Raw genomic sequence first — 536496 nt, forward strand, 5'->3', positions numbered from 1 at the left:
AGTGATCAGCATGGAAAGGACTGGTAGTTCCCCCTCCACTAATTCAATCCAGGTTTTGGTTTCCTGACTGGTCCAGCTGATATAATCAGGAGGAGCTGGAATCTCTCAGTCTATCCTCTGCTGAGCTGGGAGCTGACACAGTAAGATAACATGGACTTGTTTGCTGTTATATAGGTTTATTTTGTAGTTAGCCTGCTATTGTTAGTTAGTGGCCAGACGGCCTTAGACGTTTTATTTCATGTTTGCATGTGTAACATTGGATAACAAGTGTGCACAATAAATATGCCGTGTCCATATTGCTAGTCTGCTGAAGTGACTTCATAGCCACACGCTTGTGCCAAAGCAAAGATCCTAGCTGAGCTATCTATTCCCCACAAATGGTGTTTCGAATGCGGGCACTTGTGGCTGCTGGACTGTGACTGCAGAGAAAACGCTGTGTATGTCCTGGCTGAAAGCTTCTGCGCCTTTGAAGAGCCAAGAGTCCAGTAATATGGAGGAACTAGTGAAGCAGTTATTGCAAGCAAATGTGCAACAACAGCAGACTAATGCTTGCTTCCAGAAGGCTCTGGAGCAGCAACACCAGATGCAGCAAGAGCAGTTGGAGGCAATAAAACAGGCCTTGGTTCGGCAACCCCGAGATGAGGGAGACCGTGCACAAAGCGCTGCTAGTGCGCAGAAAGCCGTACAGAAGACTTTGCTTAAAATGACCGCAGACGATGATGTGGAAACATACCTCACCGTGTTTGAACGTATTGCAGAACGTGAGCACTTACCACTGGACAGATGGGCTGAGGTAGTGGCTCCATTTCTGAGCGGAGATCCACAAAAAGCCTATTACGATCTGAGTGGAGCGGATGCTATGGACTATATCAAACTCAAAGGCGAAATCCTGGCAAGGCTGGGAGTAAACACGTATGTACGTGCACAGAGGGTGCATTTATGGAATTTTGTGGAGCATCAGCCAGCCCGCTCACAAATGCATGATCTCATCCATCTAGTAAAAAAATGGCTGCAACCGGAGGCTTTGACGTCCGCACAGATGGTGGAGCGTGTCGTTCTAGACAAGTACCTGCGGTCCTTACCCGCTAAGATCCAGAGGTGGGTTGGACAGCGTGACCCAACTACCGCTGACCAGTTGGTGAATATGGTCGAACGCTACAATGCTTCTGAAAGCCTACTCCAAGGGACGTTAGCACCCCACTGGCCCCCCAAGAAATCGCTGGAGAGTCCTGCGAAACCTACTCCATCTTCAAAAGAAGAGAACGTCACAATGAAGGGTAGCAGACCTCGTCTGGGATCTCCATCGAGGAGACAAGGGCCTATACAATGTTGGCGATGTCGCGGGCTTGTCCATGTAGCAGCTAACTGCCCAATGACTACAGAGCCAATGGACTGTAATGCTATGAGGCGTCTTTCATTATATGTGCAGTCAGTCTGTGTGGCGGAGACCCTCACGGGAAATGAACAACACTTGTGCCATGTCGAGGTTGACGGTTATAGTGTGAATGCCGTCTTGGATTCCGGCAGTCAAGTATCTTTGGTACATGCCAGTTTGGTGGACTCTAGCGCCCTAACGAACTTAACCGTGGGCATTAGTTGCATCCATGGGGATACTAAGAACTACCCCACTGCCTGGGTTACTCTTGCCACGCCAGTAGGGACCAAAAGACATCAGGCGGCAGTCATAAAGTCTATGGGACACTGTGTAATCTTGGGGAGAGACTTTCCCTTATTTTGGGACTTGTGGAACTTCAAAAGTGGCATGAACCCTCTAGTTGAAGACGGTGCTCCGGAGCTAGCCCCTGAACCATTGCAGCAAGACGACGGAGAACTCATCTCAGAGGAAGTATTAGAATCTGTGGACTCTCCTCTGGCTGTGTATGCAGGCGAGGCAGACCAGCTAGAGGATCTTTTAGAAATGCCTGACCTTGAGGTGGCCCGTGGTAAGTTCGGGACCGCTCAGCACCAGGATCCTACTCTAGCAAGGGCGTGGGAAAACATAAAGGTCTCCGAGGGAAGACCATTGTACCCAGGTGCTCAAAACGAGTTCCCACACGTGGCGGTGCAGCAGGATATGTTGTATCACAGACAAGGTGCGAGGGGTGGTGGTAGAACAACTAGTGGTACCTAAGTCCTTTCGCCAGGTAGTTTTGGAGTTGGCACATAAACATCCCTTGGGAGGACACCTGGCGGTAGAAAAGACAAAACACCGTATTCTGCAACGTTTCTTTTGGCCGGGTCTAGTGGGAGACGTGACCCAGTACTGTCGGTCATGTCCTACGTGTCAATTGACCGCACCTATGTCACATTTTAGAAGCCCCTTAGTGCCCTTACCAATAATAGAGGTGCCCTTCGAGAGGATAGCAATGGATATAGTCGGTCCATTAGTTAAATCTGCCTGGGGTCATCAGTACATTTTGGTAGTATTGGATTACGCCACGCGTTATCCCGAAGCAGTGCCCTTGCGGAATGCCAATGCGAAATCAATTTCAAAGGAGCTGGTTAATATGTTTTCCCGCACCGGCATTCCGAAAGAGATACTTACGGATCAAGGGACCCCCTTTATGTCTCGTATACTTAAGGATTTATGTAAACTGCTAAAAATCTCCCATTTGCGTACCTCAGTATATCACCCTCAGACTGATGGTTTGGTGGAGTGCTTTAACAAAACCCTAAAGGGAATGTTGAAAAGGGTGGTGGATAAGGACGGGAGAGATTGGGATGCCCTACTACCATACCTCCTGTTCGCTATACGTGAGGTACCCCAATCCTCCACAGGCTTTTCACCTTTTGAGTTGGTTTATGGGCGGTGTCCTAGAGGCCTGTTAGATATTGCCAAGGAGACTTGGGAACAAGAGGTGACTCCTTATCGCAGTGTAATTGAACACATAACACTTATGCAGGACCGAATTGCAGCAGTTATGCCAATAGTTAAAGAGTGTTTAGAGCGCGCACAACATGCCCAAAGCACGGTATACAACCGAGCGGCAAAAACACGAGTCTTTCAACCCGGAGACAGGGTGTTGGTATTGGTGCCTACCATAGAGAATAAATTTCTTGCGAAATGGCAGGGACCATAAGAAGTGCTGGAACGAGTAGGTGAAGTAAATTATAAGATACACCAACCAGACAAGAGAAAGCCCGAACAAATATACCACATAAACTTGCTTAAGGCCTGGCGGGACAGGGAGAGTCTGGTGGCAGGAGCTGCCCTTGAGGATGGGCCTCGAGGGGCACCACCTTCTAAGGTAAAGGACCCCCAGGTAGCTCCGCCAGAAGTGGGTATTGCAGACACGCTATCCGAAAGCCAAAAACGAGAGACCAGGGAGTTCATACAGAGGAACGCAGATATTTTCTCGGAGCTTCCTGGCCGGACTCACCTAATTAAACATGACATTATTACTGATCCACAGGCGCGGGTACGGCTTAAACCATATCGAATTCCGGAAGCTTGGAGACAAGCCATTGCCCAGGAAGTGAAGAAGATGTTAGAGTTCGGGGTCATTGAGGAGTCCCGGAGTGATTGGGCTAGCCCTATCGTACTGGTGCCCAAACCCGATGGGACTATCCGATTTTGTAACGATTTTCGGAAAGTAAACGAAGTATCGAAATTCGATGCCTACCCAATGCCAAGAGTCGATGAACTGTTGAGACTGGGTTCGGCTAGGTACATATCCACTATTGACTTAACAAAAGGTTATTGGCAGATTCCCCTCACGGAATCAGCCAAAGAGAAAACTGCCTTTGTTACGCCCCAAGGATTATTCCAGTACCGAGATATGCCATTTGGGTTGCATGGTGCCGCAGCCACCTTCCAACGTCTAATGGATATTGTCCTAAAACCCCATGGCCAGTATGCATCTGCGTACTTGGACGACATTATTATCTTTAGCAATGACTGGGACACGCATTTGTCAAAAGTACAAGCCGTCTTAGACTCCTTAAAAACAGCTGGGTTGACTGCCAATCCCAAGAAATGTACGTTGGGATTGGAAGAGGCTCGCTATCTGGGATATAGCATAGGGAGAGGCGTCGTGAAGCCTCAAGCCAATAAAGTGGATGCTATTCAAAATTGGCCACGACCGGTAACCAAAAAACAGGTTGGAGCTTTTTTAGGGATCGTTGGTTATTATAGGCGGTTCATCAAACATTTTGCGACCATCGCAGCTCCTCTCACAGATCTTACTAAGGGGTCGAAATCTGTCACAATAAAGTGGAACGCAGAAGCAGAGGAGGCCTTTCAGCGATTGAAAACAGTCCTCTGTGACCAACCAGTGTTGGTTGCACAAGACTTTAGACGGGAGTTTATTGTCCAAACAGACGCCTCTGGGGTGGGCCTCGGCGCGGTTTTGTCTCAAGAAGTAAATGGCGAGGAACACCCAGTGGCCTATCTAAGCAGAAAGCTTACGAGAGCAGAAAAGAACTATAGTGTAGTTGAGCGGGAAGCCCTGGCTGTGAAATGGGCCCTGTGCACCTTGCGCTATTATTTACTAGGTCGCCAGTTTAGGCTAGTGACGGACCATTCGCCCCTAACATGGATGTCCCGGGCAAAAGAAGGCAATGCACGGGTGACACGCTGGTTCTTAGCATTACAAGGGTTTAAATTTTCCGTTGAGCACAGGGCGGGCACAGCGCACAGAAATGCAGATGCGTTGTCTAGAACGCACTGCTTGGTGACTCGTCGTGTCCGACCCCACGGGCTCGAACAGAGGAGGGGGGTGTGTGAGGTGCCAAGGGGAGAGGTACTAGAAAACAGGTATGTTTCTCCCCGTTTCATTTCATATGTCTCCCTGTACTGATGATGAAGCCAGTTTATTTCACTGTAATCCAGTCCTGGTTTCCTTAGTGATCAGCATGGAAAGGACTGGTAGTTCCCCCTCCACTAATTCAATCCAGGTTTTGGTTTCCTGACTGGTCCAGCTGATATAATCAGGAGGAGCTAGAATCTCTCAGTCTATCGTCTGCTGAGCTGGGAGCTGACACAGTAAGATAACATGGACTTGTTTGCTGTTATATAGGTTTATTTTGTAGTTAGCCTGCTATTGTTAGTTAGTGGCCAGACGGCCTTAGACGTTTTATTTCATGTTTGGCATGTGTAACATTGGATAACAAGTGTGCACAATAAATATGCCGTGTCCATATTGCTAGTCTGCTGAAGTGACTTCATAGCCACACGCTTGTGCCAAAGCAAAGATCCTAGCTGAGCTATCTATTCCCCACAAGATATATATATATTGTAAGGTAGCGCTGTCATTCAAGGTTGGGGACACTCGCTTGGCAGCCAATAAATCACATCCGGCACAGGTTTATTAACATAACTCCAACAGTCCATGCGGTTTATTAGGCATTATAAACCCACAGCAGCAACGGAAAGTTCATATAAACAGCATAGCGTCCATGACAGAGCTTCACTCTGCTTATCCTGTGGTCACACAGGTTGTGCAATGTCCAGTACACAGGCTCTCTAGTCTCAGAGTTATATCCCCTTTCCGGGTTTACCTCATGGCTGCTTTTCAGTGCAGACATTCATTCCCTCCAGGGAACTCTCACACACACGTGTCACGTGTACAGGAAGGCAGACCCATCTTCCTTCAGTCGGTCTGGCGAGACCTTCCACACGAACCAACCGGGTCCCAGCATTCACTCATGTGACCTACCCTGGCCACCTTATATGGTCTGTAGCCACGCCTACCACATGGCTATGACCTCATCACAGGTCCTACAAGCATTCATACATTCTTTAGTATGGCGTTCTAGACACACCCATGGGTGGATTTGTAGATAGCTGGTTCTGCCCGTCTCTCCAGCTACCTGAAGACTTCTCCCTGACACATTGGAATGAAAGATCAGCTCTGCTGATCAGCACATAAGCAAGCCTTCATCTCAAGGCCACCCACCTTGAGATACATTACGATCATTCAGCATCCTACTCCTATCAGGATACTGGAAATGCTTATACGCCTGTCCAGGGACACCCACACAGTGCCCCCTAGTGGACACAGTGGTCGCTACACCACATACCTCCCCCCTCAGTTCAAACTTGTGGGGTTGAACAGACAACATTACCCCGGGATCTCGAGACCGGGCACTCATTACACCTTGCCCCACAGGTCGAGAGAACCGTCTCCGTCTGTCATCCGGCCTCATCTCTACGTTAGGCCTCCCCCACCCCCAGCGGTCAGAATATTGGCCCTGATCTTTGGCCCTCCAGTCACAGTCTGCCTGCGTCATCATACACTGTTTAGTCTCACAGGGCCTAAGGTCTCCCAGCCTTGTACTGCCCGTCGCACTGCCACTTGCTGACATTCTTCGGCCACCTGCCATGTCACTACTTGGAGGAACCCTTCGGGTCCTTACATCTTGGGTTGAAGGCGGCTGCCACCTGATGTTCCGTACCTCTATATTGATCTGCTGATGGTCCAGCCTCAACTGCTCAATCTCTTGCAGGTACCCCACTCGATACTCCAAGAGTATCCGAAAGTTTCTCAGGCTTTCCATGGAGCCAACCACCATGATAGGAATCCTACCCTCTTCACTGGATGCAAAACCAAAGGAAAAAAACAATGTATGCATATACCCTAATAAAAATAAATAAGTAAAAAAGCAAGTGCATTAAATAACATAGGGTACTTAGTAAACACTATTTTGATCAAAAAAGTATAAAGCTGTCCCACCACGACAAGGTGTACCCATTTGAGACAGTAACTACACTAACGGTTAAAACCTACCTAGTGTGAATAGTAGCAGAGTCTCTGGGTCCCAAACGGACACCCAGCTTCAGAGGGACTAAATAAACTACACAGCTCAGTAGAATGGAGGCCACACCCTATTTGTACTGAATACAAAAATGCTGAAGAAAAAACAAAAAAACTGAACTGAAGTAGAATTGAATGACATGCATGATGTAAAATCATGTTCACATTGGCCATAAAAGCAAGCAAAACCAAAGGAAAAAAACAATGTATGCATATACCCTAATAAAAATAAATAAGTAAAAAAGCAAGTGCATTAAATAACATAGGGTACTTAGTAAACACTATTTTGATCAAAAAAGTATAAAGCTGTCCCACCACGACAAGGTGTACCCATTTGAGACAGTAACTACACTAACGGTTAAAACCTACCTAGTGTGAATAGTAGCAGAGTCTCTGGGTCCCAAACGGACACCCAGCTTCAGAGGGACTAAATAAACTACACAGCTCAGTAGAATGGAGGCCACACCCTATTTGTACTGAATACAAAAATGCTGAAGAAAAAACAAAAAAACTGAACTGAAGTAGAATTGAATGACATGCATGATGTAAAAGCATGTTCACATTGGCCATAAAAGCAAGCAAAACCAAAGGAAAAAAACAATGTATGCATATACCCTAATAAAAATAAATAAGTAAAAAAGCAAGTGCATTAAACAACATAGGGTACTTAGTAAACACTATTTTGATCAAAAAAGTATAAAGCTGTCCCACCACGACAAGGTGTACCCATTTGAGACAGTAACTACACTAACGGTTAAAACCTACCTAGTGTGAATAGTAGCAGAGTCTCTGGGTCCCAAACGGACACCCAGCTTCAGAGGGACTAAATAAACTACACAGCTCAGTAGAATGGAGGCCACACCCTATTTGTACTGAATACAAAAATGCTGAAGAAAAAACGAAAAAACAAAAAAACTGAACTGAAGTAGAATTGAATGGAGGGTGTGGCCTCCATTCTACTGAGCTGTGTAGTTTATTTAGTCCCTCTGAAGCTGGGTGTCCGTTTGGGACCCAGAGACTCTGCTACTATTCACACTAGGAAGGTTTTAACTGTTAGTGTAGTTACTGTCTCAAATGGGTACACCTTGTCGTGGTGGGACAGCTTTATACTTTTTTGATCAAAATAGTGTTTACTAAGTACCCTATGTTATTTAATGCACTTGCTTTTTTACTTATTTATTTTTATTAGGGTATATGCATACATTGTTTTTTTCCTTTGGTTTTGCTTGCTTTTATGGCCAATGTGAACATGCTTTTACATCATGCATGTCATTCAATTCTACTTCAGTTCAGTTTTTTTGTTTTTTCTTCAGCATTTTTGTATTCAGTACAAATAGGGTGTGGCCTCCATTCTACTGAGCTGTGTAGTTTATTTAGTCCCTCTGAAGCTGGGTGTCCGTTTGGGACCCAGAGACTCTGCTACTATTCACACTAGGTAGGTTTTAACCGTTAGTGTAGTTACTGTCTCAAATGGGTACACCTTGTCGTGGTGGGACAGCTTTATACTTTTTTGATCAAAATAGTGTTTACTAAGTACCCTATGTTATTTAATGCACTTGCTTTTTTACTTATTTATTTTTATTAGGGTATATGCACACATTGTTTTTTTCCTTTGGTTTTGCTTGCTTTTATGGCCAATGTGAACATGCTTTTACATCATGCATGTCATTCAATTCTACTTCAGTTCAGTTTTTTTGTTTTTGTTTTGTGTTTCCTCTTCACTGGATACCTGGTCTTCATCATCAGGAGGGATCCTCACCCTCATCACACAGGATATATTTACAAGGTCTTGCATTACCTTCCCAAGTCTTCCAATGATTCTCCCTATCAGACCTTTGGGTACCAAAATCACATCTTTGCGCAAACCCAGCTGATCCATAGCCTCCCTTGCTAACTCTAGGCATCGAGCAGCTTTCATATTACTCTGCCTGACCAACTGTTTGGCGTGGAGACATTGCAAATGCATTTGTTTCAGGACAGCTACTCGGTTTGCTGTATCTTCTCTGGCTGATATTATCACCAACTGCCGAGTCTCAGGTGCCCAGTGCACCTTACACGCCTTGACCGCCTCTTTAAAAGCCTCATGCACACCTTCCTCAGCATAGGCTTCTTGCATGTCTTCGGGTACCTTGATCACAGATTTGAAGGTCGTTGTCTGGCTCTCTTCCTGGACAGAAGGCTCTGGCTTTACCACGGACACTTCCCTTACTACAGTTGACCAACCGGGCGACTGTCTTCTTCAGCTCTTTGCTCATCAACTTCATGAGATTTTATCTCTTCATGACCCTTTGATGGGTACTGGCAGTTCCGTCTTGTTATCACTCGTGCTCGGCGGCTGTAAGTCTTCATCCAAGCTCTTCTCCCGCAGAAGACCTTTTACTACTCCTCTGCGCTCATCCATCTCTTCCCTAAGGGTCTTGTTCACACTTTGACAGGTGACCTCTTAGCTCTAAGACTTCTTTCTCGAGCCTCTCCACCCTGTGCTCAGCCATTTGTCTCAGGGCTCTTTCTCGTTCGAGATGTTCTTCCACTGTTTCTTTTATTAACTGTATCTCATGATCTTGTTCTCTTTTGGCCAGCACGTGTCGCACCACTACCTCTTTAATTATATTGTCAAAGGGTACCACTGGGTCAGTCCCATCAGTCGAGTGAACACTCCAGTTACTGTCCACCCGTGTGTCTAGTCCAGTCATCTCATCTCCCAGCCCACCATCCGTCATGTCACATGTCATGTCACGAGACGTCAGGTCCGTAAGTTGTGCAGATGTACCCCTTCCTCCGGTCACTTCTACATCTGACCTGTCCACTTTAGGAGGTGTCACCGTCTAAATATCTGTTAGCCCAACAGTAGAAAGATTTCCATCCCCCTGCCATATATCATCAAACAAGACAAAGTCCCGGCCCCTCTGAAAGAGATGCACTATTTTTGGTGGCATACTACCACCTTGGCACTCAACCCCCTTTGTCATCTCAATCATGACTCTGTTCACCGTATAGTTCACAATGACCCCATGGTCGCAGCGAACCCTGACGTTTTTCTCGGTCAGAGATAAAACGAGAGGAGTTCCTGTCAGAGTCACCTGACTCTTTGAGTCCAGTGCCGCAGAGACTCCTTCCCAGTGCAGCATCATGGTACACACCTGTGGCCCGTCGTTATCTGGAAAATACATGCCGCACTCCTCAAAAGACATACACACACTGTGGTTCCCCAGACATGTCCACTGAGGTACCCAGTGCTGCCCTTTTTGATAACTCGGCCCCTTCTGGACCACCATCCCAATTTGGGCCACCGCCTCCCTCTGGGACTCCATCCCTTTTTGGGTTACCACCCTTTTTGGGTTACCACCCCCATTTGGGTCACCGCCTCCCTCTGGGACTCCACATCTTTTTGGGTTACCACCCCGATTTGGGTCACCACCCCCTTCTGGGACTCCACCCCCTTTTGTGCTACCACCCCGATTTGGGCCACCGCCCCCTTTCGGAATTTCCCCATGTATGTTCTACAGGTCTCCTTAGACCACAGTTCATACAACAGTTTATGTCTCTTTAACGATACCACACAAGTTCTTATTGGCACCACCGCAGCTCCTGCTGTCACCGATCTCTGACACCACCGGCTGCAGCTCACACACAGCTGCTGGTGTCACCTTCGTAACCCCACCGAGTTACAGGAAGCCGCTTGTCCCCTTCCTAACCCCGCCGAGTTACAGCAAGCCACTTGTCACCTTCGTAATCCCGCCAAGTTACAGCAAGCCGCTTGTCACCTTCTTGACCCCCACTGAGCCACCGCAGGCTGACTTGAAAGGGAAAAGAAAAAAAACACACATGCAACACAAATCTCACGTGTCCTGTCTGTGAGCTCTTCAGGACGTCCATCTTCTCTCCTGAGACCGTCCAACACACAGGGCGCACCGGGTGCTATTCAGGGAGCCGAGCCTCCTCCCAGGGTTTCCCAACACACCGGCCTCACCAGGTCCAGGGGCTCGGCAGGAGCTATTCAGGACATCCGTCTCTGCCTGAGACTGTCCAACACTTACGCCTCACCAGGTCCAAGGTCATAACACATGCTCCAGGGATCCGACTCTTCTCCTAGAATCTCCCAACACTGACCCACCAGGACCTTTGCACACTGAACCCTCTAGGTACACAGTCTCTCTCACTGACCCAGGTCAGTACAACACGAACACCTGTCCGTTACCTGTGTTGGCCACACAGGTCCTCGGGTACCTCATATCCACAGAGGCATCCTATCACAATCCACAGTCTCTTTCTCTGACTCCGGTCAGCATACCACACAGCTTTCACAACCGTCAGCCCTCCTGGCTCAGCGTTGCCAGCACTGCAACATGCGGTTTTGGAAACCGTTGTCCTTAGCAACCGAATTTTGCAGTCCTCTTCCAGTTGCTCCTAGCAACAAGGCTACAACACTGCCCATAGCATTCTCCACCAATTGTAACGTAGCGCTGTCATTCAAGGTTGGGGACACTCTCTTGGCAGCCAATAAATCACATCCGCACAGGTTTCTTAACATAACTCCAACAGTCCATGCGGTTTATTAGGCATCATAAACCCACAGCAGCAACGGAAAGTTCATATAAACAGCAAAGCGTCCATGACAGAGCTTCCCTCTGCTTATCCTGTGGTCACACAAGTTGTGCAATGTCCAGTACACAGGCTCTCTAGTCTCAGAGTTATATCCCCTGTCCGGGTTTACCTCATGTCTGCTTCTCAGTGCAGACATTCATTCCCTCCAGGGAACTTTCACACACACGTCTCACGTGTACAGGAAGGCAGACCCATCTTCCTTCAGTCGGTCTGGCGAGACCTTCCATACGGACCAACCAGGTCCCAGCATTCACTCATGTGACCTACCCTGGCCACCTTATATGGTCTGTAGCCACGCCCACCGGGTCACGTGGCTATGACCTCATCACAGGTCCTACAAGCATTCATACATTCTTTAGTATGGCGTTCTAGACACACCCCTGGGTGGATTTGTAGGTAGCTGGTCCTGCCCATCTCTCCAGCTACCTGAAGACTTCTCCCTGACACATTGGAACGAAAGATCAGCTCTGCTGATCAGCACATAAGAAAGCCTTCATCTCAAGGCCACCCACCTTGAGATATATTACGATCATTCAGCATCCTACTCCTATCAGGACACTGGAAATGCTTATACGCCTGTCCTGGGACACCCACACAGCACCCCCTAGTGGACACAGTGGTCACTATGCCACAATATATACACATACACACATATTATATATATACAATATATATATATACATGATATACAGTATATATACTATATATCTTAGAAATAATATAGGCATAAAATAAGAGCAGGAGGCCTCATTTATGGAGGCCGTAAAGGACCTCTGGGGGCTCTGCTATAGAGGTAATGCCTGGCGGGTGCTGGTGTTGGAGCCCCTGTGATTTTGATACAATTGGAAGCAACCAGACACACGTGTGAACTTTCCAATGTAAAACCTCTTTACCGAAGGAGATAAAAGTTTACAGTCGCTCTCTGTTAAAGGGGTTTTCTCAAGCTATCTCTTAACAGTTCCTTACAGTCTCTTCACAGTCTCCTTACTTCCAGCTTTCTGGCAGGGTGGGCTCTCCTCCATGAGTGACTGTTCTGGTGAGTAGTTGGGCTGTAGTGTCAGCAGAACTATAAAACTGAGCAAAAGTTTTGCAGTAACCCATTCAGCTAGTTGTGGTTTGTTCTTAAGTTTACACAGTTATCACTATATGTACATGTAGAGATTACAGGGCATTTGCAACATTTGCATATGGCTCAGGACATTAAGAGCCATGAATAGGAGATCTGCTCTGAAAGCTGTTTGGCTGGTGATTTTGCAAGATTTATATCAGCAATGTCATGATTCAGATGTTGAGTGACCTGGGACCAGGGCTCCTTCCCTGTCCCTAACACAAGGGGGCTCCCTAGCTTGCCCGATTTCCTGGGATACTTCTGAAGGTGAAGATGCCGGGGCCACCAACCTTGCCTTATCTCCTGAGTCAGCTCTCTGTCTGTTCTTTTCCCCCACTTAGGAAAGAGGGGCGCTATTGTGGTGCACTTGAGGTTCAGTCGCCACAGAGGTACTGCACCTCCTCCTGAGGTGTGGTGCCCCACCATTCAGGTAAGGTGGAGATACCTAACCACACTCCAACCTGCATCCCACACAACATAGTAGTGTAGCAAAGCACCCTTTGGTGGCTCCCTGCTTGGAACACGAAGAGTGCTGGGAGGTGGGTGGAGCTTAGTCTGCACCAAAAGAGTGGGAAGATATTAGGATTTAGTCAGTCTGTCACAGGAGTCTGTGAGAGGAGATCCCCGGAGAGGTATGGATGAAGGGAGTGCTGCAGCAGACCTCAGTGACCTGGGTCTGCTGGCACAGGAAGGAGAGAATCAGAAAACCTAATTCTCCATAAGAAAGAAGCATTTGTACGGAACGTAAGGAGGAAATCAGGACTAAGGATTAGGGTTAGAGCAGAACCATTCCCAAGTTCACAGCGCAAGGCCGGGGTCCGGTCCCCGAGGTTGTATGGATACTAATGGTCCTGCAGCAGACACCGGAGGAATAGAAGTTGTCATCACTTTATTCCCACACAAGACTTGGGGGCACAAAAGCAATGTGAGTGAGCCGGGACTAGGTAGCAAGGAGTCCCTGAAGCAGGCTACAGCTGTCTGCCGTACAAGTAGAGTTCATAGGAACATCAAAAAGGAGGAACTCCAGTGTAACTCAGTACTGTGAGTACTTTACCATAGGCACAAGAAGAGAGACATTCAGAAAAGGCACATGTTGGCGGACTGTTGGACCGGAGTGCTTTATCTAGCTTGGAGGTTGACTGAGCCCCTGACCCGGAGGACACGGCACGGATGCGGGCACCTGTATGCACAACAGACTGTGAGTAAAGCTTTGGAACTACATGCCCTGGTGTCCTCCGCTTATTCCTGCGCCAACACTCTGAGCACTGCTACATCTCTGTACCTGACACTGCACCATCTACGTCTCTCCCCTGTCTCTTCATCTACACTGCCCTGGGATTACTGCCCTACCTGTGGAGGGCCACAACATCATTGCTGCACCACACCATCTGTCCCAGAGGATCTGTCTGCAGCGTCGGCTTAACATCTTCATTGCCGAACACCACAGGTGGTGTCACGAATCATTCACTTATAAACTTTAATCATCATCCACACGTTCAACTATTCCCCTTTTATAATGGATGCCCAGGGCCACGGACCGGGTTGCAGCTACCGTGACATCTCCCAGTAAAGCCAACGGGCCCAGCATCAAGTATCCCACGGCCCTGGGAGAGGGCGTCGCACTATTGTGCACTGCAGTACACAGCTCGACAAACAAGGTGTCATGGGGTTACCGCAACAGAGCAGAGTCAGAAGACCGCAGCATCTGTTGGCTCGTGCTCCACTGCTGAGAAGAAACACTTCTCCAGTGTATTAAACATGTTTGATTCTTTTAGCAGAACAGGGGTTAATCGGCCATGTGAGAAATTCCTGCATTCAGCTGTGCTCGGATAGCCACTCCTCTTCCCTATTAAAGTTAGGCTTGTTTACCAGGACCTTGTCTGAGTTAGCATTTGCTACATAGATCTGGAGTAGGAGAAGCTGGTGTTTGGAGAGCTGAAGGAGTTTATTTGCAGCTGTTGCTTGGTTTGTACGCTTGGAAATTCCTCATCCTTTCCCGTCTTACTTTCTTCCCCCTCCCTACACACCATGGTGAATGCCTCTGTTATACGTGAGTGAATATTTTGTGTTTGTGGAGATTTCTTTGTACCTTTGTCTTTGTCCCCCTGTCTGTCGGGTTGATGTACTGCGGTACACAGTAGCGCCTTTTTTCCCTGGGTGGGGGAAGGGGACAGACGTAGGGCTGTTGTAGGAGTTAGGGCAAGGGCGTATTCCCAGGCATCTTTGCCATCTGAAATATCCCGGGGAACAGGCTGAGCTAGGGCGCCCCCTAATGTTAGGGCCAGGAAAGGTGCCCCCTGGTCCCAGGTCACTCGCCAGTCGAATCGTGACACAAGGCAACACGAACAAGGGGTAACTGAAAATACTAGGCATTCAACTATTCACTCACATGTACCAGAGGAATGCATCGGGGAGTGAAGGATGGGGAAAAAGCTAAGTAAGAAGAGGGAAGGTAATTATCACATTTACAAACCCATGCAACAATCACAGATAACGCTTCCAAACTCCTCATATAAACACCTCTCCTCCAAGTCATGAAGCACAAGCTAGCTCTGACATGGGTTTCAATCAGGAGTCAGACTATAAAGGGGATGGGAGTAGCTAATCAAGCTCAGCTGACAACTCAGACTCCCAGAGCTACCAACATGGCCGATTAACCCCTGTTCTGCCAAAATAAATTAACACCATTTAAAAAGAAGGTGAAGTGCTTCTTTTCAGCACAGGAGTAGAAAAAATCAGACAATGCGGTCTTCTGACTCCTCTCTCTTGCAGTGACCCCGTGACAAGCTGCTTGTCAGGAGCCGAGAGGGAAGTGAGCAGCTAACTGCTGTATAGAAATCAATGGGCTGAAGAGATGTGATTGGGATGTTAGGAGTTAACTCAACTACTAGATTGTAACTACTAAACACATTGGCGCAGGCTATGGTGGCCAAGCTCCAAGGAGACGAGCTGTACATTACAGTTGTGCTCAAAAGTTTACATACCCCGGAAGAATTTTTGCTTTCTTGGCCTTTTTCCAGAGAATATGAATGATATCACCAAAACTTTTTCTCCACTCATGGTTAGTGTTTGGGTGAAGCCATTTACTGTCAAACTACTGTGTTTTCTCTTTTCTGACAGGGTATGTAAACTTTTCAGCACAACTGTATGTAAGATAAAAGCTCTCGTTGAAGGAGAATGAAAGCAACTAGAAAAAGTAAATTGATTGCAAACTTTCTTATTTTCATACTGTCTAACTATTTGAAGCTGTTTTATGACTCCAGGATGCCCCTTTAAAGGCACAGTAGATGTTCTTCTCAGAGTAGGAAACATTTCTACAATTGAATATGAGAGGAGTGGTTGTCTCTTTTTGAACTGGCAGCAGGTTTGGGGTCTGTCATGCTGGAGAGATCTCGTTCAGCCTTATCTCATCTGACTATGGAAAGCGTCACTCCTTTGTGCAGGTGACTCTGTGGAGAATGGCTCTGGGAGTTGTAGTACTTCATTCCTCTCCCTGGACCAAACTGTACTGCTTTTTTCCAGCTTACAGGAAGCATGAAAGCACTGAGCGGGCAGGTCCCACCATTTCTATGGTTAGGAGACTGAATACTTATCTTTCATATGGCAGTAAAGTACAAAGCACATTGCACATTAATCAGTCCTCGAGGTAAGCACAGTACATTGCATTATACATTTTCTTACAGTGCTCAAAGTAATTCTGGCACACTGGAACAGTTCTACTGCCACACACTGGGTACCGGGATATTACATGGGGATAAACAAAAGTTTTGTGGCATGTTGTCTACTGCATACTCCAGAATATACATGGAGCCGCTGCTGAGACACTGACTGATCCCATGGGTGATTGTCTCAAAGTCTGCTGTGTGATTGGAGCAGAAGTGAGCATTGGCATGTCTGGAGGGCCAGAGCCTAGGGAGGCAAGCTGTTAGGTGCGGCGCAGAAACTTAGCCTCTATAAAAAAAAAACATACCTCTGCTATCTTTAAAGGCTTAAAGAGGGGAAGGGAACCTCAGGCCCGCAAAATGGCCCTCTTATAACCTTTTATCCAGCCCCCAGGCAGATTCCCAGGGACCGCAGTGCCAGGGCTGGCAGCTATATTTTGCCGGCCCACTAATTTCTTCTTGGCCTCTGAGCACGCGCACGCCGTGATCTCTACTGAACGCTGAGGCGCGTGCAATGAAAGATTACACCCTGACACCTGTGTCAGCGTCAGGACGTACTTTGTGGGTATAGTTAGCGCACAATTTACACGGCCCTCCAAAAGATGGTATAAATATCCAATTTGCCCTTGGTAGAAAAAGACCCCCCCCCATCCCTGGCTTAAAGCCTTTTATTTTGACATGCAAATTAGGGTGCACAGTGACCATGAAATTTGGTGCACCGTTCCGTCCCATTAACTAGCATGAACAGCCGCTTCCCCCTGTACTGATTAGCGCTATCTTGGTCAGACCGACTGCTGCATGAAAAGAATCCTCCAGCATGTGACGTTCTTTACTTACACTTCCCAGGTCCAGCGCTGAGTCTCAGCAGCTGCTTCTGGTGTCTGTTGAGGCCCGCAGCCTACATCAACAGCGCTGCAGTCAATCAGTGAGCTCAGCAGCTTATTGCCCACAGCGCTGCAGTCAATCAGTGAGCTCAGCAGCTTATTGCCCACAGCGCTGCAGTCAATCAGTGAGCTTGTAGCTTATTACCTACAGCGCTGCAGTCAATCAGTGAGCTTGTAGCTTATTGCCCACAGCGCTGCAGTCAATCAGTGAGCTTGTAGCTTATTGCCCACAGCGCTGCAGTCAATCAGTGAGCTTGTAGCTTATTTCCCACAGCGCTGCAGTCAATCAGTGAGCTTGTAGCTTATTGCCCACAGCGCTGCAGTCAATCAGTGAGCTCAGCAGCTTATTGCCCACAGCGCTGCAGTCAATCAGTGAGCTCAGCAGCTTATTGCCTACAGCGCTGCAGTCAATCAGTGAGCTTGTAGCTTATTGCCCACAGCGCTGCAGTCAATCAGTGAGCTTGTAGCTTATTGCCCACAGCGCTGCAGTCAATCAGTGAGCTCAGCAGCTTATTGCCCACAGCGCTGCAGTCAATCAGTGAGCTCAGCAGCTTATTGTCCACAGCGCTGCAGTCAATCAGTGAGCTTGTAGCTTATTGCCCACAGCGCTGCAGTCAATCAGTGAGCTCAGCAGCTTATTGCCCACAGCGCTGCAGTCAATCAGTGAGCTCAGCAGCTTATTGCCTACAGTGCTGTCAATGACACATTGGCCAATGCCAAATATTGGGAGCAGCATCAGAGACTCAGTGTTGGTCCAGGGGAGGGTAAGTAAAGAACAGTTTTTTGTTTTTTTTTACAAATTGCATTTCTAAAATGGAAAAAAGATTAACTGTCATTAGTAGGGGCTGCACATGCTCAATACCGCTTCTATCATTCAGGTGACTTTGGTAACTTTCTTGGGATCATGGCGGCCTCGGCAGTTGTATGATTATCATGGTCTAGATTGGGGCCAGTGATATATATATATATATATATATATATATATATATATTATACAGGCATGAGATTTGTAGCAATATACTATCAATATACCGGTAGATTGCAGAGAAAGCAGATAATGAGGGTAATCAAGTTTGCTTTACTGTCCTTTATCCCCACAACCTTGCCATTAAGAGCGAGCGTGTCCTTGTGGGAGCGTTTCTGTAATTAAAAGACAATCAGTTGAGCAGCAATTAACACATTTATATTGAATACGGAAACACAAGAAGCTGCTTTCATAATTCTGTAAAGATGTGATGTGCCACGAGCTGCTGCACAGGGCGTGAGTGCCACCTGCTGGTTGCTGGCAGTATGTACCGAGCTCTAGCTGCTCCATGTGAGGTCACATTTATGTGCAGCTGCTCTGTGACCCTCTGGGCTGAACTAAGGGGTCAATGATAAATGCCTCTGTCAGTCAGAGGCCCCGGAGGGTTTTCCAGCACAGACTCTGTTCCTACCATAGAGATGAAAGTTGTAACATTCCCATGCACATATTTTCCATGTATCTACAACATAGTATGCTTTAAGATTTATTTGACAAGAACATCATGATCTTAAAGGTAATGTGTCACCGGAAAATTACATATTGTTTAAGTCAGGTTTTTATGTATGTTTTTATATATACAGCTACGAATCATTGTACAGGAGGAGGAGGTGAGCTGTGACATCTATTGTGAATGGTGGATCCTGTGTTATCTACTGTATATTGAGGTGTTATCAGTCATTGTACAGGAGGAGGAGGTGAGGTGTGACCTCACCTATTGTGGATGGTGGATCCTGTGTTATCTACTGTATATAAAGGTGTTATCAGTCATTGTACAGGAGGAGGAGGTGAGCTGTGACATCTATTGTGAATGGTGTAGCCTGTGTAATCTACTGTATATAGAGAGGTGTTATCATTCATTGTACAGGAGGAGGAGGTGAGCTGTGACATCACCTATTGTGGATGGTGGATCCTGTATTATCTACTGTATATAAAGGTGTTATCAGTCATTGGTACAGTAGGGGGAGGAGGTGAGCTGTGACATCTATTGTGAATGGTGAATCCTGTGTTATCTACTGTATATAGTGATGTTATCAGTCATTTTACAGGAGGAGGTGAGCAGTGATGACAACTATTGTGAATGGTGGATCCCTTGTCATCTAATGTTTGTAGCGGTGTTATCAGTCATTGTACAGGAGGAGGTGAGCTGTGATGACAACTATTGTGAATGGTGGATCCCTTGTCATCTAATGTTTGTAGCGGTGTTATCAGTCATTGTACAGGAGGAGGTGAGCTGTGATGACAACTATTGTGAATGGTGGATCCCTTGTCATCTAATGTTTGTAGCGGTGTTATCAGTCATTGTACAGGAGGAGGTGAGCTGTGATGACAACTATTGTGAATGGTGGATCCCTTGTCATCTACTGTTTGTAGCGGTGTTATCAGTCATTGTACAGGAGGAGCAAAAATAAGGAGAAAAAGACTAGGCTAATGATGGTATGCACATCCCAATAGACAATAAAAAACCTTTATTTCATATTGGATACAATAATCTAAAAGCATTTAAAATGCAAAGAACCAATAACCCAGACACCCCCAAAAAAAGGTAATATGAACCTAAGATGTGGCCCATATTGGACTATTCATAGCCACCCATAAGCAGGCACATATCATGCAATTCTGTATAACAAGACAGCCACGTACATTGCAGGCAAAGATAAGGCAGAAAAACAGACTTGATATCAAGCATATAATATAACAATGTAAGAAAAAATGTAAATCCTAACTGCCGTAAAGCATGTGGAACTAACCACAGAATGAAATTGCCTTGTGCAAAAGACACCCAAGAATGGTTATACCATGGCTGAAATTGCAAAATTGCAGAGGATGCATAATGAGCAAATTGGAACCACCAGACACAGGTCAGAGCAGCAAGAGTCCCAAAGGGGTTAAAGAAAGGGGGTGGCCATTACAACAGCGCATGCGCAGTGTCACACAGTGCGTATGCGCTGTTGTTAGGACGTCTGATCATTACTTCCGGCGACACAGCTGTAACGCTGGTGCGTCCTCGAGTTCCAGGTGCATCGCTCCGCCTCTCTGATCATTGGTACAGGTATTTAAACCTACTTTTTTCAATATTGGACTCACTTCCCCTGACGAAGCCGCGAGTTGCAGTGGCGATACGCGTGGGGCCTGCCTACCACCCCCTTTCTTTAACCCCTTTGGGACTCTTGCTGCTCTGACCTGTATCTGGTGGTTCCAATTTGCTCATTATGCATCCTCTGCAATTTTGCAATCTGAGCCATGGTATAACCATTCTTGGGTGTCTTTTGCACAAGGCAATTTCATTCTGTGGTTAGTTCCACATGCTTTACGGCAGTTAGGATTTACATTTTTTCTTACATTGTTTTATTATATACTTGCTATCAAGTCTGTTTTTCTGCCTTATCTTTGCCTGCAATGTACGTGGCTGTCTTGTTATATAGAATTGCATGATATGTGCCTGCTTATGGGTGGCTATGAATAGTCCAATATGGGCCACATCTTAGGTTCATATTACCTGTTTTTTGGGGGTGTCTGGGTTATTGGTTCTTTGTTTGCATTTTAGATGTTTTTAGCTTATTGTATCCAATATGAAATAAAGGTTTTTTATTGTCTAGTGGGATGTGCATACCATCATTAGCCTAGTCTTTTTCTCCTTATTTTTGCTTCTCTGTCTACAGGCTAGGTATTGCACTCGACTGGAGATTGAGATATGACAGTAGTGCACATCTCCTTTTGCAATTCATTGTACAGGAGGAGGAGGTGAGCTGTGTCATCATCTATTGTGAATGGTGGATCCTTTGTCATCTACTGAATATAGAGGTTATTAGTCATTGTACAGGAGGAGGAGGTAAACTGTGATATCACCTATTGTGAAAGGTGGCTACTGTGTTATCTACTGTATATAGAGGTGTTATTACTCATTGTACAGGAGGAGGAGTGGGTGAGCTGTGGTATCACCTATTGTGAATGGTAATTTCTGTGTTATCTACCGTATATAGATAAATTACCAGTCATTGTACAGGAGGAGGTGAGCTGTGATATCACTTATTGTGAATGATAGTATCTGTGTTATCTAATGTATATAGAGGTGCTATCAGTCATTGTACAGGAGGAGATGAGCTGTGACATCACCTATTGTGGATGGTGAATCCTAACCCGTCATATTGACTCATAACCTACTGACCTACTAAGGGTCTCCAGAAACCTCTGATCTGGCTGGTTCTCCCCCATTGTTGAAATCCCAACCAACTAAACTGAGAAGAAGCAGTGACTCCGATTTGGTTCTATGCCTGCAGATCATCAGTGGTTTGCAACTACTCTGGAAAAAACTGTGCCACTGCAAAGGGGTCCTGCTAAAAAGGGGGCACACTAGTAAGTAGTGAAATAGTGTTGTTTATCTTAGATCCAATGTAGGAACTACTCTTATTCCCCATCCATGATGATCCAATGTAGGAACTCCTCTTATTACCTATCTTTGTAGATTCCATGTAGGATCTACTCTTATTCCCCATCCATGTTGTTCTGCCCATTCTGTGAAGCTAGCTATTTTTAAGTGCTGTTACAGTTATGGCCATTAGGTGTCATAAGTTGCCCTTCTCCTTTATTCATGTGTTTGGAATTTTCTGTTCCCCAAATGGTTAATTGTTCAGAACCACCCCTTCTTTCTGCCCTTGTCAGCAACATGTAACCATTTTTCCAGCCGTCTCCGGAGTAGCTCACACCTGCTCAACGCAGCTCTTTGCAAACCATTGTTTATAACAAGCGGATTCACTAAGGATAATGCAATTATTAGTTATGCATCTCTGTTAGCAGCCATAATGCAGCCCCCTATGATGTTTGCATTGCATGCTTAGCTCCTATGATGCTATTTCACTGCATGTTTGTTATTGGCATCCTCTAGTTATGCATCCTCCGTTCAGTGAGTGTAAGGCTGGCAGCCATTAGTGTGTTAGTTATCTTTCTCCTTTGCTGCTGTGTATGTTATATTGCCCAGCTCTTATATTAATGCATTATAACAGCATCCTGTATCATTGCTACTGTTGTGATAATACCCTGCATTGCTATTACCTACCAGAATTTGTGCTTGTATACTGTCTACCAGTACTGACATGCTGTATTATCTGCCTCTTGTAGTTTTTACCTGAATCATCCACATTTTATGCAACAATCTACTGAATCATCCATAACTGTGTTCAACAACCCCTGATCTCATCTACTCTACTATACCATCTGTTATCATCTCCCATTGTTGTCCATATCATCCCAATAAATGATAGACTAAAGCATCCAGTCTTGTTTCTGGGAGTGGATGAGAGGTTAAGCCGTATGCTGGAATCCACACAGCGTCATACGTGGAAGAAGGCAGAACACATGTAGATCCCATGTAGGAACTATTCTTATTTCCCATCTATGTAGATCTTATATAGGGACTACTCTTATTACCCATCCATGTAGAACGCATGTAGGAACTACCCTTATTTCCCATCCATGTAGATCCCATGTAGGAACTACTCTTATTCCCCATACATGTAGATTCCATATAGGGACTATCCTTATTCTCTATCCATGATGATCCCATGTAGGAACTACCCTTATTCCCCATCCATGTATATCCCATGTAGGAACTACTCTTATTCCCTATCCATGTAGATGCCATGTAGGGACTATCCTTATTCTCCATCCACGATGATCCCGTGTAGCGACTATCCTTGTTCCGCATACATGTAGATCCCACGTAAGAACTATCCTTATTTAGCATCCATGTAGATCCCATATAGGGACTATTCTTATTCCCCATCCATATAGAGCCTAAGTAGGCACTACCCTTATTCCCCATCCATGTAGATCCCATGTAAGGACTATCCTTATTCTGCATCCATGTAGATCCCAAGTAGACTATAATTATTCTGCATCCATGTAGATCCCATGTAGGGACTATGCTTATTCTCCATCCATGTAGATCCCATGTAGGGACTACCCTTATTGCCCATCCATGTAGATTTCATATAGGGACTATCCATATTCCCCATTCATGTTGATCCGATGTAGGCACTATCCTCATTCCCCATTCATGTAGATCCTATGTAGTGATTACCCTTATTCTCCATCCATGTTGCATTATTACTTGTCAAGTCATACACCAATTTGAGATCCCTTGGATTCCGGTGAATGTAGCGCTCTATTGCTAGCACCCCACTGTCAGGGAAATGTTAGGGACTCCAAAATGCTAGTATCAACCCCCAGCTGAGATAGCCATAACATCACCAGTGGGTTTCAGTGACATCATGTCACGATCTCCACCCTGTTCCTGTCTGATATGTTACTTTGCGTAGGTGCTGTCAGTATGTTTTGATTGTGCTGGGTCTGTGCTGCAATCATCTGTGTTCACTTTCCTTGATTAGTTTTCTACTTAAGCATGCTAGATCCTTCACCTGGTGTCAATAGTACACTTGCTGCTGCCTGTGTAAGACCAGGGCTGCCATCAGGGCATTACTGCCATGACTGGCGTATGGGCCCGATCAGCAGAGGGGGCCTGCATCGGGCCCCACTGCCCCGCCCCCAGCGGCAGGATTCTGCCAATCAAGCAACTGAACCTGCGTCCGGGATGCAGGTTCAGTTATTCTATTGCCATGCGGGCCCGCACGGCAATAGTTAAAGCTGCCAGCCAATCGGAGACTGGCAGCTGACGTCAGCATGCACATCGCCGGCGTCTAATGTCATTGTCAGTCAGTGAGTGTGCACTTTCAGGTTGGGCAGGATAGGAGAACATATGGCTGAAGCCAGAAATGAGACACTTCACCTAGATACGTCACTAGTGAGTCAGCGTGTTACCTATACACTGACACTATACACAGAGGTCCTGTGTATAATGTCACCAGTGATCACTGTATTACCTATACATTATATACAGAGCTCCTGTGTATAATGTCATTGATCGTTGTAATACCTGTACACAGACACTGCATATTAAGTACAGATCTCCTGTGTATAAAGGCACTTATGGTGATAGTATTGTGTTTTTTATTACTGATCAGTATTGTTGTTTTCAGTCACTATGTGGTGGTAATATGTGGTCTGGACATGGTGTTGCGGTATTTGTCCCTTGTATATGCTATTATTTGATCACTTTGTGGTGGTAATATGTGGTCTGGTCATGGCGTGGCGGTATTTGTTCCTTATATGTGATATTATTTGGTCACTGTGGTGGTACAGTTATGGCCAAAAGTATTGACACCCCTGCAATTCTGTCAGATAATACTCAGTTTCTTTCTTAAAATGATTGCAAACACAAATTCTTTGGTATTATTATCTTCATTTAATTTGTCTTAAATGAAAAAACACAAAAAGAATTGTCCTAAAGCCAAATTGGATATAATTCCACACCAAACATAAAAAGAGGGTGGACAAAAGTATTGGCACTGTTCGAAAAATCATGTGATGCTTCTCTAATTTGTGTAATTAACAGCACCTGTAACTTACCTGTGGCACCTAACAGGTGTTGGCAATAACTAAATCACACTTGCAGCCAGTTGACATGGATTAAAGTTGACTCAACCTCTGTCCTGTGTCCTTGTGTGTACCACATTGAGCATGGAGAAAAGAAAGAAGACCAAAGAACTGTCTGAGGACTTGAGAAACCAAATTGTGAGGAAGCATGAGCAATCTCAAGGCTACAAGTCCATCTCCAAAGACCTGAATGTTCCTGTGCCTACCGTGCGCAGTGTCATCAAGAAGTTTAAAGCCCATGGCACTGTGGCTAACCTCCCTAGATGTGGAAGGAAAAGAAAAATTGACAAGAGATTTCAACGCAAGATTGTGCGGATGTTGGATAAAGAACCTCGACTAACATCCAAACAAGTTCAAGCTGCCCTGCAGTCCGAGGGTACAACAGTGTTAACCCGTACTATCTATCTGAATGAAAAGGGACTGTATGGTAGAAGACCCCACTTCTTACCCCGAAACATAAAAAAGCCAGGCTGGAGTTTGCCAAAACTTTCCTGAAAAAGCCTAAAACGTTTTGGAAGAATGTTCTCTTGTCAGATGAGACAAAAGTAGAGCTTTTTGGGCAAAGGCATCAACATAGAGTTTACAGGAGAAAAGAGGCATTCAAAGAAAAGAACATGGTCCCTACAGTCAAACATGGCGGAGGTTCCCTGATGTTTTGGGGTTGCTTTGCTGCCTCTGGCACTGGACTGCTTGACCGTGTGCATGGCATTATGAAGTCAGAAGACTACCAACAAATTTTGCAGCATAATGTAGGGCCCAGTGTGAGAAAGCTGGGTCTCCCTCAGAGGTCATGGGTCTTCCAGCAGGACAATGACCCAAAACACACTTCAAAAAGCACTAGAAAATGGTTTGAGAGAAAGCACTGGAGACTTCTAAGGTGGCCAGCAATGAGTCCAGCGGTTGGTCGCAGTTATTTTGGCTAAAGGTTGTGCAGCCAAGTATTAGGCTGAGGGTGCCAATACTTTTGTCTGGCCCATTTTTGGAGTTTTGTGTGAAATGATCAATGTTTTGCTTTTTACTTCATTCTCTTTTGTGTTTTTTCATTTAAGACAAATTAAATGTAGATAATAATACCAAAGAATTTGTGTTTGCAATCATTTTCAGGAAGAAACGGAGTATTATCTGACAGAATTGCAGGGGTGTCATTACTTTTGGCCACAACTGTAATATGTGGTCTGGACATGGTGTTGCGGTATTTGTCCCTTGTATATGCTATTATTTGATCACTTTGTAGTGGTAATATGTGGTCTGGTCGTGGGGTGGCGCTATTTGTTCCTTATATGTGATATTATTTGGTCACTGTGGTGGTAATATGTGGTCTGGTCGTGGGGTGGCGCTATTTGTTCCTTATATGTGATATTATTTGGTCACTGTGGTGGTAATATGTGGTCTGGACATGGTGTGGCGGTATTTAATCCTTGTATGTGGTATTATAGGTCACTATGTAGTGGTAATATTGTTTCTGGTCATGGTGCGGTGGTCTTTGTCCCTTGTATATGATATTATTGGTCATTTTAAAAATTGAAAAATAAAAATGTACTTAAATTGTATTGCATATTTTAACGAGTAGAGCTCGGCCAAGTGTCTACCGTGTTGTTGTGGGGGCTTAAAAAATCTTTTGTCCAAGGCTGTATGTGTGACCTGGTGATGGGAACTGTTAAAGTGTGATTGGTGAGAAGTGGAGTTTTTCCAAGAGAGAGCGGTGGGGCTATGGACAGTTTGAGGGGTGGAGGCGAGGCTGGGGTGAAGCCTTGGCGGAATCTCAAGGGGGCCCCGAAAATGTTGCCAGTATGGGGCCCCGAAATTCCTAGTGACAGCCCTGTGTAAGACTGATCCCTGTGTGCTCTGTGCCTGACCCAGCTTGACTTGATTCCTTTCCCGGACTTAGACCCTTTGCTTGTGACCTGACTTGTCTTGTGCCTGCTCCCTGTAAACTGTCTTGTCTTTCTGGTTTCCTGACCTCAGCTTGTGTATTGGATTTCTTCTCTGTCTTCCCCTTGTTGTACTGCGCCATTTCCTGAACCTGACCTTGGATTGTCTGACCTCCTGTTACTTATTCTGTAAATAGTATATATTTTTACTATTTGTTATTGCAGTTTTTCTTGCCACTTCTGGGACTAATATTTACTACAGTGACTCGGGTCACATTACGATTGACCGTTTCGTAAACTTTCATTAATATAAACTTTCATGGCTGACCGCTCAGGGCCAGACAAGTTATACTAATAAGCCTTGGGTAAATTGGCATTAGGAATGAGATTAATAGAACAGTCATAGGGGTGGTGAGGAGGTAATATCTCAGACTCTTTTTCCCCCAAAAAAACCTCTCTGAAGTCTTTCAGATATTCCAAGAGACCCTCCAGACTAATGGATCAAACCTGCACAAGTTTCAGATTCTTTCAATACAATGGGTAGGTAGCTGGCTTAGTGATAGAAAACAAAGAGTGGTTATTAATGGTGCATACTCAGATTGGGCCAGGGTTACTAGTGGGGTACTACAGGGTTCTGTATTGGGCCCCCTACTTTTTAATATATTTATTAATGATCTAGTGGATGGCTTACACAGTAAAATATCAGTATTTGCAGATGATACATAACTATGTAAGGTAGTTAACACAAAGGAGGACAGTTTGCAACTACAGATAGATTTGAGTAAACTGGAGAATTGGGCTGAAAAATGGCAAATGAGGTTTAACACAGATAAGTGTAAGGTTATGCACATGGGAAGGAGAAACAGATACTATAATTACTTACTAAATGGGAAACTGCTGGGGAAATCAGACATGGAAAAAGACTTAGGCATCTTAGTCAATAAGAAGCAAAATTGGAGTCCCCAGTGTCAGGCAGCTGCCACCAAAGCAAATAGGGTCATGGGATGCATTAGAAGAGGTCTGGGGACACGAGATGAAAACATAATTCTCCCTCTGTACAAATCACTCGTCAGACCACCCTTGGAGTATTGTGTGCAATTTTGGATGCCGGTGCTCAAGAAAGACATTACTGAACTTGAAAGGGTTCAAAGGCGGGCTACTAAAATGATAAATGGAGTTGGATCACTACAATACCCAGAAAGGTTATCAAAATTAGGTCTATTTCCTCTAGAAAAGAGAAGACTTAGGGGAGACTTAATATATATGTACAAGTATATCAGAGGGCAATACAGAGATCTCTCCAATGAACTGTTTGTACCAAGAACTGTGACAAGAACAAGGGGGCATTGTCTTCGTTTGGAGGAAAGACAATTTCTGCACCAGCATAGAAGAGGGTTCTTCACGGTAAGAGCAGTGAGGCACTGGAATTCTCTTCCTGAGGAAGTGGTGATGGCCAACTCACTGAATGAATTTAAGACAGGAATGGATGCTTTTCTTGTGAGTAACAGTATAGAAGGTTATGAATAACAGAATATTATAGGTAGATGGTTGACCCAGCTTAGGGGAAGGAATTTTTTTCCCTATGGAGAAAATTGGCTTCTACTCTATGGGTTTTTTGCCTTCCCCAGGATCAACAATGCAGAACAGCTGCACTAAAAATAGGCTGAACTAGATGGACATAAGGTCTTCCTTCAGCCTTCAAAACTATGTTACTATGTAATAAGGACCCCCTTTGACAATATCTTTCCGATTCCAGTCAATAATCAGATTATGCATACGCAACCAAGGAATACCCAAAACAATTCCAGAGGTAAATTGTCCAAAACATAACAGATTAATTCCGTATGAAGAGACCCCACCTTGAGTGTGAACTCCACAATAACTAACCAAACCAGATTTTTGAGCAATGGTGTTCTATCAATGGCCATGATTTGAATAGTGGTTTCTAGCTTAACTGTCCCTAATCCTAACTTCAGAACCAGTCCTGCATCAATGAAATTAGCAGCAGATCCCCAGTCAATAAAGAAAAATGTGAACAGACATTGATCTTGAAAAAGTTCGGCATTCAACAACACTTTTTTGGAGGAATAAAACGGTACCTGTAAGTTTTGAGTGACCTCCTCGACAATCACCCAGACTTAAGAGTTTCCTGACAGCTTGTTTGCTGTAGGTTGTGCCAAGCAATCTTTTAAGAAATGTTCAGCTTTGCCACAATAGAGACGATGTCTAAGTTCCTGATGGCATCTCCTCTCCTTAATCCTTGAGCTGGTAGCACCAACTTCCATAGGTTCCACCTCAGGTGAAAGAACCGGGCCAGTAGGACAAAATGGAACCTCTTGTTGCACCTCGCGTCGTTCCCGCATCCTCTTATCCATGCGGATAGCCTGAGTCATGGCCTCCACCAAACAACCAGGTGGATCATGTAGAGCCAGAGTGTCCTTTAGAGACTCTGAAAGACCCCTGAGGAATTGGCATCTGAGAGCTGCATCATTCCACAGGATCTCAGAAGACCACTGACGAAACTCAGTACAATAGTCTTCTTCTGTGCTGTTATTCCAAAGAAAGGAGAACAGTTATATTCACCCTAAAGGTACTAAATCATAATTTATTTAAGTAGACACACTAGAATCCTATACCAAAAATAGACTACTTAAAAACCAAAATTTACCAAAGTGTCGTTCAATTAGACAATTTTTATTGTTTAGAGACCCCACCAACAAGAGATTTATTTAAAAACAGTTTTTTTAAAAAAAAGCACATTAGAGGAAACAGGTCAACATACACTATTTTTTAATATAAAATAAATGTAGATCATGATGATAATATAAAGTAAATCTGAGTCATGATCTAGATTTATTTTATATTAAAAAATGACTATGCACTTTATGGATTTACTTATAATTAGAATATGGTGACACTTGGTATATTATTAGCATAGTATATTAGCAATAGCTTGCACATGACCACTAGAACTTTATTATATATGGTTATATCAACTGTTTCTAAATTTTTGGAGGTATTATATGGCCTGGTCATGGTTACTATACTTTGATAGTGTATGTTGACCTGTTTCCTCTAATATGCTTTTTTTAAAAAAAACCTGTTTTTAAATAAATCTCTTGTTGGTGTCTCTAATCAATAAAAATTGTCTAATTGAACAACACTTTGGTAAATTTTGGTTTTTAAGTAGTCTATTTTTGGTATATTCTTCTGCGCGGTTACCCTGTGTCAGGTTCATGATCCTTGTCTCTGCCATCTTGACCCTGTCAGGTTCGTCATAGATATGTCCTAAAGCGTCAAAAAAGGTGTCCACCGAAATAACTTCAGGAGCAAGAGTGCATAGGAAAAATGCCCAGGTCTGAGGACCCACCCGCAAAAGTGACATTATAATTCCCACCCACCGTGACTCATTCCCTGATGACTGGGGGCACAAGGTAAACAATAATTTACAACTCTCTTTAAAATTCTAAACTGATCTTTTTCTCCCAAAAAGTTGTCAGGGAGTGCCATAACAGGTTCAGGGGGGTTCAAAGATACGTCAGATGGTTCAGAAGCCGTAACAGCGGCTTGAGGGGAGAGGTTCTGAGGGTAAGAGTACCAGAAATCTGACCGTTTCTGAGCCTGTGAGGATGCCAGTTTGTGTTTTTCCAAGGCCAAATCTTGGATTAACTGAGTCAGATTCGCCACCTGATCACACAAAGTACGTAACGGACCCATAGGTGGGGAAAAGAAAAAAATGTAATGGTCAATCATAATGTGTTCCACATGTCATTGTTGAAGGGGATTATTCCCCCTGTCCTGTCTTCCTCGCCCCTGCCTCCTCCGGTGTCTATTGAGGGACTCTTGGAACATAAGGTACAAAGGATCATTGATTCCCGAATGGTCCGGAATTCCCTTCAATATCTGGTACATTGGAAGGGGTATGGTCCTGAGAAACAGTTCATTCTGTAAGGGCTGATTGGTTGGTCCATGACTTTCATCAGAGGTTTCCTGGGAAACCTGGAGATCCAGTGTCCCCCCCCCCCCCTTGAAGAGGGGTTACTGTCACGATCTCCACTCTGTTCCTGTCTGATATGTTACCTTGTGTAGGGGTTGTTGGTATGTTTTGGTTGTGCTGGGTCTGTGCTGCAATTATCTGTGTTCACTTTCCTTGTTAGTCTTCTACTTAGGCATGCTAGCGCCTTCACCCAGTGTCAGTTGTACACTTGCTGCTGCCTGTGTAAGACCGATCCCTCTGTGGTCTGTACCTGACCCAGCTTGACTTGATTCCCTTTCCGGACTCAGACCCTTTTGCTTCTGACCTGACTTCTCTTGTGCCTGCGCCCTGTAAACTGTCTTGTCTTTTTGGTTTTCATGACCTCGGCTCGTGAATTGGATTTCGCCTCTGTCTTCCCCTTGCTGTACTGTACATTTCCTGGACCTGACCTTGGATTGTCTGACCTCTCGTTACTTATTCTGTAAGTAGTATATATTTTTACTATCTGTTATTGTAGTCTTTCTCTCCACTTCTGGGACTAATATTTACTACAGTGACTCGCATCACACATCACAAGAATATCCCTTGGGCACTGTGCAGATTTCTGTTGCAGGAAACAAGACAAAATATTTTATGCTAACAGCCTTGATTTTTTTAAAACAGCTGCAAGTTCTGAAGTTAGATTGTTGACCAGATATGATGACTTATTCTTTATTTTTAGCGGTAATTTTAGCTTTCTTCGCCACGTAAAGTGGCACTGAGACTGAGGTTTTCTGACAGTTTAGATTACAGGATTTACTGCGCTGCAGCTGCAAGACTCCCCTAATTAAAGTGTATTATCGCTTACTGTCAACAGGCCATCCACACTAAGCGTTGGTGAAGTTCGTAGGTGGACCCATCCCTGGGTTTTTCTGATGCCGATATCAAGCTCTGCATTATGTGATTATGATTTGCTCTTTGTTAGGAGTTTGGCTACGACATCTTGATTTGTATCTGCTCAAGGCGCTCGGGATCCAATTAACCGTAAAGGGAATATCAGTCATCAGCAACATTTAAGGGCCGACAAGGGGAAAAAAAAATCAGGAAATGTTCCTTGGCATAATGGAAAAAAACAGCAGCAAAGCAGCAAACAAATCTCACAAAGTAAAAAAGTAGATGAGCGAGTCAGAGAAAACCCCAAATGGATTCCTAATTATTGATTGACATGTCACACAGATGAGGATTTAAAGAGTAACATTTGAAAACACATCTGACACGTTGTCGTGTTTTAAGTTTTGATCTTAAATGAGACCTGTCACTTGATAGAAATTTGTAATCTTTATATCTGGTGTAAATGCCTCTGTTCTCCTGAATCCGGCATTGTTTTTATTTTTTTTGCGTGTCTCCGTTCCTGAGATATGGCCCCCTCTTTCCTATATATGCCTCCACCGATGCCTCTACCTTGTGCCAGTCATTACACTGGCTACCCATCCACTCCAGAATTCAGTATAAACTTATTACCCTCACCCACAAAGCCCTCCATGGCTCAGCACCACCCTACATCTCCTCCCTTGTTTCAGTATACCACCCTACCCGCGCCCTCCGTTCTGCTGATGACCTGAGGTTAGCATCCTCAATAATCAGAACCTCCCACTCCTATCTCCAAGACTTTACACGTGCTGCGCCAATTCTTTGGAATGCACTTCCCAGGTCAATACGATTAGTCCCAAATCCCCACAATTTTAAGCGTGCCCTGAAAACGCATTTATTCAGACTGGCCTATTGCCTCAACACATTAACCTAATCTATCCCTGTGTGGCACAGCCAAAAGTTTTACCATAACCAGGTTCCCCGCATCATGTTTCCACATGCTTTATGCATCCATTAGTCCTCTGTGTCTGTACTGATACACACTTAACATTATGGCTGGTCCATACAATCAGGGCAACTGTTACCACCCACCTTTCGTGTTTCCCTTTTTTTTTCCTCATAGATTGTAAGCTTGCGAGCAGGGCCCTCATTCCTTTTGGTATCTGTTATGATCTATATGATTATTGTTATGCTGTAATGTCTATTGTCTGTACAAATCCCCTCCGAAATGTAAAGTGCTGCGGAATATGTCGGCGCTATAGAAATAAAATTTATTATTTATTATTATATATAAATCTAATCTTTTAAGGCAAATGGGTGTGGTCATCAAGAAGACACCCACAGAGTAGAGCCGATGGCCATGCCCATTTAGTAAGGAGACCAGCTTTATATACAGAGAAGAGAGGGCCATCTCTCAAACAGAGAGGGGTAGAAAGAAAAGAAAAACAACGCTTCAGATTCAGGAGAACAGCAGGATTTACACCAAGTAAAGAAATTACATATTTATTATTTATTTATATAGCACCATTGATTCCATGGTGCTGTACATGAGAAGGAGTTACATAAAAATTACAGATATCACTTACAGGAAACAAACCAACAATCACAGACTGATACAGAGGGGAAGAAGACTCTGCTCTTGTGGGCTTACATTCTACAGGATGGTGGGAAAGGAGACAGTAGGTTGGGGGGTTGCAGTAGCTCCGGTGTTGTTGAGGAGGCAGCAGGGTCATTGCAGGATGTAAACTTTATTGAAGAGGGTGGGTTTTCAGGTTCACAGTCTGAAGGATCCGAATGTGGTTGATAGTCGGGCATGTTGGGGCACAGAATTCGAGAGGATGGGGGATATTCGGGAGAAGTCTTGGAGGTGATTAGGTGAGGAGTGAATAAGTGCAGAAGAGAGAGGGAGGTCTTGAGAGTACCGGAGATTACGTGAGGAGAGATATCGGGAGATTAGTTCAGAGATATATGGAGGAGACAGGTTATAGATGGCTTTGTAGGTCACTATTAGTAATTTGAACTGGATACACTGTGGGAATGGGAGCCAGTGAAGAGATTTGCAGAGGGGAGAAGCAAAGGAGTAGCGAGAAGAGAGATAAAATAGTTGAGCAGCAAAGTTAAGGATGGACTGGAGAGGTGCGAGAGTGTTAGAAGGGAGGCCACAGAGGAGGATGTTGCAGTAGTCAAGGTGGGAGATGATGAAGGCATGCACAAGCATTTTATTAGATTGAGGGTTGAGGAAAGGAGGGATTCTGGAAATATTTTTGAGTTGGAGGCAACAAGAGGTGGAAAGAGCTTGGATGTGGGTTTGAAGGACAGGGCAGAGTCAAGGGTTACTCCGAAGCAGCGGACTTCTGGTACGGGGGAAGGCGTGAAGTCATTTATTGTGATAGATAGATCAGGTAAGGAAGATCTGTGAGATGGAGGAAAGATAATGAGTTGAGATTTTTCCACATTGAGTTTGAGGAAGCGAGAGGAGAAGAAGAAGGATATGGTTGATAGACACTCCGGGATTCTGGACAGCAGAGAGGTAAATCTGAGTGTCATCAGCATAAAGGTGGTACTGGAATCCATGAGTTGTCCATGGCCAAGAGTATAGATTGAGAAGATTAGGGGTTCTAGAACAGAGCCTTGGGTGACTCCAACAGAGAGAGGATGGGATGAGGAGGTAGTGTGGAAGTGGGAGACACTGAATGTGCGGTTGGAAACGTATGAGGAGATCCAGGATAAGGAAAGGTCCTTGATGCCAAAGGAAGATAGGATCTGTAATAGGAGACAGTGGTCAACTGTGTTGAATGCAGAGCACAGGTCTAGAAGGAGGAGTAGAGAGTATTGTCTATTAGCTTTGGCAGTAAGTAGGTCATTAGTAATTTTGGTCAGGGCAGTCTCAGTGGAATGATGGGGAGGGAAGCCAGATTGTAGATTGTCAAAGAGCTAGTTAGATGAGAGGTGAGAGGAAAGTTCAGCTCCAGGAGTTTGGAAACAATAGGAGCAGCGATATTGGGCGATAGCTGGACATAGCGATTGGGTCGAGGGTTGGCTTTTTAAGAATAGGTGTAATTGTGGCATGTTTGAAGGCAGAAGGGAAGGTACCAGAAGTTAGTGATAGGTTGAAGAGATGGGTTAGGGTTGGGATAAGTGTGGTGGTGAGGTTGGGGAGGAGGTGGTATGGGGTCTAGTGCGCAAGTGGTGAGGTGTGATTTGGAGAGGAGACAATTAAGCTCCCCTTCAGTGATGTTGGAGAGGGAAGTTATGGGGAGGGGCAATGGTGTGGTATAGAAAGGGGTTGTGGTGGTTGATCAATAAAGACTTGCCTTGTTTGGTCGAACTTATTTTTGAAGTCTGTGGCAAAGTCCTCAGCAGGGAAGAGGTAGCTTGGACGGGGCAGTGGTGGGCGGAGGAGGGAGTTAAAAGTTTTGAATAACTGTTTGGGGTTGTAGTATAGGGAAGATACAAGGGTTGTGAAGTAGGCCTGTTTAGCAGAGGTGAGGGCAGATTTGAAAGTGAGTGTTGCTTGTTTGAGTGCAGTGAAGTCATCTTGCGAATTTGTTTTCTTCCAACGTCGCTCTGCAACCCTGGACACTTATCGGAGCTTTTTAGTGGTTATTGTGCCAGGGTTGTCTATTGATACATTGCACTCTGCCATGAACGAGAGTGACTGTGTCAATAGCTGATGCAAGAGTGGCATTATAGAAAGCAATGGCACTGTCTGTGTCGTGGAGTGAGGATATGGATGCCAGTGGTAGAATAGAGTCAGAGAGGGGTGTGGATGTCTAGGTATGCGAGGTTTCTGTGGGGGTGTGCATGTTGCTGGACATGGGTGACAGGTGAGGAGGACAGGGATGAGAAAGCGAGTAGATGTTGGCCAGATAGAGGGAGAGGGGAGGTTGTGAAGTTAGATAGAGAACAGAGACGGGTGAAGATCAGGTCTATTGTATGTCCGTCTGTGTGGGTGGATGAGGAGGACCACTGAGTAAGCCCAAAAGATGAAGTGAGGGACAGAAGATTGGAGGCTGTTAAGTGAAGAGTATCAGTAGGGATGTTGAAGTCACCCAAGATGACAGTGGAAATGTCAGTGGAAAGAAAGTGAAGAAGCCAAGTAGAGAGTTGGTCAATAAAGGCAGTTTCCAGGTCCAGAGGTCGGTATGACAGCCACTTGGAGGTTGCAGGGAGAGTAGATGCGGACAGAGTGGACTTCAAAAGAGGGGAGGATAAGGGAGGGTAGAAGTGGGATTGGGTTAAAGGTGCAGTTGGTAGAAAGGAAGACCCAATCCTCCACCATGCCTGTTGCCAGGGCGAGGAGTGTGGGTGAAGTGGAGGCCGCCGTAACAGCTCAGCAGGGGAGGCGGTGTCAGAGGGTGTCAGCCATGTTTCTGAGAGGACAAGGAAGGCAAGAATACAAGAAAGAGGTCTTGAATCACAAGAAACTTATTGCAGATGGAGAGGGCATTCCACAGTGCTCCAGAGAGAGGGAGCAGTGGGGTGGGCCTCAGGGGTACGGGTTTTCCGTTGGAGAAATTCATGTAGTTCATATTAGATAGGGAGTGATAGGAGGGGGAATTAATGGGAGGTTTGAGCTGTGGGAGTCTAGGATTAGGAGATATGTCGCCAGCAGTGAGGAGAGGCTGAGAGAGCGAGAGCAGGTGGGAGAAGGAGCGTGGCCGGCTTGTATTGTTTTATTAGGAGAGATCTAAGATTGAGGAGCAGGTTAGCAGAGGAGATCAGGTGGGGAGGAAAGAGGGAAAGAAAGATGATCATTTGGTTAGAGGGTGCTGGGATTTGGGGATAGCAAAGGAGAGTGAGGATTAGTGGAGCAAACACTGCAAGGGCATATGTAAACATGGTGAAGGAGTAAGATGTGTTAATAGAAAAGCTAGGTGCAAGTAATAAGAAGTGCTTACTTGGCAGACATACCCAAAAGAGACAAATACATAGTGTGGGGTCCTGACTCCTGCCGTGACTAGGCCTAGGTTCACATTAGCTTTTGTGTGCGCAGCGTTTCATCTGCATGTGCAAACGCATGTCAAAACGCATACAGACGCATGTTTACGTCGCCTATTTGACAAATTTTTGCCGCTTCCAAAAATCCAACATGATGCGTTCGCCGGACTCCGCCTCACACCGAAAAACAACGCATGCGTACGCTGATGCATGCGAACTGATGCAAACGCATGCCCCTGCGTCCACTATGTTAAAGATAGGGAAACATGACGCATACGGATTGCTGTGGATGAAACGCTGCGCAGATGCAAATGTGAAACCAGCCTGTCGTTGAATTAACTGCAGCATCTGGATACTTAGCTGCAGCTTTACTTTGCTGCAGGATGCGTGCTTTCCCCCACACGCATGCACCCCTTAGTAGCATTCTAAATTTATAGGACAAAAGGTACTGTCACACTTTGCGATGTACCAGCGATCCCGACCAGCGATATGACGCGGTCAGGATCGCTGGTACATCGCTAAATGGTCGCTAGTGAGCTGCCACACAGGCAGATCTCACGAGCGACATCGCAGGGGTCAGGGGTCGCTACTTACATGTCAGACGAGGCGATCCTGACGTCCTCCCGCCCGCGTCCACGCGCCGCTCGTCGTCACAGCAGGAAGCTGACGACGAGAAGCGGCCCAGGACGTTCTCGCGCGATCAGCGATAACCAGCGGGGGAGCGGTCGGAGGTAAGTATCAGACATAGCGATATCGCTAGCAATATCGCTATAACGTCACAAAAACCAGTGACGTTATAGCAATATTACTAGCGATATCGCTTAGTGTGACAGGCCCTTAAGTAGAGGATCAGGTGAGAGGGATTGTGGGAACTCGTTTGGGAAAAATTAGCAGCTGACAAGCACACCAGGGGTGGATAGATGATCAAAGATGCTGGGCTTGGCTACATCTATATGCTAAAACACCTTTCGCCAGATAACATCTATAGTGACCCCAACCATGGATACACAGCAGTGAGTATTGAGTACAATGCAAAAAATTAGTTATAGCAAAGATTCAGCAGGCACGGTTATATAATATTTAAAATATGTTCCAGGATTACAATGCAGCAGATGATAGACAGCAAGCAGTTTATTTATGGCAAATGGTGAAGAAGGAAGGATATCATGAATGAGAATGCTGCTCTGCTGGGTGTAAAAGTGAATCCAGATGTGATGTTCCACTCTTCCCATTTGCATAACTCAATCACAAAAAAATTTCCTTGGTCACAAACTTTTCACTTTTTTCACATTTTTTTCTGAATTAAATGTTTTTTTATTTTTCTAAATACCATGCAAACAGTGTTCCTGACAAAAGGCACACCCAGGAGGCATGTTTGCAACCCTTAGAGCCTTTTATAAAAAAAAAAAATATTTTTAAACCCCTTCTTGTTCTTTTCGTTCCACTGTGGTTTTGTTTTGAAAAAGAAACCGGTTTGGTTTTGAAAAGCATTGACAAACTACAGTATTCTTGTTCACCAACATCATGTCTGGTGTCACATCTACACTCAGCAGGGCAGCATTCTCATTTGTGATATCTTACCTTTTACACCAATTTTTTTTACTGTGAATTAATCCCCAGCACACGATGCAACACTAGCTCTACGAACATTCAGGAGATGTGAGAGAAATGTGGAGGTATAGTCTAAAAAGGGGGAATGGTTAGAAAAACGGAGAAATGTGGAGGTATAGTCTAAAAAGGGGGAATGGTTAGAAAAACGGAAAGGATAGCAGTCTGGTATGTTCCTATACCCCTTCGTCTCAGCGATCGGTGTGGGTTTCAGGACATTATTCAAACATTATTTAGCCTTTAATGATTTGCAATAGTTCTGACAGGTCACATAGGACTTGCTGGTATATTTATGGTGGATATGTACATTCCTGAAACTCTCCTATATATCTAAATGGGATTTGCAGAAATTTATGCACCTGCTGCAGAGACAACTCCATTCATTTACAGGGGTTACCCCAAATACAAGCAGGCCATTACATGAAGGTCACCAGTATTTTAACCATGAAGAAAATTATAGAGCGGTACTGAGCAGAGTAGATGTGAATCCAGCTCTAGGGGGAGGTATAATACCTGTTAGGCCAAATTCACATTTACATGCATTGGATGGAGAGGGTAAGAATATATGCTATAGTATGCTATGCGTCGACCTATATCGGCCTATATTTAGAAGTATACATTTAGCAGGATGTGATAAGTCCATCTACATCCATGTACAGTTTTTAATTAAAAAAAAAAACATTTTCCAAGTAGTATTTACTGGTATAGATAGGCCCACCCTTGTTTATTTCTGTCATTCCTGTGGCGTGGTTCAGAGTGGATGTCTAGAGGGGTACACCTTTTTTCCTCGCTAAACCAATTAAAACGTATAGAGTATGAATGTACCGTATTTCTATATATTTCATTATATCTTCCATTGATAATAATGGAGAAAAGAAATGTATCTGTTATACGTTGTTTTGGAACAAAATAGTCATTACTTACGGTTTTCTTTACGTCAAAAAAGGAATATGATATAACCCAGGCAAAACGTAGTCAAAAGAACATTTTTTTTTTTTAAACTATGTCTTGCCCTTTTAATCTGTGTGCATACGTCTCTATGCATTTTTTTTTTTTTTTGCACCTGTGTGTCTCTCTGTCACAGATTACATCAGTGCCATTCAGGTCACGGAACGGGCACTGCAAAACCTAAAGCCCTATTCATATTGCATTCATATCTCACTGGGATGTCTCCAATGTATGCTGTTCAGTTATTTGCATCACCTACAGTACACGTGATCATTTTGCTTTGTGGGGAAAACACAGGGAACTGAAGCATACTAACCTGACCATCACTAAAGGGCACACTGTAAGCAACCATCGGAGCCATATGGGTTAATGTAAATATACTGTATATGGAGTGTGATCTAATCACTCTTTACCTGCCCTCCATAGTGGGGGGGTATGCCACTTGCCAAATATTTCTGCACCTAACTAAGCTGTAATTGTAATTACACTACTGATCCTGAGTTACATTCTGTATTATACTCCAGAGCAGCACTCGCTATTCTGCCGGAGAATCATTGTGTACATACATTACATTAATCACCAGGGTGGAGATATCTTTGGCTATCCCTAGCCTCTCAATAAGCTCATATACTCGGGGCATCGGATATGCGTTGAACTTGGACTTGTCACTGAGCTTCCTGTAATCGTTACAGAAGTGCCACTCTCCATTTGGTTTTGCCACAAGGACAACAGGGCTGGACCAGCTCTTTCACTCCTCGATGATGCTCAGGCTTAAAATTCTCTTCACCTCCCTGGAGATCACCTCGCAGCAGGCTTTGGGAATCCGATACGGCTTTTCGTTCACCCTCACAGGTGGTTCAGTCAGGATTTTGTGCTCCACAATCTGCACACATCCTGATAACTCTGTAAAACAGGTCCCGGCTCCGATGAAGCAGCTCACGACACTGTTGTTTCAGGGGCTGTGACAGTGTCTCTGCCACTGTGAAATCCTCAACCCTGGCTTCAGGATGGGCCCTTAGGCACGTTGCTTCTACCGGATCCCTGTATTGCCACAGTTTACGCAGGTTAACGTGGTACACCTGGTATGCTTTCTTCTCCCTGGTTGGTGGACCTTGTAGTTGATGTCACTTAACTTCTCGACCACCTCATATGGCCCTTGACACTTGAATAGGAACTTGCTTTCAACTGTGGGGATCAACACTAAACACCCAATCTCCAGGGCTAAACTATCTCAGTCTTGCCGACCGATTGTAGACCCTTGCCTGGGCCTCTTGTGCTTGGAGGAGGCTCTCTCTCACAATTGGCATCATACTCACGATCCGGGCCTGCATCTGGGCCACATGTTCGATAACACTTCAGTGGGGTGTTACCCAGGTCTCCTTTGCAATGTCCAGAAATCCTCAAGGGTGCCATCTCTATAACAGCTCGAACGGTGAGAACCTTCTAGAGGCATGTGGCACTTCTCTAATGGAGAACAGTAGGTATGGTAATGGCAATCCCAGTCCTGGCCATCCTTCTCCACGACCTTCTTTAGCATAGACTTCAAGGTCTTGTTGAACCTTCCCACAAGGCTGTCCGTCTGTGGATGGTATGCAGATGTTCCGAGTTTGGTAATCTGGAGGGCTTTGCATAACTCTCATTACCCTGGACCTGAACGGTGTTCCTTGGTCCATCAGAAACTCCCTAGGCAGGCCGGTCCGGTAGAAAATATGAACTAGCTCTCGGGCTATATTCCTGGCTGAGGAGTTAGTCAGTGGTACCACCTCTGAGTACTTTGTAGCATAGTCCATGATCACCAAGATGTATTGGTGGCCTCTGGCAGACTTAAGTAGGGGTCCTACCAGGTCCATGGCAATTTGATCAAAGGTGACCTCTATAATGGGTAACGAAACAAGGGGAGTGCAGAAGTGAGATACGGGAGTAGTTAACTGACAGGTAGGGCAGGATTGGCAGAAATGAACAATGTGACCTGTGACATTCAGGTTAGTAGAACCTCTGAAGAACTCGCTCTTTTTTTTTTTTCTATGCTTAAATGCTCCCCAAGACATGAGAACGGGGCAATCTAGTGCCCTACATCTATAGGGTCCAAGGACTAACAGCTGCTCTAATACTTTCTCTTGCTGTTTAGTGACCTGATAAAGCAACTCCTCATTAACTGCAAATTACGTGAACTTGGTGTTGGCCCTCTGCTTTTGGGCAACCCTATTTATCAGACATTTTAGGGTAAGATCCAGCATTTGAGAAACCCCCAGTTCAGGAATCTCAGCCTCATCCTCGTCACCAGCCAGGACACACAAGGGGAATTCATCCACTTCCAACTGCGATGGAGTTCCCTCAGGTTTGGACTGGCTTGTCTGGGACACTTGGTATCCCCAACTTCCCAGAACAGGCTGAAGTCCCACCCGATTATCACAGGTGTAAAGGACAACGGGTGGCTATATGTTCCGGACTCCAACATCTCCAGCAGAGCAAGTCTTTACCAATGGCCCTTGACAGCCCCTCAGCAAATCCTTGGGATCTAGGACTCCCCCCCCCCCAAAGGTAACTCTACTACCCCTCTTTTGGGGCTCAGGCTCCTACTGGGTAGTAAGGGAGTGATCATATCTGTCCATGACCACCCGTTCAACCACCTGGGCTGGAGTGGAAGAATCCGGCTGCAGCCATTTCTGTACAAGATGCAGTAAATCAAACATTTGGGATCGAAGTGGTTTGTCCCCATAATACGCCCAATAGTGAACCCTTCAATTTTTAATTTGGCATACTCTTGCATATCCTGTAACGCCAAATCATAATAAAGCTTTTGGAGTTTGCCAGTTAAAAAGGGGGCCAGCACCTCCACCAACTGCTCTGGTCGTAGCTTCTCACATTCTGCTACCCGTTCAAACACAGTCAAAAATGCTTCCACATCATCACCTGGGATCATTTTTTGCATCGCTCATCTTACCGCCTTCTGTACACATGTATCGTTACCTAGACTTGGGGAGGGGCTGTCAGCCTTCCTCGAACTGCCTCGGCGAGCATATCAGTTTGTTGCTGCTGTTGTATAAGCAGTACACATCTCCTGAGGCGTGCTCTGTTGCTGCTGCCGTAGTACCAGATGTTCAAGCAGGTCCTCCATTTTGCCTGATGTCGTAAGCCATCTTGTGTCCTCCTTCACCCAGGACCTACAGTATCTCTTGTAGCTGTCACAAGTGTTGCTGGGAACCCTGCCCACGTTCTCCACAATCTGTGGTAGATCGACTCACTCAGCAGTACACGGAGGTAGACACGGGAACACTGTCGCTTTAAGAATTCCTTTGTTTTTTTATAGGCAGCATAAACAAAGATAAAGTAAAACAAACACGGATACAAAATAGTAGCATAAAGCCCAGTCCTTCTGATAGCAGGGTTCCTCCTGCGCAAAGTTAGCAGAACACACACGGTTCAGGTTGTTTCCAGCACAACCACTTCTCTGGAGTGTTCCTCTGCAGACACCGAACACTTAGGCCAGGTTCACATAGCATTAATGCAGTCCGTTCAATGCATAGCGTTGACAGACCGTATTAACGCTACTCACATAACGCGATCACGTTATGTGAGCCCGCTAACGCAGATGCTTCATCTGCGCTAGCAGTGACGGACCCCCGGACGCTGCAGCCCGCGTCCGAGGGTCCGTCACAGAAGGACGACACATCGCTAGCGCATGCCGATTTTTGGCATGCGCTAGCGATGCGCTCCTAATGGGAGTGAATGGCAGCGTTAACGGATTGCATTACATCGTTATGCCGCGGTGTAACGCAATCCGTTAAAACGGACTGCATTAACGCAGTGTGACCCCAGCCTTATTGCCTCTGGAGTCCAGCTACTTAAGCCTCAGACCACACCCTTGGATGGAGAGGAGGTGGACAACCTCCCACCCCCTCTATGATTGCCCACAAAAACCCAGCCCATTTTGCAAATTAGCTGTTACCCCTCACAGAACTTAATTTGCTGGAGGAAAATTTCTGGGTTTTACATCACTGACGTCATTAAGCACAGTGAAACATATCACCTCTCCAGCACTTTACCAGTGACTTTGTCACAGTACATACATTACTTATCCTGTACTGATCCTGAAATAAATCTGGCATTGTACTCCAGAGCCGAATGCATTATTCTACTTAGTCATTCCCTTTTGCTTTGATGTCTGCAGAAAATACAAAGAAAGCTTTGTAGAGACCAAGCCTCAGCCTTTAGCAAAAAGTAAGAGTCAAAAATTTTTCCTGACCATTTACATTTTTTGTGTTGTACTTTCCTATAAATACAGCTCTGGAATATAAAATATAATGTATCCAGAAATCAGTAAAATAAACCTAACAGCAGAGCTGGCTAGTTTCTCTGAACACTATATAAAAACTGTAAAATAAGGAGCAAAGTTTTTTTTTCTGATAAATTTTTTAAAAGAAAACGCTTTATTTAGATAAAGTACAACGTTCATCCCCAGTGTTCAATCATGAGTGATAGGCCGGGGTCACACTTGCAAGTGTGATGTGAGAAACTCACATCAATACCCGGCACTGCCGCCGGTACTCAGACTGCAGTGTGCGGCTGCATGCATTTCTATGCAGCCGCACACCCCGGTCCCTAGTGCCAGCGGCAGTGCCGGGTATTGATGCGCGAGTTTCTCGCATCACACTCGCAAGTGTTATCCCGGCCATACAGGTAGAAATGGCTACTGCTGTGATACAGAGAAACAAATGATATTATAATATATATCTAAGTATAGATAAGATCAGGCACTTCAAAAGTCAGAACCAACCATTCAAAAGGCATTAAAAAAAAATTGATTAAAATAAAAACCAATATCAAAAGCAAATACAAAAATACTGAGCCAACTAAAATGATTGGTTACAGGATAATCTAATAACTTTAATTTAATTTGAGGATTTAATCAAAGTCTCCGTATTCCTCGCCCTCTTCCTACAAATATTCAACAGGCGTAGAAAATAAATTAAGAAAAAAAAAAATCTATATCAGCAACTTTATAAATAAAACTGTTCCCAGACGTCTTGTGTTTCTGGCAGCGATTGTGAAGTGGTGTGGGACATTATAGGAAGCCGTGGGGGTCTCCCGATTAACCTTCAGAGTTCATTTCAACAGCAGCAGTACTTTACGCTTTCAATGGGTCTCTCAAGGATTAAGCCGATTCGGTTGGAGGTCATTTTTCTGAAGGAGAGGATGGCTTCGGGGGTCAGATGAAGATTGTTGGAAATATCCAGGATGCGTAGAGAGTACAAGTTGCTTAAAACTACAAGTGCTTCTTCGGTCAACCTGGTATTACTAGAAAATGAAAAAAAAAAAAAAATTTTTATATATATATATATATATATATATATATATATATATTTATTTTTTAATACATATTTTTAATTTTTTTTTTTTTTTTTTTTTTTTAGAGGGGTTGCCCACATCTGAGTTATTATTTGCTATTCATTTTTATCCCCCATAACTCACCCAGAAGAGAGGACTATAAAGTATAAAAAAAATAAATAAAAGCATACATTTCTTACCAAATTCTGTAGCTCTTCTTCTGATGGTGCAAAGGTTCCCCGCCAGTCTCTGCGTTTCCTCTGTGACCAGGACAGACATGTGACCTCTGCATCCAATGATCAGTGCTGCAGTAGTCACATGTCAGTGTAGCCAGGACACACACACAACGTGGTGGTAGAGGAAAAAATAAAGAGTGGTAGGTACTCTCAGCAGAAAAAAATAAATAAGTGCAATTTTTTTTTTTTTTTTACTCAAAGATGTGGTGGACAACCCATTTAAGAAAAACAAGACAAAAAAATAATCATCCACATCATGTATTCTTAGAATACCAGCTCCTTTCATAACCGGAGATATTATAGGTCTAGGACAGCTGGACCGGACCGCAGAGCGATTCCTGCTGTACTGACATTCAGATTACCTGAGGTAGAGGTTCTGCAGATGTGGAAATAGTCGCGGAAAGCTCTTCACCATCTCGTCATCGTATCCATGAGAAAAGCTCAAGTTCAGGCACTTTAGCTGGGCAGCGCTCCGAGAGATCGAGCTGAGAGTGGCACTGGAGATTTTAGTCCCTACCACGCTCAACTTTTCTAATTTAGAACATATTGGACTCATAATTGGCACAAATGGCGCAGCCCCTGGTAAATGAGAGAAGACCATTTAAGTTTAGAAATAGAAAAAAAGTCACAGTATAAAAAAAAAAATATTATTCAAGTCCACATATACATTGTAGACCTACAATATGTGGATTGGGGACTTAAAAGAAAAAAATATATATAATAAATGAATAAATAAAAAATTCCATCATTCACCCCCAATATTATCTGTGGTATGCGGACATGCACCCAAATTAAAAAGGAGAAAAAAAAAAAAACAAGTGTCCCGCACCTGATAGCAAAAGAGGGAGAGCTCTGCCACTGGGACTACTTCCCCCTTGTCAAGGCTTAACAGTCATTGTGGTTCCAGGTAAAATCTAGTTCTCACCCCATGGAGGAGGTAACAGAAGGATCCAACCCTGGAGGCACAGGGAGGACATGAGAAGACAAAGTGTGGGTGAAAGGAAGAGAAGTGACAGGGAAACGAGGAATTAACGCTTACAGGGTTGGTTTTTTTTTTCAAACAAAAGTCGAGACTTACTAAACTTTTAGAAAGTGTAAGAACGGACTTACATTCGATCCGGAGCTCCACGAGTTGAGGCAGTTTCAGCAACAGGGTTTCAATGAATTCTTCGTGCTGGAGGTACTTATAGTGCCGCAGACACACGCTCCTCAGAGTAGACAGCTGATCCAGGGCGTTGTTGGACAGACTGGCGCAGCTCGAATTCATGAGTTCCAGTTTGTGGAGATGCAGCCGAGAGATACATGGTTGCTCTGGGTTGGAAAAAATAAAATTACAAATAAAAAAAAAAAAAAATAAGAAGTGTATTTGTGTGTGTATATTTCCATCTGTTTTTATATATATTTTATATGGGAAAACAGATGTAAATACCAGGGTCTGGTGAAGGGAGAACATCTAATTTTTATTCAAACATTATAATTCCATGAGGATAAGCAGGGAACAGGAAAGCGCATGGCAATGCGTTTCAAACGCAATCCAACGTTCTTCCTCGAGGCCTGATGGCAATCTTTTCCCAGCTATCCTATAAAAAAAAGTGTGGTCAAATCCTAAAAGGATAAAACCTATGTGATAATTTAAAATGCAGAAAACGTGAAATATGAATGAAAAAAATCCAATTTTTTTATTCCGACATTAACATGCCATGACCATAAGCAGGGAACAGAAAAAACGCATGGCGATCTGTTTCGAACGTAATCCAACATTCTTCCTCAAGACCTGACTGAAACAATTTCATATCAATTCGATAAATAATTGTGGGCAAATCCTATAGGATAAAAACCATGGGATAACTTAAAATGCAGGAAATGCTCACCCCCCAAAAAATGAAAAATGATGATAAATCACGAAAATACGCATTAATGAACACTTAAATGATCTCTCCAATACAAAGTTACCAAAAGGCATTCCATCTGCTACTAAATATTTTACTACTTGTAATCAAAGACAATTATAATCTATCCAGGTTTTTGGCATTGAAAGGGTGAGGTAACCGCTGCATGGCGGAGATATTAAGGCTGTGTCCACACGATGAAGATTTGCTGCGGATCCGCAGCGGATTTTACCGCGCAGAAACGTTGCATATCCGCATTGTGATGTACAGTAGCCTTAAAATCAATGTAAAAAAAAAAACCGCTGTGCAGACGCTGCAGATTTTTCTGCGCGGTTTTCCTGTGGTACAAAATCCGCAGCATGTTACTACTTTTGTGCGGTTTTCCATCTCCCCTGTCACCAAATCCGCAGGGGGAAAACCGCGATGGAAAACTGCACAAAAAGCGCAAGAAAACCGCATGAAAAATGGAAGAAATCCGCAGGAAAAATGCAGGTCATTTGACCTGCGGATTTCTTCCATTCTGAGCGGAAAAATCCGCAGGGCCAAAAAGTACGTCTGCACTCAGCCTCTGAGTTGGTTATAGACTCTAGAATCCTTTTGGATATTTATCCTGGAGGCTATATACAGAAAAACCTGACCAGCACCTCTTAAAGGGAATCTGTCACCCCTTTTTTGAGATATCATATATTGATATCATTCAACTGTGTCACATAAGGATTCTCTTAGTACTTTTGCTTCCCCCTGACCCCGCACCTTTCATGCATAAATACCTTTTTATATCGGTTCAGATGTATGTAAACTGCCGCTGTCCTGTCCGCTGGGCGGGGCTTATTCAACTGCTCCCCCCCCTCCCTGTCTTGCTCTATACAAGAAGAAATGCGTAGAGCAAGACAGGGAGGGGGGGGGGGGAGTAGGTGAATAAGCCCCGCCCAGCGGACCGGACAGCGGCAGTTTACATACATCTGAACCGATATAAAAAAGGTATTTATGCATGAAAGGTGCGGGGTCAGGGGAAGCAAAAGTACTAAGAGAATCCTTATGTGACACACAATTGAATGATATCATTATATGATGATATCTCAAAAAAGGGGTGACAGATTCCCTTTAAGTGTGAACAAGTGCAAGCTGCAAGACTGCATTATATAGAAAAAAGAAAGCACAGCAGCACTATGCATAAGTTTAGGCCATGTGAAAACACTGAAACCTGGAGACTAGTTTTCCCTAGGGTTTGTATTTGAATCGTGATGTCACATGTCACTATTAAGGTTTCAGAATGTTTTGTTTTTTCTTCTATTCTTTTTCTTTTTTAATCACTTTTTCCTTTTGATATATGTTTCATTGTGAAATTTGTCATTTTTACTTCACCAGAATCTGGAATTTTGATCTGTTTTCCAAGATCTTCATGCTTGTCAGAGCGTTATTCCTTGTGGAAAAGTGCAAAAGTGCTTATTATGCATAGTGCCAGGCAGTCTTCACCACACAGACATACATGATCCTCAGAACGACATACCAAAGGTAAAATGCTGAAGGACCACGTGTAGGAATCCCCTTAACGCGCGTTTCGCGTTATTCCTTCTTCCCTTCGGAAGTGCACTATGTATGCACTTTTCCACAAACTATTTTTGCATTATGCACTTTATTGATTTTTTATTTTTATGCAATTTAGTGCCCGGCGCTCTTTACAACCCATATATGAGGAATATAAATAAATGAAGTTGGATATTCATGAATTTTTAGAAGGATAATGTATTTTTTGCATCAATAGGTGGCAGTATAATAATAAAGAATATATATATAAGACTGTGATGCATTTTCTCAAATAATTTATAATAAAACTATGTAAATAACTAGAGATATTTATAAAATGCACATGGTTTTTACTTCTGTAAATTAATGAAGATAATTTCTAGAGGTTAATATATTGGAATTAAGGACGACCTTATGAGAGGATAATTGTATCCTTAAAAAATCTGTACAATTGATACCACATTTTAAAAGGACGTACCACGTGTTGTCTAATCATGTACCATTTTTAATGTGTATGTTATATGTCATTAAATAAAGAATTGTTTATTTTTAATAGTTTCCTAAGTTTTTTGTAGGATAGTATAACTATTGGTTGGGAAACCTAATATTTTCGCCCAAAATTATCGGATATTTTTTCTCACTTTTATAGGGCGTAGCGCTGCTCTATTCATGCTGTCAAAAATCCTGGGGCTCAAGTGGACCTGATTAAAGTCAAATGATGAGTCCTTGAGTGAGACAGATGCATCACAGTGTCTTTTCCAGAAGCCTAAAAGAAATATGATGATTTTGTGTACCTACCGTAAAATCTCTTTCTCGGAGCCTTCATTGGGGGACACAGGAAACGATGGGTGTATGCTGCTGCCGCTAGGAGGTTGACACTATGCAAAAAAGTTAGCTTCTCCCCAGCAGAATATACTCACCAACTGGCAGGAAGCTCATCAGTTAGTGAGAAAGCAGTAGGAGAAGCAACAGGTATACAACTATCAAAACCACAACAAACAATAAACAAGGGTGGGTGCTGTGTCCCTCAATGAAGGCTCTGAGAAAGATTTTACAGTTGGTACCCAAAATCTTCGTTTCTCTATCGCTTCATTGGGTGACACAGGAAACCATGGGATGTCCAAAAGCAGTCCCAAGGGAGGGTAAAGGTAGTACAGTCAAATCAGAGCTCGGGTCACTGCTGCTTGCAGGACCTTTCTACAGAGATTTGCATATGGCCAAGCCTACATGTGTGTTAAATATTATGGATTTATATTCTTAGTATTTTCAGTTCTGTACCGAGCATATTGCTTTTAGCTGACAGGTTATTTCTGCATTTAGCTCATGGTAAATGTCAACCCCATATAGAGAGAACACATGCTCTGTGGGACGTATATAATTCATGGCCTGCAGGAAGGAGGGGCTGTCTCTCCTTCACTCTCTTCAGCCACTACGCTGAATGGACAGCTGATATGTAAGTTAACCACATGTTGCTTCTACGATGCTTTTGACAGAGACAGACACCTTTTACCATTCAGAATCACAGGAAAGAAGAATACAAACTTTGATATAGCCAATGTAACTTTTATCTATTTCACCTATTTTGTTTTTCTGTAATGATCATTTTTGGTGGACAATCCAATAAACCATTAGATTTTTTTTTATAAGAAACATTGTGATATTTTCTTTAAGTATCACATCTGGTAACAAGTCCTGAATAAAAAAATATACGAGATTAAGCATTTTTAACAATGTGAGCCTTGTAGAACTGGGCAAAGGTATGATAGGAAGCCCATACAGCAGTCTAACACATCTACGAGACCAACGCCTGGCGGTGGGTGACAGAGGAGGCCCTCCACTGAGCGAGAGGAGTGTGCGGTGACCTTAAATGGAACAGTGAATCTGCACATCTGATGGGTGCTGTCCTGGGAAGGTAGATACAGAGAACTCTACCAGGTCCAGTTTGTTTAGTGACCACTCTTGATGAAGAAAGGGAACAAAAATAGACGAAATGAAGAGAAAAAAAAAAAATAGATAAAAGGAGGAACGACAAGAGATCTGCGAATCTGGAAACTCATCTGATAGAAGAAAAAGTGACCGGGAAGGCAACCTTCCAGGAAAGGAGTGAAAGAGGTCTCATAGAGCCTTGAATGTTGATTCTTGAAGAACATTGAGTACTAAAATTGAGATCCCAAGGTGTTAGGTGGTAGGGGGTAACAGAGTGCCCAACTCCCTGCAGAAAGGTCTTGATCTGAAGGCGAGACATTACAATCTTTCGAAAAGGGATGGAAGAAGCAGATACCTGTCTCTTGAGAAAGCTGAAGGCTAGGCCAGAACTCAGAACCAGGTGTAAGAGGGACAAAATGGAAAACAGATGAAAGACCCTTGGGGAGGTCTGATTAGTTGCACACAAGCGGAGAAAGATTTTCCACTAATGATGGGAAATGCAAGAAAAGGAAGGCTTCATAGTTCTGAACATGGTCTGTATAACCTGATTGGAGAAGTCGGCTTATTTAAGAAACATGGTATTAGTCATGCTGTTAAATAGAGTGACGGAGAATTCTGATGGAATAGAGAACCCTGCAAGAGTAGATCTGGAAGATCTTGGAGTTTCTACAGAGTGCCCGTGAGGAAGTTGATTATTTCTGCATACCCAAATCTTCTGGAGCGATGAGAATTATGGGCACTCCCTCAGTCTTGATCCTCTGGACCACCCTAGAGATCAGTGTTAAGGGAGACAACAGGTACGGGAGGGAGAACTGAGACCAAGGAATTACCAAAGCGTCAGTGCCGATTGCTAGCCTGACGTGTGATCTGGAGACCACATGAAGAATCTTGTGACAGAGTCTAGTCTATCAGGTTGATGTCGGGAAACCCTCAAAGGAGCCACGTATCTTGGGAGACTGAAAGGTTTAGGGACCACTTGATGGGACCCTCTCGGCTGAGAAAATCAGTGGTCCACATCTCCACTCTTGGGATGTGCCATGCCAAGATTATAACCAAATTTGCAGCACTTCTGACAAGATTGCTTGACTTCAAGTTCTTCCTTGAAGATTCATCTCTATCACTGCTGTGGAATTGTCAGTTTGGACCTGAAACTAATGGTAGAGAATAGGGTCTTGCAAGAAAAGTAGAGCAAGAGGGAGGGACCCAAAGTCCAGAATGTTGATGGGAAGAGACGATTCTTGGGTGGTCCATCGGTCCTGGAGTGTTAAGTTCTGAAAATTTGCTCCCCAATTGCGAAGATTGGCTTCTGTAGTAGCGATCTTCCTACATGGCGTAGGAATGAGCTACAGGAATTGACTGGAGGAGATTAAGTCCATCAGTCTAGAGACTTATTTATCTGGAAAGGGGCATGATTAGTTGATACAGGGAGTGAAATCGACCAGTCCCATCTTGATGGAAGAAAAAGAAAATTGACAAGGATGCCTATGAAAGTAGGCAATTGGAACTTCTTCCATTGACGCAACCACCCTACCTAGAACGCTCATGCAGAAGCGGGGTGAACCTGCCCCACATGATAGGATCAAGGGTTTTTCCTTGGGTAGAAAAAAAAAACCTCTTGATTGTGCTGTGTCAAACAGCATTCCCAGAAAATATGTTGGACCAGGACCAGAGACTATTTTGGGATGTTGATAGCCCAGCCAAGATGGGAGAGGTGACCATAGTGCAATCATGAGACAAGAGCTCCAAACTCCTTGGAGAGGAGTCCGCGGCAACGTCTGAACTCAGAATCCAGGTGCCAAGGAACGACAGTGGGAAGCAGAGAGCCGGAAAAAAAAAAAACACGTGAAAAAGGACGATGCTGATGTGGACTCCAAATTGCTTGGAGGGCGACTGGCCCAGTTTAAGGAAATTAGTACTGATAACTCGAGGTATCTTGGTAGTTCTTGATAGATTCAGACCATCTTGGTAAGGAAGTGGGTAAGAATCCTTACATGCGTAACCGCTTAACTTGATGTAAGAAAATTCCAAAAAAGGCAGTATAATCAGCGAAGGAGGAGCTCCAGCGAATGCCTGGCACAGGAAACAGAAAAGGTGGAGACAGAGTCACTGATGCGACCAGTTGGGCATGAGTGCCGACCCTGGGACTCGCAGGGTCAGACATAGCCAGGTATTCCCTAAGTTGAATGGGCTGTCCGGGTGAGACAGCGCTGACCCCGAGAATTGTAATTTAATCACTAAGAGGAAAAAAGCACAAGATTACAACTCTAAATACTGAGAAAAGATGCAATCTTTGCCAGAGAAGACATGATGTTCGGACATCGGATCCAAGGCTGAAGAGGCTCTTGTGCTCTTGGCTGCAGCTTGATAAGCACAAATTGCTATCCAATCTATGTAATGGCCCTTTTACATTTAGCGATGCACCAGCAATCCTGACCACGATACGACCCGGTCAGGATCGCTGGTGCATCGCTAAATGATCACTAGTGAGCTGCCACACAGGCAGATCTCACAGCGATGCAGCAGCGATACAGCGGACGATAGTTACCTTTGAGACGCGGCGATCCTGACGTCCTCCCTCCCGCCTCCACACGTCGCTAGTCGGCGCCACAGGAAGCGCCCGACGAGAAATGGAGCCGGCCAATCTCGCGCGATCAGCGACGGACAGCGGGGGAGCCGGTCGGAGGTAAGTATCACACATAGTGATATCGCTATAATGTCACAAAATCGGTGACGTTATAGTGATATTGCTAGCAATATCGCTAAGTATAAAAGCCCCTTTAGAAAGAAGTACGTATGATAAAGAACTGAGACCTCGCTAGATCCCTTGGGCTGCACAATGATTAGCCATAAGGATCATTGTAAAAGTAGGACCTGATTCACTGGATAGTGAACAGAGCACTAGAAATGCTGCTATTAGTCATGCTGGGTCTAACCCCTGGCTAGTGGGTAGCACAGCTGAACTGCATTGTGGATAGCATTGTGGCTAACTGTAGATGGAGGTTCTGACCTGTTGGATAATCCTTGGCAAATTGTATTCATAGGATGGAGGACAAGGCCCCTGTGTCATACCCGTAATCAAGGTTGGGTTACGTGGTAGATAGTGAGTCTGACTTGTTGGATAGCAGGCAGAGCATTCGGAACACTGCTACAAGGGATCATATGGTACATGATAGATGGTGTGACTGACTTACCGGATAGAGCACTTACATTAGCTGCTGCGATCGGCCATGTGGTACATGGTAAATGTTGCATCTGACTCATTGGATAGTGGGCAGGAAACATGGACCACTGCTGCAAATGACCATGAGGAACTTGATAGGTGGTGCACCTGAGTCACAGGATGGTGGGCAGAAAACGTGAACTGCTGCTGTCATTGACCATGAGATACATGTTAAATGGTACCTGACTCACTGGATAGTGGACAGGAAATGAGGACATGTCACGGAGTGACTGACAGTGTGACAAGACCCAACCGTAACGGCACAACAACACAACGCTGATGGAATAGGGGAGAGGAAGGCCCTGATAATAGGGAGTCAGGGACGGACACCCTGAGCCTGTCCCAGTTCTCACCTAACACCCTATGCAGGTCCTTCTCCCTGCCGATGTCAGGATACCTTGTCCCCATTTGTTACATAGATCTGCCCTGGCTACTGAACTGGCCGGCAAGGAGCTTTAGCCTCACCTCTGCAGATATACAGGGGGAACTGACAGACACCAAAGCAACAAGGTAACTAAAATACAACACTTAGATTGTGCACACCACTGCTTAACGCCACACCACAGATAGCACAGCAACAGGACTCCAAACACCAGACTTGACTAACACAAGAGAGCTGCTTCTGCAAAGGTTGGTCTCCAAAGAGGAACTGTATCACCAACAGTCAGCTGATGCATCAAGTGACCTTTTAAAGGATGTGGGAGTGGTCACCAGCAACATCAGCTGACCCAGTAGCACTGTATTAACACCAGCTGGCCAGCAGGGAAAAACTGCATTTAACTCCCGCTGGCCTGAAAGGAAAAAAGTTTTAATCTGAGAAGCCAGATCTGCCACAGATCCAAAAATGGCACCAAACGGCAAACGACCATGGGGAACGTGACAGGTGGTGCATCAGAGTCACTAGATGGAGTGTGGTAAATGGTACGTCTGACTTACTGGATAGTGGGCATGAGACATGGACCACTGCTGCATTCTACCATTAGGTACGTGATAGATGGTGCATCTGACTCACCGAATGGTGGACAGAACACTAGTACAGCCGCTGCAGTCGACCAGGAGGTACATGGTAAATGGTGCATCTGATATGACCATTGTCTAGTGTAAGATTACACTGTAGCTGTGATCATCCATTAGGTACGTGTTAAAAGGTACATCAGACTCACTGGGTAGGAGACCAAACACTAGTGCTGCAATCCCTAAAGCACATAAAGTCTAATTCCCCATGGATGGAAAAGCAGATGGGCATAGGAAAAAAACACTCCATTGCTGCGGTCAAGGTCTGGATGCCTAACCGAAATAGAGAATAAAAAGGGGACCACTGGAGGGAGAAATGTACAGACTCTGCAGGAGCTACAAGATATTGTATACATAGACAAACGGCAACCATGTCTGTCTAAAATAAAAGTGTGTCCTGGAGTCAAACTTTTTTATAATATATATATATATTTTACACACACATACACAGGTGCTTTAAGCTGCTGAGTCATGAGCTCTGGACCATTAGGGTATGTGCACACGCTGCGGATTTTTCCGGGCGGATTTGGCTAAATCCGCAGGTCAAATGACCTGCATTTTACCTGCAGATTTAGCGCATTTTTTGTGCGGTTTTCCCCTGCGTTTTTCTATAGTGGAGCAGGTGTAAAAACGTTGCGGATCCACAAAAAGAATTGACATGCTGCGGATTTGAACACGCAGCTAATCTGCGCAGAAAAATCCGCAGCATGTGCACAGCGTTTTTGAAAATAGGTAGACTAGAATGGTACTGTAAACGCAGGAGATTCTGCTGCGGACCCGCAGGGCAGGATCCGCAATGTGTGCACATACCCTTAGGAGGGAGAGGAGGGGGAGCTCTCCTGGAGGGAATGAATTTGAAACATCTAGGCAGAGCGTCTAGATGGAGTGTCTGGTCCAAACACTGCAGTACAGCAGGTGGATGTCTGCTCATGATACTCAGTGGAAAAAAAGATGGCTCTGAGGAGTCAGCGTTAAAGGGAACCTGTCACCAGTTTTGGCTGCTATAAGATGCGGCCACTGCCTTTCAGGGCTTATCGTCAGCATTCTATAATGCTGTAGATAAGCTCCCGATCCGACCTGCAAGATAGGAAAAATAAGTTTTATTATACTCACCCAGAGAGCCATCCAGTCTGATGGTTTGTCGCAGGCTCAGCGCCTCCCATCTTCTTGCGACGCTGCCCTCCTGCTTCCTTCATCGCGCTCCTGCGCAGGCATACTTATCTGCCTTGTTGAGGGCAGAGCAGATTCCTGCAGTGCGCAGGCGCTGTGTCTCTCTGACCTTTCCCAGTGTGCGGATGCCCCAAACAATCTTGATGTGTTAGGACGCATGGGGTCCTACCTAGTAGACACGAGAGGGTACAGTATTGACGCAATGCCACACTGTGCTCCCAGTCTCTAGGGGGAGAGCGGAGTGAGCTATTACACTCCGTCGCCCAAATCACAAGTTGAAACTGAAAGAGATCATTAATAAAAAACAACAAAACCTAAAGGTAGATACGGGGCTGAGAGCAGCCCGTGTACACCTCCTACTGACACCAAGCTAAAAACTGGTGAGCTTCCTGTCAGTTGGTGGCTGTATACTGCTGGGGAGGAGCTAACTTTTTGCATAGTGTCAACCTCCTAGTGGAAGCAGCATACATGGTAACCTGTGTCCCCCAATGAAGCAATAAAGTACGGTTTTACTCCACCAAAGTGCTGGACTATGAGATAAGTACCAAGAGAAAATATTGATAATCTAGCATGCACAAAAAAAAAAAAAATCCCATGTCGGATCATCAGGTCAGTATTCTATCAGTGATAATCTATCATAGCCTCTATGCTGACCCTTTTGATTGAAAGTTCCTACACTGGCCACGTGATCATCAGAAATGGACCATGGCGTAATAGAGGAAGGTGGCCTGATCTACAGTCATGGCCAAAAGTTTAGAGAATGACACAAATATTAATTTTTACAAAGTCCACTGCTTCATTTTTTCTAATGGCAATTTGCATACACTCCAGAATGTTACAAAGAGTGATCAGCTTAACAGCAATTACTTGCAAAGTCAATATTTGCCTAGAAAATGAACTTTATCCCCCAAAACACATTTCAACATCATTGCAGCCCTGCCTTAAAAGGACCAGTTAACATCGTTTCAGTGATTGCTCCATTAACACAGGTGTGGGTGTTGATGACGACAGGGCTGGAGATCAATCTGTCATGATTAAGTAAGAATGACACCACTGGACACTTTAAAAGGAGGCTGGTGCTTGGCATCATTGTTTCTCTTCTGTTAACTATGGTTATCTCTAAAGAAACACATGCAGTCATCATTGCACTGCACAAAAATGGCCTAACAGGGAAGAGTATCGCAGCTAGAAAGATTGCACCTCAGTCAACAATCTATCGCATCATCAAGAACTTCAAGGAGAGAGGTTCCCTTGTTGCCAAAAAGGCTCCAGGGCGCCCAAGAAAGACCAGCAAGCGCCAGGACCGTCTCTTAAAAGTGTTTCAGCTGCGGGATCGGGCTACCAGCAGTGCAGAGCTTGCTCAGGAATGGCAGCAGGGAAGTGTGAGTGCATCTGCACGCACTGTGAGGCGGAGACTCTTGGAGCAAGGCCTGGTCTCAAGGAGGGCAGCAAAGAAGCCACTTCTCTCCAGAAAAAACATCATGGACAGACTGATATTCTGCAAGAGGTACAGGGAGTGGACTGCTGAGGACTGGGGTAAAGTCATTTTCTCTGATGAATCCCCTTTTCGATTGTTTGGGACATCTGGAAAATGGCTTATTCGGAGAAGACCAGGTGAGCGCTACCACCAGTCTTGTCTCATGCCAACTGTCAAGCATCCTGAAACCATTCATGTGTGGGGTTGCTTCTCAGCCAAGGGAATGGGCTCTCTCTCAGTCTTGCCTAAAAACACAGCCATGAACAAAGAATGGTACCAGAATGTCCTCCAAGAGCAACTTCTCCCAACCGTCCAAGAGCAGTTTGGCGATCAACAATGCCTTTTTCAACATGATGGAGCACCTTGCCACAAAGCAAAGGTGATAACTAAATGGCTCAGGGAACAAAACAGAGATTATGGGACCATGGCCTGGAAACTCCCCAGATCTTAATCCCATTGAGAACTTGTGGTCAATCATCAAGAGACGGGTGGACAAACAAAAACCTTCAAATTCAGACAAAATCAAATCATTGATTTTGCAAGAATGGACTGCTATCAGTCAGGATTTGATCCAGAAGTTGATTGAGAGCATGCCAGGGAGAATTGCTGAGGTCCTGAAGAAGAAGGGTCAACACTGCAAATATTGACTTGCAGCATTAACTCATTCTAACTGTCAATATAACCTTTTGTTACTCATAATATGATTGCAATTATATTTCTGTATGTCATAAAAAAAATCTGACAAACACATAAAAACCAGAGGGCAGCAGATCATGTGAAAATATAATATTTGTGTCATTCTCCTAACTTTTGGCCATGACTGTAAACCATCATGGGGATGGCAGGGTGAATGTGCATCACTTACCTCGGAAAGAAATGGCTCCATGTTGCACAAGCTTGGCGGAGGCATTGCGATAAGGCAATGTTATGTTGAAAACCTTGGTTCCTGGCATTATGGATATGTGATATGTGTGACAAAGTGGGACTCACTCACCTTCAGCCGTGGCCACAAAGTTATCAGGGACATTGAAGCACAGGGACAGTTTCCACTTATTCATGTTCCCAATGGCGAGGGAGAGTTCACGTAGTTTTGGCAGTCTAAATAAAATATACTGGAGCGCCCGCTCAGGCACAGTTCCCTCCTTTGAATGCAACGACAGAGAATGCAAGTTCTGCAGCAAGACGATGCTGGTTAAGGGCAGGACCCCCGAGAAGGACACTCTGCACAGAGATAGATGCGTCAGCTGCTGGAAAAAGGCAATCTCGGAGAATATGTCCTGATCCATCACGTTGGAGCAGTCCGTTAAATGCAACTGCTGGAGATTAACGAGCGGCCGCAGTCCTTGGAGGATTTCCCCTTTCAAACAGGAGTCCATGGTGACACTGGTCAGATCTGGCAAGGAGCTGGTCATCTTCTTGAACTGTTTCAGAGTCACCCTGGTCACCTCCACCGACGAGATTTTCCTACATTGAAGAGTGTCCCAAAACCGCGCATTAAAGATCCCTATGCTTTTGAAGATGATGGTGCTGCGTTTCCATAAGGAAGGATGGTCCACGAGGGTCCGGAGATAGGAGCATGTTGCCCGTACGTTGGCCTTCTCCACTGGAGACAGGTACATGAATATGTGCAGGAGGACTTCCTGTGGCAGCTGCAACCACTGGATTGCTGGCATCTTTGCCACAAAATGTTTAAGAATCAAATCTGCATTTTAGAGAAAAAAAAAAAATTACAGATTAGAATTTGGACACCCTACCTGATGAATGAAGGTGCTTCTCCGAATTGTGGCTGTGCATGGTACTGCAGCCCAGTCTCATGAACTTCACTAGTCTGAGCCGTGGCACCCCATACAACCACATCCCGAAAAAATAAAAATAAAAATAATTTGTTCACATCCATCCCCGCATTTTTAAAAAGTGATCAGCACTTCACTGTAGTAACAGCCAATTTACTATGCTTTATGCCAGAAAGTGCAAATCTAAGCCGGTGCATGGACACGCAGGAGATGCAAAAAGCGCATATAAAATCCAGATCTAAGTAAAATCCCCCCTAATGCGAGAGCAAAATTATTAGAATCAATAGCTGAACTCACTCCATCATCGGCTGGTGCTGGCTGTGTTATACAGTTGTCGCCTGTCTCCAACACCATTTATAAAATTGTTAAATAATAACCATGGCGGGATTGCTTCCCCCCCACAGTTTGAATCTTTTTTCCATTTTTCAGTACACACCAAAGAGAATGGCATCATTCAAAACTACAAATCGGAAGGGAGCAATGTTGTTGGAAAATTGAATAATAAAATAAAAAAAAAAAAAAAAAAAACCTCATCTCCCGAGTTCTTGGTGCCGAGATCTCCATCTGCGCATGCGCCGCCCCCGGCAGCCATTTTCCCCAGAGTCCACCGCATAGGAAACCATGGAATTACAGGGCCTCTGGCCTTTCACAAAATGTCAGCAGAGCCCCCCGCCGCACCAGAGACACCCGCCACGGTGCTCTCCAAAAATTGAAGTGAAAAACCATTGCTGCTAATGGATCAGTAAAGCCACGGCTTTTCACTTTAATTTTTAGAGTGCTGCCTATTTTTTTTCTGATTTTCTATTTTGGAGGTTTGGACATCACCTTTACAGGTTTTATTGCACCCGGCTTCTTTTGGTAGTGTTGCCAAGTTTTCTTAAGGCCCCTTCACACACAGCGAGATTGCTGATTTTGTGATGCATCAGCGATCTCGCCAGCAATCTCGCTGTGTGTCACACACATCAGCGACCGGCCCCCCCGTCGGGTATCGCTGATCGTGCACGAATGTCCTGGGCCGTTTTTAGATCTTTAGTCTCCCGCTGGCCAGCGCGCATCGTTGAGTGTGGCAGCTGGAGACCAGCGATCTCCCAGCGCTGTAAGCAGACGCTGGGAGCTGGTATCTAAGGTAAATATCAGGTAACTAAGCGCACGCCTTCACTTTGTTACCCGCTGTGTACCTTAGATACCTGCGTGCTTGTGCAGGGAGCTGGTAACTAAGTGACGCGCGGGCTTAGTTACCTGCTGTGTACCTTAGATACCAGCTCCCAGCGCCAGCACCCAGGTATCTAAGGTACACAGCGGGTAACTAAGTGACGCGCTCGCTTACTTACCTGATATTTACCTTGGATACCAGCGTCCTCGCTGGTCCTGATCGCTGGTGAGTCTGCCTGTTTGACAGGTCACCAGCGATCCTGACAAGGTCGTATCGTTGTCGGGATCGCTGTTGCATCGTTTAGTGTGACGGGGCCTTTATATATCACTTTGAAGAATAGGAAAAAAGAACAAAACAAAAAGGCACAATAATGAAAACTGGCTGCGCAGTTAAAGTGGTTTTCAGTGCAAGAGAGAGGCTGCCAATACGGCATCTCCGGAAATGGCTGCTACGGGAGACTAGATGACTTTCATGTCTGATAGCGATACATATCGTACCTGAGAACAGCGCTGGTTTGTTTGTATCGATGGCGTAAATTACACATCCTGCATTCAGGAGGGATGTAGCCAAAATCATAACAATAAAGTGAGCAACATGCAGAAGAAACGTAGGACATACTGTAACAAGAGATTTTATATATATATCCACACACTATATTTAGGATAGAAAAAGTCTACATCTGACCGCCGTTAAAATGAGAGGTTTTAGTCATCAAGAATAAATTGAAAAACACACACCAAGGAGAAATATTTCATACCTTTTTCCCATAATCCGTATGGATCCATTGCAAAACAGACTGAAATCATTACAGGTGGAAAAATTAAAATATATATATATATATACCGTATATAGTGATTGCATAAATCTGCACATCTGTACACTAATATTTTGTCGAAGTCCCCTTTGGATTTATGACAGCGTTCTGTCTATCTTGAATAGGCGATCTCTTTCGAGTCACCCACAAATTTTCTATTGAACTCATATCTGGGCCATTGCAAGACTTTGACCTTCTGGGGAAGCCATTCCTCTGCTGATTTGGAGGTCGCTTAGGGTTGTTGTTGTGGTGAAAGGTAAAATTCCTCTTTATCTTCGACTTTTTAGCACAGGCCTGTAGGTTTTATTGCAAAATTGCCTGAAATTTGGAACTGTTCATAATTCCCGTCACCTTGAGCAATGCCCGAATTCCAGCTGCCAAAAAACAGCCCCAGAGCACAATGCTGCCTGCACCATGCTTCACTGTGAGCGTGGTATTCTTTTGAGGATGCACTGTATGTGCACCTTTAGGAATAATGGCAAAAAAGTTCCACCTTGGTCTCAGACATAACACCTTTTTCCACCTGATTTTGGCAAAACGTAGCCGGTATTGGAGGTTTTGCTTTGTAAGAGACTGTTTCCATCTTGTCACCCTAACCCACAGGCCGGACACATCAAGAATATATGAGATTGTTGTCACATGCAGTACACGACCAAGAGCAGGCCGAAATTCTAGCAGCTCCTTTAATCTTCCTGTAGGCCTCAAGGCAGCCTCCCGGACCACTGTTTTTCTTGTCTTTTTGAGGGACACCCAGTACTAGGTAATGTCACTGTTGTGCCAAATTTAAGCCACTTGTTGCCGACAGAGTCCATGGTAGAAAATCCTCCGAGATCAGCAAAACTTTATACGGGATTAATCAGAATCAGTGGAAATGGGGTTGGCCCGTGTCCCGACTACTATGTAACATGTGATTGGCTGATTCTGAACACATCACCAACTATAAGAGGGTGTTGACACTTATGCAACCACATTATTATATCCTTGGGGGGTTTTCTTAAACCTCAAAATGAATTCAGTTTGGATCTGTACAGATTATGGGCAACATTAAAGAGGTGGAAAATGTGCTCAAGTTTCTGTTCTTGGTGCCAGGTTATTTACATGACAACAACCTGCAATTTTAACGGAGGCATGTAGACTCATGCATGTGTGTGTGGTGCATGTATACAGACATATACACACCCCTATGTCCTGCACTGCTCCCACCCCATGTACATAGGTCACATATAATGGCTGCATATACCAGACTTGAAGGGACACTCCGTTTCCGAAAAAGCCGGACGCCATCCCTCTCTTCCGGGTGTCAGCAGCCCGGTACTGCTGCTCTCTCTGCGTTTTGAAGCTGAGAAGACATTTCCCCTATTTTCTGCTTCCTCACACAGAGAGGCGCACGGCGGCGGACATTTTTGATAAGGGTAAAGAAGACCCTAGATAGAGCCCATGTCTGAAGTATTCGTCCTTAGGGAAGCAAATAAGAAATGCCGTGGCGTAGGGAGTGAGGACACGTTACGGTTTAGCCTAGTTTGAATTGCTGGTGGAAAGAAAAGCGGATATCCTGGGTGTTTTGCCCGCTTCCAATATGGCTGCCGGACGTGCTCGGGCGCCAAGGGTCGCGATGACGAGTTCGGAAGGGGCGGTTTCTTTCCGGCTGTTTCGTGGTGCTGTGCTCGGCCAATACACGGCAGTTTATTAGGCGTTGGGACTGGGTGATAACGGCTGTTTGAAAGGAGCTGGCGGGAACGGTGAGTTGTGCAGAGTCCGGGGGAGGCGGTGCGGCGCCCGTGCCATGATTGACAGGTGCAGGCGCAGCTGCTGCAGAATGAGTTGTCCTTAAAGGGCACCTACATAGGAAGTAAATGAAAGTGGGTTATTAGTAAGCAGCAGGTGATAGACTACCGCTATAGCTGCCCCCCCATCTTTCCTGTCCCCAGCCTGAGCCTCTGTGCTGTTCCTCCTGGAACATTCTATTACCTGCAGTGTCAGCGCCAGAGATATGGGGCCCTTGTGATGACAGTTCCTGGGGCCCCCCTTTTGCTTTTTGAATTTTTGTCTTCCAAGACCCCAAACATATTCATGTTTTGCTCTGTATGGTTGTACGGGGGCTTGTTTTATTGAGACAGGCTGTATTTTCTATTACCGCCGCTCTGGGGTCCGCACGTCTTCCTGATTTTGTGTTTTTGGCAGATGTCCAGTCCAGAAAACAGCGATCCTGCCAGTTACTTATTTTTTCACATTTACCCTGTTGAATAAATTACAGTTAGGTCCATATATATTTGGACAGAGACAACATTTTCCTAATTTTGGTTCTAGACATTACCACAATGAATTTTAAACAAAACAATTCAGATGCAGTTGAAGTTCAGACTTTCAGCTTTCATTTGAAGGTATCCACATTAACATTGGATGAAGGGTTTAGGAGTTTCAGCTCCTTAACATGTGCCACCCTGTTTTTAAAGGGACCAAAAGTAATTGGACAATTGACTCCAAGGCTATTTCATGGACAGGTGTGGGCAATCCCTTCGTTATGTCATTCTCAATTAAGCAGATAAAAGGCCTGGAGTTGACTTGAGGTGTGGTGCTTGTATTTGGAAGGTTTTGCGGTGAAGGAAACGTAGAAACAACCAAAGAAAAAAACGATCATTGAGTCCAGAATAATCCAAATATAAGAATATTTTATTGATTACAAAAATACAGCAGGTACAGGGTGATATACACCAGAGTGCTAAGTGCAGTTAAAAAAACAAAACAGACTGGACACAGGTGTGCTGTCATGAGGAGCAGAAATAGTTAATTTCTATATAAAAAGTGGCAGGAAACAACTTAAATAAATATATACCCAAAGTATAATGTCCACCAAGCAGCATTTAGCTAACATCGGGTAGCCATATAATATGCAGGGATATAAAAATATAACACCCAGTACATACCAAGTTGAAACTGCTATGATGCCAGGGAAGGAATATAGACAGTAGCACACCGGTGTCACCCCGACGCGCGTTTCCTATTAATGCTTTGCGCGAAGGACCTGAGATGACATCGCGACATCATCACGGTCATTCGCGCAAAGCATTACTGGGACTGGAAGATGCCAGGAGTGTGGTGAGAAGCGGAAGGCTCCAGGGGCTGCTGGAAGGTGAGAATATCACTATTGTTTTATTTTAATTCTATTTTTTACAGGAATATGGTACCCAGAGCCTGGAGGAGAATCTCCTCTCCTCCGGACCCTGGGTACCATCCGCACATGATCCGCTTACTTTGCGCATGCTGGGCCTAGCCACATGCGGAAAGTAAGCGGAACAATGCAATCCTATGTGTGCGGAATTCCCGCGATTCCGCACAAAGATTGAGCATGCTGCGTATTTTTCCACGATATGATTCCGCCGCGGAAAAATATGCATCATTAGCACAGCATGTGCGTAATGCCATAGGATTACATGGGATGTTTTTTTTTTTTTTGCGTTTTCGCTGCCAAATCGCGGCTTAAAAAACACCGCGAAAACGAAAAAAACCCGCTACGTGTGAACCCAGCCTAAATGTTTTATTTTTGTCTTTAACCATTTTATTTTTTTTTGTGCCCAAAGTTAAAAATTTATCTGAAAACTACATCCAGTGATCTCCCTCCAGGCGAGCAGTAGAAATGTGCCACCCAACCCCAAAAAAAAATGTCTACTCTTGGTAAAATTCGCTGTTCATGAAACCTCTTAAAACATCGGGAGATGCAAAGTTGTCGACGACAAAAACAACTAAAATTAAAAAAACTTTAAAAAGTGGCGCACAACCCCACCCCAACCCCTTGTCAGTAGATTGTGCCTTTCAAGCTCAGGTTTTTTCTGGTCATGAGTCGGAGCTGTTTCTTGCAGGAGTTTCCCTTTAAAGGGAATCTGTCACCTCATTTTTGGCCTATGAGGTGCAGCCACCGCTATCAGGGGCTTATCTACAGCATTCTGTAATGTTGTAGATAAGCCCCCGATGTAACCTGAAAGATAAGAAATACAAGTTTTATTATAATCACCCAGGGGTGGTCCGGTCCGATGGGTGTCGCGGTCCAGTGTGGCTCCTCCCATCTTCTAGCGATGACGTCCTCCTTCTTAGGCTAGTTTCACACTAGCGTATCTTCACGCAGCACACGGTGCCGCTAAGCCCCGCCCCTCCGGTCATCTCCTCCCTACTATTGCACAGCGCTGCATGCGATCTACACACCCTATCTTTAGCATAGGGTGCGCAGGCCGTGCGCTAGTAGGATTTTGCGTGCGCTGCTCCCTTTTGACGGTGCGCCGAGTGCACCAAAATGCAACATGGTGCGTTCAGCGCACGGTCTGCACATGCTATGCTAAAGATAGGGTGCGCAGATTGCATGCAGCGCTGTGCGATAGTAGGGAGGAGATGACCGGAGGGGCGGGGCTTAGCGGCGCCGTGCGCTGCGTGAAGATACGCTAGTGTGAAACTAGCCTAAGAAGGAGGACGTCATCTGCCCTGAGGGCAGAGCAGAGTACTGCAGTGCGCAGGCACCGGACCTCTCTGACCTTTCCCGGCGCCTGCGCACTGCAGTACTCTGCTCTGCCTTCAACAGGGCAAATCAGTACGCCTGCGCAGGAGCCGAGGGATGGGAGGCACCGGACCGCGACACCCATTGGACCGGACCCCTGGTGAGAATAATCTAACTAGTTTTTCTTATCTTTCAGGTTACATTGGGGGCTTATCTTCAGCATTACAGAATGTGGATACCCTCAAATTAAAGCTGAAAGTCTGAACTTCAACTGCATCTGAATTGTATTGTTAAAGATTCATTGTGGTAATGTCTAGAACCAAAATTAGAAAAATGTTGTCTCTGTCCAAATATATATATGGACCTAACTGTATATTAGACCCATAAGGCTGTCATGTGATGTAACGTTCGTTACCATAGAAACAAAAAAAAAATTACAAAGCCAAAGCCTTATCCGCAGCCCCTCCTACAGGCATCTTGGGTTTAGGCTGCCTGTACGAACACTTAAACAACGGAATATAACTCAAGTAAATCAAACTTCTGTGAAATTAAACTGCCCACTTAGGAAGCAACACTGATTGACAATCAATTTCACTTGCTGTTCTGCAAATGGACTAGACAACAGATGGAAATTATTGGCAACTATCAAGACACCCTCAATTTACGGAGTGGTTCTGCAGTTGGGGACCACAGACCACATCTCAGTACCAATGCTTTCTGGCAGACGTTTTGGTCACTTTTGAATGTTGGTTGTGCTTTCACACTCGTGGTAGCATGAGACGGACTCTACAACCCACACAAGTGGCTCAGGTAGTGCAGCTCATCCAGGAGGGCACATCGATGCGAGCTGTGGCAAGAAGGTTTGCTGTGTCTGTCAGCGTAGTGTTCAGAGGCTGGAGGCACGAACAGGAGACAGGCCAGTACACCAGGAGATGTGGAGGGGTCCGTAGGAGGGCAAGAACCCAGCAGCTGGACCGCTGCCTCAGCCTTTGTGCAAGGAGGAACAGAAGGAGCACTGCCAGAGCCCTGCAAAATGACCTCCAGCAGGCCACAAATGTGCATGTGTCTGTACAAACGGTTAGAAACCGACTCCATGAGATGGTCTGAGTGCCCGACGTCCACAGATGGGGGTTGTTCTCACAGCCCAACACCTTTCAGGATGCTTGGCATTTGCCACGGAACACCAGGATTGGCAAATTCGCCACTGGCGCCCTGTGCTCTTCACAGATGAAAGCAGGTTGACACTGAGCACATGTGACAGAGGCTGGAGACGCTGTGGAGAGCAATCTGCTGCCTGCAACATCCTTCAGCATGACCGGTTTGGCAGTGGGTCAGTAATAGTATAACATAACATAGTTTTGAAGGCTGAAGGAAGACCTTATGTCCATCTAGTTCAGCCTATTTTTAGTGCAGCTGTTCTGTATTGTTGATCCTGGGGAAGGCAAAAATCCCACAGAGTAGAAGCCAATTTTCTCCATGGGGAAAAAAAATTCCTTCCCCTAAGCTGGATCAACCATCTACCTATAATATTCTGCTATTCGTAACCTTCTATACTGTTACTCACAAGAAAAGCATCCATTCCTTTCTTAAATTCATTCAGTGAGTTGGCCATCACCACTTCCTCAGGAAGAGAATTCCAGAGCCTCACTGCTCTTACCGTGAAGAACCCTCTTCTATGCTGGTGCAGAAATGGTCTTTCCTCCAAACGAAGAGAATGCCCCCTTGTTCTTGTCACAGTCCTTGGTACAAACAGTTCATTGGAGAGATCTCTGTATTGTCCTCTGATATACTTGTACATATATATTAAGTCTCCCCTAAGTCTTCTCTTTTCTAGAGTAAATAGACCTAATTTTGATAACCTTTCTGGGTATTGTAGTGAACCATCTCAATTTATCATTTTAGTAGCCCGCCTTTGAACCCTTTCAAGTTCAGTAATGTCTTTCTTGAGCACCGGCGTCCAAAATTGCACACGATACTCCAAGTGTGGTCTGACGAGTGATTTGTACAGAGGGAGAATTATATTTTCATCTCGTGTCCCCAGACCTCTTCTAATGCATCCCATGACCCTATTTGCTTTGGTGGCAGCTGCCTGACACTGGGCACTCCAATTTAGCTTCTTATTGACTAAGATGCTTAAGTCTTTTTCCGTGTCTGATTTCCCCAGCAGTTTCCCATTTAGTAAGCAATTGTAGCATCTGTTTCTCCTTCCCATGTGCATAGCCTTACACTTATCTGTGTTAAACCTCATTTGCCATTTTTCAGCCCAATTCTCCAGTTTACTCAAATCTGTCTGTAGTTGCAAACTGTCCTCCTTTGTGTTAACTACCTTACATAGTTTTGTATCATCTGCAAATACTGATATTTTACTGTGTAAGCCATCCACTAGATCATTAATAAATATATTAGATAGTAGGGGGCCCAATACAGAACCCTGTGGTACCCCACTAGTAACCCTGGCCCAATCTGAGTATGCCCCATTAATAACCACTCTTTGTTTTCTATCACAAAGCCAGCTACCTACCCATCTACACACATTTTCCCCTAGCCCAAGCTTTCTCATCTTACTTACCAATCTTTTATGTGGGACAGTGTCAAATACTTTAGAGAAGTCGAGATAAATGACATCCAATGATTCTCCTTGGTCCATTTGAGAGCTTACATCCTCATAGAAGCTGATCAGGTTAGTTTGACAGGAGCGATCCTTCATAAATCCATGTTGTTGTGGAGTTAAACATTTATTAACATTGAGATATTCCATAATGGTATCCCTTAGAAACCCTTCAAAAATTTTACCCACAACAGTGGTTAAGCTTACCGGCCTATAGTTTCCAGATTCCCTTTTACACCCCTTTTTGAATATTGGTACCATATTTGCTTGCCGCCAATCAAAAGGAACAGACCCTGATTCTATAGAGTCTTTAAATATAAGGAATAGAGGCCTGTCTATCACACTACTTAACTCCCTTAATACCCGAGGGTGAATGCCATCAGGGCCTGGTGATTTGTCAATTTTAATCTTACTAAGGCGGTTCTGCACTTCTTTCTGGGTTAGGCAGGTAATACTTAATGGGGAGTTTACATTATCACTCTGCATTTCCTCTGGCAAATCTTTTTCCTGTGTGAACACTGTTGAGAAAAAAGTATTTAAAACATTTGCTTTTCCCACATCGCTCTCTACCGTGTTTCCCCGAAAGTAAGACCCTGTCTTACAATAATTTTACCCCAAAAAGTCCCACCCTGTCTTACTTTCGGGGGAGGTCTTACATTAGCCGAAAAAAAATGACAATTTCTTTTTAACCAATAAATTAACATTTATTAACATGCTGTTATACCCCATAACAGTGCCGTATCCCACTGCACACAGCCCCACACCCCATAACAGTGCCGTATCCCACTGCACACAGCCCCACACCCCATAACAGTGCCGTATCCCACTGCACACAGCCCCATACCCTATACAGTACATGTTTCCCTACTTGGTTTTTAAATGCTGGACGTTTTCCTCTGCGGTGCGGCTGTGGGTGCGGAAGGCCTGTGCTGCAGGGAACGCTGTGCCAATCAGCAGGGAAACAGCGGTGACGTGGGGCTGGGGCGGCCAATTACAGCCCGAGCTGCTGGACCAATCAGTGCTCGAGCCGGGGGCCGGCGGTGATGTGGGGAACAGGGGCGGCCAATGAGCTGTTGAGCTGGGCGGATTGCGGGGTTAACACGGCGAGTTAACCCCATGAGCGCTGGACCCGCCCAGCTGCACCTGAGGACACCTCTGGAGCCTGGGGACCCAATGGGGGACAGCGGCGGCCCAAAGGTAAGGGCCTTACATTTCACAGCGGCCCCCAACCCTGCCTTACATTCGGGGGAGGCCTTACATTGAAGGACCCCCCCCGTAACCCCCACCCTGTCTTACTTTCGGGGGGGTCCTACTTTCGGGGAAACACGGTATGATTTCACCCTCGTTGTTCTTTAAAGGGCCGACACCATCAATTTTAATCTTTTTACTGTTTATATAATTAAAGAATAGTTTGGGGTTTGTTTTACTTTCCTTAGCAAGGAGTCTCTCAGTTTCCACTTTTGTTAAATGTATTTGTTTTTTACACATTTTATTTTTTTCTCTATAACTTTTTAATGCTTCTTCATTGCCTTCTTGTTTTAGCTTCCTAAATGCCTTGTTCTTTTAAATATTTCCCATTTATTTTCTGTGCTCCTATTTTTGAGGACATTGTCCCAATCAATTCGGCGAAGGTCCTCTCTAAGCTGATCAAACTTTGCTTTCCTGAAATTCAGCGTTTTTGTAAACCCCTTCCAGGGCACCTTACTGAAGGACAAGTGGAATTGTATTATATTGTGGTCACTGTTCCCTAGGTGCCCATCGACTCGTACTTCTGTTATTCTATCTGGCCTGTTGCTTAACCCCTTCACCCCCAAGGGTGGTTTGCACGTTCATGACCGGGCCAATTTTTACAATTCTGACCACTGTACCTTTATGAGGTCATAACTCTGGAACGCTTCCATGGATCCCGGTGATTCTGACATTGTTTTCTCGTGACATATTGTACTTCATGTTAGTGGTCAAATTTCATTCAAATAACTTGCGTTTATTTGTGAGAAAAACGGAAATTTGGCGAAAATTTTGAAAATTTCGTAATTTTCCAACTTTGAATTTTTATGCCCTTAAATCACAGAGAGATGGCACCCAAAAAAAACTTGATAACTAACATTTCCCACATGTTTACTTAACATCAGCACAATTTTGGAACCAAAATTTTTTTTTGTTAGGAAGTTATAAGGGTTAAAAGTTGACCAGCGATTTCTCATTTTTACAACACCATTTTATTTTTACGGACAACACATCACATTTGAAGCCACTTTGAGGGGTCTATATGATAGAAAATACCCAAAAGTGACACCATTCTAAAAACTGCACCCCTTAAGGTGCTCAAAACCACATTCAAGAAGTTTATTAACCCTTTAGGTGCGTCACAGGAATTTTTTTGAATATTTAAAAAAAAAATGAACATCTAACATTTTTTCACAAAAAAAATACTTCAGGTTCAATTTTTTTTATTTTACCAAGGGTAACAGGAAAAATTGGACTGCAAAAGTTATTGTGCAATTGTCCTGAGTACGATATGTGGGGGGGAACGACTGTTTCGGCGCATGGCAGAGCTCAGAATGGAAGGAGCGCCGTTTGACTTTTTCAATGCAAAATTGGCTGGAATTCAGATCAGACACCATGTCACGTTTGGAGAGTCCCTGATGTACCTAAACAGTGGAAACCCCCTACAAGTGACCCCATTTTGGAAACTAGACCCCCCGAGGAACTTATCTAGATATGTGGTGAGAACTTTGAACCCACAAGGGCTTTACAGAAGTTTATAACATAAAGCCGTACAATTAAAAAATCATATTTTTTCCACAAAAATGATCTTTTCACCCTCAATTCTTATTTTTCCAAGGGTAACAGGACCCTAAAAGTTATTGTGCAATTTGTCCTGAGTACGCTGATACCCCACATGTGGGGGTAAACCACTATTTGGGCGCATGGCAGAGCTCGGAAGGGAAGCAGCGCCATTTGACGTTTTTGGCTGGAATTGAGATCGGACACCATGTCGCGATTGGAAAACCCCTGATGTACCAAAACAGTGGAAACCCCCCACAAATGACACCATTTTGGAAACTAGACCCCCTAAGGAACTTATCTAGATGTGTGGTGAGAACTTTGAACCCCCAAGGGCTTCACAGAAGTTTATAACATAAAGCCGTACAATTAAAAAATCATATTTTTTCCACAAAAATGATCTTTTCACCCTCAATTCTTATTTTTCCAAGGGTAACAGGACCCTAAAAGTTATTGTGCAATTTGTCCTGAGTACGCTGATACCCCACATGTGGGGGTAAACCACTATTTGGGTGCATGGCAGAGCTCGGAAGGGAAGCAGCGCCATTTGACGTTTTTGGCTGGAATTGAGATCGGACACCATGTCGCGATTGGAAAACCCCTGATGTACCTAAACAGTGGAAACCCCCCACAAATGACACCATTTTGTAAACTAGACCCCCTAAGGAACTTATCTAGATGTGTGGTGAGCACTTTGAACCCCCCAGGGATTCACAGAAGTTTATAACGCCCGGGCGTGAAAATAAAAAATTCGTATTTTTTCCACAAACATGATCTTTTAGTCACCATTTTTTTTTATTTTCCCAAGGGTACCAGGAGAAATTGGACCCCAAAAGTTGTTGTCCAATTTGTCCTGAGTATGCTGATACCCCATATGTGGGAGAAAACTACTGTATGGGAACACGTCGGGGCTCGGAAGGGAAGTAGTGACGTTTTGGAATGCAGACTTTGATGGAATGGTCTGCGGGTGTTATGTTGCCTTTGGAGAGCCCCTAATGTACCTAAACAGTGGAAACCCCCCACAAATGACCCCATTTTGAAAACTAGACCCCTAAGGAACTTATCTAGATGTGAGGTGAGCACTTTGAACCCCCAAGGGCTTCACAGAAGTTTATAATGCCCGGGCATGAAAATAAATAAATCGTATTTTTTCCACAAACATGATCAATTAGTCCCCAATTTTTTCATTTTCCCAAGGGTAACAGGAGAAATTGGACCCCAAAAGTTGTTGTCCAATTTGTCATGAGTACGCTGATACCCCATATGTGGGAGAAAACTACTGTATGGACACACGTCGGTCGGAAGGGAAGCAGTGACGTTTTGGAATGCAGACTTTGATGGAATGGTCTGCGGGTGTCATATGCGTTTGGAGAGCCCCTGATGTACCTAAACTATTGAAACTTCCCACAAGTGACCCCATTTTGGACACTAGACCCCCCACGGAACTTATCTAGATGTGTGGTGAGCACTTTGAACCCCCAAGTGCTTCACAGAAGTTTATAACGCTCGGACGTGAAAATAAAAACATCATTTTTTTCCACAAAAATATTTTTGCCCCCAATTTTTTTATTTTCCTAAGGGTAACGGGAGAAATTGGACCCCAAAAATTGTTGTCCAATTTGTCCTGAGTAGGCTGATACCCTACATGTGGGAGTAAAACACTGTTTGGGCGCATGGCAGAGCTTGGAAGGGAAGGAGCACTTGACTTTTTCAACTCAGAATTGGCTGGAATTGAAATCAGACGCCATGTTGCATTTGGAGAGCCCCTGATGTGCCCAAACAGTGGAAACCCCCAATTCTAACTCCAACCCGAACCCCAACACACCCCTAGCCCTAACCCTAGCCCTAACCCTAACCGTAATGGAAAAATGGAAATAAATACATTTTTTTTTATTTTATTATTTTTCCCTAACTAAGGGGGTGATAACGGGGGGTTTGATTTACTATTTATGGCGGTTTTTATGTTTGGCGGCTGTCGTACGCTAAAAGACGCTTTTTATTGTAAAAATAGTTCTTGCATCACCACATATTGAGAGCTATAATTTTTCCGTATTTTGACCCACCGAGTCATGTGAGGTCTTATTTTTTGCGGGACGAGTTGACGTTTTTATTGGTACCATTTTCGGGCACGTGACATTTTTTGATCGCTTTTTATTCCGATTTTTGGGACGCAGAATGAACAAAAACCAGCGTTTCATGAATTTCTTTTGGGTGGGGGGTGCGTTTACACCGTTCCGCGTGCGGTAAAATTGATAGAGGTTTTATTCTTCAGGTCAGTACGGTTACAGCGATACCTCATTTAGGTCGTTTTTTTATGTTTTGTCGGTTTTATGCAATGAAAACTATTTTATATAAAAAATAATAAATTTTGCATCGCTTTATTCTGCGAGCTATAACTTTTTTATTTTTTCGCTGATGATGCTGTGTGGCAGCTCATTTTTTGCGGGACAAGATGACGTTTTCAGCGGTACCATGGATATTTATATGCGTCTTTTTGATCGCGCGTTATTACACTTTTTGTTTGGCGGTATGATAATAAATCATTATTTTTTGCTTCGTTTTTTATTTTTTAAGGGGTTCGCTAAAGGGGTTAACTAATGGGACAGTTTTATAGGGCGGGCCGTTACGTAATTTATTTGCCGTTTTTTTTTTTTTTTTTTTCCCCCCCTTTATTAAATAGTCCCAGGTGGGACATCACTGTTCTGTGGCAGATCACTGTTCTGTGACAGATCGCTGATCTGTCACATCACAGATCACTGTGACAGATCAGCGATCTGTCACAGGCAGTGCACAAGGCTTCCTCATGCCTGCGCTTTGCAGGCACTGAGGAAGCCAGCTTCCTGCAGGCCCCCGTCGCCATCTTGGATTCGGGGGCCTGCAGGAAAGGAGCCCCCGGCAGCAGCGCTGCACATTGCGCTGCCGTGGGGGGCTCAGGGAAGCACGGAGGGAGCCCCCTCCCTGCCGATGCTTCCCTTTAACTCCCGGTACACCGCGATCATGTTTGATCGCGGTGTGCAAGGGGTTAACGTGTCGGGGGCGGTCCGTGACCGCCCCTGACACATTGTGCCGGGTGTCAGCTGTGATAATCAGCTGACACCCGGCCGCGATCAGCGGCGCTCACCACGTGGGCGCCGCTGATCGCGGTAGACGTACTATCCCGTCCATGGGCATAGGGGCCCGGGTCCCATGGACGGGATAGTACGTCTGATGTCAGGAAGGGGTTAAAATTAAGTCAAGAAGGGCTGTCCCTCTAGTTGGGCCCTGCACAAGTTGTGACAGATAATTATCTTTGGTCACTGACAGAAATTGGTTTCCTTTCTGAGATACGCAGGTTTCAGTTTCCCAGTCTATGTCGGGGTAGTTGAAGTCCCCCATAATAATCACCTCATTGTGATTTGTTGCTTTCTCTATTTGTTTCAATAATTTTCAGTGGTTTCTGTTATATTTGGTGGCTTATAGCAAACCCCTATAAGGATTTTATTACTTTTCCCTCCTTTTATCTCCACCCATAGAGACTCCACCTCTTCATTTCCCTCTTGTATATCTTCTCTTAGTGTGGGCTTTAAAGTGGACTTTATATATAAACAGACTCCACCCCCTTTCCTTTTTTTACGATCCCTCCTGAACAAATCATATCCTTGCAAGTTAGCCGCCCAGTCATAGCTGTCGTCTAACCATGTCTCAGTTATTCCTACTATGTCGTATTTTTCCTCATACATTACCAACTCCAGATCTTCAATATTATTGGTCAGGCTTCTTGCGTTGGTCAGCTGCAGGAAAGAAGTTTTGCTTCCTTTTTCTTAGCTTCCTTCTGAGTACCCTGTCTTGGGTCCTCTTTACCACATCTAGTATCCTTGATTAGTTTGTCCTTCTGCTGCATGTTCTTGTCTGCTGTTTTCCTCCCATCCCCTCTTCTAGTTTAGAGCCCTCCTGATGAGTGTGGCAAGTCTTCTGGCGAATGTGTGTTTCCCAGGTTTTGTGAGGTGTATTCCATCTCTTGCGAGAAGTCCATCGTAGAGGTAATTCACGCCATGGTCCAAGAATCCAAATCCTTGCTGCCTGCACCACCGTCATAGCCAGTTGTTCACCTCTAGTATCCTATTCCATCTTCTGATGCCATGGCCATTGACTGGGAGGATTGATGAGAAAAGAACCTGTACGTTCCGTTCCTTTATTTTCTTCCCCAGAATTTCAAAGTCTTCACAGATAATTGGTTGGTCATTTCTTGCCGTGTCGTTTGTGCCTACATGTATCAGTAGGAAAGGGTAGTCCTTGGATTTGAGGATAGTTGGTATCCTGTTGGCCACATCCTTGATTTTTGCTCCTAGGAGGCAGCATACTTCTTGTGCGGTTATGTCCGGCCTGCAGATAGTTGCCTCCGTGCCTCTTAGTAGTGAGTCGCCCACAACTACCACTCTTCTTTTCTTTCCGGACACACTGCTTGTTGCTCGTGAGTGTTTTTGAGTGTCATTTGTTTCCGCCTTTGTTGACACAGTAACTTCTTTTGTTGATAGTGTGTCTTCTCTTGTAGATACGGTATCATCCTGAGCTGTGCCATTTTCGTTCTCCAGCATGAGGGCTTCATATTTGTAACTAAGCTGTGTGGGTGGTGATGACCACTTGATATGTTTGCTTCTTTTCGTCACATGGCTCCACTTTTCAGCAGGGCTGTGGAGTAGGAGTCTGAGTCGGTTCTCATTTTGGTGGAGTTGGAGTCGACATAAAATGGACCGACTCCGACTCCTAAAATATATAATAAATTGGGTACAGTAATTCAATGTAGGATGTGCTGAATATTTTTTCATAGGAATTTGGGAAAGTTATGAAATGTCCTATAAATGGCTGTTATATTCCTGATCTAAGGCTACATTCACGTGAATACAGCGTTTTTCCTGTGTTTTTTTTGTTTTTTTTTGTTTTTTTTTAAGCACCAGTCAGGTACACCTCATAGCTGCCCAAAAGGACGCCCAGGACAGGCATTGCTCTTCAGTAACACATCAACATCAATTGATAGTTGGAATAAATAGACTGCATTCATCACCACCACATCTTCTTAAGGTGCAGGCTTTATTTTCAAGTGTAGGGGTGTGCAGTATGAGCTTCTGCAGCAGCTAAGGTGTGCAGTATGAGGTTCTGCCCCTCCCCCCCAGGTTTGATCCTGGCTACGCCCATGGTGTGAATGTAGCCTGAGGATCTAGGCTTTGTCTTAGCTGAGATAAGTCATAGTGTTATATTGTATGTATGTGTGTGTGTGTGTGTGTGTATATATATATATATATATATATATATATATATATATATATATATAATGTACAGACCAAAAGATTGGACACACCTCATTCAAAGAGTTTTCTTTATTTTCATTACTATGAAAATTGTAGATTCACTCTGAAGTCATCAAAACTATGAATTAACACATGTGGAATTATATAATTAACAAAAAAGTGTGAAACAACTGAAAATACTGTATGTCTTATATTCTAGTTTCTTCAAACTAGCCACCTTTTTCTTTGATTACTGCTTTGCACACTCTTGGCATTCTCTTGATGAGCTTCAAGAGGTAGTCACCGGAAATGGTTTTCACTTCACAGGTGTGCCCTGTCAGGTTTAATAAGTGGGATTTCTTGCCTTATAAATGGGGTTGGGACTATCAGTTGTGTTGTGCAGAAGTCTGGTGGATTTGCCATAATACAAATTCTAAGTAAAGAAAAACGAGTGGCCACCAGTAGTTTAAGAAATGAAGGTCAGTCAGTCCGAAAAATTGGGAAAACTTTGAAAGTGTCCCGAAGTGCAGTGGCAAAAACCATCAAGCGCTACAAAGAAACTGGCTCACATGAGGACCACCCCAGGAAAGGAACAAGAGTCACCTCTGCTGCGGAGGATAAGTTCATCCGAGTCACCAGCCTCAGAAATCACAGGTTAACAGCAGCTCAGATTAGAGACCAGGTCAATGCCACACAGTTCTAGCAGCAGACACATCTTTACAACAACTGTTAAGAGGAGACTTTGTGCAGCAGGCCTTCATGGTATAATAGCTGCTAGGAAACCACTGCTAAGGACAGGCAACAAGCAGAAGAGACTTGTTTGGGCTAAAGAACACAAGGAATTGACATTAGACCAGTGGAAGTCTGTGCTTTGGTCTGATGAGTCCAAATTTGAGATCTTTGGTTCCAACCACTGTGTCTTTGTGCGACGCAGAAAAGGTGAACGGATGGACTCTACATGCCTGGTTCCCACCGTGAAGCATGGAGGAGGAGGTGTGATGGTGTGGGGGTGCTTTGCTGGTGACACTATTGGGGATTTATTCAAAATTGAAGGCATACTGAACCAGCATGGCTACCACAGCATCTTGCAGCGGCATGCTATTCCATCCGGTTTGCGGTTAGTTGGACCATCATTTATTTTTCAACAGGAGAGTGACCCCAAACACACCTCCAGGCTGTGTAAGGGCTATTTGACCAAGAAGGAGAGTGATGGGGTGCTATGCCAGATGACCTGGCCTCCAGGGTCACCAGACCTGAACCCAATTGAGATGGTTTGGGGTGAGCTGGACCGCAGAGTGAAGGCAAAAGGGCCAACAAGTGCAAAGCATCTCTGGGAACTCCTTCAAGACTGTTGGAAGACCATTTCCGGCGACTACCTCTTGAACCTCATCAAGAGAATGCCAAGAGTGTGCAGTAATCAAAGCAAAAGGTGGCTTCTTTGAAGAACCTAGAATATAAGACATATTTTCAGTTGTTTCACACTTTTGTTAATTATATAATTCCACATGTGCTAATTCATAGATTTGATGCCTTCAGAATGAATCTACAATTTTCATAGTCATGAAATAAAAGAAAACTCTTTAAGAAGGTGTGTCCAAATTTTTGGTCTGTACTGTATATATGTAATCGATATTACATAGTGTATTACATATTTACAATTTATTACAGTTTTTTGTGTTCTAAAGTTATATTCCAATAAATAGATATTCTGTTCTATCTACCGTATATACTCGAGTATAAGCCGACCCGAGTATAAGCCGACCCCCCTAATTTTGCCACAAAAAACTGGGAAAACTTATTGACTCGAGTATAAGCCTAGGGTGGGAAATGCTCCATAGATTATTCCCCCATATACTGCCCCCATAAGAAGCTCCATAGATTGTTCCCCCATATACTGCCCCCATTAGAAGCTCCATATTGTTCCCCCATATGCTGCCCCCATTAGAAGCTCCATATTGTACCCCCATATGCTGCCCCCATTAGGAGCTCCATATTGTTCCCCCATATACTGCCCCCATTAGAAGCTCCATAGATTGTTCCCCCATATACTGCCCCCATTAGAAGCTCCATATTGTTCCCCCATATACTGCCCCCATTAGAAGCTCCTTAAGATTATTCCCCCATATGCTGCCGCTGCTGCAGCATGTAAAAATAAAAAAAATGACATACTCACCTCTCCGTCGCTGGGTGTCAGATTCTCACCTGTCCTGCGTCCATGGCTGCTCACCGCTATCTGCCACGTCATCAGTCAGTGACGTCCAGACTGCAGGGGGCGCGGCGCGCACTAACCACGTCACCGCGCCCTCTGCTGTCTGAAGTCACTGACCGATGACAGACAGCAGCAAGCAGCCATGGACGCAGGACAGGTGAGTATCGCTATACTTACCCGTCCTGACGCTGTGTCTTGAGCCCCCAGCTTCTCCACGCTCTCTCTTCCTGCCTTCAGCGGTCACGTGGTGCCGCTCATTAAAACTCATGATATGCGCATATTCATGAGTTTTAATGAGCGGCACCACGTGACCGCTGAAGGCAGGAAGAGAGAGCACGGGGAGAAGCTGGGGGCTCAAGACACAGCGTCAGGACGGGTAAGTATGACCTGACACCCCCCGCCCCCCTCCCCCTCTGACCCCCCGGTGTATATGACTCGAATATAAGCCGAGAGGGTGACTTTCAGCCGAAAAAAACGGGCTGAAAATCTCGGCTTATATTCGAGTATATACGGTAAATGATTACATGTCTGATGATCACATTGTACTACAATACATTTTTCACTTAAATGTAAGCAATATGTGTGGGAGTCGTGGATTTGGAGTCGGTGTAAGGGAAATTGAGGAGTCTGAGTCGCAGGTTTGGCTTACCGACTCCACAGCCCTGCTTTTCAGCCTGTTTGTGCTCTGAAGCTTTTCTCACTTTCCAAATCCTGAATGGTTGCTTCTGCTTCATCCAAGAAGTCCTCATGTTCTTTAATTACCTTCAATGTTGCTATTCTTTCTTCCAGTCCCTTCACTTTTTCCTCTAAGAGGGCAACAAGTTTGCACTTCTGACAGGTAAAGTTGAGTTTTTCGGTTGGAAGATCCGTAAATATGTAGCATGTGTTGCAGGTGACCATGTGGCTTTTCTTCTCTTCCATATTGCTATTGCTGATGCAGTCTATGATAGGTGGAAACTCGTTTTGCAATGTCCTCAAACAGCGAGACCCGGCAAGTCCCAGCGATCGATCAGCTTAAGGTGACTCTTCTCCTCTTCCCAGAATGCACCGGAAATATGCAGATGAGCTTCCTGCTTCTCCAATCCCGTGGGGTGGCACTTCTTTGGAGTACTGCATAGCCCTCCATGTGCTTGCCAGAGGTAGCCTGACTGCCATTAGGTACCGAAATGAGATCCTCAGACCCTTTGTGAGACCGTATGCTGGTGTGGTTGGCCCTGGGTTCCGCCTAATGCAGGGCAATGCCAGACCTCATGTGGTTGGAGTGTGTCAGCAGTTCCTGCAAGATGAAGGAATTGAAACTATGGACTGGAACGCCCGTTCGCCAGACCTGAATCCGATTGAGCACATCTAGGACATCATGTCTCGCTCCATCCATCAACGTCACGTTGCACCACAGACTGTCCAGGAGTTGGCGGATGCTTTAGTCCAGGTCTGGGAGGAGATCCCTCAGGAGACCATCCACCGCCTCATCAGGAGAATGCCCAGGCGTTGTACAATAGGGAGGTCATACAGGCACGTGGAGGGCCCCACACAATACTGAGCATCTATTCCTCGTCATGAGGCATTTCCACTGAAGTTGGATCAGCCTGTTATTTAATTTTCCACTTTGATTTTGAGCATCATTCCAAATCCAGACCTCCATGGAATAGTCATTTTGATTTACATTGATAATTATGTTTTATTGTTCTGAAAACAGAACAAAAATTTGCAACTGGAATATTTTTTTTTTTTTTGAGCAGTGTGTGTGTGTATGTATATATGTATGTGTGTGTGTGTGTGTGTGTATATATATATATATATATATATATATATATATATATATATATATATATATATATATATATATATATATATTCTCCAGACCTGAACTCCATTGAGAACCTCTGGAATGTAATTCAAGAGGATGATAGATGGTCACAGGCCATCAAACAAAGAAGAACTGCTTAAATTTTTTTTTTTTACATGTAGATGGCAGGTTGCATGATGAAGACCATACAACCTGTCATCCAGCTGAGACACTGAGTGACTTCAAATGTGATGTGGTCCCAAAAAGAAAAAAGTTTTGTAAATTTTGTTGGAGAAATGAAAAATCGCTGGTCAAATTTTAACCCTTCAAAATGTTCTATTTATTAACTATTTTGTGTGACACATCTACAGTGGGGCAAAAAAGTATTTAGTCAGTCAGCAATAGTGCAAGTTCCACCACTTAAAAAGATGAGAGGCGTCTGTAATTTACATCATAGGTAGACCTCAACTATGGGAGACAAACTGAGAAAAAAAAATCCAGAAAATCATTGTCTGTTTTTTTTTCATTTTATTTGCATATTATGGTGGAAAATAAGTATTTGGTCAGAAACAAGCAACCAAGATTTCTGGCTCTCACAGACCTGTAACTTCTTCTTTAAGAGTCTCCTCTTTCCTCCACTCATTACCTGTAGTAATGGCACCTGTTTAAACTTGTTATCAGTATAAAAAGACACCTGTGCACACCCTCAAACAGTTTGACTCCAAACTCCACTATGGTGAAGACCAAAGAGCTGTCAAAGGACACCAGAAACAAAATTGTAGCCCTGCACGAGGCTGGGAAGACTGAATCTGCAATAGCCAACCAGCTTGGAGTGAAGAAATCAACTGTGGGAGCAATAATTAGAAAATGGAAGACATACAAGACCACTGATAATCTCCCTCGATCTGGTGCTCCACGCAAAATCCCACCTCGTGGGGTCAGAATGATCACAAGAACGGTGAGCAAAAATCCCAGAACCACGCGGGGGGACCTAGTGAATGAACTGCAGAGAGCTGGGACCAATGTAACAAGGCCTACCATAAGTAACACACTACGCCACCATGGACTCAGATCCTGCAGTGCCAGACGTGTCCCACTGCTTAAGCCTGTACATGTCCGGGCCCATCTGAAGTTTGCTAGAGAGCATTTGGATGATCCAGAGGAGTTTTGGGAGAATGTCCTATGGTCTGATGAAACCAAACTGGGAACTGTTTGGTAGAAACACAACTTGTCGTGTTTGGAGGAAAAAGAATACTGAGTTGCATCCATCAAACACCATACCTACTGTAAAGCATGGTGGTGGAAACATCATGCTTTGGGGCTGTTTCTCTGCAAAGGGGCCAGGACGACTGATCCGGGTACATGAAAGAATGAATGGGGCCATGTATCGTGAGATTTTGAGTGCAAACCTCCTTCCATCAGCAAGGGCATTGAAGATGAAACGTGGCTGGGTCTTTCAACATGACAATGATCCAAAGCACACCGCCAGGGCAACGAAGGAGTGGCTTCGTAAGAAGCATTTCAAGGTCCTGGAGTGGCCTAGCCAGTCTCCAGATCTCAACCCTATAGAAAACCTTTGGAGGGAGTTGAAAGTCCGTGTTGCCAAGCGAAAAGCCAAAAACATCACTGCTCTAGAGGAGATCTGCATGGAGGAATGGGCCAACATACCAACAACCGTGTGTGGCAACCTTGTGAAGACTTACAGAAAACGTTTGACCTCTGTCATTGCCAACAAAGGATATATCACAAAGTATTGAGATGAAATTTTGTTTCTGACCAAATACTTCTTTTCCACCATAAAATGAAAAAAAAAACAATGTGATTTTCTGGATTTTTTTTTTCTCAGTTTGTCTCCCATAGTTGAAGTCTACCTATGATGTAAATTACAGACGCCTCTCATCTTTTTAAGTGGTGGAACTTGCACTATTGCTGACTGACTAAATACTTTTTTGCCCCACTGTATGTGCTTAAAGGGCATGAAATTTCAGAGTTGGAAATTTTCCAAATTTCTGCCACATTTCCGTGTTTTTTTTTTTTTGTTTGTTTTTTTTTCACAAATAAACGCAAGTCATACCGAAGAAATTTATTATAAGATGTCCAAGTCTAAAGCACGGAAAGACCGCAGTGCAGCAGGAATAGCAATCGATCAAGGACAAGGTATATCCAGCAGGGCTGTGGAGTCGGAGTCGTGGAGTCGGAGTTAGTTTTGGTTGGAGTCGGTAGAAATGTTCCGACTCCAGCTTTAAAAAAAAATGTATTAATATTTCATAATTGAACTTTCATATGAATTTTATAAATGTTACTCAAATATATATGTTCTATCAAACTATGAACAACAGTGATAAGCAGTTCTGCTGGAGATAGATATTTCTTACTTCTTGTGTGTCACTGTTCTCCACTGCCCTTATCTAATCTTATACTTGGTTAACCTCATGCTTCCCCAACCCCCCTACTTACAATGTATGAAACTGAAAGTGAAAATGTGTTGCAAATTCTTAGTAGTAAAGCTCCTCCTCTAGACTAGATCATACTAGGTGTGCGTCTTCCAAGCATCTCACAGCTGCCTGCTACTCGGAAGAGGAAGACTGTAAGAAGTATTATCCTTTCAACAAACTTTGCATCAGTTAACTGTGAGTACATGAGGAATAATAACAGTATTACTGACCACTATATCAGTTGTACGACCTGGCAATAATTTTGTACAATTGTTTTTAGGAAAAACAATTGTCATTTGGATTGTGAATGCAGAATTAAAAACCTGAGAATGTCAAAGAAGCATCACATTAAATCAGCTGTATTTGAACATTTCACCATCACTCAAGATAGAAAACATTATGTCTGTCAGTGTATGACAAATGATCCAGACAAAAACAAATGCTGTGAAGCCAAGATGAGTGCATATTCAGGCAAAGATAAAAATGCTCCTACCAGAGCTTCTAATCTAAAGAGACTTTTACAGTGCTTTCATCCAGAAGTACTGAAAGCAGTGGATGAGAGAGACTGCATCCAAACCAGTGCCCAGCTCTTCCAGCCAAACAAAGACGCAGAGAACTTTGCAGCCATCAGTTGCAAGATATTTTGTCAGTGACAAAGTTACTGTGACAATGACAGAAGATACATTTAAAAAACAGATCATAGAGCTTGTTGTAAAGGATAGTGTGCCTATTTCATTATTTTCACGACCAGCTTTTATGTGTCTGAATGGGGAAATGGCCCGCAAGCTTGGAGTTTCTCTGGAGAGAGAGAGTATTAGAAAATTAGTAATCGAAGAAGCTTTTAAACAAAAGGAAGAACTTAAAAAAACTCTCAAGGGACGCTTTCTGTTTCTTAAAATGGATGCCTGCACACGTCACAGAGTGAACTATTTTGCCATCAATGTCCGATTTGTTTGTGACAAAAATGAAATGGTTACCAAGACATTGGCAGTAAAAGACACCAAAGCTCATCACACCAGTGAGTTTCTCCAGGTCTTGGTGGAAAAGGTTCTGCAAGACTATGAACTTAAAAAAGAGCAAGTTCTTTCTGTCGTAACTGACAATGCTTCAAATATGATAAGTACTATTAAGCTAATGAATGAGAGTAATGATGGTGACCAGCAGCTAGAAGAACATTCTGTGTCCACAGACACAGAAATGTTTGAAATAGAGGAACACAGTATTGTAACTGAGGAGCAAACTGAAGTTGCTTCAGATGAACAGCAACATGATAGTTTAGATGATCTTGTTGAAACTGTGTCAATATGTTCTTTCATTCATCACATGCGCTGTGTTGTGCATACGCTACAGCTGGCTATAAGAGACAGTCTGCAAGAAGGACATGCTGCTGCACTGATTGGCAAGGTGAGAAAATTGGCTACTGTTGCCAGAACCCCTAAAGTTGACTCAATTTTGAAGAGACGTGCTGGAAAAGGGGCAATTATTGATCAAGCCACACGATGGGGCAGTACTTAATGATTCAGCGCTTGGTTAAACTGAAAACCTTTCTTGTAGACATGGCTAACCCTCAACTGACGCTAAATGAAAGTCAGTGGAATCAGGTGACTGAGCTGGAAAAATTGCTAGAGCACCCATTTACAGTGACTAAAAAATTACAAGCAGAGGACTTAACTCCAGGTATTTTCTTAAAGGAGTGGAAGAACCTGATCTTTCGCCTGTCCCAAAGAGGAGGGTTAATTGAAAGTGGCATTGCTACATCAATGAAACGGAGAGAGGAGCTACTATTACAAAATAACATTCTTTTGGCAGCTGTTTATGTAGACCCAATGCATCAGATTCTTCTAGATGATCAACAGCTAAGTAAAGGAAAAGAAGCTCTGTTTGAAATAGCAGTAAGGATGAAAGGGTTGCAGAACAGTCAGGAGGAACAAGAAGAATTTGGTCGTCCTGCCACATCTTCACCCTCATCATCAACTGATGAAGAATTTAATTTCGAAAAATATTTGGATCACAAGGACCGTGCAAAGCGTTCCCGCATAGAAGAGGAGTCATCCCCATCAAGGAACACAGCCAGTACATTTCAGCAGAATTTTTCATGTGCACTAAAAGAAATTGAGAAATTTGACCGTTCATCAAAAATAACAGTGCAACAAGCGATTCCGCTGTATCCTGACATTGTCAGAGATGTTGCCCGAGTGGTTACTGCTTTGCCACCATCACAAGTTAGTGTAGAGAGGTTGTTCTCTGCTCTCAAAATAATTAGATCAGATTTGAGGGCATCCATGAAGGAGGATCTGACAGAGGCAATACTTTTTCTGAGGACAAATTTATAGATTTCTTCTTATTAACTGCATAAGTGTTTATTGCATATTTACTTACAGTTTAGAAAAGTTTATAAAAGTTATTTGCTATATTCTAATTGTATTCTAATGTAGTTTTTGCTCTAAGTGGTCTGATTACTTACAGTGGGGCAAAAAAGTATTTAGTCAGTCAGCAATAGTGCAAGTTCCACCACTTAAAAAGATGAGAGGCGTCTGTAATTTACATCATAGGTAGACCTCAACTATGGGAGACAAACTGAGAAAAAAAAATCCAGAAAATCACATTGTCTGTTTTTTTTCATTTTATTTGCATATTATGGTGGAAAATAAGTATTTGGTCAGAAACAAAATTTCATCTCAATACTTTGTGATATATCCTTTGTTGGCAATGACAGATGTGAAACGTTTTCTGTAAGTCTTCACAAGGTTGCCACACACTGCTGTTGGTATGTTGGCCCATTCCTCCATGCAGATCTCCTCTAGAGCAGTGATGTTTCTGTCCTATCTCTTCTTGAGAGGGGTTGTTTTTACTTGCCTTGCACTAGCATCTTTGCTGGCTTTCTTCCATCTTTCCTTCTGTGTGTCTGAATGAACACATTCTTAGGCCTGTGCCTTTTCCTCAGATTTTTGTATTTTTCACTTTATAGTTATTATTGTTCACCTCTTGCAGATTGTTCATAGAGAGGGTACAGTTATGGGCATTCGGGTTAAATCTACAGTGAGTGGGAGCGACATTGCATAGATTTAGAGTGCCAACCTCTGCGGTCAGGCAGGGGTAAATCTGGGCCACATTAGGGACTTTTGTAGTCTGGACAGGGACCTGTTTGGTTCAAGTGTTTTTATCCCTTGTGAGTGTTCTTGTATTGTCTGATCAGCAGCTCTGTAAGGCTAGGTTCACATTGAACGGGCTGTTTAAACGGTATAGCATAACGCGATCGCGTTATGCTATACCCGCTTGCACAGATGATTCAGCTGCGCTAGCGGTGACGGAGCCTCAGACGCTGCAGCCCGCGTCCGAGGCTCCGTCACTGAATGACGGCACGTCGCGAACGCATGCTGCTTTACAGCATGCATCGCGATGCGCCCAACAATGGATGGCATTGGCAGCGTTAACGGACTGCGTTACACCGCGTTATGCCGAAGTTTAACGCAGTCCGTCTAACGGACTGCTAAAACGTAATGTGATCCCGGCCTAACGCTGGATGCACTGACCTCTTGGGCCGCCATTTTTTTTTTATTTTGCCATCTACTCTTGGTCTTGCTGCTGCTCTGTAGACACAAGTTGTTTGAACTCTTTGACACCTCTACATTTTGTGGGATCTTGTCATTTAAGAGCTTTTTTTTTTTTTTCTTTCTTGTAGGTAGCATGGAGTACTGACACTGGTCTTTCAATGAAGTTTTTAATAATGAATATTCCCGCATTGAACAAGACCCCTAAAAAGTATAAAATAACAGAAAAGGGATGTTTTTAAGGAAAAACCCGCCAGGGCCACTTCATTCTTCCTTTCATTCTCCGCTGTTTATTCCTGTGCGCCTGATTCCACGAAATGGAATAACTCCAGTTACAGAACTGAAGGAGCTGGCAGTGAGACAGAGGGCCCTTGTAAGCCGACAGGTACGTGCAAGAGACGTTCAGTTCACCCTGATCCCAGATGGCGAGGAATCCTCCAACTTTCTAAATGGTGATGTCAAGGCTTATCATGAGCATCATCGAACAAGGACTGAGTTGCCCCGAATAAACGGCGATGAACCTGCCAACTTCCACACATCCAGGTCTGTCCGAAGTTCAAGAAGTGTTCCACAAGCTTTCAATCCAATTTATTTAGTTGAGGAGTTGGCAGAAAGTACTGCCATTAAAGAGGGACGTGATGCCAATATTACAGGTGCAAAATCCAATGGGTTGATCAAAGGTAAAACTACTGTTAACTACTATGCAAAAAAAAAAAAAACTATCTTGGCCTATTCAGGTCTGCTGTGTAAGGGACTGATGGTTGGGGAAATAAAGCTTCACCTCGTGTTTCAAGAGTATTTGTTTTAGAAGATTACCGTATTTTTCGGACTATGTAATAATGAAACCAAGGAGGGCACAACCAAATAAGAATTTGGGATACTCCTGCAGTCAGTAAAAAGCATGCACTATACAAAAGTAGAAAAGCTACTGACCAAAGAAAAGCAGGGATCACCAAAGAATACAATAAATTTTATTGGACAACCATGAACAACACCATATAAAAACAGTTAAAAGTCATAGAACATGACCAGGCATACACAAGGCTCATGATAAAGCCAACAAGACATCCCCCACAACTGGAAAAAATGGCTGAGTAGTTAAACGTAATGTCTGAGTAATATAAGTGACAAGAAAAGAACAATTATTGTAAATGCATATGGTATACTAAATAGATCAAATTAATGTTAGTATCACCATCCCCTATCTGTAACAGCAGTGCTAGTGGTTGTTTGCCCATAAGGATGAACACAACACAGTGCTATAATGGTAAGAAAAAGGCATCAGATATACACATAAAACAGATAGTGGGCAATGGAATCAAACACTCACAATTTTTATAAATACCTCAAAATGCCCTAAGGAATGACCAAAGAATTATTTGAAATATTTACAATCTAGGAAAGTACAATAGCATATAGTCTAGTCCATACCAATAAGTGAACCACGTTCCTGGTGGACTTAAGCCATATCCAGCAATGCAGCAGCAGTGCAGATAGAAATTTACGGACAGGCTGAAATAAAACCAAGGTAAATGGAGACCATACCACAATCATCTAAAAATGGAGATGCAAAATACTCAAATAGAGGTAAGAAAAAGGTACTGCCTGCACTATCCTGGTAGCATTCCTTTACATGGGGAAGCTTGTGGAGCGCCCGACGCGTGTCACCACCGCACTTTTTCTTACCTCTATTTGAGTATTTTGCATCTCCATTTTTATATGATGCATGGTATGGTCTACATTTACCTTGGTTTTATTTCAGCCTGTCCGTAAATTTCTATCTGCACTGCTGCTGCATTGCTGGAACCACCAGGACCATGGTTCACTTATTGGTATGGACTAGACTATATGCTATTGTACTTCCCTATATTGTAAATATTTCAAATAATTCTTTGGTCATTCCTTAGGGCATTTTGAGGTATTTATATAAACTGTGAATTTTTGATTCCATTGCCCACTATCTGTTTTATGTGTATATCTGATGCCTTTTTCTTACCATTATAGCACTGGGATGGGAAATCTTGAAAAATGAAATTCTCAAAGCACAGTTGTTAACAATTCCGAAAAGAGGGAAGAATAGGAAGCATTTAAGGAAACCAGGATGGATGAACACAGAACTTAAGCACATGCTAAAAAGGAAGAAAAAAATGTTTATAAAATGGAAAGAGGGAGGCATATCTAAAGAAGAATATAATGCTGTCTGCAGAACCTGCAGGGCACAAATCAGATTATCTGAAGCTGAAAATGAATTGAGGCTTGCAAGAGATGTCAAAAGCAATAATAAAGGATTTTGGGGATATGTCAAAAGTAAAAGAAAAGTCAAAGATGCTATAGGATTTTTACAGGATGAAAAGTATGAAATGGTAAGACAGGATGTTGAGAAGGCTGAACTTTTAAATTCCTATTTTGCATCTGTTTTCTTTCAGAAAGGAAATGCAACATCAACTGTTATTCACTGTCCTATTAAGGGAATAGAAGAATCCAGGATATCTATAAACAGAAAAATAGTGAGGAAACACTTAGCTAATCTAAATGAATTCAAGTCTCCAGGTCCAGATGAATTACACCCCAGAGTACTGAAGGAGATAGCAGAAGAAATTTTTGAACCCCTCTCCATAATCTTTGAAAATTCTTGGAGAACAGGAGAAGTGCCAGAAGACTGGAGAAGAGCAAATGTTGTTCCTATCTTCAAAAAGGGGAAGAAGGTGGACTGACTTCTATACCAGGAAAGATCTTTGAACAAATTATTAAACAACATGTATGTCAATACCTGGATAAGAATGAAGTGATTAAACAGAGTCAGCATGGGTTTGTAACTAATAAGTCATGTCAGACTAACTTAATTTCCTTCTATGACGGTATCACTGATTGGGTGGATCAAGGAAATGCTGTAGATATAGTATATCTTGGCTTCAGCAAAGCATTTGACAAAGTCTCTCATACAATCCTTATTGAAAAAATGACTAAGTATGGAATGGACAAGGCAACTGTTAGGTGGATTCATAACTGGCTTAGTGATCGGACCCAAAGAGTGGTCGTAAATGGCTGCACATCCAGTTGGAAGAATGTCTCAAGTGGGGTACCACAGGGCTCTGTCCTGGGCCCTGTATTGTTCAACATCTTTATCAACGATTTAGATGAAGGAATTGAGGGTAAACTGATTAAATTTGCTGATGACACAAAGCTAGGAGGGATAGCTAATACTAGAGAAGAGAGAGAGAGGATTCAAAAAGATTTAAATAAACTGGAGAAGTGGGCAGCAACTAACAGAATGGTTTTTAACAGGGAGAAATGCAAAGTACTACATCTGGGCAATAAAAATGAAAAAAGCATATATAGAATGGGAGGAATAGGGCTAAGTGACAGCACATGTGAAAAAGACTTGGGTATACTAATAGATCACAGACTGAATATGAGTCAACAGTGTGATGCAGCAGCAAAAAAGGCAAATTCAATTCTAGGATGTATTAACAGAAGCATACAGTCTAGATCACGTGAAGTCATTATTTCCCTCTACTCCTCTTTGGTCAGACCTCATCTGGAATATTGTGTCCAGTTTTGGGCACCACATTTTAAAAAAGACATCAACAAACTGGAGCAAGTTCAGAAAAGAGCGACCAGAATGGTGACTGGTCTGCAAACCCTGTCTTATGAGGAAAGGTTGCAGGATTTGGGAATGTTTAGTTTGCAAAAGAGAAGACTGAGAGGAGACTTAATAGCTGTCTACAAATATCTCAAGGGCTGTCACATTTTAGAAGGATCAACTTTATTCTCATTTGCACAAGGAAAGACTAGAAGCAATGGGCTGAAACTGAATGGGAGGAGACACAGATTAGATATTAGAAAAAACTTTTTGACAGAGTGATCAATGAGTGGAACAGGCTGCCACGAGAAGTGGTGAGTTCTCCTTCAATGGAAGTCTTCAAACAGAGGCTGGACAGACATCTGACTGGGATGATTTAGCGAATCCTGCTTTGAGCAGGGGGTTGGACCAGATGGCCCAGGAGGTCCCTTCCAACTCTACGATTCTATGATTCACTGTGATGTGTTTATCCTTATGGGCAAACAACCACTAGCACTGCTGTTACAGATAGGGGATGGTGATACTAACATTAATTTGATCTATTTAGTATACCATATGCATTTACAATAATTGTTCTTTTCTTGTCACTTATATTACTCACACATTACGTTTAAATGCTAAGCCATTTTCTTTATCGCCTTATTGGGGGACACAGATAACCATGGGTGTATGCTGCTGCTGCTAGGAGGCTGACACTGTGCAAAACAAGAAACTTAGCTCCTCCCTGGCAGTATACAGCCACCGACAGGCACCAAGCACCCCAGTTTGTGCTTAGTGTCTGTAGGAGGCGGACCGGGATCTCCCCAGATCCGCATTTAATCCTTTTCTTTTCAGGTTTTAGTTGTGTTTTTTAATGTTTTCCCCTTTCTTTTCCAGATACAGCATCAGGAAACGGGATGTGAGTTCATCCTGCTTTTCCTATTAATGCGGCTGAGCGAGCAATGTCGTATTGCCCACATCGCAACTCTCAGGCCCGCAGGCAGGACCTTCCCCTATCACCTTCGGGTGCTAGGGGCCATGGATAGGTGCCCGGTCCTAGCCGATTCCCCTCCTCATCCCTCTCCCAGGACAGGGCTGAGAGGAAGACGGCGGTCGCCAGCGGTGACGTTTCCCCTGACATGGGGATTGGAGCCGTCTTCTGCACCATACGGATGGCGCGGGTACCGAGGATCGCCTCTCCCAGCGGCCTGCGCTCTATCATGGGCCCCTGCGGTTAGCCTCTTCAGGGACATCAGGTAAGCTTATCTGAATGTTCCCTTCAGCCCGCTCTCATAGACCTATCAAGGACCCATTCAACCCTTCTGCAATCACGTACAGCAGAGTACCTCTCTCCTCCTGTTTGAATTCCCCGCTCTTTTGACCCAGCGCTCTGACAGGCGTGCGTCCCTCCTGTCGCGGGGGGGGGGGCTTCCTCTGTCAGCGTTCCCTGTTCTCAGTATTCAGGCCAGAGGGAGTTCATCTTTTTACTGCGGTATTAGGCATATTTTTCCTGCCCGGGTGTGCGGTCGCTAGTGAAAGCAGAGGGAGCGCTTTCACTTTCATTTTCAAAAGCGGTCCTCCCTCTCCCTGCGTGCGCTTTCTTCGCGCGCTTCTACAGCCTATCTCAGGGCTGCTTTCATTTCAGCCCTGTCAGTGTCTTTAACCGCGCCCCCCCATTCGGGTCTCGGCCAATCGCGCGGTGCGGTGGCTAAGCACCGCCAGCGTTCTTTCCTGATTTGCCGAGCTTCTTCCTCCTTCTCTCCGGATCCTTGCCTGGGGGACACAACGCTAGTTTCTGAAACTCGGTAGGCTCGACGCTGACTCTCCCTGACGCCTAACTTAGCTTCCTCCCCGCAGTTTTTCTTCAGGTAGTGTTTCTACCACTGAGACTTATGCCCAACCCTGCAAGGGCCTTCTGCTCCAGACCCACCGCTACTCACTACGCCTGCGCGCGCTGTAAAAAGAAGTGGGCTTCGGGTCAGTCGTCTCCCCTCTGCCCGTCTTGCAGCCCTTCCGCCATGTCTGCCCCTCAGGAGCACTCCGAACCCCGGGCGGAGACCACCCCATCCCCTGAGTGGGCCGTGGTGATGTCTCAGTCAGTTTCTGACCTGACAAAGGTGTCTCAATCGCTGGTCCAGGTCTTAGAGCGGTTACCTCAGTTATCTGCAGTCACCTGTGCACCGACCGCCTCTCATAGTGAGTCGACAGCACCGGACCATGACCCTCAGACGGACAGACCAGGTAGGGGCTCTAGGAAGCGGGTCCTGTCTGGCTCTTCTTCCAGTTCGCAGGGTCCCTCCGCTTCTCTCAGGCTACGCTCCTCGTCTCCCTCATCGGCAGACGATCCTGGGTCAAAGCGAGGCCTCCATCTTGAACCTTTCCGAATAAAGATTTCGGCACTTCCTTAGCCAATCACTGGCAACATCCTGAGAAACGTTTTTCAGACCGCAAGTACTTAGATGTACTTTATCCCTTCGATGCGGATCTAGTCATGAAATGGACCAAAGCTCCCGAGGTAGATCCACCAGTTTCTCGTATTTCCTCTAAGACGGTTCTTTCCCTTCCGGACGGAGCTTCTCTTAAGGACCCATCAGACAGGCAAATAGAGTCGTTGGCTAAGTCTATCTTTGAGGCATCCGGCGCATCCCTCTGTCCTATCTTCTCATCCACTTGGGTGGCAAAAGTCATTTCGGCTTGGGCAAAAATTCTGCGCAGGGGCATTTCAGCGGCAGCTCCTCAGGACGAGCTGGCAGATTTAGCAGACCAAATTAATCATGCAGGCAAGTACCTTCTGGCCGCCTCCTTGGACGCGGCAGGGTGCGTAGCTAGAGCTAACAGCAACATTGTGGCCGTACGCCGCATTCTTTGGTTGAAGTCTTGGAATGCGGATACCACCTCATAGAAGTCGTTCACCAACCTGGCATTTCACGGCACAAGGCTCTTTGGCGCCAAGCTGGATCAGATAATCTCGGATACCACTGGTGGAAAGAGCACTTCCCTTCCCCAGTCCCGCCCTAAGAGGTTCTTTAACAAGAAGGTTTCTCGGCCTTTTAGGTCCTTTCGCCCCTTCTCTCCCGCAGAAGGTTCATCCCAGCAGGACCGGAACACTGCTTTCAGTGACTGGAGAAAGCCATCGTATAAGCCGGCCCCTCGCTGGAGATCCAGGGGTCAGCCTTCCAGGTCCTCAGGCTCTCGATCCGGAAGATTTTCATCTAAGTGACGGGTCACCCCATCTGGAAAGCTTTCCAGGGTGGGAGGCAGACTTTCCTTTTTCAGGGGCACGTGGCTATCCGTTGTCGACGCTTGGGTCAGGGAAATCACATCCTGATACAAAATCGAGTTTTTTTCCCTCCCAAACAGTCGTTTCTGTCTGTCTCGAAACCCAAGACAGCGATCACAGGTTCCAAGGTTCCTTCAGGCCGTCTCCTCTCTCCTTTCCGCCGGGGTCATCGTTCCCGTTCCTACAAACGGTTTTTAGGGTTCTACTCGAATCTCTTCGTAGTCCCGAAAAAGGACGGCTCTCTTCGTCCAATTTTGGACCTCAAGCTGCTCAATCGCCACGTGAAGATCCGCCACTTCAAGATGGAGTCTCTGCGTTCGGTAATAGCCTCGGTGGAGCCTGGAGAGTTTCTCTGCTCGGTGGACATACAGGATGCCTACCTCCACATCCCCATTTCTCTGCGGCATCAGAGATACCTCCGCTTTGCGATTCAGAACAATCACTATCAGTTCGCGGCCCTTCCCTTCGGCCTAGCCTCCGCCCCTCGTGTCTTTACGAAGATGATGGCAACAGCCATGGCCATCCTTCGATCCAGAGGGATTCTTATCATCCCTTACCTGGACGATCTCCTGATCAAGGGCTCGTCCCGCCAAGACTGTCTTCACAGTCTTCACATAACCTTGGATGCCCTCAGACGCTTCGGATGGATAGTCAACAAGGACAAGTCCACTTTGCGCCCTACCCAGCGTCTGACCTTTTTGGGCATGGAGTTCGATACGAATCTAGCCCGAGTGTTTCTACCGAGGGACAAGTTTTCAACCCTTCGCAAGGGGATCCAGTCCCTTCGACGCTCGAGGATCATGTCCCTTCGGTCCTGCATGAGAGTCCTGGGGAAGATGATAGCCTCAATGGAAGCAGTGCCATTTGCACAATTCCACTCTCGCCCTCCAACTGTTCCTCCTGTCAGTCTGGGACAAGACCTCGTTTTCTCTGGATCGCCCCATTCTTCTTCCGCTCAGAGTCAGACAATCGCTGACTTGGTGGACGTTGCCGGCGTCAGTTCTCCGCGGAAGATCCTTTCTCCCGCCTCGGTGGCAGGTCATCACCACCGATGCCAGTCTCCTAGGATGGGGGGCGGCCTACTATCAGAGAACGGCCCAAGGGCGTTGGAACGCCCAGGAGACTCTTCTGCCCATCAACCCTCTGGAGATCAAGGCAATCTTCCTCGCTCTCATTCGTTGGCAGCATCTTCTCGTAGGCAAACCGGTCTGCATTCAGTCAGACAACGCCACGGCCGTGGCGTACATAAACCACCAGGGCGGTACTCGCAGCAGGCAGGTGATGTCAGAAGTGGCAAGGATACTCCGTTGGGCAGAGCGTCACGTGCCGGTGATTTCCGCCGTTCACATTCCAGGGGTGGAAAACTGGGCAGCTGACTTGAGTCGCCAAGGTCTAGCGTCAGGCGAATGGTCCCTTCATCCCACAGTCTTCAGTCAGACATGCCAGCGTTGGGGCACCCCGGACGTCGATCTCATGGCATCTCGGATGAACAACAAGGTTCCTCACTTTGTAGCCAGGTCCAGGGATCCTTTAGCCGTCGGTTACGACGCCCTAGTAATTCCGTGGTCCCAGTTCCAACTACCTTACCTGTTTCCTCCGCTTGCCCTGATCCCAAGAGTGGTCAAAAAGATAAAGTCAGAGGGCATCCCAGTCATCTTAGTGGCTCCAGACTGGCCGAGACGCCCTTGGTACGCGGAGTTGGTGAACATGCTCGCGGACGTGCCCTGGAGGCTTCCAGACCGTGTAGATCTTCTCTCGCAAGTCCCCCTTTACCACCAGAGTTCTCAGTCTCTTAGTTTAACGGCGTGGCTGTTGAGGCCGCGATTCTGAGGGAATCAGGGTTTTCCAACCGGGTCATTCAGACCTTGATTAAGGCTCGGAAGCCGGCTTCCTCCCGCATTTACCATAGGTACTGGAAGGCCTTTTTTCGTTGGTGTGACGAAAACAATGTTTTTCCACTATCATTCTCCATTCCTCCCATTCTTGGTTTCCTCCAATCTGGTTTGGATGCGGGGCTATCCCTCAGTACTCTCAAAGGCCAGGTGTCTGCCCTGGCAATCCTCTTCCAGAAGGATCTAGCTTCCTTACCGCAAGTGAAGACTTTTCTCCAAGGAGTCGCCCATGTGGCTCCTCCTCATCGTTCTCCGATAGATCCATGGGATCTCAATCTTGTTCTTGGCGCTCTCCAGAAGGCGCCGTTCGAACCAATCCAGGACATCCCTCTGTCTTTTCTTTCATGGAAGGTGGCTTTTCTAATCGCCATTACATCCATCAGGAGAGTTTCTGAGCTGGCGGCCTTATCCTGTCGTTCTCCTTACCTTATCCTCCACCAAGATAAGGTTGTTCTCAGGCCAGTTCCTTCTTTCCTTCCGAAAGTGGTATCCCCCTTTCACATTAACGAAGATATCGTCCTTCCATCGTTTTGTCCTGCGCCTGCTCATCCTCTGGAAAAGTCGCTCCACAAACTGGATGTAGTGAGAGCCTTGCGTGTTTACCTTGCCAGGATCGCTTCCTTTCGCCAATCTGATTCCTTGCTTGTCATTTCTGAGGGTCGCCGGAAAGTTCTTCCGGCTTCTAAATCCACAATTGCTCGTTGGATTCGGTCTATCATCCTGGAAGCCTACCGTCTTCAGGAGAAACGGCCCCCTCCGGGTGTGAAAGCCCACTCCACCCGGGCTGTAGGGGCATCTTGGGCTGTGCGGCACCAGGCTTCGGCCTTACAACTCTGCAGGGCTGCGACCTGGTCGTCTTTGCACACCTTTGCGAGGTTCTACAGGGTTCATACCCAGGCCTCGTCTGATGCAGCTCTTGGTAGGAAGGTTCTGCAGGCGGCGGTGGCGCATCGACCGACCTAAGCCCTTCCTTACTTCGTTCCTTTATTGCTGTTCCCACCCTCGGGACTGCTTTGGAACGTCCCATGGTTATGTGTCCCCCAATAAGGCGATAAAGAAAGAGGGATTTTGGGTTCTTACCGTAAAATCTCTTTCTTGGAGCCTTCATTGGGGGACACAGCACCCTCCCTGTTTAAGTAGTACCGTGTTGGGTCTGAGAGTCCCTTGTTGAGTTGGTACATATGTTTATGGTTTTTGGTTGCTTCTCCTACTGCTTTTTTCACCAACTGAGGTGCTTGGTGCCTGTCGGTGGGTGTATACTGCCGGGGAGGAGCTAAGTTTCTTGTTTTGCATAGTGTCAGCCTCCTAGCAGCAGCAGCATACACCCATGGTTATCTGTGTCCCCCATTGAAGGCTCCAAGAAAGAGATTTTACGGTAAGAACCCAAAATCCCTCTTTTTCAATTGTGGGGGATGTCTTGTTGGCTTTATCATGAGCCTTGTGTATGCCTGGTCATGTTCTATGACTTTTAACTGTTTTTATATGGTGTTGTTCATGGTTGTCCAATAAAATTTATTATATTCTTTGGTGATCCCTGCTCTTCTTTGGTCAGTAGCTTTTCTACTTTTGTATAGCGTATTTTTCGGACTATAACGCGCACTTTTTTCCCAAAAAATTTTTGGGGAAGATGGGGGTGCGTTTTATAGTCGTAATGTACTTAGCGTGGTGGCAGCAGGAGTCAGGCTATTTTTTCGGTGGTCCGACACTGCAGGGCGATGATCTTGCTCCCATTCCAGCCTGGTGCGGCTGTTTCAGCGGTGCTCGGTGCTGCAGGGGGCTCTGAGGACCTGTTGTGGCAGTTTCAGCGGTGCTCGGTGCTGAGGGGGGCTCCGGAGACATGGTGCGGCAGTTTAGGCGGTGGTTGGTGCTGCGGGGGGCTCCAGCAACATCATGTGAAAGCCCGAAGGGGCCCCCCACAGTTCTATTGCCTCGGTGCTGTGGCCTCCAGTAAAATGTTTTAAGGGTTAAAAGTTGAACAGCAATTTCTCATTTTTCCAAGATAATTTACCAAACCATTTTTTTTTAGGGTCCACCTCACAATTGAAGTGACTTTGGGGGGGGCCTATATGTCAAAAAATACCCAAAAATGACACCATTGTAGAATTTGCACCCCTCAAGGTGCTCCAAACCACATTCACGAAGTTTATTAACCCTTCAGGTGCTTCACAAGAACTAAAGCAATGTGGAAGGAAAAAAAATAACTTAACTTTTTTTCACAAAAAAATACTTTTACCCAAACCTTTTTATTTTCACAAAGGTAACAAGAGAAAATAGACCCCAAAAGTGTGCAATTTCTCCTGAGTACACCGATACCCCGTATGTGGTGGAAATCCACTGTTTGGCGCATGGCACAGCTCGGAAGGGGAGGAGCACCGTTTGACTTTCCGAATGCAAAATTGTCTGGAATCGATGGTGGGCACCATGTCACGTTTGGAGAGCCCCTGATGTGTCTAAACAGTGGAAAATCCCCCCACTCAAGTGACCCCATTTTGAAAGCCACACCCCTCAAGGATTTCATCCAGGGGTATAGTGGGCATTTTGAACCCACAGGTACGACACAGAATTTGATAACATTAGGTTGTGATATTGAATATGTCATTGTTAATGTTGAGCGCAAGCGCTCACTACTGCATTGGGTAAAACCCCAGCCCCAAACCTAATTGAAAAGAATGGAAAAAATTACAATTTTTTTTAATTTTAGTATTTTTAAGTAAGGGGATGACAAAAGGGTGTTTGATTTACTATTTTTTATTTATATTTTGATCACTGTGATATCACACTATCACAGTGATCAAAATGAATAGGAAAAATTTCCTATTGTTGTCGGGTACCGGCCAACAGATCTCGGCGAGCGCATGGGCCATTTCCTACCAGGAAGATGGTGTGGATGGCCGGGGAGCGGAGCAGGTTGCTCTGGGGATGGCAGACTTATCGAGGAGGTTCAGGGGACCCCATTTCTCCATCCTCTGATTTGCTAGAACATATCAGAGGAGAGCGAAATTAATTGAAAATCAGTTTTTGGTTTTTTTTGTGTTTTTTTTTTTTTTTTTTTTTGTCATCACCGTTATTCGGTGAATAACAGCGAGCACATGACAGAGGATTGTAAAAAGCGGCACTGATCATGTTCTCCAGGGTCTCCGCTACCACCGGTAACCAAGACCCTGGAGATTTTCCACCCCTGGGGGCGCTATACCCTTATTTCTAAGCGCCATTAAAAAGTAGTGCTGAGTAATAAGTACCCTTAACCGCCGCTGTTAAAAGGCGTATCGGGCCGGCGGTCGTTAAAAGTCCGCTTTTGTTATAAAGGTCTAATGATACATGGCTGCTGATTTTGCTTTAACAGAGCGATCAGTTCTGACCAGTGAGCAAAACCAGAAACAAATTATCAGTTGCCCTGCTGCGCCACCATAGGACAAATGAAGTATTACACAGTTCTTATTGTCTGTAATGCCGAGATGTTCCCGAGTCATTTAGAACGAGGGGCAATTTTCGCTGTGTTTTGCCATGTGTTTCTGTGCCTGTCTGAAAAGTCACACTGCCCGAAAAGTGCACGTGTTTCTTACTTCGGTATCCTGTTGCTCCGTCAAAGGCACGTCTGAATCCTGCTTTCCTTAATAGCTGATCCACAGTATATATGAGGTTTCACCGTTGATGTTTGTTACATTCTGGTTATTTAGGATGGAAACAGAAGATGAGGCATACCGTTCTGCCAGAAGAAGATGATGAAACAAGTTCTTCAGACTCTGGTAAGATTTCAACTCACTCTTTCCACTCCATGGCAGAGATGACATAAAGGAGGATGCTAGATATGGGGACTTTACGTTGCAAATTTAATGTTGGGAGGTGGAAGGTGGTTACTTTAGGAAAAATATTGTTTTGTTGTATTTTACGGCATAACAAATGACCAGGAGCGCTGCTTTGGATAGTATGAAGCAGCTCACAGCTTATCTACAGCCGCACAGCTTATCTACAGCCATGACCCTTTCATGCTGAGGCCCAAGCCTTTGAATCCTCAGTGATCAGCATGATATGTCCTGTCTTAGTCTGCCAAAGCTGTCCTGTCGCAATATGATGTTTTTGCCTGGCCTAATGACACATCTCCTTTTAGAGGGGATGTTAAATTTGCTGTAAATATGTCCATTTTTTACCTGGTATAAATGCCACTGTTCTCCCGAGTCCAGCATTGTATTTTCTATTCTTCCTGTTCCTCTCCATTCCTGAGATGGAGCCTCTTCCTCCCTGTATGTAAATCTAGTTGTCTTGGTGAAGTGGATGTAATCATAAAGTATTCAAGACCGTGCCCAATTGATATAAAAGAAAAAAAATTATATGGAGGAAAGATGGGTTCATATCTCAGGAACGGAGAGGCTCAGGAACAAAAGAAAAACAATGACTGATTCGAGAAAACAGCGGCATTTACACCAGGTAAAGTGATGGGTCATCTTTAGGAATACTAAACGCAGAAAGTGCACAAACAAATGTAATATATCTCTGCACGCCCTCCCTTTATCTCTTACTTGACTTTGATAGAAATTTGGTTTCATATTACAAGAAAAACTGAGGAAGAAATCTTCTGTGTCTCAGGACCATAGCTATGTCCCCCTTCTCACTGTACAGGTATGTTCCCACGGTCAGTAAACGCTGCAGGTTGGACGCTGCGTACATTCGCAGTGTCAAACCTGCAGCGGCCAGATGTTACAGCATTTTGGATGGGATTTCAAGAAATCCCATCTCCACTATGCATTCACTGGCACCTGCGGAGACGAACATGTGGCGCGTCTTCCCAGACCGCAGCATGTCAATTTATCTTGCAGAGACGCTCGGTCTCCGCAAGTTTAAATATCACCAGTGCAATGTATAGGACGCTGTGAATAACCTGCGTTCAAAAGCCGGCAGCGCTCTGGACACAGCGGACATGTAATGAGTCCAAAGCGCTGCCTAGTACTGAACGTCTGCACATACACTAAGGCTATGTGCGCACATTGAGCATTTGGTTGCAGAAATTTCTGCAAGGTTTCTGAATCACTTGACACGAAAAATGCTGTGGCAAAAACGTGCGTTTTTGGTGTGTTTTTTGCATGTGTTTTTTCGCAGCAATGAAGGCTTTTTTGAGGTAAATAAAGATATTTTAAAACGTATTTCGTAATGTAATTTCTCAGTTCAACACCTTTTTCATGCTGATGCAATGTGGCATCAAGGTAATGAAGTCAGCAGCTGTCATTGACACCTAGCCCTAGGCTTAGTAGTGAAAAGATTGTCAGCCAGGCACCCTCATTACTAAACCGGTAGGTAAATACAAACACACACACACACACACACACTGTCACCAGCCTATGTAGGAGCGTTAACAGAACAAATTTACATAGGCTGTAACCAAACAGCAACTGTTTTTAAATGAAAAAAATGAAGAAAAAAATTGCGTGAGCTCCCGCATAATATTCCTAATCAGCTGAGGAAAAGCCGACGGCGGAGGGCTGATGTTAATATTCTGGGAAGGAGCCAATATCCATAAAGGTTCCCAGGCTATTAATATCAGCTCACAACTGTTTGCTTAGCCTTTACTGGATAGTTTGCAGGGGGACTCCAGAAAAAAATTGACATGGGGTCCCCTATAAAATCTGACTAGCAAAGGCTGCGGGCCACGGATATTGCCCCCCCCCCCCCAGCTAAAAACATTAGCTTTCAGCCGCCCCAGAAAAGGCGCAACAATAAGATGTGCCAAATCTGACGCTTAGCCCTCGCTCTTCCCACCTGCCCAGTAGCAGTGGCAAGTGGGGTTCATATTTGTGGGGCTGATGTCACTTGTATTGACAGGTGACATCAAGCCCACAGGTTAGTAATAGGCATCTATAAGACACATCCATTAGTAACCCCATAGGGATATTGTATAAAAATACGGACACCCAGAATTAAGTCCTTTATTTGAATTAATGACAGACTCCTTTTAATGAATCTTAATTACCGTATATACGCCAACCCCCCCCCCCCCTAATTTTGCCACAAAAAACTGGGAAAACCTATCGACTCACGTATAGGCCTAGGGTGGAAAATGCAGTAGCTACTGGAAAATTTCAAAAATAAAAATACTGTAGATACCGGTAAAAGTAAAATTAATTGAGACATCATTAGGTTAAATGTTTTTGAATATCTATATTGAATCAGGAGCCCCATATAATGCTCCATGCAGTTCAGGATAGCCCCATAAGATGCTCCATACAAAATACACCCCATATAATGCTGCAAAAAGGTTAATAATGGCCCCATAAGATGCTCCATAGAATAATATGCCCCATATGCTGCTCCATAAAGGTTATGGCCCCATAAGATGCTCCATAGAATAATCCCCATATGCCGCTGCTGCTGCTGCAAATAAAAAAAAAAAAAAAAATTACATACTCACCTCTCCGTCGCTGCTGGCTCAGGACCCGGCACCTGAATTATTCACCTGTCCCCGTTCCCACGCTGCTTGCCGCTGTCTGCCACATCATCTGTCAGTGACGTTCAGACAGCAGAGGGTGAGGCGTGCACTAATAACCTCACCGCGTCCTCTGACCTGAACATCACTGACAGAGAACGCGGCAGGCAGTGGCGAGCAGCGTCGGAACAGAGACAGGTGAATATCGCTTATATTCACCCCTTCCTGGCGCAGTCTCGGCAGCCACGGTCTCCGAAGCCTGTCTTCAGCGGTCATATGATGCCGCTTATTAAAGACATGAATATGCGCATATTCATGTATTTAATGAGCGGTAATAATAATAATCTTATATAGCGCCAACATATTCCACAGCGCTTTACAGTTTAACAGTTTCAAAACACAAGTCATAAGTAACAACGTTAACAATACAATAATTAAAGCAAAATAAGACGACCCTGCTCGTGAGAGCTTACAATCTACAATGAGGTGAGGGAGATACAAAGTACAGGTGTGTATTTACAATGGTGTATTTACAATGAAGGTCCAGCCATCTTGAGGGAGTGAGGGATGGATGGAGATGGTGAATGGGCTACACACGCACACTTACACATAGAATGACTTTGATTAGTGAACGTGATGGGCCGCTCTGAACAAATGTGTTTTGAGGGAGCGCCTGAAACTATGCAAATTGTGGATAGTCCTGATGTCTTGGGGTAGAGCATTCCAGAGGATAGGAGCAGCACGGGAGAAGTTATGGAATCGGGAGTGGGAGGTACGGATTAGTGCAGAGGTTAGTCGAAAGTCGTTTGCAGAGCGCAGAGGTCGATTAGGCCGATGGACTTCTAATGAGGGAGGAGATGTAGGGGGGTGCTGCACTGCGTAGAGCTTTGTGGGTGAGAACAAGTACTTTGAATTGGATCCTATAATGAATGGGCAGCCAATGTAAGGACTGGCGAAGAGCGGACGCGTCCGAGTAACGATTAGTCAGATAGATAACCCTGGCTGCTGCATTAAGTATGGACTGGAGAGGGGATAGTCGAGTGCCGGGGAGGCCAATTAATAGAGCGTTGCAGTAATCCAGGCGGGAGTGGATCAATGCTACAGTGAGGGTTTTTGTTTCCATGGTGAGAAAAGGGCGGATTCTAGAGATGTTCTTTAGGTGTAAGCGGAAAGAGCGGGCAAGAGATTGTATATGGGATGTGAAGGAGAGATTGGTGTCAAACATAACACCCAGACAGCGCGCCTGCTGCTGGGGTGTTGTGATGTCACCCACGGAGAGGGAAATGTCAGATTTAGGGAGGTTAGTAGACGGTGGGAGCAGAAGAAGTTCAGTTTGAGAGGTTGAGTTTCAGATACACGTGACCACTGAAGGCAGGCCCCTGGGACCGTGGGACAAGCAGGGGCGCTGCAGAGATGCGTTGGGGGGGGGGTGAGTGTGATCTGACACCCCCGCTCCCCAAAAAATGGGCTGAAAATCTCGGCTTATGTGCAAGTATATACGGTAAACCATTCTCACCAAACGCCGCTTGCATAAAGTTTCCATAGCGGTTTTGGCGCATTTCCACGCTGTAAAAACGCACCGTGTGCACACAACCAAAGACAACTGGCTACAGCAGAAGCCTCTCCCCACCCCTTCTGAGCACAATAGGACAAAAGATCTGTAATACACTCCCACCATTTTCCCACCTTTTGGTCAGTCTAAACTTGGTAGTGGGGTTTCTTTTAACCGGTTACTATTTCTTGGTTCTCAGAGCAGGAATGCGAGGACTTGCCTGCAATGATCAATGATGAACACATAGCTAACGGCTCCTTGTCAAGCACCGATGTCATCAAGCGGGTCACGGGGGACGAAGGAGACAGCGAAATGTCGAAAGAAAACAGTAAAGGAATTACCCCCAAAGACCAGAGAACCGCAACTCCCAAGAAAACTCCAGAGAGTTCCCCAAGCCTGTCGAACCCCAATGAAGAGTTTGTTGATCACCTTAAAGAGCTTTGGGAGCTGATGAGTCAGTCACAGATGGTGCAGATTCCCTGCAAAAAGTCACGAGTCACAGCCGCTGCCATCCCACCCGTGGTCAAGCCAAAGAAAGAGGAGGTAGGAGTAGCTTCTCACAAAAATACGAAGAAGAAAATCCACTTTTTTCTTAAGTTTGATCTTATCTATATTTTATATTTTAGCATTGAGAGATGGCTGCAAATCTCGCAATACTTCTTAACCTACGATGTACATAGGTCGCTAAACCAGCTTTCATTAGCGGCATCTGCCCGTAAACGCAGCGGCCGGCGTTCGCTGCCGTGTAACCATTTAAATGCCACTTTCAATGTCTGGCATTTAAATGACTTCATTGCTCTTGCGTTTTGGATCAGACTAGCTACTGAAGGTCTGCTGAAGGGGTTAGTCCCCCCGTGCTGCTCAGCTGAGGTCCATAGGAGAAGCTCAATGTTTGCTGTATGCTACAATATCGTTGTGTCACAGTATATAGTAAAAGTCATCAAATAGTGGCAGGTTCAAGTCTCCTAAGGAAAGTAAAAAAAAATACTTTTTTCAAAAGATATAATACTCTCGTTTTTCCGCCTTCAAAAATGAAGAAATTACAATTATTTTTTTAAATATTCACTATCTTTATGTCTGAAAAAAGTCTGATCTGCAAAAAATATACAATTTGATCTGTGTATTAAACGGCGAACGCCAGACCTGCCTTCTTTTTGGTCACTACACCTCCCTCTAAAAATACATCAAAACAATCGAAATGTCGTGTGTGCCCAAAAATTGTATCAACTAAAAAACCTGAGTTCTGGACTCAAAAAAAAAAAAAAAAAATCCTCACAAGGCTTAAACGACTGAAAAATAAAATTAAATTAGTAGGTCTTAGAAAATGGCGCCACCATTTTTTTCTTTTTTCTTCAGAATTGTTTTTCTAGCTGTAAAATAAAAAGACAACACATTCGATGTCACCATCTTCGGACTTGCCTGGAAAATAATTCTACCAGGTCATCCTGTACTGTACAATGAACACTATAAAAAGAATGGTAGAATTGCAATTTTATTTTTTTTTAATTTTGCTTCATTTTGGAATTTTTTTCAGTAAAATGATTTCTGCCTTTCAAAACTACTAATTGTCCCACAAAAACGAGCCTCATACAGCTGTATCGACGGGGGGGGGGGGGGGGGAACACCTGTGGCCTTACGTACCACCTGCCACACTAGTACTGCCCTGTCTTATCGCTGCAACTGTGACGTCATTACTACAGCATGTGACCGCTGCAGCCGATCATTAAGAGGAGCTTCCAGCTAAGTCAGCCAGATTGCTGATTGAATTGTACAGTAGAATTCTATTGGGGCAGAAACTGAGGGGGAAACACTCCAAATTCTTCTGAAAAACTAGTCAAAAAAGTCGAGCTTCTGCTCCAAAAACTCAGCCAAAAAACTCCGTGTGCACAGAACCTCATGTCTTTTTTGGTAACTGGCTTCAAACCAACCAATTCTATTACCTATTTATGTTTGATCATAGAATAAGATTTCGCTGTCAGACTGGATCGTGAAAGCCGTGGAGACCAATGAAATATGTGTAGAGGGAAGGCGACAGTAAGTTCTTGCTTTCAGCTTCGTTATGCACAAATCTGTCAAATCGTCAGGGGAAAAAAAACAACTTTCATGACTTCCGTTATATCAATGATGTATTTTAGACACTTTTACAACTTCTATGACCTATAGGCGTGGCATCTTTGAAGGGGTGTGGCTTGCTGGACAAGGAGGCGTTATGTAATCATGTGACACAATGCACCAAAAAATGTAGTGTATTTTTGTTGAAGAGTAAGAAAAAAAAAAAAAAACTTATGATGTAAACGGAGACCAGAAAGCCTTAAGGGTAGGACTCCAACTGCTCTGAAATTGCAGCAAAAAATTGCAATTCTGACTATTGTTTTACAATGTGATTGTAGTGAAGAAAACAAATTCTGAACCTAAAAATATATAATATGTACAGTACAGACCAAAAGTTTGGACACACCTTCTCATTCAAAGAGTTTTCTTTATTTTCATGACTATGAAAATTGTAGATTCACTCTGAAGGCATCAAAACTATGAATTAACACATGTGGAATTATATAATTAACAAAAAAGTGTGAAACAACTGAAAATATGTCTCTTATATTCTAGGTTCTTCGAAGTAGCCACCTTTTGCTTTGATTACTGCTTTGCACACTCTTGGCATTCTCATGATGAGCTTCAAGAGGTAGTCACCGGAAATGGTTTTCACTTCACAGGTGTGCCCTGTCAGGTTTATTAAGTGGGATTTCTTGCCTTATAAATGGGGTTGGGACCATCAGTTGTGTTGTGCAGAAGTCTGGTGGATACACAGCTGATAGTCCTACTGAATAGACTGTTAGCTGCTTTTTTCTTGCCATAATACAAATTCTAAGTAAAGAAATACGAGTGGCCATCATTACTTTAAGAAATGAAGGTCAGTCAGTCCAAAAAATTGGGAAAACTTTGAGAAAGTGTCCCGAAGTGCAGTGACAAAAACCATCAAGCGCTACAAAGAAACTGTCTCACATGAGGACCGCCCCAGGAAAGGAAGGCCAAGAGTCACCTCTGCTGCGGAGGATAAGTTCATCCGAGTCACCAGCCTCAGAAATCGCAGGTTAACAGCAGCTCAGATTAGAGACCAGGTCAATGCCACACAGAGTTCTAGCAGCAGACACATCTCTACAACAACTGTTAAGAGGAGACTTTGTGCAGCAGGCCTTCATGGTAAAATAGCTGCTAGGAAACCACTGCTAAGGACAGGCAACAAGCAGAAGAGACTTGTTTGGGCTAAAGAACACAAGGAATTAACATTAGACCAGTGGAAATCTGTGCTTTGGTCTGATGAGTCCAAATTGAGATCTTTGGTTCCAACGACCGTGTCTTTGTGCGACGCAGAAAAGGTGAATGGATAGCCTCTACATGCCTGGTTCCCACCGTGAAGCATGGAGGAGGAGGTGTGATGGTGTGGGGGTGCTTTGCTGGTGACACTGCTGGGGATTTATTCAAAATTGAAGGCATACTGAACCAGCATGGCTACCACAGCATCTTGCAGCGGCACGCTATTCCATCCGGTTTGCGGTTAGTTGGACCATCATTTATTTTTCAACAGGACAATGACCCCAAACCGACCTCCTGGCTGTGTAAGGGCTATTTGACCAAGAAGGAGAGTGATGGGGTCCTACGCCAGATGACCTGGCCTCCACAGTCACCAGACCTGAACCCAATCGAGATGGTTTGGGGTGAGCTGGAAAGCAGAGTGAAGGCAAAGGGGCCAACAAGTGCTAAACATCTCTGGGAACTCCTTCAAGACTGATGGAAGACCATTTCCAGTGACTACCTCTTGAAGCTCATCAAGAGAATGCCAAGAGTGTGCAAAGCAGTAATCAAAGCAAAAGGTGGTACTTTGAAGAACCTAGAATATAAGACATATTTTCAGTTGTTTCACACTTTTTTGTTAACAAATTAACACATGTGGAATTATATTATTAATTCATAGTTTTGATGCCTTGAGAGTGAATCTACAATTTTCATAGTCATGAAAATAAAGAGAACTCTTTGAATGAGAAGGTGTGTGTATGTATGTATGTGTGTGTATGTGTATGTGTATGTATATATATATATATATATATATATATATATATATATATATATTTCTCATTAATTCATTAATGTAAACTCTGTACCCCATCTTGACTGAAAAAAAACCATGAAATTTTTTTGCAAATTTATTAAAAAGGAAAGACTGAAATATCACATGGTCATAAGTATTCAGACCCTTTGCTCAGCATTGAGTAGAAGCACCCTTTTGAGCTAGTATAGCCATGAGTCGTCTTGGGAATGATGCAACTAGTTTATCACACCTGGATTTGGGGATCCTTGGCCATTCTTCCTTACAGATCCTCTCCAGTTCCCTCAGGTTGGATGGTGAACGTTGGTGGACAGCCATTTTCAGGTCTCTCCATAGATGCTCAATTGGGTTTAGGTCAGGGCTCTGGCTGGGCCAGTCAAGAATGGTCAGAGAGCTGTTCTGAAGCCACTCCTTTGTTCTTTTAGCTGTATGTTTTAGGGTCATTGTCTTGTTGGAAAGTGAACCTCCGGCCAAGCCTGAGGACCAGAGCACTCTGGATGAGGTTTTCATCTAGGATATCTCAGTACGTAGCCACATTCATGTTTCCTTCAATTGCAACGAGTCGTCCTGTCCCTGCAGCTGAAAAACACCCCCCTAGCATGATGCAGCCACCACCATGTTTCACTGTTGGGATTGTATTGGGCAGGTGATAAGCAGTGCCTGGTTTTCTCCACACATACCACTTAGAATTATCACCGAAAAGTTCTATCTTTGTCTCATCAGACCAGAGAATCTTATTTCTCAGTCTGGGAGTCCTTCATGTGTTTTTAGCAAACTTTGAGTGCTTTCATATTTCTGGCACTGAGGAGAGGCTTCTGTCGGGCCACTCTGCCATAAAGGCCTGACTGGTGGAGGGCTGCAGTGATAGTTGACTTTGTGGAGCTTTCTCCCATCTCCCTACTGCTATCTGTGGAGCTTAGCCACAGTGATCTTGGGTTTCTTCTTGATCTCTTTCACCAATGCTGTTCTCCCACGACTGCTCAGTTTGGCTGGACGGCCAGGTCTAGGAAGACTTCCGGTGGTCCAAAACTTCTTCCATTTAAGGATTATGGAAGCCACTGTGCTCTTAGGAACCTTGATTACTGCAGAAATTCTTTTGTAACCTTGGCCAGATGTGTGCCTTGCCACAATTCTGCCTCTGAGCTCCTTGGCCAGTTCCTTTGACTTCATGATTCTCATTTGGTCTGACATGCACTGTGAGCTGTGAGGTCTTCTATAGACAGGTGTGTGCCTTTACAAATCAAGTCCTATCAATTTAATTAAACACAGCTGGAATCAAAGGAAGGAGTAGAACCATCTCAAGGAGGATCACAAGGAAATGGTCAGCATGTGACTTAACCCCTTCATGACCAAGCCTATTTTTACCTTAACCCCTTACCTACAGTTGACGTAATATTCCGTCCATGTTACCATGGACCTAATTACCATGGACGGAATATTACGTCATCGCGATCAGCGGCGCCCACGTGGTGAGCGCCGCTGATCGCGGCCGAGTGTCAGCTAATTATCATAGCTGACACCCGGCACAATGTGTCAGGGGCGGTCACGGACCGCCCCCGACACGTTAACCCCTTGCACACCGCGATCAAACACGATTGCGGTGTACCGGGGGTTAAAGGGAAGCATCGGCAGGGAGGGGGCTCCCTCCGTGCTTCCCTGAGCCCCCCACGGCAGCGCAATGTGCAGCGCTGCTGCGGGGGACTCCTTTCCTGCAGGTCCCCGGATCCAATATGGCGACGGGGACCTCCGGGGGCCTGCAGGAAGCTGGCTTCCTCAGTGCCTGCAAAGCGCAGGCATGAGGAAGCCTGTGCAGTGCCTGTGACAGATCGCTGATCTGTCACAGTGATCTGTGATGTGACAGATCAGCGATCTGTCACAGGACAGTGATGTCCCCCATGGGACATTGTAATAAAGTTAAAAAAAAAAAAAAAAAAAGTGTAAAAATAATTAAAAAAAAATCGCCAAATAAATTCATTTTTTGGAAATAAAAAAAAAAACAATAAAAGTACACATATTTGGTATCGCCGCGTCCGTAACGACCCGCCCTATAAAACTGTCCCAATAGTTAACCCCTTAAGCGAACCCCTTAAAAAATAAAAATAAAAAACGAAGCAAAAAATAATGATTTATTATCATACCGCCGAACAAAAAGTGCAATAACGCGCGATCAAAAAGACGCATATAAATATCCATGGTACCGCTGAAAACGTCATCTTGTCCCGCAAAAAATGAGCCACCATACAGCATCATCAGCGAAAAAATAAAAAAAGTTATAGCTCGCAGAATAAAGTGATGCAAAAATAATTATTTTTTTATATAAAATTGTTTTCATTGCATAAAAGCGCCAAAACTTAAAAAAAGACCTAAATGAGGTATCGCTGTAACCGTACTGACCCGAAGAATAAAACCGCCTCATAAATTTTACCGCACCCGGAACGGCGTAAACGCACCACCCAAAAGAAATTCATAAAACGCTGGTTTTTGTAAATTCTGCGTCCCAAAAAACGAAATAAAAAGTGATCAAAAAATGTCACATGCCCGAACATGATACCAATAAAAGCGTCAACTCGTCCCGCAAAAAATAAGACCTCACATGACTCGGTGGGTCAAAATATGGAAAAATTATAGCTCTCAATATGTGGTGATGCAAAAACTATTTTTACAATAAAAAGCGTCTTTTAGCATGTGAAAGCTGCCAAACATAAAAACCGCCATAAATAGTAAATCAAACCCCCCGTTATCACCCCCTTAGTTAGGGAAAAATAATAAAATTAAAAAAATGTATTTATTTCCATTTTCCCGTTAGGGCTAGGGTTAGGGCTAGGGCTAGAATTGGGGGTTTCCACTATTTGCGCACATCAGGTGCTCTACAAACGCAACATGGCATCTGATCTCAATTCCAGCCAATTCTGCGTTGAAAAAGTCAAATGGTGCTCCTTCGCTTCCAAGCCCTGCCATGCACCCAAACAGTGTTTTACCCCCTCATATGGGGTATCAGCCTAATCAGGACAATTTGCAAAACAACTTTTGGGGTCCTATTTCTCCTGTTGCCCTTAGGAAAATAAAAATTTTGGGGCAAAAATATCATTTTTGTGGAAAAAAAATTTTTTGTTATTTTCACGCCTGGGCGTTATTAACTTCTGTGAAGCACTTGGGGGTTCAAAGTTCTCACCACACATCTAGATAAGTTCCTTGGGGGGTCTAGTTTCCAAAATGGGGTCATTTGTGGGGGGTTTCCACTGTTTTGGTACATCAGGGGCTTTCCAAACGCGACATGGTGTCTGATCTCAATTCCAGCCAAAAAAGTCAAATGGCGCTGCTTGCCTTCCGAGCTCTGCCATGTGCCCAAATAGTCATTTACACCCACATATGGGGTATCAGTGTACTCAGGACAAATTGCACAATAACTTTTAGGGTCCTGTTACCCTTGGGAAAATAAAAATTGGGGGTGAAAAGATCATTTTGTGGAAAAAATATGATTTTTTAATTGTACCGCTGTGCATTATAAACTTCTGTGAAGCCCTTGTGGGTTCAAAGTTCTCACCACATATCTAGATAAGTTCCTTAGGGGGTCTAGTTTCAAAAATGGGGTCACTTGTGGGGGGTTTCCACTGTTTAGGTACATCAGGGGCTCTCCAAACGCGACATGGCGTCCGAACAGAATTCCAGCCAATTTTGCATTGAAAAAGTCAAACGGCGCTCCTTCCCTTCTGAGCTCTGCCATGCGCCGAAACAGTGGTTCCCCCCCACATATCAGGTATCAGCGTGCTCAGGACAAATTGCACAATAATTTTTGCAGTCCAATTTCTCCTGATACACTTGGTAAAATAAAAAAAATTGAACCTGAAGTAATTTTTTTTGTGGAAAAAAAGTTAAATGTTAATTTTTTTTAAATATTCAAAAAATTCCTGTGACGCACCTGAAGGGTTAATAAACTCCTTGATTGTGGTTTTAAGCACCTTAAGGGGTGCATTTTTTAGAATGGTGTCACTTTTGGGTATTTTCTATCATATAGACCCCTCAAAGTGGCTTCAAATGTGATGTGGTCCGTAAAAATAAAATGGTGTTGCAAAAATGAGAGATCGCTGGTCAACTTTTAACCCTTATATCTTGCTAACAAATAAAAATTTTGGTTCCAAAATTGTGCTGATGTAAAGTAAACATGTGGCAAATGTTACTTATTAACTTTTTTGTGTGCCATATCTCTGTGATTTAAGGGCATAAAAATTCAAAGTTGGAAAATTGCGGAATTTTCAAAATTTTCGCCAAATTTCCGTTTTTCTCATAAATAAACGCAAGTTATATGAATGAAATTTTACCACTAACATGAAGTACAATATGTCACGAGAAAACATTGTCAGAATCCACGGAAGCGTTTCAGAGTTATGACCTCATAAAGGGACAGTGGTCAGAATTGTAAAAATTGGCCCGGTAGTTAACGTGCAAACCACCCTTGGTAGTGAAGGGGTTAATGACCTGGCCATTTTTTTGCAATTCTGACCAGTGTCCCTTTATGAGGTAATAACTCAGGAGCGCTTCAAAGGATCCTAGCGATTCTGAGTGTGTTTTTTCGTGACATATTGAGCTTCATGTTAGTGGTAAATTTAGGTCTATAATTTTTGCGTTTATTTGGGAAAAAAACAGAAATTTGGTGAAAATTTCACAATTTTCAAATTTTGAGTTTTTATTCTGTTAAAGGGGTTGTCCGGGCTTTTCACATAATCTCAGTGCATATCTGGGCTGCAGAATGCTGACAATAAGTAATTTACCTTCTGTGGCCAGTTTCCAGGGTTTGCTAGATATCATCTCTTGCTTGTAAGAAAAACGTCCAGGGGGGTGTGTTCTGGCATTGAAATGAGAACTGGTCGTTTCCTCCTACTCTACTAAAAACATGCCCTCTATAGCAACAACCCCACCCTCCATAGCAACAGGCCCTCCCCGACCACATGAACAAGCCTATCCCTCCTCACACAGTAACAAATCCTCCCCCTCTAGCAGCCTCAGTGCAGAGAGCAGGACCAGCCAGCTGCTCCTCCCCCAGACACACACTGAACAGTGATCTATGGAAAGTGAAACTAGTGAGGAGGGAACGACCAGTTCTCATTTCAATGCCAGAACACACCCCCCCCTGGACGTTTTTCATAGAAGCAAGAGATCATATTTTGGAAACTATGCAAACTGGCCACAGAAGGTAAATTACTTATTGTCAACATTCTGCAGCCCAGATATGCACTGAGATTATGTGAAAAGCCTGGACAACCCCTTTAAACCAGAGAGTTATGTGACACACAGTGGTTACTAAATAACATTTCCCACATGTCTACTTTACATCAGCACAATTTTGGAAACAAAATATTTTTTTGTTAGGAAGTTATAAGGGTTAAAAGTTGACCAGCGATTTCTCATTTTTACAACAAAAGTTACAAAACCATTTTTTTTAGGGACCACCTCACATTTGAAGTCACTTTGAGGGGTTTATATGGCAGAAAATACCCAAAAGTGACACCATTCTAAAAACTGCACCCCTCAAGCTACTCAAAACTACATTCAAGAAGATTATTAACCCTTCAGGTGTTTCACAGGAACTAAAGCAACGTGGAAAGAAAAAATGGACATTTTAATTTTTCCAACAAAAATTTTCTTTTAGCCTCAGTTACTTCATTTTCACATGGGCAACAGGATAAAATGGATCCTAAACTTTGTTGAGCAATTTCTCCTGAGTACACCGATACCTCATGTGGTCGTAAACCGCTGTTTGGGCGCATGGCAGGGTGCGGAAGGGAAGGAGCACCATTTGACTTTTTGAATGGAAAATTAGCTCCAATCGTTATCGGACACCATGTCATGTTTGGAGAGCCCTTGTGCACCTAAACATTGGAGCTCCCCCACAAGTGACCCCATTTTGGAAACGACCCCTTATGGAACTTATCTAGATGTGTAGTGAGCACTTTGAGCCCCCAAGTGCTTCACAAAGGTTTATAACACAGAGCAGTGAAAATAAAAAATATTTTTTTTTTCCTCAAAAATGATTTTTTAGCACGCTATTTTTAATTTTCACATGGCAAACAGGAGAAATTGGACCACAATAGTTGTTGTCCAGTTTGTCCTGAGTACGCTGGTACCCCATATGTGGGGGGAACCACTGTTTGGGCGCACGGCAGGGCTCAGAAGGGAAGGAGCGCCATTTGACTTTTTGAAATGCAAATTACTTCTAATCGTTAGCGGACACCATGTCGTGTTTGAAGAGCCCCTGTGTGCCTAAACATTGGAGCTCCCCCACAAATGACCCCATTTTGGAAACTAGACCCCCTATAAGGAACTTATCGAGATGCATAGTGAGCACTTTGAACCCCCAATTGCTTCACAAAAGTTTATAACGCAGAGCCGTGAAAATAAAAAATATTTTTTTTTTTCCTCATAAAATTATTTTAGTGCGCAATTTTTTATTTTCACAAGGGTTCCTGGATAAATTGGACCCCAAAAGTTATTGTCCAGTTTGTCCTAAGTACACTGGTACCCCATATGTGGGGGGGACCACTGTTTGGGCACACGTCGGGGCTCGGAAGGGAAGTAGTGACATTTTGAAATGCTGACTTTGATGGAATGGTCTGCGGGCATCATGTTACATTTGCAGAGCCCCTGATGTACCTAAACTGTGGAACCCCCCCACAAGTGACCCCATTTTGGAAACTAGACCCCCCAAGGAACTTATCTGGATGTGTGGTGAGCACCTTGAACCCCCAAGCGCTTCACAGAAGTTTATAAAGCAGAGCCGTGAAAATAAAAAATTTTTTTTTCCTCAAAAAAATGATTTTTAGCCAGCAATTTTTTATTTTCACAAGGGTAGCAGGATAAATTGGACCCCAAAAGTTGTTGTCCAGTTTGTCCTGAGTACGCTGGTATCCCATATATGGGGGAACCATTGTTTGGGCACACGTAAGGGCTCGGAATGGAAGTAGTGACGTTTTGAAATGCAGATTTTGAAGGAATGGTCTGCGGTCGTCATTACGTTTGCAGAGCCCCTGATGTGTCTAAACAATAGAAACCCACCATAAGTGACCCCATTTTGGAAACTAGACCCCGCAAGGAACTTATCTAGATGCCTAGTGAGCACTTTGAACCCCCAAGTGATTCACAGAAGTTTATAACGCAAAGACGTGAAAATTAAAAAAAAAAAAAATTCCACAAAGATAATTTTTTAGCTTTCAATTTTTTATTTTCCCAAGGGTAACAGGAGAAAATAGACCCCCAAAGATGTTGTGCAATTTTTCCTGAGTACGCTGATACCCCATATGTTGGGGTAAACCACTGTTTGGGTACACGTCGGGGCTTGGAAGGGAGGGAGCACCGTTTAACTTTTTGAACGCAAAATTGGCTGGAATCAATGGTTGCACCATGTCGCGTTTGGAGACCCCCTGATGTGCCTAAACAGTGGAAACCCCTCAATTCTAACTTCAACCCTAACCCCAACACACCCCTAACCACAGCCCTAACCCCAACACATCCCTACACTACTCCTAAGCCCAACAAACCCTAATTCCAACCCAAACCCTAATTCCAACCTTAACCCTCTTTCCAACCCTAACCCTAATGGAAAAAAAATAAAAATAATTTCTTTATTTTATTGTTTGTTCCTGCCTATGGGGGTGATAAAGGGGGGTTTATTTACTTTTCATTCTATTTTGATCACTGTGAGAGTTTATCACAGTGATCAAAATGAATGGAAATTGCAGCGTTTCCGATATGGTGGCGCCCATGGTCCGGGACTGCGGGACACCGGGAGCTATAGCGGCACTCGGTGAGTACCGGGGGGGGGGGCGAACGGAAGGCGGGGGGGGCAGATGATGACAGCAGCGGCACATCACCGCTGTCATTCAGTGGCGGGGGGCAGATCGCCCCCTTTAACTGGTGGGGGGGGTCGGACCGGTGTCACCAGCCATGTCCATGTCTGCTACAGCAGCGTCGGACATGGCTGGATTGAAATATTTCATCAATTTTCATTGATGAAATATTACTTTCTCGGTCGCCTTATTGGGGGACACAGAGACCATGGGGGTGTATGCTGCTGCCACTAGGAGGCTGACACTATGCACAAAAAAAGTTAGCTCCTCCTCCGCAGTGTACACCCCACCGACCGGCAGGGAATTCCTCAGTTTAGCTTAGTGTCAGTAGGAGGTGGACACGGGTCTTTCATTAGACCCTTATCTACCTCAGTGTGCGTCGTTCCTTTTCAGGTTTCCGGAGGGATAACAGTGTGAAGAGTCACAACTGTACTCCCACAAAGAGACTATGAGTACGGCGTGTACTGCCACCCCGTATCCTCATAGCTCTCCGTGCGGACCAGAAGCTCGGCGCAGATGCGGGCCAGCGACGGATGGTCCTTGCCAAACGCCTCCCACCTACTCGCCCACCAGAGCCTGTCGGTCGGAAGAGGCGCAGACACGGGAAAGATTAACAGACAGCGTTGGATAAAGAAGGTACCTTTATTGGAGCAGAGGCGCGGCGCACGGAGCAAACCACCGCAAGGATACATTGGAGCGGCACCAAGGCAGCGCTGCAGGATGTGGCCCGCGCCTTCGACGGTTGCCGCATTTCACCTAGGCCCCGACTGCGGTGCGGGCTTTGTCTCCCCCCCGCCTGTATTCATCGGGGGATTCATCTTCCGGCGCGGTTCTGGTGGCATCTTCGTTGTGTGTGGCCGCTGTAGCGTTGCGGCACTTCCGCGCCGCCCATTGCTGACAGGCGGCCGCCGTCTCTAATTTAGTCCCCGGCTTCATTTTAGGCCGTCGCGGCCACGCCCCCCGCCCACTCATAGGCCGGCTGCGCTCCCGCCCGTTCCTAGGCCCTCCCACCGCCTCTCTTAGCCTGTGGCTGGCTAAGGGGGGCGGTTTCCTTTAGTTCAGTTGGCTAACTCCGCCCTTCTTCCTGGCCCTCCTGAACCGCGTTTTTTCATCCACCTCAGGCTGCCGCCATCTTTGCAGCCTGTCAGCCGGAGACGATAGATGTCAGCTATCCCCTGCTGGGGTCCTGCAATTCTCACAAGCCTGGTACAGCGCTTTGGGGGACACCGGACCGTGAGTAGTTCTGCAACTGCAGACTGACACCCTCCTCTGCCTTTCTGTTCCCCAACCTTCCGGCTTTTCTTCAGGGTCCTTCTGTTCCATCTTTATGTCTAACTCTAAGTCTGAACGTAGCCGGCCGCCGGCCCCCACGGGCACTCTAGTCCAGTTCGCCGCATGCCCCTCTTGCAATCGCAGACTTCCCTGACCCCGTTCAGGAGCCATCTATTGTGCCACGTGAAAGCGAATTCCCCATCCCTGGCTGGGCCTCGTCTCTTTCACAATCTGTGGCAGACCTCACCAGAGTGTCTCAGTCCCTAGTGGCCGTTCTTGATAGGTTGCCCCTGGACACTTCTGCAGGGTCCAGCAGGTCGCAAGACATTCCATCTGAGCCAGCCAGCAGAAGCCGCAAAAGACCCAGGCAGGATCTCCGGCCGGAATCCTCTCCTGGCCTCACATCCCCACATAGTCCTTCCCAGCAGTCGCCCTCCCGTGCCTCCTCACCCGAGTCAGGTGAAGCGTTTTTAGAGCTGGATTCGGACCAGGACGCGGACGTGAAGGTTACAGTACAGAACCTCATTGCTGCGATTCACCACTCCTTCGAAATCTCAGACTCCCCTGCGAAATCCTCAGATCAGGAGGTTTCGTTCAGACGGGCAGAAACACCTTCCAGGGTCTTCGCCTCCCACTCTTGAGTTTGGCAAGACTCTTACCAGGGAAAGAGAAAATCCGACCAGGCGCTTTCAAAGAGGGAAGCGCCTCGGCGTGCTGTATCCGTTTGCCAAAGAGCTCACCGATAACTGGTCTGCTTCCCCCTCGGTAGACGCACCCGTGTCCAGACTTTCTAACAACACGGTCCTCCCGATTTCAGGTGTGACGTCGTTACAAGATTCTAATGATAGAATTATAGAATCTTTAGCAAAGTCAGCATTTGAAGTGGCTGCAGCGGTGCTAAGCCCAGCCTTCACTTCACTTGGGTAGCAAAGGCCATAGCCACTTGGGCAGAGGATCTCCGCAAGGGCATCCTAGATAAGGCTCAACCAGGGCATTTGGCTGATCAGGCCAACCAGATCTCCCATGCAGGGTATTATCTACTCTCTGCCTCCTTGGATGCCGCGTCCTGCGCAGTTCAGGCGTCAAGCAACATGGTGGCAGTCCGACGTACAATTTGGCTCAAAGCTTGGCAGGCGGATTTCTCTTCAAGAAAGTCCCTTTCCAATCTGCCTTTTCAGGGAGCGCGGCTCTTCGGATCCCAGCTGGACCAGATTATTAAGGACGCCACTGGGGGCACGAGTTCCCTCCTCCCTCAGTCCAAGCCTCGCAGACCTCCGCTAAGACGTCAGTCTCGGCCCTTTCGGTCTTTCCGCCGCTTCAATACGGCAGAGAACTTCTCTAACCAACAGAGACCGCAGGCATGCCAGGATAGGAAGAAGGTGCCTTTCAGACCCACTCCTTCCTGGCGATCTCACTCCTCCCAGGTCAGATCCTCCAGGTCCAGATCTGGTCGGTCCACATCAGCATGTCTATCAACGGACCCCCGGGGGTCCTTCCCAATTAGGAGGTCGACTCCTTTTCTTCAGAGACGTCTGGCTTGCCTCAGTAGAGGACACTTGGGTCAGGGAAGTTGTATCATCAGGATACAAGATAGACTTAGTTTCTTGTCCCCGGGATCGTTTTTTCGAGTCCCGACCTCCAAAGGATCCTGCCTTAGTTCTGGGGTTCTTTGCGTCCATCGCTTTTCTCCTCAATTCCGGAGTGATTGTGCCCATTCCCGAATCAGAACGTTTCACAGGATTTTATTCAAACCTGTTTGTGGTACCGAAAGAAGGCGGGACAGTTCGCCCATCTTGGGCCTCAAGTTACTCAACTAGAGTGTCAGACTGCGTCACTTCCGAATGGAGTCTCTTCGGTCGGTAATCGCTTCCATGGAGATGCAGGAGTTCATGTGTTCAATAGACATTCAAGATGCCTATCTACATCTTCCCATATTCTCCGGGCATCAGAAGTTCCTGCGTTGTGCGATTCGCCAGGAACATTACCAGTTCGTTGCACTGCCGTTCGGTCTCGCCACCGCACCCAGAGTATTTACAAAGATCATGGCGGCGTTGATGGCCTTGTTGAGAATCAGAGGTCTCCTTCTCTTTCCGTACCTCGACGACATTCTGATCAAAGCTCCATCCTTTCATCAAGCTCGCCAAAGTCTTGCCATTGTCCTCGACACATACGACTTCCATCTCTCCGGACAACCATGAAAGTCCTGGGAAAGATGGTGGCGGCAATAAAGGCGGTTCCCTTTGCCCAATTTCACTCCAGACCTCTCCAACACGCCATCCTGTCTCGGGGGAACAGGTCTGTCCTTTCCCTGGATCACCCATTTTGACTTTCATACCGGGTCAAGCGGTCAATCAACTGGTGGTCGACGTCGCCTCTCATCCTCTTGGGTCGGTCTTTTCTTCCCATTCACTGGCAGATTGTAACAACGGATGCCAGCCTCCTCGGCTGGGGTGCAGTGTTCCGCAATCACACTGTTCAGGGTCGATGGTCGACTCAGGAATCAGCTCTGTAGATCAACGTCCTAGAGATACGAGCGATCCATCTGGCTCCCGTCCACTGGGAGAGGCTCCTCAGGGGCCTGCCTGTCCGGATTCAGACAGACAATGCCACAGCGGTGTTATATGTCAACCACCAAGGAGGGACACGAAGTGTCTCAGCCCTGGCAGAAGTGTCCAAGATTATTCATTGGGCAGAGATTTCCGTTCCGACAATTTCCGCGGTACACATTCCCGGTGTAGACAACTGGGCCGCCGATTTTCTCAGCCGCGAGGGTCTCACGGCGGGAGATTGGTCCCTACATCCGGAGGTGTTTCATCTGCTTTGCCGTCAATGGGGAACCCCGGATGTAGACCTGCTGGCGTCTCGCCTCAACAGGAAAGTCCCACAGTTTGGTTCCAGGTCTCGACACCCTCTGGCAGTGGGCGCCGATGCTCTGGCCGTTCCTTGGTCACAGTTTGAACTCCCTATCTGTTCCCTCCCCTGCCTCTTCTTCCCAAGCTGTTGAAGATCAAAGCAGAAGGAATTCCAGCCATTTTCATCGCAGAATTGGCCCAGAAGGTCTTGGTTCGCGGACTTTGTCAACCTTCTCGCGGATGCCCCCTGGAAGCTTCCAGACAGGGCAGATCTGCTGTCTCAAGGCACGATTTGCCACCCCAATCCTCGGCCGCTCACTTTAATGGCGTGGCTGTTGAGACCAAGGTTTTGAAACGGGCAGGATTCTCCGATCAAGTAATTCATACCATGCTCCGAGCCAGAAAGCCATCATCTTCCAAAGTTTATTACTATACTTGGAAGACCTATTTCACTTGGTGTAAGGCCAATGTCATCGCGCCCATGTGTTTTTCGCTCCCTTCTGTTCTGGCGTTTCTTCAGGCAGGGCTGGATGCTGGGCTTGCCCTCAGTTCTTTGAAGGGTCAAGTTTCGGCGCTGTTCATTTTATTTCAGAAGACGGCCTCCCGCCCTCAGGTCAAAATCTTTCTTCAGGGCATGGCTCACACGGCTCCTCCGTACCGAGCGCCCGTGGATCCATGGGATCTTAATCTGGTTCTTGAGGTTCTGCAAGGTCCTCCTTTTGAACCTCTCAGGGATGTTTCCCCTTCTCTCCTTTCTTGGAAGGTAGCTTTTCTGGTGGCCATTACTTCCATCCGGCGCCTGTCGGAATTGGCGGCTTTCTTGCCGCTCTCCTTATTTGGTACTTCACTAGGATGAGGTACTTCTGCGGCTTCCGCCCTCTTTCCTTCCGAAGGTGGTGTCCTCTTTTCACCTCAATGAGGATATTGTTCTGCCGTCCTTCTGTCCGAGTCCAACTCATCCTCGGGAGCGGTCCTTGAACAAGCTGGATCTGGTCAGGGCGATGAGAGTCTATCTGGCTAGGATGACTTCCTTGCGAAAGACAGTCTTTTCATCATTCCAGATGGGTCGCGGAAAGGTCGCCCAGCTTCAAAGGCCACTATTGCTTGCTGGATCAGATCGGCAATTTTGGAGGCCTACCGGGTTAAGCATTGAGTGGCTCCTCCAGGGATCACAGCGCTCTCTACCCGGGCAGTGGGTGCCTCCTAGGCGGTACGCCACAGAGCTTCCGCGCTGCAGCTTTGCAAAGCTGCAACCTTGTCTTCGGTTCACATGTTTGTGAAATTCTACTAAGCCCACACCTACGCTTCGGCGGATGCCAGCCTAGGTAGAAGGATTCTGCAGGCTGCGGTGGTGAGTCCGCTGGCCTGATGGAAGTTTGTTTTCCCACCCCAGGGACTGCTTTGGGACGTCCCATGGTCTCTGTGTCCCCCAATAAGGCGACCGAGAAAACAGGATTTTTGGGTTGCTTACCGTAAAATCTGTTTCTCGTAGCCTTCATTGGGGGACACAGCACCCTCCCATGTTCTACAACTCCTGTTCTTGCTTTGGTTGATTGGTTACAGTTGAGTTTTGTTCTGTTTTCAATCTATTCTGTTACTTCTCCTACTGCTTTCTCACTAACTGAGGAATTCCCTGCCGGTCGGTGGGGTGTACACTGCGGAGGAGGAGCTAACTTTTTTTTGTGCATAGTGTCAGCCTCCTAGTGGCAGCAGCATACACCCCCATGGTCTCTGTGTCCCCCAATGAAGGCTACGAGAAACAGATTTTACGGTAAGCAACCCAAAAATCCTGTTATCGCTCTGATTGGCTGTTTCACTTTTAACAGCCAATCAGAGCGATCGTAGCCACGTGGGGGCGAAGACACGCCCCCCCGTGGTGAAGTACAAAGCCCCCTGTATCTGCGGGTCGGGTGACCTAGGTCACCCGGACCCGCAGGGGGGGGCTTTAAAGTCATGACGCCACATAGGCGTCACTGGTCAGATTGGCACCAGTTTTCATGACGCCTATGTGGCGTCATTGGTCGTGAAGGGGTTAAATATGAGTGTCTGAGCAAAGGGCCTGAATACTTATGACCATGTGATATTTTTCTATTTTTTTTTTTATACATTTGCGTAAATTTCTACGTTTCTGGGTTTTTCAGTTAAGATGGGGTGCAGAGCGTACATTAATAAAAAAAGAAAATGAACTTTTTTGAACTTACCAAATGGCTGCAATGAAACAGAGTGAAAATTTTAAAGGGGTCTGAATACCTTTCGTACCCACTGTCTATTTATTATTATTATTATTATTATTATACTATACCCCGTGTATACTCGCGTATAAGCACGTTTTTTTGTGCTGAAAAAGCCCCACTAGGCTTATACTGGAGTGAGGGTCCCAGAACATGGAGGGGGAGTGGCAGCGGGCCATATAGGGATGAGGAGCCATGGATACCAGGATATAGTGATGAGGGGGGCCATGCATACCAGGATAGGGATGAGGAGCCATGCATGCCAGGATAGGGATGGGGAGCCATGCATGCCAGGATAGGGATGGGGAGCCATGCATGCCAGGATAGGGATGGGGAGCCATGCATGCCAGGATAGGGATGGGGAGCCATGCATGCCAGGATAGGGATGGGGAGCCATGCATGCCAGGATAGGGATGGGGAGCCATGCATGCCAGGATAGGGATGGGGAGCCATGCATGCCAGGATAGGGATGGGGAGCCATGCATGCCAGGATGGGGAGCCATGCATGCCAGGATAGGGATGAGGAGCCATGCATGCCAGGATAGGTATGGGGAGCCATGCATGCCAGGATAGGGATGGGGAGCCATGCATGCCAGGATATAGGGATGGGGAGCCATGCATGCCAGGATAGGGATGGGGAGCCATGCATGCCAGGATATAGGGATGGGGAGCCATGCATGCCAGGATATAGGGATGGGGAGCCATGCATGCCAGGATATAGGGATGAGGAGCCATGCATGCCAGGATATAGGGATGAGGAGCCATGCATGCCAGGATATAGGGATGAGGAGCCATGCATGCCAGGATATAGGGATGAGGAGCCATGCATGCCAGGATATAGGGATGAGGAGCCATGCATGCCAGGATATAGGGATGAGGAGCCATGCATGCCAGGATATAGGGATGAGGAGCCATGCATGCCAGGATATAGGGATGAGGAGCCATGCATGCCAGGATATAGGGATGAGGAGCCATGCATGCCAGGATATAGGGATGAGGAGCCATGCATGCCAGGATATAGGGATGAGGAGCCATGCATGCCAGGATATAGGGATGAGGAGCCATGCATGCCAGGATATAGGGATGAGGAGCCATGCATGCCAGGATATAGGGATGAGGAGCCATGCATGCCAGGTTATAGGGATGAGGAGCCATGCATGCCAGGTTATAGGGATGAGGAGCCATGCAGACCAGGTTATAGGGATGAGGAGCCATGCAGACCAGGATAGGGATGAGGGGACAAATGCATACCAGGCTTATACTCGAAACATATATTATAAACTTTGTCATCACTTTTTTCATTTTTCATCCTTGGAACTGTATGCACACTTGCTTCTTTTTGCACGTGGAGTTATGTTTTTATTGATATCAATTTGGAGTACATATGATATTTGATATTTTGATCGCAATTGTTTTTCTTTTATTTTTTATAGGAGCGCTTTTACCAGAAAGTGTCAGCTTTGGCATTTCGTTTTTTTTTTTCGGCCGATATGAGATACAGCCACCACCTTTCAGGCCTGATATACAGTATTCTATAATGCTGTACTATATATCTACCCTCAACCCCTGAAAGAGAAGAAAAATAGCTTTTACTATTCTCCCCTGTGGGGAAGTCTCCTCCGGAAGGTACGAAGGGTGTCAATGTTCGCCCTCCGATGACCCATGTCACATGATCACGGGTCACCGGTTCGTTGGCATGACAGCCAGAGGTCTCCTGGAGACCTATGTGGTTGTCAGTGTGGCTTGCTGTGAGCGCCACTCGATGGTTGGCGCTCATAGAAAGTTAGTAATTATGCTATATAGAGGCGATCGGGTTGTGGCAGCCTATTGAAGCATGCCAAAGTTAAAAAAATAAATTAAAAAATAATTAAAAAAAAAAAAGTAAAAACCACCAAAATTATATATATATATTTTGGGGCGCCACGACATTGCATTAAAATGCAATAACGGGCGATCAAAAGATCGTATCTTCACGAAATGGTATCATTAAAAAGGTCAGCTCAGCACGCAGAAAATAAGCCCTCAACCAACCCAAGATCATGAAAAATGGAGACGTTACGGGTATCGGAAAATGGTGCAATTTTTTTTTTTTTTTAACAAAGTTTGGAATTTTTTTCACCACTTAGACTAAAAAAAAAAAAAAAAAAAGACCCTAGACATGTTTTGATGTCTATGAACTCGTAACGACCTGGAGAATCATAGCGGCAGGTCAGTTTTACCATTCAGTGAACCTAGTAAAAAAGCCAAACAAAAAACAAGTGTGGGATGGCACTTTTATTGCAATTTCACATTGCTTGGAATTTTTTTCCTGTTTTTTCTAGTACACGACATGGTAAAACCAATGGTGCTGTTCAAAAGTACAACCCGTTCCGCAAAAAATAAGCCCTCACATGGCCATATTGACAGAAAAATAAAAAAGTTATGGCTCTGGGAAGAAGGGGAGCGAAAAACGAAAACGCAAAACCGTTCCGGTCATGAAGGGGTTGACCAGTTGACACCCACAGGTGTCTAGGAATACTGTACTCTTCCCCTTTTCTCTATCGCCTTATTGGGGGACACAGAAACCATGGGTGTATGCTGCTGCCACTAGGAGGCTGACACTATGCAAATAAAAAAGTCAGCTCCTCCTCCGCAGTGTACACCCCACCGACAGGAAGTAGGATGCCCAGTTTAGCTTAGTGTCAGTAGGAGGTGGACACGGGTCTTTTACTAGACCCTTATCTACCTCAATGTGCGTCGTTTTCTTTCAGGTTCCCGGAGGGATACAGTGTGAACAGTCACTACTGTACTCCCACACAGAGACTATGAGTACGGCGTGTACTGCCACCCCGTATCCTCATATGTCTGGACGGCAGGACCCCAAAATCCCTAACACAGGCGCGTGTTTAGGTGATCCCACAAGAGAAAGAATACCTGGTCCTGCCTACGTCTCCCACCCACTCGCCCACCAGAGCCTGTCGGTCGAGGAGACACGGACGTCCCGCAACATGGATTCTGGACGTCCGATTTTCGTGATTGAGGAGGTACTTTCCCTCTTTTCTCCCCAGTCTCTGAAGAGGTGAAGAAAACGGGATAAGAAGGAGAAAGAAGGAAAGAAAAAAAAAAAAAAAACCAACCCTTTATTCAAAGAGATAGTAGTTTGGGCGGCTGGCGCAGTTCATACCCTTCCGACTGGTTTCAGGGGCCTCAGCACTGCCTTGCAGATCCTTTGGGGAAGAAAGGGGGTTTAGGCACACAGAGGCTTCCTGTTCTTTGGGCCCCGTACAGCCTGTCTAAGCGGCGTCATGGCACTTTGTTTGCGCCACTTTTAGCACCCTGGTGCCACTGTGGGGACCCGTTTGGCACTATTGTATGTCCTCCGCGGTCTCCCGCTCCGGCGGCCGCCGGCTGTAATCTAGGTCCCGGCTTCATTTTGGGCCTAGTGGAAGCGCTGACTCCGCCCCCCTTCCTCTCGGCTTCGGGCGGGCTTTTTCCCGCCCGTTTCTCCTCTCGCCTCTTCCTGTGTGGCGTCAGGCTCCGCCCGCTATCCTCAGACTGTGGACGGGAGCCGCCGCCATATTGCTCCTCCGGGCCCCGCGTTTAGCTGTGAGTGGGCTTCCCGGTCTCTGGCCGCCCTCACAGCGCGCACGTTCTGCCCTGCGTATTCTGGCAGACGCCATTTTCCGGCTGTGGTACAGTGGAGCCGCATCCAGCTATGGGACCTGCCTGTCTCTCTCTACAGCCATGAAGTCTCATACAGGACATCTGCTGTAAGTAGCTGCACTGCAGACTGATCCCCCCCCCCCTCGTCTGCTCTCCTGTCCCCTAACCTTCTTGCAGAGCTTAGTGGGATTGTTCTCATGTCTAACTCTAGGCCACTTCGTTCTCCTCCTATTCCTCCACTGTGGTCCTCTCCCACCGTCCAGGAGCCCCCAGTTGACCCGGTCGTACAGTCTCTGGAGCCGTACAGTCACTAACTTGAAGGTTTTTCTGGAGCCGTACGGTCTCTGAAGTAACTGTACTCTAGAGCTGTACAGTCACTGACGTAATAGTACTCAAATTACTGGCATAATTGTAATCTTCTGCCGCGCAGTTTCTAGTGCATCAGTATGTCGGAGATCTGATTTTGTCACACGGTTGTTGTGTTTTTCGGCCATTACGGATTGGTGCCCTGATTTTCAGCAGAGCAAGTCTCAGCCATTGCTTCACATAAAGACGTTGGGGTCCTGTCATAGCAACTCCATATCTACGGCTCACAGGCACTCTCCCTTCAATTTTCTGCAGCCCCCTTCGGACGCTGGATTCATACTGCTATAAGCAGAACAGGGTGCTGCTTCTTTCTCTTCTCGTCTCCAGTATTTGGGCCGGACTTCTAGCTGAATAGAAGTCCGTGTTATCCAGCAATTGTCTGCTGTGGCTCAGTGGATAGAGAAGCTGACCACAACTCGCTGTTCCAGAAGTTGGAACCGTGGCGCACAACAGAGAGTAGTGTTTAGTCTCTTTCTGATCCCAGGCCTACTGTTCTACAGTCATAAGAATTGACTGGTCAGAATCTACTTTACTACAGACTTCGTGGCACGGCTTACTACGCGTGAAGCCATTATTCTGCCTAATGTCGTCAGGTATCCAGACCTAGACCGCAACACAGAAGCCGTTATTCTGCCTAATGCCGTCAGGTACCCAGACCTAGACTGAATCACAGAAGCCGTTATTCTGCCTAATGCCGTCAGGTACCCAGACCTAGACCGCATCACAAAAGCCGTTATTCTGCCTAATGCCGTCAGGTACCCAGACCTAGACCGCATCACAGAAGCCGTTATTCTGCCTAATGCCGCCAGGTTTTCAGACCTAGACCGCAGCCAGAAGCAGTTATTCGGCCTAATGCCATCAGGTATTCCGGCCTAGACCGCAACACATAAGCCGTTATTCTGCCTAATGTCGTCAGGTATCTAGGCCTAGACTGCCCCGGCAGCTAGGCTATATCCGCTATCCAGGCTTCAGACGCGGCGGGCGTGAGTAAGCAGGAGCCGAGATCCCGCGGCGGCATCACCTACCAGGTACAGTAGTTCAAACGGTTGTATTACTGTGGAGACGCGTCTGGGGTTGACTGCTTCAGTGGTACTGGTGTTCTGTACCGTATTCAGGTGAGTCAGACACTCTCGCCTTCAGGTTCTTCGTGTTCTATTGCAGCAGTACTCTATCCCTTATTGAGCACTTGAATAGTCCTCTATCAGACATGTTTAGTCAATACACGCCGTCTCTCTGGTAACTCAAACGTACCCGAGGCCATCAACTATACCGATCCGGCTATACTGTCCCGTTTTCTGGTGAGTCAGAAGCGTCCTCTCTCACGTTCCTCACGGTCGTTTGCAGCCTTTACCTAAGCTCCCGTCTAAAAGCCACTTGAGGTGAGGTGTCGGCATTTATTGCTCATAGCAGGCTACAGCCGCGGTTACAAGTCGTTTTCAGGTGAGTCAAAGACACCTCTTGGCTACATAGTTCATTGTCAATAACATCTGTGGTTTAACAGTTGAACGTAACCACTACCATGTCCAAACAGAACGGATCTCTGTCCCACAGTGCGGATCTTGGTAGCAACATATCTGGATACTCCACCTTCAGGTGGGTCAGACTCTCTCGGGTCAGGTACTGATGGTCACGGTTTTACTGCGGCATGTTCTGTACCCTAAGTGTGAGTTGCACCACAGGAGTTTTTGCCAGAAGCTATCTTTACTGCCGGTGTAATCCGCCTATCTTTAATGTTTGGCAAATAGTAGTTTATAAGTTCTAGCCTGCTTTAGGGGACTTCGAGCAACAAAACTACCATACGCTCCTTATCTGTCGAAACTTACCTATTCTTTCTTACAGACGCCGAGTAAAGCCTTCAGCAGCTCAGACATGGGTCTTCTGACCGTGACCGGGAAAAAGTATCCCACCTCACAGGAGTGGGATCTAACTCTACGCAAGCATCGACCGGGGTAAAAAGCTGTTCCAGTCCTGGATCCAAGAATGAGTCTGGTGATAACGCGTTTCTTCCTTCGGCTAGTATTGTATCTTTTCACTGTTATCCTCAGGCGCGTTTTGTCTTAGACTTAGGCTAGCAGGTCTACACACCGTAATCCCCTCCCTGCTCCAGAGGGTCCAGGATGGTTTCGGTCGTTTACATCGTCATACAAAATTGACCTGCCTTTCGTCAGCCTAGTTGTCTTCTGGTGTCTATTTGATCTACCTAGAGCCAACTTTTCTTACAGTTATCATACTCCATGTTTTGCTTGAACTTTCCTTACTCGACTAATCACTTTTCTAAGTCCAACTACACTATTTTTGTCCATATCCACACTCATCCCGGGGTGCTGGATTTATCTCCCTTTGCATCTCAGTCATCCAGTAGTCTCCGTTCTACCTCCTTAGTGGAGCAATCAGTTGTCTCTTTATAGCCATCCTGAGCCTACATCGCGGCGATGAGATCCAGATTATCCCCTGGTTCTATTCAGTACGTTTTCAGTGTTTGGTTCTTTCGCAGGTTCTCAGTGGCCTGTTCTCAGGCCTCGTCATTTTCTCACAGAACGGCCTTCAGCCGTTTCCAAGCAAGAGGGCGCCTTAGTATATCTCTACTTCTGCGACTACGAACCCTACAGTTCCAAGTCTCCCACTACTACGGTCCTTCCTGTCCCAGAAGTGCATCCCTCAGAGATTCCACGGCAAATTCACACAGTAGTTGGCAAGGTCAACCTTGAAACCATCCGCCGCTTTATAGTGTCCTGTCTTAGTCTCCACTCGTGTTGCAAAGTTCTATAGACACGTGGCCTAGCTTGCTCATCAGAGCATTCTTGCTGGGGACCAGTCAGAAGATTTGATTGTCCTCACTGTCCTAAAAATTCCACTTGCATGGAAACATGGGTTTTCGCCTCATCGTTCCCTTCTAGGGGTTCATTTGGCTTTCGATCTCACGAGCGAAATTATTTCCAAACAAGTCCCTCACCAGCTTCCCGTTTCTTCCGGGTAGCTCCAATCGCTTAATTATTGGGGAGGTCACCGGAAGGACAAGCGCTTTCCTTCCTCAGGCTGAACCTCGTCGTACTTCAGCGCTTTTTCCTCAGCGTGCCTTTCCGGGATCTAGGATGGAGACCATCCTTTTTCTCAGGTGGAAATTTTTCTTCGTTCAGCATTTGCCTCCTGCGAATCGCATGATTTTTCCATGAAGCTCTTATCCAGGTCCTGATTTCTTCAGGGCTTTGGAGATATCTGCTTTTGCAACGTACGGGTTCATTTTCCTTTTCAGTTGGTAGCCTTCCCTTTCAGGCTCTCCACCACTCCTAGGGCGCCTCAGACTCTATAGCAGCTGTGGTACACTTCCTGTAGGTCAAGGGTCCACTCTACATCTCTCTAAATTCTCTCTCTTTCATCCGCCTCGAATTTTCCCTTCGTGGCGTGCTCTCATCAGGCTACCTGGCCACAGCAACGGTACTTATCAAGCTCGGGCTTGAGGTATAGAGGTCCTCTGGCCTTCAGGTCAGCGTCTGCTCGCGGATTCTGGTCGACATTAGTAGGGTTGCCGGCCCAGGAGGGACTGCGTTCTTTTCAGTACGACGCACACTGCCCGGGCAGTGCGTGTCCTCCTGGCGGTACTTTTTGGGCCTTCGTCTGGCTCCTCTGCAGTACGGTCATTGGTCCTCCACAGGTCCATAAGGTTTCTCACAACCCATGCCTAGCTTCGGCAAGTGCCGGTCGGGGTAAAGAAGACCTCGCAGGTGACCTTGCAGGTGACGAGGGTGACTCCCTCGTCCTGATGGGGTTATTTGCTGTTCCCTCCCCTTGAGGACTGCTTTGGGACGTCCCATGGTTTCTGTGTCCCCCAATAAGGCGATAGAGAAAACAGGATTTTTTGTTGCTTACCGTAAAATCTGTTTCTCTGAGCCTTCATTGGGGGACACAGCACCCTCCCAAGTTGAACAGCACCGTTTACTGTATAATATTGTTACAGTATGGATTTGTGTTTTCTGTTTTTATCTCGTTACAGATTGCTTCTCCTACTGCTTTCTCACTAACTGAGCATCCTACTTCCTGTCGGTGGGGTATACACTGCGGAGGAGGAGCTAACTTTTTTATTTGCATAGTGTCAGCCTCCTAGTGGCCAGCAGCATACACCCATGGTTTATGTGTCCCCCAATGAAGGCTCAGAGAAACAGATTTTACGGTAAGCAACAAAAAATCCTGTTTTATACATTTTATGGGATGTGGTGCAATTGCTGATTAATTTTTCTTTCCTTTCCCTCTTACAGTGAGTTAGACTGTCAGAACTGGCACAGTAATATCATAGTACAGCGAATCCAAAGCAACATATTAAAAACCATAACTGGTAGTGTGTACCAGCTGATAGGGGATGCGGATACAGTCTACATGAGTGATTTTGGTATGTGAACGGGCAGCAAGCAAAGGGGGGGAGGGGAGTGGAAGAAGAGAAATTTCTGATAATGTCTGTCTTCTCCCGTAAGGCTATCCAAATTGGCTGATAACCAAGTTCTCAAATGGGTTTCCTGAGGATTGGAAGAGCTATGTCAGATACTTCTGTGAGGTGGCAGAGAGGTTAGTGGATTGGTGGTCTTCTAATACTTTATTTTTATGTATATTTGGACATTTAAACCCTTTCCCACACTCTGATGTAACTCTACCCCAAGTCAGAGTGCATGTGGACAAAGAAGGCTCCTTGGCATATGCTGACTGTTCCAGTGCTGACTGGCCACTGCTGGTGCGCTAGCATCTACCTGATCGCACTCTGTACTAGGCATGGCTGTTGAATGTCCCAATAACTTTTGTTACTCCTCATGTATTACTCAATAGGAGAACAGTAATTTTGCTATATGCTACAGTACTGTGGTATCACACTATATATAGTGGCTTGACTTATTCCCTATTTTGTTACATTAGCACCTGTTTAACCCCTTACCTACAATTGACGTAATATTCCGTCCATGTGACCATGGACCTAATTACCATGGCCGGAATATTACGTCACCATGATCAGCGGCGCCCACGTGGTGAGCGCCGCTGATCGCGGCCGGGTGTCAGCTAATTATCATAGCAGACACCCGGCACAATGTGTCAGGGGCGGTCACGGACCGCCCCGACACGTTAACCCCTTGCACACCGCGATCAAACGCGATCGCGGTGTACCGGGGGTTAAAGGGAAGCATCGGCAGGGAGGGGGCTCCCTCCGTGCTTCCCTGAGCCCCCCACAGCAGCGCAATGTGCAGCGCTGCTGCGGGGGGCTCCTTTCCTCCAGGCCCCCGAATCCAAGATGGCGACGGGGGCCTGAGGAAGCTGGCTTCCTCAGTGCCTGCAAAGCGCAGGCATGAGGAAGTCTGCAGCAGTGCCTGTGACAGATCGCTGATCTGTCACAGTGATGTGACAGATCAGCGATCTGTCACAGGACAGTGATGTCCCACCTGGGACAAGGTAATAAAGTAAAAAAAAAAAAAAAAAAAAGTGTTAAAAATAATTTTAAAAAAAATCGCTAAATAAATTAGTAAAAAAAAAAAAAATATTCCCCAATAAATCCATTTTTTCAAAATAAAAAAAACCAAAAACAATAAAAGTACACATATTTGGTATCGCCGCGTCCGTAATGACCTGCCCTATAAAAATGTCCCATTAGTTAACCCCTTTAGCGAACCCCTTAAAAAATAAAAATAAAAAACGAAGCAAAAAATAATGATTTATTATCATACCACCGAACAAAAAGTGCAATAACGCGCGATCAAAAAGACACATATAAATATCCATGGTACCGCTGAAAACGTCATCTTGTCCCGCAAAAAACGAGCCGCCATACAGCGTCATCCGCAAAAAAATAAAGTTACAGCTCGCAGAATAAAGCGATACAAAAATAATTATTTTTTATATAAAATAGTTTTCATTGCATAAAACCAACAAAACATAAAAAAACGACCTAAATGAGGTATCACTGTAACTGTACTGACCCGAAGAATAAAACCGCTTTATCAATTTTACCGCACGCGGAACGGTGTAAACGCACCCCCCCAAAAGAAATTCATGAAATGCTGGTTTTTGTTCATTCTGCGTCCCAAAAATCGGAATAAAAAGCGATCAAAAAATGTCACGTGCCCGAAAATGGTACCAATAAAAACGTCAACTCGTCCCGCAAAAAATAAGACCTGACATGACTCGGTGGGTCAAAATACGGAAAAATTATAGCTCTCAATATGTGGTGATGCAAAAACTACTTTTACAATAAAAAGCGTCTTTTAGCGTGTGACAGCCGCCAAACATAAAAACCGCCATAAATAGTAAATCAAACCCCCCGTTATCACCCCCTTAGTTAGGGAAAAGTAATAAAACTAAAAGAAAATGTATTTATTTCCATTTTCCCGCTAGGGTTAGGGCTAGGGTTAGGGCTAGGGCTCAGATTAGGGTTAGGGGTGTGTTGAGGTTAGGGTTGGAGTTATAATTGGGGGGTTTCCACTGTTTGGGCACATCAGGTGCTCTCCAAAGGCAACATGGCGTCTGATCTCAATTCCAGCCAATTCTGCGTTGAAAAAGTCAAATGGTGCTCCTTCCCTTCCAAGCTCTGCCATGCGCCCAAACAGTGTTTTACTCCCACATGTAGGGTATCAGCCTACTCAGGACAAATTACAAAACAACTTTTGGGGTCCAATTTCTCCTGTTACCCTTAGGAAAATAAAAAATTGGGGGCAAAAATATAATTTTGCGGAAAAAAATGTTTTTTTTATTTTCACGCCCAGGCGTTATAAACTTCTGTGAAGCACTTGGGGGTTCAAAGTGCTCTCCACAAATCTAGATAAGCTCCGTGGGGGGTCTAGTTTCCAAAATGGGGTCACTTGTGGGGAGTTTCAATAGTTTAGGTACATCAGGGGCTCTCCAAACGCACTTGACACCCGCAGACCAATCCATCAAAGTCTGCATTCCAAAACGTCACTACTTCCCTTCCGAGCCCCGACGTGTGTCCATACAGTAGTTTTCTCCCACATATGAGGTATCAGCGTACTCAGGACAAATTGGACAACAACTTTTGGGGTCCAATTTCTCCTGTTACCCTTGGGAAAATAAAAAAATTAGGGACTAAAAGATGATGTTTGTTGAAAAAATACGATATTTTTATTTTCACGCCCGGTCGTTATAAACTTCTGTGAAGCACTGGGGGGTTCAAAGTGCTCACCACACATCTAGATAAGTTCATTAGGGGGTCTAGTTTCCAAAATGGGGTCACTTGTGGGGAGTTTCCACTGTTTAGGTACATCAGGGGCTCTCCAAAAGCAACATGACACCCGCAGACCATGCCATCAAAGTCTGCATTCCAAAACGTCACTACTTCCCTTCCGAGCCCTGATGTGTGCCCATACAGTAGTTTTCTCCCACATATGAGGTATCAGCGTACTCAGGACAAATTGGACAACAACTTTTGGGGTCCAATTTCTCCTGTTACCCTTGGGAAAATAAAAAAATGGGGACTAAAAGATGATGTTTGTGGAAAAAATACGATTTTATTTTCACGCCCGGACGTTATAAACTTCAGTGAAGCACTGGGGGGTTCAAAGTGCTCACCACACATCTAGATAAGTTCCTTGGGGGGTCTAGTTTCCAAAATGGTGTCATTTGTGGGGGGTTTCTACTGTTTTGGTACATCAGGGGCTTTCCTAACGCGACATGGTGTCCGATCTCAATTCCAGCCAAAAACATCAAATGGCGCTGCTTCCCTTCCGAGCTCTGCCATGCGCCCAAATAGTGGTTTACCCCCACATGTGGGGTATCAGCGTACTCAGGATAAATTGCACAATATCTTTTAGGGTCCTGTTACTTTTGGAAAAATAAGAATTGAGGGTGAAAAGATCATTTTTGTGGAAAAAATATGATTTTTTAATTGTACTGCTGTACGTTATAAACTTCAGTGAAGCACTGGGGGGTTCAAAGTGCTCACCACACATGTAGATAAGTTCCTTGGGGGGTCTAGTTTCCAAAATGGTGTCATTTGTGGGGGGTTTCTAGTGTTTTGGTACATCAGGGGTTTTCCAATCGCGACATGGTGTCCGATCTCAATTCTAGCCAAAAACGTCAAATGGCGCTGCTTCCCTTCCGAGCTCTGCTATGCGCCCAAATAGTCATTTACACCCACATATGGGGTATCAGCGTACTCAGGACAAATTGCACAATAACTTTTAGGGTCCTGTTACCCTTGGAAAAATAAAAATTGGGGGTGAAAAGATCATTTTTGTGGAAAAAATATGATTTTTTAATTGTACCGCTGTACGTTATAAACTTCTGTGAAGCCCTTGTGGGTTCAAAGTTCTCACCACATATCTAGATAAGTTCCTTGGGGGGTCTAGTTTCCAAAATGGGGTCACTTGGGGGGTTTCCACTGTTTAGGTACATCAGGGGCTCTCCAAACGCGGCATGGCTTCCGATCTGAATTCCAGCCAATTTTGCATTGAAAAAGTCAAACGGCGCTCCTTCCCTACTGAGGTCTGCCATGCGCCAAAACAGTGGTTCCCCCCCACATATCAGGTATCAGCGTACTCAGGACAAATTGCACAATAACTTTTGCAGTCCAATTTCTCCTGTTACCCTTGGTAAAATAAAGAAAATTGAACCTGAAGTATTTTTTGTGTGAAAAAAAGTTAAATGTTCATTTTTTTTTTTTAATATTCAAAAAATTCCTGTGACGCACCTAAAGGGTTAATAAACTTCTTGAATGTGGTTTTAAGCACCTTAAGGGGTGCATTTTTTAGAATGGTGTCACTTTTGGGTATTTTCTATCATATAGACCCCTCAAAGTGGCTTCAAATGTGAAGTGGTCCCTAAAAATAAAATGGTGTTGCAAAAATGAGAATTCGCTGGTCAATTTTTAACCCTTATAACTTCCTAACAAAAAAAAATTTTGGTTCCAAAATTGTGCTCATGTAAAGTAAACATGTGTGAAATGTTATGTATTAAGTTTTTTGTGTGCCGTATCGCTGTGATTTAAGGGCATAAAGATTCAAAGTTGGAAAATTGCGAAATTTTCAAAATTTTCGCAAAATTTCCGTTTTTTTCACAAATAAACGCAAGTTATTTGAATGCAATTTTACCACTAACATGAAGTACAATATGTCACGAGAAAACAATGTCAGAATCACCGGGATCCATGGAAGCGTTCCAGAGTTATGACCTCATAAAGGGACAGTGGTCAGAATTGTAAAAATTGGCCCGGTAGTTAACGTGCAAACCACCCTTGGTAGTGAAGGGGTTAAATATTTTTGTAATCTGATTTGTGTGTGATGCATCAGCACTAAATAGTCTAAATTGGCGAAGTGAGAAATATATAGGCATAAATTAAATTTATGGGGTGATAACTAAAAATTGTTTTGTGAATATGTATTAACCTCTTTTGCGATGAAGCCCCTAAAATCTTCTGGTGCAAGCAATTCCCTTCATCAGTCCCATACTTAGTGACCCTGTGTGCGAGCTAAGGCCTCTTTCACATTTCAGTCGTTTGACGTCAGTTGAAATCCGCCTTTTTTTTTTTTTTTTTTGGCGGAATACGTTTTTTTCCCATAGACTTACAATAGTGATGGATTGCGACAGATGGTCATCCGTTGCATCGTTTTTTTGACGGATCCCTCATAATTTTGGCGTCCACTGTCTGGAATGGACGGACATTGAAACGTTTTTTGTCTGCTTTGAAACGGCGGATCGCGATGGATCCGTCGCTGTCCGCCATGTGCTATAATGGACGCCTATGGGCGACGGATCCGTTGCAAACCATCAAATGACGGAATCCACCAACGGATTCCACTTTTTTATACTGAGCATGCCCGGAAGAGCTTCCATTCATGTCATTTAACCCCAAAAGCCGTTCTGGCACCGAAAAAAATCTTTTTTTTTTCTTTTCTCTTTCTCTTTCTTTCTTTCTTTCTTTCTTTCTGTCTGTCTGTCTGTCTGTCTGTCTGTCTGTCTGTCTTTCTTTCTGTCTTTCTCTTTCTCTCGTTTTCTCTCTTTCTCTCGTTTTCTCTCTTTCTCTCGTTTTCTCTCTTTCTCTCGTTTTCTCTCTTTCTCTCGTTTTCTCTCTTTCTCTCGTTTTTTCTCTTTCTCTCGTTTTCTCTCTTTCTCTCGTTTTCTCTCTTTCTCTCGTTTTCTCTCTTTCTCTCGTTTTCTCTCTTTCTCTCGTTTTCTCTCTTTCTCTCGTTTTCTCTCTTTCTCTCGTTTTCTCTCTTTCTCTCGTTTTCTCTTTCTCTCGTTTTCTCTTTCTCTCGTTTTCTCTTTCTCTCGTTTTCTCTTTCTCTCGTTTTCTCTTTCTCTCGTTTTCTCTTTCTCTCGTTTTCTCTTTCTCTCGTTTTCTCTTTCTCTCGTTTTCTCTCTCTCTCGTTTTCTCTCTCTCTCGTTTTCTCTCTCGTTTTCTCTCGTTTTCTCTTTCTCTCGTTTTCTCTTTCTCTCGTTTTCTCTTTCTCTCGTTTTCTCTTTCTCTCGTTTTCTCTTTCTCTCGTTTTCTCTTTCTCTCGTTTTCTCTTTCTCTCGTTTTCTCTCTCTCTCGTTTTCTCTCTCTCTCGTTTTCTCTCTCTCTCGTTTTCTCTCTCGTTTTCTCTTTCTCTCGTTTTCTCTCTCGTTTTCTCTTTCTCTCGTTTTCTCTTTCTCTCGTTTTCTCTTTCTCTCGTTTTCTCTTTCTCTCGTTTTCTCTTTCTCTCTCGTTTTCTCTTTCTCTCTCGTTTTCTCTCTCTCTCTCGTTTTCTTTCTCGTTTTCTTTCTCGTTTTCTTTCTCGTTTTCTCTTTCTCTCTCGTTTTCTCTTTCTCTCTCGTTTTCTCTTTCTCTCTCGTTTTCTCTTTCTCTCTCGTTTTCTCTTTCTCTCTCGTTTTCTCTTTCTCTCTCGTTTTCTCTTTCTCTCTCGTTTTCTCTCTCTCTCGTTTTCTTTCTCGTTTTCTCTCTCGTTTTCTTTCTCGTTTTCTCTTTCTCTCTCGTCTTCTTTCTCTCTCGTCTTCTTTCTCTCTCGTCTTCTTTCTCTCTCGTCTTCTTTCTCTCTCGTCTTCTTTCTCTCTCGTCTTCTTTCTCTCTCGTCTTCTTTCTCTCTCGTCTTCTTTCTCTCTCGTTTTCTCTCTCTCTCGTTTTCTCTCTCTCTCGTTTTCTCTTTCTCGTTTTCTCTTTCTCGTTTTCTCTTTCTCGTTTTCTCTTTCTCGTTTTCTCTTTCTCGTTTTCTCTTTCTCTTTCTCTCTCGTTTTCTCTTTCTCTTTCTCTCTCGTTTTTTTCTCTTTCTCTCTCGTTTTTTTCTCTTTCTCTCTCGTTTTTTTCTCTTTCTCTCTCGTTTTTTTCTCTTTCTCTCTCGTTTTTTTCTCTTTCTCTCTCGTTTTTTTCTCTTTCTCTCTCGTTTTTTTCTCTTTCTCTCTCGTTTTTTTCTCTTTCTCTCTCGTTTTTTTCTCTTTCTCTCTCGTTTTTTTCTCTTTCTCTCTCGTTTTTTTCTCTTTCTCTCTCGTTTTTTTCTCTTTCTCTCTCGTTTTTTTCTCTTTCTCTCTCGTTTTTTTCTCTTTCTCTCTCGTTTTTTTCTCTTTCTCTCTCGTTTTTTTCTCTTTCTCTCTCGTTTTTTTCTCTTTCTCTCTCGTTTTTTTCTCTTTCTCTCTCGTTTTTTTCTCTTTCTCTCTCGTTTTTTTCTCTCTTGTTCTGTTCCTTTACATTCCATACACTGGCGGCTGCGGCGCATCCGTCCAAAAATGCAAATCTGCAATGGATCCGTTTTTTCACGCTTTTACAGTTTTGAACTGACTTCAAAAGACTGAAGTGTGAAAGAGGCCTAAGTGTCACATGGTCTGTCAGTATATACACTTTATCTTTTCTGAAAGGCCGCAGAGGCTGCAACACCATTAACAAGAGGCACCACTTACCAAACACCACAGTGAAAACCAAAGAGATCTCCAAACAACACCAGGAAGACCAAGGAGATATCCAGGCAATGCCAGGAAGACCAAGGAGATATCCAGGCAATGCCAGGAAGACCAAGGAGATATCCAGGCAATGCCAGGAAGACCAAGGAGATATCCAGGCAATGCCAGGAAGACCAAGGAGATATCCTGGCAACGCCAGGAAGACCAAGGAGATATCCTAGCAAGTCAGGGACAGTGTTGTTAAGTACAAGTCAGGGTTGTGTTATACAAAAAGTAATCCAATCCCTGATGATCCCCGAAGCACCATCAAAATCCATTATCATCAAATGGAAAGAACATGATACCACAACAAACCAGCCATGTGAATGCTGCTCACCAAAACTCTCAGCCTGGGCAAGGAGGGTGACTTATCAGAGTGACTTATCGCTAGATTTGGCCTGATCTACCCCACTGGGTGGAGGGAAAGGAAAAGAAAATAGAAAAAAAAAGGGCATATGACCTAATTGTAAGCTATATGTCTTTTTAATTGCGGCATTACTGTGGCAGGCATCCTAATTATGCTTGATCTGCCCTACAGGGCGGTCACAACGGAGATGCCTAATTTACCCGGAGATGAGATATCGCGGTATTTTGCAATCACCGTCCAGCTGGAGATCTCATTGTGTGAACTTGCCGCGATTGTAGCGGCGTTCACGTCCGAAGAGTGACACTTCGCGGTATCAGCGATTGTCCTCCATTTGGAGTCCTCACCATGTGAGCTTGGTGTGACCACTGCTGAGTGACCTTACTAAGCGGGTTTACCGCGACTGTAGCGGCGCTTACTTCATAGAGATGATATATCGCAGCGTCCGCGATCACCTTCACCCTGGAAATCTTAGAGTGAGTGCACACGCTGCGGATTCTGCTGCAGGTTTTTTCCCGCGGAAACGCAGGTAAAGTGACCTGCGGTTTTGCCCTGCGGTTTCACACCTCTACTAAGTTAAAGGTGTGAAACCGCAGCAGAATCCACAGAAACAATTGACATGCTCCGCAGGTAAAAAACCGCAGCGTGAGCACTGCGGTTTTGAAAACCCATAGGCTAACATGGTAAAGTACCATGTCTGCGGAACTGCTGCAGTTCTGCAGGGCCAAAACCGCAGCGTGTGCACATACCCTTACTGTGTGAATTTACTGCGATGTAAGCAGCGTCTATGCCCCAGGGGATTAATCAGACACAAATACCCCACTGTGAGAAACATCATATCTGTATGTCAGGATAATTTATAACTTTGGCCTTATACAATGGTGCCCTATTCTGAGAAATATATCGAGGCATGATAATTTATGTTTTGAATTGAAAAGTGATTGCTGTGTTGGTCAATTTTTAAGCTTGGGCAGATTCTTAGTAAATATAAGAGAACATAGGGGCGGGTTCACTGACCTCTCATTATTATACCAATGAAAGGGTTTCTTGCATATACTTTCCCTACTGGCCATTGATCTGACTACCTCAGGTGAGGCTAATCGCTGGGGGTGGAACTTGTGTGTAGGATGGTCTATTTAAGGAAACCACACCATCTATCCATGGGACTTACTTTTTGGCAGTGATATGGACAGTCACTCTGCTAGTTGAGGCACCCAGCCATTGCGGGGCCTTCTCTTTTTCTTTATGGACAAATATATTTAAACCCCCTTATATCTATTTGTATAACTCCCCTGATGAATCCCTGTTATTGGGGAGGAAACGCGTAGGGAGCAGATACCCCTTCTGACGACTGGGGGTGACACTAGAGTCCATTTGGGGCCTGTCCTTGTAAGGGCAGGAGTAATACCTGGGCACGACAGGGAGGATAGGGAAAACTGCACACCTGTAACCCTTTAACCTCTTTTTCCACACGCTGTCTTGTGCTGCTATATGGACCCGAATACCCGGCAGTGGACATCTGAAAAATACGCCGGGGCGTCTATGTCCATGAGTAATGGTGAGACCGAACCATTTTTTAAATGAGCACTGATACGCACAAGCACTATTATGTCTGTTTATGTGTTGTTTATGTGATGTCTCAGGTTTTAATGAATTATTAAAGATTCTGTTTTATTTTGAATGGGAATCCTCCAAGCTACTGACATTAATCAGAGTGGCAGCACAGAGACCAAAGGTAACCTTGAAGGAGCTGCAGAGTTCCCAAGCAGAGGCTGGGGTATCTGTCCACATGAACACAATATGCCAGCCGTATACTCCATAGAGGTGGCCTTTATGGAATAGTGGGCAGAAAAAAGCCTTTATTTACACACAGAAATTGTAAGGCTCATTTTGAGTTTGCCAAAAGACATGGGAGACTCCCCAAATGTGTGGAGGAAGGTGCTGTGATCAGATTAAACCAAAATTTAACTTTTTTTTGCCCACCATGGTAAATGGTATGGCTGTCGCCAAACTAACACAGCTCATCACCCCAAGAACATCATCTCCACAGTGAAACATGGTGGCAGCATGATGCTGTGGGGATGTTTTTTAGCAGAAGGGAGGGGGAAGATGGTTGGTGCAAAAAACAGGGATATTCTTGAGCAAAACCTGTTTGTCAGTGATTTGAGACCGGGATGGAGGTTCACCTTCCAACAAGACAATGACCCAAAGCATACTCCTAAACCAACACTTGAGTGGTTTAAGACGAAATGTTTAAATGTTTTGGAGTGGCCTAGTCAAAGCCCAGACCTTGATCCAATTGAGAATAGGTGGTCAGACTTGAAGATTGCGCTCTCCAGAAGAAACCATCTAACTTGAAGTATCTGGAGCAGTTTTGCAATGACCCAGTGGCCAGGTGTGGAAAGCTCATAGAGACTTATCCAAAGCAACTTGCAGCTGTAATTGCCCAAAAGGAGGCTCTACAAAGTACTGACACTTTAGGGGGGTGATTAGTAATTCACACTGAAGTTTTCAGTTATTTTTCCCTGTATGTTTGCTTCACAGTTAAAATGAAAATCAAATGTTCACAATTGTAGGTGTGTTCTTTACATGAACTGATGCAAACCCTCAAAAAAAGCACTGTGAAATTCCATGTTGCAAGGTAGCAAAGCAACATGAAACATGCCAAGGGAGGGAGTAGTGAATACTTTCACAACTTACTGTGGTATAAACCATTAAACGGTCCCAAGTTCAAGTCTCCTAAGGCAGGGGTGGGCAATTCAATTTCCCATGGCACAACGTGAGAGACTGTGACTGTCGTGGAGGCCGAACCAATAGGCTGAAATTATTTCTGCTCAATATTATAACCATATTAATTATTTATATTAGTATTAATTGTATTACTTAATATTAAGTATGCTGACATCCCCCTATTTACCGTATGAGCCTGCACACAGCCCCCATATACATGGTATGAGTATACAATATGAGCCCCCACATAGCCTCTATAAATACACTGAGCTCTGTCATAGCCTCTTAAAATATAATGTGAGCCCCCACATAGCTACCATATATACGGTGTGAGCCCATATATATATTACATTACACAGTGAGCCCCCTCATAGCCTCTCTAAATACAATATGAGCCCCCACATGGCCTCCCTATGTACAGCGAGCCCCACATATCCTCCCTATGTAGTGTGAACCCCCACATAGCCTCCGTATATATACACAGTGTGAGACCCCACAGCCTCCTTTTCATACATACAGTGTGAATCCCCTCATAACCTCCCTAAATACAACATGAGCCCTACATATATACAATTTGAGCCCACCAGATATCCTCTCTATATACATACAAATGAAAAAAAAGCACCACCACATACTCTCCTCGCTCCCACTCTCCCGACGTTCTGCTTCTGTCTCCTGTGCACGGAGTCTCAGCAACACCGCAGTGAAATGACGTCATCACGTCTGCTGTCTCACACACTGGTGGAAGATGGACCCGTCCTCTACCAATGTATTCACCGCTGTCTGCATGCTGAGGGCCAGATGTGACCCGTGGGCCGCAGTTTACCCAGTTCTGCCCTTACAGGACTACAAATTGTGTATGTCCTGACAGCTCCATAGACAGACAGAAAAATAAAGTTACAGGTCTCAGGAAATGTTAACCAAATCGTTTCTCGTACTTTGCACTGACGAGGGGCAATATCCCGAAACACTGTCTGCAGTTTGAGATTCTGATTTGGCTTTTATCCTGAGTCATATTGCAAGACTCGTTATATGGTCGATAGTGATTTGTAGGATCGCTACTTCCAACAGGTGGCGCTATAGAGTTCAAGTCCTTCTCCTCTCTGTAGAGGCAATTTGCAAAACAGATTTTTGAAAAAATTTTTCCCTTCCCCATGACAGCACCATACATGAGATGGCGTCCGCCCCCAGGAACAGGAAACCTGCAGCAGAGATAAAAGAAGGGGGCGGCACCTCTCTCCTCAGTTTTGGTTTCCTGTTCCTGCAGGTGGATGCTGCGTACCTCCAGAGGGATCCCCCTCTGATGATTTCTGGTCCGGAGACCAAGGTCCGCAGCGTGGGGGCAGCTGGGAGCGGTGGCGTATGCCCATCATGTCGGCGTCCAGGGAGCTGCTGTGGGTCGCACCTCATCCCGCCGCTGGACTGCCCGGCGGCCGCTCCTGTCCGGAGGCTAGGCCGGGGATGGGCGTGTCCATCACGACGCTGGCGCTGAGTGAATGGGTTGGCTTCCAATCTCACAAGAAGTGACATCACATGCTGGGGGATACTGTGCTGGACACTTCCGGGAGGGAGTTGCTTCAGGGGCGCGCACACCGCTCCTAACAAAGAAGTGTTATACAGTGGATGCAGCGGCTTCTCAAACGAGCATGACGGAACTGCTCATACCGGTGGAAGAAGGGAACCCACAGGCTACCGTGGTACCCTGGGCTCTGGTGGGTGAGTGCCTTTGTAAGGCAAAACACGTTTGTAATAATGGCTTCTGTGTCATGTTTTGTTTAGGGGAAGAAGGCCACATCAAAACAGAAAAACAGGGCATGTGCACTGTGTAGTAAAACCCTCCCTAGAACATATGACAAAAGAATCTGTCGCTCATGTATTGACAAAACAATGGCTGAGGAGTCGCCGTCCTTACTCCAGAGCATAAAATCTATTAGGGATGAAGTAAAGACCATGGTAAAGAAACAGATGAAGCAGCATGCTGCGCTCAGTTCTGGAAACCCCCTCCTCCTTCTCCTACACATATCCAAAGCCCTGATGTAGATTCAGAGGAAGAACTGGGAGTATTGGCCTCTGATGACTGGGACCTGGACTCCTCGGATCAAGACTGTTGCCACCCTTGTTTTTTATCTGAGGATATCGGAAAGTTACTTAAGCTTGTCAGGTCTACTCTGGGGGTTGAAACACCTAGTAGGGAGCAGCGATCAATTCAAGATTCCATATTTAGTAACCTGGAGGGGAAAAAAACGTAGGGTTTTTCCCTTTCATGATAACCTGTTGAACTTTATTATAAGGGAGTGGAAAAAGCCAAATAAAATGATGTCCATTCCGCAGACACTCAAACGCAAATTCCCATTTGATGAGGAAATCTATGAGAAATGGGAAAAGGCTCCTAGACTGGATGCCGCTATTGCCAGTACCTCTAGAGGAATAGCTCTTCCATTTGAGGACATGGTGCCTTAAAAGATCCCCTCGACAAGAAAGCTGATGCCTTCCTAAAATCAGCATGGGAGGCATCAGCATGGTCACTTTAAACTGAGGTAGCCGCCACTTGTACAGCTCGTGCTATGGTCAAGTGGTTAGAGGAGTTGTGAGCAAATAATAAACAAATGTCCAAGAGAGAGGCTACTGGAGGCTTGCAAAAAGCGGCAAGTTTCCTAGCTGATGCCGCGGTTGACTCCGTCCGATGTGCTGCCCGGGCATGCGCCCTATCCAATTCAGGTCACAGAGCACTGTGGTTAAAAAACTGGGCCGCAGACTTTCAATCAAAAGTTAAGCTCTGTGTGGTCCCTTGTGAAGGACAGTATCTATTCGGGAAAGCATTGAATGAAGTCTTCGAGAAGGCGGCGGACAAGAAAAAAACATTTTCCACCATCCCCCTTCTCTAGACATCGTTGGGGTGACTCTCAGTTGTCCTTTCGAGGGTCAGGAAATAGGGGAGGCCGCTCAGACGACAGGTCCATGCGAAGCAAACCCTGGAGAGAGAGGAAAGATAGAGGATTCCTCTTCAGTAAGCCTCCCCCTAAATCAGATTCTAAACACCAATGATGCCAAAATGCCGGTTGGGGGGGAAGACTTAGATTTTTTTTTTTTTTGTCCATCAGTGGTCAGCATTACCAGCCTCACAGTGGATAACCAACCTGTTATCCGTAGGCTTGCGGCGAAAATTCATCAGCCTCCCCCCCCCCCCCCCCCCCCCGCCGCAACGGATGATAGCAACTCGTGGCCAAGAAAAATCAAGCCACACTAGAAAAAGTTCATCTCCTCATACAGAAAGAAGTGTTGATAAAAGTACCAGAGCAAGAAATAGGGAAGGGATTCTACAGCACCTTGTTCCTCCCGCAAAAACCAGACGGCTTGCTGAGGACAATCTTCAGTTTAAAGGCAATGAATCGTTATATCCGAGCAGAGAAATTCTAGATGGAAACTCTAAAATCGGCAGTAAGGCTACTCTATCCAGACTGTTACATAGCAGTAATAGATCTGACAAATGCTTGCTACCAGATACTAATTGTGGGGAACATCAGCAGTACCTAAGATTGGTGGTGGACATTGCACAAGTTCCCACTCATTTGCGATACCAATCTCTTCTCTTCGGGGTGTCAGTAACCCTTCGGATTTTCACGAAGATAATTTCCGAAATGGCATCCTTCGTGAGGAAAGAAGACATACTACTGGTACCCTATTTGGACGACTTTCTCGTTGTGGCAGACAGCATGAAAGACTGTAAGAGCAGTGACGAGAGTACTGGAGGTGCTAACCAGGCTGGGCTGGATGATAAATTTAAAACAATCGAGGATAGTTCCAGCCCAGATACAGGAATTTCTCGGGATTCAGTTGAATTCATTCAGACAAGATTGTGTCCTTCCGGAAAGGAAAATTCAGACCATCCAACAAAAGATAAAGCTAGTACAACCCGGGCAGTCCATTTCAGTAAGAGGGGTGATGTCACTCTTGGGTATCCTAATAGCGACATTCCCATCGGTTCAGTGGGCGCAAGTTCATACGAGAGAATTACAGTGGCAGATCCTGTCCGAGCAGGCGAATGATCCCTACAATTTAAATTGGAACATTCTCTTATCACCACAAGTGCGGGACTCTTTTTAAAGTGGTGGCTGAGCACCGAAAACCTGAACAACAGTGTACCTTGGTCAGTTCGGAACCCAGTGGTATTAAAAACGGATGCAAGGGTACTTCCTGTTCTGGCGCCGTCATGTGCAGACGCATGTGAGGGAGCTCCCACTGACCGCCGTAAATACTCTGCATTTACACAGAGCCCTGACTCACAAAAGGTACTGGGATAATCGTGAGACCATCCGGGACCGTCCGCAACATGGATCGGTTTGTAACGAGAGGCGCAGGGGGAGGAGGAGGTCGGAGGAGGCCTGCAGAGTGGGAGCACAGTAATGGCGACGGAGACACCGGCACAAACAGGGCAAGCACATGAGGAGATAGAACGGGAGGAGGAAGCCCCAGAGAAAGGAGGAAATATCAGCCAGGGGGAGACATTGGAGGCAAGAGGCACATTGGAAACGCAGCTACATGCTCCTGGCTCATTAAACTTTAAACAGCTAGCAAAAGAAATGGCATCATACCTTGCTGAAGACTTTAAGCAGGCAGTGGTTGACATGATCCAATCTACCACTAAAGAGCTGCAAAGCGAGATGACTCCTCAGGAGCAGAAACTGCAGGAAGCCGAGCAGAGAATCTCTGAGGCGGAGGACAAAGTTATTCAGCTAGAAAAACAAGTCAGTGATTTAAAGAAACAAGCCTCCTACACTGTGGAGAAACTAGAGGATCTGGAGAATAGGTCCCGCAGAAGCAATCTGAAAATGATAGGCCTCCCAGAGACAAACACACAGCAGCTAAATGATATCTATGAGGTGGAATTGCCAAAAGCACCTCGTGGGCACACTGCCTTAGAATGAAGAAATTATGGGTGGGAGAAGTTTATACATCTAGCTCGGTAGACAGAAAAGCAGGAGTCCTAATACTTATACATAAAGCATTGGCACACAGAGTTTCATCCGTAGAAATGGACCAGGAGGGTAGGGTCATCCATTTGAAGTTAGAGATAAATAATGAAAGTATTACCCTATACAATATATATGCCCCGAACATAAATCAAAAGAAATTTTTTATGTTTTTACAGAACAAAATACTGGCTGATAGTGGTAACAACATAATCATAGGAGGAGATTGTAATGAGGTGCTTAAGGAGGAAGAGGACAGGAAAGGGAGCTTAATGAGATTAAATCCAGGAGAAGGGAAGAGATATAGGGGGGAAAAAAGGTTATTTGGAAGATATGATATCAAATTGGCAGCTGAAAGATGTGTGGAGAACGTCACACCCTATGGATCGGGAATTTTTCACATTACTCTCATGCACACAAGACATGGTTAGGAATAGACATGTTCTTTGTGTCAGATAAGATACTACACAAAATGTGTGATGCCAATATTGAGGACATGGTGATATCTGATCATAGTCCTATATCTCTAGACTTAGGCCTCTTTCACACTTCAGTTTTTTGCATCAGTTCAAATCCGCCAAAAAGTCAGAGAAGCGTCATCCGTTCTCAACTGATGTGAACGGATGGCACAGGATCTGTTTTGAGACGGATCCTGAAAATGAGGAAATAAAGGAACTGCTGGCCGGGAAACGTTGCAAGCTCCGTTTTGAAATCTTTGAGGATGGTGATGGACAGCAACTTTTGGCGGATCCTCAAAAAAAACGGATGCAACGGACAGCAATCCGTCACAATCCGCCATTAATGCAAGTCAATGGGGGAAAAAAAACCGGATCCTCAAAAGAAAATTGAGGATCCGTTTTTTTCAAAACCTGGCGGATTGTGACTGATTGTAAAAAACTGAAGTGTGAAAGAGGCCTTAGCTTACGCACATCAGAAAGGGACAGACTATCTATGGCGATTCAAAGGAAACATGACAAAAGAGCAAGATTTTGTGAAACAGATGGGGGAATGGTGGACAGAGTTTGCAATGTATATTGAGGAGCACAAATCTAACCCTAGACTATATTGGGAAACGGCGAAGGTGGTGATAAGGGGAAACATCATGGCTTACACGCACAGAATAAAAAAACAAATAAAAGAGCAGTACTTAGCAGCGAAGTTAGGAGCACCTGTACAAAATATAAGAACTCACTACTGGATGAGGATAAAGATAATTGGATGCGGGCCAAAAAAATGTTGAAGAATGGGCAGAAAAAAGAGAGCAATTATATAGAAATCACTGGGAGGTAGAATTAAATAGGTATGGTGACAAAGCAGGGAGAATACTGGCTAATTTGGCTAGGGGAAGATATGTGGGTACATCTATACTGGCAATTAGAGATAAAAAAGGACAACGACTGACTAATCCCAAAGATATAAACAGAGTGCTGGGCAAATTCTATGCTAGCTTATAGAAGGATGAGGATCATCAAGATGTAGCGGGGAGACATGGCTGGGTAGAGTTGATATCCCTAAACTGACGGAGGAGGAATTACAAGATTTAAATGGTTGCATCACGGAGGAAGAAATTAGTATGGCAATAAAAGGACTGGGGGCCAATAAGGCTCCAGGGCCTGATGGCTTTAATGGTTCATTTTATAAGGCGCTGAGTGAGAAAATAGTTCCCACGCTTAAAGATCTATATAATCACATTTTACAAGGGGAAGCTATGTCAGAAGGGATAAATACGGCCTACATAAAGCTTCTCCCGAAGGGAGGGAAGGAGTTGGAAGACCTTTCGGGATATAGACCGATATCATTAATAAATCAAGATGTTAAACTTCTCTCAAAAATAATGGCAGACAGGCTGGCTAGGATACTGCCTAGATTGATATCAAAGCAACAAACAGGTTTTGTGAAGGGAAGATCAGCCGTTACTAATATAAGGAAAGCCATGTTATTCCTAGACAAGATTAGATGGAAGCATCTGGATAAGGGAGAGGATCCAGCTATGGTCACTCTGGACGCAGAAAAAGCGTTCGATAATGTGAGGTGGTCATGGATGGGTCAAGTGTTGGATAAAATAAATCTGGTAGGTCCATTTAGACAATTTTTGCCAAGGGTATACACGCCGGGGTTTCTCTCAGATGCCTTCGAGCTGAAAAAGGGAATGAGGCAAGGGTGCCCACTGTCCCCCTTACTGTTTAATTTGGCGATAGAACCTATGTCGAGATATTTAAGTGATTGCATTTCCTACAAAGGGATAAAGGTGGTAAATGAGACAGTCAAAAATGCCCTATTTGAAGATGACCTAATTCTGTTCATGAACAACCCAGAGGAAGATCTCCCTATGTTGCTGCTTGAAATTGAAAAGTTTGGAAAATTCTCGGGCTTTCGTTTAAATCAGTCTAAATGTGAGATTCTGTTCATGAGGAGTGAGGTAAAACATGGCCAGGAGAATAATATAATGGGTATCCCGAAAGCGACAACATCTATAAAGTACTCGGAAATTTATTTGGGGAGAACGCCGAAACAGATTTATGATCTCAATTATAAGCCTATCATAGGCAAAATAGAGGAGTTGGAGAGGTGGGGAAATCTACCCCTCTCGCTGCTGGGTCGCTGCCACCTAATCAAGATGAGAATCTTTGCGAGATTACTGTACCCAATGCAAACTATCCCAATGTTAATTCGTCACGCAGATGTTCTCAGATTAAACAGGGCCTTTTCGAAATTCATCTGGAGGGGTAAAAGAGCGAGATTGTGTACATTAGAGTTCTTATAGCCAAAGGAGGGAGGGGGAGTGGGATTGCCAAGTATTAGGGGATATAATTTATGGTGTTTAATGAGGAATGTAATCGACTGGATTTAAAAAAACGGGGCGATATACTGACTACAAATTGGAAATGGAATTTTGTGGTTTGTGGAACCTGACGGCGCTGCTACATACGCCGCTGTCACACATACCGCCAAACATTAAATATTCGGTAATATATAAAGATACCATTGCCACATGGAAGGCAGTAAGAAAAAAGCTAAAAATGTGGAGAGTGTCGAAACACCTGAATCCTTGGGAATTTCCTGCCTTTAGATTAGGAAGAGAAAATAAATTATACACAGAGTGTTTGGGGAAAGGTATACAGACATTAGGGGACTTACTACATCTACAAGAAGGCCGCTGGTTGACGGGATTGGAAGTGATAGACAAATTTGAGCTGCCGAGATTTCATTTGATGTTATATAGCCAATTAAAGCATTATGTATTAGACCTCCTTCAGGATGTGAGGAAGGAAATCGATTCAGAAATATGGGAGGACTTGGTTACCAAAGACATTGGAGAAATATCTATCACCTCAATATATGGGATGCTGAGGGACATATTACGCCCTTCAGGGAAGGGCAAAATATTTCACAAATATATACATGATGAAGAACTTGAGCACAAGATTCTGCGGGGCTGGGAATTGGTAAGAAAGCATATCATCAGTGAACAATGGAGAGAGAGTCAGTTCAGAATAATGCATAAAACAATATGTGGCTTCAATATACCTTCGACTCCGCAGAATCCTGATAGGCAGACAAGTTGCCCAAAATGTACAATGCCCAAAACAGACACAGAACATGGACTTTGGTCATGTCCCAGGACACAAGAACTCTGGTTAAAAGTCCAGGATATGTATCTGAAGATATGTGGGATATGTGTAGAAGTAGATCCATTGTGTTGGTTGTTTCACTTTACAACGGGTAAAACAAGAGGGGGACGGCTACATGACTTGTTTCACACCATTGCAATGGCGACAAAACACCTAATTCTGCAACACTGGCTAGCTAAAACACTCCCAGGGATAAGAGAGATCAGGGAAGGTTTAACATTGGTTTTATTTTTGGAAAAAAGAGAAACAGAAATAAAGATAAAATGATGAAAAAAAATTTAAAAAAAATGGAGAGTTTATAGAAACGTCACTGACCACCAGAGAAATTCAAGACTTAATGAGCGCCTTTGTGCATTCGGATTGGTATCTATTAAAGGATTTGAGTGGTAGTCTGGGTAAACTGAAATGTGTTATATGGAGGATAAGGTGGAGCTGGAGATAAGGTGTCTGATTTCAGTCAATGTAATCTATGAAAATGTGGATGTAAGAATGTTTGATAATTTTATATTTAAGTTTTTTTTTCCATCTATTCAGGCTTAGGTGATAAGCATGTTTAAATATGTTCTTTGTAACAATTCAATGCAACGTTTATAACTTGTAATATGCAATTTCATTACAAAATCAATAAAAAAGATGTTTAAAAAAAAAAGGATGCAAGTCCGTTAGGTTGAGGAGCACATCTAGCAGGCCAAATTCTACAGGGTCAATGGGAACCCTCAATGAGGGTAGCATCCTCCAACCTAAGAGTTGACAGAACAGCACAACCGTATCATACATAAATCGACAAGGAGGAACAAGGTCAACATCTCTGATGGCAGAAGCCAAAAAACTTCGTATGGGCACAAAGCAATCTTTTGTCCCTGTCAAGCACACACTTGAAAGGGGCGAACAATCTTGTGGCAGATTTCTTAAGCCGTCATGTGTTACATCAGGGAGAGTGGTCTCTGAATCAGGAAATCTTTGGGAAAATTTGTGCCTTCAGGGCCATACCAGAAGTGGATCTGTTTGCCACAAAAGAATATCGGAAGGTAACCATAACCAGATTCTACTCCCTAAATACAAGGGAACACCTGGAGGGACTTCAGCTCGATGTATCTGCGAGCTGCAAGCTATCTCAGTAAATCCCCCATATACTACCTTTCTGGATGACATAGTAATTATAAAGACTGACCCGGCCTTCCTTCCAAAGGTCAATTCAAAATTTCACAGGGACCAGGAAATAATTTTGCCCTCGTTTTGTGCCAACCCAAAATCCCAGGGAGAGCAAACCTTCCATTGTCTAGATGTCCAACGTTGCCTACTCCAATATATAGAAGTCTCAAAATCTTGGCGACAGTCATCAGCCCTCTTTGTCTCCTTCCAGGGGACAAACGGGGAAAAAAGGCCTCAAAATCAACTATTGCACGGTGGCTTCGTATGGCTATTTCACTTTCGTATTCTTCTTCTTCTGGACAAGTTCCCCAACTGGGTGTAACGGCTCACTCTGTGGGTGCAGCCCCCCATAAAATAAAACTGCTCCTATGTGGACCAATTGTATAATATCTAATCTATTATGGATATATTGCAATTATGTATCTAAGAAACTGTTTTTGTTAATTATATTCATTGATATATTAAAATTAATCTTATACGGATGACAATGCGGATGAAAAATCTTTTTTTTTTTTTTTTTTTTTTTCCTGTTTTGAAAATCTGACTTTACATGTGTTTGAACTTTGTGAAGGAAAAGAAAGGATTTGATAACGTCCAATAGTAAAAAATGATTTTTTTTATAAAGTGTTTAACCCCTTGACCCGGAAGCCTGTTGTGACTTCCTGACCAGGCCAATTTTTACAATTCTGACCACTGTCCCTTTATGAGGTAATAACTCTGGAACGCTTTGATGGATCCCTGTGATTCTGACATTTTCTCGTGACATATTGTATTTCATGATAGTGGTAAAATTTCTTTGATATAACTTTCATTTATTTGTGGAAATTTGGTGAAAAAAAAAATTGAAAATTTTGCAATTTTCAAACTTTTAATTCTTATGACTTTAAATCAGAGAGCTATGTCACACAAAATAGTTAAAGGGGTTGTCCGGGCTTTTCACATAATCTCAGTGCATATCTGAGCTGCAGAATGCTGACAAGTAATTTACCTTCTGTGGCCAGTCTGCACGGTTTCCAAGATATCATCTCTTGTAAGAAAAACGTCCAGGGGGAGTGTGTTCTGGCATTGAAATGAGAACTGGTCGTTTCCTCCTACTTTACTCCAAGAATGCCCTCTATAGCAACAACCCCACACTCCATAGCAACAGGCCGTCCCCGACCACATGAAGAAGCCCTCCTCACACAGTAACAAATCCTCCCCCTCTAGCAGCCTCACTGCAGAGAGCAGGACCTCCCAGCTGCGCCTCCCCCAGACACATGCTGAACAGTGATCTATGGAAAGTGAAACTAGTGAGGAGGAAACGACCAGTTCTCATTTCAATGCCAGAACACACCTCCCCCTGGACATTTTTCTTACAAGCAAGAGATGATATCTAGCAAACCCTGGAAACTGGCCACAGAAGGTAAATTACTTATTGTCAGCATTCTGCAGCCCAGATATGCACTGAGATTATGTGAAAAGCCCGGACAACCCCTTTAATAACATTTCCCACATGTTTACTTTACATCAGCACAATTTTGGAAACATATTTTTTTTTTTTTTTTTTGTTAGGAAGTTAGAAGGGTCTACATGACAGAAAATTCCCAAAAGTGACACCATTCTAAAAACTGCACCCCTCAAGGTGCTCAATACCATATTCAAAAAGTTTAACCATTCAGATGTTTCACAGGAATTAATGGAATGTGGAAGGCAAAATAAAGATTAACTTTTCACAAAAATTTTACTTTAGACCCAATTTTTTTTTTTGTTTTCACAAGAATAACAAGAGAAAATTACTCCTGATTACGCTGAAGCCCCATATGTGGGGGTTAACCACTGTTTGGCTGCATGGCAGGGCTCCGAAGAGAAGGAGCGCCATTTGACTTTTTTGAACGCAAAATTGACTGGAATTGAGATCAAGCGCCATGTCCCAGTTGAAGAGCCCCTGATGTGCCTAATCAGTGGAAACCCCCCACAAGTGACCCCATTTTGGACACTACACCCCCTCAAGGAATTTATCTAGAAGCGTAGTTTTATAGTAATTATTATAATGCTTTTGGTTGTACTGGTATATGAATTTAAAATGTGATGTGCGAATCCTTGATGCAAAGGCCAGGTTTCTAAAGGTTGCACAATGGCTGCAAATTGTGTCTTTTCGGATTCCCCTCTTGAAGCCTACACTGTACGGTTTTTGTGATCTTCCCCTCTGCGCTGTTTGGGGAACCTCTGCTGGAAAACGTTAATCTGTTACGATGTGGGCACCATCAGTTTCAGAAGTACTGGGACCCTCACCTTCCTGAATGCCTGACTTCAGAGCCTTGATGACTACCTCATGAAACTGAGGGAAGGTCCCCATATTGCCTGCAGATTGGAATAGCACATAAGCATTGTACAATGCCATCTGTATAATGTGCAGGGCCCATTTTTTGTACCATACTTTGGCTTTTCGCATGGCTCTGTATGGTTTGAGGACCTAATCTGAAAGATTTACACTCCCCATGCATCTATTATAATCCAAGATATAATCTTGTTTTTGGACTTGTGTTGTGGTATGTCGGACAGGGACAAGCATCAATGACAGCTTGAAGTCTTTTGTGGTAGTTGTGGATGAGGTTCTTTATTTTCTCAGATGGTAAAGCTGCCCACTAGGGTGACCGCAAAAAATCGATGTCGGAATTTTGTCCGTCTGGACCCCACAAAACGATTCCCCTTTCCAGATATTGAGATAGCCAAAATTTGAGCTCGATCAAATGACATTAACCCGTGCCGCTCGTCGCTCAAAGTTTGAAAAAATCCAAATTGAGGTATTTTAAGATTTAGGTATTTTGCATAGTCTGTTAGACTATAAAGAATGTGACAACAACATTGCAGAAATAGCCCTGACCAAATTTTCGAACCATTTGTGGTATTTGAAGGCAGAGTTGGTGGGATTATCGTTTTTTGATCCCACCATTACAGACAATGAAAAGTTGTTAATGGCTAATAAATTGCTCAGTAGCACAGATGAACCATCAGAGCACGCTAGGGTTGTAAATCCAAAAGTTAGGAAAGAAAAATTAAGAGGTAGGAAGTAACCGACTTTAACGACCTTCTGACAAAAGATGAAGAACAAAAGCAATATGTCCTGCAAGTTGTAAGCAAATGCCGAGCATTATATTCTGACGTTTCAAAAACTACTTTAACAAAAGCTCTAGAATAGATTAGATAACTATGTAAAATTATCAACTCATGTAGGTTAGCGTGCTCTGATGGTTCATCGGTGCTACTGAGCAATTTATTAGCCATTAACAACTTTTCATTGTCTGTAATGGTGGCATCAAGAAACGATAATCCCACCAACTCTGCATTCAAATACCACAAATGGTTCGAAAATTTGGTCAGGGCTATTTCTGAAATGTTGTTGTCACATTCTTTATAGTCTAACAGACTATGCAAAATACCTAAATCTTAAAATACCTCAATTTGGATTTTTTCAAACTTTGAGCAACGAGCGGCACGGGTTAACGTCGTCTGATCGAGCTCAAATTTTGGCTATCTGGAAAGGGGAATCGTTTTGTGGGGTCCAGACGAACAAGATTCTGACATTTTTTCCCCCCCATATGAGATCCGGTCACCCTACTGCCCACTCTTCTTGGCAAAAAGCCTCCAGTTCCTGTAAATTCCTGGGCTGTCTAGTATGAACTGCGTGCTTGCGATCTCCCCAGATGGCTCAATGATATTGAGGTCAGGAGACTGAGATGGCCACTCCAGAACCTTCACTTTCTTCTGCCGTAGCCAATGACAGGTTGACTTGGCCTTGTGTTTTGGATCGTTATGTAGGAACGTCTAGGTACGTCCTATGCACAGCTTCCGGGCTGATTGCAAATTTTTCTCCAGTGTTTGCTGATAGCGTGCTGCATTCATCTTTCCTTCAACCTTGACCAGGTTTCCTGTGCCTTTTGTAGCTCACACATGTTCAAAACATCAGCGATCCTCCTCCGTGCTTTACAGTATGAATGGTGTTCCTTTCATCATAGGCCTTGTTGACCTCTCTCCAAATGTAACGTTTATGGTTGTAGCCAAAAAGTTCAATTTTGGTCTCATCACTCCAAATTACCTTGTTCCAGAAGTTTTGAGGCTTGTTTCTGTGATGTTTTGCGTATTGTAGGCGAGATTCTTTGTGGCTTTTGCGCAGTAATGGCTTTCTTCTGGCGACTTGACTATGCAGCCCATTTTTCTTCATGTTCCTCCTTATTATGCATCTTGAAACGGCCACACCGCTAGTTTTCAGAGAGTCCAGAATTTCAGCTGATGATGTTTGTGGGTTTTTCTTTGTATCCCAAACATTTTTCCTGGCATTTATCACAGGTCACAGGTGAGAATGTTACCTCAGGGTCATTTGGATGTTTTGGGTTGTCATTATGACTTAAAAAGAGAAAACACAATGGTTTGACAATAAATGGCTTCACCCAAGCACTAACCATAAGTGGAGAAAAAGGTTTTGGTGTTACCTTTCATGTTCTCTGGAAAAAAGGCGAAGAAAGCAAAAATTCTGCCAGGGTATGTAAACTTTTGAGCACAACTATACATGCTTAGTACTGATCAGTGCTGTGGAGATGTAGATGAGATGAATCTGTGCTGTACTTTATGTACATGCTCAGTAGTGACCAGTGCTGCAGAGTCGTGGAGTCAGTGGTTTGACTTGGAGTCCTCAGCCCTAATTTGGGGTGAAAAATTGATGGGCATACAAATTTGTCTGGGCCACCATAAGATGCATTATTTCCTTTCTGAGAAAAAATTCCTGTAACATCTAATTGGATTCCTTAGTTGCCGATGAAATCTGAAATAACCTGCTGATTAATTTTTGGGGCGTGGAATTCATATAGGCTTGATTGCTGTAGGGGTTGCCTGGGTCTTAGGGCGCCTTGCTGGGACACCGTCCTCACTAGATGAGGAGGAGGAATAGAGGAATATGGGATCTTCTTCACTGGCAGAATCCATGTCGGAGGCAAGGAAAGCGTGTGCCTCCTCTGGTAAATAGTGTTGTCTTCACCAATGGGTCCTTTTTATTTTATTTTTCAAAACACTGGGGATGTGTGTGTAAGTGGTGCTTTATATGTGTATAGTGTGGGGCTTGTGTAAAGAGTACTATTTATTATAACAAGTAGAGAGAGCAAAAAAGTAAAAATGAAAAATTTAGAAAAGGCACTTCGAAGAAAAAAAGAAAAATCAGATGAAAAAATTTGCATAAATAAAATTAGTGGAGTTCACTACACTAATGCCCTACCTATAAATTTACTTAGTTATTCTATTGTTTGTATTTTTTTCGTTTTTTTTTACAAAAGAAAAATGCATGTCACTAACAATGTGATGTACGGTCACCTTATGTACTGCCTAAAAATTGACTCAAGGCAAGCAAGTCCTCTAAAAATTCATTTGGGAGTAGGGGAGGACTAGGACAGGGATTGCGGAAACGGTGCTGCTGTGATCACAGATCAGCCACACAGCACAGGAGATGGCAAAAGGCAGATTCCAGGGGGATCCCACTGGCCGCCAATGATTCTTCCTCAAGTAACATGGGAAGTTGCACGATCACTCTGCACGCCCACTCTAAGGAACCTATAATGGCCAGAACAGAAAAGTGTTGGATAACCACACTAAACTGACACCAATTAGAGTGGAAATGCCAACTCTAAGGGTATGTGCACACGTTGCGGATTAGCCTGCGGAATTTCCTGCAGAGAATCCACATCTCTTGGCAGAAAACGCAGGGCAAAACGCTTGCGGTTTTCATGCGGAATTGATGTGGATTTCTTGTGCGATTGATTTTCTTGCGGAATTGGTCTGTGAATTTTCTCCCTTTTGCTTCTGGAGGAGAGAGAGAGTTTTTCATGTACCCGACTAGAAAACGCTGCTGCGGATCCGCAAAAAGAAATGACATGCTGTGGGAAAAACCGCTGCAAATCTGCGCAGATTTTTCTGCAGCATGTGCACAGCAATTCTTAATTTACCATTCACTAACATTGGTTGTGCACTGTCCAAAACCACTGCGGATCCGCATCAAAATCCGCAACGTGTGCACATACCCTTAGGAAAAGATGGTGTGCAGAGTGGTGATCACTATTTCAGGTTAACCCATTTGGCGCTGATTGGTCAAACTGTTAATAGTTTACGAGGTCAGTCAGGCAAGGTGACATAACGATTATCCCACCCATTGTGACTGATGTCATTGGTGCTGTGTCAGACAGCACTGATCAGACCAGTCACGTGTTTTTTGTTTTGTTTTTTTTTCAAAACTTTGTCACATTACTATTATTGGCTGGTCAGAATTGACCAGCCAACCACAGCAATCGCCCACGCATGGGTAGGGAGCGGTGTACACCCCCGGGACGACGTGTGGTGATGCTCTGCTGTCAGACGGCAGCCCTTTTAACCCGAGCACCGTGCGATGACCGGAAATAGCAGAGGTGTATATATGTTCTTTGCAGGAACGCAGCTCCCGCGGCGCCGTGTATATACGGCGCATGTTAGGAACAAGTTAATCATTTATGTTTTAACGGTTTGTCCAGGGCGTAAATATTGATGACCTAACCTTAGGATTGGTCTTCAATATTAGATGGGTGTCGGACTCCCACTGATCAGCTGCATTGTTCTTACAGTGAGGGCCACACAGGAACTGAAATTCAGTCCTGGCATTTGAAAGCACATGTTACATATGCCAAACCAGGGCTGTGGAGTTGAAGTCTGTGTTCATTTTGGTGGCGTTGAAGTCTGTATAAAATGGTCCGACTCCTAAAGTATAGGAGAAGCGTGTGTCGAGGTGTCGCATCCAAGGGACTCACTGCACATACTTAAGGTATTCATGGAGTACTTATCTTTTGACCTTGGCATTCCCAACAAGGTGTTATGACCTGAATACTTGTGATTGATCAAGCCCATTTACTCTCTGCACAAGCACTTTATGTATATTTTTGGATCTCTCACCTTATTTTCATATGCCTGGATATACGAGGGGCGCCTGAAAACTTAGAGGCCCACCCATGAAATCTTTTTTGCATGGTCTTGTTTTGCAATGCAATATGTTATTTAGTTAGCTGAATGGTCTCATGAGCAATCTGGATTTATTTTGATTTTTTTTGTTTCTGTTACAGCATTTTAAAGTTGGGTCGCAAGGCTGAAATCTGGAAATGGAGAAGTTGGCAAAGTTCACACATCGGCTGTTGCAATGGCTGCAATTCCACCTTCCACCAAGGTGCTTTTTCATCTGTGGGAATAGGTGATAGTCTGAGGGAGCCAAATCAGGGGAATAGGGTGGGTGCTGAAGCAGCTGGAAACCACAGGAGTGAATTGCAGCAGCCGATGTGTGAACTTTGCCAACTTCTCCATTTCCATATTTCAGCCTATATACAGCTCCATCCTGCATTATATCTCTCCTTTCAGACTCCAATATACAACTTCATCCTGCACCATACCTCTTTCAGCCTCCTATAGACAACCCAACCTGCATTATATCTCCTTTCAGAATCCTATACACAGCCCCATCCTGCATCATATCTCTTTCAGGGCTCCTCCTATACACAGCCCCATCCTGCATTATAGCTCCTTTCAGTCTCCTATACACAACCCCATCCAGCAAAGCATCAATCCTCTCAGCCCCTTATGCACAGCCTGCATACTGCAGTATATGGGTTTGTTTCCACTTTCAGAATTTGCTGCAGATTGGACGCTGCGTCCAGTCCGCTGCATACAGATGTTACAGCATAGTGGGGGGGATTTTATGAAATCCCATCTCCACTATGCGTTCAAAGACACAGGTGGCAGACCTGCGTATCGCACATGCGGTGCCTCTTTATAGACCAAAGCATGCCTATTTATATCAGTCTATGTATAGGATGCGGTGATTTCACATGTGTTCAATTAACACATGCGGAATCACCGTGCGTACAAAAGCCGGCAGCGCTTAAGGCGGAGCTATGTCCAAAGCTTCCAGTACTGACATACCCTATCACTTCTCTCATGTATACACAGCCCACATACTGCAGTATATGGCTTCACTTAGCACCTTCTTTATCGGCTTTATTTAACAATGCATCATTCCTTTTATCCCCTCTGTATACAGCCTCATCCTGCAGTTCATCACTCTTAGTTACCTGTGTAGCCATGCACTGCTTTTGATTCCTTCCTTTTAGAAGAAACTCCATTCTAGACACGACCCAGCTGTCTTTTGTTGAGCTCAGATGGCTCAATGAAGTGTCATCTTGCCGCCTGACGTCTCCTTTATTGTTCAGCCTCTGGCAGCCTGTTGCTTCGCAGAGTAAGTGGTGGAGCGTGGAGCCATATGGACCAAACCAGTGTGGCCTCTGCCAGACCGGCCTATATAGCAGTTGCTAGCCCTGCATACAGTGCGTCCATGGACTGTGCACATCGGGACTATGATGTGTCCCAATAAATGCGAAAATGTAATGGGATGTAGCACTCGAGATCTATATAAAGAGCAAATTGTGAAGGAAGTGTGAATATGAGAGACTCGTGTAAGCTTAAATTTAACAAAAAATGTTTTTATAAAATTGTACACCAGGAACCGGGCACAAAAGAAGAAACTTAAATCTGCCAACAGTAATGCAAAGAATCAAAACACAATGAGAAGCCTGGCGGTCACCATCTCTGACTCTGACCATGACTGGGGAGCTCCGAAGAGGAAGGTGGCCAGCAGAAAGCCCATAAAGTTAGTAGAAAAGGAAGAGAGCGCTCCCTCCAACCTGGAGGCCCAAACCTCCATAGCAGAAACGTGGCGTAACCCCGCAGACATCACAAGGCTCAGCGGTATGTACTATGGTAAAGGGGATGGTCATTACCAGCGAAGGCGTGCTACCAAATGAAATCATGCCTCTTTTTTTTTTTTTTTTTTTTCTAAATCTCTGGATGATGACACACGAGACCCAAGGAAATGCCATTTTCAGAATGCTTCACGGAAAAAAAACTTAAAAAAAATGCTTTTCTGAACTGCTTAAAGCTGTTGCGCAGCATATTGCAAATTACACCAAAGTTATGTTGGTTAGCACAACTTTGTTAATAGTGGCCAACCCCTTTAACTCCCCTTAAATGTGATGTTTTGTATTTAAATATTTGTCATTTTTAAAGGGATTGTCTCATTTTGATCAATTAGTAATATTGCAAAATGCTTATGAAAACAAGCAACTTTGCATTTTACCACTTATTAATAATCTTCTCCATTGTCTAGAGCAGGGGTCCTCAAACTTTTTAAACAGGGGGCCAGATCACGGTCCCTTGGACCATTGGAGGGCCGGAATATAGTTTAAAAAAATTAGGACCAAATTCATATGCACACTGCACATATCTTATTTAGAAATAATAAAACAAAATAGGAACAAATACAATATTAAAAATGAAGAAGTAGTTAAATCATCAAACTTACCGATTTTTTGGGCTCTTCGAATATTCTACACTTCGAGTCAATTTTTTCTCTTTCTTGATATCATTGTTTCCTAGGGATTCAAAATTGCTAATAGTAAAATACCAACATATATACAGCGCTACAAATACAATATACCAGCAATAAAATTTCCCACACAGAGACATACAGACTGCACTGCCCATCATTGCAGCCTGATCAGTGCCCATCAATGCAGCCTGATCAGTGCCCATCAATGCAGCCTGATCAGTGCCCATCAATGCAGCCTGATCAGTGCCCATCAATGCAGCCTGATCAGTGCCCATCAATGCGGCCTGATCAGTGCCCATCAATGCGGCCTGATCAGTGCCCATCAATGCGGCCTGATCAGTGCCCATCAATGCGGCCTGATCAGTGCCCATCAATGCGGCCTGATCAGTGCCCATCAATGCGGCCTGATCAGTGCCCATCAATGCGGCCTGATCAGTGCCCATCAATGCGGCCTGATCAGTGCCCATCAATGCGGCCTGATCAGTGCCCATCAATGCGGCCTGATCAGTGCCCATCAATGCGGCCTGATCAGTGCCCATCAATGCGGCCTGATCAGTGCCCATCAATGCGGCCTGATCAGTGCCCATCAATGCGGCCTGATCAGTGCCCATCAATGCGGCCTGATCAGTGCCCATCAATGCGGCCTGATCAGTGCCCATCAATGCGGCCTGATCAGTGCCCATCAATGCGGCCTGATCAGTGCCCATCAATGCGGCCTGATCGGTCCCCAATAGGTAGCACAGTCCCCAATAGGTAGCACACGGTCCCCAATAGGCAGCACTCGGTCCCCAATAGGCAGCACTCGGTCCCCAATAGGTAGGTACAGGTCCCCAATAGGCAGCACAGGTCCCCAATAGGTAGCACAGGTCCTCAATAGGCAGGTACAGGTCCCCAATAGGTAGCACAGGTCCCCAAAAGGTAGCACAGGTCACCAATAAGGCAGGTAAATGTCCCCAGTAGGTAGCACAGGTCCCCAATAGGCAGCACAGGTCCCTAATAGGCAGGTAAATGTCCCCAATAGGTAGCACACGGTCCCCAATAGGCAGCACAGTTCCCCAATAGGCAGGTACAGGTCCCCAATAGGCAGGTACAGGTCCCCAATAGGCAGCACAGGTCCCTAATAGGCAGGTAAATGTCCCCAATAGGTAGCACACGGTCCCCAATAGGCAGCACAGGTCCCCAATAGGCAGGTACAGGTCCCCAATAGGCAGCACAGGTCCCCAACAGGTAGCACAGGTCCCCAAAAGGCAGATAAATGTCCCCAATACTTAGCACAGGTCCCCATTATGCAGCACAGGTCCCCAATAGGACCCGGAGTTAAAAAGAAAAAAACAGTACTCACCAATGTCCCCTGCTGCTCTGAAGAGGCGCCCGCTCATCTCCATCTTCTTCCAGCACAGGCGGCGTGACGTGATGATAATCACGTCGGCTGTGTGGTCTCTGCTGCATACTGAGGGCTGCTCAACGCCTTTCCTCGGCGCCTCGTCCCGCCCGCGATAACAGGGCCCGTCAACCCTGTAATCAGTGCAGTTTAATGTCGGCCGGGGCCGGATAAAAGTCCTTCGCGGGCCGCATGTGGCCCGCGGGCCGTAGTTTGAGGACCCATGGTCTAGAGTGAAGGGAACTTTAATTCTATAGTTCATGATTTGTTTCTGAAGTTCCCGACCACCGCTGCAGTGTATAGAAAGTGGCCTGTCTCCTAGGGAAAGAGCACAATGCTTGGAAGCACATGGCTTTAAAGTTTGAAAGCACTGATCAGATATTGGCCAGATTCTGGCAACACTGCATGGGGAAACACACAATTCAGGTCATGATAGTGACAGTCTGGACCAACGGCATGGTCAGCATTCAGCAAGTAGAAAGCTGGGAGATTGTGGATGAGAATAACGCTTTAAAGCACTATTCCCGTGAAATGGCTGTGTCTCTTTGGCATTATTTAAAATGAGGTTTTAAACAGCCGGATCAGTGGTAACACCTATCCCGGCTGTTGGAGCACTGCTGTACATTGCAGGAGGCCATCCACCAGACAAACCATTATGGTAATTTGTGGTAAGAACGACACAATTTCCACCTAGTGATTGATGGTGAAATCGCCATCTCCTGAGCTAGATGGACTCTTCAAGCACTTAAACGCACAGTTCACACCAAGCAGAATTGGTACCACTGACCGAAAACCGTTTTATTGTTTCCGTACAACAGCAAAAGAAATCCTAAGCCAACTAACCACTAACTAAACAGGTAGTCCTGACTCGCCAAAGCTGGACCTAGTGCGCACAGCTCCTGACAAACAATTGATTTATTCTTGGCAGTTCTCCGCTTGTGGATGCGCTGCTCTTTTATACCATATTTGAGCATTGGAGATACTTAAGTAGTTATTGTAACACCTGGAGTGACTCGATAGAGCAGGTACATACACAGATCCCTGCCTGGTTTATTTATTCAGTATAAGACAGGAACCTGTGGGGAAATGTACACATCACACACTTTCCCCCGTGGTTCTGTAACATATCTTTCTTCCTGTTTGAGCCTCGGGGGCAGAACACTCTTGGCTCCTAAACCATAGACCCTGGTCAAAACATCTATATTGCCCAACAAGCAAACAAACTGGGCGTAAGCTACTATATTTTATCCTGTTTGTACGATCTAGAGCTCATAAAGCACATCCCTAGTGTTCTGTACTCCTGAGCTCCTGTCTGAGCATTTTTACCTCCAAGACACTAGAAATACAATCAACTTTACAAATATTATAGATGGCTCCCATCAGCTCCCACTTCTTCCAGGGTCTTATTGGAACCTCATGACGACTTTGCTAGAGCTTGCGATTCACTGGCTGATCTACCCTGTAATTTACCTCTGCTACAATTTAATATGTTCCTTGCCATTTAGCCAGAACACTCCCACTGTGTGTGGGAACACAGACAAAAGACCCTGTCACCGGGGCTGAAGTCCCTTATTTTAGCAGCTATATTGCAAACTCAGCCCTGACTTTCCTGGACTTGCTTTAATTGTTCCTTTACCAGGAACATCACTTTTTTGTTACTTTTTACCATTTCTTGTGCATGGGTTTACATTGGGTTCTGTAGATGGGCTGTCACAAAGTTACCCTTGCAGATTTACAAGTCAGGTAGACCAATTTGAGACTGGACTTCATCAACATCTGCTAAAACCTCTAAGGGAAAGCTCTTGTGTTTACTCATGGTTACCCGTACTGCTTGTACGTTTTCAAAAAGACATCAACAAACTGGAGCAAGTTCAGAAAAGAGCGACTAGAATGGTGACCGGTCTGCAAACCCTGTCTTATGAGGAAAGGTTGCAGGATTTGGGAATGTTTAGCTTGCAAAAGAGGAGACTGAGAGGAAACTTAATAGCTGTCTACAAATATCTCAAGGGCTGTCACATTGTAGAAGGATCAACTTTATTCTCATTTGCACAAGGAAAGACTAGAAGCAATGGGATGAAACTGAATGGGAGGAGACACAGATTAGATATCAGAAAAAACTTTTTGACAGTTAGTGATCAATGAGTGGAACAGGCTGCCACGAGAAGTGGTGAGTTCTCCTTCACTGGAAGTCTTCAAACAGAGGCTGCACAGACATCTGACTGGGATGATTTAGCGAATCCTGCTTTGGGCAGGGGGTTGGACCACATGGCCCAGGAGGTCCCTTCCAATTCTATGATTCTATGCTCACTCAAGGGTATAGGGTCAACAACTGAAATGTTTGCATTTGTTCAACACATTTGTAGCATTTCCCAGAGTTGGCAAAACAAAAGGTCAAAACCCACAATCATGTCATTCATTAAAGCTTTTACCACTCTGACTTCATGAGATGTCAAGCTTGAGTAGCCAGGACCAGCGAGCAATGACTTTTTTCACCCACTACCACACTCCATAGGCTCATCCATCAGTGGACAATTGGTAGCCACATGAACCCATCCCAGACAGTGCCAGCTAACAATGGCCATGCCATACAAAGGCCTTCTAGGGCCAACTGACTTTAATGGCCTGGCTGCCATGTCCATGTTTTGGTGGGTATTGTCTGGCATCATGCTTGCTTAAGGCAAAGTATACTGCCAGGGTATCCCCCCAGCAGTCCTCTCTTTCTGCAGCTCTTTCAAAAATCTTGAACACTTTCATATCATGCTCTGGTGTAGTTGTTTCCAGTGATGCTCGCACTCTATTCTGAGCATACACAGGTTTTGCTTACACTAGAGGTTTTTCTGCCATCATCTTTATCAGCTCCAGCAGGCATTTTGAGCAAATGATTAGTCTGTTGCTGGTTGTCAACTGTTCTCTGCATCCACACATCAGTCGGTATCAGCTGTTTAACAATGCCCTCCATGTCTGCAGTGTTTGACTTTGCAAGTGCAGTGAACTTGATGACATACAAGTTGATAGATTTTTGTGCCCGCATTCTCCACCACATGTGACAGGATTAGAGAATTCCCTCATAGGACCGCAGTTTCCTGGGCTAGACGGGAGCTTCAGGCACTCTTCTACAAGGCACAGTTCACACCAGGCAGGTTTGGTACAACTAGCTGCAACAAGTTTATTGGTTCCTTAGAACGAGAAAGTGCAAAGGAAGCTAAATAAATTCTCGGCCGGCTGGCCACTAACTAAACAAAGAACTGGGCCTAGTGCACAATTCTTAACCAAATAGTTGATTTACTCACAGCTGCTTTGCTGGGAGCAGATGGTCAACATCTTGTGTACTCTCTGACCTTTTTTTTACCTTCCTGAGCATTGCAGTAGATTAGCCACAGTCATCACCAATACCCAAAGCAGATCAGTGGAACCTAGAAATACACAGATCCAGCCACCAAACAGCCTGGCTGGTGAACACGTCACCAATTTTCTGAGTAAATATATTTCTACTGACATGAAATTCTCACCAAATGTCAACCCATCCAATCAATACAGGCAAAGAAATCACCATAGATCTTCATAAATTGTTATGTGTAATAATGAGAAATGACAAAGGTAAAAAGTATTGAACACGCTTACAAATATTTATTTAATACTTGGTACACAAGTTCTTTGTTGGTGATGACAGCTTCAAGAAGCTTCCTGTATGGAGAAACTAGACACAGGCATTATTCAGGTGTGATTTTTGGCTTTTGTACTAACTCTCTTCACATCCTGAAGGTCCCTTGGGCTCCTTCTATGAACTGAGCTTTAGTTCCTTTCATACATTTTCTATTGGATTCAGGTCCTGTGGTTGGCTGGGCCATTCTAGCAGCTTTATTTTCTTTCTCAGAAACCAATTGAGAGTTTTCTTGGTTGTGTTTGGGATCATTGTCTTGCTGAAATGTCCACCCTTGTTTCATCTTCATCATCCTGGTAGATGGCAGCAGATTTTCATTAAGAATGTCTCAATACATTTGTCCATTCATCCTACATTCAATCATGTGAAGTTTGCCAGTGCTGTATGCTGAATAACAGTCCCACCGCCAAACTTCACTGTTGGTATGCTATTTTTGGGGTGATATGCAGTGCCTTTTAGCCTCCAAACATGGTGTGTATTATGGCATCCAACAAGTTAAATTTTGGTCTTTGTTCAGCAATAGCCTTGCGTGATGAGCGTGCATATAGTCCATGGAGGTTGAGGACATTACTTATCGTTTTCTTTGAAACATTTGTACCTGCAGATTCCGGGTATTTATGTAGCTCTCCAATGATGGTCCTTGGCTCTTGGACAACTCTTCTGATAATTCTTTTCACTCCTCTGTCTGAAATCTTGCGGGGAGCACCGGCAGGTTTATGGTAAAATTATGTTCTTTCCACTTGCACATTATGGCCCCAACAGTTCTCACTGGAGCCTTCAGTAGTTTAGAAATTCTTCTCTAACAAATGTCATCAACTTGGTTTCCAACAATAAGGTTGAAAAGGTTTAGACACAGCTCACTGGTTTTACCCATCAAGAGAGGTTTCTTGCGTGGCTCCTTGGTAATGGGACACCTTTTTACATGCCATCAGTTGAACTAGCGCATATTATGTGTCACAAAGTGGCAGGATGGCTTTCTAATTACTGATAGACTTCAGTGGGTGTCATGCATTTTGATGGCTTTTTGCACTTCTTTTTTCATGTGTTCAATACTTTTTCTATTTTTCATTTCTCATTATTACACACACCTTGATTTATGGATATCTGTGGTTTGGTTTCTTTGTGTGGATTAGATATGTTCTTTCTTTCCGACATCTGGTGAGAATTTCATGTCAGTAACATCTTTCAAAGTAGAATTGTTTAAGTATTGAACACGTCATCAATTTTCTATTTTACCCGCTGTGTGTGTGTGTGTGTGTGTGTGTGTGTGTGTGTGTGTGTGTGTGTGTGTGTGTGTGTGTGTGTATATATATACACACACACACACACACACACACACACACACACACACACACACACACACTTAGGTCCATATATATATTTGTACAGAGACAACATTTTGCTAATTTGGGTTCTAGACAATACCACAATGAATTTTAAACAAAACAATTCAGATGCAGTTGAAGATCAGACTTTCAGATTTCATTTGAGGGTATCCACATTAAAATTGGATGAAGGGTTTAGGAGTTTCAGCTCCTTAACATGTATATATGGACCTAACTGTATATATATACAGTTAGGTCCATATATATTTGGACAGAGACAACATTTTAATATATATATGTATATGTGTGTGTATATATTATGAAATATCCATAAAAGGTTTTACTTGTTTTAAAGAAATGTCATGTGCGTCTACAACAAGCCGCTGCGGTCGTCAGATAAAGCCTGTCCTGAAGTTTTGGTGTGGGGAACGGTTATCGGTCGATTGTCATCTGAGTACAAGTATCATCAGAGAGGGAAAAGATATGTTGACACATTCACTTGTGAGTACTGCATGCAATTAACTGGATTTTAAGATTTTTTTTTTTCTTTTTTGGACTGGTAATGCTCTGCCCCCACTATTGTCCAGTAAAATACACCATGTCTCCATCCAGACAGGGTTGGGCGCCCTTCCCCGATACTGAGCTGTGGAGTGAAGCAGGGTAATTCCTTCTATCACAGAAACTCCTTATAAAAGTTTTAACTAATTTGTACACATTTCCAAAGCATCAAAAATTTGCAAAACACTTATCAAGGTGGAGGATTGAGGGTAGAATTTCTCAATGACTGACTAGTAGACAAGCTCCTATATACGTTGATCAGGCTGGTCGTGTCAAGAACTGCAACTCTGGTCCTATTCGTTTCAATAGCAGCTGTGCTGCAGTTCTCGAGAGGATTGTTACTCCTCGTCTTTGGAGAATTGGGGTGGTACCTTCTGAGAATAAAGGGTCTTATGTCCAAAGTAACATGATTACTAATGACACGTCATACAGTCATATGTTAAAGTTTGGGCACCCCTATTAATGTTAACCTTTTTTCTTTATAACAATTTTGGTTTTTGCAACAGCTATTTCAGTTTCTTATATCTGATGGACTCAGTTATATTTCTGGATTCAAATGAGGTTTATTGTACTAACAGAAAATGTGCAATCTGCATTTAAACAAAATTTGACCGGTGCAAAAGTATGGGCACCTCAACATAAAAGTGACAATAATATTTTGTAGATTCTTCTTTAGCAAAAATAACAGCCTCTAGTCGCTTCCTGTAGCTATTAATGAGTTCCTGGATGAAGGTATTTGTGACCATTCCTGTTTACAAAACAATTCCAGTTCAGTTAAGTTTGATGGTCGCCGAGCATGGACAGCCCGCTTCAAATCATCCCACAGATGTTCAATGATATTCAGGTCTGGGGACTGGGATGGCCATTCCAGAACATTGTAATTGTTCCTCTGCATGAATGCCTGAGTAGATTTGGAGCGGTGTTTTGGATCATTGGCTTGCTGAAATATCCATCCCCTGCGTAACTTCAACTTCGTCACTGATTCTTGCACATTATTGTCAAGAATCTGCTGATACTGAGTTGAATCCATGCAACCCTCAACTTTAACAAGATTCCCGATGCCGGCATTGGCCACACAGCCCCAAAGCAAGATGGAACCTCCACCAAATTTAACTGTGGGTAGCAAGTGTTTTTCTTGGAATGCTGTGTTTTTTAGCCTCCATGCATAACGCCTTTTTGTATAACCAAACAACTCAATCTTTGTTTCATCAGTCCACAGGACCTTCTTCCAAAATGTAACTGGCTTGTCCAAATGTGCTTTTGCATACCTCAGGCGCCTCTGTTTGTGGCGTGCTTGCAGAAACGGCTTCTTTCGCATCACTCTCCCATACAGCTTCTCCTTGTGCAAAGTGCGCTGTATTGTTGACCGATGCACAGTGACACCATCTGCAGCAAGATGATGCTGCAGGTCTTTGGAGGTGGTCTGTGGATTGTCCTTGACTGTTCTCACCATTCTTCTTCTCTGCCTTTCTGATATTTTTCTTGGCCTGCCACTTCTGGGCTTCACAAGAACTGTACCTGTGTTCTTCCATTTCCTTACTATGTTCCTCACAATGGAAACTGACAGGTTAAATCTCTGAGACAACTTTTTGTATCCTTCCCCTGAAAAGCTATGTTGAATAATCTTTGTTTTCAGATCATTTGAGAGTTGTTTTGAGGAGCCCATGATGCCACACTTCATAGGAGAATCAAATAGGAGAACTACTTGCAAGTGGCCACCTTAAATACCTTTTCTCATGATTTGATACACCTGGCTATGAAGTTCAAAGCTCAATGAGGTTACAAAACCAATTTAGTGCTTCAGGAAGTCAGTAAAAAGTAGTTAGGAGTGTTCAAATCAAGAAAATGATAAGGGTGCCCATACTTTTGCACCGGTCAAATTTTGTGCAAATGCAGATTGCACATTTTCTGTTAGTACAATAAACCTCATTTGAATCCAGAAATATAACTGAGTCCATCAGTTATTAGATATAAGAAACTGAAATAGCTGTTGCAAAAACCAAAATTGTTATAAAGAAAAAAGGTTAACATTAATAGGGGTGTCCAAACTTTAACATATGACTGTATATCATTGGATATAATGGTAACTGTCAAGCAAAGCGGTTTAGATATTGGGCAGCGAGTGATTAGTCCTAGTTATTGAAGTGTTGGAACCAGATCTTGTAGGGTGCTCTCTGTAGTTTGACACCCTTGTTAATGCACTTGTCTTTCCTTTTTCTTATTGGAATGTGCACATTGTAGATTCATACTGAAGTCAGCAAATGTGTGAAGGAAAACAAGGAGTAAAGAAACACGTGTGAAATAAACCATAATATGTGTTGGGGGCAATTGGAGAGTCCTCAACAAAATTAGGCGGGTAGTTTTAGTGTCATGGCTGATCTGCGTAGACTCGGTAGGATGTGTTGTACTTAATTGCAGGCTCCCCCTCCACTCGAAGGAGATTGAGGTCACTCTGATTCTCATTATTACTGGGTGGACTCGTATTACTCTGGTGCAGATCATGTGCTGCCATCATCCACAGAACAATGGCCACAATCTCCCCGACTTCTACACTTGGTTCAGTATTATGTGGCCGTCTTACTGCACTCCTGCGATTACATTAATGTAATATTCTTTTCTCAAAGGAAAGAGTCCGCAGCAAAATTTCAGTTAAGAAATTGACTACAAAAACGCTATCAAAGAAGACCACCCTCAACAAAACAACATCACAAGGAGGTGAGCGAAGACTATTCCGCGCAGTCACCGCGCATGTTTTCTGATGAGAATAAAAAGAGGGCGCAGCTGGGAGAGATTGGCAAGAAAGACGAGAACTATGCATCTTAGATTATTATCCAAGAGTTTGTCCAGCGCCACTCACTTCCAGAGGTGAATGCCAAAATGATTAGGACGCATGCACAATACCTGCGAATAGTGCACACGTGTAGGCAGGATGTCACTGATGCCACTCGCTCCCCTATTCAGAATTGAGCAGCTTTGGGCGAATCCTTTAACCCTTTCATAATAAGGCCTCCACACATCATGTGGGATTGCAAAAGCAATTGAGACAATTGCATCTTCTAGTCTCCTAAGGGGACTATTTAAATTCATTAAAAGAACAAATAAAGAAATTAAAAAATAAACACAATCAAATCGCCCCTATTAAAAATCAAAAATACACATATTTGGTATTGTTGCGTACACAAGTCCGATCTATAAAAAAAAAAATATATGAAGTACTGTAAATTAATCCAGTTGCTAAACAGTGGAACAAAAAAAAAAAAATCAAAACACCAGAATTACATTATTTATTTAATTTTTTAGCACGGCAAAATTGCAGTAAGAGGCGATCAGGGCTGTGGAGTCGGAGTCGTGGAGTCGGAGTCAGTGCTCATTTTGGTGGAGTCGGAGTTGGAGTCGGTATAAAATGGACCGACTCCGACTCCTAAAATATATAATAAATTGGGTACAGTAATTCAATGCAGGATGTGCTGAATATTTTTTCATAGGAGTTTGGGAAAGTTTTGAAATGTCCTATAAATGGCTGTTATATTCCTGATCTAAGGCTACATTCACACACCGCGTTTTTCCTGTGTTTTTTGAGGATACGTTTTTCAGCTGCAAAAGCAGATCAGCTTTTTAAAAAACTGCATCACCTGAAAGGTTTTTGAGCTCATAGATAATGTTTTCAATAGCAAAAGCAGATTAGAAATCTGCTCTATCTATATATCCATTTATCCATATCTGTCTATCCATATCGTATCTGTACCAAAAAGAATGAAAACCAGGTAGTACACCAATATATATTCTGTTCTATCTAAATATCTTGATTATTGGATCATAAAAATGATTAAATGTCTGAGGTTCACATTGTACTACAATAAATTTTTCACTTAAATATAAGCAATATGTGTGGGAGACGGAGTCGTGGAGTCGGTGTAAGGGAAATTGAGGAGTCGGAGTCGCAGGTTTGGCTTACCGACTCCACAGCCCTGGAGGCGATCAAAGCATCCTATCTACCCCAAAATGATATCAGTAAAAGCATCAGCCCAAAGCGCAAAAAATAAGCGTTCACACAGCCCCAAATCCTGTAAAAAGAGAATGTTCCGGGTCTCAGAAAATGGCAACAAAAACAATAAAAAACCTTTCCTTATAATTTTTACGAAAGTTTTTTTTATTATTATTAAATTTAAAAAAAAAAAACACAAGAAAGGTTTGGTATCTGCATAATTTTACTGACATAGAGAATATTATTGCCAGCTCAGTTTTACCGTGTAGGGAACCTTGTAAATAAAACAAATGGGAAAAAACGCAAAAAAATATTGTGGAATTGCACTTTTTTGGCGGAAATTTCAACGCACTTGGAATAATTGTTCCTGCGTTCAAGTTCATCACATGATAAAATGAATGGTTTCTTTAAAAAATGCAACTTGTTTCGCAAAAAACAAGCCCCCATTCGGTTATGTGAATAGAAAAATAAAAAAGATATGGCTCCTGGAAGAAGTGGAGGAAAAAACTAAAAGCCAAAATTTCCCAAGTGGTGAAGGCTATGTGCACACGGTGCGTATTCTGCTTTGGAATTTTCCACGCAGAATTTACTAAATCCTCAGGTCAAATGACCTGCATTTTTCCTGCGGATTTAGTTCATTTTTTGTGCGGTTTTATTGCATGTTTTGTGCGGTTTTCCACCTGTGGATTTCTTGAATGGAGCAGGTGGAAAACTGCCCCAAAAGCGCCCAAAAGAAGTTGACATGCTGCTTTTTCATTCTGCACCAAATCCGCGTGGAAAAAAACGCAGCATGTGCACTGCGGATTTTGTTTTACATAGGCTACAATGGTACTGAACATCATATGCAGTTCTGCTGCATATACGCAAGGCCAAATCCGCTGCGAATCTGCAGCAGAATCCGCACCATGTGCATATAGCCTAAAGCGGACTTGTCAGTTTGTCTGACTTTCCTCATAAAATAACAATTTTGGAGCATCCTGTTTTCTAAATTAGTTCCTTTCCTTTATTATTCCTCCTGGAAATATGCCCATATTTCCAGTTAAATTACGGTTACCCTTTCCCTATAGTCGTGGACACTATCTAGCCATCGCTGACAGTGTCAGATTGCATATGATCGCAACTTATAGTCAGGGGGAGTGGTTGGTTTAGTCAGTCGTTTTCAGGAAGACCGAGCAAAAGAAGAAAGACGCGCACTCTTGCTGTGGAGGAGATAGGTGCTGACTGTACGTGGAGGGTCCACAAACAGTAGTCAGTAGAAAAACAGTCGCACTCAAGTGTGGATTAATCTTGCAAAAAATCTTGAAGATTTTGTGAAATTTTTGGATTTTTATTTTATTTCAAATGCATCAAATAGTGTAACACCGCAGACAAAAGAAGTATCCAAAATGTGGGTATAATATCGTAATCCAGGATATGAGTATACTATGGTTACGTTTCGACCTACTAAGAGGCCTTTCTCAAACCATACTCAAGTAGTGTCAAGGAAAAGATTAATTAGAGCATTTTCAGAAGTCCCAAACAGGGGCTGATGGCATGGGAGCAGCCTGGACACAGCACAACACCGCAGGTCCAGGCTGCTCCCATGCCATCAGCCCCTGTTTGGGACTTCTGAAAATGCTCTAATTAATCTTTTCCTTGACACTACTTGAGTATGGTTTGAGAAAGGCCTCTTAGTAGGTCGAAACGTAACCATAGTATACTCATATCCTGGATTACGATATTATACCCACATTTTGGATACTTCTTTTGTCTGCGGTGTTACACTATTTGATGCATTTGAAATAAAATAAAAATCCAAAAATTTCACAAAATCTTCAAGATTTTTTGCAAGATTAATCCACACTTGAGTGCGACTGTTTTTCTACTGACTACTGTTTTCAGGAAGACCAACAGAGGAATGTTTTATGATAAGGGGCTTCAGAGTGAAACATCTTGCCGTTTACCAACTTATTTATTTTTCTTTTCTCTTAGCAGCTCGACCCCAGTTAGTTTCAATGACTCCCAAATTCAGGGCCGCAGTCAAAACCGGTCTGAAGACTCCTATGTTTAACAAAGTAAAGCAATCTAATAATAAAGCTATTTTTAAGTTACTTAGAGTGATGCTCACGCCCATGCAAACCAAGAGGGATATAATATCTACGTGTTTACAGAATAAAGTCCATTATAATAGTCTGAAAAAGACTTCTGGAGAAAGCAGTGTGTTGGACAGTGAACTGGATGTGGAAAAGTGCAAAGAAAGAGGTCCTAGAAGGAGAGACCCATCAGCAATCAAAAACTTGACCTTTGACCTGGACAATGGCGAGGGTGGTGGTGTCGTGGCAGAGCACTCAGCGGAAAAGTTCTCTTTGTCTGTTAAAAGAAAGCAGAAAATAATCCCCCCCAAAAAAGCTAGTAAGACTCTGGCTACGAGCTCCAGTAAGTATCTGAAAAATTCAAAGCCACTGAGCACTACCTTCGGTAGCAGACAACATTCCCATTCTACACATCAGAAAACTCCTACCACCTCATTGAAGTCAAAGGAAGATGACGAATCTGGAAAAAACTCTGAAGAAGGGGCCCAAAATCAGAAGACATCAAATTGTCCTTCACAGTCACCCAGTGATTCCGGACAACACCGTGGTAGGAACACCAAGAAACTGGAACGTAATCACAAAAAATCTTCATCTTGTTCTGCCTCTGAATTTCCAGAATCTCAAGATTCCGAGCAAGAAATTTTCAGGAACAATTCTAGAAAGATACTAATAGGTGTACTTAAGAAGCCAACTCCTTCTGAGCCAGTTGAACAAAGTCAGTCTAAAAAGCAAGGTTCTTCGGAAAAGGCATCCAAGATGAGGACTAGATCCCAAGAAACCGAATTGCGTAATAAGCCTAGAAAACAAAATGATGTAGCAGAGTCTCTAGATTCAGAAGACGAGACGGTTTTGAGAAGAGTAGCAAGCGCAAAGATAGAAAAATCTGCTCATGAGCTGAGAAAACTGCCATCTCGTCGAGCAATGTCTGCGTTTTTTTTCACAGAGTTTGAGGATGCTGAAAAAAAGTCAATGGCAAAATGTAATGCAAAGGAGCTGGATAAGTCATGGAAGACCCAATTAGCACATAGTGTAGGTCACAGAAAACAACCCCCTCGTTCGAAACGGCCGCAAAGATATTTTGAATCTTCAGATTCGGAAGACAAGCCAAGAAAGGACTCCAGGAACCCAAAGAGGAGTGATTTTGTGGAATCAGAGGATTCAGAAGAGGAGCTGGGGCCAGGACAAACCTTCACTCAATGGGTTGGTCCTCAAAAGAAGCAAAAACAGTCACTTTGTGTAATACAAAAGCAGGGAAATTTGCTGGAATATCAAGAATCTGAAGAAGAGACAGGCTCAAGCAATGAGTCTAGATTTGCTATTAATGCTCAAAAGAACCCAAAACAAATTGGTTTTGTTGACTCTCAAGATTCAGAAGAAGGGCCAACATCGAGAAAGGCATCCAGGCATGTGGCAAATACTCGAAAAAAGCTAAAACATGGTTTGGTGGAATCTCATAATTCAGAAGAAGAGCCGATCACTGGAAAGCAGTACAGAACTGCCAATGCTGAAAAAAAACAGATCGATTTGTTAGTATCTGAAGATTCGGAAGAGGAGCTCATATTGAGAAAGGCATCAAGGCAAACCGCAAATGCTCAAAAGAAGAAGAGAAAAGTTGGTTTATTGGAATGTGAAGATTTTGATGAAGTAGTGAAATCGGGAAGAAAATCTACAATTTCCGCTAATGCTCTAAAGAAACCACAAAACCAGATTATGTTAGGCTCTCAAGATTCGGAAGGCGAGCCAATATCGAGAAAAGCATCCAGGCAAGCGGCAGATACTCTGAAAAAGCAAAAGCATGGTTTGGTGGAATCTCAAGATTCAGAAGAAGAGCCAGTAACTGGAAAGGAGTCTAGAACTGACGCTAATGCTAAAAAAAAGCAGATTCGTTTGGTAGAATCAGAAGATTCGGAAGAGGAGCTCATATTGAGAAAGGCATCAAGGCAAACAGCAAATGCTCAAAAGAAGAAGAGAAAAGTTGGTTTATTGAAATCTGAAGATTCTGATGAAGTACTGAAATCGGGAAGAAAATCTACAATTTCCGCTAATGCTCTAAAGAAACAACAAAACCAGATTATGTTAGGCTCTCAAGATTCGGAAGGTGAGCCAATATCGAGAAAGGCGTCCAGGCAAGCGGCACATACTCTGAAAAAGCAAAAGCATGGTTTGGTGGAATCTCAAGATTCAGAAGAAGAGCCAGTAACTGGAAAGAAGTGTAGAACTGACTCTTATGCTGAAAAGAAACAGATTGGTTTGGTAGAATCTGAAGATTCGGAAGAGGAGCTCATATTGAGAAAGGCATCCAAGCAAGCAGCAAATAGTCAAAAGAAGAAGAAAGAAGATAGTTTGGATTCTCAAGAATTTAAATTGGTAAAGAAGTCTACAACTGCTGCTAATGCTCTAAAGAAACAACAAAAACAGATTACTATGATAGAATCTCAAGATTCGGAAGAGGAGCTAATATGGACAAAAGCGCGAAGTCAAGGAGCCAATGCTCGAAATAAGAAAAAACAAGTCGGTTTGTTGGTTTCTCAAGATTCAGAAGAAGAGCCAAGATCCAGAATGGAGTGTAAAGCCTCAACTAATACTCAAAAGAAACAAAAGCAGGTTAATTTGGTAGAATCTCAAGATTCTGAAGAAAATCCATTAATGGGTAAGCCGTCTGGGCAAGCAGCAAATACTCGAAACAAGCAAAAACATGGTTTGGAATCTCAAGATTCAGAAAAGCAGGTATCTGGAAAGGTGTCTAGAACTGCTGCTAATGTGCAAAAGAAACTAAAACTACCATCTTGTCCAACACGAAAACAAAATGTATTGGTAGAATCTGAAGATTATGAAGAAGAACAGATATCAAGAAAGATGCCCAGACCAGCGGCTAATGCTCTAAAAATGCAAAAAAACATTGGATCACTGGACTCTTCGGATTCAGAACAGGAGCTGACAACCAGAAACAAGTCAAAGCAAATTGCCAAAACTCAGCAGAAACAGAAGACTGCACAAAAACAGATTGGCTTGGAAGACGAGAAAATATCTAGAAAGGTTTCTAGTCAACGCACCAGTGCCCAAAAGAAACAATCACCTTCTGAACCTGACCCAGAAAGAAGGCAATCTGCCCATTCTACCGAACTAAGTATTGCTCCAGCAGAATCTAAAGATTCAGAACGGGAAGCTTCAACGGGAAGAGACTCTAGACAATCTGGTGATAGAAAAGGACAACGACCTTCTGACACCGCCTCATCTAGAAGACAAGAGCAATCTCCCTCTTGTCAAGAGCCGCAGACAGAAAATAATGAAGGAAATCTGCTTGTTTCTGCAAGTCCTCAAAAGAAGTCATCAGAATCCAGTCTGTCACAAAATGGAAAGATGTCATTTTTGGTGGAGCCACTGAGTAATTTGTCTTCTGAGGACGAGGGAAATAACTCATGGAAGGAGCTAAGTTTACCTAGATTTAGTAAAAGAGCTATACCTCCCACTCCTGCCCCAACTTCAAGGCAACATCATCCAGCAACCTCCTGGGAACGTTTATCTGGACTGGAAAATGACTTTGACAAACTACAAGGAAACACCATAAGTTCTCATAAGAATTCAAAGAAGTTTAAACCCAATGCACAAGGAATCTTGGGCACTGAATCTAGAGGTATCGAGGAGGAAAATGACCACAAAGTGGCAGCAGGCCGAAAGAAACCGAAGGCTACCAAAAATGTCAATAACAATATCTATTCTCAAGGTGATCAACAAAGTCAACCACAGAGGGATAGCTCAACTGTAAGATCATCGAAGAAGTGGATGCCTCTTAATCCATTCACAGCAATAAACCGTGAAGAGGAATGGACAGAAAAAGAAGTGCAGAAACTTTACAAGTAAGTATGTGCTGGTAAAAGTTATGGCGAGTAAATCACGAGAGGAATAATTGAAGTCTGATTTGCTTGTGGCTGCACTTCTGTTGTTTGCACCAAATGTGTATTCTGCTTTGATAAATGAGGCGCACGTTTAGATATGGCACTTTTGTCCGTAGCTGATTTTTCACTTTTTACTCCCCATTGGAATGCGTTTGTGACTTTGTTGCAATTCTGAAATCTTAAACGTTGCTTGTAGAGATAAGAGAGTAAGTTCTGCGAGGAATTGAATTAGTCAGATTTTGCAAAGATCATTTGCCGAAATGTGTTTTTTTTTGTTGTTTTTTTTGGTGAACTTCCATTTTGTGCTGATTGAGTAAAAGGACTGCAACAAAAGAATGAAAGACAATCCTAAAATCCTTATAACTGTCACCTCTCCAGCCCCTCCGTGTCTTCAGATGGCGCTAAAATACCTGAACCTCTCACACAAGGGCAAAACTTCAGACTTTGAGGTTCGGGAAGGTTCTGCGCAGGTGCGCAACAGATCATGGTGTTATGGCGTGGGATTTGTCTTGACGCACACTTGGTTTAGCAAGTCACCAGATTGTGGACATGTCCGAACGGGTTACCTGTCTCTATAGCCGCCATCAGTGCAGTCTTTACTAAAGATGGGCGGACACCTGGATGTTCGGGTCCTGTGGATTCTGCCGAACAGTTACAAAATGTTTGCGTACAGAACAGTATTCGGACCCCATTCACATGAATGAGGGGCCCGAACATCCAGTATTTACCATGCTGTCATGTGCATGACAGCGCGGCAAACACATCTTCTGATCGGCGGTGAAATCAAAGGACCGCGTGGGCGCTCAGCTGTGATCGGAGGTATAAAGTTTACCTCCAGTCACAGGTGTCAGCTGATGGGACTACTGATCCATCATCCGACACCTGATGCTAATAATTACAGTGAGAGCAGGAGCGGCGGATGGGAGTATTCATCAGTTGCTCCTGCGCTGTAAATAAATAATTTTAAAAAAAAAAAAAAAAACGACGTGGATTCCATTGTAATTTTGCTAGCCAGCCAAAACTCACAGCTAGGGGCTGTAACCCTCGGCTGTCAGCTTCAACAAGGCTAGTTATCAAGAATAGAGGGGTCCTCACGCTGTTTTTTAATTATTTAAATAAATACAATAAACGGTGTGGGGTCCCCCCCAGTTTTAACAACCGGCCAAGCGAAAGCAGACAGCTGGGGGCTGTTATTCTTAGGCTGGTAAGCCATGGATATTGCTCCCCAGCCCAAAAATAGCATCCCCCAGCTGCCCAGAGAAGGCACATTTTAGATGCGCCAATTCTGGCACTTTGCCTGGCTCATCCCACTTGTCTGCTTTAGCAAGGTTGGTTGTCGTTCTTTTTAACCCTCTATTTTTGATAACTAGCCTTGTTGAAGCTGACAGCTGAGGGTTACAGCTCCCAGGTGTGAGTTTTGCTTGGCTGGTTATCAAAACTACAGCGAAAACCATGCTGTTTTTTTTAATTATTTGCAGCGCAGGAGCCGGCTGATGAATACTCCCATCCGCCTCTCCTGCTCTCACTGTAATTAGCAGTAGCAGGTGTCAGATGATGGGAGCATTTGTCCCATCCACTGACCGGTTCGGAGGTAAACTTTATACCTTCGATGATGGCTGAGCGCTCCCGCTGTCTTTTGACAGCGTGGGAACCGTGGCTCTCTGACCGGAGATGATTTCACCGGCAATCAGAAGCGGTGTTTGCTGCGCTGACATGCACATGACAGTGCGACAAACACCCGGTGTTCGGGCAGCCGAACCCGAACAGCAGCACGGACTTCCTGGTGAAATCCGTGTTCGGTGTCCATGTCCGAACAGTAGGTGTTCGGTACGGATGCCGACCTTTACTGTTCGGGTTCGCCCATCTCTAGTCTTTACTGCAGGGTCCAGTATAGTACAGGCCCAGTATAATGTGTATATTGGAGGGGGATCAGGACCTTCACTCATAATTGTATGTCTCTTGCAGAGCTGTGTCCTCACTGCCAAAGCACAAGAAAGGATTCTGGCTGGACGTCGCCATGGCCGTGGGAAGCCGCTCAGCAGAAGAGTGCGGTGAGAAGTACCTGGAAAGACAGCAGCCTAAGGCCTCGAAAGCGCCACCCAAGAAGAGAGCCAATGCAAGCAAGAAAAAGAAGCAAGAACATAACAACAGTAACTTCTGAGAAAAACTGGTAGAATGATAAGAGCTTGCATGTGTGAGACTTCTATGGTGAAATGTTGGGGTGTAGTACAAGGTAGTGACCACAGGATGGCAGCGGTGCACACTGTATGTGGTCCAGATGCCATTTGCTGCCTCTATTTCCCTGGCTCTGGTGGTGATGCTGACCACACGAACTTACAATTTTAGCACTTGGGGCTAAATAACAAAGCAGACTTGAGGTTCGGTCAGGTTTTATGTTTTTCCTTGGTAATACGAGCGTTTGGGAGAATTCCCTATAATGCAGGGTTTGTATTTTGTGCACAGGTTGTGTTATATAAACTTTAACTTCAGCTTTTGTGTGGATTGCTGATAGGTTGCTGTTTTGGAGATTTTCTTCCCAGAAAAAGCGCCAATCAATGATCTAACAGGACCATCGGTGCTTCTGTAGCTCCACTTGCCAAGGAGCTGCTATCGGCACTATATGTGATGGAACTACCACTGGGGCAATCGTCGGGTCACTTGGCTTCATTTATTATATCTCTGATTCTTTATCCTGGTCAATGTGATGTGCACAGCTCTGATGGCTGTACTGTGAAGAGCCCTACTCCTAGAAGTAAGCTGTGAAAGGTCGCAGCAAACAGAGGTCTTAAAATCTACAATGAATTGATACAGAATGCTTAAAAATGTACATCTTTCCATTATAGGTAGAATTGACTTTAATGATGCCTTGATAACCTTAATCAGAATTTCCTGCTCCATCTGAGAGCACCATCATACAGGGACAGAGACCCTGATTCCAGCTTGGGGTCACGCACTGGGCCTTTTACTGTAGTTGTATCTGCTGCAGCTCTGCTAGTCTCCTCAGTCCAAAGCTCCTGGTATCAAGTCTTCGATATTCATGAGCTCTGGTTTTCCCCGTCTTCCACGGTTAGTGGCCGATTTCTTCCTATGAAGAGTGAAGGCAGATGGCTGTCAGTCAGGGGCAGGGTTATACAGAGCTCGGCACTGAGAAGACTAGTAGAGCTGCAGCAGATGCAACTACAGCAAAGAGCCTAGTAAGTGACCCAGCGCTGGAATCGGCTGTCCCTTTTTTTTATGCTGCTCTCAGATTGAGAAACATAAGTCTGGTGAGACTCCTTTTAACCCGTGGCAGATAATTCTAAGATTATCCATGAGCCTCCATATCCTACCAAAACGGCTTTTTTGTCATGGCTGTCATTTGCATGGGCTTTTCAGGGTGAATTGTACAAACGTACCAATTTTGGTAGGACCAGACGACTATCGTTTATAGGGGGTGTCCTGACTTTCCCTCAGTAGCAGATGCCGGAGAAAGAAGGATCAGATATGTTGTATTTCAACATGGCTAATCCTCTTCTTTTTGTGGTTCTAGATGCGGTGTATTCCAGTCCCCACACACACATTTATGCACACTCGGCTGATCCACCATATAAGCTCCAGGGTCAGGCAGCAGATTAGATCCGTCTGCACACTCGTACGTGCATGCTCGGCTGATCCGCCATATAAGCTCCAGGCTCAGGCAGCGGATTAGTCTCATCTGCACACTTGTACATGCTCGCTTGGCTGATCCGCCATATAAGCACCAGGCTCAGGCAGTGGATTAGATCGTCTGCACACTCGTACGTGCATGCTCGGCTGATCCGCCATATTAGCTCCAGGGTCATGCAGCGGATTAGATCCGTCTGCACACTCGTACGTGCATGCTCGGCTGATCCGCCATATAAGCTCCAGGGTCATGCAGCGGATTAGATCCGTCTGCACACTCGTACGTGCATTCTCGGCTGATCCGCCATATTAGCTCCAGGGTCAGGCAGTGGATTAGATCGTCTGCACACTCGTACGTGCATGCTCGGCTGATCCGCCATATTAGCTCCAGGGTCATGCAGCGGATTAGATCCGTCTGCACACTCGTACGTGCATGCTCGGCTGATCCGCCATATAAGCTCCAGGGTCATGCAGCGGATTAGATCCGTCTGCACACTCGTACGTGCATGCTCGGCTGATCCGCCATATTAGCTCCAGGGTCAGGCAGCGGATTAGTCTCTTCTCCACACTCGTACACGCACTCTCGGCTGATCCGCCATATAAGCACCAGGCTCAGACAGCGGATTAGTCTCATCTGCACACTCGTACACGCACGCTCGGCTGATCCGCCATATAAGCTCCAGGGTCATGCAGCGGATTAGATCCGTCTGCACACTCGTACGTGCATGCTCGGCTGATCCGCCATATTAGCTCCAGGGTCGGGCAGCGGATTAGTCTCTTCTCCACACTCGTACACGCACTCTCGGCTGATCCGCCATATAAGCTCCAGGCTCAGGCAGCGGATTAGTCTCATCTGCACACTCGTACGTGCATGCTCGGCTGATCCGCCATATAAGCTCCAGGCTCAGGCAGCGGATTAGTCTCATCTGCACACTCGTACACGCACGCTCGGCTGATCCGCCATATAAGCTCCAGGGTCAGGCAGTGGATTAGATCGTCTGCACACTCGTACGTGCATGCTCGGCTGATCCGCCATATAAGCTCCAGGCTCAGGCAGCGGATTAGTCTCATCTGCACACTCGTACATGCTCGCTTGGCTGATCCGTCATGTAAGCTCCAGGGTCAGGCAGCGGATTACATAATGGACATTTCTCCTTCTCTTTCGTCAGGTAATGACGAACAGGAGGCGGTAAAAATCACTGCAAAAGTCGGGACTCTGAAACGGAAGCAGCAGATGCGAGAATTCCTGGATCAGATGCCAAAAGACGACCACGACGATGTGTTCAGCGATAAACTGTTCCAGGGCAAGAAAATAAAGGTAACGTCCATTCCCCGCAGCCTCATACCCAGCGTTTTATGTATCACACCGAGACTCCGGCATGAAACATGAATCCCCCCCCCTAATTCTTGAGAAAAAGATGGCTGCCCATTTCTATTACTGGAGATGCAGTATCCATGTTTCCATACATCAGGAGTGACAGTGATCAGACTTACTCTTCTCCTTCCGAACACAGAAGCAGGACCCTATTTTCGCAGCGAGCTTCCCGTCACTGATCACACACTTATACAGGTGCTTCTCACAAATTAGAATATGATCAAAAAGTTAATTTATTTCAGTTCTTCAATACAAAAAGTGAAACTCATATATTATATAGAGTCATTACAGAGTGATCTATTTCAAGTGTTATTTCTGTTAATGTTGATGATTATGGCTTACAGCCAATGAAAACCCAAATGTCATTATCTCAGTAAATTAGAATACTTTATAACACCAGCTTGAAAAATGATTTTAAAATCTGAGATGTTGGCCTACTGAAATGCATGTTCAGTAAATGCCCTCACTACTTCGTCAGGGCTCCTTTTTCATCAATTACTGCATCAGTGCAGTGTGGCATGGAGGCGATCGGCCTGTGGCACTGCTGAGGTGTTATGGAAGCCCAGGTTGCTTTGATAGCAGCCTTCAGCTCATCTGCATTGTTAGATCTGGTGTCTCATGTTCCTCTTGACAATATCCCATAGATTCTCTGTGGGGTTATGGTCAGGTGAGTTTGCTGGCCTTTCAAGCAGTGATACTGTTGTTTTTAAACCAGGTATTGGTACTTTTGGCAGAGTGGACAGGTGCCAAGTCCTGCTGGAGAGTGAAATTTCCATCTCCAAAAAGCTTGTCAGCAGAGGGAAGCATGAAGTGCTCTAAAATTCCCTGGTAGATGGGTGCGCTGACTTTGGTCTTGATAACACACAGTGGACCTACACCAGCAGATGACATGGCTCCCCAAACCATCACTGATTGTGGAAACTTCACACTAGACCTCCAGCAGCTTGGATTGTGGCCTCTGCACTCTTCCTCCAGACTCTGGGACCTTGATTTCCAAATGAAATGCAAAATTTACTTTCATCTGAAAACAACACCTTGGACCACAGAGCAACAGTCCAGTTCTTTTTCTCCTTGGCCCAGGTAAGATGCTTCTGGCATTGTCTATTGGTCATGAGTAGCTTGACACAAGGAATGCGACACTTGTAGCCCATGTCCTGGATATGTCTGTGTGTGATGGCTCTTGAAGCAATGACTCCAGCAGCAGTCCACTCCTTGTGAATCTCTCCCCACATTTTTGAATGGCCTTTTCTTAACAATCCTTTCAAGGCTGTGGTTAACTCGTTGCTTGTGCACCTTTTTCTACCATGCTTTTTCTTTCCACTCAACTTTCTATTGATATACTTGGATACAGCACCCGGTGAACAGCCAGCTTCTTTAGCAATGACCTTTTGTGGCTTACCCTCCTTGTGGAGTATGACTTCTTTCGGGACATCTCTCAAGTCGGCAGTCTTCCCCATGATTGTGGATCCTACTGAAACAGACTAACGGACCTTTTTAAATGCTTAGGAAGCCTTTGCAGGTGTTTGTTTTAATTATTCTAATTTACTGAGATAATGACTTTTGGGTTTTCATTGGCTGTAAGCCATAATCATCAACATTAACAGAAATAAACGCGTGAAATAGATCACTCTGTTTGTAATGACTATATAATGAGTTTCACTTTTTGTATTAAAGAACTGAAATTAACTTTTTGATATTTTAACTTTATGAGAAGCACCTGTATGTAATTGGTGAGGGAACGTTTTTTAAGGGGTAAAGATGTACTACTTCTCCCAGGAGGCGGCTAGGTATCGAGCAAACCCTCTTCGTATGGTTACATAAATATGCCGTGTTCTCTTAAAATTGGCTCCACTGTCCTCATGTGCTGCAATAAGGCTGTGCTGTAATACTGGACACAACCCACGGACAGTTGTGGGGCGGTTTCTGGAGGTTTCTGGAAGAATGCAGCATGTTGTTCTAATCTCAGACAGCCCCTTTAAGCACGTTGCTCTCGCTGATTATCTCCTCACATAATCCGCATTTTGCACTCTTCTTGTACCCACCTAGCTTCCAACGTTCTCCGTGAACTGCGATGACGACTTCATCCTGGAGCAGTTGCACCCCGTCACACCTTCAACTTCTGTGTTTCCTTTCGCCGCCACCCCCCAGTGTGAACACATCACTCCAGGGATGCTGTCATCTTTCAATAAGTGAGTCATTGATATGGGGTGCTGACCTGCTTGGCAACGCCCTGGCTGCACTGTGCACCTCGTTAACATATTTGAATAAAAAACTATTAGTGCAAATGCAATTACGGATTTGCAAACTAAAATGATGATTTATATTAAGTCCATGTCCCCATACAAAAACTACACCTCCTTTAGTAAATGTAAAACTCTTCTAGGGAGGTATTTTTTCTTTCTTAGGCTGGCTTCACATGTGCGTTTGGAGGCGCAGCGGACGCTCGCCGTGAAGCTCCGCCCCCTGCCGCGCCTCCTCCGGTCAGCTCCGCCTATGGGCGCATGCCGCTGCCTGCGTAGCCTATCTTTAGCATTGGGTACGCAGGCCATGCACAGGTATACTTTTGCCGCATGCGTCATTTTGACGGTGCGGTGACCTGCGCCAAACGCAACGTGTTGCATTTTGATGCGACGGCCAGCGTACCCAATGCTAAAGATGGGGTACGCAGGCCGCATGCGCCCATAGGCGGAGCTGACCGGAGGAAGTGTGGCAGGGGGCGGAGCTTCACGGCGAGCGCCCGCTGCACCTCCAAACACAAATGTGAAACTAGCCTTACCAGCATTTCAACCCCTTTAAAGGGAATCTGTCACCCCTTTTTTGAGATATCATATAATGATATCATTCAGTTGTGTGACACATAAGGATTTTCTTAGTACTTTTGCTTCCCCCTGACCCCGCACCTTTCATGCATAAATACCTTTTTATATCGGTTCAGATGTATGTAAACTGCCGCTGTCTGGTCCGCTGGGCGGGGCTTATTCACCTGCTCCCCCCCCCTCCCTGTCTTGCTCTATACAAGAAGAAATGCATAGAGCAAGACAGGGAGGGGGGGAGCAGGTGAATAAGCCCCGCCCAGCGGACCGGACAGCGGCAGTTTACATATCTGAACCGATATAAAAAAGGTATTTATGCATGAAAGGTGCGGGGTCAGGGGAAGCAAAAGTACTAAGAGAATCCTTATGTGACACAATTGAATGATATCATTATATGATATCTCAAAAAAGGGGTGACAGATTCCCTTTAAGCCTCAGACGATTTTTTTTCCTAGATGCCATAATTTTTTTTTTTATCCACATAGCCATACGAAACCTGTTTTCTTGTGGGACAAGTTAAACTGAATGATGTCATTCAAAAGTACATCGTGCGTTGCACTGGAAATTGGTACAAAAAAAAATTCCAAGTGCGGTTAAATTGCAAACAAAAAGTGAAATTCCACAGTTTATTTTTTTTTTATCGTGTTTGCGAAATGGTAAAACTGAGCTGACTGTGATTCTCTGTCAGTACCAAACATGTATATTTATTTATTTTTTTTTTAAGTGGTGAAAAATTCAGACATTTGTAAGAATTTGTTTTCTTGTGTCGCTATTTTCCAAGACTTGTAACATTTTTATTTTTCGGTATCTGGGGCTGGGTGAAGGCTTATTTTTGCGCCCCGAGCTGACATTTTTACTGATAGTATTTTGGGGGCGATGCAATGTTTTCATCATCTTTTAAAGCATTTTATTGCAATGGTATGGTGACTAAAAAGAACAAAAAACTTAATTCCGGTGTGTTTGGACTTTTTTTTTTCAATTACGCCATTTACAAATCGGATTAATTTCATATTTTGATCGGACAGTTCTGAAAGCTGCTAGACTACAATTTTATTTTTTAATTTATTTTCAATGGGGTGGAATGGGGATGATTTGAACTTGTAGTTTTTGCTTTTTTCATATTTTTAAAACCTTTTTTTAACTGTATTTAATCTCCTTAGAGGACTTAGAAGCAGAAGATTGGACGATCGCAGCTTTGTTGTGTATAGCAGGAATGTCTATCTCCTACATCGTATATGTATATAGGTGGGCACCAGGGAAAATATGACATGAATATGATAACTGGGTGCAACACTGCCAAGTAGATCAAATGAAAAAAAGGGAGAAGAGAGACACAGGATAACATGCACGCAACAGCAGAATGTCCAGGTGAAAAAAGGCTTTTATTGACATACAGTAGCCAGAGAGATCCAAGTGTACAATAAAAACTCTCTCTGGCGTATGTCAATAAAAGCCTTTTTTCACCTGGACATTCTGCTGTTGCGTGCATGTTATCCTGTGTCTCTTTTCTCCCTTTTTTTCATTTTATCTCCTACATCGGCCATGGGCCATCTTTCACAGGAGGATTGTAATGATGGACACGGGGTCATCAGCAGATGGGCACACCAATGGGAGCATGGAGTGACTCAATCCTTGCTGACGTGTATTAAATCAGGCAGGCAGTCAGATTGACAGTGTGATTTAACAGGTTAACAGCCACCGGTGCAGCACCGCTACACCTGCAAAGCACGTGATGGCTGTAAATCATCTGTCGAAAAAGGAGGCTTAGTGGGTGGGCAGTAGGGTGACCGGATCTCATATGGGGGGGAAAAAAATTTCAGAATCTTGTTCGTCTGGACCCCACAAAACGATTCCCCTTTCCAGATATTGAGATAGCCAAAATTTGAGCTCGATCAAACGGCGTTAACCCGTGCCGCTCGTCGCTCAAAGTTTGAAAAAATCCAAATTGAGGTATTTTAAGATTTAGGTATTTTGCATAGTCAGACTATAAAGAATGTGACAACAACATTGCAGAAATAGCCCTGACCAAATTTTCGAACCATTTGTGGTATTTGAATGCAGAGTTGGTGGGATTATCGTTTTTTGATCCCACCATTACAGACAATGAAAAGTTGTTAATGGCTAATAAATTGCTCAGTAGCACAGATGAACCATCAGAGCACGCTAGGGTTGTAAATCCAAAAGTTAGGAAAGAAAAATTAAGAGGTAGGAAGTAACCGACTTTAACGACCTTCTGACAAAAGATGAAGAACAAAAGCAATATGTCCTGCAAGTTGTAAGCAAATGCCGAGCATTATATTCTGACGTTTCAAAAACTACTTTAACAAAAGCTCTAGAATAGATTAGATAACTATGTAAAATTATCAACTCACGTAGGTTAGCGTGCTCTGATGGTTCATCTGTGCTACTGAGCAATTTATTAGCCATTAACAACTTTTCATTGTCTGTAATGGTGGGATCAAAAAACGATAATCCCACCAACTCTGCATTCAAACACCACAAATGGTTCGAAAATTTGGTCAGGGCTATTTCTGCAATGTTGTTGTCACATTCTTTATAGTCTAACAGACTATGCAAAATACCTAAATCTTAAAATACCTCAATTTGGATTTTATCAAACTTTGAGCGACGAGCGGCACGGGTTAACGTCGTTTGATCGAGCTCAAATTTTGGCTCTCTCAATATCTGGAAAGGGGAATCGTTTTGTGGGGTCCAGACGGACAAAATTCCGACATCGATTTTTTTGCGGTCACCCTAGTGAGCACACATCAGACGCAGGAACACACGGCACATGAAGTAAATGTATGTCATGAAGGGGTTAAAGATAATTTGAATAAGGCTTCATTAAAACCGTTGCACTATTTAGACATTTCTACAGCCTCTGTGTATCTTAGTGCATAGCGGAATGAGATATGTCAGACCATTTGCTACTCACTTGTGATAAACAGAGGCTGTAGAATAAGTTACCAGTGACTCAATTCATGTTCTCCTAATACGGCTGGGTCTTGTAACCCTTATCTATCCTCCTGCAGTGTCTACTACGCTGGCTGCTGAAGACACAGCACCAATGACTGTGGGGAAGGTGAAAAGAGCCCCTCTAATGAATACGGTAGACCAGGGGTCCCCAACCTGTAGCTTGGGAGCCACAAGTGGCTCTGAGTCCCATGAATTGTGGCTCGCGGCTGTCTGCCAGCTTGGTGTAGTAGGTTTAACAAACTGGTATGAAGAGAACTTCTCAAAATGGTGAATTTTGTGAGTAGCCCTGCACAGAAGGGCAGATCTGGTTGGTTTGTTTAGAAATGTTTTATGTGTGGTACGCTGGAGGATGGTACTACCTGTCAGAGGAGGTGCTCAAGGCTGGATGTGACAGTGTGTTGGGAGAATACAGAATGGGGGTATTATGGGAACCCCTGGATCTCAGTGTACTGCTTTGGAGTGATTACTGTGGAAAAGCTTTGGTTGACACTACTTTGAAGGGGGTGGGAGCTAGATGTGGCTCGTGCCCCTCTCTGTGCTGAATGTGGCTCTCAAGGTCAGAAAGGTTGGGGATCACTGCAGTAGACTCTTACATAAAGGAGTGGTCCAGTCCCATAATATTGGAGTCACCGTTGGGCGTCTGGGTTTCAGTTCTGAATACATGACCAATATTTAATTTTCTGATGTCCATTATGTCATTTGTACAGATCTGAAAATGACCGGTTTGTGTACAGGCTCCAGAAGGACCTAAAACGAGACAAGTTCTTGGACTGGGGGTATCGTCACAAAATATCGGTAAGTGCCGAGCTGGAACCTGCGGAGGCTTGTGCGGTGGTTGGCACTGGCTGCAAAAAGGAGTGCACTGTCTGTCTGGATGTTACAGGACCACTGCAACCTGTGATTGGCTGCAGCCGTCAAGTGACTGTTAGATGTTCAGAAACCCACCCCCCAGAGTGGCATGTGCAAGGATTCATTTGATTTTGTAATAGTTCATGTCTAATCAAAAAGGTCTACCCTTGTAAAAATGGGCTTAAAAAGGGTATGCCCGATCACTGGTGTTGGACAATTTTCATGACTGCTGCAGGCAATCACTTGCCTTAGGGGTGATTGCCCGTGTGTGGCACTGAACTAGTGTGTACAGTGGCCACGTAGACATACTGCATGTCACTGCTGAAGCATTATATAGATATTTGTGCGCACGCCTGACTCTTAACCCTCATTTAAAAAATCCAGGACTACCTGTTTTATGTGTATCAGCACAAAATGACTACACAAACCAAGCACAGGCGCTCATTACACTCGTGCTGTGGTCATCCCAGACAAAATCGGCTTCACTTGCGGTAATGAGGGTTTTGCTTTCCATCTCTATACCACAGCCACCAACCAGGCAGCAACAGAACTAACCATGGCTGCTTACCAGCACTTGACTAGGAAGGATTTTGCCATCACGCTTGTGGATGTTTTATTTGTAAAAAAAAAAAAATTGTCTCTTTAGGGCCCCCTTTCCCATACAACACCAACCTCTCGAAGAACCCCCTTCTTAAAGAAAGGTAAGAATCTGATCTTGGTGTGCAGTAAGTACAAACTAAATGAATGTAGACGTTTATATTTATGTTGGTTAAGGAGCATCTTGACAATGAGGTTTCATTAAAATGCTTGGACCATTTGTGTTCTGCAGCCTGTATGGAGCACAGTACATAGACTAACAGTGAATCAGTCACGGAGGTGTTTTTTTTTTTTTTTGTTTTTTTTTTTAGATCAAATTAACTTTCATCTGGTTATTATTTTAGAGGACAGTTCAGAAGAAGAGGGATGGAGTCTTCTGCTGTCAGTAAGATTCAATTGATATTCTGCAGTCTGCTATGTACAGTGCTAAATCGAGGCTGCAGACGAAAAATGTTTCTAAAATAAAACCTTACTGCAAAACGTATTTTACGCAAATACTTGATTTTAATAATAAAACTAAAGAGGTCCACATCCTTTATTAATTTCTGTTTGCCATTTTTAGGGTCTACAGACACCTCAGTCATTGGGAAACTCTTTAAGGTAAAGGATGCAGCCACCTCTGATGAAGAGGAAGAAAAAGATTATTATTTCTCTGACTCTTCTGGCCAGTAATGGCTATGTTCCATGCTGCTGTAGGCAAAAAACAAATTTGTATAGTTTGTGTTCTGTAACTTTGTACAGCTTTTTGGAATATATGATGACTGAGCCTTATAAATAGTGCTGGCGTTTGTTACATTAGGATTGTTTTAACTTTCGTACTGATTTTGCATGTATAATGTTTGTTCCTGTTTCCATGCTGCTGCGGATTGTTATATACACATTTCATGCCAATAAAAAGTTAAATGTTACGTGAAGGGTGGCACCATTATTTGCCAGAAGAGTCACGGCAGCATATGAACGGTCCGGATTATACATCCTCTAATGAAGTAACATTCTTGTTTGTGCGTTATGTCTTGGAAAACCCCCTTTAAATTGAATAGTTGGGGATACTTTTAGAATTTCAGATCCTATTCATCCTCATCGGATCCAGTGTTGGAACAGTGCGAGTACCATCTGATTTTATAAAACTCCGCTCTGGATAAAATACTAAAGGGTGGAAAAAACCTTTTAAATGAAGCCTGTCAGCACACAATGACTGTTCAAACCAAGCACAGGCACTCTAGCCACACCATCAGTGAACAAACATTTGTGTACAACCTTTCCACCTCTCTCTGCCCTGTCAATTAAAATATGCTTGACCAAGCCATGATGCCTATACTTGGATTGAACAGTCATTTTGTCCTGACAGCCTCTCCCTTTAAAAAGGCTATCCTGGTCCTGCTCACTTCTACATCAGGAGTAGACTTATGGCACAAGTACCTGCCCGCATTTGTACTGCAGACGTCAGGTCCTCACAATCTTATACATAACGTCACGTATATCTCTGAGCTGGGGCGCTTTCTCCTTTAGGTGAGGTAGTCGCATGCTCTGCACACAGTTGCTGTATTACTCTCTGTATCATTTATTTACATATGAACACATTATAAAGTGCATAATATGCCAGCACGGAGCACCGGACAGCACCAACATCCTGGCTATAAAGTTCTAGAAGCAGAGAACAGACACATCGGTGACTACATGCTCTGCTTGTGCTGGTTTCTCGGCTGCAGCATCTGTGGGTCAAACGCATAGTGAAGGTAGCGGTAGATCTCCTCTGCTTTCAGTTTGTTCACCTTTCCTTTGCGTACGATCTCATCTACGGAGCTGTAAGATATGGAGTGAGAAATATGCATCATCAGACACCGTGCGGTTTAGTCACTATTTCTTGCCATTACTGAAAATTAGGCCAATAACAAATGTTCCATTTTTTGGTCTGGCCAAAACAAAACTGTTTAAGGAATGTTGAGGCAAAGGGGGGGGGGGTGGAATAAGATGGGACAAGTGCCAAAATAAGTTGTGCTGTGTGATTTCCAATCATAGTATGTCCCTTGTCAAATATCAAGGCTCACATCACCACTGTATGTAGGAACGGGACCAACCAGTTATCAGAGTTCAGTCATATTTCCAGGAGGAATAACAGAGGGATCGATTGAATTACTATCCTATAAATTACACACTTATGACATGAACGCTCTTACCTGTTTGTCATCTGTCTCACAGAAGCAAAATGATGGCACAGATTCAAGGCAGTGATGTGGCTGATGTTGGGGATGGAGAGGTAGAAGTTCAGCGCCTCCTGCTGGTGCCCAGTCACCTGTGTGGGGACCGTTATCCCTGTGTTTTTCCTCTGCTCCAGGGCAGCAAGCTCTTTCAGAAGCCCCGCTGTCTCCTCTTGGCCCGAGCTGAAGAGAACCTGGACCCCAGCACTGATTAAGGAGGACAATGTGCTGTCGTAATACTTGGTCCTCTGGAAAAGCCGCGATGTCTCCCCTGCAAAAGGGAAATGTTAGGTTTTAGCGTGTAGGGCAGCCATTGCCTCAGCGCTGTCTTAGTGCCGAGACCCCAGTTACAAGTTTTAATCAGAGAAAGGACCTGATAACTAATGATGCATTCACCTACACTGCCTCCACAGGACAACTGAGGAATTGGACCTCCAGCATAAAAGCATGTGTATAGAAAGAATTGCTACTTTTGTGATACCAGATAGTAGAACCCTTGTGTTCTGTGGCCCCTCAGACCACGCGCGCGCTCACACTTTATCAGTGTTCCTTAAAAGGCTTGTTTGGCATTACCCACTTCTACTAATTCCCCAGCATACTCTACAGCTCTGGCAAAAATTAAGAGACCACTTTCAAATGTCCAGTTTGTCTGATTTTTCTCTTTATAGGTATATTTTTGAGTACAATGGAAATTGTTCTTTTAGTCTACAAACTTCTGACAACATGTCTCTGAATTTTCAAGCAATAAATTGTGTTTTTTTCTGACCAAGGAAAAATGGTCAAAGTTATAAAAATTTAAAAAAAAAAAATCCAGTGCTTGCAGACCTCAAATAATGCAAAGAAAAGTTCATAATCATTTAGAAACTACAATACTAATGTATTACCTCAGGAAGAGTTCAGAAATCAATATTTTGTGGAATAACCATGATTGTTAATCACAGCTTTCATGCGTCTTGGCATGCTTTCCACCCGTCTTTCACACTGCTTCTGGGTGACCTTATGCCACTCCTCAAGCAGTTGTTCTTTGTTTGATGGCTTGTGACTATCCATCTTCCTCTTGATTACATTCCAGAGGTTTTCAATGGGGTTCTGGTCTGGAGAATGGGCTGCCCATGACAGGGATTTGATGTGGTGGTCTCTTACTTTTTGCCAGAGCTGTATATGAATAGGACAGGTGCACAATACCTGACTTTAGAGCATGCGGCAGAGAAGCACCCCTATTAAGTGCTCATAAATCCAGATAATACAGTGGGAACATACCAGGTTTCACCCTGTCCTTCTCCACAATGAGACAAACCCTCTCGAACATGCTGTGTAAGTGCTGGATCCGGGCCACTAGTTTACTCTTATTAGCATTGTTGGAAAACTCAGACTGGGATTTCCGCTCTACGGATAAGCGGTTGCTGACAATATAATCGCAGCCCCCCAGGGAGCAGATGTCCACCCTACAGCCATGAGCAGTCCTCAGATACGTGATAACATCCGGTCCAGATGAGATTTCTCTGCTATCAGCAAGGATGCAGGGGGCAGCGCCACACACAGGGGTGTGCACAGCCGGAGAGTCAACCATAGGAGCTGTCCATGGCGCTTCTGCTCTACTGCTGCTGACCTTGAGCTACAGGAATAGAAAAGAGTAAAATTATCCTCAGTGAGACGCACAAATCTGCAGAACAGATCGCACCCTGTGCTTCTGGCTGGAGACCAGTCATTTTTAGCTTCTGTAAAGAGACTGGTCACCTAAGGGCACGTTACAGTATATGACAGAAAAGCTGTGGCTGTAAACTGCACACTAAGTGAACAGACGCAGCAGCCAAACTGTAGAGGCCTCATTATGGCTGGTGCTACATTTTACCAATCACGTTAAGACCTGAAACCCCACAGTTAGAGAGGGATGACCACTATTGGGCCATCCCAGCTAAATCCTTTCAGGGCCCCCTAAAAACAATGTATACTCCTCCACCCCCTCCCATCAGCAGCAGTATGGCTGCAGTCTGTCATGTCGCCCGCCAAGGTTTTACCGTACTGGACAACACCATTGATTTCAATTTGCCTCATGAAGAATCATAGGGGGTTTGGTGCAGTAAGGACAAAGCTAAAATGCAGCTACATGTGAATAAGGGCTTATGGAAATGGAACAAACATTAGCACCACATACAACATCTGTGTATCAGGAGAGACTGAAGCTGCTCAGTAGGGATTATTATAGTGATGCACTATTACACAAGACCCAAAGACAACCCCATTATCAAAATCATGCTGTTTGCACTAAGGATTTAGGAGGCAAGCCACAGATCTTTCCGTATACAGAGATATACAGTATGTACAAGATTGTCTGCAGCCACCACTAGGGGGAGCTCAGTGTATACAGAAATAAGTGCCAAGATTCAGAATTTTAGAAATATGAAACAATACATCGAAAACATTACCAATTGCATGCTGTTCATATCTACACCCAGCTTTTCTAGCATCTTGATTATATATCATTAGAATATATTAAAATAACATCTAATAAGAAGGTTTTGGACACGCACCTTTTCCAAAGGACGGATAATCCCATTTGATGTCCCAGGTCTATTGATACTGAATGAAGGTTGGATTTCTGACTCAAAATCGAGTTCATTGGACAGCGAGGCCTGGAGATTCAGCCGTACCTGGCACCGATCCATCAAGGGAACATCAAACACCTTCTTGTCCGCTCCTGATCCTTTATTATTTACTGCAGCCTCATGTGATGCCAGTTTGGTGGAAGATGACAACGATACTTTGGATGAAAACTGAGGTGGAGATCTGACCTTAGACCTGGAGGTCTCACCTGGTTCCTCATCACTGGAGTCATCGTGGGTGATGATCCGTCTTTTCTTTTTCACCGGTTGTCCCTTCTTAGTCTGAGTATTTTTGAGTTTTAACCTTCGTCGTGTTTGATATTGTTTTCTCCCTCCAACAAAACGGTCCTCCTGGAGGAGATCGAGGTCAACCTGAACCTCCTCCTCAGAGACAGACTTTTCTTCTTCATCCTCCTCATCATCAACACAGAAGCTGTCCTCCATGTAACACGCATCCTGTTCTGGAATCTGGAGAAGAACACGAGAGCCATGCTGGGTATGAAGTCTAATGGACACCCGGGGAGCTGAATTATGGCGAGGGAGATCCCTTCTCGTCAATAGGATGGTGGACCAGGAAAATCCCTACTCCCCCCACCACAACAATCTCCAGTTCTGGGTACCCCAGGTAGATTTATATTATCTATGCATCATTTAGATTAGGACTGTGAATAAGTATAGAATGATTAAGTTTAATGTGGTTGGTGCACCACACATAGCTGCTCTGGACCCCCCCACACACATGCTAGATTTGGTTGATTGTGAATGATGGCGGCTTATCCCCCAAGAGAATAATAAGAAAAAATATTTATATGGAAATGCATCAGAACAAAGTCTTCAGTTCCATGGAATCAGGCAACAAAGCACCAGGGGTTGTCTGGTGAAAACAACGTATCACCGGTAGTGGTAAGCAAACGTGCTGGGACAAGGTGTTATCCAAGCATGCTCGGGTACTAACCGACTGACTACGGCTTGCTTGAAAAAAAATGTTTGAGTCCCTGCACTTGCATGTCTCCTGGTTGTTAAGCAATCCCCACGAGACATGCAGCCGCGGGGACTTGAAAATATTTTTCGAATACGTTGAAGAAACTTGGTTAGCCCCCGAGCATACTCAGATAACGCCTTATCAGAGCATGTTCGCTCATCACTTATCACCTATATTAAGGACACACCATCACTTATTGGTCAGCGGAAGTCCGACTTCTATGGTCCGCACTAATCTGCAGAAAGGGGCACTTTTATCCCCATTACAGAATAGAGGGGCTGCGCCAATTATTTTCTATGGCGCTGCTGGAAAATAACAAAAACAAATCTTGCCACCTCTTTGAGGATGAATGAAGCGGCGGTGGGACATGCTCCAATTTTAGTTTGGACCCCCACTGAGCAAGTGATTACCTATCCACTTGTTTTAACTGGACAATCCCTTTAAAGGGAGTCTGTCGGCTTCATGATGTCCACACCCCGGACAGCGAATATAACATTAGTGGCAACACCTGAGAAATTTCAAAGAAAACAGTGGCTTCTCATCACCCTGCTCAAACTGATTGACAGGGCTCTCCCTGTCAGTGAATAGGTTCAGCCTGCTGGGTAGACAGTTTTTTTTGTTTTAGGCTCTATTTTTCACTGCTTTTTTTTCTGAAATGCTGCAGAGTATTCGGGAGCCAGCAACATGGGTGCTCATGTCTGGTTCACCCCAACAGGTTCCCTTTCACATTGCACAAAGTACAACTCCAGCTCTGCTACATCACACAGATCTCAAGACTCATATACCCACCTGGGAGAAGACGGCCATACTGTGCCTCTTGTGCACCATTTTAAACCTATTGCCAGCAGCGGGGCTGCGTACAGACTTCAGGTATACGCCCTGCATCTCGGAGTCTGAAAAGAAAATTTGCATCAAGGTTACCCGCGAACAACCCTTGCAGGATGCTGCTCGCTGACTGTTTCCGGTCAGGTCACCAGCAAAATATGATTGGAGATGTCATTTAAGGCTGATTTTAAGAGTACAGCGCGTTCGACTGCTGTAATGTTTTATGGCAGAGCGAAGCATGATCACATTAACTGCCCCCCACTTCCAATCCAGCAAGACCACCATCCATGCCTATGACCGCTGAGGCCAAGCAGGGGACGCTCACCGGTCATTGCAGTAACTTTCTGCCATATTGCACTCACCATTTAAGCCCTGAGATAGCTGGGTGTTGTCGTTCAGGAATCCCGCAAGGGACATGTTGCGCTCATTCTCAGAGTCGCTGTTCTCATCCGAAGACACAAATTCAGCCTCTTCCAAGGAAAGCTCGGCCTCCTCATCCAAGAACTGCCTTGCTGCATTCTGCAAAAGGGCAGAATGATGTTGATTATCTGATCACACATAATAAAAAAAACTTAAGATCTATATTGAAAAAAACAACCAATAGTTAAAAGGCAGGAGGTCGGGAGATGCGAGAGCCTCCACTAAACCCAAATAATGACAATCAACAGACATTTGCTTGTTCTGTCCTGCCACATTTGCTCCCAAGGGGCCAGCTGACATCTTGCCCTGCAATTTGCTCCCAGCGCTTCATTTCTTAGTAACATGGCTTAGCTTGGGTGCTGCGTACCACTTACGGCACAAGAATGAAAGGTTTGCACCAAGTTAACAATAGGACAGGCAATTATTAAAAAAAATTATGTTGGGGCCCTAGTGTTGAATCCAACGAGCGGAGGTTGAGCATGCTCACCCCTGCTCCATTCACTGCTTATGGGTCTGCAAGCGTTTGATCAAAAAAATAAGGAAAAAAAAAAAAAAAACAGCACACTCCGTTTACCGTATCATAAAAAACCTAAGTCCTTTATTTTAGAAAAGCATACATGGACAATTTGTGAGGGCAGGATAAGTGCAGGCAAGAAACAGTACGGCCGTTTCACGTTAAACACGCTTCCATGGACACGTGTTTAAACTTAGGCTTTTTATGATATGGTAAATGGAGTTTGCTGCTTTTTTCCCTATTTTTTTGGATTGCCTCATGTGTGCTTCTTCAAACAAGCACCTTTACTACCGTGCTTTCACCCTGCAAAGTGTCGCTGACTCAGAGTCCACCCACTCCACCTGTAAGTAGACTGATCTTAATGACATTCTATTTTTTCTTTATTGATTTTCCTGCCAGAGTTTGAGTTCAGCGATCCACTGTCCCATAGACAATAATGGGAGAAAAGGTGTGACCGTCCCATCACTGCTCCATTCAGATAGGGATTGGCATCCTGGTAGTGTGCAACCCCTGTAAAGTGAACCATGAATACAGAGTTCCACCCAGTTCTTTCTATAAACCTATGTTACAAGTCATAGATATAACTTGGAGCTCCTGAGCCACAGCGAGAAATCTGCCATATCTAGCATGTACCATGCTGCTTACTGGTGTGGCAGAAGGGCCTCCAGAGCAACTGCTAGCTCTGCACCTCGCGTAGCTGCACGCTTGATCATAGCCATGACTGATGGAAGGACGGAGAGCATGAGATAAGGGGCCTAGTGGGTGTTTCCGGCATCCCGCTATAACACACAGCATAACAGTAGAATGTGACTTCCGACCTGAACGTCAAAACCAATACATTCCCTGCAATGTGCTGGCCACTGAGCTGGAAGAACACTTACTTCTCCCATTACCCAAGTAACGTGCATGGACCGAGCGCCAAGAGGAAGATCTTTATTTTAGAAGATGTGGAATGGTTTGGAGGTCGAGGATCACGTTGACCTTTTCTATTTAAGCTCGTCATTGCACCAAATACACCAGCTATTACTCTTCATGCCTTATGAATAACTGAAAATGGAAATTTTTTTGGGGGTGGGAAGGGGGGTTAACCCATTTGCTGCCAGAACAATTATGGCATACACATAGTAACATACATAGTAACATAGTTATTAAGGTTGAAGGAAGACTAAGGCCATCTAGTTCAACCCATATCACAATTAAAGCCCAATTAATAACTTTGAAAAATCCATAAAATATATATACCCCCATAGCCTATACATTTTCAGCATCTCAAATCTATTTCTGACTTTATGCAATTTCAGAGCAAAATACATATTTAAAAAAAAATGGATAAATGGTAAATGTTTGCCTGTGGCTAAAAGTTTGACCCAAGGGCACATATCCAAGCTTACTGGCATGGATGGTGATAACATGAAGAAAAGTTCCTGAAATCACTCACAGAAGTACAATAGCAAAGATAAGATGTTACCATTAGCCATGAAACCAGACTACAACTATGCACAGTTAAATGATTCAGGGTGCAGATTATAATGGTCTTAAGGGCACCTGTCACAGATATGTAATGTTTCATCTGGCGTAAATGCTGCGGTTCTCCTGAGTCCGGCAATGTTTTTCTTTTTTCCTGTACCTCTCTGTTCCCAAGATATGGCCCTCTCTTCCATGTATGTAAATCTAGAATTGTTAGCAAATTGAGTGTGGTCCACAACGCTCATTTTGAGAGTCATCTAGAGGACCACACCCACTTGGCTATCGAGACTGGATTTATATACAGGGAAGAAGGGCCGTATCTCGGGAACAGAGAGGTGTAAAAACAAAAGAAAACCACTGCCGGATTCAGGAGAACAGCGACATTTACTCTAGACAAATAAGTACATATGTATGGCAAATAATAGTTTCTATAGAAATTAGTTTTCTGATTTAGAAACAGAGGGTTGTATTCGTCTTTTAGACAAAGCAGAGAGCAGCTACAACATATCTTTAGCATTGGAGGACCCAGCAAGGGAGTACATCACCATTGAGTATGATGTAACATACTCACAGACGCGGATTCTTTACGGTAAGAGCAGTGGGACTATGGAACTCTCTGCCATATGATGTTGTAATGAGTGATTCCCTACTAAAATTTAAGAAGGGACTGGATGCCTTTCTTGAAAAGTATAATGTTACAGGGTATATACACTAGTCTCCTTAATATTGTGTTGATCCAGGGAGCTAGTCTGATTGCCGTATGTGGAGTCGGGAAGGAATTTTTTTCCCCAATGTGAAGCTTACTGTTTGCCACATGGGTTTTTTTTGCCTTCCTCTGGATCAACATGTTAGGGCAAGTTAGGATAGGATGGGTTGAACTAGATGGACTTAAAGTCTCCCTTCAACCTTAATAACTATGTTACTATGTAACAGATTTAAAAAAAAAAAAAAACACATGACCAGATGCTCAGAATTATGGAAAAATAGCTGCTATCTTCCAGCTACAGTGCCACTCCTGTCCTCAGGTTGGGTTTAGCATTGCAGCTGAAGTCCAATGAATTTCAGTGGAGCTAGCTTGCAGTAACAGACAAAGCACACAGACTGGTGCCGTGCAGTTTAGGATGACTTTTTTTCTTACCTGAATAATTAAATATTTGGAATAATCAGAAAGTATAGAACTGATCAGAGATTGTGTTATTTGTGCATTGTAGAAGAGTCCCTCATCATAAAGCTGCTCCATCGATTGGCAGCGATATGTGAGGGGAGTTGGTAGCAAGTGTTCAACTTCCCTGCACTGGAGAAACATCAATCCTACACAACAGCCTCTAGTACAAACCTTCAGCTTGTTGGGTTTCATCATTTCCACATCTTTTTCCTTTCGGCCACTGTGGACAATACCCTTGTGATGAGTGGGGGGGGTAATAAAATTTTCATCATCAGAATCCAGCTGTAAAAAAATGATCAGACAAGATTGTTATTAGTAATTAAATACTAAATATTATTAAATCCTTATTTTTCAGGCTATAAATCGCAGGAAAATGGGTGGGGGGGTTGGTTTGGGGGGGGGAGTTTTATAGTCTGGATGTCCCTAATCTGACTGAGGTGGGGGAGCGGCAGAGAAGCGGGTCACAGGAGGCAGGAGCTGGCGGCTGCGTCTAACTGCTGTGCCCGCTGCTAAAGAGAAATGAATATTCACTCCCTTCCACGCCCATGGGGGTGGAAAGGGCTGAAAGTTCATTTCTCTTTAATAGTGAGCAATGTTATCAGCAGCATGAGGCATCTTCTACTTAAGGCAATGAATATTCTCTCCCTTTAGTAGCGGCACATGATCACCCGGCCCCTGCGGCTAATACTGTGCTCGCTAAAGAGCAATGAATACTCACTGTGCTCCACACACATGTCCTCGGCGACTTGTAAGCAGCGCATGATGTCACTGCCATACGCTGCTTACAAGCATAAAGCTGTTAGCACCGGAGCAGGATGCCGCGAGGGCACGCTGGGAAGGTAAGCATGTTTTTTTTTTCTCTGCTGGGGGTCATGCATACCAGGATGGGGAAGGGGGGCAATTACACCAGGTTAACGATGGGGCCATGCATACCAGGGATAAGGATTGGGGCCATGCATACCAGGGATAAGGACGGAATCCCTGCATACCAGGATAAGAATGGAGCCATGTATAACAGGACATAGATGGGTTCCCTGCATACCAGGATGGGGAAGGGGGGCAATTACACCAGGTTAAGGATTGGGGCCATGCATACCACGGATAAGGACGGAATCCCTGCATACCAGGATAAGGTTAAAGCCATGTATAACAGGACGGAAATAGGGTCCCTGCATACCAGGACAGGGATTGGGGCCCTGCATACCAAGCTAGAGATAAGGGAGCCATGCATACCAGGATGGGGGATATTAAATATAGAATTGACCACATTTTTTGCTTCAATTTTTTTTCTAATTTCCTCCTCTAAAACCTAGGTGCGTCTTAGGGTATGTGCACACGTAGTTTCTAGGTTGTGCGGATTTTGTTGGAAAATCCGCAGGACAAAAGTCCTGCGGTTTATCTGTGGATTAGCCTGCGGTTTTACACCTCATAATGATAAGGTGTGAAATCGAAGCGGAAACCGCACAAAGAATTGACATGCTGTGGATTGTAACCTGCGGCAAAGCTGCAGCATGTGCACTGCGTTTTTTTTTTCTCATAGGAAATAAAGGTACTGTATAACGCAGCAGAATCTGCTGCGGACCCGCAGAGCCGAATCCGCAGCGTGTGCACATACCCTTATAGTCTGAAAAATACGGTAGTTATTAAATACTACCACCATGAATTGCACAGACATCAGTACCATACAGCCCGTCCCAAGGGCTCAAACATTAGGACAAATTTATTCATGGCAGAAATGTTGCCTTTGTGAAAATGTTGTGTAATTTCTACATCAGTGCACTGAGACCCCCGGCCATGTACACGCTGTAGCTGAAGTCCTCTATCTTCATTGATTTGTCAGAAAATACATTAGTTAGAAGGTTTTCTAACTCTCAAGAAAGCAGAACTTTTTGCAATAAAACTTCCATGGAAGCACAGTGATGGCGGTGACACTACAATATATAGCATTAGTAGGGGGCAGGGGTCACCGCCTGTGAAACAAACGAGCGAAAAATAACATTCACAAAGAAGAGTCCAAGGACGAGCAGATTCTGACGCCGCTTTTCATTATCAGCCTTGAACGAGCTGCAGAAAGTGCCGCTTCCTGGATGACGGTTGTTGCTAGGCGATAACTAGACGTCGGCAATCATTTGTATTTTCCAACAAATTGCTTGTGTGCGCTATTCTATGTACAGACGACGGTTAGAAGGAGTTCGTTCGCTAAATTACTAGAACAGTGGTATGACGCGCTCTTTTATCCTGCATACAGGATGTGAATAGGAGCTGTGCGGCGCAGCGCAGACCTCACCTCATTGTGGAGGACCATACTAATGGTAAAAATTCTTACATGTATACAGATAATGGGAGTAATGGCCGCTAAATGGCTTCAAGGTAATTTTATATACAATGTAATGTAATGGTCAGAACGGGCCTGGACCCATCTACATAATGAGAGGGAACAATGCAGACAAATGATCAACATACAATCTGGAATATGTTGTGTCTGCGGGGAAACGGAGGCGCGGAAAGTCAGAGAAAGGAGCGAGCAAACGAGCAACAGAGAGAGGGAGGAGCAAGCAAACAAGCAACAGAGAGAGAAGCGAGCAACATTGAGAGGAGCGGGCAAACGAGCGACAGAGAGAGGAGCGGGCAAACGAGCGACAGAGAGAGGAGCGGGCAAACGAACGACAGCGAGAGGAGCGGGCAAACGAGCGACAGAGAAGAGCGAGCAAACGAGTGACAGAGAGAGGAGCGAGCGAGAGTGTGACGAGCGAGCGACAGAGAGACAAGCGAGCCAGCAGCGACAGAGTGTGACGAGCGAGCGACAGAGTGTGACGAGCGAGCGACAGAGTGTGACGAGCGAGCGACAGAGTGTGACGAGCGAGCGACAGAGTGTGACGAGCGAGCGACAGAGTGTGACGAGCGAGCGACAGAGTGTGACGAGCGAGCGACAGAGTGTGACGAGCGAGCCAGCAGCGATAAAGAGAGAGAGGAGCGAGCCAGCAACAAAGAGAGGAGCGAGCCAGCGAAAGAGAGAGAGGGGAGCGGTAGATAGATAGTTCTCCTGCCTTCTCCCTGTATTGTCGGGTTCTTCTGATTGTGGGGAGTACATTGCTGTTGGACCCCTCTGGAATCAGCTACGGACTGAGCACGCCAAAATCAAACTGCCCAATCTTTTTTTTCTCAGCAGCAATTAGCAGGAGAGTCCGTGAAGTGCCAATACATTAGTGGGTGAGTTTTTTCCCTGCACCCTTTCCAACAAAAGGTTTGGCACATCTGTGTTTGGCTGCCTTTAGAAGACTTCTTGCAGACCATGTAGGCTAAGCACACCCATGTCTGTCGGCTAAATTACCTATTTTTTGTGCTCTCCAATAACCTAGAATAAGTTATCAACATCGGGACCCCTCCATGCCAGATTACATGTGTAGGTATATGGTGACGCAAACAGCATAAGGCTGTAATCTGATCATAAATTGATCGAGTATTTTGGATTGTTGGATAGATTCATTATTTTTTTAATTGAAGATGGGCAGAACTTCCCAGACAGCAGGCTTACTGTGTTAAGGAGGTGTTGGCGCTTCTTAACTGCAGGCATCGGTGAGTCGAAATCACATTCGCTGCTAGGGGTCTGCAAAACAAAATTGTAAAGAAACTAATAAAAAACAGAATCGGTGCATTCAGTCTCCTCCCAGCGCATTGTTGTCAGACGCTTCCCCATCTCACCTCCGGAGACCTGAGGACATTGGCACCAGTCAATTTTCTTTTCCGTCTAAAGACGACATCGTCTTCGCTCTCAGGGCTGCTACCTGTGGAGAGACAACAAAAATCCCAGAACAGAGTGATAAAAACATGAAATGAAAAGGCAAAAATACAGCGAACTACGGCAATTAAATCACCAGAGTCTGACCTCGATGTTCAGTGTCCTGCAGCTACAGAAAGAAAACAGCTGCCCCCGAGGTCATTATTACTACAAGGCAGGTATAGGGGATGTGCTGGATTGTATAAAAGGAGGAAAAGAGCATAATTAAAGAATAAAAGACAAACTATACACCAATCAGCCAGAGAATTAACACCATAGTGTCGATTCCCATAGTGCTAAAAAAGTGGCTCTGACCCATGGACTCTAGCAAACCAATGGCATCATGTTCCTGAACAGTTTTGCAGTGTGGGGGGAGGGGCATTATCTTATGAAAGATGTCACTAATATCAAAAATCTAGCAAAGATCCAATCTTCATAAACAATTTAAATAAAAAGGAAACTCGGAGTAAAAGTTGCACTTAAAGGGTTAAAGATATGAGAGAGATATATAATTTTTTATTTATTATATCTGACACACACACACACTAAAAAAACTATAAATAGAAACCCCTTTGTATATAACGAAGAGGTCTCCATACAAAATTTTGTTTTAGAGCTGATCTTTGCCAAATCACGTGGTGGAGGGATGTGGGTATATAGGAAGTGGTCTAACATATTGGCAAATGATTATTTTCCTTATCACTACAGCTATTATAATCTATCACTGGAATTAGGGATTAGTGTTGCCTTAATGATACTAGCCTCATACATTGTTTTGTCACATCCACATAAATGGCTGGACTTTCCCAAATCCATCATGCTGCATCTGCCAGCCTGTCTTCTTCACATAGAGTATCCGGGTGCCATCTCTTCCCCAGGTAAATGACTCACCTTGCCGTCCACATGGTGTAAAATGAGATTCAACAGGCCAGGTCCTCTTCCTACATTGCTCCATGGTCCACTAATGCTGCTCACAAGCCCATTTGGGGCACTCTGATCAGCATGGACATGCTCACTGGCTGCCCCATACACAAGAAGCTAGGATGGTGTGCAGCTTTTGAAGCCTATCATAGCCAACAGTAACTTTTGAGCAATTTCTCCCATAGCATCTACTCTTCTGAAAGATCGGAGCAGGCCGACAAGCCTTCAGTCTTTTAGTGCGCCAATAAGACCACTTTGGTTGGGCACTAACCACTGCATGCCGCCCACAAGATAACCTTATGCTTGCCTGCTTGCGCAGATCCTTGCACTTTTCCATTTTTCCTGCATTCAACCACAAAAGCTGCCCGATATAGCCCACCCCTTTTACAGGAGCCATTATTGTTGTCATTTTTTTAATGTTTTGGCCAAATGGTGGATAGTAAATAGACAGATGGAAGCTGAGCAAAGAGGAACAAAGGACTGAGGAATCAGGGTTTGTCTTTTAACTATGGCCACACATACTTTGGCAAGGAGGCTGCATACAGCAAAATAGCAAAGCTTTTTTTACATGTTCTATTCACCTGCAGTACCACCATTACCTGATCGCTAGTAGGATCCTAAATCCTCTCTCTACCACCCCAGACCTCTCCACTAGGAAATTTGCAAATGGTGTTTCCAAACCAGACAAGGCCTTTGTGGAAGGGACACACTGTAGAGTTCATTACTGGCAAGAGATCTAAAAATGTCTGCCACTTTCAGGCTGTGTGCCCACGTAGCGTTTAAGCGTTTCTACAGCGCTTTTAGACAAGCGATTCTGCTGCAGAAACGCTTAAGAAAAGCATCTAACTGATTTTTAGTGAAAAACACACATGTGCCAATGGTGCATTTTTAACCGCTGCGGAAACGCTTAGCAATTAAAAACGCAGCATGTTCATTAATTTTGCGGAATCGCACGCGATTCTGCATACCATCGATTATATGGGCAAAAACGCTTAGGAAAACGCATGCAAAAACGCTTACAAAAGCGCGTCAAAAAACGCATGCGTTTTCCCGGGAGCAGGGTAAGCGATTCTGCTCAGGTTTATTCTGCTTCAGAATCGCTACGTGGGCACATAGCATCAATGTTTAACACTCCCTTAAAAACATATGTATTTACAAGACCAGTGTGTAGATGCAATGGTACGTACCTATAGTTCTAGAAAGATCTGCCTTGGTTTCTGTTTTTTCTTTGGATCGTATAAGAATAGGGGTGTTTTCTTCCCTCGCTCCAATCTTCTTAGTTGGTGTAACCAAATCAAATTTAGTAAAAGTATCAAAAGATTTTTTAGCGATGCCTGTTTTTTCCATGGGTGATTTTAGAAACAAAGAGGTAGAATTTAAATCTTCAGGAGTATGGGAAAACTTGCTTTTAAGTGGGTGTAAAGGTGAGAGTAAAGACCTGGCTCCATAGGTGGGGCTTCTAGTCCCAGAAGTTAGAGGAGTAGACATGATGCCACCTCCATTGAATATCCTTTTAATATGACTGGGTTCCTTAAAGTGGTTGGGTTCTTCTTCACCTTCACTCTCCGGCTGTCCGTCCTCTTCACCTTCTGGAGAATCGTTCTCAATGGAAAATCCAAGGTCAAAATTGACGGAAAACAATTCTTGAGAACCATAAAAATCATCATCCTCTTTCACTTTTTTGTTCTCAATGGTTAAGGAAGAAGTTTGGCTTTCTGGTTCATGTCCTGTGGTGTCCTCAGATAGTAGAGATGGGTCAAACATATTGAAGTTCACATTGGTCCCTTCATCACCAGGCTTAATGGTGGTGCCAGCCTTGCTTGAAGTCAAATGGTCAATTTCTGCAAATGCTTCATCTTCAAATAAATCGAAGCTGTCATCAAGGTCATCAGGAATTGAATTCAGTTCATCTTTCCGTAACTCTGGTGGAGATTCAACCTTCTGGCACTGGGAAGACCTTAGGATATCAATGTCAGTATCATCACTTTTACTAGTATTTCGGTCTTGGATGACATTCAGATTATAGGAAACTGATGAATTTTCGAAGTTATGATCTTTCACATTCCTTGGCTTCATGACATGACTCTCTGTCTTTGCAAGAATGTCAGAATCCTCACGGTTAGTCTTATAACTACGATCTTTGTGTATGGAAAGGTTGTATATTGTAGGTGGATCAACATTTTCCTCATAGGTTTCATCTTCATCACAATCGAAAATATCAACCCATAGCTGCTCATGTATCGATCCTATATCTACAACACCATTGGTGTCACCAGTCACCCCATCATCTCCTTTATTTTGTTGATTTGGTGAGCTTGAAATTATATTCTCACATGACGCTTCTTTATTAACTTCGGTAGTGTCTGGCTTATCCTCTAAATGATCTGGTTGACTTAAATGACCCGTGGGTACAGGTAGGAGTTCAGATTCCAAAGAAAATTCTAAACTAACCAAAGAATTGAGGTCAGATAACGATGGAGGGGAGTAGGATAAGAATTTCTTGACTCGTGATCGCATTCGCTCGACCCAGTCATTGGCCAACTTATTGGGAATTTCATGAGTATTAAGTGATGGTGGAGCATAGAAAAAATTAGATAAAAGAAAAGTGGAGTCATCATCACAACCATTGTAATTGGAGTCAGTCTTTGATGGAGATTTCAACATTGTCCTTTGGGAATTAGTCGTGGAAACTTCTTCCACATTTGTAGGGCTCTTTGCAGACTCTTCAATTTCCATGTCATCGGCCACATCATGATTCATGTCAACCTCTATAGCACTAGCTTTCTTCATCTCTGAAACAGTAATCAACGTATCTGTAATGGGATGCTCGTCAGAGCGCGACCTTATGCTGTTAGAAGCTTTGGACGTTGACTTGAAATCTTCATCAGGCTCAATGGTAGAGAAGAGAATAGAGTTCTTTGCATTTTTGATGACTGGCAACTTTTTTTTAGCCTTGGAATTCACCGTTGGGCAAACACTATCTTTAATGCCTTTACGCAATGGCTGCATGTCCTCCTTCTGAAAAAATGCCTTCATCTCTTCATCATACTTGCACCCGTTCTGTAAAATGGTGGAAGAAAAACTTGCTATTTTTTTTTTTTACATTGAGTGCCCTAATTACAAGCATGTACATCAGATGGAGGCATAAAGTACCGGTATCTACATCAAACAGAAAATACATAAAAAGATCAGAGCAACTCATTTATGCCTATGAATAGTTAAGTGCAAAAGTGAAAGCCAAATAAATACCCTACTAGAAAGGGCTCAATTCTTTACATGCCGTACAAGCACGAGAGTGCAAAACACTTTACTCTATCAAGAGTCTAAAAGAGCCTGACCCCTCTCAGTGGCAAGAAGATGTAGAAGTGGATAACACAGAGATCATCAAAGAAGTGCGGGCAAGTAGTCATCATGGGGTAATGAACAAGACTACTAAAGGACTACTAAAAAATGTTTTACGAGATTTTTAATAATTTCTGTAGCTATTTTGTATCCTTAAAGGACTGTAATAGGGATTTTAAAATAAGTTATGGTTGCTTTTACATTACAGGTAGGTTCACCAGGTACAAAAAACCTTTCCAGGACAAGGTTTACTAGGCAAAACCCATCTTTATGCCCAAATAGGGCCTGCAAACATCATATGGGGGGGCAGAGTCATCTAAAATTAGACAAAGCGGAAAGTCACTAAAACGAGCAGCTCATGATTTTTATGGTTGCCTCTTACATGGTTAGCCGTCTAAATTTTAGTTTACAACCTACCAGACAGTATGGTCAGCCACATAAGGCTGAAACTTTGCCCACTGTTATGGCCAATTGCTGCACAACTCTATTTTACAACCATTGAAATATCACAGGTGATTGGAGCTTCACTGCGCTGTCACTGCAGCCTCAATGCACCGTCTGGCTGCACTGTTACCCAAGTGGCTGGAAAAAGTTGTCTGAAGCCTGCCAACCCATGGTGGCCAATGACCGCACAATTCTGAAAAACTGACGATGGCGGCACACAACCAAACGCTTTCCATCAGTGGTGATTTAAGGACACCTGGTTTTGTTGCAAAATTGTGTGGCCATTGACCACCACAGATGGGAGAAGTTTCTATTGTGCACAGCCAGAGACCCCATTTTTCAAAACTGTGCAATTATTGGCCACCACAAGCGGGCAAAGTATCTGCTGCTCCATAAGGTCTTCTCTAGTGTGGGCAGTGCATGTTGCACAGCTGTGCCACGGTAGACACACACGGATTACAGGTAATTGATGTTCTCCAACTGAGCTTACTGTAATGTCAAGTAGAAAGCAGCACGGCAATTAGCGGTACTCCATGTAAAGTTACCACGCCCCAGCCACAACAAATACAGCATACTTAATGGAGAGGAGTCCTTTTTTGCAGGTGGTTTACGAGAGATCACCTGTAATGCAAGGACAACTAGAGAAAGGAGGATAATATCTGGAGCAGCCATAGTCAGACAGATGAACTGCCAGTGGTCCAACAGTGTACGGTGAAAGTAGTGCTTACCTCCTCCAATCTCATCTGCTCAATCAATTCCATAACAGCGATGAAATTCTGACATCGAAGAGAGTGATCAACAGAGCTGGTCGGAAAAGGACGGTTCTGCCACAAGCTCCACTCAGATAGTGAAAGCTTGCGGACGTTTCCCGGGACCACTTCCTAGATTGCGCAGAGGAGTAAAGGATGGTCAGTGCACATGCTAGCGCTAGCTCTTTATCAGTATTGCCTATAAAGTTCATAAGAAAATGTACCACGCTGGTGGAGTACGAGGCCGGATGCAGAAAGAACTATGGGGAGGTGGAAATCCACACAGCTGGGCTTTCATCTTATACACAAGACTATAAAAAGGGACCCTCTAGACCAGACCAATCAGTGTGTGAGACAGCAGATGCGATTATGTCATTTTATCGCGCTGCTGCTGAGACAAGAGCAAAGCACCGGGGGGGGGGGGGGGGGCGAGGAGAGTATGTGCTTTTTTTTTTTTTCCATGTGTATAGGCCGTTTTTATGTATATAGGAGGCTATGTGGGGGCTCATACTGTATATAGGGAGGCTATGTGGGGCCTCATACTGTATATATGAGGATATGTGGTGGATAATACTGTAGGGGGATGTCAGCATACCTTAAGCCAGCTCAATATTAAGTAATCTAATATGAATAATTAGAATAAATATGTTAATATTAATATTGACCACAATTAATTTCAGCCTATTGGTTTAACCTACACAATAGTCATGGTCTGTCATGTGGTCCCTTGGGAAAATGAAGTGCCCACCACTGCTCTAGGCAATCAAAGGTGAAGCAGTGATTGTTTAATGCTGCATCTCCTTACAGTGGGCACAGAAAGTATTCAGACCCCTTTACATTTTTCACTCTTTCATTTCAGCCATTTGGTAAAATCAAAAAAGTTCATTTTTTTTCATTAATGTATACTCTGCACCCCATCTTGACTGAAAAAAAAAAAAAAAAAAAAAACAAATGTAGAAATTTTTTGCAAATTTATTAAAAAAGAAACAAAAAGGAAATATCACATGGTCATAAGTATTCAGACCCTTTGCTCAGACACTCATTTTAAGTCTCATGCTGTCCGTTTCCTTGTGATCCTCCTTGAGATGGTTCTACTCCTTCATTGGAGTCCAGCTGTGTTTAATTAAGCTGATAGGACTTGATTTGTAAAGGCACACACCTGTCTATGTAAAGGCCCCGTCACACTATAGGTACTGTCACACTTAGCGATGTACCAGCGATCCCGACCAGCGATATGACGCGGTCAGGATCGCTGGTACATCGCTAAGTGGTCGCTAGTGAGCTGCCACACAGGCAGATCTCACCAGCGACATCGCTGGGGACGGGGATCGCTACTTACCTGTCACACCAGGCGATCCTGCGTCCTCCCGCCCGGCTCCACGCGTCGCTCGTCCTCACAGCAGGAAGCGCCGCAGGAAGCTGACGACGAGAAACAGTCCTGAACGTTCTCGCGCGATCAGCGATAACCAGCGGGGGAGCGGGTCGGAGGTAAGTATCAGACATAGCGATATCGCTAGCAATATCGCTATAACGTCACCGATTTTGTGACACAGCAGCGATATTGCTAGCGATATCGCTATGTGTGATGCTTACCTCCGACCGGCTCTCCCGCTGGTTATAGCTGATCGCGCGAGAACGGCCTGAGCCATTTCTCGTCGTCAGCTTCCTGCTGTGGTGACGAGCGACGCGTGGACGTCTTTATCGCCGTGTCTGACAGGTAAGTAGCGACCGCCGCTATGTCGCTGGTGAGATCTGCCCGTTTGGCAGCTCACTAGCGACCACTTAGCGATGCACCAGCGATCCTGACCGCGTCATATCGTTGTCGGGATCGCTGGTGCATCGCTAAGTGTGACAGTACCTTAAGACCTAACAGCTCACAGTGCATGACAGACCAGATGAGAATCATGAGGTCAAAAGAACTGGCCAAGGAGCTCAGAGTCAATTGTGGCAAGGCACAGATCGGGTCAAGGTAACAAAATAAATTTCTGCAGTACTCAAGGTTCCTAAGAGCACAGTGACCTCCATAATCCTTAAATGGAAGAAGTTTGGGACCACCAGAAGTCTTCCTAGACCTGACCGTCCAGCCAAATTGAGCAATCATGGGAGAAGAGCCTTGGTGAGAGAGGTAAAGAAGAACCCCAAGATCACTGTGGCTGAGCTCCACAGATGCAGTAGGGAGATGGGAGAAAGTTCCACAAAGTCAACTATCACTACAGCCCTCCAGTAATCGGGTCTTTATGGCAGAGTGGCCCGACAGAAGCCTCTCCCCAGTGCAAGACATATGAAAACCCGCATAGAGTTTGCAAAAAAAAAAAAAAAAACACATGAAGGACTCCCAGATTATGAGAATTAAGATTCTCTGGTCTGATGAAACGAAGACAGAACTTCTTTTTGGTGATAATTCTAAGCAGTATGTGTGGAGAAAACCAGGCACTGCTCATCACCTGCCCAATACAATCCCAACAGTGAAACACGGTGGTGGCAACATGATGCTATGGGGGTGTTTTTCAGCTGCAGGGACAAGACGACTGGTTGCTATTGAAGGAAACATGAATGCAGCCAAGTACCCTGGATGAAAACCTTCCAGAGTGCTCTGGACCTCAGACTTGGCTGAAGGTTCACCTTTTGATAAGACAAGGCCCCTAGGCACACAGCTAAAATAACAAAGGAGTGGCTTCAGAACAACTCTGTGACCATTCTTGACTGGCCCAGCCAGAGCCCTGACCTGAATCCAATTGAGCATCTCTGGAGAGACCTGAAAATGGCTGTCCACCAACGTTCACCATCCAACCTGACGGAAGTGGAGAGGTTCTGCAAGGAAGAATGGCAGAGGATCCCCAAATCCAGGTGTGAAAAACTTGTTGTATCATTACCAAGACGACTCATGGCTGTACTAGCTCAAAAGGCTGCTTCTACTCAATACTGGGCAAAGGGTAGGAATACTTATGACCATGTAATATTTCAGTTTTTCTTTAAAAAAATTTGCAAAAATTTCTACATTTCTATTTTTTCAGTCAAAATGGGGTGCAGAGTGTACATCAATGAGAAAAAAAAGTGAACTTTTTTGAATTTACCAAATGGCTGCAATGAAACTAAGTCAAAAATTTAAAGGGGTCTGAATACTTTCCGTTCCCACTGTACATCCGTGCTCTGGTACACCCAATTGTGCAGGGATTTCCAACCGACCCTATATATCTTAAGGGGCATACCCACTGAGCAAGGCAAAACCAGTGATGGGAATACAGTACTACAGTAGCGCTGCACCCCTTCATGCTGAGTTGCAGTCGGAGTCACAGCGGTCATATTAGCGTTATAAAATTATTGCATAAGATGAAAAAAAGCAATAATAAAGTGTTCATCTATTAGCTACAGAAAAAGTGCATCTGGTTCTGTTGGATTACAAGTCCATGCTTAATAAAAACAATCCATTCATTTTCAATCATTAAAGTGTAATGCTTCATGTTTCCTGTGGTGGCGCTGCAGGGGAACTGAACTCTTAACCCCTTTCCACCAATTGGGAACATTCTGCAAACATATGGCTGATCAGGGGAACCTTGAAACAAAAAGGGACTGTCGAAAGCAGAAAAGTCCTTGAAATAAGATCCCCCAAACAAAAGAACAGAAGTCTATAAAAACTGGGAAAATCTAATCTGCTACTTACAATGATGGGATTGGGGTCTTTAAATAGCTCAAAGTGGGTTTGGGGTAAAATAAAATCTGTCACGCCATCAGATTCCTTTAAATGATACAATCTGTCCCAAATCTCAAATTCTGTGTTGGTCAGGAACGCATCATCTTTCGTGGAGTCTGTGGATTTGTGTAAAACGAGTTAAGAAATTCTACGACCACAAGAAGATTTTCATTAGCAGTTACAAGAATATGTTTTAAATCCAAAGCTCTATTACAACATATGACCACCGGGAGCACTGTTTAATGCATCAGTTTGTAGTTTCATCAATCTCATAGAAAGAAAGGAATAATAAAGCTAAGTCTGAACATCGACTACGGCCTTTGCTGTAGCACACCTACTGCATTAAAGAATAATGACTACTTACGGTGGGTCACACCAGATCGTCGCTCTTTCGAGGAATTTCCATCTCTACCATCGAAGGCTCCTTGTGTGATGAACATTTTGTGCACTGTAGGATTGATCCCTTCTGGCACCATGCGTGGGCTTTGTTGGTGTAGGTGTAAATCTGTGTTTCCCATGATGGCCTTATAGATGCTTCTCTTATTACACTGACTCTGGTTATAGGTCTATAAAAATGCAGTTGAAGTCAGTAGGGTGTCATAAAGCCAGAGGAATCATGAAGTTGTCAATTACATGCGCATCTCCGAATCATCCAGTCTCCCTCCCTGTGCCTCTCCCAATCGTCCAATCTACTCTTTCGCCTCTCCCAGTCTACACCTCCTGCACCTCTCCCAATCGCCCAGTCTTCTCCTAACACTTCACCCTATCAGCACTCTGCAACCCCTGCGCTTCAACCAATCACCCAGTATACACCCTCTGTGCCTCTCCCAATCGCCCAGTCTCCTCTCCACCAGGACTGTGGAATCGGTAAGCCAAACCACCAACTCCAACTGCTCAATTTCCCTGACGTACAAGTCCACAGCAATACCTCATTACTAAGTGCGTCACAGATTCATCTCAACTAAAATAGGGATTTTTGTGGTACTCACCGTAAAATCCTTTTCTGCGAGACACTCGTTTGGGGACACAGGACCGTGGGTGTATGCTACTGCCGCTGAGAGGCTGACACTAAGTGAACACAAAAAAAGTTAGCTCCTCCTCCGCAGTATACACCCTCTCGCTGGCTCTAAGCAAACCAGTTCAGTGCAAAAGCAGTAGGAGAAAAAAAAAAAAAAAAAAAAAATCAACTTTAACAGGTACAACATGTCAAGAAAACCCACCTATCAAAAAGGAAAACAAAAAGCCATCAGGCTAACAGGGTGGGTGAGGTGTCCCCAATGAGCGTCTCAGAGAAAAGGATTTTACAGTGAGTACCACAAAAATCTCTTTCTCCTTCACCTTATTGCGGGAGACAGGACCATGGGACGTCCCAAAGCAGTCCCTGGGTGGGAAACTGACCCAAAGGATTAAGCCATAAGAACCAACTGTTTATAGGTGTGCTACCGCTGCCTGGAGAATCCGTCTGCCCAGACTTGCCTCTGCTGAAGCCTGAGTGTGGATACTGTAGTGCTTTGAAAATGTATGTAGACTAGACCAGGTTGCAGCCTTGCAAACCTGTTCTGCTGATGCCTGGTGCCGAAGGGCCCAAGAAGCGCCCACCGCCCGTGTGGAGTGTGCCCTGATCCCTGCTGGAACAGGTGTCACCCTGATGTGATAAGATTCCTGAATAGACACATGAATCCACCTGGCTCTAGTCGACTTTGAGGCAGCGAGACCCTTCCTGCGAGCCTTGGGGAGCACGAACAGCGTGTCCGTCTGACGAAAAGATGCTGTCCGTGACTCATACCTCCTGAGAACTCTCACTAGATCCAACGTATGAAGGGCCTTCTCGATGCGGTGTACTGATGCTGGGCAAAACGAGGGCAAGACAATGTCCACATTAATGTGAAAAGAGGAAACTACCTTTGGCAGAAAAGGAGGGGCCGGACTGAGAACCACCTTATCCCGGTGAATTATCAGAAAAAGGGCTCGGCAGGATAGGGCAGCCAAGTCCGAAACCCAACTGATTGACGTTATAGCAACGAGAAAAAACACTTTCCATGAGAAGTATGTTAATGAGATATCCTGCACTGGTTTGAAAGGAGATTTCTGCAGAGCACTTAAGACCAGGTTAAGGTCCCAGGCATCCAGGGGAGCTCTATATGGAGGTACCACGTTGGAGACCCCCTGAATGAAAGTCTTTACCTGCAGGTTGGAAGCAATCCTGCGCTGAAATAGGACGGATAAGACAGAGATCTGTCCTTTGAGGGAGCTCGGTGCTAGACCTGAGTCCAGGCCTGCTTGAAGGAATTCTAAAATGTTGGGAATGGAGAAAGTGAGAGAAGGACAACCACGGTCTCTGCACCACGCAAAGAAGACTTTCCAGGTGCGGTGATAGATACGCGCTGAGGCAGGCTTTCGGGCACTAATCATTGTAGTAACCACATCCTGGGAAAAAACGGCTTGGGTCAGGATCCAACGGCCAGGCCGTTAAACACAGGGCCCCCGAGTTCTGATGGTAGATCGGATCTTGGGATAGTAGGTCTGGACGATCCGGTAGCCCCAGGGAACTTCGGCAACTAGCTGAACTAGCTCTGCCCAACAAGGCCAGTCTGGGGTGACCAGGATTACTAGGACCCCTTCCGACTTGACCTTCCGGATTACCTTCAGAAGCAGCGGTAACGGGGGAAACACGTACGGGAGTCGAAACTGGTTCCATGATAAAACCAAGGTGTCCACGGCGATGGCTTCTGGATCCCGGGACCGAGCGACAAACTCTGGCACCTTGGCGTTTAACCTGGAGACCATCAGATCCACATCCGGAGTTCCCCCAACATTGACAAATTCATCGGAAAACCTCGGGATGGAGAGACCCTCGGCGCGTATATATCACCGCACCTGGAAAGTCTTCTTTGCGGGGTGCAGAGACTGCGGTCGTCCTCTCACTTTCTTCATTCCCAACATTTTAGAATTCCTTCAAGCAACCCTGGACTCGGGTCTAGCACTGAGCTCCCTCAAAGGACAAATCTCAGTCTTATCCGTCCTATTTCAGTGCAGGATCGCTTCCAACCTGCAGGACTTTCATTCAGGGGGTCTCCCACGTGGTACCTCCCCATAGAGCTCCCCTGGATGCCTGGGACCTTAATGTACCTCTCATGGAAAGTGAGAAAGTCTGCCGCCCAGTTCCTTACACCCGGAATGTGAACTGCTAAGATCACCAAGTGATTCTTCTTGGCCCAGCAGAAAATGTGTTCCACTTCGCGAATGGCCGCCCTGCTGTGGGTGCCCCCTTGGCCATTGTCTGACTGAATCCGGATGGGACGACCCGCCAGGAGATGGTGAAAATGCCGTAAAGCCAGCCAAATCGCCCGAATTTTTAGGAGATTGATTGGGAAGTGTGATTCTCAAGGCAACCAGTATCCTTGGGCCGTATGGTAACGGAAAACAGCTCCCCAGCCGAGGAGACTGGTGTCGGTAGTGACTACCAGCCAATGGTCTGGGGGAAAGGACTTCCCCTGAATGAGGGAAGAACTCAACGTCCACCACCTGCGTGCCTGCCTGCCGAGACCGCCGGCACAGGCGGTCGAGAGAAAACGGGCTCCTGTCCCAAGTTGCCAAAAGGGTATGCTGTAGGGGGCGAAGGTGAAGCTGGGCAAAGGGAACCGCTTCCAATGCTGCCGCCATTTTCCCCAGGACCCTCATGCAGAAACAGATGACACAAGGAACTGGCTGATGGAGTGCCTGGACTTTGAAGAAGGACCGAGCTTCCACTCTGGGAGGACGGTAAGAAAAAAAAAAAAAAACACGTTTTGTAAGATGTTTAATAAATTCTATTTTGTACCCAGAGGTCACCAGATCTCTGACCCAAGTGTCGTGCACGACGGTGAGCCAGACATGGCGAAACCAGAGCAGGCGACCACCTACTCTGCTGGTATCAACCGGAAAATGCCTCAAGTCATTTGGTTAAAAATCTGTGGGACCTTGATCCCTTAGATTTGGACTGGTGGGGACGTTTTTTCCCCAACGGATTGGATCTCTGTGAGATTTGATGATCTCAGTCCTAAGTGGAGCGACCTGAACCGGCAGAATTGGTCGATGTGGTCAACCCGGGGTTGCAAAAAGTCCAAAAACAAGCCTGCAGTTGGTGAGGAAACAGTCGCTTAACCCTTTGCTGGGGAAGAAAATTGCTTTTCCCCCCCTGTGGTGTCTGAGAGGGGTTGATCTAGCTTCTCACTGAATAACCGGCCACTCTGGTAAGGCAGAGAAGTTAGGGATTTCTTTGATGTTGAGTCTGCTCGCCATGTCCTTAACCACAGAGCTCTTCTAATGGAAATAGCATTCGCGGCCTCGTCCAAGGACACATTAGTCAAGTAGTTTCCGGCCAAAGCGATCTGATTTGCGAGATCAACTACCTAAGGTGGAAGGTCAGTACCCTGCAGGGCTCTATTTAAAAGACTCTGCCCAGAATACCATGGCCTTAGGCACCCATGTTGCCGCGTAGGAAGGGGAGGTAGCTGACCCCGAAGCTTCAAAAAACTGAACGAGCAAGACTCTCTTTTAGACGGTCAGTGGGATCTTTGATGGAGGCTCCCTTAGGTAAGGATAGCAGGGTTTTGGAAGCCAAGCGCGACACGGGTGGATCAACTGGAGAGGATTCTGCCCATTTTTTGCGGAGATCAGAAGCAAAAGGGTATGTTGCTTCAAGCGCCCTCTGACCTGAGAAACGTTTGTCTGGCCGTTCCCTATGCCGCTGCACTATGTCCTCAAACTCTGGGTGAGTGCTGAGCACTATGAGGCCGTTTGGCCCGTTTAAAAGACACCTTATGGACTGTGGTCAGGGTGGATTCATCATCAATCTCTAGGGTTTGATTGACTGCCTCAATGAGACTGTCAACTGTCTCCTGGTAACCAGGCGCATCCAAATTGAGGGGCCCATCCAAATCATAATCCGAGTTCTGCTTGCTATCGTACACTGGTGAGGGTGAGCGAGAGACGGAGCTTACGGATGCCGAAGAGCCGGATGGCCCGGGAGACGCTGTATGGGTTAGTTTCCCCTGCATCTGTCTAGAGTGAGGGCGGTCCCTGCAGGCCGATGGCTCCTGTGAGGTGGAGGATCTTTCCAAGACAGTCAAACTACTGTTCTTACACCTATTGGGGGTCTGAAGGGACTCGATTGCTTTCGTTAGAGATGCCATGGACTGCGACAGACGAAGCCCATTCAGGGGGGCTAGGTACACTGGGCTAAGTCGCAGCGGAAGGCTCTTAGGCGCGTTCGGAATCGCAGGCTTTGCATAATTGTTTAATCTGCGCTTGCGGAAAAGCAGGCCAACAGGCGGTACATAAGGTGAACACCACCGTATGAGTCTTGGCCCTTCTGGACATGCTGTACCTCTTAGCTGATATGGACTGTCAGTTGCTGGGGCGGTGTATAAATATGTAGCTCTAAAAAGATCAGCGCAGCCTCTGAAAATGAAGCTGCATATGGGGCTGCAGCACTTACCCCGGTCCTGTGCCCCTGAGCGTTCTGGAGGGCTGCAGAAAGTCCTGCGGCTTGTTTCCTGGATTCAAAAATGGTGTCTGTGTGAAGCGCCGGCGAATGGGCAGACCCGCAGGAAATAGACGCGCCTGGGGCCAGACATCTGGTCTGCGGCCTAGTACAGGCTGATGCTGGGGCTTAAAGTTCCGGCGCCGGTCGGAGGACACTGGGGTGGCGCGCCGCGAATGCGGGGCTCGCATCGGAAGTGGCACTAGCGCTGTGGCCGGAAGCTGCACCCCGATGAGGACGTCGGCCGCGCCGGGCCCTCGCCGCCTAAGAGGAACGGCAGCGATGCAGGAGCCTTTCCAGCCCACCCTCCTTCCTATGCTCCCTCCATGGAAAATCTGCCAGGTTAGAGAGGAGGGGGGCTGTTTAAAGGATGGTGCAGGTACCCTTAATCCGTCTTCCCCTATGGGGAATGAGGAGAGGGACCATCCGCCTCCTTCCATCAACGCAGTCTTCAGCATTAGTTATGCAGTGGGGGCCGCACGGACTATTATTATGCCTCTGTACAGCCTAGGGTTTCTCTACCCTAGGGTGGTCAGGGCTGGGTCCGGCATAGTGTCCCATGTCGCAGGAGAGGATACGTGGAGGCGACATTCCATGTGCTTGCCTGTTGGTTTGGGGAGATCGGACCCTTTCAATAGGGTCCGTCACCCCTATCTCGTCTTCATGGTGGAGGGGGGGGGAAAAAAAAAAAAAAAAAAAAAAAAAAAGTGGTCTGAAAACCAGACTCGTGTGCCTCCTATGGACACTAGGCATGAACTGGTTCGCTTAGAGCCAGCGTGAGGGTGTATACTGCGGAGGAAGCGCTAACTTTGTGTTCACTTAGGTTCAGCCACCTAGCAGCAGTAGCATACACCCGCGGTCCTGTGTCCCCCAGTGAGGCAAAGGAGAAAGCAGACATTCTTAAATCAGGAATAGAACAGACATTTATAGGACAGTTCAGAACTTTCCCAAATTATTATGAAAACATTTACAGCACATCCTGCACTGAACTACTGAAACCAATTTATTATATATTTTAGGAGTCTGAGTTGGTCCATTTTATACTCCAACTCCGATTCCACCAAAATGGACACAGACTCCGACTCTCCAATCGCTCAGTCTCCCTTCCTACACCTCCACCAGTCTCCCCTGCTCCTCTCCCAATCGCCCAGTCTCCCGCCCTGCTCCTCTCCCAATCGCCCAGTCTCCCTCCCTGCTCCTCTCCCAATCGCCCAGTCTCCCTCCCTGCTCCTCTCCCAATCGCCCAGTCTCCCTCCCTGCTCCTCTCCCAATCGCCCAGTCTCCCTCCCTGCTCCTCTCCCAATCGCCCAGTCTCCCTCCCTGCTCCTCTCCCAATTGCCCAGACTCCCTCGCTGTACCTCTCCCAATTGCCCAGTCTCCCTCCCTAAATCTCTTCCAATCGCCCAGTCTCCTTCCCTGCTCCTCTACCAATCGCCAGGTCTCCCTCCATGCGCCTCTCCAAATAGTCCAGTCTCTCTTCCTAAGCATCTCGACCAATCGCCCAGTCTCTCTCCCTGTGCCTCTCCCAATTATTCAACCTCCAACTTGAAATGGCTTAAAATTTTTAAAAATCATTTCCATAAAATTATGATAAACTGAATTACAAAAATGAAACTATTGTAGGAATATTTCACTTTCCATAGTGTTGTCCAACATCTTCCCCTATATACAAAGTACGGTACATGACCAGAAGACATGACTTTTATAATGTTCTATATTTGAATACATTAATTTTACGCGGAGAACAATTACAATTCTGTTTCAGGTGTATATGCTCCATAAAAAAGGCACATAAAATTTTGGAAGATAAATACTGTCCACATACCCGTTCCTCTCGTCCTTGGCACAATATGACCACTATACGTCCTTGCCGTTTTCTTCCCGTTCGACCCATTCTTTGGACCAGACGGATGGGACTTCTCTGAGCATCAAAGCAAATGATGAGATCCACCTCTCCGATGTCCAAGCCTTCTTCTCCTACGCAGGTGGAGACTAGTGTATTATACCCACCCTCCCGGAAACGCTTCACCACCTGGGAAATGGTACAATTAGATCACGGCTTTTGAACCATGTCAAAAAGTCAACTCTTCCTGGTCAACATTTAGGCAACCAACATCGGTGATCACCAGAGACCGTAAATATGGGAAAGGTTCTTTGCTCACCTCCAGCTGTTCCTTCTGGGTAAAACCTTTAACTCCTTTCCCAGTGGATGAATGGCCCACAAACGTCATAACCCTGACAATAGGCTGATGATGGTTGAGCATTTCCGCTATTTCTTGTACGCTGTCCCGGAATGAAGAAAAGATCATGATTCGAGTGTCTTCAGGAGAACCACCGGAGGAACTCTGACCTGAATTTAAGTAGGAGGCCAGTTTTAAAATAAAGTAATAATTTAGCAAGGGCCTAAAAGCATTAAGAGGTATCTAAATATCAATAGCCAAAAGAGAATTCAGCTGCCTACCATGTGTATGTATGCGCAGTGCGTGTGTCGGTATGTATGCATGCATGCCCATTGAGAGAGTGTGTGTGCGCGTGCGTATGTATATGTGCAGCGCATGTGTGCTTATATGTACAGTTGAAACTAGAAGTTTACATACACTATATAAAAAGACATATGCATGTTTTTTTTCAATATCTGACATGAAATCTGAATAAACATTTCCCATTTAAGGCCAATTAGGATTACCATAATTATTAATATTTGCCAAATGACAGAATAAAGAGAAAGAATGTTTTAAGGCATTTTTATTACTTTCATATGAAAGGCAGACTCACCAAGCCCTGACTGATGCCCTAGCAGGATGCAGCAGACCTCCATTGATAAAGGCTTAGGGCAGCACAGGTGCAACCCACTGATGAAGACAGCCAGTAACCCAGCAAAGGAGGGTCTGGCTGCCTAGTGGGAAAAAAGGGACACAGATGAGGCTTGCATAGGACATCAGTCACACAGTGCGGTGCAAAGTGTCTGAACAGCCTATTGATCACGCCCATAGTATTAGCAGGCGGGCTGTTCTGCACTATATACATGCATCACACAGAAAAAACCAAGCCAACATGAAGAGGCCTGGCTGCATCCTGCAAAAATGATAAAAAGTGCAAAAAGATAAAAAAAAATGGGGTACAGTGTGACTGATGTCCAATGCAAGCCTTATCTGTGTGCACTTTTCCCACTAGGCAGCCAGCTCCTCTTTTTCCTTTGGTTACTGGCTGTCTTCATCAGTGGGTTGCACCTGTGCTGCCATTAGCCTTTATCAATGGAGGTCTGCTGCATCCTGCTAGGGCATCAGTCAGGGCTTGGTGAGTCTGCCTTTCATATGCAAGTTTTTGTTGAATTTTTTCTTATGTTAGCTGTTCACTTTTATTACTTACTGCAAAAGTAAAAACTTTACATTCATTAGTAATAATAATAATAAATTTTATTTCTATAGCGCCGACATATTCCGCAGCACTTTACATTTCAGAGGGGATTTGTACAGACAATAGACATTACAGCATAACAATAATCACATAGATAATAACAAATACCAAGAGGAATGAGGGCCCTGCTCGCAAGCTTACAGTCTATGAGGAAAAAAAGGGAGACACGAAAAGTGGGTGGTAACAGGTGCCATGATCGTATGGACCAGCCATAATGTTAAGTGTGTAACAGTACAGACACAGAGGGCTAATGGATGCATAAAGCATGTGTATTAGTATTTGGTACCATTGCCCTTAAACTGAATGACTTGGGTCAGACGTTTGGGATATCCTTTGTGGTACAGCAAAGAGTGTAGTGCTGGATGGGAGGATAAAGTTTGGCAATGATGTCACGGTCACATGCTCAGCCCATGTGATGTGTACCTCACCTGTGGGTAGGGTTATGGGCTATGTAATGGAGGTTGGCATTTGGCACATGGTGAGTGTGTGTGGAAGATATGAGAAACTTGGCGGGAGTTCGCCTGAATTTGTTTTGTTGGACTACCCGTGCTGCAAAGCTTTAGCAGCAAGACTCAAAACAACCCTCGGAATGGCACCTGGCGGACGCCACTGACCTGGCAGCTGCTTAGTTAAGCCTGTCCTGTGCAAGGGTGAGTTTGGGACCAGTGGTTCTCGAAGCTGGAGTATATTTGTGTTTTTTTTTTACTTTCTGTTAACCTGCTGTTTAAAGTGACAATAAACCACTGAAGTTGGACTCTAAGCCTGTGTGTTGCCTCATTACTGCGGCCCTGCCACTGCCTACAAGAGCAAATCCCCACATCTTCCTCAAGCTCATCAATGGTTGGCCGGAATTTGGACCCATTCCTCCTGACAAAACTGGTGTACCTGATCCAGATTTGTAGGTAGTCTTGCTCGCAGTGGCCTTTTCAGCTTTGCCCATAAATTTTCAATAGGATTGAGATGAGGGCTTTGTGGTGGCCACTCCAAAACATTGACTTTGTTATTCTTAAGCCACTGTGTTACCATTTTGGCAGTATGCTTCGGGTCGTTGTCGATTTGGAAGACCATTTACACCTAAGCTTTAACTTCTTGGTGAATGTCTTGAGATGTTGCTTCAGTATTGCCACTGTCTTTTTTTTCTCATGATGCCATTTATTTTGTGAAGTGCACCAGTCCCTTCTGCGGCAAAAACACCCCACAACATCATGCTGCCACCCCCATGTTTCACAGTTGGGATGGTGTTCTTAGGCTTCCAAGCTTCTCTCTTTTTCCTTCAAACGTAACAATGGTCATTATACCCAAAAAGTTAAATTTTAGTCTCGTCAGACCACAGGACATGTCTCCAAAAATTAATGTCTTTGTTCCTGTCTGCAGTTGCAAAGATTAATCTAGATTGTTTCTTTTGGAGTAATGGATTCTTTCTGGCCAAGTTACCTTTCAGCCCATGTTGATACAGTACTCGTTTCACTGTGGATATTGACACAATCTTACCAGCTTCCGCCATCATCTTCAGAAGGTCTTTTGCTTTTGTCCTTGGGTTGATATGCACATGTCGGATCAAAGCACATTCATCTCTGGGACACAGAACCCGTCTCCTTCCTGAGCATCTCTTTCCTTCTTGGCCGATTTCTTGAGCCTTTCCCATGATGCCACATAAACAAGTTAGTTTCACGTGTGCATTAAAATACATCCTCAGGTGTGTCTCAGATGTTGCCAAAAAACATATCAGAAGTTTCCAAACACATGACACCATCATATGGGCAGTCCAGAATTGTTTAAAGGCATAGTAAATCTTAGTGTATGGCAACTTAACTTTGCAGTTAGTAATAAAATGTCTTAAAACATTCTCTCTCATTATTCTGGCATTTGGCAAATATTAATAATTTTGGTAATCCTAATTGACCTAAAATGGGAGAGGTTTATTCTGATTTCATGTCAAATATTGAAAAAACCTGCATGTGTGTCTTTTTACATAGTGTAAATGTATGTACCGTATTTTTTGGACTATAAAACGCACTTTTTTCCTCCAAAAATGTGGAGGAAAATGGGAGGTGCATCTTATAGTCCAGATGTACAAGCTCTGGCTGCGGTGGGGGAGCGGCATCGGCGGAACAGCGGATCACAGGAGGCTGGAGCCGGCAGCTGTGGCTATCTCCTGTGCCCGCTGCTAAAGAGAAATGAGCAATCACTGCATTCCACATCCAAGGGCATGGAGGGCAATGAATATTAATTTCTCTTTAATAGTGTCTTAGTATGATTGGCCCCCAACCCCGGTCCTGGTATGCATGGCCTCATCAGAAAACAAACAAAAAAAACATTACGCTTAAACTTCCCAGAGCTCCCGCGCAGCTTCTTGTTCTGATGCCAGCAGCTGTTTAATGCATGCAAGCAGCGCATGAAAGGGACGTCATGCGCTGCTTGAAAGCTGAAGGGCAGCTGCCAGAATACTCACTGCTCTACACACTGGGACTGTTTGAGCAGAGAGCAGTGAATATTCAGTAGCGCACACAGTATCAGCCAGAGCCTTCCTGCAGCTGCCGGCAGTCACGTGTGCCGCTACTTAAAGAGAAATGAATATTCACCTCCCTCCACACCCAGAGAGGTGAGTATTCATTTCTCTTAAGTAGTGGCACACATGATCGCCAGCAGCTGCAGGAAAGCTCCATCTGACAATGCGTGCTACGGAAGAGCAATGAATACTCACTGCTCTCTGCGCCAACAGTCCCAGCGTGTAGAGCAGTGAGTATTCCGGCAGCTGTGCTCTGCTTGTGATAAGCACATGACGTCCCTGCCATGTGCTGCTTACAAGCATAAAGCAGCTGCTTCCAACGGAGTAGGACGCTGCATGGGAGCGTCGGGAAGGTAAGTGTAATGTTTTTTTTTAAATGTTTTCTGATGGGGCCATGCTTACCAGGACGGGGGCCAATTATAAGGATGGGGGTCATGCATGCCAGGAACGGGATGGGACCCTGCATACCAGGATAGGGATGTGACCATGCATACTAGGATGAGATGGGAGTCCTTCATACCAGGATAGGGATGAGGGTGGTCATTCCTGCAGGATAGGGATGAGGGGGCCATGCATATCAGAATGGGGATGAGGGGGACCATATATACCAGGATAGGGGATATTGAGTACAGAATTGACCACATTTTTTGCTTCACTTTTTTTCCCCCCCCCCCCAATTTCCTCCTCTAAAACCTAGGGGCATTTTATGGTCCGGTACATCTTATAGTCCGAAAAATACGGTATGCATTATGAATGTATGTATGAATATATGTACGTACAATGGATACGGAAAGTAATCAGACCCCTTTAAATTTTTCACTCTTTCATTGCAGCTATTTGGTAAATTCAAAAAAGTTCATTTTTTCTCATTAATGTACACTCTGCATCCCATCCAGACTGAAAAAAAACAAATGTAGACATTTTTTGCAAATTTATTAAAAAAGAAAAACAGAAATATCACATGGTCATAATTATTCAGACCCTTTGCTCAAACACTCGTATTTAAGTTACATGCTGTCCATTTCCTTGTGATCCTCCTTGAGATGGCTCTACTCCTCCATTGGAGTCCAGCTGTGTTCAATTAAAATGAAAAAACTTGAGCACACACCTGTCTATATAAAGGGCCTTCACACATAGCGAGATCGCTAGCGATATTGATAAAGAGTCACCAGTGCATTTCAGACCAAATGAGAATCATGAGGTCAAAAGGAACTGGCCAAGGAGCTCAGAGGTAGAATTGTGGCAAGGCACAGATCTGGCCAAGGTTACAAAAGAATTTCTGCAGTACTCAAGGTTCCTAAGAGCAGAGTGACCTCCATAATCATTAAATGAAATAGTTTGGGACCACCAGAAGTCTTCCTACACCTGGCCATCCAGCCAAACTGAACAATCGTGGGAGAAGAGCCTTGGTGAGAGGTAAAGATCCCCAAGATCACTGTGGCTGAGCTCCACAGGTGCAGGAGGGAGATGGGAGAAAGTTCCACAAAGTCAACTATCACTACAGCCCTCCACCATTCGGGCCTTTATGGCAGAGTGGCCCAATGGAAGACTCTCCTCAGTGCAAGCCATATGAAAGGGAGCAGAGAATTTGCTAAACACATGAAGGACTCCCAGACTATGAGAAATAAGATTCTCTGGTCTGATGAGACAAAGATAGACCCTTTTGGTAATAATGCTAAGCGGTATGTGTGGAGAAAACCAGGCACTGCTAATCACTTGCGCAATACAATCCCAAAATGGTGGTGGTGGCAGCATCATGCTATGGGGGTGTTTTTCAGCTGCAGGGCCAGGACGACTGGTTGTACTTGGCCGCAACCATGTTTCCTTCAATGGCAGAGATATCCTGGATGAAAACCTCTTCCAGAGTGCTCTGGACCTCAGACTTGGCCGAAGGTTCACATTCAAACAAGACAATGCCCCTAGGCACACAGCTAAAATAACAAAGGAGTGGCTTCAGAACAACTCTGTGACCATTCTTGACTGGCCCAGCCAGAGCCCTGACCTAAACCCAATTGAGCATCTCTGGAGAGAACTGAAAATGGCTGTCCACCAACATTCACCATTCAACCTTACGCATGTGGAAAGGATCTGCAAGGAAGAATGGCAGAGGATCCCCAAATCCAGGTGTCAAAAACTTGTTGCATCATTCCCAAAAAACTCATTCATGGCTGTACTAGCTCAAAATGATGCTTCTTACTCAATACTGAGCAAAGGGTCTGAATTCTTATGACCATGTGATATTTCAGTATTTTTTTTTCAGTCAAGATGGGGTGCAGAGTGTACAATAATGGGAAAAAAATGAACTTTAAATTTACCAAATGGCTGCAATGAAACAAAGAGTGAAATTTAAAAGGGTCTGAATACGTTCCATACCCAATGCATGTGTAGCACGTGCGTGCGTGCGTGCTGACCGTGTCTTATTTTTGGACACACGGATATTTATACACACATTTATACACACTTTTTTAAATTTCACACGTAAAGTGCAGTGCGTGTAGAAGACGTAGGTTTAATATGAAATATATAGATAAGAACTACAAAAAAAATAAAAAACCTAATACAAAATACACAGGTTTGTGTCTTTGCTGAGTTAATTAAGAGCTTCAGATTGTAACCAGACTAATTAACCAGAGTCCTAATGATTTTCCCACATCCCCGATCAATAGCAGCCCAGAGCGAGCGCACTTTTTTGTACAATTAACCACATACACCGACACAAAGAACAAATCATACAAATCGATTTCCTTGAAATTAGCCACTGGGAGATGGCCTAGATAAAACGCCGTTGTTCAACATCGGTCACACAGATCACCAAATCACTGGGTTCTGAAAGCATCGCCCAGACAAAAAACAGGGACAGATGTTTCTCAAGTGCTTTCGGCTTCGTTGAGTTAGATGGTGCACGTGTCCGGGTTCAGTAATTAAAATATTATCCCTACCCAGATATCAAATCTAATTGAAAATGTCAAACAAAAGAAAAAACATTACCCCCAACTTAAAAGTAAAAAAATACAAATATCTTTAAAAAATTTAATAATTGTTTATGATCAGAACTTTAAATTTCTATAATAATCTGGAGCCAAAAAAAAAATGGATTTCTCCTTCAGGAGGACTCAATACACCTATGCACTTGCATGGGCTGGGGGGGCGCTATGGAAGAAATGAGCACCCATTTAATCCCCTCATAGAATACAGTTATCTGCTGGGGAGGGGAAGAGTCCTCCAGAAATCCTATGATTTGCCTTCTGTCTCTGAGACCTTATAACAAATAAAAATGTAAAATTTGCTGCAACAAAAGAGTGTATTAACTCTTTAAAAAGATACAGTAACATTAATAAGCATAAAAAAAAAAAAACACTTTATCAGAACCCGTTGTAAATGTACTCATACAGCGAACAGTATGGCCACCCCCTCCCCCATCAAAAAAAAAAAATTGTAAGGAAAATATAAATTCCAACTGCTGTGAGCTATACAGATACCCTGTAATAAAAGGTACCACGTGTGTATGTTATTTCCACTCAATTATCCCTCCACTGTGCATTTCCCCCTCATCTAAGGGTCTCGTCCGGGTTAGCAGCACACAACGCGGTCTCTCTCCATCACAAACTGCCTTTGTCATTAGTTCACAAAAGGTTCTGGGCACAGATAGGACTCTATTTCGGAGAGATTATTTCACACTGTGCCGTGATGAAAAGGCCCCTGCCTCAAATATAATTCTATGCAGGAATCTAAGAGAGTGTCTAAATTTCTCTGCAGCGCCACCACCAGGGACACTGAAGCATTGCACAACACCCAATGAATTGAAAGGGCTGTGCGAGTAATGCATGGATGTGCAAGGTCCTCCAGAGACAGAGAGGCGCTGTTGTGGCAGCCCTTCTCCATTTCAGCTCATCGATGGAGGCGCTGATTGAGGAATTTCAGTCTATCAAGTACATAAAGCCAAAAAAAGGGAGGAATATTTACTTTTCCTGAATCTGAATGTCCAATCCCTACATTTGGAGATTACATTTTGCTCCAGTTTTGTCTTTTTTCATACTAAAAACAGAGCAGAGGCTCCTGCTGCAGACAATTGTCTAAAAGGCACAAACAGGACAGGGAGAAGGAAAAGGACACGGCTGCTGGGACACCCTTTTCTTAATAGATTTTGCAGCATTAATATATTTTATTTCAGCATTTTCATGTTCCTGTAATGGCACATGGACAAAGATTTTGTGGACAAGACAAAAGTTTATAAAGAAGAGAAAAAAAGGAAACATGTACAGGTGCTGCTCACAAAATTAGAATATCATTAAAAAGTTAATTTCATTTATTCAATACAAAAAAATAAACTCATATTATATAGAGTCATTACAAACAGAGTGATCCTTTTCAAGTGTTTATTTTTGTTAATGTTGAGGATTATGGCTTACAGCCAATGAAAACCCAAAAGTCATTATCTCAGTAAATTAGAATAATTAAAAAAAAAAAAATTAAAAAAAATAAAAACACCTGCAAAGACTTCCTAAGCATTTAAAAAGGTCCATTAGTCTGTTTCAGTAGGCTCCACAATCATGGGGAAGACTGCTGACTTGACAGATGTCCAGAAGGCAGTCATTGACACACTCCACAAAGAGGGTAAGCCACAAGAGGCCATTGCTAAAGAAGCTGGCTGTTCACAGGGTGCTGTATCCAAGCATATTAATGGAAAGTTGAGTGGAAGGAAAAAAAGTGTGGTAGAAAAAGGTGCACAAGCAACCGGGATAACCGCAGCCTTGAAAGGATTGTTAAGAAAAGGCCAAAAATTTGGGGGAGATTCACAGGGAGTAGACTGCTGCTGGAGTCATTGCTTCAAGAGCCACTACACACAGACGTATCCAGGACATGGGCTACAAGTGTCGCATGCCTTGTGTAAAGCCAACCATGACCAACAGAATGCCAGAAGCCTCTTACCTGGGCCAAGGAGAAAAAGAACTGGACTGTTGCTCAGTGGTCCAAGGTGTTGTTTTCAGATGAAAGTAAATTTTGCATTTCATTTGGAAATCAAGGTTCCAGAGTCTGGAGGAAGAGTGGAGAGGAACACAATCCAAGCTGCTTGAGGTCTAGTGTGGTGTAGGTCTACTGTGTTTTATCAAGACCAAAGTCAGCGCAGCCATCTACCAGGAAATATTAGATCACCTCATGCTTCCTTCTGCTGACAAAATTTCATTCTCCAGCAAAACTTGGCACCTGTCCACACTGCCAAAAGTACCAATACCTTAAAAACAACAGCAAACTCGCCTGCCCTTAACCCCATAGAGAATCTATGGGTTATTGTCAAAAGGAAGATGAGAGACACAACCCAACAATGCAGATGAGCTGAAGGCTGCTATCAAAGCAACCTGGGCTTCCATAACACCTCAGCAGTGCCACAGGCTGATCGCCTCCATGCCATGCCGCATTGATGCAGTAATTGATACAAAAGGAGCCCCAATCAAGTATTGACTGCATTTACTGAACATACATGTCAGTAGGCCAACATTTTGGATTTCAGAATCATTTTTCAAGCTGGTGCTATAAAGTATTCTCATTTACTGAGATAATGGCTCTTGGGTTGTCATTGGGTGTAAGCATTAATCATCAACAAACAGAAAAATCTCCGTTACTAACCGGTAACGGGATTTAACAGAGCCCATGACAGCACTACCTGAGCGAGAGGGTATCCGCCCATCAAGGACAGGAAACCTACTAAATAAAAAAGGGCGCTACATCTCCTCCGCATCAGTTTGGGTTTCAGAGCATGACAGGACCTCCAGAGAGTAACATAACCATCATCAATAAACATTCTTTCTTAAACACCCTTAAAGTGCACAGCACTAGTGATAAAACAGGGAGAGAATCTAAGAGTACTGTCATGGGCTCTGTAAAATCCAGTTACCGTTAAGTAACTAAGATTTTTTTCCCCTTCTCCCATGACAGCACCACCTGAGAGACTTATACAGATCAAAAACACCCTATGGAGGGATCACCTTTCTCCCAAAGGACAGGTCATCAGAGGAAGACAGCTTAAGATGGTAGTGTTTATAGAAGGTTGAATGGGAAGACCATGCTGCTGCCTTACATATTCTGTCCATAGACACCTCCGCCTCCTCAGCCAAGGAGGTTGCCATGGCTCTGGTGGAATGGGCCTTCAGGTTCTCAGGAATCGGTATATTAATAGAGGTGTACGCTAAGCTAATGGCGTCCCTAATCCATCTAGCTATAGTACCCCTCATTCCCTCAAGACCTTTCCTAATTCCCTGAAATAACACGAATAAGGACTCCATATTCCTCCACTGTCTTGAAATGCCTAAGTATTGTAACTAAACTCTCCTAACATCTAATGTGTAAAGCCTGCGTTCTTCCGCATTCTTCAGGTCACTAAAAAAAGGAGGTGAGAACTATCTCCTGGCTTCTATGAAACTTTGAGGCTACCTTCAGAAAATAAGCTGGGTTTAGCCTCAGAATAACCCTATTATCCGAAACCTGCATAACCGGGTGATTAACAGATTGAGTCTGTAAATCACTGACCCTAACCATGAACCAAAAAGATAAAAGGTCCAAAATTATTAAAAATACAGATGACGTTTCGGCTTCTGCCTTCTTCTTGACCCCCAGAAGAAGGCAGTAGCTGAAACATGCATTGGGCTTGGCACCATCACCCACAGGAGGCAGTGTTTGTACTTTATTGATCATTTGTTTTGTAGATTTTTTTGTACTTTCTTTTGGGAATATCATGACTTCATGATGGTCTCTGTTTCGTATATATTACCTTGAAAAGTGATTTACAATATATAACCTATTTTGTGCAGCTTCTATTTGTTATACAGTGGGTTGTGGTGCCATTTGTGGTTTCCCACTTTTTAAACCTTATCTGTCATCTGTGTTTATTCTTAAATCAATACATTTTGTACCTTTTGGGTATGTGCACACGCTGCGGATTCTGCTGCGTATCCGCAGCAGATTTGACCCTACGGATCCGCAGCAGTTCCGCAGACATTGTACAGTACAATGTTAGCCAATGGGATTTCAAATCTGCAGTGCACATGCTGTGGATTTTTCCGTGCGGATTTGCTGCGGTTTTAAATCCACAGCATGTCAATTCTTTCTGCGGATTCCGCAGTGGTTTGCCACCTGTTCCATTGTCCAGGTGTCAATCCGCAGGGGAAACCCGCTGGCAAATCCGCAGGAAAACCGCAGGTCACTTTACCTGCGGTTTTTCCTGCAAATCCGCACGGAAAAATCCGCAGGTGAATCCGCAACGTGTGCACTCACCCTTTTAGTTCACGTGTACATTTTTTTTTTTCTAGGATTTTGTCTTATTTGTACTGAACCCGATTTATATGTCCATATTTTGTCCTGGAAATTTTTACTAAAACAATCGTAGTTTGGTTTGTTTTGACATGATGCCATAACCATTGACTAAAACTTTTCTGTTTTCTTGTAAATCGGTGATCCTGAAGGCAGATGTTAGGCCACTAATATCACAATTTTTAGTGTTCGGCTCTAGCCGATAACTCATTCAAGGGCTCAAAGGGAGATTTTTAATCACCTGCACAGATAATTCCCTGTGCAATACAAGGAAATCCTGAAAACATGACCTGTTTCCGGCCCTTGAGGAATGCAGTTTGAGACCTCTGCTTTAAAGGGAATCTGTCACCGTGAGAGGTACGGCGTCTGCGCACTTCAGTATTCTGCTCTGCCCTCAACAGGGCAGAGCAGTGCGCCTGCGCAGGAGCTGCGACAGGCAGCAAAGAACACGACATCACCGTTAGAAGATGGGAGGCGCCGGACCGGACCACAACACCCATCGGACCAAAACCGGACCGGGACCGCCTCTGGGTGAGTATAATCTAACTCATTTTTCTTATCTTTCAGGTTACATCAGGGGCTTATCTACAGCATTACAGAATGCTGTAAATAAGCCCCTGATGTCGGTGCCAGCAGCTGATAGGCGAAAAATAGGGTGACAGATTCCCTTTAATGGACCTAACTTTCCATCTATCCACTGCTAGGTTATAATTATATAGAGATGCCAAAACTCATGACTTAAGGGGGCTTTACACATAGCGATATCGCTAAAGCGTCACCGATTTTGTGACGCAGCAGCGATATCGCTACATGTGATATTTACCTCCGACAGGCTCCCCCGCTGGCTATCGCTGATCGCGCGAGATCGTCCACGTCCATTTCTCGTCGTTGGCTTCCTGCTGGCGCCGACGATCGAGCTATGGACGCAGGCGGAAGACGGCGGTCATCGCTTCGTCTGAAAGGTAAGTACGACCGCCAAGCATCGCTACATCGCTGGTGAGATCTGCCTGTGTGGCAGCTCACTAGCTACCATTTAGCGATGCACCAGCGATCCTGACCGGGTCGTATCGTGGTCGGGATCGCTGGTGCATCGCTAAATGTAAAGGGGCCTTAAGGGTGCTGCGACACCTGAAACGTGTTGATAACGCATTGTTTGCTGCTATCTATGCTGATACTTTTATCCTCTATTCTTGAAACTCTCAAGTGAATAAAGAATTTGATTTTTTTCACTTCATCGTTGAGCTGGATTCTCTTCTATTCTGCCAAAGCAGACACCAGCACCTTAAGGGTGCTAGTGGCTAGACCCATCTCCAGACCCTTTTGAAGAAATTCCAATATAGCCTTAATCGGGACCTTGCCCCCCCACGGTTAGTCCAGAACAAGCTAAGAATTTAGCCCATATCCTGACACATATTGTAGTCGTTACAGACTTTCTACTCTGCAGCAGGGTAGAGACTAAGGCTGGGGAGAAGCCTTTTTGTATTCATAGTGCCCTCTCAAAATCCAGGCCTTCAAATGCAGACCTGACCTCTCAGGATGAGACACTGGGCCTAGGATCCAGGAGTATCAAGGGATCTAATAAAGACATTCTCCTCATCCATGAGAACATGGCCTATTGGGCCAAAAAGGAGCAATGAGGATGACCATCGCTTTCTTCACCTGAATCTTCCTCAGGACTGCCGGAATCAACAGCAAAGAGGGGGAAATGCGGAAGCCAGCCTGAAATCCCAAGGAATCTGTAGTGCATCCACCACATATGGTCTTTCTCTTGGGTTCAAAGGGCAGAAGATCTTTATTTTCCTGTTTTGTTTTGTTTTTGGCAAACCGGTCCCTCTCTGGCTGCCAACAATCTACAATCTGCTGAAAAACTAGCGGATCCATTTCCAATTACCATTTCCAATTCCCATTGCTTCAGGGTATTCCGGCTGAGAAAATCTGCTTCTTTATTCTCCTTTCCTCTTATATGCAGTGCAGTTACCCTTAATTGAGGTTTTTCCATGAACTGGAGAATTGACTGTGATAGCAGCATTAGGGCCCGAGATCTTTTGTCCCCCTGATGGTTGATATAAGCAACCGTCGTCCGGTTGTCTGACATTACTCGAATGTGGCACCCCTCTAGATGGGAAAAGAATTCTACTACTGCTCTTTTTACCGCCAGTAGCTCTTTCATGTTTGAGGAGTGGCCGACATCTGTCTCTGACCAGACACCCTGGACTATGCAATCACTGAGATGTGCTCCCCACCATTCAGAGATTATATCCGTCACGATCACATCTGTTACCCAGTAGGACTAGAGGATTCCCAGGAACAGGGAGTTCTTTGTGGAAGACATACATTGGGGAATCCTTTTTTCTTGTCCACTGCTTTATCTAGGATATCATCCAAAGCATGGCCGAAAAGATATTTCCCTTCACACGGAAATGAACAGAGTCTGGCCTTGGACTGGGCATCCCCTGGCCAGCTATCGAGCTACAAAGCTCTGCGGGCCACATTTGATAGATTTGCTGACCTAGCTGCCAACGTGACCCAATCTGCCGAGTTGTCAGCTGGGAAGGCAGCCGCTCCATGCATCATCGGAAAGTTTGACAAGATCTTTCCCTAGGGGTGTTGTTCTTAATTTGGTCCTCAAGCTGCTGCAGCCACACCATCATGGACCTAGCAGTGCAGGTTGATGCTATTGCCAGTTTTAAGAACCCTGCTGATGAATCCCATGCCTGCTTCAAGAAAACTTCTGCCTTGTCCAGGGGGTCTTTAAGAGCTCCTAGGTCTTCAAAGGGCAATGTAGACTTCTTTGCTGATTTTGCTACCACATCAATATTAGGCGTTTTCTCCCATGCGCCTGCTTCTTTGTCATACGAATATCTCCCCTTTGACGAAGATGGTAGTGGACCCTTCCTTTCCAGTCTCCTCCATTCTTTACTAATGAGCATCTTGATCTTTTCATTCACCGGAAAGGAGCACCTTTTCCTCTGTTCCAAACCCCCGAACATAATGTCCTGGACTGTTCTAGGGGTCTTGGGATCAGCTATGCTCATAGATGACATGATTGCTCTAACCAGCCTGTTCTTGTTCTCTGCTGGAAAACAAGGCCTACCCATGCCCTTGTTATCATCAGAGGAGGAAGAGGAGGAAAAGCCAGACAAATCTGAATCCTCCCTATCCTTTAATGTTAGGGTACCGTTACACGTAGCGATGCACCAGCGATCCCGACCAGCGATATGATGCGGTCAGGATCGCTGGTGCATCGCTAGGTGGTCGCTAGTGAGCTGCCACTCAGGCAGATCTCACCAGCGACATCGCTGGGGACGGGGATCGCTACTTACCTGTCAGACGGGGCGATCCTGCGTCCTCCCGCCCGGCTCCACGCTTCGCTCGTCGTCACAGCAGGAAGCGCCGCAGAAAGTGACCGACGAGGAATGGTCCAGCAGCTTCTCGCGCGATCAGCGATAACCAGCGGGGGAGCCGGTCGGAGGCAAGTATCACATGCAGCGATATCGCTAGCAATATCGCTGCAACGTCACAAAATCGGTGACTTTACAGCGATATTGCTAGCGATATCGCAGTGTGTAACGGGGGCTTTACTGAACTCTCAGACTTCAATGACTACAGTCCTAATTTTTCCTCCTCTATGTCCCATTAGGTGTTTTAAGGACTCCAAGACTTCTGATCTAATTATGACCTTTAGGTTCATAGCAACCCTGGGGGTTTCCTCCAAGATGGTCTGCTGTATGCAATCATGACAGAGTCTTTTATAATACGTGGTAACCCTCCCCTGCACAGAGCACACTCTTTATTGTTCTGCTTGGAAATACATTTCAGAGGCCTTCCCTAGTCAAAAATACATATAGAGAAAGGGGGGACCCATTTAATATGGTGTACTTTCACATAGATCACTCACCATTTAGCTGATCAATCTAGGGTACAGGAGATAGAGGCTGGATGGGTTAAGAAGAAAGTTCTCCCCGTGGGCTCGTGACCTGCCTTGCTCTTCAGGCTGGTCATTTTGCTTGCTTGATTGCCACTACTGCTTCCTTGGCGATGCGGTAATAACTGCTGAGGTAGGTGCTGCGGTGGCTCCAGCTGGACATCCACGTTGAGGACTGCCGTAGAAATGCCACCATAAACCTGGGCACATCCCTTTTATACTGGAATGACCAAGGTCACCTCCATCCGGCCTCAGACTTCAGGTCGTTGAATCCAGTGCGCTGTGTGCAGGGAGCCTCAAGCACGCGCAGGTCCGGATGGCTGCTGTAGCTTCTGGCGCGCTACGTCATTGTAACGCGCCGGATATCTTCCCCACACAGACCAAGGCGGCCTCGCCTTCCAGCGCACTTGTCGTCAAGGTGCCCCGGAATTCCACCAGCGCACCCCGCACATGCGCAGACTCAGAGGCGAGTTCTGGTGCACTTCACCGGGTTGCTCCTGCAACCCCTGCGCGCGCAGTCCTGGGTCCTCATGTTGGCCAGAGACTTTGCCCCAAGAGGTCTCTGCCTGAACGGTGTCACGACAACCTCCTGGCCAGTGTTACCTCAACCTTCCAAAGGCATCCAGTCCTGGACACTCTCCAGATCGTGGGTAAGTCAAGTACAGCTCACTTCACATGTTCCCACAAGAACAGGAAACTAAACTGATGCGGAGGAGAGGTACCGCCCTTTCATTCAGCAGGTTTCCTGTCCTTGATTGGCAAATACTCTCTCTCTCTCGGGTGGTGCTGTCATGGGAGAAGGGGAAAAGAAGGGGAAGGCAAGCGATAGGAAAAAAGGCTTCCCCAGGTTCCCGACAGAACAGAGAAGACAGCCCTTTCGGAGGGGAAGATTCAATAGGGGGCGTCCTCCGGCCGACAGGAGAAGATGGGATGAAAAAAGGAAAAAAAAGAAAGAGTCGGGATTTAGGTTTGGTGGGGGCACCTCCACCTCAAAGAAAATCGCCACAGTGACGCCAGTATTCCAGTGGGGGGGAGATTGGCACTCATTTCCAGGCCTGGGAAAAGATCTCCTCCAATACCTGGATCCTGGGCATCTTAAGAGAAGGCCTGAGAATCCCCTTTGTCCACCAGCCAAAAAGCGTGTTAGTCGTTACCCCTATCAGAAAGGCGACCAAAGAACAGTTGGCCTTGGACGCAGAGATTCTGAACCTGATAGACAAACAGGTCCTTTACGAAGTCCCAGACACACAGGAGGGAAGAGGGTTCTATTCCCCCCTTTTTCTGATAAAGAAACCGGATCAATCGTTCAGGACAATTATAAACCTCAGAGGGCTCAATCGGTGGATAAGGAATCAGACTTTCAAGATGGAGTCAGTGGCTATGGCCATAAAGCTACTACATCAAGATTGTTTTATGACCGTAGTCGATTTAAAGGATGCGTATTATCACATCCCTATCCATCCAGATTACCAAAAATACTTGAGGGTAGCTCTTTATATCCAAGGCATACTGAGGCATTTCCTGTTCAGAGCTCTTCCATTTGGCATATCTATAGCCCCAAGGGTTTTCACCAAAGTCATAGCGGAGGTAACGGCCTTCCTCCGGATTCACGATACGGTCATAGTACCCTACCTGGACGATTTCCTTATAGTGAGCAGCTCAGAGAACCACTGCATGGCGCAGTTGAACCGTGTGACCAACACATTACAAGAACTAGATAATAAATTTCAAAAAGTCAAAACTACCACCCCTAAAAAAAACAGACCTTCCTGGGATTTATCCTGGATTGAGAACAGCAGGCGTGTCTGCTTCCGGATACCAAAGTAGAGAAGGTACAGAACATGGCTTTGGCTGCCCGAAACCAACCACATATGACATTGAGGAATGCGATGTCTCTACTAGGTACCCTGACGTTCCGGCGGTCAAGTGGGCTCAATTTCACACCCGTCAGCTCGAGTGGGAGATACTATCAGCACAAAGATCGCTATGAGGGCGTTTAGAAGGAAGGCTGGAGCTTTCCTTAGAGACCAGAGACTCTCTCAACTGGTGGCTGGACAGTACAAACTTGGCCTCAGGAATACCTTGGGACAAACAGACGACAGACTTGATTCTAACAGACGTAAGCTCCTCGGGGTGGGGGGCACACCTAAGGGGTCACGTAGGTCAGGGTTCCTGGACGCCTCAAGAAATGGGGGGCATCTTCCAACCTGAGAGAACTATGGGCAGTGAGCAAAGCCCTGAGCCACTTCATTCCACTACTCAGGGGGTCGCAATGTCCGCATCATGTCGGACAACAAAGTAACGGTGGCGTACATCAACCACCAAGGGGGGACAAGATCACACTCCCTAATGAAGGCAGAAGACGACATTCTTGGCAGAACGGAGCAACACCTACACTGCTTAACAGCCTTACACATAAAAGGGGCAGAAAACATAGAGGCCGACTTCCTGAGCCACAATACTCTGAGGCAAGGAGAGTAGGCTCTAAATCGGTCCGTTTTTCAAAAAATAACGCTGCTTTAGGAGAAGCCAGTGATAGACCTCTTTGCCAACAAGCACAACAGGCAAACAAAGGTTTTGCTCACTAAACCCGAGGGAAAATCCATGGGCAGTGGACTCATTACACATTCAGTGTAACTTCAGGCTAGCTTATGCTTTCCCCCCCAGTGGCTCTGATCCCAACAGTTGTCAAGAAGAGCAGGAACGATCAAGCCAGGGTGATTCTAATAGCCCCATTTTGGCCAAAAAGGCCCTGGTTTGCTCTACTGCAAAGAATGTCCCTCTCCGATCCATGGGTTCTGCCAGAAATCCTGGACCTACTAGCTCAAGGCCCAATATTCCACGCTCAGGTCAAAGGATTCCATCTGACGGCGTGGAATTTGAAAGGTCGCTTTTAATGGATAGAGGGTTCTCCCCCGGGTTGGTGGCCACCCTGCTTAAGAGAAGGAAATCGGTGACGACTAATATCTACGGCAGAACATGGAATAAATTCCTACAGTTCCTAGGTAAGCCATTAGAACAAGAGCCCCCGATTAGTGCCATCTTGGAGTTTTTACAATCAGGGTTGCAGCTGGGGTTAGCGGTGAACACTCTTAAAGTCCAGGTATCGGCACTAGGAGCACTCTAACTGCAACTTAGCAAATAGATGGGTAGCCAGATTCATCAAATCCTGCCATAGGGCTAGGCCTAGCCCAATACCCAGAATAGCCCCCTGGGATTTAAACCTAGTACTAGAGGCCCTTACAAAGGAACCATATGAGCCATTACACCAGCTCCCCATAAAATTTCTGACCCTAAAGACGTTCGTTTTAGGGGCCCTTACATTAGCCCGTAGAATAAGTGACTTGCAGGCTCTCTCGGTAAACCCACCCTATACACAAGTTTTGTGGCCGGAAGGTTGCGAGGGAGGCAGAGACAAGGACCTCTCCTGCTCTGACTCCATTTTGCACCGCCTGCCCTACCGCTGGTCCCCGTTTAAATGTGGCCTCCGTCCTGGTGGGTGTCTCCCTCCCCTCCCCCATGCGACCGCCGACCGACCGCTTCAGAAAGCCGGCCGGCGTCACACCTGGCGCCATGACACAGTCGCCTTGTGCTGCCGTCAGCCGGCGCACCCACAATCCTCTGCGCCGCTGACGTCAGCGGCCGGAACACGCCCGCATCTCTCCCCTGCCAGACGCCTGGGGGATCGAGATGCGGGTGCGGGTGCGCGCGAGGGGAGGGTGCGGCATGGTGGGGGCTTCCGGGAGCCATCGGGATCCCACCTGCGCCCACACGTACCTGGAGCCCAGAGGGACACCGGGGACTGTGCCTCCAGCACCCGACGGCCGGCGCTACAGGTAAGGCACCTGTTCTTCCCGCGCTGGGATGGGTCTGGGTCTTTTTTTTTTTTTCCCCTTTCGCCCATCACAGCCACCGCCGACAGTGGGATTCCTTCCAGGACAGGAACCCAACTGAAGCAGGGTAGAGGTGCCGCCCCTTATATCTCAGTAGGTTCCTGTCCTGGCGGGGCGGATCCCTCTCTCAGGTGTGCTGTCATGGGTGAAGGGAAAAACCCAAAATTCATGATTGGATGGTTAAATTCCCCTCCTGCTAGATACCCTCGTAATTCTCTTACAGAATTTGTACATTTTTTTCTCCCACGGTCAACAGACATAAAAGGGGTTAAAATATGGTGAACATAGTATTACCGTGAAAGGGAAAGTGGTCAGGGGCTTCAGAGGCAGATGGAGTGCTTCTCATTTATCTTTATATTTTGCCATTATTTCTGTCCTGACAATTTAGCTTGCACTATACTCATCAGCAGGGTGTACACACAGCTCCAGAATGGTACACTCCAGAGCTTACGTACTCCAGCGCGGCGCGGACATAACTGACACATTTACCTGGTTTATTCCAGTTTTTAAAATGCTGGACCACAACTTCTTCTAACTTCTTCAGCTTTGGGTGACTGTAGAAAACCGGTTTCTTGACATCAGACCCTAGAAGAAGAAGACAGGGATTACAAGGCCATCCTATAAGAACTACAGTCCGGGGCTAGCCCGGCTGTGTAAAGAGATCCCTTTAAGATATCCTGACTGTTGGACCAATATCAATCCAAAGAATTATTTATTGTGGACCCCTTTAATGTCTTAAAGTCTTTATTTAGAGGGCTGTGGTGGTGATATCCTGTCTACAGCATGTGACCGCTGCAGCCAGTCAGTCAACTTGTGCAGTCTACCTTAGCATCTCCACTAGCGATTGGCAGCAACGGTCACGTATTGTAGTCACCCCTATGAATAATCAGATTCCAGCTGACTTCAGCCGCCACTAGAGGGAGCCAAGTAGATTACTGCATAAAGTAGTATCATTGAGCTCAATATATGAAGAGTCTGCAGTGAGCTCCCCATAGTGGTAACTACAGTAAGCCATAATTATATAGGGCGTCCGATCAGATGTCAAAAAGTAGAGCAGCGCCATGACACTTACAGGATTCAACTGACCCATTCCATACAGCATACACTGCAGACCAAGTGCAGCCAATCAGGAATGCTAGGACGAACGCTCGTTTTTCTGCACAGCCGAGACAGCTGATCATAGACGGGTATTAACTGCAGGAGTGGGATTTCCTGGGCAGCGAGGTATAAATGTATAGGATCACATCCAGGCACGGAGCCGGATTTACAATCAGATTAAGCCACAAAGTAACATCTTGGAAAATGCTGATTTAAAAGTAAGCTGAATTAAGGAGGGGTCTTGGAATAAAAACAGCATGGTCGGCCGGCTGTGAAAGCACAACTGCTCCTGCTGCAGGATATATTCCAGTGCAGAGCAATAGAATAGGACCTCGAGACGCTGGCAATGTCTGAAGAACCTGAGCGCGGTGAGCCTCCTCCTACATGTTGGCCCTTCTAATTACTAGGCCCGGCAGAAAGTCATCAACGCACACAATGTTACACTGGGTCTACTAATCAGAAGAGGCTCCTGGGATGGCGGACTACCATCATGGCCGCTGCAGACAACCAATATGGCCGCTGGACCAAGGGTCCTGCAAATAATTTTACTCAACTCTAAACTCCGAAGTAAAATTAATTATGGAGTGAAACATCAGAATTTATAGGCCGACGCAGTACATACAGCTCCAGACACAGCCTTTACTGCAGCACACAGGCATGGTCCCTGCATGGCCATTCGCCAAATAGTTTGGTCCATAGCCATCTTTTTTAATGTCTCCAAACATATGCACGCTTCTCTAGGTCGAGTATGCACGTGTTTTTAATAGGGATATGGCAGCAATCCACTGAAGTTCCCTCTTGATGAGGCCTATCTCCCACAAACGCAAATAGACCCCTTTCTGACTCTTCTGCCCATTGTAGATGTTGGGCCGTTTCATACGTACTGTTACTAGATGCAAACATGGACTCCAGATTCTGGTAAAGATTCATGAAGTCAGTATTTCTGCCAAGCTCGTTTCTTGCCCGACTCATACCTGTTGAAAAAAAAAAAAAAAATCTTATAAAAAGATCAAAAGCCATAAAACCCATAAAAAACAAGCTATTGTGATCCAAGCTGGGTGGGGCTTTCATTTTTTGGGCCTGAGAGGGTGCTACGTGACGACCATGAAACTCTCTGGACGGAGCTGCTATGTTTTTTGATGCCAGGTTAGCTACTAATTAATTTTTGATATTCATCTTATCTCAGTTTCCGAATACAGAGCTCCAAATCTCCTGCACAGATATCGAATAAAATCCTGTCTGCCTATTGCCACCACTAGGGGGAGCTTTTTTTGCATCTGCCTATATTATAGAGCGCAGTGCACACACTCACCTTTGGAGCCGTCCATTATGGAGCGCAGGTAGTAGAACAGAGAACGGGTTCCCATCTGCTGCAGCAGCTCGTAGCCGTGATACAGACTTATACAAAGTGCAAAGTCTCCCTCCACCACTCCCATCTGAGCCCCCTGTATAAAATATTAGAGTAGAGTAATCTGTGAGGGGCTGACAATTTTATTTTTTTTACATAAATTTTTGCCGAAAATGCATGCATTTATTTTTGCAAAAACGGCGTGAAAGTGCAATAAGGACTGCGCTTGCTTCTGGTGGAGTACAAAGTTCTTTATTCAGCCAACGTGTTTCCTGAGCCTACTGGCTCACTTCATCAGGGCAGATTACATTGAAAGATAATGAAACATTCTTATAGAGAAAAAAAATAAAAATTGGCGCCAATGCAGGGTTAAATGACATCAAAGGTCAAAAAAAAAAAAAAAAAAAAAACACTCAAAAACAATGAATTTTATTACAAACATAAAAACACTACAATAAAAGTGTATTAAAATAAGAAAAAGTATAAAATTATGCAAAAATAAAAATAGAACAGAGTGCTATGGATCACGGGGTAAAAAGTGACTAAAAAAAAAATATAGACTTCCCCAAAGGTGGGAGCCCCCTAAACATGACGATGGGGGACAGTGATATGCTCACTTACCATTATGTTAGTTGGGGGGTTCTTTCTGAACTGATCTCGAGACAGAATGATTTGATATTTTGTGAGGTTGGGGATCTCTCGTCGCGTTAACACACGGTTTTGTATCAGACGCCCGGCAAAAGTCTCCAGGACCTGCAAGAAAAAATGGGCAAGATATAAAGTGTGAGTAAGTGGGGAAAAATAAGATGAAATGCAACTTTAATAAATGGGTTTAAGTAAATCTGTGCAGTGACTGCAGGCCGGCGAATCCTGACACTCAATTGCCAGATCGAGGGGGGGGGGGGGGGGGTGTCACGTGATGGGATCTGGATACTGGTAGTCACGTGCCGGCTACATTCTCATCCGCTTCTCTCAATGTTCTGTTACAAAGCACAAACTGCGCTCCTGCTTGATCAGGAAATTGAGGGAAATCCTGACATTGGTGAATCCTGACAGTGCGCATCATGCACAATCTGCAGCAATGGAGAGCGACTGCAGAAATAAGTAACAAACGAGCCATACTCTCCACCACCAGAATCAAGACTATTTGTAAAGTCACTTTTTAGATATATTTTTTTGCACCAGATGTGGCCTTGGTCACAGAGCTGCTGTTTGTCTACACTGATACATTGTACCAATCTTTCCCTACTCCGCGTCTTGGGTTTGTACATGCAAATACATATGTTAGATTCCCTGTAATTTGGGGAATCGGTTAGTGATTATGATAAAAGCAGACATGATTACCATACAGTCCAGCATTTGTACAGTGCGTCCTCTTCACTAATTTCACGTTCTGCCATCAGTGTAGGGAGAAAATTATTACAAGCCAGAAAACAAAAAAATATAAAATAGTCTGAGCCTGTAGAGTGCTACATTAGCAAATAGAAAAATATAAGAAAGTCGATTACACGAGGATTTGTGAAATTATTCAACCCACTCGATATAAAATACAAAGACAACCACATATAACATATCCACCCATACATTATGAATGCTTGAAGAGGTACTTTCAATTACCCCCAAAAAATTGGTTAAATACCCTGTAAAAAATTAAATTAAAAACAAAAAAAAAAAAAACGACCCCTCGATTTCGATTCTGCCACTGTTTTCCTTTTTGTTCTGCGATGCTCTATTGCAAAGATGTTCACATTTATTGTTTTTTGGAGCGTGGCATGTGAAATCTCTGCTTGCAGTCCACCAGGTCGTTTCTTCAGAGTCTTGTCTGGGGGCGTGCGCGCTTTCAAACCCTCCCTGCCAATCGCAAGTCGGCAGCTGATGTAGCACTATCAGTCACAGATGCTGCCGAGTTGTGATTGGCAGCTTCTGGGAAGGGGAGGTGATGAAATGCCACCCCCCCCCCCTCTTATAAATGTGCCCCTGCTGTGCACTGTGTAATGGCTGTGTCTGACTGTGCAGGAACATGGTCTGATCATTCCACAGCTCCTCGGAAGGGTGGGGGGACAGAGTACACAGACATAGTATGGGAGTAAATAATTCTTTGTTTAAGGTAAAACATTTTTTTAAAAACAGGCAATGAAATGTTTTAACTCACAAAAAGAATAATTTGTCCGTGCTGTCCTGTCTGTATACTCTTTTACTCACCCCCCTGCCCAGGAGCTGTGGTATGATCAGACCATGTCACTGTACGGTCAAACACGACCATTACACAGTACACAGCAGGGGCACAAAACGAAGATTATCTCAGCACAGGAACATTTTATTTACACACATCCAATTGTGGAAAATATTATTCCAATATGTATCAATTAAAATAAACTTTGAAATTAACTTTGTTTGTGGGAAAACCACTTTAATTGAGCCATGGCTGATCTAATAAAGGCGAAGTGTAGTAAGAAGGTATTGGCTGGATATGGAGAGTATATCCCCCAGCTCTTTACACTATATAAAGTCATAAAGGATGGAGCCATTAGGAAATGAAAAACAAATGCCCTTATTAAAATAAAAGGAAGGCTTGAAGATTGCCTCTTACATAAACGCCCATATACTGCCACTGCCGTAGTCAATCTAATGCCTTAAATAAGTTCTTTAATCCCACAATTGTGCTGCTGCGGACGCTGGCGTGCAACGTTATCGCTCACCTGGCCTATAGGATCAGGGAGGGCTTAATTTATATTATGTGAGATTACATGGAGCGGGGGCCACATAACACAACCCTCCCACACAGGCCAACAGCAGGCGGGTAACACAATCTGCGTGACTCCGTAAACATAACCTACTTCCTAACCAGTTACCGGGGAGTACCTGCCAGACCGAAACAGGGTCATATAGGACAATGTGACACACTTAACAAGCAGGCAGTAAAGGGGTCCACAAGCCATTAATACTTAGTGTTCGGTCTTTTTTATGGTTGGGAAATTCTGAACTAATAGATCCCTTTCCTTTACATGGACAGAGCATCTCTCACTCTGGAGGAGTTCACTTGACCTTTAGGCTATGTTCCCACGTTAGCGTTTTTAAATGCTCAGGAAACGGATCTCCTTCCCAGAAAACGCGCGTTTCTTGCGTGTTTTTTGCACAAAAACCGCACGTTTGATGCGCGTTTTCTGGGAACATTGGAAAAGGCTAAAAACGCTCAACAATGCGGAAATTAATCAGCATGCTGCCTTTTTAGCCGCTAAGCGATTCCTGAGCGTTTAAAAACGCATGCATTGGCACAAAGCCAAAAATGCACTGAATTGAATAGGAAGCATCTTTTAAGCGTTTCTGCAGCGTCTGAGCCGGCTCAAACGCTGCAGAAACGCTTACAAAAACACTACGTGGGCACACAGCCTTACACTTACCGCATTTTTTGTGGCCTGTATCGCCGCAACTTTTACGGTCTGCTGCAATAACGGGCCACAAAAAGCTTGCGGAGCGCAGTTTTTTGTTTTTCCAATACTATGGAAATAGTATTAGGAAAAAAAAACGGCATTCCGCAAAACCGGAAGTCATGGGGCACCGCAAAAAAACTTCCGTTTGTTTTTGCGGCCCCATTGTTTTTCAATGGGGGCCGTGTCTGTACACCGTATAAAAGATCGAGCAAGCTCAATCATATCACGGCCGTACGGTACACAGCGCACCGTGGAATTTTTACTGGTCGATTTTGCGGCCCCAGAGGAATCTACTGGGGCCGCAAAATCGGCCCGCAAAAACACGGTAAGTGTAAAAGCAGCCTACAGTCAATCCATCAATTTGAATGGACAGTGTGTAATGCTTCATGTTACCCTGTGGTGGCACTGCAGGGAAAGAGAACACTTGCATCCTGGTTGCTCTATAGATTGCAGCTCATCGCTAAGGTTTGTTCTGTGATCAGGGAATCAATTCTACCAAAAATAGGCTTGTCCAAGCCGCGCTAAAGAGTTATTTTTAATATTTCATGTATACACAGAATAGGTGATAACAGGCAGATTGATGAGGGTCTGACTGTTGGATGGAGCCCCCATTGATGATCTAATTGGCTCTGAAATACTCTACAGGAATGAAGCAGTAGCACTATAATTTCATTAATTCTCTATAGGACTGGCGGAGAAAGCAACTTCATTATGATGGGCCACGTCAGCTCAGTTCTTGGATCGGGGTGAGCCCAAGCTGTTGGATCCTCACCAAACTCCACAACGGCGCTCTGAAATGTCCCATGAGAATGAAGCAGTGGCTGCGTATGCGCACCATGGCATCATTAACTCTATAGAGGACTGCCAGAAAAAGCCACTTCATCATGGTGGGGCATGTCAGAGCTCAGTTCCTGGATTGGGGTGAGCCCGAGCTGTTGGATTCCCACCAAACCCCAGAACGGGGCTCTGAAATGCCTAGTCGGATGTGAGCAGTGGCTGCGTATGCACACCATCACTTCATTCCTTCTCTAAGGCAGTTCCAGAGAAAGCAATACCCAATAGGGTATTTCAGAGCCCTGTTCAAGGATGGGTAGGAGTCCCAGCAATCCTGAGTTTCTGAAATGCCCAGAAGTTAGCACCTTCTGCGCATGCACTTCACTATTCTCTAAGAGACTTCTGGAAAAAGCTGCTTCATTTTATTAAGACACTTCAGAGAAATGCTTTTGCGATGGTGGTAGTCTGAACAGTTCAATTCCCACCAATTTCCAGAATGGGGCTCCAAAATGCTCCTGGGAACTTATTCATTCTCCTATGGGACTGCAGGAGAAAGGAGTTTCATTCCATCAGTACCAGTGGCCGTCCGGGCAGTTGGACCGCCAACATGGCTCTGAAATGCCCCTTGGAACGGAGCCACATCTGCACATTCGTGTGACATTCATTCACTACGAGATTATCAGATAAAGTGTTTTCATTCCGATGGGGCATTTCAAAGCTTGGTTCTTGCGATCAGTGGAGGTCGGACCCCCACCCATACATTTGCAAGTAATTACCAATCGTGTAGAGAATAATAATTAGGCCAGGGTCACACTTCCGAGTACAACGCGAGTCTCTCGCATCAATACCTGGCACGGATTGGAGTGTGTGGCTGCATGTATTTCTATGCAGCCGCACACTCCGGTCCCAAGTGCCAACGGCAGTGCCGGGTATTGATGTGTGAGTTTCTCGCATTGTACTCGCAAGTCTGACCCCGGCCTTAAGGGCCTGTCACACTAAGCGATATCTCTAGCAATATCGCTATAACGTCACTGGTTTTTGTGACGTTATAGCGATATCGCTATGTCTGAGTGGGAATAACCCTTTGAGTAATTCTGAAGAATTGAAGAGACGACTAATCAAAGGGATTATCCAAAGTCAATATTCGGGAATGTCTTCAGATTTACTTCAACAAAGGGAAAGGTTTTCAAGTCCTGGGTAAATAAAGGTTAAACCATTACTTAACGAAAGCCTTCTAGCAAAAAAAGGCATGATATTCCTTATTTTGACATCACTGCTTGCTACTACTGAATGGAGGCATCCGGTCCTGATCATGTTGAGGGCTTGTTACGTCATGCAGATTCTGCCGTGCACCTTGCTTGCAAGTAAATTGTCACCAGGGGGTGTTGATGCTCCATAAAGCTGCACTATTCTTCCTTTGGCGGGCCAGCACCCTCCAAAAATATAAGCATGAACAATGTGCTTGAAGAGTAGGTCTTGATGCATCAAATTTGCTGCACAGACTTTCCACAGTAAATCTGCATCTGCAATTTTTTTCTGCCCCGCTAAATTCAGGAGGAAAAACCGGAAACAAATCCGTGCTTTTTCAACATCAGAAACAAGCGTGCTGGGGATTAAAATATTGTGCATGGAAAAAGCCTACCATGTACGGAGGAGGAGGAGATTCGCCAGGTACCATATGCGTGTGCAAAAAAAAAATTTATACAGAAGATGATTATGGCATGTGAGAGTACCTTAGAGTATCCCTTTATGTTATTAAAGAGCAGTTTTTCATCAAGGGCCTCAGTTAATTAGGCAGAGTTTTTACAAAAAGAAGACCCAACATGTCCATGCGTGACTTGCACAGCTCACGGATTTCAATGAAAACTGCAATACATTGTTTCTCCTGTGGAGGAGCTGCAGGGAAATTAAACACACGCTACAGAGGATATATGGAGGTCGCAGGAGCAGCAGGACGCCCGGCGACTTGGGATTCCTTTCAAACAAATAGGGATGGTCTATATTTGACAATCCATTTTAATTCATATACTGATCAGGTTTGATGAACATTCAAGATTCCAGATCTGAAGCCTCCAGAATTATAAATGCAGCGCTGAAGTACAAAACAGGCAGTAAATCAAAATCAGTAAAATGCAAAACATTAGGAAGTATTACAAAAATGTACTCAAATTTTTATGTAGATTTTTACACCATCATCCATTACATTAAACCATTGAATATCTTGTGACTACAGCACAATCATAGGATGGGACATATTAGGAAGCAGTAGAAAAGTTCTTAAAGCAGATGTGTTAGAAACAAGAAAAGTGGGCCAGTGTAAGTTTGACAAGGACCAAACTGTAGTGGTCAGAGGACAGGTCTTGTGGGGTCTTGTTCTAGTGAGTGGTTAAACCTACCAAAAAGGGTCCAAAGAAACGGCACTGGGGAAAGGATCTCAGGACGAAAATCACCTACAATGGATCAGAACTTGACCATGGAGCAAAGGAAGAAGTGACCTTGTGGACAGCAGGTGTGTGCGCGACACTTATCTGGGGAGAAGATGGCACCAAAATAAGACGACGAGCCAGCGGAGGCAGCGAGATCGGTCGATGGTCTGCTGGGAATCTTTGTTTTGGCATCATATGGATGTGTCATGTACCATCCAAATGCCCCTTTCATGACAGTGGTGTTGCCTATTGGCAGTACCCTCTTACAGGAGATCATGCCCTTGCCAACGTGAGGACTTGTCTCCAAATTGCCCATATCTCATCAAGATCGATCACCTATGGAAAGCCGCACTGGGCAACTACGGAGCTATTGCTAAAGTTTTGGTGCCAGATACCATGGTAAGTCTTCAGGAAGTCTTCTGATGCCTTTAACACTAACGTAACACTGCACACAGGCACGTTGGTGTGCTGTGGGGTTCTTGGGTTACATAGTAATAAGGATGTGCTTTACATGGGCACAGCATATAAACATCTATGTAGGTCAGATAAGGAGCAGATCCATTTACATGTACTACATGTCGTCCAGATCTTGATGTAACTTGGCCTCCTCCACATTGGCGGTCCCGTTCTGTACCTCTGACAAGTGCCATGAATTGGGCTGAAAAAGAGGTTCCTAAAATGCAGGTGACGGGACCCATAATAAGTACCAATAATCTGATTGTCTGGGACAGTGGGGATCTCCAGCTTCTGAAAAAAATGACATCTCCAGACATAACCTGCTGGCCTTTAGGTACAACAGTTAGTCTCAGGTTGGAGACAGTTCTAGGGTAAAGGCAATTTTCAACTCAGTTGTGTCAGTTGTCGGGTCATTGGACAATCCCTTCCATCTCAACCTAGGCCAATTGTTGTGATCCAAGGTCACCGCTTTTGTGAAGCCAAGTCGTACCACAGAGCCAATGGTTGGACATATTTATTGGACATGGTGATTGCTAGTTATCATATAAACGCCCAGAGGTTGCAAAGGGACAAAGGCTAAAGTGCATTTACACTGGCCGATTATCACGAATAAGTGCACGTTCATCGGGTGAGATGATTTTTAATCGCTCTCGGCAGCACATCGTCCTGCATAAACAGGACATTTTTTGCAAAGAATAATAACTGTATAGGAAAACGAAATGATTTACTACTGGTCATTTTGTGCACATCAAAAGTGTGCTCTGCGTGTGTAACCAAGCTATCAAACGCCATCAATCAGCAATTAATGGAGAGTGTGAAAGAGCCCCTAGGCTTATCCAGGGGAACCCTAGCCAGTGGCATGCAGTTAATAGGGGCAGATAAAGCAGCTGCTATGGCACCCATGAGTCAGGAGGGCTCGGTGCTAGTGCCGGCTCCAGACACCACTTGCCCGGCATCACACAATCAACTTGGCATAAAGGATGCAGATACAGTAGAAAGCAATGATGGAAGAGGGAAGCTGTCCACTCCCTCCCCAGTTATCCTCCCTTGGTGTCTAACGTCTCAGGCAGCGGGCGCAATGTCACTTCATCGCAACAAGCTGTGCCAGGCAGTGAAGCTATTGAGACACGCTGCGAAGACCGGGGCAGTGGGGGAACTGTATAGAAGACTAAAGGGTATGCATTATACTATACGGAGGACTATGAGGGGTGCATTCTACTGTATGGAGGGCTATGGGAGGTATATTATACTATATGGAGGACTATGGGGTGCATTAAACTATATGGAGAACTATGAGGTTGCATTATACTATATGGAAGTCAATGTGGGGACCATTATAATTTTTTTTTTTGAGGGCTATATGGGGTCCATTATATTATATGAAGGGCTGTGTGGGAACTATTATAATATTTGGACATGGCTACGTGGAGGGCTATGTGGGGTCCTTTGATACTGTAGATACACAATGTGAAGGTTTGTGTGGAGTTGATCATACTGTGTGGAGGGCTGTGTAAAGGCCATTATACTGTTCGTAGGGCTGTATGGGGTCCATTAAACTGTGCCTGTAAGTATGTGCTCTGTCCATGCATGTGTTGATATGTATGCGCTCCATCCATGCATGTGTGCGTATGTATGTGTCTGTATTTAGGTGCTCTGTATATATGCATCTGTATGTAAGAACGTGCCTGTACGCATGTGCTCTGAATATCCATGTATCTGTACGTATGTGCTTTATGTATACATACACGCGTGTGTAACATGCAGCTTGTGTATGCATGTGTGTTACATTCTGTGTGTGTTTAGCTACCACATTTGTAAATACTGGTATGCGTAGTACAGAAGGGAGTCTATAGGTGTAAACATCAGCAAAGGAACAAGCAAAATGCTGCCTATTCGTCGAGCGATTGGACTGTTTATGCAGGAACAAAAATCGTTGTTCTCAGCAGCACATCACCCGGTGAGAACTGCAGATCAGCTGCTTATACAGTATATGATGCTGTATGTGGACAAATTGATCTATTAGTGATTATTCTGCCAGGGCTGTGGAGTTGGAGTCTGTGTTCATTTTGGTGGAGTCGGAATAACAGAACCAGGGCTGTGGAGTAAGAGTTGGAGAAATTGAGGAGTCGGAGGATTGGGTTACCAATGACACAGCCCTGGTTCTGTCCCCATCATTCTCCCTCAGCCGGTGTAAAGAGGCTGGGAAACAAGCACCGAAGAACTTCAATATTGACGATCACACTCGTTTAACGCCCTGAACTCGGTCCATGTAAACGCAACGTAAATGTTTCTGTGTGATGGTGCAATATGTGAGCAATTGGGGCCCACTTTGTCTAAAACTGGCCCTGGGCTTTACATACACTTTGAAGAGCTCATTCAGCCAACAGCTCTTTCGACCCCTCACCATACTAATACATGACAGAATAAGGTCTGATCCATAAACAGGTGAAGAGCTGCCGACAATATGGATGCTCTTTGGCAACAGAATGATCATTATCAACCAGGGCTGTGGAGTTGGAGTCGGTGTCCTGGAAATTGAGGAGTTTGATTCGGAGGTTTGGCTTACCGACTCCACAGCCCTGATATCAACAACTCTTGGGTCAATATTTACTGACATGTATATATAGTTGGTCAGCGTTTAGAAATCTGCCTACATAAATGGAGTTCAGTTCTTGGAAACTTTGGGCGACAGCTCAAAAAGGGTTGTATCTAGAGTTGAGCGACTTTGGTTGGATCGGGTTTCATGAAACAAAATTTGAGTCGGATGAAACTGGTCCGACTAGGGCAAAAAAAAGTCGGCGTTTCGTCCGAAACCCAACCCCAATGCAAGTCATTGGGGAATAAAAGTCAGCATTGAGCGGATGACATTCATCCACCCAATGTCGACTTTTATTCCTCATTGACTTGCATTGGGGTTGGGTTTCGGACGAAACGCCGACTTTTTTTTGCCCTAGTCGGACAAGTTTCATCCGACTCAAATTTTGTTTCATGAAACCCGATCTGACCAAAGTCGCTCAACTCTAGTTGTATCATCAGTTTCCACTGCCCCCGACTTCCTGCATGCCAGGGGACAGTGTGCTCCTGCTTGACTGACAGTTTGGACCAGCAGCACCAGTGCATTGCGACCCAAACGGAGAACTCGCCGATGATACAAGCAGAGATGACTTTGCCTCGGCAGCATCTGAGGAGCACAGGGGCACTGAAGACCTATTGGAAGGAGCCTGAAAGCGCTCATTTCCTAGCCTAGGTGACCAGCCACTGATGACAGACTGTAGAGGTGGTTGGTAACCTAGTCAACAATATTAAAATCCCTCCTTTCTCAAGAAGAGAGGATAATGGGCAGCGCTACATTGCAATTATCTATTCATGATCATAAAAAAAACTTTAAAAAGCCCAAGAAATCGGTGAACGGGCGTTTCTAGGAAGACTTGAGCCAATTTAGCAGCTTGTGCTCACCGGTTAATTGTTGATAACATAAAAAGTCCCATTATCGGCAGCACATCGCTCCGCATAAGCAGGAGAAGTGACATAGAAAACACGGTGCAGTGTAGGGACCGAATGATTGCACTAACGATCGCTGTCAGGCTAGAAAGTTTTCACCAGACATTCCATTTAAGGGTTTTACTTTTCAATATTGTATTGTTTTAAAGATAGGGGACGCCAAATATATATCCGGGAGCCGATCTAAATCGTTCAAAGCGTTTTCTTTCTTTTCGCCATTCGGATGTTGGTTTCACCTTGATGGCACGTACCCTCTCTAGAGGGCAAAGGCTGGGGCTGTGCCTGAACCAGGAAACTATTACCTAGTCCATTGTAGCTCACTTGTTTGCACAGAAATGACAAAATCCCTGGTGCGCAAGTATCAGAGTCGCCGTTGGTTTGTTTTTGAGCTAAATCTGGCTCGGCTTTAGGAAATGTCGACAATGCAGTCCGTATTTCAGATCTGGCACTGCTATGCTGGCAAAGGGAGAGTTAAAGTACAGTTGACAGCGCTTTCCTCCTCCCCCCACCCTGCTGAGAGCATGTGTCTGTGTATTTTCCTCTTCCCTCCCTCTAGGGCTTCCTGCACGCCTCCTATGAAGCTTAGCTCTTAAAAGCAGCTGCTGAGAGATGCAGCAAACACTGAAGTCCGAGCACTGGTAGAGTTAGAGGCAGGAAGGAAGGGGTAGACCGTGCTCTGGTGGTGCCCCGCGCAGCGCCACCAACTCTTCTTCCCTTTAAACTCTGCACGCAACTTTTCTTTGACCACAGTTGGCTCATTCACTCTGTGGAACTGCACTCTGGGTAATTCCAGACATAGCTCCGGTGTAGCCAAGTTCTTTCCCATATTACCGTATTGGTGCCGTCCTCATCAACAGTCATCTAGACCGCTCCCCGCTTAAGCTAGAAAAGGTTCTAGACCACATCCGGTCACCCCAGTATAGTTCTGGATTTTAGATTTTTTTTAAAATGCAACGTGAAGGATGTAGGATGGGCGGGGGGGTGCAGGAGCCGGTGGCTGCCGGGATGATCACCTTAGACGATTTGGACAACATGACGGACGAGCTGGGCTCCGACTCGGCGTACAACAGCAACGGAAGCATCGAGGAAGAAACCGAACCCATGGAAGACGGAGAACAGGACCGGCTGCTCAACTACTGGCAAACTGTGGCAAGAGGACATCAAGTTGAGGTGCCAAATGGTAAGGGGACACGGGGTCAGAATCACTGTTTGGGGTGTTTGACATGACTTTGTTCATGCAGCGCTCCCTGGTTCATGTAAAGAGCTAGATACAATCTTGTATGCAAAGACTAAGGGCTCGTGCAGATGACCATAGTTTCGGTCAGTGTACGATCAATAAAAACATCAGATTGCACTCGGACCAATGTTATTCAATGAGGCTGTGCACCTTTACGATTTTTTTCCCCTTTACTGGCACTCGCCCATTCAGGTCTATGGGTCCGTGGATAACAATGGACCGAAGTCGGATGACATCACAGAGACTGAATGGAGACCATGGGAGAAATGTTGCTTTTTTCCCAGTTCTCCACATCCGGGAAAATCGGATCCGAGTCTAATCAGCATAATTGGGCCGATTTTCTCGGATGGAGAACGTATGGCTGTCTGCACCTGGCCGCAGGCTGGAGTCACATGTTTCCTGACCCAAAACACTACAGCGTAATTTATGTCGGGCTAATGGGCTGTCCCCAGGCAGGAGATCTGCGGCCGATCCATACTAGTGTGAATCCAGCCGGATACGGAAAAAGTTCTGCAACTTCCTCATATGCCAAGTATCAATTTCTGCTTGCTGTCAGTGAATGGTAGCACTTCTGGCTTACAGATGGCACAAGAATCTTTAGCTTTGCTATAAATGTATCCAGACTAATCCATCTTCAGCTCAGGATGTCAAACTGACACATTGTAGCAAACTCCCAACACAGGAGAGATTTAGGCTGTTGGTGGTAGGGCAGGACCAGCTAGTAGGGTTTGGGTGTGAGCAGTAAAGTTCCCATTCCAGTGCCAAGGCATGCTGGGTGTTGTAGTGAACACAGTATTTGCAGATTATTGCAAGGCTCTGTCAGCTCCAGCGCCGGCGAGGAAGAGAATCATCCCCCAGTACAGACTTAAGTCTATTAAAAAAGGATTTACATCATAGAGCTTATTCACTCTGTGCTGCAGCCACGACCAGAAGTGACAACTGGCCTGTCTGCAGCAAGGACAAAGTGGCTTCTCTGCTACATGCAGGCCCATGTGATGGTCCATCATGTTAGCATTCTTGCCAAGTTCGATAGTACAAGGTCACTTGCAGTTGTGCCCAAAAGTTTACATACCCCAGCAGAATTTTTGCTTTCTTGGCCTTTTTCAGAGAATATGGATGATAACACCAAAACTTTTGATCAGGGTCATTTGGATGGTTTGGGTTGTCATTATGATTTAAAAAGAGAACACACAGAAGTTTGACAATAAATGGCTTCACCCAACCACTAACCCTAAGTGGAGGATAAGGTTTGGTGTTCTCATTCATATTCTCTGAAAAAGGACAAGAAAGCAAAAATTCTGCTGGGGTATGGAAACTTGAGCATAACTGTATATGCTCGCTTCTCTTTATATTATGCTCGTACAAGTCTAGGAAGTGGCGATATGAGGTGGTAAGAGGTGAAGATCGCACACCGATCACAAGAACAAGAGTCCCAAAGTCCCCTGTGTCAGCAGAGCGGAAGTGAACATGTGCGACCTCTCCAGTCTACAGAAGTGGTGGTCGCACATGCTCAGTAGAGCTCCATTCACTTCAGGGATTGTAAGCCCTCAGTTCCCGGGATCAATTACAGATGCCAGACAGTGGCTTATTCCTCACTTCCTAATGGGAACACATGAACACGCACTAAAGCTGACCATGTGTCAGATCGCAAGAAAAAAAAAAAAAAGTACCTTTCAATGCTAAAATAGACAGTCTGCAGCATGCGTGCCACTAAGTCTCCTTACTGTATAACTTGCTTGCCAATACCTGTCTAGTGTAATCTGTCTACAGGGAGCAGGTGTGGGCTCTGTCCCTCTGCAGGCAGCGGGGGCGGTCCCCTGTCCCTCTACAGGGGGGGAGGGTACCCCGTCCCTCTACCGTGGGCTGGCTCTGTCCCCATACAAAGAGCAGGGGTGAGCCCTTGTCCCTCTGCAGGCAGCAGGGGCAGGCTAGGTCCCCCCTACAAACAGCGGGGGTGGGCCTCCGTTCCTCGACAGGCAGCGTAGGTGGATCCCTGTCCCTCTACAGGAATCGGGGGTGGGCTCAGTCATCCAACAAGCATCAAGGGTGCACCCTTGTACCTCTGCAGGAAGCAGGGGGCGGGCCTCCGTTCCTCGACAGGCAGCGTGGGTGGACCCCTGTCCCTCTACAGGGATCGGGGGTGGGCTCAGTCATCCTACAAGCAGCAAGGATGCACCCTTGTCCCTCTGCAGGAAGCAGGGGGCGGGCCTCCGTTCGACAGGCAGCGTGGGTGGACCCCTGTCCCTCTACAGGGATCGGGGGTGGGCTCAGTCATCCTACAAGCAGCAAGGGTGCACCTTTGTCCCTCTGCAGGAAGAAGGGGGCAGGACTCCGTTCCTCGACAGGCAGCGTGGGTGGACCCCTGTCCCTCTACAGGGATCGGGGGTAGGCTCAGTCATCCTACAAGCAGCAAGGGTGCACCGTTGTCCCTCTGCAGGAAGAAGGGGGCAGGACTCCGTTCCTCGACAGGCATCGGGGGCGGTCCTTGTCTGCTCCTTGCATTTTAAACTGCATGTAGGTTATAAGAAGAGGTGGGATTTCAGTTCAAATAAAGGCAATGCGGAGATAAAAGGGAAAGAATGTTTCCACACCTACAGTGCTGGCAGAAAGCTGATAAATTGAGACTACCTACTAGTTACAGAGCACAAAAATCTCAGGACAGTTCCCAGATATATTAGGTATGTGCACCAAAAAGCAGTTTTATCTTGTTGTGGGAAGTAGGGAACCAAAAACCACACTATTCTACATGCTTTATCTGAAGTGATAGGGATGCTTGAAGTCAACAGAACAGCTTATATCAGGGTATTTGACATTATGGGAAACTATGTCCAAAGCTAGAACGTGCAGCCACTTACAAGTCTATATACACTGTCTGTGCTTCATTGAGTCATTACTCCATTGCTATACTGTGAGTGTGCGTGATAGACATCCCCTCACAGATTCTACCACCCGCAGCTTCTTCAAAAGACTGCCATGTTCATCTACTTCCCGTCCCATTCACCAGTGGATTGTTTGCTTCCATTACACAATTAATCCTGTATATGAATACCTCATTGATCACATCGAGACCATACAACATGGGACACCTTCCATAAGTCCCTAGGGTGGAGACCCCTCCAGGGAGGAAGAGCCCCACAACATTTCTAGACAAGGCAGTGTGCACCAGCGGTCCGTTCCCTACTTCGTACAGGTCTGATTGTTAGAACACATTCCCCTGTACACATTTCGTTACCCCCCCCCCCGTTATTTCTGCTGCATGACTGAGCCATTAGCCGGGAGGAACAAAGACTTTCCACCACAGCAGGACCGTACACACAGACCAGCTGCGGTCGATGGTCTTGTCCTATTAGATGAGGCTTCGGGACTACACCTTTAGTAAGCAAAGATACTAAACAAAATTAAAATAATTGGTTTTCTTTGACTATTAAAAAAAATTAAAAATTCTATTAAATGTTTATTGTTCCGAATCCCCGCAGCCATCACATGACACCCCTGGTCTGAACTGAAGCCTTCCCATACAAGTATATTGAAAAAGGCACAATACCTCTGCACATGCGCTGCAACAACAATCTTCAGCAAATGCGCATTGGTGAGCCGATATAAAAAGTAACTTTGTACACAAGTGCCAGAAAACAAGGATCGATTGGCTTCTCTAGATGGTATGGTGTGACAGACGACATGTGGCGAGAGAGCAGCAAAAGGTGTTAAAACAGGGGCCGAAGTGGAGAGACTCTTGTAAATAAATTTAGTATTGGAAAATCCCTTTAAGAAGGACCTGTCACTTGCTCAAAAACGACACTTTAAAAAAAAAAAACTGAGCTTTCCTGATTCTGCCGCTGGTTTCCGTTTTGCGCTGTGTCGCTCCATTGCAGAGATTCACATTTGTTGCTTTTGAAGCTCACTATGGGAAATCTCTGCTTGCAAACCACCTGAGCGTTTCTTCAGAGTCTTCTCAGAGAGGCATAAAGGTGCACGCTCCCAATCGGACGCTGCCAATTCCAGCTTGGCAGCTGATCTAGCAGTTTAAGGGTGAGTGCGCACAGTGCGGATTGAGCTGCAGATTTTTCCGAGCGGATTTGCAGGTTAAACTGCAGGTAAAGTGACCTGCGGGTTTACCTGCGGATTTACCTGCGGATTTGCCAGCGGTTTTCCCCTGCGGTTTGACACTTAGACAATGGAACAGGTGTCAAATCACTGCGGAATCCGTAGAAAGAATTGACATGCTGCGGATTTAAAACCGCGCGGAAAAATCCGCAGCATGTGCACCGCGGTTTTTAAATCCCATTGATTTGCATTGTACTGTACAATGCCTGCAGATCTGCTGCGGATCAGCAGGGCCAAATCTACTGAAGAATCCGCAACGTATGCACATACCCTTACAGTCTCAGATGCCGCACACATGTGATGATCAGCGTCTGGAAGGGGGGAGGACTGAAAGCGCACATCCCCCAGAGAAGACTCTTTAGAGACACCCAGCAGAGATTTCACATACTGCGCTCCATAAACATATGTGAATAGCTATACAATGGATCAACGCAGCGCAAAACGGAAGAGAGGTAGAATCGGGAGAGTTCACGGATTTTTACAGAGTACATAATTTTTTTGCGCAAGTTATTGGTCCACGTTACATTTTGATCACTTTACAAGAGAGGTGCATAAATAAGTAAAATGAAAGTGCAAATGCACACTGCCAAAGTCTATCAGTGGCTCCATGGACAGAATACAGGCTGCCATAAATCGCAGCCGTGACGTCGCCAATTTAACTCATAAGGAAATGGAAAGGAATGGAAATTGGCCTCCAGTTTTAAGCAAATATAAGGAGATTTCCTGGAGCGGTCTCTTTAAATAAAAGCCCCCCCTCTTGATCAAGCAAATCTAAAATACACAGGTTTTTGCTACACGTTCCTTCACCCCATGTGCGAGTAGAATCTGTGCTGTCCACGCCGCTGATTCAGTCAGTGGAGAGCACTTATCCAACCTTGCAGAGCATTCAGCGAGCGCTGCAGATAGCATTTGGGAGATGGAGTGCATTCAGTGACCTTGTACGCTGATCCTGCAGCCGTAAACCATGCAGGCCCTGAATTACCAGCCCAAGAGCCGCTTCCTTCATGTGCCAGCTGCTACAATAAGAGGATTTGATGAAAATCACAGAAAATCTCTTTGCAGTGTATTAAAGTAAACAGTGAACAATACATCGCAATCCCGTCCTTACATCTAAGGGAAATCTTACAGTGATTAGGTCTCTGAGAAATGAGAATCTGTCAGGCCTGAGAATATATTTATATAGGGGAGCAGAGAGAAAATGGGTCTGGATTACCAGATATTCTGCATTACTGGACGGTCAGATTACTGAGAGCGAGCAAACCCAACTTGTAATGGCACAATGGAGCACATAACCAGTTCAGCTCTGTTATATCTTCCCATGTTGCATGCACCATCACCATACCATCATGCACAGCTGTGCAGGTAGTACAAGCCCAATACCCGGGACGAATGTAGATCTCCTGGCTGTTTAAGAGTGCCGAAGCCTATAATCAATTATTCACAAGGTTTATTGTAAATAGCAGAAAGATACGCAAATATCGGCTTTCAACAAAACATTCACCAACTTCACCTAGATTGGACCAATGGAATTGACTACAATTGTGCATGGCTTTATATAAAAGGGGCACTGAGTCTCCTTATGGAGACCACCAAACCAAATGGGCACAGGGAGATTAATGGGTCAAGAGATGCTCCCTGGGAAAAAAAAAAAAAAAAAAAAAAAGCTTGCTATCTAGTGCCCCCTGTTGGAGAGAGCTACCCTAAGAGTATAAAATGTCCATGTCTTTAAGGCGACCCTCCACCTATCATACTATATGGGAGGATACATTTCTAATGTGCAGTGACTGTACCAAATGTGCTTCCTTTTACTGCCTCCATATCAGAAGTCAGGATCACATTGTTATCTGTTACATTGGCCAAATACAGTGCCTACAAGTAGTATTCAACCCCCTGCAGATTTAGCAGGTTTACACATTCGGAATTAACTTGGCATTGTGACATTTGGACTGTAGATCAGCCTGGAAGTGTGAAATGCACTGCAGCAAAAAAGAATGTTATTTCTTTGTTTAATTTTTTTTTAAATTGTGAAAAAAGTTTATTCAGAGGGTCATTTATTATTCAACCCCTCAAACCACCAGAATTCTGTTTGGTTCCCCTAAAGTATTAAGAAGTATTTCAGGCACAAAGAACAATGAGCTTCACATGTTTGGATTAATTATCTCTTTTTCCAGCCTTTTCTGACTATTTAAGACCCTCCCCAAACTTGTGAACAGCACTCATACATGGTCAACATGGGAAAGACAAAGGAGCATGCCAAGGCCATCAGAGACAAGATCGTGGAGGGTCACAAGGCTGGCAAGGGGTACAAAACCCTTTCCAAGGAGTTGGGCCTACCTGTCTCCACTGTTGGGAGCATCATCCGGAAGTGGAAGGCTTATGGAACTACTGTTAGCCTTCCACGGACAGCCTTTGAAAGTTTCCTCCCGTGCCGAGGCCAGGCTTGTCCGAAGACTCAAGGCTAACCCAAGGACAACAAGGAAGGAGCTCCGGGAAGATCTCATGGCAGTGGGGACATTGGTTTCAGTCAATACCATAAGTAACGTACTCCACCGCAATGGTCTCCGTTCCAGACGAGCCCGTAAGGTACCTTTACTTTCAAAGCGTCATGTCAAGGCTCGTCTACAGTTTGCTCATGATCACTTGGAGGACTCTGAGACAGACTGGTTCAAGGTTCTCTGGTCTGATGAGACCAAGATCGAGATCTTTGGTGCCAACCACACACGTGACGTTTGGAGACTGGATGGCACTGCATACGACCCCAAGAATACCATCCCTACAGTCAAGCATGGTGGTTGCATCATCATGCTGTGGGGCTGTTTCTCAGCCAAGGGGCCTGGCCATCTGGTCCGCATCCATGCGAAGATGGATAGCACGGCCTACCTGGAGATTATGGCCAAGAACCTCCGCTCCTCCATCAAGGATTTTAAGATGGGTCGTCATTTCATCTTCCAACAAGACAACGACCCAAAGCACACAGCCAAGAAAACCAAGGCCTGGTTCAAGAGGCAAAAAATCAAGGTGTTGGAGTGGCCTAGTCAGTCTCCTGACCTTAACCCAATTGAAAACTTGTGGAAGGAGCTCAAGATTAAAGTCCACATGAGACACCCAAAGAACCTAGATAACTTGGAGAAGATCTGCATGGAGGAGTGGGCCAAGATAACTCCAGAGACCTGTGCTGGCCTGATCAGGTCTTATAAAAGACGATTATTAGCTGTAATTGCAAACAAGGGTTATTCCACAAAATATTAAACCTGGGGTTGAATAATAATTGACCCACACTTGTATGTTTAAAATTTATTAAAATTTAACTGAGCAACATAACTTTTTGGTTTGTAAGATTTATGCATCTGTTAATAAATCCTGCTCTTGTGTGAAGTTTGAAGGCTCTAACTTATTTGCATCTTAGGCCTGTTTCACACTTCCGTTTTTGTGTCCGCCAAACGGATCCGTTTCCGTTTTTTGACGGAAACTGATGCAAACGGATCCGTTTTTTTTAAAAACGGATCCGTTTTTATGACGGATCCGCGGTAACCGTAATGGAAGTCTATGGGACAAAAAAACGGATCCTGCAAAAAATGGCGGATCCGTTTTTTTACGGAAAACAACGGATTTTGACGGATTTGAAAAAACGGAAGTGTGAAACAGGCCTTATCAAACCTGCTAAATCTGCAGGGGGTTGAATACTACTTGTAGGCACTGTACGTCCATATAGCTGCCCAGCCTGCAACACACTGAGGCCAGATTCAAACACCACGCCTGATTGCCAGCGCCACCTCTCCGAGCCCTGATACTAACGTAGCCCCCACAGAGTCCAAATACCAATGCTTCCCCAAGCCCAAATGCCAACACCTCCTCATCAAACTCAAATACTACTACGGCCACATCATGCCCTGGACAACTGTAGTGCCCACTTCAGCTAGGGTGGCTGATGTGCATAGGTCACACAGCTTTTGGACTGGGGTATTAGTGCTTACCAGGTGCCGAGTAGTCACCAACTTTGGTTGGGCAACACCAAAGTCATGACGGTGGACGCAGTAGCGAGCCACTGCAGACTGCAGTAGGACTAATCAGAGACCGGCAATTTCGAGCATACAAAGCATGGGAATCTGTAAAGTCCTTTCGAGGACAACAGTCATTAACACAAGAGTGACCTCTTCTGAATGCAATTAGATCTTAGCCTTGGGGAGCAAATGTTATTGTTCTTGGTGCCATCTGGATTGTGTTCCATAAATCATGAAACCTGAATTGAACCAACTCAAAAGCAGATGGTGGCAGTTCCCCAAGGTCCCAAACGTAAATTACGGTATAATTTTTTTTGTTAGTGTAGGGACAGGGTGACAATCTTTGCTCAAGCCCCTTTGCATCCAAGATTAGCTTTGTTTCTTGGACTATAATAATTCCAACTGGGATTTTTAGGAAATAACCCATTGATCCTCAGACGTCCTCTTGTCAAAAGATCACATGTAAATGAGAACAGATCTATAGCTTGTCCCACAGCTCAGCGTGGTACGGTATACATAATCACAGATGACTAAGGACCCATCAACAATGGGTTTAGTGATGTGCACGCTGGAATTCTACAATACACGCGACTCAGAAAAGCTTCCAGGTAATTTAACAGGAGATTCTCTGGGAAACATACGAGACGGAGATTTGTTTACGCATAGAAGAGCATTTCCCCAGAAAAAAAGCTTCCAATGATCAAAGAAAACATTGCATCCAAACTGTTTGGCACCAGTGGTCAGTGATGAATATTGAGGGCTTGTATTCATCTGATATTTATGGAAGATATATTTTCAGTGTTTTAGAGAAAGGACAAACATAAAACATTCACTCACATCCCTATAAGGCCGGCAGAACCTCTCCAACTTAATAACAGTCCATGAGATGGTACTATACATGCGTTTCATTTCCAAAAAAGGTAAAATTGCGATAATGAACATGAAAATGTCTCCTGTCTTAGATCTCATGGGGTGAATATATCCTGTAAGTTGGGGATCTCAATCTACTAAAAGACCCAGCATATCCCACAATCAGCCCCCACATAACACATGGTCTATGTAAAAACATGGACATGTGAGAAGCCTCATAGGTTATAATGGATATGGGTGGTATCCACAAAAAACAAAAAAAAAAAAAAAAAAATGGATGCCACATGTACCGGAAAGACATATGTGAAGGGAGCCTTATTTTGTCCACAACACATTCCATGTATGGGCACCACTGTTACTTACATGAAGTTTTGGGGTTGGTGGACCATATTCAAAAGTTCCAACCGAATCCACAAGTACTAAAAAGGCCAGGGGAGTGAGAACAAAGCAAGTAGTGATTTTATCTAATATGTGGATTCCCCACAGTGGACCCTACGGGAAAAATCACAGGATCAGCAATTTTAGTCTCTCTTCGAAGCTGTATGACCCGTTCTCTGTCCAAGAGGCAACCAACAAAAAGCCATGATCAGCATACGAAAGGAGGACATAGAATATGAGAATTGCTTGAGGGTGCAGACATTACAAGGATTTCTTCACATTAACCAGTCACGCCTCGACCGAACATATTCACCCAGATCTCTAGGAGTCTCTATGGCGTTAGTAAAAAAAAAAGTCCATAATAATAATAGACGTAAAATGCAGACATAGGATCTGTGCATTTTATGGAAAATTGAAGACATCTGACACATACAACACATAGGAAGATAATGTATATTTATAGTTCTACAAACCCTCAATTATTAAAAACAAGGTGTTTCCTGAATCCTGAGGCTCATAAGATGCTTTAAAGGGAATCTGTCAGCAGGATTTTGCAACGTAATCTTGAGTGAAGCATGATATAGGACAAGAAAGCCTGATTCCAGCGATGCATCACTGATCGTTTTTATCTGATGTAGATGTAGCAGAGCTAAGGTTTCTGGAACTGGATATAACCCTGCCCACCAGGGCTGTGGAGTCGGTAAGCCAAACCTGCGACTCCGACTCCGACATTTCCCTTACACCGACTCCAACTCCGACTCCACGACTCCGACACATATTGCTTATATTTAAGTGAAAAATTTATTGTAGTACAATGTGAACCTCAGACATTTAATAATTTTTATGATCCAATAATCAAGATGTTTAGATAGAACAGAATATATATTGGTGTACTACCCGGTTTTCATTCTTTTTGGTACAGATACGATATGGATAGACAGATATGGATAAATGGATAGATAGAGCAGATTTCTAATCTGCTTTTGCTATTGAAAACATTATCTATGAGCTCAAAAACCTTTCAGGTGATGCAGTTTTTTAAAAAGATGATCAGCTTTTGCAGCTGATAAACGTATCCTCAAAAAACACAGGAAAAACGTTGTGTGTGAATGTAGCCTTAGATCAGGAATAGAACAGCCATTTATAGGACATTTCATAACTTTCCCAAACTCCTATGAAAAAATATTCAGCACATCCTGCATTGAACTACTGTACCCAATTTATTATATATTTTAGGAGTCGGAGTCGGTCCATTTTATACCGACTCCAACTCCGACTCCGACTCCACCAAAATGAGCACCGACTCCGACTCCACAGCCCTGCTGCCCACACCCGATTGCACAGTGTAAACAGGAAACAGCCATTGTCAGCCAATCAGTGGTGGGGGGCGGGATAACACCGATTAGCTGCACTGGCTTGCAGATGAGACCTAGTCAGAAAGTGATAATCTCCTGCTGATAAAACGCTTCAATTGTATTGAAACTACAGCACACAGCCTAATAAGTGACACATCACTGAAATCAGGCTCTCTTGCCCTATATTATGCTGCTCTCAGAGTAAATAGCAAAATTTTGCAGATAGATTCTCTGTAAGTCGAACTTGTAATGAATTGGGTTGTATAAATCTTGATAGTGAGGTTTGAGGGGTGAGTTGAAGTGGCTCGATTTGAAAACCCTGAAAAGACCATACGATCCACAAATATCTATTTTTTATATTAGCTGTTTGCATTTTTTGCCCATTTATTCATTACTTCAACATTTTGATGCAGTTTTCCACTGAACAGAGACCCCCCTCACCTAATACACATGTATTCTCAGCTTGCAGAAGCGGTCTGGTGGCGGGTCTCCTGACCAAAACATACAGCCTCATCTGTAACGATCAGGCTGTAAGTTTGGGTTGTGAGCCCTGCAATTAGTCCGGGCATTGCAGTCCTTATACAGACTATGAAATAGCAGTCCATGTAAAATGTCTTAAGAAAAAAAAAAAAAAGGAAACCAACAGCAAGAAGGAAATGACTGGACATGCTAACATCCAACAGCCCGATCATTCTTACCCCCGATATCGGGAATCTGCAGAGTAAGGACCCCCATGCACATTAGATGGTTGGCCAGTCTTGCCAATAGGTGGCCTCCAATGTATCACTGATAAGCTGCAGGGGTCACTCGCTGTCCCTGTTGGAAGAGGAAGTAAGGAGGACGCTGCCAGTCCCCTTTAATAGCAGCTAATCTCACAATAAAATTTCCAGCTATGGAAAGTCCAAAGGCCAGGTCCCTCTTTCCCCGACATCATCTGGTGGGGGGATATTCAGGAGCACCCCCCATACTCCCATTTCAGAATATCCCGCTGAAAATCTTAGGGTTCAGCCAACTCTAGGCTAATGTGTTAGTGTAAACTGATTGCTAAATTGTTAATAACTGCACTTTTGAAAACCGCACCCTGGCCACGTACGATCCTACCCATAAGGTGGTCATCAGACTAATTTAATTCCCAAGAAGCAGCGGCTCCTATACGTGACTCCCAGAAGTTGTGATCCTGTAACATCTGCGGCATTTAATAGTAAGAAGTTACTACAACGCTGGGAAGTGGTTAAGTTCTGTGAATCAGATGAAACGCTCCGGTTATTAGGCACCACTTAATGCCGACATGACCTGAATATCTCAATGAGATTAGCTGCTCTCAGTCTTTGGATGTTCCTGGCAGTGGCTGGAGGAAAAATAATTACTGTGTGGAGTTTATCAAATGTCCGCGATCTAGAGAAAGAAATAAAACGGTGTGCATAAAGTTATCAAAAAAATGGAGCGGTCTCAATTCTTCTGCTCGTACAATCATTCTTTTTCAGCGAGCAGTTCCTCTTCATTGGTATTCATTAGAACCTTCTTCAATTTATATCATTGCTGCTGCCATTGACCAAAGACTTGCCAGTCTTGAATCGAAAGCTCGAGTCTAAGCAGTTAGACAGTAATGGAGACAAAAGGACCCGCCCCCACTTCCTGCAGAAAAGGCAAGGACCCGCCCCCACTTCCTGCAGAAAAGGCAAGGACCCGCCCCCACTTCCTGCAGAAAGGCAAGGACCCGCCCCCACTTCCTGCAGAAAGGCAAGGACCCGCCCCCACTTCCTGCAGAAAGGCAAGGACCCGCCCCCACTTCCTGCAGAAAGGCAAGGACCCGCCCCCACTTCCTGCAGAAAGGCAAGGACCCGCCCCCACTTCCTGCAGAAAGGCAAGGACCTGCCCCCACTTCCTGCAGAAAGGCAAGGACCTGCCCCCACTTCCTGGAATCAGTCTCAACTTCTTTGCTCCTTGAGACAGATTATTCCTAAACAGGCAGTGGACAGAAAGTTGTATAGAAGGGACTCCTAATAGCAGATAATTCGGAGTATTTTTTTTTTTTTGGGGGGGGGGGGTTAAGACAATGTGTTATTCTGTTAGGCGTCAGGTTTCTGCGTCTGCTCTGCAGGAATCCAGACCCTTACATTCTGCGATCTCTTGCTGTTTATCCTCCAACTGAGCATGCTCATCAGACAAATTCCCATTGGAGATCGGGAGTCATGTGCTCAGGTCCTGCTCCAGATCTCATTGGTCCATCATTGGTCCATCTCAGAGATCTGGAAGCTTCTGGAAGGTCCCGGCTGCTATAAAAAGCACGCATGGCCGTTCCGCCATGTGCTAGTATAGACTATACTTGCTATGTGTGAATGGTGATGGATGTATGATTCTGGTGACTGACTCATTTGAAACCCTTTCCCTCTGATGTTACGCATGTGGTTAGGGAATTAGAGTTATAGTCAGCGCCAGTCAGTGGCAAGCCATACGCCACAGTGCATACCGCACCGCTACACTAGCGTCCGATAGTGTTATGTCTCACATCACTGTCGTACAGCGGCAGTAGTTACCGCCGCGCTGCAGATAGCAGCACTTACTGGCGTCCGCGGTAGCGACGACACACGGACGGTAGGTCAAGACGGACACCGACCTCTGCCTTGGGCCGTGTCCTGTGACCATATACTGTGTGTGCACATCAGCTGAGACCTGTGAAGCTAACAGGCTCGGCGTTTATGCTTTATTTATACTAAAGCGCCTCTGAGTCCGCTCTGCGCACCTTGGGTGACGTTTAACCCGAGCGCAGTGTACCGCCATATAGCGAGTCTGCCATTACTCAGCAGCGGTTGTTACACCTACTGCACGGTGGACCCCGGGAGGCAAACGTACTTCCTATTATTTATATTTAGTGCGTTCCACCATCCCTAACAGATTCACAGGTTGTCTATTTATCATATTATGATGTCTGAAAGTACAAGGACCAACTAAAACTTTAAAAAAAAACTTAGACTAACATTATATTACTGTGTGAAAATTAAATCACAGCTCAGTGAGTATGGTTGTCACCTCTTTCCTGGTGTAAGAAACCTTGGCATGACACTCGACCTTAATGCACTCATTATAGGGATAGATGGTGTGGTCTAAAAAAAAAAAAAAAAAAAAAAACCACTTAATCCTTTTCTCCCCCACCATTTTAGAGATGGCAGAGCCAATTCAACAGTTAACAAGAAGTGGTCGGACAGAGGAGCGTCAGAGAGTGCCCTTCCTGCTATTGAGCTGCAAAGAAAAGGTAATTTGGATTTTTTTCGGGGATAATACAAGAAGTTAAAGGGATATCCTTCCATGATATCAAATGTCCTACAGTTGGAGGTCCTTCCTATACATTATGGTGGAGAATAGTAAGACAAGGGTGATCAATGAGTGGAACAGGCTGCCACGAGAGGTGGCGAGTTCTCCTTCAATGGAAGTCTTCAAACAGAGGCTGGAGAGACATCTGTCTGGGATAATTTAGTGAATCCTGCTTTGAGCAGGGGGTTGGACCAGATGACCCAGGAGGTCCCTTCCAACTCTACCCTTTGTTGCCCTCAGGTTCTCCTGATGATTGATGGGACTGTTAGACTTCACCGAGATCCTTTCTTTATATAGTCTCACTCTGCTACCTTATTTCTCACCAATGATTTAGTGTATTTCCTTTTCTCTGTACCCTTTTCAGATTTCCTGGATGTTTGCCCACCAGGCATTATAAATAAGCCTATCCTACATCATAACCACAGACTATGCTCTGGACGTTTCCTCTTAAATGTTTACATGCTGCATTTGCTCTGGATTGCAGCATCTAAAAGGAGTTAAACAACTGGGATAGGAGTTTTCGCCAATCGCGGCCATTGCAGTAGTTTTGGCCTACAGATTACAATGAACTAAATGATTAGACAGACACCTCTCCTGAACTCACACCAATTCCTCAAGGTAGCTGTACATGGTCATGGTGCAGAAAGGTGATAAACTACATAAAAATTATAAGAAACGTATACTGAATAATTTGCAAGGGTAAAAAACCTTGGGAAACAAAAAGTTCTGTTCCAGACCTTCACGCATGCTTGATCATTGTATTCTGGCATTCCAGTGTTCCGGTCTATTCGTGCATAAATTAGTGGTGTGCGTGTGTGGCACGTAGATCGTGAATATCAGGCGGCTCACGAGACGTAAAGGCCCCGTCACACTAAGCGATATCGCTAGCAATATTGCTATAACGTCACTGGTTTTTGTGACGTAGCAGCGATAATCGCTACATGTGATACTTGCCTCCGACCGGCTCCCCCGCTGGTTATCGCTGATCGCGCGAGAAAGTCCTGGGTCGTTTCTCATCAGCCGTTTCCTGCTGGGCTTCCTGTGGCGCCGACGAGCGACTCGGGCGGGAGGACATCAGGATCGCCACGTCTGACATGTAAGTAGCGACCGCTGCGATGTCGCTGGTGAGATCTGCCTGTGTGGCAGCTCACTAGCGACCACCTAGCGATGTACCAGCGATCCTGACCGCGTCATATCGTTGTTGGGATCGCTGGTGCATCGCTAGGTGTGACAGTACCTTTAGTTTTATGTATTTTCCATCCTCTGTTTTTCTGCACTTTTGTCTAAGGGTACCGTTACACTTAGCGATGCACCAGCGATCCCGACAACGATATGGAACGCTGGTGCATCGCTAGGTGGTCGCTAGTGAGCTGCCACACAGGCAGATCTCACCAGCGACATCGCAGGGGTCGGGGGTCGCTACTTTCCTGTCAGATGCGGCGATCCTGATGTCCTCCCACCCACGTCCACGCGTTGCCCGTCGGCACCACAGGAAGCTGACGACGAGAAATGATCCAGGACCTTCTCGCGCGACCAGCGATAATCAGCGGGGGAGCCGGTCGGAGGTAAGTATCACATGTAGAGATATCGCTAGCAATATCGCTGCTACGTCACAAAATCGGTGACTTTACAGCGATATTGCTAGCGATATCACAGTGTGTAACGGGGGCTTAAGACTTTGAGCAGGAAATCATATTATCAGTCTCTAATGCTGGGCTGATGGCCCACCTGGATTTCCTAAGGAGGAACCTTGTTTGTAGGTCAAGTGGCAGGGGCGCCCCGCTGACCCCACAAAATAAATATCTATGCCTGTATGTAGTCAGTGCACCGCAAACTTATGAGACCCTGCATCTAAATTAAAAACTCATGGGAGGTCTCATTAAAGACAAGAATTGATCAGATCACAAGTGATCATGTGCTTAGACATCCCTTATAATCCTTGTAGAAGAGAAAATCATGTAAAAAAAAAAAAAAAGTTGTATATACACTAGTCCTCATTGCAATAAAGTGCAAACCCACCACTAATTTATTGGTGTAAACCGCAAGCCCCGACTAGCCCAGAGCCGCAAAGCGCAAGCCCCGACTAGCCCAGAGCCGCAAAGCGCAAGCCCCGACTAGCCCAGAGCCGCAAAGCGCAAGCCCCGACTAGCCCAGAGCCGCAAAGCGCAAGCCCCGACTAGCCCAGAGCCGCAAAGCGCAAGCCCCGACTAGCCCAGAGCCGCAAAGCGCAAGCCCCGACTAGCCCAGAGCCGCAAAGCGCAAGCCCCGACTAGCCCAGAGCCGCAAAGCGCAAGCCCCGACTAGCCCAGAGCCGCAAAGCGCAAGCCCCGACTAGCCCAGAGCCGCAAAGCGCAAGCCCCGACTAGCCCAGAGCCGCAAAGCGCAAGCCCCGACTAGCCCAGAGCCGCAAAGCGCAAGCCCCGACTAGCCCAGAGCCGCAAAGCGCAAGCCTCGACTAGCCCAGAGCCGCAAAGCGCAAGCCCCTAGTAGCCCAGAGCCGCAAAGCGCAAGCCCCTAGTAGCCCAGAGCCACAAAGCTCAAACCCTTCCTAGCCCAGAGCCGCAAAATGCAAGCCCCTCCTAGCACACAGCCGCAAAGCACAAGCCTCTACAAGCCCAGAGCCGCAAAGCGCAAGCCCCTAGTAGCCCAGAACCGCAAAGCGCAAGCCCCTAGTAGCCCAGAGCCGCAAAGCGCAAGCCCCTAGTAGCCCAGAGCCGCAAAGCGCAAGCCCCTAGTAGCCCAGAGCCGCAAAGCGCAAGCCCCTAGTAGCCCAGAGCCGCAAAGCGCAAGCCCCGACTAGCCTCCTAATATATAGGGTCGTCTGACAGCAAAATTAATGAAAAACAATACTCACTTTCCAGTGCGCCCTCCACCAGCAGAACTAAGCACAGGCTGCTCCGGAGGTCAGTGGCAACTCCAAAAACGGCAACTGCTCTGGAATTCACAGCACGGCTGCAGTGGTCAAAAGATGGACGCATCAGATGTTTCTCAAACGATGCCCTCTTCCCGACAACCCCTTTAACATCAGATTAGAAGGGAGGGTGATCTGGCTCCCAGAAGCCATATAGTTCCTTTAAATGGTCATGACGTCCTAATAGGGTGTATTAGAAAGGGGTCATCTTGATGACACAATCAGCTTAATGGCGTGTCTTTGGTGGGCAAACCAATCACTTTAGCCTCTACTATATGCAAGTCGAGTCCTTGAACTGGAGACCCTTCAGGGGGAAAAAAAAAAACAAAACACCTAACAGTGTGTATGGTGGGATGGCAGGCAATGTCCAGCCCTGCAGAAGCCATATTACTACAGGAGTCAATATCATTTTTTGCTGTCTTTTTCCAACAGTGCGGAGAGGTGATGTACGAAAAAAGACAGTACGGAAAAGCCAAGTGGGCGTGTATCAAGATGAAAGAGGAGCGGTATGAGCAGAGTATATGCATGGGGTTCATGAAGCTCATGAGATACATCTGTGAACAGAACTCCTCAGGTAAGATGTCTCCTGCCGTGGGGGTAACATCGCAAGTGGGTCTTTGTTATGGGGTTTCCACCACTCCATTCTAACGGGGGTATTTCTGCCGGCAGACCCCCACATATCCCAGTTCTCCTGCAGACAGGCGATCACTTGCTATCCTACATCCGCCTTCTTCACCATTACCCTGGTTGCAATCTTTTGTTCCTAGGAGCATACCTGGGCATGACTATCCCAATTCTGACAACGGTGCACACCGACGATCTGCGGACTGGCCTCACGCGCTCCGTCACGGTGGCTTATTATATACCGAACCATCTTCAAGATGATCCGCCTCAACCAACCGACCAGGAAATCATCATTGAGGAGTGGCCAGCTACCGTCGTCTTCTCTAGGTACAGCTTCTACTGAAAGGGGTATTCCCATCCCCATAGATGTAATAATAATATTACCAAATACCTCCAATTATTGATTGACAACTTTTTATAAAAAAATCCCTAAAAGGGGTATTACCATATCTAAGATTCTATCCCAATATGCAGAAGGTGTAATAATATTATCAAATACCTCCAATTAGAAATGTAGTATATTTCTTCTGATTAGCTATGTAGCTGACCCCACGTCCAGGGCATTGCAGTAGCTTAGGTATCTATGGCTACAACCACTCATTGTGACAGTTGTTAGTGGTTGTAACCATGGATACCTTAGCTACTGCAATGCACTGCGCATGGGGTCAGCAACATAGCTAATCAGAAGAACTATACTACATGTCTATTGGTATTTGCTACTATTATTATATCTACTACATAATGCGATAGGGTCTTGGAGATGGGATTGTCCTAATAGTGGACAACCCCTTTAATTGTAATGCAGGTGAGTGATGGCATTAGTTGCAGTTTGATTGGCTGAATTAATTGTACTGTGGATAGCAGCATTAAATGGACACAGAAATGGCAGAATTAATTGATCCCTGAATGTAGATGTTGAGTATAAGAAGGACTGGGCATGCTGAATTTCAACATGTCCGATCCTGTGCTTTAAAGAGAAAGTGGTCGTGGTTTAGATAAACACATGCATGGTGGGGGAATTGTAAGGAAAATCTGCTAGCCATTAGTGTGGCCGGCTAATGGTCAATGCCCACAATGCTTTTTCTGTACATCGGTTTTGCGTAAAAAATAAAATACGCAGAGAAGTATAATATCAAAGTCATTGAGATTTTTGCAATCACATGAAGGCGTTGTTTTTTTTTGCGAGTATATTAACCTATATTCCGTACGTTTCCGCGTTCTTTTGTGTGTTTTTTTCCTCCACTAACTTCAGAGGGGAACTATTTTTTCACTTAAGAAAAAAAAACCCACACCAGTATTGTAGGGTTTTTTTGCACTTTACAGGGAATGTGATCTCAAAAGAGCAGAAAAAGGAAGAAAAACAAAAAAAAAAAAAAAAAAACCACAATTGAGTAAAGTTTTTTTTTTTCTTTGCAGATTTGTCTATTTTTTTTCCCCAAGTGGTGGATTTTGCGCCAAATTCATCAAAACAGTTACGTTAGATTAACTGGCGGAAATTTAATAATCCTTTATTTTTTATTCTAGCTTTTTTTGTGCCTTTTTATAGTACAAAGAAAAGAAAAGTGAATCAGTTATAAAGTGTAAGAAAACAGATGCAAAATGGAAAACAAGGCAAGCGCAGTGTTAAAAAACGGATTTGTTAAGAGGAATCGGTCACCACTTTTTTGGCATATCATGTAAAAATATCATTCAATTTAGTGTCACCTATGCATTCTACAAGTACTTTTTATACCCCTTGACTCCCCAACGATGATCCATAAATACTGTTTTTATTCCTCCCGTGGTGTATGTAAATAGGCTCGGTCCGATGGGCGGGGTTTAATGTCCATCTCCACCCTCCTCCTCGACAGTTACCGCACGTGCGCATTCAAGTGGTCCCTCGCGCGTGCGCAGAAGACTTTGCCCAACTGTGGGCAAAGCCGAAAGACAGTATTGCGCATGCGCCTGCCTACGCCATGGCATTCTATGGCTCGGGACGCAGGAATTACCCGAAAGGAATGCGTAGAGAAAGCCAGGACGGGGCCCATCAGGCATGAAAAGGAATGCGTAGAGCAAGCCGGGGGGGGGGGGGGGGGGGAAGGAGCCAGACAATAAGCCCCGCCCATCGGACCGAGCATATTTACATACACTGTGGGAGGAATAAAAAGGTGTATTTATACATAGTTGGTGGGGTGTCAAGGGGTATAAAAAGTACCTGTATAATGCAGAGCTGACACTAAATTGAATGATATTTTTACATGATATGCCAAAAAAGTGGTGACAGATTCCCTTTAATGGATGACATAAAAGATACCTGTCCACCATGATCTGTTTCCCTAAAGAGAAAAAAAACCTCGTTGTTAGTTTTGTTTGCTTCTCTGTTGGCCAGATAGAAGCTGCTCTGACTACATTTTTTGTGCTGGCTGAAAGAATAAAAAAAAAAAAAAAAAAAAAAAAAAAAAGGATAGCAGCTGAAAGGAAAACACACTTTATGACAGTTTTGTTGCCATTACAGTGCATTTATGATCTGAAAACTGGACATAAAAAGCTGGTCATGTGAAAAAAGCGCTTAAGCCATGTTCACGTTGCATTTTTTTTTTTTTCTGCAGAAGCGACATGCTGCAGTTTGTAAAAACGAGTGTGCGTGAGATTTCTGAAACCTCATAAGCTTTTACTGGGACTGGAAAATGCAAGTTAAAATATGCATTTCAGAAACAGCAGCAAAAACGCAACGTGTGAATAGAGCCGTAATATTCAACTGCACAGCAAAAAAAAAAAAAAACAAAAAAAAAAAAAAGGGCAATTAATAATAATATACATTTTGCACACCACCAGGGTGTTTGTACCGTTATGCTAGAAAGCAGCTTGGAAAAGTCATGATTAATTAGGCGAAGACGCCTGGATAACCAGAAATCCCTTAGCATACATACTAACTATTATTCATAAATATTACCAATAAATCGTAAAAGAAAAATATATAAATCCACCATTCAAAAGTTTGGGGTCACTCAGACAATTGTGTTTTCCATGAAAACTCATACTTTTATTAATCAAATGAGCTGCCAAATGAATTAAAATCTAGTCCAGACATTGACAAGGTTCAAATAAAAGATGTCCATTTGAAATAATCTTCTCCTTCAAACGTTGCTTTCATCACAGAATGCTCCCTTTGCAGCAATTCCAGCATTGCAAACCTTTGGCATTCTAGCAGTTAATTTGCTGAGGTAATATGGAGAAATTTCACCCCATGCTTCCAGAAGCCCCACCCACAATTTGGTTTGGCTTGATGGGCACTTTTTGGTCAAGCTGCTCCCACAACAGCTCAATGCGGTTGAGATCTGGTGACTGCGCTGGCCACTCCATTACAAATAGAATACCAGCTGCCTGCTTCTTCCTAAATACTTCTTGCATAATTTGGAGGTGTGCTTTGGGTCACTGTCCTGTTGTAGGATGAAGTTGGCTCCAACCAAGCGCCGTCCACAGGGTATGGTATGGCGTTACAAAATGGAGGGATAGACTTCCTTATTCAAAATCCCTTTTACCTTGTACAAATCTCCCACTTTACCAGCACCAAAGCAACCCCAGACCAAAACATTACCTCCACCATGCTTGTCAGTTGCCATCAGGCATTTTTCCAGCATCTTTTCAGTTGCTCTGCGTCTCACAAATGTTCTTCTGTGGGATCCAGACACCTCAAACTTGGATTCGGCTGTCCATAACACTTTTTACCAATCTTCCTTTATCCAATGTCTATGTTCTTTTGCCCATATTAATCTTTTCCTTTTATTAGCCAGTCTCAGATATGGCTTTGTCTTTGCCACTCTGCCCTTAAGGCCAGCATCCCGGAGTCGCCTCTTCACTGTAGACACTGACACTGGCGTTTTGCATGTACCATTTTATGAAGCTGCCAGTTGAGGACCTGTGAGGCATCAATTTCTCAAACTACAGACTCTATTGTACAGTACTTGTCTTGTTGCTCAGTTGTGCAGTGGGGCCTCCCACTTCTCTTTCTACTCTGGTTAGAGCCTGTTTGTGCTCTCCTCTGAAGGGAGTAGTACATACCGTTGTAGGAAATCTTCAGTTTCTTGGCAATTTCTCGCATGGAACAGCCTTCATTTCTAAGAACAAGAATAGACTGTCGAATTTCACATGAAAGTTATTTTTTTATGCCCATTTTGAGAGTTTCATGGAACCAGCAAATGTAATGCTCCAGATTCTCAACTAGCTCAAAGGAAGGTCAGGTTTATAGCTTCTCTAATCAGCCAAACTGTTTTCAGCTGTGCTAACATACTTGCACAAGGGTTTTCTAACTATCCATTAGCCTCCTTACACAGTTAGCAAACACAAAGTACCATAAGAACACTGGAGTGATGGTTGTTGGAAATGGGCCTCTATGCACCTATGAAGATATTGCATTACAAACCAGACGTTTGCAGCTAGAATAGTCATTTACCACATTAACAATGTATAGAGTGTATTTCTGAATCATTTAATATTAGCTTCATTGGACAAAAAAAAAACCTGTGCTTTTCTTTCAAAAATAAGGCAATTTCATACATATATACACACACACGTATATATATTTCTGATTTATTGGCACTAATATACCGTCTGCATCTTGTTACTGAACTCTGGATTTTTTAAATTATCTGCTATAAAAATTCTTGCATTTTATTATACCACCTGAAGTTTCCGCCTTGATTTCTACCTAATATACTGTATATAGAATTACTAATGAATAATAGTTCTATATATTTTTTTTTTTATTTATTCTTTCACAATCCGTGCACTATTGTTCTCCAAACACTGTTTTGTCTGGCTAATCGACTTCTATGGAAAACGTTTTCGCCCAGCTATGTTTTTCATAGATCTATAGGACTCTATGTAACAAAGAAGGATTTTAGCCTCAGGTTTAAACTATAGAAAAATAAAATATATTAAAATAAATGCTTTCCAAGGCGAGAGAGTTTCCAGCTTTACAAAAAGGAGTTTAATCCCTTTCGAGAGAACACTGTGCAGCCGTTTAGTCGTCTTAATATATTTATTTTCAATAGGAAAAATAAAAATAAATAAGAACTAATGGTTGTAAAACCTGTGTGGCCGATCCTTGTGGTTTGTTCTGCTGAGAACAAGGCTGATGTGATTAGCACGTACTCAAGCCGAAAATCCACTTCTCCCATCTTTCATATTTCAGACAATTATTGGGTTTCAATAAGAGGGTCTGAGTAACCTGACATGAATGACTTCTAGGTTGTATGCCAATGAACAAAAACACCCATAGATACAAGAACATTAACAAAAAGGCATAAGAAGCACGGAAGGAACATCTTGGCCCGAGGAGCTCCCTGCGGAGACTGACAAATAGTAGTAATGAGTGGGGCATCAGCGACAGACAATGACTCCAGGGGACGTCAACTTGTAACATTTAATAACTCCTTATCTTTATAAAAAGAAATAAATGTAGAAGCAGATACATACTGAATGTAGTTACCGTATCCCCCGCAGAATTAATAAACCTCACATTTTATGATTTAAGGAGAACTAATTACACAGGGGAAAAGAAAAATGGAATAGAAAAGTACATACACAAAAAAAAAAAAAAAAAACACAACAAGATTCAGTTCCGTTCTTCTAAATATTTACTATTAAAACGCAACTTTTTTCTCTTCACTTTATCTCTTAATTTCCTTTAATGCCGCATGTGGTCTTACCAAAAATTCGGAGAGGAAAGAGTGAAGGGGTGGGACAATTTAACTCAAAAGGCAATGTTTGAGCAGTTAAAAAAAATAGTTTTTTTTATATAAAATTTATTTTTTAAATAAAAACACCCATTAGATTGGCTACTAGGCCGTATACTAGAAACAATTCCTGTTCTTTCAGAAAAGCTACAAGGATATTAGCAACTACAGTGCTAGTTAGCAGTATTGAAGTTATTAATGTGCATTTTCTGATTAGGACAAATGTCATTGTAAAGGAGGGGAGGAGGTGAGCTGTGACATCATCTATTGTGAATGGTGGATTCTGTGTTATCTACTGTATATAAAAGGTGTTATCAGTCACTGTACAGGAGGGGAGGAGGTGAGCTGTGACATCACCTATTGTGAATGGTGGATCCTGTGTAACTATGACTATCTTAGAACCAAACTTCCTTTTTCAGGAAACATCACATGTACATTAGCCACAGTGAACAATCCCCGACACTTTCTTTCGTATTAAGCATCCAATGATCATGTGCAAAGGTCATTGTGAAGTGGGGGATGGGGGAGGAGCTGTAACATCTTTTGTTATCAGATGTGTATATAGGAGTGATTTGTCATTATAAATCTTGCCTCTGATGATAATGAGCCTGCAGAAAACCCTTCCTGAAAAGGACAAGAAGTCTGAAAAAGCTCCAGGGAGAAAATTGGAAGATTACCAATTTTGTCTTTTTAGAAAAGTAAAAAATACCAGATCATTTTCTGATGATCCATTCCCTTTAACCCCTTTCCGACACTGGGCATAATAGTACGCCCACGTCGGAATCCCTCCCTTTGATGTGGGCTCCAGTGCTGAGCTTAGATCTTTCCCGACACATGTCAGCTTTTTTGAACAGCTGACATGTACCTCTAGCAGCCTCGGGTGGAATCGCGATCCACCTGTGGCTGTTAACCTGATAAATGCCGGTCAGTCTCTGATAGCAATATTTAACTCACGATTACTGGAAACGTGCCAGAAATACCGCCCATCGGTGACCCCGACACATGATAACAGGTCACCGATGGGTTAGCATGACAACCAGAGTTCTCCAGCAGACCTCTATGGTTGTCAATGCCGGATTGCTATGAGCGCTGCCTGGTGGTCGGCACTCATAGCAAGCAAGCATTTCTGCTACATATAGGCGATCTGATTGACTGTGTGCAGCAGAAGCGATCAGACAACTGCAGCTTCTAGTCTCCCATGGAGACTTGTTATGATTGAGTCACCGTAGGAGGCAAAAACAGAAATGCTAGCTAAGTCCTGAAAACCAGAGAAGTTGGCAACTATCAGATTGCAGACCCCTGAACCTATCAACACAACTAGCAGTAGCCGTGGGGGGTTCCTACGATGACCTAGACCCCTCGATCACAGCCGGAGAGATACATAGGCCTAAAGAAAGTAAGGGGAAATCTAACTGCCCCAGAGCAGACCCCAAAGCAATAGGCAGCCCCCCACATATAATGACGGTGAAGCAAGATGAAAACACTTACACAGACAGAAAGACAGGCTGAGCAAAGACGGGGCCCAAAAACTACCTAGATAGGAACGGATAGGAAGGCTGCTGTCTGCAATCTGCCAAAACCCTATCAGAGACAAAAGCCAACAAGCTGATATAAAAATGGCCCTGAAGCAACTAAGCTTCAAAAACTAAATCAGCACTCAGGTACCTTCAGAAGACAGAGCTCACGGAACACTGCACACTCCAGCAGGGAGTGGCAGAATCCAAAAGCAAGAAAAACAAAAACAAATCTTAGATGCAAAAAGGCAAAACAGAAAACTTAGCTTTAGGAGAGCAGGAATCAGACTGGTGTCAAAGAGTCCACAGAGAAATCACCCGCAGGGCAGAAAGGGCGTAGGCTGCCTTAAATCCAGTCAGTGACTCCACTCAGCCAATCGTCTTCATTAGTCCCAGGTGTCTGATAATCAGGCTCACTACCTTCCTTCACTAGAATAGGGAGTTCACCAGGCCTCAGTGACGGAGGGGAAAATGAACTCACAACAGTACCCCCCCCTTGAGGAGGGGTCACCGAACCCTCAACAACGCTACCAGGGCGATCAGGGTGAGCCCGATGAAAGGCACGCACCAATCTTTTGGCATGAATATCAGAGGCAGAGACCCAGGAATTATCCTCCTGACCATAACCCTTCCACTTAACCAAATACTGGAGTCTCCGGCTAGCCAGACGGGAATCCAGAATTTTCTCTACCTCATATTCCAAGTTACCTTCAACCAATACAGGGTCCGGAGGTGCCACCTCAGGCACAACTGGCTCAACAAACCTCTTCAACAAGGACTTATGGAACACATTATGGATCTTAAATGTGACAGGAAGAGCCAAACGAAAAGAGACCGGATTAATAATCTCCAAAATCTTGTAAGGTCCAATAAATCTAGGCTTAAACTTAGGAGAAGCCACCTTCATAGCAATATTTTTTGATGATAACCACACCATATCACCAATCTTAAACTGGGGACCAATGGTCCTATGTCGATTGGAAAACCGCTGGCCCTTTTCCTGGGAGAGAGATAACTTATCCACCACTTGGTCCCAGATCTGGTGCATTCTCTCCACCACAGTGTCAACCCCTGGGCAGGCAGAAGGCTCCACCTGCCCTGAAGAAAATCGAGGGTGAAAACCAAAGTTACAAAAAAAAGGTGACATCAAAGTGGCAGAACTAGCTCTATTATTTAAAGCAAATTCGGCCAAGGGCAAAAATGAAACCCAATCATCCTGATCAGCGGAAATAAAACATCTCAAATACGACTCCAAGGTCTGGTTTGTTCTCACTGTCTGCCCATTGGTCTGAGGGTGAAAAGCAGAGGAGAAGGACAACTGAATTCCCAACTTGGAACAGAACGTCCTCCAAAATTTAGACACAAATTGAACTCCTCTGTCAGATACAATGTTCTCAGGAATCCCGTGCAAGCGAACCACCTGTTGCAAAAACAGAGGCACCAACTCAGAAGAAGATGGCAACTTAGGGAGTGGTACAAGATGAACCATCTTAGAGAACCTATCACAAATCACCCAAATAACAGTCATTCTTTGAGAGACCGGCATATCAGAGATGAAATCCATTGAAATATGGGTCCATGGCCTCCTGGGGACCGGCAAAGGCATCAACAACCCACTAGAGCGAGAACAAGATTTAGACCGGGAGCAAGTCCCACAGGACTGCACAAAATTCCTGACATCATGAGACAAGGTGGGCCACCAAAAAGAGCGACTCACCAGATCTCTAGTACCAAAAATACCTGGATGACCAGCCAATGCAGAGCAATGAACTTCAGACATCACCCTCTTCTTCCACTGGTCAGGAACATACAACTTTCCACTGGGGCAAAGCTCAGGTTTGTCCTCCTGGAACTCTTGCAGAGCAAGTCTCAAATCGGGCGAGATGGCAGAAAGAACTAACCCTTCGCCTAAGATGGTGGCAGGCTTGGTCACCACAGGAGAATCAGCAAAGAAACTCCTAGAGAGGGCGTCTGCCTTGACATTCTTAGTTCCAGGAAGGAAAGAGACCACAAAATCAAAACGTGTAAAAAACAAGGCCCACCTAGCCTGTCTAGGGTTCAAGCGTTTAGCCGACTCTAGGTAAATCAAATTTTTGTGGTCAGTGAGGACCACAACTTGATGTTTGGCTCCCTCCAACCAATGTCTCCACTCCTCAAATGCCTATTTTATGGCCAACAGTTCCCGATTCCCCACATCATAGTTACGTTCAGATGCAGAGAACTTACGGGAAAAGAAAGCACAGGGATTCATTTTAGATGTTACCGGATCCTTTTGGGACAACACCGCTCCTGCACCAATCTCAGAAGCATCCACCTCTACCTGGAACGGGAGTGAGACATCAGGTTGCCGCAGAACCGGGGCGGAGGTAAATCTACGCTTCAGCTCCTGAAAGGAAGCAACCGCCTCCGGAGACCAATTCAACACATCCGCACCCTTCCTGGTCAGGTCAGTCAATGGTTTGGCAATACTAGAAAATTTTGCTATAAATTTCCGATAAAAATTAGCAAAACCCAAAAACTTCTGGAGGGCCTTCAAAGAAGTGGGCTGAACCCAATCATAAATGGCCTGTACCTTGGCCGGGTCCATTTCAATAGTTGACGGAGACAAAATAAATCCCAAAAAAGAAATTCTCTGTACCCCAAAAAGGCATTTTGATCCTTTGACATACAGAGAATTCTCTCTCAAGATCCGGAACACAGTCCGAACATGTTCCACATGATAATCCCAATCCTTGGAGAAGATCAAAATATCATCCAGATAGATAATCAAAAATTTATCGACAAAGTCTCGGAAAATATCGTTCATGAAGCACTGGAAGACAGAAGGGGCATTAGTGAGCCCAAAAGGAATCACCAGGTACTCAAAATGTCCCTCCGGAGTATTAAACGCCGTCTTCCATTCATCCCCCTGCTTAATGCGGATAAGATTATACGCCCCCCTGAGGTCAAGCTTGGTAAACCAGCAAGCACCTCTGACTCTAGAGAATAGATCCGAGATCAGGGGTAACGGATACTGATATTTAATAGTAATTTTATTGAGGGCACGATAATCAATACAAGGCCTTAAAGAACCATCCTTCTTGGCCACAAAAAAAAAAAAACGGCACCTAAGGGTGAAGAGGATGGTCTAATATGATCCTTCTCCAACGCCTCCTTAATATAGGACCGCATAGCCTCGTGCTCGGGTACAGATAAATTGAAGAGCCGACCCTTAGGAAATTTACACCCCGGGTTTAGTTCAATTGCACAGTCATAACTCCTATGAGGAGGCAAAGACGCAGATTCATTCTCACTAAATACATCATAGTAGTCCGCCAAATAGTCAGGAACCTCATGCGACTGAGGAGAGGTGGAAAAAACCGGAGCCTCACTAAAGGTACACTGGCAACCCAAACTCACCACAGACACAGACTTCCAATCCAAAACTGGATTATGAATCTGCAACCAGGGAAACCCCAGAACAACGGCATCGTGCAGACCATGCAACACCAAAAATCTGCAATTTTCTTGTTGGTCTGGGGCTACCCGCATGACCAACTGGGTCCAAAACTGAGGTTTATTTTTAGCCAGAGGGGTAGCATCAATCCCCCTCAAAGGGATAGGAGTCTGCAGAGTTGTCAACGGAAATCCACAACGTTTAGCAAAATCCAAGTCCATTAGGTTTAGCGCTGCTCCCGAATCCACAAAAGCCTTGGCAGAAAATGTGGACAGGGAACAGATCAGAGTAATCGCCAAAAGAAACTTAGGCTGAACCCCACCAACAGAAAACGTGTGTGCAAAGCGTTTCTCACGTTTAGGACAAACAGAAATAACATGTGAGGCATCTCCACAGAAAAAACACAGCTTATTACGCCTTCTGAATTCCTGACGTTGCGCCTTAGACAAAACTCTATCACATTGCATAGGTTCAGACGTCTGTTCAACCGGTGGCAACACCTCTCGTGTAATCCTGCGTTCACGTAAACGCCGATCAACCTGAATGGCTAAAGACATAGAATCGTCCAGACCAGAGGAAACAGGAAATCCCACCATAGTATCTTTTACGACTTCTGACAAACCCTTCCGAAAGAGAGCAGCCAAGGAACTATCATTCCAGGTAGTAAGGACCGCCCACTTTCGGAACTTTTGACAGTACAACTCTGCAGATTCTCGACCCTGGTTCAATGCTAACAGGGTCTTTTCAGCCTGATCAATAGCATTAGGTTCGTCGTACAGCAACCCCAAGGCTTGAAAAAATGCGTTCACATTAGTCAGAATAGGGTCATCTGGTTTCAAAGAAAACGCCCAATCCTGGGGATCGCCGCGCAGCAAAGAGATGACAATTTTAACCTGCTGCGCGGCTCCCTGACGAGTTAGGCTTCAAAGCAAAAAATAATTTACAATTATTTTTGAAACTCAAAAATTTAGATCGATCCCCAAAAAATACATCAGGTGTGGGGATCTTTGGTTCAACAGCATGTGAACGAGCAAGATAGGCGGAAATTCCTCGCACTTCAGCAGCGAGCTGCTCCACACGATCAGACACTTGCTTCATCTCCATTGAGAGAGAAAAAAAAAAAATTCCCCCTACGGCCTCAGAGAAATGAATATACACTTTTTTTTTTTTTTTTTTTTTTTTTTAAACACAATTCTTTCCTGCTATTGAGTACCCCAGGATCTGTGGTTTGGCGGGTGATTCTGTTATGATTGAGTCACCGTAGGAGGCAAAAACAGAAATGCTAGCTAAGTCCTGAAAACCAGAGAAGTTGGCAACTATCAGATTGCAGACCCCTGAACCTATCAACACAACTAGCAGTAGCCGTGGGGGGTTCCTACGATGACCTAGACCCCTCGATCACAGCCGGAGAGATACATAGGCCTAAAGAAAGTAAGGGGAAAACTAACTGCCCCAGAGCAGACCCCAAAGCAATAGGCAGCCCCCCACATATAATGACGGTGAAGCAAGATGAAAACACTTACACAGACAGAAAGACAGGCTGAGCAAAGACGGGGCCCAAAAACTACCTAGATAGGAACGGATAGGAAGGCTGCTGTCTGCAATCTGCCAAAACCCTATCAGAGACAAAAGCCAACAAGCTGATATAAAAATGGCCCTGAAGCAACTAAGCTTCAAAAACTAAATCAGCACTCAGGTACCTTCAGAAGACAGAGCTCACGGAACACTGCACACTCCAGCAGGGAGTGGCAGAATCCAAAAGCAAGAAAAACAAAAACAAATCTTAGATGCAAAAAGGCAAAACAGAAAACTTAGCTTTAGGAGAGCAGGAATCAGACTGGTGTCAAAGAGTCCACAGAGAAATCACCCGCAGGGCAGAAAGGGCGTAGGCTGCCTTAAATCCAGTCAGTGACTCCACTCAGCCAATCGTCTTCATTAGTCCCAGGTGTCTGATAATCAGGCTCACTACCTTCCTTCACTAGAATAGGGAGTTCACCAGGCCTCAGTGACGGAGGGGAAAATGAACTCACAACAGAGACTACTGAAGCATGCAAAAAGAAAAAGCTTTTAAAAATAAAAAGTTCAAATCACCCCCCCTTTAGCACCATTCAAAAATAAAATAGGAAAACAAAATAGAATATACACATATTTGGTATCACCGAGTTCAGAATCACCCGATCTATCAATATAAAAAAAGAATTAACCTGATCGCTAAACGGCGTAACGAGAAAAAAAAAATTCAAAATGCCAAAATTACGGGGTTTTTTGGTCGCCGCAACATTGCAATAAAACGCAATAATGGGAGATCAGAAGATTGTATCTGCACCAAAACTGTATCAATAAAAACGTGAGCTTGGCGCACCAAAAAAAAAAAAAAAAAAAAAAAAAAGTCCTCACCCAGCCCCATATCACAAAAAATGGAGATGCTACCGTATGGGAAAATGGTGCATTTTTTTTGTTTTGTTTTTTAAACCAAAGATTGGATTTTTTTTTCACCACTTAGATTAAAAAGAATCTAGACATGTTTGGTGTCTATGAACTCATAATGACAGGTCAATTTTAGCATTTAGTGAACATGGTTAAAAAAAAACAAAACAAAAAAAAAAAAATCCTGTGGAATTGCACTTTTTTGCAATTTCACTGCACTTGGAATTGGTTTCCCATTTTCTAGTACATGCATGATATGTTAAAACCAATTGTGTCGTTCAAAAGTAAAACTTGTCCCACCAAAAACAAGCCCTCACATGGCCATTTTGACCAAAATAAAAAAAAAAAAAAAAAAAAAAAAAAAAACCTATGGCTCTGGGAAGAAGGGGTACAAAAAACGAAAACGCAAAAGAGAAGATCCCTCCACTTATGAAGGGGTTAAAAAGGTAATTGGACATTGACAATCTTGTGAGAAGATTTGCATAGGCGGCTTGTTATATAATTGGCATAACCAGATGAGAGTGAGCAGGAACACCAGACTATCAGCTGACTGTCTTGTGCTCAACACAGAATCCAAATTCCATATTCCAGTCAGTGTCAAAACTTACAAGTATTTCAGTTAAAGGGAAGGTGCCGTGTTTTTTCATAATTTAATGTAAAAAAAGAAAATAGTATAAAAAGATATTGTCCCCTAAGCTTGACTCAGTGGTGTCTATTTTTTTTTTTTTCTGTAGTAATGCAGCCACTGGGGGCTGCCATCTTACCTCTCTGGCTGCTGAACGACACTTTCCATGCTCATTTACGGCAGTCCCTGGGCATAAGAGACTATAGTCGGCTGCCGACCCTATCTCTTTCATTGCAGCAGCATTAGCTGTGAACTGGGCACGCCTCTGTGGGCAGCTCAATTCACAGCTGTAGGTGTGGCCAGGCGCCATCTTATTAGAGCCCAGTGCTTTCCTTTTAGCTCTATTTACACTCTATTGCAAGCCCTGTTATCACTGATGCTGTACTGTTCCAGCATAACAAGGCTTGGATGTTCACTCTGCACATACCAGATGCAGGAGAGGATACAGGACGAGCTGCTGAGACAGAGCTGCTCTTTCCAAAACACCCGACCAGCTGCTGCCCCTGCAAAACATAGGAGGAGCTGCTCCCTGCTGTTTCAAAACACTTGGCAATCTGCTGGATATCTAATCCTCTCCTGTGTGATACTGACTGCTAAGCTGTGTATCTAATCCTCTCCTGTGTAATACTGACTGCTAAGCTGTGTATCTAATCCTCTCCTGTGTGATACTGACTGCTGAGCCGTGTATCTAATCATCTCCTGTGTGATACTGTGTGCTGAGCCATGTATCTAATCCTATCCTGTGTGATACTGTGTGCTGAGCCGTGTATCTAATCCTATCCTGTGTGATACTGTCTGCTGAGCTGCGTATCTAATCCTATCCTGTGTGATACTGACTGCTGAGCCGTGTATCTAATCCTATCCTGTGTGATACTGTCAGCTGAGCTATGTATCTAATCCTATCCTGTGTGATACTGTGTGCTGAGCTGTGTATCTAATCCTATCCTGTGTGATACTGTCTGCTGAGCCGTGTATCTAATCCTGTGTGATACTGTCTGCTGAGCCGTGTATCTAATCCTGTGTGATACTGTCTGCTGAGCCATGTATCTAATCCTATCCTGTGTGATACTGACTGCTGAGCTGTGTATCTAATCCTATCCAGTGTGATACTGCTCTCCTGAAATACTCTGTGCTGCTGTCTCCCTGCTCCTCCACCATATATCTCCCTCTGTGACCCCCCCCATAGACCAGCACACTGCTCTCCTGAAATACTCTGTGCTGCTGTCTCCCTGCTCCCAGAATCCTTGCTGCATGCCATCCTCGGTGACCGAAGACCCCATTCCTCTCCCAAGATCCTGTCCTGGCGATGTGTGAAAGCGAGGTGACAGGGCCTGATATATGGTGGAAGGAGCAGGGTGACAGCAGCACAGAGTCTTTCAGGAGAGCAGTGTGCTGGTCTGTGGGGGGCACCCTGTTTGGTGCCAGGGATTGTACATAGAGCGCTGTGTTTTATACACATGGATGGACCGTCTGCTTGTCTGTTCCACAGAAATCCAGGAAACATTTCTGCTGATTGGTGACCTGTTCTGATCCAGACTTTACATGCAAAGACCGTCAGTAACTTTGCAGGCCCCAGCAAAATGGCAGCTCACTGTGTTCCTAGATGTCATCCTCTCTTTTCCCTTAGCAAACACCCAGAAGGGGAGGAGAGGAGTGACACCACACCAATGTCAGCAGATTCCGCCCATAATTACTGCAGGGCAGTAATGTGAGCTAGTTGTACACTAGGTTTTTGTGCCAAATTTCAGTAGCTGCTCCCCCTAGTGTTAACAAGTGGAAATGCCAAACTTTTTATAATTTTTCATATTTTACAAAATTAAAAACAAATGATAATATTTTTTAAGAAAATGTAAACATTAATTCTTCACATTTTTACAATTGCTGAAAAAAATTTTTCGATGGCACCTTCCTTTTAAGTCTGGGATGTTCACATGTGATTTCCTTCACAATCCAGAGACCATTGTTGGACTGGGTCCCATTTTTTGTCCAGAGACTAACCTCAGTTTCTCTCATCCTATCCCTTCTTTAGTGAAGGTGTCCAGATGACCTTCAGCGAAACCCACCAATTTTGCCATCTGCCAACTATCTAATGTAGCACTTCTCAAACTATGAGGTGGATCTCACCAATTAGGCCCCTCCTAGTTGTTGGTTAGAACCCAAAATAGGGGCAGTTTTATCTTTACAGAAACTATCATAAGTTACATGGTTCTGTCTTAAAAGGTACTTTGAGAACTATTTTACAATTTGGCATGAGCTTCGGCCATGGGTGCTGAGGCTCAGGTATCTTGTTCTGACCATTAACAACTCAGAAGAAAAAAAGTTTTAAAAGTCTCGATCTAACGTCTATAGTGTAGGCTCAAAATTCTCACAACAGAAGACCTTGGCAAGGAGAAAAAAAAAAAAAAGGAAAAGGATCAGTCATGTGGAATTTCAAATGTCCGATCCTATGTAGTAAATTAGGAGCGGATTACTCCACCCTCCCAGTCGAGGACACGCTATCATCATCGAAGGTGCATGATTATGGCTTCCAGTCTCCATTGGCATTGTGGGTCTGTGAAATTTTCGTGACCCTCCATCGATCACGTGATTGATGGGGCCCAGCACTGTTTATCTGGCACAGCGCCACACTTTTAGTAGTGGCTATGCCATGGTATTACAACTCAGCCCCATCCTCGAAGGGGATACAACCCCTTTACTGAGCTGATTGTTGGGGGTTAAAGAACTGGAACACACATTAAATACTAAATACCTATTCTAAGAGTTTGCACTACTGCCTTCCCAACGTGGCTTCTATTGCTACGTTAGCCCTTCGTCTTAAAGCCAAGCTAAAAATGCATGTTGGCATCTCTATATGCCCGCCAGCCACCAGGGCAATGTGTTTGTATGTGACAACCCTAGAAAAGCACCCTGGTGGTCTACAATTCTACATTCTTGGGCGGGGTGCTCCACGTTAAACGCTTTATTTTCTTATTTCAGAGCATTCACTGGAGCAACCAATGAAGAGTCCATCATGCATGAGATTTCCTTGCTGGCCGAGCTGTTGGATTCTCCGGAACTGTATTTACAAGACACATTTATCATTGCCGGATACACAAACCCAGCGGCTGCCAACAGACGGAACGAGATCTGGTTCTTGCAGAGGCCTTAAGCTTTGCACGGGAGGAGTGTGCCCATGAACGGATGGAGTGCGGCGGCCCCAGTGGACATGGTCATCACGTGATCCAAGAACTACATGGCATCCCCCTGCTAGCCATTGTGGACCAGTACTGAGCGGCATCGCTCTCTAGTATCTTTTCCCTGGAGATTTGCCTCCCAAGTACATATACAGACACTGCCTGCAGTAGCAGATTGCATAGGATTATTTCACCCCAGTGAAGGCTGGCTACAGTAATGGCATATAAATTCCCCCTCTAAAAGCCAATTTTAAATGATGATGGATGTACAGAATGCATGATATCGAAAAGAGTCATGTTAACATTGGGGTAATTCGGATGATAATAATGGCCGCCATTTTCCCAAAGATGGAAAGCAATCTGATCCAAACCGGTGACTACTGCTTAATACCTGTTCGATTCACAATTGGTTGAGTAAGTGTCCCCTATGCTCTCCAGTCAAAACAATAGGATAAAGAAATTTTCCCTATCTTATAAGGCGATAGTCTATATCACTAGGATATGCCTTGATTTTATACTCCAAGGATGTCTGATCACTGGGACACCAATCGATCCCAAAAATTAAAGGGACTCATTCCAGATTCTAGCATGAAAACTAGTGATATGGCTGTGTAGGTAGGAGAACAACAGTAAATAGGACACCTTTCCTATATTAATCCGATGTGCCAGAGCTGAGAAATCAAGCTTTAAAGTCAGAATGCAAATTTACCTGGAAGAGCATTAGCAACCTTCTTTGGACACGCCCCCAACACACTCCCATGTAAATTTGCATATGACTTCAAAGCTTGATTTCTCAGCGCTGGAACATCGGATTACTACAAGACAGGTAACATTTTTGTGGTCATTCTATGACCTATACAGCCATACCACTAATATCAGTGGTAAAACTATCCCAAGAAATTCCCTTTAAATAGTGGCGATTTAGCAATGCTTTCCCGTCTCCGTTTCTCTGAGCATAGCCAGGGTAATGCTGTGCAGGAAAAAAAAATTCATTGCAGACCAGTGAGGGTCCCATAAAACGATGGCATATCCTGGCAACATGTCATCACTCCACAATATTTATTAACCCTTTAAATCTGTACTAGTCGCCAACCCCCATGTATGGCCGGAACAATGACATTGCCAACTTTACGCTCAATGTTTAATCATCAATTTCCCAAAAATGTCTGGCTCCACACAGGCAACTAAACATAGCATCAGCCTTAAGGATTAGATCTGACTTCTAGTTGCCACGTGCATAATTAAAAGTTGGAAAAGGATTAACCTCCTGGAAATAATATACGATCATTAGCTGTAAATATTAAAACCATGGCACAAAGTAAAAGCCAATTTACGTAGCCTCCAAAAGGGTTAAGGCGAGACGTTCAGATTAGTCATTGTCGGTGGAAAAGTCACCTGGGAGGTAATCTATAGGTTTGTATTGCCTTTCCTTTAATTAACGGGAGAAATATATAGCAACAACTATAATAACCAGCCCTGAGCCTAAAATGGCCGATACCAGAGAATAATAGATTGCATTCAAGGTTAGCAAAGGAAGCAAATAACATGTGGAATAATGGTCTGCGCTTCCCCCAAAGATTTACTTAGCGAGCACCAACCACAACCACCATAATGAGAATTCTTTACATGGCGCCTTAGGAAACCAATAAATGTACATTCAGATACAATGGATGAAGTGGGACCTCACATCTAAGTACGTCCCTCGTCCTTGACCTGTGTTTGGCTGCAGCAGGAGCCTCCCCCCACTGCCCTCCCTGCAGTAGGGCAAAAGATCTCTAAGCCCCACCCTCTTTGCTGAAGAACTGATCCTTTTCTGTAGGATTTCTATAAGATTGTCCTATTTTGAGTGAATATGACCCATGATATTTTTTTTTTTACTCAGACATTTCTTGGTTCACTGTTCCTTTTAAAAAAAAGCCTCCAAGTTTCAAACCAGTCCTAAACTACTGACCATCCCACCAATGGCACAACAGGGGATCTACAGAGGTTCAACCTTGTGACACAGTTGTTTTCCAGACCCCATAAAATGAACGATTGCACAAATCCATTTCACAGCTCTTCTCCCACAACCCTTTGTAACTTGTATTTTTACCCCTTTAAGTCACGGCTCATTTGGAGCTTAAGAGTCCAGTGGGCGGTCCTAAACCAATGATCCGCAGAGGTCTGGAGAAGTGCTCAATTGACTCAATACTTTGTTAATTGTCTCCTTGAAAAATCTGAAGTACAAGAATGTTTCCATCCAGATTTAAGTCTGATTTTATTGAACTTTAATGCTGGACATCCAAATTGACTTTCAGCAGGACAGGTAAAATCATGGTTTACCGTGACCTTGTGCAAGCCAAAGAGACAAAAAAGGTGTGATCTAAGTGCTGCTTGTCAGAGACACCGCACTACACTTGCTCATAGAGCCAGTGCGCGTGTCCTGAGTACAGAAGCAGTGCTAAACGAGGTACAGGAGGAATAAACAGACGGGAGGTCAGACAAAGCCAAAGGTCATACACAGGATCACAGTACAGTACCAGGGATGAGACAGAGCGGATAATCAGGGCCAAGCAGAGATCAAAACCAAACAGACATATAAGGTACCAGGCAGAATCCAAAGCGATATCCAGAGAACAGACCGAGTCATACACAGAGAATCAAGTAACCAGAACACAGCACAAACACACTCAGGGGTCACCACACAATGCCAAGGGCAAAAGTATAACTGACGGGGATGGGAGCGTCCTGAGGCTATAAGAAGCCTCCCCCAGAACCAGGGAGAGGCCACAATCACAGCCCCAGGTGTGCAGGTAAGCCTGCATCGGGATCACAACCTTTAACCCCAGAAATGCCAGTCATCAGCACTGGTTCCAAACATTAACCCCACGTGTGCGAGTCAAACCCGCACTGAGATCATGACAGTACCCCCCTCTCAACGGGGGGCCTCTGGACCCCCAGGCTTGCCCGGGTACTTAGCATGGAAAGCCCGTACCAGGCGATCAGCATGCATCAACCGGGCCGGCACCCAGGACCTGTCCTCCGGTCCATACCCCTTCCAATGAACCAGGTACTGTACCGACCGCCGTACCAACCTGGAATCTACGATATGACCAACCTTGTACTCCACCTGCCCCTCGACCAAAACCGGAGGAGCAGCAGACTCGGAGTCTCCCCGGACTGCTTCAAAAGGTTTCAGTAGAGATTTGTGGAAGACGTTAGGGATCTTGAAAGAGGGTGGAAGGCACAGCCTATACGCCACTGGATTGATTTTTTCCACAATCTTGTACGGGCCAATGAATTTGGGTCCTAACTTGGCTGACGGAATCTTTAACTTAATGTTTCGCGTGGAGAGCCAAACTTTCTCTCCCACCCGAAACATGGGACCAGGTGTTCGTTTCCTGTCCGCGAAATACTTATACCTGCCTTGAGACCTGGATATACGCCGCTGGACTTCTGCCCATGTATTTTTTAACTGCTGAACAGAGTCCTCAGCCCCGGGGCCCCCCGAATCCAGACGAGAAAACTCACCGAAATGAGGACTGAACCCATAGTTAATCAAGAAAGGGGACCTACCAGTGGATTGACTCACCCGACTATTGAAGGCAAATTCAGCTAACGGCAGTGCATCGCACCAGTCACTCTGTCTAGCAGAGGTTAGACACCTGAGGATCTGTTCCAGGGACTGGTTAGTGCGCTCCGTCTGCCCATTGCTCTCAGGATGGTATGCAGACGAAAAGGACAGAGACATACCTAATTTTTTGCAGAAAGCACGCCAAAACTTAGCCACAAACTGCACACCACGATCAGACACCACATTCAGGGGTACCCCATGCAACCGGATCACATGCTGCACAAACAACCTGGACAACGTCTCAGCTGACGGTAGTGCGGACAGGGGTACGAAATGAGCCTGCTTAGAAAACCTGTCCACCACTACCCATACCACTGTATTACCCTTAGATGGAGGGAGATTGGTAAGGCCTCTTTCACACTTCCGTTTTTTACAATCAGTCACAATCCGCCAGGTTTTGAAAAAAAACGGATCCTCAAATTTTTTTTGAGGTCTCTCTCTCTCTCTCTCTCCTTCCCGGCCAGCGATTCCTTTAAATTTCTTCATTTTCAGGATCCGTCTGAAAACGGATCCTGTGCCATCCGTTCACATCAGTTGAGAACGGATCCGCTTGTCCGCCTTTTTGGCAGATTATAACTGATGCAAAAAACTGAAGTGTGAAAGAGGCCTAACAAAATCCATGGATAAGTGAGTCCGTGGCCTTTCGGGCACTGCCAAGGGTATCAGCTCCCCTGCCGGCCGGCTATGAGAGCTTTTAGAACGAGCGCAGACACCACAACCAGCAATGAATTTTTTTTTTATGTCCGAACCAAGGGTAGGCCACCAAAAGATCCTAGCCACCGCCAGACGTGTGGCTGAAATACCAGGGTGAGCACTCAGCTTGGATTCATGGAACTCCTGCAAGAGTTTCAGGCGAAGTTGCTCTGGGACAAACAACTTCCCCTCCGGCTTGGCCGCCGAGGCCTGCGACTGGGCCCCCTGAATCTCCCGTTCCAATTCAGATGAGACCTTTGCTATCACAACCCCAGGGTGAAGAATGGAGGACGGTGGCTCAGGGGGTGACACCGGCTGAAAACTGCGTGATAAGGCGTCAGCCTTGACATTCTTAGACCCTGGACGAAATGTAATTGTAAACTGAAAACGGGAAAAAAAAAGTGACCAACGGGCTTGTCTGGGCGTTAGTCTTTTAGCAGACTCAATGTACGACAAATTTTTGTGATCCGTGATCACCGTAACCGGGTGACTGGCCCCCTCCAAAAAGTGCCTCCATTCTTCAAATGCCAATTTGACCGCAAGAAGCTCTCTATTGCCTACGTCGTAATTTCTTTCCGCAGCAGAGAACTTCTTGGAAAAGAAAGCACATGGCCTGAGGTTGGTTAGAGTGGCAGGCCCTTGGGACAACACCGCCCCCACCCCCACCTCAGAGGCTTCCACTTCCACGACAAATGGTTTGCACGGATCTGGCTGCACTAACACAGGAGCAGACATAAAACATTTTTTCAGCGTCGCAAAGGCCGCTTTTGCGAGCGAGGACCAATTTCTCACATCCACACCTTTGCATGTTAGATCCGTGAGAGGTTTGACCACTTGCGAAAACCCCCGGATAAATTTGCGGTAATAATTGGCGAACCCCAAGAAGCGCTGAAGACCCTTAAGATCTCGGGGTTGCACCCAATCTGCAATGGCCTGCACCTTCTTGGGGTCCATGCGAAAACCCTCACCGGATACAATTAACCCCAAAAAGGACAACTCTTGTACACAGAATACACATTTTTCCAATTTGGCATACAAATGATTTTCTCTCAGCCTTTGGAGCACAGTTCGTACATGTTCCAAATGAGAATACTTGTCGGGGGAATATATCAAAATATCATCTAAGTAGATAACGACTAAACGACCAATGAGATCCGAGAATACCACGTTGATGAAATTCTGAAATATGGCAGGGGCGTTGGTAAGACCAAACGGCATGACTAAATTTTCAAATAGTCCCTTGGTCGTGAGGAACGCGGTTTTCCATTCATCCCCCTCTCGGACCCTTATCAAATTATATGCCCCCCGAAGGTCCAGTTTAGAAAACCACTTTGCCCCCGATAGTTGGTTACATAAATCGGGAATCAACGGAAGGGGGTACGTATTCCGTACAGTAATTTGATTAAGCTCCCGGAAGTCGAGACAGGGACGTAACCCGCCATCTTTTTTCTTTACAAAAAAAGAAACCTGCCGCCACAGGTGAGACTGAAGGACGTATGTGTCCTTTGCGCAGACTTTCAGTAATGTACTCCTTCATAGCCAAGCGCTCAGGACCGGACAAATTAAACAGATGGGCTTTGGGTAATTTAGCCCCCGGGACCAGCTCAATAGCGCAGTCAAAGGGTCTATGTGGCGGTAACGTCTCGGCCTCGCTTTCGGAGAATACATCTTCGAAGTCCTTCAGGCATTCCGGAATACCTTCCAGCTCGACAGATGATACAGACACAGATTTAACAGGTTCAACCAGCAGTGCGGCTTTATCATATAACTCAAAATCATTAAACCCCCATTGTACAATCTCCCCCATTTTCCAGTTAATAACTGGGTTATGGTGTTGTAACCAGGGCATGCCCAACACCAACCCTGCAGGTAGATTGTAGGGCACAAAACAACTTATGTTTTCCACATGAGTAGCGCCCACTCTGAGCGAAAACACATCAGACATAAAGCGAATTCCCTCCTTAGTGAGGGGAGAGGAGTCAATGGCCATCACCTTGAGCCTAACTGTCACTATCTTGCAGTGTGTGACCAATTGGGAGTCAATAAGATTAATAGATGATCCGCAGTCCACAAAGGCTGTAGAGGAAAAAGAACTACCATCCACAAACAGTTCCACAGGCAGTACTACTTTAGAAAACGAGGAAAATGGTACCTGAGGGTCTGAGCAGCCTCCCCGTTGACTACCCAGACCTAGTCGTTTCCCGCCGACCGGGTTTGAAGACGGGCAATTCGGGCACTCCCTTTTCCAATGTCCCGTTTTACCACAGTAAAAGCATAACTGCTTGTCCTTCCGGCGTTTCCTCTCCGTATCCTTCAGGGAGAGGGTGCCTACATCCATGGGCTCAGGGGCAGTCTCTTTTCCACTGGGGAATAATGGAGTATCCACCTGCATCACCCCTCTGGCCCGCAGCCTGCGGTCCATCCGGACGGCCTGGGTCATGGCGTCCTCGAGAGAGTTAGGTGGGGGATGTAACGCCAAGGCATCCTGCAGCCGCTCGGACAAGCCTCTGCGAAAGAGTCCTCGGAGTGCGGTGTCGCTCCAAGAGACCTCTGCCGCCCAGCAGCGGAACTCAGAACAAAACCACTCAGCTGTGTGTTTCCCCTGACAGACACTCATCACCATGTCCTCTGCCAATCGCACTCGGTCAGGTTCGTCATAAATGTGCCCGAGGGCCTCAAAGAATGCGTTCAGTGACATACGTTCAGGAGCAGAGGAAGACAGAGAGAAAGCCCATGCTTGCGGAGCCCCCCGAAGTAGGGAAATAATGACCCCCACCCTCTGGAACTCATCCCCGAAGGAGCGGGGCCTTAGAGAAAAAAAAAAGCTTGCATCCTTCTCTGAAAGACCTGAACTCCTTTTTATCCCCTGAGAAAAGGTCTGGTAATTTGACCGGAGATTCGGGGGACGCTAATGACACATCCCTACCCCCAGAACCAGAAGCCCCTGCATCGACAGCCCCCTGCACAGTAACCACCAACTGTTGCTGGGTATGGGCCATCGTGCGTTGTTCCACATTGAGCTTATGGAACATTTGGGTCAGGTGCTTGACCTGATCAGCCAAGGCTTGTATGGGATCCATGAGGATAACACACACTTTTTTTTTTTTTTTTCTTCTTCAGAAAAAAAAAACAAAACTGAAAGGGTCAGTTATAATGTCAGAGACACCGCACTACACTTGCTCATAGAGCCAGTGCGCGTGTCCTGAGTACAGAAGCAGTGCTAAACGAGGTACAGGAGGAATAAACAGACGGGAGGTCAGACAAAGCCAAAGGTCATACACAGGATCACAGTACAGTACCAGGGATGAGACAAAGCGGATAATCAGGGCCAAGCAGAGATCAAAACCAAACAGACATAGGAGGTACCAGGCAGAATCCAAAGCGATATCCAGGAAACAGACCGAGTCATACACAGAGAATCAAGTAACCAGAACACAGCACAAACACACTCAGGGGTCACCACACAATGCCAAGGGCAAGAGTATAACTGACAGGGATGGGAGCGTCCTGAGGCTATAAGAAGCCTCCCCCAGAACCAGGGAGAGGCCACAATCATAGCCCCAGGTGTGCAGGTAAGCCTGCATCGGGATCACAACCTTTAACCCCAGAAATGCCAGTCATCAGCACTGGTTCCAAACATTAACCCCACGTGTGCGAGTCAAACCCGCACTGAGATCATGACACTGCTAAGCCTAAGCACCCCCATAGAGGGATTCAGGAGAAATCCTGCCTTGAGCTGAAGACCTAAGTAGTCTACAGCAGACTGGTTGCTAGGGACATGACACAGAAAATACATGGACTGGTTGCTAGGGAGTGTATACATGGCAACCACTCTCTTAATGGATTGGCACAGTGCCGGCAGCAGAAAAGGTGTAAAACAGGTTGTCAAGAGCAACAACATGTCATTTCCTATGGCTTCTAGCATTAGTAATCACATTTTTCTCAACCTTCAGGATGAAAGCAGGGGGTCTAAATTCTGCCATGACCCCTCACCCTCAATTGAGGGGCAGCTCTGCCTATACAGGCACTGGGGGTAACAGCAATTTAGGAGTGCTAGTTTCCCCATCTTAGTCAGAACTATTAATCAGATTTTTCTGAAATAGACAAAAAAAAACAACAAAATAACTTTATGGAGAACTTTTGTGATCAGACACGTGAATACTACACAAGGGCTACTAAACGCCACCTGTAAAGTGGGTCAAAACGTTTTTGTGAGAAATATATTATATATATATATATATATATATATACACACACACACATATATTTTAGTAACTGTGCTGTAAGACAAGTCTATATTGGAATAAACTGTGGACGCTTTATCCTGGAGCCGTGGCCGCTCGCTGCTTCTTCACGTGCAGACTAAACTTTGCGCAGCGATGGGTTGGTGGATGAGGTCATGTCAAGAGCGAACAGAGGTCGACATATCAGGTACCATTGGCTATGCTTCCTCTGTACAGCCATAGCACCGCTGCACCTCAGGGAGGTCTCAGAGTTGGAAATTACATAAATAGTAACTCCCTGATCAGAGCCTCTCTGTGAGCAAGAAAGTCCACAACCGAACGCAAAGATGAAAGAAAGAAAGAAAAAAAAAAAAAATAATATCATCTCCAGACCAAAACTAGCAGACTCAGACCAAATGCACACACACACACACACACAAAAAAAATAACATACCAGCACTTCCTCCCTTTTCAGATGCCGTTTTGCTTCATTTTACAATTATAATGGAGAAACCTACAACTACATACACTGTTCTGTTTTCTCTGCTCCTCACTGTCCTTTTTCTAGTCTGTTAGATAAACTGCAGCGGGAGCCTGCCCTCCCCAGTCCCGCCTGCAGCGGGAGCCTGCCCTCCCCAGTCCCGCCTGCAGCGGGAGCCTGCCCTCCCCAGTCCCGCCTGCAGCGGGAGCCTGCCCTCCCCAGTCCCGCCTGCAGCGGGAGCCTGCCCTCCCCAGTCCCGCCTGCAGCAACAAAGCATGTATTAAATTAGAAGGGTTGTCCAGGTCCTAGGCTGTCAATATCAGATGGGCGGGAGTCTGATACCCAGCACCCTGAGCAATCAGTTATCATGTAACACAATGCTCATACTGTACTGTCTGCTGCCAGATACTACTGCTCGGCTCCCATTAAAATGACTGGATGCTGAGCAGGAGTACCGGACACGACCTGCGTGTTGTTCCGGTTCCATACACCCTTTACTCCTGCTGCCTGCCACAAAAGAACTGCTCATTGAGGATGTAGGAGCTGCCACAGAACTGATATTGATGGTCTAAGTCCTGGACATCCTCAGGAATTAAAATTTACTAAAATGAAACCTTAACTTCATTAAAGACACATTTAACTAGTACACATTTTAGTGTGAAGAATCCTAGTCAGTGACGAACGACATCTGAGGGAGGCCATATTGATATAAATGTGTAACAAACTCAGCTTTGCTAAATCTATAAATACCATCAGAGAATAAAAACCAAAATTTCAAATTCCAAAAAAAAAAAAAAACCCCTCAGTCATGTGGTGTCTCCTAGTGCTCAGCCAGCAAAATAGCCTGAGAAACTGGATTAGCTCATTATTGTGCGGTTGTCAGGCATCTGACCCTTCCCCAGGACCACCACAGACCAGCAGAAGAGCCCGAGAATCTGGATAGTCCATCATTGTGCGATTGTCAGGCACTTGACGCCCCCCCCCACTCCGGAACCACCATCGACCAGCAGAAAGAGAGTTTGGCACAGCTGAACATTTATATACGTCACCGTGCCTGTGGAGTCTCTATTCTGCCCCCAGAAAACATACAATTCCTTTATCAAAGTAATGGATGTAGATTACAAGTTGGAAGAGTAGATGTATTTCCTGAAAATACATCAAACTATGTTGATTGGTGGGGGATCAGGTGCCAAGACCCCTCATAGATCATAGAGGCAGGGGCTGTGTCCTCCTAGATGGATGATGAGTTCAATAGACAGTGAGTATTCTCTTCAACTTTTCTGCCCCTTTCCTGTAGTGATCTCGGGGCTCCCGGAGCAGAGACACATTGAAAGTATATGACTCGCACATGCCCTGTAATTTACTGTCTCTGAAGAGCGGTCTGAATATGCCAGTTGAGCCCGAAGGCAATGAAATTACAATATCTGTACTGGCAACTTAGACTTGTGCAATAATTCAGTAAAAAACAAATGTTAACAAGCAATCACTGAACAAAAAACATTAAAATATGTCAAGTAGATGTCTATCCTGTACTCAACATGGAGATATAATGAAGGAGAGTCCCTGAGGCCATAACATTCACCATTACATGGTCACGTACCATACAAGAAGATGAAGAAAAGGGTCGGCACTCTTGAAAGGACACTGACATGTCTGGGGCTATATAGTCTGAGAGATGGCATTGATGTCCTATGGGGCATTTCCACCTTACTGCACTGCAGCTTCTTCATTCTTAAGTTTAATGGGGTATTCACATCAACTACAGTCATGGCATTTATAATTGGGGGGGGGGGGGGGGTTTCCATCATTTAGGCCGCTCACAGTTTCTAAAAGGTCATCACTATATTAGATGGGAATACCCCTTTTATGTGAAATTGTCACCTTGGAAACTGCTATTTATCTGTAGATATAGGAAAAATCTGCAGGCAAGTAGCATTACAATGATTGCTGGCCACATATTACCGAAACTGCGGCTATCAGGAGAAAAACTAATTTTCTCCTCCCAGGAGCCACCGGCTTTCAGTCATGCAGCCGTGCATGGAACAGCTACAGTCATCACCCCAGAACTCTGAGTGAGGCCGGGATCATACTACTATGTGTGATGTGAGAAACTTGCACGAGTCTCTCGCATCAACACCCGGCGCTGCTGCCGGCACTCAGGACCGGAGCTCCAGCTGCATAGAAATACATTCGGCCGCAGCTCCGGTCCTGAGCGCCGGGTGTTGATGCAAGAGACTCGTGCTAGTTCCTTGCATCAAACACGGTAGTGTGTTCCCGGCCTGACAGCCAGCCTGCAGAGAATCTGTGCAGAGAGAGTGCTGTCAATGAAAGTGCCGGGCAGTGCTTAGAGTCACCACTTGAAGTATAGTGAGCGGTGCTGTGATGACTTGTCATTTTGTGCATGTCCCCATAACTAAAGCAGGCGGATCCTGGAAGGAAATAAGTTAATTTTCTCCCAGCAACTGCATTTTCAGTAAGGCACCTAATCAGCACTATGACGCTACTTACCAGCATTTTCCAAGGCGACTGCTTCCTTTTAACCATACTACCTTTGTTAGCCATATTCATAATAACCAATACGGTGAAAGATAAGGAATAACAAAAATAAAGAGGTTGTCCAATGCTTCTCTCTTCTGCATCGGGAGGCGAGTGGTGTCCATGACATTGCGTCTACACATATCTGCAGAATATGTACACATCCCAGCAAGTTTGTATAGATAATAAGGCATCGGCACAGCTCACTTATTGATGTGGAAGGGACACTGAACAACCCCTCTACGATCTAACCCATAATCTTAAACAGAGAAGTCATTATTCGTCTCATGAAAGGTTTGAGATTGCAGACGAGCCTCGAAAAAACACTAAATGTTCTGCCAGCACAATAATATGCAGTAGCAGCATCAGCTAAATGAACAGGTCCAGAGCAGCACCGGCCTTACCGCACATCAGTGACTGGTCCATGACTTTCGTACCAGCCAGCGGCCAAGGCTCACCTGTATGTAAGACTTCTGCACGGCTACCAGCTCCTCTCCCAGTGGCACCACAAACTTCTCCAGCTGCCTCTCATGGGAGTAAGGCTGAATGTCCGGGGAATCTTCCGAGCGCAGCTCTATCCGGCTAATCAGCAGGTTTGATACGACTTGCTGGACAGACTATAAAAAAGGAGGAAAAAAAATAAATAAAAAAACCACAGGATTTAGCGACCTCCCTTTAATTTCCAGATTACAACACTACTTTTGTATGTCATTGCTGGAGCGCCACACTGGGGCTCACAATCTACTTTCCCTTTCAGTATGTGTTTGGAATGTGGGAGGAAACGAGAGTACCCAGAAAAGCTCACACAAACACAGGGAGAACATACAAACTCCTTGCAGATGTTGTCCTTGGTGGGATTTGAACCCAGGACCCCAGAGCTGCAAGGCTGCAGTGCTAACCACTGAGCCATTGTGCATAATTATTTTAAAGGTCCAGGATGCTGTAATGTGGGGGGATGTAATGTCCCTACAGCTGCAGGGAAGGAGGGAGACAGTCCGAATCCCTCTACAAGACACATGGCCGCACTATGGCCCAGCGGCCCCTCCCTCCACAGAGGTACAGTATGCGCCCATAGTGAACCATAGCTGCCTTGGATGGATGGAACAAGGAGCCGTTATATGGCAGTGTACATGTTCGGACCACTCTGGAGTCATGGCTCCTGTTCAGCTACATCAAGCCGATCAGATCTTTGCATCATGGACTTCTTCAAAGCACCACTACAGCGTTTTTTTCCAGCACTGGAGTGGCACTTCATATGTAAGCCCCCTACTCCCGTTCTTATACTCACCTTCCGGCAGCTTCACCTTTTACAGACGCCGAGCCATCTTGTGCCCGTAAGTTCTGACTAACCAGAAGTAAGTAGGTACGTCACAAGGGCTCAAGCTCAATGCTTGTCTATGAGAGCCAGGAGGAGACCCTCAAAGATGTATTGAACAGTGAGCTCCATGAAACACTGGAGCTGCCAGCACATCACTTTATGACGGAGAAGAATGGGAGAGATGGTGGAAAACTATGAAGGTGGCGGCAGGTGAGTATGAGACAGGGGAATTACATTTAATTAATAAAAAATAAAAAAAATGCTGGAGTGGTGCTTTAATTAACACAGGGTGTGGTAAAAAGAAACATATTTTTGCACTAATCAAACCATATTATTTAAAGGAGGTGTCCGCTACTGGAAAAAACCCTTTCAAAACAGCTCCAGTCTGTTGCAGAAAAAAAATCTGAACTTTAACCTCCCAGATGGGCGACAATCCCAAGTCCTCGTTACACCACGTGACCACTGCAGCCAATCAGCAGCTGCAGCCTTCACTATTCCATCGAGCTGCATTTCCATTCTAACAGTATAGTGGGGGCCTGCAGCTGTTCATCGACCGCAGTGGGGCGGCCGCTGCAACGTGACAAAGTCAGTTGATCACCGGGAGATGGCAGGATCTGTACCAGTCTGGACGCAGCTGTGAGCTGGTTGGCTTAGCTATAGATGGGTCCATGTGTGACCTGCTACGTTCCATACTCCAGAGATAACATATCCTCACCTTGGTATCACTGCCAGGAGTGGCGCTGAGAGCCAAGATCCGAAACTGTGTGGTATAATTGCTCAACTCTCGTACAACCTGGAAAAAAAGTGGAATAAAAAAAAATTTAGCTCTGCATAACTCAGATTGGAATAAAACAAGTCATTTTTTCCCCCCCTCTGAAATAGCATCCCTAATGATCATAAGGTGTCTTCTGGTATTGCAGCATTCCAGTAAATCAGGAAGAAAAAAAAAAAACCACAGTCTACACAGTAACAGTCTATTACAGGAAAGTAATTGGTCAACGTCAGGGAGGGAGCCCTGTCCTCCAGCTTACCTGACAATATGCATAATTGCCAAGGGACTTATGAGCCTCATCAATGACCAGGCACTTGATGTCATTGGCTGGACAGGCGCCACGGGTAAGATCATTCACCATGATTTGTGGGGTTAGGAAGAAGACTCTATGTTTCTGCCATATTCCTTTCCGGTTATGAGCTTGGGTGGCTCCTGTAGGGACAGACAATACACAGACGGCAGTCAGGTTCTGGCTACAGAGTGCAGAGGAAACCACAATATGGGGGAAAGATTACAAAAGTAATAAACAAGTCAGAGTCATGGGGTGTTACCATCTTGATCCACATTATGTTGTTAAAGGGGAACAGTCACCAGATTATCATTTGTGTACTGTATTGAAGAGAGGTCTTCGTTCTGATGAGGCTGGTGTACTACAGCGGAAATAAGTAAGAGGTACCAAGGAGCCTTCAATCATGCTGGATAAGCGGAGGATCAGCAGCAGCAGGGAGGAAGGACACTGAGAAGCTGTCAGACAGCGGAGATCAAGTGTACGTACATTTCATAAAGGACTGATTATACAGCTATTCTGAGGTTTGGGTTTTGTTTTTAAGTACACCAGCCTCATCAGGTCTAAGATGTATATAATAATGTATGTAGCTTCTATTGTGAAATATCTTGAAAGGGACGGACATACACACACACATTCAAGCATAAGTAAGAACACAAGTCTCATTTGATCTGAGAGACAGATCAGATATAGCTATTAATAATAATACTTTTATTTCTATAGCACCAACATATTCCGCAGCACTTTACATTTTGGAGGAGACTTGTACAGACAATAAAAGACATTACAGATTAACAATAATCACATAAACAACAGACACCAGGAGGAATGAGGGCCCCGCGACTCTCAAACTTACAATCCCGGAAAGGTTGAGGTCGGTCTGTCTCTCAGACCACATGACACTTGTGTACTTTCTTTGAAAATGTATACATGAAGAGCTGCATGACCCCTTTCGACACCTGATATTAAAACGCTAGATTTAAGGCAACTTTCAGGAAGAATTATAGAGCCAGTCACACCCTGATTTTTAAAAAGAGTACACCGGTCTCATCTGGTCTAAGAAATTTATATAATAATAATAAATGAAAATGGTGTTGAGAAATTTGTTGACAGACTTGATTTAAATTACCCCCAGAGTGGAATCACTGAGGTCTTTTCCCTGACCCTAGTATTACACTTAAAAGCTGCCATCGTCAGCTTTTCCCAGCGCCACTCCGCCTTCTTGTGACCACATCTCTGACTTCTGGTCAGACAGGGGCTAACAGTCACAAGCTCTCAGTGCACGTCTATGAGACTTTTATTCTGCCTCTCAGAGTTGCACTGAGAAGCGACTTCCGTATCGGCCAGCAAACACTGCAGCGATCCAGCAGGTCACATGTTGCAGAAGACGACCAGAGCAGCGCCGATAACGGAAGAAGACAGCGGCGAGTAAGAATTTTCTTACAGGAAGGCAACATGCATTAGTCATACCCATTTTTTTATTTTTAAAAACTAGCAACGTCCTTCTGTTATTCCTACTGGAAATGTAGGACTAAAGTGACAATCGGGCGTCATTATTACTATTGACCCCGGCGTTGCGGCTCATCAGGTAGGTTGGCTGTGACCGGTGGCAACAAAGGAAACTACAGCTGTCCAGTTTATAATTCTAATATACCGTATAAGCTGTATGATTTTTTTTCCTTCTAGGTGGCGCTGGCGAGCTAAAAAAGTCTATATCAAGCCATAAAAAGTTTTGGGGACAGATTCATTAATGCAGTTGCACTTTTTTTTTGTCTAGTTGACATTTTTCATTTACTATTTTTTTTTTTAAAGTCTATTTCACACGTGTTCGCCAGTTTAGATTTGTCTAGGCTTTTTTATGTTCCTCAATACAAGTGGAGTTTGAGGTTTTAAGATATTTTCACCTAACTCAAAAGAGACTTTAAAAAGTCGCAAAATGTACTTAAAGGGGTATTCCTGCCTCCAAGATTATATCCCAATATGTAATAGGTATAATAATATTAGCAAATACCTTCAATTAGAAATGTAGCAGTTCTTCTGATTAGCTACTTCACTTACTCCATATCCAGGGCATTACAGAAGCTTTTGTATCCAAGGTTATGACCACTAGCTGTCACTATATGAGTAGTTGTAACCATGGAATCCTAAGGTCCTACAATGCCTGCAAACGGGGTAAGTAACATAGCTAATTAAAAGAATACTACATTTCTAAATGGAGTTATTTGCTAATATAATTACACCTACTACATATTGGGATAGGATCTTGGAGCGGGGGATACCCCTTAAAGTCCTCTCTTCCCCTTTCTATCCCTCTTGGGAAAGATTTTTTTGTAAGACAAATATTTAGTGAAAAACCATTGGCATTGGTTTACAGGAAAGACAAGTGTGGCTCTTGGTGGTCACCGCCCTGATTCCTTACCTGTCATCTCTGCCATGTGCACCTGAGGAATCCCCATGACGCGGAAACAGGCTTCGATCTGCTGTGCCACCAGCGGCTTGGTGGGAGCCATGAAGACAATTTTGCCGGACGGGTACCAGCGGTAAAAGTTGTACATGACCACGGCAGCGATGAAGGTCTTGCCCAGGCCGGTGGGCAGACACACCAGGGTGTTGTGCAGGAGCGCCGTGTGCGCCATGCTCAGCTGGTACCCCCGCACTGGGCAGTTGGTGGGGTAGATCCAGACGCTGCCAGCTGACAGGTCGAAGCCAGGCAGATTACAGATGTCGGTGGCAGTAGGAGGTGGGCACAAGGGGGCACCATCATAACTGCCTGGCTCTGGGTGTACACCGCCGCTGCTCTCGCCCTGATTTATACCCTGCTCAGCCTCATACACAGCAACCAGCAAAACGTCATCATCCTCATCCTCCTGGGGCCACAGCTGTGAACTGGCCCTTAGAGGGGGCCCCTGGGAGGACACACTCTTGCCCTTGCTTGCAGCCTTCCCTCTCCTCTTTTTAGCCCGGGGCTCCGCGGGTCTCTTAGGTTCAGCACCCCAGGTCTGGAACAGAGTCTTCTGCTTCCCGTTCATTCCTCCGGCTCCATGTAAATAAACACTAACAGATTGAAATAAAGGCGCCCCGGAACTACGTCACAACCGGAAGTGACTCTAGGCGCTGGCCCGTTCCCTCTTCCAATATGGCGGCGCCAGCAATTTCATCACGTGATAGCAGTTTCCGTTGTTTAAATAAAGTTTTATTGAGGAAAAAAACGCACGTGTCATGGCAGCTTCAGGGGAACCAGTGAGGGAGTGGAGCAGCGAGAAGCTGCACAGTGAAGAGCTGCCCAAGAAGGATGTCATCGCCTTTCTACAGCAGCATGCGTCCGAAGCGGTACGCAGGGAAAAAGGGGGCTGCTGGAAAGGCTTGTGGGACTACAACTCCCAGCAGAAGCTTCAAAGCTGGTTGCATTCACCTTTAAGAAAAAAAAAGTGAAAAAAAATACCTGAAAACATCATAAAACAATAGGGTTTAGGAAAATATCGCATTCATCATTGAGTTATTGGCTTGTGCTCGATAGCGCCACCTAAAGGGTAAGGCGAAGTGGGGGGGGGGGAGGAGCTGACAACGGCGGTGAGCGCTTTCCTGGCCCAGGCCAGTGGTTGTCGATAGCAATGTGCGATACTGCCCCCTATGGACAGTAGTGTATATAAATAGCTGTAAGCAAAGGGGAAGTCTAACATTACCGGCAGGGATCCTTTTTATTAAGGTTTTTGCAAAAAGCAGGCGCTGCAGCCGTTGTCTCCTATAGTAAGCATCTTGCAGCACATTTCTGAACACGGAGTAAAGCCCTGTAAGTCATATGGTGGTCAGTCTTCTGCCTTCCTGTGGGGAGAAGGGGTGACGCCGCTGATCTCCAGGCTCATGTCGATCCATCGTGGTGATCTGCCAACCACAGATGTCCTGGTCCCCAGTCTATTCTTCTGTAGAGGTATCATGCAGCGCCCCACTGTCTGGATCGAAGACCACTTGGTCCGGGAACAGCTCAGCATGATAGGAGTTTTAGTTCCATCTATAAAACTTTCATTCTCCAGTTTCTTGCAGAACATAAATTACTCGGAAACATAAAAAATGTGGCAAAAACCGCCAAGAAGGAGCATCTGATTGCCGCTTACGAAAAACTCTTTGAGTCTAAGGTGAGTGCTGATCCGTACGGCGACGCCAGCGATGGGAGATGTAGTCATTATTGCATTTATACATGCAGCAAAACTCGTTCCCTCCTGACATTTCCGTTATAGCAAATGCCCAATAAAATAATTGGGGAGAGGTTTTTTTTAAAGAACTGATATTGTTCCTCTGTTGTTCCTCCTGGAAATGAATGAATAAATTGATAATTTGGGCGTCATCATTCGATTTTGCAAGTCTGGCACTGTTCTGTTGAGTTATTGACAAGGGAGATAAATTTACAGGAGGAATAAAAGAGTCGTATCTCTTCTAATCACATGACACTGCTGTCAATACCGGGGTTCAGTGGTCTTGTTGATATCTAATCGGCATACGGTAGACCTCCGGAGCGCAATGAGCTGGATCCAAAGGGGTGACGGAAGATGACCACCACTCAATAGCCGAGTCTGCACCTCTTTCAATCGGCTGTTAAAGGGGCCGCACCGCACACTGTAGCCTCATCTGTTTACCTACATATAGGATGCTGCTGTCCTTTTAAACAGCTGATTAGTGAGAGTGGGACCCCACACCAGTCGGATATTGATAGTGAATCCTGCAAATAAGTCATGAATAATATTGTGAACCTGAAAAATCTCCTATAAACATAAGAAATGGTTAATTTTGTTCACCCTTTGTTTCCTTTTTCTGTTGTTCCAGCGATTCAAAGGAAAGGACAGCATGGAGCAAGTGACCAAAGATGTGAAAGATCTCAAGGTCAATGAGGAAAAAGCCGCCGAAGCAAAGTCCGAAGAAGTCGTGGATGATGTAATTGTCTTCTTTTTTTTCTGTGTGTATAAACTGTGTGAATATATATAGTTTGGTAATCAGTATCTTCTCTTTAATCGATAGGGTCCCCCAAAATACACTAAGTCTATTCTGAAAAAAGGGGATAAAACCAATTTCCCAAAGAAAGGGGACACGGTTCACTGCTGGTACACGGGGACTCTAGAGGACGGCACTGTATTTGACTCGAATATACCCACCAGTAAGAGATGTGCTCTTTTATTATTAAGCATCTTCTGTAAAGTTACTTTAGAAAACTTACTCAGCTTTACCGTAGTTGTCTTATATTGCAGTACACACTTGAAAAATGTCTGAGCTGCAATACCAGACATGGCCTGTGGACAGAAATGGAGCTATTTCTAGAGAGGAGGAAAAAAAAAAACCTAGTTTGCAATCTCATACAATCCCTATAAGTCATTGTGCAGACATCTGCTAATCCAAGATAATATCAGTCTTGGATATATTTTCAATTGTGCAACTCATCTATTCAGGTCCCAGTTCACACCAGCCGTTGAATGGAGAGGTGGTGCGCTTGGCCCTGTAGGAGGAGCAGATGGAGCTGAGCTGTAACTATTAAAGAGGTGGCGGATGTCTGTCCGACGTGGCGGCTGGTCCAGGGTCCTGTAAATGGAGGCACTCGTATACCGACACCATGCCCGTAGCATTCTGCTCTAACTCGCCACTGCAGGATTGCAATCTGTTTTACCCTTTTGCAATGCAACGGTCTTTTCCACTGCAGAATTATGGTCCACGTGGACGTGATCCCACTGTCTTATGTATCCAATACCAGCTCAGAAAACTGCAAATGTGATTACAGCCCCTGTGCATTTATCAAAATGCTAAAAAGAAACCAAAAAAACAAACAATCCTTCTACTACTTGCTTTACCAGGTTCAAAGAAGAAGAAAGCTGCCAAGCCCCTGAGCTTTAAAGTTGGTGTTGGTAAAGTTATAAGAGGGGTGAGTATTACCGCACACGACATATCCATGCTTTTATCATTGGAGGATTCAGGATGCAGCGGCTTCTGAACTGGTTTGCGTTTCTTACAGTGGGATGAGGCGCTGCTCACTATGAGCCAAGGTGAAAAAGCCAAACTGGAAATCCAATCCGAATGGGCTTACGGCAAAAAAGGGCAACCTGATGCCAAGTATCCTTTTATCCAGGGGAGGGATTAGGTTTCCCAGAACCTATTCTCAGTGTGTTCATAAACGGCCTTCCACTTTGTAAGCTTTCATTCGTTACTTCGCTCCTTATGGGACAAGGAAAAGATAAAAGTTTTTTTGGCCAATACTATAATGTTAGCTACCTGTTCGGTGGTCACCCAAAGACTACCAGTATGTAAACATGCAGAAATCAGTGGGTACTGCCACCAATTGGTAGATACACGGCGGTAAAGCAAAACGGTATAGTTACTATAAAAAAAATGAATTTCAAGGTCTATTTTGATTTCTTCCTCGGGTTTGTAAAAATTATTCTAATTCAAGCTGCATATTTTTCATCTAACGTCTTCTAGAAATCCTGTTAGACCAGTACAGCATTCCACAGAAATCCTTGCCTACTGGGAGGTTACAGATTGTCCTCTCTTTATCGTTGCACGAGTGGGGAGGCTGGTCGTCGTCTCCTACATCGCAATATAACTGTAACAGGAGCTGTGCAATCATCATCATTACCTTTGATATAAGCTTATATTCCTGCCTCTTGGAAATCTTCATCTATACAATCCATTTAATTGCATTGTCAGGGCAGTGCTGGTTACCCTCTTCAGAGAATAGAACGTCATGAAATTCCAGAAAAGGTGATCACGTGAGATAAGTGTACCAGATGTTTGAAAAGGAACAACTGCATATTTGTTAAAGGGAATCTGTCACCCCTTTTTTGAGATATCATTCAATTGTATGTTACCTAAGTATTGTAGTCGTACTTTTTATCCCCCCCTGTCCCCGCACCTTTGATGCATAAATACCTTTTTTTTATCGCTCTTCAGATTTATGGAAATCGCTGCGGTCCGGTCCGATGGGCGTGGCTTATTCTCCCCCACCTTGGCTTGCTGGACGTAATTTCTTCTGTGAATATAACAGATTGCGTTGTTTATTCGCACCTGTGCATTGATAAGGCCGTTCACGCTTGCGCAGTATGCTTTGCCCAACTGTGGGCAAAGCATATAATCGCTACTGCGCATGCATCGGTATTTTTTCCTGCGTCTTTGACCCAGAGGTCTTCATATGGAAATCTGGAGTGATAAAAAAGGTATTTATGCATCAAAGGTGCGGGGACAAGGGAGATAAAAAATACGACTACATTACTTAGGTATCACACAATTGAATGAGATGATTATATGATATCTCAAAAAAGGGGTGACAGATTCCCTTTAATAGTTTGGATTGACCTTTTTCCATTTATTTGAAGAAGTCAGTTGATCACTAAGTATGTAGTATAGTTTTACTGAATACGTTTTAGTTTGTTCTGCTGCGATTTTATTCATTGATTCAAAACGTCCATGTGGCCTGGTAACTCAGACGTGTGCCAGATGCCAGGGCCGATGCTGCAGATAACCAACCGGACGTCGAACCAGTGTAGTTCGAGTTGAGTTTCTTATTTCTAGGTAATTTGTACCAAAACACTGATTTACAGCTGTAAAACAGGCAAGGTGGGAGAAAAAAAAGACAGTGTGAAATAGCCCAATTTTCCTTAACACATTACCCAGAATCCCTCCTAACGCCAAACTCTTCTTTGAGGTTGAACTGGTCACTATTGAATGAGATGCTTATTGAATTTTGACCTAAAAGTTGAATGTGAAAACTTTGTTTACAAAGCCGCTGGCAGGCCCGGTGTTTATAACTCGGAGGACAGACGTCTACCAACTGGCACCACCGTCTGCCTCATATGGTCTCTGCTGCTGGCACTTCTGTCTCAGTAAAAACGTTATACTCCCCTTTAAGTAATATTGCTGGAATCTTTTATTCGCACACTGCTGGGCCTTGGTTATCCTTGCAAAGTCAGTATGGCCAGATTATCACATCCATGGACCACAGACCTCTCTCTCCACAGAAACCTAAGGAAATTACTGGAATATAAGTTGATATGCATGTAACGTGTAGGTGCTTGTTCACACTGGTCACTAAACGAAGAAAACCTAAGAAAAACAGTGCCCCAAATACCCTGCAAGAAATAACAAGAGTGCATGAAAATAACATAGGATACTTGGTTACCAGAATTGTGATTAAAACAACATAAAAGCCATCCCACCGCATCACGGTGACCCTATTTGGAACAGTTATAACTTTGAGTATTAAAACCTTTCCAACTGTGAATAAGGGCCTGCAGGACCAAGACCCCAACTAAGGGACACCCAGTGATGAGGAGCTATATAAATGTAATGTCTAGGAGAAGGGGGCCAGACCCTTACTTGAACAGACAGCAAAAACCTAAAGAGATAACCTACTCGGCCCTTATTCACAAATATGTCATTTGACATATGGTAAGGTTTTAATATTAGAGATTAGGACTGTCCCGAATAGGATCACTGTGATGCGGTGAAATGGTGTTTACTTAATTTTGATTAAAAAAAAAAAAGTTAAAGTACCCTGTGTTCTCATGCACTATTGCTGTTTATGTACTGCACTGCAAGGTGTTTGCTCACTTTGCTTTTATCTTCTCTCTCCACGGAGCAAATACGGGGCTCTTGATCTGAACACAATAGCATTATATAAGGCTTGGTGATGAGCGAACGTGCTTATACTATGTTTGAGTCACCGTGGCTGGTCATCCCTGCATGTGTTATGGCTGTCGAACAGGCGCTAGACACCAAGCTGCAGGGACTGGAACATAGAGTATCTTTGGCGTGCTTGAATACCACTAGCGCACGTGAATGCTCTGCTAATAGCTTATCCAACCATGTTCACTCATGACTAATAAGACTGTCAAGAAAGTCGCAGCCAGTCCATGCATCCCGGTCCAACACATGTATGCCTCATGTAAGGGTACGTGCTCTTCACAGCCTCATTTTCATCAGAGCTTTTATACACAAAAAGCGATGTAAAGGTTTTGAAAAGTCATTTGTGCAAAATGTTTGCAGCTTTTGCCTTTTTAAATGCCAGTTTCTCCCAGCATTGCTGAAGTGTGCGGGTCAGGGGAGTGTCACAGGCGCCAATTCTTGACAAGCTGTGGTCTTCCCTACCCCAGAAATCTCACTCCCAATACCGGACTAGAGCGAGGATTTTTGTCACGGTGCTCACCACTTGAAAGATGTTCCAGATTCAAGAGTCGCGAGCATCTGATGCCACCGTGCCTCACCATCAAGACTGGTGGAGTCTAGGCAGCTGTGGCGCTCTATACAGGACAGCACTGTGTCCACCAATGAGGCGGGTAACCATGAGGTGGTGTGAGACATCTTGCCTATGAAATAGCATCTGGACACTTCACACAGTTCAGGAAGGTGAATACACATTACCGATCTTAGGGAATCTATCACTAGACCCTCAATACAAACGGCATACGTGATTAACACAGTCTCAGACCTGATGAGACTGGTGTCATTGCTTTGAAAGTCCGTATCAGAATATCTATATCTCTTACGAAGCAATAGCTGGACTCCTAAAAGGCTCGTTTTCATTTCATGTGGAAAAACATTTGATAAAGATTATACCGCCATTCTGGCATGGGATTTTTTTTTTTTTTTTTTTAAAGTACACCTTATACCTCATCAGATTTTTTTTTCTTGTATGAATGTCTACATAGGCCATAGACAGATGCTATTTTTAAAGTGAACCTTCCTCTAGCCATGTTAGAGGATCAGTTTGGGCAATTTGACTTTGGGGTGGTCTGGAACTTTTTCCTACTCTTTCCACAGTAATAAATGGGATCATTGTTTAGGTTCCTTTTGATCACAGCTTGGGGCAAGGTGCTTATTTTGGGCATCTGTGAGCCCTGATCATTAAAAAAAAAAAAGTCCAATAGGTGGGTGTCCATCAGGCTTATGTAGTATGTATTACCCATGGCGTATAATTACCAGTGACCACAGCTATGCATCATTCATGCTCCATATAGAAAGGGTCCGTAACTAGCAGCTCTTCAGAATGCTGTATAGCGCTGACCCCTGCTCTATAGTTTTGCCAGGACTCTTAGGTTGTACTGGATGAATTTGGGCTTCAACATCTGTCTCTGTCCCAATATGCAGAGCACAAGATGTGCTCAATGTGGCTAATAATTGTAAGCGTGTGGCTACTGATCATATGGTGGTTGCAGGATCGGACTCACAGGGAGGATAAAAGAAACACCAGACCACCATTATGTCACAAATTTCATTAAACAGACCCAGAATCAGCTTGTCTTTGAAACAAACGCTGAAGTTTTATTTAGAAAATTGATTTACAAATGTAAAATTGAATTTCTCAAACAATCTACAAAAATCTCAATTAAATCTGAAATTGGAAATGCCACCCCTGATACTCCTGCTAAGAAGAAGCCTCAAGTTAAGAGTTGGCATTGGGGCCTTTTTTCTTGCCAAATGTTGGAACCACATTGACAAATCTGCGGTTGTACTGCATGCGTCTTTTGGCTCGCCCGGTCTTCTTTTTCTTTTTTTCTTGTTTTGCCACCTATTTAAAAAATAAAATATCAAAAGTATATAATTTTCTTATTTAATATATTAAGTTTTACGACAAGGTAATTAAGTGTAGTTCTAAATATAAGTGCAGCAAAAAATCGTGTGTACTTTTTCCACCTGTTCATAGGTTGAGTCAGGTGTTAAAGCTCAGCCCTCCACATGGACCCGCAGTACAGTACACAACTAATGGCCAGGGGATGTGACAATTCTGGAAGAAAGCCATAATGTTTTTCCCTAACCCTACACACCCTTAGGCATAATGTCCTATACACCAGTGTTTAAACAAATCTATCAACAGATTTCACCATGTAAAGTCCATACAGTAGTAAATAGACCTTACACCTGATGAGGCTGGTGCATCTACTTTCAAACTGGTGTCAGAATAACTGCATACTATTGATACTAAATTGAGTGTTTTATGAGTCCAGCTAAAGAAAGAGCTCAATTTAAAAATTGATGCAATTAATAGTTATTCCCTTTCTGACATTGGGTGTAATAGTACGCCGATGACTGATTTCCCGTTTGGAGTGGGCGACGGCACTGAGTCCGCATCATTCCAAGCACATGATAGCTGATCTATACAGCTGACATATGCCCACAACAGCTGCGAGTGGAAGCGCGATCCACCCGCGGCTGTTAACTAGTTAAATGTCGCCGTCAATCTCTCAGTGACATTTAACTCGCGCTTCTGGTGCTAATCCCGCCCATCGGTGACCCAGTTACATGATCGCTAAACAGCGTAACAAGAAAATAAGAGTTAAGAACTCCAGAACTACTAAAATGCAATAACGAGCAATTAAAAGTGGCACCAATAAAAACATCATCAGCTCAGAGCACAAAAAATAAGCCCTCACCCTGCCACAGATCACAAAATGCTATATGGTGCCCTTTTTTAAACCAGATTTTGGATTTTTTTCCCACCACTTAAAGACAACCTGTGAGCAGGATTGTACACAGTGTCAGGTTGTCACCGTTATACTGATTACAATGATACCTTGGTTGATGAAATCAGTCTTGTGGTTCTTTTTTAATTCTTATTTTCAGTTCTGAGTTAATGATATGCTCGGGGCGACATATCTCTTGGATACTCTATGTGCTAAACCTATTAAAACCACAATATGTGGACAGTATCTCCTACAGAGGGGTATATTCCTCCTGGGGTACACACGATAGCTTTGCAACCTAGAACTTCTGGTCTATGGCTGCCTTTCCAATCATCACCCTGAAGCTACATGATCCTGGTCTCCAAAAATAAAGCGTGAGCTACACTTAAGCATGCAATTTAATTATTTAAAAAAAAAAAAAAAAAAAAAAACATCTTTTGCTGAATTGATCTATTAAATAAAAGGCGCTCACTTACTTTGGGGGTCTGACCTCTCACTTTCCCTGCACGAGCAAGTGAACCATGGACTTTACCTGCAAGAAGAAGACACTATATGACTATATGGTTCATGCAAAGGATCCTTACTGAATATTACAAGTATCATATGCCGATACTACAAGCTTTCCTGGTCTCTTACCTCCCAGACGTCTGCTTGACATATTCAGGGTGCACTGATCCTGCAGCCCACAATCTGACAAAAAGGCCTCATCTTCCAGAGAGATCCCAGCACAGGAGAGAACCAGATCACGACCCAGGAGTCCCTCGAGCTCTGCGACACGACACTAAAGTAGAGGGACAATAAAAACATTCAGAGCAGAAACGGTAACCTGTCTGTCTGAAAACATGACCCCCTTATACAGCAGAATCAGCATCAACCGCTTCTACAGATTATATAGGTTTGTAGTAGCAGGAAGTGCTAAACATGGGAGCAATAAGCCTAGCTACATAAAGAAGAAATGTATGAATTCACGGCTTTACCTTCTTGTACTGACCCAGAATTATCACCTGCATTATACTCCAGAGCTGCACTCACTATTCTGGAGGTGGAGTCACTGTGTACATACACTACATTAGAGATTCTGAGTTACATCCTGTATTATACTCCACAGCTGCACTCACTATTCTGCTGGTGCAGTCACTGTGTACATACATTACATTAGAGATTCTGAGTTACATCCTGTATTATACTCCAGAGCTGCACTCGCTATTCTGCTGGTGCAGTCACTATGTACATACATTACAGATTCTGAGTTACCTCCTGTATTATACTCCACAGCTGCACTCACTATTCTGCTGGTGCAGTCACTGTGTACATACATTATATTTCTGATCCTGAGTTACATCCTGTATTATACTCCAGAGCTGCACTCACTATTCTGCTGGTGCAGTCACTGTATACATACATTACATTAGAGTTTCTGAGTTACATCCTGTATTATACTCCAGAGCTGCTCTCGCTATTCTGCTGGTGCAGTCACTATGTACATACATTACAGATTCTGAGTTACCTCCTGTATTATACTCCAGAGCTGCACTCACTATTCTGCTGGTGCAGTCACTGTGTACATACATTACTGATCCTCTACTGATCCTGAGATACATACTGTATTATATCCCAGAGCTGCACTCACTATTCTGCTGGTGCAGTCATTGTATACATACATTACTGATCCTGAGATACATACTGTATTATACTCCAGAGCTGCACTCACTCTTCTGCTGGTGCAGTCACTGTGTACACACATTACTGATCCAGTACTGATCCTGAGATACATCCTGTAGCTCTTTTTTATTATAAAAGTATCAAAACACAATACATAACAGACTACATAATACAAAACACAATACATAGCAGACAAACAATGCTCCCGACATAAATATTTGTGCAAACCTCGCAATTTTACCTGATCCCCCAGGCTTTCCAGCCTAGAGGGCCCCAGCAGGATCCCTCCACCCCTATACAACTTGAAATAAAGAAACCCCTATGTAACACATTCATCCCCTACGCACACCCTTTCACACTCCATTCGCGCTTTGCACCCATACCTATATACAAGTAATAAACAAAAAAAACCATATTCCGGCCCTTCTGCCTTAAAAAAAAACCATAGCCACTTATACTGGCAAAACCCCAGCACCAGCCTAACACCTCTACGAAATTTTTTTTTTTTTTTTTTTTTTTTTAAATTTTAATAATTTTTTTTTTTCCCCTCTTTTTTTTTTTTTTTTTTTTTAATTTATTTATCATCCCCCCACCACACCCAAGGTCCAAAAGTCCATGGCCCATTACACGAAACACACAAGGTCCATCAATGTTCATGGCCTATCACATCTATCTCTTGGCAAAAACAGTTTATGCTCCAAGAGGAAAACCCTCACCCGGCTCCACCCAAAACCTATGCTATTTACCACGTGGTCCATTCTTCTTTTCCTTTCCACGATTTGTCCATCCACTTTCCCTTCGGATAAAGGTCCTCTTTTCCCATTCTCACCCCCCATTCACCCCCCTCCCAACCTCACTACACCCTCCCATGCACTCCTAACTAAAACAAAAGAAAGTATGTATAATACACAAAAATACAAATATACAATATATATCTACATATACACCACATAACATTATTACCATATTTGTTTTGGCTTGCCACCACACACTTTCCTTTGCAGACCCAAGATCAGTGCCTGCAAGCCCAATATCCATTAATGCTCTATGTTTCCAAAACAAAAGTCTAGAGTGGCATGCTTTAGCCCACCACCAGGAAAAGGAGTTCTCGAGGCCCCGTCCCTCACTAACTCATTCACCCTGTCCCTCAACAACTAAGACTGTCCCTGCTTCTGTCCCTAAAGAAACTGTCCCTATCTGTCCCTTCCTGTCCCTACTCCACCTAACTTAATATAACTAACTTTCTATCTGTCCCTCAGTGCCTGTCCCTACTTCTGTCCCTACTTCTGTCCCTAGCACACCCAGTGAAAATTATGCTATCCCTACCCTCATTCACACGGAGCTAGCTCTCCCTTGAGTGCGTTTTTAAAAGGAGAGGCCTCTCCAAAGCCAAGAGGCCTTCCTCACACCCAACCTTTCGAACTCCAAAGAACGGACCTTCACCAGGTCACCCAAGATGTTTCCTACCACCTCATCCCTTGGGAGGTTTTCCGCGTCGAAACTAGGCACCGTGCATTCCAAGTGTAGAACCTAACCACTACACTGACTAGAAATAAAGTGCACGGGTCCCGGCCACCCAGGGATCTGAACGCTCCATAAACCCACTCAGCGTAGGAGAGGGACGCCAGCCGCGGCCAACGTATGGAAGCACCCACCCTGTTGTACACCTCTGCATTAAAGGGACACTGAAGCAGGAAGTGCTCCATGCTTTCCAGCACGTCGCCACACTCCTCACGGGGACAACCCCGATCATCGGATTTCCTGCACTTCAGGTTATCCTTTACATACAGCCTCCCGTGGAAGCAACGCCAGGTCAAGTCCCAAAACTTCATGGGGATCCGCTTAGAATTTAAAAGCCCCAGCCCGACCTCCAGATCCCGGCCTGGGCAATCCTTAAGGGCCAGGGGCTTCTGGAAATGGGTCAACAGGACCCTCCTGTCAAGGCATTGCCTCGACATGGTCCTGATTTCCCACATTCCCAGACCCCACCGGCGGATCACCTTCAGAACCGGGGTAGCGTAAGCCGGGAGATGCCCATGAGGTGTGCGTAGGTCCTTCACCTGCCCTCCTGTCTCCCATTCCTGGAAGAAAGGCCAAAGCCAACCCTTGCAGGAGACTACCCACGGAGGAGCCCTCTCTAGCCAGAGGTTGGAGATGTTAGTCTTAAGAAAGGTGTTTACTAGAAACACCACCGGGTTGACCATACCCAACCCACCTAGTCTCCTCGTACGGTATGTAACCTCCCTCTTGATTAGGTTAAGCCTATTCCCCCATAACAATTGGAAGAACAGGCTATAGACCCGTGTCCAGAGAGGTTCCGGCAAGATGCACACACTGCCCAGGTATATTAATAAAGGTAGCAGAAAGCCTTTAGCCAGGGCAACCCTTTCCCTCAGGGTTAAAGACCAACCCTTCCATTGGTCCACCTTTTGGGCGGCGATCTTAAGTCTGCCCTCCCAATTTTGCTGGGGGTAATCCCCGGGGCCAAATTCGATGCCTAGAATTTTGGCGGTGGCCTGGGGCCCTGGAAGGGTGTCCGGGAGATCAAACCTGGGATCTCCCCCTCCCAGCCAGAGACTTTCACACTTATCCCGGTTGATCATGGACCCGGATGCCTCCGAGTAGCGCACTACCTCCGACATGACCCAATCCGCCTCCCTTCTTGAGGACACGAAAAGGGAAACATCATCGGCATACGCCACCACCCTCAGAGAGGACCCAGAGCCCGCCTGGTCCATCCCGACTCCCGCCAACGGTCCACGATCTACCCTCCTTAGGAAGGGATCGATCGCGAACACGTATAAAAGCGGGCTCAGCGGACAGCCCTGACGGACCCCAGAACCCACCTCAAAAGGGCGACCTGACCAACCGTTCACCAGCGGAAAAGTCTCAGCCCCTTGGTACAAGATCTCTAACCATTTTACAAACCTCCCAGGCAGACCATACCTCAAAAGGACGGACCAGAGGTACTCGTGGTTGACCCGGTCAAAGGCTTTCGCTTGATCTAATGACAGCAAGTACCCCCTCCAGTGACCTGCCCTACCCTGCTCCACTGCCTCTCGGACACCGAGCACAGCACTAAAAGTACTGCGGCCCGGAACAGAGCAATGCTGGGCCCCTGAAAGGAGCCGGGGTGCAAACTTCACCAGCCGATTAAACAGCACCTTGGCCAGAACCTTCCGGTCCGTATCGAGAAGCGCTATGGGATGCCAATTCTCGATACGGGACGGATCCTTACCCTTTGACAGAATAATGAGGGCTGACTTCCTCATTGAGTCGGGAAGAGTGCCCGAGGAGAGACACTCATTAAATACCCCTGTCAAGAGGGGGACCAAGGAGTCCCTAAAAGTCTTATAGAACTCGGATGTTAAGCCATCCGGACCTGGCGATTTCTTGGGCCGAAGCCCATCAATGGCCAGTCTCACTTCCTCTTCCCTGATTTCCTCTGCCAAAACACCAAGAGAGGGATCACCCCCTGGCTCAGGGACGGTTTCAGCCAGGAAAGCCGACATCCTGTCCCGATCCAGATCCTTCTTTTCCAAGAGGTGTGAGTAGAAGGATCTGACCACCTCCAGGATCCCTGATTTGGATCTGTTCAGGGACCCCGTACTGTCGATCAGTCCTGTCACCATCTTACAATTCACTGACATCTTACAGTTTCTGTAAGGGTCGGGTGAGCGGTACTTCCCGAAGTCCCTCTCAAAAACTAAAGATGTGTGTCTATCATACTGACACCTCTTGAGCAAAGATTTCACTCTGGAGATTTCCTCACGGTCACCTCCAGTCGAGACAAGCTGCTCGAGTTTCCTCCCCAGGGCCTGGTACAAGCGGTGCCTGTTCAGACTCCTGAGGCTCGAGAGCTGACGGAAGAACCCCACCGCCCGCTTTTTGAAGATCTCCCACCACTCTGACTTACTACTACAGAGATCCAACAGCGGTACCTGGCTCTGAAGAAAGTCCTCGAAGGATTGTCTCACCTCCGCTTCTTCCAGCAGGGATGAATTGAGCTTCCACAGCCCTCTTCCCATCCGATGAGTCTCTGCAACATTCAGAGAAAAGAAAATTAGACAGTGATCGGAGAACTCCACCTCAACGGCGGACACAGCAGAAAAGATGGCGTCCTCCTTCAAAAAAAACCTGTCTATTCTAGACCTACAGCTACCCCTATGGTAGGTGAAACCTCCGTGACCTGGGGTGTGCCGGATGTGGACATCCACCAGGCGAGCTTCGCTGGCTATGCTATTTAACGCGACGCTATCATAAGCCAGGCGATCTCCGGGACCCCCCCGGTCACGGGACCTCGTAATGGTGTTGAAGTCCCCACCGAAGACCACCTGCCGGCTCGTAAAAAGAAAGGGCTTGATCCTCAGGAAGAGACATTTGCGGTCCCACTTGGACTGCGGGCCGTAGAGGTTGATGAGCCGGAGCTCTTGTCCCCTCATGAAGACATCTAGGATCAGGCACCTCCCCATTTCCAACTCAGTAACCCGTCGGCATTCAACAGCTGCAGTCTTAAAAAGGACTGCCACCCCGCTATACGGCTCGGCCGCAAGAGACCAGTATGAGGGCCCGCACCTCCACTCCCTCCGTGCTTTATAGATGGCCCCCATGTCTGTTAGTCTGGTCTCTTGCAAGAATAAAATTTCTGCCTCAATCCGGGAGAAAAAATCAAAGGCCGTGAAGCGAGCCGCATCTGACTTTATGCTGGCAACATTAATAGATGCCAGCGTCAACGGGGCGAGTTCCGCCATCATGGGTGATCAAGTTGGATGGCCAACTTCTTACCACTGCTATCACCTCCACCTGGGGAGGGGTCAGACACCTTCCTTTTCAGGGAAGCTCCCGTTGTGTCCATCCCACCCCCCCCCTGTGTCCTCGCCCCCGGGTTCCAGGTCTGTCCCCCCCCCAGGAGGAACACTGCCCCCTGAGGGACGGACCCCACCATCCCCCGAAGGACCCTCCGGTGGTACCCCCGGCCCAGCATCCTCGTCTTGCGGCCCATCATCCGAGCCTCCGAGGACGCTGAACCGGTTGGAGAGATCAATCAGAGGGGGGTCAGCGGGCCCTTCCGTGCGCACCCTGGTGGTCGGGGGCGGGGGAGATTTTGAAGGCTTGCCAGCCTTCTTCCCCCCCGATTTGTTACGATTGGCACGTTTACTTTTGCCACCCGCTGCTGTAGGCTGCTCCTGGACCTCCTCATCAACACTTTCATACTGTGAGGACCCGTCCGAGTCAACCGCTTTATCCTCCCTCTCCATCCTCCTGATCTCCTCTCTCACCACACTCTCCCTCAGGACCTCAGAGGCTTTTGCCACGGGCCTGGAGGGAGGAGCAGGCATCGACCCGGTTGCCCGAGACTTCACCTGCCCCCCACCCCCATGGCGTTTTTCTTGCCTCCGCACATACGCGGGCCCCCTCACCTTGGCATTGCCCTTCCTCACCGGTCCCTCAGCCCCTTCCCCTCCGCCACCACCTGCCACAGCTGCAGGAGCGCCGCCAGAGGTTTCTCCCTCACGGACTCCTCCCGCCGGGCCTGCAGCGGCATTAGAAAAGGAGCGAGGGCAGCGGCTGAGAGGGTGACCTAGGTCACCACACAAGTGACACCGAATATCTTTACACGAGGCGGCCAGATGACCTACCCCACCACACAAGGCACATTTCTGTACCTTGCAGCTAGCGCTGAAGTGAGTGGGGTCGCCGCACTTGTGGCAGACCCTCGGTTGCCCCTGGTAGAAGACCAGGATCCTGTCCCTTCCCAGGAACGCCGAGGAAGGGATGTGGGTGACCGTGCCGCCGGAAACCTTCAGTTTAACCATGAAGGTCCAGCCCCCCGACCAGATGCCGAATTCGTCCCTGTTCTTTTTAGGGACCTCGGTGACTTCCCCGTAACGGGAAAGCCACGTCATAATGTCCACGCCGGCAAGTGACTCGTTACAAGTGACCACGGTCACTCGCTTGACGGAATTTTGGCGAGACACCGCTTGCGCAACGAAGTCTCGCCATCCGGGCTCTTCCCGCACCAGCTCATAGTTAGACCAGAAGAGCTCAAGCCCCTCTGGCCGCACAAAGCTGACGAAGAAGCGGGACGCCGAAGGATGTATCAGGGCAAAGATGTCATTCGCCCCGAAGCCCATCTTAAGGAGGAGCTCCACCACCTTGCTCCTAGGTGGACAAGCTTCACTGCCCCCCCACCTAAGACGGACCACATTCCTCCTTTGCGGCCCCTGCCCGGCTGTGGGGAGAGGCCAAACAGTCCCTCCCTCCCTTTGGTTTTGGAAGGCAGCAAGGCCGTGTCTCTCTATCCAGAAAGACAAGTCCACTGTCCTCCCCTCTACCACTATCGACCTTTCTCCTTTTTTGAGGGCCTCCAGGAAACGGTGGTGCAAAGCGCCGTCCCTGGAGCCCGGAGGCGAGGAGACCCCCCCAGGACCACCCCGAACCCCAGCCGCGGCCCCCGCATAACTATGTTGGGGTCTTGCGGCCAGGGGGGCAGACGGGCCAGCCCTCCCACCACTACCACCACTTGTGCCAGCACCCTCATTCGTCCTCCCACTCACTCTCCCATTCACTCTTATTATTTGCATTCACCCCAGCATTCACTCCAGCACACTCACCCACATTCACAGTAGCACTCACTCCCTCATCCATGTCACTCATATCACCATTCACTTCAGCAAACATCTCCTCAAATATGTCCACTCCACTTTCGTACTCACTCTCACTCGCACAATTGGTGAACATAGTAACATTATTTACATTTCCCGAACCAGTGCAGTTCCTCTCTTTGCCTGCTGGGGGCCCTGAGCTCTCTTGCTGGGAGCTACTCCAGCTCCTGTCCAGGAGCGCTGCTGCCCCTTTAAATGCCTCAGTGCAGATGACATCATGCACTCTGCCCTGGCTGGGCCTAGGAGCAACAGCAGCTCCTGGTTTCAGTTCCATTTTTTTTCCTTTTTCTAAGGTTTCCTTGCTCTGGGCAGGGACGGCCACTGGCACCGCTCCCTGCCCTGCACTTTTCTTCACCCCCACCGCCGGCTTGCCAGGGAGCGCCAGAGTCCCCGCACCCCCAGATGAAGGTAGGTGGGCCGGGGACCCCGACAACTCTCCGCCAGCTTTTGGGGGCAGCACAGCATTACTTAGAAGGGTGGGTGGGACAGAGGGCAGCGGGCCGCGACTGCTGAGGCCTCGCCCCCCCCGCCAGTCACAGCCACCACGGGCAGAGCAGCGACCCCTTGCGAGGCCACGCCCCCCCCGGGCGACGCAGACGCAGCGGGTGGGACGACGGCCGAGGAGGACATGCCCCCCCCCGCACGCCACAGCCTTTGCAGGCCGGGCAACACTCGGGGAGGCCACGCCCCCCTCACGGACCACCGCCGCCACCCCATGCCCACCACTTGAGACAGGCAAGGCCGGCCACTCCCCCTCGTCGCCCAGCGGCGGCGGAGCCCCCTGCACGGACCCCTTTTTGGGTCGACGTGCCGGAGACCCCGCTCTCACCACAGGCGCCGACATGGGAGCGACCAGCACTTTGCACCGCCTCAGCTGCTGCTTGATGTTTTGTTCGCCCTTCCTAGGCTTCTGGACCCCCACTAGCGATCCAGACTTAGCGGAGCCGTACGTGGGGGGTCCAGAAGCCCCAGCACTCGCCGCCGGAGGTGCGGCCCTGGCTGTACCAACTTTACCTGGTGCCAAGCCAGCCCCCCCTGCCACCGAGGGCTGAGCCTGGACACAACCACCACAACCAGCACCGACCTCCATGTCGCTGCCCTGGTCTGAACTGTCACCAGATGCGACAGTCAGGTCACAACAGTCATCTCTCTCCCCGCTCCCTCGCTGCGGACCCACCACAGGGCCCGAGCCGGGGTGGGTAGCGGGTTCCACACAGCGGGACAGAGGGGCCCCGGGAAGAGGAGCAAAAACCAGTTGTTCCTCCACGCCTTCAGAGGCCTTACGCCTGCGCCTCCTGTTTCTCCTCTTCCCGGTTGCCTCATCCTCCTGGCAGACCTCATACCCAAACAACAGCGTGCCAAACCGTGCTGGGGATTCAGTCTGCCGTACTTGTTTAAGGATGAGGCAGCCCCCCTCAGAACTACTCCCGCTCCCTCCATCCTCCCCCTCGCTCCCGCTTTCCTCCGCGTTACTGGAGTCCAGTGGGAGGGCCACCTGCTCGGGGGCTATCCCGCTGCATGTTACCTGGCTCACGCTGGTGTCCGCCAGGTCTTCAGGTGGAGGTGGCCCGGATGTGGTGTGGGCGCCATCTTGCTCTTCCTCCTCCTCGCTTTCCTCCACCTGGACGGGGACTCCTGACCCCCCAGGAGACCCACCGGCCATGGCCCTGAACCGGTCCTCGTTCTGCAGCTTCTCCTGGAAGGGGCCGCTGCCGGCCATGATGGTACTTCGCCGGTCCTCCAGGGCCCGAATCTCCCCTTTCAGCCGCTTGACCGTGGCGGTGACCTCCGCTCTCTTTGAGGCAGGGAGCCTGTTTTTACTGATGACCCGGGCTCCCTCCAACTCCCCCCGGAGTCTCCTGAGCTGCTTGCCGGCCTCCTCGTACTCGGAGAGGTGGGCATGAATGCGGGAGGCGTAGGTGGTAGCTGGCTCTCCCGCAACCTTGGAGCCCCAGATGTTAAGGGGGGGCCCCGCCTCACCTCTGCCGGCTGCTGCACCTCCGGGGGAAGGGCCCGCCACAGCCTTCACTTCGGGGGTCCCGGACCCTGGAGCCTTGCGGCCCCCTGGGGTCCGCTTTTTCCCCATCCCTGGGACTGGCTGGCTGTGCCTTGGGCCTCCTGGTGGTGGATGAGGCCCCCCACCCCCAGCTGGCTTGCCGGAGGGTGGGAGCCAGGGGCACAGCCCCGGCGCTCAGTCCCAGGTAGAGTCCTCTTTCCTGGGAAGGGGCAGATGGAAAGTCCTTGCAGGAAAAACCTCCCTTCCCAGGAGCTTAGCAAAACCCCAGCCTGCAGAGGCTCAGCTGCGACGCTCCTCCTCTTCTGGGGTGTGTCCAGAACTGCACTCAGTATGCTGCTAGTGCAGTCACTGTGGACATACATTACATTACTGATCCTGAGTTACATCCTGTATTATACTCCAGAGCTGCACTCACTATTCTGCTGGTGCAGTCATTGTATACATACTGTATTATACTCCAGAGCTGCACTCAGATCACAACAACTTTCTGCAGTCACCCTATGCGTCTGTAGACTTCTGAATCATGAAAGTGCAGTTATCCCACTTAAAGTATTCTTTCGTGTAATCAGCCAGCTATGTGACCCCATTTGCATACTTGTGGGTCACATGAAGTCTAGATGTGCCCATTCTCTCTCAATAGAAGTGCACTGAGAGAGGATGAGAAAGTCTAGTCTGCATGTGACCCACACATACCCAACGCTCACGCCAATACTCGTGAATCCTGACAGTGGGTGTACAGCATGTACCCCAGTACGTACCTTAATATCCAGCACCGTGTCCTGCTTGGACACATCCAGCGTGTGCAGGGTCTGACCTGTGATAAAAATCTGCATGGTCGTACTGAAAAAAAAATAAAAAGCAGTCAAATTCCTTCAAGATCTAATTGTAACATTCCCGCAGCCAATGATGATGGTACTCCTATGATAGCCAGACAGCTCCTTATTGGCGTTAGTAGGAAACTGCGGGTTTTGCTATGTTCAGCAATGCTGTGGTATTGCTGTGTATGGAAGAAGCGATCAGATGATTTCAAAGGGGACTAAAGGAAGGGCTAATGACACCTTACCATAGACACTAGGCGCATCAAACTCCTATATTTATTTCTATTGGTCCTTTAGAGCATAAATGTATTGTGGGAGTTAGTCATTTCGCTCGAAGATCACCGATGTGCGTCCGAAACGCGTTGCCACTACTTTCGTGACGTGCAGTCCTTTTAATATACTTTTTTCAGTGAACTTTTTGCATTTTAAGAAGCCGGATTTCGCTTCTATTGGATTACTGCTCTAAGGGAGCGATCAAATACAGTGTACAGGAAATCTAAAAAGGTCACATCTACGCACTTCTCACCGATCTATGAAAATATAAAATAAGTTAATCCGAGCAGTAAACGGTGTAACGAAAAGGAAAATGAAGACACCAGAATTGCGGCTTTTCGGCCTCTGCAATAAAAGGCGATCAAAACATCGTATCTACCCCAAGATGGTGTCAGTAAAAACGTCACTCAAGGGACAAAAAAAACAAATCCCTAACACCGCTCTGTATACCGAAGAATGAAAACATATTGGGTTTCGGAAAGTGGCGTCACAAGGGGTTGCAAAATCCGGAAACGGGAAGAACGAAAACTAACCGGGGTTAAAGGACCCTCTATGGACACAGCGGACTGTCTACAAAGAGACAGCCAGCGCCGCTCCACACTACAACTCCCAGCATGTGCATGATGAGGGGTCCTAGTTTCACAGCAGCTGCAATGCCACAAGTCCTTCTCTAGGGGGCGCCTCACTGTTGTAGGGGAAAAAAGTCTCTGACTGCTTTCTTTTTCTTTGTTTTTCTGTTACTACCTGGAAACCATCAACAGGCAGGCTGACAGATTTCGGCACTAATTAATAAAAGAGCAGTAACTGCTCGTAAACTCATGAACAAGCAGAAAAACAGAGGAAAAGTCGCCGCTATTTACCGCTCCTCCTCCGCCAAGTCCCAGCCAGGAAAACTCCGCAAGCAAAACAGACAAGCAGACCACTTCCGGGATTGCTGACGTCATTTATCCCCGTCAACAAACGTAAGGACAACTGGCGCATGCGCATTTACTCAGGAAGTCGCGTTCAGGCTCACTGCGCATGCGTCTCGGAAGGGACTTCAACGCGCATGCGTGGATTTGCATGGTGCTGCGTAGACGGGCAAGTTTGGAAAGGCTGAGGAAGGAAGGTGTCCGAGGGCAGTGCCAGGTAGTGGGCAGCAGAGTATCAGAGCATCCTAGTGCCAGGCATGCTGTAGGCTGCTGCTCCCCACATGGCTGCCTATCACTGCTGTGTCCCCTGCTGTAACAGTGACTCCAGGTACAATACAGATAAGAAGATCTCATTCCACAGGATCCCAGCCTTCCATGTGGAGCCGCAGAGACACCGGGACTGGCTGAGCCGCATCCGCCGGGAGCCGGGGCCCAGCTTTAAGGTGATTGCCAGAACGTCACTTATATAATGTCCTGCATGTGATATGGAATGTATCTGCTCAGTCTGTGGTGGACCCCAGGGTGACCTGTGAACACGCCCTCCCCTCCTGAGCACCAGGCGGACGATCTCCCCTCTAGATCGGTCTTGTTGCCCCGTTTCCTGGCTCCATTCGAACGTTTTCGTTGCCCTGGTTTCTGGTTCCATGTGATCCCTCTCGTTGCTCCTTGTGATGCGTCGTTTCTCCATGCTCTGGCTTTGTGCGATCCGTCTCGTTGCTCCTTGCGATGCGTCGTTTCTCCATGCTCTGGCTTTGTGCGATCCGTCTCGTTGCTCCTTGTGATGCGTCGTTTCTCCATGCTCTGACTTTGTGCGATCCGTCTCGTTGCTCCTTGCGATGCGTCGTTTCTCCATGCTCTGACTTTGTGCGATCCGTCTCTTTGCTCCTTGTGATGCTTTGTGTGATCCATCTCGTTGCTCCTTGCGATGCGTCGTTTCTCCATGCTCTGGCTTTGTGCGATCCGTCTCGTTGCTCCTTGTGATGCGTCGTTTCTCCATGCTCTGGCTTTGTGCGATCCGTCTCGTTGCTCCTTGCGATGCGTCGTTTCTCCATGCTCTGACTTTGTGCGATCCGTCTCGTTGCTCCTTGCGATGCGTCGTTTCTCCATGCTCTGACTTTGTGCGATCCGTCTCTTTGCTCCTTGTGATGCTTTGTGTGATCCATCTCGTTGCTCCTTGCGATGCGTCGTTTCTCCATGCTCTGGCTTTGTGCGATCCGTCTCGTTGCTCCTTGTGATGCGTCGTTTCTCCATGCTCTGGCTTTGTGCGATCCGTCTCGTTGCTCCTTGCGATGCGTCGTTTCTCCATGCTCTGACTTTGTGCGATCCGTCTCTTTGCTCCTTGTGATGCTTTGTGTGATCCATCTCGTTGCTCCTTGCGATGCGTCGTTTCTCCATGCTCTGGCTTTGTGCGATCCGTCTCGTTGCTCCTTGTGATGCGTCGTTTCTCCATGCTCTGGCTTTGTGCGATCCGTCTCGTTGCTCCTTGTGATGCTTTGTGTGATCCATCTCGTTGCTCCTTGCGATGCGTCGTTTCTCCATGCTCTGGCTTTGTGCGATCCGTCTCGTTGCTCCTTGTGATGCGTCGTTTCTCCATGCTCTGGCTTTGTGCGATCCGTCTCGTTGCTCCTTGTGATGCTTCGTTTCTCCATGTTCTGGTTCCGTGCGATCCGTCTCGTTGCTCCTTGTGATGCGTCGTTTCTCCATGTTCTGGTTCCGTGCGATCCGTCTCGTTGCTCCTTGTGATGCGTCGTTTCTCCATGTTCCGGTTCCGCGCGATCCGTCTCGTTGCTCCTTGTGATGCGTCGTTTCTCCATGCTCTGGCTTTGTGTGATCCGTCTCGTTGCTCCTTGCGATGCGTCGTTTCTCCATGCTCTGGCTTTGTGCGATCCGTCTCGTTGCTCCTTGTGATGCGTCGTTTCTCCATGCTCTGGCTTTGTGTGATCCGTCTCGTTGCTCCTTGTGATGCGTCGTTTCTCCATGCTCTGGCTTTGTGCGATCCGTCTCGTTGCTCCTTGCGATGCGTCCTTTCTCCATGCTCTGGCTTTGTGCGATCCGTCTCGTTGCTCCTTGCGATGCGTCGTTTCTCCATGCTCTGACTTTGTGCGATCCGTCTCGTTGCTCCTTGTGATGCTTTGTGTGATCCATCTCGTTGCTCCTTGCGATGCGTCGTTTCTCCATGCTCTGGCTTTGTGCTATCCGTCTCGTTGCTCCTTGCGATGCGTCGTTTCTCCATGCTCTGGCTTTGTGCGATCCGTCTCGTTGCTCCTTGTGATGCGTCGTTTCTCCATGCTCTGGCTTTGTGCGATCCGTCTCGTTGCTCCTTGCGATGCGTCGTTTCTCCATGCTCTGACTTTGTGCGATCCGTCTCTTTGCTCCTTGTGATGCTTTGTGTGATCCATCTCGTTGCTCCTTGCGATGCGTCGTTTCTCCATGCTCTGGCTTTGTGCGATCCGTCTCGTTGCTCCTTGTGATGCGTCGTTTCTCCATGCTCTGGCTTTGTGCGATCCGTCTCGTTGCTCCTTGTGATGCTTTGTGTGATCCATCTCGTTGCTCCTTGCGATGCGTCGTTTCTCCATGCTCTGGCTTTGTGCGATCCGTCTCGTTGCTCCTTGCGATGCGTCGTTTCTCCATGCTCTGGCTTTGTGCGATCCGTCTCGTTGCTCCTTGTGATGCGTCGTTTCTCCATGCTCTGGCTTTGTGCGATCCGTCTCGTTGCTCCTTGTGATGCTTCGTTTCTCCATGTTCTGGTTCCGTGCGATCCGTCTCGTTGCTCCTTGTGATGCGTCGTTTCTCCATGTTCTGGTTCCGTGCGATCCGTCTCGTTGCTCCTTGTGATGCGTCGTTTCTCCATGTTCCGGTTCCGCGCGATCCGTCTCGTTGCTCCTTGTGATGCGTCGTTTCTCCATGCTCTGGCTTTGTGCGATCCGTCTCGTTGCTCCTTGCGATGCGTCGTTTCTCCATGCTCTGGCTTTGTGCGATCCGTCTCGTTGCTCCTTGGGATGCGTCGTTTCTCCATGCTCTGGCTTTGTGTGATCCGTCTCGTTGCTCCTTGCGATGCGTCGTTTCTCCATGCTCTGGCTTTGTGCGATCCGTCTCGTTGCTCCTTGCGATGCGTCGTTTCTCCATGCTCTGGCTTTGTGCGATCCGTCTCGTTGCTCCTTGCGATGCGTCGTTTCTCCATGCTCTGACTTTGTGCGATCCGTCTCGTTGCTCCTTGTGATGCTTTGTGTGATCCATCTCGTTGCTCCTTGCGATGCGTCGTTTCTCCATGCTCTGGCTTTGTGCGATCCGTCTCGTTGCTCCTTGCGATGCGTCGTTTCTCCATGCTCTGGCTTTGTGCGATCCGTCTCGTTGCTCCTTGTGATGCGTCGTTTCTCCATGCTCTGGCTTTGTGCGATCCGTCTCGTTGCTCCTTGTGATGCTTCGTTTCTCCATGTTCTGGTTCCGTGCGATCCGTCTCGTTGCTCCTTGTGATGCGTCGTTTCTCCATGTTCTGGTTCCGTGCGATCCGTCTCGTTGCTCCTTGTGATGCGTCGTTTCTCCATGTTCTGGTTCCGTGCGATCCGTCTCGTTGCTCCTTGTGATGCGTCGTTTCTCCATGTTCCGGTTCCGCGCGATCCGTCTCGTTGCTCCTTGTGATGCGTCGTTTCTCCATGCTCTGGCTTTGTGTGATCCGTCTCATTGCTCCTTGTGATGCGTCGTTTCTCCATGCTCTGGCTTTGTGCGATCCGTCTCGTTGCTCCTTGCGATGCGTCGTTTCTCCATGCTCTGACTTTGTGCGATCCGTCTCGTTGCTCCTTGTGATGCTTTGTGCGATCCGTCTCGTTGCTCCTTGTGATGCATCGTTTCTCCATGCTCTGGCTTTGTGCGATCCGTCTCGTTGCTCCTTGTGATGCGTCGTTTCTCCATGCTCTGGCTTTGTGCGATCCGTCTCGTTGCTCCTTGCGATGCGTCGTTTCTCCATGCTCTGACTTTGTGCGATCCGTCTCGTTGCTCCTTGTGATGCTTTGTGTGATCCATCTCGTTGCTCCTTGCGATGCGTCGTTTCTCCATGCTCTGGTTTTGTGCGATCCGTCTCGTTGCTCCTTGTGATGCGTCGTTTCTCCATGCTCTGGCTTTGTGCGATCCGTCTCGTTGCTCCTTGTGATGCTTAATTTCTCCATGTTCTGGTTCCATGCGATCCGTCTCGTTGCTCCTTGTGATGCGTCGTTTCTCCATGTTCTGGTTCCGTGCGATCCGTCTCGTTGCTCCTTGTGATGCGTCGATTCTCCATGCTCTGGCTTTGTGCGATCCGTCTCGTTGCTCCTTGTGATGCGTCGTTTCTCCATGTTCTGGTTCCGTGCGATCCGTCTCGTTGCTCCTTGTGATGCGTCGTTTCTCCATCTTCTGGTTCCGTGCGATCCGTCTCGTTGCTCCTTGTGATGCGTCGTTTCTCCATCTTCTGGTTCCGTGCGATCCGTCTCGTTGCTCCTTGTGATGCGTCGTTTCTCCATCTTCTGGTTCCGTGCGATCCGTCTCGTTGCTCCTTGTGATGCGTCGTTTCTCCATGCTCTGGCTTTGTGCGATCCGTCTCGTTGCTCCGTGTGATGCGTCATTTCTCCATGCTCTGGCTTTGTGCGATCCGTCTCGTTGCTCCTTGTGATGCGTCGTTTCTCCATGCTCTGGCTTTGTGCGATCCGTCTTGTTGCTCCTTGTGATGCGTCGTTTCTCCATGCTCTGGCTTTGTGCGATCCGTCTCGTTGCTCCTTGTGATGCGTCGTTTCTCCATGCTCTGGCTTTGTGCGATCCGTCTCGTTGCTCCTTGTGATGCGTCGTTTCTCCATGCTCTGGCTTTGAGCGATCCGTCTCGTTGCTCCTTGTGATGCGTCGTTTCTCCATTCTCTGGCTTTGTGCGATCCGTCTCGTTGCTCCTTGTGATGCGTGTTTCTCCATGCTCTGGCTTTGTGCGATCCGTCTCGTTGCTCCTTGTGATGCGTCGTTTCTCCATTCTCTGGCTTTGTGCGATCCGTCTCGTTGCTCCGTGTGATGCGTCGTTTCTCCATGCTCTGGCTTTGTGCGATCCGTCTCGTTGCTCCTTGTGATGCGTCATTTCTCCATGCTCTGGCTTTGTGCGATCCGTCTCGTTGCTCCTTGTGATGCGTCGTTTCTCCATGCTCTGGCTTTGTGCGATCCGTCTCGTTGCTCCTTGTGATGCGTCGTTTCTCCATGCTCTGGCTTTGTGCGATCCGTCTCGTTGCTCCTTGTGATACGTCGTTTCTCCATGTTCTGGTTCCGTGCGATCCGTCTCGTTGCTCCTTGTGATGCGTCGTTTCTCCATGTTCTGGTTCTGTGCGATCCGTCTCGTTGCTCCTTGTGATGCGTCGTTTCTCCATGCTCTGGCTTTGTGCGATCCGTCTCGTTGCTCCTTGTGATACGTCGTTTCTCCATGTTCTGGTTCCGTGCGATCCGTCTCGTTGCTCCTTGTGATGCGTCGTTTCTCCATGTTCTGGTTCTGTGCGATCCGTCTCGTTGCTCCTTGTGATGCGTCGTTTCTCCATGTTCTGGTTCCGTGCGATCCGTCTCGTTGCTCCTTGTGATGCGTCGTTTCTCCATGCTCTGGCTTTGTGCGATCCGTCTCGTTGCTCCTTGTGATGCGTCGTTTCTCCATGTTCTGGTTCCGTGCGATCCGTCTCGTTGCTCCTTGTGATGCGTCGTTTCTCCATGCTCTGGCTTTGTGCGATCCGTCTCGTTGCTCCTTGTGATGCGTCGTTTCTCCATGTTCTGGTTCCGTGCGATCCGTCTCGTTGCTCCTTGTGATGCGTCGTTTCTCCATGTTCTGGTTCCGTGCGATCCGTCTCGTTGCTCCTTGTGATGCGTCGTTTCTCCATGTTCTGGTTCCGTGCGATCCGTCTCGTTGCTCCTTGTGATGCGTCGTTTCTCCATGTTCTGGTTCCGTGCGATCCGTCTCGTTGCTCCTTGTGATGCGTCGTTTCTCCATGTTCTGGTTCCGTGCGATCCGTCTCGTTGCTCCTTGTGATTCGTCGTTTCTCCATGTTCTGGTTCCGTGCGATCCGTCTCGTTGCTCCTTGTGATGCGTCGTTTCTCCATGCTCTGGCTTTGTGCGATCCGTCTCGTTGCTCCGTGTGATGCGTCGTTTCTCCATGCTCTGGCTTTGTGCGATCCGTCTCGTTGCTCCTTGTGATGCGTCGTTTCTCCTTGTGATGCGTCGTTTCTCCATGCTCTGGCTTTGTGCGATCCGTCTCGTTGCTCCTTGTGATGCGTCGTTTCTCCATGCTCTGGCTTTGTGCGATCCGTCTCGTTGCTCCTTGTGATGCGTCGTTTCTCCATGCTCTGGCTTTGTGCGATCCGTCTCGTTGCTCCTTGTGATGCGTCGTTTCTCCATGCTCTGGCTTTGTGCGATCCGTCTCGTTGCTCCGTGTGATGCGTCGTTTCTCCATGCTCTGGCTTTGTGCGATCCGTCTCGTTGCTCCTTGTGATGCGTAGTTTCTCCATGCTCTGGCTTTGTGCGATGCGTCTCATTGCTCCTTGTGATGCGTCGTTTCTCCATTCTCTGGCTTTGTGCGATCCGTCTCGTTGCTCCTTGTGATGCGTCGTTTCTCCATGTTCTGGTTCCGTGCGATCCGTCTCGTTGCTCCTTGTGATGCGTCGTTTTTCCATGTTCTGGTTCCGTGCGATCCGTCTCGTTGCTCCTTGTGATGCGTCGTTTCTCCATGTTCTGGTTCCGTGCGATCCGTCTCGTTGCTCCTTGTGATGCGTCGTTTCTCCATGTTCTGGTTCCGTGCGATCCGTCTCGTTGCTCCTTGTGATGCGTCGTTTCTCCATGTTCTGGTTCCGTGCGATCTGTCTCGTTGCTCCTTGTGATGCGTCGTTTCTCCATGTTCTGGTTCCGTGCGATCCGTCTCGTTGCTCCTTGTGATGCGTCGTTTCTCCATGCTCTGGCTTTGTGCGATCCGTCTCGTTGCTCCGTGTGATGCATCGTTTCTCCATTCTCTGGCTTTGTGCGATCCGTCTCGTTGCTCCGTGTGATGCTTTGTTTCTTCATTCTCCGGCTTTGTGCGATCCGTTTCGTTGCTCCTTGTGATGCTTCGTTTCTCAATTCTCTGGCTTTGTGCGATCCGTTTCGTTGCTCCTTGTGATGCTTCGTTTCTCCATTCTCTGGCTTTGTGCGATCCGTCTCGTTGCTCCTTGTGATGCGTCGTTTCTCCATGCTCTGGCTTTGTGCGATCCGTCTCGTTGCTCCTTGTGATGCGTCGTTTCTCCATGTTCTGGTTCCGTGCGATGCGTCTCGTTGCTCCTTGTGATGCGTCGTTTCTTCATTCTCTGGCCTTGTGCGATCCGTCTCGTTGCTCCTTGTGATGCGTCGTTTCTCCATGTTCTGGTTCCGTGCGATCCGTCTCGTTGCTCCTTGTGATGCATCGTTTCTCCATGCTCTGGCTTTGTGCGATCCGTCTCGTTGCTCCTTGTGATGCTTTGTTTCTTCATTCTCTGGCTTTGTGCGATCCGTCTCGTTGCTCCTTGTGATGCTTTGTTTCTTCATTCTCTGGCTTTGTGCGATCCGTCTCGTTGCTCCTTGTGATGCTTCGTTTCTCCATTCTCTGGCTTTGTGCGATCCGTCTCGTTGCTCCTTGTGATGCGTGTGATATGTGTCGCCCTGTTTTCTGGCTCCATGCATTCTGTCTCAGTGGACAATCTTCTGGCGCTGTGCTATCCTTGCAGCCCCGATTTCTGGCTCTATGTGGTCCATCTCGTTGCCCCATGTTCTGGCTCTGTGCAATCTGTCTTATTGCCTCATACGATCCATCCCATTCATTTTTCTGGCTACGTACGATCCACCACTTTGCCCCGTTTTCTGGTTCCGTGCAATCCATCTCTTTCAGTTTTCTAGCTCCGTACAATCTGTCTTGCCCCGTTTTCTGGCTCTGTACGATTGGTCTTGTTGCTCCTTGTGAGCTGTCTCGCCACGTTTTGTGGCTCCATCCATTCCTTCTCGTTGCCCCATTTTCTGGCTCCGTGCAATCCTTCTTATCTTCTCATTTCAGATCTCCAGCTGCACCAGAGTTTGCTCCAAACACTTTCTCCCGTCTGATTTTATGAGGACATTGACAGGAAAAAGGAATCTCCAGCCATACAGTGTGCCGTGCATCTTCCAGTGGTCCACAGAAGACGTGACCCCGGAGCAGATGTCTGTCCAAAAGAGGAATTCTGGGTAAATTGTAGCCTTATGTGCCAAATGATTGGGCGAACATTTAATATATGGTTGACTGAGCCGGCCCCTGCAGTAGCTGCTCTTACCGTGTAGGCCAAATGGGGTGGTCCTCGAAGACTCTTTGCCTCTTGTTTTTGGTTATATTGGATGATTATCAGCAGTGTCTCCACTGCATAGCTCTGCCATATGCTTCTTTAAAGACATTTAGGGGCACCCTGTAGATTGTTTAACCCTTATATCATGCAATATAGGTATTTTATTTATAGGAAAGCAAAGGGACAGAAACAAAATGACTTTTTTGGCCAACGTTATGGGCATAGGGGCCAAGGTACGCACTGTAGGGGATTAGCCAAAAATGAGAAGAGAATATAGTTTAAAGGGAATCTGTCACCCCATTTTTCGACTATCAGCTGCTGACACCGCCATCAGGGGCTTATCTACAGCATTCTGTAATGCTGTAGATAAGCCCCCGATGTAACATGAAAAATAAGAAAAACGAGTTATATTATACTCACCGGGGGGCGGTCCGGTCTTGTTCCGATGGGTGTCGCCGTCCGGCGCCTCCCATCTTGTAGTGGTGACGTCCTCTTCTTTGCTTCCCGTCGTGGCTCCTGTACAGACGTACTGCTCTGCCCTGTTGAAGGCAGAGTAAAGTACTGCAGTGCGCAGGCGCCGGACCTCTCTGACCTGGTCCGGTGCCTGCACACTGCAGTACTCTGCTCTGCCCTCAACAGGGCAGTGCAGTACGCCCGCGCCGGAGCCACGAAAGGAAGCAAAGAAGAGGACGTCATTGTTAGAAGATGGGAGGCGCCGGGCCGGACCGCTACACCCATCGGACCCGAACCGGACCGCAGCTGGGTGAGTATAATCTAAGGGTACCGTTACACCTAGCGACTCACCAGCGATCCCGACCAGCGATGTGACGCGGTCAGGATCGCTGGGTGGTCGCTAGTGAGCTGCCACTCAGGCAGATCTCACCAGCGACATCTCTGGGGACGGGGATCGCTACTTACCTGTCAGACGCGGCGATCCTGCGTCCTCCCGCCCGGCTCCACGCGTCGCTCGTCGTCACAGCAGGAAGCGCCGCAGGAAGTGGACGACGAGAAATGATCCAGCAGCTTCTCGCGCGATCAGCGATAACCAGCGGGGGAGCCGGTCGGAGGTAAGTATCACATGCAGCGATATCGCTAGTAATATCGCTGTAACGTCACAAAATCGGTGACTTTACAGCGATATTGCTAGCGATATCGCAGTGTGTAACGGGGGCTTTACTCATTTTTCTTATCTTTCAGGTTACATTGGGGGCTTATCTACGGCATTACAGAATGCTGTAGATAAGCCCCTGATGGCGGTGCCGGCAGCTGATAGTCGAAAAATGGGGTGACAGATTCCCTTTAAGATATCCATATACCTTACAGTGGGTGTCAAAGTCTAGAAAATATGGTTGCTTTCAAAAACAGCACCACCCTGTTGACCATGTGTTGTGTGGTATTGGAGATGAACCCAGTTGAAGTGAATGGAGCAGAGCTGCTGACACAATCCATGGTCAGGGGTTGTGCTCTTTCTGATAGAAAGCCGCCATGTTTTCTTCTTCTTCAACTTTTGGACCTCCCCTTTAATAAAGCACAAAGGTTATCCTTCCAAGAAGAGTGTAGCCAAATTAGCCTTTCTCGCTTAAAGCTGGGTAACAGTATGACCGCCTGTGCACTTCTCACCAGACTTATTAATCAACTGGAAAATGTGGATATATATTGTGATCAATTAATATTGATTATCAACAACCCTCATATTCCAGAGCGCACATCCTGGACTGTTCGGCACTCCAGGGGTAATCCCACTAATCAGGCTAAAACTCAATTGCACCGTCGAGTTCCTACCAGTCATTGCTGTAATGAGCCACTTATAGGCTCTTTTACATGGCCCATCATTGGAGACTGGGGTCAAACTATTGTTAAAATACTTAATCGACCCCTATTTCGTTAGCACATCATCCTCCATTCACACGAGCTGTGCCACCAATAACATCATTTTTTGGCTGAATAAAATATTATCAGCTGATCCGTACCATCTTCATACAGGCCAGTGATCGGGCAGGAGCGTTCTTATGAACCCTTATCCAGCCGATTTTCAACCTCTGTGACAACAAATCCTTTTAGTGGGGTAATTCCCAAGATAATGAGTTCTACCCTAAAAAGACCCAGTGGTCGGACCCCCTCCCCCCCTACGATCTTGAGAACAGGGCTCTGAATTTACGTACTGCAGTGCTCCACCTTGAATAGAGCAGAGGTGAGCTCGGCCACTCCACCATTCATTGTATATAGGAATGACAAATGGGCGTTCTCTGGAAAGCCCAGTCAATTAATGGAGCAGAGGTCGCGCCCCGTGCACCTTTCTACAAAAATGAAGAGAGGGTTGGAATTGGAATCGTGTTCGTTCTGAATGACACCTCTCAATCTAACAGTCCTCTGGCAACTTATCAGAAACCCACAATCGCATCATTCGATAGTTGGGTAGGCACATGGAACGACAACCCTCTCCCTGTCATTTAAGAGGTTATCTGGAACGAACTCAGCTCCACTCGCTACTGTTAGAGGCAGATGCTGGCTGTGTAGCACAGCCAGCATCTGCCAGATTTTGTTTTGGTGCAGCTCTTATGTCCATATACTTGGGGACACGACAATGGATTTATCGGTACGTCCAATGTCGGGAAGATGTTAGACCCAAGTGCGTGTGTGATATGGACACCATGTCCATGTGTAGTTATGGAAAATATTTAATGGTTGTGATAAAACTGATGTCTTTCTTTTTTGTTTCTATCATGTTGCCAGGAGCAGTAAAAACATGCATCAACCCATCTTGCCTTCACAACCACAAGTACAAAAGTATAAATCCTCCCACCCGCTAGAGATGACTGCTTCAATACTGGACCACTGCTACGACTTACCCCCCATGACCGATACGGAAATGCTGCACGCAGCCCGTGAGGAGATCGCTAGATTACAGCAACGCAACGCTGCCCTGGAGAAGAATCTCTTCTTTCTGGAGCGATTTTCAACAGACTCAAACCTTATCCACTTTTATACCGGATTTAAGGATTATTCCACTTTAAAAGTAGTTTTCTCAACCCTGACTGATACAGAGGAAAGTTCGGAAAAGTGGAGGCAATGCCAAGAAGAAGGGGATATGACCATCAACAAGGAGGCGTCAGCAGAATTGGAGGCCATGCCGCAGATCGACCAGTTCTTCTTATTTTTGTGCAAAGTCCGTCAGGGATTCCACGATCAGGATCTAGCTGTTAGGTTCAATATCTCTCAGACCAGAGTTGCCAGTATTGTAATTACATGGGCTCACTATTTGTATCTGGTCCTTAGTGAAATACCCCTTTGGCGGAGTCGGGAAACTGGTTGCCAGGACGTGCCAGAATGCTTTAAGGCTTCATATCCACGTGCCCGAGTGACTTTACATTGTGCAGAAGTTAAGGTGCAGACAAGCAACACTGAAAGCGTACGTTCTCCAATATCTTATAACCGTGTCATTTACAAAGGCCTGCTTGGAATAGCCCCCCATGGAGCTGTCATATTTATAAGCCCACTCTATTCCGGGTGTGCATCAAAAAGAGAGATCATTAAGTCGTCGGGCATATTGGAATTGTTGGAATCTGGGGATTGGGTGGTCACTGAGAAGGATTTCCTCATTCAAGATTTGGTAGAATCCGTTGGTGCTTTTGTGGTCATCCCTCCCATTATTACAACCGCCACCCTCCCTAGGGAGTGCCACGATGCAACGGTCATGTTAAACCAGCCCCCAACTGAACAGAACGCCATGATCATCCTTGCGTCCACGAACGACGAGGGACAGGAGACCTTGGTGGTGACTTCACCAGGAGTAGAAGAAGTAGTTGTGGAACTGGAGCAGTCGGCTGGAGAGATGGATGTGGTTGAGGAAGTTGTGACGGAGGAGAAATTAGTGGAGGAGGTGGTGACCACCACGGAAAACATGGAAGACGAGGTTTCTGCAGATCACACTGGAGCGGAAATGAGAGACTCTGGCATAAATCATGAGATTATTATAAAGGGTGCACATTACGGCCTGGAGGAGCTGAAGAGGTGTGTGGCACACATGGAGAAGGCCAATGAGGAAGAGTCTGGACTCGACAAAGACATTAATTCTCTCGCTCGGCTAAGAATTTGTATTAACCAAGACATAGAGCGGGTCCGCCAATATCACCTGTTTGATAATGTTTTGCCATATGCTTTAGGTGGCATAGCCAATCAGTTATGGGCCGTGTGTGCCATGCTGACTAATATCAACGGGTCCCTGAGCTAAAAATGTGAATTGTGGTTGTAGTATGAGGGAATCTGACAGCAGAATGACCACCTTCAATAGGAACATGTCAAACTAAGACGTTCTCCAAGGTGCCAATGGGGAAGGGGGGATGAGGGGACTAAATTTGTTTGACAATCCCTCAGAGCTCCTGCTGATGTGCCAACAGCCCCTGTAAACACCTTTAAAGGAGCAGTAGTGTGGTGTGTGAGTGGTAGGATTCCTACCGCCAGGACTTCAAATCATCAGTGTAAAGGAACAGCAACACTCCCTGGCCTCTAGGTTACTTCTGTGGGAATCCATCTTCTAACAATAGAGAGGCTACAGGGCAGCATCTTAATTTTCCTAGTCACCAGTCGTGTAGGAGACTGCAGCAGAATGGGGCTGTGCAGTAGTTGGGATGCAGTGCTAAGCCCATCATTTATGGTCCCTTTATTCTCAAGCAATATGCCTGGATTTTAGCAAGTCGGAATCCCCCTTTAGCTACAGTACTAACAAGGATGTTGCCGCATCCTGTACTGCAGCTTTCTAGTAAGTGTCACTGGTGGTGGAAGACCACTGATGGAAAGCACAACTCCCATTGCTGTGACCCTCAGTAATCAGCTGTCTGCCAGGGAGACAAAGCAGCAAGTGTTTCATTTATTTTGTATGTAGCACCAACACAGGGGCAAAGGAGCATCACACGATTCCATGTCAAGTACAGATGCAGGAGATAAGATCTTTGTATCTGCTTTGATTAGGGTCCTGAACGGTCGGACCCCCTCTATTCAATACGAACACTCTGCAGTATATAAAGCAGAAATCCTTTTAAGATTCACTTTCCACGTACTGTGAAACTGGTCTTTCTTTGAGGAAATGTCCTCTTTGTTTATATAAATGGGGGATTCAACAGCTCATGCTTTATTGCTATTATTTATAGATGTGCTGCAGAATATTTTGTGTATTTTTTTGTTGTTGCTGTTACTATGCAACTTTGCATGAATTTCACAATATTCTCAGTCAACCGACTCTAATATTCTGTGATCTCCCGACAGATCTTTATTTTTTAAGACTCATCCTTGTTGTAGCTTGAAAATTAAAATTTTACCATCTGGATAAAACCTCAGTGGTCTCCAGGCATTCTCTCTTTTCTGCTTAATGAAATACATGGGGAGGATTATGTTGGAGCAAGCCTCCCTTTATGGGAGGGGGGATGTGTCATAGCTGGTGCAAGTGAAATAATGAGCATAATCGTGACCCAGTAGCCACAGCCCCCCCAAATAGTGGTGCTGACCCTGTATGGAATACCTTAAGTCTGTTTATAGAACCGAGGTGGAAAGATGGCATGTGACAGCCATGATGCAGCTTGCCTTAGGTATTCCTGCTATTCGATTTAGTCATCACTCCACCAAGCAACATCTCGATCAGTGTGGAAATCTGCTACATTATGCTAAAAGTTTCATGCAAAAATGTGCCCACACATCGGGGAGAAATGTTCATGTTCTCAATGGGGAAAGTGGAATTGGCCACTGCCAGATTCCTCAGCTAATTTACCTAATAAACAAATGGATCACCATGCCCAATGCTTCTATCCCCTGACAACATCTCTCTGGGAAGATTACAAAGCCACGTCCACATTAGGGTTAGGTTTTACCTACTTTACTGTGCATGGAGGTATTAATGTGGTTTATTAAACCATTGTAAAGGGTGTGAGCAATGAGGAAACTTCATAATTTGCACACTGTTAGGAGTTCTCTGTTCCTGTGCGATCACATGTAGTCATGTGACTACCAGCTCTTTACTCTGGACTGTAGCAGGAAGTAGAGACTTCTGGTCTGTGTGGTGATAGCAACTACCTGGCAATCAAGCACCACCCTACAAGCAGGACGCTCGGCTCAGCTAGCAGCCGCATGCTCTGAATGATGTAATAAGGGTGTGGTTAGTCCAAGCAAGCAGGAGGCAGGGCTCAAGCATGCTCTGAGTGGTGGGTGGTGTAATAAGGGTGTGGCCAGTACAGTACTGGATGCGGGGCTCAGCTAGCAGCATCATGCTCTAAATGGTGATGTAATAAGGGTGTGGCCAGTACAGTACTGGATGCAGGGCTCAGCTAGCAGCCGCATGCTCTGAATGATGTAATAAGGGTGTAGTTAGTACAAGCAAGCAGGAGGCAGGGCGTAGCTAGCAACTGCATGCTCTGAATGATGTAATAAGGGTGTGGTTAGTCCAAGCAAGCAGGAGGCAGGGCTCAAGCATGCTCTGAGTGGTGGGTGGTGTAATAAGGGTGTGGCCAGTATAGTACTGGAGAGTGCAGCTCACCTAGCAGCATCAGGCTCTGAATGGCCATATAATAAGGGTGTGGTCAGTACAGTACTGGAGGTGGGGCTCAGCTAGCAGCATCACGCTCTGAATGGTGATGCAATAAGGATAACGCCAGTACAGTACTGGAGGTGGGGCTCAACTAGCAGCAGCATGCTCTGAATGGTGATGTAATAAGGGTGTGGCCAGTACAGTAAGGGAGGCAGGGCTCAGCTAGCAGCAGCATGATCTGAATGGTGATGTAATAAGGGTGTGGCCAGTACAGTACTGGAGGTGGGGCTCAGCTAGAAGCAGCATGCCCTGAATGATGTTGTAATAGGGGGATGGCCAGTACAGTACTGGAGGTGGGGCTCAGCTAGCAGCATCATGCTCTGAACGGTGATGTAATAAGGGTGTGGCCAGTACAGTACTGGAGGCAGGGCTCAGCTAGCAGCAGCATGATCTGAATGGTGTTGTAATAAGGGTGTGGCCAGTACAGTACTGGATGTGGGGCTCAGCTAGCAGTAGCATTCTCTGAATGGTAACATAAGGGTGTGGCCAGTACAGTACTGGAGGCGGGGCTCAGCTAGCAGCATCACGCTCTGAATGGTGATGTAATAAGGGTGTGGCCAGTACAGTACTGGATGTGGGGCTCAGCTAGCAGTAGCATTCTCTGAATTGTAACATAGGGTGTGGCCAGTACAGTACTGGAGGTGGGGCTCAGCTAGCAGTAGCATTCTCTGAATTGTAACATACGGGTGTGGCCAGTACAGTACTGGAGGTGGGGCTCAGCTAGCAGCATCACGCTCTGAATGGTGATGTAATAAGGGTGTGGCCAGTACAGTACTGGATGTGGGGCTCAGCTAGCAGTAGCATTCTCTGAATTGTAACATAGGGTGTGGCCAGTACAGTACTGGAGGTGGGGCTCAGCTAGCAGTAGCATTCTCTGAATGGTAACATAAGGGTGTGGCCAGTACAGTACTGGAGGCGGGGCTCAGCTAGCAGCAGCATGCTCTGAATGGTGATGTAATAAGGGTGTGGCCAGTACAGTACTGGAGGTGGGGCTCAGCTAGCAGTATCATGCTCTGAATGGTGATGTATTAAGGGTGTGGCCAGTACAATACTGGAGGCGGGGCTCAGCTAGCAGCAACATGCTCTGAATTGTGATGTAATAAGGGTGTGGCCAGTTTTGAGTCCCAAAAATCGGAATAAAAAGCGATCAAAAAATGTCACGTGCCCGAAAATGGTACCAATAAAAACGTCACCTCGTCCCTCAAAAAATAAGACCTCACATGACTCAGTGGGTCAAAATACGGATAAATTATAGCTCTCAATATGTGGTGATGCAAAAACTATTTTTACAATAAAAAAAGCATCTTTTAGCGTGTGACAGCTGCCAAATATAAAAACCGCCATAAATAGTAAATCAACCCCCCGTTATCACCCCCCTTAGTTAGGGAAAAATAATAAAATTAAAAGAAAATGTATTTATTTCCATTTTCCCGTTAGGGCTAGGGGTGTGTTGGGGTTAGGGTTGGAGTTAGAATTGGGGGGGGGTTTCCACTGTTTGGGCACATCAGGTGCTCTCCAAATGCAACATGGCGTCTGATCTCAATTCCAGCCAATTCTGCGTTGAAAAAGTCAAATGGTGCTCCTTCCCTTCCAAGCTCTGCCATGCGCCAAAACAGTGTTTTGCCCCCACATATGGGGTATCAGCCTACTCAGGACAAATTGCCAAACAACTTTTGGGGTCCAATTTCTCCTGTTACCCTTAGGAAAATAAAAAATTGGGGGCAAAAATATCATTTTTGTGGGGAAAAAATATAATTTTTTTATTTTCACGCCTGGGCGTTATAAACTACTGTGAAGCCCTTGGGGGTTCAAAGTGCTCACCACACATCTAGGTAAGTTCCTTAGGGGGTCTAGTTTCCAAAATGGTGTCATTTCTGGGGGGTTTCCACTGCTTAGGTACATCAGGGGCTCTCCAAAGGCAACATGACACCCACAGACCATTCCATCAAAGTCTGCATTCCAAAACGTCACTACTTCCCTTCCGAGCCCCGACGTGTGCCCATACAGTAGTTTTCTCCCACATATGGGGTATCAGTGTACTCAGGACAAATTGGACAACTTTTGGGGTCCAATTTCTCCTGGTACCCTTGGGAAAATAATAAAATGGGGACTAAATGATCATGTTTGTGGATAAAATACGATTTTTTTATTTTCACGCCCGGGCGTTGTGAAGCACTGGGGGAGTTCAAAGTGCTCACCACACATCTAGATAATTTCCTTAGGGGGTCTAGTTTCCAAAATGGGGTCACTTGTGGGAGGATTCCACTGTTTAGATACATCAGGGGCTTTCCAAACGCGACATGGTGTCCGATCTCAATTCCAGCCAAAAAAAGTCAAATGGCGCTGCTTCCCCTCCGTGCTCTGCCATGCGTCCAAATAGTCGTTTACACCCACATATGGGGTATCAGTGTACTCAGGACAAATTGCACAATAACTTTTAGGGTCCTGTTACCCTTGGGAAAATAAAAATTGTGGGTGAAAAGATCATTTTTGTGGAAAAAATAAGATTTTTTAATTGTATCGCTCTGTGAAGCCCTTGTGGGTTCAAAGTTCTCACCACATATCTAGATAAGTTCCTTGGGGGGTCTAGTTTCCAAAATGGGGTCACTTGTGTGGGGTTTCCACTGTTTAGGTACATCAGGGGCTCTCCAAACGTGACATGGCGTCCGATCAGAATTCCAGCCAATTTTGCATTGAAAAAGTCAAACGGCGATCCTTCCCTTCTGAGCTCTGCCATGCACCAAAACAGTGGTTCCCCCCCACATATCAGGTATCAGCGTACTCAGGACAAATTGCACAATAACTTTTCAAGTCCAATTTCTCCTTTTACCCTTGGTAAAATAAAAAAAAATTGAACCTGAATTATTTTTTTGTGAAAAAAAGTTCAATGTTCATTTATTTTTTTTAAATATTCAAAAAATTCCTGTGAAGCACCTGAAGAGTTAATAAACTTCTTGAATGTGGTTTTGAGCACCTTAAGGGGGGCAGTTTTTAGAATGGTGTCAGTTTCAGGTATTTTCTATCATATAGACCCCTCAAAGTGACTTCAAATGTGATGTGGTCCGTAAAAATAAAATGGTGTTGTAAAAATGAGAAATCGCTGGTCAACTTTTAACCCTTATAACTTCCTAACAAAAAAAAATTTTGGTTCCAAAATTGTGCTGATGTAAACATGTGGGAAATGTTACTTAAGTTTTTTGTGTGCCCTATCTCTGTGATTTAAGGACATAAAAATTCAAAGTTGGAAATTTGCAAAATTTGCAAAATTTTCGCCAAATTTCCTTTTTTTTCCCACAAATAAACATAAGTTATATGAATGAAATTTTACCACTAACATGAAGTACAATATGTCACGAGAAAACAATGTCAGAATCACCGGGATCCATGGAAGCGTTCCAGAGTTATGACCTCATAAAGGGACAGTGGTCAGAATTGTAAAAATTGGCCTGGTCATGAACCTGCAAACCACCCTTGGGGGTGAAGGGGTTAAGTCCCATGGTTGGTCTTAGGCTCTGCACTGCTCTAGAAAATCTAGCCACCCAAGGGTCAGAGGGAAGGCTAGGGGAAGAAAATGCTCAAAGCTGATATCTGGACTTTTGCCGTGCTTGGCCTTAGTCCCTTATTAAACCCTGCTTGTAGGAAGTTAATATTTTAGGATTATCTAGATGAGAAGTATTTATGGAAGAACTGCCACACTCCAAACAGAATCTTTTCTAGATTTTGTTGTAAATAGCGAGGTCTCGGGATCTTAAAGAGAAGTTGCCACATTTTTATATAATTTGCAAAAAAAAGTAACAACGTTGTTTCAGCAAATGTTGTACTAACTAGGATTCATGGTTTGTTTGTAATGTTTTAATGTAGCCACTGGGCGCTGCCATCTTGGTTTGCAGATCTGTGGAGGACTCATACAGTCTCCAAATATGGCCGTCCCTGGACATAAGAAACCGTTGTTGGTTCCCGACCCTATCTCTAACATTGCAGCCTCATTAGCAGTGAACTGGGCACCCCCTGTGGGCTGCACAATTCACTGCTGTAGGTGTGGCGGGCGCAATTTTTCTGTAGCCAGGTGCTAACCCCTGAGCGCCTTTTATCCTCCATCACAGGACCACTTGTGGCATAACAGCTCCTGTGTTGTGAGGAGAGGCTGTAGATATGGAGAAAGTGGACAGCAGAGAAGAGAAACACCTGGAGGATGGAGAGTGATGAGTGCTGGTGACTTGCTTCTATGCTCAGCTGTCCTGCTTACTCCAGGCTCTGCACTGTGCTTCCTGCTCCACTGTCCTTCTGCTCTGTCTCCCCATTCACACAGTCTCAGTGCTCTCCGGTAATCTGGCACCTTAGCTTTTATGGCTGTCTGAGGAGGACAGTGACAATAGAGCCCATAGTCTGGTGTATCGGCGGGGAGAGCAGTTTCACCAGTGTAGGCATATCTGTAATCCTCTCCTGTGATAGTCTGCTGAGCCGTGTATCTAATCCTCTCCTGTGTGATACTGACTGCTGAACCGTGTATCTAATCCTCTCCTGTGTGATACTGACTGTTGAGCTGTGTATCTAAGCCTATCCTGTGTGATACTGACTGCTGAACCGCGTATCCAATTCTATTCTGTGATACTGACTGCTGAGCCGTGTATCTAATCCTATCCTGTGTGATACCATATGCTGAGCCGTGTATCTAACCCTATCCTGTGTGATACTGCTCTCCTGAAATAGTCTGTACTGCTGTCACCCTGTTGGTTTTATGTGTGATCTACATGGTGGTATTGTGTATGATCTATATAGCGGTGTTATGTGTGAACTCTATGGCAGTATTATCTGCAGAAAGGGGACCCATTCTAGGGTGGTTCTGGCTGAGCACCTGCACACGGGACTACGGTAATAGAGGGGGCAGCATGACCTCCAGTTAGGTGCAGTCATGGGAGGGCTGGTGAGGCAGCTGACGAGAGGGGTCTCATTTTTATTGTTACTGTATGGCTCCATTTCCCCATAGCCTGCTTCCCAGCCTCACCACAGACTGCGCCTGTCGCCTCGCTTTCACACATCGCCAGGGCAGGATGGAGAAGACAGGATCCATAGCTCCCAACATCCCATTTTTAACCCCCCTCACCCGCGTAGTGCCCGGGACTCTATTTTTCCCGCACTGCACCGACCCCATCCGCGCCCTCCCAGAGAGACCCACTGCAGCCTGCAAGGACGTCCTAGGCTGTTTGCACAGGACCTGTGATGAGGTCACAGGAGTCAGGGGTCACATGATCAGTGGCCGCTGTGTCTGGACTCTGCTGTGCTGGTTGTTATGGTGCTGGATGAGGTGAAGTTTGTGTGGGGTTTACAGTGTGAATGTAGCAGAGCCGCAGGTGTACAGAGCGGAACCGCGCGTGCACGAGGTGTGCGGAGCCGAGCCGCTCGTGTACGAGGTGTGGAGCAGAGCCACGCACGTACAAGGTATGCAGAGCGGAGCCGCGTGTGTACGGGATGTACAGAGCAGAGCCGCGTGTGTACGAGGCATGCAAAGCAGGCTTTTCCTGCGACACAGGCGTACACAGCGGAGCACTTTAAAACTCGCACATGACGGTCCACCGGAAGCGACGTGCTAGAAGCTGACCGGAAATGAGGTAATTTCATGAGGAGATTGTGACGGAACCATGGAGGCACTTCAGGGAATGCTTCAGATTCATCACCATGTCCTCCGACGACAGCGGGATCGCCTTGTAATCGGGGCTACCGGCCATGTGAGTGGATCATGATATGTCCTGCACTGGGAGGCTCAGGTGGGCATTACAATGGGAGCCAGGCTGCTATAGTATCTTTATTGAATCTTTATTTCTTTCTCTCCGTTTCTTTCTCTGGTCTTTCCTTCTCCCTCGGTTTTTCTCTCTCTTTCTTTCTCCTTGCTCTATCGCTCTGTTCTTTCTTTCTCTCTGTTCATTTTTTCTGCCCCCTCTTTCCTGCTCTTTTTTTCATTCGCTCTCATTTTCCCTTTCCCCTCTTTCTTTCTCTGTTCTTTTTATCTGTTCTCCCCCTCTTTCTTTGTTTTTTTTCTGTCCCCTTTCTGTGTTCTTTTTTTTCTTTCCCCTCTTTCTCTCGCCTTTCTTTTTTTTTTTTTCTGTTTTCTTTTCCTCAGTATCTGTCAGTGTGCCCTCAGTACCAGTCAGTGTGATCAGCAGTGCTAAATGGGTGCGGTTGGGCGTGACTAGTTGTGAAATAGGTGTGGCCAGGGTATGGCCTAAAACGTGCCGCATGAGGAAGGGGAATGGGTTCTTTGATGACCTGTTCTGATCCAGACTTTGCATGCAATCAGCAGAAATGTTTCCTGGATTTCTGTGGAGCAGTGTATAGAAGACGGTGCTCTATGTACAATCCTTGCCTGCTCCGCGCACTGAACAGGGTAACCCCCAGCACACTGCTCTCCTGAAATACTCTGTGCTGCTGTCACCCTGCTCCCAGAATCCTTGCTGCCTGCCATCCTCAGTGACTGTCTACTTCTCAGCAACTTTGCAGTGACCATTAAAATGGCTGCTCACTGTGTTCCTAGACGTCATCCTCTCTTTTCCCTTAGCAAATGCCCAGAAGGGGAGGAGAGGAGTGACATCACACACATGTCAGGAGACTCAGGTCATATTTACTGCAGGGCAGTAATGTAGCTAGTTGTACACTAGGTTTTTGTGTCAAATTTCAGTAGCTGCTCCCCCTAGTGTGAACAAGTAGGAATGCCAAACTTCTTAAAATTTTTCATATTTTTCTACATTATAAACAAACTAGATGGTGGCCTGATTCTAACACATCGGGTATTCTAGAATCAATCTCTCAGCGCCGCAGATCTTCCGACGGTAGCGGAGGCGTGCCGTCGTTCCTGTCGGTGATTGGTCACTGACACCCGGGCGCGACCAATCAGCGACGTGAGATTTCCATCAGACAGAATTACACGATTATATATAGTAGATATTTTTAAAGAAAATGTAAACATTAATTCATCACATTTTTTCAATTGCCGAAAATTTTTTTTTTTTCATGGCACCTTCCCTTTAAGTTATTCCTTTCAGGATCAACTCTGAAAGGTTAAGTTTCTCCAGGTCATGGTGAAGAATTAGACCCTGATCACATCTTTCAGGGGAAGCAGGACCGATTCCTCTATGACCATCTTCAATAGTCGGAACCAACTTCTTTTTTGGCTAGAAAGGAACCAGCAGGAGCAGTTTCCTGGTCTTTCTGAATCTTCCTGAGAACTCTTGAGATTTAGGCTACTGAAGGAAAGGTATATGAAAACAGCCCTGCTCCAAACCCCATTTAAATAACAAAACTGACGGCACAGCAAGAACTAGTCTGAATAGGTGCATACCAAAAAACAGCTTACATATCAAAATGAGAATATGGTTGCACTCAATTGCATTAAGGCATGTCAATGTGAAATACACAAAGTTTGAATAGCATAATGGCTTTTGAAATTTAGGAAAAACACATGAGCTGCTTAGCACAAAATTTGGCCAAAGAAATGTGAGCCCATTCACCAATGTCAAGGTAATCTCATGATCGAATGGGTCCCTAACCTAACTGCCTAGTATGAACACTTACCTCTGGCTAATAACTTGGTCAAGCATATATTTATAGGAAGGTCGGAAGGCTTGGCCAAGTTATAAGCCAGAGGCTAGTGTTCACACTAGGCAGTAAGGTTAGGGACCCATTCGATCATGAGATTACATTGACGTTGGTGAATGGGCTCACATTTTTTGGCCAAAGTTTGTGCTAAGCATCTTGTGTTTTTCCTAAATTTCAGAAGCCATTTCGCTAGTCACACTTCATGAATTTCACATTGATAAGTCTTAATGCAATTGAGTGCAACCATTTTCTCATTTTGATATCCAAACCTCATTTAAAGCATCGATCCCTTTGGGATTGTCCATAGGGTTCAAGGAGTAAAACTTTTCGATCTTCAAATTCTTCGTGGTCGCAAACAGGTCTGAAGAAGGCCCCAGCACTGACAAAGCTGCTGGAATAACTCCCCATTTAGTTCCCACTTGTTAAGTAGGCAGAAGATTTGGCCTAAGTAATCTCCCACTCTCGTCTGAGATCCTTCCAGATGGACTGCTTAAACGGTCTTTTCTGTCCAGGTAAAGATCCTTGTGGCCAGATCCTGAAGAGTATGATGTCCTGGGCCGCCATGGTGGCATAAAATTTTTTTTTTTTTTTTTTTGCAATGGTCGGCTGTAACTCCCTGTAATTCAAAAGTCCGGGTTTCTGAAGGCCAGAACCCCTGGATAATTTCACCTCCTCACACCCCAGATTGGCTCCCCCTACCCATTTGCTTGCGTTGGCGGTAACTAGCACGCAGGGAGAGGAAATCCATAGAAAACCCAACTGGAAGTTTTCGGGATAGTTCACCAGTCCAGAGATCTTGTTACCGCTAGGGTTAGGTACTTTTCCTTGTTGAGGCTAGAATAGCCCTTTCAAGATCCCTCAAATGGAACAAACTGCATTGGACACAAGAGACATGAGATGTTAATATGCCTAGAATCTTCATCACCATCCTGATTGAGCAACAGCTTCTTAAAAATTGGCGAATCCTGTTCCTTACTGTTCTCCAATTCTCTGCTGGTAAAAATGAAGTTCTCAACCAGGAGTCTAGAAGGACTCCCAGGAATATCTTCCTGGTTCCTGGAACCAGATCAGACTTCTCTAAACTTAAGCACCATCCCAGCTTTCCTCATGTTTAAAATATCAGTTTCAACTAGTTAGTTTTGTAGTTCTCCTACTGATTTGGCCATCAACAAGAAGTCATGCAGGTAGGGGAGTATAATGATACCCATTTTTCTTAGGTGAACTATGATCTCTGCAATTAGTTTAGTAAAGACCCGAGGGGCCAAGGCTAGTCACTGAAATTGGAAATGGCAGTTCTGGTTTTGAAATCTTAATGCGAACCTTAGGAATTTTTGACAGCAGGGTTGTATTGGAACATTACAGTATGTGTTCTTTAGATCTAATGTGCACATACTAAACAAGAATGCGGTTAAGGGGATGGTTGTCTTTATGGACTCCATTCTGAATCTTTTGTACTTTACCCAGTAATTTAATGGTTTTAAATTTATTTTAATACGACTCTAACCCGAGGGTTTTTTGATGAAGAGCCCTGAATAGTGACCCCAGTCTTCCTCTACCTGGAGAACCAGTACTATGACTCCTGACTTTAATAAATCTTTTATGTCCAACCACATAGGGGAACTGGCTGCTAGGGAGTGAGGATCAGCCAGATGAATTCTATCATATTTCCCTGTGAAATGGTTTTTAGAGTTTAGAAGTCCTGGGATATGACCTCTCAGTTTCCTGCAAACTGCGTGAGCAGCCCCCCTACGCAAATGGTGTCATTGCCTCCTTGAACCTGAATTTGAACCAAAAAGGGGAATTTTACCCTTACTCTCCTCCCCCCCCCCCCCCCCCCTTTGGATTTGCTCCACCTATGAGATGTCCCCTTCCCCCATATAATCTTTCCAGGAAGGACGGGATCGCTGAAAGGGCTGAAACTTCCTAGTTCTATCTTCCGGAAACCCTTCTAGTTTCATCTAATACTGGCCCAAATAATGAAACCTCAAAAGGGAAGAGAGAAGAGCTTATTTGTGGATTGGTTATGCCCAGACCATGTTTTCATCCAAATAGCTCTATGGGCTGCATTATTTCAAGCCACAAATCTAATAGACTCTGAGGAAGCATTCGCCATAAATCCAGTTGCTAATCTCCTCAGCTTCGAAGGGTAAACAAATCCAGAATTCACAGGGTATAACAAACCTTTTCTCAGCGTTTTCCCATTCTTCCAGGATCATGGCCCAAATGTGATTTATCGGAAAGATCCTACGTCTTTGGGATCTCAGTCCTCCAAATATCTCATCCCGGATCGAATGAGATTTCTGAGCTTCTTCCAACTGCATCAAGTTTCCGACTGTGCGTAAAAGCTGATCTGTGTCATCTGAGTACACGACAGGTTCAGGATGGCTTCAGAAGCCTTGTAGGGTAAAAGATATCTCCCCCTCTTCAGCCTGATCAGAGCTTAAGGACTGTAACCCCTCTTCTGAACTTAGTTCCATCTCAGTCTCTTACCACAGGAACCCAGATGAGATGTATGTGGAGGCACAAAACTGAAGATAGAGGCCTGAACATCATGAACTTCATGTCTACTTTCCTAACTGTTCATCCCTAATGATCTCGGGAGGTGCAACTCTCACATAATTGCATCCCATAAGTTTTGGGCAATTTTGTATTGCAGATGGCACATCAATTAGATTTCCATGAGGCCTTGCCGGCCTCATGGAAATTGTCCCAAATTTGCAAAAACTAAATATGCCTGCACATATAGTGAGTAAATTTTTTTTTTTTTTTTTTTTTAATTCTTTACAAGCACTAACATTTACCATGCTCTGCGTGTCTGCACAGCCTGCCTCTTCCATTCTTGTGTTCAGATGTCAAGCTGTGCCTTAATAAAGATAATACTTTTATATTGCCTTGTCTTACTCAGATCTTCTGCATTCTACCGTGGAACGCACACTCCACCCGGAAGTATGTTGCCAGCGTACTTCAGTGACCTCACTGGAAGTGTGCCTCTTCCCTAATATTATGCCCAGAACAAGCAGCACACCACTGGCGGATGTTTGAGAAAAGAGCCCTAACTGGAGGAAAGCAGCTCCAGAACAGGAGCTCTCCCTGCTCGACTGGTCTGTGGCTGAGGAACCCCCCCCTTGGAGGGGGAGGAATCCGCCATAAACCGCTTGGCAGGGTACACCATATTGCATTTAATGAGCATTGGTTTGCGCCATTCTCAGTGCTCTTTTTGTTAACTTATCCTTAAGCGTGGCATCATTTTATATTACTTTCAAGTCTATTTGACAGAATTGGCACCTTGTCTGTCTTAATTCCAGCGGCTGAGGATTTTAGTGGTGGTTGAGCGCCAGTGTGTTTATTGCATTGTTGTTTAATTGAATATATGCTAAAGAGAATTAAAAAAAAGTTAAGTTGTGACTTTGCCAACACTTTATTAACAACAAAACGTGATAAAAAGAGAAAGTACATACAGATGACTACAAATATGAATGTTCCTAAAAATGCAGATAACCATCCTCCCAATGGGGAAAGAATAAAGAAAAAAAAAATATATTTTTTGCATTACGGTAAGTCATGTACATCACCTGCTGGAGATTTACCCTGACACATCTGTCGTTGTTTAACACTTCACAAGCAAAAAAAAAAAAGCCAGTATTTATCCAATCATTTGGAAAACATTGGTTAATTTGTAAATTTACATAAAAGACAAGAGAAGAACACAAACGAAAAAAAACAAAAATCGATTAGATTTATGTCACTTTCAACTAGAGGAACCTGGGACAAAGGTGGTAAAAGAAATTCCCTCTCCCATGACTTCCTGTGAATTTATCACAGGATTAGATTACAGTGATCACACACAGCACGGCCCTCGGGTGCCAAAAAAAAACAAACTTTCCCCCAAAGTGAACGACAAATTAGAACAAGTTTGTTTGTTTTTTTTTTATGTCAACTCCTGCCTTGAACTGGGATGTTGGGAAGAATGAGTAAAGGCCATCATGTGGAAGGAGGGTGGTAGTACTGTCCATAATTCCAGGTGTTCTGGTAGTTGTAATGCTGTTGCTGCAAAAAATAAAACAATGCATAACATAAAATATAGAGTATTGCTAATATATAAATGTCACAATTGAAAAAATTCCATTTCTGAGCTGCAGGGCAGGTAGTCTTTTTCCTAATCTAGGTCTCCAGAATGACCACAATTTGATGGAAATTCAAAAGATCTTTTGAGACGACTGTGTGCAACTTTCTTTCCAGAAAACATTGGTGAAGGGTGCGGACTTTTGGCATCACCACCAATCAGCTGTTTGAAGGGTCTGCAGCACATCTGTTTTTACCCTTTAAGGCCGGTTTCACATTAGCGCTTTTTCAGCGCGCGCACGGCCGGGGGTAGCTCCGCCCCCGAGCCGGCTCTCTGCCCGGCGTGCCCGCCCCTTGCTTGTAGCGCCGCCTACTAGCGGACAGCGGCGCCTGCGATCGGCGCACCCTATCTTTAGCATAGGGTGCGCAGGCCGTGCGCTAGTTGCGCTTTGACCTGCGCTGCGCACTTTTGACGGTGCGCCGTGCGCGCCAAAATCCGAAAAGTTTGATTTTGGCACGCACGGCGCACCGTCAAAAGTGCGCAGCACAGGTCAAAGCGCAACTAGCGCACGGCCTGCGCACCCTATGCTAAAGATAGGGTGCGCCGATCGCAGGCGCCGCTGTCCGCTAGTAGGCGGCGCTACAAGCAAGGGGCGGGCACGCCGGGCAGAGAGCCGGCTCGGGGGCGGAGCTACCCCCGGCCGTGCGCACGCTGAAAAAGCGCTAATGTGAAACCGGCCTTATAGCGGCTGAGCTTAGCCTTGCAGTTTTCACTTTTTCAATTGCAAATATCAAGCACAGCTGCTACAAAACGTACAAAGCATTCATGAGAAACCTTTGGAAAATCTGAGCACTGTGGACCTGTTTAAACAGCCGTTCGGAGGGATCAGATACTTGCAAAATTGATGGCTTATCATCAATTTTAAAAACCTGGACAGTTCTCTTCAAACTTCTCCTACAATAAATCCTCTTCATATATAGACCAGATTTTAGTTTCCCCATTTGCTAAGCATATTGCCTCAGAGGAGTGAAATATTTTTTTTTTGGCTTCAGTACTAGATTCTTGTTTTAAAGACAGAATATGGGGGGGGGGGGTCATGATATCATTGAGGAGCACTATACATTCTTGAGTGACGTTTGTCAAACAGCCTTTAATTTTACTGTACAAATGAAGAATTCTATAACTTTAACAAAACTTTGTATTTCAATTAGTTCCCGCATTCAAGACTGACGTGTTTGCTGTTGGTGAATGGGAGCCATTAGATAACCTTCTGTGAGCAATCAGCAGAGCGCCGACCTGCAGAGAGTGAGCAGTGACAGACACTGGAGTAGACACGCACCTGGTACCAGTTTGCATAGTTATACGATGGCTGCGAGGCAGCAGTGGTTGTTGCCGCCATCGGAGCAGCTGCCAATACTGCACCGTCCTCCGTGTGCACCCTCTTAGCGTCAGGCTGTTCCAACCTACAAGCAACAACACCTGGTGTATAACACAGGAAGTGGCGTATTCAACTACTAGGAGAGCCTACATAGATGCATTTTTTATACAAACTTTCTGACCGGGGTGAGGTTTAAGTCACTTTTGGTCTCCATTTATTTAGCTGATACTCACCCATTCTCAGCTTTCCTTTTCAGAATTTCTTGCTCTCTCAGAAGCTTCTGGTGCTCATCGTAGGTGGACAGCAACCTGAAACAAAGGGGATATTATTTTATTTCTCTTGGATCAGGCAGAACCAAATCAGATTTACTCCAGTCCTCATAGAAGACACGTGAAGAAAAAAAAAAAAAAAAAAGTCTGCAGGGTCCTTACACATAGTAACAATACAACATTAAAAGGGGTTGTCCACTACTGAACAGTGCTTCTTCAACACTGATGGAACAGTCAATATACCAGAACCCAGGCTCATAATGATTAGTTAGCCAAGTACAGTTAACTTGGCCACTACAAGACAACTCCAAAAATTAGCATATTCAAAAAGGAGAACCATAGGAGTGTTTCTATAAAAACATGTATAAAATCTTTAATGAATACTAAGACACAGAGAACATACATAAAAAGGGCAATGTAAGAACACCTATTGGTAGCACTCAGCACTGTATAAGTCAATTATTGATAACAGTATACGATTAACCCGGTAGATGAAAAACCCTTTTGTGATTAGTACCCTTCCCTTGAAATCTCCATATCTTAAATAGAACTGGCAAATATTGAACCATAAGTGTGAATAGTCACTATTCCATTTGCTTTGTCTTTGCTGCCACGATATGGGTATCCAGTCAGGCTACAGGTCTCACAAACATTACAGCCAACACAAATACACCTAATGGTGAGCAAGGGTAGTCTTACCAGGTGCTGAGGCGCACCACAAAACCAGTGAAAACCCCAACGCATGTTTCTGAAAAGTAGAAAGAGCAAGGCAGAAAGTTTTTTAGGATCACCACACAAAACAACAATATATATATATATATATATATATATATATATATATATATATATATATATATATATATATATATATACATATATATACACACATATACACAAAATATAGCTTGTTTACAGAGCCAAAACCACCACACACAATTAAAAACCCTTAAAAACGTTTCAAGGGACTGAAACAGATGTAGTCCCCACAATCTAAGATGGACATAATAATGATATAGCCTCTAGCCGCTTGATAATTGAATAACACACAAATAAATACAAAATAATGCAAGTATGCTGCTAATATAGGGCCCTAATATCAGAGGTAGATACAAATTTCTTGGCAGGGTAGAAAGTAGTATTAATCAGCCCACAAATCAGGACCTAGTATGTAATGGACTCCTAAGCACTTGAAGAAAAAAAGTATGTAACACAATATAAAAAACCATTCCTGAGTCTGCAAGCAGTCAGCAGAATGATGCATCACCGCAGACCAGTCCAGTTACTAGGGAGTCATAGTCGCCCCGTCACCCATATGCAGCAGTCAGACAGGCAGGCAAACAGGCGTTGGAGGACCCACGCGTTCCGACACTCAAGGTGTTTTTTTCAAGGTGAGTGTAACCGGTTCTGTTAACCCCAACTATTTAAACAAAAATCATTAAAAAGAAAATTTTTACCAGCTGGTGGCCGACAGCAGGAGAGCGGCGTGAGGCGGCATGATGGTGCGCGGTCAGCTACCCGGAAGTGTTCACCCATCGAAGTCAAAGTATCCAGAGCGCCTGTGCAGCCAGTGTGTCATGATGTGTAAGGCGCTTGCGCAACAAAGCATACAATGCGACTGCGCAAAGTATCTCACAAAGGATCTTGCACAAGTGCATGACGCTTGCGCAGAAGAAAGCCGACAAAGGTTCAGAGCGTTATCACCGGCATAGCAGACAAGTGCACATGTCCTCAGACATGAGCCAATATAATTGTAGTTATATAAGGGGTCTCGCATAAATACATGACGCTTGTGCGACCAACTTAAGAGGCTGAGAATATTATTGCCAAAAATAGGCAAATGCGTATGCCCACGGATAAGAGCCAGTATTATTGTATAAAAAAAATCATATGCACAGACGCCGATGCCATGTAAATACTCATCAATAGAACGCAGTATAATGTGTGATAATTGCACACAGATATCGAGCACATGTGCACTATTTTATTCACAAAAATACAAAGCTGTTATACAACAAACAGGCAAAGGCTACAATAGTAAATAATACCCATATAGACAAATGCGCATGCCCAAACAAATGAATGGACCGTAATGAATAAAAGACACACAGAGTTACACCAAAGATAGTGGACGTGTTCATGGCTTAAGAAAAATTCAGTGCATCATGATCACACACAAATAAACAATTGGCATTAGCTGATAAGCAAAGGTCTAAGAACACTGCGAATATTATGCTAATATGCATATTTACAGACAAAGAGGTCAGGATGTCAGACCAAAGAGGTACACGAGCAGGTCAATTCCTGTACTAGACCTCATAACAAAAAGTTTATTTGTTTGTCTATAAAGTAAAAAGGAGTAGTTCATTTGTACGGTATACACCACGTACATACCTAATCTATATTTCTCCTTGATACAAAGCACATTAAAGTATAGCAGTTATTACACCACAGGCTAGCCTCAAATGGTAGAAGTAGTGTTGGTCACCCAAAATAACCTCTAAGGTGGTTCTGAGCAAATGGATAGATTCATAGAATCCATGAGCCCTATAAGAATGGCTATCACAGAATAAGGGTTTATCAGTCAGGGTCCATAAAAACACACGAGGACCAGTTACACCAAAAAATTTGAGACCCTCATGAAGAGGGTACATACTAGTTTAACCACCCCATGTATATAATTACAATTGATGTATCAGCATAGTCAAATATGGCTATGTCAAACAGATAAACTAACCCCATGATTCAAAATAAAAATGTAGAGAGTGGCCAAATGGCAAGAACATCCACCATTAGAACACAGAGGTAGGTTGGATCAAATCAAGAAGGGGTGTTCGCATTACCTCTTTCTTGGGCTATAGAAGCATCAAAATGAAGCAATGCCAGAACCGTATACCAACAGCATACTTGCACAACTATAACCCTAGAGAATAATAGCCCCAACCCCAATGGGGGGTATATACAAAAGGCAAACGCCGCATTACAAATGAGATGGTCAAATAGCACAAGAAGTACCCAAAATGCAATTAATCCAACCGGACATCAATTCTCTGCTATATTCGATTGCAGAGACCTGAAAGATGTTACCATCGGGGGGGGGGGTGTAATGTTGCTGATGAGCTTCTCCGACGGGAAGCCAGATGGATTTTTCATTTGGGTAGCCTCTCACCGGATGGACTCAATGAGGAACTGCTGTACACTGGTTTTTACAAGAAGTCCTAGTCTAGGATCTTCTTGTCTGACTAGTAGGCAGCAGTACCAGTCATCTTAGATTTTCTCGGTTTTCCTTACAGATTTATACTATTAATTTCTTTCAGGTCTCTACGATCGAATATAACAGAGAATTGATGTCCTGACTGTCTCAGCTCAACCAGGATGAAGAATTATGTCTACAACTTAACAGCTTTTTGTCATGTGCTGATCTTTACATCTATATTTATTGTCTAACCGGTTGGATTAATTGCATTTTGGGTACTTGTGCTATATGACCATTTCATTTGTAATGCGGCGTTTGCCTTTTGTATATACCCCCCATTGGGGTTGGGGCTATTATTCTCTAGGGTAATAGTTTTGCAAGTATGCTGTTGGTATACGGTTCTGGCATTGCTTCATTTTGATGCTTCTATAGCCCAAGAAAGAGTTAATGCGAAGACCCCTTCTTGATTTGATCCAACCTACCTCTGTGTTCTAATGGTGGATGTTCTTGCCATTTGGCCACTCTCTACATTTTTATTTTGAATCATGGGGTTATGTTTTTATGGTCCATGACTGATAAACCCTTATTCTGTGATAGCCATTCTTATAGGGCTCATGGATTCTATGAATCTATCCATTTGCTCAGAACCACCTTAGAGGTTATTTTGGGTGACCAACACTACTTCTCCCATTTGAGGCTAGCCCGTGGTGTAATAACTGCTATACTTTAATGTGCTTTGTATCAAGGAGAAATATAGATTAGGTATGTACGTGGTGTATACCGTACAAATGAACTACTCCTTTTTACTTTATAGACAAACAAATAAACTTTTTGTTATGAGGTCTAGTACAGGAATTGACCTGCTCGTGTACCTCTTTGGTCTGACATCCTGACCTCTGTCTGTAAATATGCATATTAGCATAATATTCGCAGTGTTCTTAGACCTTTGCTTATCAGCTAATGCCAATTGTATATTTGTGTGTGATCATGATGCACTGAATTTTTCTTAAACCATGAACACGTCCACTATCTTTGGTGTAACTCTGTGTGTCTTTTATTCATTACGGTCCATTCATTTGTTTGGGCATGCGCATTTGTCTATATGGGTATTATTTACTATTGTAGCCTTTGACTATTAGTTGTTGTATAACAGCTTTGTATTTTTGTGAATAAAATAGTGCACATGTGCTCGATATCTATGTGTAATTATCACACATTATACTGCGTTCTATTGATGAGTATTTATATAGCATCGGCGTCTGTGCATATGATTTTTTTATACAATAATACTGGCTCTTATCCGCGGGCATACGCATTTGCCTATTTTTGGCAATAATATTCTCAGCCTCTTAAGTTATTTGCACAAGCGTCATGTATTTATGCGAGACCCCTTATATACAGTGGGGCAAAAAAGTATTTAGTCAGTCAGCAATAGTGCAAGTTCCACCACTTAAAAAGATTTTTATGCAAATAAAATGAAAAAAAAAAAGACAATGTGATTTTCTGGATTTTATTTTCTCAGTTTGTCTCCCATAGTTGAGGTCTACCTATGATGTAAATTACAGACGCCTCTCATCTTTTTAAGTGGTGGAACTTGCACTATTGCTGACTGACAATACTTTTTTGCCCCACTGTAACTACAATTATATTGGCTCATGTCTGAGGACATGTGCACTTGTCTGCTATGCCGGTGATAACGCTCTGAACCTTTGTCGGCTTTCTTCTGCGCAAGCGTCATGCACTTGTGCAAGATTGTGAGATACTTTGATTGCACAGTCGCATTGTATACTTTGTTGCGCAAGCGACTTACACGTCATGACACACTGGCTGCGCAGGCGCTCTGGATACTTTGACCCCGCTGGGTGAACACTTCCGGGTAGCTCACTGCGCACCATCATGCCGCCTCACGCCGCTCTCCTGCTGTCGGCCACCAGCTGGTAAAAATTTATTTTTAATGATTTTTGTTTAAATAGTTGGGGTTAACAGAACCGGTTACACTCACCTTGAAAAAGACACCTTGAGTGTCGGAACGCGTGGGTCCTCCAACGCCTGTTTGCCTGCCTGTCTGACTGCTGCATATGGGTGACGGGGCGACTATGACTCCCTAGTAACTGGACTGGTCTGCGGTGATGTATCATTCTGCTGACTGCTTGCAGACTCAGGAATGGTTTTTTATATTGTGTTACATACTTTTTTCTTCAAGTGCTTAGGAGTCCATTACATACTAGGTCCTGATTTGTGGGCCGATTAATACTACTTTCTACCCCGCCAAGAAATTTGTATCTACCTCTGATCTTAGGGGACCTACATTAGCAGCATACTTGCATTATTTTGTATTTATATGTGTGTTATTCAATTATCAAGCGGCTATCTCATTATTATGACCATCTTAGATTGTGGGGACTACATCTGTTTCAGTCCCTTGAAACGTTTTTAAGGGTTTTTAATTGTGTGTGGTGTTTTTGGCTCTGTAAATAAAACTATATATATATATATATATATATATATATATATATATATATATATATATGTGTGTGTGTGTGTGTGTGTGTGTGTATTTTGTGTGGTGATCCTAAAAAGGAGATTTTTGTGTACTCACCGTAAAATCTCTCTTTCTCTTAGCCTTTAATTGGGGGACACAGAACCCTGGGTGTTATGCTGCTGTCCACTAGGAGACGACACTATGCATAGTCTGAAAAAGATTAACTTTGGCTCCTCCTCTGCAGTATACACCCCTGGACGGCGTCAGCCTTCTCCAGTTTTGTGCCAAAGCATAAGGAGGAACGTAACCAAATAACATAACCATGCCTGTGAGAAGGCTACTATGTACGAGCTCAAAGAACAATATGAGAACTCAACAGGAAACAACGGCCCGTAAGGGCAACAGGGTGGGAGCTGTGTCCCCCAATTAAAGGCTAAGAGAAAGAGATTTTACGGTGAGTACACAAAAATCTCCTTTACTCTGTCGCCTAATTGGGGGACACAGAACCTTGGGACGTCCCAAAGCAGTCCCTGGGTGGGAAGCAGTGGACGAATATTGTGCTGACAGTCCCCTAGACTTGGGGTACTGCCGCCTGCAGAACCAGTCTACCCAGGCTCGCATCCGCTGAGGACTGGGTATGAACACTGTAGTGTTTCGTAAACGTGTGTAGGCTAGTCCAAGTGGCCGCCTTGCACACTTGTTGTGCCGAAGCCTAATGCCGAATGGCCCAGGAGGCCCCTACTGCCTGTGTAGAGTGTGCCGTGATACCGGCCAGAAGAGGGGAACTGTTAAGTCGGTAGGCCTCATGTATGGTGGACTTGATCCACCTGGCAAGGGTAGCCTTGGAAGCCGGCAACCCCTTGCGACTACCTTCCGGAAGAATGAAGAGGGAATCAGATTTCCGGAAAGGTGCAGTCCTGGACACGTAAATCCGCAATGCTCTGACGAGGTCAAGCGTATGCAGAGCCTTCTCCACTCTATGAACCGGAACCGGGCAAAGGGAAGGCAGTGAAATCTCTTCATTAAGGTGAAAGTTGGACACAACCTTCGGAAGGAAGGATGGTACCGTGCGGAGAACCACCTTGTCCTGGTGAAAGGCTAGGAAAGGCCGTCTGCAGGAAAGTGCTGACAATTCCGACACTCTGCGTAACGAGGTGATCGCCACTAGAAAAACCACTTTCTGAGACAGAATGGAGAGTGGAACTCCTCTAAGAGGTTTGAAGGGTGGAGCTTGCAATGCTGTCAGGACCAGATTGAGGTCCCACGTATCCAGCGGACGTTTGTAGGGAGGAACCAATCGGGAAACTCCCTGGATGAAAGTCCTTACTTGCGGTTTAATAGCAATGCGCTTTTGAAAAAGGACTGAAAGCGCCGACACCTGACTCTTAAGCGAACTTAAGGATAGCTTGGCATCTAGGCCCGATTGAAGAAAACCTAGTACCTTCGGGAGGGAATAAGGGAGTGGGACTTGTCCATGAGATTCGCACCAAGAAAAGAAAGCTCTCCAGGTACGATAATAGAGCTTGGCGGAGGCAGGCTTCCTTGCCCTGATCATAGTTGCAATGACTGCCGGTGAAAAACCTGCCTGGGTTAGAATCCAGGTTTCAAGGGCCATGCCATCAAATTGAGAGCCCCTGAATTCTGGTGGAAGAACGGACCTTGAGACAGAAGGTCGTGACGGTCGGGTAGACGCCAGGGGGCGTCTGCCGTAAGTTGGACGATGTCGGCGTACCAAGTACGTCTGGGCCAGTCTGGAGCGATGAGGATGGTCGGAACTCCCTCTTGCTTGATCTTCCTCACGACCCTGGCGATTAGGGGGGAGGGGTGGAAAAATGTACAGGAGTCGGAACTGGGACCAGTCCTGGACCAGGGCATCCGCTCCGAGCGACCGCGGGTCGTGTGTCCTGGCCATGAAATTGGGAACCTTGGTATTGAGATGGGATGCCATTAGGTCCACATCCGGGGTTCCCCAGCGTTGACAGATCTGGTAAAAAATCTCGGGATGGAGAGACCACTCCCCCGAGTCCATTCCTTGCCTGCTGAGGAAGTCGGCATCCCAGTTTTCTACACCTGGAATGTGTACCGCAGAAAGTACCGACCTTGTGTCTTCCGCCCAGCGGAGGATATGAGCCACTTCTCTCATCGCCTGGGCGCTGCGGGTCCCGCCTTGGTGGTTCACGTATGCCACAGCCGTGGCATTGTCCGACTGTATCCGTATGTGCGAGGCTGCAAGCAAGTGATGAAATGCTCTCAGTGCCAAGAGAATGGCCCTGATTTCCAGAACATTGATAGGCAATGTCACTTCCCTCGGTGACCACTTGCCCTGTGCCCTGGGATGTAGGTGCACCGCCCCCCAGCCTGTCAGGCTTGCATTGGTAGTCAGGATCTTCCATTGTCCTGAGAGGAATGGCTTCCCTCGTGTAAGTGAGTTTGGTTTGAGCCACCAATGCAGGGACCTCCTGGTTGATGACGTCAACCTGAACTCCCTGTCGAGGGAGAGAGGGTTCCTGTCCCAAGATCTGAGTATGGCTAGTTGAAGGACCCTGAGGTGAAACTGGGCAAATGGCACTGCCTCTATTGCTGCTGCCATCCTGCCGAGGATTCTCATGGCAAACCGGAGAGATCGAGGAGGACTGCGAAGGAGTGTGCGAACTCCCAGACGGATGGCCAGTGTCTTGTCCTTGGGAAGGAGCACCAGGCCCCTGGCGGTGTCAAATACCATTCCCAGGAATGTTAGAGTCCGAGTTGGGATGGTCGACGATTTCTGTAGGTTGACTAGCCATCCCAGGCGACTCAGAGTGTCTAGAGTGATTGAGACACTGACCTCGCAGTCTTTGAAAGTGGGAGACTTGACGAGGAGGTCGTCCAGGTACGGGACGACTAGGATGCTTCTTGAGTGCAGGACGTCCATGGTGGCCGCCATGACTTTGGTGAACGTTCTTGGAGCCGTGGCGAGTCCGAACGGAAGGGCGACAAACTGGTAGTGGTTTTGGTTGACCGCGAACCTGAGAAACCTGTATGTCTATGGAGGCGAGGTATTCTCCCTGCTCCATGGATGCAATGATGGACCGGAGGGACTCCATGCGGAAATGACGGACCCGTACGTAATTGTTGAGCTGTTTTAGGTCCAGTATGGGTCGGACGCCGCCTCCTTTCTTGGGGACTACGAACAAATTTGAGTAGAATCCTCGGAATCTCTCGTTCGCGGGAACCGGCACCAAAACTCCTGATTGAAGGAGAGAGGAAACCGCTTGGTGGAAAACACGAGCCTTTTCTGGTGGTGTTGGAGGAACAGAAAGGAAGAACCGGTTCGGTGGAACGGAAGTGAACTCTATCTTGTATCCGGAAGACACTATTTCCCTGACCCACCTGTCTTCTGTAATAGGCAGCCAGACTTGCTGAAAGAGTAAAAGTCGGCCGCCTACTGGTGGGGTGTCTTCCGGAGGTCTCGAGTCATGATGAAGTGAAGTTCTGAGGTTTTCCTCCCTTGGGTTTCGCTTGGCCTGCTTTCGACTGCCAAGCCCTGTCCGGTCGCTGCTGCGTCCGTGGGTTGTCTCTGCGTGGAGAACGGTTGCGGTTTTGCACTGGGCGCGAAACGGACCAGCCCAAGGAATTCCGAAAGGAATCACGTCTGGTTTCTTCGTTTAAACGTGCGTTTCGGTTTTAGTTGAGGGAGAGAGGTACTCTTACCCCCAGTGGCATTGGCTATCATGGTGTCCAACTTTTCGCCGAAAAGTCTTCCAGTAAAATACGGAAGTCTCGTGAGGGACTTCTTTGAGGCCGCATCCGCTTTCCATTCTCGCAGCCAGAGGATGCGTCGGATCGTGATGGCGTTTGATGCTATTCCCGCTACACCTCTGGCGGAATCCAGGGCTGCATGAATTATGTAGTCTGCTACCACTGCCATCTGGACCGCTTGGTCCGAGAGTTCAGGATTTGAAGCCTGAAGACCCTCCTGTAGCAGGGCCCAGAGAGGCGCCTGCCGCTTCGAAAATAGAACGAGCCATGCGTTCTACTTGCCGGTCTGCTGCGTCCCTGAGGGTTGAGCTATCCGGCAGAGAGAGTAAAGTCTGCGCTGCTAGCCTAGAAACCGGAGGGTCCACTTCAGGTGGATCTGTCCATTGTTTGGTGTCTGTCTGTGGGAAGGGGTACTTCGCTTCCAAATATTTGCGATTAGCGAATTTTTTGTCAGGCTGTGCAAACTGTTTGGTAAGTATTTTCTCAAACTCATCGTGATTAGGGAAGACCTTAGGTGGTTTTTGAACACTTTCGAAGCAAATCCTCTGTTCTGGGACTTCCGGGGGCGACTCTGGAATTTTTAGCACCCGATGAATGGCAGAAATTATGTCCTCAACTAGCGCTGTATTGCTAGGGGGAGAAGGTACCACAGACCTGACCGTTTCATTATCTGAGTCGGAGTCACAGATACCCTCCGAATCCTGTGCCTCGCTAAGGTGATCCCTGGAGGGCGACCTGGGGCGGGGGTCTTCTGTGGTGGGGGATCCCTGTGGTAAATTGCACTGTCTGTCTGTGGCAGGGGACTGCCCAGGAGACCTGGAATGACGCTGTCTCTCCCTAGAGGGGGACGACCTTGTGCTATAGTGCGACTCAGGTGATCGAGACCTGTGGGTCCACTTACGTCTGTGAGAGTCGGAAGCAGCATGTTCCTGAGACAAGCTGTCCGTTTGCTGTGTACCGTCCATAGCTGGGGCCCGACTCTGCAGAGCTTGCAGTAATGTAGCAGTTAGGTTGTCTATGGACTGTGACATAGACTGAGACATCTGAGTTGCCCATTCCGGCGTGGTCTGTGACACTGAAGCGTCAGTAGGGACTCCCTGGGGTTCTGACCCAGAGTTCTGGATGCAGTCCCGGCAGTGCGGATACGTGCTGCCACTAGGGAGCGTGGCTTTGCAGGCTGTACAGAATGCATAGAAACATTCCTGCCTGGTTCTCTTCCTTGAGCCCGGCATAGTGCACAGAGGCTGGCTATAAGGGATCGTACAGGGATGGCTACGCAGAGGGAACCCACAGAAAGCCTTATAGGAAGTATAGATTCACAGCTGAGTAATGAGAACCCAGCTGTGAGCTTACCCCACCGGTGTGCCCCTAGGTCCAGCGCCGACAGATCCCAGTTCTGTGCCCCCCGGAGACCGCTGTGATGCTCCTCTCCTGGATCTCATCCAGAAAAAATGGCCACCGGGGCTCTGAGGAGGGGGCGGAGAGCTGAAAAGGGCACGCTGGGCTGTGTAAAAACGCCCCCTTTCTGCATCAATCCGCCCCTTCTATGACACTCCAGTGTGTCATTTTGGTCATCCGGGGGGGCGGGCCGGGGGCGGGGTAAAGGCGGCGGCTTCAGCTTCAGCTAGGCCGAAGCCGCGGCCTAAATTAGAAGCCTGATGCCCAGGAGGGCTCCAGAGCGGCGCGGTAGTCCGGGGGGGGGGGCCGATTTGCACCAGACCCCCCAGAATGGTCGACTGGATAGCGGTGGGGGAAGCAGGGGTAGCGGTTTTTATATGGGGGGCCCTTGAAGCGCTATGGAGCCGCTGCTGTTGCAGAGACAGGGACGCAGAAAAGCCCTGTCTCTGCTGTGCCATCCAGTCCGCACCCTCCCCCGGCCCCAACAGGATCCCTCAGCCAGCCTGGGGTCCCTGGAAGCTGCGAAATGCTGCCTGATCTCCGACTCTACCTGAGGCGTCTCAACCCAATACCCCCTGCGGGGGATTAGGGAGGGTGCGTCTGTCACCGTCAGGGGGTCTTCATCCTCGCCTCAACCTCAACCCAGACCCCTTAAAGGGGTTGGGGAAGGAGGGGGGTCTCGACCTCGAACCAGGACCCGAGGGACTGGGGAGGGAGCGACATGGGGAAAAACCTCCTCGACCTAAGCAAAAACTGGAGAAGGCCGACGCCGTCCAGGGGTGTATACTGCAGAGGAGGAGCCAAAGTTAATCTTTTTCAGATTATACATAGTGTCGCCTCCTAGTGGACAGCAGCATAACACCCAAGGTTCTGTGTCCCCCAATTAGGCGACAGAGTAAAACTTTCTGCATTGCTCTACTTTTTAGTATATACTTTTTGCATGCAATTTAGTGATCCCAGTGGGGCCTATTTCCCCTATTATTCAATGATGGTGCCCGCCTAACTATTTTACCCAACACATGTTTCGCTGCTACACCGCCATGCTTTCAAGGGGAGTGTTGTAAGGGTTCCCAGTAGGAACTTTTGTATCGATGGTATCCAGTCACATGTGAATCATGTGACCGGGCGCTGATAGGTTGTATTTGAGTGGCGAATGCGCCCGTGGCTGGCTGCGGTGCACCCACGTCACCCAGCCAGGAGCACAGTAGTAACCATGACTCCCAGTCGCACACCAAGGACACTGGAAGGACGGGCCAAGAGGGGCAGAAGCGGGAGGCAATCGAGTGCATGCGTTCTACAATTCGAACAGCACTAAAGATTTACGTTATCACCAGATCCCAGCAATCCATAGCAAGTTAGAACAAAATATACATAATTCAAAACAGCCAGTGACATAAGTAATGGAATTATACCGCACTGTAGCATCCAGATTCATGTAATCTTCTATTTATCCCACAATCACAATATAAAAGTTAGATCTTTAGTTACATTAATAATTCACATTCAGATATTTAATACCATGAAGCAAATGGATCAATAAGGTACACAGATAGAAACCCAATATAATGCAAGAAACTGTGAATAAAACATAAAATTAAAAACTAGTAACACCACAACGAATTAAAACTAAAGCTGGAGGGCAAAGTTTAAGGACTCATTGAGGCCATCTGGTTTTACGGTTCTGAAAGTCACTATCCATTTTAGTTCATGTCTCGCTAGGAGCTGTTTAACCCCTTACTGCCAGCTGATGGAATAGTACATCAGCTGGCAGTATCCCCTGCTTTGATGTGGGCTGTTTTCAACAGCTGACATGTGTCTGCAACAGGCGCAAGTGGAATCGCTGACAGCGGCATTTAATTGGCACTTCCGGACACCGGTCCGAAAATACGCGCACCACTGACCCCTATCACGTGCCATTACAGGAAATATACTCCCTAATCTGAAATTCTCTCTTGCCATCTGCAGAGTGAAAGGAGTAACTGCAAAGGACATTGGCACAAGCCAGACAGTAGCCGCAAGTATAACATCCCCTCAAGGGTCTCATTGATCCAAAAGGATTAGTAGTTGGTGCGTTATAATGGCTTCTTATTAAAAGGTCTTTAAGGTTTTTTGACCTACGTGGGGTCATAAGTGGGCGATCAGTCAGTTAAGTTCCCAGGGAGGGTCCAGTACTCAGTATGAGCCAATGTTTTGGTAATATGGTTCTCGTGTGGTCCCATTCAAGGTTCAATACTGAAATGAAGCGAACTGTCTCATCATCCTTCACTTTTTTTGTTGTGATACAGAAGGTGATTCCGTGGTGTGAGGATTTAGCTCTGTTATACTCATATTGAACACAGTGCTTACTGTATCCGCGTTGCTCGAAAGTCCACTGGTTTGTATCTCTAATGTCTTGTCAGTGGAGAATATCCGCCACATCCTCAGGAACTGTCCGACCGGGACGGCCCTAATAGTGGCCTGGCTATATGCAGATGTTGCATGAAGAAAAGAATTTACTGCAGTTTTATGGAAAAAGTCAGTCTGGATGGACCAACCAGAGTCCACCTCCAAACTAACGTCCAAAAATTAAATCTTGTGCAAGTCGTACCTATAAGTCAATTTAATATTATAGGAATTTGAATTACACATGGCCATAAAATCCTCGAGCTGCAGCACCGTGCCAAAAAAATTAAATCTATATATAACGTAGCCAACATTGCATATGGTCAGCGGCCCCTGCGTCTCCAAAAATCATCCTCTCCCAAGGGAAGGGTACTAATCACAAAAGGGTTTTTTTTCATCTACAGGCTTCAACATATACTGACATTGATAATTGTGACATACAGTAGCTGAATGCTACCAATTGGTGTCCTTACATTTCACTTTTTATCTATGTTCTCTATGTGTCAGTATTTAATAAAGATTTTGTACTGATAGAACAGTGAAGGCTATAGTCGATTAACAGCTGCCGATTGGCTGCAAAAACAGAGCCGTTCCTCCAATTTCCGGGAATTATCCAACTTAATTCTAGACATGTATAATTACCTTGTTAATCGCACTGTTGTCAGTCACATGTGCCTCCTCAGTGCAGGAAATGAGGATGGCTTCATCAGCGGCTCATGTGGGTAGCAAACTACCGTTCCCATCATGCATTGCTGACAAACTATTCTCCCCATATATCATCTTGATGGGCAAGTCCCCAATGTTAGGTACAGTTCACATTGTTTCCGTGCTATTGAGCCCCGCAGATTAGTAGCCACCTATAATGCTAAGTGCTGGAACGGAGCATGATCTACGAGCAAGATTTAGGCTGGGACTACCCAGCCACATGTCACAACAGCAGTCCTCTGACAAGCCATAATACCTACACATTTGAGCGACGCGCTGACCATTTTGCTGTAAATACAAGTCCAAGTTGCATGTGACTTGCATTGAAGTCTGCAGCAAGTCATTAAATCCAATGTTGACATGTGTCGCTGCGATTTCAGTGACGTACAACACGTTGCTGTGAAGACCCATCCCAAATCACCACAATCTGGGCCCATATATAGTGTGTGTTTATGTGGGAAAACTACTATAAAATAATTTCTTTATATTGAGGATGGTTCCTGTGCATCATAAACCTTCAGTAAATGTTTAGAATAAAATAGCCCTTTTGCCTAGATACTTCTATCATGAGTCATGGCATCTACAGCACAGACTATGTGATCAATGCTGGAGAGAAGCTGCTTCCAGCACTCTCAACACAATCACTGTACAGCACAATGGCAGGAATCACTCAGCTGCCTGTGTGCAGGGATGGAGGAGGCCAGGATTGAGTGAGAGAGACCACCGACATGTGAATGTTCTAAGAGGAAATCAACAGCTGGGAGAAGTCCACCAACAAAATGTAAGGCGGCTCGCGTTACACTGTCACTTCAAATCAGGATGTCAGCATAGACGCCTCCACTTTGGGATAAACTAGTGATTGGCTCTGGGAGCTGTCTGCAATGAGGGGTGGTTATAACAGTAGGGGGCCCACCAAGCACTTGAAACGTGCATTTGACTGAAGTATAGCGAGTTGCTGTCTGGCCACGTCTGTCAAAGTTTTCTGTGCAAAGTGAGTTGGTGGAAGACTGGTTTCATAGATACCTTTGTCAAAGTGGTTGTGAAATTTTTAGACCCAAGAAAGCAAGCCCCCCCCCCCCATCCTCCTGCACCCCACAATCCCTACAGAGGGGCTATATAGAAGATGCCCGTAGGAATTGAGCAGAGGTGGCGCATGAGCGTAAGTGCTCTATTCCCACTCAATTGTACTGCCAAAGACAAGTGTAGCATTCAGCTCTGTCCGGTAAGGGGGCAATAGCGTACCTGAGGGCTCGTCTCCAGTCTTACAGGCAATTTTAGGGCCTCCACAAGTCAGAGCCCAATAGATCAAAAAGTTACCATTAATCTCATGGGACAGGCAATAACTAGACATAAGCGAACAAGAACAGTAAAGTTCTGAGTTTGTAATGGACACCTAGTGTCCGGTGCTGAACTCCAAACATGGACTTCTTCTGGAAGTCAGTTTTACAATTGGGGGAAGGAGAGATTTTCCAGCTCCAAAGTTTGGGACCACATCGATTTGTATGGGGTTTGGGTTCTGGCAATCAAACCAAACTTTGAACTAAAGTTTGGTGAAACCCAAACTTCCATGGGTCTGCTCATTTCTAGTAATAACCCTGTGTTACAAGCGATCAGTCCCAATCGTACTAGAGGGTGGCACGGTGGCTCAGTGGTTAGCACTTCAGCCTTGCAGCGTAGGGGTCCTAGGTTCATATCCCACCAAGGACATCTGCAAGGAGTTTGTATGTTCTCCCTGTGTTTGCGTGGGTTTCCTCCCACACTCCAAAGACATACTATGGATTCCAGATTGTGAGCCCCATCGGAGACCGTGCCAATAATGTCTGTAAAGTGCTGTGGAATTAATGGGACTATATAAAAGGAGTAAAATAAATAAAATCTAATTAGGCCACTATAGAGCTGTACTATTGTTGCAGACAGACATGAATGCGGCAGGATATTCTCTTGATTTTCCTTATCCCCTGTATTACGGACATTCAACTTTTTACAGAAGCAGCAACGAAGAGGCTTTTAGTGAGCTGCAGTAAGAACGATTACAACATAACCACTAACAAAAGAGGAGGGTTCGGTAGCTGCGACACTTGGATGGATGGTTCATAACAATGGGAAAGGTGAAGGGGAGGATGGTGGACTCCGCAAATGACCATTTCCTGTCTCATCTGATTAGTTCTTTACCATAGTGCACAACTTCCATACGTGTTGTACATGTCGAGTGAGTTTCCGTATTTCATAGTTAAGGTAAATGAACTTGCCTATGAATGTCTGAGCCGAAGTCCTCTAAGAACTCCACTTTCCTCTGTGAGAAGGTGATTTTTGTTGTCAGGGACATGGTGCTTTTTATCGCTTTATCAAATAGTAATAAGATATTACTCTCATTCTGTTTCACGTCACCGCTGAACTCCAGATCGATTAGGTTGAGGTATAGCTTTGAATTTTCCTGCCAAAGAAAAAGACAGCAGTTAGTGGGGTGTTTTTTCTCATTCATTCAAGGGCACAAAAGTTCACCGCGACTTACCGGGCAACATCAGATTAGAGGGACAGTTTTCAACATGTTGTAACAGACGTTACATACAGACAACTCGGGAATCATCACTATTGCCAGGTGGTCTCTAACAGAGAACAGTCTTCAGTCGCTGACAGCACGGTTTGTAATGTACAGGCGTTATGTTCATGTGGGAACACAAAATTAGCATGCAACCACACAGGTATTTATTTTAAAGGGGTATTCCATCAGGAATCAGATAGGCGATGCTCATTGGCAGACTATATGGCTCCAGCATTCCCACTGAAAATGAGTGGAGCAGCCACTGAATATGCCCCATTCTAATGTGCCCCTTTCTCTTTGTTATTTTATTTTTTGCTCCCCTTCTTCCCATAGCAATAACTTTTGTTTTTCCGTCAATATGGCCTCGCTTTTTCTTGCTATACAAGTTGTACTTTTGAATGACAATTGATTTTCCCATACTGTACACTGGATAGCAGGGAAAATATTCCAAGTATGGTGAGATTGCACAAAGAAAAAAATTAAGCCACTCCACAATTATTTTTTTTTTTCTTTGGGGGGGGAAAGAGGGGTGTTGGGGAGGGTTACCGTGTTCACAGTGATCTGCCATTATGATTCTCCAGGTCATTACGAGTTCGTAGACACCAAGCATGTATAGGCTCCTTTTTAAGTGGTGGAAAAAAAAGCCAGATGTCACCATTTTCCAAGACCAGTGACGTCTCCATTTTTCGCGATCTGGAGCTGGGTGAGGGATTTTTTTTGGGCACTGAGATGATGTTTTTATCTAAACAATTTTGGGGTAGATGTTTTGATCGACCGGTTATTGTATTTAATTGTAATGTTGCACCAACCAAAAAACTTAATTTTGAAGATGTTTTTTCATGTTACACCATTTACCAATCGGATTTCTTTTTATATTTTGATAGATCAGGCGTTTCTGATCGCAGCGATACCAAACATGTATTTTTTTTTATTGTTTCGTGAATGGGGCAAAAGGGGGGTGATTTGAAATTTTATATCTTTAAAACAGGGATTTGTGTGTACTCACAGTAAAATCCTTTTTTCCAAGCCATTCATTGGGGGACACAGGACCGTGGGTGTATGCTGTTGCCACTAGGAGGCTAACACTAAGTGAATCCACAAAAAGGGTTAACACTCCTCCTCTGCAGTATACACTACCCACTGGCTCCGTATTGAACCAGTTCAGTGACAAAGCACTAGATTAACAAATTAACAGTAGATACAACATGTCAACTATAAAAACACCCAACAGGGTGGGTGCTGTGTCCCCCAATGAGTGGCTTGAAGAAAAGGATTTTACGGTGAATACACAAAAATTCCTGTTTTTCCTTTGCCACATTGGGGGACACAGGACCGTGGGACGTCTAAAAGCAGTCCCTGGGTGGGGAAAAAAAAAAACTTCATGCATAGTAAACTCCCGGCACCCGCTGTCTAGAGGTGTGCTACCGCTGCCTGCAAAATTCGTCTACCCAGGACTGCATCTGTCGAAGCTTAAGTATGGACATTGTAATGCTTTGCAAAGGTGTGCAGGCTAGACCAGGTCGCCGCTTTACAAACCTGCTCTGCTGCCGAATGGCCCACAAAAGCAAGTACAGACTGAGTGGAGTGTGCCTTGATCCCCGCTGGAAAAGGCTTGCCTCTGACACGGTAGGTTTTTTGAATAGCCAACCGAATTCATCAGGCTATTGTTGACTTAGAAGCGGCTGATCCCTTCCGGTGCCTCACCGGTAGCACGAACAGGGCGTCCGTCTGGCGAAAAGGCACCGTCCTAGATACATACAGTTGTGGCCAAAAGTATTGCCACCCCTGCAATTTTGTCAGATAATACTCAGTTTCTTCCTGAAAATGATTGCAAACACAAATTCTGTGTTATCTTCATTTAACTTGTCTTAAATTAAAAAACACAAAAAGAATTGTCCTAAAGCCAAATTGGATATAATTCCACACCAAACAAAAAAGAGGGTGGACAAAAGTATTGGCACTGTTCAAAAAAATCATGTGATGCTTCTCTAATTTGTGTAATTAACAGCACCAGTAACTTACCTGTGGCACCTAACAGGTGTTGGCAATAACTAAATCACACTTGCAGCCAGTTGACATGGATTAAAGTTGACTCAACCTCTGTCCTGTGTCCTTGTGTGTACCACATTGAGCATGGAGAAAAGAAAGAAGACCAAAGAACTGTCTGAGGACTTGAGAAACCAGATTGTGAGGAAGCATGAGCAATCTCAAGGCTACAAGTCCATCTCCAAAGACCTGAATGTTCCTGTGTCTACCGTGCGCAGTGTCATCAAGAAGTTTAAAGCCCATGGCACTGTGGCTAACCTCCCTAGATGTGGACAGAAAAGAAAAATTGACAAGAGATTTCAACGCAAGATTGTGCGGATGTTGGATAAAGAACCTCGACTAACATCCAAACAAGTTCAAGCTGCCCTGCAGTCCGAGGGTACAACAGTGTCAACCCGTACTATCCGTCGGCGTCTGAATGAAAAGGGACTGTGTGGTAGGAGACCCAGGACGACCCCACTTCTTACCCCGAGACATAAAAAAGCCAGGCTGGAGTTTGCCAAAACTTACCTGAAAAAGCCTAAAACGTTTTGGAAGAATGTTCTCTGGTCAGATGAGACAAAAGTAGAGCTTTTTGGGCAAAGGCATCAACATAGAGTTTACAGGAGAAAAGGAAAAAAAAAAAAAAAAAAAAAAAAAAAGGAGGCATTTAAAGAACAGAGTCCCTACAGTCAAACATGGCGGAGGCTCCCTGATGTTTTGGGGTTGCTTTGCTGCCTCTGGCACTGGACTGCTTGACAGTGTGCATGGCATTATGAAGTCTGAAGACTACCAACAAATTTTGCAGCATAATGTAGGGCCCAGTGTGAGAAAGCTGGGTCTCCCTCAGAGGTCATGGGTCTTCCAGCAGGACAATGACCCAAAACACACTTCAAAAAGCACTAGAAAATGGTTTGAGAAAAAGCACTGGAGACTTCTAAGGTGGCCAGCAATGAGTCCAGACCTGAATCCCATAAAACACCTGTGGAGAGATCTAAAAATGGCAGTTTGGAGAAGGCACCCTTCAAATATCAGGGACCTGGAGCAGTTTGCCAAAGAAGAATGGTCTAAAATTCCAGCAAAGCATTGTAAGAAACTCACTGATGGTTAACGGAAGCGGTTGGTCGCAGTTATTTTGGCTAAAGGTTGTGCAACCAAGTATTAGGCTGAGGGTGCCAATACTTTTGTCTGGTCCATTTTTGGAGTTGTGTGAAAAGATCAATGTTTTGCTTTTTGCTTCATTCTCTTTTGTGTTTTTCCTTTAAGACAAATTAAATGAAGATAATACCAAAGAATTTCTGTTTGCAATCATTTTCAGGAAGAAACCGAGTATTATCGGACAAAATTGCAGGGGTATCAATACTTTTGGCCACAACTGTACCTTCTGAGGGCCTTCACTAGATCCAAAGAATGAAGAGCTTTCTCTGCCAAGTGCACCGGATTTGGACAAAACAAAGTTAAAATAATATCTTTGTTAATGTGGAAAGACAACACCTCTTTGGGAAGGAAAGGCAGAGACGGCCTGAGGACTACATTGTCTTGGTGAAAGTCAGAAAGGGAGCTCGGCAGGAAAGAGCAGCTAACTCCTAGACCCTTCTGATGGATGTAATCGCGACCAGGAAGGCAACCTTCTATGAAAAAAGGGATAGAGAGATGTCCTGCAACGGTTCGAAAGGAGACCCTTGTAGGAACAGATTAAGGTCCCAGGACTCTAGAGGCTCTCTATAGGGAGGTACCACATGAGAGACTCCCTGAAAGAATGTTCTCACCTGAGGTTTAGAAGCGATGTTATGCTGGAACAAGATGAACAAGGCCGAGACCTGTCCCATGAGTGAGCTCAGTGCTAGCCCTGAGTTCAAGCCGGGACTGAAGGAATTCCAAAATGGTGGGAATGTTGAAAATCAGCGGAGGGCAACCTCTGCTTCACCATTCGAAAAACATTTTCCATATCCTATAATAAATATGCCCCGACACCGGCTTCCTAGCATTGATCATGGTGGAAACTACCTCGTGGTAAAAGCCAGCTTGGGTCAGAACCTAGGATTCAACAGCCTAGCTGTCAAACACAGGGCCCCTGAATTCTGGTGGTAAATCGAACCCTGAGAACGCAAGTCCGGTCGATCTGGTAGTCGCCAAGGGATGTCTGCGACCAGTTGGACCAACTCCGCGTACCACGCTTGACATGGCCAGTCGAGAGCAACCAGGATCACCGGTACCCCCTCCACCTTGATCTTCCTGATGACCTTTGGAAGCAAGGGCAACCGGGAAAATAGGTAGGGAAGCTGAAAGTGACTCCATGGAAGGACCAGCGCGTCCACCCCGATGGCCATCAAATCTCAGGACTAAGCCACAAACTTGGGCACCTTGGCACTGAACGAGGATGCCATCAGATCCACGTCCGGGGTTCCCCAACGAAGGCAGATCTGCTAGAAGATCTCTTGATGGAGAGACCATTCTCCCGAGGCAAGGCCTTGACGGCTGAGGAAATTTGCAGCCCAGTTTTCCACTCCTGGGATGTGAACGGCCGAGATAACCGAGTGGTTCCTTTCGGGCCCAGCGAAGGATGTGTTCCACCTCGCGCATTGAGGCTTTGCTGCGAGTGCCACCCTGATGGTTGATATAAGCACAGCTGTGGCAATGTCCGACTGGATACGGATGGGGCGGCCTGCTAGGAGACGATGGCAGTGCCGCAGGGAAAAGCGAATCCCTCCAATTTCCAAGACGATGATGGGAAGACGTGACTCCTGAGGGGACCACGTCCCCTGAGCAGTGTGGCGCAGAAAAACGTCTCCCCAGCCGAGTAGGCTTGCGTCGGTGGTAACCACCAGCCAATGGACTGGTAGAAAGGATTTCCTTGTAGAAGGGAGTAGCAGAGGGTCCACCAGTGGAGTGCTTGCTTGACCCGAGAAGTCAGTAGACACAGTCAATCGAGGGCGAAAGGACTCCCACCCCACACGTCTAAGAGAGCATGTTGTAGGGGACGGAGATGCAGCTACCAAATCGTATTGCCTCCATTACGGCTACCATCTTCCTGAGGATTCTCATGCCGAAATGAATAGAACGAGGAGACTGTTGGCAGAGGGCCCGGGCTCCCTGCTGCAGGGCTAAGATCTCGTCCCGATGGAGAATCAGCAACCCTCGGGAAGTATCCAGAATCATGCCCAGGAAGGATATTCGCTGAGCTGTAATGGGCAAAGATTTTTTCAGGTTGATCAACCAGCCTAGCCAAGAAAGGGTATCCAATGAAATTTGGACGCACTTCTCGCAGGCTTGGAAAAACGGCCCTTTTATCAGTAGGTCGTCTGGTAAGGGAAGAAGACTACGCCCCAGGAGTGTAGAATGGACATGACCGCCTCCATGACCTTTGTAAACACACTGGGCGCAGTGGCGAGGCAGAAAGGCAAAGCCGTGAACTGAAAATGTTTTCCGTGAACGGCGAAGCGAAGGTACCTTTGGTGAGGAAGGAAAATTAGGATGTGAAGATAGGCATCCCGAATATCGATAGTGGCTAGAAACTCCCCTTGGTCCATTGAGGAGATGACCAAAACGGAGAGATTCCATCCTGAAGTGCTGAATTCTGACAAATTTGTCAAAGCGCTTTAGGTCCAGGATGGGTCTGACTGTATCATCCTTTTTTGGGACCACAAAGATTTGAGTAAAACCCACTATCTTGTATCCAAAGGACAGCAGATCCCTGACCCACTTGTCGTGAACGACTGCAAGCTAAACATGGCGAAATAAGATTAGGCGGTCGCCTACCCTGCTGGTGTCGTCCGGACGTAAGTTGCCAGTCATTTAGTTGAGGCTCTTCGGGGCCTAGGTCCCCTAGATCTGGCCTGCTGGGAGCAGGTTTTCCATGCGTGACTGGGTTTGAACAAGACCTGTGGGCTCTTGTCCCTATGAGTGGGGCACCCCGAACCGGGGACCCGGCTCAAGACCACCCGTAATTACTGCGAAAGGGCCGAAAACGTGTCTGCATCTGTCGGCGGATAGGGCGCCTAACACTCTGCTGGGGAAGAGATTTACTCTTCCCGCCAGTGGCGTCTGAAATGAGCTGGTCAAGCTTCTCCCCACAAAGTGACCGATGAGATCAGGGAGGGAGGTTAAGGACTTTTTGGATGCAGAGTCCGCTCGCCAGTCCTTGAGCCACAGCGCTCTTATAGCTACTGCGTTCGAGGCTGCCAGTGCAGAGCAGTTAGCCGTGTCTAGAGAAGCGTTTAGTAAATAGTCACCGGCCAAGGAGATTTGATTAGCCAGGTCCGCTATCTCTGGAGATATATCTGACTTCTGTATGGTCTTAAGAAGGGAATCCACCCAGTAGGCCATGGCCTTAGCTACCCAGATAGCTGCAAAGGAGGGAAAAGTGCCGAGCCTGATGCCTCGAATACTGAACGGGCGAGGCTGTCAATTAAATGATCTCTAGGGTGTTTAATGAAGGATCCGTCAGGCAAGGAATAGCTTACTCACCGATAACGGTGTTTCTCGGAACCCATGACAGCACCACGGAGAGAGGGGGTCCGCCCATCACGTACAGGATCCTACAGATAAAAAGGCGGCACCTCTCCTCCACCCCCAGTTGGTTACAGAGCATCAGAGGGTCTCCCGGTTAGTTAACAACAAAAGAATATACATAACATAATATTGCATATTATGGAAAAGCCCAGTGTCTAACAAAAGCACTTTACACACATTAACTCGTGCCTCAAGGACCCTTCTCCCGAAGGTCAGGTCAGACGTAGAGGCTAGATTTAAACGATAGTGCCTGAAAAAGGTAGACGGTGTTGACCAGGTGGCAGCCTTACAGATCTGCTCTATTGATACCTCTGATCTTTCTGCCCATGAGGTCGCCATTGCCCTTGTAGAGTGAGCTTTTAGACCCTCCGGGATGGTATTCCCACTGGATGAATACGCCAGGGCAATCGCATCCCTTATCCACCTTGCTAGGGGACTCTTGGATGCCTTGAGTCCCTTCCGAGGTCCCTGGAAACACACAAAGAGAGACCCTTCCTTCCTACATTCCCCTGACGTCGAGGCCTCTGACTGGGAGGCTACTATTGTGTCCCTTTTCCTTCCTCTTCCTTAGTGTTTTAGGGATGAAAGGGCACTTTGAAACTCCGAACGGATTACCGCTCTTAGATCCGAGGCGTAATCCGGGGTTTCATCACAGAACTTCCTGAATGCAGGAATCGCAGAGCTTTTTATTCCAAGCTGGTGCTAGCGGTCTGCTACAGGTCTATTTAAAATGGGGGACATTCACGTAGATCACTTACCCCGTTGTGCGTGGATGCAGGTACCGGTTCGGGAGGTGGATTCGGATCCCTCACGGGCTGATCCAAAGAAGGTGACTTGCTCCTCGCAGTTGACTTACTCCGCTGCGTGGAGTGGCTACTGGACCGGTCCTCGCCGTCCTTTTCTTTTTGCCGCCGATGGTGGTGTTGCCTGTGCTGCTGCTGCTTATGCTGCATTAGCTGCTCCTCGTGCTGGTCGCTGTCCTCCATCTTACAGGACGCTTCCAGCAAGGAGTAATTGCAGCGTTCTCTTTTTAAATTTTCCCGGCCGTGACGTCACTTCCTCTCCCAGCCTGCACCGCTCTGTGCCCCGGGGAGCTCGCAGTGCGTCGACCGCGGGAACCCGGAAGTAGTCTCCTCCATTTCTGGGGCACCATATTGGTACACCTCTGTACCGCACGCTGCCCCCGCGTGTACTGGCGTCCCTCCAGCCCCCTCGGTGCTCCCCGCCCGCTCACCCTGTACAGCCCCAGGGCTACAGCGGTGGCGGCTTCAGGCACCGACCTCGCCGCGACAGGGGCCTCTCCCCACTGCCGGTGTACCAGACGAGTCGGCCCTGGACTCCTCTTCACAGGTAAGCTGCTGCCACTGCTGCTGGTTCCATGGGTCACCCGTCAGGGACAGGAACCCAACTGGGGGGCGGAGGAGAGGTGCCGCCTTTTTATCTGTAGGTTCCTGTCCTTGATGGGCGGACCCCCTTCTCTCCGTGGTGCTGTCATGGGAGAGAGAGAAAGAAGAGTCTTGGAAGTTAGATGGGATACAGGAGGATCCACTGGAAGGGATTCTGTCCATTGTTTGCAGAGGTCAGGAGAGAAGGGATATTTGGTTTCAAGAGATCTCTGACCTGCAAAACGTTTGTCTGGCCGTTCTCTATGTCACCGAACTATGTCCTCAAACTCAGGGTGATTGGCAAACACCGTATGAGGACGCTTGACCCTTTTAAAAAGGGCACTGCGTTATCCGTGCGGGCCGTAGTAGACTCTTCGCCAACCCGCAGGGACTGGTTGACGGCCTCAATGAGGCCATCTACTGTAGCCTGGCGACTCTAGGTTGAGGAGCCCGTCCGACTGGGCTTCGGAATCATGTTCGCTATCAGCCTCTGGAGAGGAAGAGCGAGAAACGGAGCTAATGGTCACTGAGGTGCTTGAGGGCCTGGGAGACGAGCTATGTAACAGTTTCCTGGATGCTTGCTTGTGTTCTAAGCGAGAAGAGCCCCTGCAGGCCGATGAGTGCCCTGATATGGAATTCTCTGAGACAGGTTGATTCGGGATCTTGCTCCTGCAGGGGTCCCGAAGGGACTCAATCACTTTAGTTAAGGAAGCCATAGATTGTGATAATGAGGAAAGCCACTCAGGGGGGCTAGTCATGGTGGGTTTGGTCACGGAGGGGGGCTCTGTAGTGCATGTAGGGACACAAGCATCGCAGAGCGGAGTGTTTTCTTGGTAGCGCAGCCTGACAGGAGGAGCATGAAGCAAAAAACACTTAGTGGACATTTTTGGGTTTTTAAATAGGGACATGTTGTACCACTATTAACTTCTAATGTACTGCAGGGAAGGCTGTGTGTGCTGCTGCAAGTTCAGCAGGGTACTATGAGGGGAAAAAGAGGGGGGCCTGAGGGCAGTGTGGCGTGGCAGAGCACTTACCCAGGTCCTGTGCCCCTAAGCAGCCTTGTTCCCAAGAGATAGCGAGTGGTGCAGGATAAAGGCTCCGAGAGATGCGCGGTGCCAGAAACAGGGGCCTAGGTTCCGGCCCACAGGCTGAATTTGGGGGCCGAGATTTGGGGAAGGCACTTCTCGCACTATGTGAGAAGTACCAGGCCGGTGGGCGGAGCCACCAGCGTGACGCGCGTTGTGGGCGGGGATACCGGCTTGCGGCCTAACAAGGGCCGAAGCTGGGGAGTAAAGATGAGGTGCCTGGCCGGAAAAGGCAGCTGGTCACACGACGCGCCCCCCCCCCCCCCCCCGATCAAGTACTCACCGCCAGGCCCAGAGGGGATCGTAGAAGAGCTGCCACCCTGTGATAACAGGTCAGGACAGCGACGGTGCAGGAACCCTCCATCCACCGTCCCCTTTGGAGGGGGGAGGGACCATCAGGCTCCCTGTAGCACCGCTAGTCCCTCAGTGGTGGTGCAGTGGGAGCAGCACGGACGCCAAAAGGGGGACTCTGTATCCTAAGGGTTCGCTCCCCTAGGATTTCGCAGGGCTATTGTCCGGCTGTGGCCTGGCTCAGAAGGGAGTACACATGGAGGAGCCACTCCATGTTCCCATCTGTTGGTGGTGCAGAGAGATTGGCATCCTGAAGGGAACAGTCGCTCCAAGATAGCTCAGGCTTGACATCCCACGTCGCAGGGGAGGATACGGGGAGGCAACACTCCCCGTGCTCGCCTGTTGTTGGGTGGAGGAGATCAGCCCCTTGAAAGGGTCTGTCGCCCCAGTCTTTCACGTGGAAAAGTAAAAAATTAAAAAGTGGAAAAATTATAAAATATGGTCTAAAAAGCAGACCCCAGTGTGCCTCCTACAGACACTAAGCATGAACTGGTTCAATCCAGAGCCAGTGGGTGGTGTATACTGCAGAGGAGATAACCCTTTGTGTGTATTCACTTAGTGTCAGCCTCATAGTGGCAGCAGTATACACCTACGGTCCTGTGTCCCTCAATGTGGCGAAAGAGACATTTTTTCTACTTTTTACTTGCACCAATAGTCCCCTTAGAGGACTTGAAGATACAATCTTCTGATCGCTTGTGCTACACAGATCTCATGGAGAATGCTTATCTGCTATGAACGCCAGCCACATGGTGGCGCTCATAGCAGATTGGTTGGCATGCCAACGGGGGTCTGCAGGAAACCCCCATGGCTGTCATTGCCAATCGGCGCCTCAGGATCATGTGACAGGGGCTCTGATTGGTGGAGTTAGGGAGATTGACAAAGATATTTACAATGCTAAGTGGTGGGTGGATTGCGATTCCACCCACGGCTGTTGGGGGCACATGACATCTGATCAGCAGTCACGTGCAGGAAAACATGCGGCCTTAGCACCGGAGCCTGCATGAAAGGGGGAGACAACATGACATTTATATATACATATGTGGTGAAGAGGTTAAAGCGAGGGTCACACCAGTGCATTTTCTCTCCGAGAAATGTTTGATAAGAATAAGGAAAGGAAAAAAAAAAAAACAAAAAAAAAAACAAAAAACACACAAAACCATTTATTCATCTCCTCCATTAAAAAAAACAAAAAACCCACCATACAGCACACAGATGACATTTAAGTGCAATTCGATTGAGTCTGTGGAAATTCTCACTTTCATGGCCAAGTGCAATCCGAATATCAGATGTAAATTGGTAATGCTGCAATTTTTTCCTCAGACACTCTGTCTGACGAAAAAAATTGGACATGTGCACGGCCCCAAAGAACATTGGTCCTAGCGTAACCTCATGTTTTGTCGGATTTTGCTCAGACCGAATATAGTTGTCTTCATCTGCCCTAAGGCTGTCTATAACTTCAAGGTAGCATGAATAACAAAATACTTACCAAAATAACCATTAAAAGGAGTACATTCACATATGGCAAAAAATAAATAAAACTGGAGTTTTGCAGCAAAATTTGCACCTTATTACAGGAGCAGCAAAGTGAATGACATTTTAGCAAACCTATACATATAGATAGCGAAAATTACAGATTTTACCCTCTGATGCTTAGCGCAAAACCCTGTTACTATCAGCAACTAAACTTACACGTGGAAACAGTGAGTAACATCATCATATGGGTCATCAGTATCTGAATGGTGGAAGTCAACTCCCAAAACCCCCTACAATCAGCCAATGAAAACCAGTCAAGTGAGGTGTGGCAATGAGAACTTGACACAGGTGCTCCAAAATAGAAAGTGCGGCACTTAGTAATTAAAGCGACATGGTGCCAACTTTCGTGCCACGGCTCCCCTCCTTGTATAGGTGCCCACTAGGGTGACCGGATCTCATATGGGGGGGAAAAAATGTCAGAATTTTGTTCGTCTGGACCCCACAAAACGATTCCCCTTTCCAGATATTGAGATAGCCAAAATTTGAGCTCGATCAAACGACGTTAACCCGTGCCGCTCGTCGCTCAAAGTTAGAAAAAATCCAAATTGAGGTATTTTAAGATTTAGGTATTTTGCATAGTCTGTTAGACTATAAAGAATGTGACAACAACATTGCAGAAATAGCCCTGACCAAATTTTCGAACCATTTGTGGTATTTGAATGCAGAGTTGGTGGGATTATCGTTTTTTGATCCCACCATTACATACAATGAAAAGTTGTTAATGGCTAATAAATTGCTCAGTAGCACAGATGAACCATCAGAGCACACTAACCTACATGAGTTGATAATTTTACATAGTTATCTAATCTATTCTAGAGCTTTTGTTAAAGTAGTTTTTGAAACGTCAGAATATAATGCTCGGCATTTGCTTACAACTTGCAGGACATATTGCTTTTGTTCTTCATCTTTTGTCAGAAGGTCGTTAAAGTCGGTTACTTCCTACCTCTTAATTTTTCTTTCCTAACTTTTGGATTTACAACCCTAGCGTGCTCTGATGGTTCATCTGTGCTACTGAGCAATTTATTAGCCATTAACAACTTTTCATTGTCTGTAATGGTGGGATCAAAAAACGATAATCCCACCAACTCTGCATTCAAATACCACAAATGGTTCGAAAATTTGGTCAGGGCTATTTCTGCAATGTTGTTGTCACATTCTTTATAGTCTAACAGACTATGCAAAATACCTAAATCTTAAAATACCTCAATTTGGATTTTTTCAAACTTTGAGCGACGAGCGGCACGGGTTAACGTCGTTTGATCGAGCTCAAATTTTGGCTCTCTCAATATCTGGAAAGGGGAATCCTTTTGTGGGGTCCAGACGGACAAAATTCCGACATCGATTTTTTGCGGTCACCCTAGTGCCCACTCCCGTATCACACCTCCTCCTTGTAAGTGCTCACTACTGCGCCACGGTTATCCCCCCCCCCCCCAGAACTGGTGCTCACTCCCATGGCATCAATGGTTTACCGCAACAAAGGAGACCAAAAACCGCAGCGTCTGATTTGTCCTACTCCTGCACCGATTACAAGCACTTCACCTTCTTATTAAACAGTGCTTGTTTCTTTTACCAGTACAGGGGTTAATCTGCCCAGCTGAGAGCTCCTGGAAGCTTTCCTGTGTTAAGGCTCTCAGCTGTGCACTATATGATCTGGGTCCTGGCTAGCACTCATTATCAGAGGATAGCTTGTTGGTTGGTGGTTATTAGAATAGGCAGTTGGTGAATTTATCTGTGACTGTTGCTAGGTTTTGAATGTGTGCCAATTCCCTTCCTTCTCCTACTTTAGTATTAACCCCATCCTCCACTCCCCGATGTTTTCCTCTGTATGACTATACTCGTATGTTTGTCATTTTTTGCTATCCCTGTTCGCATTACCTTGTTAGTCTGGTTGGTGTATTACGATACACTACTACTCCCCTCTTCCCTGGGTGGAGGAAGGGTATAGACTGAGGGCAGATTCAGGAACTAAGGCAAGGTACGTGGCCCAGGCATCTTCACCATTAGAAGTAATCAGAGGAACAGGGCGACCTAGGGCACCCTAGCGTTAGGGACAGGGAAGGAGCCCCTGGTCCCAAGACACCCGCCAACAGAATTGTGACATGCGCCACTGCCCCCTTGTATCAGTGCTCACTCCCGCGCCACAGCCCCCCCCCCCCCCCCCTCGTATTGGCCAATCGATGAGGGCGCAAGAACTTGGACTTTAATATGATAATGATGGACGACCATATGTCAAAATCTGCAATCACTATAGCCATGACAGGACTGCAGAGTCACTCACTTTGTCTTTCTGGAGGGCATCATTTAACACTTTCTTAGCCTTCACCAAGTTTTTCAGATGTTTGTAATAGAAGCGAGCAAGCTTAATTGCATAAAACGATTGCTCGTGCGGGGCTTTAGAGTTTTTCATCGCTTCGGACAAGAGCTCCTCGGCCTCCTTAATATTCCCGTGCCGACGCTCTAAGTTGACTCGTCTTAGTCGAACCATTGCCAAACCTTCTACAGACTCTTCCAGTGTTTTTAGTATTTGATTTGCGTCATGTACGTTACCTGCAACAATAGGGACTATTAGGACAGGATGCTATGGATGTATATAATCTAATCTGGTGGGGAGAAAATTGGGATCTCTTACCCTGCTGTTCCTCAAATGCAGCCCATAGTAAATGAACTAAAGGCTTCTTCAGGAGATGTATATTACAGGCTCTGTTGTAGACATGTCTTGCTCCTTCGGCGCTGTGATTCTCCATGTACTTGGCAAACTAAACACAAGAAAGACTCTCGGTTAACGCGTCTAAGAACGATGTAATGTGTGAACAATAAAATTCTTGTTTTAAACCCATTCAGCACCTTTATTGAACCACTAGACTAGACTCTGTAAGGAAGGGCGAAGGGAGGCAACGCCGTTGGCATATGCAGCAGTCAAATCTGGTTGCAAGCAGACCATCCCCTAATGCAATAGATATAGTTATAGATGAACAAAATTCACAAGTATACAGGGTTAGCACGAGATCAATGTGTCAGACCAAATTGCATGAAGGCGGCGCACTAGTCTTACCTTTATCCAAAACTCCTCATAGCAGGCGCAGGCAATGACACATCTCTCAAACAGGATGACCACTCGCTCGTGGGAGCCGTTCTCAATTTCAAATTCCAAATACTCCTTCCAGTTATTGATTTGCACTTTCTCCAAAGGTTTCACGTGAAAGTACGGTCTTTTGATCTTTAAGGAACGGAAAGGTACATGTTCAGCATGGTGCCACATCAACCTCAATCCTATTCTTACAAGTGTGCATCTCCACCTTACAGTCAACCCCGAGACCAGAATGAAACTTACTCCCTCCTCAAAGGCCCATCTTTTGTGGACTTCATGCTCATTGAGGCCAAAGATTTCTTGATGGACTTCAATGATTCGGTGTCTCATGTTCTCCACTTCTGTTGTGCGCTGCAAGACAACAGAAATACATAAAAAAAAAAAAGTTTCAAAACTTATGTCCAGTGCTTCATTGCTTCTCGTGTGAGTGACGCGGTGGTTTACTTCTGCACAAATACATGGTATACCATTGCCTGAATTACTAAAGTTAATTAAAATTTAGACTGCACTGAGATTTAATTAAGCCAAAAAGGGAAGACATGAATGTAAAAATTCCTTATGAAAATCCAGTGTTGTCTCCCTCACAATTGCAATGTGGCAAGGGACATTACATGGTAAATCAGCACAGGATTAAGGCCTAAGGTCCCTTTAGAAAATATAGTCACATTGTGTTTGCAGCGGATTACACAGCAACAAATATAGACCCAAAGAAAACTTTCTACCCACGTAGGTTTCAGCGATACCTCTATAGATGTGACCTGTAAAGGCTTCTGTGTGCAGCAGATGCAGTTAAGGGCATGGTTTTAGTAAATCAGTTTTGTTTAGGACACACAGCGCTTGCACATCAGGAGCCTGTAAGACTTGCTCAAACTACTTTCGTGCTCCTTTTGACACTTATAAGCCACCAGCGTGAGGAGTCTGGGCAATCCAAAATTCACACCAGACAGTTAACCAAGAAGCATCTGATCTAATGTGAATCGTACTGGAGCCGCTTAACCAGCCACAGTCTCCCAGTATGAGCACAAGAAGGCAGCCAGATTCATGGTTTCACGCTTACTTCCGTCGACACTTTTTTCACTTTCCTTCCAAAACTTTATTCAGACACCAAAATGTTGTTTTGGTTATATTACCCGTAGTCCCAGCCTGATGTGGCTACTTTAGGTTATTATTAGGAGGCTAAACTATGGCCAAATATCCTCTACAAGAGACATCTGCTGTGAGCATCTATTCTATAAAAACGAGCCCTACTGCTACCACCCTGGTGGCCACATTGTTACAGACTTAGTTCTTCATACCTGTGCCGGATCCGCGAAGTCTTCGATGCCAGAGGGATATTCCATTTTAGATCCGCTATGATTATTTACTGATGCCAACTCTTTTCGCAGCTCAATGAATTTTTCGGCAGTAAGAAACTCTTTAGGCAAATGGTCTTGTATGTGTTGTTTAAACCTGTGGGTGCGCAACGCAGTTCACATAGTAAAAGGTCAAGAAGATGCAAAAGCGTCTAATCAATTGAGGAAGGAAGGTTATACAACCTACTCATGTCCAGTGGACTCTCCATGAACCAAAAATTAACCCTCTGCAAGAGGCGACACTTCTGTTAATGACAGTGGATTGCAAAGTTAGATTGCTGTCAGCTTCAGGTCAAACATAGGTGTAAATAAACTATCAAGAGAGGAAAAGGTCTACCAATTATTGCATAATTAAAATGGTATAAAAGTTCCTTTCTAAAAGGATCTACACAAGTCTCGTCCGGATCCCCAAACAGTAGATTGAGTCCTTGATGCTCCAACCCATTCCAACACTTAGCTGAAGCCCCTAGGCAAGGAAACTGGTATTGGTCATCACTGTGGCTGATGCTGCCAAGTTGCTGCCTCATCATTCTAATCATGGGTTTGGGACCCTCATTGTTCACAATTATTGACCTGGTGAAGCCACTTGCACGCCAGTAGCCTCTCCACTATTCCCTGGGTTGTTCACAAGTGATTCCACAGCTACAATCCATGACTACTGCAGCCAATCACTGGCCTCAGATCATCCAAAAGTAAACTGAGCAAGGCTGGAAAAAAGTACACCACCAATTTAGGGCTGCTATTTATGCATTTAAAAAAATAAATAAATGTGGAAACCCCAAACAATTGGCAACTTTCTAAATATTATCTGGCAAAAGTGCTCAGTCTTTAATGTCCCCCGGAAAGAATTCAGGCAAAGCAGGATCCCACCACAACCCCTCCAGCAGTGAAGGAACAAGATCTCGCTTTGGGACTTGACCTATTTACTAGTCGATTACTTAAGAGTAATCGTTATAATAAAGCTACTGTTTGGTAACGGCTTCGTAAAGTACATGGCAGTGCTGGGTTAGGCCCAAGAGCAAGATGCTGGACTTTCACTAAGAGGGGTGTGTGGATTGTGGGATGCATGCCCCGACCCACAACCTGGAAGGTAGGTCACAATGACCGTTCCTAGAAAGTCGGGACGTTTCGGGAGACATTAGGAAACCTGCTGAGCGCTTCTGTAAATTGGAGATTTTTCTAAATATTACCCATCTGGGGCTGCCCACCCTTTAAGTAAAAAGAGCACCCTCGGATTGGTGAGGATGGGTAATCTGTAAGGGCTTTGACTGATTGCAAGCAGTGACATGATACAGACTAATGACACTGCGGAAGCAGAGAGGCGGCCCTGGAACATCACAGGTTTCAGTACGATACTTTAAGTAGTTAATGATCAAGTTTTAATTTAGCAGGGCACTCCAATCTCCAAGATCCTACCCCAATATATAGCAGGTGTAATAGATGTTTCTCCATCGCTTCATTGGGGGACACAGGAACCATGGGTGTATGCTGCTGCCACTATGCACATAAAAAAAGTTAGCTCCTCCTCTGCAGAATATACCCCACGACTGGCACTAAGTTTATCAGTTTTAGCTTAGTGTCAGGAGGTGGACACGGGTCTTTTATTAGACCCATATCTACCTCAATGTGCATCGTTCCTTTTCAGGTACCAGGAAGAATACAGTGTCAAAGGTCACTATTGTAATCCCACGCAGAGACTGAGTACGGCGTGTACTGCCACCCCGTATCCTCATAGGTCTAGTCGGCAGGACCCCAACCCCTAGCACAGAAGCGAGCCACCTACTAGCCCACCAGAGCGTGTTAGTTGGAAGAGACGTTGACATCCTACAACATGTCTTTCTGGACGTCCAACATCACCGGGATGGAGAGGTACTTTTTCCCCTCTTTCCCTCGTTGCCCTAGGTCCCTTTATGACTACTTCTTCATAAAGAAAATGTCAGAGGAAAAGAAGGTGAGTATTGTCTTAGGAGACCCCCCCCTTTACAGCGTTTAGTCACTACTTCCCCAGAGTCTTCTAGGGACCGGAGAAGTCTCCCACAGTCTCCAGGATTAACCTATGCCCCGGCTTACATTCGGGACTAGTCCTCGCCCCCCCTTCTGGCGCCTGGCTACCTTTTAAGTAGGATCCAGCAGATAGCTCCGGTGGTTTTAGGGCCTCCGCACCGCCCCCCCCTCCGTCGGCATTCACCGGGGATTAATCTAGGCCCCGGCTTTTATTCCAGCCTAGTTTCCTCCGTGGCTCCGCCCCCATCCTCTCAGTCCTCGGGCGGGCTTTTCTCCGGACCATCTCCCCTCCACCTCCTGCTCTGGGTTGCTAGCTCTGTCCACTACACCCAGCCTCAGCAGACAAGCAGTGCAGGGAAAGAGCGATCGCCGCCATCTTTCTGCCCCCACACCTGGCGGTTAGCTCCACCAACTTTCCAGCTTTTAGTGAGCGGGCTTTTCCTAGCAGCCCACTCTCCAGCAGAGCGCCTTTTTCAACACGGATCTCCGGCATCCTCCCTGCAGTCGCCATTTTCCTACGTGTGATTCCGGACACTGGCTTCTCCCTACAGGACTTGCTCCTCTTCAGCAGCCTCTACAGCCTGGAAGCAGTCGGACAGGATATTGTGAGTAGTTCTACTCTGCAGCCTGACACTCTCCTCTGTTTCTCTCACTGTCCCTTAACCTTCTAGCATCAGTTAGTGGGTCTACTCATCATGCCTAAGCACAAAGAAGAGCCTTCTCGCCCTCCGGCTTCCTCTTCCTCCTCTACTCTGGTCAGACAATTTGCAATGCTCTTCTTGCAAAAGCAGACACCCTTCAGGTCAGTCCTCTCCCCTGTCTGGAGTGCAGCAACCCCAATATGACCACTAACCAGTAGTCCCTTCCCACTCCAGGCGAGATCGAGACCCCAATTCCAGGGTGGGCTTCTTCTGTCACACTATGGCGGACCTCACCAGGGTGTCGCAGACCCTGGTGTTAGGGTATGTGCACACGCTGCGGATTGGGGTGCGGATTTGGCAGCGCAGATTTTGTAAAATCCGCAGGTAAATCTGCAGGTCAAAAAGACCTGCGGTTTTACCTGCGGATTAGCCCTGCGGTTTTTCATCTCCACAATGGAGGAGATGGCAAACCGCAACGGAATCCGCAGAAAGAATTGACATGTCAATTCTTTCTGCGGTTTAGAAACCGCAGGAAAACCGCGCAGAAAAATTCGCACCATCTGCACTGCGGTTTTTAATATCCATAGGATATTATGGTACTGTACACCGCAGCAAAAACTGCTGCGGATCCGCAGCTGCCAAATCCGCTGCAGAACCGCAGCAGAATCCGCACACCCTTAACTGATTAACTTATAGTGCCAGTCGGTGGGGTGTATACTGCAGAGGAGGAGGAGCTAACTTTTTTTTTTAGGTGCATAGAGTCAGCCTCCTTGTGGTAGCAGCAGCATACACCCATGGTTCCTGTGTCCCCCAATAAAGGCTATGAGAAACAGATTTTACTGTAAGCAACCAAAAATCCTGTTTTTTCTGATTCACTATGTCTCATTCCTCATGTGCAGGCATTGTAGGACCTTAGGTATCCAGGTTACAACCACTATCAATTAGCTGTCACTATGTCAGTAGTCGTAACCATGCATGCCCAAGGTCCTGCAATGTCTGCACATGAGAAAAGAGACATCGCAAATCAGAAAAACTATATTACATTTCTAATTGGCGGTATTAGCTAATATTATACCTACTACATATTGGGATAAGATCTTGGAGATGGGAATACATCTTTAAATTCCATTGCATTTTCTCCCCATAACAGCTGCATGGAAGGCACTTTTTTTCCTCTTCGGGACAAGTTGTAGTTTGAAAGGACATCACAATACGGAGAAACAGGGAAAAAAATTGCAAGTGAAACAAAAAGGTGGGGAGACAAAAAGAATGTCCTACATTGTTAGGCTTAGGGTTTCATTTTTACAGCCCTCATCTGCAGTAAATCAGATCTCCCGGAAGGATTCTCCAGGTCAGTAAGATCTGTGCAATACCAAACTCAAGGGGGTTTGTACGAAAACCCGCAGTCTGTTTGCATTGCTACTTTGAGACTTGTAAGTTTTATCATTCTGTCCATGGACCAGTGTGAGGACTTTATTTTCCAAGCCGAGACGATTTTTTTTTATCTTTGCCATTTCTGGGGTACATTGCTTTTTATTCTATCAATTTTTTTTTTTATTGGAGTGTAAGAAAAGTGCAGTGAGAAAAAAAAAAAAAAGGCAACTGCTTGGTTTTTCCCCTCTTTAAAAATTTATTAAAAACGGAAAGATCAGACTTTAAATCATGACTATACCAAATAAAGTTAAATCTTATAACAAGATTAAACCTATTTTTTGAAAAAAAGGGGAAAGGTGTGTGTGGAGACCTAAAGAAAAATTTAACAAAAACAAAGTTATGTAGGTTCCTCTAGAGGAGCTTGGACACTAATACTATATATTACAATACCAAAGCATTGAAGTATATTGTGAAGTCGCAGTTCTATGAAGATCAGCATGCAGCCAAGCCTTAGAAGATTAACCCCTTTACCCCCCAAGGGTGGTTTGGACTTTGGACGTTCATGACCGGGCCAATTTTTACAATTCTGACCACTGTCTATTTATGAGGTAATAACTCTGAAACGCTTCCATGGATCCCACTGATTCTGACATTGTTTTCTCGTGACATATTGTACTTCATGTTAGTGGTAACATTTCATTCAAATAACTTGCATTTATTTGTGAAAAAAACGGAAATTTAGCGAAAATTTTGCAATTTTTCAACTTTGAATCTTTATGCCCTTAAATCACAGAGATCCGGCACAAGTAACATTTCCCATGTTTACTTTACATCAGCACAATTTTGGAACCAACATTTTTTTTTTTGTTAGGAAGTTATAAGGGTTAAAAGTTGACCAGCGATTTCTCATCTTTACAACACCATTTTATTTTTACGGACCACATCACATTTGAAGTGACTTTGAAGGGTCTATATGATAGAAAATACCCAAAAGTGACACCATTCTAAAAACTGCACCCCCTCAAGGTGCTCAAAACCACATTCAAGAAGTTTATTAACAGGTGCTTCACAGGAATTTTTTGAATGTTTAAAAAATAATTTAAAAAAATGAACATTTAACTTTTCACAAAAAAATTACTTCAGGTCCAATTTTTTTTTTATTTTCCCAAGGGTAACAGGAGAAATTGAACCCCAAAAGTAGTTGTCCAAATTGTCCTGAGTACGCTGATACCCCATATGTGGGAGAAAACTACTGTATGGGCACACGTTGGGGCTCAGAAGGGAAGTAGTGACGTTTTGGAATGCAGACTTTGATGGAATGGTCTGCGGGTGTCATGTCGCGTTTGGAGAGCCTCTAATGTGCCTAAACTGTTGAAACTTCCCACAAGTGACCCCATTTTGGAAACTAGACCCCCACGGAACTTATCTAAATGTGTGGTGAGCACTTTGAACCCCCAAAGGCTTCACAGAAGTTTATAACGCCCAGGCGTGAAAACAGGATTCTTGGTTGCTTACGGTAAAATCTGTTTCTCGGAGCCTTCATTGAGGGACACAGGAACCATGGGTGTATGCTGCTGCCACTAGGAGGCTGACACTATGCACATAAGAAAATTAGCTCCTCCTCCGCATTATACACCCCACCGACTGGCGCTCAATTAGTCAATTAGTGAGAAAGCAGTAGAAGTAATAGAGCAGAGAACAACTCAACTAACTATAATACACTAAACGAATAACAGAAGTTGTGAAAAACGGGTATTGTGTCCCCCCCCCCCACCCATGAAGGCTCCGAGAAACAGATTTTACGGTAAGCAACCAAAAATCCTGTTTTCTCCATCGCTTCATTGGGGGACAAGAACCATGGGACGTCCCAAAGCAGTCCCCGGGGAGGGAAAGCAAACTTCCATCAGGCCAGCGGACTCTACACCGCTGCCTGCAAGATCCTTCTTCCTAGGCTGGCATCCGCCGAAGCGTAGGTGTGGACCCTGTAGAATTTCACAAACGTGTGAACAGATGACCAGGTTGCAGCCTTGCAAAGCTGCAATGCAGAAGCTCTGTAGTGCACCGCCCAGGAGGCACCCACTGCCCGAGTGGAGTGAGCCCTAACCCCTGAAGGAGGCACTCTGCTCTTGGCCCGGTAAGCCTCCAAGATTGCCGATCTAATCCAGCGAGCAATAGTCACCTTGGAGGCTGGCAGGCCCTTTTGTGCACCATCCGGTATGATGAAAAGGGAGTCTGTCTTCCGGAACGCCTCGGTCCTAGCCAAATAGACCCTCGGCGCCCTGCCCAGGTCCAGTCTGTTCAAGGAGCGTTCCCGGGGATGAGATGGAGCCGGGCAAAAAGAAGGTAGGACGATGTCTTCATTCAGGTGGAAGGCAGATACCACCTTGGGAAGGAAGGCCGAGATCACAGTACCACCTTATCCTGGTGAATCACCAAGAAAGGGGGGCGACAAGAAAGGGCCGCCAATTCCGAGACACGCCGGATGGAAGTAATGGCAACAAGAAAAGCCACTTTCCAAGAGAGAAAGGAGAGAGACCTTCTTGAGAGGTTCAAAGGGGGGACCTTGTAGGGCCTCTAGGACTAGAGTTAGATCCCAGGGATCTACGGGCGCTCGATACGACGGTGCTGTGTGAGCTGCCCCCTGCAGAAAGGTGCTGCTGAAAAGACCTGCTGACGAAAAAATAACGAACTCTGGAAAAGAATGGAAAGCGCCGATACTTGGCCCTTTAGAGAACTAAAGGCAAGGCCAGAATCCAGGCCCACCTGGGAGGAAAGCCAGAATAGAAGGGAGTGGAAAAAAAAAAAAAAAAACACAGGCGGAATGCGATTGGATTCGCACCAACCAAAATAGGCCTTCCACGTTCTATAGTATATTCTGGAAGATGACGGTTTCCTAACATGGATCTTGGTGTGAATTACTTGGTCTGACAAGCCCGATTTTTTCAGAACCGCAGTCTCAATGGCCACGCCATCAAATTGAGTGACCGAGAATTGGGGTGGCAGATCGGACCCTGAGACAGCAGATCCGGTCTGTCTGGAAGCCTCCAAGGCGCATCTGCGAGAAGGTTGACAATGTCCACGAACCAAGCCCGACTGGGCCAATCTGGCGGGATGAGAATGACTGGCACCCCTTCTGCCTTGATCATCTTCAACAGTTTGGGGAGAAGAGGAAGGGAAGGGAATAGATAGGGGAGCGCAAACAGTGACCAAGGAATGGTCAGAGCATCGACACCTACTGCGAGAGGATCGCGTGCTCTGGACACGAACCGTGGGACCTTCCTGTTCAGACAAGACACCATAAGGTCCACGTCCGGGCTTCCCCATCGCAGAGATCTGATGAAAGACCTCCTGATGCAGGGACCATTCCCCTGCCGCGATGTCCTTGCGGCTGAGAAAGTCGGCAGCCTCGTTTTCCATGCCGGGGATGTGTATCGGATATCGCTGGAACTGAGGCCTCTGCCCAATGAAGGATCTTGGATACCTCGGCCAACGCACTCCGAGTCCCTCACTGGTGGTTGACGTATGCCACTGCTGTGGCATTGTCCGTCTGGATCCGAATTGGCAGACCCCGGAGTTGCCTGTGCCAATGAAGAAGGGCCAGAAGAATTGCCCGCATCTCCAGGACATTGATCGGAAGAGCTGCCTCTTGCGACGACCAACGCCCCTGACTGTCAGATGGCGAAACACCGCACCCCAGCCGAGGAGGCTGGCGTTCGTCATCACCACTTGCCAATGCACCGGAAGAAAGGACCGGCCCTGGGAGATGAGAGGTGATGTTAGCCACCAATTGAGGGACAGTGACTCAAAATGAGAGTCGAATTGGACGATCCAAGGAGGAGACCGACCTGTTCCACTGCGCCAGAATGGTGTGCTGAAGTGGTCTCGAGTGGAATTTGGGCGAAGAGAATCGCTTCCGAAGTTGCCACCATCCTCCCCAAGACTCTCATGGCCGAACGCAGAGAAGTGGGCCAGGGACTCTGACGCAAGCAAACATCCCGCCAGAGAATTACTCTTCTCTTCGGGAAGGAAAACCTTTGCCTGACGGGTGTCGAAAAGTAAGCCTAGAAACACAAGACGTTGCGTTGGGACCAGGCAGGATTTTTTTCTGTTGATAATCCACCCGAATCGAGAAAGGGTGTCGCAAATGGAAAGACTTTCGTGAGCCTGGGGCAAGGACGGAGCTTTGATGAGGATGTCGTCGAGGTATGGACGAAACCTCTGATCCTTAAAATGGCCATCAGCGCTGCCATGATTTTCTTAAAAACCCTGGGAGCGGTGGCGAAACCGAACGGTAGAGCGACAAATTGGAAGTGCTCCTGATGCATTGCGAAGCGCAGGAATTTGATGTCTTTGGAAGATGGGAACATGTAGATAAGCATCTTGAATGTCTATGGAGCACAGAAAATCCTGTGCTGCCATGGTAGCGATTACTGAACGAAGGGACTCCATTCTGAAGTGTCGCAGACGGACCCTTTTGTTTAGTAACTTTAGATTCAGAATGGGCCGAACCGTACCGCCTTTCTTTGGTGCTACAAACAGGTTCGAATAGAAACCTGTGAAGCGCTCTGCTTCTGGAACGGGTACAATTACCGCCGAATCGAGGAGAGAGGCGATGGCAATATGGAAGCCCGGGGACCAGGGAGGGATCTTTCGGGTGTCGGGATTCGAAGAATCGATCCCGAGGACGAGAAACAAATTCTATTTTGTATCCTGAGGATACAATTTCTCTGACCCAAGCGTCTTCCATCGAGGCGAGCCAGACGTCCCTGTAAGCAAGAAGTCGGCCGCCCAAGTGGTGGGATGCGCCGGGGTTTTGACGCCAGTCATGCTGAGGAAGACCTTCCAGGTATAGACCTGGTGGATCTACCTTGGGAGGAATGGGAGCGCCAGGAAGGAGTGGGCCTAAAGGAAACTTTTCCTATCTTGGCGCGCTTGTGGCCTCTGCTGGTGAGAAGAAGTCTCTGCAGTCGTGAAACGACGAAAGGGTCGAAAGGGCCGAAACTAACGTTTCGGAGGAGGCCGACGAGGCTTGGACTGGGGCAGAAGGGAGCTTGTGCCCCCAGTGGCGTCCTTAATGATCTGGTCTAGCCTGTCGCCGAAGAGGCGCAATCTCTGAAAAGGTAGGCTGGTGAGGGGCCTTTATTGACGATAAGTCCGCCTGCCAGGCCTTAAACCAAACTGTGCGCCGAATCGCCACTACATTGCTAGATGCCTGGGCTGCGCAAGACGCAGCATCTAGGGAGGCAGATACCAAATATTCGCCCACATGAGAAATTTGGTCGGCGAGGTCTGCCAGTTGCTCTGGACGGGCCCCAGCCAGAATGCCTTGCTGGAGATCCTTAGCCTAATTGGTTATGGCCTTCGAAAACCCAGGTAGAAGCGAAGGCCGGACTTAGGGCAGATGCTGCCGCATCGAAGGCTGATTTCGCAAAAGATTCTATGACTCTGTCGTTAGGATCTCCTAGCGATGCTCCCCTAGAGATCGGAAGGACAGTGTGAGACAGTCTGGAAACCGGCGGGTCTACGACAGGAGAAGTTGACCATTCTGCGGTGAGCTCCGACAAGAAAGGGTATAAGACGCAAAGGCGTTTCCCTCTTTGAAAGCGCCTGGTTGAATTCTCTTTCCCTAGTCAGAATTTTCTGAAACTCAGAATGAGGAGTGAAGACCTTGGTAGGTGGTTTAGACCGCCTGAACGAAACACCCTGATCTGTGAGTTCCGTGGGCGACTCCTTGATCTTGAAGGTTTGGTTGATCGCACCAATGAGGCTCTGGACCATATCCCTCATGTATGCAATTTGGTCCGAGTCCAGCTCCAAAACATCCTCAGAGAGCGCATCTGAGAAAGTTTCGCCTGGTTCAGGAGAAGAGGATCTGGCAGACCAGGGCCGCTGTAACGGGCTATGGGGCGAGACGGAGCAAGACGACGAATCGGAACGGTGCCCGCCTGGATCTTTTGCGGCTAATGTTGGTAGGCTCAGACGGAGCTTCCTGTGGCTTGCTGGGCCCTGCGGAAGTCTGCAGGGGCAACTTATCAAGTACGAAAACCAGGGTCTGAGACACCTTGGTGAGATCTGCCACAGACAGAGAGAGAGGAAGCCCACTCTGGAATAGGGGTCTCACTCTCACTTGGGACAGCCGTGGGCTCCTGAGCGGTGGGATCAATGGGGTTACTGCAGTCCTGACAGAGGGGAGAGGACTGACCTGATGGAAATTTGCGTTTGCAAGCAGAACATGCAAAGTGACAGACCACAGATGAGGAAGAGGAAGTTGGGGGGCGAGAGCGAAGTGGCTTAGAATTAGACATTTTGAGCTAACCCATTAAGTAGTGCTAGACGGTTAGGGGACAGAGAGCGGAGAAGGGTGTCAGTCCTGCAGTGCAGAGCTACTCACGGCACCGATGTGTGGAGCGACTTCCAGCTATGTGCTCAGCTTACTTGGGGGATGGCTCCTGTAGACAGGGAAAGGCGACTGGCTCTCAGGTTGAAGAAAATGGCGGTTGCCTGGGAGAAAACGCGCTGTACTGAAGTAGTGGGCGGTAAAAGTGGCCGGAAGAGAGGATGGGCGGAACAACCGCTCTAGGAAGCTGCACCGCCCTGTAAAAGACACGCTCGAAGAACATAGGACAGCTGGGAGGAGTTGGCGGAACCATTCGCCGCCTCTAGTCCGCTTAGTGTGGTGGTGGGCGGTACGAGACGGGCGGGAGAAAGCCTGCACGAACGAGGGGGCGCGGCCTCGCCCAGCACAAGGCCTGAATAGAAGCCAGGGCCTAAATTAGAGGCGGTGGCCGCCGGAGGGGTGCGGTGCGGAGGAATCCCGGAGGCCGCAGTGTCGCAGCGCCATGAGAGCATAGGGCTGGAGACGCCACAACGATGTCCGATGCCTGGGCCAGCACTTGCTGACCTAGGACCCATAGAGCAGGCGCTGTAGGAGGAAAACCACCATGGTTACTTACCGGTAGCCGGTTTTTCCGGAACCCATGACAGCACCACATGAGAGAGGGATCCGCCCCGCCAGGACAGGAACCTACTGAAATATAAGGGGCGGCACCTCTCCCCCGCTTCAGTTGGATTACAGAGCATTGAGAGGACTTCCCGGTTAGTTACATGTTTATCCAACACCACATCACACAAATACACCCGACTATTGTGCACACCCATACGGTGAAAAAAAGGGGGGGGGAATATACGGGTGCTGTCATGGGTTCCGGAAAAACCGGCTACCGGTAAGTAACCATGGTGGTTTTCCCTTCACCCATGACAGCACCACATGAGAGATTTTTGGAGACTTCGAAACACCTTAGGGAGGGACCACCGCTTGCAGCACCCTTCTACCAAAGGTCAAGTCAGCCGAGGAGGATAGATTTAATCTATAGTGCTTAAAAAAGGTTGAGGGTGAGGCCCAGGTAGCGGCCTTACAAATTTGCTCAATTGATACCTCTGCCTTTTCAGCCCAGGAGGTCGCCACGGCTCTGGTGGAATGAGCCTTAATGCCATCAGGAATCGGAACACCACTAGCTGAGTAGGCTACACTAATGGCCTCCCTAATCCATCTGGCAATAGTCCCTTTCGATACTCCATAACCCTTCCTGGCACCCTGGAAGGCTACAAATAGGGACTGGGCCCTCCTCCACTGGCTGGTTACTGATATATACTCTAAGAGGGCTCTTTTCACATCTAGATTATGGAATTTCTCCTCTCCTGGGTTTTTCGGATTTTCACAGAAGGAGGGGAGGACGATTTCCTGGCTACGGTGAAAATCCGACACTACTTTCGGTAAATAAGCAGGGTCTGTTTTTAGGACAATTCTGTCCTGGTATACCTGGGTATACGGTGGACTAACTGATAGGGCCTGCAGGTCACTTACCCTACGTGCCGATGTAAGGGCCACTAGAATAATGGTTTTTAGGGTAAGATATTTCACTGATAGTTGTTGTACTGGTTCAAATGGTTCCTTTGTGAGAGCTTCTTACACAAGGTTTAAATCCCAGGGAGCCATTTTTTGCGATGGGACTGGTCTAGACCTGTGGCAGGATTTAATAAACCTAGCTATCCATCTGTTTGCCGCTATGTTACAATTATATAGAGCGCCTAGCGCTGAAACTTGTACTTTGAGTGTATTTACCGCTAGGCCTAGCTGTAGACCTGCCTGTAAGAACTCTAAGATAGTCTTGATCGGGGGTGCTTGGTCTAATGGTTTCCCCAGAAACTGCAGAAACTTATTCCATATTCTACCGTATATATTAGTTGTTACTGGCTTCCTACTTTTCATCAGTGTAGCCACCAACCCAGGGGAGAATCCTCTTACTTAAAAGTGACCTTTCAAATTCCACGCCGTCACATGGAACCCCTTGACTTGCGAGTGGAATACCGGACCCTGAGCTAGTAGGTCTGGAATCTCTGGCAGTACCCACGGATCTGAGAGGGACATTATCTGTAGTAGTGAGAACCATGGCCTTTTTGGCCAGAACGGGGCTATTAAGATCACTCTGGCCTGATCTTCCCTTATCTTTTTCACTACTACTGGGATTAGAGCTACCGGAGGAAAGGCATAACTTAGCTTGAAATCCCACGGAATTTGCAAAGCGTCCACTGCCCATGGCTCTTCCTTTGGGTTCAGTGAACAGAATCTTTTTACCTGCCTGTTGCTTCTGTTGGCAAAGAGGTCTATTATTGGCTCTCCCCAAAGATGTACTATCTTTTGGAACACTACCCGATTCAGGGTCCATTCCCCCTGTTTTAGTGTGTTGAGGCTTAGGAAATCGGCTTGTGTGTTTTCTACCCCTCTGATGTGTAGGGCTGATAGGGAGTGTAGGTGTCTCTCTGCCCTGTGAAAGATCTCGTTGGTTTCGAGCATTAGGGAGCGTGACCTTGTCCCTCCCTGGTGGTTGATGTAGGCTACTGTTGTGCTGTTGTCCGACATAATCCGGACATTGCGGCCTTCTAGAGTGGGCATGAATATCCTTAGGGCTCTGTTTACTGCCCGTAGCTCTCTTAGGTTGGAGGATGCGTTTTGCTCTAGGTGTCCCCAGGCTACCTGTCCCCTTAGGTGCGCTCCCCACCCCGAGGAGCTTGCGTCTGTCATTATCACGTCGGACACTGGCTTCTGCCACGATGTCCCTGTTAGTAGGTTTGCTCTGTCTAGCCACCATCTGAGAGAGCCTTTGGTTTTTACGGAAAGTTCCAGCCTTCCTTCTAAACAGCCTTTTAGCGACTTCTGTGCTGATAGAACTTCTGCTTGTAGTTGACGGGCATGAAATTGTGCCCATCTGACCGCTGGGATACAGGCTGTCAGAGTGCCTAACAAGGACATTGCCCCTCTCAGGGTCGTGTGAGGTTGATCTATTGTTGCCAAGATCATATCCCTTACCTTTTCCACCTTGGCGTCTGGTAAGAGACAAATTTGTTGATTTGAGTCCAAGATGAAACCTAAGAACATTTGCCTTTGTAAGGGTTGTAGCCTTGACTTCTTGACATTCACCATCCAGCCGAGATTCCGTAGGGTATCTATCACCCTTTCTACTTGCTCTGTGCAGTGACGTTCTGAGTTGCCCACAATTAGAAAATCGTCTAGGTAGGGTATTATAATTGTGTTGTGGATGCGGAGGAATGCTGTCATCTCTGCAACTACTTTTGTAAACACCCTCGGTGCTATGGATATGCCGAATGGAAGGGCTCTGAACTGAAAATGTTTGAGGTTGCCCCGAATGTAGAGCGCTACCCTTAAGTATTTTTGGTATTCTGAATGGATCGGGATGTGGTAGTAAGCATCCTTTAGATCGACTACCGCCATGAAACAGTTGTGGTGTAACAGCCTTATAGCTGAAGTCACTGACTCCATTTTGAAGGTTTGGTTCTGTATCCAACGGTTGAGGCCTCTCAGGTTTATAATCGTCCCGAAAGAATGATCCGGTTTTTTTATTAGAAAGAGGGGCGAGTAGAAACCCCTTCTTTCCTGTCCTCTTGGGACCTCGATCAGGACATGTTTGTCCAGCAGGCTTAGGATCTCTGCCTCTAAGGCCAACGGTTCTTCTACCCCTCTCCTGACGGGAGTCACCACAAACGATGCTCTTGGCTGTTGAAAAAAGGGGAATTTTAAACCTTCCTTTATGATGTTTAAAATCCAAGTATTGGAAGATATATTTTCCCAGGCCTGACCAAAGAGCATCAGTCTCCCCCCTACGGGGATGCCGGCGTCATTGAGGGGACTTTTTTGCGGATGAAGCGGCTCCCCCGAACATGAATCCAGACTCTTTCTTCCTCTTGTCTTCCCATCTTTTCCGATCTCCCGGAGGCCGGCCTCTATTGAATTTCCCCCTCCGAAAGGGCGGTCTTCTTTGATCTCCCTGAAACCTGGGGAAGCCCTTCTTATCACCCGCTTTTTCTAGGATTTCGTCCAGATTTTTTCCAAAGAGAAATTGTCCATCACATGGAAGGGAGCATAATTTGGCTTTTGATTGTAGATCTCCCGGACACCCTTTAAGCCATAATGCACGCCTTGCAGCATTTGATAGTCCCGCTGCTCTCGCCGTCAACCTCATGGAATCGGCCGAGGTGTCGGCTAAAAAGGCGGCTGCTCCGTGTAGCAGATACATGTCTCCTAAAATTTTCTCCCTAGACATCTTGGAAGCAATTTTTTCTTCTAGCTGCTGTAGCCAGATCATTAAAGACCGGGCTGTGCAGGTACCGGCTATCGCAGGTTTTAGTCCCCCCGCTGTTGCTTCCCAAGCATGCCTTAGGTAGGAGTCTGCTTTCTTATCTAGTGGATCTCTTAGTACTGAGTCTTCTAGGGGCAGGGCCGACCTCTTGGATGACCTGGATACCGCCGCATCGATTTTTGGGACCTTGTCCCATATTTCCGTATCCTTAGGGTCAAAGGGATATCTCCTTTTTGAGGAGGAAGGAAGGCTACCTGATTTTTCAGGCTTCTTCCACTCCCTTTCGATGAGCGCCTGGACTTTTTCATTAACTGGAAAGGTGCGTTTCTTCTTTTCCTGTAACCCACCAAACATTACATCTTCTAGGGATTTGGTCGCTTTTTCCTCCTGAAGGCCCATAGTTGACCAAATGGCTTTAAGGAGACTATCAGTATCCTCAACCGGAAAACACGGTCTACCCCCAGTGTCACTATCCGAGGAGGAAGAGGACATGCGCTCAACCTGATATTCGGACGAGGAGGAGTCTGATGAAGAACTTGGGGAGTTTCTTCTACTTTTTTTCTTTTTCTTTAATAATAATTTAAGTGAACCTTCCACCTCTGATTTTATGACAGATCTGAGGTGAGTTGCTAGGCTCTGCACTTCCTCCGCCACTGTTTGCTGTATACAGCTAGCGCAAAGGTTTTTTTGCCAATCTTTCACTAGGGGGTTCTGGCATATTGCACACTCCCTATTATTTCTTTTGCTCCCTGCTTTTTTGCCTTTCACCTAAGGAAGCAAATAACACACAAAAAGGACCCTATTAATAATGGTCTAACATTCACGAAGATCCACTCACCACCCACAAAAACGGGTACCGGGCTGGAAGGCTGCGCTGGAGCATGTGGTCTGTGTTCTCTCGATCTCGAGGAATCATTTGATCTGTGGCTCGGACGGCTGCTGCTCTTACCGCTCGAACGGCTACCGTGCTTCCGTGCCGAGGTCTGCGACGGGGGTAGAGACAGTGGGGACGGTGAGCGTTCCTGCTGTGACCCCATTGTAACAGCCCGGCCGTTCTGCTCCTTGCCTCCTTTAAATAGGCCCCGGTGAGCGATCCCTTTGACCCTCCCCCCTGCGACCGCCGGCCATTCTTTTTTTTTTTTCTTCTTCTTTTGTGGCCGGCGCCATGTCCGTCGCGTCCGTGACGACAGCCGGCGCATACCCAAGCTGCACCGCGCCGCTGACGTCAGGCGCCGGAAGTCGCGCCCGGCTTCCCCTGTCCCAGGGAGAAGGAGCGAGCGGGCGCGCGCGCAGGGGGAGGGAGGCACGGGGGAGCGCCCCGAATGGAGGCCGCCTTACCGCACCCGCACGAACCCGGGGCCTGCTGGAGGAACCCCGGGGACTGCGCTTCCAGGCGCCGACGGCCAGCGCTGCAGGTAAGCTGACCTGCTCTTCCCGCGCCGGGACGGCCCTGGGTCCATGTCTCCATCCATGGCAGGCACCGCCGCTGTCAGCCTGGGATCCCGCTCCAGGACAGGAACCCAACTGAAGCGGGGGAGAGGTGCCGCCCCTTATATTTCAGTAGGTTCCTGTCCTGGCGGGGCGGATCCCTCTCTCATGTGGTGCTGTCATGGGTGAAGGGAAAAGGTACCTGGAATCATGTGAGGGAATAAAACGTCCGTATCCCTTGGCGGACGTCCGTGCCTCAATATACCGACAGGCTCTGGTGGGCGAGTGGGTAGGAGGCTGAGGCTAGGATCTGTGGTGGCCTGGACACGAGACATGCCGCATGTCCAAGAGGCTCTTGATCCTGCCGGCTAGACCTATGAGGTTACAGGGTGGCAGTACACGATGTACTCAGTCTCTTTGTGGGAGTACAGATGTGACTGTTCACTATGTATCCCTCCGGGAACCTGCAAGGGAACGACGCATGCTGAGGTAGATAGGGGTCTAGTGAAAGACCCGTGTCCACCTCCTACTCACACGAAGCTAAACTGACTAATTGAGCGCCAGTCGGTGGGGTGTATACTGCGGAGGAGGAGCTAATTTTCTTATGTGCATAGTGTCAGCCTCCTAGTGGCAGCAGCATACACCCATGGTTCCTGTGTCCCCCAATGAAGCGATGGAGAAAATAAAAAAAAATCATTTTTTTTCCCACAAAAATGATGTTTTTGCCCCCAATTTTTTATTTTCCTAAAGAGTAACAAGAGAAATTGGACCCCAAAAGTTGTTTTGCAATTTGTCCCGAGTAGGCAGATACCCCATATGTGGGGGTAAAACACTGTTTGGGCGCATAGCAGAGCTTGGAAGGGAAGGAGCACCATTTGACTTTTTCAACGCAGAATTGGCTGGAATTGAGATCAGACGCCATGTTGCGTTTGGAGAGCACCTGATACCCCAAACAGTGGAAACCCCCCAATTCTAACTCCAACCCTAACCCCAACACACCCCTAACCCTAGCCCTAATAGGAAAATGGAAATAAATACATTTTTTTAATTTTATTATTTTTCCCTAACTAAGGGGGTGATAAAGGGGGGGGGGGTTTGATTTACTATTTATGGCGGGTTTTTATGTTTGGCAGCTGTCATATTCTAAAAGACGCTTTTTAGTGTAAAAATAGTTTTTGCATCACCACATTTTGAGAGCTAAAATTTCCATATTTTGACCCACAGAGTCATATGAGGTCTTATTTTTTGCGGGACGAGTTGACGTTTTTATTGGTATCATTTTCGGGCACATGACTTTTTTGATCGCTTTATATTCCGATTTTTGGGACGCAGAATGAACAAAAACCAGCATTTCAAGAATTTCTTTTGGGGGGGTGCGTTTACACGGTTCCGCGTGCGGTAAAATTGATAAAGCGGTTTTATTCTTCGGGTCAGTACGATTACAGCAAAAACCTCATTTATGTCTTTTTTTTATGTTTTGGCGCTTTTATGCAATAAAAACAATTTTGTATAAAAATTATTTTTGCATTGCTTTATTCTGCAAGCTATAACTTATTTTTTCGCTGATGACGCTGTGTGGCGGTTCGTTTTTTTGCGGGACAATATGACGTTTTCAGCGGTACCATGGTTATTTATATCCGTCTTTTTGATCGCGCGTTATTGCACTTTTTGTTTGGCGGTATGATAATAAAGCATTATTTTTTGCTTTTTTATTTTATTTTTATTTTTTAAGGGGTTAACTAAAGGGGTTAACTAATGGGACAGTTTTATAGGGCGGGTCGTTACGGACGCGGCGATACTAAATGTGTACTATTGTTTTTTTTATTCCCAAATAATGAATAAGGCTAGTTTCACATTTGCGCTTTTGAGCGCAGCGATGGCCTGTGCACGGCCGCCGCTAAGCCCCGCCCCCTGCCGTGCCTCCGCCGGTAGCTCCGCCTACCGGTGCATGACGCTGCATGCGTCCCCTATCTTTATCACTGGGGGCGCAGGCCGTGCGCAGTATGCGTTTGGCGGCGCATGCGTCCTTTTCACGGTGCGCCAAACTGCAGCAGGTTGCGTTTGGCGCTGGTCAGCTCACCGTGAAAAGGACGCATGCGCCGCCAAACGCATACTGCGCCCCCAGTGATAAAGATAGGGGACGCAGGACGCATGCAGCGTCATGCGCCGGTAGGCGGAGCTACCGGCGGAGGCGCGGCAGGGGGTAGGGCTTAGCGGCGGCCGTGCGCAGGCCGTCGCTGCGCTCAAAAGCGCAAATGTGAAACCAGCCTCAGGGAATTTCTTCTTTTTTTATTTATTAAGCGATTTTTTATAAATTATTTTTACACTTTTTTTTTAAACTTTATAACAATGTCCCATGGGGGACATAACTGTCATGTGACAGATCGCTGATCTGTCACATCACAGATCGCTGTGACAGATCAGCGATCTGTCATAGGCAGTGCTGGAGGCTTCCTCATGTTGGCGCTTTGCAGGCATGAGGAAGCCGGCTCCCTGCAGGCCCCCACCGCCATTTTGGATCCGGGGACCTGCAGGGAAGGAGGCCCCGGAGCAGCGCAGAACATTGCGCTGCTCCGGGGGGCTCAGGGAAGCACGAAGGGAGCCCCCTCCCTGCCGATGCTTCCCTAAACCCCCGGTAAACTGCGATCGTGTTTTATCGCAGTGTGCCAGGGGTTAACGTGTCGGGGGCGGTCCGTGACAGCTGTGATAATCAGATGACACCCGGCCGCGATCGCTATGACGTACTATCCCGTCCATGGGCATAGAGGCCCAGGTCCCATGGACGGGATAGTACATCAGATGTCAGAAAGGGGTTAAGGCTGCTGTTACAGCGGCCTTCAGCAGTCCCTCGCGCATATTATTTTGCAGCTAGCTCTGATCACAGCAGGTACTGGCTATGTAACACAGCAAAGTAAAAAGCTGAACCACCACTTCACAGGCTTTAGTTTATAGAATAACATTAACCCTTTTCAGAAACCAAGATCCAAGACTCCATAAGAATCAGGTACACAACCGCTCAGCCCATGTGATTTTGTGTCTTCTCAGAGTAGGTACCGTATTTTTCAGATTATAAGATGCACTTTCATGATCAAAGTTAGGGGGGAAATGAGGATGCGTCATATAAACCTGTGGGCCTGGAGCTGGGGGTGTTGCGGTGTGCCTGAGGTGATGGTACGGCAGCAAGCGGTGGTCCTGCGGTAGTGGTAAGCAATAGCACTGCAGCGGCGGCATATGGCAGCCATCATTCTTCTTCCGGGGTCCGGCTTCTTACTCGGCGCAGATGGAGGAAAGTCGAGATCTCCATCCATGCCTGCTTCGATGTGATGTCTCCAGGAAAAGGGCCGCGGATGCGGTGCAGATGGAGATCTCCGGTAGCCATTTTCCCCGAGTCCACCACATAGTAAACAGTGCGGAGTCTCTGGGCTTTCACAGAATGTTGGCGGAGCCTCTGAACCACCTAACACCCGCAGCTCCACTCTTGCCTCCTCCAGCTGCGACCCTGCTCCATTGCGGCCTGCACCACCGAACACCCCTTTCTCCCAGTCTGGGTTCCGCAGCATCGCCCCACTCCTGTCTCCGCCAGCAGCGACCCTGCTTCACCACAGCCACCACCCCTGGGTAAGCAATAAGACCTGTATTTTCCCAACAAAAAAAGGGCAATTCCACAACTTTTTTTTTACCAACAAATGCTAAAACTGACCTGCCATTATGATTCTCCAGGTCATTACGAGTTCAGACACCAAAACATGTATAGTTTGTTTTTTATTTAAGTGGTGAAAAAAAAAAAATCCAATGAAAAAGTAAAGTCGTTTTTTCTGAGACCTGTACAATCTCCATTTTTCATGACCTGGGGCTGGATGAGCACTTTTGCGTGCCGAGCTGACATTTTTAATTATACCATTTTGGTGTAGATACGATCTTTGGATTGCCCTTTATTGCATTTTAATGCAATGTTGTGTTTCTGGCATTTTTAATTTTTTCGCTCCGCCGTTTACCGATCGGATTAATTCTTTATATCTCGATAGATGAGGCAATTCTGAAAGCAGCGATACCAAATTTGTTTTGTTTTTTTCTTTGTTTTATTCTGAATGGGGCGAAGGAAGGGGGCTGCGATTTGAACTTTTTGCTTGCTTCAATAGTCTCAAATGATCAGTGTGCAGCAGAAATGCTCACTTGCTATGAGCGACGACAGCTGGGCGGCGCTCATAGCAATCTGGCGATGACAACCACAGGGGTCTGTCATGCCAACTCATCAGCGACCGATGACACGAGAGCCGATGGGCGGGATTGGTGACACGCTTCCAGCACAATCAAATTAAATGCCGCTGTCAAAGATTGACAGCGGCATTCAACAGGTTAGCAGCCACAGGTGGATCACGATTCCACCTCCGGCTGTTAGGGGCACATGTCAGCTGTTCAAAACACATGTGGTCAAAATTGTTGGTACCCCTCGTTTAATGACAGAAAAACCCACAATGGTCACAGAAATAACTTGAATCTGACAAAATAAAAATAAACCAACAATGCTTCCATAGAATTTTTTTTTTTTTTTTTTTTTTTTAAACAAAGGGATTTCTGTGTGTACGCATCTTAAAATCATTTTCTCCGAGCCACTCATTGCGGCACACCGGACCATGGGTGTTATGCTGCTGCCACTAGGAGGCTGACTAAATTAATACAAAAAAGTTAGCTCCTCCTCTGCAGTATACACCCTCATGCTGGCTCCGAGAGAACCAGTTCGGTGCAAAAGCAGCAGGAAACATTTTATCATAGAGTACAACATGACAACTTAAAGAACAGGTACAAGCCATTAGGCTAACAGGGTGGGTGCGGTGTCCCTCAATGAGTGGCTCGGAGAAAAGGATTTTACAGTGAGTACACACAAAAATCCCTGTTTCTCCTTCGTCTCATTGGGGGACACGGGACCATGGGATGTCCCAAAGCAGTCCCTGGGTGGGAAAACAGCACAAAGGATAAGGCTTCACGTAAAAATTGCCTAGATGGACGCCACTGCGGCATGCAGAATTTTTCTGCCCAGACCCACATCCGCGGAAGCCTGGGAGTGATTATAGTGCTTCGAGAAGGTATGTAGACAGGACAAAGTCGCAGCCTTACAGACCTGTTCCGCCGATGCCTGGTGCCGAATGGCCCAGGAAGCCCCAAATGCTCGAGTGGAGTGTGCTCTGACCCCTGCTGGAATGGGCTGCCCTCTGACGCAATATGACTCCTGGATGGTGGAACGAATCCACCTGGCTATCGTGGCCTTAGAGGCGGCAAAACCCTTCCTATGACCTTCCGGGATAGCGAACAGAGAATCCGTCCTTCTGAAGATCACCGTCCTTGAGACGTACCTTCTCAGAGCTCTGACTAGGTACAGAGTGTGAAGAGCTCTTTCCACCCAGTGAACAGGGGCAGGACAAAATGAAGGGAGAACAATGTCCTTGTCAAGATGGAAGGACGAGATGACCTTTGGCAAAAGGACGGGGATGGCCTGAGAACAACCTTGCCCCAAAGGAAAATAAGGAAAGGTGCACTACAGGAGAGAGGCTAGTTCCGAAACTCATCTGATAGATATAATTGCAACAAGGAAGACGACCTTCCAGGTCAGAAAAAACAACGAAATGTCCTGAAGCGGTTCAAAGGGGGGTTCCTGTAGGGTGCTCAAAACCACGTTGAGTTCCCAAGGCTCTAAAGGCATGCAAAAGGGAGGTGCCACATGTGAAACCCCTTGTATGAATCTTTTCACTTGAAGTCGTGTCGCGATCCTTCTTTGTAATAAGACCGAGAGGGCGGAGATTTGACCCTTGAGAGAGCTCAGTGCCAGGCCCGAGTCTAGACCAGCCAGTAGGAACTCCAAAATGGTGGGACTGGAGAAGACGAGAGGAGGAAGGCCACAATCCTTGCACCAAGCAAAAAATGTCTTCCAGGTACGGTGATAAAGGCGTACCGAAGTGGGATTATGTGCACTAACCATTGTGGAGGCGACCTGTTGAGAAAACCCAGCCTGGGTCAAAAATCAGGATTCAATGGCCACGCCGTTAAACACAGGGTCCCTGAGTTCTGGTGACAAATCGGACCCTGGGAAAGCAGATCTGGACCATCCGGGAGCCTCCAGGGCAGGTCGGCAACAAGGCGCATTAACTCTGACCAACGCATGGCGAGGCCACTCGGGAGCTGCCAGGATCACTGGGACTCCTTCTGCCTTGACCTTCCAGATGACCCTCGTAACAATAGACAAGGAAAAATGTGCAAAAAACGAAAGTGGCGCCAAACAACCAGAGCATCCACTCCGATTGCTCTTGGATCTTGAGAACTTTGGCATTCAGTCTGGATGCCATCAGATCCACATCTAGGGTCCCTCAGCGAAGACAGATCTGGTTGAAAACTTCCTGGTGAAGCTCCCACTCCCTCGAGGCGAGCTCCTGACGGCTGAGGAAATCTGCCGTCCAGTTTTCTACGCCTGGAATGTGCACAGCTGAGATTACTGAGTGATTCTTCTCTGCCCAACGGAGAATGTGAGAGTTACCCTCAGACATGGCCTCCCTGCTGCAGATACCCCCCTGATGATTGATTATGCCACGGCCGTGGGCGTTGTCGGATTGAATTTGGATGGGGTGACCAGCTAGAAGATGATGAAATTGCTGCAGGGCCAGCCGTATCGCATGGATCTCCAGAACTTTGATAGGGAGCCTCGATTCCCGGATTGATCAGCGGCCTTGAGCAGTGTGGTGACGAAAGACTGCTCCCCAGCCCAAAAGACTGGCATTGGTAGTCACCACTAGCCATTGAACCGGGAGAAAAGACTTCCCCTGATTGAGAGAAGAGCTCAGTGTCCACCATCTGAGAGCCTGCCTGACCATCAGGGATAAATGGCACCTGCTGTCGAGGGAGAAAGGGTTCCTGTCCCAAGCCGCCACAAGAGCATGTTGCGGGGAGATGGCCGCCGAGATTAGGAAAGGCGCTTCTCGTCCTGGACGAGAAGGGCCGGGAAAGTGGGCGTCATAGCGTGGGCGGGGCTTCAGGCTGCAGCCCACACAAGGCCGAAGCCGGGGACTAAATTTATCGGCGCCGATGCAGGGAGAGCCGCCGCTGTCAGAATGGCCCCACTTACGCCAGCGCCCCCCCAGACCACCTGCTCAGAGCCTTCCAGCCCTGACATTTACCCCAGAGAAGTTGCCGGGCGGCAAGTAAGCCAGCGATATATGGCGGGTACATGTCCTCCTGCTGCTGCTGGTCATGGACAGTGCAGGGGTTAAGGGGGTAACCCTCAATCCACCATCCCTTTAATTGTGAGGTGGAGAGCGACCGTCCGCCTCCTTCCACCATTCACTTTAACAGTGGTGGTACAGTGGGGGCTGCATGGATGCCAAGAGGGGGCCTCTGTACTTCCAAGGGGTTAAATCCCCTAGGATGGGAGAGAGCTAAATGTCCGGCATTAATCCTGTCTGCAGAACAGGATACATGGAGGCGACACTCCATGTGCTCAGCCGTTAAGGGTGCGGGGGATATCGGTGCCCTTTAAGGGACCAGTCGCCCCTAAAAAAGCAGAACACGCATGGCAAACCACATCGCTGGAGAGGATATGGGGAGGCGACACTCCCTGTGCTCGCCTGTTGATGGTTTGGGGAGATCGTAGCCTTGAAAGGATCCGTCGCCACTTCGTCCAATAGAAAAAAGTAAAAATCATAAAGTAAAATGAAAAAAAATAAAGAGCTTTTGCTCTGCAGACCAGACCAGTGTGCCTCCGACACTAAGCAAGAACTGCTTCTCTCGGAGCCAGCATGAGAGTTTATTTTGCAGAGCAGGAGCTAACTTTTTTTGTATTAACTTAGTGTCAGCCTCCTAGTGGCAGCAGCATAACACCCATGGTCCTGTGTCCCCCAATGAGGCGAAGGAAAAAATAAAACTCATGAAATAGGCCTAGACAGAAATGATGGTACCCTTAACTTAATATTTTGTTGCACAACCTTTTGAGGCAACCACTGCAATCAATCCATTCCTGTATCTGTCAATGATACTTCTGCACCTATCGACAGGTATTTTGGCCCACTCAAGAGCAAACTGCTCCAGTTGTCTCATGTTTGAAGGTTGCTTTTTCCAGACGGCATGTTTCAGCTCTGTCCAAAGATGTTCAATAAGATTTAGGTCAGGGCTCATCAAAGGCCACTTCAGAATAGTCCAATGGTTTCCTCTTAGCCATTCTTAGGTGTTTTTAGCTGTGTGTTTTGGGTCATTATCTGATTGCAAGAAACATGACCTGCAACTGAGACCAAACTATCTGACACTGCGCAGCACATTTCTCTCTAGAATCCATTGTACCCTGCACAGATTCTAGACACCCTGTGCCAGATGCAGCAAGGTAGCCTCAAAACATAACAGAGCCTCCTCCATGTTTCACAGTAGGGACCGATGTTATGAAAGTCACCGGAGGAGGAAAAAACAAAAATGCAAGCTAAGTCCAGAAAACGAGAGAGGTTGGTAGCTAGCGGATTGCAGACCCCTGATCCAGCCGTGGAGCATTCCTACGGTGGTCCTAGATGCCTCTTCACAGCCGGAGAACTAAATAAGCCTAAAGAAAGGGGAAATCTAAACTGCCCCAGAGCAGACCCCAAAGCAATAGACAGCCCCCAACATGTATTGTCGGTGAAAACAGATGAAAACACAAACACAGACAGAAAGACAGGCAGAGCAAATGATGGGGCCCAACGGAAAGGACAGAAAAGATGCTGGCTGCAATCCGCAAAAACCCTACCAAAAATGTCCCAACACGTCTGATAGGAAAAACGGCCCTGAAGTCACTAGACTTCAAAATCCCTATATCAGCACTCCAATATATTCTGAAGACAGAGCAAGAGAGATTAACCAGGACAAAAGGGAAATTCAGCAGAGCCCCAACCGGGGCTGACAGAACACAAAACTAAGCAAATCAGACAAAATCTCATGGAACAATAACAGAGCAAAACTTAGCTTTAGAAGACAGGAACTGAACTGGAGGCCAGAGCTCAAAGCAGAGAAATCACCAGCAACCCTACAGGGCGTCGGCTGCCTTATATCATAATCTATTCATCTCTAAGCTCCTCAGTCTGTTCATATAAAGATCATTCATTGTGCAACACCCAAGTAGTGATCTCCGAGGCAGAGGTGATACGCATCCTGAAGAGACTTAAGGTCAAAAAGGCACCAGGCCCTGATGGTGTATCTCCAATGTGTCTGAAAGTATGTGCTACCCAGCTTGCCCCTATACTGACAAATATATACAATGTGTCACTGAAAGAGTGCGTTGTACCTCAGTGTTGGAAAAGTTCCACAATTATCCCTGTCCCCAAGAAAGTGGGATGCTCTGAGTTGAACGACTATAGACCAGTAGCACTCACTTCTGAAAGTTATGAAAGCTATGAAAGTCTTCGAAAGAATTATGTCCCACCTGATAAAATTCACGCAGAAGCTATGGGACCCGCTTCAGTTTACCTATAAGGAGAATCGTTTGACAGTGTCGTTTGCCGATCTGGCACTGAAGTACATTTTGGATCATACAGATGAACTGCACTCATATGTCCGGATTCTTTTCATGGACTTTAGCTCAGCGTTCAATACCATTGATCCGAATTTACTTCATAAGAAAATGGTAGCTCTTGGAGTCCCTCGCAACTTATGCTTGTGGATTTATAACTTCCTGACAGCCAGGATACAGAGTGTAAAAGTTGGACCATTCACTTCGGACACCTTGGTCACAAACATCGGGGCACCTCAGGGGTGTGTTTTGTCCCCGTTACTGTTTTCTCTCTATACGAATGATTGCATCTCTTCAGCAGACTCAGTAAAAATCTTGAAATTTGCCGATGATATGACACTGATTGGTCTCATCAGGGGAAATGCTGAAGACTTGTATCGGAGTGAGGTGAAAAGAATATGTGACTGGTGTAAAGCCAATAATCTTGTACTCAACACAAAAAACTGCTGAGATGGTTGTGGATTTTACGAAAGATCAACATGAGATACTTCCAATCTACATCCATGACGAAGTGGTTCTTAGGGTCACAGAGACCAAATTCCTTGGTGTTATCTCTCATGATCTTAAATGGGGGGGGGGGAAACGTAGATGCGGTTATAAGAAAAGCACAACAGAGGATGTTCTTCCTGCGTCAGCTGAAAAGATATGGTTTGTCTAAGAATCTGCTGATCTTATTCTTTAATGCTGTCATCAGATCTGTGATTTGTTCCTCTCTGATAGTCTGGTATGGGGGAGCCACTGCGCATGACAAACTCCTCTTACAAAGGACTTTCAGAACAGCAGAGAGAATTATACGTTCCCCCCTGCCTAAAATCCAGGATCTTTTTGATAAGAGTATTCGATCCCACGCATTGAAAATTTCATCTGATCTGTCTTACCCGGGACACTTCTCATTCCAACTACTCCCTTCAGGACGTCACTTCAGAGTCCCCAAATGCAGCACCAACCGCCATATGAACAGCTTCTATCCACTCTCTGTTCAACAATTAAATCGTCATGTGTAGACTATATACTGTATCTGTCTTGTTAGATGTTACTTGTTGTATCTGTTGTTATATATTATGTTGCCTCTTTGCCACAAAGAATTCCTTGTATATATGTAATATGTACTTGGCGATAATAAATTTGATTGATTGATTATATCCACTCAGATTCCGGATGTCCAATCGCAGTCCACCTGTTCAGGTGACAGGGTTCTCCCATCCAAATCCGTTTCACCACCTCCTTTCACCAGCAGAGGGAGTTCATCGGACATTAAAGGTGAACGAGAAAATGAGCTCGCAACAGACAGAGTTCTTTTCTTAGAATGCTTCATTTTTCCATCTGTGAACATAGAGCTGATGCGTCTTGCCAAAAAGGTCAATTTTTGTCTCATCTGTCCATAGGACATTATCCCAGAAGATTTTTGGCTTGTCAACATGTAGGTTGGCAAATTCCAGTCTGGCTTTTTTATGATTTTTTTTTTTTTTTTCAACAATGGTGTACTCCTTGGTCGTGTCCCATGAAATCCACTTTGGCTCATACAACAACGCATGGTGCAATCTGACACTGATGTTCCTTGAGCTTGAAGTTCACCTTTAATCTTTTTAGAAGTTTTTCTGGGCTCTTTTGTTACCATTCATATTATCTGTCTCTTTGATTTGTCATCAATTTTCCTCCTGCAGCCACATCCAGGGAGGTTGGCTACAGTCAAAAGGAGCTTAAAATTTCTGAATAATATGTGCAACTGTAGTCACAGAAACATCAAGCTGCTTGGAAATGGTCTTATAACGTTTATCTTTAACATGTTCGTCTATGATTTTTTTTCTAATCTCCTGAGACAACTCTTTCCTTCGCTTCCTCTGGTCCATGTTGAGTGTGATACACACCATGTCACCAAACAGCACAGTGAGTATCTGTAGCCCTTCCTACAGGCCCACTCACTGATTCCAAGATTGTAGACACCTGATGCTAATTAGAGGACACACCTTGATTTAACAGGTCCCTTTTGTCACATTACTTTCAAGGGTACCATCACTTCTGTCCAGGCCTATTTAATGAGTTTTATTTTTTTTTTTTTTTAAATTCTGTGGAAGCATGGTTGAAAAGTAATGTCTGACTTTCATTTGTTCATTTTCATACATTTTTTAATTAATACTCTTTTCTGATTCCAGTTATTTCTGTGACCATTGTGGGTTTTTCTGTCATTAGACGAGGGGTACCAACAATTTTGACCACGTGTGTATGTGAATGCAGCAGAGCTGCTTGTGTATGTATATGTGCGCTGTGTGAATAACACTGCGGAGACACAAAACAATAAATTTCCTACCTCCCTATTATACCCTAGTACATTAAAATTAGTGATAATGGCCTCTCCACCTGCGACGGAAGTTTTAATAGGAAAAAATGTTTTCCCATTTGTCTTATGGTAAGGTGCGTCTTCTAGTCTGAAAAATACAGTATAATTGTTTTTTTTCCCCTCTTAAAATCATTTTTCTCTGATCGCTCTCACAGACAATGCCTGTTCACATATTACCTCGTCTTAATTGATTTTCCGGCTTGTACATTTTTCCTTATTATATAAAAACCCCACAGTGTCGATAATACTTAACTTACTGTTGAAAGTGGTGAGTATATTGCTGTGTTGGTATTCCCAGAAGGCGGCTGTATATACAGGTGACTCCACTTAGATTGCCCTGCTCGGCCTCATGGGCAATATACATTTCCCATAACTTATCTGAACGAAACTCTAGACCTGCTGACATGATGGCATGCTCGAATGTCCTGCAAGATAAAAAAATGGGTCAGAATCATGGTGAAAACAAACCCCACAGGGATCTCATCTAAAGACGTCACATACTGTAAAACTGCAATGATCTTATATAGGGAATCTGCAGGTTACAGTGGGAATACCCATGCCCCTTCCGTCCTCGGCTACTCTAGGCTTCTCCTCATCAGCGCCAGTCCCACTTTATGATTGGCAAGAGAAGTTCTCAACTCTGCTTTCCACTGTCAATCAAGCAGCACACAACCCATACAGCCACATGAGATGCTAATTTGCATATGAAAACAAGACGAGTTTCAGAGCAAGGAAGCACCAGATCGCAAAGAAAATGGTATCACTGGAAAGAGTATTACATAGCACTGGCACGCAGGCTAAGAGAAATCTTACTGACATTCCCTTTAACAAAACCCATCAAAGCAAAAACAATTTAGCCGTAGCTAATAATTTTTCATTGTAAAAATATAGACAAAGATTAAGACATTTTTTTTACAATGATAATGCATACAGCCACAGAAATGAATGGGCTCAGTGTACCTCTGGAGCAGTCATACTTGACACTGTTGAATAACTCACCCTCTCAGCGTGTTAGAGGTCTCCGGGTCAGCTGGATCTAAAGTTTCTTTTAAAAACTGAAGATAATGTATCCAGAGGTCAACACTTAAGGTAACAGCCTGAATTCCTCTACGATATACCTATGCAGCAAGATAAAAGAAAGAGAATACGCCAAGGGCAATTATATATTTCTTGTCCCAGGAGAAGAATTTGTATCCGGTCAACCTTACAAATTTTGGTATTTCATTGAAAATCTTGCCATTACCATAGAAGTGGAGGCTGGATAGAACATGGCTTATGTTCTGAGCTCCACTTGCAGTGAGTCTTGATCTTCAATGCGCAGCTGTATTCTTAGCAGGAGCTGAGGGCTGGCTTTGGGGTACAGACCTTAAGGCACAGACCCATTAGATTCTCATTCACAGCGTCTGACCACAAATTCAATAAACAAGTAGCAAAATGTAAACCAGCAAAAATAAAAAAAATACTCTAAGCCACCACACAACGAATGACAAAGCCCTGCCCTACTTGTTAAGCTGCAGTGTAATATTGGCTTGCACTGCACAGCTTGACAAACTGTGAAGATTTAAGGCACCTGTCAACAAAGAAAGGAGATATTAGGACAAATGTCACGCTTAGTGACAAATGCTGTAGTATTAATCCTGTTTTGACCTTACACATAGGGGAGGCCTACCGCAGGCCCTAAGCCAATGTCCAGTCTTCTGCCTAATGTCTACATATCCTCGTAATTACCTCATCTGCCTCCATGATGTTGTTGCTCCGCTTTTCCAGATCAGCATACTTCTTCCAGTAGCCATAACAGTACGGATAACGAGTGAGGAACATGTCAAACACTCGCCGAATAGCAAATATGTGATTCTAAATAGGAGACAAATACAAAAAGCTTATCAGGATGAAACAAGTCAACTAAAACAATGCGTGGGCTAGCTATTTTATTTTTGTTGGGCAACAGTTTACGTAGTGATCTGAGCTATCCCCAGCTCCTTCACCACAGGTTATCACTAGGGTCCATCATTGTCACAGCAGAAGGACCCACACTAAAGAGGAAAAATTCATAAAAATATGCAATCACTCACAAAAGAAAACCCCTGTAAAATCGCATGTAAGAGGTAGTACAGGATAAGGAGCGGCGGCAGGCTCCCCCCCCCTCCTCCAGTGCAGTGACTGCAGGCTCTCCCACCCCGCGCAGCACAAGCAGGCTCCCCCACACCCCCTTCCTGTGCAGCGCCAGAAGGCATCCCCACCCCCCTTCCTGCGCAGCGGCAGCAGGCACTGTATCAGTTGTACAAGATAGTTACTGACCTCTTGTTCAACATAATGCAACATGTAGGTCCATGTAGTGAAATCCTCAGGATTTGCTTCTACGGCCTTCCAATACTTGTCAAATTCTGGAGGAAGAGGCAGCTCGGGCTCTACCTTCTCAGGCGGTTCGGCCGCTTCCTCCACGTCACTGTTGGTATCTTGTTCTGGAGATTGCTCCATTGCAGTCACTTCTAATATATCTGCATTGTCTTTATTAGGCTGTGATGCCTCTGTGGGGACCTCAGCAGCGTCCTCCTCCTGATTCTGTGCCACAGAACTAGGGTCTGGCTTTGGGTCCTGCATGTTAGCCAGATATTTTTGTGGATCTGAAAAAGAAAATAGAAGCTGATAACACCCCTGCCACATTTGCATAGTAACATAGTTATTAAGGTTGAAGGAAGACCACGTCCATCTAGTTCAACCCAAAGCCTATACTAACCTGCCCTAACATGTTCATCCAGAGGAAGGCAAAAAAAATCCCATGTGGCAATCAGAAGGCTTCACATTGGGAAAAAATTTCCTTCCCGACTCCACATACAGCAATCAGACTAGCTCCCTGGATCACAGCAATATCAAGAAAATTGTATATATATATATATATATATATATATATATATATATATATATATATATATATATATATATATATATATATATATATATATATACCCTGTAACATTATACTTTTCAAGAAAGGCATCCAGGCCCTTCTTGAATTTTAGTTGGGAATCACTCATTACAACATCATATGGCAGAGTGTTCCATAGTCTCACTGCTCTTACAGTAAAGAACCCGCGTGAGTATGCTTAAACCTTCTTTCCTCCAGACGTAGAGGATGCCCCCTTGTCCCCGTCACAGGTCTAAGAGTAAAAAGATCATTAGAAAGGTCTTTGTACTGTCCCCGCATATATTTATACATTGTAATAAGATCACACCTAAGCCTTTGATTTTCCAAACTAAATAACCCCAAGTGTAATAACCTGTCTTGGTATTGCAGACCCCCAGTTCCCTAATATCCTTGGTCGCTCTTCTCTGCACCCGCTCCAGTTCAGCTATGTCTTTCTTATACACCGGAGACCAGAACTATACACAGTATTCTAAGTGTGGTCGCACTAGTGACTTACATAGAGGTAAAATTATGTTCTCCTCATGAGCATCTATGCCTCTTTTAATGCATCCCATTATTTTATTTGCCTTTGCAGCAGCTGCCTGACACTGGCCACTAAATGCGAGTTTGTCGTCCACCCATACACCCAGGTCTTTTTCAGTGACAGTTTTGCCCAGAGTTTTACAATTAAGCACATAATTATACATCTTGTTCGTTCTACCCAAGTGCATGACCTTACATTTATCCCCATTAAAGCTCATTTGCCATTTATCAGCCCAACCTTCTAGTTTACATAAATCCTCCTGTAATATAAAATTGTCCTCCTCTGTACTGATTACCCTGCAGAGTTTAGTGTCATCTTCAAATATGGAAATTCTACTCTCTATGCCCCCTACAAGGTCATTAATATGTTAAAAAGAGGCGGGCCCAAAACTGACCCCTGTGGTACCCCACTGCTAACCGTGACCCAGTCCGAGTGTGCTCCATTAATAACCACCCTTTGTTTCCTATCCCTGAGCCAGCTCTTAACCCACTTACACATTTTCCCCTATCCCCATTTTTCTCATTTTAGGCATCAACCTTTTCTGTGGCACCGTATCAAAAGCTTTTGAAAAGTCCATGTACACCGCGTCCACTGAATTCCCTTGGTCCAGTCCGGAACTTACCTCTTCATAAAAGCTTACCAGATTAGTCTGACAGGATTGGTCCCTTGTAAACCCATGTTGATATTGGGTCATGAGGTTATTCTTCTTCAGATACTCCAGTATAGTATCTCTTAGAAAACCCTCCAGGATTTTACCCACAGTTGAGGTTAAGCTCACTGGCCTATAATTTCCAAGTTCAGTTTTTGTCCCCTTTTTGAATATTGGCACCACATGTGCTATACGCCAGTCCTGTAGTACAGACCCTGTTATTATGGAATCTTTAAAATAATGGTCTATGACTGTACGCAATTCCTGCAGTACTCGGGGGTGTATCCCATCCGGGCCCAGAAATTTGTCAATTTTAGTGATTTTTAGACGCCGCCGTACTTCCTGCTGGGTTAAGTGGGTGACATTTAATAGAGAATTTTTATCCCTGATCATGTTATCCGTCATGGGATTTTCTTGTGTAAATACTGTTGAAAAAAAGTCATTTAGCATATTGGCCTTTTCACTCAGACTATTTTCAAGGAGACCAACACTATCATTTTTTAGTTTCTTACCATTTATGGAGTTAAAGAATATTTTGGGATTATTTTTACTTTCTCTGGCAATGAATCTCTCTGTCTCAATCTTTGCTGCCTTGATTTGCTTTTTACTTGCTTTAATTCTCTAAATGCTTTCTTTTTGTCACTTATTGCACCCCTTAGGGTATGTGCACACGCTGCGGAATGCTCTACGGATTTGGCAGCGCGGATTTTGTAAAATCCGCAGGTAAATCTGCAGGTCAAAAGACCTGCGGTTTAACCTGCGGATTAGCCTGCTTTTTTGCCCTGCGGTTTTTCATCTCCACAATGGAGGAGATGGCAAACCGCAGCAGAATCCGCAGAAAGAATTGACATGTCAATTCTTTCTGCTGTTTTGAAACCGCAGCAAATCCTCGCGGAAAATTCTGCAGCATCTGCACAGCGGGTTTTTTCCCATAGCTTAGAATGCTATTGTACACCGCAGCAAAAACTGCTGCAGATCCGCAGCGGCCAAATCCGCTGCGGATCCGCAGCGTGTGCACACAGCTCTATTTAACCGTATTGGTTTCTTCCTATGGCTAGGTAAGGTTTATCCCCATACAGTATATATTGTGCACAGGTCCTATTCAGGATGCTAATAAACGTCTCCCATTTTCTTTGTGTATTTTTATGTCTCAGGATATCGTCCCAGTTAATTGCACCAAGATCATCTCTCATCCGTTGGAAATTTGCTTTCCTGAAGTTTAATGTCCTTGTAACCCCTCTACTACATATCTTATTAAAGGATACATGACAACTTATTATTTTGTGATCGCTATTACCCAAGTGACCCACAACCCTTATATTTGATATGCGGTCTGGCCTGTTGGTTAATAGTAGGTCTAGCAGTGCCCCCCCTCTTGTTGGGTCCTGAACCAGTTGTGAAAGGTAACTGTCTCTCATAGTTGTCAAAAACCTATTGCCTTTGCTGGAACTGCAGGTTTCGGTTCCCCAATGTATTTCAGGGTAGTTGAAGTCCCCCATAATAATGACTTCTCCTTGAGTTGCAGCTTCATCTATTTGCTTTATGAGGATATTCTCTGTTGCTTCCATTATTTTTGGAGACTTATAACAAACCCCTATCAGTAATTTATTATTTCCCCCTCCCCTTATTTCTACCCACAGGGACTCTACATTTTCATTAGATTCACATATATTATCACGCAGGATGGGTTTTAAAGATGATTTTACATATAAACACACACCTCCTCCTCGCTTATTTGTACGGTCATTTCTGACCAGACTATAGCCCTGTAAATTAACCGCCCAGTCATGGCTTTCGTCCAGCCATGTCTCAGATTGCCCCACCATGTCATAATTATGTTCCAACAACATTAACTCCAATTCCTCCAATTTTGTTGGTGAGGCTTCTGGCATTAGTATACATGCACTTTATGTATCTCTCTGTACCTCTATTCTTTCTTAAATTATTAACTGTTCTAACCTGACACCCACAATTGATGGTATGGTGTAGTATATGGAGTACAAAGATAGTTGGCCCATTCTTCATTGATGCAAACCTCAATGCCACTGGATATCTGAAATTGCTACATGATGTGTTGCCCTTTTTATTCACTGAAGATGGCACGTTCCCTGAGTTTTTCCAGCAAGATGGTGCACCAGCACATGATGGGTGTCAGGTCCGAGCATTCCTACAAAGAACCTGACCCCCTTTGATAGCAACACCGCAGAAGAAATGCTAGTCTGAGTGTCAAGTGTGGGAGAAGAGGGCTGCATTGACAATCCAATACAATGGGCAGCACTTTGAACACATTTCATAAGTGGTCATAAACTTGTAAATAACTCATGAAAGAATAAACTTATGTTAAAACCAAGCACACCATTGTTTCTCTTGAGAAATTCTCAATAAGTTTGATGTGTCACATGACCTTCTTCCAATTAGAAAAAATAAAGTTGGATCCAAAATGACTGACTTCAAAATGGCCGCCACGGTCACCACCCATCTTGAAAAGTTTCCCCCCTCCCATACACTAATGTGCCACGAACAGGAAGTTGATATCACCAACCACTCCCATTTTATTTAGGCATATACATATAAATGGCCCACCCTGTATAGTAGAGACGTATACCAACACACAAGTATACAATAAAGGCTCCTTAAGAATATGCCTGTAGTGTGCATGTATTTTAACACTTAGCAATCACAGTCTTCTCCAATTTTCTGAACCATAGCGACCGCTATTCAGGCTGGCCGGCTTGTGTGTGGACAGGTAGTTGATTTCCCAAAGTAAAATACAGATCTTTGATGGAACTCTATTTACAAGGAGAAATATTTCGTGACCACACATTGCTAGCTAGCCTGAACTGTGGTCGTGTAGTTGAGGAGAGAATTTTTGCTTGGAGCTAGGTCCCAAAGAAGACGGCAGTCAGTGAGTATTTAAAACGCATCCACACTACACAGACTGAAAACGGATTAGGGAACATTTTTGCTGTAATCTTATCCCTGCATACAACAGTCTCTGGTCTTTACATCCTGGTCTACTCTTGACACACCGGAAATACCTGCTGAGCCACCCACCGGCCGCAGAAGTGACCCACCACACCCAGGGACTGGCCGAGCAAAACATCTTCAACATGTCAACACTGAAGAGACAGGCGGACAATAGGAAGCTGCCAGAACCGAAGACACACGTTCAGGCTGCGCCATACACGGCAAGTGTTGGCTGTCTCTTGTTGCCAGCACATGCTTCTAGCAGCACTGATCAGTACTAGCTGTCAATCCCTAAAAGCTTTTTTTTACCCATTAGGCTATGTGCACACGTTGCGGATTGGGCTGTGGATTTTTCCGCGCGGATTTGGCAAAATCCGCAGATTAGCCTGCGATTTCACACCTCTACAATGTTAAAGGTGTGAAACCGCTGCAGATTCCGCACAAACAATTGACATGCTGCGGATTGTAATCTGCGGCAAATCCGCTCTGAAAAATCCGCACCATGTGCACAGCGGATTTTAAAATCCATAGGCTAACATGGTAGAACTGCTGCGGATCCGCAGGGCCGGGTCCGCAGCAGAATCCGCAACGTGTGCACATAGCCTTATACATGCGGTGTTTCTGATGAGTGAGGATCCAGATCCTCAGTCTTCCACCAAATGGTGAAAAAATAAATAAATCACACCATTTAGTATAAAATGTTGAAAGTTTTTATATATTACAGGCATAGGTATATAGCTCTGGCAAAAATTAAGAGACCACTGCACAGTTTTATAAAAATCAGCTTCTCTACATGTCTGACAGCCATTCCATTCCAGTGTCAACTGAATTCCAACCAGAGTACACCTCACTCTGCTAAGGGTGTGTGCACACGCTGCGGATCTGCAGCGGATTTAGCCCTGCGGATCCGCAGCAGAATTAGCTGCGGTGTACAGTACGATTATTCCCTATGGGAATTAAAAACCTCTGTGCAGATGCTGCGGAATTTTCAGCGCGGATTTTTCTGCGGTTTCCGCGCTGAGGCCTCCACACGTATAGCTCCCATGTCTGCACCGTTCCCGAACTTGTCTCCCATAGAACACATTTGAGTTGCCAATTGCATCACCTTTACTTTTTAGTTTACATTTTTATTATTTTAAAATCGTAATATTTAGTTGCTAAAAAAAAAAAATATACCCAAACAAATTGTATCACTATAACCGCACTGAGACGGAGATTTTTCACCCCAAAATGAACGTTGTAAGTGTAAGGCTATGTGCACACGCTGCGGATTTGGCCTCTGCGGATCCGCAGCAGTTCTGCAGACAATGTACAGTACCATGTAAGTCTATGTGATTTACATTCTGCGTTTTTTTCTCTGCGGAAAAGCTGCGGTTTTGAATCCGCAGAAAGAATTGACATGCAATTCTTTCTGCGGATTCCGCAGCGTTTTACCATCTCCTCCATTGTGGAGATTATAAACCGCAGCCTAATCCGCAGGTCTTTTGACCTGCGGATTTATCTGCGGATTTTGCAAAATCTGCGCGGACGAATCCGCAGCAGATTCCGCAGGGTGTGCACACACCCTTAATGTGCTTCTGATTATGTGATCACCTGAACCAAATATTATTTAACGAAGGAAAGTATAAAAACCCTGCTGTGGTGTTCACAATCCTCTTGCAATAGGACAAGCTGGATGGCAAAACAAGTGATCGCAATATCCCAAAAGTAATAGGAATGAAAAAATTACTTCTAACCATGCCAAAGGAGTTGAAAAGGAAAGTCTTGAGTTAGGAAAAGAAGGGCTCAATTCTGGCTTTACTAGTAGAGGGATACAGTGAGCTTCATGTTGCCTCCATCCTTAAAATTTATAAGATGACAGTCAGTTACAACAAGGTCAAGCAGCAGACATTGGGGACAACAAAGCTACAGACCGGCAGAGGGCTGGTGGAAAGCATGCCAAGACGCATGAAAGTTGTGATTAAAAATCATGGTTATTCCACAAAATATTGATTTCTGAACTCTTCCTGAGTTAAACCATTACTATTGCTGTTTCTAAATGATTATGAACTTGTTTCTTAGCATTATTTGAGGTCTGCAAGCACTGCATTTTTTTTGTTATTTTGACCAATTCTTATTTGCTGAAAATAAATACAAAAGTTAGTACTTGGAAATTCAAAGACATGTTGTCAGTAGTTTATAGAATAAAAGAGCAATTCACATTTTACTCAAAAATATACCTATAAAGAGAAAAATCAGACAAACTGAAAATTTTGCAGTGGTCTCTTAATTTTTGCCAGAGCTGTAGGATTGCAGATTGGTGGTGATCTGGGTCCCGAGATCTCAATCTGTCAGCCAAACCAACACTCAAATCTGCAGCTCCTGCACAAGCTTAATATTAAATAGGGGTTGTTCACTACTAAAGGCAACCCCTTCTTGATCAAAATGTTTGACCCCGATAAAAAAATAAAGCCTACACTCACTTCCATGCGGGCGTCATTCCTGCAGTGTTGCACTCGTTCTATCTGGAACTCTCGTGCAGTGTTGCGACACGCAACTCCGGCGCCCAATCAGCGCAGACGTCACTGTCCCCACTCGTGGACAAATCAATCATGAAGAGGAAGTCGGGCCTGCAGCTGATCCAGGACTACCTATTCATGTTCGATTTGTCCGAAGGCAGAGACAGTGACGCCAGCACTGATTGGGCACCAAAGTCACAAGTTACAACACTGCTCCGGAGGAGAGTATAGGTTTTATTATTTTATCAGGGCCAAGCAAGGGGTATGACAAGAAGTTTTCCAAATAATGGACAACTTCTCTAAGTCTATGCATCCATACACCGCTCCGAGAGTGAATGTACGGACCCATAGCCTCACCATCAAGCCCTTACACCGCTCCGAGAGAGAGAACGTACGTACACACAGCCTCGCCATCGAGCCCGTACGCGCACACGGCCTCGCCATCGAGCCCGTACGCGCACACGGCCTCGCCATCGAGCCCGTACGCGCACACGGCCTCGCCATCGAGCCCGTACGCGCACACGGCCTCGCCATCGAGCCCGTACGCGCACACGGCCTCGCCATCGAGCCCGTACGCGCACACGGCCTCGCCATCGAGCCCGTACGCGCACACGGCCTCGCCATCGAGCCCGTACGCGCACACGGCCTCGCCATCGAGCCCGTACGCGCACACGGCCTCGCCATCGAGTCCGTACACTGCTCCGAGAGAAAACGTACGTACACACAGCCTCACCATTGAGCCCGTACGTACACACAGCCTCACCGAGCCTGTACACTGCTCCGAGAGAAAACGTACGCACACACAGCCTCACCATTGAGCCCGTACGTACACACAGCCTCACCATCGAGCCCATACACCGCTCCGAGAGAAAATGTATGTACACAGCCTCACCATCGAGCCCGTACACTGCTCCGAGAGAGAACGTATGTACACACAGCCTCACCATTGAGCCCGTACGTACACACAGCCTCACCATCGAGCCTGTCCACTGCTCCGAGAGAAAATGTATGTACACAGCCTCACCATCGAGCCCGTACACTGCTCCGAGAGAAAACGTACGTACACACAGCCTCACCATTGAGCCTGTACGCTGCTCCGAGAGAAAACGTACGTACACACAGCCTCACCATTGAGCCCGTACGTACACACAGCCTCACCATCGAGCCTGTACACTGCTCCGAGAGAAAACGTACGTACACACACAGCCTCACCTTTGAGCCCGTACGTACACACAGCCTCACCATCGAGCCTGTACACTGCTCCGAGAGAAAACGTACGTACACACAGCCTCACCATTGAGCCTGTACACTGCTCCGAGAGAAAACGTACGTACACACAGCCTCACCATTGAGCCTGTACACTGCTCCGAGAGAAAACGTACGTACACAGCCTCACCATTGAGCCAGCACACCGCTCTGAGAGAATGTACGTACACACAGCCTCACCATTGAGCCAGCACACCATTTTTGAGAGAGAACATAGTCACACGGCCTCACCATTGGGCACGTACACCACTCTGAAAGAGAACGCATGTACACAGCCTCACCATAGAGCCCGTACACCGCTCCATGAGAGAACTTACAAACACAGCCTCACCATAAAGCCTGCTCCGACAAAGAACATACAGTCATATAGCCTCACCATCGAGCCTGTACACTGCTCCGAGAGAGTACATATAGACCCATAAACTTACTATCAAACCTGTACATCAACATATGCAGGTGCTGCGGAATTCAGAGGGATGTTTTGACTGACCGCTGGAGGATGCCGCACCAGGATCCCAACGATCAGCAACACTGTACAGCAGCCTGTATAAAAACTTTTTCCAAAACATTAATCCATCGGGCACATTCAGACGGCAGTACAAATGGGTCTGAGATCGGAGCGCAATCTACCGCCTGACCTGAGTGTGACGTATTCATGGAAATATGATCTTGGACTTGTTTTACGGAGGTCTGAATGTGCCTTACATGGTGCGATCCCTGTGGGGGGGGGGCATAGTCTTTTAGGCACCTATCACCCCCCCATGCGGGGTGCCCAGGGGTTGTTATGGCAGCCAGGTGCCTACTGAATACCACCATCTTAGGCTAGTTTCACACTTGCTTTTTTTTGCAGCGCGTTTTTCCCGCAAAAAAACGCATTGAAAAAACGCATACAAAAGCATACAACTGCTGCGTTTTTTTCAAGCATTTTTATGAGCATGCATGAAAAAAACGCAGCGTTTTTATGCGTTTGTATGCGTTTTTAGTGCGTTTTTACCGCGTTTGCGGTTTTTTCCAACATAAGGGTGGCCCCTCACACTAACCCAAACCATGACTTTACTAACCCTAACCAAATCATACTTAACCCTAACCCAAACCCTAACCCTGACCCTAACCCTTAACAAAACCATACTTAACCCTTACCCTGACCCTAACCCTTAACAAAACCATACTTAACCCTAACCCTGACCCTAACCATAACCCTGACACTAACCCTTAACCAAACCATACTTAACCCTAATCCTGACCCTTAACAAAACCATACTTAACCCTAACCCTGACCCTAACCCTGACCCTAACCCTAACCCTAACCAAACCATACTTAACCCTAATCCTGACCCTAACCCTGACCCTAACCCTTAACAAAACCATACTTAACCCTAACCCTGACCCAAACCCCAACCCTAAACCCCCTTAACTAACCCTAACTCTAACCCAAACCCCTAAATTCCATGGTTAAAAAAAAAAAACGCTGGTGCAAAAAAACGCATACATAAGCATGCCAATGCGCACATATGCGCACCCATAGGCTATAATGGCCATTTTTAGCGCAAAACGTGCGCATGCGCTTTTTTGCAGGGCCAAAAAATGCAACATGCTGCGTCTGGAAAATACCAACGCATACCCCAAAAAAACGCAGCGCATGAAAATCGCATACATGCGCATGGCAGCGCGCAGGTATGCGCACCCATGTTAAATATAGGGGAAAAAACGCATGCGCAGGTTAGCGTTTTTTTCCAGCGCTAAAAAACGCAAATGTGAAACCAGCCTTAGCGCTCCTCTCATTTCCAAGTGCTCAATCTATACCTAGGAGGCCTTAAAGGCACTGAAAGGAAAAAAAAATCTCGAAAAACCTTTTCACAATTTAAAAAAAAAAAAATAAAACATTTGAAACAAAATTTTTGTATCATTGTGTCTGTAAACCTGCAACCTAGATGTACAGTTAAAAAAATTAAGATTATTTTTTAAGTCCAAGTTCTGGACCGCGGCGGGAAGGGATAATCACACGCAGAACAGAAGAGGAACCGATCTGGTCACTGAGGGGTTAAGCGCGCCTCGCGGACAGGCGCTATGGACGGTAGGCTCTGACCGCCTGCGGGGTCTCCCCCTCACACACGGCAGCGTCTCCCGCCATTTTCCCCCTCCCGCACATACGTACCGTTGGACACAGCGCAGCTCTCGCTCCCCGGGGTGTCGTCTCTCTCACACCCGCCTTAGGCCTCCGCATCCACCAGCAGCGACAATAAACCTCCGGCCTGGATTCCGTGCGCGAACTAACTAGCAACACGCCGCAGCCCGCAAGAGAGGGCCGCCGCTCCGCCTTACGTCAGCACGTAGTTACGTACGAGGAGGAGGGTAACATTATCGACGTCAGAATTCAGCGTGGAACGGAAAATACGTGGTGACGTCGCGCTTGTTATGCAGGAGGAGCGGCTGGGCTGATGTCGGCACTTACTAGAGCCGCCCCTCGGGGCTTCTCCGCTCTTCTCCTGGGCTGAGTACAAGCTCCGACTGCGGGTGAGGCTGCAGTGCTCCCGGGCGGGTGTGCGGCTGCACTGCGGGCTCCGGCCGGTGGTTGCGGCGGCGGGACAGCTCGCTGGCTATTGGCTAGATGGACGACCAATGACTGACATAGTGCGCGAGCCAGACACGTGATATGCTCAGTGTGTGCGAACAGCAAGTGGGTCACAGTGTTAAGGGGGCGGGGACCATGGGGGTCTGTGTGATGACCCACAGTGCCCTGACCAGTCTAATACATCTATGGGGTCTGTGTGCTGCCCCGAGGTCCCACTGATCCCTCACAGGTCTAATACCTCCATGGGGTCTTTGTGCTGCCCCCGGGGTCCCACTGTACCCCGACTGCGCTAATACCTCCCTGAAGGTCTGTGTGCTGCAACTGGGGGACCTCACACTCTACCCTAGCATATCTCTGTGTGTGTCCCATTGTTCTTCCTCTGCGTTGGTGTATTCCTGTGCGTCCCCCCCCCCTGCTGACCCGTTGCGTTCCTTACCCCCCTGAGTGCCTTTTGCATTCCCCCTCCCTCCCCCCCACCGCTGGCCCGTCGTGTTTCCTCACCCTCCACCCCTGGCACGTTCCTCCCCTCCACACCCCACCCGGCTGGCCCTTAACGTTCCCTCTCCCGTCTCTAGCCCCCGCTATCCCGTAGCGTACAGGCTCCTCACTTCTCCGTGCGCTGTCCTCCCCTGCTAGCCCGACATGTTCCCTCTTACCCACCCACCATATTGGCCTGGCGTGTTCCCTAATCCCACCTCCAGCAACGTAGAGGGCAGATGAAGAGTTTCAGTTTCTACAGATACAGTGCCTTGCGAAAGTATTCGGCCCCCTGGAACTTTTCAACCTCTTCCCACATATCATGCTTCAAACATAAAGATACCAAATATAAATTTTTGGTGAAGAATCAACAACAAGTGGGACACAAATGTGAAGTTGAGCGAAATTTATTGGTTATTTTAAATTTTTGTGGAAATTCAAAAACTGAAAAGTGGGTCGTGCAATATTATTCGGCCCCTTTAACTTAATACTTTGTTGCGCCACCTTTTGCTGCGATTACAGCTGCAAGTCGCTTGGGGTATGTCTCTATCAGTTTTGTACATCGAGAGACTGAAATTCGTGCCCATTCTTCCTTGACAAACAGCTCGAGCTCAGTGAGATTTGATGGAGATCGTTTGTGAACAGCAGTTTTCTGCTCTTTCCACAGATTCTCGATTGGATTCAGGTCTGGACTTTGACTTGGCCATTCTAACACCTGGATACACTTATTTGTGAACCATTCCATTGTAGATTTTGCTTTACGTTTGAGATCATTGTCTTGTTTGAAGACAAATCTCCATCCCAGTCTCAGGTCTTTTGCAGACACCAACAGGTTTTCTTCAAGAATGGTCCTGTATTTGGCTCCATCCATCTTCCCATCAATTTTAATCATCTTCCCTGTCCCTGCTGAGGAAAAGCAGGCCCAAACCATGATGCTGCCACCACCATGTTTGACAGTGGGGATGGTGTGTTCAGGGTAATGAGCTGTATTGCCTTTACGCCAAACATATCGTTTGGCATTGTTGCCAAAAAGTTTGATTTTGGTTTCATCTGACCAGAGCGCCTTCTTCCAGATGTTTGATGTGTTTCCCACATGGCTTGTTGCAAACTTTAAATAACACTTTTTATGGATATCTTTGAGAAATGGCTTTCTTTTTGCCACCCTTTCATAAAGGCCAGATTTGTGCAGTGTACGACTGATTGTTGTCCTGTGGACAGACTGTCCCTCCTCAGCTGTAGATCTCTGCAGTTCATCCAGAGTGATCATGGGCCTCTTGGCTGCATCTCTGACCAGTCTTCTCCTTGTTTGAGATGAAACTTTGGAGGGACGGCCGGGTCTTGGTAGATTTGCAGTGGTATAATAATCCTTCCATTTCAATATGATCGCTTGCACAGTGCTCCTTGGGATGTTTAAAGTGTTGGAAATCATTTTGTATCCAAATCCGGCTTTAAACAGTATCAAGGACCTGCCTGTTGTGTTCCTTGGTCTTCATGATGCTCTCTGTGCTTCAAACAGAACCCTGAGACTATCACAGAGCAGGTGCATTTATACGGAGACTTGATTACACACAAGTGGATTATATTTATCATCATTAGTCATTTCAGACAACATTGGCTCATTCAGAGATCCACAATGAACTTCTGGAGTGAGTTTGCTGCACTGAAAGTAAAGGGGCCGAATAATATTGCACGCCCCACTTTTCAGTTTTTGAATTTCCACAAAAATTTAAAATAACCAATAAATTTCATTCAACTTCACAATTGTGTCCCACTTGTTGTTGATTCTTCACCAAAAATTAACATTTGGTATCTTTGTTTGAAGCATGGTATGTGGGAAAAAGTTGAAAAGTTCCAGGGGGCCGAATACTTTCGCAAGGCACTGTATTTGCGAGGTGTGATTCCTCCGCTGTGTATGTGGAGTTCATCGAGGAGCTCTGCCATCACTACACATGCAGCTTCTTGTACCCGTGAGAGGAGATTCCTAGTGATCGCCTTTAGGGCAGACACGTTACCATCTATCGTTGCCCTGCAGACCGGGCACAGGTCGCTTTTCAGCCCTACGTGGTTTAGGCGGATGATCTAGCTGCTTGGTGTGTGCTGCCGTTTTTTGGTCACTGCACCTCCCATAAGAAATGCAATCCAAACATTTTATCACTGAAAACTACAGCTTGGCCCTTACTCCCTCGGGACAACATCCCCTTCCGATTTTTCCCAAGATTTACATTGTAACCGTTCCTTTTTCCACAGGATGAAGACATTGTTTCAAGAGATCAGAGCTTCCATAAAGAACAACTCTGAGCTCGAACGCTCCTTCTGGAGGCCGGTACTCCCATGGGGAGGAGTTTTCACAATTAAGGCCGGCAGGAAGGCCGTGTCCTGTATGCCGCTGTACGTGGAGATCACGCTGAAGAACACTTGCACCATTGACGGCTTCTTAATGCTGCTGTACGTTATCTTGCGTGAGAATCACACCTTCCCTCGGGAGCTGTCGCTCTACTTGGGCCGGGAGTTTGTAGATTGCTTCCTGCATCTGATGGACACCTACAGCTTCACTTCCGTAAAGTTACTGTGGATCTGGGACAAGATGGAGAAGCGGCAGTACAAGTCAGGGATACACAAGGCCACTCTGGAGATTGACCTCTTTGGTAACGAGCATGAGAATTTCACACGAAACCTGGAGCGTCTTATGGCCACGATGCAGGAGAGTTACTGTTCTAACTCCAGGTGCCCGCTCCGAACGAAGAAGAGCCACATGCAGACCATTCTCATCAAGTAAGGGATCATTCTCTGCAGGCAGCGGTGGTGGGGGGACTATGCCATTGTCTCCCTGTATTGGATCACCGGGTCAGAGCATGAGATAGGTGTTACATGCCCCTGTGGTCCTACTCTGGTTATAGCTGTGTATTATATTTGTTTGTACCTGAGGTATGGAGGAAGGGACTCTGCTTGCACTTGGGGTGGAAGGGACTTTCGTTCCTCGCGGCTTGTTTGATGTCAGTATACACTACTGTTCAAAAGTTTAGGGTCGCTTAGAAATTTCCTTATTTTTGAAAGAAAAAGTTTTTTCCCTTCACCCATGACAGCATACCTGAGAGAGTGATCCGTCCCGCCAGGACAGGAACCTACTGAGATATAAGGGGTGGCACCTCTCCCCCGCTGCAGTTGGGTTCCTGACCTGGAAGGGAATCCCATTGTCAGCGGTGCCTATCATGGGTAAAGGTCCCAGGCCCGTCCCGGCGCGGGAAGAACAGGGTGCCTCACCTGTAGCGCCGGCCGTCGGGTCCTGGAAGCGCAGTCCCCGGTGACCCCTGGGGCTCCGGGTTCATGTGGGCGTGCGTGGAGGCTCCATCGCGCCTCCCTTCACCCATGCATGCCCGCAGTCTCGCTCCCCCAGAGCACCTAGCGAGAGAGAGCCACAGGCGTCTTTCGGCCGCTGACGTCAGCGGCGCAAGGGATCATGGGCGCGCGCCGGCTGACGTCAGCTAGGCGACGGTGTCATGGCGGCGGGTGTGACGCCGGCCGGCTTTTCCGAAGTGGTCAGCCGACGGTCGCAGGGGGGAGGGGAGAAGACACCCACCAGGACGGAGGCAGTATATTTAAACAGGAAGAGCAGCATGGCGGGCGGTCAAACATGGAGTCAGAGCAGGAGCGATTACCGACTCTGCGTCCCTCGCAGTCCTCCGCGATCTGGTGGCCAACCCCCACATCCTCGATGGATCCACCCGCCTTGGCTTGGGTAAGCAGATCCGGGAGGGTTTCTACCTCTCCTTCCTCGGGAAGGTTGCACACTGGGTGGGCACAAGCCTCCCGCTCATGATGGGCCTTCATCATGTTCACATGGAAGGACTTCCTCCTTCCACGGGTGTGGTCCAGGGTGACCAGATAGGTGACAGCGATGAACCGCTGGTGCACGAGGTATGGACCCTCCCAGGCCGCATGAAGCATGTTTTGAGGTACAGGGACCAGTACCCACACCTTTTGACCCACCTCGTAGGTCCGCTCACAAGCATTCTGGTCGTACAACCGCTTCTGGTCAGCCTGGGCTTGGGCCATATTGTCATGCACCAGCCGTGTCAAGGCTGTCCCGGAAGCGCACGACATACTCAATGACCAACACGCCAGGGGTGGCCACATCCCCTTCCTATGCTTCCTTCACCAGAGCAAGGGTCCCCCGTACACGTCGCCCGTACAGGAGCTCAAAGGGGGAGAACCCCGTTGAGGCCTGTGGGACCTCCTGGTAGGCAAACAGCAGGTGTGGGAGATACCGCTCCCAGTCTCTCCCGTGGGAGTCGACCAACATCTTCAGCATCTACTTTAAGGTGTCATTGAACCGCTCACACAGGCCATTGGTCTGTGGGTGGTACGGGCTGGCTACCAGATGTTGCACCTGTACCTGCTTACAGAGAGACTCCATCGGCTGCGACATGAACTGGGTCCCTCGGTCGGTGAGCATTTCCTGGGGAAACCCCACTCTGGAGAAAATCTCCAGTAAGGCAGTGGCCACTTTGTCAGCCCGAATGGACGACAAAGCTACCGCCTCCGGGTACCTGGTGGCGCAGTCCACTACCGTTAGTATGAAGCATTTCCCGGAGCGGCTGGGAGTGGACAGAGGTCCAATGAGATCCACAGCCACCCTCGAGAAAGGCTCTTCAATGATAGGCAGAGTTACCAGTGGGGCATTGGGGCGCTGCCCCGCCTTCCCCACCCTCTGACAGGTGTCACACGAATGGCAGTAGGCTATCACCTCGGTCCTCATTCCCCTCCAGTAGAAATGCTGAGCTAGCCTGGCCCTGGTTTTAGTGATCCCTAGGTGTCCGGCCATGGGAATCTCGTGTGCGATCCGCAACAATTCTGCCCTGAACGGATAGGGTACCACTAACTGTCGGTCCATGGGCCATGCCTCCGGTGAACCCTGCTGGACCGTTACCCGGTACAGCCGTCCCTGGTCCCAGACCACTCGCTCGCGGTCGGACTCCAGGGGAGGCTGTGCCGCCTGCTCCTTGAGAGCTTTCAGGCTAGCGTCAGCTTCCAACGCTGCCTGAAATCCCTGACTCGATGTGGCAAGAATTGACGAAACTGCAACCTCCTCTGTCAGCTCCCCGGGATCTGTCTCCTGGCCGCTGTCTGACACGGCAGCCACTTGGTCGGAGAGGGGGAAACCATCGGACCTCCGCGAGGCTCCTTGGGCTCCTACTCCTGGTAACAGCGGCCACGACCGCTGAGACCACAGGTAGCACCTGCTTCCCCTCGGCCCCTGACCAAGTCGTCGGGTCAGGCAGACTTTCCTGACATCCCGGATGCGGGGAACTCCTGCCCTGGGGTCTTACCTGGTGGCTCCTCTCCAGGGACGCCTGTTGTGAGTTCATTTTCCCCTTCACCGTCAATGTCTGATGAACTCCCTCTTCTGGTGAAGGAAGGTAGTGAGGCTGATTACCAAACACCTGATCTGGTAGATGATGACTGGGTAACAGGAACTGCTGACTGGATATAAGGCAGCAGACGCCCTTCTGAGTCGCTGGTGATTTCTCTGCTGGATTCTTGGAGACCAGTCTGATTCCTGCTTCCCAAAGATAAGTTTTTGCTCTGCTATTGAACTTATTAGTTTTGTTTTGTTTACCTTGATTTTTGGAGTTCAGCCATCCCCGGTCGGGGTTGTGCTGAGTTCCATTTTTGTCTCTGATCAGTTTGTCTCTTTGCTCTGTCTTCAGAATTTACCTGAGTGCTGATATAGTCATTTTGAAGTCCTAGCGACTTCAGGGCCTGTTTTTCCTATCAGACGGTTGGGACATTTTTTGGTAGGGTTTTTTGCGGATTGCAGACAGCAGCTTTTCTATCCTGTCCTTTTTAGTTAGCTTGGGCCTCATCGTTTGCTCAACCTATCTTTCTATCTGTGTTAGTGTTTTCATCTTGCTTCACCGTCATTATATGTTGGGGGCTGCCTATTGCTTTGGGGTCTGCTCTGGGGCAGTTTAGATTTCCCCTTTCTTTAGGCCTATTTAGTTCTCCAGCTGTGATCGAGGGGTCTAGGGCATCGTAGGAACCCCCCACGGCTACTGTTAGTTGTTGTGGATAGGATCAGGGGTCTGCAATCCGATAGCTACCAACCTCTCCGGTTTTCTGGACTTAGCTTGTATTTTTGTTTTTTCCTCCTTCGGTGACTCATTCATAACAGACGCCCCCTCCCCCATGGCCTGTTCCTCTTTCTGCAGAGGCCCTAGACTCAGCAGGCTGGGTTCACTTAGGGGCCCTACACTGCCCATAGCAGCCCCTCCCTCCACCTCTGAGCTCTCCCCTGCAGTCTTCTCACCTGTCCTCACTGTGAGCCCTGTGTGTGTAGTGTCAGTGCATAGCTTACCATCAGGTTTCACTCCCTCCTCCACTGTTGGAGGCACATTCAAAACATTAACATTAGCATTTACAGTAGAGTCATGACATTCTTGGGGAGCCGGACTTGGGGGTTCAGTCTCCACATACTGAGACACTAGCCGCCCCAAACAACACATTGGCAGGAATATTAGGCGTTACTCCCACCTCCACTGTTGGAGGCACATTCAACACATTAACATTAGCATTCACAGTAGAGTCATGACATTCTTGGGGAGCCGGACTTGGGGGTTCAGTGGCCACATACTGAGACACTAGCCGCCCCAAATCGGTCCCAAGCAACACAATGGCAGGAATATTTGGCGTTGCTCCCACCTCCCGCATTCCCCTCCCGGCGCCCCAGTCCAAAAACACCTTGGCGACGGGCAGCGCCGGTTCAACACCTCCAATTCCGGAGATGGAAAGGGTTTTCCCAGGCACCGAGTCTTGAGGGGACACCACCTCAGGACGCACCAGGGTTCGTTCAGCGCCTGTGTCCCGCAGTCCCATGACCGCTGAGCGGCCGATGGTGACGGGTTGGTAATTGTCCAGGGACCTCTACCAAACCGTCCCACACACAAAACAGTGGATGGTTTCTGGGACAGGGATGGGGCCTTCTGGCGCTGGGGACACGCAGCCTTAAAGTGTCCCAGCTGGTTGCAATGATGACATGTCTGGGTTCTGCTCCTGGCCTGGAGAGGGCAGCAGGGGGGTACACCCCTTGCACTCTGGGGGCTGGGGGGACAGGGGCAGGATTGGGCTTACCCCCTCTCCAGGTGCTGCTGGCAGGCTTCTTTAGCTTGGACGCCCTGTTGTTGGCATACTCGTCTGCCAGGGCTGCTGTAGCAGAAGCCCCCTTTGGTTTCCTGTCACGGAGGAACTGCTTGAGGTCCTCCGGACAGTTCCACAAGAACTGCTCCGTGACGAACAGTTCCTGGACCTCCTGGCGGGTGGTGAGCTCTAGACCCGAGATCCAGTGCTCCGCAGCTCTCGGCAATGCCCGCATGTGGTCGGTCCAGGTGTCCTTGGAGCCCCGCTACAGGCTCCGGAGCTTCCTGCGGTAGGACTCCGGGGTGAGGTTGTAGTGCTGGATCAGGGCCAGCTTGATGCTGTTGTAGTCCTGCTACTCCCCGGCAGGTAAATCCCCCCCCCCCCAAAACTTCCAGGGACTTACCCCTCAAACGGGGGAGTCAGTTACCTTGCCCACTGATCCAGGGCCAGATGGTGTTGGAGGCAGGTTCTCTGAAAGGCCAGCAGAAAGGAATCCAGGTCTCCATCCTTTTCAAGCAGGGGGAAGTCCTCCGCCCGGACCTTGAAAGCCTTGGTCCCCGGTGGGGCTGGAGCGTCCAGCGGGAGCCCGTGCTGAGCCATCTCCAGTCAGTGCCGGCGCTCCGCGTTCTGCAGCACACGTTCGGCATGTTCACGCTCCGCTGCTTTCTCTGCCGCCACCAGGAGTCTGTCATGGGCGGCGGCGTTACCAGCCTCGAGCTGTGCCATAGCCGCTTGGAAAAGGGCCTCCGATCTGGACAGGCTGGGGCGGGCAGGTGGTGGACAGTCCACTGTGGGACTGAGCACGGGGGTCTGGCTCCTTGGGGAGCCCTAGCTGAGCTCCCCCTCACCTTCAATGGTATTGTCCACCACCTCCTCATAGACCATAGCATTGGCCTCCCCCTTTGCCTTACTCCTGGTGCCTTCCGCCATCTTGGGAACCTCTGGTTACTGACACAGCTGCAACCCTGACCTCGCACACAACTTATTATATTTGCACTCTGACTGTCTAGTGCTGGGCTGACCTTAAGACCCCCAGTAGTGAAAGTTACCGCTGGTAGTCTCTAGTGTCTGGGAGTAGGGGTCCCACGCACACTATTACTCTGATCCCACCGCTGCCACCAATGTGGAGGAATCAGGACCAGTTCCTGCCACATCACCAATGTGACGTAACTACACAGGCACAGCTCTCCGGCACCGCCTTTGTCTCTCAGGTCAGTAAGGGAACTGCACCTAGAGCAAATGGCTGCCGGGGAGGATGTCCTGTTACCCGCTGGGTATTCTAAGATTCGTAATCAGAGTAAAAGCATCAGCCCAAGATTAATTATAAGGTTTAATTGCCTTAAGGACGCACTATATTACAGAAATATACAGTAAGCTATACAATGGAATTACAGTGGATTTGCAGTCAGAGTAAAATATAACAAAAGTACAAGACTTAGAGATATTAAGCTGGAGGTCAATTTACCAGATTGTCAGTTGCATGTGGGTGCCGGGAGCTCTGCAGTCCACAGGTACAAGAATCTTAGTTGCCGGACAGACCCCAAAGCATGGGCCGCTGCTCTCCTTGGCAGATCTGTCCCCAGTTCCTTCTTAGATCATCATCGTCTGTTTTTTTCTGTGAGAGAGACCCTCTGCCATGGGCTGCTAGTTCTTAAGCATGCTAGGTCCCTCCCCCTGTGTCAGAGGGTGGGCTAAGAATCTCCACCCTGTAGCTCCGTGCAGAACTTACCCCCTTTCTTAGATATTGGGAATAACTTTCAACAGCCTGATCGGATCAGGACATGAGAGGTACCAGTGAATGTGTTTTGTTTTGCCTGTCGTGTGGAGAGCAAACATGGCCCCATTGGGTCGCTGTGGAGGGCCAATCCATGTATCTGAGGCCCCAGAACCCTCACCGCCTCAGAAGTCGCACTGCCAGATGGCGTGATTTCCTCTGGGTCACTCGGATGTTTTTCATAAGCCCATAACTTGAAAGATGTGCTCATAATCCATGATCCTAGGATGGAGTCGGAGCGGCTGGGAGAGACAATGAATGTGTTTGTGTCTAGCTGACAGGTATATTCTAATTGACGCCCCCCCAGGCACCTTCTTACCCCATTCTGACGTGGCTCCTTCTCAAGCTTTGAAGTTCTGTTTTGGGCCTTATCTCATTATCATACTAAAAGGCCTGGCTATTCAACATTGGGTACTAAATCCTGCTTTCATCAATATGCGTACAGGCCCTGGGGGGGTAGGAGCAGTTAACTCCATCATAGTACCCCCTTTGAGCATAAGGACGCAGAAATATGGGACAAAGTCCCAAAGATCAACGCAGCGGTGTCCAGGTCTTCCAAAAAATGGGCTCTGCCCTTGGAAGACTTGGCTTCTTAGGGACCCGCTAGACAAAAAAGCGGATTCCTATCTAAGGCATGCATGGGAAGCAGCAGGAGGATTGAAGCCGGCAATAGCAGGCACCTGCACGGCGCGTTTCCTAATGGTTTGGCTGCAGCAGTTAGAAGAGAGAATAGTGTCAAAAGTCCCAAGAGAAAAAAATACTGGCAGATATGTATCTTCTGCATGGGGCAGCAGCTTTTTTGGCAGACACCTCGGCGGACTCTGAGGTTGACAGCTAGGGCGGCAGGATTATCAAATGCCGCCAGACGTGCGTTGTAGCTTAAAGGCTGTCCAGGTGACCTAAAGTCTAAAGCTAAACTGTGCTCTCTCCCTTGCGATGGTCGTTTTTTATTCGGCAAAAAATCTAGATATCTTGGAGAAACCAAGTGATAGAAAGAGAGGCTTTCCCAGGTTCCCGGCAGATCAGAGAAGGCCGCCCTTTCGGAGAGGAAGATTCAACAGGGGTCGTCCTCCGGCGGATAGAAGATGGGAAGATAAAAGAAAAAAGGAGTCCGGATTTATGTTTGGTGGAGACATTTCCCCTTCAAAAAAAATCCCCACAATGACGCCAGCATTCTGGTAGGGGGGAGATTAGCGCTCTTTTCTCAGGCCTGAGGAAAGATCTCTGTCAATATCTGGATCCTATGCATCATAAGAGAAGGACTGAAGATCCTCTTTATTCGCCAGCCAAAAGCAGTGTTTGTCGTTACCCCTATCAGGAAGGCGATCAAAGAGCAGTTGGCCTTAGAATCAGAAATCCTGAGCATGGTAGACAAGCAGGTCCTTTCCGAAGTCCCGAACATACAAGAGGGAGCGGGGTTCTATTCCCCCCTTTTTCTGATGAAAAAAAACCAGATCAGTCGTTCAGGACAATCATAAACCTCGGAGGTCTCAATCGGTGGATAAAAAAAAAAATCAGACTTTCAAGATGGAATCGGTAGCTACAGCTATAAAACTGCTACATTAAGATTGTCTTATGGCCGTAGTCGATTTGAAGGATGCATACTATCACATCCCCATCCACCCAGGTTATCAAAAATACTTTAGTGGCTCTCTATATCCAGGGCGTGCTCAGGCATTTCCAATTCAGGGCTCTTCCATTTGGCATATCTATAGCCCCGAGGGTCTTTACCAAAGTCATAGCGGAGGTGACAGCCTTCCTCCGAGTTCACAACACAGTCATAATACCCTATTTGGACGATTTCCTAATAGTGGGCAGCTCAGAAGACCACTGTACGGCACAGTTGAGCCGGGTGACCGACATCCTACAGGAACTAGCGTGGATGATAAATTTCAAAAAATCGAGACTACAACCCCTAACAGACCTTTCTAGGATTTATCCTGGATTCAGAGCAGCAAGCTTGTCTGCTACCGGATACCAAGATAGACAAGGTGGAGAAGGTGACCTTGGCTGCCCGAGACCAACCTCACATGACATTGAGGAATGCGATGTCTCTACTAGGTACCCTGACGTCCTGTATCCCGGCGGTCAGGTGGGCTCAATTTCACACCCGACAGCTTCAGGGGGAGGTTCTGTCAGCACAAAGATCGCTGAGTGCATTTAGAAGGAAGACTGGAGCTTTCCTTAGAGGTCAGAGACTCTCTCAACTTGTGGCTAGACAGGACAAACTTGGCTTCAGGAATGCCATGGGACAGACAGGCGACCGATATAATACTGACCGACGTGAGCTCCTCGGTGTGGGGGGCACACCTAAGGGGTCATGTGGCCCAGGGTTCCTGGAGGCCTCAAGATATGGGCGCATCTTCCAACCTGAGAGAACTGTGGGCAGTGAACAAAGCCTTAAGGCTAGCTTCAGACTAGTGCATTTTACATGCAGCGCACGGCGCTGCTAAGCCCCGTCCAGTCATTTCCTCCTATCGCACACTGCTGCAAGCGATCTGCACACTCTATCTTTAACATAGGGTGCGCTGGCCGTGCGCTAGTAGGATTTTTGCGTGCGCTGCGCTCGTTTGAAGGTGCGCCGAGCGCACCAAAATGCAACATGGTGCGTTCGGCGCACCTTCAAAAGTGCGCAGCACACGCAAAAATCCTACTAGCGCACGGTCTTCGCACCCTATGTTAAAGATAGGGTGCGCAGATCGCATGCAGCCGTGTGCGATAGTAGGAGGAAATGACGGGGCGGACAGGGGGCGGGGATTAGCGGCGCCGTGCGCTGCATGTAAAATGCGCTAGTCTGAAGCTAGCCTAAGCCACTTTATTCCCCTACTCAGGGGCCGCAATGTCCGGATCATGTCGGACAACAAAGTAACGGTGGCGTACATCAACCACCAGGGGGGTACAAGATCACACTCCCTAATGAAGGCAGCGAGCGACATTTTTTACAGAGCGGAACAGCAACTACACTCCCTAACAGCATTGCACATAAAGGGGGCAGAAAATATAGAGGCCGATTTCCTGAGCCACAATACTGAGGCAAGGAGAATGGGCTGTAAATTGGTCTGTTTTTCAAAAAATTATACAGCTTTGGGGGAAACCAGTGATAGACCTCTTTGCCAACAAAAACAACGGCAAGTAGAGAGGTTTTGCTCACTAAACCCAAGGGAAAAACCATGGGCAGTGGACTCATTGCAGATTCCGTGGGACTTCAGGCTAGCCTATGCGTTCCCCCCAGTGGCCCTGATCCCAACAGTAGTCAGGAAGATCAGGAACGATCAAGCCTGGGTGATAGCCCCATTTTGGCCAAAAAGGCCCTGGTTTGCTCTGCTACGAATGATGTCCCTCTCAGATCCGTGGGTTCTGCAGAAATCCCGGAGCTACTAGCTCAAGGTCCAATATTCCACGCTCAGGTCAAGGGATTCCATCTGACGGCGTGGAATTTGAAAGGTCGCTTCTAATAGATAGAGGGTTCTCTCCCGGGTTGGTGGCCACCCTGCTAAAGAGTAGGAAGCCGGTAACGACTAATATCTACGGCAGAACATGTAATAAATTCCTGCAATTCCTAGGTAAGCCGTTAGAACAAGAGCCCCCGATTTGTGCCATCTTGGAGTTTTTACAATCAGGTTTGCAGCTGGGGTTAGCGGTAAACACTCTTAAAGTTCAAGTATCTGCACTAGGTGCGCTCTATAACTGCAACTTGGCAGCAAATAGGTGGATAGCCAGACTTATCAAATCCTGTCATAGGTCTAGGCCTATCCCAATACTTAGAATAGCCCCGTGGGATTTAAACCTGGTTCTAGAGGCCCTTACAAAAGAACCATATGAGCCTTTACAACAACTACCCATAAAATATCTTACCCTAAAAGCGATCATTTTAGTGGGCCTTACATCGGCCCGTAGAGTAAGCGACTTACAGGCTCTCTGTGAATCCACCCTATACACAAATTTTTCAGGACAGAGTGGTATTAAAAACAGACCCCACTTGTCTACCTAAGGTAGTATCAGATTTCCATCGAAGTCAGGAGATTATCCTTCCATCCTTTTGCGAAAATCCTAAGAAGCCAGGGGAGGAAAAATTCCATAATAAGGATGTTAAGAGAGCCCTGCTAGAATATATATCTGTTACTAGTCAGTGGAGGAGGTCCCAGTCCCTATTTGTAGCTTTCCAGGGTGCCAGGAAAGGCTATAGGGTTTCAAAAGGGACTATTGCCAGATGGATTAAGGAGGCCATTAGTGTAGCCTACTCAGCTAGTGGTGTTCCGATTCCTGACGGCATCAAGGCTCATTCCACCAGAGCTGTGGCGACCACCTGGGCTGAAAAGACAGAGGTGTCGATTGAACAAATTTGTAAGGCCGCTACCTGGGCCTCACCTTCAACCTTCTTTGAGCACTATAGATTAAACCTATCCTCCTTGTCTGATTTAACCTTTGGTAGAAGGGTGCTACAAGCGGTGGTCCCTCCCTAAGGTGTTTCGAAGTCTCCAAAAATCTCTCAGGTGTGCTGTCATGGGTGAAGGGAAAACCACCATGGTTACTTACCGGTAGCCGGTTTTTCCGGAACCCATGACAGCACCCGTATATCCCCCCCCCCCCCCCCTTTTCACCGTATGGGTGTGCACGATTAGTAGGGTGCATTTGTGTGATGTGGTGTTGGATTAACGTAACTAACTGGGAAGTCCTCTCATGCTCTGTAACCAACTGAAGCGGGGGAGAGGTGCCGCCCCTTATATCTCAGTAGGTTCCTGTCCTGGTGGGGAGGGTCCCTCTCTCAGGTGTGCTGTCATGGGTTCCAGAAAAACCGGCTACCGGTAAGTAACCATGGTGGTTTTCCAATGACGCTAACATTAAATGATTCAGAAATACACTCCTATACATTGTTAATGTAGTTAAATGACTATTCTAGCTGCAAACGTCTGGTTTGTAATATAGTATCTTCATAGGTGTATAGAGGCCCATTTTCAACAACCATCACTCCAGTGTTCTTATGGTACTTTGTGTTTGCTAACTGTGTAAGAAGGCTAACGGATGGTTAGAATACCCTTGAAAACCCTTGTGCAAGTATGTTAGCGCAGCTAAAAACAGTTTGACTGATTAGAGAAGCTATAAATCGGACCTTCCTTTGAGCTAATTGAGAATCTGGAGCATTACACTTTTTGGTTCCAATAAACTCTCAAATTGGCCAGAAAAAAAGAACTTTCATGTGAAACTCGACAGTCTATTCTTGTTCTTAGAAATTAAGTCTATTCCATGCGAGAAATTGCCAAGAAACTGAAATTTCCTACAACGGTGTGTACTGTTCCCATCAGAGGAGAGCACAAACCGGCTCTAACCAGAGTAAAAAGAGAAGTGGGAGGCCCCACTGCACAACTGAGCAACAAGACAAGTACTGTACAATAGAGTCTGTAGTTTGAGAAATTGACGCCTCACAGGTCCTCAACTGGCAGCTTCATTAAATAGTACACTCAAAACGCCAGTGTCAACGTCTACAGTGAAAAGGCGACTCCGGGATGCTGGCTTTCAGGGCAGAGTGGCAAAGAAAAAGCCATATCTGAGACAGGCTAATAAAAGGAAAAGATTAATATGGGCAAAAGAACACAGACATTGGACAGAGGAAGATTAGAAAAAAGTGTTATTGACAGACGAATCCAAGTTTGAGGTGTTTGGATCACACAGAAGAACATTTGTGAGACGCAGAACAACTGAAAAGATGCTGGAAGAATGCCTGATGCCAACTGTCAAGCATGGTGGAGGTACTGTGATGGTCTGGGGTAGCTTTGGTGCTGGTAAAGTTGGAGATTTGTACAAGGTAAAAGGGATTTTGAATAAGGAAGGCTATCCCTCCATTTTGCAATGCCATGCCATACCCTGTGGACAGCGCTTGATTGGAGCCAGTTTCAACCTACAACAGGACAGTGACCCAAAGCACACCTCCAAATTATGCAAGAACTATCTAGGGAAGAAGCAGACAGCTGGTATTCTATCTGTAATGGAGTGGCCAGCGCAGTCACCAGATCTCAACCTCATTGATCTGTTGTGGGAGCAGCTTGACTGAATGGTACGCAAAAAGTGCCCATCAAGCCAAACCAACTTGTGGGAGGGGCTCCTGGAAGCATGGGGTGACATTTCTCCAGATTACCTCAGCAACTTAACTGCTAGAATGCCAAAAGTCTGCAATGCTGTAATTGCTGCAAAGGGAGCATTCTTTCACGAAAGCAACATTTGAAGGAGAAAATTATTTCAAATAAAAATCTTTTTCGAACCTTGTCAATGTCTGGACTAGATTTTAAATTCTTTTGGTAACTCATTTGATTATTAACCCCTTAAGCCACAAGGGTGGTTTGCACGTTCATGACCGGGCCAATTTTTACAATTCTGACCACTGTCCCTTTATAAGGTTATAACTCTGAAACGCTTTCAGGGATCCCGGTGATTCTGACATTTTCTCGTGACATATTGTACTTCATGTTGGTAAATTTAATTCATATAACTGGCGTTTATTTGTGGAAAAAAACGGAAATTTGGCGAAAATTTTGAAAATTTCGCTATTTTCCAAATTTGAATTTTTATGCCCTTAAATCACAGAGATACGGCACACAAAAAACGTAATAAATAACATTTCCCACACGTTTACTTTACATCAGCACAATTTTGGAACCAAATTTTTTTTTTTTTGTTAGGAAGTTATAAGGGTTAAAAATTGACCAGCGATTTCTCATTTTTACAACGCCATTTTATTTTTACGGACCACTTCACATTTGAAGCCACTTTTGGGTATTTTCTATCATATAGACCCCTCAGAGTGATACCATTCTAAAAACTGCACCCCTTAAGGTGCTCAAAACCACATTCAAGAAGTTTATTAACCCTTTAGGTGCGTCACAGGAATTTTTTGAATATTTAAAAAAAATGAACATCTAACTTTTTTTCACAAAAAAAATACTTCAGGTTCAATTTTTTTTATTTTACCAAGGGTAACAGGAGAAATTGGACTGCAAAAGTTATTGTGCAATTTGTCCTGAGTACGCTGATACCTGATATGTGGGGGGGAACCACGGTTTCGGCGCTTGGCAGACCTCAGAAGGGAAGGAGCGCTGTTTGACTTTTTCAATGCAAAATTGGCTGGAATTTAGATCGGACGCCATGTCGCGTTTGGAGAGCCCCTGATGTACCTAAACAGTGGAAACCCCCCACAAGTGACCCCATTTTGGAAACTAGACCCCCCAAGGAACTTATCTAGATGTGTGGTGAGAACTTTGAACCCACAAGGGCTTCACAGAAGTTTATAACGTACAGCGGTACAATTAAAAAATCATTTTTTCCACAAAAATGATCTTTTCACCCCCAATTTTTATTTTTCCAAGGGTAACAGGAACCTAAAAGATATTGTGCAATTTATCCTGAGTGCGCTGATACCCAATATGAGGGTGTAAATGACTATTTGGGCGCATGGCAGAGCTCGGAAGGGAAGCAGCGCCATTTGACGTTTTTGGCTGGAATTGAGATCGGACACCATGTCGCGATTGGAAAACCCCTGATGTACCAAAACAGTGGAAACACCCCACAAGTGACCCCATTTTGGAAACTAGACCCCCCAAGGAACTTATCTAGATGTGTGGTGAGAACTTTCAACCCCCAAGGGCTTCACAGAAGTTTATAACGCCCGGGCGTGAAAATAAAAAAATCCGTATTTTTTCCACAAACATGATCTTTTAGTCACCAATTTTTTTATTTTCCCAAGGGTACAAGGAGAAATTGGACCCCAAAAGTTGTTGTCCAATTTGTCCTGAGTACGCTGATACCTCATATGTGGGAGAAAACTACTTTATGGGCACACGTCGGTGCTCGGAAGGGAAGTAGTGACGTTTTGGGATGCAGACTGATGGAATGGTCTGCAGGTGTCATGTTGCCTTTGGAGAGCCCCTATTGTACCTAAACAGTGGAAACCCCCCACAAATGACCCCATTTTGGAAACTAGACCCCCTAAGGAACTTATCTAGATGTGTGATGAGCACTTTGAACCCCCAAGGGCTTCACAGAAGTTTATAATGCCCAGGCATGAAAATAAAAAAATCATATTTTTTCCACAAACATGATCAATTAGTCTCCAATTTTTATATTTTCCCAAGGGTAACAGGAGAAATTGGACCCCAAAATTTGTTGTCCAATTTGTCCTGAGTACGCTGATACCTCATATGTGGGAGAAAACTACTGTATGGGCACACGTCGGGGCCCGGAAGGGAAGTAGTGACGTTTTGGAATGCAGACTTTGATGGATTGGTCTGCGGGTGTCATGTGCGTTTAGAGAGCCCCTGATGTACCTAAACTGTTGAAACTCCCCACAAGTGACCCCATTTTGGAAACTAGACCCCCCACGGAACTTATCTAGATGTGTGGTGAGCACTTTGAACCCCCAAGTGCTTCACAGAAGTTTATAACGCCTGGGCGTGAAAATAAAAAAATCATTTTTTTCCACAAAAATGATATTTTTGCCCCCATTTTTTTATTTTCCTAAGGGTAACGGGAAATTGGACCCCCAAAAGTTGTTTTGCAATTTGTCCTGAGTATGCTGATACCCTATATGTGGGGGTAAAACACTGTTTGGGTGCATGGCAGAGCTTGGAAGGGAAGGAGCACCATTTGACTTTTTCAACGCAGAATTGGCTGGAATTGAGATCAGACGCCATGTTGCATTTGGAGAGCCCCTGATGTGCCCAAACAGTGGAAACCCCGAATTCTAACTCCAACTCTAACCCCAACACACCCCTAACGATAATCTCAGCCCTAACCCTAGCCATAACCCTAATGGGAAAATGGAAATAAATACATATTTTTTTATTTTATTATTTTTCCCTAACTAAGGGGGTGATATCGGGGGGTTTGATTTACTATTTATGGCGGTTTTTATGTTTGGCGGCTGTCACGCTAAAAGACGCTTTTTATTGTAAAAATAGTTTTTGCATCACCACATATTGAGAGCTATAATTTTTCCGTATTTTGACCCACCGAGTCATGTGAGGTCTTATTCTTGACGTTTTTATTGGTACCATTTTCGGGCACGTGACATTTTCTGATCCCTTTTTATTCCGATTTTTGGGACGCAGAATGAACAAAAACCAGCGTTTCATGAATTTCTTTTGGGGGGGTTCGTTTACACCGTTCCACGTGCAATAAAATTGATGAAGCGGTTTTATTCTTTGGTTCAGTACGGTTACAGCGATACCTCATTTAGGTCTTTTTTTATGTTTCGGCGCTTTTATGCAATGAAAACTATTTTATATAAAAAATAATTATTTTTGCATCGCTTTATTCTGCGAGCTATAACTTTTTTATTTTTTGTGTATGACTCTGTATGGAGGCTCGTTTTTTGCGGGACAAGCTGACGTTTTCAACGGTACCATGGATATTTATATGCGTCTTTTTGATCGCGCGTTATTGCACTTTTTGTTCGGTGGTATGATAATAAATCATTATTTTTTGCTTCGTTTTTTTTTAATTTTTTAAGGGGTTCGCTAAAGGGGTTAACTAATGGGACAGTTTTATAGGGCGGGCCGTTACGGACGCGGCGATACCAAATGTGTACTTTTATTGTTTTTTTTTTTTATTTTCAAAAAATGAATTTATTGGGGAATATTTTTTTTTTTTTTTCCTTTATTACATTGTCCCAGTTGGGACATCACAGATCACTGTGACAGATCAGCGATCTGTCACAGGCATAGACGCAGACTTCCTCATGCCTGCGCTTTGCAGGCACTGAGGATGCCAGCTCCCTACAGGCCCCCCAAAGGTCCCCGTCGCCATCTTGGATCCGGGGGCCTGTAGGGAAAGAGGCCCCCCGCAGCAGCGCTGCACATTGCGCTGCTGTGGGGGGCTCAGGGAAGCACTGAGGGAGCCCCCTCCCTGCCGATGCTTCCCTTTAACCCCCGGTACACCGCGATCGTGTTTGATCGCGGTGTACAAGGGGTTAACGTGACCGCCCCTGACACATTGTGCCGGGTGTCAGCTGTGATTATCAGCTGACACCCGGCCGCGATCAGCGGCACTCACCACATGGGCGCCGCTGATTGCTATGACGTACTATCCCGTCCCTGGGAATTAAGTCCCAGGGCACATGGACGGGATAGTACGTCATATGGCAGAAAGGGGATAAAAGTATGAGATTTCATGGAAATTTGTCTGGGTGACCCCAAACTTTTGAACGGTAGTGTAGTTCTTGATCTTATGTATTGGAGACAGAGTTAGTTAAGTCTGATTGGGGCCAAAAAAAAAATGTACAACTGAAGTGTATGATGGGTTGTCAGCTGAGCTCAGTAAGAGTTAGTTTGTCTATACAGTCCAGACAAAGCTGACAGTTTCACTTCATTAGCATTCTGTCAGCAGTATAGGCACAGGAACATCCTTTTAATTTTTTAGCAGGTATTGCTCTCGCCATTGCCCGGTGGCTTGCCTGTCCTGAACCATAAGGCCGATTCTTTGCTATGCCTGTCGTGTCCACTGGTCTCCATCTAGCTGCTGTGTTGTATCTTACAAGTCACCGTCTTATCTGTGTCCTGTTTCCCCTCAGCCCTCCCCAAGACATACCGCACGGAGACCTCATTCAGATGGCACTGGACGAGCTGTTTTGTTATCGGATTGAAGTATGCGAAGAGATCGGGTAAGTGACCTCGTGGGACTTGTACATAACAATAAAGAAAATGCGTTCTGCCCATGAGTAGGTACATGTACAGTATTTTTTAAATATTTTGGAACAATGGTTTCTTTTCGGTATATAAAAATAAAATTGTAATTTTGCAATTTTCACACTAGCCATGGGGTCTCTTTTTTTTTTTTTTTTTTTTTAAAGACTCATACTTCCTGTTCTAAAAAAAAAAAAAAAAAAAAAATTTTCAGCAGGCTCATTATTAGCAAAGGAAGGATTAGAATGATATGCAGCACCTCTATACACAGATGATAACAAAGGATCCACCAACCACAATAGCTGATGACACAACTCACCTCCTCCTATACAGTACCTTTGCACACTCTCATTAGATGCTTCGATCCAAAGCGTCAGTCGGTCTGTTGCTGCTAATGTTAATGTGCGTTTCCTAAAACAGTTAATCTAAATTGTTCTCAGCAGAACATCTGTTTATGTGGGATGATGTGCTGCCCATAAGGAAAACTATAATGCAGGTATAAGTATTTTGCATATTCGTTGAGCCATCGCCCATGCGTGTTGACACAAGCGACGAATTGATTTGTCTAAATGAGACATCAGCTACTAATTTCCAGCTGCTTCTATGCTGTGGAATAGGATGACTACATTGATTATATTTGTTTTGTGAGTATAAGCTTTGTGTCTTTCAGATGTGGCTGCCTGAGAGAATTTTCCCAGAGAATATTCTGTCACGGGGCTCCTCCGTTTGTTATTTTAAACATGGAACAGTGGAAGTCCGAAGACCTGGCTTATGTACCGTACTACCTGGACTTATCCGAACATAAGTAAGTAAAGAATGATCTCTGTATTTGGTGCACTGACACATTTCATGTCTTCACATGTCGAAAGACCACCTATTCCACCTAAAAGTCAAGGCGACTCTGAGGTGGGACCTTCCCGTTAGACATTTATGAGATATTGTTTGGATATGCAGACCTAATCTCTAATTTTCAATGGTCTGTGAGCTAGGAAGTGGTAACTTGCTGCTATGATGTCTTTTATACTCCATACACACACAGATGCGGTGCTCCTGCTCCCCTGTCTCTATATCAGATATCAGCAGAGGCAAGCAGTCATAAAGTTCAAAATATGTCATCTTTATTAAGCATATCAAAAATCATAGGGACAATAGACATACGGACATACAGGGCTAAAAGTTGGTACTGATGATGCCAGCATCAAAGAATAGCATGCCCAGGGCGATTTAGGTCATAGGAGTCAGGATATCCACTTAACACAAGCCAAATTTTTAGTGTACTGCATATAGGAACTATGCTCAAACAATATAATTTACTAGGCTTGCTTAGACAATGAACACACAGAATTATATAGTAATTCACATGGCAGTATTCAAAGGTACCTGTGTGCAGTGGACAGTCCTCCAAGGTGAAGACCCCACCCCACCTTGGAGGGAGGTCTAATGCAATCCTCCAATGTGCCTGAAATAGGCTGGGCAAGTACTTGAGCAAGCTGGAAAGACCCCAAGGCAAATGTTTGGATTTGTTTGTGATGTCTGTAAGCAGCTTTGTGGTTGTGTGCTTTGGGGTAGTGTACTGCCACCTGCAGGTAATTTGACCTTTCAAATGGTGTATCATTTGTTTGTGTGGGTGGAGTATGAATGGAGCAAGTGTGCAATTCAATAGGCAGTGCATGTTTACAAATGTGTTTGCATATGTGCCTCACCAGGAGTGTGCAATCCTCCAATTTGGCTAAAATAGGCTGGGCAAGCAGTTCGGCAAGCTGGAAAGCCCCAAAGGCAAGTGTTTGGATTTGTTTGTGATGTCTGTAAGCAGTTTTGTGGTAGTGTGCTTTGGGTACTGTGGTGCCACCTGCAGGTAATTTTTCCTTACTGCAGGTTTATGTTTACACTGTATTTTGCGATCAAATCGTGGATGTGTGGTTTGTTTGGCTATTTTCTCTAATCCCCTCCACGACAGCACATAGGAGGTTGCCTCCCCATCCTGATTAGGGACAGGAAACAAGAGGTTAAATAGCCCTCCCCTTCCTCTAATCCCCAGTGTTTTCCTGTCCCTAAACAGGAATGAAGAGGTGCTATGTGCTCTGTGGATGGGGCCGGCGACATCCCAGGGTTCTCCTTACCATGAGCCGGGCAGCCGGGGTCGATCGTCCTGCACCTTCCTCCCCGTTCCTGCTCCCGTCGCTGGCGGGACCCGCACCATCCTCCGGCGCTTCGGCAACGCTGGATGGTGAAGTGGGGCTGAGGGCCTCCTGTAGCTCCCCAGCCTGGTATTCGCTCCCCCCTGCGTGCCGCAGGCCTGTCTCTCCTGAGTGGCATGCACCGGAAGTAACGCGCACCACGAGGTCGGAGATGCGACGTCGCTTCCTCCTTGCATTCCACAGTGGAATGCACCGCCATTTTGGCGGGGAATTTAAAAAAAAAAAAGGAAGCGGCGCCAGGAACTTGAGGGGGGAGCGATCTCATCCGATTGGATGAGGAAAAGGAAGCTGGATCACGGTTCCTATTTAAGAACCCTGATGGAAGACGCCATAAGGTAGGACAAACGTCTGCATGATGGATGCGCCTTCCCTGAAAGTTGCGTCTGCAGAGCCCAGCTCAAACCCTGGCCCAGTGAGTACACTCGGAAAAGGGTATATACCCTTTTGGTTTAGTACCCATTCTTTTGGGCCCCCCTCCTTCTTTGTTTCAGGGAGACAAGGATCATACACTAAAAACGGAAGAAAAACCTACAAGCCGAAAATGCACCATATGTAGGAAAAAACTGTCACAAGACATTGTGCCAGCAGTGCACGGCAAAAATCGTACGGGAGGAACAACCATCCCTGATAGAGGAATTAAGAGGGATGATGCGACAGGAAATCCAGTCGTCCCTGTCTACCTTCTCCCAGTCATCCGGGGGGGGCCCTCAACCTCAAGGAAGAGGAAATACGCCCCTGAGGACTTCTCAGATTCAGAACCCGAATCATCGGTTTCGGCGGACTGGAGGGAAGAGGGTGAACTAACCCCAGTCCAGTCAGAAGATAAGAAGTGGTTCTTTTCCTCAGATGATATGGAGGAACTACTCTCAGCAGTCAGGAACACAATGGGAGTAGAAGAAGATTTGGTGGCCTGAAATCCAGGAAGAAAATGGTTTTCCCTATCCATGATAATATCCAGAGTCTAATCCTGGAAGAATGGGAACTCCCGGAAAGAAGCTAAGTATTCCGGGCAAAATGAAGGATCGATTTCCCCTGGACGAAGAAGCCGCGAAACCTTGGACTGAGATTCCAAAAGTGGATATCCAGGTAGCCAGAGTAGCTAAAAAGATAACGCTACCCTTCGAGGAATCCTCACAGCTGAAAGACCCGCTGGACCGGAAGATGGATAGCCTATTGAGAGAGTCCTGGGAGGCCTCTGCGACTTCTTGAAAACAAATGTTGCATCGGCCTGTGTAACCAGGACCCTGTACCTCTGGCTTCAGCAGTTAGGAGACCATAGAAAAAGGGGAACTTCGAAGGAAGATGTCCTAGCCTCTCTACCACTTCTACAGAAGGCAGCCGCCTTTTTAGCAAACTCCGGCGGAGTCGGTCCGTATTGCGGCAAGAACGTCTGTGCTCTCTAACACCACCCGAAGAGCCCTATGGCTAAAAATGTGAAGTGGGGATATCCTATCAAAATCAAAGTTATGCTCTATCCCATTCAAGGGCGAATACGTATTTGGGCCTGCATTGGACGAACTATTAGAGAAGGTGACCTACAAGAAGAAAAACCTTCCTGAGCCAAAACCACCAAAGAAAAAATCCTATCATCCACCCCAGTCTCAAACCCCGCAATAAAGGGGTAAAGGGAAAACGGGTCGTTGGAGCTACCCAAAAGGTGGAAGAGGCAGGAATATTTTTCACGATTCCCGTTCAGAGACAAAAAATGACGCCAAGCAAGTAGGGGGCAGAATTGCAGATTACTTCCCGAGCTGGCAGGAGATAACAACAAACCAAAAAATCCTGGACTCGGTCAGATGGGGAGAAAAAATAGAATTTTCCCCCAGCCCCCCACAAAACTTGGAAGTTACACATCTTCCATCAGCAAAACTGCAAAAGTTTCTACACGACGAGCTCCAAAAGATGCTATCATCAGCGGTAATCTCTCCAGTCCCAGAACTGGAACAAGGTCAGGGCCACTACTCACGACTGTTCTTAGTAAAAAAAAAAAAAGCCAAGTGGGAAATACCGGGTCATCATCAACCTGAAGAAGCTAAACAAATACGTCTGGTACCAACGCTTCAAGATGGAATCGATAAAGACTACGATACCACTGATTGGACGAGACTTTGCCATGGCCACCATAGATCTCCAAGAGGCCTTTTACCACGTTCCCATCCATCCCATTGGCAGTATCTAAGGTTCGCAGTCACTCTAGACACGGAAGTACACCACTTCCACTTCAGAGTTCTACCCTTCGGCATCTCTTCGGCACCCCGAACATTTACAAAGATAAAGGCAGAAGTGTTAGCATTCCTCAGAGGCAAGGATATATGTGTCGTCCCTTACTTAGACGACCTCCTGGTCTTGGCTCCCTCCAACACCATTCTAAGACAACACCTACAAACAGTCCTGCAGACCCTGACATCCCTGGGCTGGAAGGGAAGGTAAACATGGAGAAATCAAACCTGAATCCCTCAACCAGGAAGAACTTTCTAGGGATACTCCTGGATTCCCACAACCAAATATCCTTTCTTTCGTCCACCAAGCAGGTGGGTGTGAGATCAAAAGTTCGGATTAAGGTTAATTAAGGTTTGCCATGTCAACATTGGGGTCAATGACTTTGTGCATCCAAGTGGGCACAGGCCCACTCAAAGATACTCCAGAGATATATCCTTTCCAGCTGGAACAAAGACCCGGAGACCCTCAATACGAGAATCTCCCTACCCCAGCACGTAAAGCTGTCTCTCAACTGGTGGCTCAACCAGGGAAATCTAGCGAAAGGGACACCCTGGATACAAGATCCCATGACGTCAATCTCAACAGACGCCAGCAGACGCGGCTGGGGAGCAGTATCATCTCAGGGAATCTTCCAGGGACTCTGGCCCAGAGACATGGGAAAAACAATCTTCAAACTACACAGAACTGAGAGCGGTAGAAGAAGCCCTAAAGGCAGCAGAAACATTAGTCCAAGGAACTCATGTCCGAATTTACTCCGACAATATGACCACTGTGGCCCATCTACGTCATCAGGGCAGCACAAAATACGGAAGTCTGCAAAACGTTTCGGCACGGATATTCAGCTGGGCAGAACACAATCTCCAGTCCCTTTCAGGTCTCTACCTCAAAGGATCCGACAACACCGAGGCAGACTTCCTAAGCAGGACAGACTTGGATCCAGTGGGATGGAGCCCCAATGCCAGAGTATTCCATACCTTAACCAAAAAATGGGGTCTCCCAGAGGTAGACCTATTTGCGAGCCGGGAGAATGCCAAAACAAAGTATTACTTCTCCATAGGGCCGAACGAGAAACAGTCGAGTAGATGCCTTTGCACACCCGTGGAACTTCGGACTGGCATACGCCTTTCCTCCGATTCCCCTAATACCAAGAACTCTGCAAAAGGTCAGGACAGACGGGGTCAACACTATCCTGATCGCCCCTCTCTGGCCAAAAAGGAGCTGGTTCGGAGCCCTAAAAATGATGAACTCAGAGGGTCCCCTGATCCTGCCCACGGACCGTGACCTTCTACATCAAGGTCCCATCCTTCACCCGGCTCCCCACAGCCTAAGCTTGGCAGCCTGGTTTCTGAAACCACAATTCTGAAAGCCAGAGGCCTCTCAGATGCAGTGATAGCTACACTTCAAAAAAGTAGGAAACCTATCACAAATGCCATATATTCCAAAATTTGGAAAACCTTTTCAGCATGGTACGGATCCACTCCCATAGATCCCTTCCACCCCAACGTGTCAAAGATCCTAGACTTCTTACAGGACGGGTTATCCAAGGGTCTGAAACCAAACACCTTGAAGGTACAAATATCAACCCTAAGTTCTTTCTTCGATCAAAGCCTGGCAGAGCATCGATGTATCAAGAGGTTTATGTCAGCAGCTTCCAGAATCCATCCAAATAAACCCAACATGGCTCCAACATGGGACCTGAATATAGTACTAAAGGGTCTAACGAACCCTCCATTTGAACCTATCGACCAGGCCCAGATAGATAAACTATCCTGGAAAACAGCACTACTCGTAGCCCTTACAACGGCAAGGAGAGTGGGAGAAAATTCAGGCTCTGTCCATCAGAGAACACTATCTAAAAGTTCTGGAAGATAGGCTAATTCTACGGCTAGACCCTTCCTTTGTGCCAAAAGTGTCTTCAGATTTCCACAGAACCCAGGAAATAATACTGCCCTCCTTCTGTGATAGCCCAAGGACGAGAGAAAGGATTCCATTCACTGGATGTCCGGCGAGCAGTTCTGACCTATTTGGAAGAGACAACACTTTGGAGGAAAGATCAGAATCTTTGTTCAGTATGGCGGACCAAACAAGGGGAAGAAAGCGTCCAAAAGCTCCTTAGCTAACTGGATCAAAAAAGCGATAACCACCGCTTATAAAAGCCAGGATCTACCTCCTCCGGTATCCCTGAGAGCCCGCTCCACCAGAGCTGTCTCCGTCTCCTGGGCAGAAAAAGCTGATGCATCCATTGAGCAGATCTGCAAGGCCGCGACCTGGTCTTCAGTCCATACCTTCACGAGGCATTATAGATCAGATCTTATGTCAATACGAGATCTAGCCTTTGGCAGGAAAGTCCTGCAAGCCGTGGTCCCTCCCTAAACCATTATCCTTTGGTATACCTCCTATGTGCTGTCGTGGAGGGGATTAGAGAAAATAGAACTACACTTACCGGTAGTTGGGTTTCTGAGACCCTCCACGACAGCACGGGTATTTTCCCCCTCCAACAAAATTTTGTTCATGTGACTTATGTGAATAAATAATATTTCAAGCATTCACTCTATGTGGTCCTTGGAAAACACTGGGGATTAGAGGAAGGGGAGGGCTATTTAACCTCTTGTTTCCTGTCCCTAATCAGGATGGGGAGGCAACCTCCTATGTGCTGTCATGGAGGGTCTCAGAAACCCAACTACCGGTAAGTGTAGTTCTATTTTCTTGCTGAAGGGGTCAAGTTTACCTTTCAAATGGTGTATCATTTGTGTGTGTGGGTGCAGTATGAACGGGGATACAAAGGAATCACCGAAAAAGTGTTTAGAAATAATAGAATAGATTTAGCAGTGTAGCTTTGTATCCAGCACTAGGTTCAGAGAAAACATGTACTTGAAGCAGCATTGTCTTCTTTCTGTAAGCTTCCAGAAGTATCTCTTTCCACTCCCACCTCTATGCACCACATGTCAGGAAGCAGAAGATGCATGGAAAACATCATACAGCAGTGTTGCTGTGTATCCAGCACTAGGGTGAGATAAACACTGGAAACAGCAGTGTCTTTCTGTCTCCCTTTAGCAGTATCTTTTTCCATTACCATCTCCATAGAATTTTATGGGCAGTGAGTCAGTGAGCTCATTCTAAGGCCGGGGTCACACTTGCGAGAAACTCGCACGACTCTCGCATCTCAATACCCGGCACTGGCGCCGGCACTCGGACTGACGCGTTCAGCTGCATAGAAATGCATGCAGCCGCACACTCCGGTCCCGAGTGCCGGCGACAGTGCCAGGTATTGAGATGCGAGACTCGTGCGAGTTTCTCGCAAGTGTGACCACGGCCTAACAGGGACGTTTTGATTCCTATCTTCTCCACTTCCTGTAGCAGATTTACGACCAGAGTTCAGTCCAACTTTTACACGTACATAAGCTGAAGTTATGCACTGAGAACCACTCAGAAGAGGGAAGATTAAAAGTTCTAAACAAGCTCACTAGCGGATTATTAGTTAACTCAGTCTGCAGCCATCAGAATACAGTGCAGAACAGAGGCTATAGTAGGCAAACGGTGCAAAATTTTAATATAAGCCAATTGCAAAAGTGAATTTTGGACACACATACATGCATTTACGTAACAAAATGAACACCACCAACCCCCCCCCCCCCCTTAAAGGTTTCCACATTTTTTAAAATGACAAACCCCTTTAAATGGTCACAGTGCTAGAAATGGGATACGTAATTTAAATTTTTTTTTTTTTTTTTTTATCTGCTCCAGGTATCTTTTAGAAGGTGCTACTTTATTTAATAAGGAGGAGCACCATTACTCCGCAGCTTTCCAGATTGATGGCTACTGGATGCACTACGACGGCCTCAGGAATGTAAACTTAATCCTTTTACGCAAACCTCCGGAGCTGCTCCTCCTGTCATCACTGGTGTACGTGCGAGCAGCAGAGAAGTGACCAAGCTAGTTTTTTTTTGTTTTTTTGTTTTTTTTTTCCCATTTTTGTAATTGGTATAAACTTTAGTTATGTTGGTGCTAAAAAAAAAAGTGTAATAGCAGCGCAGTTACGTTGCTTGTATCCTCTACAAAGTAGACACCGGGTCATTTAGGTGACTCCTGGAGCCAGTAACATTACTGAGACCTTTACAATACGAGGTTTTGGTGACTTCAGGCTTCTATATTTTGTACTGTAAACAGGGGTCAGACTCGCTCCATGGGTGGATATGGGTCTGACGTTGCATCCGGAACCTAGGCCGGATGTGTTTTGCTTTAAATTAAAGCATATGTTCATTCCCCCTCCCCCCAGGCTACATTTTATCGTTGGTGTACACATATAATCTACAGAAAAAGTTAAGGAACCTATATTATACTCCACAGCTGTGTTTATAATTCTGCCAGCTTCAAAGCCGCTATGGGGAGAGATTTGCAAAGGTAAATGCAGCACCAAGTGTCAGCCAAAAAAAAAAAAAGCATTAAAAAAAAGTCATGGACCCATACTGTTTAGACAAGGGTTTTTGATGTTTTACAATAACCAGCAGAATTGTGATTGCAGCTCTAGGGCATAATACAATAAAAAGAAATCTAAATCTGGATCTGTACAAGAGAACGTTATAACATAAAAACTAAACAAAGAGGTTTTTCAGAACCCAAACCATAGCTCAGTGTTCCCGCAAACCCCTGCACTTCTTCAGCCCCACAGGTTGGGGGTTTGGCTTTCAGACGCAGGCGGCAGCGCTCTGTGGGATTGTACTTTTAGGCACTTGTACATTCACTTGCTAAAAGTAGAGGTGCGTGTAAACAGTCTGTTTTGTTTTTTTCTGTTTATGGAGTCTTTGCTGCAGGGAATTGCATCTTGTCATCCTCCTTTTTGACTCCTTAAATTCTTCAGATTGGAGAAAAGAATTTTTCAAGCTAATTTCAGCACTTAAAGGAAAGAGTATCTCAACCATTTCTCCTTTTTTTCACCTTTGGTCCAAATTTTTCATATTACAGTTACTAGTATTATTTGCAAAGAAATGTATTAAAAAATAGAGAGCGAGAGATCAGCCATTTCTTGTATTTACCAAACTTTCTGGCTGTGAGACAACTAGCTGCAGCAGGAGCCTCTCCCCTCTAAGGTGTTCACAGTAGGACAAAAAAATAACCTCCGCAAAAAGTAAAAACAGAAAACTTTAGCAGAAAAGTGTAACTTTTAAAAGGGGTTCAATCCTAGTCTCATCCATATGCCTTATAAGAGCTGGTAGCTATTGAGGGAGGATTGTATCCTTCTGCACCTCCCCACATTTGTGCTACACCCTGTGGATATAGCACATTGATCTTAGTGGGTCTTGTCGTAATTGTCAGTTTCCCTTTTTAAGAGTTCATTTATTTTATGATTTTTTTTATTTTTTTTATTTTTTTTTTAAATGTATTTTTTAATAGCTGTACATTGGGGGTTTTTACCGCATTGATGCAAATCTTACCTAGAATAACACTGGTCAACAGCATTTTTGGTGCCAAAGATATTTCATCGAATTTAGGGTATTTTTGGGGTGCTGATTCTGAATATGTCATCAGTTTTGCCAGATTGGCTCAAGTTTTTGAGATTTTTGGTATCTTATTTATAGCACTTGTTGGTAAATGCGACGCATCATCTCATTAATTTCTTTGGATTAGTACTTGAACTGAGCAGTTCTCAATATAGTTTTGTGTTAATTAGTGTTCTAAAAGTTTGTTCATAGCTTGATTTTTGCACTAACTTTATGTTGTTGTCTGTTTTCCAGTGAAAAGCATGAACTCATCATGAAGAAGTTGTCTTAACGATCCAGACTCATTCTGTTACATTTGTGGTGAATATACACTGCCAAAACATAGAAGAAACATAACACACTTCGTAAAAAAAGTGTATTTTGCCTATTTTGGGGTTATGCTTGGGGACCAAGACAAGTTTTGGGCACCACACATAGTGTGCAAAGCATGTATCGAATTATTACGAAAATGGAGCAAAGGACAAAGAAAAAGCTTCAAATTTGGTGTTCCAATGGTGTGGAGAGAGCCAAAAAATCATCATGATGACTGTTATTTATGGTAAACACAGGTACAGGCACATCTTCACAATGAGGGACAGGCCTTCTTGCAGATTCCATGTTACTCCCATTTTCGTTTCTTATGCTTATTGAATCCTTGCACTTGCACTGCACAGAAATAACAGTCATCATGATGATTTTTTGGCTCTCTCCACACCATTGGAACACCAAATTTGAAGCTTTTTCTTTGTCCTTTGCTCCATTTTCGTAATAATTCGATACATGCTTTGCACACTATGTGTGGTGCCCAAAACTTGTCTTGGTCCCCAAGCATAACCCCAAAATAGGCAAAATACACTTTTTTTACGAAGTGTGTTATGTTTCTTCTATGTTTTGGCAGTGTATATTCACCACAAATGTAACAGAATGAGTCTGGATCGTTAAGACAACTTCTTCATGATGAGTTCATGCTTTTCACTGGAAAACAGACAACAACATAAAGTTAGTGCAAAAATCAAGCTATGAACAAACTTTTAGAACACTAATTAACACAAAACTATATTGAGAACTGCTCAGTTCAAGTACTAATCCAAAGAAATTAATGAGATGATGCGTCGCATTTACCAACAAGTGCTATAAATAAGATACCAAAAATCTCAAAAACTTGAGCCAATCTGGCAAAACTGATGACATATTCAGAATCAGCACCCCAAAAATACCCCAAATTCATTAAAATATTTTGGACACCAGAAAAAAAAAATTTTTTCGTTGACCTGTGTAATCTGCAGAATGGAATCCCGACAGGTAACTTGTAATGTTCTGTATCATCCAATGTATCGGAGCAATAATTAATTGCAGATGAGTGTCGAGTTGCAGAACGTAAGCTGTTTACATGGCGTCACGTAATGTAGAAGCGCGGCAGACTTGGTAACACAACGCACTAGTCCGGTGCTATCACATTTCCAATATTGTCACTTTTCTTTTTCTTTTTTTTTTTTTTTTTAACCACACAATTCTTTCCATCCTCACCATCAGTGAACATATCTCCATTCAGAGATTAGAAGGAGTAGTCTGATCCCTACTGATCAGAAAGTGATGGTATATCCGATACGCCATCCCCTCCTGATGGTGGATCAACCCTTCAAGGTACGTGCACACAACGCCTTTTGCACTCCAGCGTACCCACGTCGTTTTTGAAGCAAGACGCTTCAGGACTTGAATCAGTTTATGATTCCGTTTTGGACATCTTTGCTGCTGGCTTTTTTTTTTTTTTTTTTGTTAAAAAGGTTGCTCACTACTTTTAACACTGATGACTGTTGTGAACACTCTTGACCTGACTTCTGAGTTTGGGCTCCCTCTGGTGGTTGCTGCGGGTAGTGGAGCAGGTCTGGTTGAAAGAAGTCAATCACCTGAAGACGATTAGTGGAAGTCAGGTGTTAGACTGGGAAGATTTAAGTGAGTAAGCTTCCCTAAGTTGCTGCTGGTGTTTTGGTTTTCTTCCTGTGCACCTTGAAGTCCGCTTGTCCCCTGCTTGGTCCTGCATCGTTCAGATAAGTTATTTGTTTGCTGGAATCTTTTTGCATTTGATCCAGTTTTGCCTTTCTCTGCTTTCTGCTTTGCTGTGTGGGTTCAGCATTGTTCCCTGCTGGGACCGGTGCTGGACCCCGTTCCTTATGCCACAGCTTATGTCTGTCTGTTCAGTATTGCTAGTCCCCTGTTATATCAGTATCTTTTGTTTTGCTTCGAGTTGACACCAGAATGCTGATCTAGTGGGGGAGAGGTCGTGTGGCCTCAGTATTTTTGCAGATCAGACGTGTTGGATTTTTTAGGGTTTTTTGCGTGATTGCAGACAGTATCTTTCCTGTCCTGTGCTATCTAGACAGTTTGGGCCCCATCATTTGCTTTCTGCCTATGTTTGTGCCTCATCTTGTCTCACCAGCAATATATGTTTGGGGGCTATCTATTCCTTTGGGGTTCTGCTCCGGGACAGTTTAGCTTTCCTCTTTCTTGCTTTAGGCTGTTAACTCTTTGGCTGTGCCGAGGCGACTAGGGCATCGTAGGTACGTCCCACGGCTAATTCTAGTTGTGTTGTTAGGTTTAGGGGTCTGCAATCCGCTAAGTTACCAACCTTTCTGGTTTTCTGGTTGCCTAGCTTACTTTCTCGGTGACCTAATCATAACAGATGACCTATCCTTAGGATAGGTCATCAATGTATGATCAGTGGGGGTGCAGCACCCGGCGCCCCTGCTGATCAGCTCTTCTCGTTGTCAGCAGCGGCAGGAACTGTTCCTGTATAAAGGCCACAGCCCAGTACTGCACATCTGCCACCTATAGATTTGAATAGGGGGCGGATGTGTAGTACCTGCTTCAGCCACTATACAGGAGACAGCAGTACAGTGGAAGCCGCCTGAAGAATGGACTGATTACTTCTTTTAGCCACTTAAGAGATTTTGAGATTTTGAAGCCCAAAGTGATAAGAAATGACAAGACATCCATTTTTTTTGCCTTTTTTTTTTTTGTTAGCACTTTTTCGGGTGAGTTTCGGGTTTGTAAAAATGACGACGTGTGCACATACCCTTAGTGTTCTATTATCATCCTCATTATTATTATTATTACATATTTTATTTCTTCAAGGATAATGAATCTCATTTATTCAGCAGTTAAAAATTAAGTTGTTAAATTGAAAAATTTAAAAAAAACATACCTTGGAATCAGCTTATCGCTATGATTTTAGCTGCAGGGACCCCCAGTGATCAGCTGATCCTTCCAGAGGGGGAAAGCTGTGGTCAGCTTTGTTTTCCTGCCAGGTAGGTAAATGTAGGCGTACATGGCAACTCATGTACATAATTGCCCTTATAATTTAAGCAACTGTCCCATAGGGCAGATAGACCACCACTTAGAGGGTTTGTCCAAATTTTCAAAAGCGACAGCACAATTGTCTACAGTGGGGAAAACAGTATTTGGTCAGCCACCAATTGTGCAAGTTCTCCCACTTAAAAAGTTGAGAGAGGCCTGTAATTGACATCATAGGTAGACCACAACTGAGAGTCAAAATGAGAAAACAAATACAGAAAATCACCTTGTCTGATTTGGCAAGATTTATTTAGCAAATTATGGTGGAAAATAAGTATCTTTCTCGCTTCAGTGGGGGACACAGGTTACCATGGGTGCATGCTGCTGTTTCTAGGAGGCTGATAACTAGGCAAAAAAGGAAATGGCTCCTCCCCAGTAGTATACACCCACTGACAGGAACCAAGTCCCTCAGTTTAAGCTTAGTGTCTGTAGGAGGTGGACCTGGATCTAACCCCAGATCTGCCATTTTTTCCTTTACAGGTCTTGTGTTTTATTTCTTTTCCCTTTCTTTTTCAGACTCTTCATCTTCAGGGTAATAGGATCTAATTTGTCACCCTGTTTTACCGTATGTATGCGACAGAGAGAGTAGTGTGGTGTCAACCACATCGTCCACTCTCGGACCCGAAGGCAGGACTTTCTCCCCTGTCACCCTTACAGGTGTTTCTGGGCGATTCCCGGTGGCCAGTCCTTGCCTTTTCCCCACCTCACCCCTCTCCTCAGAGAGGGCTGAGAGGAAGACTGCGGTCACCAGCGGTGGCTCCCCCATTCTTGTAAGGGGTTGATGCCGTCTTCTGCACCGTCAGTGCGGGAAGGAGGATCCTGGATTCCAGTGACCTCCTCCCTCCCTGATGTGATCCTCATCGCTGAAGAGAGACCAGAACTCACCGCATGTATGTCTCCCACCGGGACTCACCGCAGGTGTGTCTCCCTCCGCAGCATCCTGGAGTTCACTTTCCCTTCAGGAGCAGGGCAGCGTTAGTGGTAGGGATCTCCCAGTAGCCGCGCCATTTTTCCTATGCCCAGGCTCAGCACGCCGCACCCCTTCTGGCCAATGGAAAGCTTCTTCCCCTACCTGCAGCGCGCTTTGTTTTGGTGTGTTTTTTTCGCTCCTATCACAGAGATTCTCCTCCCTGGCTGTTCACACTCTCTGTCCGGTGCACTCCCCTGACAGCACAGCCAATAGCAGGGGCCCATTCTCCCTGATACCGGCCAGCACGCATCAGCGCGGCCAGTTTTTTCATACCTGGACTAGGGCCTTCGTTAACGGGCCTGTCACTACTTGCGCCAAGACGTGTTGGCGATCGCTGTGTTCTTCTGTTAATTTAGCCCCCGGCTTTGGGCCTTCTCCCGGACTTCCGTGTAGCCACGCCCTTACCGGCCCCCAGGCAATCAGTGTGCGTCTTGTGCCATGCCCTCTTCCGATGAACGCGTTTTACCATAGGGAAAGAGAAACACTCATATCTCACGGTCTCCTGGGACACGCCCCCGCATGGTGCATCTCTGCAAAGCCTGTGAAGAATCATGCACTTTCTGTCACCATCTACTTCCAGCTCCAAAGGGCACAGCGGACAACCATCACTATTCTGCACTGGATCTGGGGGGCACTGCATCCAGAGCAGCGACAGCGCTGTCTCTGTCATCAGGTAGGACCAGCCCAGGCTGGTTATTTTCTCTCCTCAGGGTCTAGGCTCTCTCCAACAGTATCCATAGTCGCCTGTGCCATCTGTAAAAAAAAAAAAAAAAGTGGTCTTCAGGCCAGTCTTAGTTATTTTTCTGCCTGCCCTGCAGCCCCAACCACTGTGATTGCCTCACAGGAGCCCTCTAACGCCCGGCACGAGAGCACACCCTTCCCTCCGGAGTGGGCTGTTGCCAAGTCACAGTTGGTCTCTGACCTGACAGTGTATCACAGCCCCTGGTGCTGGATCGTCCTTCACATCTGTCTGCCGCCACCAGTGCTTCGAACGCCTCTCACTGTGATACTTATGCACCTGACCACGACCTTACACCTGGAATGAGAGCACACCCCTCCCTCTGGAGTGGGCTGTGGCCATGTCACAGTCGGTCTCTGACCTGGTAGAGTGTATCACAGTCCCTGGTCCTGGAACGTCTTTCACATCTGTCTGCCGTCACCAGTGCTCCGAACGCCTCTCACGGTGACGCGTATGCACCTGACCATGACCTTCACAGGGACAGATCGGGTACAAAGCACAGGAAGTGGGTTCTTTCCTGTTCCCGTTTAGCATGCCCTCCTCTCCCCAGGCCCCCTCCTCGGAGGCGGCCTTTGGGTCTGATGCGGGTTCCCAGTCTGAGTCCAATTTGGACCAGGTCTCAAAGACACAGGGGTATGGTCAATAGCGTTATCTTGGCAGTTATCAGAGCCCTGAATTTCATGGAGAACGAGCCACCTGCTCAAGAGCACTCCTTTTCCCTCAAGCGGGTAAAATGTCCCTCCCGAACTTTTCCTATGACAGGGAATTTGAAACTATCGTGGCTAAACTTTGGAAACATCCTGAAAAGCGCTTCCCGGGAAAGAAGCAGCTACACATTCTCGTTGGTCGATGGGCAGAGTCCCCTAAGGTGGGCCTGCCGGTTTCTCGCCTGTCTTCCAAGACAGTTTTGTCTCTGCCAGACGGTGTCTCTCTCAGGAACACTATGGATAGGCAGATTGAGTCTTTGTCCCACCTTTGCCCCCGCCTGGTGGCAAAGTTCATGTCTGCCTGGGCAACAATGCTTCGCCAAGGCATCCTAGCTGCAGCTTCTCTGGATGAGATGGCGGACTTGGCAAAATAGATTTCCCATGCCGGCAAATATCTTTTGACCGCCTCTTTGGATGCAGGCTGTTGCTCCGCTGTGGAGAACAGCAACATCATTGCTGTGTGCCGCATCCTCTGCTTAAAGGTGTGGATTACAGATCCATCCTCAAAAAAAAAAAATCAAGAATCAACTTTTTTCTTCCCTCACAGGAGGATGTTTCTTTCGGTCTCATTTGCTAAGACATCCGTAGCAGGCGCCAGAGGTTCTTCAGGCTGTCTCTTCCCTGCTACACTCAGGGGTAATCGTACCCGGAACAATTGCTTTTCAGGGTTCTACTCTAATCTTTTCGTAGTCCCGGAGAAAGTTGGATCTTTCCATCTGATTATAGATTTCAAGCGATCAAATCCTCATGTTCGGATCTGTCATTTCAGATGGAGTCCTGCCGTGGCTGTGACCAGAGCCTTCAGTTCACCTTAAGAGTCAGTGATAAGCGGTCATAGAGGATCGCTTAGGAAGCAACCCAGGGGCAGACAAAAATGTCAGGTCTCCACCGCAGCTCCAGCCGAAAACCTCCAATGGAGGATAGGAGCAATGAGAAAATGGAAACGGTCTTAGGAGCGCAGGAAAGAGACTCAGACAAGAGATGGGGTTAAACCACAACGCGTTTCGACGGAGGATCCGTCTTCATCAGGTGGAAGCTTACATAGGGTGATCACTTCACGTTCATTAACAAATTGTCCTTCCTTCTCTATGTCCCTCTCTGGTTCATCCCCTGGAGAAGTCCCTTCACAAGTTAGATCTGGTCAGAGCTATCCGAGTATATCTCTCAAGGACTGCTCCCTTTCGTCTCTCAGATGCCCTATTTGTCATCACTGAAGGTCATTGTAAGGACTAACAACTTCCTCCGAGGTTTAAGGCTCACTCCGCTTGGGCAGTTTGTCACCAGGCTTCGGCTTAACAGATTGTTAGCTGCGATCTGGTTTTCATTGTACTCTTTCACGGCGTTTCATACCCATGTCTCGTCTGATGCAGACCTGGGAAGGAAGGTGTTACAGGTGGTGGTTATGCATCTGTGGACCGAGGTTTATTTCTTTGCATTGTTTTCTGTTTCCCACCCTTGGGAACTGCTTTGGGACGTCCCATGGTAACCCCCCAATGAAGCGATAGAGAAGGATTTTTGGTGCTCACCCTAAAGTCTTTCTTGAAGCCTTCATTGGGGGACACAGCACCCTCCCTAACTGTTTGTACCGTTTTTGGACCTACGTGCCTTTTGTTGCTGAGTTGGTGCATATGTCGAGTTTTTGGTTATTTCTCCTGCTTTAACACTAACTCAGGTACTTGGGTCCTGTCAGTGGGTGTATACTACTGGGGAAGAGCTATTTCCTTTTTTTGCCTAGTGTCAGCTTCCTAGCGACAGTAGCATACACCCATGGTAACCTGTGTCCCCCAATGAATGCTCCAAGAAAGCGATTTTACGGTGAGTACCAAAAATCCTTCTTTGGTCATTAACAAAAGTTCATCTCAATATTTTGTTATATATCCTTTGTTGGCAATGACAGAGGTCAAACGTATGTTTTGGGCCTGTCACTGGGCAACAGACTTTCAAGTCCATCCAAAGGTTTTCTATGGGGTTGAGATCTGGAGACCTGGCTAGGCAACTCCAGGATCTTCATATGCTTCTTACGAAGCCACTCCTTAGTTGCCCTGGCAGTATGCTTGGGATCATTATCATGCTGAAAGACCCATCCACGTTTCATCTTCAATGCCCTTGCTGATGGAAGGAGGTTTGCATTCAAAATTTCACAATACATGGGCCCCATTCATTCTTTTACGTACACGAATCAGTCGTCCTGGTCCCTTTGCAGAGAAACAGCTCCAAAGCATGATGCTGCCACCCCCATGCTTCACAGTAGGTATGGTGTTCTTTGGATGCAACTCAGCATTCTGTCTCCTCCAAACACAAGTTTTGTTACTACCAAACAGTTCTACTTTGGTTTCATAAGACCATATGACATTCTCCCAATACTCTTCTGGATAATCCAAATGCTCCCTGGCAAACTTCAGACGGGTCCAGACACGCATCGGCTTAAGCAGGGGGACACGTCTGGCACTGCAGGATCTGAGTCCCTGGCGGCGTAGTGTGTTACTGATGGTAGCCTTTGCTAATGTGGTCCCAGCTCTTTGCAGGTCATTCACTAGGCAACCCCCCCCCCCCCCCCCGTGTTTCAGGGATTTTTGCTCACCGTTCTTGTGATCATTTTGACCCCACGGGGTGAGATCATTATCAGTGTTCTTGTATGTCTTACATTTTCTTATCATTGCTCCCACAGTTGATTTCATCACACCAAGCTGCTTGCCTATTACAGATTAAGTTCCCAGCCTGGTGCAGGGCTACAATTTTGTTTCTGGTGTCCTTCGACAGCTCTTTGGTCTTCACCATAGTGGAGTTTGGAGTGTGACTGTTTGAGGTTGTGGACAGGTGTCTTTTATACTGATAACAAGTTCAAACAGGTGCCATTACTACAGGTAATGAGTGGAGGACAGAGGAGCCTCTTAAAGAAGACGTTACAGGTCTGTGAGAGCAAGAAATCTTGCATGTTTTTAGCTGGCCAAATACGTATTTTCCACCATAATTTGCAAAATAAATCTTGCCAAATAAAACAAGGTGATTTTTGTGTATTTGTTTTCTCATTTTGACTCTCAGTTGTGGTCTACCTATGATGTCAATTACAGGCCTCTCATCTTTTTAAGAGGGAGAACTTGCACAATTGGTGGCTAACTAAATACTTTTTTCCCCACTGTACCTATAAGGTAATGCAGCTTGTTTTTTGTTTCTTTTTTTTTTTTTTGGGGGGGGGGGGGTGAAAGAAAGCAGCCATGTCTTTCATGGTAGCTTATACCGTCCAACCCTCTATTCATAGTGAAGTGTATGTTTGTGTCTTCCATTTATTTGCATAACTATTGTCTATTTCAGTGGCCCTTTCCAGCTCAGGGAGCAGCAGGATCACAGTACAGGTAGAGATAGGGAGCCTAAATTTAATATGGGCACCCTTTGCCACGTTGAGGAGGAGCTTAGTGCCGGCCTAAGAAATCCCTCAAAAGCTGCCAGTCTCTGTCTCGAATGTTAAAAAGGGAATTTTGCTATATAAGAAAAAAATAATTTTGTACATTTTAATTATTATCTTTGTTTGCGAACACTGGGTTACAGTTTTATTAGGTTGAAATCTGTATATTAAAAATAAAAACAAAAAATATTTCACGCTCCTGGTATAATAAGGGCTTGTGGCTTCACACTTGGCATCCAAGAAGAATGATCGGACTATGATAGTTCTACAATGTAAATTGTCTCTCAACTCCGTGGCTCACGATTATTAGGTGGAAATTAATCTATGCAATACTTTTTGTAATTGTTTGCATAATTCAGCTTTTTTCTAATAAATTTTATACTTTAAAACTTTAATTTTGTTGTTTTTACTGGGGTGGTATATGTGGGTAGGAGAGGAGTATGGAGTAATTGGGGAGGAGGCATCTCGGGACCCAATTCTCCACCGATCTGCAGGACAATAATAGTAATTAAAAAAAAAAAGTGAAATGTGGCCTCCATGCAATGGACTAAATAATTGCCTTGATCTTTGTCAGGTTCCTGAAGTTTTTGCAGCGTAACAGAGGCAGTATCCTGAGAAGAGGCGCTGCCATGAAGAGAGCCCTTGGTCTGTACAATGTTATGTATGTGTCACATCTACATGATGTCAAGACACCAGGTTTCCAGCAGGACATTGCCCCATCACTCTGCCTCCCCCTACTCGTCTTACTCTTAGTTTTTACGGATAAATGAACGCATCACGCCATTCACATGATGCAAATGTGATTCCTCAGACCAGGCCGCCGTCTTGTCATTACTCCCAAGTTTTCATTGTAAGCAATTTTGGCTGTGGTCAGGGGTCAACATTTGCCCGCAGACATGTCTCCAATTAAACTGCTCCATACAAAACAAAAGGGAATATGACTGCTTTGATCCCTTTCTATGCTAGATGCAATGCTCTGCGTGTCCTGGTACCTTTATTACCTGCGATGCTCTGCATGTCTACACAACAGAAAGGGATATGAGTTCTGATGCCTTTCTATCATAGCTGCAATGCTCTTTATGTCTTAGTACCTTTCTATCTTGGCTGTAAACCTCTGTAATCTGGTACCTCAGTGCTCTGCATGTCTGGTACCTTTCCATCCTAACTGAAATGCTCTGTATGTTCTGGTACTCTTGTATCCTAGCTGCAATGCTCTGCTAGTCTTAGTACCTCTCTGTGCTAGCTGCAATGCTCTACGTGTGCTGGTACATTTCTATCCTAGCTGAGATGCTCTGCATGTCCTGGTACTTTTCTATTCTAGCTGCAATGCTCTGCGTGTGCCTGTACATTTCTATCCTGAGATGCTCTGCATGTCATGGTGCTTTTCCATCCTTGTGATGTTCTGCCTGTCCTGGTACCTTTTTCTATTCCAGTTGCGATGCTCTGCATATCCTGGTACCTTTTCTATCCTAGCTGTGATGCTCTGCAAGTCCTAGTACCTCCGTCTTATCTGTGATGCTCTGCCTCTCCTGGTTCCTTTCTATCCTAGCTGTGATGTTCTGTGTGTGCTGGTACCTTACTATCAGAGCTGCAATGCTCTGCATGTCCTAGTACAGTTCTATTCTAGCTGCGATGCTTTCTGTATCCTGGTACTTTTCTATCCTAGCTGCAATACTCTGCAAGTCATAGCTGTGATGCTCTGCCTGTCCTGGTACCCTTCTGTCCTAGCTGCGATGCTCTGCGTCTCCTGACATCATTCTATCATACACTGCAGAAGTTTGTTCAGCAGTCTCTGCTCTGGTAACTCTTCTGCATATAATTTACATTTTTCTAATTGTGTTTTTTGTTTACCAAGCAGATAGAATTAGTTTGGATTTTGTTGCAGATTAAATCCCTCCAACGTGGTCGAGTAAGAGTGTAATGACCAGCACCGCTGACGGGGTGCTCTATAACAGCCGCGGGGAAGCAGAAAATAGCCTGAAAAGAAAAAATCTTTTAAAACTGCATTCCCATAGACGCAATTCGGGAACGCTGACTGCTCGTGTACAGACCCACGAGTCCTCGCTCCTCAATGTAAAGGTATCCAGGCAATACCCCATTCGTTACCTATAGATGGAATCACAGGAGACGCTGGCCCGTTAATGAGCGCCCGCTATACACCAAGGTCACGCCCAAGATACCGGTATACAATATATTAATGGTTGTGTGGAGCAGAGACTGAAGAAACATATCTTACACACTGGCCGTAGAGAGAAAATACAGCCACAAGTGGGGAAACTACTACTACTAACATCCATCCCACAACAAAGAGGGAAAAAGGAACACAAAATAAAATTATTTTTTTTGCAGGGAGAGTCATGGTTTTGAATGATGCCATTCCCTTTACCATATAACATTCTAAAAAAAATAGGAAAAATAATCCAAGAAATTGGTGGAAAACCAGAAATGGCCATCATTGCTCTTTATAAGTTTTGTTTTTCCAGGGTTCATTGTGTGGGAAAATGACATTGCAACATTATTCTCCAGGTCACCAAACTTATTTTATGGTGATTCCAAAAAATGGCAATTCTGACAGTTTTGATTTTTTTTTTCTTATATGGCGTTTCCAATATGGGTTAATCATAGACAAGATTTTTATGGACAGAGATTGAAATGTTTTATCTTTATTTACTTTTGAGATGGAGGCAATTTAAACTGCATTTGTATTTTATTTATTTTTTTATTCCTTCTAGAGTAAAGATCGAGTAAGCCCCCTTAAGATGATAGAGTAGGTACCTAGATTGATTTCTACGACGAATGACACGTTCTTCAGGCTCGTCATGTACTTAGAGAGCATAAGAATAAATTTAGAACACGAAATTCCATGAAATGCAGATTAAGACCTTTACACATATGATCCCAGCGTTCTACATGATAAAGGTATACACATTTATATCGCAGTGCTCGCTAGTTCACCTGTATTTATGCTGTGGGACAGAAAACTCGCATTTACTTCTGCCGCAGAGAGGGAAAAAAAGACTTAAAAGGGTTACTCACATTTTCATAAAGAGGTCTAGTCGGCTAGTTCTTGTAAATACAATTACTTTTGCAATTTACTGCACATTAAAAGTTTCAGCTGTTTCTGAGCTATTAAGTTTTTCTTTTGCTTACACCTTGTTGCTTAGGATACCGACCACCACTGCTATACAGCAGAAAACGTGCACAGTGCTTACAAGCTGATTTTTTTTTTTTTTTTTTTTTCCTGTTGTGCTTGTAAGCCCAGGTTTGAAATTGACCATGGCGAGCGATGTGTCCGCCTAATCGCGGCCAGCTTCAACACAGTGCTTATATGCTAGGCAGTAGCGGTGGTCGGTATCCTACACAATGAGTTGTAAACACAATAAAAATGTATCAAAAATTGGTTATAAAAAGCAGGGGATCGGCCGATGACATGTGCATAACAGCGATCAACAAAAGAAAAAAAGGCATGCTAAGCCAGCGATCACCCAAAAAAGATCAGATATATATTTCAAAAAAGGTATAAATATTTATTAGCAACATATGCAGAAAAAACACACACATTAAAAACAATGCCCAAAAGAAAACATGGGTTTTTACCCCACAGACCTAAATTCAAGTATTACATTAAACACAAATCAGAGCGCAGAATCGTTGGCAAAGGGGATTTCTCAATAAATGCATTGAGAACAGATAAAAGTACAGATAAATAAAATGCTATGAAGCCAGAAAATGACAAAGTATTTCTTCACCTTCATATGTTTCTAGTACACATTTAACAAATCTCTCGAGTCCTTAAACAGGTGCCAAAAAATTGTCCCTAAAATAGTTATGACACTAGGAAAAGCTCAATGGCGCCCATCATAAATGAAGGATTGTGCCAGCGTTTAAATGACCCATGGTTATAGCCGGAACCTCTATGTGCCACAATCCTCTCCAATGTGTCAATCTAATAGAAAGACACCATTCCTGATGGAAGTAAAGAGATTCCCCAATTGGCCAGTGTGGGCAGTATTTGCTACTCTGTTGGACATTACTGTATGGCTAATTTTCAGCCTTTTCTGTAAATGGGCATATACGGTATTATTTCTTCACCCCATTGGTGATGCTAGAATTTTTGCAAACGGTCAACATTGGTTTTACCATTATTATACTGCCTTTTCATATGGTGTATATGTTCCTGTAGATGCTTTCATCATACCGCCTTAACACATGGAGTTTAGTTTTTTTGCAGGTGCCAAAAAATTGACAATAATATATACACAGTGATTTGTATTTATTGTAATACTTGAATTTAGGTCTGTGGGGTAAAAAAACCCATGTTTTCTTTTAGGCATTGGTTTTAATGTGTTTTTTTTCTACATATTTTGCTAATAAATATTTATACCTTTTTTTGAAATATATATCTGATCTTTTTTGGGTGATCGCCAGCTTAGCATGCCTTTTTTTCTTTTGTTAAACACAATAGAAATGTTAATATCTTAAGAATGGATTAATATTTTAATATGCAGTAAATTTCAAAAGTGCTTGTTTTTACACGTACTATCCGACTATGGAGATGTAACCCTTTCTGGTTATGGTATAAATGATCACTGTATGAATGGGGTTGTCCAGGATTTAAAAAAAAAAAAAAGTCTGTTTTGTTGCAGAACCAGCACCACACTGGTTGACCGCTTGTGGATAGTTTTGCATCTCAGACCCATTTGTTTAGCTGAGCTGCAATACCAAACTCCACCTGTAGAGAGGTGTGGCATCAGATCAGCAATCATATTTCTGCAAGCTTCAGAGCTTAGATCTACCGGAGTCATCAATGGCAACTTGCATTCTAGAAAATGGCGGCATAAAGTAATGTCTAACTGCTGCATTATAGACAGACGACTAAGGTGCCCGAGCGCTCCTGTGTCCTCTAGGAGAGCCACTGACCTCTTGTTGGTGGCTTATCTCAGGGAGAACAAAAAGCTCTTCAGTCCAGGATCAGAGGTGCCAGATCCTTCCCTTCCCAGACATCTGTCCGAGGACACCATACACATTACACTGTCAGCATTACCCACTGATGCTTGCATGTTCGGACGATTTGTTTGGGGGAGAGCTAACAAATCTGGCATCCTGCAGAATTGTGAATGCAGCTCTGGATTATTATACAGATGCAAAATAGAAATGACAATGTATTTACAAGGTTACATTTTTTCCTAGATAACTGCTTGTAAATGGCATTCAAAGGGTTTTGAAGTTATTCCATAGCTGAAAGGATAACCTACTAATTGCTGGGGGTCTGACCACTGGGACCACCATTGATTTAAAAAAAAATGGTAGTAAATAGCCCCGCATGAATTCATGTGCACTGCCGTGGAGACCTCTGCACTCCCTCACCTGGAATGAATGTGGTCGTGCTCGACCTTCTCTTCCTTCAGGAGGGGATGTTTAGAATTGTGTTTTTTTTGGGGGGGGAATTGGTGGTGAAACCCCCAGTAATCGGGATGATATTAAATCCTGCGTGCCTGGGCCTTAGGAAACCTCCAGTAGCTCTGCAAACATCCTCCGCTGCAATTAACATTTTGCTGGATTTCTTTCTGGCAGTGATCTCCAAGCTGCGGTTTTAAAGCCATTGCAGAACCACAACTCCCAGCATGCCCTGCCCGAGACAGGGAGCTATACTTCTACAATAAAATGTATAATCGTGGTCTACACAACAGTGGAGACGACCATTAGCAGCCTCTACCTGGAGCATGCACAACAAAGGCTTCTATCGGCTGACTCCAGCGAGACGTAGCGCATATGCTGTGGATATTTCACAAGCTTGCTCTGCAGTCTTCTCATATCGGGGCAGTATTTCACTGTCTAGATGTAAAAAACTAAAGGACACAGGTACCTTCAGGCAGTTTTTTTTTTTTGGGGGGGGGGGTTTGTTGCTTAAAGGGATTGTCTAGGAAAAGATAAACATTGCTGCCTTTAAAAAAAAAAAAACCTGTCTAGTATTGCAGCGTCCCATTTATCACAATAGGGCTGAGATGTAATACAAGACCCACTCTGGAGACAAGTGTGATCAGGAGCATATCCAAACCCTGGAGTTAGGGTCCACAGAGCTGTGGTGCTTGTTGATTTTTTTTTTTTAAATTCGTTTATTAAACCATAAGCAGTTATATCACACACACATTTAGTACAAGATATTAAGTTTGATACAAAACATATATATGCTCAAATAACATGAATAGATGAAACATGATGTGTCAATTGTGTGTAAAAAAAAAAGCAAACATAATATCAATTAAATCACCGTGGTGTTGTGTTATATCAGCAATAAAACCTGCCTAGCTTCTAAACCCTACCTACATCTACCAAAACATAAACTATCTCGCAGCCTACTTCTATACAGTGAGTAGTTTACTGTGCGACATCTCCACTCTGCAAGGTGAGGTGAGAGGAGTTCCACCTCTCCCAAATCTTTGTGAATTTACCCGGGCATCCTCTATTTGGTACAGTGTAAGTTCATATGGAATAATCGAGTTTACTAAAGTGATCCAGGACCCAAGAGAAGGAGGTGAGCTCCCCATCCATCGCAACGCCACTATCTTCCGTGCCATGAACAGTGTCTCCCGTAGAAAAATCCCAACATATTGACCCCATGCCTCCTCATCCCACACTCCAAACAGACAGATCAGTGGCTCAAGGGGAACTGGGGTCTGTACCAGGGATGCTAATAATGATGTCACCTCCCTCCAGTATTGCGCAACAACAGGACAGCACCAGATCATATGGATAAAGTTTGCATCTATTGAATGACATCTCAAACATTCCAATGATGGGTATTGGCCCATCTTAAAGAGTCGTATTGGAGTCAAATATGATTGATTAATAATATACAATTGTATCATCCTGTTGTTGGCAGACGGAGACACCCAGATTGGTGAATCCAGGATTTCTTCCCATTCCTCACTCTGTGTATCAGGGATGAGCCCTTCCCATTTCTTCTTAACGGAATCTAAAGCACATTCTGTCCCCACTGACAACAGATATGTATATAGAGAGGAGATGAGACCCTGAGGGCCCTGTGATTTGAGAATCCCTATCAGAGGTAAAGACGAGATGGCATTATCTATACCCATACATCTCATGTGTGATTGAAGAGCTGATCTTAGCTGTAAATAACGGAAAAACTGGGATCTCGGGACACTGCGATTAACTTGTAATTGCTCAAAGGATACCAATGTTCCATGATCATACAGATCACCTATCGTAAAGACACTATACTGAGCCCAGAACTTGGCGGATGGATGTTCACGTAGCACCGGGAGGTAGTCATTATTCCATAGGGGCATTTCAGCTATAATATCCCTAAATCTGATCGCCCCCTTAATTTGTCTCCATACTGATCGTGCCAAACGAAGTAGAGGTAGCAGTTTCAAGACATTTATTTTCATTTCTAAAAAACCCAGTGGGCAACTAATCTGTGCATTATGAAGTAGATGACTCTCAGAATTCGGGAGGTGACCTCCAGGCATCCATGTACTTATAGCCTTGGCCTGTCCAGCTAAATAATATAAAAAGAAATCGGGTAACGCCGCCCCTCCTCCCCCTCCTGGGCCACTGTAGAGTGGTTAGTTTAAGTTTAGGCCTGGCTTTCCCCCAAATAAAGGATGTGGTTTGGGAGTTCAGATTAGCAAAAAAGGATTTGGGCACCACCACCGCACTATGTTGTAGAAAGTAGCTAAGCTTGGGGAGTAATATCATTTTTATTAAATTAATACGTCCGGCTACAGACGGTGGAAGTTTACCCCAAATCGCAAATTTACCTTTGACCATTTCCAGCAATGGTTGTATATTGAGTTGCAGATCAAATTTGCTACCCTGAGAGATATGGATACCAAGATATTTAAAATTGGTTACAATGGGCAGTAAGGAGAGAGTCTCAAGTCATGGCATTGGAGCATGGGAAAGAGGCATCAAAGCAGACTTCTCCCAGTTTATATATAGGCCAGAATATTTACTAAATTTATTTATGGTAGTGATCACTCTTGTCAGGGTCTTCTCCGCTTTGTCCATAAATATCACCATATCGTCAGCATATAGGCCTATGGTATCTGTTTGACCCGCTATTTCTATACCAGCAATATTAGGGGAAGATCTTATATGAATTGCCAGCGCCTCAATAGCAAGAGCAAAAAGAGCCGGGGAAAGGGGACACCCTTGACGAGTTCCCCTATGCAATGAAAATGATTCAGATATGGAGTTATTGACGATGACCCGGGCCTTGGGCTTCATGTATAGAACATTGACCCATTTTTGAAATCTATCACCAAATCCATATCTCTGTAAACATGCATGGAGAAAAGGCCATTCAAGCGAGTCAAAGGCCTTGGCCGCATCAAGCGACGCCAATGCCCATTCATTATCTGATACCAGAGAACTATATTGGACCACTGACTGGACACGTCTGATATTTATGGAGGTACTCTTACCCGGCATAAAACCAGTCTGATCAAGGTGTACAAGATCTAATATAACAGAGTTCACTCTTTTGGCCAGAATTTTTGTAAGAATTTTATAGTCCACATTTACTAGTGATATAGGCCTGTAAGAGCCACAATCTAAAGGGTGCTTCCCTTCCCTTTTTAGAACTATTATATTGGCCTCATAAAAGGACTCCGGCATGCATCCCCCCGCCCAAATCTCACGGAACACTGTCAACAAGAGGGGTGCCAATATATCCTGGTATTTCCTATACAATTCCACAGGAAATCCATCCGGCCCAGGGGCCTTCCCGGAGGCCATGTCTTTTATGGCATCCTCCATCTCCTCCAAAGTAAATTCAGCATCCATAAATGCCTGTTGGGAAGGACTTAGCGTAGGAAACTCTATATCTGACAGATAATTTAGACACTCCGGGCCGTCCATATCAGTCTTCGAATTGTACAATGAACCATAATAATCAGAAAAGCACCGTAGTATCTCCTCAGTTGAGGAAACCAAAGTACCACCCGAATCACGGATCTGTAGAATTGTATTAGTTGTGTTATGCTGTCCTACCAAGTAAGCCAGAAATCTATTCGCCTGATTCCCCATTTCAAAACAAGACTGCCGGGCAAAAAATAATTTACGTTTCGTCTTGGTGTCAGTGTATTGAGCATATAACCTTTGAGCGGTCAGCCACTCTACCCTATTACTGCTAGTTTGATCTGATATATAGGCTGCCTCCGAGTCTTTCAGACGTCGCTCCATCTCGCCATCCTCCTCCGACGTCATCCGTTTAATGTGAGAAATCGTGGAGGATAGACAACCCCACAAATAGGATTTGAGAGCATCCCAAAATACATTAATATTTCGGGGTGAGATGAGACGAAGCAACTCAACTGGTCTATCGTTCTATCGGGATGTTATCAACTTCAGCCAAAAAGGGTTCAGCTTCCATGTTATCCTTTTAGTCAATGGCCCATATTTAAGCTTGAGAATAACTGGACTATGGTCCGAGATCCCCCTGCTTCCATGTTTAATATCATCCACCCACGCCGCCAGACTGCTGGACCCAAAAATGTAGTCTATGCGAGACAAAGAGCGTTTAGTGGAGGAATGGCAAGTATACTCCTTGGTCTCTGGATGGCGCACTCTCCATAGAACCAGCCACCCACTACCCGCCATGAATTGTGACAGTTGGGATGTGCCCGGGGGGGGGGACCCCATCCTGTATTCCATCGCCCAGTCTCAATTTATCAAGATGGCCATTCCCATACAGATGACATGTACGTCTGGGTAATTTAAAGCAAAGCTTAATGCCTTCTGAATAATTGATATATTGGCCGGAGGTGGATTATAGATACAAAGAATGACATATTTCTGAGAGTTAATCAGCACATAAACGAACACAAATCGCCCCTCGGGGTCCTTCCGGGCCTCCCACCGAACATCTTTATGAATTAACAGTGAGGCTCCCCTTGAGTAGCTAGTGTGAAAGGCATGTATAAACCATTGCACCCACGGTTTCTGTACCCACCGAACCGTATCTCTGGTCAGGTGCGTCTCTACCAAAGCCACAATGTGAGGATGGTAGTGTCTAATTTGTGAGAACACCTTAATTTTCTTTCAGGGTTTTTTATGCCTCTTACATTCCAGGTCATACAAATCAGCTCAGAACCCATACCCCTCCATCTGGATATGATGCATAATGGTGCCCGAATCAAGTGCAGAGATCCCACACAGATAACAGAATTAGGCGTTGGCTGCGGCCTCCATCTAAACAACTATAAAAAAAAATTAAAACTTTTGAAAAAGAGAAAGCAAAACAAAAACCTAGTAACATAGGCGTACAGTCTTACGCCCCAATTAAAAGAGAAACCGGGGGATACCATCACTGAGTACAGCGTCCGGTATAGCTGGTATCTGGGAACTCGCCGAGAGAGCTCCAATTAGACCGTTAATTAAGAGGATCTGAAGTAACAGCCACCACATTAGGATTCTTTCGTAGGGGACCCCCTATGGGATCGCAGCCACTCAGTCGCCTCCGTCGGATCTGTAAAAAATACGGAGGAACCTTCATGAACAACCCGGAGCCGGGCCGGATATATCATCGAATACACAATGTTCCTGTCTCTGAGTCGCTTCTTGACCTCGATGAACTGCGCCCGCTGCTTCTGCAGCGCCATGGAGAAATCCGGAAAGATGGAAACGACGCAGAATGGTATCTCTGTCCTTGCAATTGAGCAGGCGTGCCAGAAATGGTCGAGGCGGGGCCCCCGGAGGCAGCGGTCGTGTAGGGACCCTGTAAGCTCTTTCAACAGCGAACGTTGAGAATTCGTCTCCCAGGATTTTACATTGGATCCCACCAGCTTCCAGTTATACCAGTGAGGCTGTAGCCATATTTTACTAATCCTGGACAACCCCTTTATATGCATGTATTTTAATATTGATCAAAATTGTTGGCTAACCATGGTTTCCTTTTTCACCCCCTGCCGTGGGTTTTGTTTGATATTGCACCTCCTCTCTACTGCAGTGAAGGTGAGCTGCGATACCAGGGACAGCCTTTAGATAAGGGTGGCGTGCTGTTAAGGAAAGCAGCCATGTTAGTCTATCCTATGATGTCCAGTCTTATTCCCCAGATAACGTCGGACTGCAGTCAGTGAGGTAACTCAACCATAAGCCGCCACTATGGCGCTCTGGTCTGCTCTTCGGTGTGACAGCAGCGCCTCCTTGTGGCCTGGTGGTGCCACACGTTCAGTCTCATAAATATCTATCTACAGATAATGCGTCATGTACAAGGGACGCTGCATATATTCCTTAAATAGTAAGAGAAGGGTTAAATATTTCCAGAATAAACTCCATGATGGACACCTGGTTGGCCATGCATCAGTATTTCATGACTATCAGTCATCGGGCATATGCGTAGATGTTGAGGGTTGTACTCCAGGACGGTACACAGCTGGGACCACCCGTATCTCAACCGGACAGATCCACCCTGCACTAAAAACCTTCTGGACAAGATGCAGAAAGGCCAGTGCATCCACTACAACCTTTCCTCCCAAAATTAAAGCAGTCCATGCACCCCAGGGTTCTTCCTCGAGTCTCATCTGTTTCCGAGAAAGTCGGGTGACGGCCAGTATGGCTGCCATAATGGTGGTCTTATATACACTCTGCAATCTGCTGAATAAAGGGAAGTGTAACGGAATCCACATTAATGGTCACCCAGCTTTACCAGACACAGAAAAAGTGAGAAAGTTTTGTTTTTTGGACTTTTATTTTGTCTTCCCCGCTTTCCAAAAGCCATAACTTTTACATATTACCGTCCCCATAACCATGCAAGGGGTCTGTTTTTTGTCACACGAGTTGTACTTTTAAAAGTCGCCATTCATTTTACTATAGAATATGCCAAAAAAAAAGATTAAAAAAATTCCAAGTACAGTGAAATAAGGGAAAAAACAGCAATTCTGCCAATTTTTTTGCCGTTCAGTAAAGATGACCAGAGAATATGTTTCTCCAGGTTAGTACGATTACACCAATGCCAGACTTGAAGATATTTTTAGCTTATTTTAGTAGTTAAAATAAAAATTAAGAACTTTAAAAAAAAAAAAAAACATTTCCACATAAATTTCTGAGACCCGTAACTTTAGTTTTCAATCAATGTAGTATTTTTTTGTTTTCTGGCTAATGAGGTATCATTTTATAAAACGTCTAGGGACCTATATCTGCGATTGCCTATACTATATTGAAGTGTATTGATGACCTACACAGTCCATTCACAGGCAGAACTTCATAAAAGTTCTAACATGGCATACATCCGTCTTCTATAGGCCCATGGCTGCAACGCCAACTAATCAGCCCCCACACGGTTACGTCCTGTAAGGGAGGGGACGTGTCGATCGTCATCAGAACTAACAGATGCCATATTAAAGCCTTTTAAAGGTCGGTATCGGAGCTAGCTCCGATCACAGAAGTTACTCTTGGGTGCCGGCTGTATAACACAGCCGTCACCCACGCTGCATGAAGAAGTCTCAGGTCCATATAGAGATCGCACATGGCTAAGTAAATAGATGTCGACCGTCGCCAAGGAGTTAAATTACTTATCACCTATATATTTTACTATTTAGTAAATACTATTTTTTTACTACTGTTGTGGGCATGCACTATGAACTGTGCAGATTTCACTGCACAGGGAGGTGAACTGCATTATCTACCCAGGATCCACCAATCACAACTGATAATGGTCACAGCTTATCTCTTACCCTCCCTGCACCACGTCCCCTGCGCTGGTTACCGAGCATGCCCACAACACTCATTAAAACATCTCCGGTCTGTAGTGGAAAAAACAGCGCTTCAGCCGCCATAAAAATAAATTAAGGAATGAAACGGCATAAAATTTTGGACTTATTGGCCATTCACTTTACATCTACTGCTCTTTTTTTTTTTTAATTTTAGGAGGAAATGTGTATCTAATTAAACGGAGAGCACCGACATAAAAGCCAATAGTCCTGAATGTAAACTTCTAACTGTAAGACGAGCGATACACAGCGACGACTTCCCCTGACTACGACTGCAATGTTAGGTACTTTGGAGCGTAGGCTAGGTTTGGGGGGAAAAAAAATCACCGGCTAAAGAAATGCGAGCATGTGCAGCGCACGTTCGCCAGGCGGACCAGACAATTCTCGCCTGGGATCGCCACGTCTTCGTAGATCTCTCTCCGAGGCCTTGGACGTCCACTCATGCAGGAATACGATATCACACCGTGTGCTCACGTCCGTCAAAGGGCCGTCAGGCCAAAGTTACATCGCGAATATGCCATACCGGCCGAGTCCAGCCACGTGTCCGAGATGGGGTCGTATTTCTGTACAGTATTGAGATAGGATGATCCTGAATGACCCCCAACCACATAGAGGTAGTTGTCGATCACTGCCGCTCCGACTCCTGGGAACCACAAAAAAAAGTATTAATATAATTGTGCATGATAGGTGCCCCCAATGATCCCACTCTCTGCGTTGGCTCAATAAAGGGGGTCTCCATTGTAGTCACTAAAAGCCCCTAAAATATTTCTCTATTGTGGTTTAGAAGAACTGCCCTTCAATCATGTAAAACACAATTCAATAAATCAGGATATGATGGGAGTTGTAGTCTTTAAACAGCTGAAAATCTGCAAGGTGTAGACCCCTAATTTAGACATGGGTTTTTTCTACAGTTTTTGTGCGGTGTGATCTGTCAACACATGGAGAAACTGCGCGTTTTTGCAGAAAATTGGTGCAACGCATTTTGGGCTGCACTTATTTAGAGGAGCCGTAGATGGCCACACACCCGCACAGTTATCTGGTGCAACAGTTACCCACCGGGAGTTGGCAGCTCGGATGACGTCACGTCTGCACTTACCTGATAGGACGTGTGCCCTATTGGTGCAGACGTGACATTACCAGAATCGCTCACCTCCCAATGCTGAAGAGACCCTTTAAAGGGAATCTGTCACCCCTTTTTTGAGATATCTAATGATATCATTCAATTGTGTGTCACATAAGGATTCTCTTAGTACTTTTGCTTTCCCCTGACCCCGCACCTCTCATGCATAAATACCTTGTTTTTATCGGTTCAGATGTATGTAAACTGCCGCAGTCCGGTCCAATGGGCGGGGCTTATTCACCTGCTCCCCCCTGTCTTGCTCTACACAAGAAGAAATGGGGGGGGGGGGGGAGTAGGTGAATAAGCCCCACCCAGCGGACCGGACAGCGGCAGTTTACATACACCTGAACCGATATAAACAAGGTATTTATGCATGAAAGGGTCAGGGGGAAGCAAAAGTACTAAGAGAATCCTTATGTGACACATGAATGATATCATTAGATATCTCAAAAAAGGGGTGACAGATTCCCTTTAAGGGATAAATACAGTGGCACTTGTGCGTCAGTTTTTCCTCCCAGGTCGTGTTCCTGTGTATACAGATCTCCTCTTAGAGACAGTGTAATCCACTAGGTTCTCACAATTCCTCAGAGGAATGCGTGGCAGACGTGAAGAATTCATGATTTTTCTCACCTGTCCTGGGTTCGGTCATCGGTCTGCAGACCGTCCATTGATTCTGATGGGGGTCGTACCTCTCGATGCTCGATAAATGGGACACTCCGTTGTGACCCCCCACTACAAATACAAATCCCAGCATGACGCTCACTCCGAAATTAATCCTCTTGTCGGCCATCGGGGCCACCATCTCCCAGGAGTCTTTAGCGGGATCGTATCGCTCCACACTGGGGAAAGAGGGGAAAAGATCACAATTAATGAGGTGCACCAAGTGCCCACCGTGTCATATCCACAAGGCCTGTCCGCTCTCTTCACATATCAGTTTTAGTCATTCTGGATCATCTTTTCACAAATCTTTGCTTTCAGTTGTCGCTCTGTTAATGCTCCTGGAAATGGATGGGGGTAAAGAAAAAACAAAAAAAAAAAAAATGGGCAACCAAGACTCATCATCCCGCTTGTCGGTAGCATATTTCCCTGCCCCGTTTAATACTGTTAGCACTGACTGAACAATTAGGAACATGTCCCCCTTTGAATAGTGATGGCTTATACAGTCATATGTAAAAGTTTGGGCACCCCTATTAATGTTAACCTTTTTTCTTTATAACAATTTTGGTTTTTGCAACAGCTATTTCAGTTTCATATATCTAATAACTGATGGACTCAGTTATATTTCTGGATTCAAATGAGGTTTATTGTACTAACAGAAAATGTGCAATCTGCATTTAAACAAAATTTGACCGGTGCAAAAGTATGGGCACCCTTATCATTGTCTTGATTTGAACACTCCTAACTACTTTTTACTGACTTCCTGAAGCACTAAATTGGTTTTGTAACCTCATTGAGCTTTGAACTTCATAGCCAGGTGTATCAAATCATGAGAAAAGGTATTTAAGGTGGCTACTTGCAAGTAGTTCCACCTTCCTGCATCGGTCAACAATACAGCGCACTTTGCACAAGGAGAAGCTGTATGGGAGAGTGATGTGAAAGAAGCCGTTTCTGCAAGCACGCCACAAACAGAGTCGCCTGAGGTATGCAAAAGCACATTAGAACAAGCCAGTTACATTTTGGAAGAAGGTCCTGTGGACTGATGAAACAAAGATTGAGTTGTTTGGTCATACAAAAAGGCATTATGCATGCGCTGTATTGTTGACCGATGCACAGTGACACCATCTGCAGCAAGATGATGCTGCAGGTCTTTGGAGGTGGTCTGTGGATTGTCCTTGACTGTTCTCACCATTCTTCTTCTCTGCCTTTCTGATATTTTTCTTGGCCTGCCACTTCTGGGCTTAACAAGAACTGTACCTGTGTTCTTCCATTTCCTTACTATGTTCCTCACAGTGGAAACTGACAGGTTAAATCTCTGAGACAACTTTTTGTATCCTTCCCCTGAAAAGCTATGTTGAATAATCTTGGTTTTCAGATCATTTGAGAGTTGTTTTGAGGAGCCCATGATGCCACTCTTCATAGGAGAATCAAATAGGAGAACTACTTGCAAGTGGCCACCTTAAATACCTTTTCTCATGATTTGATACACCTGGCTATGAAGTTCAAAGCTCAATGAGGTTACAAAACCAATTTAGTGCTTCAGGAAGTCAGTAAAAAGTAGTTAGGAGTGTTCAAATCAAGAAAATGATAAGGGTGCCCATACTTTTGCACCAGTCAAATTTTGTTTAAATGCAGATTGCACATTTTCTGTTAGTACAATAAACCTCATTTGAATCCAGAAATATAACTGAGTCCATCAGTTATTAGATATATGAAACTGAAATAGCTGTTGCAAAAACCAAAATTGTTATAAAGAAAAAAGGTTAACATTAATAGGGGTGCCCAAACTTTTACATATGACTGTACATATATTTGCAGGAGGAACAACAGAGGAACAGGACAACATATAGATCTAATAAAAAGAGGTGCAAAGTGCGAGAACATTCGTGTTGTGCAGAGACCACCAATTATATGCTGCCGATTTACTCTGCTGCATATTTAGAGTGGTCCTCGTACCAGAAAACTAAATAGAATCCTACTATGAGCTGGCTGATATTTCAGCTACTTGTGCGTAAAAAATGGTAGAATATTTGTCGTGCATATTTAGGATACACCCACTTGAAAAAAAAAAAAATGGGAAAAAGTTGCCAAATTTAGCAAATTGATGAATTTCACGCCTTTGTGTCGACTTTAGTGGCCGGATGGCCCGGGGTTTATTTTGCGCAGCGCTTTGAAGATAATGAATCAGTTCACAAAAAGTCATGGAAGATGGCGATCCCGGGAACAAATTTGCCCCCCTGAGGTTGTCACTACTACCTCCTTCCCATGGAGGGATCTGCCATTTACATACAGAAGTTGTTCCCCTAACAACAATGTATTTATAGGTCGCTAATTACATCCCTGGTGGTTAATTATCCAGAGGACTGAAAAGCACAAGACAATACTACAAAGTACACCCGTACCTGTTCATGTGTGCGGGCCCGTAGCCCCCTATAGCATAGATCATACCATCCAGGACGGCACCTGCAAAGCAACTTCTTGTCTTAATCATGGGGGCGACCGGCTGCCACTCTTTAGCCTTCGGGATGTATTTTTCAACAGATTGTAAACATGACGTTCCGTCGTATCCACCTAAGGCATAAAGTTCCCCAGCCAAGACTACCGCGCCGATGGTGCTCCGACACTTGTTCATTCTCTCTACCGAGGTCCACGTGTTGGTAACGGGGTCCCAACACTCCACAGAGCTCTCGTGCATCCTGTAATTGATGCCCTGTCTCATGTGAGTGGCGATGCCTCCAACCACGTACACTTTCTGGTCCAGAGTGCACAGTCCAAATTCATATCGGGGTGATCCGAGTGGGGCCAGGCCGATCCAAGAGTCGTCTTGGGGAAAATACATCTCCATGCTGAAAAAAAAGGAGAGAGTTCAAAAGACTACAAAGTAATAACATATACTAACTCCTGCAGTCACTGCCATCTCGGTCCTGTGAAATCTTAAAAGGAATACCCTTCTCATAATTATTATTAGAAGGGGCTGAAATTAATTAAAAAAAAAATCTAGTATTATTTGCTGCTGTGGGTGGATATTGACATGCTCTGCTGGTTTTCATATCTGCATGCTAATCTGCATTGCTTGATAAAATACATTTCTTGCACAGATTTATTCCACAGATGCAGAGACCTATGCTCACATGTGATGACAGTACTCTAAGAGTGACTTCTTGACTTACTAAGCACCAATGATTCAGACTTGTTTACCAGAATGTTCATTTGGGAAACGGACCTCGGGGCGGCTGGGAAACGGACCTCGGGGCGGCTGGGAAACGGTCCGCGTACATAAACATGATCTGAAGAGCGGACACTGTGGATTAGATCAGGCTACACTAACAGTACTTTGAAATGGAGTGTGTCAGCCCAAACTATAAAGATAGGTCCTTTAATAAACTTCATTCTGCAAAAAAAGAAGTTCAATCAAATATGCCAATTACAAATTTGGCCACACCCTCAGTGCATTGCTCCACCCACTTGTTTTGCATATTTCCACCTCCCTCATTAGTGATTGACAGCATTGGTTTGCCTGGAGCTCCTGCTGTCAATCAGTGGGAGGCAGGAAGATACAAAACCTTGCACTGAGCCATAACATATATAAGGGTTACTTTATGCAGTCCTGAGGGCAGATATTGGGGAGGGGGACCATGGCCTAATGCTTAGGGTGTCTTATATTTGTTTGTAATGGCCTTTCCCTGGGAATAGACATGTTTGATAACCTTTATTATTTCTACAGCCCTAATGCCAAAATGAGTAATAAAGCCGCTTTGCAAATAGTCCTAATTAAAAAGAAATTATTGCGTCTACAGCTCCAATGCAAATCTGTGTCTCCATGGTAACAGACTACATAAAAACTAAGTTTAGTCTGATCCTGCAGTCAAGCTCTATTCCCAGTGATCTTACTTTTTTCCTACGTATTGAAGGTGTGCCAATGGTATGGAAAGGAGATGTACATGACTGCAAGATCAGACTACAAGGGGGAGGCTTTTTGTAGTCTGTCTCCATGGTGACGCGTAGTTCTGCACCAGAGCTGAAGGCACAAAACAATTTTTTTCTTACTGCACAGCTGAGGCATCCATAAGACCCTCAGTAATAAGAAAACCATGCCCGTGCCATAGCTAGCATGAGCTATTAGCTCTCAGCTAATAGTCATGAGCTCACCGGATCCAAAAGCAAAATGAGCATTTCTGCAGGCTGAAAGACAAGACAGGAGTGGTGATAAACCATTTCTGCCTTCTGCCCCATCCGACAGCGAAGGACCTGACATGAGAGGTTGCACAGTCTTAGCACCCACCTTAACCGCTGTAAAAAAAAAAAAAAAAAAATGGTCGAATGTCCTCAAGGACTTAACATCAAAATTTTAGAGCAATGGAACGTTCCTTTAAATGTTAAGACCCATGAACGTACCTTTCCAGGCAATTAAACAGTCCAGCTTTCCCTCCCACCGCGCAGAGCACTTTGGGAGCACAGCGCGGCTGTGTCTTTAGCACCGTCTGATGGGAGAGTCTGTGTTCAGGCATAAAATGGTATTTCAGAGCTTCGTTCAGTAAGTGCTTACACGTGTGGTCATCGCGTATAAGGTGATTTGCTTCATAGAGCCGGGTAAGAAATTTGACACTCAGCAATGGCAGCCGGACACAGTGCAACAACTGGGAGAGGAACTTCTGTCGCTCCTGCACGTCGTACTTGATCCAGGCCTCGAGGGCATAAAACACGCTCTCCTCATTCACAACATTCAAACAGTCATTGGAGACGATCTCGTGGAGCTCGGAGTTAGTCAGCTCGAAAAACTCTTCCGTCTGACAAACGTCCTCAAAGTTCTGGCAAATGAACTTGTTGGCAGCTAGGTAGAGTTCGTGGCAGCCGTACGTCTCGGCGAAGCGGGAGATCCCGATGCAATTGCCCACGTCGAGCTGGCTCTCCAAGAACGCGCAGCATTCCTTCAGCACCAGCTTGATCTGCAGGAGGTTCGCGGCCGGAAGAAGGGACTCCACCGTTTCTTGGGAGATGAAGACGGTCCCCGTGTAAGCGTACTCTATGATGGCCTGGAGGGCGGCCTCGTCGACGCATTGGAACTCCACCTGCGAATTCTCTTTCTCCGAAAGGTTTCCCGTAAACATGGCTTTGAAGTAAGGGCTGATGCTGGCGAGCACCACTTTATGGGCGTGGATCTTGACATCGCCCACCTGGAGGACAATGTCGCAGAGCTCGTGGTGCTGGCGGAGGAGGTTCAGGCCCTGCAGGAGCTGTTCTGAGTGCAAGTGGGTAATGTTGGCAAGCATGTAGGACTGAGAGGACTGGTCCATCTGAAAGGAGATGACATGGTCATTGTGTAAGCATCAATGCAAAGAGACTACGTCCAGCCTTCTCGCAAAGGCACTGCGGCCCGCCCCCACCTTCATGCAAAGGCAATGCGGCCCACCTCACCTTCCTGCAAAGACACTGCGGCCCGCCCCCACCTTCCTGCAAAGACACTGCGGCCCGCCCCCACCTTCCTGCAAAGACACTGCGGCCCGCCCCCACCTTCCTGCAAAGACACTGCGGCCCGCCCCCACCTTCCTGCAAAGACACTGCGGCCCGCCCCCACCTTCCTGCAAAGACACTGCGGCCCGCCCCCACCTTCCTGCAAAGACACTGCGGCCCGCCCCCACCTTCCTGCAAAGAGGATACGGCCCTCTCCCGACTTACCTGCCCTCGCCTTTCCGTAAGAGAACAGTCTGCCTTTCCTTTGACTACAGACATTTCCTTTATGGCACCCCCAAACCAAATACTTAGTAAAAGGCCGGGATCACACATGCGAGGAATACGGCCGAGTCTCGCATGTTAATACCCGGCACTGCCGCCGGCTCTCGGGAGCGGAGCGTGCGGCTCCATTTATTGCTATACGGCCGCACGCTCCGCTCCTGAGTGCTGGTGGCAGTGCCGGGTATTAACATGCGAGACTCGGCCGTATTCCTCGCATGTGTGATCCCGGCCTAAGTGGTATTCTCATTCTATGAAGCGATTATGTATCGTAGGATGTGCCCTTCCTTAATGATTAGTGGAGGTCGGATCTCTGGAACGCCCACGACTCTGAAAACGAAAAGGCGGCATCACAGGTTTAGCAGTGCGTCCCCTTAACCACGACATGCAGCTGTGCAGGGGAACAGCAAAAAAGCTCCATTTAAATGGCTATTCGCCAAAAATCAAACGTTATCACCTTAGCCACAAGACAGGGAATAATTGGCTTATCGCTCGGTGTCCCCTGTGATCCCGAGATTGGGGCTCTGCTCGGTGGGTATGCTCACCTCCTCTCCAATCATTGGCCCCCCAGCAATCAGCACGTTATCCCCTATCCTATAGGTAGAACTTGTGATTTGGGGAACAATCCTTCAAGTCAACGTGAACTGTACCAGCAGATGAGGTGGGCCGAAGCGCCGCTGTGAAGGGGATCCCCATCATTCTCAGGGCCAATGGGGGTCACAGCAGTCAGATCTCCAGTGACCATAGAGTGAGGGATTATCACTGTATGAGGCTGGAATCCCCCTCTAAATGCAGTGTATGGTTCCCCAGGACGGTGTGCGCAGATTACAAACCACAGGCTTCCTGTGCCCCCTCTCCTCTCACCAGAATTCTGAAATAACCAACATTTCCTCTTTCTTGTGAATGCACATGTAGTGACTACAGATGTAGCAGAGCTGAATGCCATTTGTAGCTGAAGGGCGGCCAGCGGCACGTCACCCTGTGCAATGCAAAGACTGGAATCGGCGGTATCATTTCTCTGCAACTTGTAAAAAGATCCCGCACAACGCTCATCCACTTGCAGAAAATCCATAGTATTCTCCACTGCCGACATCACTGCTCCCCCAACTCTCAGCAAGGGGTCCGTAATAAATGGCAGAAAAAATGCTACTTTTATACCAGAAGATTTCCTTAATTAAATAAGAAGCAATTGGCGCAAACTGCTGGTGGCCGCTCCGTCACTGGTCCCAGCAGCCTCACTTCCGGCCCCGAGTATTCCCTGTGTTGTCTTATGGAGAGGGCTGGCTCACAGCTTATAGACAGCCATATACACCGGCTGTGACACCCAAGAGGGCCAGCTGACGGCTTATTTCACTATATGAGCTAAGGACTGATCCGTCCATACACCGGCTGTGAGTAGAAGGGGCCGGACGACTGCAGTGGGTGAAATATAAAATTGGTCATGTGCTCAATATTTAAGTAAAAATATTTGTAAATGGTGCAATTGACATGAAATTCTCATCAGATGTCGGTAACAATGCATCCAATCCACACAGGGAAAGAAATAAACCATAGATGTCCATAAATTATGTTACGTGTAAAAATGAGAAGTGACTCAGGGAAAAGTATTGAACACACCTACTGAAATGTAATACTTTGTACAAAAGCCTTTGCTGGAGTTGAAGCTTCAAGACGCTTCCTGTACGGAGAAACTAGTCACAGGCATTGCCCAGGTGTGATATTGCCCATTCTTCCACACAAACACTCTTCACATCCTGAAGGTCCCGTGGACTCCTATAAACTAGGACTATGTGTTCCTTCCACACATTTTCTCTTGGATTCAGGTCCGCTGATTGGTTGGGATTTACTTTCTTTCTCTGACAGTTTCCTTGGCTGTGTTTGGAATCACTGTCTTGCTGAAATGTCCTCCCTTGTTTCATCTATATCAACCTGGTAGATGGCAGTAGAATTTTTTCAAGAATGTCTTGGTACATTCTTCCATTCATCCTGAAGACTTAAATTATATGAAGATTGACAGTGCCGTATCCTGAAAAACAGACCCACACCGTGAATGTTCCCACCAAACTTCACTGTTGGTATGGTGTTTTGTGGTGATATCCAGTGCCTTTTAGCCTCCCAAACATGGTGGGTATTATGGCATCCAAAGAGTTCAATTTTGACCTCATCTGACCAGACTATATTCTCCCAGTATTTCACAGGCTTGTCTAAATGTTGCTGAGCAAACTTTAAATGCACTTGAACATGCGTTTTTTTTCAGCGCTGGAGTCTTGCGGGGTGTGTAGGCATACAGGTCATGGAGGTTTAGGGCATTACATACTATTTTCATTGAAACAATTGTACCTGCTGATTCCAGGTCTTTCTGTAGCTCTCGACAGGTGATTATTGGCTACTGGATAACTTTTCTAATAATTCTTTTCACTCCTCTGTCTGAAATCTTGCGGTGAGCACCACCTGGTCCTGGTCGGTTTTTGGTGAAATTTTGTTTTCTCCGCTTCTAGATTATGGCTCCAGCAGTGCTTACTGGAGCCTTCAGTAGTTTAGAAATTGTTCTCTAACTAATTCCATCAGTATGTTTTGCAACAATAAGGTTGCAAAGGTCTTCAGACAGCTCACTGGTTTTACCCATCATGAGATGGTTCTTGTGTGGCACCTTGGTAATGAGACACCTCTTTATAGGCAATTGATGTACCAGCTGATATTTTTCACTAAGTGGCAGGATTGCTTCCTGATAGATTTTTGCAGGTATCCTAACTTTCCATGGCTTTTTGCACCTCTCTTTCTTCATGCATTCAATATATTTCCCTATGTCATTATTACACATAACCTAACTTATGGACATGCATGGTTTGATTTCTTTTCCTGTGCTTATTGGATGGGCTGGTATCGACATCGGGTGAGAATTTCATGTCAATAGCACTCTTAGAAATAGATTTACTTGGAAAACTAGTGACGTGTTCAATACTTAATTCTGCTGCTTGTTCTCTCTATACATAGAAGGAGGCTGGCTGACCCCTATTTCTTGGGCCTGATTATAGGCCGCCCCCCCCCCACACACACCGCTCCCCCGGGGGCTTTGGGATGGAGCGGACGCCGAAGGATCAGGAAGCCACAGATCACTATTTATGGCTGACTTTGCCAACAAACCCAAATTCTGGGACCTGACACATCTGCTCTGCCTCATCCATCCCCAGGGGCCGCTCCCAGGATCCTATGTCTATAACATACCGCCCTTTATACTGTGCATGCCCCATCACTCCCAGACCCCGAGCACCACCACTCCCATCATCCTCCTCCCAGATGTCGCCTACCTGTGTCGCCCGGAGACAGCAGAACACACACAAGCTCCTCTGCTGTCACAACCCAAACACAGCGGAGAGAAAGCGTCACTTCCAGGTAGTGATGTGTCGTTCGTGAACGATCCGATACAAAGAGCCGGCTCCCTGCTGTGAACGAAATGAGCCGGCTCTGCAGGGTGAACAAGCCGTTTTGTTTTTTTTCTGGCGCCTGTCAGCAGTGAATCCTGACTGTGACTCATCTGGGGGAGGAGATGTGAAGAAATGCACGTGAATTAACCCTTCAGTCCCAAATCTATCCTGCCAGTTCCTCCATGGCATATATGGTGTGTGACTGTGTGTAAGGAGGGACGCAGCACATTGTCATCATCATCTGCAATGACCTGTGCGTTACCTTTAGTCCCGAATAAAGCTCCACTTTCCTGGCCCCTCCTCCCTGGTGTATACATACAGTATATGGTGTGTGTAGGAGGAGAGGCTCAGCACATAGTTTGGTATATCATCATCTTCTCATAGTGTTAGGCCAGGTTCACATTGCGTTTATGGCCCTGCGATCAACAGGATCGTTACATAGCGGCACTAACGCTGTAACGGATGAGGTAACGCCCCCATTGGCTGCAATGATACGCATCCAAAATCGGCCTGATGCGTTACTTCATGGCGCCCCCTGGAACGCGATCTGCAGCATTTGTGGGGGCGTCATGAAGTAACGCATCAGGCCGATTTTGGATGCGTATCATTGCAGCCAATGGGGGCGTTACCTCATCCGTTACAGTGTTAGTGCCGCTATATAACGATCCCGGTGAACGCAGGGCCAGGAGGATTCAGGACAACACTACAGGGAGGAGGACAGACGGTGGCAGGTGTTGCTGCTAACGGCTCATACTAACGAGAGACTCGGACGATTCTTGTGCAAGTCTCACGCATGGAAACCTGGCGCTGCCACCAGCACTCGGACCGGAGAGTGTGGCTACATGTACTTCTATGCAGCCGCCCCCTCCGGTCCCAGTCCCAGCGGCAGTGCCAGGTTTCCATGCGAGAGACTCAGACTAGAATCACACGAGTCTCTCGCTAGTGAGTGTGAGCCCTAAGGGTGGGGGAAGTAATATAAAGTGATTTTAGGTAAAACCTGTGGAGAGATCAGGTCCAGCCCCCATCATTATATAGGGTTAAGCTGGTCTCACACTTGCATATTTCGGCTGCACACGGATCCGTTTTCGTCTCCATTGACTTTCAGTGGTGACAGATGGGACTGTGCACCCAGATGTCACCGTTTTCCCACAGATCCGTGTGTCTGCATATTTTATCAGATGCACAAAAACACAACTTGTTGCAGTTTTGTGTCATCTGAAAAACACGCAGGCACAGAGAGACGCACGGATCCGCGGCTACACGTCTGGAATTAACATGGAACTCTATGGAGCACGGATCCAGGACAACACGGATCCATGTGCTTCCGTGTGCAGGAATCCGTTTTGCGGCACTGAGCATGCTCGGAAGCGAGGGATGTGCTGTGTGGGACCAGTATGCAGACAAAATATAGACTATGCTGCTCTGTCATACAGTGATCTTTCCCGCCTCACTAGAAGGGCTTGTGCCCTGTGCTATGCTGTGGTAATGATAATAAGATATATTGGGAGCATGTATATAACATGGGGGCACCTGGTTAGGGGCTGTACGAGTGGGGCTGCGTTCACACTAGTGCAGGGGCGGACATAGACTGTAGTGCCCCCCCCCTTCATAGGGCAACAAAGTTATCTGCTATTTGTTATCTACAGTAATATTGAGTCTATGCAGGGCTGGATATAATATCTGTATAGAATATAATGTAACCCCCCCATAGAATATAATGCAGTCCCCCCATAGGATATAATGCAGCCCCTTATATAGTATAATGTAGCCCCTTCATAGAATATAATGCAGCCCCCATAGAATATAATAAATATAATACAGCCCCCCTATAGAATATAATACAGCCCACCTCCCAATAGAATATAATGTAGCCCCCCCCCATATTATATAACACAGCCTCTCCTTTTAGAATATAATGTAAAATGTACCCCCATGGTATATAACACAGCCGCATAATGTATAGCCCGGCAACACATGGTATACAACCCACCATGGTATATAGCCCAGCATGGTATAATACAGCCCAGCATGGTATATGGCCCCCCAGAATGGTATAATACAGCCCAGCATGGTATATAGCCCCCCAGCATGGTATAATACAGCCCAGCATGGTATAATACAGCCCAGCATGGTATATAGCCCCCCAGCATGGTATGATACAGCCCAGCATGGTATAATACAGCCCAGCATGGTATAATACAGCCCAGCATGGTATATAGCGCCCCAGCATGGTATAATACAGCCCAGCATGGTATATAGCCCCCCCCAGCATGGTATGATACAGCCCAGCATGGTATATAGCCCCCCCAGCATGGTATAATACAGCCCAGCATGGTATATAGCCCCCCAGCATGGTATAATATAGCCCAGCATGGTATATAGCCCCCCAGCATGGTATAATACAGCCCAGCATGGTATATAGCCCCCCAGCATGGTATAATACAGCCCAGCATGGTATATAGCGCCCCAGCATGGTATAATACAGCCCAGCATGGTATAATACAGCCCAGCATGGTATATAGCCCCCCCAGCATGGTATGATACAGCCCAGCATGGTATAATGCAGCCCAGCATGGTATAGAGCCCCCCAGCATGGTATAATACAGCCCAGCATGGTATAATACAGCCCAGCATGGTATGATACAGCCCAGCATGGTATATAGCCCCCCCTCCAGCATGGTATAATACAGCCCAGCATGGTATATAGCCCCCCAGCATGGTATAATACAGCCCAGCATGGTATATAGCCCCCCAGCATGGTATAATACAGCCCAGCATGGTATAATACAGCCCAGCATGGTATATAGCCCCCCCAGCATGGTATGATACAGCCCAGCATGGTATATAGCCCCCCCTCCAGCAAGGTATAATACAGCCCAGCATGGTATATAGCCCCCCAGCATGGTATAATACAGCCCAGCATGGTATAATACAGCCCAGCATGGTATATAGCCCCCAGCACGGTATAATACAGCCCAGCATGGTATATAGCCCCCCTCCAGCATGGTATAATACAGCCCAGCATGGTATATAGCCCCCCTCCAGCATGGTATAATACAGCCCAGCATGGTATATAGCACCCCAGCATGGTATAATACAGCCCAGCATGGTATAATACAGCCCAGCATGGTATAATACAGCCCAGCATGGTATGATACAGCCCAGCATGGTATATAGCCCCCCAGCATGGTATAATACAGCCCAGCATGGTATGATACAGCCCACTAGTGTTTTGGTACGGTGTGTTGTGATGCGTAGCAATCCTGATCCAGATTAGATCCCTATACTTAACATAGAGACGCACGGACCTGCGTTTGCATCAGGTGCACCAACACATATCACAGCACTTACTAATTCACAAAGGACATGAACAAAAAATGCCACAATACATGTTAAGACTACAACTGAGGAGCAGGTGCCTGATCACAAGAGCTGACAATCTGAGGAAGCAGCAATGCTGAATAACAGTCTACACTGCGTCACTAGATCCTTATACAGGGGTACAATGAGGCCTCACTGTACAGGAGAGATCGGAGCGAGGAGTCGGGGCCTGATCACAAGAGCTGACAACCTGAGGAAGCAGCAATGCTGAATAACAGTCTACACTGCGTCACTAGATCCTTATAAAGGGGTATAATGAGGCCTAACCGTACAGGAGAGACCGGAGCGAGGAGCCGGGGCCTGATCACAAGAGCTGACAATCTGAGGAAACAGCAATGCTGAATAACAGTCTACACTGCGTCACTAGATCCTTATACAGGGGTATAATGAGACCTCACTGTACAGGAGAGACCGGAGCGAGGAGCAGGGGCCTGATCACAAGAGCTGACAATCTGAGGAAGCAGCAATGCTGAATAACAGTCTACACTGCGTCACTAGATCCTTATACAGGGGTATAATGAGGCCTCACTGTACAGGAGAGACCGGAGCGAGGAGCGGGGGCCTGATCACAAGAGCTGACAATCTGAGGAAACAGCAATGCTGAATAACAGTCTACACTGCGTCACTAGATCCTTATACAGGAGTATAATGAGACCTCACTGTACAGGAGAGACCGGAGCGAGGAGCAGGGGCCTGATCACAAGAGCTGACAATCTGAGGAGACAGCAATGCTGAATAACAGTCTACACTGTGTCACTAGATCCTTATACAGGGGTATAATGAGGCCTCACTGTATAGAAGAGACCGGAGCGAGGAGCAGGGGCCTGATCACAAGAGCTGACAATCTGAGGAAGCAGCAATGCTGAATAACAGTCTACACTGCGTCACTAGATCCTTATAAAGGGGTATAATGAGGCCTCACTGTACAGGAGAGACCGGAGCGAGGAGCCGGGGCCTGATCACAAGAGCTGACAATCTGAGGAAGCAGCAACGCTGAATAACAGTCTACACTGCATCACTAGATCCTTATACAGGGGTATAATGAGGCCTCACTGTACAGGAGAGACCGGAGCGAGGAGCAGGGGACTGATCACAAGAGCTGACAATCTGAGGAAGCAGCAATGCTGAATAACAGTCTACACTGTGTCACTAGATCCTTATACAGGGGTATAATGAGGCCGCACTGTACAGGAGAGACCGGAGCGCGGAGCAGGGGCCTGATCACAAAAGCTGACAATCTGAGGAAGCAGCAATGCTGAATAACAGTCTACACTGTGTCACTAGATCCTTATACAGGGGTATAATGAGGCCGCACTGTACAGGAGAGACCGGAGCGCGGAGCAGGGGCCTGATCACAGGAGCTGACAATCTGAGGAAGCAGCAACGCTGAATAACAGTCTACACTGCGTCACTAGATCCTTATACAGGGGTATAATGAGGCCGCACTGTATAGGAGAGACCGGAGCGCGGAGCAGGGGCCTGATCACAGGAGCTGACAATCTGAGGAAGCAGCAACGCTGAATAACAGTCTACACTGCGTCACTAGATCCTTATACAGGGGTATAATGAGGCCGCACTGCACAGGAGAGACCGGAGCGAGGAGCAGGGGCCTGATCACAGGAGCTGACAATCTGAGGAAGCAGCAACGCTGAATAACAGTCTACACTGCATCACTAGATCCTTATACAGGGGTATAATGAGGCCGCACTGTATAGGAGAGACCGGAGCGCGGAGCAGGGGCCTGATCACAGGAGCTGACAATCTGAGGAAGCAGCAACGCTGAATAACAGTCTACACTGCGTCACTAGATCCTTATACAGGGGTATAATGAGGCCTCACTGTACAGGAGAGACCGGAGCGAGGAGCAGGGGCCTGATCACAAGAGCTCACAATCTGAGGACACAGCAATGCTGAATAACAGTCTACACTGCGTCATTAGATCCTTATACAGGTGTATAATGAGACCTCACTGTACAGGAGAGACCGGAGCGCGGAGCAGGGGCCTGATCACAGGAGCTGACAATCTGAGGAAGCAGCAACGCTGAGTAACAGTCTACACTGCGTCACTAGATCCTTATAAAGTGGTATAATGAGGCCTCACTGTACAGGAGAGACCGGAGCGAGGAGCAGGGGACTGATCACAAGAGCTGACAATCTGAGGAAGCAGCAACGCTGAATAACAATCTACACTGCATCACTAGATCCTTATACAGGGGTATAATGAGGCCTCACTGTATAGGAGAGACCGGAGCGAGGAGCAGAGGCCTGATCACAAGAGCTGACAATCTGAGGAAGCAGCAACGCTGAGTAACAGTCTACACTGCGTCACTAGATCCTTATAAAGTGGTATAATGAGGCCTCACTGTACAGGAGAGACCGGAGCGAGGAGCAGGGGACTGATCACAAGAGCTGACAATCTGAGGAAGCAGCAACGCTGAATAACAGTCTACACTGCATCACTAGATCCTTATACAGGGGTATAATGAGGCCTCACTGTATAGGAGAGACCGGAGCGAGGAGCAGGGGCCTGATCACAAGAGCTGACAATCTGAGGAAGCAGCAATGCTGAGTAACAGTCTACACTGCGTCACTAGATCCTTATACAGGGGTATAATGAGGCCTCACTGTACAGGAGAGACCGGAGCGAGGGGCGGGGGCCTGATCACAAGAGCTGACAATCTGAGGACACAGCAATGCTGAATAACAGTCTACACTGCGTCACTAGATCCTTATAAAGGGGTATAATGAGGCCTCACTGTACAGGAGAGACCGGAGCGCGGAGCAGGGGCCTGATCACAAGAGCTGACAATCTGAGGAAGCAGCAACGCTGAATAACAGTCTACACTGCATCACTAGATCCTTATACAGGGGTATAATGAGGCCGCACTGTATAGGAGAGACCGGAGCGCGGAGCAGGGGCCTGATCACAAGAGTTGACAATCTGAGGAAGCAGCAACGCTGAATAACAGTCTACACTGCGTCACTAGATCCTTATACAGGGGTATAATGAGGCCTCACTGTACAGGAGAGACCGGAGCGAGGAGCAGGGGCCTGATCACAAGAGCTCACAATCTGAGGACACAGCAATGCTGAATAACAGTCTACACTGCGTCACTAGATCCTTATACAGGGGTATAATGAGGCCGCACTGTACAGGAGAGACCGGAGCGCGGAGCAGGGGCCTGATCACAGGAGCTGACAATCTGAGGAAGCAGCAACGCTGAGTAACAGTCTACACTGCATCACTAGATCCTTATACAGGGGTATAATGAGGCCTCACTGTACAGGAGAGACCGGAGCGAGGAGCAGGGGACTGATCACAAGAGCTGACAATCTGAGGAAGCAGCAACGCTGAATAACAGTCTACACTGCATCACTAGATCCTTATACAGGGGTATAATGAGGCCTCACTGTATAGGAGAGACCGGAGCGAGGAGCAGGGGCCTGATCACAAGAGCTGACAATCTGAGGAAGCAGCAATGCTGAGTAACAGTCTACACTGCGTCACTAGATCCTTATACAGGGGTATAATGAGGCCTCACTGTACAGGAGAGACCGGAGCGAGGGGCGGGGGCCTGATCACAAGAGCTGACAATCTGAGGAAGCAGCAACGCTGAATAACAGTCTACACTGCGTCACTAGATCCTTATACAGGGGTATAATGAGGCCTCACTGTACAGGAGAGACCGGAGCGAGGAGCAGGGGCCTGATCACAAGAGCTCACAATCTGAGGACACAGCAATGCTGAATAACAGTCTACACTGCGTCATTAGATCCTTATACAGGTGTATAATGAGACCTCACTGTACAGGAGAGACCGGAGCGCGGAGCAGGGGCCTGATCACAGGAGCTGACAATCTGAGGAAGCAGCAACGCTGAGTAACAGTCTACACTGCGTCACTAGATCCTTATAAAGGGGTATAATGAGGCCTCACTGTACAGGAGAGACCGGAGCGAGGAGCAGGGGACTGATCACAAGAGCTGACAATCTGAGGAAGCAGCAACGCTGAATAACAGTCTACACTGCATCACTAGATCCTTATACAGGGGTATAATGAGGCCTCACTGTATAGGAGAGACCGGAGCGAGGAGCAGGGGCCTGATCACAAGAGCTGACAATCTGAGGAAGCAGCAATGCTGAGTAACAGTCTACACTGCGTCACTAGATCCTTATACAGGGGTATAATGAGGCCTCACTGTACAGGAGAGACCGGAGCGAGGGGCAGGGGCCTGATCACAAGAGCTGACAATCTGAGGACACAGCAATGCTGAATAACAGTCTACACTGCGTCACTAGATCCTTATAAAGGGGTATAATGAGGCCTCACTGTACAGGAGAGACCGGAGCGCGGAGCAGGGGCCTGATCACAAGAGCTGACAATCTGAGGAAGCAGCAACGCTGAATAACAGTCTACACTGCATCACTAGATCCTTATACAGGGGTATAATGAGGCCGCACTGTATAGGAGAGACCGGAGCGCGGAGCAGGGGCCTGATCACAGGAGCTGACAATCTGAGGAAGCAGCAACGCTGAATAACAGTCTACACTGCGTCACTAGATCCTTATACAGGGGTATAATGAGGCCTCACTGTACAGGAGAGACCGGAGCGAGGAGCAGGGGCCTGATCACAAGAGCTCACAATCTGAGGACACAGCAATGCTGAATAACAGTCTACACTGCGTCACTAGATCCTTATACAGGGGTATAATGAGGCCTCACTGTACAGGAGAGACCGGAGCGAGGAGCCGGGGCCTGATCACAAGAGCTGACAATCTGAGGAAGCAGCAACGCTGAGTAACAGTCTACACTGCGTCACTAGATCCTTATACAGGGGTATAATGAGGCCTCACTGTACAGGAGAGACCGGAGCGAGGAGCAGGGGACTGATCACAAGAGCTCACAATCTGAGGACACAGCAATGCTGAATAACAGTCTACACTGCGTCATTAGATCCTTATACAGGGGTATAATGAGACCTCACTGTACAGGAGAGACCGGAGCGCGGAGCAGGGGCCTGATCACAGGAGCTGACAATCTGAGGAAGCAGCAACGCTGAGTAACAGTCTACACTGCATCACTAGATCCTTATACAGGGGTATAATGAGGCCTCACTGTACAGGAGAGACCGAAGCGAGGAGCAGGGGCCTGATCACAAGAGCTCACAATCTGAGGACACAGCAATGCTGAATAACAGTCTACACTGCGTCACTAGATCCTTATACAGGGGTATAATGAGGCCTCACTGTACAGGAGAGACCGGAGCGAGGAGCCGGGGCCTGATCACAAGAGCTGACAATCTGAGGAAGCAGCAACGCTGAGTAACAGTCTACACTGCGTCACTAGATCCTTATACAGGGGTATAATGAGGCCTCACTGTACAGGAGAGACCGGAGCGAGGAGCAGGGGCCTGATCACAAGAGCTCACAATCTGAGGACACAGCAATGCTGAATAACAGTCTACACTGCGTCACTAGATCCTTATACAGGGGTATAATGAGGCCTCACTGCACAGGAGAGACCGGAGCGAGGAGCAGGGGCCTGATCACAAGAGCTGACAATCTGAGGAAGCAGCAATGCTGAGTAACAGTCTACACTGCGTCACTAGATCCTTATACAGGGGTATAATGAGGCCTCACTGTACAGGAGAGACCGGAGCGAGGAGCAGGGGACTGATCACAAGAGCTGACAATCTGAGGACACAGCAATGCTGAATAACAGTCTACACTGCGTCACTAGATCCTTATAAAGGGGTATAATGAGGCCTCACTGTACAGGAGAAACCGGAGCGCGGAGCAGGGGCCTGATCACAAGAGCTGACAATCTGAGGAAGCAGCAATGCTGAGTAACAGTCTACACTGCGTCACTAGATCCTTATACAGAGGTATAATGAGGCCTCACTGTACAGGAGAGACCGGAGCGAGGAGCAGGGGACTGATCACAAGAGCTGACAATCTGAGGAAGCAGCAATGCTGAGTAACAGTCTACACTGCGTCACTAGATCCTTATACAGGGGTATAATGAGGCCTCACTGTACAGGAGAGACCGGAGCGAGGAGCAGGGGACTGATCACAAGAGCTGACAATCTGAGGACACAGCAATGCTGAATAACAGTCTACACTGCGTCACTAGATCCTTATAAAGGGGTATAATGAGGCCTCACTGTACAGGAGAGACCGGAGCGCGGAGCAGGGGCCTGATCACAAGAGCTGACAATCTGAGGAAGCAGCAATGCTGAGTAACAGTCTACACTGCGTCACTAGATCCTTATACAGGGGTATAATGAGGCCTCACTGTACAGGAGAGACCGGAGCGAGGAGCAGGGGACTGATCACAAGAGCTGACAATCTGAGGACACAGCAATGCTGAATAACAGTCTACACTGCGTCACTAGATCCTTATAAAGGGGTATAATGAGGCCTCACTGTACAGGAGAGACCGGAGCGAGGAGCAGGGGCCTGATCACAAGAGCTCACAATCTGAGGACACAGCAATGCTGAATAACAGTCTACACTGCGTCACTAGATCCTTATACAGGGGTATAATGAGGCCTCACTGCACAGGAGAGACCGGAGCGAGGAGCAGGGGCCTGATCACAAGAGCTGACAATCTGAGGAAGCAGCAATGCTGAGTAACAGTCTACACTGCGTCACTAGATCCTTATACAGGGGTATAATGAGGCCTCACTGTACAGGAGAGACCGGAGCGAGGAGCAGGGGACTGATCACAAGAGCTGACAATCTGAGGACACAGCAATGCTGAATAACAGTCTACACTGCGTCACTAGATCCTTATAAAGGGGTATAATGAGGCCTCACTGTACAGGAGAGACCGGAGCGCGGAGCAGGGGCCTGATCACAAGAGCTGACAATCTGAGGAAGCAGCAATGCTGAATAACAGTCTACACTGCGTCACTAGATCCTTATAAAGGGGTATAATGAGGCCTCACTGTACAGGAGAGACCGGAGCGCGGAGCAGGGGCCTGATCACAAGAGCTGACAATCTGAGGAAACAGCAATGCTGAATAACAGTCTACACTGCGTCACTAGATCCTTATAAAGGGGTATAATGAGGCCTCACTGTACAGGAGAGACCGGAGCGCGGAGCAGGGGCCTGATCACAAGAGCTGACAATCTGAGGACACAGCAATGCTGAGTAACAGTCTACACTGCGTCACTAGATCCTTATACAGGGGTATAATGAGGCCGCACTGTATAGGAGAGACCGGAGCGCGGAGCAGGGGCCTGATCACAGGAGCTGACAATCTGAGGAAGCAGCAATGCTGAGTAACAGTCTACACTGCGTCACTAGATCCTTATAAAGGGGTATAATGAGGCCGCACTGTACAGGAGAGACCGGAGCGAGGAGCAGGGGCCTGATCACAAGAGCTGACAATCTGAGGAAGCAGCAATGCTGAATAACAGTCTACACTGCGTCACACAGGTGGAGAATGAGGCCCTCACTTCACAGGCAAAGACCTAGAACGATAACTGTGGAAAACGGATTTCTTTAAAAAAAAAAAAGAGCCGTTGTAAAGAGCCAAAAGAGCCGGCTCTTTATGGTGAGCAGAGCCGGATCACCAAAAAGAGCCGAACTTCCCATCACTACTTCCAGGTCAGGACTGCTCCGCCCAGAAACAGTAGCGCAATGGAGGCTGCAAACGCCAAAGACTACAACTCCCGGCGGCCAGTGCGCGGAGGAGAACAGCGCCCACCACGTGATGAGGGCGGAGCCGCGGCTGCTACTGTTACTATAGGAAGGCGTGACAGACAGCGGGACTCCTCAGTCACACATGCCAAGGACTACAACTCCCGGCAGCCAGTGCGCGGAGAACACTCCCACACGTGATGAGGGCGGAGCCGCGGCTGCTACTGTTACTATAGGAAGGCGTGACAGACAGCGGGACTCTTCAGTCACACATGTCACACAGCAGCCTGGCGGTCACATCCTATGCACGGACATGAGGCGGCTGTGTACCCACCTAGGCTATTGGGGACTTAAAAATCCCCTAAAAATAAGCTCTGTACCTTTCAATAAAGCCAATGGAGAAGCCCAGAAGACTTTTGTAGCGTTTTGGCAGCGGTTTTGCTTCATTCTTAACTTTATAGCTGTAATAAAAAGTGTCAAAAAATGACCAAAAAATGTATTAAAAAAAGTCAATAAAAAATGCTTCAAAATAAAAACAGATTGAACGAGCCTTACCTGAAGGGGGTTCTGCTTCGTTTTCGCTCGTCTGAAAGGCTATGTGAACATGCCCTCATTGAGTCTTTTGTCCGGATTTTGGCGTGGAAACGCTGCAAGATCTTCCTCAAAAACTTGGGAGTTTCCACTCAAAAAACAGTAAAAATACAAGTGTGAACTGTGAACATTGCCTAAGGGTACATGCAAATGGGGGATTAATTTTAGGACTTTTTCATCAGGATTTGTGTTTTCTGTAAACATTTTTCATGCGTTTTTTTTTACCCCTGAAGAATTTTCTGCATGTGTTAAATACTCGCCGTGTTTGGAAACCTGAAGGTGATAAAAAAGAAAAGACTGAAAGTGCGATCAGCCGACAATAGGAATAAAGAGGATTTCCACTGTTTCAGTTGGCAACTTTTCAGACATGTTTTGGAACAGACCCAAAAAAACTAAAAAAAAACCCACCTCTGTGTTCTCTTACCCCGACAATCCTTCAGCCATCTGAAGCCGCTCCATATTATATGATAAAAGTCAATGCGAAGCCATCAAAGTCACCTGTTCATCATTTTTGTTCATCATTATTTTTTTTTTTTCTGGATTTTTTGAGGGTTTTTTTTGAGGCACCGGTGTTTTATTCATTGCCTGATGGATTTAAAATTTAAAAAGAAACTTTGAGAAAATCAGCAACAAAAAAGCATATAAAAACAGTGATCAACTGTTTGTAGAAAATGCACAGAAAACAGTAACAAAAAGCTAAGGAAAAAAAGAAAAAAACACTGCAGGCTAAAAAAAATAAAACCACATAAAAAGGAGCCATTCCAGAAGCAATTTCCGTTTAAAAAAAAACCACACCATTTTTTACTTCCTCCAAAAGAGAATCTCATGTGAACTTACCCTTAACCTCTTCCAAACGGGGCGATTTTCCATTTTGTTTTTGACTTTTCCATCCACATAGCCGTGTGAGGGCTATTTTTTTTACGTGACGAGTTGTACTTTTGAATTACACCATTGATTTTACCACACGTGATGCTCCAAAAAAAGGGGAAAAAATTCCGAGTGTGGCACAAAAAGAGCACAATTCTGCAATAGTTGCTTTTTTTTTTTTTTTTTTTACGGCGTTGATTTTACGGTTAAACTGACCAGGCCATATGATGTGTAAGGGCCTATTTTTTGTGCCCCGAGACAATGTTTGGGGTACATATGATGTTTTGATCACCTCTTATTGCATTTTATTGCAATGTTGCCATTTTTGATTTTTTTTTTCTGGTTATCTCTTGTTATGCCATAAAGATTTTATTTTTCCGTCAATATGTCCATGTGAAGCTTGTTTTTTTGTGGGACGAGTTGTACTTTTGAACGACACCATTGGTTTTAACATGTACTGGAAAATGGGGGAAAAAAATTCCCAAGTGCGGTGAAATTTCAAAACAAAAAGTGCAATCTCACAATGTTTTTTTTTTTTTATTACCATGTTCATGAAATGCTAAAGCTGACCTGCCATTATGATTCTCCAGGTCATTAGGAGTTCATAGACACCAAACATGTATAGTTTGTTTTTTTATTTGTGGTGAAAAAAAATTCCAATAATTTTTCAGGATCTGTGGCTGGGTGAGGGCTTATTTTTTGCATGCCAAGCTGATGTTTTTATTGATACCATTTTGGTGTAGATATGATCTTTTGAACACCTGTTATTGCATTTTAAAAACCAAAAAAACGTAATGCTTTCGTTTTGACTTTTTTTTTTCTATGCCGTCTACCGATCGGATTAATTCTTTTTATAGCTTGATAGATCGGGTGATTCTGAACGCAGTGATACCAAATATGTGTATTTTCTATTTATTTATTATTAATAATAAATAAAAATAATAAATTATTATTTATTATTAGTATTGTTTTATTTATTATTTTCTAATTGTTTTATTTTAAATGGGGTGCATGGGAGGTGATTTAAACTTTTATTTTTTTTATATTTTTAAAAACATTTTTTTTTTACACTTTACACTTGCTGCAGTTGTCCATGGGAGACTAGAAGCTGCGATCATCCGATTGCTTGTGCTACATAGAGCAGGACTGCAGCCCTGCTCAATGTAATAGAAATGCTCACTTGCTAGGAGCGCCAATCGCTGGGCGATACTCATAGCAATTCGGCAATGACAACCACAGGGGTCTGCTGCAGACCCCGGGTTGTCATGCCAACCCATCGGCGACCCACGGTCATGTGACACGGGCTCCGATAGGGCGTTATTTGTGACGTGCTTCAGGCGCGTTCACATTAAGGCTGTGGGCCCACGTAGCGTTTTAAAACGCTCACTAAAAACCGCACTCCTTCCCAGAAATCGCGCGTTTTTTTCACCTCGATTTTACCGCGATTATGATCGCGATTTTGCCGTGATTTTCGCGTGCGATATTCAAGCACTTTCCAAGCGATTTGAAGCATCGCTTGGAAAGTGATTGACAGGTTGGTCACACTCGTCAAACATAGTGTTTGACAAGTGTGACCAGGTTTTTACTATTGAGGCTGCCTATGCGGCATCAATAGTAAAAGATAGAATGTTAAAATGCTAAAAAAAATAAAAAAAATCGGGGTATATTTACCTTCCGGCGTCCCGCGCTGCATTCCCGGGCCTCAGCGTTCCCAGTAATGCCTTGTGAGACCTGTGATGACGTAGTCTCGCGTTGCTATAGCGATCTCGCGAGACCGCTAGAGTCACGCGAGACTACGTCATTACAGGGCCTTGCCGCAAGGCATTACTGGGAACGCTTAGGCCGGGAATGCAGCGCGGGACATCGGAAGGTAAATATACCCCGATTTTTTATTTTTAATTCTTTTTTTTACAGGGGTATGGTACCCAGGGCCTGGAGGACAGTCTCCTCTCCTCCACACCATGGGTACCAACCGCATATGAGACGCTTAACTTCCCGCATGGTGGGCATAGCCACATGCGGGAAGTAAGCGATTCCACACAAAAGAATGAGCATGCTGCGATTTTTTCCGCGATGCGATTCCGCCGCGGAAAAAAGCGCAGCATTAGCACAGCATGTGCGGAATGCCATAGGAATGCATGGGGGGCGTTCTGTACACGATTTTTAAATGTTTTCGCTGCGTTTTCGCGCCGAAAATCGCGGCAAAAACGCTTAAAAATCGCTATGTGGGCACATAGCCTAAATGTTTCTGTCAATGATTGACAGCGGCATTTAACGGGTTAACAGCCGCGGGTGGATCTCGATTCCACCTGCAGCTGTTAGGAGCTAATGTCAGCCGTTCAAAACAGAAAGATGTGAGCTCATTGCCAGATCCCACATCGAAGGGAGAGATACGACACGTGCAATACATGTGCAGCACATGTCGTGAAGGTGTTAAACTTTTTAACTGTTTACTGTATTCAATTGTCAGGGTCTTGAAGCTGTGATCGTCTGATCGCTCTTTATATACATAGCGGTGTATCAGCGCTGTTATGCATATCTCAAATCTTGATCCCCTCTTAACACTGGCCATGGGCTGGCTTTCACAGGAGGATCGTAATGACAAGCACAGGGGTCATCAGCGGACTCCCTCAGATGTCAGGACAACCCATCTGAGTCCCGCGATCACGTCAGAGGCTCACTGATGGGGGTGTAGAACGACACACGCCCCTGTCGGCACGTGTTTAATGTTGCTGTCAGAGATTGACAGCGACATTTAACAGGTTAACAGCTGTGAGCTCTGCTCTCCTGCTCTGCACCATCCGTGACTGTTAAAGCCAGATGATGGCTGATTATCACAGCCATCATCTGCCATCAAAGATTTAGGCTAAGGCTGGGGTCAGATTTGCAAGAGCAATGCGAGAAACTCGCAACAATACCTGGCACTGCCTCCGGCACTTGGGACGAGTGTGCGGCTCAGTACCGTAGCTACGGGGGGGGGGGGGGCAGAGGGTGCGTCCTCTGAGGGGGTCCACCCAGAGCTGCGCTACTTTTAACTGTATCGGCGTGCACAGCAGGCGATAAACTGTGTGGCACACCAGAGAAACAATCTCCCTGCTCTGTCTCTATGGGGCCCGGGGGGGGGGGACGGCGTTCCAGCGCTGACACAGAGCCCCTTCAGCAAGTTCAACTGTATCGGTATCTGTCAAGTGCCGATACAGATCAAAGCAAGTTGGAGAAGGGAGCGTCAGCTGCGCTTCCTCCCATTCATTAAACCTCAGCGTCTGACGTCTCAGCGTGATGACGTCACTGAATAGCGTCCTGTACACTGAGATGTGCGACGCTTCAGAAAACAAGCTGACGCTGCTGAGACCAGAGCAGCGGAGGAACAAGGAGGAGAGGTGAGTATTGTATTCTATTGTTTTTTTAAGAACACTATGTGCCCATAAAACTATATTGAGGACCATGGGGGGATGCATTACAGTGTATGGGCCATGGGGGGATGCATTATAGTGTATGGACCACGTGGGGATGCATTATGCTGTATTGACCATGTGGGGATGCATTATGCTGTATGGACCATGTGAAGTTGCATTATACTGTATGGACCATGGGAGGATGCATTATGCTATGAGGACCAGGGGGGATGCATTATGCTGTGTGGACCATGGGAGGATGCATTATGCGGTATGCATTATCCTATCCGGACCGGGGGGGTGGTACATTATACTGTATGGCTATGGGTGATGCATTATGCTGTATGGACCATGGGATGATGTATTATGGTGTGAGAACCATTGGGGATGAATTATTCTGTATGGACCATGTGGGGATGCATTATACTATATAGACTATGTGGGGATGCATTATGCTGTGAGGACCAGGGGGTATACATTACGCTGTATGGACCATGTGGGGATGCATTATGCTGTGAGGACCAGGGGGTATACATTATGCTATATGGACCATGTGGGGATGCTTTATGCTGTGAGGACCAGGGAGGTGCATTATACTGTATGGACCATGGGGGGATGCATTATACTATATGGGACATGGGGTGCATTATACTATATGGGACATGGGATGCATTATGCTGTATGGAGGACTATGTGGGGCTAATAAAAAATGTGGAGGTTTACATGGGAGTCTTTAAACTGTATACAAGCTATTAGACAGTGTGAAAGTTTGTGCAGGGTCCATCATACTGTGAAGGGGAACTATATAGTCTGGAGAGTTTTGGGGTCATTATACTACGTGGAGGGCTGTGTGGTGGTCACAGTTGGGGGATCATACTGTGTTGGGGTCACCATACCTTTCCAGGACAGTTTCAGGATGGGGTACAGTAGTGTCATCATACTTTGCATGTAGAAGGTACTGTGAAGGAATTCACTATGGGGGTATCTTAGTGTTTGTGGAGCACTTTTGTTGACATCATACTTTGCAAGTGCAATGAAAGGGGAATCTAGGTCTCCAGAAGGAAGAAAATTAGAGGGCACGCAGTACCACACAGTAGGTGCAGTAATATGGTCTGGGCCAGATGAAAAAGACGGGAAAAGTAAACGACTCCACCAAAAAGAACGTCAGCTGTAAGTCACCATCTATAACTGTACAGTAGTCTTATAAGTTCTGCAAGGCTAGTATCTACCACTGTCACCATATGGCGGTAATATCGATGTTTGTCTCTGTATGGAGATTTTTTCAGTAACATCGCAGTGATCTGCTGAGGTTCTCCTAATTCCACTATTAGGGCTCATACTCACTTGCGAGAGACTCGCACGATTCTCGTGTGAGTCTCTTGCATGAAAACCTGGGACTGCTGCCAGCACTCAGACCAGAGCGTGCGGCTACATGTACTTCTATGCAGCCGCACGCTCTGGTCCCAAGGCCGGGTTGTCATGTGAGAGACTCTCGCAAGTGAGTATGAGCCCTTTGGGTGCGTCACCATAGTTGTAATCGGAGTTACCTGGTTAGGTGACCACTCAGAAGTTTTGCCCCCCACCCTGAACCAAACCCCTAACTACGCCTCTGGTGAGGCTGCATAGAAATACATGCAGCCACACACTCCGGTCCAAGTGCCAGGTATTTCCGTCCACGTAACCCTAGGAGGGCTGGATTGTTGGTGCGAAAAGCTTTAAACTGTGAAATGGGTAAAATTTCCAAGTAAGGTAAAAAAAAAAAAAAGATTTTTATTTAGTTTTCTGTTTAGGTGAGCAGGTTGTGGGATGCAGTGACGGACAGGAGGCAGAGCAAGGATTACCAGTTTTATTTAACAGGGGAATATTCCACGCAGGGAGGCAAACAGTTAAAGGGAGGACAAAACAGTACAATTTGCAAAGAATATTCAGGGTTAAAGAACAACGGATAGAGTAATCTGTTGAATTCTGGCTAGAAAGTCAATAGCACCGACAACGGCTGGCATGGTGTCTTTTCCAGTGGGATCCTGTAGCCAATATCTCATCTTCTGGCGGCAGCGGTCCGTCTCTGGTACCTTCCACTGCCCCTATTCCATGTGCCGCAGTGTCTGTGGGGAGAATAGGGAGCACCGCTCACCTGAATGCGCGCTGCCCCACGTTGGCGCCAAGTCCCTCTCTGTAGCGTGCGCTTTCTCCTTTATATTCCCCTGCCCCCCATGGTCAGGAGGTTGGTCCGACTTCTCATTTCCTCCCCCAGGCAACAAGACATGCAGCCGAAACAGTTCCGGACCCAGCACGCAGGTACCTGCGGTTCGGTTGTCCCTCTTAGGCTATGTGCACACGCTGCGGATTCACCCGCGGACTTGTATCTGCGGATCCGCAGGTAAAACCACAGCTAAATTGACCTGCGGTTTTACCTGCGGATTGGCCTGCGGTTTTGCCCTGCAGTTTGACACCTGGACAATGGAATAGATGGTAAACCGCAGCGGAATCCGCAGAAAGAAGCGACATGTCATTTCTTTCTGCGGATTCAAAACCGCAGCTTTTCCGCAGTGAAAAAACCGCAGCATGTGCACAGCAGATTGTAAATCCCATAGACTTACATGGTACTGTACACTGCAGAACTGCTGCGGATCCGCAGAGGCCAAATCCGCAGCGTGTGCACATAGCTTTACACTTACAACTTTCATTTTGGGGTGAAAAATAATCTCCGTCTCAGTGCGGTTATAGTGATACAATTTGTTTGGGTATTTTTTTTTTTTTAGCAACTAAAAATTACGATTTTAAAATAATAAAAATGTAAACTAAAAAGTAAAAAAAGTTTTTTGCTTTTTTTTTTAATTTAAAGGTGATGCAATTGGGAACGCAAATGTGTTCTATGGGAGACAAGTCCGGGAACGGTGCAGACATGGGAGCTATACGTGTGGAGGCCTCCCGGCAGGTCGCAGTCACTGCTCGCTGCACTGTATACTCCTGTGCTTCTGTGAACAGCTGCCCACAAGCGGAGCAACATACAGAGAGGAGGCGGCGAGTACCTAAAATGCACACGGAGGAAGACTGGCTCCTCCGACTCTCTGTAGTACTCTGACGTCATGGGTCAGCTGATCCCCTCCGTCCAGAGCAACCGGCAACACAAGAGGGTTGAGCCTAGACTGTATGGGCTCCTTCCAGGTCCTGACTGCAGCCCATACAGTCTAGCCGGCTCACTGGTGAAGATGCTAGACTGTATGGGCTCCTTCCAGGTGCCTGACTGCAGCCCATACAGTCTAGCCGGCTCACTGGTGAAGATGCTAGACTGTATGGGTTCCTTCCAGGTGCCTGACTGCAGCCCATATAGTCTAGCCGGCTCACTACTGAAGATGCTAGACTGTATGGGCTCCTTCCAGGTCCTAACTGCAGCCCATACAGTCTAGCCGGCTCACTACTGAAGATGCTAGACTGTATGGGCTCCTTCCAGGTCCTGACTGCAGCCCGTACAGTCTAGCCGGCTCACTACTGAAGATGCTAGACTGTATGGGCTCCTTCCAGGTGCCTTACTGCAGCCCATACAGTCTAGCCGGCTCACTACTGAAGATGCTAGACTGTATGGGCTCCTTCCAGGTGCCTTACTGCAGCCCATACAGTCTAGCCGGCTCACTACTGAAGATGCTAGACTGTATGGGCTCCTTCCAGGTGCCTTACTGCAGCCCATACAGTCTAGCCGGCTCACTGGTGAAGATGCTAGACTGTATGGACTCCTTCCAGGTATATTTTTTTGAAGATAGCAGACATTATGGGCTGCTGCCTGGCCCTGACTGCATTCCATACATGACACGAGAATGTATGTGCTCCTTCAAGGTATAAATTATTAAAGCCAGCCGAATATATAGGCTCCTTCCAGGTCCTAACTGCAGCCCATACAGTCTAGCCGGCTTACTACTGAAGATGCTAGACTGTATGGGCTCCTTCCAGGTCCTAACTGCAGCCCATACAGTCTAGCCGGCTCACTACTGAAGATGCTAGACTGTATGGGCTCCTTCCAGGTATATTTTCTTGAAGATAGCAGACATTATGGGCTGCTGCCTGGCCCTGACTGCAGCCCATACATGACACTAGAATGTATGTGATCCTTCAAGGTATAAATTTATTAAAGCCAGCCAAATATATAGGCTCCTTCCAGGTCCTAACTGCAGCCCATACAGTCTAGCCGGCTCACTTCTGAAGATGCTAGAATGTATGGGCTCCTTCCAGGTCCTAACTGCAGCCCATACAGTCTAGCCGGCTCACTACTGAAGATGCTAGAATGTATGGGCTCCTTCCAGGTCCTAACTGCAGCCCATACAGTCTAGCTGGCTCACTACTGTAGATGCTAGACTGTATGGGCTCTATCCAGGTATATATTACTGTAGATATAGACTGTACAGGCTCCTGTCAAGTATATATTATTGTAGATATAGACTGTATAGGCTCCTGTCAGGTATATATTGTTGTAGATATAGACTGTATGGGCTCCTGTCAGGTATATATTATTGTAGATAGACTGTACGGGCTCCTGTCAGGTATATATTATTGTAGATATAGACTGTACGGGCTCCTGTCAGGTATATATTATTGTAGATATAGACTCTACAGGCTCCTGTCAGGTATATATTATTGTAGATATAGACTGTACGGGCTCCTGTCAGGTATATATTATTGTAGATACAGACTGTACGGGCTCCTGTCAGGTATATATTATTGTAGATACAGACTGTACGGGCTCCTGTCAGGTATATATTATTGTAGATACAGACTGTACGGGCTCCTGTCAGGTAGATATTATTGTAGATACAGACTGTACGGGCTCCTGTCAGGTATATATTATTGTAGATATAGACTGTACGGGCTCCTGTCAGGTATATATTATTGTAGATACAGACTGTATGGCTCCTGTCAGGTATATATTATTGTAGATACAGACTCTACAGGCTCCTGTCAGGTATATATTATTGTAGATACAGACTGTACGGGCTCCTGTCAGGTATATATTATTGTAGATATAGACTGTACGGGCTCCTGTCAGGTATATATTATTGTAGATATAGACTGTACGGGCTCCTGTCAGGTATATATTATTGTAGATACAGATTGTACAGGCTCCTGTCAGGTATATATTGTTGTAGATATAGACTGTATAGGCTCCTGTCAGGTATATATTGTTGTAGATATAGACTGTATGGGCTCCTGTCAGGTATATATTATTGTAGATATAGACTGTATGGGCTCCTGTCAGGTATATATTATTGTAGATACAGACTCTACAGGCTCCTGTCAGGTATATATTATTGTAGATCTAGACTGTACGGGCTCCTGTCAGGTATATATTATTGTAGATACAGACTGTACGGGCTCCTGTCAGGTATATATTATTGTAGATACAGACTGTACGGGCTCCTGTCAGGTATATATTATTGTAGATACAGACTGTACGGGCTCCTGTCAGGTATATATTATTGTAGATATAGACTGTACGGGCTCCTGTCAGGTTTATATTATTGTAGATACAGACTGTATGGCTCCTGTCAGGTATATATTATTGTAGATACAGACTCTACAGGCTCCTGTCAGGTATATATTATTGTAGATAGACTGTACGGGCTCCTGTCAGGTATATATTATTGTAGATACAGACTGTACGGGATCCTGTCAGGTATATATTATTGTAGATATAGACTGTACGGGCTCCTGTCAGGTATATATTATTGTAGATACAGACTGTATGGCTCCTGTCAGGTATATATTATTGTAGATATAGACTGTACGGGCTCCTGTCAGGTATATATTATTGTAGATATAGACTGTACGGGCTCCTGTCAGGTATATATTATTGTAGATACAGACTGTACAGGCTCCTGTCAGGTATATATTGTTGTAGATATAGACTGTATAGGCTCCTGTCAGGTATATATTGTTGTAGATATAGACTGTATGGGCTCCTGTCAGGTATATATTATTGTAGATATAGACTGTATGGGCTCCTGTCAGGTATATATTATTGTAGATACAGACTCTACAGGCTCCTGTCAGGTATATATTATTGTAGATACAGACTGTACGGGCTCCTGTCAGGTATATATTATTGTAGATACAGACTGTACGGGCTCCTGTCAGGTATATATTATTGTAGATACAGACTGTACGGGCTCCTGTCAGGTATATATTATTGTAGATATAGACTGTACGGGCTCCTGTCAGGTATATATTATTGTAGATACAGACTGTATGGCTCCTGTCAGGTATATATTATTGTAGATACAGACTCTACAGGCTCCTGTCAGGTATATATTATTGTAGATAGACTGTACGGGCTCCTGTCAGGTATATATTATTGTAGATACAGACTGTACGGGATCCTGTCAGGTATATATTATTGTAGATATAGACTGTACGGGCTCCTGTCAGGTATATATTATTGTAGATACAGACTGTATGGCTCCTGTCAGGTATATATTATTGTAGATATAGAGTGTACGGGCTCCTGTCAGGTATATATTATTGTAGATATAGACTGTACGGGCTCCTGTCAGGTATATATTATTGTAGATACAGACTGTACAGGCTCCTGTCAGGTATATATTGTTGTAGATTTAGACTATATAGGCTCCTGTCAGGTATATATTGTTGTAGATATAGACTGTATGGGCTCCTGTCAGGTATATATTATTGTAGATATAGACTGTATGGGCTCCTGTCAGGTATATATTATTGTAGATACAGACTCTACAGGCTCCTGTCAGGTATATATTATTGTAGATCTAGACTGTACGGGCTCCTGTCAGGTATATATTATTGTAGATACAGACTGTACGGGCTCCTGTCAGGTATATATTATTGTAGATACAGACTGTACGGGCTCCTGTCAGGTATATATTATTGTAGATACAGACTGTACGGGCTCCTGTCAGGTATATATTATTGTAGATATAGACTGTACGGGCTCCTGTCAGGTATATATTATTGTAGATACAGACTGTATGGCTCCTGTCAGGTATATATTATTGTAGATACAGACTCTACAGGCTCCTGTCAGGTATATATTATTGTAGATAGACTGTACGGGCTCCTGTCAGGTATATATTATTGTAGATACAGACTGTACGGGATCCTGTCAGGTATACAGTATATTATTGTAGATATAGACTGTACGGGCTCCTGTCTATGGCTCCTGTCAGGTATATATTATTGTAGATATAGACTGTACGGGCTCCTGTCAGGTATATATTATTGTAGATATAGACTGTACGGGCTCCTGTCAGGTATATATTATTGTAGATACAGACTGTACAGGCTCCTGTCAGGTATATATTATTGTAGATATAGACTGTATAGGCTCCTGTCAGGTATATATTGTTGTAGATATAGACTGTATTGGCTCCTGTCAGGTATATATTATTGTAGATATAGACTGTATGGGCTCCTGTCAGGTATATATTATTGTAGATACAGACTCTACAGGCTCCTGTCAGGTATATATTATTGTAGATCTAGACTGTACGGGCTCCTGTCAGGTATATATTATTGTAGATACAGACTGTACGGGCTCCTGTCAGGTATATATTATTGTAGATACAGACTGTACGGGCTCCTGTCAGGTAGATATTATTGTAGATACAGACTGTACGGGCTCCTGTCAGGTATATATTATTGTAGATATAGACTGTACGGGCTCCTGTCAGGTATATATTATTGTAGATACAGACTGTATGGCTCCTGTCAGGTATATATTATTGTAGATACAGACTCTACAGGCTCCTGTCAGGTATATATTATTGTAGATAGACTGTACGGGCTCCTGTCAGGTATATATTATTGTAGATACAGACTGTACGGGATCCTGTCAGGTATATATTATTGTAGATATAGACTGTACGGGCTCCTGTCAGGTATATATTATTGTAGATACAGACTGTATGGCTCCTGTCAGGTATATATTATTGTAGATATAGAGTGTACGGGCTCCTGTCAGGTATATATTATTGTAGATATAGACTGTACGGGCTCCTGTCAGGTATATATTATTGTAGATACAGACTGACTTTATACAAAGACTGAGAAATATAGACATTCAGATCCTCCTGGAAACATGGACCAGAGCCGAAGACGAATCTCTGGTGCCCATCGGATACAGGGAAATCTCTGTCCCTGCCCTGAAAAATAAAAACATCAAACAGGGTCGGAGCTCAGGAGGAATACTGATCTGGCATAAAGAGGAGCTCCACCAGTACATCAAACCGGTGAAGAGAGGAGGCAGCCACATATGGATCAGGATCAGCAGCTCCATCCTCACCTCTCAGTCTGATGTCTATCTCTGCGCCACCTATATACCACCGCCAGAGTCACCCTACTTCAATCCAGACTGCTTCGAGATCTTACAAAGAGAAGCCGCCCACTATCAGGGCCTGGGCAAAGTTCTCATCTTTGGAGACCTCAATGCAAGAACAGGGAGAGAAAACGACTTCCTGACCACGGATGGGAACATCTACATATTTGGAGCAGAGAATAACGGCCAAGACTCAGTAGCCACAGAGAGAAACAGCTATGACAGTACAGTCAACAAAAGTGGTAAAAAGCTCCTGAACGTATGCAGAAGTTTAGGACTTCATATTCTTAACGGACGAACCAAAGGAGACTCCTTAGGGAGGTGCACACTAAACTCCCATGTAGGGAGGAGTGTAGTAGATTATGCCATTACAGATATGAACCTGGCAAATATCAGCGCCTTCATAGTCTCCCCACAAACGCACCTGTCAGACCACAACCAACTTCTTCTGTACCTGAAATCTACAGAGAAACCATCCACTCAAAAGCCACAGCAGAGCGGCCTCTTCACCCGGCCTCCATCCTATAAATGGCACAAAACGTCGGCATTAAAGTATAAAGAGGTTCCCAGCAGACCTGAAATACAGCTGATGCTCCACCACTTCTACAACTACGAGTACCAGCCTAACCCAAAGGGAGTGAGTCAAGCTGCAAAAGACCTCAACAATATATTCTATGCAATGGCCAGACTGTCCGACCTTAAAAAAGTCAACTACAAGAGACCAAAAGAAAAACAGATCAATGGATGGTTTGACAGAGAATGTAAAGCCGTACGGAAGACCCTGAGAACAGCCTCAAACAAGAAACACAGAGACCCCAACCACCCGGGTCTGAGGGAAGCATATGAAACCATATAAAGGCAGTACAAAACCATCCTCAGGAGGAAGAAGCAGAGTTACATCTCCACCAAACTTAACCAACTCCAAGACGCCCTCCAAGACAACTCCTTCTGGGAACTATGGAACCACCTGGGCACAAAAGACAAGAAAAACAACATCCATATCCAAAATGGCAACATCTGGCTCCAGTACTTCAGAGACCTCTATAAAGACATTCCAAAGGAAGAACTAAGCCAAGAACAGGAAAACATAATGGCAAAACTAAAAGCAATGGAGGAAAAAGTAAAAAATTTCCAAAACCCCGTGGATGCACCTATTACATTACAGGAAGTAGCAGAGAGAATCTCTTCCATAAGATGTAGAAAAGCCGGTGGCCTGGATGGAATCCTACCAGAAATGCTGAAGTACAGCCCACCAGAAATACAGGCCGCAATGGTTAAACTCTTCAATATTGTGCTAAGTGCCGGCTACTTCCCTCCTACCTGGAATCAAGGCCTCATCACACCCATCCACAAGAATGGGGACAGGTATGACCCAGCCAACTACAGAGGAATATGTGTCAGCAGCAACCTGGGAAAACTGTTCAACAGCATCTGAACAAGAGGATCCTCAGTTTCCTCACCGAGCACAACGTCCTCAGCAAGAGCCAAGCAGGGTTCATGCCAAACCACCGCACTACTGACCACATCTACACCCTGCACAGCCTCATTCAGAGCCACGTCCACAATACAAAGAACGGGAAGATATACGCCTGTTTCGTGGACTTTAAAAAGGCCTTTGATTCGGTGTGGCACCCAGGCTTATTCCTGAAACTGCTGGAGAGCGGAATAGGAGGAAAGACCTATGATGTTATCAAAAGCTCCTACACCGAGAACCTCTGCAGTGTGAGTGTGAACGGCATAAGAACGGCTTATTTCCAGCAGAGCCGGGGAGTCAGACAAGGCTGCAGCCTAAGCCCAACGCTCTTGAACATTTACATCAATGAGCTGGCTACTGCTCTGGAATCTTCCACAGCACCAGGTCTCACCCTCCACGACGTGCAGGTGAAATTCCTGCTGTATGCAGATGACTTGCTGCTTCTGTCACCAACCGAGAAAGGCCTCCAAGACAACCTGAAAATCTTAGAGAAATTCAGCTCCACCTGGGCTCTACCGGTCAACCTAAAGAAAACCAACATCATGGTGTTCCAGAAGAGAAAGAGAAAATCAGACCAGCACCCTTCATTTATCCTCAACAACTGCGCCCTTACAGGAACGGACAAATATACCTATCTGGGCCTAGAGATTCACCGATCAGGGAGATTCAAACAAGCCATAGAGACCCTGAAAGACAAGGCATGCAAAACCTTCTATGCCATCCGAAGGAAACTCTACCATCTAAAGCCACCAGTGAGGGTCTGGTTAAAAATCTTCGATTCTATCATCGCCCCAATCCTCCTGAATGGCAGCGAAGACTGGGGTCCTCACACCTACCCAGACTGGTCAAGGTGGGATTCAAGCCCAACAGAAATATTCCACCTGGAATTCTGCATGCACCTTCTCCAAGTCCATCGGAGCACCTCCAACAGTGCTTGCCGGGCCGAGCTGGGCAGATTCCCTCTACACCTAACGGTTCTAAAGAGGGCACTGTCATTCCGGGCTCACCTACGTAGGAGCAATCCAAGCTCCCATCACCATAAAGCCCTGACACATGTAGGGGAAACAGAAAAACCAGGACCCTCGGAACAGCTCACCCAAACCCAACCTGACCAGAAAACCAATCACAACAACCTGACAAAAGCCGGAATCAGGAAGATGGTAGACGAAGGCCAGGAGAGGTACGTAAGTGACTGGAAGAACGACATCATCAGCTCACAGAAACTGACCATGTACCAGAGTCTACAGAGAGACTACAGACTGGCTCCATACCTGGAGAAACTCCAGGACCCCAAAGACCGCAAGATCCTGAGCCGGTATAGACTCAGTGCCCACAGTCTGGCCATCGAATCCGGCCGACACAGGCAGAGCTACAAGCCCAGGGAGGAAAGACTGTGCCAACACTGTGACCAGGAGGCCCTGGAGGATGAGACCCACTTCCTGCTACACTGCTCCAAGTACTCAGCAGTGAGGGACACTCACTTCAGGAGACTCTCACATCTCTTCCCGGATTTCACCACCATGAAGGAGGAAGAGAAAACATACATCCTGCTGGGGGAAGAAGAGAGAGCAGTGGAGATAGCAGCACAATATGTGAACGAATGCCATAGACTGCGAGAAAGAGAACTCTAATATGCCATGGACTTCTATGGCACCCACCCTGGATATGCCCCAATCCCCCATCCACCTTCCCTATGCCATGGACTTCTATAGCCTCATCCTGGATCTGCCCCCATGCCGCCATCCACCTTCCCTATGCCATGGACTTCTATAGCCCCAACCTGGATCTGCCCCATCCACCTTTCCTACAGCCCCTTCCCAACATCCCTACAGTCCCTATCCCTATTCCCTTCTGTACACCTGCTTTGGCAAAACTAATGTGTATTTAGTCCTGCCAATAAAGCTTCTTTGAATCTTGAATCTGTACAGGCTCCTGTCAGGTATATATTGTTGTAGATATAGACTGTATAGGCTCCTGTCAGGTATATATTGTTGTAGATATAGACTGTATGGGCTCCTGTCAGGTATATATTATTGTAGATATAGACTGTATGGGCTTCTGTCAGGTATATATTATTGTAGATACAGACTCTACAGGCTCCTGTCAGGTATATATTATTGTAGATCTAGACTGTACGGGCTCCTGTCAGGTATATATTATTGTAGATACAGACTGTACGGGCTCCTGTCAGGTATATATTATTGTAGATACAGACTGTATGGGCTCCTGTCAGGTATATATTATTGTAGATATAGACTGTACGGGCTCCTGTCAGGTATATATTATTGTAGATACAGACTGTATGGCTCCTGTCAGGTATATATTATTGTAGATACAGACTCTACAGGCTCCTGTCAGGTATATATTATTGTAGATAGACTGTACGGGCTCCTGTCAGGTATATATTATTGTAGATACAGACTGTACGGGATCCTGTCAGGTATATATTATTGTAGATATAGACTGTACGGGCTCCTGTCAGGTATATATTATTGTAGATATAGACTGTACGGGCTCCTGTCAGGTATATATTATTGTAGATATAGACTGTATGGGCTCCTGTCAGGTATATATTATTGTAGATAGACTGTACGGGCTCCTGTCAGGTATATATTATTGTAGATATAGACTGTACGGGCTCCTGTCAGGTATATATTATTGTAGATACAGACTGTATGGCTCCTGTCAGGTATATATTATTGTAGATATAGACTGTACGAGCTCCTGTCAGGTATATATTATTGTAGATATAGACTGTACGGGCTCCTGTCAGGTATATATTATTGTAGATACAGACTGTATGGCTCCTGTCAGGTATATATTACTGTAGATACAGACTCTACAGGCTCCTGTCAGGTATATATTATTGTAGATAGACTGTACGGGCTCCTGTCAGGTATATATTATTGTAGATACAGACTGTACGGGATCCTGTCAGGTATATATTATTGTAGATATAGACTGTACGGGCTCCTGTCAGGTATATATTATTGTAGATACAGACTGTATGGCTCCTGTCAGGTATATATTATTGTAGATATAGACTGTACGGGCTCCTGTCAGGTATATATTATTGTAGATATAGACTGTACAGGCTCCTGTCAGGTATATATTGTTGTAGATATAGACTGTATAGGCTCCTGTCAGGTATATATTGTTGTAGATATAGACTGTATGGGCTCCTGTCAGGTATATATTATTGTAGATATAGACTGTATGGGCTCCTGTCAGGTATATATTATTGTAGATACAGACTCTACAGGCTCCTGTCAGGTATATATTATTGTAGATCTAGACTGTACGGGCTCCTGTCAGGTATATATTATTGTAGATACAGACTGTACGGGCTCCTGTCAGGTATATATTATTGTAGATACAGACTGTACGGGCTCCTGTCAGGTATATATTATTGTAGATATAGACTGTACGGGCTCCTGTCAGGTATATATTATTGTAGATAGACTGTACGGGCTCCTGTCAGGTATATATTATTGTAGATACAGACTGTACGGGCTCCTGTCAGGTATATATTATTGTAGATACAGACTGTACGGGCTCCTGTCAGGTATATATTATTGTAGATATAGACTGTACGGGCTCCTGTCAGGTATATATTATTGTAGATACAGACTGTATGGCTCCTGTCAGGTATATATTATTGTAGATACAGACTCTACAGGCTCCTGTCAGGTATATATTATTGTAGATAGACTGTACGGGCTCCTGTCAGGTATATATTATTGTAGATATAGACTGTATGGGCTCCTGTCAGGTATATATTATTGTAGATATAGAGTGTACGGGCTCCTGTCAGGTATATATTATTGTAGATATAGACTGTATGGGCTCCTGTCAGGTATATATTATTGTAGATACAGACTGTACGGGCTCCTTTCAGGTATATATTATTGTAGATATAGACTGTACGGGCTCCTGTCAGGTATATATTATTGTAGATACAGACTGTATTTCTCCTGTCAGGTATATATTATTGTAGATATAGACTGTACGGGCTCCTGTCAGGTATATATTATTGTAGATATAGACTGTACGGGCTCCTGTCAGGTATATATTATTGTAGATACAGACTGTACAGGCTCCTGTCAGGTATATATTATTGTAGATATAGACTGTACGGGCTCCTGTCAGGTATATATTATTGTAGATATAGACTGTATGACTCCTGTCAGGTATATATTATTGTAGATAGACTCTACAGGCTCCTGTCAGGTATATATTATTGTAGATACAGACTGTACGGGCTCCTGTCAGGTATATATTATTGTAGATATAGACTATATGGGCTCCTGTCAGGTATATATTATTGTAGATAGATTGTACGGGCTCCTGTCAGGTATATATTATTGTAGATATAGACTGTACGTGCTCCTGTCAGGTATATATTATTGTAGATACAGACTGTACGGGCTCCTGTCAGGTATATATTATTGTAGATATAGACTGTATGGGCTCCTGTCAGGTATATATTATTGTAGATAGACTGTACGGGCTCCTGTCAGGTATATATTATTGTAGATATAGACTGTATGGGCTCCTGTCAGGTATATATTATTGTAGATACAGACTGTACGGCTCCTGTCAGGTATATATTATTGTAGATACAGACTGTACGGGCTCCTGTCAGGTATATATTATTGTAGATACAGACTGTATGGCTCCTGTCAGGTATATATTATTGTAGATACAGACTCTACAGGCTCCTGTCAGGTATATATTATTGTAGATATAGACTGTACGGGCTCCTGTCAGGTATATATTATTGTAGATACAGACTGTACAGGCTCCTGTCAGGTATATATTATTGTAGATATAGACTGTACGGGCTCCTGTCAGGTATATATTATTGTAGATATAGACTGTATGACTCCTGTCAGGTATATATTATTGTAGATAGACTCTACAGGCTCCTGTCAGGTATATATTATTGTAGATAGACTGTACGGGCTCCTGTCAGGTATATATTATTGTAGATATAGACTGTATGGGCTCCTGTCAGGTATATATTATTGTAGATACAGACTGTACGGCTCCTGTCAGGTATATATTATTGTAGATACAGACTGTACGGGCTCCTGTCAGGTATATATTATTGTAGATACAGACTGTATGGCTCCTGTCAGGTATATATTATTGTAGATACAGACTCTACAGGCTCCTGTCAGGTATATATTATTGTAGATACAGACTGTACGGCCTCCTGTCAGGTATATATTATTGTAGATATAGACTGTACGGGCTCCTGTCAGGTATATATTATTGTAGATACAGACTGTATGGCTCCTGTCAGGTATATATTATTGTAGATACAGACTCTACAGGCTCCTGTCAGGTATATATTATTGTAGATACAGACTGTACGGGCTCCTGTCAGGTATATATTATTGTAGATACAGACTGTACGGGCTCCTGTCAGGTATATATTATTGTAGATATAGACTGTATGGGCTCCTGTCAGGTATATATTATTGTAGATACAGACTGTATGGGCTCCTGTCAGGTATATATTATTGTAGATATAGACTGTACGGGCTCCTGTCAGGTATATATTATTGTAGATAGAGACTGTATGGGCTCCGGTCAGGTATATATTATTGTAGATACAGACTGTATGGGCTCCTGTCAGGTATATATTATTGTAGATATAAACTGTACGGGCTCCTGTTAGGTATATATTATTGTAGATACAGACTGTATGGGCTCCTGTCAGGTATATATTATTGTAGATATAGACTGTATGGGCTCCTGTCAGGTATATATTATTGTAGATACAGACGGTACGGGCTCCTGTCAGGTATATATTATTGTAGATATAGACTGTATGGGCTCCTGTCAGGTATATATTATTGTAGATACAGACTGTACGGCTCCTGTCAGGTATATATTATTGTAGATACAGAATGTATGAGCCCCTGACAGGTATATATTAGTGATAATATCAGAATGTATGGGCCTGTCAGGTGTATAGTTGTGCTCAAAAGTTTACATAGCCTGGCAGAATTATTGCTTTCTTGGCCTTTTTTCAGAGAATATGAATGATGAAGTCTTGATGTTTTCTCCACTCATGGTTAGTGTTTGGGTGAAGCCATTTATTGTCATACTACTGTGTTTTCTCTTTTTTTAATTATGACAACCCAAAACATCCAAATCACCCTGATCATAGTTTACATACCACATTTTTTGTAATACCATGTATAGCCCCCTCTAATATCAATTGACTGCTTGAAGTCGTTTGTGGTAGTTATGGATAAGGTTCTTTATTTTCTCAGATGGTAAAGCTGACCACTCTGACCACCAAAAAGTTTTGATGTTATCATTCATATTCTCTGAAAAAAAGGCCAAGAAAGCAAAAGTTCTACGGCGGTATGTAAACTTTTGAGCACAATTGTATCAGTGATGATATCGGAATGGAGTATAAAGAGAGAAAAAAAAACTCTGCATCACCATTAAAAAATAGAAATAAACTAAAAACTTTATTCAAAACATTAAAATAGAAAGAGAGAGATCCGGCACCCAGAAAGAATTTCGGGTTAAATCAGTGTCTGGAGGATCCACCAGAGAAAAAAAACGTTGCAAGCTCCATTTTGAAATCCTTGAGGATGGTGACGGACAGCAACTTTTGGCGGATCCTCATAAAAACCGGATGCAACGGATGCCAATCCGTCAATAATGGTAGTCAATGGGGAAAAAAACGGATCCTCAAAAGAAAATTGCGGATCCGTTTTTTTCAAAACCTGGCGGATTGTGACTGATTGTAAAAAGCTGAAGTGTGAAAGAGGCCTAACAGCTCTGTCAGTGATCTCCCGCCCACACTGAAAAAATATTGCAACACTTGTTAATAGTGAGCTGTACTGCAGGTTGTGAGTTCAGAAGCAGAGGATATAAGTACAGAGATGCATTGCTATGTACTATGTATCTCTATGTTCCTATATTGTACAGTTGAAAATATTTTTTTCATATAAAATAATCTTTAAAAAATGCCAATTTCAATAACCTCTTCATCCCCCCAGTATTTTTTAACTTTAATGACCAGACCACTCCTGGGAAGTTTCACCACTGTACCATGTTTTCTCCATTTGTGGATAATGGGTCTCACGGTGGTTCGCTGGAATATCAAAGCTTTAGAAATGGCTTTATAACCTTCTCCAGACTGATAGATCTGAATTACTTTCCATCTCATTTGTTCATGCATTTCTTCGGATCGCAGCATGATGTCTACTTTTTGAGGATCTTTTTGTCTACTTCACTTTGTCAGGCAGGTCCTATTTAAGTGATTTTTTGATTGAGGATAGGTGTGGCAGTAATCAGGCCTGGGTAGGGCTACGGAAACAGAACTTTGCTTTTCGAAGATGTGACAAACCACAGTTAAAAAAAAGTAGGGGGCAATAACTTTCACACAGGGCCCTGTATTTTCTTCCCAATAAATAATAAAGACCTTCATTTACAAATTGAATTTTGTGTTTACTTGTGCTATCTGTCAAATATTTTAATTTGTTTGTTACTCTGAAACATTTAAGTATGACAAACATGCAAGAGAGTAAAAAACCACGAGGGGTGGGCAAAAAGTACTTCACATCACTGTACACAACCGGGCCACACAGATCTTTATATGAAGATCTCCTGTATATACAGTAATGACCACCTACAATGACTTAACCCCTTCCCGACCAGTGGCAGCGTATGCGTCATGAAAGTCGGTGCCAATCCGACCAATGACGCATATGCTGTGTCATGGATTTAAAGCCCCCCTGCGGGTCGGGTGCCCGGGGTCAATGAAAGGTCACCCGACCCGCAGGTACAGGGGGCTTTGTACTTCACCAGGGGGGGGTGGCTTTTCCCCCACGTGGCTACGATCGCTCTGATTGGCTGTTTCACTTTTAACAGCCAATCAGAGCGATAGTAATATTTCATCAATGAAATTTGATGAAATATTACAAACCAGCCATGGCCGATGCTGCAGTAGCATCGAACATGGCTGAAGACACCAGTCTGACCCCCCCACACGGTTAACAGGGTTGATCTGCCCCCCGCCGCTGAATGACAGCGGCGATCGGCTGCCGCTGTCATCATCTGCTCCCCCCGCCTGCCGATCACCTCCCCTCCCACCCCCTGGTACCTTTCCGAGTGCTGCTCCCGGTGTCCCGCGGTCCCGGATCATGGGCACCACCATCTTAGAAAATGGCGGGCGCATGCGCAGTGTGCCCACCAGAATCTGCGGCTGCAGATTTCATTCATTCATTTTGATCACTGTGATAAACTTTAACAGCGATCAAAGTAAAATAAAAAGTAAATAAACCCCCCCTTTATCACCCCCATAGGTAGCCACATATAATGAAATAAAGAACATATTTTTATTTTTCCATTAGGGTTAGGGTTGGAAATAGGGTTGAAATTAGGGTTAGGGTTGGAATTAGGGTTAGGGTGCAACTAGTTTCGGATGGAATTAGTGTTGGAATTAGGGTTAGGGGTGTTTTGGGGTTAGGCTTGTGATTAGGGGTGTGTTGGGGTTAGGGGTGTATTGGGATTAGGGTTGGAGTTAGAATTGCGGGGTTTCCACTGTTTAGGCACATCACAGGGGGTCTCCAAACACGTCATGGTGCCACCATTGATTCCAGCCAATTTTGCGTTCCAAAAGTCAAACGGTGCTCACCCCCTTCCAGGCCCCGACGTGTGTCCAAACAGTGGTTTACCCCAACATATGGGGTATCAGCGTACTCAGGACAAATTGTACAACTTTGGGGGGCTAATTTCTCCTATTACCCTTAGAAAAATAAAAAATAGCGTGCTAAAAAATCATTTTTGACGAAAAAAAGATTATTTTCACTGCTGTTATAAACTTTTGTAAAGCACTTGGGGTTTCAAAGTGATCACTAGACATCTAGATACATTCTTTAAGGGGTCTAGTTTCTAAAATGGTGTTACTTGTAGGGGGTTTTCACTGTTTAGGCACACAGGGGCTCGCCAAACGTGACATGGCGTCCAATAATGATTGGAGCTAATTTTCCATTCAAAAAGTCAAATGGCGCTCCTTCCCTTCTATGCACCTAAACAGTGGTTTATGACCACATATGAGGTATCCGTGCACTCAGGAGAAATTGCCCAACAAATTTTAGGATCCATTTTATCCTGTTGCCCATGTGAAAATGAAAAAACTGACGCTAAAGGAAAATTTTTGTGAAAAAAAGTAATTTTTTTTAAGGATCAATTTGTGAAGCACCTGGGGGTTCAAAGTGGTCACTATGCATCTAGATAAGTTCCTTGGGGGGTCTAGTTTCCAAAATGGGGTCGTTGTGGGGGAGCTCCAATGTTTAGGCACACAGGGGCTCTCCAAACACGACATGGCAACCGCTAAATATTCCAGCATATTTTCCATTCAAAAAGTCAAATGGCGCTCCTTCCCTTCTGAGCCCTGCTGTGCACCCAAAAAGGTATCCATGTATTCAGGAGATATTGCCCAACAAATTTTAGGATCCATTTTATCCTGTTGCCCATGTGAAAATAAAAAAAAAAAAATTGATGCTAAAAGAAAATTTTTGTTGGAAAAATTAAAATGTCCATTTTTTCCTTCCACGTTGGTTTAGTTCCTGTGAAGCACCTGAAGGGTTACTAATCTTCCTGGATGTAGTTTTGAGTAGCTTGAGGGGTGCAGTTTTTAGAATGGTGTCACTTTTGGGTGTTTTCTGCCATATAGACCCCTCAAAGTGACTTCAAATGTGGTGGTCCCTAAAAAAATTTTTTTTTTTTTTGTAAATTTTGTTGTAAAAATCAGAAATCACTGGTCAACTTTTAACCCTTTAAACTTCCTAACAACAAAAAAAAAAAAATTTGTTTTCAAAATTGTGCTGATGTAAAGTAGACATGTGGGAAATGTTATTTTCTAACTATTTTGTGCCACATAAGTCTCTGGTTTAACAGAATAAAAATTCAAAATTTGAAAATTGCAAAATTTGCCAAATTTCTGATTTTATCACAAATAAACGCAAAAATTATCGACCTAAATTTACCACTAACATGAAGCCCAATATGTCACGAAAAAATGATCTCAGAATCGCTAGGATCTGTTGGAAGTGTTCCAGAGTTATTACCTCATAAAGGGACATTGGTCATAATTGCAAAAAATGGCCTGGTCATTAAGGTCAAAATAGGTTTGGTCATGAAGGGGTTAAAATACAATGACCAACTTTCTACTCTGCTTTCTGTGAGGCATGGCAGGCACAACGTAGGAATGTTCTCCCATGTGGTCTGATGTCTGGCGGGCACGGTCTCGAAACGTCCTCACGTGTGGTCTGAGGCATGGTCTCGAAACGTCCTCACGTGTGGTCTGAGGCACGGTCTCGAAACGTCCTCACGTGTGGTCTGAGGCACGGTCTCGAAACGTCCTCACGTGTGGTCTGAGGCAAATGTGAACATCTTATACTCACCTACAGGGCGGTCTGGTATTATGCTTGTCACTGTTCTTCTTCCAGTACAGTCCTCCTTCCCGTGGATGATGCATCCTACATCATCCACACAACCTCCCCATGACGCTTCTGTGCAGGAACACGTCTCTGCCCTGCCGATCACAAAGTACTGCAAAGCACAAAGAGAAGTCTGCACCAAAGAGCAATGGAAGACACTGTGTGGATGGACTTAGGACGCGTCGTCGACTCAAAGAAGGATAGGAGGCGGCACCGGATTAAGACTAGCGAAGCCCATTGGATGGGGCTGCCCCAAGGGGAAATCTAATAAAAAAAACCAAAACAAAGTTATACAGATTGGCATTCTAGAATGTTGTGTATATATAAGGGCATTCAGATAGTGGACGTGCTTTATAAAATGCTGTATATAGAGGGTATACAGGTAGTGGTCGTACTATGTACACAGCATTCTAGAATGCTGTATATGGCGACATACAGGTGGTGGTAGTACTTTATACGGGGGGCGCATAAACAATGCTTGAATACCCTGTAGTAAACAGCAATAATGCATGAAAATATAAGGTACTCGGTTAAAACGCTCAATTTAAAAAAAATGCAGAAGCCATAAGCCATCCTACCACTTCACAGTGACCCTAATTGGGACAGTGATAACTAATATTAAAACCCTTTATATATTGATGTGGTTTCCCATTCCTGTGTGTCCACTATTTGGGCCTAATCCTTCTCAGTCCTTATCCACATGCAAGTCACAGGACAAAGCGGTAAGGTTTTTAATATTAGTTAGGACTGTCCCAATTACATCACCGTGAAGTGGTGGGATGGCTTTGGCTTTTTTTTTTTTTTTAATAAAGAACGTGTTAACTAAATCCCCTATATTATTTTCATGCACTATGCCATTTACTGCAGGGTATTCAGTCATGTTTGTGTTTTTTTTCTGTTCAGTGGCCAGTGTGAACGTGCGCTTACACGCTCCATGCACACCAGTTTGTATCGTTTTTTATGGGGAATCCTGGTGACATGTTCCCTTTAGGCAGGCTTACATCTATGCAGCTTGAACAAGTGAACTTTACTGTCTCAAAAGTGGTTTACCTGTCTAAGGCTAGTTTCACACTAGTGTATCTACATGCAGCGCACGGCGCCACTAAGCCCCGCCTCCTCCGGTCATCTCCTATCGCACATCACTGCATGCGATCTGCGCACCCTACCTTTAGCATAGGGTGCGCAGACTGTGTGCTAGTAGGATTTTGCGTGTGCTGCGCCCTTTTGACGGTGCGCCGAGCGCACCATGTTGCATTTTGGGGCGCTCGGCGCACCGTCAAAAGAGCGCAGCGCACGCAAAATCCTTCTAGCGCAGTCTGCGCACCCTATGCTCAAGATAGGGGGCGCAGATGGCATGCAGCGATGTGCGATAGTAGATGACCGGAGGGGGCGCCGTGCACTGCGTGTAGATATGTTGGTGTGAGACTAGCCTAACCCAGTTATTACAGCACCTTCCATGTGTTACACAGATGCACCATGGGCTTGTCCATGCATAAAATAAAAGGCTAAATTACAACATGGAGACTTAAATCAGAGCAATGTTTTATTTACATTCAGAACCAGTTAAGATTTCCCACAGAAATCTCAGACTTTTACTTACAGAAATATTGGCTAAATAACATTCTTACATATATAGAAACCTTTAATTTTATAAAAGTGCATTTTTTTGCATTGAAAAATTTTGCTTGTTTCATGCAATGCATTTATGTATTGTACAACTGTAATATGCTGTTGGTGCATGCGGGCAGGACTGATGGATCTGTGGCTCGGCCCCCCGGGGCCTGCTTCCAGTGTCTAGGACCAGATATCATAATACCAGCCTTGAATAGTGAAGGAGACGGCAGCCAACCCTGAGAGACATCCAAGGTGGGAACGCCCCGTCATGCCAAAGGGAGTCTGCTAGATCCAGGCGTAGTAGACCAGCGCTGATGGGTTTGTGGACGCCAGGAGGGGGTTGGGCCTGAAGGAAGGTTTCTTTTCCTGGCAGGTAGGAGAGTTGTCCTGTTGGTTGCTTTTTTGGACTGAACATTTCCAAAACCACAATTGGACTGTGCACCTCTTGGGAAGCAGGAGTTTAGTCTCCCGGGACTACCAGACACCACAAGCGTGCATCATCAACCCCCCTCTCCCGGGACTACCAGACACCACAAGCGTGCATCATCAACCCCCCTCTCCCGGGACTACCAGACACCACAAGCGTGCATCATCAACCCCCCTCTCCCGGGACTACCAGACACCACAAGCGTGCATCATCAACCCCCCTCTCCCGGGACTACCAGACACCACAAGCGTGCATCATCAACCCCCCTCTCCCGGGACTACCAGACACCACAAGCTTGCATCATCAACCCCCCTCTCCCGGGACTACCAGACACCACAAGCGTGCATCATCAACCCCCCTCTCCCGGGACTACCAGACACCACAAACCAGGGTGGATAAAAATCAATGGTTTTTTTTAATAAATAAAAAAAAAAAAATCAGATTTTTTTTTATTTAAATCGGATTTTTTTCAATAAACTGCTTTTTGAGGAAAATATTTTACCATCCAAAGGTTCTTCCATCATGAGATAAAGCTGAGTTGTTTAACTCAGTAGAATAAAGGCTGTATGTGTGTAACATTCACAATGCCATGCTCTTCCAGAGGTTTCTGTAGGATTAGTGGGCAGTTTCTCTCCTATATTATCACAGACGCTCGCTTTACTTACGCAGTTCTCAAAACTGAATTTGACTCCGCAGAGGTCCCAGCCTCTTCTTCACGGCAAAAATGTTACAACATGAACAGAGTTGAGAAAAAGACCTTAATCCTATTGTTCTACAAACCTATGAATACAGAATCAACCCCTTCAGTGCCAAGTCCAAGAAGTTAGACAATATGTTTCTGATTGTTTGGAGTGGAATAGATCTGCACAACACAAGAAGAATGTGAATCTAAGTGTGAGGAGGAAGGGCAAGCAGACAAGAAAATGAAAGTGAAGCTTTGAGCACAATACTGCAGCATAGCCACAGACAGACAAGTCTGGATCTGTTTGTGTGTACGATCTGAGGTTTATTACATTCTTTCCTTATAATGTCAGCAGGCCGTAAAAGAGACCCAGTTTGGGAATATTTTAATGAAGCTCCTTCGCCTATCGGTAAGGCAGGCATGCGTGCAAAATGCAAACGATGCAACAAAGAGATGCAAGGCCTGGTGGCGCGAATGAGGCAACATCATGAGAAGTGCGGTGATGAAGATGACCAAAGAAACACTTCTGAACAGGCAGGATCTTCAGGTTGGTAAGCATTTTGATTGAATCCTATTTCTAAAGACTGAACTGTCATGTGTGAGAAAAGTCTTAGTTACTCACCGGTTAACGGTGTTTTTCGGAGTCCATGACAGCACCACCTGAGAGAGGGGATCCGCCCTTCAGGAACAGGAAACCTACAGATACAAAAGGGCGGCACCTCTCCCACGCATCAGTTGGATTACAGAGCACAAGAGGACCACAATGGTTAATGGCAAAATTTATATACAGTACTTTTACACAACTATTCCTTACCAGTGTACATACAAGAGGAAGAAGTGCACACCCAAATTTAAACTAAACTAAAGGGAGGGAATATACGGGTGCCGTCATGGACTCCGAAAAACACCGTTAACCGGTGAGTAACTAAGACTTTATCGGTCGTCCATGACAGCACCACCTGAGAGAATTACAGAGAGTAAAACTATTTAGGGAGGGACTACAGCCTGCAGTACCCTTATACCAAAAGAGAGGTCTGTGGAAGCACCCAAGTCTAGCCTATAATGATTATAAAAGGTGCTCGGAGAGGACCAAGTAGCCGCCTTACATATCTGGTCAATGGAGACTTCTGATCTCTCGGCCCACGAGGACGCCATGGCTCTGGTGGAATGCGCCCTCACTTTTGCAGGTGCCGGTCTGCCCTTTGAGGTGTATGCAATTGAAATAGCCTCTCTAATCCACCTAGCTAGTGTATTTTTTGACACTCTACAGCCTTTCCTGGGACCTTGATGGGAGATAAATAGGGCATTCTCTTTTTTTCCAGGGGTCAGTAACCGCTAGATATTCTTTAAGGCATTCTCTAACATCTAAGGTGTGTAATTTCTCTTCCTTCTCATTAGCTGGATTAGGGAGGAAGGATGGAAGGACTATTTCCTGTGTTCTATGAAAGCTAGAAACTACCTTCGGTAAGTACGCCGGGTCAGGTCTGAGTATTACCCTATCGTCCTTAAACTGTAAATAAGGAGGACGCCTAGATAATGCCTGGATGTCGCTTACTCTACGAGCTGAGGTTAGAGCTACCAGGAAGGCTACCTTGAGGGACAGGTTTTTTTATAGAGGCTGATGAGATGGGTTCGAATGGAGCTTCTGTCATGGCTGTAAGGACTAGGTTCAGGTCCCATGGCATGAATCTATCCTTCACCACTGGCCTGGATCTACCTGCTGCCTTGATGAATCTACTGATCCAGTAATTACCCGCGATGTTGCAGCTAAAGAGGGCCCCCAAGGCTGAAACTTGTACTTTGAGGGTACTAGTGGAGAGCCCCATTTCTAGACCTTTCTGAAGAAATTCTAAGATTTGATTTATAGGAGCCGAACCCCCAGCGACTACTCTAGAGTTCTTTAGGAATCTCTTCCAAATTCTGACATAGATCTTGGTAGTAGTGATCTTTCTACTTTTAAGTAGAGTGTCAACCAGGTCTGGGGAGAAGCCTTTATCTTTCAGCAGTGCCTGTTCAAACTCCACGCCGTCAGATGTAGGCCAGCCACCTGAGGATGAAAGACTGGGCCCTGGGATAGGAGATCCGGGATCTCGGGCAGGACCCAAGGATCGGACACTGACATGGTCCTGAGGCATGAGAACCAAGCCCTCCTGGGCTTTCGCTCTGTCTCTCCTGATTTTCCTCACCACTAGAGGTAATAGCGATAGGGGAGGGAAGGCATAGGATAGCCCGAAATCCCACTTTATCAGCAAGGAGTCTACCGCCAGGGGGTCTTCTCTGGGATTTAGTGAGCAAAACTGTCTTACTTTCCTGTTTTCTTTGGTGGCGAAGAGATCTATCTCTGGCAGTCCCCACTTCTGTACAATCAGGTCGAAGATAGAGCTTTTTAAGGACCATTCTCCTTGCCTTAAGAGATTGCGGCTCAGGAAATCTGCCGTGGTGTTTTCTTTCCCCTTTATATGTAGAGCTGTTAACGATAGGAAATGCTGCTCTGCTAGCTGGAACAGCCGTTCTGCTACATTCATCAGGGATTTGGAACGGGTCCCGCCTTGGTGGTTGATATACGCTACGGTGACCAGATTGTCGGAGAACACTCGCACATGATGGCCCTGTAGATACACAAGCAGTTCTTTAGCCGCCAGCTCTACTGCTGTCAAATCTTTCAAGTTGGATGACATCTCTATCTGATGATGCTCCCATAGGCCCTGGACCAGAATTTCCCCCATATGAGCCCCCCAACCGGAAGGGCTAGCATCCGTGGTGATTATGCGGGATATGTCATATTCCCAGGGAACCCCTCTGGATAAATTATTCTCATCTAGCCACCATTCTAGGGACTCCCTTGTGTTTCGGGACAAGGATAGCTGGCCCTCTAAGTAACCCCCAAGCATTTTTTGATGCCTTAAGACCTCGCCCTGTAGAGTTCTTGAATGAAACTGGGCCCACAGGACCGCCGGGATACAGGAGGAAAGTGAACCTAGAAGGGACATGGCTTTCCTGAGGGACATGGTCGGGTTATTGGAAGCGTTCAGGACCTGATAGTGTAGGCGAACCAGCTTCTCTGGGGGCAGACGGCATTCCTGTTTTACGGAATCTAGGATGAGGCCCAAGAATTGTTGGATTCTCATCGGCTGTAACCGAGATTTTTTAATGTTAAGCAGCCATCCTAACCGTTCTAGGGCAGAACTTGCCCTTTGTAGCTGTTGCAAACAATGGTTAGCCGTTTTCCCTACAATCAAGAAGTCATCTAAGTAGGGAACTACTAAAATGTCTAATTCACGTAGATGGGCCATAACTTCCGCTACTACTTTAGTAAACACACGGGGAGCGACTGCCCCCGTGCTGGACCTTCCTGGCGCCCCCCTCCTCCAAACATGAATCCAGTACCTCTCCTTTTGTCATCCCATCTGCCCTGATCCCTGGACGGCCTCCTACGGAAATATCCTTTCCTGGTAAAGGTGCGTCTAAAAGAGGGGTTCGGCAGACTGGGGAACTTCTTTTTATCGTCCCCGGCCTTCTCTAAAAGTTCATCCAGGACGGGCCCAAACAGGTATTCGCCCTCACAAGGAATGGAACAGAGTCGAGATCTGGCCTGGATGTCTCCTGGCCAGCATTTTAACCAGAGAGCCCTTCGAGCTGCGTTGGATAAACCTGCGGTTCTAGCCGCCATCCTCGCAGAATCTGCTGACGCATCAGCCAGAAAACCAGCAGCACTTTGGATAACTGGTAAAGCTTTTCGAATGTATGCTCTTGAGGTTCCATCCTTCAATTGGGAATCCAGCTGATCCAGCCAGACCATCAAGGATCTGGCCGTACATGTGGCCGCTACCGCTGGTCTCAAGGCACCCGCTGACATCTCCCATGTTCCTTTCAGAAAAGAATCCGCTTTTTTATCTAGCGGGTCTTTTAAGGAGGCCATGTCATCGAAAGGTATGGAGGACTTTTTGGAGGCTTTGGCCACTGCCGCGTCCAGCTTAGGGGCCTTGTCCCATTTGGTTACCACTGGGTCATCAAACGGGTACCTTCGTTTGAAGGCGGGTGGCAAAGAACCTCTTTTTTCTGGCTTTTTCCATTCTCTATCTATTAGGTTCTGGACTTTATCATTCAGTGGAAAGGATCTGCGCTTTCTGGGATCTAGGCCTCCGAACATCACGTCCTGTGCCGAAAGTTCCGGTTTTGTGTCTGCTACCCCCATGGTGGACCTTACTGCTTTAACTAACTTATCCATCTGGTCTAAGGGAAAGCAGAAACGGCTCGAGTCTTCCTCTGAAGATGATGAAGTGGAGGCCGAGGAATCTGAGGAGATATCGATTCCAGGTGCGGCCGAAGACTCTGAACCCGAGAGGTTAACATCTCTTCCCTTAGAGGAGTCTTTTTTAGATAGGGCCTTCATTTCTGTCCTGATTATCTCCCTCAGGCTTGTGGTGAAGTCTGGTGTTTCTTCCGCCACCTGTATGGACGGGGAAGAGTGTAAGGGCCTGTCAATCTACCCCTAGGGTACCGTCCCCATCCAACCCCTACCGTTTGTCGCACGCAAGGCTGACACAACTTTTTAGGGTGGCCGTCTGGCAAAGGACAATTACAGAGGGCACATTCCCTGTGCTTCTGCTTCCCCGTAGCTTTCCTTGCCTGCGAAAGAACGAAATAAAACACTGCATCAGGGTACATTCACGGAGATCTCTTACCCATGCAGACGAGGCAGGTACCGGGTCACGGAGGGAGGCAGGAGGGTCCTTTAGCCTGGAGGAACTTCTGTGGCTTTGTTCGCCCGTCCGTTTCTTCTTCTGCTGGCCACTCGCATGTAAATTCGCTGTGGCCTGTTTCTCTGGGCGCTCCTGCGCCTCGTCCTGCTGCTCTGTGGGGGCTTCTGTCGAATCCATTGCTGGGCCTTCAGAAGCACCCCAGCAGCATCACCTCCTGCTTTTAAAGCCTCCCACAGTGTCCGGGTTAGCAGGGCTCTGGCGCGGCACCTCCCCCCGGGTCCTCCCCCCCCCCCCCACATGCTCCGTCTCCCCCCGCCCCCCCCGGGGCCGCGGGCCGCCCCAGACCGCCGAGCACCGGCGGCGCATCCCGGAAAGCCGGCCGGCACCCAACTTCCGGTTTTGGCGTTCCCGGCCCCGCCCCTTCCGCTGCGTCACTTCCGCCGCGCGATCAAGGCCGCGGGAGCGCACGGAAAGGAGCCGGCATGGCGCCCCCGGCTCCGGAATGCCCGCCGCCCCCACATGCGCCGACCTGCGCCTGCCGAACAGGCGCGACCACCAGCCCCCGGCAAGAGAGGGAGAGAGAGAGAGAGAGAGAGAGAGAGAGAGAGAGAGAGAGAGAGAGAGGAGCAAGCGGAGACCGGGTGAATGCAACAGGAGGGGTTCCAGGGGTCATACTTACCTTGTGCCGGCCCTATGGAGACGGCTGTCCACCGGACCCTCTGCTCCTCCTGCTCCAACCACTGTCGTGGTGACCTACCCGGCCCCACCGTGGCGCATCCAGGGACCCGAGCTTGACCGAGGTAGGAGACCCCCCCGCTACCTGGGTCGGTCAGCCGGCCTGGGAATCCCTCGACGACTCCATGATGGACCATCTGTAGGAAGTCCCGTCCTATAGGAACAGGAAACCAACTGATGCGTGGGAGAGGTGCCGCCCTTTTGTATCTGTAGGTTTCCTGTTCCTGAAGGGCGGATCCCCTCTCTCAGGTGGTGCTGTCATGGACGACCGATAAAAATTATATTTCTTATTATTACTGCATGTTACTGTCATTTGGTACAGTTATGAAGAAAAACAAATATTCCTTTTGGGGCAGGGATGTGTTGTGTACAATAAGCAGAAATTGTATAAACAATAAAATAACAGCATTGACTTTTTGTTTAGGGGAATTCATGGATTCTGGAAACTATCCACCTCCAAGATCACCATCATCCTGTTCTACAGTTTCAGAGTTATCCATCCAGGATAGTGCTTCATTAGCAGCATCATCATCAGACACCCACAGCCACATATCACCATCACCCAAAAGGAAGAAAAAACCTTTACCTCCTGGAATCACCATAGATAGGTTTGTGATAAGAACTAGCAGATTAGAAAAAGAGTTGATTGATGAAAAAATTGCCCAGTTTATTTATGCAACGAACTCTTCTTTCCGTCTCACTGAGAACCCACATTTCATTAATATGGTTCAGTCTCTGAGACCAGGATACAATCCACCCAGCAGAGCTGATGTTGCAGGGAAACTGCTGGATCAAGTGTATGACAGAGAAATGGAGCAATGTGCAACAGCTCTGGAGGGTAAAATTGTTAACCTAAGTATTGATGGGTGGAGTAATGTCCACAATGATCCTATTGTATGTGCTTGTATAACAACAGAAGAAGGTAAAGTCTTCCTTGCACAAACAACTGATACGTCAGGAAATGCACACACAGCAGAATACTTACAAGAAGTGGCAGTAAAAGCTATAACGACATGGGAACAAAAATTCAAATGTCTAGTACGCAGTTTGGTCACTGACAATGCTGCAAACGTATCCAAGATGAGAAGAGATTTAGAAGAGCAGGGAGGGAATACAAAGCTGCTAATAACATATGGTTGCAGTGCTCATTTGCTGCACCTCTTAGCCAAAGACTTAAGTGTTCCAGAAATAAAGGCTAATGTTGTTGAAATTGCTAAATACTTCCGTAATAATCATTTTGCTGCAGCAGCTCTGAAAAGGATGGGTGGAACCAAGCTAACGCTCCCACAAGATGTTAGATGGAACTCTGTGGTGGACTGTTTTGAGCAGTATATCAAAAACTGGCCTATTCTGATGACACTTTGTGAAGAAAATCGAGATAAAATAGATGGCACTGTCACGGCCAAAATCCTCAACATTGGGCTTAAGAGAAATGTTGAACATATGCTGAGCTTCCTGAAACCCATCTCTCAAGCTTTAAACAAAATACAGAAAAATAGCTGTTTTATTGCGGATGCTGTTGAAATTTGGAAGGAACTGAGTGAACACTTAAAAACAGAACTACACATGGACAGAATTAAATTACAAGCAGTAAACAAACGAATGGGACAAGCACTGACTCCAGCTCATTTTTTGGCAAATATTGTCAATATCCAATATCGGGGTCAACCTAAGTGCTGAGGAAGAGGAGTTAGCTATGACATGGGTATCCAGCAATCATCCATCTTTAATGCCAACTATAATAAACTTCAGAGCTAAGGGGGAACCATTCAAGAAATATATGTTTGCTGAAGATATTTTAAGGAAGGTCACACCAGTAAACTGGTGGAAGTCACTTAAGCGCTTGGATTTAGAGACTGTTCAAGTAATGATTTCACTTTTAACAGCAGTAGCTTCTTCTGCAGGCGTTGAAAGAATATTCTCTTCCTTTGGACTCATTCATTCTAAATTGAGAAATCGGTTGGGACCCAATAAAGCAGGAAAGCTTGTTTTTCTTTTCCAGATTATGAATAGGAACAAAGAAGAAGATGATGAAGATGACGACAAGTGAGCTACAGAGGACAGCAGGGACAGTAGTATTTAAGTTTTTCATGTGTCGGCTGGGCTGACAGTCTAAGTTTCTTAAAATATATATATTTTGTTTAGCCAAATTAGTTAACAAACATGGATGTTTGTTTAAGCAAATAACTTATGCTGTAATGTTGTTATTGTTTCAGTTGAATAAATCTATTTAAATTGTTATTAAGGTCAGGATTATTTTTCTCCTTCCTAAGTACAACAGAACAGTGGTGTCCAAATATGAATGATTAACCCATTAAACTGGGGAGAAAAAAAGTAATATAAAAAGTGATTCTAAAAATCTTCATCTACTTGCATGTTAAAGTAGCAAGAACTAGTTTAGGTAGAAACTTTGATTTAAATCACTCCTTACTGACTAGTGATTTAAATCGTGATTTAAATCAAATCCACCCTGCCACAAATGTGCACTAACACACCCTGTACCCAGCCAGACCCCGGGAGCATGCATTAACACCCCCCCGGAGACCCAACCAGACCCCTCAGACGTGCATTAACCCCCCAGGACCCAACCAGACCCCACAAGCGTGCATTAACCCCCCCGACCCAAACAGACCCCACAAGCCAGCCTTAACCCCCCTGGGAGCCCAAGCAGACCCCACAAGTGTGCATTAACCCCCACCCCCGACAAAACAGACCCTGCAAGCGTGCATTAACCCCCCTGGGAGCCAAAAGCAGACCTCACATGCATGCATTAGTACCCCCCCCCCCAAGTACAACCAGACCCCCACAAGCGTGCATTAACCCCCACCCCCAAACAGACCCCAGAAGCATGCATTAGTACCCCCCGAAGTACAACCAGACCCCACAAGCGTGCATTAACCCCACCACCCCCAACCAGACCCCAGAAGCATGCATTAACCCCCCCCACCAGACCCGTAAGCGTGGATTAACCCCCACCCCCAAACATACTCCACAAGCATGCATTAGAACCTCCCCCCAAAAGTACAGCCAGACCCCACAAGCATGCATTAACCCTCCCCGGACCCCACCAGACCCGTAAGCATGCATTAACCCCCCACCCCTGCCCCAAACAGACCCCAGAAGCATGCATTAGTACCCCCCCGGAGTACAACCAGACGCCACAAGCATGCATTAACCCCCCAGACCCGTAGGCGTGCATTAACCCCCACCCCCTTGCCCCAAACAGACCCCACAAGCATATATTAGAACCCCCCCAAAGTACAACCAGACCCCACAAGCATGCATTAACCTCCCACCCCGACCCCACAAGCATGCATTAGAACCCCCCAAAGTACAACCAGACCCCACAAGCGTGCATTAACACCCCACCCCCCTTCCCCAACCAGACCCCACAAGCATGCATTAGTACCCCCCGAAGTACAACCAGACCCCACAAGTGTGCATTATATACCCCAAGCCCCCTGCCCCAAACAGACCCCACAAGCATGCATTAACCTCCCACCCCGACCCCACAAGCATGCATTAGAACCCCCCCAAAGTACAACCAGACCCCACAAGCGTGCATTAACACCCCACCCCCCTTCCCCAACCAGACCCCACAAGCATGCATTAGTACCCCCCGAAGTACAACCAGACCCCACAAGTGTGCATTATATACCCCAAGCCCCCTGCCCCAAACAGACCCCACAAGCATGCATTAACCCCCCCAGACGCCAAATAGAACTTGCAAGCATGCATTAACCCCTCTGGGAGCCCAAGCAGACCCCACAAGCATTAACCCCTCCAGACCCCGTAAGCGTGCATTAACCCCTACCCAAAAGCGTGCATTAACACCACCCCACCCCCCCCCGAACCCAAATAGAGCCCGTAAGCATGCATTAACCCCCCCCCCAACCAGACCCCACCAGCGTGCATTAATTCCCCCTCCCCTCCGGGAGCCCAACAGCTCCCAGGTAAGCCCCCAAATCCTACTAGTTAGCCCCAAGTGTCAGCCCCATCACCAAACATCTAAGAAGATACCAACCTGTTACCAAACCCTCCTGCCTTTCACCGACGCGGCTGACCTAACTCCACACTGCTCACAGACGCCGGCACCAGAGAGACAGCTGAGACAGTGTGTAATGAAGGCTTCTCTCCCTGCACCAGAAGGTAGAGACACGTGTAATGGCGTCTTCTCTTCCTGCCTTTGCTGTCAGAACACGCCCCCTGGTATGACACGCCCCCAGAGCTGACATCACACCTGGAAGGAGCCCATACAGTCTAGCATTTACCAACACAAGAGCCGCATCTAGTGTGAGGTA

General features: G+C 45.7%; 10 protein-coding genes and 1 non-coding gene across 21 annotated transcripts; 5 read left to right on the forward strand and 6 right to left on the reverse strand.

Annotated features, from left to right (window-relative positions):
• Window positions 1-43488: 43488 nt before the first annotated feature.
• LOC141091959 (uncharacterized) lies at window positions 43489-61806 on the reverse strand. Its single transcript, XM_073577778.1, has 5 exons — window positions 61508-61806; window positions 57502-58209; window positions 45395-45595; window positions 44647-44863; window positions 43489-44018 (listed from the first exon to the last, which is right to left on the reverse strand). The coding sequence occupies exons 2-5, from the start codon at window positions 58178-58180 to the stop codon at window positions 43832-43834; spliced, it is 1284 nt and encodes a 427-aa protein (XP_073433879.1). The 5' UTR covers window positions 58181-58209; window positions 61508-61806; the 3' UTR covers window positions 43489-43831.
• A 54-nt stretch (window positions 61807-61860) lies between these two features.
• On the forward strand, window positions 61861-188599 carry MIS18BP1 (MIS18 binding protein 1). 7 transcript variants are annotated; one of them, XM_073577768.1, is made up of 18 exons: window positions 61898-62006; window positions 64947-65056; window positions 85522-86070; window positions 97802-97870; window positions 102291-102634; window positions 104052-104125; window positions 128654-128784; window positions 128867-128957; window positions 157677-157921; window positions 165284-165429; window positions 168111-168201; window positions 171443-175400; window positions 177405-177589; window positions 180251-180399; window positions 182503-182645; window positions 186953-187040; window positions 187741-187795; window positions 188254-188599. In XM_073577768.1, exons 3-18 carry the CDS (start codon window positions 85623-85625, stop codon window positions 188361-188363), a joined length of 6327 nt encoding a protein of 2108 aa, XP_073433869.1. In that variant the 5' UTR covers window positions 61898-62006; window positions 64947-65056; window positions 85522-85622; the 3' UTR covers window positions 188364-188599. The 7 variants fall into 7 exon arrangements, with proteins under 7 accessions (XP_073433868.1, XP_073433870.1, XP_073433869.1 ...); XM_073577767.1 differs by lacking the exon at window positions 64947-65056 and having other exon boundaries at window positions 61861-62006; XM_073577769.1 differs by lacking the exon at window positions 64947-65056 and having other exon boundaries at window positions 61861-62006; window positions 171446-175400.
• A 633-nt stretch (window positions 188600-189232) lies between these two features.
• FANCM (FA complementation group M) lies at window positions 189233-303088 on the reverse strand. 2 transcript variants are annotated; one of them, XM_073577775.1, is made up of 23 exons: window positions 302422-303088; window positions 299976-300148; window positions 299660-299737; window positions 298085-298243; window positions 240431-240562; window positions 239774-239906; window positions 239346-239435; window positions 237853-237948; window positions 218477-218664; window positions 218140-218346; window positions 211155-211356; window positions 210761-210906; window positions 207079-207231; window positions 203752-205624; window positions 201568-201650; window positions 201401-201496; window positions 198037-198147; window positions 194662-194818; window positions 194264-194367; window positions 192421-192960; window positions 191150-191504; window positions 189869-190160; window positions 189233-189494 (listed from the first exon to the last, which is right to left on the reverse strand). In XM_073577775.1, the coding sequence occupies exons 1-23, from the start codon at window positions 303029-303031 to the stop codon at window positions 189365-189367; spliced, it is 6108 nt and encodes a 2035-aa protein (XP_073433876.1). In that variant the 5' UTR covers window positions 303032-303088; the 3' UTR covers window positions 189233-189364. The 2 variants fall into 2 exon arrangements, with proteins under 2 accessions (XP_073433876.1, XP_073433877.1); XM_073577776.1 differs by having other exon boundaries at window positions 201401-201472; window positions 302422-303087.
• On the forward strand, window positions 250940-288325 carry LOC141091955 (heme-binding protein 1-like). Its single transcript, XM_073577766.1, has 5 exons — window positions 250940-251577; window positions 265504-265595; window positions 268998-269139; window positions 269333-269516; window positions 285885-288325. The coding sequence occupies exons 1-5, from the start codon at window positions 251346-251348 to the stop codon at window positions 286054-286056; spliced, it is 822 nt and encodes a 273-aa protein (XP_073433867.1). The 5' UTR covers window positions 250940-251345; the 3' UTR covers window positions 286057-288325.
• Window positions 303089-303175: 87 nt separating the features above from the next.
• FKBP3 (FKBP prolyl isomerase 3) lies at window positions 303176-307883 on the forward strand. Its single transcript, XM_073577779.1, has 7 exons — window positions 303176-303332; window positions 304034-304135; window positions 304821-304928; window positions 305013-305148; window positions 305837-305904; window positions 305995-306092; window positions 307650-307883. The coding sequence occupies exons 1-7, from the start codon at window positions 303222-303224 to the stop codon at window positions 307702-307704; spliced, it is 678 nt and encodes a 225-aa protein (XP_073433880.1). The 5' UTR covers window positions 303176-303221; the 3' UTR covers window positions 307705-307883.
• A 2386-nt stretch (window positions 307884-310269) lies between these two features.
• On the reverse strand, window positions 310270-323841 carry LOC141091963 (ubiquitin-like FUBI-ribosomal protein eS30 fusion protein). 3 transcript variants are annotated; one of them, XM_073577780.1, is made up of 6 exons: window positions 323730-323830; window positions 322537-322618; window positions 317038-317135; window positions 312071-312215; window positions 311911-311966; window positions 310270-310542 (listed from the first exon to the last, which is right to left on the reverse strand). In XM_073577780.1, the coding sequence occupies exons 3-6, from the start codon at window positions 317122-317124 to the stop codon at window positions 310417-310419; spliced, it is 414 nt and encodes a 137-aa protein (XP_073433881.1). In that variant the 5' UTR covers window positions 317125-317135; window positions 322537-322618; window positions 323730-323830; the 3' UTR covers window positions 310270-310416. The 3 variants fall into 3 exon arrangements, with proteins under 3 accessions (XP_073433881.1, XP_073433883.1, XP_073433882.1); XM_073577782.1 differs by having other exon boundaries at window positions 317074-317135; window positions 323730-323828; XM_073577781.1 differs by lacking the exon at window positions 317038-317135 and having other exon boundaries at window positions 323730-323841.
• A 35-nt stretch (window positions 323842-323876) lies between these two features.
• Window positions 323877-337414, forward strand: LOC141091958 (uncharacterized). The gene is made up of 3 exons (XM_073577777.1): window positions 323877-324223; window positions 331820-331986; window positions 334815-337414. Exons 1-3 carry the CDS (start codon window positions 324062-324064, stop codon window positions 336310-336312), a joined length of 1827 nt encoding a protein of 608 aa, XP_073433878.1. The 5' UTR covers window positions 323877-324061; the 3' UTR covers window positions 336313-337414.
• A 12230-nt stretch (window positions 337415-349644) lies between these two features.
• PRPF39 (pre-mRNA processing factor 39) lies at window positions 349645-424884 on the reverse strand. Its single transcript, XM_073577783.1, has 14 exons — window positions 424662-424884; window positions 413976-414301; window positions 413406-413531; window positions 412677-412795; window positions 411935-412102; window positions 383670-383823; window positions 382618-382725; window positions 382339-382503; window positions 381916-382042; window positions 381565-381833; window positions 368103-368287; window positions 351920-351994; window positions 351648-351771; window positions 349645-350292 (listed from the first exon to the last, which is right to left on the reverse strand). The coding sequence occupies exons 2-14, from the start codon at window positions 414276-414278 to the stop codon at window positions 350227-350229; spliced, it is 1989 nt and encodes a 662-aa protein (XP_073433884.1). The 5' UTR covers window positions 414279-414301; window positions 424662-424884; the 3' UTR covers window positions 349645-350226.
• Window positions 368367-368451, reverse strand: LOC141092046 (small nucleolar RNA SNORD127). The gene has a single exon (XR_012232672.1). It is a non-coding gene; the product is annotated as a small nucleolar RNA SNORD127 (small nucleolar RNA).
• An 8-nt stretch (window positions 424885-424892) lies between the features above and the next one.
• On the forward strand, window positions 424893-467394 carry DORIP1 (dopamine receptor interacting protein 1). 2 transcript variants are annotated; one of them, XM_073577785.1, is made up of 5 exons: window positions 424893-425020; window positions 427803-428327; window positions 445022-445111; window positions 445804-445938; window positions 464773-467394. In XM_073577785.1, exons 2-5 carry the CDS (start codon window positions 427804-427806, stop codon window positions 464966-464968), a joined length of 945 nt encoding a protein of 314 aa, XP_073433886.1. In that variant the 5' UTR covers window positions 424893-425020; window position 427803; the 3' UTR covers window positions 464969-467394. The 2 variants fall into 2 exon arrangements, with proteins under 2 accessions (XP_073433886.1, XP_073433887.1); XM_073577786.1 differs by lacking the exon at window positions 464773-467394 and adding an exon at window positions 453296-454007.
• An 8852-nt stretch (window positions 467395-476246) lies between these two features.
• KLHL28 (kelch like family member 28) lies at window positions 476247-487989 on the reverse strand. Its single transcript, XM_073577784.1, has 5 exons — window positions 487754-487989; window positions 483111-484009; window positions 481118-481561; window positions 478689-478897; window positions 476247-477581 (listed from the first exon to the last, which is right to left on the reverse strand). The coding sequence occupies exons 2-5, from the start codon at window positions 484007-484009 to the stop codon at window positions 477418-477420; spliced, it is 1716 nt and encodes a 571-aa protein (XP_073433885.1). The 5' UTR covers window positions 487754-487989; the 3' UTR covers window positions 476247-477417.
• Window positions 487990-536496: the final 48507 nt, after the last annotated feature.

Source organism: Dendrobates tinctorius, unplaced genomic scaffold, assembly GCF_039654945.1.
Source record: "Dendrobates tinctorius isolate UK_male_01 unplaced genomic scaffold, ASM3965494v1 ptg000057l, whole genome shotgun sequence".
NCBI classification, from domain to species: Eukaryota; Metazoa; Chordata; class Amphibia; order Anura; family Dendrobatidae; genus Dendrobates; species Dendrobates tinctorius.

Coding starts and splice junctions, on each gene's coding strand:
- LOC141091959 (XM_073577778.1), bottom strand. CDS start 58,180: ATGCCAGCAATCCAGTGGTTGCAGCTGCCACAGGAAGTCCTCCTGCAC. Junction 45,596..57,501: donor CTTTGTGGCCACGGCTGAAG/GTGAGTGAGTCC, acceptor TTTCCAACCCAG/AGCAACCATGTATCTCTCGG. Junction 44,864..45,394: donor CGTGGAGCTCCGGATCGAAT/GTAAGTCCGTTC, acceptor CTCATTTACCAG/GGGCTGCGCCATTTGTGCCA.
- MIS18BP1 (XM_073577767.1), top strand. CDS start 85,623: ATGTTTTTAAGGAAAAACCCGCCAGGGCCACTTCATTCTTCCTTTCAT. Junction 177,590..180,250: donor GAAGCAAGAACATAACAACA/GTAACTTCTGAG, acceptor CTCTTTCGTCAG/GTAATGACGAACAGGAGGCG. Junction 182,646..186,952: donor ATGCTGTCATCTTTCAATAA/GTGAGTCATTGA, acceptor TCATTTGTACAG/ATCTGAAAATGACCGGTTTG.
- LOC141091955 (XM_073577766.1), top strand. CDS start 251,346: ATGCAACGTGAAGGATGTAGGATGGGCGGGGGGGTGCAGGAGCCGGTG. Junction 251,578..265,503: donor TCAAGTTGAGGTGCCAAATG/GTAAGGGGACAC, acceptor CCACCATTTTAG/AGATGGCAGAGCCAATTCAA. Junction 269,140..269,332: donor CTGTGAACAGAACTCCTCAG/GTAAGATGTCTC, acceptor TTTTGTTCCTAG/GAGCATACCTGGGCATGACT.
- FANCM (XM_073577775.1), bottom strand. CDS start 303,031: ATGAACGGGAAGCAGAAGACTCTGTTCCAGACCTGGGGTGCTGAACCT. Junction 194,819..198,036: donor TGAAACCCAACAAGCTGAAG/GTTTGTACTAGA, acceptor GCCCTTTTGCAG/AATGCAGCAAGGCAGTTCTT. Junction 191,505..192,420: donor TTATCCGTCCTTTGGAAAAG/GTGCGTGTCCAA, acceptor CTATTCCTGTAG/CTCAAGGTCAGCAGCAGTAG.
- FKBP3 (XM_073577779.1), top strand. CDS start 303,222: ATGGCAGCTTCAGGGGAACCAGTGAGGGAGTGGAGCAGCGAGAAGCTG. Junction 305,149..305,836: donor TGACTCGAATATACCCACCA/GTAAGAGATGTG, acceptor TTGCTTTACCAG/GTTCAAAGAAGAAGAAAGCT. Junction 306,093..307,649: donor AAAGGGCAACCTGATGCCAA/GTATCCTTTTAT, acceptor CACATTACCCAG/AATCCCTCCTAACGCCAAAC.
- LOC141091963 (XM_073577780.1), bottom strand. CDS start 317,124: ATGGGAAGAGGGCTGTGGAAGCTCAATTCATCCCTGCTGGAAGAAGCG. Junction 311,967..312,070: donor GTCAAGCAGACGTCTGGGAG/GTAAGAGACCAG, acceptor TTCTTCTTGCAG/GTAAAGTCCATGGTTCACTT. Junction 310,543..311,910: donor TGAGAGGTCAGACCCCCAAA/GTAAGTGAGCGC, acceptor TTTTTTAAATAG/GTGGCAAAACAAGAAAAAAA.
- LOC141091958 (XM_073577777.1), top strand. CDS start 324,062: ATGGCTGCCTATCACTGCTGTGTCCCCTGCTGTAACAGTGACTCCAGG. Junction 324,224..331,819: donor AGCCGGGGCCCAGCTTTAAG/GTGATTGCCAGA, acceptor TTCTCATTTCAG/ATCTCCAGCTGCACCAGAGT. Junction 331,987..334,814: donor GTCCAAAAGAGGAATTCTGG/GTAAATTGTAGC, acceptor TCATGTTGCCAG/GAGCAGTAAAAACATGCATC.
- PRPF39 (XM_073577783.1), bottom strand. CDS start 414,278: ATGCAGGACCCAAAGCCAGACCCTAGTTCTGTGGCACAGAATCAGGAG. Junction 412,796..413,405: donor ACATCATGGAGGCAGATGAG/GTAATTACGAGG, acceptor CTTGCTGCATAG/GTATATCGTAGAGGAATTCA. Junction 351,772..351,919: donor AAAAGGAAAGCTGAGAATGG/GTGAGTATCAGC, acceptor TGTTGCTTGTAG/GTTGGAACAGCCTGACGCTA.
- DORIP1 (XM_073577785.1), top strand. CDS start 427,804: ATGAAGACATTGTTTCAAGAGATCAGAGCTTCCATAAAGAACAACTCT. Junction 428,328..445,021: donor ATGCAGACCATTCTCATCAA/GTAAGGGATCAT, acceptor GTTTCCCCTCAG/CCCTCCCCAAGACATACCGC. Junction 445,112..445,803: donor GAAGTATGCGAAGAGATCGG/GTAAGTGACCTC, acceptor TGTGTCTTTCAG/ATGTGGCTGCCTGAGAGAAT.
- KLHL28 (XM_073577784.1), bottom strand. CDS start 484,009: ATGGACCAGTCCTCTCAGTCCTACATGCTTGCCAACATTACCCACTTG. Junction 478,898..481,117: donor GGGCCCGCACACATGAACAG/GTACGGGTGTAC, acceptor CTCTTTCCCCAG/TGTGGAGCGATACGATCCCG. Junction 477,582..478,688: donor GATGACCGAACCCAGGACAG/GTGAGAAAAATC, acceptor TGTGGTTCCCAG/GAGTCGGAGCGGCAGTGATC.